Consider the following 576,716-nt stretch of genomic DNA (forward strand, 5'->3'; position numbering starts at 1 on the left):
AGTCGACATACGACAGGAGAAGTAGAATTAAATAAATAAAACCACTTACCTTGCGCTCACCACATCACCCAACTCGGCAATGCGGCAAGCGCAAGGTAAGTGTTTTTTTTAAATTAAATTTTACTGCTCCCGTCGTATGTTGACTTACCCGACCCCCACCCGTCAAGCCCCCACCCGCTCACCGCTCCATTGCTCTTATCTGTGCCCGCCGCCACTGTGTTTAAGTGTGGCTTGACAGAGCAGCTGTTGTTGACCTTATGAGATCAACAAAAAAGAGCTTTCAGAGTACTACTGAGAGAGGGGCTTAGGCTCCACCGACATGTTGGTTTTCCTTAGTATGGGATTTGATTGGGCTGAATTTGTCTGCTTCCATTAAAAAAGTGTTTGTATTTCACCTTTTGACCTGTGGCAAATTTTATACTCAATACAGCAGGGCTGAGTTCATTATGGTCGCAAGCCAGTGATCATGGCGATAGGAATTATCTTTTTATTGTGAAATATTACAATAAGTCAGTAGGCCTGACATATTTATTAGGAAAAGCTTCTGTTAAACTCAATAGGTATTTACGGGAGCATTGTTATTAATCGATATTAAAGCTTCAAAATTGCTTTTTGTTGCATGGAACCTCACAGAATACCCTAGCAGGCTAGGGTTCAGCGTTGGTTATCCCCTGTGACAACCCTTGGAAATATAAGATTTGTTCTGTGAAAATCCTTGTAAGGCCCTCCTAGGAGAGACTGTATTTTCCTTTGCCAACCGTAATATTGTATACCCTTCTAATGTTATTACTGTATGCCTGATGGTTGACTTATGTAAAGTTTACGTGCACAACAGTAGACCTGAATTGGTTACAGTGAGAAGCTGTAGGCCTTATTGGTGCAATGGGAAACACTGTGTTTGATGCCATAGGTCGGATTGGCTTATTATGAAATGTTATGACAAAGGCATTTGTTCTAGCATATTTATTGTGAAAAGTATTTACTAAAGCTGATACACCTTCAACAGTTGGATTATTATCACATTGTGTTGCAGGTTATAGACGGGTGTATTGTTGCATGTAATCTCACAGGTTGTGCCCCCTGGAATTGCACCCTAGTTCCTGCTTGGTTTGGCATGCACGGCATGGTGCATGCCCACCTTGCAGGAATGTGCTGGCACTCTCATGGCGGCCGTATGGTGGTAAGGCTCTCATATGAGCCTACCATAGTCGCCGCCAAAAGACCGCAGACTCACCGCCTGCCCTAGATAAAACTCATAATCCGGAGGGTGGGCGAACCACGGCCTTGGAAGTCTTCCTAGGACCGCCGGGTGGCAGTCCAATTGGAAGAACGCTAAAGTCATAATAGGGTCCTTAGTATTTTGCTTTGTCAGCTTTAACCCCTTCGCTGCGGCGGAATTCCGCCGCAGCGCTGGGGGGGGGGGGGCGAGCGGCGCTCGCATGCTCGTGACGGAGCCGCTCCGTCACGAGCCGCAGTTGCGCTGTGCTCATGACGTAGCGGTTCCGTCATGGCCCCGCTCACTCAATAGAACGCGCCGCGCAGGCACGAAATCAGCGCCGCGCAGGCGCGGCGGCAGGGCCATGACGGAACCGCTCCGTCATGAGCACAGCGCAACCGCGGCTCGTGACGGAGCGGCTCCGTCACGAGCATGCAACGGGTTAATTTTGGATATGTATGCTATTTTATGACTATATGTCTGATGTTTGCCTCATGGAAAAGCTTGAGCCCAGTACAGTAGGCCTGGTTTGGTTATGGTGACAAGCCAATGATAACAGCTGTAGCTTTGATACGTGTGCAAGGAAACGTTTTGTCAGATACATTGGTCTGTTGAAAAGCTATGGCAAAAGGAATCTGCCTGGCCTATTTATTGTGAACAGTATTTGTTAAAGTCAATACGTCTCAACCCGTGGATTTTTATTGCATTAAGTTGCAGGTTGTAGACAAGTGTTTGGTTTAATATAATCACGCAGAGTACCATACTAGGCAAGAGATTTGATGTTGGTCACCCACTCCGCCAACCCTGGGGATATCATTGGGAGGGATTGTATATTGTTTTGCCAACTGCAATTTGGAAATATTTGTAACTTTGTAACTGTAGGCCTGATGGTTGCCATCTAATGCACACTCAGTAGGCCTGTGTTGGACAATAGTGTCAAACCAATAGTAAAGAGATGTGAACTATTTATAATGAAAAGTTATGTCAAAGAAAATAGACTTGACTTTCTTATTGTGGAAAGCCTGCGTTAAATACAGTTGGCTGTTAAGAGTGGATTGCTATTACACTGTGCTAAAGCTTGTAGGCACATATTTGTTCTGAAAGAATCTCGCAAATTACTGTAGTAGGCAAGGGTTGTGGTGTTGGCGGTCCACCCTAACACACCATGGTGATAGAAGAGGTACAGTATGGTAATCCCTATTAGGATCTATTAGTATGGGTTTTATATTGGTTTGGCAACTGTAATTTTATTTATGGAATACCTAATGGTTGCCTTGTGGAATGTTTAGTTGAGGTCTGAGCTGGCACAGCTAATAAAGCAAAGATAAAAGTTATAGCCCTGATTGTTTCTAATTAAAACTTACAATATAGGTGTTGAACATGAGATATTGTTTGTAAAAAGAATATGTTAAAGTCAGTAGGTATGGAAGGGTGTTTTGTTGTTTCTCTGTTTTAAAGCCTACATATGGGTATTGTGTTACATGAACACAGATTACCTTTGTAGAGAAGGATTTTGATGTTGGTAACCACCTCTGACAAACTCTAGGGGTAAAAAGATTTGTACTGTAATAATTCCTGCTACAGTCTCCCCCTTTTTGTATACTCAGTCTCGGCAGGAGGCCTGATGAGCTTAGCAGTCTGCCAGTATCTTGTAATAAAATATAATTAAATAATACATATATCTATATAGGTAGATATATAGGCGGCCTTTCGAACAGCTGTCTTCTGTCACTGATCTGAGTGTCATTTACACACTGCTTCAATCCATGACCGCGAAATGCATGGGGTGAAAGTTAAGTACACATTAGTCATTGGCCTGGAGCCTGTGAATAACTGCATTTTCTGATCACATGTGCTGATCCACCTGAAAATGAGTGCACTTCAGTGTCAGGCTGGTCAGCCAGCCCTTCAGTTTCCTCCTTTGATAGTTCCCTTTTCATTTCTTTGTTTCTCTTTTTAGTTTAATGTTTCCTAAGACGATACTACTACTCCCCAAGTAGTGATAACTGATCACTTGCTTGCACCTCATTTAATCTAAACATTACCTCATCCCATGTGCCACTTCCTTGGAACCAGGAGAATATTATGGAAAGCTGTTGTCCATAATCTATCATTGTTTTACAATTCCGAGACGGCCAAATCGTTGGTGCTAAATATAGCAGCCAGGCTGGAACTTTAAAACACTGACAGACTTTTAAAAATACCTCTTCAAGACGAACACTTGCTGCTTCGTTCAGTTTTCTTATTTCAAGCATATGTCCACCTTGTTTAGATGGCTTTTTTCTGCTTGTATTCTTTTCTCTCGCATATGTTGTTGAATTTGTGTGTGTTTCATTGCGGTTGTGTCAGAGGGTGTATGTAAGAATGAGTCAGTGGATGGATGGATGAGTGCCAAGATAAGTGACAGAGTGTACATATGATGACATATTGAGTGTGTAAACCCATCAATGACACAAAATGCACTTTCTTTCATACGCCAGACCTGTTGGCATCGCCAATGCTTGTTTGTGTATGGGGCATAATTGACTGTCTTGTACAATGTTATTTATATCCTATTTTGCACTCTGATTGTCTACTTCAAAAGTTAGGCTTTTTATAAGTTTCTAACAAAAGTTCATTTTGAAAATAAATTTTGGGAGAGAGATGTGTTCCCTGAAGATCTCTCCTGACCACCGTGTGATCCCTGGTTGAGGTACTTCTCCCAAAGGATGTGTACTGTTTCCCGACAGAGTCCGGTGACTCTGACCCTTCAGATTGTGGGTTCTAACCTTTAGATTCTGGACCTGACACCTCTTTAATTAAAATATACTGTCACCACGCCACGCTGATCTGTTATCTCAAACAGGTGATGGTTTCTGTCAGGCTCTGAGTGATGTGTCCTGGCCTAGGTCTAGTTTCCCCAAGTGATGTGTTGTCCCCAAAGGTGTTGTGTTTTGAACCCTAAGGGGTGTGCTGCGACCTTCCAAGATGTGTTTGACATCTGAGGGAACCAGAGAATCTACCCCCAGTACATTGTGTTCCTAGCCCAGTGATGTGTTTTATCCCCCTGAATTTGTTTTGACCCTTGGTGATGTGTTCTAATTCTTAAAATGTGATAACCAGTAGATGTGGTCTGACCCTAGACCCCATTGTGAAGTATTCTGATCCTAAAGTGATGTGTTGTTCTGCTCAAACTGTGTTTCCTGATTTTTGGCTGATGAATAAAGTCTTCTGTCATTGAGGGATGTGTTCTGATCAGTGAATACTTTGTTCTTACCATTGAGTGACCTGCTTTGACCCCAGCTGTTCCTTTCTTGCAGTTACCTCATCTCGCAGGGGGTCTGCTATCTGATCCTGTGTGATGCAGCTTACTCTAAAAAGTTGTCCTACGCCTACCTAGAGGAGCTGCAGGCAGAGTTCAGTGAGCTGTACGGCAAGCGGGTCGCCCTGGTCTCGCGGCCCTATGCCTTCATCGAGTTCGGTAGGAGTCTGTGTGGGCCCGGGTGGCAGGCTGCCACCCGGCATCCTCTTGTACTGTGTCCCCTCACCTGACCTCAGACTCTCTCATCCTCCTTTCCAAACCCAGTGATAGAAATGATTCGTTTCTCTTTTCGATCTTCTTATTTGTTTTCTTTTTCTCACGTTTCTTTTCCCATTCGTTCTCTTTTTTCTTTACTTTCTTTTCGTTCATTTTCTTTCTTGTTCCTCCTTTAAGTTATTCTTCATCCTTTTTCTTTTTCTATATTTTTTGGTGAATTTACTTCTTGTCTTGTATTCTCTTTCCTGTCTTTTCTCCGCATATTTTTCTCTTTCTTTCAGTCTAGCTTGTAAAAAATGTGATACTTTTATTTTCTTGTATTGTTACTTTCCTTGTGCTTTTCCTTTTATTTCATCTGTGGCTTTACTCTTGCTTGTCTCTTAAGCTGTATCCCTTTATTTTCTTCCCTCTCCATTTTTACTGTAGGTCTACTAATGTTATGATTTTTACAGTTTCATTTTTCTATCCTTATTTGTCCTTCCTCTCCTTGTCTCTCTCTCTCTATATATATCTACCTATCGATGTGTAATATAATGTATACCATTTTGTGTATAAACGCACCTCCATCTTATCTTTCTTCCATTTCCCAGATAACTACATCCAGAAGCTGAAGAAATCCTATGTGGACTCCTGGTCCAAGCGACACCTGAGCTCCATCAACAGTGAACTCCAAGATGTGCAGAAGATCATGGTGACTAACATCGAGGAGGTCCTGCAGCGGGGAGAGGCTCTGTCAGGTAAGGCGTGTGCCACTGGAGAGTTGCAAGGCTATTAGGTACACAAGTGGGTGCTGCACTGAGGAAAGACTCTGTCTGGTATAGCAGAGCTACCATACAGTTGGGAGAGTCTTCAAGGAGCAACTGGAGGCTGTGCACCAAGGAGAAGAACTTTCAGATACATAAGAGAGTGCTGCTGCAAAGAGAGGCGTGATCCGGTACAGCGGGAGTTGCTTTAGTCCGGAGTGGCGCTGCTAGGTTCAGTGACCAGGAGAGGCGCTGTTAGGTACCTTGGGAGACACTGCAGTTAGCAGAGACGCTGGGAAATACAATGGGCGGCACTATAGCCAGAAGATCGCTGTTTGGTGCAGTTGGGGCCGTTGCTGCCAGGAGTTGTGCTGTCGGGTAGAGCGGGAGGTGCTGCTGCCAGGAGAGGCACTGCCAGGTGCAGCGGGGTCGCTGCTGCCAGGAGATGTGCTGTCAGGTAGAGCGGGGAGGTGCTGCAGCCAGGAGAGGCACTGCCAGGTGCAGCGGGGTCGCTGCTGCCAGGAGATGTGCTGTCAGGTAGAGCGGGGAGGTTCCGCTGCCAGGAGATGCACTGCCAGGTGCAGCGGGGTCACGGCTGCCAGGAGATGTGCTGTCAGGTAGAGCGGGAGGTGCTGCAGCCAGGAGAGGCACTGCCAGGTGCAGCGGGGTCACCGCTGCCGGGAGATGTGCTGTCAGGTAGAGCGGGGAGGTGCTGCAGCCTGGAGAGGCACTGCCAGGTGCAGCGGGGTCGCCGATGCCGGGAGATGTGCTGTCAGGTAGAGCGGGGAGGTGCTGCAGCCAGGAGAGGCACTGCCAGGTGCAGCAGGGTCGCCGCTGCCGGGAGATGTGCTGTCAGGTAGAGGGGGGAGCTGCTGCAGCCAGGAGCGGCACTGCCAGGTGCAGCAGGGTCATGGCTGACAGGAGATGTCATGTAGAGGGGGGAGGTGCGGGCGAGGTGTATTCAGGTGTAGAAGGGGGAACTAGAGTGAGGAGAGGTGTTGTCAGTTAGACCAGGGGCAATGTCTGCAAGAGAAGGTGCTGTCAGATACATAGGGGTAGCTGCAGTGAAGACAGGTCTGTCAAGTATAAAAGGGGTTCCTGCTTGTAGTGGTGCTGTTAGGCTCAGCAGAGGGTGCTGCAGCAAGTAGAGGGGCCATCGGGGTACAACAGGAAGTACTCACAATACAGAGAGGGATGCTACAGAGATGAGATGCATCTGTGCTGCTCCTGGAAAGACATGTGCTTTTGGTCCAGCAGCAGTTCTGCATCGAGGACTGGCACTGTCAGAAATACAGTTGGCATTGCTGTGATGAAAGACTGTGTCCTGGTGCAGCAGGGGCTTTGCGGGAAGGAGCCTGCTTGGGTGTTGTTCAGCAGGGTGCATTGTATAGGGGGCCACAGGGGGCGCTGTAGAGATGGGGAACTCTTTGATACTGCAGGGATGCTGAAACTAGGCGAGGTGCAGCATGTGAGACTCATTCAGAGAAGATTAGACATGCCCTAATTGGTTGGATCGTGCACCACTACGATTTTTGTGTTTAAATTTTTTATTGAAATTTATAAATAGAAAAAATACATATATTATGATAACTGTATGTATTATCAAACAATAAATGTATAAAAACATTGTTATATATAAGCATATAGTAAAACATTTTGAATAATTAATCATAATATATAATGTAATAAATACATAAACATATAAGCGCAAGGACAAATATTTGGATTTATATTGAGGCCATAAAAAATGGAATTAATGGAAGGGGGGAAGAGAGAGGTAAGGAAAGGAGGGATCACAAAAGAAATCGGTAAGTGAAAATGCACCACTATGATTTAAAGAGTTTAGTAACTTTATGCCGTGCTCCTAGGAATCACTCCCCGCTCAGGAGTGTAAGAATAATCACTGTAGTCGCAACCCCACCTCCTTGGGGGGTCTCCTCGGGCACAGGTCGAAATTGCCGTATCTACAGCCAGAATAAATCCAAAAGAAAATCTTTTCTTTACACCATTTCTTGTATGGTGGTGGTCTTAGTCTATTTGGTGAAGAACACCTTGAGTAAAGGAACGTTATTATTTTTTACTTTTTCTAGACTTTTCCCTGAAGAAGGCAACTTGCCGAAATGCATAGGGAGGGGAGAAAGGATAAGAAACCGCATTGTATAATGCAGAAGTGATGTATGTTGGGATTTGAAGTTGCAATTGGAAAGCAAATGAAACGAGTGAAATAAATGAAAGAAGTTCATGCAAGAAATGGTGTAAAGAAAAGATTTATTTTGGATTTATTCTGGCTGTAGATACCGCAATTTAGACCTGTGCCCGAGAAGATTAGACATGCGTCAGGTACAGCAGGGATGCAACACGAAGCAGACACTGTACAACTGATGTATGTCGGAAGCACGCAGGCATTTGTTCCCCATGCCTTCACAATTTGGTCTGAACCACGAACACGTCTTTAAAAAGCGTTCCTTTACAATGACTTCCCTTAGGGAATGTTCAGACCACATTGTAATGGCACAGCGTGGTTCGAGCCTGCGGAATAAAGGCTGTATCCTAGGTACAGCCGGGGTCCTAGGGCAGGTAGAAGTTCTTCCAGGTCCAAAAGAAGTTGCTGCATCCACGTGAGGTGCTGCTGGATGCCCCAGGGCATGCTGCAGCAGCAGCGGGGTTGAAGAGCCTGCAACAAACTGCAGGGGGGCTCCAGTGAGAAACTATATCGCTGACTGCCAGGGATTCCGCAGTGACTCGCCTGTTGGGTACAGCAGGAGGACCTGCAGAAATGGGAGACGGTTAGGTACATCAGGTGGCGCTGAACTGAAGGAAAACCCCTTCAGGTAAAGCAGGGCAGTGCTGGTGATAGACCCTCACAGGTACAGTCTTTTCAAGCACTGTATGGGTGCGGTAGACATAGCGTGTTTACTATCGAGTAGACCAGACAGTGGTGCAGCGCGTGCAGCTCCATCATGCAACTCAAGGATAACTGTGTCAAGGTGTGCTCCTCTCTGGTGCCACAGGAAGTGCTCCTCAGAAGCCTGGGATACTGCAGTAGCTGGATGCCCTCTGATGTGCAGCAGTGCAGGGATGCACCTCACTGAGTAGGGTTCTGCTCCTCCTGCTCTGCTTATGCAGCTTCAAGTGTCCCACTCTAGCCCAGCCCTTAAGTGGTCCCCAGCGCATCTTACATCTCCCAGTCTGAGCTTCGCATATTGGGATGTCGTAGGTCAATGCTGGACACTTACAATGCTAAGGGTCCCACTGTGATTTACACTTGCTAACTGTTTCTTCACTGTCTCTTCCCTCTCTCCGCAGTTCTGGACTCAAAGGCAGGTAACCTCTCCATGATCTCTAAGAAGTACCGCAAGGATGCCAAGTACTTGAACACACGCTCCACGTACGCCAAGGTGGCAGCCTCTGGCATCTTCCTCTTCATGCTGATGATGTACCTACGTTTCTGGTGGCTTATATAGTGGACCCTTCTTGGTGGGCTTTCTTACACCTGCAGCATGAGCCCCCTTCTGTAGGGGATACAAGTCTGTTTGCTGCCCTAGTCAAAAAGGGGACGTGGGAGCCAAGAGGACTTTGACCTCAGTGACTGTTGACTCAGCTTGAGATGTTCGACTAGATGCAACGATGGCCAAAGTGAAGTTAAAAAACCAAGCCAAAGTCACAAAGATTTATTTCTATGCCTTTTTGTAGCCTAAAACAGTAATGCTCCTGAAAGTGATTGTCTCCTGCATTGAAACGAAATCTCCAATTAGAGCTTTAGACAGAATCTGAAAGGACTGATATGAGCAGGGAACTTCACAAAGGCTTACTAGGCTGCTGGAAGAATCACCATTCCTTAATCTTCATTCTCTCCACCAGCTCCCTTGACTCCCAGGGGCTATGGTTCTGGAGTTGCTAGTAAACAGTGCTACTGGGCTGTTAAATGTGTCTTTTTGTTTTAGTTTTATGTGAATACTTTCGATTACGCAAAAAAAGGGACGAATTTGCAGAGGTATTGATTTTTCGAAATATCACCTTGCCTTGCTGCTGTTTTATGGAAAGCAATCCAAGTCACACCCACAAGCATTTTAAGATCTCTTGTAACTCTGAGACATCCTAGACGAGGGACAGGTCTTAAACTACATCCCTAGAGAACTTGGGATATGCAGGACTCCATAGTCTACTATCACAACCATCGAGCCAACTTATCCTGGTAGTTCTCGAGTCTTCTAGAATTAATGGCCTCTTGCACTCCAATGATTCTGTGAGTAAGAACCAGGATACTGCCACAACCTGAACAGGAAACAAAATCGCACAAGGATCTTTTGTTCGTAGCTATAGCTCTTCAGGCCATCCTGGTGTCACGTATTAGATTGTATTGTATTGCATTACAGAATTTATATAGCGCTTCATACACCTGATGATGTTACAAAAAACTTCAACTTGCATTTGGGTACTGGGCATCCTTAATGGAGCGCAAGTTTGAAAATGGGTGTTGTTCGTGGAATGACCGATATGGGAGAAGTTAGATGAGGGTATCAGATTTGGAAATGTGCTTTAAAAATGGTGCATTGGTGCCACTTCAAGAAACTAGTCTCTTTCAAGTTCCCCGATCCACACTTCTCTGTTATCCACAGTCCATCTGCCTTCCTTTTCACCTGCTTTATGCCTTGTGAAATCCATTTATTTTCACATCTAACTTATTTTCTAGCCCTGGGACCCTGTGTTGGTGTGAACTAATGGCAGACCTTCCTTTTCTCCCTTGGGAATCACAGGCTTTTGCTGTGAATATTTTGCTCTTGGACCATCTTCATTTAAAGATTATTTTGGTCACTATTGCGATTTTCTATCGAGGCCCTCACCTCCTCCATGACAACAGGGAACATTACTTAAACCCTCACTAAAAGAAGCCTTCAGACTGACCAAAGTGTGAAAATCATAAAATCTTAGGCAAAACTATAAGTGAAGAAACTTCCACCGGTACAATGTAAACATTTCAATAGCAGGATATTTTCTAGGTCTGAAAGTAGATATTTGTTATTGCCAGGGTGAATGTTCTTCCCATTCTGAGACTGCCTTTTTAGGTGGGGTTATCTAGCTGTTGGTGGCTACTAGATATAACTGCATGTCTCTAGTTTAGAGAGATCAATTCTAAGGAAGGCCAAGCCTTGTGTACATGGCGTTTACTTCCTGTATTCATGTGTAAGGAAGCAAAACCCAGCTGGGAACAAGTATTTTTCACATTCTGAACAATTTTGTTATTTTTAGGATGCTTTGCCTATCAAGGGAACTGGGACATGTCTAGTCAGTTGTAGAGAATCCTGCAGCTTCAATAAGACCCTAATGCTGCCCAGGGCCAGAGAATTATTTAATTGTCTGGCAATCCCTATGAATTAAGGCATGTAGTTTTACCCAGTCAAACTTACAATCTAGGATACATGCCATCTCCACAGGTAGATGCGCAGGTTCTGTGAGCAGCCACAAATCTTTCCTTGGAGCCAGTTGTAAATGTTGTGATGTTGTGTAGGCTAGTGTGGAGGTGTCTGGCGTCGGCTTTGTAGGTATGGATCCATGGCAGGTAATCAAGCTATCCGCATTAAATGCATTTACATAAAATTAATCTAAATGCAACTGATTCACAAAAATCTTGCATGGATCCAGCACTCTTGGACTAGTGCACATGTAAATTCTGTGGCGAGAGGTTGTTCGCATCAAAATGGCGCGATGAATCTTGCAACAAGAAGCAGTGAACTTCAGTTTACATCAACATGTTTCGATGGTAACTTCCTAACATTAGACTCCTGTGTTGATGGCTAGTGTATGTCGGAAGGCTGTACTGAGGGCTTGTACTTGTCACAATGCAGCCAGTGTACCCTTGAGCTGTTCATGCGTTGCAGCAAGCTCGCGCCCACTTTACAGTGCATTTTAATAATTCAGCCCGAGATCAGTCTGCTGTACTTGTCACTTTGCCAGTGCACATTCACACAAGGAGGGGAAAGCAAAAGTTAAAGAAGAGAAAACATTATTTTAGGAGACTGAGGAAGAAAATGTCAGGAAAGGAGGGTCGTGAAAGGTGGACACAAAATGTTACAGGTTAAAAGATGAGTCATGTAGGCGATACATTTACATGCCAAGTACGATTGTAATCAGCAAGCCACTGGTTCCAGTATTTGTGAAGTAGCTCAGTGGGTTAAAAGACATTCTTTAGAGACTATTTTTGCCTGTGGTATACAGGTTATAATTCCATCCAAAAATGTAGTGGGTTAATGCACTCACTGCATTAATTTGTGTGTAGGAAATTGGTGTAAGATATTAATCAGTGTTTTGAGATACCCACTGTAGACAATTGTTTTCCACTTTTACATCATATAGGCCTTTTTGGTGCTTGTGTTATAGCTCCTGCCCCGGAGTGAACTCCTAGTGTGAGCGCTAAATCAGCAGAGCCCATTGGTTGAAACCAATAGAACTAAAATAGCACAAATAAACAGAATCATTACTCCTATAGTGCACCCGTATTACGCCCAAGACCACCTGTTTTGTTATGTTATGTTATCCGAATTTATTGAGCGCACAGATGCCCCAGCCTCTGAACACTGTAAGTCTCTAATGCACACCTAGTGCTCACTGTTAATGTTGCCCATGGGGGCTGTTGTTTTGAATCTGTCGCTTGAAGGGTACGGTGAAGGCCTGTTCATATAGACATTTTGATATTATGACTACTGTAAATAAAAGTGGTGCGATAATGGCTAGTGATGTCATACGATTGTAGTAAAATGTAGTTCATATAGTAAAGGCAATTTTACCTCAAAATGAAGCGATGACCAGTTTACTTAATAATATTACTTTACGCCATAAGGGTTAGTTTACGAGAAAATGCGGTACCAAGGGCGAGCTTACAACACATGCCGCGATAAGGGCTGTGATGAATGCTACCTGGATCAAACTGGGGCAAAAGATCTGTTCTACATCAAAGTTCTGCAAACAAGTCTAACTTCTCCCAAAATACTCCACTAAGGCAAAGGTGGATTTTACAGCCAAACTCCACAATGAAACCTACTTTTCATGAAATGTGTGCAGTGATGTGTAATACAGGTCAAAAGGCTGCAGTGATTTACTTCTTTGCAAGTTCTTAGACTAATCAGTGAGCAGGGGCGGCTCTAGGCTCATGGTGGCCCTGTGCAGGGAGCGTAGGTAGGGGGCCCCGGAAGAGGGGGTCCGGGCGGGGTGGAGCGCGGAGGCCAGTGATGAGGGGGTTAGAGTGTTTGGAAGTGGAACAGAGCCGGAGGCCACCAAATCCCTGCCTGGGGCCGCCATGCAAATATGTATCCATCCTCAGAGGATTATTATATTAAGGATATATAATGGCGTGGCGGCCCCTGGGGTTTGGTGGCCCTGTGCAGGTGCACAGCTTGCACATGTCTAAGGCCGCCCCTGCAGTGAGTGATGCACTGTTTAACGTTATGAAACCTCTATTGGTTAATGCGAATACTGCAGACGTCTGTCTGTAACCAGAGAGCCACAGAATTGAATCCTTGTTGGTGCAGTGAGGACTAGTGACTTGTGTATTTTTAGCGCTACGCGGGCTCCCCCTCCCAGCACCGGGTTCCCCCTCCCACCACTTAAGCTCTGTGAGTATGTAAGTCATTATCTTGACCTTGTATTACACACATAATATCTTAGCAGTATGCAGACTGGACTTGGTGCAAACAATTTTAGCCCTGTCCATTAAAAGCAGGCACTCAACAGCTCAGCTAGTTCTACCCTTACAATGCCTCTCAAATAGAATACATGTTTGTTGACACTAAGCTTCAAGTGTACTCCTTCGATTAAAGCCACTTCTGGCTTCCAAGCAGACTGAACATTTGCAGATTTACCAAGTGCACAAATTTGCATTTCTTTCAGGCCACAGGCACCCTAGCAGGAGGGTTTGTTTCTTGTTTAGCTGCCTGCCCCTCCTTCGGGATCACAGCACATGAGATCCCCTCCCTTCCATTTCAGATGAGGTGTCTCAAGTGTCTGAATTAAATGTCCCAGGATGGTCGTCTTTTAACATAAAGTCGGCAAACTGTTTTGGCAAGTTAGAAAAGTTGGGGCATTTTGCGCCTTCCAGACCCCGCCCGCTTAGACCTCTCCACGCATGCAAGTTTAATAATAATTGCAGCACTGCATGGTAGCTTAATTAATGGGTACTAATTTCATTGATAAATTCAGCCATGTATACTAGTATAATAAATGCTTCTATACGTGCTGGTTATTTACTAAACTAGACTAGTCTTTAATACTTTATTGAATGATGTGATGTGTGCTAGTTTACCTAATGCTGGACTGCCTGCCAGTTCATTGCTGTGAGGAAGGCTAGTTTGATTGGAAATTCAGACATCTGTACTAACTAATCTTGTTAATTAAGCGATGTGGGCTAGTTTAATGAGTGAGCACTGGTTTAGCTAATACGGCAATACCAGCTAGTTTAATTAATAAATGCAGACATGTTACATACTGGGATGCCTGGTAAATTCAATTAGCATATGCGATTGAATCTGCTGCTTTAATTAATAACAATTTCACTCCCAAAGACACAAATAAGCAACAGAAAGGAGACCAGTCAACTTTTGCAAAGCATCTTCCACTGCGCTGCAACATGTCACTGCATTTTTAGTAGCTTTTGATCCATTTGAAATATAAATTTTTCATAGATAGAAATTTTTGTTAAAATCTGCAGATTATGCAGCAGATAAGGGACTATGTTGCAAATGCGGCAACTCCATAATTATGCAGAAAACACTTTAGCTGCAAAAACGCTTAATCCAGTGGCCCTGCTTATAGTTTACTAATGCTGTGTTGCATAGTAGTTCAATTTATAAATGCAACTGTGTGCTCTAATTTAGCTAATGCTGTGATTTGTACCACTTCAATTAATGAATGTGGCCATGCCTGCTAACTATATTAACTAATGTTACAATATTTGCTAATTTAATTAATACATGCAACCATGCTCTCTAGTTTAACTAATGCTGCAGTGCATGCCATTTTAATTGATGAATAAGACCATCAATATTATTTAATGCTGCAGTGCGTGCTATTTTAATTGATAAATAAGGCCATCAATATTATTTAATGCTGCTGTACATGCTATTTTAATTAATAAATGTGTCCAAGCATGTTGGTTTAATGCTGTAATGCATTCTAGTTTGATAAATGCAGCCACATTTGGTAAAGTGTGCATGTTTAAATAATACATGCTGTCTTACTGGCTAGTTCAGTTAATAAATACAATTATGTAAGCAGGTAATTATTACATGCGGCCATCAGTGCTGTTTTACCTCATGCTTCAATATTTGTTGTGACGCGATGCTTGTTGTTTTATACAATATATATTTCTATGAGTAGCAATTTAATTCATAAACACACCGGTGCGTACTAGTTTAATAAATTCCAGGATGTGTGTTCGTTTACCTAATGATACAGTACATGCTAGTTTAACCAATGCTGCGGAGCCTGTAATGCATACTAATTTAATTAATAAACGCTGGGTTGTGTGCTAGTTTACCTAATGCTCCAGTATATGATAGTTTAACCAATGCTGCGGAGCCTGTAATGTGCGCTAGTTTATTTAATAAATGCTGGGATGTGTGCTAGTTTACTCAATGCTGCAGTACATGCTAGTTTAACCAATGCTGCGGACCTGTTATACATGCTAGTTTAATTAGTAAATGCTGGGATGTGTGCTAGTTTACTCAATGCTGCAGTACATGCTAGTTTAACCAATGCTGCGGACCTGTTATACATGCTAGTTTAATTAGTAAATGCTGGGATGTGTGCTAGTTTACTCAATGCTGCAGTACATGCTAGTTTAACCAATGCTGCGGACCTGTTATACATGCTAGTTTAATTAGTAAATGCTGGGATGTGTGCTAGTTTACTCAATGCTGCAGTACATGCTAGTTTAACCAATGCTGCGGACCTGTTATACATGCTAGTTTAATTAGTAAATGCTGGGATGTGTGCTAGTTTACTCAATGCTGCAGTACATGCTAGTTTAACCAATGCTGCGGACCTGTACTGTGTGCTAGTTTATTTCATAAGTGCGGCCGAGTGTGATGTTTTAACTAATTTCACACTGCTTATTAATGTATTTAATAAATGCGACCATGCATGCTAGTTTAGCTAATCCTGTGATGCATATTAATTTAAGTAATCAATGCAACCACACATCCTAGAATATTTAATGCTTCAATGCATTCATGCTCATTTATTGCTTCAATGTATGCTAATTGAATTGATAAATGCAGTCATGCATGTTAGATTAATGATGGAGTGCATGCTAGTTTGTTTAATCAATGCAGCCATGTGTGCCATCTTAATTAAAAATGCTGCAATATGTCCTATTTTTGGCAATAAATATGAAAGTGTGTGCTAGTTAAAATATTGCATGTTGTACTCTTACAGGCTAGTTCATGTCATAAATGCAGCTATGCATGCAAGTTTATTTATTACATACTTGGATATGGTCTAGGTAATCAAGTTCATATGGCTGTCAGAGCTAGCTTAACTACTGCTTTGGTTCATTCTAGTTTAACTAGGGCTGTGATAAGTGCGTGTTTATATAATGTATGCTGCTATATGTGTTAATTTAATTCATAAATACAGCGGAGCATGTTAGTTTAAATTAATAAATGATGGGCTGTGCGCTGGTTTACCTAATGCTGCATAAGCGCTGGGATGTGTGCTAGTTTACCTAATGCTGCAGGACATGATAGTTTAACTAGTGCTGCAGACCTGTAATGCATACTAGTTTAATTAGTAAATGCTGGGATGTGTGCTAGTTTACCTAATGCTGCAATACATGCTAGTTTAACCAATGCTGCAGACCTGTAATGCATACTAGTTTAATTAGTAAATGCTGGGATGTGTGCTAGTTTACCTAATGCTGCAGAGTATGTTAGTTGAACCAATGCTGCAGACCTGTAATGCATGCTAGTTTAATTAATCAACACTGGGATGTGTGCTAGTTTACATAATACTGAAGTACATGCTAGTTTAACCAGCTCTGCAGACCTGTAATGCATACTAGTTTAATTAATCAACACTGGGATGTGTGCTAGTTTACATAATACTGAAGTACATGCTAGTTTAAGCAGCTCTGCAGACCTGTAATGCATACTAGTTGAATTAATAAACACTGGGATGTGTGCTAGTGTACCTAATGCTGTAGTACATGTCAGTTTAACCAATGCTGCGGACTTGTAATGTGTGCTAGTTTAATTAAGAATTGCTGGGATGGTTGCTAGTTTATCTAATGCTGCAGTACATGCTAGTTTAATACATTGTGACCTGTAATGCATGCTAGTTTAATTAGTAAATGCTGGGATGTGTGCTAGTTTACCTAATGCTGCTGTACATGCTAGTTTAACCAATGCTGCGGACCTCTAATGTCTCCTAGTTTAATAAACCCTGCGATGTGTGCTAGTTCAACTAATGCTACAGTATATGCTAGTTTGACCAATGCTGTGGTCCTGTAATGTGCCCTAGTTTAATTGATAAATGCTAAGCATGGGCGAATTCGCGATCCCCGAATTAGCGGATTTGTGAATTTGCAATCCGCAAAATTTGCGAATTTGCGGATTTTTTATTTTTGCGTGTTCGCGGGGAACTTTGGGTATTCGTGGGGCGCTTTGCGTGTTCGCGATTTTTTTTTTTGCCTGGTTCATCACTGCCACCCTCTTGTTTTTTATGCCCTTCTGCCCTCTGTACCACTTGTTTTTGTGCCCTTCTGCCCTCTGCCCCACTCTTGTTTGTGCCCTTTTGCCCTCTGCCCCACTGGTTTCTGTGCCCTTCTGACCTCTGCCTAACTCATGCCCTCTATCCCACTTTGTGCCCTTCTGCCCTCAGCCATAAGTCAGCTTCAACAGGAAGCACTAATAGATAAAGTATAGCAGGTGCTTGAGTTGAAGGTCAAATTAAGTTACACAGTCATTAATCACCCCAGATTTGGGGTGATTAATGATTATGTAACTGAATTTGAGATTCAACTCTAGCACCTGCTTTACTTTATCTATTAGTGCTTCCTGTTGAAGCTGACTTTTGTAACTATTTTAGAGGCTCTGGCAGCTTGCCGGCGGCATTTTAAAATAGTTACAAAAACTCAGCTTGAACTTTTGACCCAATCCGTTCTGCTCGCGGATTTTGCAGGAAATTCGTGAATCTCGCGGATTGCGAATTTACCGAAAATCCGCGAGCGGAACGGATTTTCCGCCCATGCTTAATAAATGCTGGGATGTGTGCTAGTTTACCTAATGCTGCAGTACATGCTAGTTTAATAAACTCTGTGACCTGTAAATCTGGGATGTGTACTAGTTTAACTTTTGCTGTGATATATGGTAATTTAACCAATGCCCGGACCCGTAATGTGTGCTAGTTTAATTAATAAACACTGGGATGTATTCTAGTTTACCTAATGCTGTAGTACATGCTAGTTTAACCAATGCTGCCGACCGCTCATGCATGCTAGTTTAATTAATACATGCTGGCTTTTGTGCTAGTTTACCTAATGCTGCAGTATATATTAGTTTAACCAATGCTGCGGCCTGTACTGCATCCTAGTTTAATTAATAAATACTGGGATGTGTGCTAGTTTACCTAATGCTGCAGTACATGCTAGTTTAATAAACTCTGTGACCTGTATTACTAGTTTAATTAGTAAATGCTGGGGTGTGTCTAGTTTACCTATTGCTGTAGCACATGCTAGTTTAACCAATGCTGCGGACCGGTAATGCATGCTCGTTTAATTAATAAATGCTGGGATGTGTGCTAGTTTACCTAATGCAGCTAGTTTAACCGGTACTGCAGACCTATAATGTGTGCTATTTTATATAATAAATGTGGCCAAGTGTGCTATTTCAAATAATTCGACATTGCTTACTAATTTAATTAACAAGTGCGGACCTGTAATGCATCCTAGTTTAATTAATAAATGCTGGGATGGGAGCTAGTTTTCCTAATGCTGCTGTACATGCTAGTTTAACCAATGCTGCGGACTTCTTATGTGTGCTAGTTTAATAAACCCTGCGATGTGTGCTAGTTTAATAAACCCTGCGATGTGTGCTAGTTTAATAAACCCTGCGATGTGTGCTAGTTTAACTAATGCTACAGTATATTAAACAAATGTGACCTTGCATACTAGTTTAACTAATCTTGCAATGCTAATGTATTTCTGCGACTGATGCTGATGCAATGAATGCTTGTGACTACATGCTAATTTAACTAAAACTGTACATGCCTGTGTAATTCTTGCTTCCATGAGACTAGTTTAATACTCACTATGTTGAGGACTTGCGTAAGAGTGATGCAATGACGGCTGATGTGCTTTTAAATGCTTAGAAGGGCGTCTGTTCACCAAAACATGCTAACATTAGGACTCGTTTAAACTCATTGTGCTGGGATTACTGTTTTTCTACATAAACCACTAAAATGTGCGCATATCATTTTTGCGACCAGGATTTTAGTTCAAGGTTATCCTGGTGATCACAATATTTTAAACATGAAACAAACACTCCAGACTCATACATTATGGTAGGGTTTAATAACCAATTGGGCGTTTTTAACATTTCACCTCGGTTGTGATCTGAGCCTGTAGATCTCCCTGAAGACCGGCAGGTGGCGAGCGCGCTCTATAAATCTGTCCTTCCGAGGCGTAGGTGCAGTCTTCCAATTATTTTTATGTGGTTTTTGTGTATCGCTTGTTCACCTCTTCTAGTTTACAGTCGTTTGATGAAAAGTGAATTTGAGACCGACGGATCTAAGAAATCACTGTGTGGTAGGGCAGTTTATATGTAAAAATCATCCTGTAGAAATAATTACAAGTACTGGTTAGTAGCAAGACTGGGTGTGATCTGGGGAGGGGGGTTGGGGTGGGTTGGAGGAGTTGGAGGCGAGGGTGTGGCGTAGTGACCAGAGCTGCCGACCTTGTAACTGGGGAACCAGGTTCGAGTTTCATTCTGTGATTCTGGGCAAATCACGTAATCTCCCCGTGTCTACCAAAAATTAATGTTGTCTAGTGTAATGTAACTAGTGCTCATGTGAAGCGATCCCATGCCTTCGCGTTGAGCTCACGCTATATAAAACTGCAAAAAACAAAATAAAATCCAGAAGACGCTGCATGTGGCAGACGCGCAGTAATTCTGTGAGAGTGTGTGTTTTGTGTGATGAGGGAAGGATCCTGTCCATACTTGGGCGATGCCCCCTAACGCCCCAGAAAAGCCTGAAGGAATACAATTTCAGATTCTCTTCTTGAAAGACTGAAGGCTGGTTGGCTTCTAATGAACCATCTTGAGACTGAGCTGAGCCCCTTTTCTGGAAGCTCTTGGAGTCATCATGCCACTCACAGGATAATGTTTACTTCTGGCAGACAGACAGTGTGTCATGGACACCTTGGTTTACTCCTGCGCCGGCTGCTTCAGACCCTGGGCGAGGAGTGGCGACTGCCTTTTCATATAAAGTGCCATCTGCTTGGAAGTAATAACATGTTGTTGTTCTTTAACGCCCCGCGCTCGTTTCCTGAACAGAAAGTGTGATCCATCCTGTATTTTTATTCTGGGAAGATGAGTCCTTTATTTCAAGTGTTGCCAGTATTGTCTGGTAAATGTTCAAACCTCTGCAATGTCAAATGTTTCAAAACGTTGTTACTACAATAAACGTGCAACAAAAAATAAACTTTTTGTTCCTTTCATTTGGTTACAAATATATTGTTTTTGGGCCGTCCACTCTTCTTTCAGCAGACTTAAAAATCCTCAACCTTGAGGAGTGACAGCCCACGTTTCAACGAATAAAAAGCAAGACAAGCATTGGCAAAGCCAATTGGCCTGCCTTTAGTGTACCAACAAATGTATACACAAGCATTCACAAGGAAAATGCTACTTACCCAGTATGCATCTGTTCTTGGCATGTATAGCTGTAGATTCACATGCTGTGCATAGCCTGCCATCTAGTGTTGGCTCTGGATATTTGCACTTTGTTTTTCTTCGAATAAGTCTTTTCCAGTCACAAAGTAGGTGACTCCTCCTTTCGGTGATAGTGCGCATGGGCATCGACTCCATTGTTAGATTGTTTTCCCGCAGAGGGTGAGAATGGAGGTAGTAAGAGTAGCAGAATAGAGATGTCCATGTGTATGTATCTAAGTAAGATATCACTGCAACAGGTGTAGGTACCCGGGGAGGCGGGTGGGCGCATGTTAATCTACAGCTCTACATGCCAAGAACAGATGCATACTGGGTAAGTAGCATTTTCAGTTCAAGGCATTTGAGCTGTAGATCATATGCTTTGCATAGACTACGTAGCAGTAATCTCCCAGACCTACCTGTAGCTGTTGCAGAGGTTTGAAAGAGTGTACGTAGAACTGCCTGGCTCACACTAGCTTGCTGTCTTGCTAACACATCTACACAATAGTGTTTTGTGAATGTGTGAGGTGTAGACCATGTTGTAACTTTGCAGATGTCATCTATGGGGATGTTTCCTAAGAAAGCCATAGAAGCCCCTAGTTTGCGAGTGTAGTGCGCTCTAGGGGAAATTATTAATGTTTGTTTTGCTTTTGCATAGCATGTCTGAATGCATTTGACTATCCACCATGCAATATCTGATTTTGATATGGGATTGCCTTTATGTGGTGGAGCAAAAGCCACAAAGAGTTGTTTCGTCTTACGGAAAGGTTTTGTCCTTTCCATTTAAAAAGAGTAATGCTCTTTTAACGTCTAAGGTGTGTAGAGCACGTTCTGCCACAGAATCTGGTTGAGGGAAGAACAAAGGCAACTCAACAGATTGGTTGATATGGAAGGCAGAAGTCATATTGGGTAGAAATTTAGGATTAGTCTGAAGAACCACTTTTATTTGTTGTTCTTGTAAAAATGGTTCCTCTATGCTTAGTACCTGAAGCTCACCTACTCTCCTCAGTGATGTAATAGCTATGAGAAAAGCGACTTTCCAAGTGAGAAATTGCAGCTCACATTTGTGCAATGGCTCAAAGGATGGACCCATCAGTCTGGTGAGGACAATATTGAGATTCCACACTGGGGCAGGTGGAAGTCCTGGGGGAATGACTCTTTAGAGTCTTTCCATAAATGCCTTAGTAACAGGCACTTTGAAGAGAAACAGATGTTGTCTATTTTGAAAGTATGCGGCTATTGCAGCAAGATGTAAGCGTATGTATGTGTAAGCTAAATTTGAACGATGTAGAAGAATAAATAGCAGATGATGTTCTGAACTGAAGCATCAAGCAGGTTGATTTGATTGTCATTACAATAAATAACACACCACTTCCACCCTGCTGCATAGCAAGCCCTTGTAATAGGATGTCTAGCCTCTTTGATAATGTTCATGCAGTCTGACGGAAGATTAAGGTAGCCAAACTCTATGACTTCAGGTGCCAGATCGCAAGGTTGAGATGACCGGGATCTGACTGTCTTATCTCTCCATGGCTCTGGGCTTGGAGATTGGGTGTAAGATGTCGTTTTTGGTGAGGGACTACTGAGAGCTCCAAGAGGGTGGTGAACCACGGTTGACAAGCCCATGTGTGAGCAACTAGGATTAGTGTCAGGGATGCCTGCATGAGCTTCTGAACCACTAGTGGAATGAGTGGGAGAGGCGGAAAAGCGTAGGCAAATATCCCTGACCAATTTATCCATAGTGCATTGCCTCTGGACAATGGGTGTGGATACCTGGAGGAGAAACCTGGGCATTTTGTGTTTTGGTGTGTGGCAAATAGATCTGTGACTGGGAAGCCCCAAATCTGAAAGAATGAGAGGAGAACTCGTGGGTAAAGTTCCCACTCGTGGATCTGTTGTCTCTGTCTGCTGTGCAGATCTGCGATTTGATTGTCTACTCCTGGAAGGTGTTCTGCGGGGAGATACATTTTGTGATGTATGGCCCGCCTCCAGTTGGTCTGTGCTAGTTTTGACAGCTGGAGACAGTGTGCCCCCCCTGTTTCTGTATGTAATACATTGCTGTCATGTTGTCTGTTTGTATCAGGACAGCTTTACCTACCAGGTGAATTTGAAAGACTTTGAGCCCTAGAAATATCGCTAGAAGCTTAGATGATTTATGTGAAGCTGCTTTTGCTGCAGGCTCCACATGCCCTGAATTGTGAGTTTGGGGATGAGCTCCCCAACCAGTGTGCGATGCATCTGCTGTTAGCACTGTTTCTGGAATCAGGTAAATGAAGGACCGGCCTTTGGAAAAGGTTTTGTGGATTCCACCACTGCAGAGAGCGATGAGTGCGGTTGTCTACCAACATTAGATCTGATAACTGATGTGAGACTGATTCCACTGACGTGCTAAGCATTCATGAAGGGGACGCATTTGAAGTCTTGCGAAGGGGACAATTAGGAGGCAAAACACCATCATGCTTAGTAACTGCATGAACACTCGAGCCAGCAATGAATGTTCAGGCTGGAACTGGCAAAGTAGAGTTCGAATGTTGTGGATTCTGGCCGGATTGGGATAGACCAAAGCATTTTTGTGTATCTAGAGTGGCTCCCAAATACGCTTGTGTGTTGAAGGGTTAAAGAGATGGGACTTGGACAGATTTACTGTGAATCCAAGATCGTGGAGCAGCTGCACTGTTGTGTGAGTATGTCGTAGATAGTATGCTTGCGAGTTGGCTTTTATGAGCCAGTCTTCTAAGTATGGAAAGACGTGAATGTGTTGTCTTCGTAAATGAGCTGCAACTACTAACAGGAATGTGGTGAAAACCCTGTGAGCAGTAGTGACCCCGAATGGGAGTACTTTGAATTGGTAATGTTGCCCCGCTACCACAAACCTCAGGTATTTGCGATGAGCGGGGTGTATCGGAATGTTGAAGTAGGCGTCCTTTAAATCCAAAGTGGACAGAAAGTCGCCTTGCTGAAGGAGCGGGGGAACTTGTTGGAGTGTCACTGTATGAAAGTGATCCGATTAGATGTATATATTGAGGTCTCTGAGGTCTAGTATAGGCCTGAGAGAGCAGTCTTTATTGGGAATTAAGAAGTACAGGGAGTATACACCGGCCCAATGACATTGTAATGGAATTGGTTCTATAGCTCCTTTTTGTAACATGGAGAGAACTTTCTGTTTGAGAAGGTTGAGATGTTCTTGTGACATTGTGTGTAATCTTGGAGGAATGTTTGGGGGAGTGTCTGTAAGTTCCAGGCAATAACCATATTGGGTAATTTGTAGACCCCATCTGTCTGAGGTGATTGTATTCCAGACCGATAGAAATTGGGAAAGACGTCCCCCCACAGGAGTGGAATGATGTGATCTGGAGGTAGAGGAGGGAAGTCACTGTTTGGTGTTTGCAGGGGAAGTGCGTGTTGAGTTGCCTCTGCATCTGCCTCTTCCCTTGACGTTGTTCCCTTTAAATCCTCCCCTAAAGTAACCTATTGACGAGGGCAATTAATTATTCCCCTTGTAAGAGGAGGAGGGATTCTCTAATGAAGTGGTTTTGGAGCCACCCCTGTAAAAGGAGCGACATAAGGATCCCTGATTGGAAGGGAGTTGCAAAACCCCCATGGATTTTGCGACCTCTGTATCGTTTTTCATCTTGTAGGACCGAAGAAGAGTTCTTTATCAAAGGGTTGGTTCAAAATAGAGGCTTAGACCTCGGGTTTGAATCCAGAAATTCTGAGCCAAGCATGTCTGCGTAGCAATACACTGGTGTTGACTGTGCGGGCTGCTGTGTCTGCTGCGTCTAAGGTGCACCTAATAGAAGTATTGGTTATTAATTTCCCCTCCTGAATTAGGTCATTGGCTTTGGTTTTGTGCTCGTCAGGTAACAATGGCATTTACTTTTCTAGCTCATCATAATAAGCCCTGTCGTAGCAAGCTAAGAGAGCTTGCGCATTTGCAATTCGACGGTGATTGGCTGCATGCAATGCTATTCTTTTGCCCGCTGCATCAATTAATTTCGACTCCTTATCAGGAGGAGGGGCATCTCCCTGTAGTTTGTGAGTTTGCTTTTTTGTGAGCGTTGGAGACTACAAGGGAGTGTAATGGAAATTGACCCTTGATGTAAGTTGGATAATTAGGTGCTGGCTTATACTTTTTCTCAATTTTGGGCGTGATAATTCTTGTCCGCACAGGGTCTTTAAAAATGTTGTCAGTATGTTTAATCATTCCCTTAAGCATAGGTAGTGTCTGTGTTGATCTCTGAGAGGAACTTAAGGTCTCAAATAGAAAATCCTCTTCAAGAGCCTCTTTGTGTAATTCCACCCCATGGTATCAAGCAGCCCTATTAAGTAGCTCTATATACCCTATGTTGTCATCAGATGTTGAGAGTTTGGAAGGGTATAGATCCGGATCATTGTCTGTGATCTGATCTGTTTTATAGCCTTCCCAGGAGTCATTAATCTTTTGTTGCCTATCTTCAGCCCCACCCCTTCATCTTGTGGATTAGGTGATTGTGGTTGTGGGGAATTTGTGGGTGTGATTAACAAATTTGGGTAAATGGATGAAGGAGGTGTAATGGGAGGAGGAGAAGGGTTAGTACCCACATTCTTGCATTTCAAAGGAATGTGGTAGTTCTCTTGTAAGCCCATTTTACTTTTCTCTGGCATTTTCTCATGAATATGTTCAGTATCTGGATGGATAACTAGTTCTTTTTGTTTCGGATCAGTGTTTGCAAGTGGAACGTTGAAACAAGGCTCTTTGGATGGAACAGTTGTTTTCCCTTTGAGCGCCGTACTTTTTGGCATCGAAAGTTTCGGCTCCGAAAATTTACTCTTTGGTAGCGTGGGAATTGCCACAACAATGTGCTACGATTTTGATGCCGAATGTTTTGGTTCGGGAAAGCAAAAGACACACAATTGATGGACGGAATGCAGAACAAATCAAAACATTCACCCCCAGCCAAGTGATCTGGATTAAATCCATCATTCTTTTGCTCACCATGCCACCCCAGTTTAGACCTGGCCATATGCAAATCAGTCTAGACCCTGTGCCTCATGGGAACAGTCCGGCCCGAACTGCCAAGCCAGGTCCTCCCTGGACCGGAAGCAAGCATCCTAGGACCGGTTTCAGGGTTTTACCTCTCTTCAGCAAGGATAGCTTGATTCCAGTGGCACAGTGAGCCCAGGACCCATGTCTGGGCACACCTGGCTCACTTAGGGCGAGAAAGCAAAAGACACAATAATGCAGAACAAATCAAAACACCCCCAGTCAAGAGATCTGGGTTAAATCCATCATTCTTTTGCTCACCAAGCCACCCCAGTTTAGTCTTGACCCGAGCCAGAAGACTTTAATTTGTGTTTCAGTAGAAGGCCATAGGGCTGGGCGTCCGAACCGTTTTCTCGGTGCCGACCTTGGCCCAGGGGCAGAGGAAGGACCGGAGCCTTTTTCTTCGACAAGTTTTGGGGCAGACAAGTTTTGGGGCAGGGGGGTGTCTGTACTCACGGTACGATGACCCTGTGTCACTTGCTCTTGTTCTTCAATGTCGGAGTTGGCTTCGGACACAGAGATGTGTTCCATTACTTCTTCGGCTCCTTGTGTGTGGAATTCTACCTGGTCGGAATCTTCACTGAAAATGTCTGGTGCAATGCCGCTTTGTTGGTGCATTTTGTGACGTTGAGCCCGACGGTCACGAAGGTCATATTGGATCGAAATGATTGGCACGCATCGCAGTCTTTTTCGTTGTGGTGTGCAAGTCAGGCGCGGAAACTTAGCAAGACAGGGAATTTGAATGGAGTTTGTTCCATCGACTGCTAGCGAGTCCGACGCGGGTAGGCCCAACGGCCCTCCACGAATCTTCCGATCGAAGACTTTGACACAAAACGATACACGGAGAATGGGAAACGCAATTGATGGGTTGAGGATGTAGCCTTACAGCTAGAGTGGTCGACCTCGAAGCTGAGGAACCGAGTCCGAGTCTCGGCAACGACGCTCAACATCCTGTGATTCTGGGCATATCACTTAATCTCTCCGTGCCTAACTAAAATAATCTGTAACGAAACTGGTGCTCATGTAAAGCACTCTGATACCCAATGTCTCGGATCTAGTTCACGCTATATAAACCTCTAAAAGAATAAATAAATACTGCCGAGGGTAGTGGATTGCACGTCGAGGGGAACTCGAGAAACGGTGTCGAACCAAAGCGCCACAATTCACATCCGAGTCCGATTGCGGAAAAAAATAATCATTGGTTACCCTAGCATCAGCTTCCGTACTGCTTACAATTTATTGGAGCAAAAGAACAAATGATGGACGGAACGCTGAACAACGCAAACATTCAATCCCAATCCCAAAGTTCTCGGTTCAATTCATTGTTATTTTGCTCATTACGCACCCCCAGTTTCAACCCACCCATATATAAATCAGTCTTAGGTTCTGCTCCCCATGAGAACAGTCCAGCCCAAACTGGCAAGCCAAGTCCTCCCTGCAGCGGAAAGAGCAACCTGGGACTGGTTTCGGGGTATCACCTAGGGGCCACTGGCATGGCTCGCGGGTGGGGGGATGGGTTACGGGGGCTGCGGGGGTCGCGGTGGGAGTTGCACGGGGGTTTAGGATATATATTTTTTTAAACGTACCTTGAGGCCAGGTCCCGCGTCTTCTGTGCTCCTGCTCTCCTGAGTCCGCTTCCAGGAACAGGAAGCAGGCAGGCAGGCTCCCTCCCCTAAGCCAATCACAACTCTGCAATGCAGCGCTGGGATTGGTCTGGGGCACCATGACACAGCACTTAGCCAGGAGCTGTAGGGGTGGGCATGATCTTCATGCAGGCTGCCCAGGATGAGGCTACCCCAGATTTACAAGACAATGTAAACCTGGGTAAAGGCCAAAATCTTACGCCTCCTGAGGTAAGGCGTAACAACGTTTTTTCCTCTGTGTGCTTCCTGCACAAAAACAAACCTGCCAACAAAACAGGCACAAATATATACGGTGCATCCTTGCCCTTTCACTTTGATGTAGGGCATTGCAGCAAGATAATTTGCTGCGCTGCCCTGCGTCAAATCCCCATAAATGAGGCCCTAAACCTCTTTAGTAAGCCTGGGTGGAGTTTGCAGAGTTACGCAGAACTCGTCAAAGTGCAAAAAAACTCTGCCATGCTACCCAGAGCTCCGCAAGCGGGGTAGTGCGTTGGATAAATGTTGTTCGCAGTGATTTTCAGTGCCAGGTGCTTGTCTGCACTGTGCAGTCATCGCGAACAGCACAATGCACAGCGCAAGCGGACGCTGCTTCCTGATTGCCGCTCGAGTAGATTTTTACTCGAGTGGCAGCTTTCTCAACGTGAGCGGACAGTTTCTCAACGCAAGCGGTCGCAAGCATATGCGACCACTCGTAATGAGAAATCTGACCGCCCGCGTTGAGAAATCTCACCGGGTGGTTGATTTTCCACGCTCGCCAACTTGATGTTGACAATTTCAAATGAGGACAAATCTTGCCGGAATGTGGATTTTCCTCGCTCGCCAACTTGAAGTTGACAAACGGGAGCGAGGGAAAAACTCTGCCAGCTCCGCGGAGCAGAGTTTTTTTGAACTCCGTGAGCTCCGCGGAGTGCGGAAATCTGTGCAAACTCCGCGAGCGGAGCAGAGTTTACCGCCCAGACTTAGTCTTTAGCTACAGCTAGTAATATAACTCTCCACCCCAGTGATACCATGAAAAGTATCATTAAAACCTATGTGACCCTCATTGAGTGGCAAGATTTCAGTAGCCTTCCATGCAGTGAGCGCTTCAGAAAGTGCTTTGAAGAAACTTTTGCTTTAATTTCTTGCTGCGGATGCTTTGGTGATTTTTAACGTCACTTCATGTAGGTGAAGTGGTTGCTTCCCCATCTGTTTGTAGCTTGGCCCGGAACCACTGAACTCAGAAGAGAAAAACCTTCTTCCACAGGACCATGAACTTGAACTCTTGGTAGACCTGCTTTAAAGATGTGTCTACTCACTACAAATGATGTGCCTGACCATCCTTTTCCAGATGCCTCGTCTTACTTTCTGACTTATCAAAGACAATAATAGCACAGTGATATAATATGAACTAGCTTTATGTACTGACCCACAGTTCCTCATAACAGAAACCTTTTTTTTTATTTCTCGATTTTACAAAGTTGTGTTGGTAGGCATTAAAAATTCAAAAACCTCAAACATCCTAGAATCTGGTCCTGTCCCGCCCCCCTCCCCCCCCCCCCCCCATGACGCTGTGTAGCGAGGGCTGCTAATGAGGGAGGATCAGTGCTGTTAGCCAGTCTGATTAAGAGAACGCGTGCAAAAGGTGCACCCTGATTGATAGACCTGTTGAAGATTGTGTTACTGGTTTTATAGCCTCTCTTGTTTGGTGCCCAAGCCTTCCAATGGTCAGGATCTGTCATAATCCCTCAACCAGGTAAGATAAAAACACTTCTATGTGGCCAAACAGCCTGTCGCCTATGACCTTCCCAAGATGGTGCCTGGGGCGGCCTGCGTGAAATCTATGCTTGGTCCATTCATTCTGAGGGGTGTGGCTGGGGGTGCTGGTGCAGTCTCGTGTGAGGTGAAAGGTCTGGGAAGAGTGTACTACAACCAAGAGTGCACATGCATTGGGCAGGAAGTTAAGGTTGCCTAGATACTTTAACTTGCTGCACGGTGATGTTTTAAAACCTTAAATTTACCCCTCATGAGTTTTTTTCACTGGGGTTCAGGAGTCTAGTAATGATAATCATAAACACCTCACTCCAAATCTGGCACTTGAACAGGTCGAAGCCAAGGGTACGCTACTACCACACGAAGTCACCCTCCATTATGCGTGGGGTTTGTATGTTTGTATGAATGTATGTATGTATGTATATGGCAGTTCTTTAGCAGGACCCTAGCCAAAAGGTAGTTGAGCGCTGTACAAAGTCAAAGACAAGCATAACGTCAATGAGCAATAGGAGAAGTGGCTGTTTTTTGGACTGCTAATGCACTGTGATGTAGTATTCCGAAAAGAGGTGCATCTTCAACTCTTTCCTAAATTGGACCAGCGCTGGGGCGGCCCTGATGAATACAGGACAGATTTACTGTTCAATATTCAGGGTGCATGGAGAGGGAAGGCTTATTGTCTTGTTGTTAATTCTTTCCTTTTGAAAAACTTTTTTGCACTCTTTTAGATGCGGTTCGATAGTGTCCTGAGGGTGATGTGATCCTAATTTCTCTGGCTATGAATGATGGATGCTGCAGTGTTTAGGATGCCCTAAAGGGGTACCAGTGCAGAGTCTGGGAGGCAATGGAGGCAGATATTTTCACCCCCTCATGCAAGCAAGTATGAGAGCTTGGACAGCAGTTCTGAAGTCACTCTCTGGAAAGAATGGTTTCACTTTCTTTAGCAAGAATGCCTTCTCTGTTTTCCTTGCAGTGTGTGGTGTACTCTACATAAATGGACAACATTATGTTTTGTTGAAGATTTCTGTATGTACACATGTGGTATTTCTATAGCGTGAACCCAGACAAAAGGCAGCAGAGCACTGTACAGGGTCATAGTCGTGCATAAAGTCATTGCGTTATAGGGGTGGGATCTTGTTTGTGTACTGTCAATGCACTGTGATGCAGTGTGCTTTAAAAATGGCAATCTTCTACTTTTTCCTAAAAGCATTGTTGGGGCGGTCCTCATCCAACCAATCAATCAATCAATCAATCAGGTGTTTGTTAAGCGCATACAGAGATGTTGCTCTAGATCCTAGATGGATAGATGGAAAAGGCCACCTGCATTAGTTTTTCCTTTTTAGGTTTTGCCCAGCCAATGCGTACGAAGTACGCATGCGCTAGGAAAAACTTAATGATATCTGTGTGTGTGGACTGGACCGTCCCCACTCTCTCATTGGCTAGCTCCATAAATGGAGGCTAGCCATTGGGAGAAGGCTCTGTCCGTCAATCTCGGACCAGATTCGGGGGCGTTCCCGAGAATTTTTGGCTTTTGGCTACATCACGCTACGTCAGCCGAAAGCCGATTCTCGGGAACGCCCCCGAATCTGGTAAGGCACTAGTGGCACCCCTAGCGCTCTGCCGCCTCCTACTACGGTGCAAACGCTGCCTCCCTGATTGCCGCCGCTGCCCGGGGCTGAGAATAACTTGAGGACCTCGCCGGGGCCGCGGAGAGCAAGAACGAAGGAACTGCCCTCCCATTGGCTGAGGCGGTCGAGCCCCCTCAGTGCCGCCGCGCTAGAAGTGGTTCTCGAGCAGCCGCGTCATCGCTGGAGCCGCGCTGCGATTGGCCGCGCGATCACTCACTGCTTATGTTTTGGGATCTGTGGGGGCTCCAGGGATCTCTCTGCTCCCAAGGGTGTGGACCCGTGGACAAGAGGCAGAGCGGACGCTTTGAAGCGCAGCCTCACTTTAAGATGTTACTGTGTGTTCACGGGTCTGCGGCAATAAACTCTGCCCAATTTGCATGCCACAGGTTTAAATCTATAAATTGGTATGGCCTAACGGCCTCAGCTGCTGACTTTCGCACGGGGGGGACCAGGTTCGAGTCCCGGAGTCAGTTCAAAATCATATGATCCTGGGCAAATCACTCAAACTCCCCGTGCCTAAAAAAGCAACAAAAAACGTCTTTAGTAAGCCTGGGTGGAGTTTGCAGAGTTACGCAGAACTCGTCAAAGTGCAAAAAAACTCTGCCATGCTACCCAGAGCTCCGCAAGCGGGGTAGTGCGTTGGATAAATGTTGTTCGCAGTGATTTTCAGTGCCAGGTGCTTGTCTGCACTGTGCAGTCATCGCGAACAGCACAATGCACAGCGCAAGCGAACGCTGCTTCCTGATTGCCGCTCGAGTAGATTTTTACTCGAGTGGCAGCTTTCTCAACGTGAGCGGACAGTTTCTCAACGCAAGCGGTCGCAAGCATATGCGACCACTCGCAATGAGAAATCTGACCGCCCGCGTTGAGAAATCTCACCGGGTGGTTGATTTTCCACGCTCGCCAACTTGATGTTGACAATTGCAAATGAGGACAAATCTTGCCGGAATGTGGATTTTCCTCGCTCGCCAACTTGAAGTTGACAAACGGGAGCGAGGGAAAAACTCTGCCAGCTCCGCGGAGCAGAGTTTTTTTGAACTCCGTGAGCTCCGCGGAGTGCGGAAATCTGTGCAAACTCCGCGAGCGGAGCAGAGTTTACCGCCCAGACTTAGTCTTTAGCTACAGCTAGTAATATAACTCTCCACCCCAGTGATACCATGAAAAGTATCATTAAAACCTATGTGACCCTCATTGAGTGGCAAGATTTCAGTAGCCTTCCATGCAGTGAGCGCTTCAGAAAGTGCTTTGAAGAAACTTTTGCTTTAATTTCTTGCTGCGGATGCTTTGGTGATTTTTAACGTCACTTCATGTAGGTGAAGTGGTTGCTTCCCCATCTGTTTGTAGCTTGGCCCGGAACCACTGAACGCAGAAGAGAAAAACCTTCTTCCACAGGACCATGAACTTGAACTCTTGGTAGACCTGCTTTAAAGATGTGTCTACTCACTACAAATGATGTGCCTGACCATCCTTTTCCAGATGCCTCGTCTTACTTTCTGACTTATCAAAGACAATAATAGCACAGTGATATAATATGAACTAGCTTTATGTACTGACCCACAGTTCCTCATAACAGAAACCTTTTTTTTTTATTTCTCGATTTTACAAAGTTGTGTTGGTAGGCATTAAAAATTCAAAAACCTCAAACATCCTAGAATCTGGTCCTGTCCCGCCCCCTCCCCCCCCCATGACGCTGTGTAGCGAGGGCTGCTAATGAGGGAGGATCAGTGCTGTTAGCCAGTCTGATTAAGAGAACGCGTGCAAAAGGTGCACCCTGATTGATAGACCTGTTGAAGATTGTGTTACTGGTTTTATAGCCTCTCTTGTTTGGTGCCCAAGCCTTCCAATGGTCAGGATCTGTCATAATCCCTCAACCAGGTAAGATAAAAACACTTCTATGTGGCCAAACAGCCTGTCGCCTATGACCTTCCCAAGATGGTGCCTGGGGCGGCCTGCGTGAAATCTATGCTTGGTCCATTCATTCTGAGGGGTGTGGCTGGGGGTGCTGGTGCAGTCTTGTGTGAGGTGAAAGGTCTGGGAAGAGTGTACTACAACCAAGAGTGCACATGCATTGGGCAGGAAGTTAAGGCTGCCTAGATACTTTAACTTGCTGCACGGTGATGTTTTAAAACCTTAAATTTACCCCTCATGAGTTTTTTTCACTGGGGTTCAGGAGTCTAGTAATGATAATCATAAACACCTCACTCCAAATCTGGCACTTGAACAGGTCGAAGCCAAGGGTACGCTACTACCACACGAAGTCACCCTCCATTATGCGTGGGGTTTGTATGTTTGTATGAATGTATGTATGTATGTATATGGCAGTTCTTTAGCAGGACCCTAGCCAAAAGGTAGTTGAGCGCTGTACAAAGTCAAAGACAAGCATAACGTCAATGAGCAATAGGAGAAGTGGCTGTTTTTTGGACTGCTAATGCACTGTGATGTAGTATTCCGAAAAGAGGTGCATCTTCAACTCTTTCCTAAATTGGACCAGCGCTGGGGCGGCCCTGATGAATACAGGACAGATTTACTGTTCAATATTCAGGGTGCATGGAGAGGGAAGGCTTATTGTCTTGTTGTTAATTCTTTCCTTTTGAAAAACTTTTTTGCACTCTTTTAGATGCGGTTCGATAGTGTCCTGAGGGTGATGTGATCCTAATTTCTCTGGCTATCAATGATGCATGCTTCAGTGTTTAGGATGCCCTAAAGGGGTACCAGTGCAGAGTCTGGGAGGCAATGGAGGCAATGGAGGCAGATATTTTCACCCCCTCATGCAAGCAAGTATGAGAACTTGGACAGCAGTTCTGAAGTCACTCTCTGGAAAGAATGGTTTCACTTTCTTTAGCAAGAATGCCTTCTTTGTTTTCCTTGCAGTGTGTGGTGTACTCTACATAAATGGACAACATTATGTTTTGTTGAAGATTTCTGTATGTACACATGTGGTATTTCTATAGCGTGAACCCAGACAAAAGGCAGCAGAGCACTGTACAGGGTCATAGTCGTGCATAAAGTCATTGCGTTATAGGGGTGGGATCTTGTTTGTGTACTGTCAATGCACTGTGATGCAGTGTGCTTTAAAAATGGCAATCTTCTACTTTTTCCTAAAAGCATTGTTGGGGCGGTCCTCATCCAATCAATCAATCAATCAATCAATCAATCAATCAGATGTTTGTTAAGCGCATACAGAGATGTTGCTCTAGATCCTAGATGGATAGATGGAAAAGGCCACCTGCATTAGTTTTTCCTTTTTAGGTTTTGCCTAGCCAATGCGTACGAAGTACGCATGCGCTAGGAAAAACTTAATGATATCTGTGCGTGGGGACTGGACCGTCCCCACTCTCTCATTGGCTAGCTCCATAAATGGAGGCTAGCCATTGGGAGAAGGCTCTGTCCGTCAATCTCTGACCAGATTCGGGGGCGTTCCCGAGAATTTTTGGCTTTTGGCTACATCACGCTACGTCAGCCGAAAGCCGATTCTCGGGAACGCCCCCGAATCTGGTAAGGCACTAGTGGCACCCCTAGCGCTCTGCCGCCTCCTACTACGGTGCAAACGCTGCCTCCCTGATTGCCGCCGCTGCCCGGGGCTGAGAATAACTTGAGGACCTCGCCGGGGCCGCGGAGAGCAAGAACGAAGGAACTGCCCTCCCATTGGCTGAGGCGGTCGAGCCCCCTCAGTGCCGCCGCGCTAGAAGTGGTTCTCGAGCAGCCGCGTCATCGCTGGAGCCGCGCTGCGATTGGCCGCGCGATCACTCACTGCTTATGTTTTGGGATCTGTGGGGGCTCCAGGGATCTCTCTGCTCCCAAGGGTGGGGACCCGTGGACAAGAGGCAGAGCGGACGGTTTGAAGCGCAGCCTCACTTTAAGATGTTACTGTGTGTTCACGGGTCTGCGGCAATAAACTCTGCCCAATTTGCATGCCACAGGTTTAAATCTATAAATTGGTATGGCCTAACGGCCTCAGCTGCTGACTTTCGCACGGGGGGGGACCAGGTTCGAGTCCCGGAGTCAGTTCAAAATCATATGATCCTGGGCAAATCACTCAAACTCCCCGTGCCTAAAAAAAGCAACAAAAAACCTGACCTTGTGTAATGTAATCTGGTGCTTCGCTCTGATGCCCTTGGACCAAAAACCGTGATAAATAAAACCTCCAAAAAAGGGCCAACTCAACCTTTCCTGCGTTAGTGTTATTCTGCGTAACGGCTGTTACCTACAGATGTACATAGCTGCCAGCCACTGGTACCAAGCACCGCATAAAACGAGATTTAGTTTGTTTTGGCCTTCTTCTGTCTAGAGATGTTGCAGGCTCTGCTGTTTGTGGATCTCTCGCTCCAGTCCCTTCCTGTGATGGCGGGTCAGATTCCTTGCATCTTTCGTGTCACTTTCTTCTCCAGGGTTTTAGTTTTAATGATTAGATTGTGTTGCCGCAGCTTTGCCTGCCCCGTGCCTCTCTGTAATCCGCTCCCTGCTGCCTGCTGCAGTTCCCAGCCAGTGTGTGGCACTGGATATACAGTTTCCCAGTAGATTCTTTATCAGGTGTGCCCGACTGCTTTCAGGACTTCGGGCATTCCAGCCCGATTAAACTTTACTCCCCCCTGAGTCATCGCCTCCGTCTGCAGCCTACGCTGCTTCCAGTGTTTGCAAAACCAGAAGCTGCAGAGCTGGAACTGCGTCCGCAGGCGTGGTGCCCCAACTCCTTTCAGAGTTTCTAGTTGACAGGACCTGTGACCGTAAGACTCTCTTGTGTTTTCATGAAAAAAAAATCCCATTGAAAAATAACTCTGTGTGTTTTCACTGAACGAGACGTGGTGAGTGGAGTGAAACCGCTCCTGATACAGGTGGCTGGACTGTGGACTTTGCAATTGGTTAATCGAGTGGGTTCGAGTGCATAAAGGCAAGGCATATTTAGCTTCATTTTCCAACCACTAAACTACTTTATTTGTTAACTGTATACGGCAGCCACTTTGGAGCCAGCCCTTCAAGCAAGAAGACTGCAGCCTCGGATTGGCCAGTTCTTTTAACTTTCACCATCTACTGCTCACGCCTTTGGAGTTACTTTTTTCTTTGCGAGGAAGCCCTCCATAAGAGTGCATGTGTTTGCATGATCTGTTATGTTATGTTAATGTTATTTGTTGTGCGCACAGCTACTCCAGCCAAGGAGCGTCCTGGCACATAGACAAGGAGAAACACAACACAACAGGAAAAGACAAAAGACTAAAAGGGGCAACTAAAACAGAAAGGTTTTTATTGCTTTCCGAAAGGTCATGAGATCCTCCAGCAAACGAATTTCAACCGGAAGAGAATTCCAGGTTGATGCAGCTTTTACGCTGAAGGAGCGTCCTCCCATACGGCTAAGCCTAAATCTAGGGACTACAGCAAAGGTCTGGCCTTGAGAACGGAGGGTGCGTGTGGGAACATAAAAAGAAAGAAAGCTGGACATGATTTCAGGGCCTATACCTCTCAGAATCTTAAAGGTCAAACAAAGGACCTTAAAGAGAATACGCTTCCTCACTGGAAGCCAGTGTTGCTCTCTCCGTCCCTCCACCGACTGTCAGTTGTATCGCTTACCGCATCTCGCTGCCTGTCGTGTTGCTCGCCCTCGCCTGCATTTTTCTCGCTGTCTGCTGTTGATGAAACCACATCAGAATCATACTTTATAAAATCTGTTCTAAGAATCTGAGATAACCTGTGCAAAGCCTTTTTTTCCCGATCCCACTAACTACTTTTCCCCCTTTTATGTTGCCTGATTCCCTTAGTACACTACCCTCCACTCCTCTGCATTCCACTGAGAACTGTATTTTACATACCTCCTCCGTTGAAGATTCAGTGAAGCTAAACACTGTTGTGTACATCCTTGACGTGTCTGGCTCTTGTGCTTATTTTACTGCTCTCTATGCGTTGCGAACATTGACCATCATTTGGACAAATGATTTGGTGAAAATTGTTGTATCTCATCTAAATGGTGCCATTATCAGTAGTCTTTATTTTTCTTTTTTAATTTATACCACACTCTAAACTAAATCCTAGGTGTGAGTCAGCAAAGAATAGACAAGCCTGTATACATCGTAACAAATAACGGTAGGTTATTTGAAGAGGACGTCCCTTTGAGCTTTTCTGAGAGACCGAATGGTTGTGTGAGCAGTTATTTAGAAGGAAGTTGATTCTTATTTTGGATAACTGGATTGCAAAGCATCTCTGGAACTGACTGATATGTTTTATAGATCAGAGGTTTCTACAAGGTACCTAGGCAGAAACATGTATGCTCAGGTTGTGCAGCTATTTCTGGTTGTAGAGAACCATAAACAATATCACGATGTACCTCTCATTAGAGACACCACATTCAAGTGTTTGTTTTTTTATTCTGCACATGTTTTATCTTAAGTTTACTTTGGGTGAATCATAACTTGAATGGGTCCTGGTGTAACGCAACTGGGGAGCATGTAAAACGCTGATACCTTCGGGTCAAGGTCAGCGCTATACAAAACTTCGGAAACCCCCCCAAAAATTCTAGTCCCTAAATGCATTTTGTTGGACCTGGGGTCTCCAGACCACATAGGGTAGCTTGGCACAGAGTAGATGAGGACTAATCCAAAGGCAAAATTGTTAAGCTTGCGTCACACCTTGCAGCAACTCAGCGTCCATCGAAAACCTAATGACTATAGTATGGGACTTGGAATCCGCCCCCGTCTTCCATTGGCTAGCTCCATAAATGGAGGCTAGCCATTGGAAGACACGTTTGTCCGTCAATGCAGGACCAGTTTCGGGGGCGTTCCCGAGAATTTTTGGCTTTTGGCTATGTCACGCTACGTCATCCGAAAGCCAATTCTCGGGAACGCCCCTGAATCTGGTCCGGCATTGCCGGCACCTCCCTTCCTGCTCGGGACGCGCTGCTATTGGCGGAATTTTGATCCTGCCGTGACTTATTCAGGTAATTTACGAGCACATTTTTCTGTTTTATACGCACATACAAAGCAGTAAGAATCCGTATCACTTAACATTTAAATTGTGTTGCATATACATTTGGCCAATTTAACCATGTTTTTTTTAATGCCTTTGAGTTCTTTTTTGTACATCGTCAATAGGTATATTTACGATATAAATGTTTGCGCATGTCAACTTTATTCCTGGGACCAGATTCGGGGGCGTTCCCGAGAATTTTTGGCTTTTGGCTACGTCACGCTACGTCAGCCGAAAGCCAATTCTCGGGAACGCCCCTGAATCTGGTCTGGCATTGCCGGCACCTCCCTTCCTGCTCGGGACGCGCTGCTATTGGCGGAATTTTGATCCTGCCCTGACTTATTCAGGTAATTTACGAGCACACTTTGCAAATTCTAACAAATGCTTACATTTTAAGGCCTTTCTGTTATTTATTGTAATTCGTCAATATGTACATTTTGGATGCCCTGTTTCTGTGCGATGCCAGATTTTATTTATCGTGCTGAAATCGTGGGGCTGAGAGTCAGCTGAGCACAAGCATGTGTTCGTGTCAACTCTAGATTTAGTGAGAGCATGAAGGACCGTTAGGATAAGGTCAGATCCGACGACTTTCAGTGCAAAGTTATACATCGGCAAACTGTGCATTTAAGATGTAAATGTTTGCGCATGTAAGCTTTGTTAAGGCCTTTCTGTTATTTATTGTAATTCGTCAATATGTACATTTAGGATGCCCTGTTTCTGTGCGATGCCAGATTTTTTTATCGTGCTTTAATCGTGGGGCTGAGAGTCAGCTGAGCACAAGCATGTGTTTGTGTCAACTCTAGATTTAGTGAGAGCATGAAGGTCCGTTACGATAAGGGGGCTCTCAGTGTGTGGGGGGCTCTCAGTGTGTGGGGGGGGCTCTCAGTGTGTGGGGGAGGCTCGCAGTGTGTGGAGAAGGCTCGCAGTGTGTGGAGGGAGCTCGCAGTGTGTGTGGGGGGGCTCGCAGTGTGTGGGGGGGCTCGCAGTGTGTGGGGGGCTCGCAGTGTGTGGGGGGGGCTCGCAGTGTGTGGGGGGGGCTCTGTGTGGGTGTGTGTTGGGGGGCTCTCTGTAGGTGTTTGTGGGTGTCGTTTGCGAAAGATAAAGCTAGTGGCATTGCAAATGACAATGCCATTTATTTATGTAAAAAAAAAACATAAATAAAAATAATGTCAAGAGCATTGCCAATAGCTCAAACTTTAACAAAGGCAAAACCATTGCATTGTAAATGCTTGTTCCACTTAGCTTCCAGACTGATGGTGATGTGGCTCTAGGAGTGCAAGTGCTCACTTCTTTGCAGCCCCCAAGAACAAGTGTGACTATCCTCCCTTGCTAGTTGTGACCCAGGCTGGTGCAGGCACCCAACAGCTCAGTCGAGTTATTTGATGCTTGGAGTTGCATGCAGCATGCACATTTATTAAGCGATGTTCTTTAATCCAGAAGCTTGCAGGATGACATCTTTGAATAAATACGAGTCTGGAATAAAAAGTCTTTCAATCAAAAGCAAGACACACCAATATGTGCAGGAAAGCACACCCAGAACACCAAAAGGGTGTGCTAGAGCCCTCAGGTGTCACTGAGATCCTCAGGGCATGTTCTGTTGCAACACAGCCTGCATGATTGACAGGGAAACTCAAAACAAACCAACTCTACACACAAGTCGTAAATGCAAAGATAATCTAATTTCATATACACACTGGTCTAGGTATCAATATCACCGATGCAAGCTGAGGCGGAAGAGGAATGCACCGGATGTCATCTCATTCACGGTTTGTGCACCAAGATGCTTTCCCAGCATTCACAGTTACTCCTGAGAATATGTTCGGCCGACACATCGACACTCTTTTTCAGCATGCACAGATACTCCTGAGATAACGTCTGGCACACACAACTACTCCAGATATCTTGGTCATCATGCAAAATATTTCGCATATGATACATAGAAACCCCTGCAAAAGTATCCAGCAAGTACATATACTCAGGAGACAGCTTTGCGTGTGGAGATACTCCTGAGATCAGATCCATACGTAGATACTCCTGAGACTACGTCCAGAGTGCACCGATACCCAAGACAACGTTTGCTATGATGTAGATTCCTATTAGTTCAAGTTGCATTTATTCCTGACTCCCTTGCATTTTGGTGTCTCTCGCCCTCATCTACCAGTCTCATTCCTTTTTACATTCCATCTCTCTCAGTCTAGTTCCTGATGTTTGTTCAGCTCTTTTATCTTGATTCCTTCATCTCTCAGCCTGGTTCTTGATGTTCCTCTTAGTTTCTTGACTCTAGTCCTTCATCTCTCAGCCTTGTTCCTGATGTTCCTCTTAGTTTCTTGACTCTAGTCTTTCATCTCTCAGCCTTGCTCCTGATGTTCCTCTTAGTTTCTTGACTCTAGTCCTTCATCTCTCAGCCTTGCTCCTGATGTTCCTCTTAGTTTCTTGACTCTAGTCTTTCATCTCTCAGCCTTGTTCCTGATCTTCCTCTTAGTTTCTTGACTCTAGTCCTTCATCTCTCAGCCTTGTTCCTGATCTTCCTCTTAGTTTCTTGACTCTAGTCCTTCATCTCTCAGCCTTGTTCCTGATGTTCCTCTTAGTTTTATTACTCTAGTTCTTCATCTCTCAGCCTGGTTCCTGATGTTCCTTCCAGGTTCCTGATGTTCCTTCCAGGTTCCTGACTCTATTCTTCCACCTTTCAGTCTTGTTTCTGATGTCATTCCACTTTCTTGGCTCTCTCTCATTCTTCATCTCGGTCTTATTTCTGAAACCTTAGCCAGTTTTTGTTTCGATCACCCAGTTTCTCAATTTAATTCTCAGTTCATCTGGATTATCCTGGTTGCTGTTATTTTTGAGTTTTCAATCGGTTTCTTTATTCCATTAGACACAACCCTCTTTATCTTCCCAGTTTTTCACCGGTGTTCTCAATCCACTCCAATTAAACCCATCCCTCATTGCATGCCTTGGCCAGGTAACTCCCTCTGGTGACCCAACTCCCACAGTCTACATTTTAGAGTCTTTGGGGCAGATTTACAAGCCCCTTGCACCACTTTTGTGTCATTTTTAACGTGGGAAAATGACGCAAAAGTGGCCCCCTTTGTGTTTGCAAACAATGTTTTGTCAGTCTAGGTTTTCACATGGAATCGCGGTGGCTTCTTCCTCAGAGTGCAAACATTCTAGACTGCTGGTTAACAAGTGCTATATGATATGGCTATCGCCTGATGGACACAGAGGCACCGGCACTGGCCTGCATTTTCTAGTTGAGTATCTGTCTGTTGCCCAGTTTTCCACCCTTTTCTATGCCCCATGGTGCCCTTGCTGGCTTTTGTCCTGATTTTCTTCCTCGCTTTTAGAGTCGGGCTATTTCTCTGCTGCCCATATCTATGTTTTTGTTTCTAGGTTTATTTCTCATTTCTCATGGAAAAAATATTGCCCAAATCCTTCCTCTACTGTTTTTAATTCATTGTCCTTTCCAAGCCCCTGCTGATATTACTCCTATAATCTAGGTACCCTTCTTGGCTCTATTTCTCCCTTTGTTTTAATTTTTGGTTCTCTGGCTTATGCTGTTCCAAGCTCCTGCCCTCTCGCGTTGTCACATTTCTTTTTCTACAGATTTTGTTGTGACTCTTGCCAGCTTCTCGGTTTTATTCCTAGTTTTGATAAATTTGTAGTAGGTCGGTCTCTCCTTGTGTTGTTCTCCCACTAGTGTCTTAATTCTGCCCATCATTATTTGTTTTTAAACCTGTTTTCACTGCTCATGTCCAAGCTGTGCCCTCCTTGTTTGTCTTATTCCCGGTTCTGCTTCTTCTCTCCTATTCCTGTCTCTGCTGCTTGAGCCCAGCTCCACTACAGCCACAAGTGTTTCTTACTCTTTCTTCTTCGTTGATTTTAGCTTGTCGACATTGCCCTAGTGTTGGTATGAATCCTGGTTTCCTCTTTGTTCTCTCTTATTCTCTCTCATTTTCCTAGTTCTCTTCATGTTTTTTGGTTGCTTTTTATGCCATATTCATTTTAATCTATCTGTTTTTTATTATTTCCTTTCCTCTTAGACTATTTTTTTGTTCTCTTTATAAACGTGTTATATTTCAACCAAAATATACGGTTTTATTTCCTGCTCTATTTCCCTATTTGTCGACTTTTACACCACCTCTTTGGTTTAATTCCTGGTTCTCACTCTCCATTTGATGACTTTCTCTCCAACTCATCAGACTTAATCTTGGTTCTCCTTCCTATTTGTTGACCTTACAGTGTCAGGTGTTATTCCTGTTTCTCCTTATTCTTTCTTGTCATGCTTCCACCTTCAATAGTTCTCTTCTCTGTGCATCTTTTGTTGGCTTACTCCTAGTTTCCTTCTCCATTTGTTAAATCGTTTCTTTTGAATCTCGTGCCTGAGTCCAGACCTTCCTGTAACTGACTAGCGCCATCTTTGTTTTACTCGCCTTTCAGTGCAAGACATACTGCCATGTTCAATGTCTCTCATAATACACCCCTACACAAACGTTAACTTTATTTGATTTTGCTGGTAAGCATTTAAGGACCAAGAAGATCACAACAAGTACTTCTAAATATCGCCAGGAGAAGGGGTGTCCAGTGAGAGGAGCTTCTGGACTGCACTGTCCCCCCCAAATATATGGTGCTAATAGAACCTTCTCCTCTGAATAAAATGGTCTCCTCCAGCTTACAAGGTCTTTACACTCCAGGTATATTCGCAGGAGGAAGAAGTCTGTGCCTTGACCCTCACTTCACGTCAGTCAGTGATAGGGGACTGGGTACACCTTCTGACCAATCAGATTTGTTTGATTGCGGTGAGGAGCTGGACCACTGGTCACGTGACTCTGGTGAGGGAGTCAGAAAGGGGTGGTGGGAGCGGCAGGGTGGGGTGGGGTCAGCACCTGGTGGGGAGGGGTACCCATGCTGCGATGGGGGAGTCAAATAGAGGCTGCCCTCCTTGAGATGGCTCTGGCTCCCACCGGTTGCTCCTTTCTCTTGCGGCTGATGGCGGCTACATCCCGTGCTGGTATCTCCGGGTATTCTTGAAGTTTCAAAGGTTGGCTTGCGACTGCCCAGATTTAATTTCTGAACTTGCGTGGGATTGGCCTGCGGGAAGGCAGCTTCCGAAACTGGTGGCATGCTTGGAGGCTGCTGTGGGGCTTCATGCAGTGGTTGGCAGGCGAGGTGGTGAATTGGCTGCTGCGCCAGGGCACCCGCATAGGCTACATTGGGCATAGAGCAGTGAGAGCCGCTGCCCTGGGTGGGAGTCACTGCAGCTCCGTAGCAGTGTCCACTCTGGTGGCTACAGCCCTGAGGAACTGTAGCCTCCCTCGTCCTGTGCTGGCCCAGTGCCACCCACTCACATGGCCGGTTGGCCCAGTGGCTGCCAGAAAAGGAGCTGCTTCTGCTGCCCAGGAACTGCTGGCAGGCATCGGACATCATCTGGTCACATGGCATCCCAAAGCTGATGAACCCTTGTGCTGGGTGGCCAGGGTGGCAGTAGTGAGTGTCGAGGGGATGGAGGCCACAGAACGAGGGCGCATGCAGGACCGGGCTCCTCAGTGGAGCTGGGTGCGCGTAGTAGGGGTTGTTGAGGTCGATCTGTGGTGGAGGCACTTTTCGTGGTAGTGGAACAGCTTCGGGGTGCGGAGACTCACTCTCAATGCCAGTGGGACTTTTGGCTGATGGCTTACGATTCTTTCGGAGTTGGTTGCGGGCCTGGTAGCAGCTAGAAGCGGGAGAGGTGGCAGGAGCAGAACCGCTCTGGCTCAGCATGGCAGCGCTGTAGTCATCCAGCAAGCAGATGATGTCTTGATGCATGCGGTCACGAGCCACATCTCGTGGCAGGCGGCCCATGTGATCCGGTATGTCGCGGTTAGCCATGTGCTCCAGAAGGACCTTGGTGGTCTCGTAGCTTCCCTCCCGCGCAGCGAGAAAGAGGGGTGTTTGCTCCTGGAAAGAGAAAAAACTGTTACATGAGGTTTTGTGACTTTGCTGCAAAACTACAATTCAGAAAAAGAGCATCTTGAATTTAAAAAAACAAGTAGACATGGAAATTCTTTATGCGAGAAACAGAGCTTCACGGATGCCAGTCAAAGCTTTACGTGCGAAATGGAGCTTCATAGTTGGATGCAAAGCTTTAAGTGAGATACAGAAATGATTGGCTGCCAAAGCTTTCAGTGAGAAACAGAAATGATGATTGGCTGCCAAAGCTTTAAGTGAGATGCAGAAATGATTGGCTTTTAATGCTTGAAGTGAGAAACAGAAATGATGATTGGCTTTTAATGCTTGAAGTGAGAAACAGAAATAATGATTGGCTTTTAATGCTTGAAGTGAGAAACAGAAATGATGATTGGCTTTTAATGCTTGAAGTGAGAAACCGAAATGATGATTGGCTGTCAAAGCTTTAAGTGAGAAACAGAAATTATGATTAGTTGACAAAGCATGAACTTAGAAATAAAGAAAAACAATTAGCTCCACAAATACTTATTAAGAAATAGATTCTTGATTTGCTTCCAGTGTTTCACATAATAAATCTCTTTGTTTTATTGGCTCGGGAAACTTCAAGTGAGAAATCAAGCTTTTAGATGGGCTGGAAAAAGTTGATGTATGAAACTGAGCTTAGTGCTTGAGAGGAAAAGGTTGGATTGAGAAATAGAGCCCTGTGATTGATTGCCAATGACTGAATTGTAAACTAGAGATTGATCGTTGGTGGCAAAGCTTACATCTCATTCGTGTACATCCTACAAGCATTCTCCAGGACCCTGGCTTGTGCCACCCTCTGACTGCACAAACAATCCTTTTAGGTACCACCCAGATTCAAAAGAAAGATTTAATGACTTCTAAATGACAAGTAGTCTTCCATTTATAACTATGTATGATAGGTTAACATCAAATCTATTGCTCGTGGTCAAGTGCTTTTAACTTGAGTGGTCTTCGTTATCTTTCTCCTGTACCCAACTACTGCCGTTCTTCAGGGGACGAACATCAAATATGTGTATTTGTTCAAGCACAGAGGCCCAGATCTACAAAAATCTTTTGCATCAGGTTTTCACTCATTTTTTTTAACTCAGACGCGACCCGAAGGCTTCTGAAGGGATTTTAAAACCAATGAAAATCATGATTGCGTTGTTTTGCAACCCAAAGTAACGCAGTGCAGTGTGCTGCCTTGTGCTAATTTGCATCAGGGAGGTGTTCTATGGGTCGTGCATTTGCTTCATGTGACACCACCCATGGGTTTTGATGCATAGCCCTAGCAACAACATTTCTGTAGACATGGATTTAAGTCAACACCCTGCGCCTCACGGAGGCTGGCGTAATAAGGGGAAATATTTCCATTTCTCCTCATTTTCTTCCTCTTTGCATAAGTGCTGTATTCTGCAGCACACATACATAGAGGACATAGCCGCTGAGGACAGTTTTTCTGGCAAGAAGGCACCGCGTCCTGCACAACAACTATCCTGAACACAACGCAGACACCCTGGCACTATGGCTCAAGGGTACCTGCATGCATTGGTGCAAGGCTGCACAAAGTGCACCATTGTATAGAGAGAGCAGAAATGTGTGATTCCTTGGTAGACACCGCACAGCTCTGCTCTATCCCTTTCATGCAGAGGAGGGCAGCAATTTTGCTTGCGTCATTGTGTTGCAGGAACTGCAATACAGCTGTCCGATTTTATTTTACCCTATGGTACTTCGTTAAAATGAAGGATAAAATGAAGACTAAAATGTGAGCAGAGAGCCTGTTTGTACGTTTTACACTGAAAATGCAGGTCAAGTGCAACCAGGGCCGGACTGCTGGTTTTGGCTGTCAGTGGCAAATGGCCACAGAGACGCATGCGGCCCTCAAGATGTCGGAGGAGGTCTGTGACTAGCCGCTGAGCAAGACCCATAGGCACGAAGGCCTGCTGATGAGAGAGGACTGGAGCCTGACACTAGCGGAAGGAGTGATGGAGTAGCAATAGTGCCCCCCAGCGGTGCCTTGAGGACAGAACCTGCGGCATGTAGGTCGGAACACCCTGGCTCTGTGGGTGCTGGAGCCCTGCGGGAGGCTTGACTTTGTGGCACAAGGTCAAGAATAGCCCCGGGATCCAGCACGCCACCTTCGCCCACCACCACCTGGCCTTCTACCCCTACGACCATCACCAGCTTGGGGATTCCTCCAGGTCCAAGATCAGCGCCCATGTGTGCAACGAGTACCGCAAAAACCCCAGCAACGGCGAGAAGATCATGCTCTGTAAATATGTAGTATATAATTGTCCGACCTTAATCGCTTCACCTCTTAAAATGTAATCTTGAATGAATTTGCAAGTTGTTTATATGTAACTCCAACCACTAGTATATGTAGTAGACTTGCGTACGTACTACCATTCTTATGTGATTTTAGAGTTTATCTGTTTGTATCTGTTATATTATTCATGTACTATGAAGTCCTTATGTAATGTAACTGGTTCTATTGCAAAGCGTTCTGACACTGGGTAAAGTTTCAAATGCATGAATATATAAGATAAAATAAGAGCAAACTTGTGGGATCCAGGGAATATCATTGTTTGATAATTATTTAATTGCCACGATCAGGGTGCTGATAATCACAGAAAAGAATGGTACCTTGCTTTTACTTACACTTACCTTTGTGCCGCGGAGAGCTGCCTTTGAGACTAAATCACACAATCATTTTTAGGCCTCGCCTAAAGCGAAGCCTGTAAGCGCTTCTCTGGGAGAGGGCTCTTGAAATCACTTCAGACTTCCAAGAGCTTTCTGAGTGGGTGTGCCTCCTCTCACACATCCCATTGGCCTTTGCTGGTGCCTTTCAATAACTGAAAGCACCAAATGGCCAAAGAAGGGTGGTTGTCCCACCTCTCCTCAAAACTTGCACTCCCATGGCCTAGGGGTCTCGGGAGCGCGCAGGGTCACATCTGTTCTGGGTCAGGTTTCGATGGCAGCTGCGTCAGCTGCATTCCTTACACCACTCCCGGGCTTGTTCTTAACATCTTCCTGAAATCAAATGCCACACATCAATCGGCATTAGCATTGTAATCTAGAGATCCTAGGTTTACCAAGTCATGTGTGAGTGTCCATTAAGTTACTCTGGAATTTGTTTATTTTTTTTAAACTATCCCCGGATGATTTTCGCGGGGAAGAGCAGGGACCCGCACAATGTGCGTTCGCTGTTCCAGGGCTTTCATGTGGTCACAACATTAAAGAACCCAGCCCTATCAATCATATTGGCACACGTGAGCCCTCTTCCGTGCAGATGTTATTGGCATGAATAAAGGATCACGTGTGAACACAGCGGTGAGGCTGCCAGTGGAATGTGTTGTTTTTATTCTGACTTTACTTGTACCTACCCACTGATGATTTCTTTATTTTAAAAGTGCCCGCTGTTATAAGGAATGCCATGAATAACCAGTAATTCTTAACAGTAATACGCTTGCATTTTGTTCCGTAAGTATGCTATGTGTAGAATTATAGAACTCGTCAATTCTGGGCAGGGCTCGAGTCGGGGTACCACGTGGGTGGACGGTATCCCCCCACTTATTTTACCGGATGACCACCGTCCCCCCTGCTGGACTTCACTCTTTGGCCTCTCTGGGACGAGATCGGAGCTCCCAGCACGCTGCACACACGCTGGCTTCGCAGATGCAATCGCATCTAAGGGGTGAGCAAGGGGAGGCAATGAGCCTGATGGTGCAAGCCACCTTTCGTGACGTCACTTCCTGTCGTGACGTCACTTCCGGTGACAGCTTCCCCCCACTTCTTTTTTTAGGACTTCTGCCTTGGTTCTGTGATTGTCTACATGAGCAGCTGTTTTAGCATCTTTCCAATAAGGAGCTAATGACGCCAGGCACATATGACCATGGCACCCGCATTTGAATCATACTGCTTTTTTGCCTCTTCTTCAGCGCATTTTATACCACATACTGTAGCAACTCTAACTCCCCTCTTTGCCCTCCCTTCCCCTCCCATGCCAAGAAAGAGACCCAATGCACACGGTGTATTAAGTTACAAGTAACACTGAATTCTAACAACCCTGCCACTTTTGCTTCCTACGGTAAACATAAACCGAGCAGCAGTCTTTTATAACACTCAGGGGCATATTAGCAAGAACCTCGTTAAAATTATCGCTGTTTTAGCGCAGTAAACTGCAGCTAAAACGGAGATAATGGGCTTGCTAATATGTGTTATAGAATTCTAATAGAAGCCCATGTTAGATTTCCTGCACATCTAACCTGGGCTTCTATTGGAATTCTATAACGCATGTTAGCAAGCCCATTATCGCCGTTTTAGCAGCAGTTTCCTGCCGCTAAAACTGCGAAAAGTTTAACAAGGTTCTTGTTAATATGCCACTCTGTTCCCACGCCGCAACAATTCTAATGCAGCATGCCTCCCTTTTATGCAGCCATCCATATAATAAAAAATAAACATTGCCCTTCACAATCTATAATTTCGAGTTTTTGTTGCACTCTTTAATTAATTAGTATTTATAAATCGTGTATTTATCTGTGGCCATTTTTGGGTATATAAAACATGTAATTCTCACAGCAGTACTCATTGTATTAACCTTAGTTGGACAACAGGCTTATTTGACCTTTTGAAATTTAAATTACTAATGTTGTCGACCTCATAAGGATGAAAGGCTAGAGTTAACATAACTGGATTTGAACCTGTGACCCTAAGTTGAAACACAGGCCTATATTGTCGAGGTATTCCTCCACTTAGCCAGTACACTGTACGGTTGAGTGTTGTAACAATATGTTGTCTTTGTTGTCAAAAGTTCCATATTTGAGAATAACTTATATTAATAACACAATGTGAAAGTTTTATATTTTCATTATATAGCACAATAGCAGTTTATATTTGTATTTACTTTCATGTTTTGCCTTTTGCGCTCCTTGTCACGTGAGCCCTCTTCCGTGCAGATGTTATTGGCATGAACAAAGGATCACGTGTGAGCACAGCTGTGAGGCTGCCAGTGGAATCTGTTGCTTTTATTCTGACTTTACTTGTAACTATCCCCAGATGATTATTTTATTTTAAAAGTGCCTGCCGTTATAAGGAACATCATTAATGACCAGTAATTGTTTACGGTAATATGCGCACATTTGTACCGTAGGTATGCCACGTTTAGAGTGACAGAGCTCTTCGGTTCTATGATGGTGTACATTATTAGCTGTTTCCGCATCTTTACAATAATGGCACCCGCATTTAAATCATCCTGCTTTGCTGCCTCTTCTTCTTCAGCGCATCTATGTGTTAATTTAAAACACCCAGGGGCAGATTTACAAGCCCCTTGCGCCACTTTTGCGTCACTTTTCCCATGTTAAAAGTGAGGCAAAAAGGGCGAAAGAGGCTATTAAATCTGTCCCGCAGGGTGCACATGTAAAGTCAATATTGTTTATACCACATACAGTAGCATCTTTAACTCCCCTCCTCGCTCTCCCCTCCCATAGCAAGTACGAGCCCAATATAACCGCTGGATTAAGTTACAAGTAAAACTTCACCCTAACAACCCTGCCACTTTGCTGTCTATGGTAAACATTACGCACCATGTAAATATAATTTTCAATAAAAATCTTACTGAAATAAAAAAATTAAAAAAACGAGCAGCACGCTTTATAACGCATTGTTTCCACGCCGCAACAATACTAATGGAGCATGCCTCACTTTTATACAGCCATCCTTATAATAAAGAGCAAATATTAACCCTCCACCCCATACCATATTAAAAACAAGCCCAATGTACCATGTTGTATTTTTTTAGGCCTTAAAACAAGTTACTGGCAAAACTTCACCATGACAACCATGCCGTTTCCGCTTTTCCTGGTAAACATAACACCAGCAGGAAGCTTTTCCAACACCCCGTTTCCACATGACAATACTATTATTATTGTTATCTGCCTTATAAGGATGAAAGGCTCAGTTAAGATGACGGGTTTGAACCTGTGACCATACAATCCATGCATTAGTCCACTAAGCCACTCCATTTTGTTGTTATGTGTAGTTAAATGATTCTAATAGGTTGTATCTGTTTTCTACAGGTTTATTTCCAAACTTTCCAGCCTGCACATTTAAAGTCCATACTGTTTATACCACATACACTAGCACGTTTAACCCTGCACCCAGCCGGCTACCATATTAAAAACAAACCCAATGTACATGCTGTATTTTTTTAGGCGCTAAAACAAGTTACTAGGAAGACTTCAACATAACAATCATGCTTATATCTACCATTCTTTTAAACGCTTATTTATCTCTACAGCGTGGTAATCGATAAAACACGGTCCAAAGGAACGCAGGAGACCGAAGGATAATATAATGCATACATAAATACATATGAGGTCCCAAAAGCGAGACCGATTGCATTGCAAATGCTTGTTCTAGAAAGTCTTCTGTGCCCCGTTGACTTAACATGAAGCATGTGTATTTTAAAACTCAAATTTATTGAAAAGAGTGCAATGTAAAAATCTAGTCTAGATACCCCTTTCTCTCCATAACTACCAGGGTCCTTAAATCTCTTCTATAGCGCAAAGATGCTCCTTGGAGTGCAACCTGCGCTTTATAAAAACCCCATCACATCACATCACACTAATTCAGCTTCTGAAAGACACTGAACCCAGCAGTGTACCACTGTTTGAATTATACAATGTGAAACGAGGAAACCTCAATGAAATCACAGTTTCCTATTTAAACATTTGTGTGATACAAAGGAAAATAATTTACCTTCGCGAGAATCATTGTGCTTGACTGGCAAATCTGAGACAACTTGAAGTAATTCAGTCTATAATGTGTGCTGGAGATTTTATGGCCGCTGCATTCTTGTGTTACTAAGGATTTTCCACACTATATATATTTCATTGCTGCATAATTTGCTGATTTTAACAAAAATACATGATTTTGTACCTCAACTGATCAAAAGTTACTAAAAGAAATGCAACATTTGTGAAGCATTAGAGTGACAGGCATTTTGCAAAATAGAACTAATCGCCTTTCAGTTGCTGATCGTTGTATTCAGTTGCCCTAGGCGAGTGCTAAAGAGGTGAAAATGTCGCTCAGGCTGTTGATGAGAGTGGGCGAGAGTGGGTATAGTCCTGCTTCTGAAGGTGGTACATGACGGTCTGTTATGATCAGGACTACTGTACTCTGAATCCATCCCTGGCAAGGGTCCCAACCCCCTCCATTGTCAATCGTAACACATTTCCCTCTCAGCCAATCAGAGAAGTGCTCATGGTAATGGTGACTGGTGGAATGGAGTCAGAGAGAGGTCTGCCCTGCACCAGGTTGATGCTGTTCCATCACTGCAGAGAGCAAGGGGCACCAGCGTTTACCAACATTGGACCTTCCCAGTGACCCTCTGCTTGTGACCATTGAGCTGAGAGGCATTCTTGAAATGGGGCATGTGGAGCTGGGCATGGGGTATTATGGCAATGCAGGAACCCATCATGCCTACCTCCTGACGGTGAGTTGGCAACTGGGCTGAGAAAGAGATAAAAGCTGCTGGAACACGAACACCCTCCGCTGGATTTTTTTCGTGACCGGATGAGAACAGACCCAGGAATGTTGAACCTGGAGACATTGTAGGTGGGATTTATGATTCTAGGCCATGAAGTGGGGACATCAAAGCTTGGGTGGGGTCTAGGCGTTGTTAGCCTGCACTTTTGATCAACCAATCCTCGAAGTAGGCGAAACCGTGGATGCCTGCCTCCTTAGATGAGTGCCTATCACTTCTAGGCTATTTGTGAAGGCCCTGGGAGTGATGTTTACCTCAAAGCGAAGCACTTTGAATTGGTAATGGTGTCCAGTTCCCACAAAGTAGAGGTAGTGCCAGTGGGTGGGTTGGATAGGGTTATGAAAGTAGGCACCCTTGAGATCAAGCGCCACCATGGAGTTGCCTTGTCAATGCAGAAGGTTGACATCCTGCAGTTGTTATGTGTGAAATGTTCGGACAGGATGTATCGATTGAGGGGACCGAGGGCCAAGAAGTGGCGTAAGTGAGCTGTCCTTCTTGGGGATGAAAAAGTAAAGAGAGCAGGCACCCTTGCCCTGGTGGTGAGGGGGCACTGTTTCTATGGCTCCTTTGTGGGCGGGATTTTGGAACTCTTCCTCTAGTAGGCTGAGATGATCTCTGCTGGGGTTATGTGTGAAAAGTTCAAGGTATTAGCCATGGTGAACCCCAACAACTATCCATTGATCTGATTTGATTTCCTCCCAGCGATAGAGGAAATCTTGCAGTATCCCCCCCAACAGGTGATATGGGATTGGTGGGAGGTGGGGGCAAGTTGATACTTCCTTTGCTGGAGCTGCCCCTCCCCGTCCGTTTGTAGTTATTGGCCCTGTAGGAACCCCTGGTGCGGCCTATGTCCTATTGTTGGAGGAAAGACTACTGCTGCCAATGGAATGGATGGCTGGGATCAAGGCAAGTGGTCTTGGTGCCTTCCAGAGGCTGCTGCCTCCACAAGGAGGCTTTGGGGCACCCATCGGTTTGTTAATATCGGTGTCCCTCTTTATCGTCTCCAGTATCTCATCAACCTTCTGCTCAAATAGGTGTTATATATCAAATGGCCGGCTGAGGAAAGATGCTGTTGGACCCAAGATGCAGAGCCAGGCTTGGTGTCTAATAAGCTGGCTGGTGTTAACCACCTGGGAGGCTGTGTCTGAGGCATCAAGGGCGCAACGGATGGTGGCGCTGGAGATGGTCCTGCCATCAGACTCTGTCTCCTCCCCTCTTTTTCTGGAATGTTTGGGGAGATGTTTGATCAACTCCTGCATTTCTTCCAACTGGAGCCCACTCTAGCAGGCGTGGAGTGCCATGGAGTTTGATATACGCCAGCGGGTAACTGCTCCTGCAGCCACCCTCTTGCCATCCAACCTTTTGCTCTGCTTATCAGGCGGTGGGGCGTCGGCGGTGGGACTTGAGCATAAACATGCTTGTTGGCAGTATGCACAACTAGGGGTTCCCTGAATGCCTCCAGGGCAGACTTGCACATTCCCTTTAACTTGGGTTGAAATAGTACTGTCTGCTTGGACACCAACTCGATGAGGAAATTGCCTTCTGCGAAGAGGACATGTATGTCCACCTTGTGGAAGGTGCCTGCCTGCCGGATGACGTTGTGGTGGGCCTTGGTACCTTCTGGGGAAGATACTCTCAAATGGTAATGGTCTGGGAGTTCCACATTGTAGTCACCCCAAGGACCGTCTGTAGGCTGTGGCTCAAAAGGGTTGTCGGGCCGAAAAAGCTCCTTGGGTCGTAAGAGGAATGTGGAAATAGATCTGGTGTCTTTTATGGAGGCAGAGGAGGTGGGGAGAAAGTGGAGCACAAGGGGTGGGGATGAAGCCCCTGTCTCTATGCTTCTTGGGCATGGGAGCTTGCATGGCCGCTGATGCCAGTCTTCTATTTTGAGGCAGAGTATATGTGTTTTCGACAGGGTGGCTTTGCCAAAATCTTACTAGTAAGGGAATTGATAAAGAAGCATTTCTGTCTTGCACTGAGCTCCTCCTGCAGTCTTTCGAGGATTGGCTGTTTCTTCCGCGCCGGTCATCAAGCGTAATCTCAGTGTCAATGGTGGCTTCGCAGTCAATGGTGGCATAAGCGCTGGCATTAAAAGGGCCTTCGCCTTCAGGCAGGGTAGAGACTTGTTGGTGGTCTTGATGTTCAATTTCCGAGAGGGGCGTATGTTCAGTGTTGACCGGAGCCCCAAGGTGGAGTTGGCCCTGGAGGCTGTGGTGCTCTATGCACGGGGGCTTGACATCCAAATCCCTCTGGAGTGGTGCTCTGACTTGGTGTGAGGCCTCTTGGGTGGCTTGGAGTAAGTGTTGAAATCGAATGTACTTACAACCTTTGCGGAGGTCTTCATTCGAGGGACACTGGTCTTGGAGGTCCAGGGAGCCTCCTCTTCATCTTTTGGACCAGAGCCACTGGGAAAGACGGCCTTTGACCTAGATGGCAGCAGATGGGGTAGGATACCCAAAGAGCTTCCTGTCCTTGCCTTCCTCGGTGCCGATGGGGTCCTGTTTGCTGAGGAGGTTGGCAGCGAATTGCTGATGCATTTATTGGGGGCACCTAACACCTCTCAATTCTTCGGACAAGAGAAGCAAGCTTCACACGAGGCATCATCATGGTTGGGGAGAAGGAGAGGTTACAAACCTAGTGGTTATCCAAGCATTCATGTAGCACTAGGGACTGCACTGAAAGCACATCTATTCTGGTACCCTGTGGGGATCTGCATTCTCTTGCGTGGAAACTGTTGATGCCACCGGGCACGCAGCGCCAGGGAATGGGCAGGCGTCATGGGGACCTTGGAGTACACGGACTAGATCGACTGTGTTAGTCTCTCAATACCGTCATAGAGCGGAGACAAGCATAAGACAAACGTTTTTTCCGAACGTGTGTGTCCAAGATTCACTGTATGGGCCCAAAAGCTGAGCCCCATCTGTACACATTGGAACCGAATGGCAGAAAAAAAAATATTCTACTCTGGAGTCAGTGTCCATGTGCATGGCCTATCTAGAGTAGGATTGCATCCTGAGACTCCAAAGCGTGTGTTCAAAGATAACAGCCTGCAAACGTCTGAGCCCAATACTAGGTTTGAGAAGTATGCAGAGCATGTGTATCTGCAGCAAAACATGCTACGTACATACACTATCTGAAATAGTGAATGGGAAACAGCCTTTACATTGAATGCTCTACAACGCATTCCATTACAACGCGGTTGTTACAACGATCGCGTTGGTACAACACAAACCTTTACATCGCAAGTCATTTCAATGACTTGCTGTATGAGGTGCACTGGTGTTGGATTTGCATTCCAACACCTTCCCTGCTGTTGCACAACTGGAGTAGGAATAGTAAATAATACTATTCCTAAGTCCAGCGCGCCCCCTACAGCAAGTCGTTGTAACGACTTGCGATGTAATGGTTCGCGTTGAAATAATGCGGTCGTTGTAATGGCTTGCGATGTAATGGTTCACGTTGAAACAACGCGGTCCTTCTAACAACTGCATTGTAATGGAATACGTGAAAAACGCATTTATTGTAATGAGACATATTCGGTTGAGGTCCAGCCTATGTCCTCCCTATGAATGGCTGGCTCGTCCACCTCTAGCTTCCACTCTATCGCAGATTTTTCCAAGAGTGTACATGCACCTCTTGATTTTCTGGGCATTGAGTAATGGACAACCTCTGGACACTGAACCATCTATGTTTAGATTCTATGCCACAAAGTAAGTGGTGAGCCTCCTGTTCAGTGTAGTTATGCCTCCTGTTGGGGCCAGGATGCAGAAGGATCTTCATTTTATACCTCAGTGCCTGTAGCATTGCACAGTCTCTAGATGCTGCCAGGCTGAATACAGATTCCCAAACAGTGGGTCTACTTGGAAATTGAAAAATCTTGTTTCGCAGGCTATCACCAGAGACACTGGGGAGGCACATTACAAATCCTCTGGGGATCCTGACTCAGGCACAAAATTGTGGGGCATATTACCAAGCAATAGCGATAATTATCGCTATTGCTTGGTTAGAGACAAACATTTACCGCTGAGCTGCGGCGATTTTTATCGCAGATAAACCTTGGTATTACCAAGGTTTATCGCAAATGCAATAAAAATCGGCCGCGATGCATGAATATCGCTGAAAAGTCAGCGATATTCATGCATTACCGAGCTAATGCTCTTAGCCATATTATCCACCTCCCATTGGATAACATGGCTAAGAACTGCTCAGGGCAGGTGGTAGCTTTTGGAGATATTCGCGCTTAGCGCGAATATTTCCAAAAGTTGGTAATAGGAGATAGCGATGTTAGCGACTGTTTCCAGTCGCTAACATCTTGGCACGCCCACTTTGCATGTCATTAGTGATAAATATCACTGACATGCAAAGTGGGGCCCAAGATGGTCGCTATCTCCTACTAGCTGTCGCTAACTGGTGTTAGCGACAGCTAGGTAATAAGGAGATCATTTTATCTCCGCTTTCTTGGCTTTTAAAGCAAAAAAAGCGGAGATAAACCTCCTTGATAATATGCCCCCCATGTTTGCTCTCTAATTGGGATTCCAAATACTGCTGTATTTACACTACTGGTAAATTTTGCCATCCACAACTCCCACAGGGTAAACCCTGGAGTAACTCAACCACTTCTCAAAATGGGTGGAAAAGAACCCAGTAGTACTGTGTTATCCTCATATTAAGGTGCAAAAATCGAATGGTGTACTAATGGTACATGCCATCAATACTGCACCTTATGTTATCAGCATTTACACAGAACTTTGTAATGTGGCCCTTACCATTCCCTCTGTATTCGACCAGTGTAATGCCAAATTGTGGTGGGGAACAAGGCTATATTTACGCCCTCCAACAGCCCCTTGAATATAGGATGTTCCCATACCAAACTGAGGGTCCTATTTAGCAAGTAGTTGCGCCACACACGCATCACGCATGCATGCATGATGCAACTACTAAATGCGATGTATCAAGCCACTCAAGGCCACCCTGCATGGCCCTGAGTGGCTTGATACATTCGGAGTAACACACTGCAGCGCAAATTGCTGCGTTGCATTACTCTGCCCCAGGGAGGCGTTGCATGGGTGTTGTGTGGGTGTTTCCATGCAACACCCATGCTTTGTGACACATTCCCAGATTTACCATTAGTGGTAGACCTGGGAAATGCACCAAAACTGCTACGCCTCCCCAGGTGAGGCGTAGAGATGAGAAGGAAAATGCTACTTACCAGTATGCATCTGTTCTTGGCATGTAGAGCTGCAGAGTTACACACTATGCATAGATCGCCACCTAGTGTTGGGCCCGGATGTTTGCAGTTGTTTTTGTCCTGAAAAGTCTTTGGAAGTCACGAGATAGGTGACTTCTCCTTTGGATTACACTGCGGATGGGCATCGGCTCCATCCTTGGATTGTTTTTTTGCCAGCAGGGAAATGATGGAGTTTTGTAAGAAACAGGAAGGATGCTCATGTAAGCTGTATCTAAATAAGATAATACTGGAACAGACAGAGGTAGCCGGGAAGGCGGGTGGGCGTGTGTAACTCTGCAGCTCTACATACCAAGAACAGATGCATACTGGTAAGTAGCATTTTCCGTTTGAGGCATATTAGCTGCAGATTACACACTATGCATAGATTGTATAGCAGTACCCAGCCTTAGCGGCGACCACCCGTATCTGTTCCAGTGGTTTGAAACAGTGGTTTGAGTACAGCCTGGCCCACAGTAGCTTGTTGTTTAGTTTGCACATCTACACACTAGTGTTTTGTGAATGTGTGTGGTGTGTAGACCATGTAGCTGCTTTGCAGATATCATCTAAGGGAATGTTCCCGAAAAATGCCATTGAAGCCCCTATCTTTCTTATAGAATGGGCTCTAGGAGGGACTGATAACGTACGTTTAGCTTTGTGGTAGCAAATCTGTATACATTTGACAATCCACCTAGCTACCCCAGAGATTGATATGGGGTTGCCTTAGTGTGGTGGTGAGAAAGACACAAAAATGTGTTTAGTTTTACGAAAGGGTTGTGTTCTTTCAATGTAGTAAAGCAATGTTCTTTTAAGGTATGAAGGGCTCTTTCTGCAACAGTTTGTGGCTGCGAGAAGAATACGAGCAGCTCTACAGATTGATTGAGATGAAAGGGCGAAATGACTTTTGGAAGGAATTTAGGATTGGTTCGTAGAACAACCTTACTATGATGCATTTGCAGAAAAGGTTCTTGAATGGTCAATGCTTGTAGCTCACTAACTCTTCTTAGAGAAGTAATAGCTACTAGGAAAGCAACTTTCCAAGTTAAGAATTGTAGTTCACATTTATGTAAAGGTTCAAAGGGAGGTCCCATTAACCATGTGAGAACAATGTTTAAATTCCACCCAGATGAAGGTGGTGTTCTGGGAGGATTTATTCTTTTGAGGCCCTCCATAAAAGCCTTTATGGCAGGTACTCTAAAAAGTGATAGATATTGTCTATTTTGTAGGTATGCTGCAATGGCAGCAAGATGCAGTCTAATAGATGTGATCGCTAAGTTACATCTTTGGAGGTGTAGTAAGTATCCTATGAAGTGCTGAATAGACACATCTAGAGGATTGATGTAGTTGTTATGAAAGTATATTACAAAACGTTTCCACTTGGCTGCATAACACGCCCTAGTGGTGGGACATCTAGCTTCTTTAATAACGTTCATACAGTAAGGGGGAAGGTTAAGATAACCGAACTCTAGGACCTCAGGAGCCAGATCGCTAGGTTGAGCTGAGCTGGGTCCGGGTGTCTGATCTCTCCATGGTTCTGAGTTAGGAAGCGTGGAGTCAGGTATAGCTTTTAGGGGGGTTCCACAGCAAGTTGCAGAAGTGTGGTGTACCAAGGTTGTCTAGCCCAAGTTAGAGCAACTAGAATGAGAGTCAGGGAATGTTGCTGTAGTTTGCGCACCACTAGTGGAAGCAGTGGGAGAGGTGGAAAAGCGTACGCAAATTTGCCGGACCAGTTCATCCATATCGCATTGCCTTTAGACAGCAGGTGTGGATATCTGTCCGCGAAGCTTTGGAATTTGGCGTTTTCATGGGTGGCGAAGAGATTTATCTGAGGTTGTCCCCACATCTGAAAGAACGGTTGAAGAACTTGTGGATGAAGTTCCCACTCGTGGATATGTTGTGTCTGACGGCTTAACGGTTCGGCTATGGTGTTTTGTACCCCTGGAACATGTTGGGCTAAGAGGAAAATGTTTAGAGGTATAGCCCATCTCTATATCTCCTGCGCTAACTGAGAGAGTTGCAGAGAGTGTGTCCCTCCTTGTTTGTTTATGTAGTACATTGCTGTCATGTTGTCCATGGGGACTAAGACAGCTTTGCCAGATATCTGCTTTTGGAATGCTTTTAAGGCTAGAAATATGGCTAGTAACATCAGGTGGTTGATGTGGGGTAACTTTTGTTGGGGTGTCCACCTGCCCTGCATGGTGTGCTGCAGTAGGTGAGCTCCCCAGCCGGAGAGCGATGCGTCCGCTGTCATGACTATTTGAGGAAGTGGCTCTAGGAACGGTCGCCCCGTGGAAAGGTTTTTGGTGCTCCACCATTGCAGAGAGCAGTGAGTCTGACCGTCTACCAATGCTAGGTCTGTTAATTGTTCTTGAGCCTGGTTCCATTGGTGTGCTAAGCACTCTTGAAGAAGACGCATCTGTAGTCTTGCATGAGGCACTATGAATATGCAAGAGGTCATCATTCCTATGAGTTGCATGAACACTCGAGCTGCAAGAGAGTTTTGCGTTGGAATTTCGTTAGAAGAGCTTTCATATTTGTTAATCCTGGCAGGAGAGGGATAACCTGGCGCTGTTGAGGTGTTTATTGTGGCACAGAGATATTGTTGTACGTGGGACGTTGCAGATGGGACTTGGTGTGGTTTACTGTGAACCCCAAGTCGTGGAGTAATTGGATGGTGGTGTGAGTGTGTTGTACACACTGACTGTATGAGCTGGCTTTTATGAGCCAGTCGTCGAGATATGGGAAGACGTGAATGTGCTGTCTTCTTAAGTGTGCTGCTACCACCGCCAGGCACTTGGTAAACACTCTTGGTGTTGTTGTGACTCTGAATAGGAGTACTTTGAATTGATAGTGCTGACCGTCCAGTACAAATCGGAGATACCTTCTGTGAGCTGTGTGAATGGAAATGTGGAAATAGGGGTCCTTGAGAATATAGTGGCAAGGAAGTCGTTTTGTAAAAGGAGAGGAAGGACCTGCTGGAGTGTGACCATATGGAAGTGGTCTGATTGTATGTACAGGTTTAGTGGTCTGAGGTCTAGAATAGGCCTTAGAGAGCCGTCCTTTTTTGGGATGAGAAAGTACAGGGAGTAAACGCCCTTGTTTTGTTTACGTGGTGGAGCTAGTTCTATTGTGCTTTTTTGTAGGAGGGATATTACCTCCTGCCTCAGTAGAAGCAAATGTTCTTGTGACATTGGGTGCTGTTTGGGTGGGATGTTTGTGGGGGTAGATGTTAGTTCGAGGCAGTAACCTGATTGAATTATTTGTCGCACCCAACTGTCTGATGTGCTGTTGGTCCAGACAGGAAAGAATTGTTGTAGTCTTCTCCCATCTGGAGTGGAATGTGGTGGGGGAAGTGGAGGGAATTCATTGGGCAGGCGTGAAAGCAGAGCGGGAGTTGTTAGTTTTGCCTCTGCCTTTGCTGTTGTTACCCCTGTAACCTCCTCTTTGGTTGCCCCTACTGAAGGTGGATTGGGTAGGGGCTTTGTAAGAAGTAGAGGGACTATCTGAGGAATAGCCTCTGGTGGTGCTTCTGTATGATGAGCGATGAAAGGAGCGCCTGGGAGCTTGCGACATACAAGGCTCCCATAGATTTAGCTGTGTCCGTATCCTTTTTCATTTTCTCAAGGGATATGTCCACATTAGGCCCAAATGAGTGTTGGTCATCAAAGGGTTGATTGAGGATGGCACTTTGGACTTCAGGTTTGAAACCTGAAATGCGTAGCCAGGCATGCCTACGCAAAAGGACACTGGTATTAATTGCCCTTAAAGCAGTATCTGCTGCATCTAGGGCAAAACGAATAGAGGTATTGGTGACATTTTTACCCTCTTGTATAATTTCATTGGCCCTATTTTTGTACTTGTCTGGAAGGTGCTGCATTATGGATTCTAACTCATCATAATGTGCCCTGTCGTACCATGCTAGTAGTGCCTGTGTACTTGCAATACGCCATCCGTTTGCTGCCTGTGACGCCGTTCGTTTACCCGAGGCGTCCAGGAGTTTAGACTCCTTATCTGCTGGGGAAGCCTTGCCTGATGTTTGGGAATTGGCTCTTTTGCGTGCGTTGGAGACTACAAGGGAGTCTAGTGGTGCAGGCCCTTTAACCCCTTGCCTGCGGGGCTAATTCCCCCGCTGTGCTGGGGGGCGAGGGGGCGCGCACAGCGCCCCAGTGCTCATGACGAGCTCAGCTCGTCATGAGCCACGGTGGCTGTGTGCTCATAACGAGCTGAGCTCGTCACGGCCACACCCGTTTCTTCAGAACGTTCAGCACAGCGGGGGAATTAGCCCCGCGCGTGAGCGTTCTGACCGCTATGACGAGCTCCGCTGGTCATGAGCATACGGCCACCATGGCGCATGACGAGCTGAGCTCGTCATGAGCATGGGAGGGGTTAATGTAGGCTGGGTCTGAGGGGGCAGCCTTATACTTCTTCTCAATTCGGGGGTCGATGATTCCAGCCCTGACTGGATCTTTGAAGACCTCTGGCGCATGCTTAATGACCCCTTTTGGCATGGGTAGAATTGAGGTGGACTTTTGTGTGGTGTCAAAGGTATCCATAAGGGAATCCTCCTCTACTGGGTCAGTGTGTAGGTCAACCCCATGGTACTGGGCAACCCAATGGACAAGTTGGTTAAATCCCATAGTGTCCTCTGGTGGGGAAGGCCTGGAGGGGTATATGTCATCTTGGGGCATGTAAGGGTCGTCTGGGATGCTATAATCATCCCAAGGGTCAGGTGAGCCAGGAGGACTAAGATTATCTAGTGGCTCATCATCTGCATCACCCCCTGTGTCATCAGAGGTGTTAGGGGAGTGATGAGGCAGGGGAGGAGGTGGTGGAGGAGGAGGAGGAGGAGGAGGAGGAGGAAGAGGAGGAGGAGGAGGAGAAGGTGTCCTTAGAGGAGAGGTTGCAATGTCCTTCTTCTTAGGATGAGGAGCCGGTGCAGGCGTGTCTAACGGTCGTTTTTTAGAACTAATAGTCAATCGACCAGTTTTGGGATCCTTTACAAGAGTCTTTGGTGTAGGATCTACATGAAATAGTTCCTCTGTTTGAGGTAGATCCTTCAGTGCCGAGGTCTTTGGTTCCGTAGGCTTTTTCGGCACAGAGCTGGTAGCATCTTTTGGCTTTGAAACATGTTCTTTTAAAGTGTCTTTGGCCAGTGGAACATGTTTTTTTTCCGGTTCCGAGGCCTTTTTTGGCTCCGAGGCATGGAAGTCGGGTCCTTTCGGTGGCAATTCTTTGCTCGTCTCCGAGTGTGTTTTTGGTGCAGAGGAGCCGGTGCCAGTCTTCAGCGCCGAGTGCTTAGATGTGGAAGCAGCTGGCGTGGAGGAGGAAGAAGATGGCTTCTTTTTCGGTGCCGGTAGGTGTGTGCCGGCATCGGGGGTAGGCTGACTCGAGCCCGAGTCGCCTAAAGGCTTATTAGGCTTCTTTGCCGAACTCGAAGGCGGGACAGGGGAAGCATCTCTCGGTGTGCACCCCGGCCCGAAGGCGAGGGTGTGACCGAAGACTTTTTGGAGGGTGTCGAGGAAGGGTCGGGGTCGACATGTGTGCTTACAACCCGCTGTGCCGGAGTGATGTCCTCGACGTCTGAGTTCGTCGGCCTCGGAGTTGCTGTTGATGCCATTTTCTCCGTCCTGTTCTGGCACGTCAATGCGGAACAGTCTCTGACCTCATGCTCCGGTGAGAGGCAAAGGTTGCCCACCTCATGGAGATCGGTGTGGGGAAACTTCGAACCACATTGAGGACACTTCTTGAATGGCGTCCTTTCCATGAGCCAGAAGATAAGGCCCAGGTAGGCCCGAAGGCCTTCGTCGACGACCAGAATCGAAGACTTTGAAGTTGTAAAGAGATGGGTAGATTGGAAACGCGTTAGAGACAATACCGTCGAAAATGGTGAGGATTGCGCGCCGAAGGAGAATCGGTTCCAAACTGTAGGGCAGGAAACACATCCGAGCCCGATGACGGAAAAATACAATCCAAGGATGGAACCGATGCCCATGCGCAGTGTAATCCAAAGGAGAAGTCACCTATCTCATGATTTCCAAAGACTTTTCAGGACAAAAACAACTGCAAACATACAGGCTCAACACTAGGTGGCGATCTATGCATAGTGTGTAATCTACAGCTCATATGCCTCGAACATATGCTTATTTCTTCTTGTTTTTTCCTCTCTCTATGTGTTCTGCATTCTGCAGCACACATAGAAAGAGGAAAATGCCTCAGGGGAATATTTGTGTGCAGGAAGGTGCCCCTTCTTTCACAAAAAACAATCCTGCTTACAACGCAGCACCATGGTGCAAGAGTGCCTGTTTTGGCGCTAGGCAGCACATTGTGCTCCAGAGCTAGGAAATGACAAAATGCACCATATTTACAGTCCTGCCCTTTCCCTGTCATGCACCACAGCAAGGCGACTTGTTGCACTGCGTAACTTTTTGTTAAATATGCCGCTAAGTGTAGCTGTAACCCAGCCACCACGACCTTAGCTGTAACCCAGCCAACGCCACCTTAGCTGTAACCCAGCCACCGCGACAGAGTACAAGACAGTCTCACTCAAGAACCACAATTCAAGGAACATTCAAATGTCAGAGCTTTTACTTGGTGGAGAAGTGTGACTCAGTGGTTAGAGAGGCAGACCCTGATGCAGAGGTCTGGCCCGGGACCAGGGTTCAATTCCCACCTCAGCGGGTCTTGGGCTCAATTTCCCCGGACCTGATAATTCTTGCCTCTGTGCCTACTCTAATCATGGGCCCCACTCTGCAACTCTGGGCAATAGCTTGCTTAATCTCCACAACGGCCCCAACAGCGCTAGGATGCCTGGCTTCACCTTGGGGGTGCCCAGGAGTGGGCACTTCACAGGAAAAGGCCAAGAAGGGTTCCACAGCGCTATGTGTACAGCGCCTTGAGACCCCTTCGGGGGTGATTTGTGCGCTATATAAGCACTACATTTACTTGAGGTGCAAGCCATAGGTCAGAGTTCATTTTAAAATTTGTGTTTTGCATCAATTCACTTATCTGAAACACTTCCAGCTGCTGTGGCCAGCTGTCCACAGGCCCTACTCCCCCCAACCACCATCATTTGTAAAAGTCATTTCTGTGCACATGAATATTTAAAAAAAAACAAAAAAAGCGATTAATACAGGATTAGCAAAGCTTGGAATGAAAAATTGATTTATCATTGCCTTATGACGCCTGAAGTGAAAAGTGTAGTTTTCAGACTCATTGTTAAGGCTCTAAAAAGGATACACAGTTTTATGGTTAGGTGCTAAAGCATGAGCTGAAAACAGAGCTTTATAATTGGCCGTCATTTGGAAGATACATATTTCTGATTGGCTGGCATTTGTGACTGCGACAAATAGAGTTTTTAAAGAAAGGTCGGTCAAGTTAGAACTGGAATACTCCATCCTTTGCAAACCCTTTTAGGTTCCTCTGGGCAATGTTTCCTTTTTGTTTCTTCGCCCAGGGAGTTTGTCTGTCCTTACCCGGCTGTCCTGCGCATCCTTGTTGGCCCCGCTCCGAATGAGGGAAAGGGCGGCCCTTACGTTGTTCACAGCGGCGGCCCAGTGCAGGGCAGATTTACCTGTGGAGAGAGGGCAAAAGAGAAGGGTGAGTCCTACTGTCTATTACCTGTGGGGAGAAGGGTAAGAGAGCAGGAAGACCCTACTGTCATTTACCTGTGGAGACAAGGGGAATAGAGCAGGGTGACCCTACTGCTTTCATCTATGGAAACAAGGGTAAGAGAGCAGGGTGACCCTACTGCTTTCACCTATGGAGGCAAGGGCAAGAGCATAGGGTGAACCCTACTGTCTTTTACAACTACCTGAAACTGAACGCCGAGGCTCAGGGCACTATTTTAAAGGTTTCTCTGAATGCTGCGGCCAGATTGATCACGGGCACCAAGCGAAATGCACACATCTCCCTGGTTTTAAAATCGCTAAACTGGCTACCCTACGCAGCTAGAATTCAACAGAAGGTTGCCTGCCTATCACACAAAGCCCTCCACTTCAAACCCCCCATCTACCTAGCACAAAAACTAGAACTATCTGGGTGGGGGGAGGGGGGTAGACTATCAAGGAGTGCTAATTCCCTCCTCTTAAAACCACCGATCTTCCGCAAAAAGAGAACATGCCAACGAGCTTCTGGCACCGCTCCTAAAATTTGGAACTCTCTTCCACCGGAAATTCAGGGGATCTCTTCCAAGACTGCTTTCAAACTGGAAGCAAAATAATTCCTCATGAACAAGATCTTATGAATGAATTTGGATTTGTAGAGCGCAACTAAACCTGTAGGCATCAAGGCGCTAAAAGATGGTACAACTGTTTGGGAAAGAGGTGGGCAGATCATAGGTAGGCTTCTCGGAAAAGCCAGGTCTTGAGTGCTTTACGGAAAAGGGCGTGAGAGGCAAGCCCCTTGAGGTCATCAGGGAGCGTGTTCCACAGTTTGGGTGCGAGGGAACGGAAGGCCCTTCCACCCCATCTGGCCTTGAAGACTCGGGGAACAGCCAGGAGATTTTTATTGGCAGAACGAAGAGCCCTGCCGGGGAAATAAAGGGACACGAGGGAACGAATGTCTTCTGGCCCAGTCCCATTTAGGGCGTGGTGCATAAGGCAGAAGGCCTTGAAATTAATCCTGGCCTGAATGGGGAGCCAGTGCAGGTTCCTCCTGATGGCGGTGCCGGACGCACGTTTCGGGGCTTCTACAACAAAGTGGGCCGCTGCGTTTTGCACAATCTGAAGACGTTGGACCAAGCCGTTGTTAATGCCTAGATATAGTGCATTGCAGTAGTCCAGCCGGGAGGCTATAAGAGCCACCGCGACCTGTTTGCGTGCTTCTAGGGAGAGATTGTGGGTGATTTTTCTTAAAATTCTTAGGGCCCCACAGCTGGTCGAAACAGTCCTGCTAACCTGTTTGTCAAGGGTATGGGTGGTGTCCAGGATAACACCCAGATTTCGGGCCGAATTAGAGGGCGTTGGACAGACTCCAAGGGCAGAGGGCCGCCAGTCCATTGACCAGGTCTCGTGTTTGCCTCCAAAAATGAGAACCTCTGTTTTCTCCCCATTTAGCTTGAGGAAGTTCTGAACCATCCAGCCTGCGACTGCCTCCATACAGTTTTTGAAATTTAAGGCCGCTATGTTCACAGATTGAGATATGGAGACCACAATCTGGGTGTCGTCGGCGTAGGAAAGAACTTCCAGCCCAAAGGATCTTACAAGCCTGGCGAGTGGGGCCACGTAGATGTTAAAGAGCGTGGGGCTCAAGGAAGAGCCCTGGGGGACCCCACACTTCACAGGTTTGACTGGCGAGAGAAAATCGCCCAGCTTCACCCTTTGCTTCCGCTGGTCAAGGAAGGAAGTTAGGAGGCTGAGTGCTGGACCGGCCACTCCCAACTTACTGAGGCGGCTAGCTAAGATGGAAGGAGACAGGGTGTTGAAGGCCGCAGTAAGGTCTAACAGCACCAGTAAAGCAATCTGGCCACTGTCGACCTTAGTGCGGATACTGTCGACAACCACTGTGAGCGCCGACTCAGTGCTGTGAGCCTTCCGGAAGCCATGCTGAGATGGATCCAAAGAGCTGGAGCTATCTAGAAAGGTACTCAGATGATGGTTAAGGTGTGCCTCTAGTAACTTGGCAGGGACAGGGAGGAGAGAAATGGGGCGGAGGTTTTTCAATGTCCCAGGGTTCAGAGTAGGTTTCTTCAGTAGAGGCTTGACAATGGCCAGTTTCCAAGGAAGGGGATAGACGCCTTTCAAGATTGCTAGATTCATGACCTCAGCAAGGGGGGGTAATATTACCTTCCTGCACTCTTTGAGAATTTTCAGAGGACAGGGGTCAAGCGGGGATCCGGACTTAAGTTTGTCTAGGTGCGAACTAAGAAGCTCGGGAGTGAGGAGGGGAAAGTGAGTGAAGAGGCAACGGGGTTCGGGCATCTGATTTTCCAAAGGAGATACGACAAGCGAGACGGGGCTACCAGGGCTAAGGTTGAGAGCTTCCAAGTCTGTGTAGATGTCCATGATCTTAGCATGGAAGAAGGTGGAAATCTGATCACACAGTTCTTGGGGAGCGACTATAGGGTCAGGTGACTGAAGGAGGGACAGGGTGTCAACTATTTTAAACAGGTCCCTAGGGGAGCTGAGTAAAGCAGTCAGTTTGGCGAAATGCGCCTTCTTTTCTGCCAAAACCGCAGCTTTATAGCCCTTGAGAAGTCTTTTGTGTTTGTCCTTCTCAATGGGGTTCAGGTGTAGCCTCCAAAGTCTTTCTTGTTTCCTACATACCTGTCTAAGGACCCTAAGGGAGTCTGAGAACCAGGGGGCAGAGGGCCGTTTTCTGGCAGAGTAGTGTTGCTTAGCCGGTGCTAGGGATTCAATGGCACCTACCAAAGTGTTTGACAGATCAAGGGCCGCAGCATTGGCATCCCTTCCTAACAGAGGCTTGATATTGGACATGAAGGGGATAAGTGTATCGTTGTTTAATCCCCTGAAGTTCCTCCTCGATTCCCACTTGTTGATATCCAACTGGGGCACAGTAGAGGGGGGAAGAACAAGACCGAGGTGAACGGCCAGATGGTCCGACCAAGACAGGGGAAGGGGAAAGCCATCTGAAGCCGGGGATCGTTGGTGAAAACCCCGTCCAGAGTGTGCCCAGCTAGGTGGGTCGGACTCCCCACTATCTGAGGCAGTACACAGGAGGCGAGGGCGTCCAGCAAGTGGACAGTATCAGAGGAATTGGAGTTCTCCAAATGAAAATTGAAGTCCCCAAGAATAGTGAAGTTGGGTCTGTCCATGTAGGGTTCCAAGGTCTTAAGAAGTCCAAGACTGAAAGCGGACCTGGGGCCCCGGGGCCTATAGATCAGGATCCCAGTAAAGGACACAGAGGGGGAGGGGTTTAAGGCAAAGTACAAGGCCTGGAAGGGGTCAGACGGGGAGGACAGGTGATCGATTCGATATCTTGTCGAGATGTGATACAGAATCCCCAGCCCCCCTCCCATACGACCAACTCTATTCATTCTGTCCAAGGCATAGCCTTCCGGAATCGCATTTATTAGGTCGTGCTCAGAGGAGTCCATAGCCCAAGTTTCAGTAATAAAGACCCAGGTGGGGTTTTTTCCCAAAATGAATTCCCTGAAAGTGACATTGTTTTTAACTAATGAGCGGGTATTGATAAGAAAACCTGAATAATTAGCAGAAGGGGGAGACCTGGCCTCCTAGGGGAGACCCGCTTATGGGTGGTGTCCGGGAAGTTATTCTGATTACCTCTCTTGTTACATCCACAGTCAGGGATATTCAGGAGCAGGTTCGGGGCATAAGTGTAATGGCAAGACCGCCAAGGAGGTTTGAGGGCTTTTAAGGCGGATATGGTATACAATGTTTCACCTGGAGCTTGAATGTGTATAGGGCCAGCCTCCCTGGCCCCTGGCGCTTCCTTGTCGCTGAAAGGCGCAGACGGGCTGGACTCTGGCTCGACTCCGGCGCGATTGCGGCGCGTCCGATTCGCGGAGTCATGCCCGTATCCTTATGTACTGACGACTAGAGTGCCGAGTGAGAGGTGTCCCACCCAAGATGGCCGCTGCCGATTTGCGCAGCCCGGGACCGAGGAACTCAGCAACTGAATCGTCTGAGAACCGTGGGTGCGGGAAATGGAGGATTAAAACTACCTTGATGGTAGCAGAGTGCAAAATAACAATTTGGCCGTGAGTAAAAGAGAATCAGTTAAAATATTGGAAGCGCCACAATAAAATCCGTGAACACAACCAACATGAGGGTACACACACACAATTCAGCAGTTCACTCAGCACACCTCCCGGCTTCCGCCTCAGGAGTAAAACAAACAGCAATCTTACCTCAAAATGAGGGGGAATTTTTAGCTCTAAGCACATTGGACATACTATAGTATAGGTTATTATTCTTGTATATGATCATTATTTTTGTTTTGGTTATTGTTTCTGTACATGATTATTGAATTTACTCCCCTTAAGTCATTATGCTCCATCCTCTAGCACATTCTTCGTTCACCCTGGTGTATAAATGATCTGTTAGATGTTCAAAAATTTGATTCAATGCCCTTTAGACTCCCCATTTGACCCCTGTTTTGATTATTGTTTTGGGTACTGGTTATTATTCCTGTATATGATTATTGTACGTACTCTTCTTTTCTCTCTATGCTCCATCGCATAGCCCATTCCTACACGTGCACTCAGATTATATTGAGCTGTTATGTTTGTACTAGTTGATTCAATGCCTATTAGATTCCCCATGTTAGGCTCATGTTTTGATTTGTTACCTTTGCCACAAATTGTAAAGCGCTCTGATATCCTTCGGGATCAAGTTCGCGCTATATAAAACTTTATAAATAAATAAATAAAATATGTGATGGTACCCTTATTTGGTTATTGTCTGTTTTGGTTTAGAGAGAAATTTTGATTATTTACTAGCAACTCGGCATACTGAGTTACTAGGTGGTCTCTAGGGCCAGTAACACTGAACTTACAGCCTGATTCATTAAGGTGAATAGCGCTCGCAAAGGGCCAGATTCTGAGAATCTGGACCTTTGCGAGTGAGATTTTTGCATTTGGGATTCATCATCCCAAATGCAAAAATCGGTAATAGCGTTTTCGCAAATTTGCGATGGATTACATTTAAGAAATCTCTATTTGAGATTCCTTAAATGCAATTCATCATCCATTTACAAATTGCGAAATCGCAATTTCGGGCCGCTATTTACCGCGAGGTCAAACCTCGTGGTAAATAGCGAAAACTCAGAAAAATGCTTTTAAAAGCATTTTTCTGAGTTGCATGTTGCACACATACATGTCCTCTGGACATGTGTGTGCGCAACCCCTGTTCATATTAGCATTTAAGGGGTGCTACAGGGTGTCCTTTGGACACCCCTGGCACCCTTTCAATCGCTATCTTATTTGCGATTAGCTAATTGCTAATCGCAAATAAGGAATACTCCCCATTCATTCCTATGGGCCTTTTGGCCCATAGGAATGAATGGGGAATTATTCCTTATTTGCGATTAGCAATTTGCTAATCGCAAATAAGGAATTAGTAGGAATCGCATTTTTTTTGCATATTCCTACATGAATCCCGTTTTGCGAGCCTGTAATAGCGATTCCTTATGAATCGCTATTAGAGACTCGCAAAACGGGTCTTTCATGAATCAGGCCGTTAGAGGCACTGATATACTATAAATCAGGTAGAGCAGAGTGAAAGCATACAATGTTGTATCGCTCAAACAGGAGACAACAGTGCACCTTCATATTTAGTATGATCAATAAAACGCCATGTTGCCGCAACGCCAAAGCATCGCTCCACAGTGAAAGGAGACCGAGCAGTGTATTTAAAAAAACACCCCACAGTACACATTTAAAAGTGCAAACAACCACTGAGGGTAAGCCCCATGGAAGTATCAAGAGATATTCAGCTTGCTCACAGTTTGCACCTGGTTTCATTTGGCACTGGATTTGCAGATAAAGCCAGGTTGCACAGCTTTAGTTGATCTGGCTTAACATGAAATCCTGGTGTTTTTTTTTTACTCTCGCTCCCTATTTCTCCCATAATGCAGTTTATTAGCCCTTTTATAATACATAGTATATTGCTCATGTTTACTTTTGATGCAAGCAAAATCAGGGCATGAAGGTATACCAAAGTTGGTAGGTTGTATCTTGTTGACTGGTACCTGTGGTCCCAGACAACACCTTTGCTTTCAAACACCTGAGCTATCCTGTGGACCCCCAAAGATAACTGAGTACTCCCAGACTCCATCCCCAAGGCAATGCAGCACACAAGTCTCCATGTTATATAAAACCTAGCATCTTGGCCATGAACAAAAGAAAGATGGTGGGTTTGTATTGTGATCCCAGACAGTAGTACCCAAGCCCTGTTTTCTATCAAAATACCAATGTTAATGAGTTGCCCTTTTTACTTAACTCTGATTGAGTTCCATTCTTTTTTGAAGTCATAGCACTAGCTGGACATTGAGGGGCAGATTTGCAAGCCCCATGCGCCACATTTATGCCGCCGTTGGCAGCGGCGGCGTAAACCATGCGCCATGTTGCGCCTTATTTACAATGGGATGCATCTAGGAAGATGCTTCACGTGGTAAAGCCCTGCATCACATGAAACCTGCGTTAAGTTTCATGTGGGCGTTTCCGGTGCAGGGTGGGCATTCCGTCGCAGGAACGCCTCGTAAAAGTGATGCAGTAAAATCTACAAGATTTCACGGAGTCACTTTTATGACCATGCTGCGTCAATACCCTGGGCCTGCTTGAAGCAGGCGTAAGGAGTGATGCAGCATGTTAGGCATAGGGCGCCCTTGAGCATTGCTGGAGCAGTGTCGTGCTTGCGACACAACTCTAGCAATGCGCCGCCCTTACGCCACATTGTAAATGCAACGCATTTTTGGTGGCGCAGGGAGGGAATTGCGTGTCGCATCTGTTCTGGCGCATCCCTGCAGATTTGCAGAGATGCGCCAGAACTCGTAAATCTGCCCCTGAGTTTTTTGCGTGCTGTTTTATTGTGTCATGCTGTGTCTGTTTTCGAGACAAAACAGCCTCCTGAAGCAATCCTTGACTGCTCGAGTCTGCTGCTCCCGCGAAGTGCCCAAAGTAAACCACTTGGAACAGGATGCTTTCCAGTAACCACTGGCTGCCCCAGGAATCCCAAGAAAAGGCCTTGGCCGGTTGGTCTTTCTCCAAGACAGTCTCTGCTTTCTCAGCTCTGTGTTTGTATTACAGGAAGTAGTCACCCCTGGAAACATACCGCCTCAGGAAGTGTTGCCATGGAGATTGCCACACTCCGGCTTCCCGCTTCTTTCCTCCCTGAAGCCCACTATGCACAATAACTATTGTCTAAATGTCTATTTCCCCCCCTCACCCAACTACGAGTATTCTGAGAAGCCTGACATCCTGGTTCTACAAAGAACAGGTCACCAGTAAACAACAGTTTGGGCTGGGGCACCATCACTCTCATGTCAGACTCAACGGACCAGTGTCTCTGGCATCTGATATCCTTCTGGATCTGGTTCGGGCTATATAAAACTTTATAAATAAATAAATAATATCTTCCGTTCTGGAGGCCATGTCTGGAGCATTTAGCCAGGGTACGGACCTTACACTGGAAGTACTGTGTTCCATTCGAGCGGCACCTTATAGAGCAGAGGTTCTTACCTTGTGCTACAAGGCCTACTCCGGGGGCTTGTGACTGATTTACAAAATTAAATAATACTAAAATTAATAAATTAAAATGAATAAAGTAAATACTTATAAAGAAGCAACATAGACAATTGTAAAACTTTGTCTATATTTGATTGTGAATCACACAAAATATTTCAATAGCTGGGCATTTGCTGGGTTCATACTTGAATTGTATATTTCTGAGGTTCATATCATACAAATTGCTTAGGCCTGGCTTCCGCTTAGGCCTGGCTTCCAATTGCTTAGGCCTGGGTTCCAATGACTTAGGCTTGGCTTCTAATAATGACTTCGTGGAGTTCCCGTATTCCACTAATGATTCAGTGGGGTTCCAAGAAGCCAAAAGGTGTAGAACCGCTGTTCTAGAGTGTGGAGATTTGGTCGTAAACTCGCACCTAGAGTATTTTCAAGCTCAGAAGGCCACATCTTGAGTCATGTCTCCAGCCCCAGAGGTTATTACAAGAGTACTGCGTTTTTCTCTCAGGGCCCATTTTGTAATGCTGCTCCTGAACAGGAGGGCTTGTGTGGATCTGGGTATGCAGTTCTGGAGGCCACATATGCAAAATGATAAAAGACAATTTGTACAGAGATGGGATTCCAAAACTGTGCAAATGGTGCAAGCCTTGATCACAAACAGGGAGAAAGGGAAGGAGAGAAACAAGTATCTTCATACAGCAAACAAACAGTGCACGAGGCTGCATCTGCCATCAGGAAAACATTTCTATAACAAACGACCAAAGGTCTGCAAAACAAATCCGGAGGTTCCACTTGCTGGGTGGTTGCTTGTGACAGGGCTGAAGACCCAGGTAGCAGAGTTAGTGTCTGGCCGGAGTTGGTGGTTTTATGTGCTTTGGATGAAAAAACTGTTTAAAGAATTTGTATCTGCTGAAAACTAATGTTAATGAATTGCATTGCAAGACTGAGTTTCACCAGGTTGAAGAAACCAACCTGCTGAAAGCCTTTCTTGAAAAAGAAAATCATTTTCTATGGCTGTCATTTATTTTTAGGTCTTTTCTGGTCCGCATGTGTAATTCTATGCCCAATGTTTTCACAGAGAGTGCAGTACGCACCGAGCCTGTCCTCGATGGACATGCGTAAAGGTTAGGACCATATTTCCACATGCGGACGCCTAGAATGGACCACGATACTGATGAATCATTTTTACCTTCTCACTGTATAATTTATGATCTTGATTCAATTGGTGAAGTCTCCGAGTGATGAAATGTGGTGATGACTTATGGGAATGCATGGGTTTCCACTATGTGCTCTAACAGAAAGAAATATCCAATCTTTGACTGGGCTTTTGAAGTCACTGTGAGATCATTTGAATGTGCAACATAACTCCTGGTGGTTCCCACAATGGTTTGTACTTTTTTGTTATCTGCTTAGCCTTGAAGAAGGCGCGGGACAGTGTGTCCAACTGGAGACAAAACACGTGTTGGCTGAGGAATTAGTACAATGAACACAAATAAAAGAAAAAAAGAAAACAATAAAAGAAGATAAATTAAGTGTCAACACTGGCATTTGACTATATGTGGATTGTAATTTTGCGTGTGCTGGGGACTGTTTTTTAGGTGTTTAAGGCCGGCAGTTTAGCAGTCCACTCTGGAGGAAGGATTTCAGTGCTTTTTGAAGGGTAAAGGGAGAATTCAGTGTCAAGTTGGCCATCTGCGAGCCGGTGCCTGAAAGGAGCTAAGCAGATGTGCAAATGATCAATCTTGAGCTAAAGGAGAGTGTTGTCCACATACTCTGTGGAAGTCGATACCTGCGGTGGAGAAGCGCACACACACAGGTGGACTATAGACGGGTGGAAATCGATACCTACGGTGGATAAGCGCTCACACAAAGGTTAGACGATAGACTGATGGAAGTCGATACCTATGGTAGAGAAGCACTCGCACACAGGTTGGACTATAGACTGATGGAAGTCAGTGGAGAAGCGCTCACACAAAGGTTGGACTATAGACTGAGGGAAGTCGATACCTAAGGTGGAGAAGCGCTCACACAAAGGTTGGACTAAAGACTGATAGAAGTCGATACCTTTGGTGGATAAACTCTCACACAAAGGTTGGACTATAGACTGATAGAAGTCGATACCTGTGGTGGAGAAGCGCTTACACATAGGTTTGACTATAAACTGATACAAGTCGATACCTTTGGTGGATAAGCGCTCATACAAAGGTTGGACAATAGACTGATGGAAGTCAATACCTGTGGTGGAGAAGCGCTCACACACAGGTTGGACTTAAGACTGATAGAAGTCGATACCTACGGTGGATAAGCGCTCGCACAAAGGTTGGACTATAGACTGATGGAAGTCGATACCTGTGGTGGAGCAGCACTCACACACAGGTTGGACTAAAGAGTGTTAGAAGTCGATACCTGTGGTGGACTAGAGCTCACACACAGGTTGGACTGAAAGACTGATAAAAGTCGATACCTACGGTGGATAATCGCTCACACAAAGGTTGGACTATAGACTGATGGAAGTTGATACCTGTGGTGGAGAAGCGCTCACACTCAGGTTGGTATAAATAAGGTTTGGTCTGAGTTGAAACAGTATCAAATGATTTCCAACAAACACACACTCACCATAGAGTTTTTTTTAAAAAAGATGAGTCGGAATGAAAATGCAACTTATTCATTTATAAACATTTTGGCATTTTTGATCATGCACGGTCAGATTTGATCCAAAAGCAGCAAAAATTGAAAAAAACATATTATAGTATCTACATGTACTCAAAACAATACATAAGGTATTCATCGGACGTGCTCTCAGAGAAAAGGAGGGAAAGTGAGTGAGTAAGTGAAAGGGACAGGGTAAAGGTGTGGTGACAAAGTGGTTACATCCAAATCGACACTTGAAAAACCTCTACTAGCAGGTTAATGAGCAAAGGTTCCCAAAGTCACATCACACATAGGGAACAAGAGTCCATCGTTTAGTTGGTTCCTATGGTGTGTAAAGTGAAGGCGTAGTTCTACGTTTCGACCCCTGGTTACGCTAAAGGGCTAGTTCAGAGCCTCATGGTGGGGTCTTCATCAGGAAGAGAAATGGAGAGCGTCGTCAAAAACGGCCATCAAATGTTCCGTCTGGGAAATCTGGGCTCCCTCGAGCTCCACAGAGTGTTGGCATGTAGGTTAACACACAGCCGATGGGCACTGGTGAATAGATCCTCGATGTATCGGTATAGCTTTAAGCTGAAAACCGGGAACGCACAGCCGTGCTGTATCACCGTCGGCGTCCTGCATCCGAGTGTGCTCCTTTAGCCCTTTAGCGTAACCAGGGGTCGAAACGTAGAACTACGCCTTCACTTTACACACCATAGGAACCAACTAAACGATGGACTCTTGTTCCCTATGTGTGATGTGACTTTGGGAACCTTTGCTCATTAACCTGCTAGTAGAGGTTTTTCAAGTGTCGATTTGGATGTAACCACTTTGTCACCACACCTTTACCCTGTCCCTTTCACTTACTCACTCACTTTCCCTCCTTTTCTCTGAGAGCACGTCCGATGAATACCTTATGTATTGTTTTGAGTACATGTAGATACTATAATATGTTTTTTTCAATTTTTGCTGCTTTTGGATCAAATCTGACCGTGCATGATCAAAAATGCCAAAATGTTTATAAATGAATAAGTTGCATTTTCATTCCGACTCATCTTTTTTAAAAAAAACTCTATGGTGAGTGTGTGTTTGTTGGAAATCATTTGATACTGTTTCAACTCAGACCAAACCTTATTTATACTGACCCACGGACCCAGGTCCTGAGTGTTTAGGGCCTTCCCCGTTAATACTCATACACACTCAGGTTGGACTATGGACTGGTGGAGGTTGATACCTGCAGTGGAGAAGAGCTCACACAAAGGTTGGACTATAAACTGATGGATGTCGATACCTGCGGTGGAGAAGCGCTCACCCACAGTTTGGACTAAAGAGTGTTAGAAGTCGATACCTATGGTGGATAAGCGCTCACACAAAGATTGGACTGTAGACTGATGGAAGTCGATACCTGTGGTGGAGAAGTGCTCACACAAATGTTGGACTATAGACTGATGGAATTTGATAACTTCCGTCGGAGAAGAGCTCACACAAAGGTTGAACTTTAGAGTGAGCAGCAGGCTCGCTGGTATCGATCTTTAGAATACTTCAAATGGACCACCTGAGGAAGCAGATGACAAGAATGCCTTGAACAAGTTGAGTAGACTATTGCCAATACCCATCTGTGATATCGGTGATGGTGATGTAGAAAGAACAGAGGACACATAGCAGGTGTTTCTGCTCCAGCTTACTATGGATGCCATGTGTAATTCACCTGTTCTTGTACTTCAGATTAAACTTGTCTCCACCCACGCAGCCCTTTCCCCCTCCTACATTGGAAAACTCTGCTTCTTCCTACACTCCCGGTCCAGTCCTTGGTCAGAATGAGGTATCCAGTCTCCTGCGTGCGGATCTGAAAGGATTCCGTACTGCAGGTTCGCAGTGTCCCCCTCATGAACAGACACTATCCTGTTCTGTCATTACCCTGCCACCCTCTCTGCTGTGTGACATTATTACCCACCCACCCCAAACCCAGCCATTGGTTAGTGCCTTACCTCTGTCTCCCTCCCTCTATTCGACTTTAGACATTGACATCACCATGGCACATACTAGACAAAGACCAACACCCAACAGCAAAGGCACCTACCTCGGTTGTCAGTGGCCCCGACCTCGGCACTGCAGTGTATGAGTTCCTCCACCATGTTCTCTACGGCCAGGCGAGTGGCCAGGATGAGTGGAGTAGAGCCGTCGTTCATGCGGGCATCAAGGTCTGTTTGTCGACACCGGATCAAGATCTGCAGTGCAACAATGGGGTGTCAGGCCCATTCTCGTGTCATTACGGCGTGTCTTCAGGCCACTTATGAAGTACTAGTCAGGACACCATCCAACCCTTAGCTATCCACATCCATTCAAATACTTGCTTTATATCAGACCATCCATATATTCACTCATCCATTACTCCTCACATTCAATCACTTTTTCTATTTTAATTTCCTTATGGATTTATAAAGCACAGCGTTCGCCCAAGAGGTGGCTATCTTAGCGCAGTCGACAGACTGAGTATGCAGTAAGTACTGAGTAACATCTAGAACACGCAGGTATTTAATGGACTTTTTTTAAATCTCAACAGTTAGGGCTGGAAGAGCATTCCAGGCCTGTGGCAAGCAGCTGGACCCAAGGGACCCAAGGCAGGTGCTGCTCAAATGTGAGTCAACCCAAGCTGGTTTGCAATGCCTTGGTCGAATGCACTTCAACAAGTCAAAACACTTTTGAAGATTTTAGCTTGACAAGGCGGAGCAAAAAATTTAATCGAACCACACAATATACATAGCTGCTTTAAGCCCTGGTATGTACTGTTGTAAATCAATCTATCTAAGAATTCAAGGAATTCTAGCTGCTGCCAACAGGTCAGTTTGTTCATTGGTTGACTCATTCATCTACCTTTACAACAATCTAATAAACTATGTATCATTCACATCTGTCTGTCCACTGAACCAACAGCCTGTCTTCCCAGCACCTCACTTACCGATCCACACTCTTATTCACCGAACCATCAATTAGTTCAGTTATTCATCGACTCTCTTAAGCATTTATAGAACAACCTCTCTATTCATCCAACTGACCAATCAATTCACTTCTCTCTCATTCAACCATCTCTGTTAAACCCTAATCAAACGTATCCACAAAGTTATCTATCTATTTATCCATCTTAATGCTCATTCACTAGCTAACCTTCAAAATATGTAAGTGACCATCCAGGAAACTGTTCATTAACATGCACTACTATTCACTCACTCTTCGTACACACTACATGTAAATACTTTTACTCACCACCTCTGCATCAGTTTACACAAAAGGCATCCATCCATTAACCCACAGCCCACTTAGCAAGTTACTCAACTACCTAGCAGTTTACTTAAAAAGGCATCAATTAACAAATTCAAGCATCTTAAAATGGCCACCAACCAAAGTACACATAAATGTAAATATTTAATCACCATTTACCCAACTATTCATCCAATCAAGAACTGAACATAAACTACTAGTAATATATTCGCTCACAGTCACTATTTACTAACTGCCTATCTGTTAAATCAATCATTCATAACTTATCTATCCATTTATTCAGTCCTAACTGTATCTGACTACATACTGACCATTACAGGCATTTAACAACATACCCAATGTATTCAACTAATCCACCCAGCCACCCTTGAACAGTCACATGCGAGTATATCTACCTTTCCCAACACGTCATCCAATGAAGGACCGAACAACATGTCCGACTAATAATCTACTCACTCTCAATCACTACCTATCCATTCACTAACCTTCTTACCTGTTCATCCATTAATTCATACCCCATTTAGCTATTCAATGTGTCCCTAGTTGTCAAACCACGTATCTGAGTACACACTCACCTTACAGGTATCTATGAGTGTATCCATACTATTCAATTGCTACTTAACTAAACTAACCACCAGATCTTCCACCTGTTCATCAAATCCCTCTTCCACCCAACCACCCAATGCACAGTCATCTATGCTAGTATCCACCAACCAAGTAGCTCACTGCAGTAGCCATTCAGTGCTTCAACCTGCTTCATCTCTCCAACTCTTCTCCACTGTCTTCTACCTCCCGGTGAACGCTGATCTGATTATGGGATCACAGTATGTTAGGTGCCAGATCTAAGACTCTGAACAGCAGACACAGGCCATCATGTGAGTACCTGGAAGACACCAAGAGCATCTGCCGCAATGGCGGTGTGCAGCGGGGTCCGTCCCAGCTTGTCCTGTAGGTTGGTGTCGGCACCAGCATCCAGCATGCACTTGGCTGCGTCGGCGCGGGAGAATCGCGCTGCCAGGTGAAGGGCTGTCTCGCAGGTTGAGTCTGTCTGGGCATTCAAGCTTGCACCTTGACTAATCAGATCAGCGATGACCATGGCCGATCCTTCCAAAATGGCATCCTCGCTGTCGTCGGCCGCTAGACCTCCCCCTGCGCAAACTGCTGACATCAGAGGAGTGACACCATCTGTGGGTAGAAGAGGCAGAAAGGGCTCAGTAAATACCTGCCAAAGAAGTACGGTAGAGTGAAATCTGAAAGACAGAGATGACATCCATTTTTCTGACCAGCCCCCCGAACAGTATATTATTTATCTCTAACACTCCCTCTCTAGAGTTGGTATCCTTCATGAATCCATTTTAACATTGCCTGACGTTACTGTAAAAATCATTGACTTTAACTTGGCAAGACAATAGACATATCAGGCCTACAAAAGTCCTCAATGCTACAGTTATGTTTCATTCTTGAAAGTATATTAACATGAAATTACTGTATGCATACATACTCAAACAATCCCCTCATGGTGACGCATGGGGCAGACCCAGTAAACTAGTGTTACAGACAATATTCCCCAGGTGACCAACCCTTCAACTAGTGCAACAGGTGCCTAACTTATTCCCCCACATTGATTATATCACAGATCCTCCGGCTTTTGAACGGAATTGAAAGCAGTGGCTACCCGGTGGGAAAACCTTGAAACTTTTAACTTGAGCCTCAGCTCGAGCACTGGAGTCCATGCAGTACATGTACAAGATGTGAATTAATATCTATGTGGCATCTTCATAGATTTTCTCTAGTGGCATACTACTTGGTCAGCATGAAATGGATGCATCACTCTATAACATTCAGGTGCCCCCTTCCATTTCCTGATACAGGCGTGCTGGATTTCTCCAAGCAGAGTTGAATGCATGAACCAATGCACACTAGCGTAACGAAAATTGAGGGGGCCTCCCTGCACGGCACGAAGAGGGGCCCCTCCAGGCTCAATTAGGAGCTCTCTGGCCGGAGTGCAGTGCCGAGGGGGCCCCCCTAGAGCTTGGGGCCCCCGCGCACTGCAGGGGCTGCGGGGGCCTGTGTTAAGCCCCTGCCAATTCATGTGTCTATCTATGCATTGTCTCCCCTGGTTGCTGCCACAAGGGCTACAAACTGCTCATTTGATGACTCCACTAATATTTAACATTATCAGTACTCTCTCGGTGGGTCTAGGAGAATGTACATAGGAAAGAGCAAGGCTGTGGGATTCGTTGTAAGCTTGCATGTGTGCATGCCTGTGTTTGTGTTTTTGTGTGTGGCTGCATGCTGTTCAGGCCCCTGATGCCTCAAGGTTGCACTGCTAGGCATTTGATGGAGGCCCAGCATTCTCGGCTCAATGCCAGAGTTCAACCTACTGCTGGAGTGGGTCTGAACTCTTCTTCCTTGTGACATGCAGTTTATTAGTTTTCTGTTGTGTTCCCAAACCTCCCTTCCATACGTGCATAAAACAGTAGCTTTTGACATTCTGTATCTATACGTACAGCAGCAATGCCACTGGGCACTCATCTCGCTGCCACCACCGCAACCAGAAAAACATGGTGCATTCATCAGACTTCACTGTAACTGCAGCTGAGATGGTGGCTTTCCTTGTGAGAGAGTCTGCCTCTCTCATAATGCGCTCCAGAGTCTGTAGTGTGAGGCTCCATCATGAGGTCATTCAGATAAAAAGCAATCATGCCTTCGCTCAGCAACACACAAGGCATTCCATCACAAAACCCCGAGATGCTCAGCGGAGAAACTGATCCTATCGGGTGGGAATAGAACCACTAGAAGCTCCCACAATCTTCTACTGAAACCACCAAGTTTTACCAAGAAGAAAACATATAACTGTACCTTCTCAGGAATGGCTCCCAGGATCTGGAATGCCCTGCCCCCAGAAACAAGACTGAACCCATCCACGGCATCGTTCAAAAAAGAAGTGAAATTGATTCTCTTGGCTAAATTCACTTGAACTGTTTCATAGATCTCTTTAGCAACCTGAGAATATGTAATAGCTATCACTAATTCATTTACTTAACCTATAGTATTTTTATTTCTATGCATGCGTATTCTACCAATATCGGACCTGAAAAGCGCACTGTATGTTATTTATACCTGCCCTGTAAAGCGCTCTGGTACGCGCAAGGGTCTTGTTCGCGCTATACAAAACCTTAAAAAAAATAAAAAATAAAATAGAGTGCCATGGGTCTTCATCGCTATCTTCACAACTGTCTGGAAATCCTTGGAACCCACATAAACAAGCCATTGGCATTAATGGGAGGTTTCTTGTTAATGTGGGATCAGTGTAGACTCTTCCACCTGTTTCCCATTTGAAGATTTTATCTTTATGGAGCGGTTCGGCCTTCTCTTGTGGACATGAAGCAACTTACGGGAGGAGTTTCTCAAACTGGAGACAGAAAAGCACGTCATGAAAAACTGTCCAAGAACCCTGGATCAGATGTCCACCGTATGGTCGGGAAAGTTGCAATCTGGCCTTTAAGAGGAGCGGAAGTAATGGGTTGGCTCTTAGCAAGAGAATGGCCCTAAAGGTACTTAGGTGGTTAGCCTAAGAAGGAAGGTCTCACCACTTCTAAAACCTTTCTAAGGTTCAAAAAATTGCAGCTGTCAGATAAAGTCGAAAAGTTTCTTTTAGCAGGAAAATAATTTAGAAGCAATCAATCAATTCAATTCAATTCAATTCAATTCAATTCAATCAAACAAGAAGTCTACAAAGGGCTCCCTGACTCAGCGAGCAGCAGATGAATCTTTCATGGCTTGAAGGTGGACTTCGGTTTCCTTCACTCTTTGGCAGAGGTGATTTTAGCCTAAATGAGGTTGATGAGAGACTGTTATGAAGTTGGTTAGACTGCTGTGTTATTGAAGTACTGAGAATTCCAGGCCTGCACTGTAAAATATTGCAAAAGTGTGAGTATTGATAATCACTCACGGTCAAAAATGGGGGGACATCACTACAGAACCACAAACAATCTTACTATGCAGTACTTACATGTCATGGGGTCGGGTAGACACTTAACGCGCTGGTTCGCAGCCTCACTAAGAACTCATGCTGCGATTAGCTTGGAAACACTCCGTCATAAATGGGAGCTGGACTTGGGTCACGAGCTCATGGACACGGATTGAGCCCGAGTGTTAGAGAGTCCGGTCTGTATACCTCGGAATGTACGCTTCTGACAAATACAGCTCTATGTAGTCCACAGGGCATACCTTACACCTGCTAAAATCAACCAGTATTTCCATCGCGTGGAGCAGAGTGTCCGTGGTGCGCTGAATATGGGGCTGACCTAGTGCACATGCCCTGGAGCTCTGCCCAGGTGGGTACTTACTGGTATGCAGTGGCAGAGTATTATACATCTGTACTGGTCACAGGCTATCTTTCGATTGGCCAACCTACCTGCTGCACAAATTCCGCAGGACACCCAGCACGAAGGTCACTTCCAGATATCTGGACCTAGGGCTGATAGTTGCCAAAAGGTTGATCACGAAGAAATGGAAATCACAGGACACTCCCAATACAGCTGCCTGGCGAGGCTCAATGCTTGCGTGGGAGAAGGCGGAAAGCCACGCCATCAGACGTGAAGAAACTTTGGGGCTGTGCAGGACTCCCTTTGCAGCAAACAGGGATGCTCTGTATACTGGTTTACAGCTCGGTGCAGACATGGTAAATGGGGACTCCACTGACACTATGTGAGTAACTAACACGCTTGCTCACAGAATACAAGCTGCTTGTGTAAGTGTATTAGCACACAGCCACGGGCGAAGGGGTGGCTGGTGACCACTGGCATTAAGAACAACACAAGAAGTTATACCTGAAATGATGGGACACTGTGGGCTGAGCATCTGTTGCACATGGTTATTGGTTTATTTTGTTAGTTCATGCAATTCTCTCTTTATTACTTGCCATCACTGACTATTCTATGGACACCAACTGGCCATCTGCAGATACTGATGTTATCACCTTGTCTGTGTACGATCAAATGTAAGGCAAACAGTAATAGACGTGTAATAATGTATTTGATGTACAAGATAACTAGAACTATATGGTCATGATATTTATCCTGATTCTATGTCCCTCGTTTCCTCTCTCGTTTGATTAGGTGTGAGTAATGGTTACACTTAGGAGTCTGTATTTAATCATATTTCTACTGCCTGGATACAGTAATTGGGACACACATACATACAAGTACCATATCTATGATACAAACCAAAGTCTGATACTGCTTGCGCAGAAATTGTATGTATTGAAAATATAAAATCAAAAAAGAGATTGCCAAAAAAAAGTGTGAGTATCGATAATGGTAGAGAACCAGAAGCCATCAAGTTCTCTGTCTTTACTATTCAAACCACTAGTAAAATGGAAATCCTCATCAAAAGATTTCCCCACAAATCAAGTGACTGAAGATTTTTCTCGGGAATAGCTGAGCAGAGTCTGCAGTCCTCAAGGTCAAGTAGCTGTATCTTCCATGATCTTGATAGCCCTAATGACATCACCAAAATATTATTTAGACATCTCTGCTACAAAAGGAAATTCGGTTCTGTCATTGTATAAGTTTGAGATGCTTAAACCTTTATTGGGGTGTACAAAGCATGTTACTCTACCAATGATCCAGTACTGTAGAGGGCACAACTTACATCAACTTTCACTTATAAATTCAGAAGTACTCAAAACTACACCCACATGGGTCTCACACATGCCAAGATGAGCTGTCCTTGGTTCTACGCCCATCAGACATCATGGTCACCCACACTAAGATGAGGTCTTCAGCATCAGTTTCCACTCTCAAACTCTGGGCCCACGAATGACTAAAATGGCAGTCAGCCGAAATTGAGGTAACGCTCTTTTTAAAGAAGCACTTCAAAGAATTTGCATTTATTTATTTATTTTATCAATTTATAGGGCGCAACAGCTACCCAAAAAGGGTTTCCCGGCGCCTAGGCACAGCTAGTTTGATGGCAGAGAGGAAGGTGGTTTTTGAGTGTTTATTGTTCAAACAGCCAGGTCTTAACAAGCTTTCTGAACCTAACATAATTTTCTTCCTTTCGGATACAGGGGGGGAGCGTGTTCCAAAGGGAGGGTCCCAGATAGGCAAAGGATCTGCCACCTGTTCTTGCTCGTTTGAACCTTGGTATGCAGAAACAGGCTGCCGTCGGCGACCGGAGGTTTCTCTTGGGGGTATAGAGGTAGGCAAGAGTTTGGAGATATTTTGGTGCTGTCCCTGTTTTTATTCTGAACATATAGTTCAGGGCCTTAAAGCGGATTCTGCTTTCGATCCTGAGCCAGTGAAGATTCCGACGATGGATCGAGACTCCGGAGTTCTTCAGAATATTGCAGAGTAGCCTGACCGCTGCATTTTGCACTACCTGTAGTCGTCCGATCACAGATTTGTTTGCGCCTAAGTACAGAATGTTGCCGTAGTCAAGCCTTGCATGAGCTGAGCAACAGTCACCCTCTTCTTACCTGCATTATTCATGTAACTTGTAAGAGCTGTTGACATACCTGGGCCTCTAACGTCCACGTCACGGCACTCAGGGTCTTCCTGTGGGGGTGTCAGTGCAATGGATTGTGGGATGTGGACTCCAGCCTTGATGTGCTTCTGTGTCCACTGGCGGTGATCCAGAACAGAGGAATCCTCATCCAACTGTGAAAGAGTTAACAGGCGAGAAAAGCCTTAGCAAGTATGTGGTACAGCCCTTTTCCTTCCTAACTGTGACAGGTGAGGTAACAGGAAAAGGGAGCAGCCTGCTAGAAAACCAGGATGCTTTCCAAAAGGACACTTGCTCTTAAGGTCTGGGAGGCCTAGAGAAGAACTGGTGTTGGTTGGCAATAATAAAGCTGTGTGCTAAACAAGTAGGGTTAAATAACAGAGTGTCATGGCAACTTTTTGCGCTTTGGACAGAAGTCAAAACCCAGAATGCACTGGACAATGGGTTTACACCAAGGATGGAGCAGGGTTAACGCGAAATAAAACCTGCTCAAACTGAACCCTCAGTAACATGTATTATCAGTGTGCGGTGAAAACGAATGCGGAAAAGTGCCTAATGTGAAGGAAAATGCAACTGCGCAAGCGCGTACTAAAAGCACTGAAGTAGGCCACAAATGCTTCTTGACAAATGAAAAATAAAAGGACTAATGCTGCTTTTGTGCACTTTATTAACATTGGCTAGGAAAATACTATTCACTCTGATTGCGCATGGATAAATGCAGCATTTTCAGTGATTAATAATGCCTGTGTTTGTTTTCCGTAGAAGCATGGTTTTAGTGAAATGAAAATAAATTCTGAAAATAACGTTGAACAAGATGGGGAAGGTGGAAGACAAGTGTCCTTCATAAGTCGTGTGTGCCTGCCAAGTGTTAGCAGGAGGAAACAATTTCTTCATCGAGTGGAGGAGCATTTCCTCAGAATGTGGCACAGGTGGATAAATGTGACACAGAATTTGCTACCTGACCGGAATAAAGGAAATGAATATTATGACAGTGGCGTGAAAGTAAATAAATTGAATAAATAAACAATAAGACATTGACTGAGATGGACATGGCGAGAGTGGTGTGACAATACACCCCCTTCCTTAACCAATCATGTGTAGAGAAATCATCTGTTCTGACACAAATGTGGGTTGGACATCTGGGATTTAGGGTATAAATGAGGTTCCTAGTGGGAGGGATTTTGGTTAGTCGGTGGCTTCCTTTCCTAACTGCGTGAGGGGAGGCCTTGTTCTGCTGTCTCCTATTCTTGAGCTGGCTGTTCCTGTCTGCTGATTCCTGACTTAGTCTTTGCCTCTTCAACTCTTCTTGAGGGGCCTTACTGCTCTCATGGCAAGAGGGTAGTTTTCCTATTTCAATTGGGTTAGTATAGACAGAAAACTGAATTTGCATAATCATTTGCAAATGAAATTTGTCTCTGAACCTTTTGTCTCTTCGCCTTTCCACTCCTTAATGCACTGTCAAATGAGTTGTTTTTTATCATTATTTCTCCAATATTGCTACTCTGTGATGATCTATGATTTGTACTGTATGTTAGTATTGATGAGCATTTATTTCATGTTTTTAGATAAACATTATAAGTATACAAATGAGTCTGTCTTTAATAGTGGTCTTTACTAGTTTATGAGTATTTTAGAACCAAGTATTAGTTTGCCAAACCCTGTCAACTATATAAAAATCGCATCGCCATAATTGGCATATTAGAAATTAGGATACAAATTGGATGTTGGTAAGTTTGGTATATAGTTAAGTAATTCAATAACACAGTGTGAAGGGACTAATTGAGTAATGAAATTGGGCCTTGTCTGTAGAAAATTATTAGCCCCAGATAGCTGGATCCCAGAAGGTATTAGATTGAGAGATTGACATTGCTTTAGGAACAAGAGTGTGATGGTGAAATTCAGTATCGCAGGTCTTCAGCTTAAGAGTCAACTAAGGCTCCCAAACCACTCTGGGTCATGAGATGAAATGCAAACTCAGGAGTATAGAGCATCTGGACCATCTCTGAAGCATGACCTTCTTCGAAAATAGCATGTGTCCCTATTAGGAACTCTTACCTTGGCCTTCCTGGCATTGGGCTGGCCTTCATCCTCAGGGCTCGAGTACACATCTGAATCTTCTTCACAGTCAGTCTCTGGTCTTAGTGGTCTGAGAGGGGCAAAATAAGGGAAGACGAGATGGCTATGGAGATTGTGAAAACACAGGAGCTGTGCAGGAACATTCACAGATGGAAGTTTGATAGTTACACCAATGACAGACTCAATAGCTGATTTTGGCATGGCACTAGGCTTAACTTGTGAAAACATCCGGTGGATGGTGAACGAGAGCACAGGGTAGCAGAAGAGGCTGGTTGATGAAAGGACAACATTAATGTGTGGGATGGTGCAAAGATCTTACTTTGCAGATGATGATCTACTTACTTCAACCCAATGGCATCCTCGCCCACTGGCTCCCTCCGGCGACGGACATTGGGATCTCGGTGGCGACTGAACCCAGCAGGTAGCCAGAGAGCACCATGCTTGCGCTTGCGCTGGCGGGCAAGCTGCACCCCAAGGAAGATCCCCAGGACCACAGCCAAGCCTACTGCTGCACCACTGTAGACGAGGTGCCATGGCGGTGGCTTTACCTGTCCTTGTGTATCTATAAAGAGAGCAAGTGGAAGGGTGAAAAAGTATAGCCCTTTAGCCCAATAAAGTCTAAGAAGGATGTGAAACTGAAAGGGTCAAGCCAGACGGGAGGTGAGAAAAATCAGACACACGCGCACAAAGGACTACCAGAGAGGAAATACTCTGCCTTTACCAAACTTTCAACAGAGAAAAGGGCCAGAAGGCTCTACCAATCTGCCCACTTCCTGCTTGATATAAATATGTAGTTGCTACATGGGCCATTATTTGGAAGGCCACATAAATCCAGGCTAGGTAAACTAGGACTTGCAGTAGTTCTCCTTAATTTAGGGTGTACTAAAATCTGCGGCATTTGGTGAAATGCCAGATAACACAATCAAATTTCTCCCGTAACTGCTGGCCTTGGTAAGCTCTTGTTAGAAATGGGATTTTTGGTAGGCTAGGGTATGTGCAAAAGACAGGCAGAAACCACCACTCTAGTCAGGATAGGGGAGTTACACTCCTAAAATAACCCCTGCTCACCCCCTGAGTAGCTTGGCATGAGCAGTCAGGCTTATCTTAGAGGCAGTGTGTAAAGCATTTGCACATAACCAACAGTAATACAGTGTAAGCACTACAAATGGAAACCACACCAGTTTAGAAAAATATCCACTATTTTTATATACTTAAGACAAGACCAAAAACAATAAAAGAATCCACAATACAGTACTTTGAAATCTTCAGTTATCAAAATAACCTTGAAAAACAGTTCCTTGAAGTCAATAGCCCCGTCCAGGGCTATCACGGCGTCGTGAACAAACAAATCCAAACGGTTCTGGTTGACCGTGGCGTCGCGGGCCAGCTACGGTGTTGGGAAGACCCGCAAACTGTACCTTTTAGAAATGCAGGGCGTCAGTGACCTCTTGTTGAGCTTCCTAAAGCATAGCGTCAGCAGGCGTCGGTTCCGAAGGTCGGTTCCGGAGTCGTCGAGGCCCTCGAAGTCACACACATTGCAGAATGAACTCCTCTTGGTTGAAGTCAGGAGCGCTGCTGTCGGGTGCGTGCTACAGGGCAAAGTGCAGCGGTGCGGTGTGCGGTGCCCTCACGTCGCGGTTCAAGCAGCGTCTAGGTGGCGGCGTCACATGACGTTTTTGGTGAGACCAAGGTTGCAGTGCGAAGTGACTGCAATGCTCGTTGCAGTGCTGGCAGGTCACGGTGCAAGCAGCAGCGTCGTTGTTGCTGGAGCGATGTCATCTTGAGTCGATGGTGCCGGCATTGGTAGGCCAAGGGTGCGGTGTGGGATGAGGGCGGTGCGACATGTAACTTTACAAGCGGTGACTTCGAACCAAGGTGCAAGCAGCGGTGTCAATTTCGGTGTGGAGCAGCGTCGTCGGGGAGGCCAAGGGGTTGTCGTGAAGGGAGGCAGTGCGGAGTGCAATGCCCACAGGTCGCAGTGCAAGCAACGGCTCGGTGGCGGCGTCAGCAGCCAGCGTCTGTGAGACCAGGGTTGTGGTGCGGTGTTGCGGCAGTGCCCTCTGCGGTGCCTTCAGGACCCGAAGTCGGCATCAGCGTCGCAGATGGCGTCGGGTTGCTTTTTCCTCTGTTGCAGCACAAAACACACAGTCCCCAGTGCTGAGGGCAGAAGAGCTAGTAGTCTTTGCTGTTCCTGGGACTTCTTGAACAGGGGCAAGCTCTACCTCAAGCCCTTGGAGAAACTCACAAAAGTAAATTGCAGAAGTTCAGTCCAATCCTTTCACTGCACAAGACAGAAGCAGCCACTGCAGGCCAACACAGCAAAGTGGTAGTTCCTCCTCACAGCTTCTCCAGCTCTTCTTTTTGGCAGTCTTCTTGATCCAAAAGAGTTCTAAAGTTCAGGGGTCTGGGCCCCAATATTTATATCCCACGATAATTATATCTCTTAGGCAGAGAGTGTCTGTGCCAAGCAGAACCCGTTCTGCCTTCTCTGGTGTGACTTTCTGGCAGGAGGTGGAGACGGCATGGTCAGAGGCAGACCAGGCCCTTTGAGGTGCAAGGAAGTCTCCTCCCCATTCCCCAATTGTAGCCCAGGCATATTCAGACCTTTCCGGACCCACCTAGACTATCTGGAGCCACTCCTGCTCCCCAGCCTTCTGTCATCCAAAACCCAGACAGGCAATCTACATTCCAGCAGAGGCACACAGGATGACTGAGCAAGAAAATACCTACTTTCTAAAGTGGTATTTTCAAACACAGAATGTAAAAATCACCTTCACTAAAAGATGCATCTTTAGATTCTGAGTTCAGGCATACTAAACTTTATTTTCCTACCTTATTTCCTGGGCCAGTTATGTTTATAAGATGTCATAAACAAACTCCCGGTTCTGTTCTATGGGGACAGGTAGCCTTGCAATAGCGAAAAATGAAATTGGCGGTATTCGCTATCAGGACATGCCACACACACACCAGGGCATGTCCTACCTTTCACATATACTGCACCCGGACCACAGGTGTACCCTTGGCCTACCTTAGGGGTGGCTAATATGTAAGAAAAAGGAAGGTGAGGGACTGGCGAGTGTGTGTACTGGCCAAGTCGACATGGCATTTACAAACTGCGCGCAGACTCCGCAATGGCGGGTCTGAGTTACCTTTACACAGCGTCGGATTGGTAACACGGGCATTCGGGCAATGCCCGAGGGGCCGGTGTCCGAGTTCTGCTGTGGGCTGCTTTTTTGAGCAGTCTGGACGGGCCATTTGGGCGCTGTGTCTATTGTTCGAATACAGGCTCAGCCAGCGGCCCAGTGGGTGTCTGAGTGGCCTTTCTAGAGGCAGATGGGTGATCATTACCTCCGTTTAGCAACAGGCAGAGGTGTCACTTTCTTTCTCTCGCTGGCCGGCCCATTAATTTGTGCACATGCTGAGCGGGGGCAGGGGGCCTGAGTAGAAGTGAACTCACTTGTTTCACCAGTATAAACTAACGCTTGCATTTTTTTACCCCCTCCTAAAGTTTTTTTTATAAGATTACGCCAAAGCAGTGATTTGATGAGTGATTATGCAAATGTGGGCCGATTTTTGTTTTGGCGTGCCCGTGCCGATTTTCAATCCCAATCCAACCCTGCCTTTACATGGCTAATCACATGGGTGGCACAATAAGTGCTGCAGTCCCTGCAGTAGCATTTGATTCACTGGCCATGGCACATTTAGTGCACTTTACTAGGGACTAACAGGTAAATCAAAAATCCAATCATGGAAACACCAATCCATAACACAATTTACCACAGGAGCACTTGCACTTTACCACTGATCAGCAGTGAGGAAAGTGCACAAAAACACTACGCCAGCAAAAGCAGTATCAAAACTGGGAGTTCAGAAAGCAAAAACTCAGGGGAAACATGCCAAAAGATGCCAAGTCTAACACATGTCCCCTCCAGCTGTAAGTAGGGAGAACTACCCACCCTCTTGGAAGTTTTCTTCCCTAAGGCGGAAGAACCTGGACAGACCATCTGCATTGGAGTGTTCTGTGCCAGGACGGTGTTCCACCATTAAGTCCATTCCCTGTAGGGAGATGGACCACCTCGGTAGTTTTGGATTCTCACCCTTCCTTTTCATCAACCATCTGAGGGGCAGACTCCGACATTCCTGGAAAGCTGGAAGCAAGCCAGAATCAACGCCTTACTCAAAAAACCCAAGGCGACCCCAGAGACCTAAAAAACTTCCAGCCCATCTCACTGCTCCCGTTCCCAACGAAGGTCATCAAGAAGACTGTCAACAGACAACTGACCCACTACCTCGAGGAGAACAGCATCCTGGATCCATCCCAGTCGGGGTTCCGCCGCAACCACAGCACCGAAACGACCCTCATCGCTGCCACAGATGACATCAGGATCCTACTAGACAACGGCGAAACCGCAGCCCTCATCCTCCTGGACCTGTCAGCCGCCTTCAACACTGTCTGCCACCGCACCGTACGCACACGCCTCCACAACGCTGGAATCCGAGACAAAGCACAGGACAGGACCACCTCCTTCCTCTCCGGCAGCACCCAGAGCATCCGCCTCCCCCCTTTTCGTTCCGAAGCCAGCAAGATCATCTGCACCATACCCCAAGGCTCTTCCCTCAGCCCGACATTGTTCAACATCTACATTGCACCACTCGCTCACGTTGCCCGACTGCACAACCTCAACATCATCTCCTAAGCCGGCGACACCCAGCTGATCCTGTCCCTCACCAAGGGCCCCCTCACCGCCAAAACCAACCTTCACGAAGGAATGAGAGCCGTCGCAGAGTGGATGAAGATCAGCCCACTAAAGCTGAACTCATACAAGACGGAAGTCTCCATCCCCAGCTCCACCCCCTCGGCGTGGGACGACTCCTGGTGGCCAACCACACTGGAAGCAGCACCAAAACCCACTGACCACACACGCAACCTAGGTTTCATCCTCAACTCAACACTCTCCATGACCAAGCAGGTCAACACCGTTTCCTCCTCCTGCTTCAACACCCTCCACATGCTCCGCAAGGTCTACAGGTGGATCCCCACCAAAACAAGAAGAACGGTCACCCAGGCTCTCATCAGCAGCATGCTAGACTATGGCAACACCCTCTACGCAGGAGCCTCGGCAAAGCTCCTGAAATGACTACAACGCATACAGAACGCCTCTACACGCTTGATCCTCGACATCCCTCGCCGCAGCCACATCACACCCCACCTAAAAGACCTGCACTGGCTTCTCGTCAACGAGAGGATCACCTTCAAGGTCCTCACCCACGCACACAAAGCAATCCACAACACCAGACCGACATACCTCAATAGTCGACTCACCTTCCACACCCAGAACCGCCAGCTCCGCTCTGCCAACCTCGCCCTCACCACCGTACCCCGCATCCAAAGAGCGAACACCAGCGACAGATAACTCTCCAACCTCGCCACCAAAACCTGGAACTCCCTGCTACGGCAGACCCAGGACCTACTCACCTTCAGGAGGCTACTCAAGACCTGGCTTTTCGAGCAGTAGCAGCACCCCTCCCCTCAGCACCTTGAGACCCTTATGGGTGAGTAGCGTGCTTTACAAATGCTATGATTGATTGATTGGTTGAGAAGAAGTGGGTGACAAGCCTGTTTAAGGTCTTGTCCTTCCCCAAATGTTCTGCCAAAGGCACGTCCTGAGCCAAACCCAGTAGGAAGGTCCGAAAAAGCTGGGGCACCACCAGCACACAGGCTGACCCAGGCTCGTGACCTTAGGCTCACTGTACTGGAGATCATTCTCCCAGTAGATCCAATGTGAGCCGGACTGATCACCATCTGCCTGGTCTGCAACCTGCCGCCGCAGACCCTCCAGAGAAGGGCACTCTTTCTGCTCCTTGCAGAATTTCCTCCCCTTCTTGCTGCCAATAGATCAGCTCAGAGATGTCCCCCAGTTCGTCTCCAGTTCGGCTTCCCCTCAAGGTCCGCCTCCTCCCGGTTCGTGGGAACGCCAGGGGCTGGTTTCCTGTGCCCCTTGCCCTTTCTCTTGGCAGGGACTTGGGCCACTGTTTCAGGTTCCAAGTCCTCTTGATCACCCTTTCTGGCCGTCATTGACCGAGTGGACACGCATGCCCACTCTGGCAACCCAAGCATCTCCAAGTGAGACCTGAGCACAACATCCTTCCATAAGGACTGCTCCAGGTCGTTACCTAGCAGACAATCTACAGGCATGGAAGGGCTCACAACCACCCTCAAGGGACCTGAGATCCCACCCCCCCCACTCGAAGGGAACCTGCGCCACCAGACACTGGCGCTCTGAATTGTCCACGGCAATTACTTGGTGGACTGCCCCTGGGACTACCTGCTTCTCAGAGACCAGATGACACCGGACCGAGGTCACACTGGCCCCAGTATCTCTGAGAGCCTCTACCCTTTTCCCATTGATGGTCACCCAGGTGCTGTATTTCTTTGTGTTAGGGGGCACCGGGTTTCTTGGGACCATCTCACTGTACCTTAGTGAGACGAGGGTCATTTCTGCAGGATCCCCACTCTCCTGTGGGTACTCCTCCTCCATAAGTGCTAGACTAGCCATCACCTTGGTTGGCACACCGGTGGGTGGCTGTGCCCCCTTAGGGCACTTGGGGTCCCCCTTCATGTGACCCACCTGGGCACATGCAAAGCACTTGCGGGCCGGTCTCAGCAGGCTTTCCCGACAATACCCCTTGTTTCTTATCTCCTGGGGGATGGGAACCTTTACCCTGGGTGTTAGCTTGGGGCCCTTTAGAGGACTCCTGTGTTTTACTCTTGTCCTCCCCACTTTGCTGCTGGGGACCATGCCCACCTTTGGCTGAGTCTCCACCATACGCTTTCCTGTGGACCCTGGTACTCACCCAGCGGTCCGCCACCATAGCAAGCTTCCTGGGTTCAGTCCGTTTACTATCAACTAGGTGCTGGGCAAGACTTGCCAAACATAGACTAGACAAGTGCTCCCATGCAATCAAATTGTAGAGCCCCTAAAATCTGTCACATTACTGCCCTTCGCCCAGCCATCCAGTGACCTGCAAAATATATCTACACATTCCAACCAAGTGTTGGCATCGGACTTCTTACTGGACCTGAACTGATCCATGTACTTTTCAGGAGTGAGACCATACTTAGTGAGAAGGGCGTCCTTCATGTCTGCATTCTTAGGGATCCTGTCTGCCCGTCATGATGGGTTGCTGCCACCAACTGAGCTGGCTCTACTCCTCTGATCCAGCTCCTTTATACTGAACTCATGCTCTAACAACATCATTTTCTCCTCCATGGCTAACTTAAGCTTCCCCAGTTCTACTGCAACTCTCCTTGCTTCCCGCCTGTCCTCCAGCTCTCCTGGGGACAGGCCACTGCTGCCTGGCCTGGAGGGTTCCCCCTCCTAAAAGCCCATCCACCCTAGGAATAGGCTCCCCCGCCTCTCCCCTGAGATCACCAGACTGCTCACTGGCATGTCTGGCTGCTACCCAGGCCCTTAGCGCCTTTTGTAGCTCCTCTTTCCTCGTGAGGCCTCTGACTTGGACTTTTCGTTTTTTGCAAATTTATTTCAATACCCTAACATTGTAGAATTCCAACCTATCCTCCTCAAAGGCAATTTCCAGGGATGCAACAGATGATGCTCTTGATTCAGGCATGATGAAGTAGTGTGTTCAAACTGGCAAGAACAAAAATAGGCCAAAAAGAAAAAGAACCAGTATGTGGCACATAATGGTCTGCGATATGGTAGCAGTGCACACCAATCACTGTAAGTCAAGTGCAAACGCAAGTCCTATCCTCACCGCTGACAACCAATGTTAAAAATGGAATTTTGGTAAGCTAGGGCATGTGCCAAAGCCAGGCACAAACCACCACTCTAGTCAGGAAAAGGGAGTTACCGCCCTAAAATACCCCCCCGGCTCACCCCCTTGGTAGCTTGGCACTAGCAGTCAGGCTTATCTTAGAGGCAGTGTGTAAAGCATTTGCAAATAACCGACAGTAATACAGTGTAAGCACTACAAAAGGACACCACAACAGTTTAGAAAAATATCCAATATTTTTATATACTTAAGACAAGACCGAAACGATTAAGAAAATCCACAATACAGTACTTCGAAATTTTCAGTTATCAAAATACCCTTGAAAAACAGTTCCATGAAGTGGATAGCTCCGTCCGGGGCTATCACGGAGTCGTGAACAAACAAATCCAAACAGTTCTGGCTGACCGTGTCATCGCGGGCCAGCTAGGGTATCGGGAACACCCGCAAACAGTACCTTTTAGAAATGCAGGGCGTCGGCGAACTCTTGTTGAGCTTCCAAAAGCATGGTATCCGCAGACGTCGGTTCTGGAGGTTGGTGCAGGTGTCATCAGGGCCCTCGAAGTCACTCGCATTGCAGATCTCTGTCGAAGTCAGGAGCGCTGGCGTCAGGAGGTGTCGGGTGCTGCAGGGCAAAGTGCAGTGGTGCGGCGTGTGGTGCCCTTAGGCCGCGGTGTGAGCAGCGGCTCAGTGGTGGTGTTAGGTGGCGTCATAGGTGAGACCAGGGCCGTGGTGCGAAGTGAATGTGGTGGTCGTTGCGGTGCTGGCAGGTCGCGGCACAAGCAGCGTCGTCGTCATTGCTGGAGCGCTGTCATCTGTAGTCGATGGCATCGGCTTCTTTAGGCCATGGGTGCGGTGCAGGATGAGGGCGGTGCATCATGTAACTTTATGAGCAGTGCCCTTGAACCACGGTGCAACCAGCGGCGTCGATTTAGGCATGGAGCGGCGTCATCTGGGAGGCCAAGGCGTCGTCGTGAAGCGAGGCAGTGCGGAGTGCGGTGCCCACAGGTCGTGGTGCGAGCAGCGGCTCGGTGGTGGCCTCAGCAGGTGTCGTAGGTAAGACCAGGGTCGCAGTGCGGCGTTGCGGCGGTGCCCTCTGCAGTACCTTCAAGAAACAGAGTTGCAGCAGCGTTGTAGACGGCATTGGTTTGCTTTTTCCTCTGTTGCAGCACAAAACACACAGTCCCCAGTGCTGAGGACAGAAGATTTTAAAGTCTGTTCCTGAGACTTCTTGAACAGGGGGCAAGCTCTACCTCAAGCCCTTGGAGAAACTTACAAAAGTAGATTGCAGAAAGTTCAGTCCAGTACTTTCACTGCCCAAGACAGAAGCAGCCACTGCAGGCCAACACAGCAAAGCACACAGCAGAGTGGTAGTTCCTCCTCACAGCTTCTCCAGCTTTTCTATCCCAAAATCCTTTAATCCCTTCGGCAGAGATTGTCTGTGCCCAGATAGACCAGTTCTGCCTTCTCTCGTGTAACTTCCTGGCGGGAGGTGGAGACGGCATGGTCAGAGGCAGACCAGACCTATTCAGCCCTTTCCTGACCCACCTAGACTATCTGGAGTCATTCCTGCTCCCCAGCCTTCTGTCATCCAAAACCCAGACAGACAATCCACATTCCAGCAGAGGCACACAGGATAACTGAGCAAGAAAATACCTAGGGCCAGAAGTAGGTGGCCAAATACCGATAACTAACGCTGAAATTCGCAGAATTTCAGCGTTTGCAATCGGTGTTTGGCTGAGAGCAATGTAGGTGAGTTTTAACCTACTAGCAAAATAAGGAATCACAAAATTGAGATTCCTTATTTTGCTCATGCATTTAAGGAATCGGAAAATGCGGTTCCTTAAATGCAATGTAAGTAGCACTAAAGAAAGTGCACTTTAGCCTTAAGGAATCGGTAATTACCACCAACTTCAAGTTGGTGGTAATTAGCGATTTCCTTTAAAAAAACACTTTTTTGCTTTTTGTAAAGTGCCATGTGGCACACATTAATGCCCTTAGGGCATGTATGTGTGCCACATGTGCACACATACACATTTCAGGGGTGCAACAGTGTGTCCTTTTGACACCCTGGCACCCTTGAAATTGCTCCCGCTATTTGCGATTCTTTAATACCGAATTGCAAATAGTGAATATCTTCCCATTCATTCATATGGGCCTCCTAGCCCATAGGAATGAATGGGTAGGTATTCCTTATTAACGAATCTCAATTTGTGATTCGTTATTAAGGATTATTAAGGAATCACTAATATTTTAGCGATTCCTACCCACATTCAATTTTGCCAGTCCTTAATAGCGAAGCGGTAAAATTCGCTATTAAGGACTCGCAGATTTGATTTTACCTACATCTGGCCCCTAGTTTCTAAAAGTGGTATTTTCAAACACAGAATGTAAAATCACCTTCACTAAAAGATGCATCTTTAGATTCTGAGTTCAGGCATACTAAACTTTATTATCCTACCTAATTCCCTGGGCCGGTTATGTTTATAAGATGTTATAAACATCTCCCCATTCCGCCCAATGGGGAACAGGTAGCCTTGCAATAGTGAAAAACAAAATTGGCCATAATGAAAATGTCCTAGTAATCATGACGGAAAGTTTCAATTCTATTAAGTACGCGGAGACGAGGATGATGCTAATCTTTCTTTATTATCCATTCTCAGCAACTTCAACTTTAACAATCAAAAAACTTCCAAGTCCCATGAGCTCTGTAGTTCAGGGGTTATGCACAGTCCACCAATCAGTAGATCCTATGGGTCACAAGGGCGTGCTTTCCAACGCCTTTCTTCTTTCTTGACTGCAACCTTGAAAATATCGAGGCTTATTATTCAGTCTTGGAACCCTCAGAGCCTAGGAAAAAGAAATATGAAAGTAACGAATCAATTCTCCTAAACTGTGTGTAAAACAGAGGGTACTGTAAAGCACTTGTTATCATTGAAACAAGTCAGCTAGTAGAGTCAGACATGGAAGTACTGCACAGCAGAAAATCAATGTAAAACAAATACTTATCCCCTACGAGGAGAAAGCACCTCTTAATGAATCTCAAGTAAATTGTATGATTCGGATGGGTATAGGTCTCCTTGAGGCGGGAATAATCCTCGCCTCCGCGTCCTTATTAGAATTTAAACTTTCTATCATGATTACTAGGACATTTTTCATTCTATCTCAGGACTGGAGGCGAGGATTATGCTTGTTCAAAGCTTATCCACCACAAATAACGCCATATTCACGACTGGTTTAATATAGAATCTTTTAAACATCGAATCCAAAGACCAGTCTGCAGCGTTTAAGGTGGCCCAGTGAAAAAGCCTTATTATTATATTTCTTATATAGCGCCAGAATCGACCCCCGAAGGGGTATCTCCGCGCTTGCCTTGGGAACCCGTCCTGGTTTTTCCCTGTGAGATAGCCCCTACAGGGCATCCCCAAGGTGAAAGCCAGGCATCCCGCCGCAGGGGGGCCGTTGTGGAGATTAAGCAAGCTTAATGCCCAGAGTTGCAGAGTGTGAACCCATGATTAGGTCAGGCACCGAAGCGAGAATTATCGAGTCCGTGGACATTTGAGCTCAACACCCTGCCAATCGGGAATCGAATCCTGGTCCCGGGTCTGACCTCTGCTTCAGGGTCTGCCTGCTCTAACCAGTGAGCCACACTTCTCCACATTATGAGCCATCGCTCCTCTCACTGAATGTGCACCAAATTGGGTTTTACCCGCTTCCTGCATCACCCATCTGATCCAACGGGCTATGGTTCATGGCAAAACCACTTTGAAGGGTCTCCGTAAGAAATGTATAACTTTCATATTTTCATATTCTTTGAGGCATCTAACTACGCACAGCTTCAGGGATTTATCAAAAGCTGTGTTGGACACAATTCTGGAGTCCGACTTAGTCCGGCGCTTTATATGAAAGGTGACCCTTCGGGTGTACAGACTCAACCTGAAAGGTCCAGAGCTCGGACATCGGAGACTCTACGGCAAGACACTAAGCATAAAAGCATAGCCAGTTCGGCTGAAAGCTCATAGCGAGATAGGTGCTTATTGGGTTGTCACGATTGGAACAGATGTAGCACCCTATTAAGATCCCATAAGGAAGAATACCGGGGCTCCGGAGGGAACGAAAGGCGAATCCCTCGCAACAATTTACAAGCCAATGGGTGGTCCCCCAATGGGGCTTCCGCAATCGGGAGGTGTTCGGCTGATATCGCTGATCTATAGGAGTTAATAGTGCGATACGCCAGGCCTTGAACCGCTAAGGAGGCAAGGAAATTCATAATGGCTACCACTTCGCACGCCATGGGATCGTGGTTGTTTCAAACACACTAACCAACCCATCTGGTCCACGCTGACTTATAGCGTTTGTTAGTACTGTCGGCCCAAGCTGCTCTCAGCAGTGTCTGAGCTTCTGTTGATAGGCCTGGGACTCTCCAGCGATGCCCAAAATTAGCCAAGCTACTAAGGGCATCCAGCCTTGTTGGAGAAGGGGGTGTGGACCGCCCTGGGGATCCTTCAGAAGGAAAGGATCTCTGAGTAGAAGGATTGGAGAATCCCAAGAAAGTTCCAGAAGAACTGGAAGCCACACTTGAGGCCGCCAATATGGGGTGATCAGGACTAACCTCGCCTTTTGTCTGCGGACATGCGTTGTGAGCCTCATTATCATGGCGAATGGGGGAAAAGCATACCTTGTTTCCTTGGACCAATCTTGGAGGAAAGCGTCTGTTGCTGTTGCTAAAGGGTCTGGCTTCCAACTAAAAAATCACGGAAGCTGATGGTCCAGTTGGGACAAAAAGTGATCCACCGAGAACGGGCCCCACATGTTGTGGAGTCTCCGAAAGAGTGGCGGGTGCAACTGCCATAGGCTCATGTCCGCCTGGAGCACCATTCTGCTATTACATTGGAAGCTCCTGGAAGATACTCCGCTGTCACCAAAATATTGTGGGATAGGCAGAACATCCAGAAATCCTTGGCTAGGTTCTCTTAGGCCTTTGATTTTGTTCCCCCAAGATGGTTGATATACCGGACCGCCGATACGTTGTACATCTTCAAGAGCACACTGCAAGACGCCTTCTCCTTCGTCCTACATTGGATCGCAAAAGACCCTGCTATTAGTTCCAGCTGATTGATATGGAGTTGTGCTTTGTCTGCCGACCACTTTCCTCCAGTGAAGGAGTCCCTACACCGAGCCCCTCAGCCTGACTTGCTGGCGTCGGACTCTATTAGTAAGTCTGATTCGCAACCGAATATGGCACTGCAGTTCCAGGCGTCCATATGGTCCAGCCACCGCCTCATCTCCATACGCACTTCCTCCGTCAGGGGCACCTGATTGGAGTATTGTGGACCTCTGTGGAGATGCGAGGCTTTCAGGTGCTGCAGCGCTCTGTAGTGGAGTGGGCCCGGGAAAATCGCCTGAATCGAGGAGGCGAGAAGGTGCACCAGACGGGTGATCTGTCTCAGTGAGGTCGTGGAATGAGCCAATACGCGTCTCAATTCCATTCGAATCTTGGTCATATTCTTTGCAGGAAGGCTCAAGGTATGAGAAACTGAGTCTATGATGAACCCCAGGAAAGTTACCTGCCTGAAAGGTGTCAGAAGCGACTTCTTGGAATTGATGATGAACCCCAGGTTTTGGAGGAGGTTTACTGCTCTTGCAACTATTGGGAGAGACGGTGAGGAAATTGCTCCAAGAGGAGGATTTCGTCCAGATAGATAATAAGGTGAAAGCCTTTCGCTAGCACCTTGGTGAAACACCAAGGGGGCGAGGACAGCCTGAAAGGGAGCGAGACAAACTCGAACACCTGGTCTTTCCACAGAAACTGTAGGAAGCGACGGTGCAGTGGAAAAATGAGGAATGGGGACTACCAAATATACGTGCCTTTTAGATCGAGTCTGGCCATCCAGTCGTCCGGTTGAAGGAGATCTCTGAGCAGGTGTATGCCCTCGATTTTGAAATGGCGGTAAATCAGCCATTGATTCAACTCCTTCAGGTTTATGACTGGACATTGACTGCCGTCCGGCTTGTCTACGAGGAAGACATTGCTGAGGAATCCTCTGGGATGAAGATGCGTGGGGACCACCGCTCCTTTTTGCAACAAATCCGCTACCTCCTGATCTATGAGGGTTGCTTGATCTTTTGCAAAAAACAGCAGTTGGGGGCAAATCTCCTGAATGGGGGAATCGTAGAACTCTATATGGAACCCCTGTACAGTCTGTAACACCCATGCCTCTGCGGTAATAGCCTTCCAATTGTGTACATAAACCACGAACATGCCACCCACCGTGAGAAGGGGAAGGGTGGAAAGGCTCACCTGAGTTAGGTTTTGACTGGCCTCTGGGGGCTCCTCTGCCGCAGCGGCCTCTGAATCCCCGCCTGGATTGGAAGAACACTTGACGGTCCGGATCCTGGGCTTTTTTGCCGGTTCCTCGTTCAGGGTCTTGGGTGTAGAAGCAGCCGGTCGAACGCCCTCTACCGTGACCAACAAAAATTCTCGGGTGAAAGACCCACTTTTGGAAGATTGCGCCTTATCTAATGATGTGAATGTGGCGACAAACTTAGTGAGCTCCTTAATGAATGGGTCCCCAAATAGACCTCCTTGCGCCACCGCACCTGCCTCAGACGAGGAGAGGTCTCTCAACTTGGGGTCAACTTTCAGGAGGAAAGAGCGCCGCCTTTCTGTAAAAAGAGCCCCATTAGCGCCACCTAAAAAGACAATCGCACACTGTGCCTAGTTGGAAATCCTTTCTGGGGAAAGTGGAGTACCTGCCTGTTTAGCTTCTTCCGCTAACACTATGACTTTTGCGATAGGGTCCGCTATGTCAAGTAATTTATCCTGACATGATTTCCAGGGTCTGTCGATCCCTTTTTTTGGGTCGCGGATGTATTTTTGCAAGAAGGTTGCCATTCTGGGGTCAACCTCAGGAGTCATTGCCACTTTGCCCGGTAGGGCAGGGCGTGGGCAATCCACCCTGAGGCAATCTCTAACTTCTTTCTCAAGAAGCTTACACAAGCGACCGGCTACAAATGCCGAAACCTTGTGTGACGGGGTCCACTCTGAGGAGCGAGGTGGACTGGGTCTTCAGGGACAACATGTTTAAGTCTTCTTCCTTGGTGTCGGTAGTTGGAGACTCTACAGGGCGCCAAGGCCTGGATGGGCCTGCCTCGTCAGCGGATCCCTCAGTGGATTTCCTCCACTTCTTCTGCAAAAACAGAGGGCTCTGGGGAGTATTCTGGGGTCCCCCATCTGGCCTGACCAGGAACACTTTTTTAAGGCGGTCAAAGGTGCCTAAATCCATGCCTGACGTGCTCTTGCGCTTCGGCGGGCGCTGAGACTGGCATGCATAGGTAAATTGCATATTGCAAAGCTCAAAGGGCCCCATGGCACCCGAGACTGGCTGGTGGATGGATGCATCCACTGCGTCACAAAACTCGTCGTTGAGGAGAATAACCTCAAGGAATTCCCCTTGGGTATATTCCTCTTCCATGACGAATGGGAGGTAAGGTTTCCTGAAGACAAACTGATATTTACCCCAGGCGCTCTAAGCTCTTGCCGTGACGTTACAAGACTAATGGGAGGGAGGGGGTTAAGCTGTGTTTTTGGCGTGACTAACAAGCACAGGTTTTGGGTACCCCAAGTGTAAAACTTTTTCCCTGCTGGGTGAAGTTTGGCATGAGCAAGGGTCACTGTTTTTGGGCACTCCTAGGAGTTCTATATCTTGGACTGATCAGATCCCCAGGGGAGACTCACCATATCTTCAAGCAGGTAGCTAATGCTTTGGGCCTGCCCCCGATCAGCACTACCCCCTCAGCCACAAACAAACATGCAAATTCGCCTCACAACGTTCACTTAAGACCCGCTTGAACACGGGCGTCAGGGGAGAACAGTCTCAATTACGGACCCACGTGTGTGAGCGTCAGGGCTTCCAATAGCTCCGAGGCGATGAAACGGTAGTGAGGGTATTCGTCCTGTTCTCGGTGGTTCCGTCCCGTATTCTCTAGCCCACGACTCGAACCAACGAGACGGACCCGCGCCCCCTACCAGAGACAGTGCTTACCGCACCTCTCGCCTCTAATGGGGCTGAGAGCGGAGTGGGAAACTTCCACGCCCCCAAACGAAAAACCGCAGCGTGGAAATGAAACGCCGAGCGCGCGGGCACACCAGTACAAAGCGCAGCAACGCACGATACAAACAGAGTTAAATTAAGTGGAAAAATAATGAATAATAATGGTATAATTTCCCTCGCCCTGATGAGCGAGAAGGAAACACAACTTATCTTTTGCTGAGAGCAGGAAAGAAAGAGGAAAGATATTGGCAGCAGCACGCCCTTGTGACCCATAGATTGGTGGACTGTGCATAACCCCTGAACTACAGAGCTCATAAGACTTTAATTTTTTTTATTGTTAAAGTTAAAATTGCTGAGGATGGATAGTAAAGAAAGGTGAGCATAATCCTTGCCTCCGGTCCTGACACAGAATTCGTTATCAGGATATGCCACACACACCAGGGCATGTCCTATCTTTCACATACACTGCACCCGGCCCACAGGGGTACCTTTGGCCTACCTTAGGGGTGGCTGACATGTAAGAAAGGGGAAAGTGAGGGAAGGTGTGCACTGGCCAAGACTCCACAACGGCGGGTCTGAGTTACCTTTTCAGGGCTACTCACGTGGGTGTCACAATCAGTGCTGCAGGCCCATTAGTAGCATATAATTCACAGGCCCTGGCACTCTCAGTGCACTTTACTAGGGACTAACTAGTAAATCAAATATCCGATCATGGAAACATCAATCCTTACCACAATTTACCACAGGAGCACTTGCACTTTACCACTGATCAGCAGTGAGAGCAGTGCGCAGAAACACTACGCCAGTAAAAACAGAGTGAAAACCAGGAGGTCAGAAAGCAAAAACTATAGGGAAACACACCAAATTCAAATGCCAATTCTAACAGCTCTCCTGCATAACCCTCGCTTCATCTGCATTATTACTCAGGTGTCTGTCGGATTTATTTCTTCCTGACACTTTTATTGGAAAGCTATTTTAGGAGCCCACTAATTAATCCATTCATCCACTTTATGTAATAAATTGTAACTCTGCACCTGTATGCTTCAAGAAAAAAATCTGTGGACTTCACAAGGATTTTAAGAATAGTCTTGGAATACTGCAACCATCACGGTTTTCCTTATAATGAGAAATTTCCTAGCTTTCGTAACGGAAAGTTTCAATTCTATGAAGGACACAGAGGGGAGGATTAGGCTACTCTTTCTTCTTTAATTTTAACAGCAGGCATTAAAACCAATAACAATACAAAGACTTCATTTCCCATGAAGCATTAGACAAAAAACCGTCAAATCTGTGTTAAAGTCTCTTAACCAATCAGGGGCCTCCTGGCACAATAACTGCCGATGACCCCTGCTGGACTTCCTCTTTCGTCCTGCAACAAAGCCGACTGCAGAAGTTTCTTGATCCTGCTTCGAGGACTCTGCACCAACCCTGGGCAAAGCACTACACTACGCTTGTGTAGTTTATGAAGTTTGCACTACTTTGTACTACACGAACTGCACGTAGCACAGTGCAAACACGCGCAGTGTAGTGCAGCGGTCATTTTTTGCTTGCTCGCGGTCCTCAACATTAAGTTGGGGACCGCGAGCAAACAAAATGACATCCCGGCAAGACTTTTTCCTCGTTCGCGCTCAGCAACATCAAGTTGCCGATCGCAAGCATGGAAAATAAACCTCCCGGCGAGATTCTCAAACCGGGGAGGTCAGGTTTCTCATTGCAAGTGGTCGCGTATGCTTGCGGGATATATGTCGTTACAACGCGCGCGTCACAACGACCTACCATTACAACGCGGTTGTAACAACGCAAGTCGTTACAACGACTTGCGTTGGGGGGGCGCAAATTTAAAACATTTAAATTACTATTCCAACACCAGTCCCCGTGGATAGCAGGGAAGGTGTTGGGATAGTAAATTAAATGATTTACTATCCTCGAGCGCCCCCCAGCGCAATGCGTTGTAACAACTTTCGTTGTTACAACCGCGTGATAATAGTAGGTCGTGGTAACGCGCGCGTTGTAAACGTTGCGCACCATGCTCGCGCCCGCTAGCGATGAGAAACTACCAGTCCGCGTTGAGAAAGCTGCCCCTCAAGTAAAAATATACTCCAGTGGCAGTAAAAGACAGCTAGCACTGTGCAAGAGTCCGTTTTCAATGATAACACAGTGCAGACAAGCATTCGGCACTTAGCTGCTGTTTTCGGCCGCTAAGCAGCGATAATTCTATCGCCCTATTAGCAAGCTGTCGCTAACAGCAGTTAGCGACAGCTTGTAGGCGATAGCGAGCGGTTTGGGGCCCGCTTTGCATGTCAGCGATATTTATCGCTAATGACATGCAAAGTGGGCGTACCCAAATTGGTAGCGACTGAAAGCAGTCGCTAACATCGCTATCGCCTATTACCAACACAGGCGTAGCGATGGAAATATTTGTGCTAAGCGCGAATATCTCCAAAAACTAACGCCTGCTCAGACCAGTTCTTAGACATCATATCCAATGGTAGGTGGATATAATGGCTTAGACCCTGTTAGCGATAATGCGTGAATATCGCTGTATTCTCAGCGATATTCACGGATTCCTCCGCTATCACCGGAATTTTTTTTGCTAATAGCACGTTATCTCAGCGATAAAATCCGGTGATGCGCGGTGATAAAAAAATTGCCGCTAACCCTACTTAGCGATTTGTTGATAATATGCCCCAAGGTTCTTTATTTATTTAATGCAAATTAGTTTAATTTAAATTGATAGAGATAGGGTGGGTTATCAATACTTTAATTTTTAAATATAATAAAAACATTTAATGTATGGTTATAGTTAGTATTAACTTAGTTTTATATAATATAACGTATATAACGTATTGGTTTATATAGTATCAATTTACACTTTAAAGTAATTTCATTTAGGATTAGGGATAGTATTGACTTAATTTAATTAATTTCAAATTAATTTCATTTAGGGTTAGCAGTAGGTTTAGAATGAGAGTACTGCTAAGGTTATGGTCACCCAGAATGTGTCCTTCAGAGCTGGACCAAATGTTTATTAGTGGCCTTCCCGAGTGAGCATAGTACTTCAGGTGCTACCTCAAGAACTTGACATAATTATCCAGACAACAGGGCGTATTTACAAGCCCCTTGCGCCAACAGTTCGTCTCTTTTTATCACATAAAAAGTGATGCACTGGTGGGGCAAAGGCCTTGGAAATAAGCTCCAATGTGTCATTGGAGATGTATACAACAGAACACGAAGGGGCATATTTACAAGGGCTTAATGCCACTAGAACGTAACTTTTGGAGACATTCTGGTGGTGTTAAGTCCTTTGCCTTATTCCCAAGGCGGCGTAAAGCCACTTTATGTTGCTTAACAACGATGCTCCTATTCACGTCGCTTTTATCGTGAAAGAGGCAGACACTAAGGGAAACACAGGGGAGTGCCGTATTATTGTAAATAAGGCGCATCCCTGTGTTTTCAGAATTTTGGAGCGCAGCTTTAGCAATTATGGTGTAACACTGCTCTTCGCCATTCTGTTGTACATATGCCCCAAAGTTCCGTTATCTGCTGTTTATAACTCTGTACCTACATAGACTAGACTATCTCAGCCTTCCATCCATTTGAAATCAGTGAATGAAGGCAAATGAAACAGGGTAACAGTGAGAATTATTTACAGCACTTAGAAACAACAGAAATGCTTCATTAATGCACATTAGTAATGGTATTATTAATTTAATAAGGCAGAGAGAAATGCAGGGGCATATTATCAAGGGTGGCGATAGGGAATTTTCTCTGCTTTAGCAGCTGTTTTCGGCCGCTAAGCGGCGATAATTCTATCGCCCTATTAGCAACCTGTCGCTAACAGCAGTTAGCGACAGCTTTTAGGTGATGGCAAGCGGTTTGGGGCCCGCTTTGCATGTTATCGATAATTATCGCTAATGACCTGCAAAGTGGGCGTACCCAAACTGTTAGCGACTGAAAACAGTCACTAACATCGCTATCGCCTATTAGCAAGGCAGGCGTAGCGATGGGAATATTGACGATAAGCACGAATATCTCCAAATACTAACACCTGCCTAGACCAGTTCTTAGCCATGTTATCCAATGGGAGGTGGATAACATGGCTAAGAGCATTTCGTCGCTAATGCGTGAATATCGCTGTATTCTCAGCGATATTCACGCATTTCGCCGCTATCACTGGAAAATGTATCGCTTTGGAGATAAACGTTGCTAACAGCACGTTATCTCAGCGATAAATTCCGGCGATGCTCAGCGATAAAAAAATCGTCGCTAAGCCTAATTAGCGATAAATATAGCTACTTGTTGGTAATATGCCCCGCAGTGCTCTAATGAAAGGTCCTTATCTGTATTGTATTTTTGTTGATACAATATGCAGGTTTTCCAATCTTAAAGAGTGGACATAGTTCAAATATACAGTTCATAAGAACTCTCAGTTATGGTGGCAACTTTAACTATCATGGTGATGGTGTAAGAAACAGGAGAGGAGAACAAGATGGGACAAGTCCAGACAGGTCCCTGTGATGACCGCAGAATTATAAATGCATATGACACAGAATATGAATGAATGAATGAATGGATCAGCATTTCTTAAGCGTGTAGTTGTAGGTCTTTAAGTAGAATGGGACTCTTTAGAGCTTAATTGAAGTTGTATAGGAATGCACTAGCCCACAATTCAAGAAGAAAAGTGTCCTAGAGAAGGGATTGGCACCTTAAAGGTGAACAGAGAGATTAAGATTTGTGGCCCATACGCTATGGGACCAACTAGGCTTTGACATAAGAGCTCTTCCCACCCCTGGGTGTTTCATGAAGTCCAAAAGATCCCAGCTAGTCATATAATTTACAACATCCAGACCTTGCTGCATTGCTTGTAGTGTGAGCATTATATGCAATAAATGTATACAATAATATATGAGAACACGTTCTATCATTAAGAACCAGTGCAGGCTGTTGTAAGCATAAGTCGACACATCCTACCGATATCCACGCGCTCATGGTGAACTGCCACCACTGGAAAGGGCAGCAGCGGTCCCAGGCTCCCACTGGCTGCCAATGCTGCCAGGAAGAGGGCCATGCCATCAGCGGAAGCCAGGCACAGCTCGCCAGCATCGGAGCAGGACTGGCTGTCCACCTCTAGGAACACAATGTATCTGGGGAGAGAGGTAAGAGTGGTCAGTGCCTTCGTAACTCAGCTCATGAGCAGGAGATGCCCACCATGACCCCACCGTACAAGATAATGCATCAACCAATGGTAAGAACACAACACAAACAAGCAGATTCAAAACATATCATAACAAATGTAGCAGGAACGTTTCATGATGCCTGATGGCTTTAATGTAGGTGGAATAAAATACGCTTCTGTGCTATTGATATAGGCTGTGACTGCTGCTAAACAGTCCAGTGCTATTCCATACAAGAGTCTGCCAGATAGTGTTAAAATGAGTGAACGTCATCAAGCGAGCAAGCGAGTACCCTTGAGAAGATCCCAGTGACAAAAAAACCTCAACAAATGACTCGATCCAGTGACGGCGAGGAGGGGGCAGGAGAGCTGCGATGCCCAGCAGGAGGCAGCCATGGGACAGGTAAGTGCCTTTTACTAACTTTTAATTATTTGGTCAGGGTGGAGGGGCCGGCTAACTACGTTCCACCACGGAGTTGTAGTTTTGCCTGAACACTGCATTCGCAACGGAACGCGGAGTAGGCAAAACTACGTAAACTCCGGTGGCAGAGCACAGTTACCCACATGGGGTTAAACTTTTCCTGAAGAAGGTCTATCTGCTGTGCACGGCACCAGACTACAAATTTATCCCAACGACCGGTGTCCCTGTTTAGCCGAGGGACATCTAGCTGCCAAAATGAAATTAACCACCTCTGCAGATCCTCTTGGGGTCAGGCACCCTGATCAGAGGACAGATGCCAAAGACCAGGATTTCTGGATACCAAACTATTCATGGACATTCCAGAGCCAATAGGATGACTTGGGCCTAGTTGATCCTGATCTCCTTCAGACTTCAGGGCAGGAGTGGTAATGACGGGAAGGCATAAAGGCGTCTCGAGTTTCACTCAAAGGGAAACGCATCTCTGAGCAAAAGACGCCTTTGGAACCAAACGTGCAGAAGTTCTAACATTGCCAGTTCCCAGAGGTGGCAAGTAGATTGAGCCAAGGTTCTCCTGTTTCACAGCAGAGGCCTTACGACACCTTCAAATGTAACTGTCACTCGCGATCTGTTAGACGCCGACAACTGAGTTTGTCTGCCATGGCATTCAACTATCCTGCTACTCCTTGGTGGTCCAGTCATTTCTAGAGGTGCTGGGCCTCCTGGCATAGGGTCATTGACCCCCACCTGCCCTGCTTGTTGCATTACTACATGCAGTGGTGTTGCACCTGCCTCCCCTTGATGGTCAGAAGCAAGGCTTTTAATGGCAAGCTGATGGCCCTCAGCTCCAGAAGGTTGATATGGAGCCAGGACTCTGCAGGAGATTATAGGCCTCTGAACTGCACCTCTCCCAGAAGGCCACCCCAACCCAGAAGTGATGCATCGGTCACCACTGTCAGCTCTGGGAGGAGAAGGGAAAGAGGTCTACAGCTGACCCAAGTGCTAACCCAGTAACTGCCAATGCAGATCTTTTGCATTTTCCTCTGAAATCTGAACGTAGTTGGAGTGGTCCTCTTGATGGTGGGCCCAGTGAAACTTCAGATCTGGCAGGAATAAGCGGATACACGGGGTGACCGTGTTCCACTAAGGGTATGCTGCAGGGGTCTGGCAGGTGGGGCTGCAGGAGGCGTAGTGAAATGGACAGCCCATTGACCTTGACTGCATGGGCAGCGGGCATCATAGCCTCGACCATGAAACTGATGGGCACTTGGTGGAGGATGGATTGGCCAGTGGTAAGTGGCACCTCTACCGAAGCTGCAAAAGAAGTGGTAGGGCTGATGCGGCTGGCGGGGTAGGCAGATAAACCCAGGAAGTGTGCCGTGGCCCTGCTCTCCTTCAATCACTCAAGTACAGAGTCTTCCTTGTCCACAAAAAGGTGACCCACTTCGAATGGCATGCCCATGAGGGACGACTGGACATCACCTGAAAAACAGGTGGACCGCAGCCAAGCAAATCAAACAAGGTAGCAAAAAGGCCCCTTGGTTCAACGATGACCTTAAGAAATCCAAGAAGCTATGTCGCACCCTCGAGAAAACCTGGAGAAAAAACCCAACCACTAACAACCTGACCACCTTCAAGGACGCCACCCGCAAACACCACCAACTGATCCGATCCACCAAGAAATCAGCATTCAAGGATCGACTCGACATTCGACAACAACACCCACAACAGCAAAGAATTATTCAACATCGTCAGAGAATTTACCAACCCCACCGCCGGCACCAATGACATCACTCCCTCCCAAGACCTCTGCGACTCCCTATCCTCCTTCTTCCACAACAAAAACGCCGACATTCATAACAGCTTTGGAAACTTGTCTGAAGAACAACCCACTCCACCCACCGCCGAACCAAAACAACACTCTCACAACCTTTGCGCCTGGAACCCAATCACGACTGAAGACACCATCCGCCTGATGAACTCCATCCACTCAGGATCGCTAACCGACCCATGTCCCCACCACATTTTCAACAAAGCAGACTCCATCATCGCACCCCATCTTTGCGATGTCATCAACTGCTCCTTCAACTCAGCTACCTTCCCAGAAAGCTGGAAACATGCCGAACTCAGCGCCCTTCTGAAGAAACCCACAGCGGACCCCTCCGAACTTAAGAACTACTGCCCCATCTCACTCCTCCCCTTCCCGGCCAAAGTCATCGAGAAAGCCGTCAATAGTCAGCTCGCCGCATTCCTTGAATCCAACAATTCACTTGACCCCTCACAGTCCGGCTTCCGAGCCAAACACAGCACCGAAACCGCCCTCATCACTGCTACAGACGACATCCGAACGCTACTGGACAACGGAGAAACAGTTGCCCTCAACCTACTTGACCTCTCCGCCGCCTTCGATACAGTCTGTCATAACACCCTCATAGAACGCCTCAGCAACATCGGAATACAAGGAAAAGCGTTGGACTGGATCATCTTGTTCCTCGCCGGAAGAACCCAGAGAGTCCACCTCCCCCCATTCAAATCAGAGGCAACTGAAGTCATCTGCGGCGTACCACAAGGATCATCACTCAGTCCCACCCTCTTCAATGTGTACATGAGTCCTCTCGCATCCATCGCGCGTCAACACAACCTCAACATCATCTCCTACGCTGACGACACCCAGCTAATCCTCTCCCTCACCAAAGATCCTAACACCGCCAAAACCAATCTACACGAAGGAATGAAAGAAGTAGCCGAATGGATGAAGAACAGTCGTTTAAAACTAAACTCGGACAAAACGGAAGTCGTCATCTTAGGATCATCCCCCTCTGCATGGGACGATTCATGGTGGCCACCGGCTCTGGGCACAGCACCCACACCTACAGATCACGCACGTAACCTGGGCTTCATCCTAGACTCCTCCCTATCGATGAGCAGACAAGTCAACGCCGTCTCTTCATCATGTTTCAACATCCTACGCATGCTCAAAAAAATCTTCCGCTGGATCCCCACCGAAACAAGAAAGACAGTCACCCACGCACTAGTCACCAGCCGACTAGATTATGGAAACACATTCTATGCCGGAACCACAGCCAAACTACAGAAAAACTCCAGCGCATCCAAAACGCCTCAGCCAGACTCATACTGGACATCCCCCGTCAAGCTCACATTTCCGGTCATCTGAAAGATCTCCACTGGCTTCCCGTCAACAAAAGAATAACGTTCCGTCTCCTCACCCACGCAAACCAAGGCCCACTACGTCCTAGGACCCGAATGCCTCAACAAACGACTATCCTTCTACACACCCACCCGCCAACTACGTTCATCCAATCAAGCCCTCGCCACAATCCTGCGCATCAATAGATCCACCATGGGAGGAAGATCTTTCTCCTATTTAGCGGCCAAACCTGGAATTCCCTCCCCACCCACCTCCACCTCACACAGAACCACCTCTCCTTCAGAAAGCAGCTAAAAACCTGGCTATTCGAGAAATGATGCACTCTGGGTGAGTAGCGCGCTATACAAATTACTGAACTTGAACTTGAATGATGACTCTGATGCCAATGGCCCAACCGATTGAATCTGTGGTGTCCAAGCCACAACAAATTGTGAACTTGACCGCATCACAACAATCCTGTATAGCTGGGCGAGAACAGGTTTGAGATCTTCAGGAACACCTGGAAGTACTTGATCCATCGAATTCCAAAGGGCGTGGGAATAGCACCCCAGCAGGCAGCTGGTAATCACAGATCTTAGTGCTAAGCTAGCAACAAGAAGATCCTTTTTCCTAATGTTTCCACCCATTTTGATTCCTTTTCAAGTAGGAGTAGTTGGGAATGTGTTGGGGTAGTTTTGCTAGTAGACACCTGCAACACCAAGCTTTAGGAGAGGGGTGCTGGGATAAAAATGCCGGGCTGCCCGAGGCATGGTGGTGGCACCATGCATTCTGGTGGTTGACCCGGGGGTTAGAGCAAGGTTTGGCCAAGGCCCAAAAACGTGCCTGTATGGTCCGCATTAAAATGTAAGAGGGTCTCAGAGGAGATTTGCCCTAGCTGGAGGCCCTCCGTAAGTACATTGACCTCCTTTTTGGCATGGTGGACGATCCCAAAAACGAGTTGCAGGATAGCCTCCAAAGTTGAACGACTTCAAGAGCATGATCAAGATGTATGGTGTGTTTTGTTTTTTACTTAACCGACGACTTTGGCCAAGACAAAGACTCACCCTGTAACTACTCCTGCGACTTCTGTATCTGAAACAGAGTTGTAACTTGACCCCAGTCACCACAGGCAAATATGTGACGTTACAACGCGGTCGTTACACAGCGGTACGTTACATCGCAGTTATTACAACACAAGACGTTACAACGAATTGCGCTGGAGGGCGCTGGACTTAGGAATAGTATGATTTACTATTCCAACTCCAGCCTACGTAACAGTAGGGAAGGTGTTGGAATAGTAAATCAAACTATTCCTTTGTGTATAGCGCCATCCAGCGCAAGTCGTTGTAACGACTTGCGTTGTAATGACAGCGATGTGTAAAGACCACGTTGTAAAGGTCGTTCGCCCCACACGCAATCCTGATGAGGGTCTGTCACAGACATTTGTTTGCGACAGTCCCATCCAGGCTTAAGACCTGTCATTTTGGGAGGTGACATTTCCCTGCACACTGTTTTACAATCTGAATAGGTTAAAGGGAGTTTCAATGAGACAAGAGGAGCCCGGGATCCACGTCTGGTGGCGTAAAAAGAAAGGAACTGACGTTAGCCCGCAGGATTGGCACCTCCATAGGCTACAAATGTCATTTCCAAAGTGGAAACCACATCAGTGCAGAGTCGCACGGCGCAACCTATCGGTGTGCAGAGGCACTGCCAAAATGTTTACGGATCTAGTCTGACACTAGGGGAACATTCAAAAGTGAGAAATTTGTGCTTTTCATCTCTCTCCCTGCACTGCTGCCTACAACCAATGCAGGCACACTTGTATATACCCAGTGCCAACGCAGGCACGCATGCACCAAGATGCAAGGGTGCCTGTGTTACTGGCAGGATGTTTTTGTGCAGGAATGGATACCTTCCTGTACAATAATAATCTTGTATGGCAATTCCCTCTTTCTGTCATGATGCAGAATGCATCGCGCATAGAAAGAGGAACTAATGAGGAGAAATAAACATATTTCTTCTCGTTGTTCCTCACTGGGGAAGACGTAGCATTTTGAACTTTTCCCATGTTTCCCAGGTTTATTAAATTTGGGACTGCACCAAAATCAGAGGGTGGATGCATGGAAAGGCTCATGCTCCACCCAATGAATGCCTCTTGGACACAGTGTAATGTAACGCAGCGCAAGCGGGGGCCATGCGTTGCATTTTCTTTATGTAAGGCAATGCAAATACCAACTAACATTTTGCATTGTGGCTGCATAAAAAACAAGCATTTACAATGCAATGGTTTTGCCTTTGTTAAAGTTAGAGCTATTGGCATTGCTCTTGACATTATTTTTATTTATGTTTTTTTTAACATAAATAAATGGCATTGTCATTTACAATGCCAATAGCTTAATCTCTCGCAAATGCCACACACAAACACCCACAGAGAGCCCCCCCACACACACACACAGCGCCCCCCCACACAACCACACAGCGCCCTCCACACATACACCCACACAGAGCCCCCCCCACACAGAGCAGAAGTATGCTACATTTAATGCGAGTCACAGGGCTTTAGATCTCATCCACAGAGGATACCAGACCCTTCTGGTGTGCATTAGTTATCATTCTGCGCAGTCTGTATTCGATCCATCAATCTCGGCGTCACTGGAGAGCGCGAGATACCCGGAAAAATAAACTGCGCGCGCATGACGCAGCCCCCACCTCCCAATCCTGACAGGAGCCGTTCAACACCCCCTTCGTACGCTGCGCTAGCCTTCAATTTTAAAGAGCAGTTTAGCTAAGAAATGGCACTTAAGTGAGGCACACTGATATATCCGCGGTAAACACAAGTACAATAACCGAGAATATGAAAATATTTTTTTTTTAAACCCAGCAATAGAAGCTAAAGAATTGAAGCACTGAACATACAAAGTAAACTGCCGTAGTAGGTGAATGCACAACAATACACAGTGGGCAAAACTGGACTGCAAACCACAGGAAGACTGTCACAGATTGGGACGTCCTCCAGGATGTGAACAGGAGATACCACGCCACCAACAGAGATAAGAACACCACTTCGCCGAGGACACAAAGCAAAACGCACTTTAATAAAAAGCTGCCAACAACAACATTACTGTTTAAGCCGGATTTGTTTATTTTTATCTGTGTGCCTGCCAAAAAAGCTGCATTTCTAGCGCGACTACCACGCCCCGGGTAAAATTATTCCCTATTCTGCTTAAAATAACGTTTCCCATTCAGTGAAGTAATTTTCGGGGGGGGGGGGGCGGTGGCCCCTCCACGCTGAATGTGTCCTTTTATCCATTTCAAAATTCAGATAAATGTACTAATAAACACGGTGACTCAAAGTGGAGCATTTCCAGAATAACAGTGAAAAACGCAGGCAACGCCTGATGACAGATCTCAAGTGGTCACGTCAGGTGTGGATTCGTTTCCAGGGACTGTTTACCTGGGAATTCTGGAACGTGTGGTTGTGTATTTATTGCCATGGCGAAATGCACGTGTACAACAAGACGTTTGGCTTTTCCTGCCTTACTAAAAGAGACAGCACGTGTTTTAAAGTTAATATTTATCATTTTCCATGCTCCCTTCGAAACAAAGAAGAATGTCGGGAACGCCCCCGTGTCTGTAGTCCTTGCTTGCTAGAAAAACATATAAATCCATAACATAGTGAGGGGGTGTCCTTTGTGAGTTAGTAATAAGGACTAAGGTAAATATTTCCACATTCTACGCAACATCGGAGGCTTCCACATGTGCCCGTTTCCTAGTGCTGTTGTTCTACCTTCGGTGCTTAGTCAAGAGATAAGAATGCAGATATTTTGAGCGGACATCTCACCAGCCTGTTGCATTCTCAGTCGTGGGTCTCTCCAGAAGAAGCGGCAGAGGCCTTGGACTATGTCAATGACAGGCTGGCAAAAAAGACGCCAATCTATGCACCCGCCATTAACTTACCTTACTAAAAGAGACAGCACGTGTTTTAAAGTTAATATTTATCATTTTCCATGCTCCCTTCGAAACAAAGAAGACGTGTGCATGAGTATCACAATATGGCTGCCGCCTGTAACGCACCAGATACAGTGACTTTCATCATTTTCTTTTACAGAGAGCATCTTGTGACAGCCTCGTTCACAGTTCCATCATTAACTTTCCAAATAGACACAAGGTGCAGTCAGAGCGTCTCTTCCGTTTCTTTATAAGGTTTAGTCCCGGCAATAGATTAGCATGGTAGCAAAACTGTTCCTCCGTTCATGTGTACTGCTAAGACGGTTAGACAAGAAAACAGTAAGGTGTGCCTCATCTGGAACCAAGAATCCGCTCCAATCACCGGTCAGCCCGTGCAAGCCCAGAAGCAGCGAGGTCCATCCATCTTTTGCAATCTGCAGGAGCCGCTCGTCCGAGGGGATCTTCCAATGCACCACCCAACCCTAACCCGAGAACTAAAGGTGAGAAATCCCCAATGACCTACCGAAGTTTTGAAATTCTAGGCGTGGCAGCAGACAAAGAAGATTGACTATGCTGCCTGCCTCTACCCGAAAAATGACCTCTTAACTAGCGATAAATAAAGGATTTATATGCTGAGGCTGCTCAGCCCATTTTGCAAATATGTGCTTAAAAGCCAAGAGCTTTCCGTATTGGTGGTGCACGCAGCAGGCCCGACTAGTCAACTCCAGATCCCTAGCCAAAAGACTACTGTGTGTAAATCATTTAAGTAAAGGGTCTGGTTTTCCCTCAAACAAACACTGGCCACTAAAAGGATGTTCAGCACCTGGGTGTGGACGTTCCCTGTCAAGCCTTTAGATCTCATCTACGCATATCAGCTTCAAGCCAACACAATGGCCCGGTTGCAGCATCAACCACATCCAGATAAGTCTGCATGGCTCTTTCGCCACTTCAATACCAAGAAATCTCAGATGTGACTTCGCAAATAGTCATGTAAACTGAAGACCACCGTGGAGGGTAACTTCCACAACCCTTTTGCACTCTAGGTCCTCGGATGCAGAGCATTACATGATCTTAACAACAGACTGCCTCATACAAACACCTTGGTCACCAGAATATCCAGTCTCTTAGCCTACTTATCAACGCACTAGAGTGATCCCTATAGATTTATCAACGCACCAGAGTGATCCCTTTATATATATCAGGCCCAAGTTATCCGAATCGGATCGGACCCTGCGAGCTCCCGTTAGACCGAGAGCCCTGCATGTTTTGCGTTAACCCGCCCGCCCTCTTGAATTGCCGAGATGGGGGTCGTTTCCCGTGGAGGTTGCACTGGCAGTAGCCGGTGCATTGATCCACCGAGCATCAACCAGGAGCTGCTGTGCCGGGCAAGGAGTGAAGCCGTTAACGAGGTTCCTGGCAGGGCATCGGTGAAACGGAGAGTGGCCGAGACCGGGTCTGGCAGGAGACAGCGCCGCTCCGAGACAGCCTTCCGCTCAGATGGCCGTGAATGTTTAATGCCCGGCCGTGGAGGGGGCAGGTTTACCGCAAGTTCACCTTTTAACCCTGCGGATTCCGATCCCGGTGCCGCCGGGGTCAGGTCTGCGGGAGGACATGACGAGCGACGAGTGAAGGTAGGAGACAGGGGGAGAGAGGTTGGGGCAGGAAGGCAGGGGAAGAGAGGAGGGAAAAAAAAAAAAAAATCGACTCACCTGCACCTTGCGACGGCGGCACTTCTCCGGTCTCCCTCTTCGGCATGGGAGACCGGCAACGTCGACAATCTCTCTGGCACTTCTCCGGTCTCCCTCTTCGGCATGGGAGACCGGCAACGTCCTCCGCATCTCCCGGGGTTCCCTCCAGGCCACGGGAGCCCCGCGGGCGCCGCCATACTTCTTGCCGTCTTCCTTCTTCCCCCGGGCTGCGGGGGGCGGGCACTTCCGGCCGGCCGCGCTAGGATTGGCCGGCCGGCCAGTCACGGGGCGGGAAACGGGGGAGGAGAGACGCAGAAGTGCCGGCAATGCCGGAACAGACTCGGGGGCGTTACGTGACGCGTGATGTCGGCAAAAGCCAAAGAATGTCGGGAACGCCCCTGTGTCTGGTCCGGCATTGACGGACAGGCCCCTCATCCAATGGCTAGGCTCCATTTACGGAGCCAGCCAATGAATGACGAGGGCCGACCCAAAGCACACTACAGTTCTCATCAGGTTTTCGCCTGCGCGAAAAAGATGCGCAGAGCGCATCTTTTTGGCGAGGCAAAACCTAAAAATGTGTTAGTAAATCTGGGTCCAGGAATCTGAGACCCTGTCAGAAGGGTCGCAAAAATCAAGAATTTCAGACTCCTACAACCCACCAACCAAAATGAAGACACAATCCTGATCCCATGAAACAGGCAAAGATGATGGATCCGGGTATCAATGGACTGTAACTTTGAACAGCAGCCGAGGCTCCTGCGATAAGTGTCTGAGGTGCTGGGAAACCAGTTACTGTCACAGTTTGCGACAGAGGTAACAACAAGGATTTAGGCTAAGCAGAAATGTGGCTGAGTGGATAATCCACTGGCCTTGGATTCCAGGCAGATCATTCCCTAATTGCAACTCTGTGTAATGTAATATTAGTGTGTAATGTGAAAGTACATACAGCAGAGATGTAAAACCCAACTTGATGTACACAATCTGAAATCATCGTCCATTTAGATAAAGCAAAAGATACAGTGGTAGAGTGCGCCGTAACGCACTAGCAAGATTTGTGCCTTAAATGTACAAACAGAAGATACATACATGGGGTCTAACCCCAAATTTAAAGAACAACATCTCTGGGTTCGTACTGTTTACACATAGTTCTAGAAGAGGATCAACAGGGCTAAGCCAACAGAATACCACCCTACAACCTAGTGTGAAAATTAAAACACATATGCTCCCACAGTCTCGGATGGAATGAACGGAGCAAGGACGATGTAGGCTCTTCCCATTTGTAGTCTTGAATAGTTTTCTGCTTATCCTCACTCCTGTATATATTGCAGAGGTCCTCGGGCTGATTATGGCCAGCTAGCTGTATGGTCCTCTTGGCTCAAGGCTTGGCCACTTTGTTAAGAAGACCACCACGCAGACTGGTGGGTTTTGATCTTCGTCTTCCTGATCCACTACTTTCCATACCAAGCTTTCAACTTCCCCTTCATCCATGGTAGGTTACAACCAGCAGGGCTTCTATCAGAGTCCAAGCTTGGTCATCACATGGCTCCCTGTTTCTGGCACATGTCCCTCTCTCCTCCTTCACCATCGTTATCAGCTTGTCCACAAATGCCAGACAAGTTACTGGCCCAAGGAGGGCAGTATTTACCCTGCTTCAGAGCCAACCAGGATTCAAGCTACATTTGACATTTTGAAATTCCAGCCTACAATAGGCAAATTCACCTTTTCAGACTTTCTTCTAAGGATTTTAAAAGGCCAGGAAGGGGGCAGGCATCAAAGGGTCAGTTTTTGGGTTGCAGGAAGAACCCAGCCAGACACACCAAACTAGCATTCTCCACTGGTTGGCAGCATCCATCACAACACAGAAGGGAAGAGAAACTCAGGTACTGATGGTAGACAGAGGTCTTGACCAGGCAGTACATGTATGTACATTCCTCTGGCCACCTAGATGTTTATACCTCTCTAAAACAAGCATCCAGTGACCGCTGCATGTAGGCTGTCATATCTAAACAAATAACAAGGAAAACCTGAGGGTAAACCAACATTATTTGCAACTTGCACATACCATCCGTAGGACACACTCACGTTGCACATCGTTTCTCAGCCACACAACACACCTACAACATGCCACATACACAAAAAGCACGCAGAGCCTGCACTGAGTGAAAGCAAGAACGCAGTTATGGGGTGACTGAAAAAACATCATCCGAAAGGACGAGTGAGCTGTGTCTTTTCAAGAGTACAGATAAAGAGACCCATAGACCTCATTGATAGTTGAGAAGACGGTAGTAATCCACATAAAGTTGGATTATCTTGGGGGCATATTATCAACACATTGCGATAAATATCACAAAGCGCTGTTAGCACTATTATTTTTAACGCCGGCTATCGCTGGATTTTAATGCCGAGATAGCGCATTATTAACAATGATTATCTCTGAGGCGTTATGAAATCCAGCAATAGCGGCGAAAAGCGACATTATCGCTTGAAAACCCGAGATAAGAATTGGAGATAAGGAAATCCTTGCTGATATGCCCCTGTGACCGTAACTCTGCAATCCACCTCCCATTATGTAGCTGCCTAAGTCACTTTTAAAGCAGGTGTTAAAATTCTGCGATAATGTGGCTTATCGCTATAATTATTGTCGCTAAGCGGGTTTTCTGAAGGCTTGTATATAAAGCGAAGCCTTGTTAGCGACTATTTCCATGTTGTCTTGCTCCGTAACGCCTACTTTGCATGTCATTAGAGATGGCATGCAAGGCGATAAAAAACGGGAGCAAAACCATGGAAACTAGCGCTAACAAGACTTAGCGCGAGCTTGTTAATAGGGCGATAAAATTATCACCACATTAGCGGCAAAAAGTGCCGCTAATGCGGCGATAATGCCCTTGATAATATGCCCCTCGGTGTTCCTTGGCCAACAGAGCCAGATGCTTTGCTGTTAATCTGGGAACACCTCCATTGGACTCCAGTGAACGAACTTGACATAGTTTGCAGTGCAGGAAAAGAATCACAGGTCTGCTAAGGAAAAGTCTAACTTTGGCAAGATGGCACAGACTGACTTGTATCACTCTGTTTTACCTCAAAGAAGGACGCACAGGTTATCTCGTTCATCAAATATCTAATGGATGGGTGTGCAGATTGCAAAACGCCTGAACAATCTTTCCAGCCTACGTGCTTCAAAATTCAAGGGGGCATATTATCAAGGGGGTTTATCTCCGCTTTTTTGGCTTTAAAAGCCAAGAAAGCGGAGATAAAATTATCTCCCTATTACCTAGCTGTCGCTAACACCAGTTAGCGACAGCTAGTAGGAGATAGCGACCATCTTGGGCCCCACTTTGGATGTCAGTGATATTTATCACTAATGATATGCAAAGTGGGCGTGCCAAGATGTTAGCGACTGGAAAACGATTCCTTTTCACCCTCTGAGGCGGAAGCCGGAGGTTCTACTCCTCTATTCTTTACCTGCTCTGGCACAGACTTAATTGCAGAGGGTAACGCTAATTTTAAATCGCGTCCCGAGTGACGCTTGCTTTTTATTTGCGCTTGATTTTAGAAGCGGATTTCAACTAGGATCTTTGTTCCCTACCTTCCTCTACCTCCTGGGCCGCTCTCAGCTGAGTGTTGACGCTGAGAGCTGGTCCCGGGGAGGCGAGGGCTGTTTAGCGGCCATCTTGGGTGTGTAGGCGCGCCCTCGCGCTCTAGTCGTTATAAAGGGGGCTCAGGTAGAGACTGCCAAACGATTCCTTTTCACCCTCTGAGGCGGAAGCCGGAGGTTCTACTCCTCTATTCTTTACCTGCCCTGGCACAGACTTAATTGCAGAGGGTAACGCTAATTTTAAATCGCGTCCCGAGTGACGCTTGCTTTTTATTTGCGCTTGATTTTAGAAGCGGATTTCAACTAGGATCTTTGTTCCCTACCTTCCTCTACCTCCTGGGCCGCTCTCAGCTGAGTGTTGACGCTGAGAGCTGGTCCCGGGGAGGCCAGGGCTGTTTAGCGGCCATCTTGGGTGTGTAGGCGCGCCCTCGCGCTCTAGTCGTTATAAAGGGGGCTCAGGTAGAGACTGCCAAACGATTCCTTTTCACCCTCTGAGGCGGAAGCCGGAGGTTCTACTCCTCTATTCTTTACCTGCTCTGGCACAGACTTAATTGCAGAGGGTAACGCTAATTTTAAATCGCGTCCCGAGCGACGCTTGCTTTATATTTGCGCTTGATTTTAGAAGCGGATTTCAACTAGGATCTTTGTTCCCTACCTTCCTCTACCTCCTGGGCCGCTCTCAGCTGAGTGTTGACGCTGAGAGCTGGTCCCGGGGAGGCGAGGGCTGTTTAGCGGCCATCTTGGGTGTGTAGGCGCGCCCTCGCGCTCTAGTCGTTATAAAAGAGACCCCTGTCGCTCCGCGTAGCGGACGCGGTAGCGGATGCGCCGGATGCCCGCCGGAGTCACGCCAGAGTCCAGCCCGTCTGCGCCCGTCCGCGCTGAGGACGCGCTGGACGGCTGGTCCCTGGACTCTGGTAAAATGTCATCTCCCCCCTGCAGCTACTCTCTTCGCGATTTGTTGGCTCTTAAACCTCGTAAAAAACGCTGCTCACATTCTTATGAACCGGATGATCTTCTGCTCCCACTACGATGTGGCTGTTACCTCTCGTCAAGACCTCCTAACTCCGCCCCCATCTACCCTACCCCTGAACACCCCGTCACATCCAGTTCTAATACAGTAGGAGTAGAGGGCATCTTGGTCAATGCCCGCTCCCTTATCAAGAACAAGGTTATGTTTAAGGAGATGGTACTGGACAGAACGCCCACTCTAGTGTTTGTGACCGAAACTTGGGCTAAGGACTCGTCCGACCCTGATCTAATAGAGGCTGTCCCTGAAGGTTACTGCCTGGCCAGACTAGATAGGCAGGGACGAGTGGGAGTGGGAATAGCGATCCTTCACAAAGATCACCTACAATGCCACATAGTACCCATAACTGATTTTCCTGACAGTTTCCAAGCACTTTATTTTACAATAAAGGAAGATCAACGCCCCTTCTTTAACGGTATCTTAATTTATCGACCCCCTGGCTCGAGAACCCACTTCACGCACCACCTACTTCAATCTCTTGAACCCTATTTTGGCCGAGACAACTTTTCCATCTTGGGTGACTTTAACTACCACCTAGAACGGCACGACCTCTCTGATACCTCCTGTCTCATTGAGGCCCTAGAATCTTGCAGGCTTACGCAACGTGTCACGGGAGCCACACATCGTGCAGGACACACTTTGGATGGCATCTTCTCCAATGATCCCCGTTTGACTACCAAGGACCCGATCCATCTTTCCTGGTCTGACCATCTGGCGGTCCCTTTCCTTCTGAAACACCATAGGGTGAACTCCTGTAAACTAGGGAACCATACAATAGAGACTACTAGAAACTTCAGGAATATTAATAGCAATTCCTTCGTGCCCTGGGCTGCAAGCCTTGCTATCACTGGCCTAGATAGAGCACAGACTGCAGTCGCTCACTTTGAACAGGTCACTACCGAGGCCTTGAATAAACTGGCCCCAGTACAATCTCGGCGCCGCACCAGAAAGAGACCTTCTGCCCCCTGGTTCTCCGACTCCCTTATGCTTCTTAGGCAAGAAGTGAGGAGGAAGGAGAGGCTATGGCATGCTAGTTGGGACCTCAAGAACAAGGAAGCTCATAGACTTCTTGTTAAAAAATACAAAGCTGAAATTGTGCAGGCTAAACAAGAATACTTTGTTACCGCGACCTCCTCGCTCTCCTCTCCGAAGGAACTCTTTAAAACTGTTGACTCCCTGGTCAGACTGCAAGCCCCTGACCCTGTCATTCCTTCGCAGGATCTTTGTGATAAGATCGCCTCCTTCTTCCATTCTAAAATTCAGGATATCCACCTGGCCCTCGAGGAACAAAGAGCTGTTCTCAGTGCATCTACACCCAGGGTTGAGATGAGCTCGATCACCACAGAAATCTCCCCACCATGCACTCTGGACGCTTTCCCCCGATGGCCTTGCAAGATCTTGAGCTACTGCTAGCTAAGACTAAGTCTGGTTCCCCTCTGGATACCTGCCCACTGAAAGTCATCAAGCAGTGTAAGGAGTCCCTCTTACCACCGCTGCTAGAGGTAATGAATCTAGCCATCAGAGATGGTATTTTCCCTGTAGAGTGGAAGAAGGCGGTAGTAAAACCCCTGTTGAAAAAGGCCTCTCTGGATCCGGGGGTCTTAAAAAACTTCCGGCCTATCTCCCTGCTCCCTGCTCCTGCGAAGATGCTTGAGACACATCTTAACAAGCATCTCGCCGTCTTTGTGGAAAGCTCGGGATGCTTAGACTCCTCCCAGCATGGATTCAGGAAAGAATTCAGCACCGAGTCAGCCCTCACCATCGTGCTCGACAAGATCCGCACGACAGTAGATGAGGGCCAGACCTCTCTCCTGGTCCTGCTAGATCTAACTGCGGCTTTCGACACCCTCTCCCCCTCAGTACTTACATCGCGGCTGAGGGAGGTGGGGGTGAAGAACGCAGCTCTGGATCTTTTGACCTCCTTCCTCACGGGGAGGGAACAAAGAGTCAAGCTGGGGGAGTTCCTATCTCCATCCCGACCTGTGCTATGTGGGGTTCCTCAAGGGTCAGCACTCAGCCCGACCCTTTTTAATATCTATGTTACCCCACTAGCCAAATTAATAAGATCGTTCGGGATGGAGGTAGTCTCGTACGCAGACGACACTCAAATCCTCGTCTCTCTTCCCCATTCAGATGAACTAATCGCCTCCAAGTTTAGATCTTGTATGGAGGCGGTTGGTCAATGGATGATCCAGAACTCCCTGAAACTGAACAGGGAGAAGACGGAGGTGATGGTGTTTGGGGGGAAAGAAAACATCTGGTCAGCCAATTGGTGGCCCGACTCACTTGGAACATGCCCTTACCCCACATCTTCTGCTAAAAATCTCGGGGTGTTAATAGACCCTGCCCTTGACTTAGGTAGCCAGGTGAGCAGAACCGTTTCCACCTGTTGGGGCCTGATTCACACCCTACGAAGGATCAGGAAATATCTCTCCCTCCAGGCAAGAAAACAAATAGCTGTTGCTCTCATCGGCTCGCGTCTGGACTACTGTAATGCGCTGTATGCTGGACTTAACAAAGGACAGCTGCAGCGCTTACAGGTAGTCCATAGCCAGATTTGTCCTGGATATTCCCAGACGCTCCTCGGCCACTGCAGCCAGGAAAACGCTGCACTGGCTGCCGGTAGAATACCGTATCCGGTTTAAGGTCCTATGTATGACCTACAGAGCCATCGCCAAAAAGAGCGACACTGGAATAGGATCCATCATCTCCCACTATGTCCCCCGAAGGAACTTGCGCTCCTCTGGGAAACTGCTTCTGGCAGCCCCCCGTGTACGAAGAGCCAAATGGGGTGGCAGAGCCTTCTCCACTCTTGCCCCTAAGTGGTGGAACGAACTTCCTCTGGATCTGAGATCTCTCCCGTCCTTACAGAACTTCCGCACTGCCTTAAAAACCCTTCTCTTTCAGCAAGCATATGTGTAGGGTTTCTTGTCTTTTTCCTGATCATTCTCTGATCTTTTTGCTAGGCGCCTTGATACCTGCGGGTTATTGTCTTGCGCATTATAAATCTCCTTCAATTCAATCTCCTATTACCAACTTTTGGAGATATTCGTGCTAAGCGCAAATATCTCCAAAAGCTAACACCTGCCCTGAGCAGTTCTTAGCCATGTTATCCAATGGGAGGTGGATAACATGGCTAAGAGCATTAACTCGGTAATGCATGAATATCGCTGACTTTCCAGCGATATTCATGCATTGCGGCCGATTTTTATCGCATTTGCGATAAACCTTGGTAATACCAAGGTTTATTTGCGATAAAAATCGCCGCAGCTCAGCGGTAAATTTTTGTTTCTAACCAAGCAATAGAGATAATTATCACTTTTGCTTGGTAATATGCCCCAAGGTTGCCAATATTTAGAGAGAACTGGTGGGTCCAATGGAAGACTCAGGTTTTGTGTGAATCCATGCTATCTGAAAACCTTGGCTGTTTTACGAAATAAAATCCTAAACACATAGGGGCAGATTTACAAGCCCCTTACGCTGCATGTACGTCACTTTTTGTGACCCACTGGCAGCACATTTCTCTGCCCCATATTTACAAGGACAGGAAAAGCCACCGTGCGTGGCCCCTATACACACAGCACTTTGAGTGAAAGGGGCGTTCCATGGGTGTTGCTGTGAAACAGACACATTTCCAGATTTACGAGAAATCGTGAACCTGGAAATGCGTCAGTTTGCTATGCTACACTAGGGGTGGCGTAGCCAGGCGCTACGTGGTGAATTGTTTTAATGTCTCCTCGTTTTTTTCCTCTTTCTATGCGTGCTGCATTCTACAGCATACATTGACAGAGGAAAATGCCTGTAGTGATTGTTTTTGTGGAGGAAGGTGCCCCTTTCTGCACAAAAACAATCTCCCCATGGCGCAGGCATCCTTGCACCATAGTGCAAGGGTGCCTGCACCTGCGCATGGCAGCTGTTTGTGCGCCAGCGCAGGGGATAGCACAGGAAAGTGACATCATTGTAAATATGTCGCATTCCTGTGCTCCGAAAGTGCTGCAGCATGGCACAGCCAAAGGGCTTGCGATGCAGCGCTGCGGTACCTTCTTGTAGATCTGCCCCATGGCACGTTGCAGACGTTTGTTCTCTATGTACATCCTCCAGTAGAAATTTCGATATGGGATCCAATGCCACAAGTAAACTGCTTAAAATGTATCCTTTATTGTACATTACATATGTAAGAATAGCACACAACTTGCCCCTTATTTCACTTGGTGCTATGCTTTCACACAAAGCCAGGTAATGCAGTTTTAGAAGATTTGGCCTTGTGTGAAACTTTTATGAGTGTTTGTGCTCTTCTCGTCAAGTTATGCCCCCTTTTCATAGATACTAGGACATTTGCAGCTCTGCAATATACAGAAATGCCTGTGCTTGAGTTTTGTCCCATCACATCAGGCGCCCTCCTTTGGTGTCCTATTCGAAGCGCCACGCTTTGCGTGGCTGTCCAGGTCAAGAAAAAAGCACTCTGGAATTCAGGGTGGATGGTCTTAAGGACTTCGACCAATGGTCCAAAATCTGACAGCTCGCCAGTTGAAGGTTCCTAATGGTCATGTGGGAGGAGGCTCTGCCATCAGAAACCGACACATTCCACAGACTGTAACTAGAACAAGTGAACAGTGAATATCTGGAAAAGACAGCTACTGCGTTTTGGCAGATGTGCCCCATTGGCCAAACTGTAAATAAGCCCTAAGGTCCACATGCATCAAAGCAAAAACCGGTCGCAAACGGGCAGATTCTCAGAATCTGCCCCTTTGCAACCAGTATTTTTGCATTTGGGATGCATCATCCCAAATGCAAAAATCGCAATTTAAGTAATCTGCGAGTCGCAATGAAGGAATGCTTAGAAATCGCTATTTTTTTTTGCGATTTCTACATGCATAGCCTTTTGCTATTCCTATTAGCCAATCCTTATTTTTCGCTAATAAGGAATCGCAAATGGCATTGTTGATGCATGTGCCACTTACAGCCTAATTCATGAAGCTGAATTCGGCTCGCAAAGGGTCAGATTCTGAGAATCTGGCCCTTTCCGAGTGAGATTTTTGCATTTGGGATTCATCATCCCAAATGCAAAAATCGGTAATTGCGTTTTCGCAAATTTGCGATGGATTACATTTAAGGAATCTCTATTTGAGATTCCTTAAATGCAATTCATCATCCATTTAAAAATTGCGAAATCGCAATTTTGGGCCGCTATTTACCGCGAGGTCAAACCTCGTGGTAAATAGCGATAACTCAGAAAAATGCTTTTAAAAGCATTTTTCTGAGTTGCATGTTGCACACACACATGTCCTTTGGACATGTGTGTGCGCAACCCCTGTTCATATTAGCATTTAAGGGGTGCTACAGGGTGTCCTTTGGACACCCCTGGCACCCTTTCAATCGCTATCTTATTTGCGATTAGCTAATTGCTAATCGCAAATAAGGAATACTCCCCATTCATTCCTATGGGCCTTTTGGCCCATAGGAATGAATGGCGAGGTATTCCTTATTTGCGATTAGCAATTTGCTAATCGCAAATAAGGAATATGTAGGAATCGCATTTCTTTATGCAATTTCTACATGAATCCCGTTTTGCGAGTCCTTAATAGCGATTCGCTATGAATCGCTATTAGGGGCTCGCAAAACGGGAGAATGATGAATCAGGCTGTAAGTGCTTCAGAAACGATACATTAAAAAAAAATATGCACATGAGGTATGTTTGTGCACAATGAATTTAATTGTTATTTTGAAACTCAGTTGTTGCCTAAAAACGTGCAATGGATATAGCCTTTGTAGATCAATGTTAGTCACTCTGTTGTTACAGTATAAAAAACAGTTCATCACATATACCATAGAACAGCACGTGATGTACCATCAAGCTCGCTTACATGGGAGAACTTGAAGTGACTCACCCAACTTTCTCTTGGTGGACGTCGCTGGACGTGTGGCTCCAGCTTGTGGGTGCCACAGATCTCTCCTGGCGGGTCACCCCACGTGGCCTCCACCGTTGCAGACTGGTCTTGTTCAAGTTCTCCAGATTTTCGTGTCCCGTGTAGCGGTAAATCATTTCACCCTCCGCGTCGCGCTTGAGCCACACACTGGCACGGACGGTTATGGCTAGGATCCTGGTTAGAACGGCCAGCTCCTGGCTCAGGTTCTCAGCCGTCAGCACCACCACCAGAATGAGGGTGCCACCACCACCGGCTCCCTTATCATTCGATAGGCAGTCCCCACCGTCCCACCCACACTCGATACTATAACAGCCCCTTTCACAGTGGCCATTGTTGAAGTGATCCTTGCAGTACTGGTTATAGAAGGGGCTGTGGAAGAAACACATTAGACTGATGTTACAAGTCAAATCAAGCAATCCTAAGAGAAAGCAGAGTTGAGAACGGATAAGGAGAGACTAGATGGAGAAAAGTCTATAAGAGAAAATTTCAGAAGGGGGAAAGATAAGAGATAGCTGAAGGCAGTGTGAGCATATGGCTAGAAACAAAAGATGATCTATTTGTAAGTTGTAAGAATGAATCTTGAAATGATTGCCCACCTAGCCACACTTAGCCAATGGTAAAGAGACAAAGTATGGGAAAATATGGAATGTCCTGCCCCGTTTGTGATGTGAACAGAACAGACAAACTGTCCCAATGGCCAGTACCTACCACTGCGTCCCAATACCAAAAATTTGATCAAGACCAACCACCAGTGTGCCAATGCTTCCTTGATGGGCCTGCCTGCCTATCCGGTGCAAACCATACAAAAGTATCAAACCACGACCACCTGAGACTCGCTGAAGGGCTGAAGGATACAGGCAAGTCCCCTATTCTCAATAAACTGTGCGAGCCAGCTGTCAAAGCTAGAATTAATTCAGTTAATCCGCCTCACTTTCAGACATTACTTAAGTACTATTTGGAAAATTGCCAGCCATGCCCTGCGGGTATTAGTTGTGTCACAACCTGCAGATTGAGGAGATATGATGCCTTCTTCTACGAGAAGGGACGGCACAAACCATCAGTGGTAAACACCGGGGTCCAGATTCACTAACATTTTGAGTCATGGTGGTGCCACTTTTTTGGAGCTGCCACGATGCAAAACATTCGTTGGTATTTACTAAACCATGCATAGGCCAACTTAGTTACCTTGCATGGATGGTAAAGAAAATGTAACACAATGCAGCCCTTTGTGCTGTGTTGCGTTACACCGCATCTAGGAGGCATTCCATGGATGGAGTATGGGCGTTCCGATGCATCCACCCGTGGAATTTAGTGCGTTCCCATATTGAATAAAGGAGGCAAACTGGGAATGCATCAAAATGCTACGCCTTTCCTAGTGAGGCATAATGAGGAGAAATATGTTTATTTCTCCTTGTTGCTTCCTCTATCTATGCCTGAAGCATTCTGTATCACACATAGAAGGAGGAAGGAATGGAATCTTACCTGCAATCCTAGTTCTCTCTGAGGGTGATCTCCACTGAAATTATAAGCATTGAATAGTCCCGCCCATGTGCAGGGATTCCGGAGCACTTTCTTGAACTACATCTTCTTAAGTGTACAAGTTCACCATTTTGTTAAAAACATTTTGCATCCTATAAAGAAGGCAATTCTGGCCAATTAGTTTAATTTGTATTTAAAAAAGGTCAAAATATTGTTGGTAAAATAAAAAGAATTTCCAGGAGCTGAGTCATTTTTTCTTAGAAATATCCTTCATATACCTTTTTTGAAGGAATTGGAAAAGGATCATTGCCCTCCAGTGCCCCATCATGCCCAGCAGAAGACAGTTACCTCAGTTCTTTTCTCAGAGTTTAGGAGAGTACAACAAATTAAAACAGAATGTGTATTAATAATCGTTGTCTCTTCCACTGGGGAGGTTGGTGGGTCGCTTATTAGTTTAATGGAGATTCAACTGAGAGAGAACTCGGATTACAGGTAAAAACCACCCCTTCTTCTCAGGGGATCTCTATTGATAATCATAAGCACTGAATACAGTACCAAGCCCATCCCTACAAACGGCAGTTGAAAAGAAAAAAATGGACAGTAGAAAAAACTAAGCAAAGAGATTTTTGAAGGAAGCTTGTCCTACTCGAGCAGCTGAGTCCAAACAATAGTATCTCATAAAAGTATGAACAGATTTCCATGTAGCTGCTTTGAAGATATCTGTAGCAGGAATATTCCTCATTAAAGCAGCCGTTCCTGCCTTCTCTCTGGTAGAATGGGCCTTTGGTAGACCAAACAGAGTTGTATTTGCTTTCTGGTAGCATAACAGGATGCAAGACACTATCCACCTGGATATAGACTGTTTAAGTGTGGCCTACCCTATACGTATAGGACTATAATGTACACACAATGAAACAGTCTTAGTATATATTTTGTTTTTACTATTTTGAGACTCTTCTCGCATTCAAAGTGTGGAGAGATATTCCTGCTGTAGTGGATGGATTCTGAAAGAAAGTCAGCAAAGTAATGCTTTAATTAATGTGAAAATCCGAAACAACTTTGGGAAAGAATTTCAGATGAGTTCTCATAACCACCTTATTGCTATGAAACATTGTATATTGTTCATGAGAACATAAAGCTTGAACCTCACTAACTCTATGTGCTTGTTTCTGGTCCAGGGAAGACCTGGCTTGGCAGTTTGGGCTGAACTGTTCCCATGAGGAACTTGGTCAAGACTGATTTGCATATGACTGGGTCTGAACTGGGGTGGCGAAGTGAGCTAGAGAACAATGATGGATTCAACTCAGATCTGTGACTGGGGGTGAGTGTCGGAAAAGATGTGGCGCTCTGTCATCACCTGCTTGTGTTTGCTATGACAACTAGGAAAGCCATTTTCCAAGAAAGGTGTTGTAATGAGGCTTTATGAATAAGTTCAAAAGGGGTGCCATGAGATGTGAAAGTTCTATGTTCAGTTCCTAGGGAGGGGAAGGATGGCGTACTGGAGGAAAAACCTTCTTGATGCTCTATTAGAAGTCTTTACTGGGACTTTGAAGAAAGAGGTTTGTGAAGGACACTTTCGGTAGGCACTAATAGCTGATAAATTGACCTAAATAGAAGAGAATTTTAACCCAGATTTGGCCAAATGAAGTTAGTATGGTAGTAAAGCTTCTTCTTGGTAAGTGGCTGGATTAAGATTCTTGAGAGAACACCAGATATAGAATCTCTTCCATTTAAAAGAGTAAGATGAGTATGTTGGCTTCTTTTAGAATGTTCATGCAATCTTGAGGTAAGTTAAAATGCCCACATTGTACGAGTTCTGCAGCCTTGCTGCTAAACTCCAAGAGGAGACACTGGGACGGAACATCTGGCCTCCGAACTTCATAAGAAGGTCCGGCCTGCACAGCAGCCTCAGGTGTGGATGTTCTGACATGTAGTAGGACTATGAACTACTATTATCAGGGCCACTTCGGAGCTATTAATATCATTCTGGCCTTCGAGTAAGACAGTTTGATGATTACTAATGGAATCAGGGGTATTGGAGGAAAATCGCAGAGAAATTCCCTGCACCAGTTGATCCATAGGGTATTCTAAAAAGTACCTGGTTGATAAAGCCTCAATGCGAACATTGGGCATTTTTTGTTTTCTGCATTTGTGAATAGATCTATGTGAGGATAACCCCAGGTGCAGAATATGTCATGAACGAGGGCGTCGTTTTGCACCCACTTATGATTTTCATAAAGAATCCTACTTATGGAGTCTGCTTGTATATTCTGGACATCCAGTAGATGGGTTGCAGTGATCCTCTGGTTCTTGGCCAGCAACCAATATCATATTGTTTGGGATTCCAGTGCTAAGGGTCTAGAATTTGCTCCTCCTTGCTTATTAAGATTGTACATCGTTGTTTTCTTGTCTGTCTGAAAAAGGAGGCATTCCGTCTTGAAGGATGGTAGGAAAGATTTCAGAGTCAAATGAACATCTCTTAGTTCCAGAAGGTTGATATGATAAGAAATTTCCTTTGTAGACCATGTTCCTTGAATTTGAAGGTGATCCATGTGAGCTAACCAACCAAATAGAGGCAGCAGCCACTACTGTTTGAGAGGGAACATCCTGATGAAAGACATCCTTTATAGGAGGCTTTTTCGGTTGACACCACCATTGAAGAATTGCATCGCTTTGAGGGAAAGTATGATCTTTACTTCCCCATTGCCTGAGTATTGACTCCACTGGACCTCCAGACACTCTTGTAGTTGTCTCATGTGAAGATGGACATTTGGCGGCAGAAATATACATGGTGCCATTGAGCCTAGAAGGGATGACACTTCCCTCAACATTGGACGAAAGACTTTCATGAGAGATTGAAATTTCAGGTGTATGGATAAAAGTCTCTCATGCAAAGAAAACACTTTTGCTTTTATGGTGTCAATAGTTGATCGTAGGTAATGAAGAGACAAGGTCGATTTCTGGTGTTTGACATGAAGACCTAGCAGATTGAGGGTAGAAACAGTGATTTGATGATGATAATGTGTTTATTGTCACATTGATGCCTTGATAAATAAGTCATCTAGATATGGACAGACAAATATGTTGAATTCCAGAGGTGTGCAGCGACCATTGCCATGCATGTGAAAAAGGTTCTGGGGACTGATATACGGCCAAAAGGAAGTACTTTTGTACTGGTAGTGATCGTGTCATACTACAAATCTCAGGAATTTGCAGTGTTTTCTAGCTATCGGGATGTGAAAGTATACATCCTGAATATCTATGGAACAGATGCAGTCTCCTTTATGGATTTGAGGATAATTATGATGTAAAGCTACCAGTCTGAAATTCTTCGTATCCATTTGTTTGCAACTTTCAGATCTAGAATGGGTCTGAATTAATTTTTCGGACCTTTCATTTTCACCAAGAAATAACAGGAATAGATTTCTGCTCCTCGTTGGTTGAGACTGAGGTACAGGCTCCACCGAATGTTTCTGCAGAAGAATGTTCACTTCTGATCTCAGTATCTGTAGATGTTGACTGGATAATTTTGGTGGAATATTTGGTGGAGGACTGGTGAATCTGAGACTCCATTCTGTACAATATGCAGTACCCATGCACCATTTGTGATAGATTTCCACTATTCAGGATTTTTGGAACTACTTCCCCCTTCTTGTGGAGGAGTATGGTTCAATGGTTAGAGCGGCAGACCCTGATGCAGAGGTCTGGCCTGGGACCAGGGTTCAATTCCCGCCTTGGCGGGTCTTGGGCTCAATTTCCTCAGACCTGACAATTCTCGCCTCAGTGCCTATTCTAATCACGGGCCCCAGGCTGCAACTCTGGGCAATAGCTTGCTTAGTCTCCACAACGGCCCCAACAGCGCTAGGATGCCTGGCTTCACCCTGGGGGTGTCCAGGAGTGGACACTTCACAGGGAAAGCCAGGAAGGGTTCCACAGCGGTATGAGTAATAGCGCCAGAAAACCGCTTGGTGGCAGTGGGCTCTACAAATACCTTGACATTTACATTTCTTGAGTGGCTAACAGAAGAAGGAGAAGCAGAGGCTCATTGTTTGGAACCTGCAGGAGGCTTTCTTGCAGCAGCGGCTGGTGCTTCGCCCACCAAGAGTATTCTGCCACAAATAAAGTTAGCCACTTAGGAATAGTAAATTCAGCTCATGTCTGACTGCTTCGCTCAGAGACAAGAGAGCCAGCAGTCAGGCACTTTCAGCAACTGTACTCCCTGCACATCTGAGTGCGTGTCTGTAGCATAAAAAGGGCTACGGCACCTACAGCCCTAGTGTTTCCTCGGATCCTGGGTGACATTGCTTCCTTCTCTTTCTGGCGGTGATATAGAAATTAGCCTCAGCATAACATCAATCACGAACAATTTCCACACCATTCCACATTTTGTCATAGGGGGTGCCTATAGAATCAGGAGGAAGGATCATTACCCACACCCCACCCTGTGACAAAATGAAAAGGCAGGGTTGAGAAGAGTATGAGATACTGTATGCTGCTTGTTCTCTAATGCCAGGCCATATCCGCATTCAGTTTCTTATTTTGTACATGGGACTGGGATGTAATGCTTATCATGATCTCACCGTGTGAGCCCTCATAGCAGTGCAACTAAAGTGTCACAGCTGTGACACAGGCATGAAAGTAACTTCCACACATGACCCACGATAGCAGCGCACTGGGTGACTAAAGAAAAAGGTAAATTCTGATCTGTTCTGAATGCCTGCATATTAAAGGTAAAAACCTCTTAAAGTCTTCCCTTTACTTCACAATCTCTCTGAGCAGTGTATTTACTGGAAGGATCTGTGTTTGACTCCATGGCACATATTCACGTCCTGAAAGCTCATTCAACAGTTCATCCTGCTGAGGCTTTGGATTTACATGATGTAATTCCATGTATTGATTTATGCCCCACCACTTTTGCAACTACAGCAGCACAGCACAGTAAACACCCCTTTTGTGTGAAGCCTCATTCGAGTTCACAATGGCGCTCGCATTAAGCACTACATTTGTTATAACAGACTTCTTTAGGGATAGCTTCCTTAGCTGTCAGTAAGTGCAGCTCTGCAATGACTCTTACTGTTTCATTAACTTTAAGAAATGTGCCAAAGAATCAGCCATTCGTGATTTCCTGTCAGCTATCTGCACACATATGCTAGAAGAGCTATGTGGTGTCTCAGTCTAGTTGTCAGGCACCCATGTGACCTTGCGTGGTGCCTGACGGGATATCGCGCCAAGACGAGCCATTGTGGATTTTGACATAACAGTGATCGGACGTGCCTCCCTCTCCTTGTATGAATAAAGACTTCTCCTAACACAACGCCATCTCTGTGGTTTATATAGCAGGGAGATACATCAAAAACTGGTGACAAGCGGAAACGGATCCCGCTGCAGCTGCCGCCCGATAAGCCAAGTTGCCCCGATCTGCACTCGCAACGGGAAGCGCACTTTCTAGACAGCGCCCAGGAGAAGGAGAGCAGCATCCTAGCACCTACAGTCCCGCGTGCACCCGCCACGCCCCTGGTCTCCACCAGCAGCCTACCTACCAGCACCTGCAAGGTAAGAACCCTGCGCCACAGCCCCAGCCCCAGCATGCTCCTGTGGCCATTTCCCGTAGTCTGCACCACCTTGGTTGTGCTCCAAAAAGCCTTATTTGCGCCCTTCCAGTACCTGTTAAAGAGAGCCTCGCCATAGGTCCCATTCATACAAGGGGGCCCATGCAGCAGCACTGATAACCCTACACAGCAAATTGTTCAGCCGTATGCTAGTCAATCCTAAACTCGCTTATGGAGTGCACATTCTCACAATCACAGGCTCAGGGGCCACTGCATGTGGTCACCCTCTGTGGCTTGCTACATTACAAGTAACCCCGTCCAGTGACCCAACTACACAAATTGGAGCCAGTCTGAGCAGCTCAGCACCAAACTCAGACGCTGCACCACTAGCACTGCCATTCTATCAGTAGCAGACACCTAGCTGGTTTTGGGTGCGGTTGCCTTCCAGCAAGTGAACCCATTGTACCACGATGTGTGCCTAGACCTTCTCTCTCACAAATCCAGTGCCCTTCCTCCCAAAACCAGGTGAGATGGCCATGAAGTGGGCCGATTGAAAGGGGGACTTCCTCAACTACCTGTCTGCCCTGGAAGATGAAGGGGAAGAAGCGTTCTCCAGCAAGTGCAGAAAATACTGTTGCACAACCTAGGGCCTGAAGGGTTGAGGGTCTATGAAAATATGATTAAGAAACCAAGAGCTGCGACGGACGAAGACGTCTTCCAGCACGCATTGAAGGACTTAGACAGCCACTACCAGTTTGTCATATGTACGGCCAGAGATAGATACAATTTTTTCCAGCGAAAACAAAGTGAGACAGAGACTGTTGAGGACTATGTTGCAGCACTCAAGAAATTGGCGGTCCACTGCAAATTTGACCACCTGCATGACGACTTGGTGCAAGAACCAAATAATAATGCACACAGTAAACACCAATGTCCAAGAAAAGTTGTGGGTGAGTGGAGAAGCGCCCCTACATGAGATCATAGCCATTGTCAAAAAAGCTGAACTGTCACTCTAAACAGTGTGCAGTAGCAGCCAAAAAGGACACAGAGACCAAACCCACAATCTGTAAAGTGAGTGACGCTAAAGTTTCAAGTGACAGGCCGGCTGCCTCCACAAGATACAGAAATAGCAGGCAGCCTACAAGGACCCAAACAGAACCCACCAAACCTTCCCTAGACAAGAAGGGTCCATGCTACAGGTGTGGCAGCCACACGCATGTGGCCAATGACAGCCGTTGCCCTGCATACCAGGTCAAATGCTCCTTCTGCGGGGTCGTGGGATATTTCGGCAAAGTCTGCAGATGGAGACCTAGCAACGTTTCAGTGAAGTGCATCATGTATGACTCAGAAACCGAAACGGGGGAGGGGGAAGGGGAGTCGGAGGAAGATTGCAACTTGTGTATCGATGAACAGGTTTGGGGTACAGATTGCAATAATAGAAATAAACCATCATGTTTATTGACCATCGGGGGGTCCACATTTCAATGGTAGCAGACTCAGGATCCCCGTTTACAATTATACAAAGGGAGTTTTGGGACATCCATTTTGCCAACGCCCAGTCACTTACACAGGTGAGAGAAGCCCCATGGTAAGGTTCAGACCCCTCACATTTGAGTTCAAAGGACAAGTAACAACAGGAAACTGTACGTGGCAGAAAAAGGCCCCTCAGTCCTTGGATGGGCTGACCAAGTTCATTAGGCATACAACTCAATCCTAGTGAAGAAATTCCAGTCCTCATGACAGACGATCCCCCCAAGCCGGATCTAGACACCTTGAGGAGAGAATTCCTGAGCGTCTTTAGTGGCACCATCAGCTAACTCTCCAAATTAACGCACAAGCTAGTCCTAAAGGATGGAGCTGTACCAGTCAGCCACAAAATGCGCAATATCCCTTTTAACTGCAGGGAAGCCATACAACTGGAACTGCAACGTCTCGAAGATGGCGACATAATAGAGCCCATCGAAAGCGCCGAGTGGCAGGCGCCCCTAGTCTTAGCACGAAAACTGAACGGGAAAGTGTGGTTGCGCATTGATCTTCGAGAACTGAACAAAAACATTCTAGTGGACAAATTCCCACTACCACGCATTAATGAACTGTTGGCTCAGACCAAGGGAACTAAGTGGTTCTCTACAATAGGCCTCACAGCAGCGTACCACCAAATCCTGCTCCACCACTCATGTAGGAAACTCACCTCTTTCATTTCCCCGTTTGGCTGCTACAGATTCCGATGCCTACCATTTGGCCTGGCATCCGCCTTGTCGGTATTCCAAAAACTCATGCACAAGTTATTCAAGAACAGCAAAAACTTCCTATACTTCCAGGATGACATACTTATCATGGGGACGACCTAGATGGACCACGACGCCACCTTCCGGGAAGTGTTACGGACACTGTCAGACAACGGCCTCACGGTAAGCTTGGACTGCGCACAGTCACGTACTTGAGGCATGAGATTGGGGAAAATGGGATCTTCCCGAAACAAGCTAATGTGGAGGCTATCAAGGCTGCACCCCAACCTCGAACCAAAGAAGAGTTCTGATCCTTCCTAGGCTTAGCGGAATTCTACAGTAAATCTGTCCACAACTTTGTCACAAAACCCCACTCCACGTGCCAACTCTTGAACGACAAGAACAGTTTCTGTTGGATGCCGGAATCAACTCTTGAGTTGAAACCATCAAAAAAGAACATTTGCGGAGCCGTTCCTCTCCAGGGATTTGACTGCTCGGCCCCCAGCATATTGACCACGGATGCCAGCGAAAAGGGGCTGGGAGCAGTTTTGTCGCAATGATACACTGACTGCACAGAAACGACGATTAACTTTGCGTCTCGCTTGCTCGCCCCAACGAGGAAAACTTCAGTGTCATCGAAAAGGAAATTTTGGGCGTCATCTGGGCCATGGACAAGTTTTGACCGTACCTCTGGGGTTCCTGTTTTAGCCTCAGAACGGCCTCCAAACTGCTGGTAAAGGTCCTGACATCCAGCGGCCATGCAACTGCCACACCGCGCATCGCGAAAATGCCCCTCAAGCTCCTGGATTTCGTGTACGACGTGGAATACTTACCGGGTTAGAAGAACAAAGTCGCCGATTTCCTCAGCCGCTCCGCCGCCATGGAAGCAGCACCCAAATCGAGTGACTGGGATGAGTACCAAGTGGCCTTCACCGAGGACCATGAGAACATCATCAGTGCACAAGACTGGACATTCACCTACGACAACGACCCAACACTGGCCCGAGTAAAAACCTTTGTCATGCTTGGATGGCCTAAAAAGAAGCATGTGCCAGACGATACCCAAAAGTATTGGGAAGTGCGGGATAATGCAAATGCTACTTACCAGTATGCATCTGTTCTTGGCATGTAGGGCTGCTGACATTCATATCTGTGCATAGATCGCCGCCTAGTGTTGGGTCCGGATGATTGCACATTGTTGTCCTGGAAGAGTCTTCGAAGTATCACGAGATAGGTGGCTCCTCCCCTGGACTACAGTGCGCATGGGCATCGCCTCCATCCCCAGATTGTTTTTAGCCATTGGCAGAGATGGAGTGAAGTATGTGAGTGATGACCATGCTAAGAGCATATAAATATATGAATACTGCAGCTGCTACAGGCGCCGGGGAGGAGGGCGGGCGATATGAATGTCAGCAGCCCTACATGCCAAGAACAGATGCATACTGGTAAGTAGCATTTGCAGTTCGAGGCATGTGGGCTGCTGAATTCATATCTGTGCATAGAATATATAGCAGTCCCTCCATTAGCGGCGGCCGCCCGTGCCAGCTGCAGCAGTCTGAAAAAGTGTTTTGAGAACAGCCTGACCCACAGCTGCCTGCTGTTTGGAGTGGACGTCTACACAGTAATGTTTAGTGAAAGTATGTGTGGTAGACCATGTGGCTGCCCTACAAATATCTTCTAAGGGAATGTTACCTAGGAAAGCCATAGAGGCCCCCAACTTCCTGGTGGAGTGGGCTCTTGGTGGGATAGTGAGAGTGCGTTTAGCTTTAGCGTAACAGATTTGAATGCATTTCACGATCCACCTAGCGATCCCAGCTTTGGAGATAGCGTTTCCCTTGTGGTGTGTGGCAAAAGCAACGAAAAGCTGCTTGGTTTTGCGAAAATCTTTTGTCCTGTCCACGTAGTACATCAAGGCTCTTTTAACGTCAAGGGTGTGGAGCATCCGCTCCGCCAGCGTCTCTGGGTTTTGGAAAAACACCGGCAACTCAATTGTCTGGTTCATATTGAATTGAGATACAACCTTGGGTAAGAATTTAGGGTTAGTGCGGAGCACAACCCTGTTGGCATGTACTTGGAAGAAAGGTTCCTGGATGGTGAGCGCCTGCAGCTCGCTAACCCTCCGTAGCGATGTAATTGCTACTAAGAAAGCAACCTTCCAAGTCAGAAATTGAAGCTCACAAGAGTGCAGTGGCTCGAAGGGAGGACCCATCAGTCTTGTAAGAACCACATTGAGGTTCCATTCTGGAGCTGGTGGGGTCCTTGGCAGAATGACTCTCTTGAGTCCTTCCAGAAAAGCCTTGATAGCAGGGACCTTAAAAAGTGACAGGTGTTGCCTATTCTGGAGGTATGCTGCCATAGCAGACAGGTGAATGCGGATGGAAGAGTACGCCAAATTGCATTGATACAGGTGGAACAGGTAACAAATGATGTTTTGGATGGAAGCATCTAGCGGGTCAATATCGTGGTTAACACAGTAAATGACAAACCTCTTCCATTTAGCCGCATAACAAGCCCTAGTAGTGGGCTTCCTTGCCTCCCGAATGATGTTCATGCAATCGGGAGGAAGATTGAGGTAGCCAAACTCTAGGACTTCAGGAGCCAGATCGCCAGGTTGAGCTGTTGCGGATCTGGGTGCTGAATGTCGCCATGGCTCTGCGTCAGAAGGCTGGGAGTGAGATGGAGCCTTTGATGCGGTACCACGGAGAGTTCCAGAAACGTGGTGTACCACGGTTGGCGGGCCCACGTTGGAGCAACCAGGATGAGAGTCATCGAGTGCTGCCTGAGCTTGCGTGCCACCAGCGGTATCAGAGGGGCTGGGGGAAAAGCGTACGCAAATCTGCCTGACCAGTTCATCCACATCGCATTGCCCTGTGATTGCGGGTGTGGGAACCTGGCGGCGAAGCTTTGGCATTTTGCGTTCTCCTTTGTGGCGAACAGGTCTATCTCTGGATGACCCCACCTTTGGAAGTACGGTTGGAGTACTGATGGATGTATCTCCCACTCGTGCATTTGATGGCTGTGCCTGCTGAGCAGGTCCGCCATCTGGTTGTCCTTGCCCGGGAGATGCTCTGCCATGAGGAAGATGTTCCTCTGAATGGCCCACTTCCACATGCTCTGAGCCAGATGAGACAGCTGCGGAGAGTGTGTGCCTCCCTGCTTCTGAATGTAGTACATGGCTGTCATGTTGTCCGTCCGGATCAACACAACTTTGTTGCACAGATGTACTTTGAACGCCTTCAAGGCCATGAAGATTGCCATCAGTTCCAACACATTGATGTGCATCTTCCTTTGCTGTAGTGTCCATAGTCCCTGCACCGTGTACTGGAGTACATGCGCTCCCCATCCCTGGAGAGAAGCGTCCGTAGTCAGGATAATCTGTGGCACGGGCTCTTGGAATGGTCGGCCCTTGCAGAGGTTTTGTGGATTCCACCAATGCAGAGAGTTGTATGCCCGACCGCTCACCAACACTAGGTCTGTCAGTTGCCCATGAGCCTGAGTCCACTGACGTGCTAGGCACTCCTGAAGCGGACGCATATGTAGTCTCGCGTGCGGGACGATGGAGATGCAGGAGGCCATTATGCCTATCAACTGCATGAACACCTTCGCTGGAAGCGAGTGCTGAGGTCTGAATCGTTGAATCAGCGTTTGGATACTGGCGATTCTCACCGAATTTGGCTGCGCAGTGGCTGCCAGGGTGTTTATTGTCGCGCCCAGATACTGCCGTACATGGGCGGGCTGGAGATGGGATTTCGGGTAGTTCAGAGAGAATCCCAGATCGTGCAGGAGATGAATGGTGCGGGACACGTGGTCGGCGCACTGCTGCTCTGTTTTTGCCTGAATGAGCCAGTCGTCCAGGTAAGGGTAGACGTGGACGTTCTGGCGTCGTAGATGCGCCGCCACAGTCGCCAGGCACTTCGTAAAGACCCTTGGCGCTGTGGTGACCCCGAACGGCAGAACCCTGAACTGGTAGTGCTGGTCTTGAATCGTGAATCTGAGATACTTCCTGTGGGAAGGATGCAAGGGGATATGGAAGTATGCATCTTTTAGATCCAACGTAGCCAGGAAGTCCCCCTGTTGAAGCAGAGGGAGTACCTGCTGCAACGTGAGCATATGGAAATGCTCCGAGAGAATGTACCAGTTGAGGGGCCTGAGGTCCAGGATGGGCCGTAGGGATCCGTCCTTCTTGGGGATTAGAAAGTACAGAGAGTAAACCCCTGTTCCCCTTTCTTGTAGTGGGACGAGCTCTATTGCTCCTTTTTGCAGCATGACCTGAACTTCCTGCTGCAACAAGTGCAAGTGCTCGCCGGACATAGGACGGCTTCTTGGAGGTATGTTTGGTGGAGTGGAAGTAAGTTCCAGACAGTAACCGTACTGGACAAGAGATTTGACCCACCTGTCCGTGGTGATGGATCTCCACACGGGCAGGAACTGCTGGAGTCTCCCCCCGACCGGTGTTGTGTGGTCGGGGGGCAGTGACAAGACGTCACTGCTTGTTGGCGGCGGTGGACCTGGAGCTGTTGTTTCCACGTCCCCTGCCCTTGACATTGTTGCCTCTGTAGCCAACTCTACCCTTGTTGGTGTATGAGGATTGGGTATTGCTCTTGTAGTACTGGGTGGATTGCGATGCCTGACCCCTTGAGGTGCCTCTGGTATTGGAGCGGCGAAAGGAACCACCCCGAAACTGCTGAGACTGGAGGGCCCCCATAGACTTAGCAGTGTCTGTGTCTTTTTTCATTTTCTCAAGCGTCGCATCAACCTCGGGTCCAAACAAATGGTCAGGATTAACCGTCTGGTTGAGGATGGTCGTCTGTATATCAGGTTTAAACCCTGAGATCCGCAGCCATGCATGCCTTCTGAGCAACACACTGGTGTTGATTGCCCTGGAGGCTGTATCAGCCACATCTAGCGCACACTTGATGGAAGCGTTTGTAATGAGCTTTCCCTCTTGAATTAACATTTCCCCTGCCTCCTTGTATTGGTCAGGCAAGTGCTGGAGCAGTGCTTCCAGGGTGTCGTAATGAGCCCTATCGTAGCGTGCAAGTAGGGCCTGCGTGTTTGAGATGCGCCAAATGTTTGCAGCTTGAGCAGCGATCCGTTTCCCTGAGGCCTCAAATATTTTCGACTCTTTGTCTGGGGGAGGAGCGTCACCAGTTGTCTGTGAGTTCGCCCTCTTGCGAGCGTTGGATACCACCAAAGAGTCCAGTGGCAAGTGTCCCTTGATATATGTTGGATCCGAGGGCGCTGCCTTATATTTCTTATCAATGCGTGGATTGATGACACGTGCCCGAGTGGGCTCCTTGAAGACCTCCTGCGCGTGCTTGAGCACTCCTTTGAGCATTGGCAGAGTCTTGATTGACTTTTCAGCCACTGAGAAAGTGTCAAATAAAAAGTCCACATCCACAGGATCGGAGTGCAGCTCGACATCATGGTTAGCTGCAGCTCTCTCGATCAAAGCGTTGAAGGCTGCAGAGTCCTCCGTCGGCGAAGTTTTCGCCGCAAAGAGCTGAGGTTCTTGACCCGACTGCGGATCCTCGGGGTCGCCTCCGGCAGTCCAAGGCTCATGTTCCTCCTCCGGATCCGAGTACGCTGGATAGTTGTACTCGACCTCCTCCTCGTCACCATCACCCGCGGTAGAAGGAGTTGGTGAACGCGGCAGGTCTCTTGGAGACGCCGGCTCCATAGGTGCTGAAGTACCCGCAGAGTCCTTCTTGTTCTTGAGAGGAATGCGAAAATGTTCCAACACCGGCTCCGTGGTGATTTTCCTTTTGAGGAGGGACAGTTTCCCGGTATTGGCGTCGATGATGACCTCACGACGCTCTTCCTCCGCAAGTGGCTGGAGCCGAGGCTTAGACACCACTGGAGACGCTTTGGGCGTCAACACCTCCTTCGAGGGCACGCCTGCCCCATGCTTCGAAGCGAAAGCCTTCGGCGTCGACTTCGGCGGCAGGGTGAAGCGGATAGGCGTTTGCGCCTTTGACGGCTTCAGTGTGGGCTTCGACACCCCCTCTTCCTGTTCGGGAAGCACGGCGCCCTTCCGAATCCGTTGCAGGGACTCCTCGACCTTCTTCGATAGGGCCGGAGAGGGATTGACCGGCTCGGGTGACTTCCCCGTCTTGGGAGTGGTGTCGGCGAGAGGTCTCGTCTTCGGAGCCGACGCTGCACCGTCCTTGGCTCCGACGGCCGGAGCCGGCGCAGCCAGAGCCTTGGGATCGCCTTGACGCTTCTTGGAAGGCTTCTTCGGGTCATCGACCGCGACCATCTTCGGCGCCGACGCAGCCGCGTCGGTCGACTTCGCCTTCGGCATCGACCCCGAGGCCCTCGGGTCGGCCATCTTGGCGTGACTCTCCATGTCGGCCATTTTGGTTTTCTTAGGCTTTGACGCCTCCAGAGCCTTCAGTACAGCTTTCACTTTCGGTTTTGAAACCGGAGTTGTAGATCCCGAAGGCTTCACTTTCGTTTTTGGAAACGTGAGTGGCACCTCCAAAATGTCCGTGGCCGGGCCCGGAGGCGGGGCTGCTGGACTAAGAACGAGGTCTTGGGTAAGGCCCGAAGGCGATCCCTCGACCTGGGCCGCAGGAAGGGGGTCGACCCCTGAGTCAATTCGGGGATGCTCTTCCTCCGAGCTATCCCCCACGGTGGCAATGGCCCCATCGTCGTCCCCTACCTCGTCGCCGGCTTCGTCAAACTCCTCGTCTCCTGCGTCGTAGGCATCCCCTTCGGACGCAGGGCTAGAGTCCGAAACCTGTTGGACATTGTCGTCTCCAACGCCTTCTTCGAAGATGTCGTCCGGCGGGGGCGCAGACATCTGGGCCTGGAGTCTCGCAGCGCGACGAATCTTGAGGGTCTTTTTACACCGGAACCTGGAGCAGGCCATACACCTGGCCTCGTCATGGTCCGGCGACAGACAAGTGTTGCACACTGGGTGCACGTCGAGGTGCGAGTATTTCGAGTTGCACACCGGGCACCGTTTAAACGGAGTCCGTTCCATGTCTGGAGCGTCGTGTAGGCCCGTCCGCGCCGAGAGCACGCGGAAGGGCAGCAAGAGTTCGGAGCTGAAGAACAGTAAGACCCGAACGAAAACGATACCGGCGCCAAGCCTAAAGACCTTTTGGTCTCGAGTAAAGAGAGTTAACAACTATCGGTTCCGACAGAGGGAACCGACACACATCCGAACCCAATGGTGGAAAAAAACAATCTGGGGATGGAGGCGATGCCCATGCGCACTGTAGTCCAGGGGAGGAGCCACCTATCTCGTGATACTTCGAAGACTCTTCCAGGACAACAATGTGCAATCATCCGGACCCAACACTAGGCGGCGATCTATGCACAGATATGAATTCAGCAGCCCACATTCCTCGAACATTATTTTTATTTATTTTTTATTTTAAATGTTTTATATTGCGCTGGCTAGACCCGGAGGTATCAGAGCGCTGTACATGAGCACCAGATCATAGTTACAGGTTACATCGTAACAAAGGTTACACAGTTATTAGAGCATGGCACCATAGTTACTTGTAAGGTTGAGATAAACAATAAGCATAAATACGTAACGGCAAAAGCAGGCAAGGGGAAAGATTCAGGGTTGGGGGAAGGAGCTAGGGAAGTAGACAGGTAATGAAGGCGGGAAAGAGGAGGGGAGGGTGAAGGACACCGCATGGAAAGGGGAGGGGAATGGCGACGGGGATACAAACCGGTAGCAACGTCCAAAGTCCAGTAAGATTTGAACCCAGGGGAAGTGGTATCACTTCCCTATCTCTGTTGCGGGAGGTTCCCTTTACGCAGTGAACTCTCTCAGAGGGGTCTCTGAGACTCCAAGGCCTACATACTGGATCATTCCCCAAAAAGGGGAGAGGGAGTGCTTTGGCAAGGGGTGCCGTACCATGCTGTGAGTGGCTCCCTTGGCACAGTGGACTCTCTCAGCAGGTTCGCTGAGACTCCAGAGTTTAAATATTGGATCTTTCCCCTACAAGGAGAGAAGGAGTTCTTAGTCAAAGGGCACAAAGGACAGGGGGCTAGGCAGACTAGCAGGCAAGGTGAGAGATTCAGGTGAGAGGAGATAGGAGCTAGGAGCTAGGGAGGTAGACAAAGAGAGAAAGAGTCCTTAATGGGAACAAGCATAATTAATGAGTTATTATATAGCGCTAGCTAGACCCGAAGGAATCAGAACGCTTTACATGAGGAACAATAATGTTGCAATTTACGTCAGTTAAAAGTTACATAAGTATCAAGAAAGGCATTTAAAGAACATAGGGGACAAGATAAATGGAGCAATGAAGGGTAAGGGGATAGGGTAAAGGGGTAGGAGGAAGATAGGACGTATCCCTTGGCGACAACACTGCATTTTTACTCTGGGGTGACAAGGTGGTACCCTCAAAGACGTTACTGAACCGCATCCTCAGCATAGTGCATGAAGGCCACTTAGGAATCGTAAAGTCCAAGAGGAGGCTAAAGCAGTCGGAAAAGTATGTACGGCGTGTTGGCACTGTACCAATGCGGACAAATCACTCACTCTGCTGCAGCCACCTATGGGGGAATTTGCCATGACCACCAACCCCTGGGAAGAACTGTCAGTCGACATATTGATCCCATCCTGGATTCGTGGGTCATGCCCAAATATGTAATTGTTCTTGTCGACAGGTACTCAAAACGGCCGGAATGGAGGTTTGTGAGCGGGCGGACATTGATGCCATCATCACGTTCCTCACTAGCGCGTTCTTGTGGGAAGGCATCCAGAGAGTCATCACCTGCGATAACGGACCCAGTTTACCTCCAAAAAATGGACAGCCTTCATCCGGAGGAACGGGATCAAGACACAGCACACCCGAGTGTATAACCCTACGGCCACGGCCTAGCCGAAAGCTTCAACCGTGTCATCATGGGCTCAGTCCAAGCTGCCATCAACGTGGGCAAGAATTGGGAAACAGAACTCAAAAACACGATATGGGCATACCGCATAACGCACACACTGACAAGTTACAGCCCATTCAAGATTCTACAAGGTATAGAACCATTTACGAGGGACTATCTTGTTTGAATGAACATGAAACTACAAAGCAAGTGGTCCCCGGCAGTGGTTAGAAGCAACATTGAAAAGGCTCAGAAAATCTACAAAGACAACTATAACAGGAGACATGGTGTACGAGCAGTCTCTTTGGCAATAGGAGACTGGGTCAGAGTCAAGCTGGGCCACCTCTGTAAGAAAGGTGACAGCAAGTTCAGCAAGCCACTACAAATCAAAGAACTCTATTCACACTCCGCTCTCTTGAGCGATGGCAAAGTGTGGTCACAAAGCAGCAAGGCGAAGTGCAACAAAGTCCTCTAGTGAGCGACAGACAGCAGCACCAACAAGGTGGAGGAAGCAGAGGCCGACGTTGCCTCTCCACCAGAAAACTCCAGAGGCTCCGGCACCTCGGGGGGGGACAGGTGGTGACACAGGGCCAAGTAACAACAGGAATGTCACACAGTACACACCACCCCAGGAGATCAATAATGCCAGCAACTCAGGCACTGGGCAGAGGGCACCGAGAGCACACAGCGAAAATCAAGCAGAGAGCAACACTCAGACCACGCCCCGGGCAGGGCGGACAAAAGGAGAGCAGGCCTCCCCCACACTTACCCGCACAGGCAGGTTAGTGGTGAGTCCCAGTAGATATAGTGAATTTGAAATGTAACCCCTCCCCAGGGGACCATCTATTCCACTTGTGGGGCAGTCTCAGCATCTCTCTCTCTCTCTCTCTCTCTCTCTCTCTCTCTCTCTCTCTCTATCTCTATCTCACTATCTCTATCTCTATCTCTATCTCTCTCTCTCTCCACATCTCCCACTCTCACCCCTTTCCCTCCTTGCTGAGGCACTACAGCATTGGTCTCCCTCAGACCCTATGCTCAAATGGTTTGGATCTACGTACAGCAATTGCATTGTTATGTTCTTCAATTTGTGTTGTTATAAAGGGGGGAGATATGTTTTGTTGCAGTCTAGTCATCAGGCACCCCGTGACCTTGCTTGGTGCCTGACGGGATAGCGCACCAAGACGCGCAATTGTGGATTTCGGCATAACGGAGATCGGACGTGCCTCCTTCTCCTTGTATGAATAAAGACCTCTAACACAATGCCGCCTCCATGGTTTATATAGAGGGGACATAAATCACAAGCTATGCCATATTTGTAGAAAAGGTGCCTTATTTTTCAGCTGTGCGTGAAAATGGCCATATTATCAAGCCTATTATCGCCGCTTTAGCAGCAGTTTTCTGCCGCTAAAACGGCGATAATTTTTAACGTCCTGCTTGATAATATGCCCCCTACTTTGCTGATGCTTAGGTACCACTAATGCAATACTTTTTACGCACACAAGAATTATTTTTACTGGTGATGAATGTATAAGAGCTTGTGATGCTTTTTAAAGTGTCAGTCTATGAATCGCTTTCGTGTATATGCTACATACGATTTTTTCATCAGCATTGCAATATCGAACAAACACAAGGGCTCATAGACCATGGAACTTGTGAGACACCAGTCAGTGTCGGTTTTTAGCCGGAAAGACTTGCTTTAGATAACATTTGATGTACTTTTGTTAGTTACCTCGTAATTAGCAGATAGATACCCCCGCATGCAAAGTGTGCTTGGTAAAAAATCCAACTTGTTGGTTCAAGGATGGGGACTCAAGATTGCCCAGTGTCAAAGGCACAGCGAGGCATATTAACAAGCGGCAGTGATAATTATCGCTGACCGCTGTTAGCGTGAGAAAATCTATCGCCGGCTATTGCTGGCGATAATCTCCATGTTAGCGTTGTATTAACAACGCTTAACACCATGGAGGTGGGGTCGCCATCATCCACAAGGACAGTTGGAGCATCACTGAAACCTCCTCCTTTGAGTACGATTCATTTGAATGTCTATCCGCCGTCATCAAGACCAAAGACAACGATTCTCTACTGTGTCACCTACTCTATCACCCCCGGGCAGAAACAATGAGTTTGGAGAACAACTATCCGACCTGATAGCAGAAGACGCACTCGGCGATTCCAAAAACGTAATTCTTGGTGATCTGAATCTCCGATGGAACAAGACTCATAATCCTCTAATCAGATCGCTATCCAGTCTCCTTGATGATATCAACCTTACCCAACACTGTACGGAAGAGACCCACTATAAAGGAGCCACACTGGATGCCATCATTGCACAAAATAATTCAATCACGGTCAACCACATACTTCCCGTTGACTGGTCAGATCACCATATGATCTTATTTCATATCAACCACCCCATCATCTCTCTCAAACCCCCGCAAGACCCCCCAAATGGTCGAGAAACCTCTCCCAAGTACTCCTAGATATCCTGGAAGATCAGTTAAGTTCACTTCTTCCGGACAACAATTCACACCTCTCGACCAATGATCTAACCGACCACTATAATTCTGAGCTAGTCTCCATTCTCGACAAACTAGCGCCTCTAAAGCTCAAAAGAAGCCGAGCCACTCCATCCAGAACCTGGTTCAACGCTGACCTCAATGCAGAAAGAAGAAACCTTAGAGCCAAGGAAAGAAAGTGGAGAAATAACCCAACCACCATTCTTCGCCTCCAACTAAAATCAGCCCGCAAGAAGTACAACAATCATATCAAAAACAAGAAATCCAGCTTCTTCCGCGAGGCACTGGTTAAAGCCAAAAACAGACCGAAGGAGCTCTACAACATAATCAGACAACAAACATACAAGCCTTTGTCCACACCTCCACAGGCGTCCAAAGATCTATGCGATAACTTCGCCAACTTCTTCAACGATAAGGTCCTAAAAATCGAACTATCTCTTGACATCAACAACTCACACCTCAAGAAGAGCAGCCCGGCTATCCCACAGGCCCTCCCCTACGGCCCCTCTCTCTCCCCCTGGCTCAGCTTTCGCCCCGTCCTGGAAACAGAGATAATCTCGCTGATCTCGACCTCCAAACCATCAGCCCACATCTCGGACCCCATCCATCCCTTACTAATTAAAAAAATGAAGCTCACGTTAGCACCTATCTGGGGCAAAATCATAAACAGCTCCTTAAAAAGCGGAACGGTCCCTGATTGTCTAAAAATGGGGCAAGTCACCCCTCTGCTGAAAAAACCCGGTCTTGACTCAACTGAATTGAACAATTTCAGACCGATATCTAACCTCCCTTTGCTCTCTAAAACACTTGAACGCTGCGTACTCCTACAATTGACACAACATTTGGACAACACTAATCTCCTGGACCCCCTCCAATCTGGCTTCAGACAAGGCCGCAGCACAGAAACCGCAATGCTGAACATCATTGATGACATTCATGGATCTCTCGACACAGACAAATGCTGCCTCCTCATTCTCCTCGATCTCTCCGCAGCTTTCGACACGGTGGATCATAAGCTCCTCATCAAGGCTCTCCAAGAAAGAGCTGGCCTCGGCGAAGTAGTTCTCAAGTGGTTTTCCTCCTTTTTACACAACCACACGCAAATAATAAAAATCAAGAACTTCACCTCCGAAACCCCGCTAGTCAACAAGGGGGTCCCCCAAGGCTCAGTACTGTCTCCTCAGCTCTTTAACATTTATATTGAACCGCTCGCCAAGCTACTCAGGAAAGCCAACATCCGCTTCCACCTCTACGCGGATGACAAGCAGATTTATATGGAAACCTCCTCTCTTAATGACATCCACAGACTAAATGACGTCCTTAATGATGTCCAAGAATGGCTGACAAATAACCACTTGAAACGCAATCCTGACAAGACCGAGACACTCCTCATCTAGAACAAAGAAGACAACCCTCAAATCACCGAGTGGCTAAAGTCAATCGATGCGCTTAAAGGGAACCTCACGCTAGCTGACTCCGTAAAATCTCTTGGCTTCACCCTAGACCCCAAACTTACCTTGGCAAATCACATAAAGAACTCGGCGAAAAGTGCATTCTTTAACCTAAGACTTTTGAACAAAATCAAACCCTACATTCCCAACAAGGACCTCAAATTAGCCATGCAATCTCTAGTACTATCAAGACTGGATTATGGGAACTAAATCCTAACAGGCATCCCTAAAGCACTCCTGGCACCACTAAAAACAACACTACATGCGGCAGCAAGTATGATCACCGGCTTCAAAAAATCTGACCACATCTCCCCGGCACTCAAAGAACTCAAGTGGCTCCCAGTTGAAATGCGTAGCACCTTCAGAACGGCTTGCCTAACCCACAAAGCCCTCCATACCGGCAAACCGGAATACTTGGCAAACAAGCTCAAAAAAGCAGGTCAAGTCAGAAATCTGGGAAGCTCTAACTCCCTGCTGCTCATCCTACCTAAAACCAGAAAGAAGAAAACAGCGGACTGCTCTTTCACAGGAAACGCCCCCCAAATATGGAACGCCATCCCCCCGCACATCAGACCCATATCGTCTTATGTGGAATTCAAGAGCCAACTCAAATCCTTGTTCCTTATCCGTTCCCTTGGCTGCGATTAATTCGGATGAGCAAGCATCCCCAGAACTATGTGGCGACGCTGAATCCTGTTACCAACTCCTTTCATATTGCCATTCGTTGACTGCTATTACTTTTTATATGTCATGTTGTTCATTTGTCAGTCTCTAACTGTAAAGCGCTCTGTTACCTTCGGGTCTTGCTAGCGCTATAGAAAACTTCTAAATAAATAAATAAACAAATAGATAAAAATTCCAGCGATAGCTGGGATTATTGCAGTTTTCAATGGAATATCGCTCGCTTTCCAGAGATATTCCATTGAAAATGGCCATAACCTTGTTGATAGGACAGGGTAATCTTAGCCATGTAATCCACCTCCCATTGGATTACATGGCTAAGTCAGGTCACAAGCAGGCGTTAGGAAAGTAGCGTTAACTGTGGTTAGCGCTACTTTTCCTAACGCTCTGCTTGTTAGCGTGCAGCTTGATAATAGGAGAAATGTTGCTTAGCAACATTTCTCCTATTATTTTGTTCTGCAACGCCCACTTTGCATCTCATTAGAGATGCAAAGCTGGGCGTTGTTGAAAGGCTTGCTAAATCAGCAAAACACGCGATAGCGTGTCTTTGCTGATAAGGCAATGAAATTATGCCCGCTTTTCGGCCGAAAACGGCCGCAAAAGCGGCGATAATTTCATATCGCCTGCTTGGCAATATACCCCATATTTACCTCATTCTTTTTCTTTGCTTTTTGGTGCATGCAGATATGCATATGAGTGTGGAAAGCAGAACTGTCAATACCATGCTGCCAGGAAAAACAAAACAGATTTTGAGACAAAAGGACGATCACGTAAGCTAAATGTTTATATGCAATAAAAATAAGCATTTGCAATGCAATAGGCCTCGCATTAGTGACAGTTTGAGCTATTGGCATTGAAAATGACAATGCCTTTTATTTATGTTTTGAAAACCTACAAGTGGTGCGTAAACATGCACTTTGTACTTATAGTCCTTGCTTACGAGAAGCAAGGCTGGAAGTAAAAAAGGCACAGTTACTGCCAGCCTTGCTTCTCCTCAGCAACTATAAGTACAAAGTGCATGTTTACGCATCACTTGCAGGTTTTTCAAAACAGATCAATGAGAGGCATTGTCATTTACAATGCCAATAACTCAAACTCTTGCAAATGCGAGACCTATTGCATTGCAAATGCTTGAATGCTTTCTGGCTTTTCCGTTGATTTAAGCTACTTTCCATGTTAAACATTGAAAGTAACCTTGCCAGACATTCCAGAGATGAACGGGGAACCGGGCTGAGCTAGGCCACCTCGATACAGATACGACCTATTGCCATAGCTACAAAAACGAATGGCAGCCCAGTAATGCCACCTGCATTATTATGTACCCCCAACAGCATAAGATGAGGAGTTAAAACCACATCCGTGTGGACTACCCTAAAAAAGCTAGATATTGCTTACTTAAGAGAGCCTAGCACTGAGCAAGTGCTGTACATGGGACTAAAATCTGCCTCCCGACCTTGACAAAACTGACAACAGATGCCTACGTTTCTTCCCCAGGTCACAATCTGTGCCGGAGTATAACACAAATTAAAAATTGTTTTATAATGTTGCGCCTGCAGCCCCACAGAAAAAAGTAAAGTGAGACCAAGACTATTGCCTTTCTATTCACTTCTCAAGCTGCTTCTCAAGATTGTCAGATATGAAGACACTCAAGGAATCCTAAATGTAACTTATCTTACAGCCGGTATTTTTATGAATGAGATCCAACAATGTTTCCTAAGTAAAACCGATTGCTCCCCCGCATTTTTTAACAAGAAATCCTGGACCAGAAGATATTTAACAAAAATCTCACTAGCCTATCCCTTACTCCTGTTGTAACTCCCCAAATGAGAGTACTTTATTTCCATCAAATAAATCACCTAGTTTCTGAAACCTGTTAGCTCCCCACCAGAGGCATCATGAATCTTGAAATATCTTTGGGGGCAATGGAGACCTCCAAATAGGGGTGTAGAAATTATATCTCTTGATGCCACTCTTCTTCCTGATGATTACCCAGATCTTAAAAGGCAGCTTTTAGTTTCTTAAATGTAACTTTTAAGTAACAGCTTGGATCAACCATTTTTTAAAAACAGATCTTGGTTTCATCCCCTATGAACAATTCATAGATAGGAGGGATCGCACCTGCCACCTGACAATTGCTCTGACTTTCCCCACGTATTGTAGGGCAGCCGCCAGCTGATTTGATAGTATCTAAAATTTGGGAACCCCCAGGCACCACTTTCCCTAGGCAACATCAAAAGCCTGAGAGCCCTTCAAGCCTTAGCATAGGATCAAAAAAAGCTGCTAGATATATCCTCCGTTATCTTAAACCATCGATTTTCAAACTTTAATGATATGGTCCTAAAATTAAAAAAATGTAGGCAAGAATACATTTTTTATCACATTTTAGCGGCAAAAAACGTAAGATGGAGACTATCCCTTCTTCTAACGTCCTTTTTTGCTTCATTTATTACTGGGGCTAGAATTAGTTCCATGATCTGATCGATACTAAATGTAATATTTACTCCCATGTAAACCGCCGATCTACTATTTGGTGATCCTCCAATTGTATCCGGTCATTAACCACTGCCTAGGCTTTATTACGATTCAAGGATTAGCCAGAAAACGTCCCAAATCTTAGGGCTTCATTTACTAGCTCCTAAATTGTCCCGTAGGGGTCCAGTGTCACAGCTATAAGCAAGAATGTTTTTGTTTTTGTTAATACCATAAGATGTCTTGGTCTAATACATTAGATTCTAATTTCCTTATCAAAGGATCAATATAAAGAGCAAACAAAACAGGTGAGCAGGGATACCCCTGCCTCGTACCATTTATTATCTGAAAAGGGTCAGACTGTCTCCTATCATTTGAAGCCAGGCTGTTGGGTTGTTACGGACTGCTTGAAAAGCAGCCGAGGTCCGTGTAGGTAACAGCGGTGGGGCAGTGGGGCCAAGTAAAGGGGATTTCGAGGGCCGATGCAGAGGGAAAATTAATATTTTATTTAATTTTCCCTCAGCATCGTCCCTCTAAATCCCCCTTCACTCGTCCCCACCGCTGTTACCTGAACGGAGCGAGGCTGTCCATGTACGTCTGACCTCTACTTCTAAATGCCAATCATAGATGCCTTGGGAACTTGACTTTACTGTCATATCATGCCCTTGTGCCTTCCAATTTGCAAAGCAATATTTCCCATTTGGAAGAGAGGGCCTAGAGAAGTGCACTGTCAGAGACACTGGCTGCTTTAGATAAAAATAGGAAATCCTCTCTGGAAAGAAGAGGATAATATTTAGGATCAACTGCTCTTGATGGGGTTATAAAAGAGGTTGCGTAGCACTCTAGCTGTCCTAGCAGAAGAAATAACTGACAGTCTGTGAAGGTGGAAACCTCAAGGCATGCAAACAAATCTGGCACAAAATTAGGGGCTTATTACGATGTCCGCCCGCCACCGTAACAGTAGTCGGGACCGCTTGCCAGGGGTGCGGGAGTCCCGCCATGCAGATTAGGATGCGACTGCCACACTGTCAGTCACATCCAGCATATTATGCATTTTGGCGGGAAATGCTGTTAGCAGCACCCATCACAATGCACAATATGTATGATGTGCATTTCCATGCACAACGTGGCAGGCACTGCGCGGTGCCTGCCAGCTTGTTCATGCAAATGAAGGGGGGTACCATAGGTACCCCCCATGTGCACCCCTCACCCCCCAACACCATGGGGGCCCGCAACGGTCCCCCAATTGTAAAGACCGCATGCCGCCACGGAAAGGCCTATTTCCGCTGGCATCATAATATGAATGGCGGTGTCTGCAAGACACCGCCACCATATTGTGTCCTTTTTCCACTGGTCGACAAATCGACCGGCGGACGGAATTTCCATCCGCTGCGGTACCCCCTGTCATCATAATATGACGCGGGGTGTTATGGCGGACGGATCGCCATTGTAATGAACCCCTTAGTTCTCAAGAGCAACCCTTAGGGATGAAGAAGGCTCCAAGGAGGAAGTATAATAGTAGAGACAGGCTGACTCTGTTACCCTTCTATGCCTTTATTTATACCTAGAAAAATGATGTAAATGCACCTTATTAGATCCTGTCATCCCTTTCCTCTGGTTACTCTTGTTACACAGATCCTATGTAGTTTCAGCTTTCCCACTGTTTCAGCACACAGCTGCTCTCCTCTTTTCGTGCAAGGTCTTCTGGTATTAATTTAATGTTTTTTATTTGCTGTTTACTTTAGGCTTGCAACGAAGCTGTTCCATGTACTCTGTCCTACAACATGTTTTTTAAATGTATTTTTTAGCCCCACGTTTATCACATCATCAAACAGGATCTCGCAGCAATCTTAAATTGTATTGTTTTGTTCTCTTTAAAAGTTTGAATTCCACACTACTACCCTTCCAGCTCTTTTGCAACTTCAAATAAGTATAAACATTATGGAGCCTCTCTTTAAAGCATGTCAATGGACAAGCTAGCAGGATTTGCAAGATTCCAGAAGGTGGGACCTCAGTGAGTCTAGTCTTCCGTTTCAAGATTCCAGAAGGTGATACCTCAGTTAGTCTTGTCTTCTGTTTCAAGTTTCCAGAAGGTGAGACCTCAGTGAGTCTAGTCTTATGTTTCAAGATTCCATAAGGTGAGACCTCAGTGAGTCTAGCCTTCTGTTTCCTATTGTGCAGCAATTCACACTAGATTACATGAAAAGGCTTGCACACAGAGGCACAACCATATAGATGCTTGAGTCTATGACTGAGAAGACATGTGAGCTTTAAAGTACTATCTCTAGCACGTGGTGCAGGAAGGATGAACATCAAGAACATTCTGTTCCTCTGGAAGCACTTGGTAGATGATGGCCAATACAATGTTAGTATTTTATGAGTCTCTAAGATGACCAAGAAAAAAACAATTACAAAATACAAGTAAATATAAAGAATTCTTACAATTTATTGGAAATACAAATGTTAAAAGAAGAGTGGTCCAAATGGAACCCACTCAACACAGGTAAAACAATAAAAGGTTTTTTGACATTCAATTTTGGCCAGCAAGATTGAATCACAAGGACAGAAAGGGCTGTAAGACATGGAATTTGTGCAATACTGGTTGTATATTCGGACTCTATTGTAAACACCTAAGCTATGTGCACTATAATACAGTATATCAGCAGAGATGTCGAGATCATGAATTATACTGGGTGAAGCGTCGACGCGTTTCGGTGGTTTTCAGAAGTTTTGTCCACCTTTATCAAGACACCATTTAGTTTCTGTCGAGGTATTGGGGTCAATATAATTGCCCTTGAAGTCCGTATACAAGGGTTGAATTGGATTTCTATGTTATTCCTTTTTTGTACGCAAATTATTAAAACTGTATATGTGGATCCTGCTACCGATATGGTGCTCCTGTTGATATATGTACTTGGGCATAGAGTCCGTTCAGAATTATATTGCCCAATGTGTGCTACTGCTCTTCTTTACAATATTAAAATCCAGAGGCGCCTAAGTCTTGTCCTTGCAGTATTAGATTCCGTTTCTCTAATTATCCACAAAGGACTGCTCGCTTCTCTGGTTACGGTTAACTATTAAGTTGCAGACCCAGAGGCATTAACGTCATGTCCTCGTGTTATGGGGTTCTTTTCCTGTTTTATCACGAAGGACTGGCTGCTTCTCTGGTTCCGTGGAACCAGCATTGAAGACACATATGGTGAGTACGAAATGCCATAAGAGAAAACTAGCTAATAATAATGTGAGCATCACAAAATCGAATACATAATACATGCTTATTTTGGGAAGATTTTGAGTAAATAAAAAAGAAGGGTAAGGTTATATAGAAGTGGAAAAGTATCACGGATACCAGAGTATTGAATAACCAAAGGCGGTCAGCAAGAGCTACCATACAACTTATGTATAAATAACGAGATATCAATACGTAAACATAAGTATTATGGCAATGTATAAGTATAGCAGATAATTCAGATATGTCACAGGAGCTGAAAAGTGTCGAATCTTATAGTCCCTCAGTAGTATAGGGTGCATTTTTGGCTTTGGTAGGGTTTTAAGTGGGATGAAAAACCTGGGGGGGGGGGGGAGTCTCTCAAAGGGGCGTGGTCAATGCAATTAAGGGTGTGGCTTAAAACACGTAAGCTAAAAATCCGTGTTCAGCACAGTGTGCCGCCGGACTTGTATTTTGCTGTACCTGTTATTGTGTTCAGGTATATGATACAACAAGTCACTTCATACCTACAAGTCAGAACTAATGGCTTTGTCAATGGTTGTTAGTTGCATAAGATAAATAAGCAGCAATTATGGATGGTATATAATATTGAAAAAGCTTCCACTTAAAGCCCTGGTGACACCACAACAATGTTGCTGCTTCTGAGTTTCAAAAGGAGAAGGGAAATCCAGAGAGAATATGACTCTCTTTAAAGGACTTTCCTTCCTCTACAACGCTCACCACGCGCACATCAATGTGCCTGCAGTCACATGAAGTCTAGAAAAAAAAGCATTGGCATAGCCAATAGGTCTCGCTTTTGCAACCTTATAAGTATTTAGTTATGTAGCACAATATCCTTGTTTATAGTTTATCCTCGACCCTCTGCTTGGATTGGAGGTGTGGGTCTTGATGTCAGTGTGGTTGAAATCTGCATTTCTATGAATGTGTGTGCAGTAATTAATGCTTCCGTGGAACCAGAGAAGCGAGCAGTCCTTTGCGGATAATTAGAGAAACGGAATCTAAAACTGCAAGGACAAGACTTAGGCGCTGCTGGATTTTAATATTGTAAAGAAGAGCAGTAGCACGCATTGGGCAATATAATTCTGAACTGACTCTATGCCCAAGTACCTATATCAACAGGAGCACCATATCGGTAGCATGATCCACATATACAGTTTTAATAATTTGCGTACAAAAAAGGAATAACATAGAAATCCAATTCAACCCTTGTATACGGGCATCAAGGGCAATTATATTGACCCCAATACCTCGACAGAAACTAAATGGTGTCTTGATAAAGGTGGACAAAACTTCTGAAAACCACCGAAACGCGTCGACGCTTCACCCAGTATAATTCATGATCTCGACATCTCTGCTGATATACTGTATTATAGTGCACATAGCTTAGGTGTTTACAATAGAGTCCGAATATACAACCAGTATTGCACACATTCCATGTCTTACAGCCCTTTCTGTCCTTGTGATTCAATCTTGCTGGCCAAAATTGAATGTCAAAAAACCTTTTATTGTTTTACCTGTGTTGAGTGGGTTCCATTTGGACCACTCTTCTTTTAACATTTGTATTTCCAATAAATTGTAAGAATTCTTTATATTTACTTGTATTTTGTAATTGTTTTTTTCTTGACCCTTCGGCTTTTCCTATTCAATTACGCTCAAGGGAACACTTTGTTTTACTGGTTAGTTAACCCTACTGCCCTTGACTCTAGTTAAGAGGTACCTCTCGTATTTACCCTCTCTAAGATGACCAACAAATGCCCAGGAGCCCAGAAAATCTGGAAAGAAGCAAGCAGAATCTGTAGCCATGCTCACTTTAGAGAGAGAGAGAGAAAGAGGGAGAGAGAGAGAGAGAGAGAGAGAGAGAGAGAGAGAGAGAGAGAGAGAGAGAGAGAGAGAGAGAGAGAGAGAGAGAGAAATATAAAAGATATTCATGGGGCTCACTTGCAAGTCTTGGTGTCCGTGCAGTCGAAGCCGTCGTACAGACAATCATTGGTGTTACATTCAGATTGACACTGTCCATCTTTAAAGAACTGCCAGCAGTATTCAGGAACACATGCTTTCCAGGGGTCTGGCACCTGTAGGGAACAGTCGCCCCCATCCCAGTTGCTGCCATGAGTGTTGCACTGTGTATCACATTCACCATTACCTCTCAGCTGCTGGCATGGACTGTGTTCATTCTCTGAATGTCCAGGCAACTCATTGGTGCCACCTCCAGCAGGGCCAGCCTGGCAGAGGCGCCCAGTGAAGCCAGCAGGGCAAGTGCATTGGTAGAATGGCTCAGTCTGGGTCTCAGAGCAGGAGGCATTGTGCTGGCAGGGGTTGGGGGCACAGCCAGATTGCCTTGGTAACCGGCATTCTGGTCCAGCAAAGCGGCCAACGCAGAAGCAATAGGGCCCAGAGGGGCGGGACACACATAGGCCACCATTGTAACAGTGCAGAGGGCCACACTGCTGGACAACCACATTGCATGTGGCACCATCAAAGCCCTGTGAGAAAGAAAACAGAGGAGAATGAACATGATGGTAACAAGTAACACAGAAAACCAACAACACCCCCACCCCCCGCCCAGCCTGAAAATTGACTGTGCCGTGCACTGACCTATCTATGTGGATCTGGACCTGGAAGTCTGAATTCATGCAAAAGAGTGTTTTGTAATATTTTTATAGATTGTGTTTTTAAATCTGTGACAATTGAAGCTAAGGCCTCTGGTAGGATTGATGATTTGTTACATATTGGTGGGTCTACCAATCTCTAGGAACTCTTGGTGGGCTTTTGACTGGGACATCTCCTGGGCCCACACAGGGAATGAGTTGAGGGAGTCGAGCTTGTTATCAATTCCAGGCATAGCCAGAATGTTTAGCAGGTCTACTTGAACCTCTAGTTTCTCAGAATGAAATGGGGGGCAAAAAACTTCAGGGGAGCCAGATTTGGCAGCTAAGATAAGCGTGGATACTTGATTTGGAGATGTTAGAGTGAATTCAGTGAGCGACATGTCATTCATTACACCCTGGTCATTTAGGTCTGGAGTAACTTTAGATTTGTCGAAAAGGTCAACATTTTTGTCAACTTTATTTATTTAAATGTCCGTGAAAACAAGTTGCAAAATTCTTGATTGTAAATAGAAGAATTGTTTTTTGTTACTGAGGTGAGTTTCTTTACAACCAAAACAATTCTCTACTAGAATTACTGAGCGATGGCCACAAGTTCCTCCAGATTACTCTTGCTTCCTGCCCAAGAGCCCGCTGGATGACTTCAGAGGACGGGGGCTCTGTGGGGTCTCAGAAGCTCTGCAGGGCTACCAGAGAAGAAATCTTCCAAGACAAATGTTGCTGTTAAGACTTATGATTGGGTTCACGAGAAGGACCCATCGATTTGATCCTGAAAGGATGGAAAACTTTCCTTTGACCGTTTAGGAAATCTTTACTCACAGATACGGCAAAAAAGAAGCCATGGGTGGATGTCTGTGATAGGCAATAGTAGCAGATATATGTAATTTTATGTAAGAAAATTGTAGTCCTAATTTAGCCACATATACAAGTAAGGATAGTACGCTTTCTTCAGGACACATTTAAGGATCCGCCTGCTTTTCCAAACAGCAAATATAGAACCACTACTGAAAGAACGGAATCAGAGGTTGGACTTAAATGTCTCCTCTGTAAGTACGCAGGAATCAGAGAAATGCCTGTTTTTTCAGTGTGCTTATTAAATTGGTGATATTCGTGTACATTGTACAGTTTATAATCATCCGGTAGCATGACATTACCAATTGACAACAAGCAATGTGTGCTAGAAAGCTGCCTGAAAAAAATTATTAGGAAATACAGCAGATTCAGCTTTAAATGTATAGAATGCATATAAGGCTTCTAAGGCAAACATTCAATACTAGAGAAATGCCTTTAACAAATCTATTAAAAGGGGACTGTTAGACCAAATATCAGAATTGCCATATCTTAATGTGGCAAACACATCAAGATGTGATCTCTCCCAAATAAAGAAGGGTTCCATAAGCACGTCATCATTTAAACCTCAATTGCATTCCACCTGAGACGCACTATTAGTTTACATGGCCTTGTGTTAGAAAGGCCTGGTAGTTCGATCACTGTGACATGGAGTTTCAGAGATAGGCCTTCTGACCATTTCTATGAGCTCTCCCAACGAGAGGGTTTTGGTCACATTCATCCTTGCTTGCTCATGTAATATCATTTTGAAATTACCCGTAATGATCAGAATAGAGCTTGATGTTATAGAAGGTTAGAAAGATGACAGTCCAGAATGCGGCCGCTAGAACGTGACTGGGTATTCCGGGTAGGTCCAGTACTAAGCAACTTCTCCGAGATTTGCACTGGCTTCCGGATGACCAGCGTGTTCTGTTTAAGGCTCTTCCCATTACCCACGGTGCCCTTTACAAATCAGGGCCCATGTATCTCAGGAGACGCCTTGACTTCTATGTACCTCCCAGACCCCTTCGCACTACGGGAGAATGCCTTGCTGTTATTCCTCATCACCGCCTCGTTAGAATGGGAGGCAGCTCCCTCTCTGTCAGGGCGGCGAAGGCCTGGAACAGTCTGCCCTTTGAGCTCAAGAACAACCATTACCTTAGGCTGTTTAAAAAGCAGTTAATAACCTTGCTTTTTGATTAATCATCCAGCCAGGGTCTACGCCATCCTGTCTCCTCCGAATTCGCTTTTGCGCCGGGACACTTCCGAGTATCCATGCGCGCTACAAATTGTGGATAACATAACATAACAGTACTAATGCCTGACCCTTGTATCAAAGAATCTGTCACGATGAGCTCTGGAGAAGGGGAAGTCATGAAGCCCTTCTCTCTCAACATGTGCTTCTACTGACACAAAGAGGAAACAGCTGAAGACAATAGAGTCTGGTGTTCAGGACTGTGACCAAATAGGAATCCATGGGCCCCCGAAAAGAAGATCCTAGTCTGGCCAGTGTTTGAATGGTCATCTACAGCAGCTGTCCTCTTAAGGATACACCTTTGTTAACCTTAGTCCTTATAACTGTTGCTGAATTCTAGAAGAGCTCTTTCAGAATGATGGTGAATTTGGTGAAGTTTATTTGGTGGGACAATTCATGTCAACCATGGATTGTTCTTTGCAAATATTGCATCATGTTTTGATGTGAGTGGGCTTATATTACTTAGGGCCAGATGTAGGTAAATACCATTTACCGATTCAAAATACCGAATTTTACCAATTTGGTATTTTAGAATGGATAAATGGTATGTAGGTATTCATTCGGTAATTTTTACCGAATCGGTAAAATTAGTACATACCGATTCGGTATTTACGGATTCGGTATTCCCCATTCATTCCTATGGGCCTTGGGGCCCATAGGAATGAATGGGAATTACCGAATCGGTAAATACCGAATCGGTAAGAGGGGGAAGACCTACAAGGGTGGCAGGGTGTCACATTGACACCCTGTTGCACCCCTGAATAGTGCATGGGTACACATGTGGCACACATAGATGCCCTGTATGTCTGCACATGGCACTGTTAAAAAAGCACAAAATTGCTTTTTTAACGGTTTTCGTTATTTACCACCAACTTGTAGTGGATGGTAAATAACGAATCCTTACAAGTGACAAGCACTCACTTGAGTGCTTCCTACATTAAGGATTCGGTAATTTACCGAATCGGTATTTAAGAATTCAGTAATTTACCGAATCCTTAAATGAGGCCCCTACATCTCAAATGCCTAATACCGGTTGGTAACGGCCGAAATTCGGTAATTTCGGGCCCGATGTAGGTAGCCCTTTACCGATCCGAAACGGCCGAAAATACCGATTTTCGGCCGTTTCCGATCGGTAAAGGGCTACCGAGATGTAGGGGCACATTTTCGGTAATTTTACCGAATCGGTATCATTACCGAATCGGTAAATTTACCGATTCGGTAATATGTACCGAATCGGTAAAATAATTACCGATTCGGTAATATTTACCGATTCGGTAAAATTACCGAAAATGCTATGTAGGTAGGCAATGTACCTTCTGCACATGGCTTACAGAATCTGTATTTTACCATGGAATACAAATCCATGGTAAAATACCGATTCCGGTGTGCATGCACATGTGTGCATGCACACCTATGTCATGTGACAGGCAGACCTGCCCTTAGGGCAGGTATGCCTGCCACATGGCACCTGTGCCTGTTTTGGGGGTGCCAGAGGGTGTCAAAGTGACACCCCCTGCACCCTTGTGAATTCTTTAATTACCGATTCGGTAAATACCGAATCGGTAATGCCTAAGCATTCCTATGGGCTTCAAAGCCCATAGGAATGAATGGGCATTACCAATTCGGTATTTACCGAATCGGTAATTAAAGAATTGCTAAGGATTCGGTAACGAATCCAGATGTTGGGACCTACATACCATTTACCGATTTTGAAATACCGAATCGGTAGGATTCGGTATTTCAAAATCGGTAAATGGGATTTACCTACATCGGGCACTTCGGCCCTTACCGACCAGTATTAGGCATCCTACATCTGGCCCATAGTGGCTCAAGTTTATTCCTGCCTCTTTCTCAGAAACCCAAGCTTTGCCCTCGTGCACGTTACCCTCTATGCCACAAATCATTAGTGTAAATCTTGAAGGAAACCCAAACAAACTTTGCATTCCTTGCCTATGAAAAAGAGGTGGCACCGTGGGAGAAGCAGCTGACGAGAGATTGCTCTTGGTAGCAAAGAGAAAGAAAAACTCCTACCTCCAGATTTTTTTTTTCAGTTTTCATGGCACATCACTAAAATGTTATGTGAATCCAATAAATGTAAGCAAGGTGATTTTTGCAATGGGAAACAATCCTAGAAAAGGCGGTCGTGTACAGTATCTGTGCTCACAGGGCAGAAAAATGAACTACCTCTACTAAACATGCCATGTATCGTGTTTCAGTGGAGTTTATGGACTCTCTATATTGCAGAGTCTGAAGTCCCACATATGTAAGCTGATATAGGGTACTATTCTCTTCTTTTGGGGATTTTTTGAGAAGTGATTTAAAAAAGCGCGCTTTATGATGTCTGCATTTTATCCAATTGGATTTGTTTTAAAAGACAGAAAACATTTCCGCGTAGCAGCCCGGAGACCTTCCGTTGGAGGGTGGGAAGAGATGCCAAGGAGAGTGTAAAATTCTGATTAAAGAAGCATATTTGGCAATCCTCCATTACTAAGAAAGACTAGACACGAAAGGCTTACATGCTACTATCCTATAGCATGTTTTAATTTTTTTTTAATAAATGAACATTTTATTTATTTATAATATGTTCCAAGACTGCATGCAGAGATAGAGATATTCAATTGTTCATCAAATAAAATTTGATGCCAGAGAACTCTATTCTTGCAGAGTCTCTCGTGTGCATTTACTTCCGTTTGGTTTTAATTTTCTACATAATCTTATTTCTTGAATACAACCAACCAGGGAAGAGGAAAGGCCTGGTTTAGAATGTGGTGGACTGCTTATGGCATCATAAAAAATATGGAGAAAAAAGACAAAAATCGTCCCTACACTCCAATATAAAGAGGGCCGAAGCCTCACTCACCGGTTCGATCATAAAATATATGACAGATATCGCATCCGATTTGTTAGAAGTGCTGTAGGATATAATGTACTTGTAATATGGCGGAGAGGATATCCATCATGCTTGTGACGTAGTAACCTGTACACAAATTTCCAAACCAGGCCCAGAGTGTCTTAGCAGTTACTGGTATGAAAAAACCCCCAGATACGGCCATTTTCTGGCTGTCGAGATTGTATTTAGCTTTGTGCTTTATAAGTGTTATCTAGTCATCCATCCATTCACCAACCCACCCACCCATTCGTCTGACCGTCTGTCGGTCCATCCATCCATAGCCATCCACCCTCACATCCCTCTGCCTATCCTATTATACCCTCATGCTCAAAATAAGGCTGTAATGGCCCCACTCAAACTTCCCAAAAAACGTAAACTGGATTCCCAGTCACTGAACTTCTCAAATCTTCAAGATAGCAATATTTTAGCAGCTAGCAGTGACCCTGTGGTGGCCACACATCTGTGCATTAATGTAGTGCTCTGCTGCAAAGAACTGCAGCTGAATCAGTTCTTGCTCAAGAGCAGTTTTTCCAACGCGAAGCGGTGTAGTATAGTGAAAATACCACAAGAGCTCCTCGTAACTTACAGGTGGGCAGCTGCAGGTGTAGCCAAGCGGGGTGTTCACAGTGACTGCGCATGTCCCACCGTTGCTGCAGGGGTTAGCTTGGCAGGTGTTGATCACAGACTCGCAGCGTAGACCTGAAAAAAGGAGAGAACAACAGAAGAGTCGCTACAGTTAACATAAAAACTCACAAAACGTCTCCTGAAGGATACAAACGTAATGAGATACCTCAAGGAACTTAATAATGCTAGAATTTTAGAAATCAATGGCTTACTAAGAACTGGGCTTTGATTTAACAGCAGCGGAACAATCAAATGCATGTCTTGCTGCTATCCTGCGCAAACCCGGAGGCAAGGAAGTCTCCTCTGACTGTCCTCAGAAACAACATAAGTGATGAAAGGTCTGGCCATCTGGCATGGCTGGGTGGACCAAATGACAGTTCTTTCTTCTGCAGACGCCTCTAAATCTGACAAAGCTGCCTTGACTGGGATGGCACCCTCTCTGCCTCCACCACATCAGCCATGTGGCAGCAGGCCTGCAATAGTCTAAATGCCACCCTTAGTCTGTGTGAAAGAAAACTTGTCATTTTCAGAGGCCCAAACCACAAAATGTTGAGTCTGTCAAACAGGACAAAGCAGCACATCCCAGCCAGAAAAATGCTTGGTCAACTGTGCATGCCCATGGACTCACAGAGTGACAGCAAAATGTGGTTTTCAACAGTTAAAGTCAATGAGCATTGACAGTACACAGAAAGTGGTCAAACTAAATTTCCAGTAAATTGACCAAATTTGCTTTCACATGTGAAACTCTACCCCTGAAGCCTCTGAAAAATATGTAAGTGTGTTCCAGAAGGAGTTTATTCAGTTCTATACAATATACTCACAATATACATTATATTCAAGGTCAATTCAAAGTAAATCATTTCCACAAAAAACATAAATGTTTTGGAAATACCAGTGATCACTAGATGGGAGGCCGCTTGTCAAGCTGCGAAATAAGGGGAAAGTTTTGAAAAGTTACCAAAGACCCAAATGATTACTGTGGTAAAAGACCAAAAATGTAAAACACGCCACAGCAAGCAACAACATCATTGTGGCTCAGCCTTTAACAAAGATGTTCCATGCCTAATTTCCCACCTCTGCCTATCTGCCTGCCAGAAGGAAGGAAAAATATCATTTGACCTCACGGCATTTACTAACCTCTTTACCCCACGCTTAGTTTTGGATAGATCACCCCATTCTGTGTATCACACTTACCTGAAAACCCTGTTTTGCACATGACTCACACTCTACCTACATATTGCACCTTTACCTGACGTTACTGCGGATCCCACTCCCACCTGAAAACCCGGCATTAATACTGTATTTCAGCCTCGCCTGTGTATTCCGTCTCTCCATCTGCCTCTAGCCCTTGTGTGAACATTCAGCTTTACTCATGTGTCCCACTCGTAGTTTATTCAACGCTGGCCTCTGTACTCCACTTTTACAGATGTGGCCACTCTTACTTGTATATTGCACACATTCCTCAAATGGTTACCTGGACACCCTACAGTTGCACATGCACCCTAGCCTTACTTGGGTGTGCAACAATGAGTATCATGATCTTTAGCAGACCCTATTGAGACCAGCCCTCTTCTTTGGTGAGGGCCCCTCCCCTTGCATTACCTCATTATCAAGGCCCCAACATGTATTTTATTTATTTATTTATTTTTGGCATTTGTACAGCGCTCTGTTACCCGTAGGTGTCCTGGCGCTAAGTGTCACTCCTGAGGTAGAGGCGGATCGGGAATCAGTTGGTAAACAGCCATGTCTTTAATGCTCTTCTAAAAGCCATAAGGTCCGTCATTTTTCTGAGGCCATGGGGCAAGGCATTCCAGGCTTTGGTTGCGCCCAGCACAAAGGTTCTGCCTCCCCAGCGCACTCTCCTAATACGAGGCACAGCAATCAACCCCAGGTCTGCTGATCTGAGATTTCTAGTCGGGCAATACCAATGAAAGTACTGCCGAAAGAATAAGGGTCCCTTACCTTGTAAGGTCTTAAATACTAGGCATAATGTTTTGAATAGAATCCTCTTTTGCATTGGGAGCCAATGGAGTTTAGCCAGCTCCTGGGACACATGTATATCTCAAAGTTAAATTCCTATCTATGATGGTATGCCACCCATGGACCTGATGATTTATTATGATCCCCCACACCGTTTCTTTAGTCTCTGTGAAGGGACTGAGTGGCATGTTGGAAAGATATAAATACATTTAAAAAAAATCCTGTCTGCTGGCAGCCTTACCTGTGTACCCCTGCTTGCACTCGCACTGGTAGGCGTTGGCCAGCTGGACGCAGTCGCGAGCCCCCCTAGCATCGCAAGGGTTCGAGAGGCACTCGTTCACATCCCCCTCACACCGCTCCCCCACGTACCCTGGGGGGCAGTGGCAGGAGTAACCACCGATCCTGTCTACGCACGCGCCTCCATGGAAGCATTTGGGCTCAGGGGTGGCAGGATCACTTGGGGGGTCGCAGTCGTTGATGTTAATTTCACAGTGGGTACCTGAGGGGCAGAGATGAGAAGAAAGGATTCAATGTGGTGCTGATGAAAACAATGTCAATAACAATATATAAGATATTATTAATAGTTTGATTACAGTTGGATTAACAGCAACAACACTATAATCAAATAATAAACAATAGTTATTAAATTACACCACACCTTTTCTGTTTTTTTTTTCATGCTTGTTGTCTAAGCGCACTCCCTTTCTAACTACTGTTCACAGTATTAATGACAGACGCGAGTCCTGCAGCCAACACTGTGTTTTGCGGTTTGTCCCATTATTCCTAGCAGGCAGATATTTTTTCAAATAATACTGATGCCTTTCCTAAGGATGTATGACATTACAACGCATGCTTTTACCATGCATGCTGTTACAACACAGTTTTTACAACGCATGCTGTTACAACGCATATCTGTTTGGTGTGCTGGATAGTGAATAGTTTAATTTACTATTCCAACTCCAGTCCCCGTGGATAGTAGGGAAGGTGTTGGATAGTAAATTAAAACTATTCCCTATCCTAAAGCGCCCCCAGTGCAATGCGTTGTAATGGTTTTCGTTGTAAAACCTGCGTTGTAAAAGCACTGCGTTGTAAAAGTTTCGTTGTAAAGGATGTTTCCCCTTTCCTAAGGTTTCATTTGTTTCAGTCTTCTAGCTGGAATTCATCCCTCAATAACTCAAATCAGTACAGTAGATAATGTATTTAATAGTAGACCAAACATTCTATTCATTGGTATTTTACAACGCTGTTATCTTTTATGGTTAATTCTCCATCCTCCATCAATTCTATACATATTACATGTACCCAAAATAACTTCCCCAACGATCTGCAAATCTATTCAGGCATCCTGTTTCATTCACACAGTAATACATGAGGTACATCCTGGTAAGTGAGAGACAATATCATAATTCTATCACTGTCAATTTGATAATGTCAAAGTCATTCCTTACTACCTATTGTTCTGAGACAGATTCTCTTCTCTTATCAATTTCAATCACAAAGTTTCAGCTAATTGTAACTTCTCGCCTTCATCAGGATACACATATGATTCTGGGCCTGATTCAGAAGTCGGCGGAGGGAAAACACAAAAGTGACGGATATCCCATCCACCGTATTACGATCTCCATCAGATAGAATGTGAACATAATATATATATATATATATATATATATATATATATATATATATATCTATCAGTGTTCCGCTCTGCCGACTTCTAAATCAGGGTCTCTGTCTTTACAAATATTAATCTTCCATTCTGTGCATTTTTTATAGAGTCGCTGGGTCGATGAAGCTAAAGGTGACTAGGATGTAATTACCATCTTTGTTAGAGGTAAGAGTGGAGCTCAACCACTAATTCTGATAAAAGGTTGTGAGTAGTTGTACTGTTGTTGCATTTCTATAGCACTTTATACCCTTTAAGATGGTTTTACCTCCTTTCCCATACAAATCATGAGCTTACCTTGCGTACCCCACCGACAGGAGCACTGGTAGCCATCGAGGCGATCGATGCAGATGCCCCCATTCTGGCACGGCCCTGAGAGGCACTCGTCTGCCTCCTCTGAGCAGTTTACACCGTGGAAACCCGGAGTGCACTGCAAGCAACACCAAAGGCATTAAGGCAACAAGATGCCAATGAGTATGAGAAACAGCAATGACTGCAGACAGAAATCTAATAAAAACCAACTTAAGTAGAGTATTTTTAATTAAAATAGTTAATATGTTCTAATATTTTCCATACAAACCCAAAACCCAAAAAATACTTAAGGCCAGGTGTACTAAACCATTTTGCAGTCACAAATCCTGCGATTCACGAAATCACAGAGATTACTAAACCCATTTGTGAATCTGTAAAGCCTTTCCAAATGGCCAAATTCGTTTACTGACTCATTCCGAATCACAATTAAGAAGAGGTGTGAAAGGGGCATCGCCTCCTAACTGTGAATCGCAGTGAGATGCATCAATGGTTTGTGACCACAACTGCTGTCACTGATCATTGGAAAGTTACAGCTTCCTCAAAGGAGGTGGAAACTCATTCACAAAAGGTGAGCAGCCAGTGGCCCATTGACCACGGTCTCGTCGCCAGATGCCATCTCAAGTGCCACTCGCATCCCCGCAGGACAACATGGCTCCTCTGCATCGATCACTTACCTGGCAGGAGTAGGCAGCGACAAGGTCCACGCAGGTGGCACCGTTGTTGCAGGGATTGGGCTCGCAGTCATTCACCTGCTCCTGGCAGTAGCTGCCCTGGTAGCCAGCCAGGCACTGGCAGTAGTGTGAGTTGCCAGCATCAAAGCATTGGCCGCCGTTCCGACACAGGCTGGAGATCTCCACACCTGGCGAGACAGAGAAGGATGAGGAAGCTAAGAACCAGACGTAAGCTCACAATATATGGCAAAAGACCATCTCGCATTATACAATTCTTACTCTATGTTTCTACAGAGGTTTTGTTGTGGGAGCAGGAAAAATGGAGAAAGGATGGTACCAAGAGACTCAACCGGGTAGGAGAACCAAAAAAAGAATGTGGGACAAAATGTCAAACTTCCATCCTATGACCATTACAGGTTAAAGGGATAGGAACCTGGCTTCCACAGTGGCATCCAGCTGAGATATACCCCACCCCAGTTTTCAAAAAGTCTACTTCCAAAGAATTTCCATCTTCTGGAGCGGAGGACACCTCCTTGACAGTAAGAAAGCTCAGGGAACTAATGCCCTGTCGAGATCTCTAAAGGTCACAGGGGCATCGCTTGAATGTTGATAAAATAAGTACCACTGGCTTCAGCAAAATTAACAACTGTTATCAGCGTTCAAGGATGAACCAATTGAAGTTTGTTTTACACCTATATATTTTATTGGTCTTTAACATTTAGAAATAACTTTTGATTGTTTTAAAAGAAAAAATACTATCTAAAAAGTGGGGCTTGTTTGTAAAAATGTCATTCTTTACAATCCAGAACAAGAGTTTAGAAAAATGGGAGAAGGGACTGAAACATTCACAACATTGTTCTGCTGTTGTTTCCTCTGAGGCGGAAGCCGGAGGTTTGCTCTATGCTTACTTGCACATCAAGAATAATACAAGGTGACTGAATTCCGAATCGCTTTTTGTTCTAATCCCCTCTGAGGCGGAAGCCGGAGGATATCTATGATCATCGAGTGTTATGTGATTTTGTGACATATCGCTTTTAAACACTGTATATATTTTAAAACGTGCTTTTTTAATAACATTTGCCCCCACCTCAAGGCGAGATTAATTCGCCGAGGATCTTGTATTCTGCCTCCCATAGCGCCGCTGTTACCAGCGCTGGGAAGCCTTGAGCACCACTTTGGGCGCCATCTTGGAGAGGGAAGGCTGGCCGGAGAGCTCGGCGCCCCTCCCGCCCTCCCATGATATTTAAGGGCGGTACCTTGACTTCCCAGAGGTTCTGCTGTTGTTTCCTCTGAGGCGGAAGCCGGAGGTTTGCTCTATGCTTACTTGCACATCAGGAATAATACAAGGTGACTGAATTCCGAATCGCTTTTTGTTCTAATCCCCTCTGAGGCGGAAGCCGGAGGATATCTATGATCATCGAGTGTTATGTGATTTTGTGACATATCGCTTTTAAACACTGTATATATTGTAAAACGTGCTTTTTTAATAACATTTGCCCCCACCTCAAGGCGAGATTAATTCGCCGAGGATCTTGTATTCTGCCTCCCATAGCGCCGCTGTTACCAGCGCTGGGAAGCCTTGAGCACCACTTTGGGCGCCATCTTGGAGAGGGAAGGCTGGCCGGAGAGCTCGGCGCCCCTCCCACCCTCCTCCCGCCCCCGCCATGATGTATATATACAACGGATCACCCCGACCGCGCAGCGGGCGGGCGCGCCGAAGGCAAGCCCTTCTGCGCCCGTCCGCGCCTGGCCCGGGCCTAGGCCACCCCCCCTGGTTCCCCACCGCCAGCTCAACGCTTCCGTTACTCCACTACCCAACTTCAGCACTTACGTCCCCCGACTCAACAAGCCTGTCTTATATGCAACCCCCACTCCCTGCTTATAAACCCTATCACGCACTGCCCAGGGTGTAATGCCTCGATCCCCCTCACTCATAAACCGCGGCCCGGTACAAAATACCATCAAAACAAAACCTATTCCATCGCTCTTACGAATGTCCGCTCACTGGGCAAGCACAACCAAGATATTTACGAGCTGATTCAGGACCACAAAATAGATTTATTTATTTTATTTATTTATTTTGAAAGTTTTATATAGCGCGAACAAGATCTTCGCAGATATCAGAGCGCTTTACAGAGGAGGGGAGCATGTATACGCAGATACATCAATCATGTTAAAAGTACATTGAAGTGATATCATAAAACAATCAAGTAAGTCAATTTCAAAGTCAAAATAAAAATACAAAGGGTTCGAACAAGTAGTACAGATGAGTATCGAGTCTTTGTAGTTTTTCCCCAGTAGTGGTTCAAGTGTATTTAGCCATGAGGATCGCTTTTACTTCTTTCTTGAAAAGTATAGTAGAGGTGATGAGCCTGGTTTCAGGGGGGAGCGAGTTCCAAATCCTGGGAGCCATTCCTGAGAAAGAGCGTTAATAGGTTTTCTCCTTGCGGAATCTTTTAGGCTTTAGCAAAAGATTGTTTGTACCTCTAGTGTTTCTGGAGCCTCCAGAAATCGCCAGCTTCTGCGCGAGGTATCTAGGTGAGCTCAGGTGGACATCTTTGTGCGTCAAACAAGCGATTTTCAGATGAATTCTGGCTTCAAACGGCAGCCAGTTCAGGGATTTGAAGTCAGGAGAAATGTGAGAGTGTTTTTTTGATCCAGTGATAAGTCTCGCTGCGGCGTTTAAAGAGGCTCTTATGGGTGCCGTAGTAGCTAGGGGGAGACCGCAGAGGGCGGTGCTGCCGTATTCTATTCGAGGTATGACTAGTGATTGTACCGCAGTTTGGAAGTCTTTGGCTGGAAAGAAAGGTTTAAGTTTCCTAAGGGTGTTGATTTGGTAGTTTGCTCCCTTAGTTGCTTTGTTGATGTGTTCCTGCATGCTGAGATTGGTGTCAAGTGTTATGCCCAAAGATTTTGCTGAGTCCACGATGGTGGGTTGAACATTGAGTGCCGTTAGGTCATTAAGCCACATTTGTGCGGTAGTGATCTTCGCGGGTGGTGAGATCAGAAGGAACTCTGTTTTAAGGGCATTGAGTTTGAGATGATTAGCGGCCAACCAAGATTGGGTGCTTCTGATCGTTGAGTTGAAGAGCGTGATGTCTTTGGGTGATTGTAGTTTGAGATAAAGTTGGGTGTCATCAGCCTACATGTGGAAGTGTACATTGGATTCTTGCAGCAAGGTGGTGAGAGGTTCCATGACTAGGTTGAACAAAGTTGGGGATAGGGAGGATCCTTGTGGTACGCCTAGCGATACAGGTCTTGGCGCGGACATCAAGTTGTTGCTCTTTAATTTCTGCGACCTGTTATGCAGAAAGGACGTGAACCATTTGAGCACAGTTCCAGATAGGCCCATTCTTGTGTTTAATAGTTCGAGTAAGTTCTCATGTTTGACGCCCTCAAATGTCACCCTCGTGTGAAAAACAACTGAATGTGAGATGGTACTCCTAGAAGAACCAATTGTTCTTTGTCATGAAAAATAAAGCACCGGATTATAGATAAAACATCGGAATACATTTTTCATACTTTCAAATATAAATTTTATTTTACCAATACCGATGCTTCCTAACTGACAGATGTACTTAAAACAAGCACGGAAACCCTTTTGCATTTAATGCACAATGCAAAAAAATGGGGTATATTGGGTGCAAAGAAAAGGTATTTTCGGCTTTGAATTACTTAAACCTAAAAGTTTAGATACAGAAGGTTGACTTAAAAAAGAAAGTATAAACAGAAAGAAAAATAGCTGTTCCCACTAGTCCTGTTGCTGAAATTCACTTACTTTGAGGAGGCAAAATGCCACTGCCCACAGTCCAAAAGAACAAAAGGCTGACGCATGCTGTATTCTGTGGTGGGGTAAACTATGAACAAGAGGCGTACAGACTATTCGATGAAAAGGGCTGACCCAAAGCCCATCTGTGCCTGATTTTTTTGCTAATTGCCCTTTTTCCATTGTACAAGCTAATTCGGCCAGTAAGGTAACCGAAAGACATCGCATATCCTTCTGATAAAGCCTCCTCTAAAATCAAGCCTAAGTTTTTTAAATACCAGCTATACTTATTTGCCTGATGGCAATCTTGATTCATTGCAGACTACCATATGTCCAGGACCGTTCCAGGTCTGGTCCCCACGGCAGGTATATAGGGGTATCTGGCACGCTCTTTGGTGAGCCTCTCACGTTGTTGTGCGTCTATGCCCCCCCAACCCTTGTCGTCGTCCCTGGTAGAACGAGTGACCTCCCCATGGGCGGACTTTCCGCAGGGCCTGCTGGTGACTGGGGGTGACTGTGTAATGTGTCCCTCGGTCGATAGATGGCGGTCCACAGGGCAGTTGACAGGCATGCAAGAATCCTAACTACATCTGCTAGTACAGGGTCTGGGGTGGGTTGAAACATGGCAGAAGTTACACCCTACTGCAAATAAATACACGTATTTCTCTGCCACCCACAACTCCTTCTCCGCCAATAACCTTACCCCCTCTCATCCTTGGCCCTCCTCTTTATCCCCTCTCGCTCATCCTATACTCCCCTCAGCAGATATGCCCACGTCCAACAACGCCTTACAATTGTTGACCATCCAACTTCACAATTCCACCAATAACCTTCCCCCTCTCATTCTTTGCCCTCCTCTTTAACCCCTCCCTCTCATCCTATCCTCCCCTCAGCAGATATACCCACGTCCAACAATGCCATTCAAGTGCTGACCATGTCCACGTCCAACAATACCATACAATTGTTGACCCTCACCCCCCCTCTCAGCCCTCTGGCCCTTCCCACTCCCACAGTCCCTCCTCTTCCCCAGGACCTCCCTACTTCCCGCAGCTCCCAATCCCACACACACGCGTCCTGCCCTCCCTCACACCTCACTCCCCACGCCATGTGTGCTAACCCCCACCACCTTACGGGCTCTCCGTGCCCTTCCCCTCCTCCTCTGACCCCACCCTTTTCCTCCTCTTCTATACCCATCCTCTCCCCCCCAAAACTCATTGCACCCACCACCCCGAACAGTCTCGTACTCTATTCCAGAATAGCCCATACACCTCCTCCCCTAGACCCATCCTCTCTCCCTTTGAAACTCACAACTCCCACCATCCTGACCCGCCCTTCTCCCTACTTCCGAACAATCCTGCCCCTCCTTCTTCACCTAATTCACCCTCTACGGCCATATACCCACCTTCCCCCTCCATGCCTCTCCTCTTGCCCTACTATGAACACCCCGTGCCGCTCCCTCCACCTTCTCCAATTTCCCACCTTAGTCTTATATCTAACTCTCTTGGCAACATTGAACGCATTCTCGCCACTCTCTCTAGAGATCTCACTCATCTTAGATCTGATTTCTATTCCCGCAAAAACGGAGCCCTCCCACTCCGGACAAACACCACTCACCAGACATATTAATCCCACTACCCCCAAACCATTTTGCACAACTCCTCTACACCGCCGCGCACACAGACCTCTCCGCACCGCCTGCCCCCTCTCACCTATGGAGATCCTAGACCTCTGCAAATCCTACCCTCCCTGCTCACCCACTAATATCCAGCCTCCCCCTGTCTCTAGCATCCCCGTCATATTGGGGACTAGCCGAACCCCCCGCTCCCCTAGCTCACCTAGGCCTCCCCCCCAACTCACCTCCATCCACTCCCTTCCACTCCCCAAAACTCCCCCTAAACCTCTTTCCTGCATGCTTGTCAATTGTCGGTCCGCTGTTCGACATGCCATTGAAATCTCTGAAACTATTCTTAGTGAATCCATCGACATCGCGTTCCTAACGGAAACCTGGCTCAATGACCACTCAACAAGCATCCTTGACCTCCTCGCCCCTACGGGCTACTCTATTCTAAGAAAAGACCGGCCCATCCGAAAAGGCGGTGGTGTTGCCATCATCTTCAAAGAGGAATTACAACTTTCCCTTGTCAATAACACTAATTACTTCGCCCTTGAATACCTCAAAGCTAAACTCAAAATTCACGGCTCCCAACCCATTCGCCTTCACAACATATATAACCCTCCCGGCAATACTCATCCCTTCGTTGATGAGCTATCCGACCTTCTTACACAATCGTCACTTTCTAACTCCCAAAACATTTTTCTGGGAGACCTCAACCTCCATTGGAATGAGACCAATAACCCCTCTATCACCCTCCTATCCAACCTTCTCGAGATCAATAATCTCGAGCAACTCTGTAAATCTTCGACCCATTCCAAAGGAGCAATCCTAGATGCCATCATTACAAGCAAAGACCTAGCCCTCCTATCCAACATCGTTCCCATCGACTGGTCCGACCATTATCTCATTCTGTTCTCTATAGCGATCTCTGCCATTCCTCCTCCCACGAAAATCATTAAACCCATGAAACTGTCCAGAAATCTTAATAATATCCCCCCTGATTTACTGGAATCCAAACTCCATGCCCAACTGCTCGCCATCCCTCCCTCACTAAACGCGAATGAGCTTACAGAACACTACAACAAAGCAGTCGTGGATACCCTGGAACTCCTGACCCCGCTGAAGCTTAAAAACGCAAGAACCATTCCTTCCAAATCAGGGTTCAATTCTGAGCTTAATAATGAAAGACGCTCACTTAGACGGACGGAAAGAACATGGAGACAACACCCTACCCCTTTGCACCTAGCTCGCCTCAGACTTGCAAGGTCATCTTATAAAAAACACATCTTTAAACAAAAAGCATCCTTTTTCCGAGCACAACTGGACCGAGCCAAAAATAGACCCAGAGAACTGTTTAACATTGTTCGCAATCAAACCTCATCCACTCCTCCTATACTTCTGGCCTCGACCACTAGATGCGAAGAAATAGCCCTCTTTTTCTCTGAAAAAATTGCTAGAATAGAACAATCCTTCCTCCAGACTCCGACCCCTACCTCCATTTTGGACATCTCCCCTAACTCACCTGCATCCCTCCCACCACCCCCTGCTCCCTCCATGATCCTACATAACATTGATCTCCCGATCCCCTCCATTCCCTCCTCCCTCCACGATTCCAATCCCCCTAACACTCTCCTTAATAATAACGCCGCCTGGCATAATTTCCAGCCAGTTTCTGAAAGAGATGTCTTTGACATCATTGCGAAACTTAAACCGTCCTCCCACACCAAAGACCCCCTCCCCTCTAAACTTGTCCAAAATCTCAAACACATCATTACCCCTTCCTGGACCTCGATCATTAACACTTCCCTAGCCACCGGCTGTGTCCCTTCCTCCCTACAACTGGGCCAAATCACCCCCATTCTCAAAAACCCTACTGCCGACCCTAATGACCTCAACAACCTCCGTCCTATTTCTAATCTGCCCCTTCTCTCGAAAGCCCTGGAAAAATGTGTCCTTCTTCAGCTTAACAGACACATTGAACTTTTTAAACTTACTTGACCCCCTCCAATCAGGCTTCAGGAAAGGTTGCAGCACTGAAACCGCCACGCTTAACATTGTTGATGACATTCACCACTCCCTCGACAATGGCGAATCTAGCCTATTGATCCTCCTCGATCTCTCTACAGCGTTCGATACCGTTAACCATTCTGTTCTACTCAAAGTCCTTAGAGAGCGATTCGGCCTTAATGGTATGACTCATAATTGGTTTATCTCATACCTGCAACACCGTGCTCAACAAATTAAAATACAAAACTGCTTATCGAACCCCTCCCCCATTTCTCTAGGAGTTCTGCAAGGATCCATACTCTCTCCCTCTCTCTTTAACCTCTTCATGGAACCACTCACCCTCATTCTCAAACAAGCCGGGATCAACTACCATCTTTACGCTGACGATACTCAACTCTACCATAAGATAAAAACCCATGCTGACATCCTCCACCTTAACAACACCCTCATCAAAATTCAAGCCTGGTTCCACTCGAACCACCTCAAACTTAACCCTAAAAAAACTGAAATTATTCTTTTCTCCCCAAAAAACAACCAGCTCCCCATTAAAAATTGGATCACAGACCTTAATGCCCTCAACTGCCCCTTGTCCCTAGCCACCGCAGTCAAATCCTTGGGCATCTCCCTGACAACCGCCTATCTCTCAACGTACACATCAAAAACTCTGCCAAAGGAGCCCTCCTTACCCTCTGTAACCTTAAGAGAATTAAGCCCTTCATCCCAATTGATGATTTTAAACTAGCAGTTCAATCTCTTGTTCTATCGCGCATTGATTACGGCAATGCCATCCTCACCGGAATTCCCAAAACACACCTGGCACCTCTAAAATCAGTGCTCAACCTCGCCGCCAGGCTTATCACAGACTGCAAACGATTTGAACACATCTCTCCCGCCCTCAAAACCCTCAAATGGCTCCCAATTGAAGGCAGATCCACTTATAAAATGGGCTGCCTTACGCACAAAATCCTCCACCAAAACACTCCGACTTACCTTGCTATCAAATTGACCAAAGCAGGCTGCACGCGATCCCTGAGAAGCTCTAACACCCTCCTACTTATCCCCCCCCTTCAGAAAAAGAATTCCACTCAGTCACGCTCCTTTTCAGGAAATGCCCCTCTTATTTGGAATGCCCTCCCACCAGACCTCCGTTGTAACCCGTCCTACCCCAGCTTCAAAAAAGAACTCAAACTTCTTCTCCTTAATAAATACTGGGGCTTCTAACTACCTCCCGAGTGGCCTCGCCTTCCTCAGCATCCCCCCACCCAGCTGCTCCGCCTACGGCTAGTGAACTCCCTCCTGCCCCCCCTCTCCTTCCCTTCACCTTCAATCTTATCACCTTTCCCCAACCTCCATGCCTCTCCTTTACCTCCTGTTTCTTACTACACCTTATGACCTTCAGTTTTTCTTGCACATTTTTTGTCCTTCTTGCTCCTAGGTATATTTTATCGAACCTTCCCACCATACTGCGACCTCTGTATTGTATTATTGTGTTTAGCAATTGTTTTTTACTTCTCATCTAGTGTAACCTTTATCCTATGTGGACTGCTTATTTTTTAATCAACTTTCTGTACTTATACACACTGTACCTGTATTTAAACACCTTTCTGTTACAATTGTAACGCGCTCTGATACCTCTGGGTCCAGCCAGCGCTATATAAAACCTCTAAAATAAAATAAAAAATAAAACATTCATATCTACCTCACATGTTCACAAGATTGAGAATGCTGAGATCTTACCCAGAGGTCTGTCTGATCACTCTCCCATCCCGCTGGCAGTGCGGCTGGGCCAGGCTCGTTCTCCGCCCCCTGGCACCTCTCTTCCTGGTTGCTACAGGGCGACTCATATCACCAAGAAATGTATGCGGCCCTTACTGAACATTTTTCCCTCAATACTGGCACTGTAGATTCCCCGGGGACACTGTGGGAAGCCATGAAACCAACTCTGCGGTGGGTGGACATTACCTTCTGTACTCCGCGGCGTCTGCAACGCAGCGAGAAGCTGGTCCACTCGGAAGCACAAATCTTAGACCTGGAAGGCAGGAGTCAGGAGGCGGATGGTGCGACGGCTCGTCGCCAGCTTCCCATCACCCAACAGATATACACCAGACACCTATTGAATGAGATCAGGCTGTATTGGATGAGGTCAGGCTGTATTGGATGAGGTCAGGCTGTACTGGCTGGCCACGAGTAGTCGTATTTATCAATGGGGGGACAAATCCAGCGCCCGCCTGCACCGTCTGTGTCAGCAGACGATTTGCCCTGTGCCTTCCCGGGGTCGTGGGACCCACGGGTCAGGTCCTTACTGATCCAGCGGGTATCTCTACTAGTTTCACCGACTATTATGCGAACGTATACGGGAGGAGGAGGCCATGGGCGGGTTGCCCTGCGCACATGTCTTAAATCCACCTAAGGCGGGAGCATCGCAACCCCGGATGTCCAGCTTTATCATGCAGCCTCCCACCTCCTTGTCCTAAATGACTGGTGGTACAGCGACCGGAGGGGACCCTGCCTATGTGCTTGAACAATGGCTGATGGACCCTAAATCATTACACACAATGCTCTACTCCAACGCAACGCTCGGCACACTGCTGGCCGCGACCCGGACTGTCTTTGTGATTTGGTGCCAGGCTCAGCGTAAGATAGGTTGGTGGGGCAAACTTACCAAGGAGGCTCCCCTCTGGCATAATGGCCTCCTGCCGCAGTTGCTCGAGCTCCCTGGGTTTGCGGCCTGGCATGCTATCGTAATCTCAATGGTGGGGATGTCCTTCGGGGCAGGACTCTCAAGCCATTCCAACAATTGCAGGCTGACTTCAAAATGCCCCGCTCCCAATACTATAAATATCTTCCAATTCGACACAGCTTTCCCCTTCTCTCTCACGACTATTCCCGATGTTAGCCCTATTGAGGCCAAGGTGTTCATGGGTGAGATGGGCACACACAAAATCACAGTTCTTTACCGCACCCTGGTCATTAACATTCATGATACACTTCACAAGACTAGGGAGGCTTGGCAGGACGTCCTGGGTCCCCTCGACGAAGACGACTAGGTCGAGGCTCCAGAATTCCCTCGCGGCTCAGCCATACCAGCAAGTCTTCGACTCATACAATTCAAATACCTCTACAGAGCATACTTTACCAGATATCTACTCTGGCGCGCTGGGATCATTGCTTCTCCCTCCTGCCTCCGCTGCGGATCGGCCGAGGGCACCTTCCTCCATACGGTTTGAGAATGCACAGCCCTGTCACGCTTTTGGCGTGGGGTGCTGACCTGTCTTTCTGAGGTACTGTGATGGAACATCCCACGATCGCAGCGCAGAAAATCCCACCATGCTCCACATCACCGACGAAATCGGAGGTAACAGGTACAAACGGAACCTGCTATTTTTTTTAGGGCTTACCCTTGCTAAACGCAACATTGCCAGGGCATGGAAGGCAACCTCCACGCTTTCGGTTGGGGCCTTGGAACGGGGCCTTGACTTAGCCATGGGGCTTGAAACTTCAACTTTTAATGCACGCGGCTGCCCCCAGAAATGCATGAAAATATGGAAGGGGTGGGCCGATTATCATGGTCCCTACCTTGAACCAGTCCCCCCGGGGCGAAGTATTGAAGATTTGCCCTGTTGATTTCATATTGGGTGCAGGCTCTGAGTCCGGTTGTAAATTTACTGTTTTATCACTTCTGGAATTATGCATAAATGTAGGATGTGTAGTTCAGTTGACAGCTTTGTTTTTGGTTTTCAATGTGCATTTTCTACAGATTTTGCTTAATATACCCTTATGTTTCAGAGGGACTCATTGTAAAAACGTTGACATCTTCACCACTGTCATCTTATATATGTGATGCCTTGCCCTGGACCCTCCTGGGCATTTTATTGTCTGTCAACAATAAAATCTGTTGTGAAAAAAAAACTATACTACCTGGGATGTACCGCACACAATTTTTCTTGAAATAGGCTGGTGCATTTCCATGGAGAGTTTTATAGGCTAAACCGTGAGTGTTGAAGGTAATGCAATGCTAGACCGAGAGTCAATGCAGTTGTCTGATGGAAGCCCTAACTGACTGGAATTTAGGAATTCTTAGGAGAAAGCATGCACCCCTATTTTAAATGGTCTGCAATATCTTGAGTGAAACTTTAGGAGGTCTGATACACAGACTGTTACAATAATCCAGGCGTGATAGAACTATGGCGATAACCCTGCCTTCAATAGACCAGCTGTAAGAATTTTTTTGATTTTCTTTTTACAATTCTAAGCCAATGAAAGAAGGAGGAAGTAATCGAATTGACTTGTTCTTTGTAATTAAGCTTCCTATCCAGCAGAAACCCCAGATTTTTTAACTTTAGATGTTGGCGTGGGTGCCGTACCAAAGTCTGAAGGCCACCAGCTGGAGGACCAGATGGCTGGATTATTGCCAAACTGAATAACCTCAGTTTTTGATGAGTTAAGCTTCAGGCAATTGTTGGCCATCTATCTACTAACTGCACTTATACAACTGTTAACCACATTCCCGGATATACTTTCACTTTTTGCCAGTGAGACTATTATTTGTGTGTCATCGGCAATGGAAGCCAAGCAGAAGCCAAATGATTTAATCAGGTCGCTGCAGATACAGTAGGTGGCCCCTTTAAAATATATTTATAGCCCTGGGGATGGGGTAACCTGGGCCATAATAGGCTCAGGCAGAGGTGCCACATCGCCCCCTCCCCTTATTTTATTGGTTGCCTGGGGGATGGGATTCCCCATGGTCTAATGAGGCACAGGGGGGGCGGGGCAGGCTGTGCGCGCCCACCCCTACAGTTGTTGTTGTATTTGGGCCCAGGTGATCACTGCAGGTAATGTTGCTTATTGTGGTCACCACTGTAAACTTGTTCAGTGTGGTCACTAATATAGATAGTAATATTAGTTAGTAGCTTGGGATGGTTTTCACAACATAAGTAGCTCTTATTACAGACCCAAGAGAATACAATAGCGACATTCATGTTCCGTTCCACAACTATGGAGATGTGGAAACTAGGGGACAAGTTTGGAACAGTACCTTTTTGATAATCTTTGAAATAAACAAAAATGTGGCTAGCTTGTAGAGTCTGGTCTTCGTTTAATGGTGTGAAGATACACATTTATTTAATATAGCACTTAAAATGTGTTTAGACTTTCATAAAACTAATTATTTACAAATCAGTTCACACACCATATCTAATATTACATCACTGTGAATCATACGATATACCTTTAGAAGCTGGCACCACGCTACAGACTAGCCAGTGTCCAGTACCTGCTCATTGGATCAACTGACGACCATTTGAGATGGTGAAATATGGAGAAGATCAATGAGAGGGCATGGACTGAAGAGCTCTGGAATGCCCTCACCTCAAACTTGAGATTCCAACCCGGCCCGCCCCTATTTAGGAGCAGCTCTCTCATTGGTTGACATTGGAGGCAGGCGACCCCGGTGGCAGAGGGTTCGCGCCTGCAGTGGATCTCGAGACTGTGCTGCGCTGACGCCCTGCCATTTTATTCCTCCTAAACCAACTGGAGACTAACTTTTAAACCTTACCCTTCAGGGCTCGGTGGAGTGTGGGCGCCATCTTCGCTTGGGCAGGTCAGGCGACCTAGCTCGGCGCCACACCCCCCGCGCTCCGCCCCTATTTTAGACGTCCCCCAATGAGGAAGCGCAGCGGACGAGCGCAGCGGGCACGACGAAGGCGCGCCGAAGTCGAGCCTAAGTCAAGCCCGTCTGCGCCCGTCCGCGGCCAGACGGGTCTAGGGGCGCGTCCTTATGTCCCCCCTTACTCATCTAGGGACTTACTCGCCCTTCAGGGCCCTTGGCCCCTAGCGATATCCACTAGCAGACGCATTTCTGCTCTTGGCCTTGATTCTACCCCCCACTACCCCACACCTGTCACCACGATCCCGCCTTTGCCTCACTTCCCTGATCCCGACCCCTCACTTTCTTCTCCTCCCCTGTCTATTATATTACTTAATACCAGGTCGGCAGTAAAGCACTACCAGGAGCTATTTGTGCTGCTTGACACCCACCAGCCCGACATGTTACTGTTAACAGAAACATGGTTCTGCGACTCCTCCCTGCCTTTGTTGTTGGCTGCTCTTCCTCCCTCTTATGTGGCCCTCCGCGCTGATCGACCAGCGGGTAAGGCAGGGGGCGGAGTGGCTCTTATTGCTCGATCTGAGCATAACTTCCAACTTCTCCCCTCCTCCACCATTACTCCCACTGAGCACCTTGTGGCCCGCTCTTTGGCTTTTTCTCCCCCGTTGACCTGTTTATTAATGTATCGTCCCCCTCAACCTTCTCATTTGTTTTTACCAGCATTCCAGGATCTCTTGGCCACTTTAGCGATTAATCACGCTTCTGTCTTAGTTTTAGGGGATTTTAATTATTGGCCCTTAGACTCTCACGAATGCACTGCCTCTAAACAATTTTCCGACTCACTCACATCTCTGAACTTCACTTCCCATCTGCACACTCCTACGCACATCCACGGTCACGTACTAGACCAGGTGTGGTCTCTTAATACCTTGGTCTCTTCCATGACCGTGTCCCCATGCCCCTGGTCAGACCATGCCCTGATCTCCTTTTCCCTCCGCCTTAAGTCAGTAATAAAGACCCCGCCTGCTAAAAACACCTGGGCGCGGAGCTGGAACAGGGTAGACCTTCCGGCTCTGTCTTCCTCTCTTCTAAACTCTGCACCCATCTTAGAGGGCTTGTCTTCCATCGCTCAAGCCACTGCCATCGACACCTGGCTCGTTGGAGGCTGCGATTCGGTAGCCCCACTACGACGGATATCTACCCGAAGATCAAAGGAATCAAATCGGTGGTTTGGCGACGATTTGAAGACAAAAAAGCTTACCCTCCGGCGGGCCGAGAGGCAATGGAGAAAGGATTACTGCCCGTTACTAAGAACTCACTACCTGACCCTGCTGAGTGATTACAAAAGGGCCATATTGAGTGCTAAAACCGCACACTTCTCAGCAAAAATCTTAGCAGCGGAGAATAAATCCAGGGAAATATTCTCCATCGTTCAGGACCTGGCATATTCTGACAGGGCTACCCTTAAGCCCCCCCCCCCTCTCAGTCCCTCTGTGATTCCTTGAATTTTTATTTTGTAGAAAAAATTGTCAACATTAAAGCCAACATTTCACTCCCTTCCCCTACATTCATCGAGCCTTCTCCCCCGACTATTCACAGCCGTCTTTCTTCCATCCCGCCGCTCACCGAAGAAGTATTCTGTGCAATACTCCCCAAAGTTAAGTCTGGTTCCCCGGCAGACATCTGTCCAGCCCACATTTTGCAGGAGATTTACTCTGTTTGCCCTAAACCCCCAATCTCCCTTCTTAACAGCTCGCTGGCTCAGGGGGTAGTAATACCAGCTCTTAAAGCTGCCACCATAGTCCCCATCCTCAAGAAGCCTGGCGCGGACCCTTCTGCTCCAGCCAATTATCGCCCCATCTCTCTCCTGCCCTATTTGGGCAAGGTGCTGGAGCGACATGTAACATCAGTCCTCAGTGCCCATGTAGAAGCTAATGGGGGCCTAGCGTCCCGCCAGGCAGGCTTTCGGCCGAGACACTCCACCGAGTCTGTCGTGGTGTCGGTCCTGAACAACCTCAGGGAGGGCATGGACCAAGACAACTACCAGGCCCTGGTGCTCCTCGATCTCTCCGCCGCCTTCGACACGGTGGACCATTCCATCTTACTTTCCCGTGTCGGAGCGGCTGGGATCGAGGGCTCAGCCCTGGTCTGGCTTTCGTCCTTCCTGAGGGACCGCACCCAGGCGGTCCGGCTGGGGGATTTTTCGGCCACCCAACTCAAAGTCACTTGTGGTGTTCCCCAGGGTTCTTCTCTTTCCCCTCTTTTGTTTAATCTCTATATCTATCCTTTGATCTTTGCACTTCAGCAACTGGAGGTCACTGTTTTCAATTATGCAGACGACCTCCAGCTTATTTTTAATTTGTCTTCTTCCCCACATTCTATCTCCAATTTTCAGTCTATTATGATTTTCATCAGGGACTGGATGAACCACAACCATCTGAAGTTGAACCCTGATAAAACAGAATTGGTCCTTACGGGTGGTTCCTCCAGTCCCTGGAACTCTTTTTTCTGGCCTTCTTCTTTAGGTTCTCCCCCCATACCCTCTTCCTCAGTCAAGACTCTGGGCATCAAACTTAATAATCATCTCAACCTTCACTCACAAATTAATTCTGTTGTTTCTTCCTGTTTTCTTGTTCTTCGAACTATTCGATCTGTCTCTCGTTTCTTTTCTCCCCTTGCACTTAAGTTAATCATGTCCGCACTGGTTGTTTCCCGGCTGGATTACGCCAATGCCCTCTACAACGGCATCCCAGCGTATAGTCTGCGGAAGCTCCAGCTGGTTCAAAACCAGGCGGCCAGATTGGTATATGGTCTCCCCCGCTTCCATCATTCTACCCCCCTACTAAAGGCACTACATTGGCTACCTGTCAGGGAGCGATCCCTGTTCAAAACCGGTTGTATGGTCTTTCAGGCGCGCCAGGGGACTGCCCCTGCTTTCATCTCCTCTCTGATAAAAGAGTACATCCCCTCCCGTGAGCTTCGCTCTTCCACACAATCTCTCCTTCAGGTACCCCGATACAGACGCAAGAAATGGGGCGGAGCTAATTTTTCAGTACTAGCTCCATCCTTTTGGAACTCCCTTCCTGATCACTTGCGTCTGGCTAGACACTATTCTCTGTTTCGTAAGGATCTTAAGACTTTTCTTTTCACTCAGGCTTTTCCCTAATGTGAATTGATCCTAATTTTCTTTCTGCATTTGTTTCTTTGTCCTGCTGCTAAAATTGCCTCCACAGCGCCAAGAAACCGTATGGTGAACGTTGCGCTATACAAATATTTTAAATTCAAATTCAACAAGATATTCATGAAACCTTTAAAAAAAGCAAGTATTCAAACTCGTATTCAACTAAGAACAGGGCTGAGGCACAAAGAATGTCAGACACTGTTAAATCCCACCTATCTGGTCTCTAAACTTCCTAACCATCTCTTTAGGTGCATTTTTAAAAGCTCCGTAAATATTATTGCGTCTTTTGACCTAAATCAAACATCCACAGAATTGGTCCTCACACTTTAAAGACAAAGGACTCCACTTCAAAAACAAAATGTTAATTTAAAAAGTAACCACCGCTTTAGAAACAACGAAAAGATTAAACACATCCCTCGTAGACAAGCTTGGCAATGCATATGCACCTTCATTAGCAGATGGCATAAAAATGCAAGAGAAAGAAGAAGGCCCAAGAATCAACCAGGAAGGAAACAAAATAGCCGTTTCTTAGCCAATCTATCTAAAATTATGTAGTTTACAACGAACTAATCTGGCTTCAATATGGAAACAAACAGATTACAACAGTGGGAAGGAAAGCATTGAAGCGGTTAAAGAGGGAAAGGGGACAAAAGGGACAGACCGTACAAACGGACACGATTATGGTAAAGAATACTCAGCCACAACGCCCAGTGCAGAAACTACTGCACCAGTACAGGATGCACAGCCTGGAATCGGCCCAGAGGCCATTGTATTTCAAACAGTTTCATTTATCTCCATTGCATTCTAAGTAACTGAGAGTCAAAGAATACTCAGCACAATAGAGAGAAAAAGAAGAGCTGTTAGTTAGTGCTGAAGAAAATGAAAAGTGGTAGGGGACAGTGTAAGATCTACTAAGGTGACATGGAGATGCAAGGAGGGTTAAGGCCACAACTCAGCGGCCAGACAGGGGTAGAGAATGGCAGGAGTTACGAAGTTAGAAGTACTGAACAGTAAAGAAGGGTCACAGGGAGGTGCAGAGAAGGACATGGAAGTGTGCCAAGAAGAGCAATGGCACAGGAAAGGACGCAGCAATAAAAAGGCAGAGTCGATGAAGAGATATTGTGACAAAATGGAGACAGTGTGGCAATGCGAATAGGAAATAAGTAGAGAAAAAAGTGATGCGGATAAAGATTAGGCCAAAATGGTGAAAAGAGAAATAGTAAAAGGAGTTGGTAGCTGGCTATACTAAGTATATGTACCAAATCGTACTTTTCTTCCTTACCTACATGAACTTCACACCATCAGGTACACGTCAGCCATGCCACAAGTACTGCAGCTTTGCATGCTGGGCATATTCTTCTATGGGTGTATTCACTCTTTTTCAAGAGTATCAGGGGAGAAGCTAGGCACACCGACCTTCATTACCCATGTTTCATGACAACTAGATTCAAGCCGAGTACCAAATATGGCAAAAATCACCTTTAACTACTGTACATTCTAGAGGTTCGCCTTTGCAAGGAATAAAACCTGTAAGCTTCTCAAAACACACACACAAAAATAAATAAGTAATTAAATAAAATAATCACAGGTGCTAAACTCACCAGTCTTTTCCTTGATTTCGCAGAGCACGCTGAAGAGAGCAGGTTTCATCCGGTGGCAGTTCAGAGCATGCTTCTTGGCTTGATCTTCTGTTTATGACTGAAACGTGGTTGGATCAGGCATCTGATCCAGACCTAGCCATCGCCGTCCCCACTGGGTTTACCATACACAGACTTGATAGGCAAATAAAGAAAAAAGGCGGCGGTATTGGCATTATTGCCCGTGACACCTTTGCGGTTAGAACCAAAACCATCACTCTAACTTCTTGTGAAGCTCTAGAATTCGCGATTAAACTGTCCCCATCCCACACCTTCAAGGGGATTCTTCTTTACCGACCTCCTGGCTCCAGAAATGAATTTATTGTTGATCTTAGATCCACGCTGGAAGCATCTGCTCTTGATAACTCCCTCACCATATTAGGTGATTTTAATTTTCACTTTGATATACCAGACAACCCTGATACCGTTACTCTCCTAGCTGATATGTCCACATTTGGTCTCGTCCCCCTGGTGCACGCTCCTACACACGACGGGGGCCACACACTGGATGGCATCTTCACTAATGCCCCGGGTCTTCAAGTCACCCAAATACTCCCCCTCACTTGGTCCGATCACCACCTTATCCTGGCCACCCTGTCAGCGCAGGATCCACTGGCTAACAAAACTAGCACCATATCTCGCCAACCTTACCTGGCTTGGGACGATATAGACGTAACAAGGTTACAAACCCTGCTGGATGATACCTCTCCTACTTTATCTGCCGACCCCAACACTGCCACCTCTCAATTTCACAATTGGGTCAGCTCGGCAGCTACAGATCTGGTTAAAACTAAACAACAATCCAGCAACAGGCAAACCCCGTCGGCCCCATGGTATTCAGAGGCACTGCGCACTCAAAAGCAACTATGTAGGAATAGAGAGAGACTATGGCGGAAAAATTATATAGATGAAGCCAAACTTAGGTACAAGGAATCAGTGGCCATATACAAAACCATGATCTCCGAGGCAAAGAAAAAATACTATTGTGATAGGATAGAAACAGCAAAAAACTCTAACACAAATCACTATATGAGACCACTAAACAACTAGCTGGTCTATCCGTCGATCTTACTCCCCCCCCCCTCCCAGGCTCTCTGCGACGCACTGTCCAACTTTTTCTTTAGCAAAGTTGATGACATTTATAGGGTCTTCACCAATAATCCCACTACCCCCTTGATGCCTTCATCTCACCACCAGGGTCACATTTTTTTTCAGTTTAACGAGGTCACCTGTCTACAGGTACAGAACACAGTGTCATCCATCAAATCTGGTTCAGCTCTAGACCCATGCCCCTTGAAGATGTTACGACCAATTATGGAAACAGTTATTCCTGCCATGACTGCAATCTGCAACTCTATGTTTAGCACTGGCATCTTCCCAGAGACACTGAAAAAGACCTTTATAAAACCTCTCCTTAAGAAACCCAACCTCGATAAGGAAGAACTGAAAAATTATCGTCCTATTGCTAGTCTCCCATTGATGGCAAAAATAGTGGAGAAAATTATGAACCTCCAACTCTCTTCCTTTATTGAGGAACACAAACTTTTGGACGAATCACAGTTTGGGTTCCGTCAATTTCACGGAACTGAGACTGCCTTGATCAAAGCGGCGGACGATATAAGATCCATCCGGGATGCCGGAGGTACCGCTGTTCTCCTCCTGTTGGACTTATCGGCAGCCTTCGACACGGTCGACCATATCACCCTGGTCGACCGTGTCGAGAGCATAGGAATTCGAGGCAATGCCAAGAGTCTTCTTGCCTCCTTCCTGGCAAATAGATCCCAGGTCGTTACTGTCGGACCTTTTGAATCCTCCCCTCTGTCACTGCCATGTGGAGTTCCTCAAGGCTCATCCCTAAGTCCGACACTATTTAACATTTATGTGTCGGACCTTGCCAAAGTCATCAGGGCATACGGGATGAGCCTTACCTCCTATGCAGACGACACTCAACTGGTCCTTGCCGTCAAGAATGACGGTCCCAAAATAGCCAACAACTTTAACCAAGGCATGCTGGCTATTGGAAGTTGGATGGCTCAGAATTGCCTGAAGCTGAACTCTGATAAGTCGGAGGTTGTAATTTTTGGCAACTTATCCCCGGAGTGGTCCCCCCTCTGGTGGCCATCATCTATGGGCCAACCTCCGGACCCGACCAACAAGGTGAGGAATTTGGGAGTCATTTTTGACAATCACCTAAACTTTCTCCCACACGCCAACCAAATCTCCTCCTCAGCCTTCCATAAACTGCGGCTCATTAAGAAAATCCTGCCTTTCTTACCGGAGAGTGCCGGAAAAACGCTGGTGAGCTCCCTCGTCTTGTCGACCCTGGATTATTGTAATGCTTTGTTTCTAGGTGCCCAGGAGAGAGTGCTATGGAAAATGCAGGCCATTCAGAATGCTGCCGCCAGGCTCTTAGGGCGCATTCCCAAACATCAATCGGCCGCACTCACCATAAGACAGCTTCACTGGCTACCAGTGAGAAAGAGAATTATGTTTAAGTCTCTTTGCCTGGTATACAAGGCTCTACACAATGTTGGACCTGCATTCTTTATCTAAAACCTTATCCCTTACTGTCCTTCAAGACCGCTACGCTCATCCAGTCTGCACGAGTTGGTGGTACCTCGAACCAAATCTGTCACATGGGGGGACAGAAGATTCATGGTAGCCGCACCGAAAGTGTGGAACACATTACCACAATCGATCAGAATCAGCACCTCCCTCTGGATGTTCCGCAAGCAACTTAAAACTTGGCTTTTCAACCAATGAACCTCTGTCCTCATGAGGGTTAAACACTGCAGCAACTTTAGCGCCGAGATGCCCAAGGGCCTTCGTTCGCTCTCTACAAATGCTTTTATAAATATAAATAAATAAAATTGTCAACTTTTTTCTAAAACTTCTGAGCAGCTTTGAAACTCAGGAATAAATGAGCCAACTTATAGAAAAATGTCAAGAGTTAGAAATGTTAAAAACGCTAATTAAGAAAGGCTAAATATATTTAGGTCCCACCAGCCACTTCCTGCTAAGATTAAAAGACTATCAAATTATACATAAAAGTAGTGAAAACATCCTGGACGAGAATGCACATTACATACAGGCCTCTGCCTTTTGTACCGCAAACTGAATAGGACAGAAATTCGCAACTTTTGTTTATAGGCAGTGACGTTTCACACAGCTGTACAGAAATTTGCGAGAAGGGAGATATAAAAAGATCAGTGAGTATAAAAGTACAGTAAAATGGTGAAAAAGCATGGATGCCAGGATGGAATAGTAGAAGGGGTGAGACTGATGGGTGCAGAATGGGGGGTCTCCCATGGCCAAAGTACCTTCTCTCTTGGCGGCGATGTCGCAGGAGACCCTGGGGATGTCGCAGTAGAGTCCGGCCCAGCCACTCTGGCACTGGCAGTGGAATGCGGTGCCAGTCTGGGAGCACTGCGCTTCGTTCCGGCACACGGGCATGGCACACCAATCTATGAGAGTCTACAGGAGGATGGAGGCAACGAAACAACAGTCAATCATCAACCGCAGTATCTAAATAGCTAAGGTAACCGCAAGTGCTTTGGTAAACCTTGTGCAATGACAAGAAACAAGATACAGGCTCTGGGACCAATGCTAATATGGCTATGTGTCCCTCTCCAGCACTAGGAGAGATGCAATCAGGTAGGTGATAACCCCAAAACCAGATATGAGAATTTAAAAAGAAACACTTTTTCGAATAGTTTTCTGCCGAAGTGCCATGTACATAGGCAACATTATTTTTGTAATTAAAGAGTTGTCACTTTTACTTTTGAAACGTGTTTCACACCAAAAAAATCTAACTATCATAATAGGTTCTCTGGCACCGTGGACTTCAGCCAATGGACTTAGGCCTATGCTGAAAAGAAGACTCACACAAAGAATAACGGGGCATATTACCAACAACTAGCGATAATTTTTGTCTCTAACTTGTTTAGAGACAAAAATTATCGCCGCACATCGCCGATTTTTATCGCAGATAAACCTTGCTATTAGCAAGGTTTATCGCAAATGCGATAAAAAACGGCCGCAATGCATGAATATCGCTGAAAAGTCAGCGATATTCATGCATTATCGAGCAAATGCTCTTAGCCATGTTATCCACCTCCCATTGGATAACATGGCTAAGAACTGCTCAGGGCAGGTGTTAGCTTTTGGAGATATTCGCGCTTAGCGCGAATATCTCCAAAAGTTGGTAATAGGAGATAGCGATGTTAGGGACTGTTTTCAGTCTCTAACATCCTGGCACGCCCACTTTGCATCTCATTAGTGATAAATATCACTGACATGCAAAGTGGGGCCCAAGATGGTCGCTATCTCCTACTAGCTGTCGCTAACTGGTGTTAGCGGCAGCTAGGTAATAGGGAGATAATTTTATCTCCGCTTTCTTGGCTTTTAAAGCCAAAAAAGCGGAGATAAACCCCCTTGATAATATGCCCCAACATTTTTTAAAATGATCATACTGCACACGAAAAACACATGCAGGAATTACTTTGCCCCATTATTCCTTGGGAGTCCATCTACTGACAAATGCAGTCATCCATGAAATGCTGTACAACAGCCAATGGCTGAAGAGGAATGCCTCAAAGCCCCTTTCTATGTATTTTATGTTGTGAATTGTGTGTACTAATTGACAATAAATTATTTACTTACCTACCATCCATGAACTTTGGTCGATGGTGGCCCTTATAGTTGGCTGGTGTCAGCCATTTACTAATAAGGTCAACCATAAGGGCCACCTTTGGCTCCCTACTTCAGAGTTCATATATGGTAGGTAGGTAAATAATTTATTGTCAATTAATTAAAGCCATTACAATAAAACAGAAAAAGCTTACATCCTCAAACTACCCAGAGTTCATGCAGGGATCAACTACCCTCTTGTGCAGGGTAGCCTCCCTCATCCTTGTTGCTTTGAAGTGCTACCCTGAGATAGACCTTCAGTCTACCCTACTTATGCGGTCTTCCTCAAATGGACTCTTACCTACTCCAAACTGAGCTGACACCATCGCTGGGCCTCGGTTTCTACGACACAGCACACCCTGAGCCTGGTTCTGAGAAGTCACCTTCATGCAGCAGTCGCCTTCACATGGGTCTACAGTCTTCCTACTTTGCAGTGGTCATCAGCATAGGATCCCGTGGTCTAGTCCACGCTAAGACCATTGGGCGGAGCAGCTTTCAGAAAGGTGAAGTGTTGGCAGTGTTGGTAAAAACATCTACCAGCCTCTGCAGGGACAGCTTGAAGACGGCATACAGCGATAGGAGGCGGACTGCGAACACCCCAGTCGGCGTCTTTTGGAATCATGTCAGCTTGATTTTGGCAAAGACGGCCATTGTTTCACCTATCAGAGTGAAATTCCACTTGGTTGTGCACGGTTGCTTCTGCTTTTATCACATCATTTTCTGCATACGTTATGTGCCTATACTATGGAGGGACGTTGGGATGCTAGCTATCAAGTAGCACAGAGACTGAATTGGGCCAGAGGGATACTGATTGTATTCATATTTCCTTTCCAGCTATAACGTTGCTTAGAAGTTGATGCTTTTTGACTGAATTTATGCAAATACTGTCCTGATGAAGCCCTGATGAAGCCCTATTCCGGGTGAAACGCGTTGGCTGCATGAGTTTGTCTTATACCTCAATATTTTGTAAATAAAAAGAAGCAACAGAGACACCGAAGACTCTTGATCTCTTTCTGTGGAATCACAACTGTATAATATTAATCTTTCCTGTTGGGTTGCCTCTCCGTACTTTGTTTTCTACAGCTTGAAGTGGCCTCTGTTTCCAAGGTCATTGTAGAGGTGGCAATTTGACTTGAAACAGTTTTTTCTTAAATTAGATCTTTATTGCTTTTCATAAGTAAGCTTAAACAGTGTATACAGGTTGCCATCTTTTACAGTATCTTTTGCAGAGGGTGGGTCATAGTGTGCTTCCAGCTTGAAGTGTGTGGGATCCATGATGGGGGGGTGCAGGTTTGGACACCCTAAGGAGGGATGGGGGACTCCTGCCTGATCTGAGGAACTACTAACAATGCTTAGTGCGTTCAGCCTCAGGGCAGCCGCAAGTCAGTCTGGCATGGCAGTGCCTACAACAGGATATCCCATCCCGTCTGCAGATGGTGACGCTGTAAGAGCGGCATCCACAGCTCCTGTGTAGTGCCTGACATCTCTCTTCCATGTCCCCACTGGTGGCGGTACAGGTGTCTTCCATGGCATAGCTAGTGCATGGTGTGTCAGTGCTAGCATAAGGTCTGTATGCCTATTTCCTGTTTGGTCCATCTTTGGGCACGGCATCAGATATAGTAGGCATGTCTTAGGTGTACTGATACGCTGTCTGCCCGTCAGTGTGCGAGGTATATGCATACTTCCGCCCAGAGCACCACACAGCACTCCTGTGTCATGTGATGGAGGCCTGCTTGTTCACTTCTGCATCTAAAGCCACGGTGGGAGGATGCAGAGAGCATCTTGAGAAGGCGCATGGGGTTGAGGTATGTGTGGTGTACATAGTTGAACTGCAGTAGTTTTAGATGTGCATTCCTCAAGACAAGCAGGATTTGCCCCAGGACTTTGTCCCAGTCTGTCAGAGCGATTTGTATATCCTGACTTCACTGGTCCTCCAGATTAAGCAGTTCCAGGGTAATCGCTGTGTACACGTTTGTTATGCAGTGACATTTCTGGCTATTCGTCAGTAGTATCTGTAGTGCAGGGTCGGTCTCAGGCTCTATGCCTGGGTCCTCCCACAGCTTGCCTATAGCTTGCATGAGCCAAGGATTGCCCCATGGGATATCATGTCCGTTATGGAGGTCCTCAAACGAGATAGTGGTCCCATTTGCAAACAGGACAAATTGACTAGACTTAACTGACAAAGACACCCCCATCATTTTCTTTAAAACAGCAACAGAGGGGGCCCGAACAGATGCAGAGGTGACACCTCACTTAACAAATGTGTGACAACAGAGGAGGTGTTCTCCCAAACGGAACCATGAAGTCTGTAGTTTAATAGAACACGGGTTTACACCATTCAGACGTCTAACTGATATGAGAAAATGTTCTCCTTTTTTGCATAGAACAAAGGAACAGTATAGCTAGGGAGATCCATTACCCTGGTGAAGACCTTTGACCAATAATTGCCATAGATATAGGCCGAAACATGTTGGTAGCTATGTATTTTGGAAGGGCAGATGAATCATTGTATTTCATCTACTGGCCACACTTCCTGCTTTTAATCATTATCAGGGGTACTCAATATTAAAGGAAATTCTTTGGATATACCCCAAGGTATATTTAACTTGTACCACTTCAACTGGACCAATGTAATTATCCTGAAATAGATATATAAAAACTCCCAGGTCTATGGACTTTGGTCAAGTCCGCTGGAGTGGCACTGTTCCTACTCCAGTGTGAGAGGTCGCTGATAGTGAAGCATGCACGAAACGTTGTGGGTGAGGGGACTTCTCAAATATCATTTGATGACTCGACACAACGGTTTTTCTAACTGAGATAGAATAAGTGAGATGATAGGTTTCAGGACTAGTTATCTTTTGTGATAAAACCTCCATCATTTTCCCCAGTCCTAGGTGTTCACCTCTGTCTCAACACGCTCTCACACTCATACATAGAGACACACACACACACGCACATAAAACCCACTCATCAGTGTGTACGTAAGCACAAACATATTACACACGTGGACACATTCACCCATGCACTTACATAAGTGCACACACCTCTCTGATTCACATTGTCTCACTGCCTTAGCCAATCCTCCAGTTTCACGGTGTGTGTGTGTGAATGTGCCTGGGGCCTCATAGCTTTGCTATGACTTCTCAGCTACTTTCAGGACTGTATCAAAAAATTAATAGTGCAGATATATTTACTTTGGTCTCATGTGTGTGTGTGGGTGTGTATGTGTATGAATGTGATTCCACACGCACAAAGTGTCCTATGAAGCAATAATGGAAAGTCGCCCACCCTGCCATTTATATCATAGCACCCCTCCCCCTGGCACTTACCTGGCAGTTGCTGCCCAAGTAGCCATGCGGGCAGGTGCAGCGGTAGGCCCCAGAGCCATCCTGGCACACGCCTCCGTTCTGGCAGGGCTCGGACTCACACTCGTTCACGTCCAGCTGGCAGTGGCTGCCGTTGAAGCCAGCTGGGCATACGCATGAGAAGTTGGCGATGCCATCCACACAGGTGCCACCGTTCAAACACGAGCTGCCAGGATCAGGTGGGAGAAGAAGAAGACAAGAAGTCTCTCATTCGGGGCTACAAGATAATACCTGCTCACCCCTCCCCTCCCTTTCAGTCCATCGGCTGTTTCGCCTACACTTCTCTCTCTCATATAGAAGTATTCTCCAAGAGTTGTCACCTGCCAGGGCTGTGTCCTGTGTACGTGATGGGAGTAGGCACAGCAACGCCCACTGATATAAACGAGTTATACTTCTGTCTGCTCTATAAAAACTACAAAGGGTTCTAAACAAGAGGCGTGTGAAGGTATCAGGAGGACAAGGAAAGGCAGCAGCCATTAGCTGCTGCAGTGTATGTTGCATCCTGTCTTCAGCACACATAAGGAAAATGACTCATTCATACAGCACAATGTTGGCGAGTGGAGCCATGTAGACGTTGAACATGGTGGGGCTGAGGGATGATCCTTGGGGCACGCCGCAGCTGATCTTGGTGACTTCCGAGCAGAATGGGGGAGGCGGACCCTCTGGGTTCTGTCGGTGAGAAAGGAGGTGGTCCAGTCCAGGGCTTTGTCACGTCTACCTGGTCGTGAAGGCGTGTGCATAGGGTGTGTTGGCAGACGGTGTCAAATGCGGCTGAGAGGTCCAGGAGGATGAGGGTCATGGTTTTGCCATTGTCCAACATGGTCCTGATGTCATCGGTGGCATCGATGAGGGCAGTTTTGGTGCTATGCTTACTGCGGAATCCTGATTGCGACGGGTCCAGGATGTTGTTCTCCTCAAGGAAGTGGGACAGTTGCTTGCTGATGATCTTTTCGATGACCTTTGCCGGGAACGGGAGCAGGGAGATGGGCGGGAAGTGCTTGAGGTCCTTTGGGTCCGCTGTGGGTTTCTCGAGTAGTGCGTTGACCTCGGCGTCCTTCCAGCTTTCCGGGAATGTGGCGGTCTCCAAAGTGCTGTTGATGATCTTCCGGAGTTGGGGGGCGAAGATGCGGTTGGCTTTGTTGAAGATGTGGTGAGGACAAGGGTCGGATGGTGAGCCGGAGTGGATGGTGTTCATAGTCTTGATGCTATCGTTGTTGTTGACGTGGGTTCAGGAGACCAGGAGGTTGGTGAGGTTGGGAGGTGGTGAATCAGTGGTGTTAGCAGCAGTTGGTAGGGTCTGGGTGTTGAAGCTGTCTTGGATGTCTGCGATCTTGCGGTGAAAGAAGGAGGCTGGTGAGTCACAGAGGTCTTGCTAGAGTGGGATGTCGTTGGTGCCGGATCTGTGGTTGGAGAGTTCTTTCACGACGTTGAAGAGCTCTTTGCTGTTGTGTGCACTGTTGTTGATACGCTGATAGGTCCTTTTTATGGCTCGGATGTGTTGGTGGTGCTTGCGGCTTGCGTCCTTGAGGGCAGAGTGGTTGTCTGGTGTCTGCTCATGGCGCCACTTCTTCTCGAGTTTTCGGCACCTCCGTTTGGACTCCAGGAGGTCGGTGGTGAACCAGCTGGTCTTTCTGTCTATACGTTTTTTGATCGGGCGAGGGTGTTGGCGTAGGCGTCGATCCATTGCCTGAGGTTGCGGGCGGCTGTGTCAGTTTTCAGCGTTGTCGGTAGGTGGGTTGTGGGCGAGGGCGGTGATAAGCTGGCCTTCGGTGATCTTGATCTTGTTTCAGCTGCGGTGGGGGATCCATTGTGGCCAGTGGCGGCTAGTGACATTTGAAAGTGGTGAAGCGTAACATTATTGTCGTACTGCACTGCGGCGAGCGAGCCTGAACAACCTACGGGGGTTTTGGGGGGGTTCTACCCCAAGAAATTTGTGAAAAAAGAGTGCACAAACAGTGCATTTCCAATCAAATTTGAGCAGGAAGGTTAATAAAGCAATTAGTGCTGGGTTAACAAACATAGATCAGTCACTGCACCTCCCCTCACTTCACACAGCTTTGCTTGTATCTGTTTGGGATCAATGGAAAACAAGGTGGAGCACCTTCAGTTGGCTCAAAGATGAGGAGAAAACATTGTCAGCCATAGAAGTCAAAATAGAACAAGCTGAAACAGCTGTCTGAAGAGTGTGTGGAGTTTCATCCTGATACCATAAGAAAATCACAAAAACACTCAATATATCCCAATGCACATGCCACTTGTATTGTATTGTATATTGGATTTATATAGCGCTTATCACCCAGGGGTCTCTAAGCGCTTGCCTTGGGAACCCGTCCTGGCTTTTCCCTGTGAGATAGCCCCTACAGGGCATCCCCAAGGTGAAAGCCAGGCATCCCGCCACGGGGGCCGTTGTGGAGATTAAGCAAGCTTAATGCCCAGAGTTGCAGAGTGTGAACCCATGATTAGGTCAGGCACCGAAGCGAGAATTATCGAGTCTGTGGACATTTGAGCTCAAGTCCCTGCCGCGTCGGGAATTGAACCCTGGTCCCGGGTCTGACCTCTGCTTCAGGGTCTGCCTGCTCTAACCAGTGAGCCACACTTCTCCACTTCACAAATCTGCATATAAGCAGTCTGGGAGCTTGGAAGCTATGAGGACATACAATGACATAAAATAAAAAAAACACACACCACCCACCTACGGCACAGTGAAGGCCTATAACGAAGCGTACTCATGCCATTAATGTATCTGAATTGCTTTGATTTGCAATTGCTTTTGCCATATATAGAGCACCTCCTATTCCTGGCGATTTTGAAAGGTTATCATAGGCTGTGGGTCGTGTTCAGAATGCAACACGATTGAGAGCTCAGCAGCAGAGGCTGAATGCAGGGAGAGCTAGAGGAGCACACAGTGTTCAGATTGCATGCTCATCCAATCTTTGGCCTCTCTCCAGGGTGCACATAATGATCGTCACATATCACCAATCATAATTACCAATTCGAATTCTTTACAACAAAATCATTGTTAATCATTTATATCAAACTGCTAACAAACACCCACAAAGCCAACAGGTCTGGTTTGCTTTAGGCAGATGTTTGTTGTTGTGCGATATGTCTGTATGCAATAACACCAAACTCACAAAGTGGCGCCTACAAGCTGGTCAGGCCGCATACAGTGTAAATCACAGGATAGTAGTTTACATCTTTTAAGCCACACCCATAACTACTTAGGCCACGCCCCTTCTAAAGACCCATTTAAGGCTCTTTTCTCCACAATAGGCTTTTGCCTACAAGCAGCTAAAAGCCTTCTCATAGGCAAGACCTAAAAATTGTGGAGCTCTTCGAGTCAAATCTCAAACTTGTGGAGCAGAAAATGAGCAACTGCTTTGCTCCTCTGCGGTACTCACTCTACAGGGGCTCTGTGACAGCAGCAGCACAACCGGTGTTATGTGTCAGGGGAGGGATTTGTGAACTTTGGTGAAAGAAAGCCGAGGACGTGACCTTCTAAACTGTAACACCCCTGTCCATGCCACCTCACTGCACACCTCAATGAATGGAGCTGCAATATTTGTTTCCTGGTGAGGTGGATACAAAATCCCTGCAGATTGTTTGCTCCCTGGAGAAGCAGATCAAAATATCCTCAACTTCTCTCGGAGTCAAGTGCAAAAGGAGAACAATGGGTGAGAAATATCAATGTTGGGGGGAGGGTCAGAACCAATTTGATGGCAGGGGGGAATCACAGGGAAAGGAGTGGGGGAGAAACAGGAGGGCAAGGGGAAGCAACACAGAAGGCGGGGCAGAAGCAACGTGGAGTCACAGGTGGGAGGGAAGCAGTGTGATGAAGCAGGGGAGGAAAAGTAAATGGGCGAGAGCACCGGGAGAAGCGCACAGGCAAGAGAGAAAGAGAGTGCAACATGTAGTGTGGGGAGTAGAAAAGCATACTACAGAAACCGCTGGAGTGCATACACTCTTGTGGAGGGCCAAAACAACTCAAACAAAAGAAAAAATGAGCAGTGCAAGGACACGAATCATGCTCCATGCGTCCATGGAGGGGCAAACACAAGAGGAAGGTAAACCCACACAAGCTGACAAATAGGAAACAAGCAAATGAGAGTGACAATGAAGCCAACCAATGGTAAGCAATGGGCGGGCTCTAAGCCCACAGTAAGCTAACACTACATCTCATAATAGACAGCTCATGCGTTGTCCTACAAAAGGGTGCTGCAATGGGACCTTTCACTTTCACATGTGTGAGGCCTAAATTACAAATGTTTATTTAAGTAAAGGCGGAAAACCTAACTTCCCCCTCTATCGTATGACTCTGGTCTGTGACTCCATCTTGCTTTCGTGTGCTTGTGTCCCACATGTCTCTCCTTTCCTCTTTTTCCAGTCCTCTTTCTTGCACCATCTCAGGCACGATCCTGCTCCCTGCCTCCATCCTGACAGGCCTCACTCACCTATTTGTGCAGTCTGGGATGTTATGCTCGCAGTGCACCCCGTCAAAGCCTGGAGTGCACTGGCAGGTGTAAGAGTTCACATAGTCGGCGCAGGTGCCTCCGTAAAGGCACGGACGGCTGGCGCACTCGTCTATGTCCAGCTCGCACCGCTTGCCGTGGAATCCAGGGGGGCAGGTACAGGTGAAGGCATCAACCAAGTCCACGCAAGAGCCGCCATTCCAACAAGGATCTGTGGGACCAGAAGCAAAAGTCAGACGTGTACAGCATCCATACTTTTCTAGCTGTAGGCACCCTCTTTTTTCTTTAAAGCACCAGGTATCCCCCAACATCTCATGCCGAGGACACCCACTTATCCATACATACTGCGGCAGAGAGTCGATCCACTGCTTTTCAGAAGTACACAAAAGGAAAAATAAGAGGATAATAACACTAATAACACAATGGCCAGTTTTGGGGCGGGACAGGCTTGGCTGTCATCACAGCCAGCAAGGGAAAAAGTGGTTGGTGCACTTAAGTGTGCATGACGGTTTGGCTGGCTGGCTGTCTTGGGCCGGCCAAAAAGTCGTGCACTTAGCATGTCCTCCACCCAGCTGCATTGCACTGCCTGGGTGGAGAACATGCACAGGTCCCCACTCCCTCTCTGAGTGCCAAACCAGGCAACTCAGACCAATCACGACGCTGCCCTCATGCTAGTGACAGCAGTGTTTTGATTGGCTTAGGAGAGCCTGTGTGCGTCCTGCTTCCGGGAGTCAGGAAGCAAAGTGGAGGAGAGACCCCCCCACCGCATCACCCCCGTTTCTGTACCAGCCGCCACTGCATACACATATTAAATTTCTGTTAAAAATGTCAAGGAAGTCTCTTAAGGTGAACATATTTATAAAAATAATGCGCTATGGAGAAGCTTACAGCTATACTTAGGGACTGGATGGAGAAATTCGATGGTAAACGCAAATATGTAATCAAAACAGAATGGGGGCCTACACCGTACTATGTCGAAAACAGTGAGGGCCTCCGACATCTGGGTACAGTCCCTCTCAGCCAGAGAGCGACCCACTCCATTTGAATGTATTATCTTTATTATGGTGTTTTTATTCGTAAGTGTGGCTTGGGGAGGAGGGGGCAAAGAGACAGCGGTCCTCTCCCGAGTAATGATGATCTTCCCCTGTCTCTTTCCTCTACATAATTTTAGGAAGCAGCATAAGCCAAGTCCTCCCATACTAGTGTCTTCTCCGATACTTGTAATGATGCTGACAAGTGTGTCAGGTTCTTCTACAAAATGCTAAATAAAAGTTAAAAAATAATGCCACCCTGTCCTTGTATGAGAATGTCTCCCATAGAAATCAACAAAGAAGGCTACCATCTCAAGATGGATATTTCAGTAATGGTAGTGAATATAAGAAACTGAGAAGCAACACCAATCTACACACAGGAGGATCAGTGTGCCATGCGCACACCATGAGACACCACAGCAGCCTTAGCTGTTTCCCCCACAAACACCAGGACACAGTTTGACGTGGGTTAAAACATACCAAATGTATTTCATGCCCAGCAACAAATACAGGTAGAGTAATGTCAAAATGCACATCAACAAAGCAGTGCATACACCACAAAAAACATTATAAGTCAAATTGCACACGTGTTTTGTTCAACTTCTCTGGGAGAGATAGAGTCTCTGCCAGATAAAGTGTTACCACAGGTAAGTAACTTGTTCATCTGATACAGACTTCTAGCTGCAGATTCCTTACTTTAGACTAGAAACCAAAGAACTCTCTCCCCGGTGGTGAAACTGTGGACTATTGTAGACTAAGAAGTCCTGGAAGACAGAATAGGCAGAAAGCCCATCTCTCTGGACCTGACTGTTGGGGCAGTAGTGCTTGGCAAATGTGTGCAGTGATGCTCACGTAGCTGTATGAAAGACTCCTCTAGCTAATGCAGAGGTTGCAGCTGCAGCTCTGATGTTGTGTAAACTACGACTCTGGCACAGCTCTACAAGATTTACTTCTCCACCCACAGGTGACACATGTGAACTGGGTTCAATGCAACAGGGCTGAATGTGAAAGACAGGTTATTGTAGCCCTGCAGAATCCCACCTAATACATTGTTGAAATGGAACAAATGCTTTTGAGTTACTAATAACCCTACTATGGGATTTGGGCCACCATGGTACTGGAAACAAACGTATTTCACTCTTTACAATATCACACACACACAAATGGTACTAAGAAGAATAGAAACTTTTAACTAAAAGCACTTATTGCAACAAGGTGAACCTGTTTCTCAGCACTTCTAAAATAACCACACAAGATATCATAAAAACAGCAAGAGTGAATGTTGCGACACAACAAGAATAACACGAAAAGGTCTAACACTTCTGTCATTTAAAAACCTGATGCCCTAAAACCTACCTCTATGCGTTATACTAGGCGAGCATGGAGAGTAGAACTTGCCATCTGGACTTTCTTAGGGAGATGCATTGCATGGCATGCCTTGTTGACAGAAAAAGCTGTGTTTATCAAAGATGTGAAGGCAGTGTTCCCTGTGAAAGGAAAACATGCCACAGAAGCATTCTTTCTTGCGGACTCAGCTCGTTATCTGCATAAAGTGCAATGTAGCATTTTCCCAGAGCATTGACAGCAATAAAGTCCGTCTTCGGCAGTATCTTGTGCGATAATCAGGGTCGAAGAACCTCTCTGGCAAATGGTCAGGTGGCATTCTTTTTATACCATCTTTTATCAAGGATTGGAATTTCTGACATAAGTTCAGGATTTTTTTTACATAGTTTGCATCAAGGTGTATGTCCCAGACATATCCTGATGATCATGTAAGGTAAATAGACATAAATTCAGACTACACTGTTTTGGCTATATGTCTGAGCGTGTTCTTTTGTGACCTTGACATTGTGATAACAGGACACTTTTCCCAGACTGATGTTGCTTCAGGTGTTATATCTAAGCCATTGTCTGAATTACTTGACACTTTCATAGTTCTTGCAGTTATAAGGTCAGACGACATCTGCTTCAATGGCAGATATTACAATGATTCTGCATACATTGGGGAAACATGGTGGCTCCCATTACTTAAGATGGAGTCTGGCCTACTCAAAATGGAGTTACACCTTTGGGGCTTTACGTCATCTCCAGCTTGTATGTCTGAATGTGACGTCATGGGGCGCATTTAACATGTAGGGATTTTGCTTTGAGCAATTCATGGAAAAACGCAGTTTGCCTAAATTGTGTCCTAAAGATAGATGTGTGTAGGTGATTAGCATACCAATGATGATAAAAATAGACCAAATTAAAAATATTTGGCATAAAAAGCAAACACTGAAAAGTAATCCCTTGAAAAAGTCTCCTCATTGCATGGGATTGTCTCTGTGGTATGCCGGTCGCTGGTCATTTCACACATTTGATTTTAATCCTCATCAGAGGACATGCCAACATCATCAGGTGCATATGCATCATACGTGTAGTCTTTAAGGAAACTAGGCAATGCATGCTTTTTGTCGTTAGACCACACATTTTATGGACCAGCAATTGGCTGTTGGTAGTCTCAGGCCCTCTGTAATGTTGATAGTTATACCTTTGGAGACTTGAATATTAACAATGAATCAAGCCACTCATTGAGTGCTGACTCGAAAAGTGTCTCGGTTGAGACTGCTCTGTCATACTCATCATCCTGTAGAAGGGACAGATCCCCAAGTAGTGTGCTATAGTCTTTCTGCATCTTTGTTAATTTCCTCGTTGGAACAGGAAAAAGATGACAATACTACCGCGAATTAGCAGTAAGATGGTTGGAAAATATAGGCACCACCTTGGCGCACTGACATAAGTAAATTTTTGCGACTTTCCCGGGCAAGAGCGCAGAGCCACGATGAAGCACATTCACTGGTGTGAGATTTAAGGGCTCTTTGTACAGGGGAAGCCCTCGTTCTGTAATCAGGTCCCGGAGTGGGGAGAATGGAAGGGTCGGTAAGGAATCTGCAGCTAGAGTCTCTACCATAAATGGCTTTAATGAAGGTAAGTAACTTGTTCATCTGATAAAGCCTTCTAGCCACAGATTCCTTACCCTAGAATAGATATCCAAGCAATGCCTCCCAGGAGGTGGGTGTGCAAACTGAACTTAGACCAGGATACCCTGCAGGGCTGAACAGAAAAAATGCCCATCCCGACGGACCTGACTGTCCAGGCAGTAGTGCTTAGTTAACATGTGCAATAAAGCCTGTGTTACAGGCTGACAGGTATTCATGACTGGAACTCCACGCACCAACACTGTGGTTGAAGCTTTGACTCTGGTAAAATGAGTGCACAAGCCCTGAGAAGGATGCTTTTTGGCCAATGCCAAGGAGATCTTTATGCAGATGGTTTGCTTCTGTACAGTCTTCCCTTTCTTGTCCACGATGTATCCTACGAAGAGTTGGTCATCCACCTGGAATTTTTTTGTTCAGTGAAGGTAGAATGACAATGCTTTTTTTTTTAGTCAGACGGTGGAGTCTCTCCTCTTTTTTGGAATGTAAATGTAAATGTACAGGAATTTATATAGCGCAAATCACCTAGCGGTTTCTAAGCGCTTGCTTAGGGAACCCGTCCTGGTATTCCCCTGTGAGATAACCCCGGCAGGCGAGGGGCTGTTGTGGAGATTAAGCAAGCTATTGCCCAGAGTCGCAGAGTGTGAACCCATGAATCAAGTAGGCACCGGAGCGAGAATTGTCGAGTCCATGGACATTTTTAGGACTCAAGACCCCGCCGAGCCGGGAATTGAACCCTGGTCCCAGGCTGACCTCTGCTTCCAGGTCTGCCTCCTCTAACCAGTGAGCCACACTTCTCCAAGGAAGATGGCCGGGGCAAAAAAGGTAGTGGTCATCTGGGTTATGTGAAAAGGCATGACTAAATTCGGAAGGAATGAGGCACGTGTTCACAGAACCGGTTTGTTAGGTCACAAAGTAGTATATGGCGGGTGCACCGAGAGCGCCTGCATCTTGCTGACCCTCCTGGCCAATGTAATAGCCACCAGAAAGGCAGTCTTTTATGGTTAATAAACGAAGGGGGCAGTTGTGTGACAGCTCAAAAGAAGTGAACATCAGGAAATTGAGGACCAGGTTCAAGTTCCATTGGGGCATGATGAATGGCACGTGGTGGGGGGACGGTGTTATAAACCTTTGAGAAAGTTGCCACAACAGGTGACTTAAATAAGGAAGGTTGGTCTGGCAATTGCAAACATGCAGGAATGATTGAAAGATAGCCGTTAACTGTGTCCAGAACAGAGCCCTGCTGGGCCAAAGAAATAGCAAATAATAGGACTGAGAGAGAGGAGCAGATAGGGATCAGTGCTTTTTGATACATAAAGTGCCACAAATTTGTGTCAGCGGCAGGCGTATACCATTTTGGTGGAGTGTCGCCTGGCTGCCTTGAATAACAGTACAGACTTCGGGAGGATCCACAAGAATAACTTGGGTCCAGTTGTTCCTGATCTTCTTGAGCACTCTGGGCAGGAGCGGTATTGGCTGAAAGACATACAGGAGGCAATACTTGAGCCGTTAAGTGTCTCCGAACAAGAGCTGCATTGGAAACTCCAGCATGCAGAATTGCTGACATTGTGAGTTGCACTAGGCATTGACGGCTGAATTTTGACCGCCTTCTTGTTCAGAGAGCCTGCCATGTGTTGAGCCACTAGGGGAATGCCCTGGTGTTCCAGCCAAGTCAAGAAAAGCAGAGCCTCTTGACAAAAGGTCCATAACCCCATCATGTCCTGCTTGTTGCAATACCACATCAATCAATCAATCACATCATTTGTATAGCGCGCTACTCACCCGGAAGGGTCTCAAGGTGCTTGGGGGAAGGGGTCCGCTACTGCTCGAACAGCCAGGTCTTGAGTTGTCTCCTGAAGGCGAGGTGGTCCTGGGTCAGCCGGAGGTGGATGGGGAGGGAGTTCCATGTCTTGGCCGCCAGGTAGGAGAAGGATCTGCCTCCGGCGGTGGCTCTTCGGATGCGTGGTACGGTTGCGAGGGCGAGGCTGGTAGACCGTAGCTGGCGGGTGGGCGTGTAGAAGGTCAGGCGGTCGTTGAGGTACTTGGGGCCCAGGTCGTGGAGAGACTTGTGTGCGTGGGTGAGGAGCCTGAACGGGATCCTCTTGTCGACGGGGAGCCAGTGCAGGTCCCTCAGGTGGCCGGAGATGTGGCTGCGTCGGGGGATGTCCAGAATGAGTCGGACGGAGGCCTTCTGGATGCATTGGAGTCTTTTCTGTAGCTTGGCTGTGGTTCCGGCGTAGAGGGTGTTTCCGTAGTCCAGTCGGCTGGTGACGAGGGCCTGGGTGACCGTCTTCCTGTTTTCAGGCGGGATCCATCGGAAGATCTTGCGAAGCATGCGAAGGGTGTGAATGCATGATGAGGATACGGCGTTGACTTGTCTGGTCATCGAGAGGGAGGAGTCCAGGATGAAGCCCAGGTTGCGTGCGTGGTCTGTTGGCTTGGGGGCGGTGCCCAGGGCTGGGGGCCACCAGGAGTCGTCCCAGGCGGAGGGTGATGGTCCCAGGATGAGGACTTCCGTCTTGTCTGAGTTCAGTTTCAGGCGGCTGTTCTTCATCCACTTGGCGACGTCTTTCATCCCTTCGTGTAGGCTGGTTCTGGCGGTGTCGGGGTCTCTGGTGAGGGAGATAATCAGCTGGGTGTCGTCGGCATAGGAGATGATGTTGAGGTTGTGTTGGTGTGCGATGGCAGCTAGAGGTCTCATGTAGACGTTGAAGAGGGTGGGCTGAGTGATGATCCTTGCGGGATGCCGCAGATGACTTCGGTGGCCTCGGATCGAAACGGGGGGAGGCGGACTCTCTGTGTTCTTCCGGCGAGGAATGAGATGATCCACTTCAGTGCCTTCTCTTGGATGCCGGTGTTGTCGAGGCGTTGGACTAGGGTGCGGTGGCAGACAGTGTCGAATGCTGCGGAGAGGTCCAGGAGGATGAGTGCCGCTGTTTCCCCGTTGTCGAGCAGGGCTTGGATGTCGTCGGTGGCTGTGATGAGGGCGGTCTCGGTGCTGTGGTTGGCTCTGAAACCGGACTGCGAGGGGTCGAGGGATCCGTTCGTCTGGAGGAAGGTGGCAAGCTGTTTGTTGACGATCTTCTCGATGACTTTGGCAGGAAAAGGGAGGAGCGAGATGGGGCGGAAGTTTTTGAGGTCGGTGGGGTCCGCTGTTGGTTTCTTCAGTAGCTGAGCTCGGCATGCTTCCAGCTCTCCGGGAAGGTGGCGGTGTTGAAGGAGGTGTTGATGACGTCCCGGAGTTGGGGTACGATGGTGGAGTCGGCCTTGTTGAAGACGTGGTGGGGGCAGGGGTCGGTTGGAGAGCCGGAGTGGATGGTGTTCATCGTGCGGGCTGTGTCTTCGGTGGTCACCGTGGTCCAGGTGCGGAGGGTGGCGGTAGGGTTCGTTGGTTTGGTGGTTGGGTGCGTGGATGGTGCGCCAAAGCTGTTGTGGATGTCGGCAATCTTGCGGTGGAAGAACGAGGCGAGGGAGTCGCAGAGATCTTGTGAAGGGGTGATGTTGTTGTTGCCGGTGCTGGGGTTGGAGAACTCCTTGACAATGCTGAAGAGTTCCTTGCTGTCGTGGGCGTTGTTGTCCAGTCACTCCTTCAGTGATTTCTTCTTGGTGGTGCGGATGAGCTGGTGGTGCTTGCGGGTGGCGTGTTTGAGGGCGGTCATGTTGTCAGTGGTCCGGTCGAGGAGCCAGGCTTTCTCGAGGGTGTGGCAGGTCTTCTTGGAGTCCTTGAGTTCGTCGGTGAACCAGGGGGCTTTCTTGCTTCTGGGTCTGCTGGGTGGGTTCTTCAATGGTGCGAGGTCATCTGCGCAGGCGGTCAGCTAGTGCGTGAAGTTGCGGGCTGCTTCGTTGGCGTCTGATGTGCTGGCAGGTGGGTTCTGGCTGAGGGAGGTGGTGAGCCGGTCGGCGGTGATCTTGCTCCAGCTCCTGTGAGGAACCTGTTGCGGGTGGTGGTGGGTTGTGGTTTTTCTGAATCTGAAGTGGACGCAGCTGTGGTCGGTCCAGTGGAGTCCGGTGGAGTGGCTGAAGCTGATGTGCTTGCTGGATGAGAAGACGGGATCAAGCGTGTGGCCGGCGTAGTGGGTGGGGGTGTTGACCAGTTGTTTGAGGCCGAGGTTGGGGAGGTTGTCCAGCAGGGTGGCGGTGTTGCGGTCCTTGTTGTTCTCCAGGTGGAAGTTGAGGTCTCCTAGGAGGATGTAATCGGCAGAGGGGAGGGCGTGTGGGCTGATGAAGTCCGTGATGTCTTCGCTGAATTGCGTGCATGGTCCCGGGGGTCGGTAGATGAGGGTGCCTCTGAGGGTCATCTTTGGGTCGGTGTGAATCTGGAAGTGGAGGTGCTCGGCGGTGGCGAGGGTGTCGTCAGCGTCGGTTGTGATGCGGATGGTGTTCTTGTGGACAATGGCGATGCCTCCTCCAGTCTGGTTGACGCGGTCCCTCCTGATGATCTTGTATCCATCTGGGATGGTGATGGCGATGTCGGGGGCTGAGGAGGCGTTCATCCATGTTTCAGTGAGGAAGGCAATGTCTGGTGATGTTGTGTGGAGGAGGTTCCAGAGTTCCACGGCGTGTCTGTGGACGGAGCGGGTGTTGAGCAGGATGCATTTGAGGTCGCTGCTGGAGTTAGGCTTGGCGGGTGTGGTGCAGGTTCGGAGGCAGGAGAACTTGCAGGTTGTGCAGGTGAAGGGTCCGTGAATGCGTCTTGGGACGGCTCGGCAGCAGGTGGGGTTTCGGCCGGCACTGAGTGCGTTGATGGCCGTGGCGTCGTAGGTCTGGCGGGTCGACTTGCATCGGTGGGGACCAGGGGTTCCGGCACTGGGCGCGGTCCAGGCGCAGACGGGCGCAGACGGGCTTGCCTTTGGCGCGCCTTCGGCGCACAATCGGCGCGCCCGCTGCGCGTGACCGCTGCGCGTACGCGCGGTCGCCATTTATGGCGAAGTGGGAGGGAGGGAGGAGCAGCTGGGAGGCGGGAGCGGGGAGGGTACAAAACGAAAAGGGGGCGTGGCCGCTTGGACGGCGGCGGGAAGCGGGGAGCGGGGTGGGCGGGCACAGGGGGAGTGAACAACTAGAAACAAAGTGAATACAAAAATGTGCAAGGGGACAGCAGTGACAAACAGTCAGAAGGCAAATAATAACAAATAGGAGAAAATACGAATAATTACACACACGCAAATACGGCGGAAGGCAAATGATAACAAATAGGAGAAAATACGATTAATTACACACACAAAAATACGGCGGAGGGCCAGGGGTCAGCGAGGCAGGCACAACGAGACTGCGGGCAGCAGCGAGGCTGGGGGCACACACACAGCTGGTGGCCGTGCGGCGCGGGGTGTCCTGAGAACAGGTCACACTCACCTGCGCCACGCGGTCGCCATTTATGACCAAGTGGGAGGGAGGGAGGAGCAGCTGGGAGGCGGGAGCGGGGAGGGCACAAAACGAAAAGGTGGCGTGGCCGCTTGGACGGCGGCGGGATGTGGGGAGCGGGGCGGGCGGGCACAGGGGGAGTGAATAACTAGAAACAACGTGAATACAAAAACGTACAAGGGGACAGCAGTGACAAACAGTCAGAAGGCAAATGATAACAAATAGGAGAAAATACGATTAATTACACACACGCAAATACGGCGGAAGGCAAATGATAACAAATACGAGAAAATACGATTAATTAGACACACGCAAATACGGCGGAGGGCCAGGGGTCAGCGAGGCAGGCATAACGAGGCTGCGGGCAGCAGCGAGGCGGGGGGCACACACACAGCTGGTGGCCGTGCGGCGCGGGGGTGTCCTGAGAACAGGTCACACTCACCTGCGCCGCGCGGTCGCCATTTATGGCCAAGTGGGAGGGAGGGAGGAGCAGCTGGGAGGCGGGAGCGAGGAGGGCACAAAATGAAAAGGGGGCGTGGCCGCTTGGACGGCGGCGGGAAGCGGGGAGCGGGACGGGCGGGCACAGGGGAGTGAACAACTAGAAACAAAGTGAATACAAAAACGTGCAAGGGGACAGCAGTGACAAACAGTCAGAAGGCAAATGATAACAAATAGGAGAAAATACGATTAATTACACACACGCAAATACGGCGGAAGGCAAATGATAATAGGAGAAAATACGATTAATTACACACACGCAAATACGGCGGAGGGCCAGGGGTCAGCGAGGCAGGCACAACGAGGCTGCGGGCAGCAGCGAGGCGGGGCGCACACACAGCTGGTGGCCGTGCGGCGCGGGGGTGTCCTGAGAACATGGCGATGGCGTTGTATGTGAACACCTGAACTGACCTACCCTTGATAGAAGGAAGAAATGAATTCTATGGCAGTTGGATTGCTCTTAGTTCAAACAGATTAATGTTTAGATGAGCCTCCGCCAGAGACCAGAAGGCTCTGATCTCCACCTCGCCCAGGTGGCCGCCCCAACTCAGAAGTGACATATCTTCCACCACTGTGAGATTTGGGTGGGGAAGAGAAAGAGTTCTGCTGTTGATCCAATGGCGGTCCTTGAACCACCACTGAAGGTCTTTTGCTGTTCCCTCTGATATCGGAGAGATTCCACTGATGTGCCCACTGGGTATTCATGTTTCACTGCAGCTCCAGCATAGGCCAACTGGCATGTTTTGCCAACAGGATGCAAGAGGCAATGAGGCCAAGCAGCCTCAGTGTCAGTCTCACCAAAATCCAGGAGAGAGGCTGAAACATTGGAATCCTAGCCTGAATATATCCTGGACTTGTTGTTTCGGAAGATAAGCCCGAAACTGAACTGCATCCAGAATAGCTCAGAAGAAAGGGGGCATCTAAGAGGGAATCAGGTGTGACTTTGGCACATTGATAGGGAACCCCTGTGAGTGCAAGAGGTCTGCGTATCTTGAGGTGGGAGACAACTGCCTGGGACGAGCCTGCCTTTAACAGCCAATCGTTGAGGTAGGGGACAACTGGAACCTCTCACTTCCACAGATGTGCTGCAACCACGGCTATCAACTTGGTGAACAACAAAGATGTACTGGTAATTCCAAAGGGGAGCAAAGCGAACTAATAACACGTCTGGTGTACCGTGAACTGCTGGTAATGTCTGTCAGCAGGCAGGACAGGGATGTGGAAATAGGTGTCCTGCAAGGCCATCACTACCATCAAGTCTCCAGGGTTTAGGGCAGATAAGACCTGAGCCAGGGTGAGCATCTTGAATTTTTCCAATTCAAGAAATAATTGAGAGGGTGCAGATGTGATATAGGAAGGAGGCCTCCATCTATCTTTGGTATCAGAAAGTAAAGCTTCAATTTCTAGAATTCGTCGTATAGGGTTTAATAATTTACTTCTGAAAGTGGCACCCTCTCAACAGTTGTTTTGGGCAGAAGGGCCATTACTTTCTGTCACAAGAGCGCAAGGTGGTCCTCTATCAGCCGATCTGGGGATGGAGGGGTGTGTTGGCAGGAGATGGTGTAACCCTGCTGGACAATCAGGAGCACCCATTTATCAATCATAATCTCCCACCGTTGGTAGAGACGGCATTGGATTCTGCTGCAACTGGATGCCCATGCTGGATTAAGGGCAAAATAAGGAGGCTTTATCCTTGAGGCTGCCGTGAGGTTTGGATGGGGTAAGCAAATTGAGCAGACCTCTGGCTTTATACCCCACAAGGCTTGTTGGAGTCGCATCCACTGAGAGTCCCTACCATAGTCACGGTAGGGGGAAGGGGTGTTTGGTGGAATGTGGGTGTTGTGGGGCCACAGAGAGCTTCCATGACCTGGTAGTGGCCCTACAGTCCTTTAATCTATCCAAGGCCGAATCTGTCTAGTCTCCGAAGAGGTGGGTTCCATCGAAGGGCATGTCCATGAGCAAGGCTTGGACAACTCCGAAAAGCCTGTATTCCGCAATCAGCTGTGACGTTGTAACGCCACCAAAGACTCTGCTTCTGATCATGAACTTTGCTGCATCTCGGCCATCAGCAATAGCTTAGGAGAGTATGGCCTGGGCCTCATTTGTGACTATAGCCATCACTTGCGTAACCATATCCTACAAAGTATTGGAATCAAGGTCCAATAAGCACATGGTGTTCACAAACCGCAGTGCCAGGCTGACGGAAGAGAAAATCTTCTTATCAAATGAATCTAGCCTCTTGGCTTCCCTAGCCGGTGGTTTGATAGGGATTGCACAGAGATTAATTTCAGAAGTTGAGGCCTTGTCCACCAGACTATCAAGAGTAGGGAGATGGTAGAGGAAAGCTGGAGCCAAGAAAGCCGGGTAATGGCGGTGAGCAATGGCCTTGTGGACAGGAGTGCCTGTGCAGGGCTTAGCCCAGGCTGTGAGCAGGGCATCAGTGAGGGCTTCGTTGAATGGTAGTAAGGGTTCTGATGGGGATACCCCCGTTGAAGCACCTCCTTAAAGACATTTGGTTTAAATTGAACCACAGGCAGCTTCAGGCCCAGGATCTCAGCACCCCCGGACCACAATTACAAAGGAAACCCTTTCCTCTGTAGCCGCTGTGGGAGGAGAGGGGAGGCCAGTGTCCGGTGAGGTGTCTAGACCAGTGATACTCAAAGTACGGCCCAGGGGCCGCTTGCGGCCCTCTAGACCTTTACATGCGGCCCCCCGATGAACAACAGCACGAGCTGCTGTTTAGTTGCTGAGCACTAATATGCAGAAAAATATGTTAAATAAACAGGCAAGCATTTATTAACTTGCAAATATATACTTGCCTGACTATTTAACATTTTTAAGACCTTCTGAACCCACCTGGACCCCCTGCCGCCACCCTGCTGGCATCAGTGCAGCCCTCGGTTACACCACAGACCGCACTTTGTGACCCCTGGGGTTCAACCCCCAAAAATGAGGCTCATCGCTTCAAACAACTCTTGGAGCTGGGTGGGGGCCGAAGGAAATTCGGGGAAGCACACAGCGGACCCAGTTTCTGATGGTGACTGCACAGAAACCACCTGTGAGTGAGGTCGGGATTTGTGATGTCATTACCTCACAACATCCAAAGAATGGGAGAAATGAAGAAAAGTCGACTTCTTGGACTTCTTCTTACGACACTTACCTGAAGAAGTCCTGGAGTGCGACAAGTTCTGACACAAGCGACTCTGGGAGAGGTCCCGAGATCTTCCATGGAGTCTTATGGCAAGCAGCTAACAGCTTTATGGCCCGCGCATGGATGTCCTTGGGGTTTCTAGTTTTGCACATGACGCAGAGTTGTGCTCTTTTTCCAGGCACCATAGACACACCAAGTAGGGGGTCTGTCACTGACATCTGTAGATGACAGGCACTACGAGGCTTGAACCCAGTGAGTTTCTTCAGAGAAATCTAAAAATAAAAAGAGGGAAAAAGGCATACTAGACAAAATGTTGAAAGAAGGCTGTCAAAAAGGGACGGAGGGAAGCTTGATCCGAATCCACACTGATGACGCAGAAAAGAAGAAATTGAGGTCAGCGCGCTGGGAGGAAGCCTATTAGTGGAGGGCGGAATGTTTCATTCAGCCCACGGAATTGGTTGAATTTGGCGGTAAAACACGTTATTCTTGTAAAGCGGAGTTCCGGTCAAATTCAGGCACGCACTGCATAGAGGTAGTTTTTACCCACAAGGCTTCAGAAATGCAAGCAGGAGTGAGTTTGGCATCCCTTTGCACCATTTTCTAATGCAGGTGGTCAGAGTGCTGCTTTAAGTGTACGTTTTCTGCTGCTCAAGTAGATTTTCTAGTCGAGCTGTAGCAAAATCAACTCGAATGGCCGTGTGCTCTTGTGCACCACATGGTGCTGTTCATGCTGATTTTTCAGCGCTGCTGGAGCGAAATTGCAATGTGAGCAGTGCAAAATGCATATTTTCCGCCCACTGGTGGTACTGCGTGGAATCTTGTAGAGGTGACCCAGTGGAATTCCGTGGTGTGAAACCTGTTAGCTACGCCCACCCAAGATGCCAATATAGGCAACATGTACAACACTTCCTGTGCAGACGATGCCACGCACAGCCAAACGACGACACCTACCAGTGTGCAAAAGGATTGCTCAAAAAGTTCCGGATCTAATCTGACGCCTGAAGAATATTCTAAGGTAAGGAATCTGCAGCTAGAAGTCTCTATCAGATATGATTCAAAATGTGCTCCACTTTAAGTGTAGGTGCTAGAACTTGTGAGGGCTCAAAGACCAAGCAGATATTTACCAGCTCAGAGACATTAGTCTCCTTGATGTAATCATATTGCATGTTGATATCACCCAGTATGATAAGAAAGTTTGACTCAAGGTAGGGGGCTGAAAGTGCCTCTTGGAGAGAGTCAAAACCGTTTTTTGACGGTCCAGTTGGTCTGTAAATCACTAAAATTTCACAGAACGGTTATTACTGGCTGAGAGCAACACAGTTAATGTTTTAGCATCTCTCAAAGAGACCGCGTTCCCCTGTTCTGTTACTGCGGTTGACTGGGTGATTAACATATCCATGCGGTATGGCTAAACCTACATTTAGAGTGCTCTTTTATCCAGGTTATGGTTACAAACAAACAATCCAGCTTGTGGTCTTCCAATAGCATATGCACACCTTAACCACATGAGCTATTAGAGAGCATGCATCAATCACAGGGCAATTGGGGGCAGATTTACAAGCCCCTTGCGCCTCATTTACGCCGCCGTTGCGTCACTTTTGTGACACAGCGGCGGCGCAAATCCTGCGCCATGGTGCGGGGTACTTACAACGTGAAGCATCTGGGAGATGCGTCATGTTGAAAAGCCCTGCGCCACATGTAGGCGTTCCTGCGCAGGGGGGGCATCCCGGCGCAGGAACGCCTCCTAAAAGTGGCTGAGTGAAATCTACAAGATTTCACTCAGTCACTTTTAGGCCCATGCTGTGTCAAAACCCTGCGCCTGCATTGACGCAGCATTAACTAGATAGAGCCCCCAGAGCATTGCTGGCTTGCGACGCAACTCCAGCAATGCGTCACTTTTACGGAACAGATGCGCCACGCATCTGTGCCGTTTTTGCCCCATGGTGCGCCGCATCGTAAATGCGGGCATCCATGATGGCGGAGCTTTGGTGCACAATAACTGGCGCATCCCTGCTGATTTGCTGGGATGCGCCAGTTATTGTAAATATGCCCCTAGGTGTATTGTTCTGGATTGACTGGAGCCTGGTTGGTACATTGGCTACAGGAGGCTCTTCACTGTTTGCAGTTCATCTCCTTAGTACTAAGGTGTAGCAACACTTCTCCCAAATCTTAGAAAATGAGCTTTGGGTGGCAGGTATTTGGCAAATGGTTTTATGTTCTGGAACTCAGGAGGACATAATCCTGCTCAACGAAGAACAATTTGCTGATATGAGACACTCCCGACAAAGTATAACGCGAAACAAATCTGAGGTAAAAACAGCCGTATGGACGGGCACAGACGGTGTTACCTTTAGCGTGCCTTTGGGCAGCAGTCCTCAAGTAGCTAAAGGACAGTCTGCACATCGTGTTTCAAAAAAACACTAGAGCGCACACTTTGCAAGATGGCCGCTCTAAGAAGAAACCCTCCGAACTGTAAAAATGGCTGCTCCAATTGAACAAGACCAATATTAAAAAGTCAGAAAATGTGTGGCAACAGTGTTCCAAACATAGTAGATGAATTTAAAAAGGCGTGGAGCAGAAAAGATAGAGCTTTAATACTGAGAAAGCATTGTGTTGGACATGATGTCATCAAAACAGAGGAAACCAACAGTCTTCATGCGCCATGGGAGTGTAGGAATGTGTATCTGAGTGAGCGAATAGGGACATGTGTAATGCACTCCTTATCACCTTGTGTGGATTTGTGGACTGTGAACGCTCCTATGAACACTTTTTCGAGTTAGAAGATGTACATAGGAACTCATGTACCACCCTGGGACACCGGAGAGGCACAAACCTTACATCCTCAGTGATCATGAATGAATGACTTACTTGGCCAGCAGTCGTTGACATCAGACTCGCAGTGTGGCCCCGTGTAGCCCCGGGAGCATGTGCAGCTGTATCCACCATCAGAGTTGTTGCACAGACCGCCGTGCTGGCAGGGGCTGGACAGACATTCGTTCACATCATCACCACATGTGCGACCTGTGAGGCAGGAGACAAGGAGCAGGTAAGAGTATGGCCTAATAACTACCTCCTCAGCTTTGTTTCTTGTCTGCTCCTCTTCTTAGCCTAACTTGCCTTTTATGTCCTACCTCTTCTTTCCTGAGCTGGCTCCAGCCCTTCCTGACTCTCCTGCACTTCACTTCCAATGCTTCTTCTTCCCTCTGGTCTTTCTGGTCAGCCTATCCTCTTCTTTTGCTTCTGCACCTCTTCCTGTTCTACCATTTCCTCTACTGGTGCTTCTCTTGTCATGGCTTCATCCTGTCCTCCCTCCACATCTCCTTCCCGGTGCTCCTCCTCTGTCCACCCTTCGCTACTTCTTGTTGTGCGTCCTCCTCCTGTCCAGCCTCCATCTTTTCCTATCCTTCCTCTTCCTGTTTTTGACTCTACATCTTTGTGTTTTCTGCCTCCGATACATCTTGCTCTCCTCTTCCCCTCCTTCTTCTTCCTGTTCCAGTGTTGCCTCAAGTTCTTCTCATCTTGTCTCAACCTTGTCCTGTTCTCCCTCCATTATATTCAGAACTTCATCCACTTCTTCCAGTCCTGGCTCCCAACTACGTTTTTCCCTGCCTCTCTTTTTTCTTCTATTCTTTTCTTTCTATCTTAGCATATCTTTTCCTGAACTCCCAACTCTTTGAGTCATTGTAACCTCACAGGAAATACTGCATTTTGCTCTGCATTTCTTTTCTATATATATTTCTGTTATATATGTATATATATATATATATATGTGATCAAGGCCGTTGTACCGGCCGAAACGCATCATGGCAGGCAGTAGAGATAAATACAATTTTATTTTTTGCTACTAAGAGGAGTTTGCTCGTTCCTTTTCGCCGCATCAGGAGGTTCAGGAATGATTGTAATCAATATATATATATATATATATATATATATATATATATATATATATATATATATATATATATATATATATATATATATATATATATCTTGCTTGCCATTGTGGAAGGTGGAAGCCTCAAAACACTGCTAAGAATGTGGCCAGGCCCTGCTTGAGGCCCCTGCATTGCATTGTAGTCCTCAATACCTTGCCAGCCACTGCTGCAGCTGCAGGAGAAGTTCCTGAAGTCATGGGAGTGTCCACAGGTGCCTCCGTTTCCGCAGGGCTCTGATTCACAAGGACTCAAAATGGCTTCACAGTTCAAACCTGCAGGGAAAGCGGGTGGAGGAGTCACCGAGAGTTAGATGACTACAACATCCTGATGATCTACTTCCTTCATCATCACAACAAATTTCACGGCATGCATTGATCAGCTGAAACTAGTAAAACCACAAGAAATTGTAGAAGAATGTTTAAATTATTACAATTCAAACAACGGGTGGTGTGCACGACCTGAATCGCAAGCCACCAATAACGTTATATTGTTTGCTCAATACCGGCTAGCAGATCAGTGCATATACCTACCTCAGTTCACAAAGCAATACATTTCGCCCTCTGGACAGGTGAGACACTGGAAACATCCATATAGATTGAACCCTCGGAGAGCCCACCTACAGCAGCACAGTCTTTGTCAAAGTCATACCTATGACTTTGACAAAGATTGTGCTGTCGAAACGCGTCACTCAGTAAATACTTAATTCTCTTCAAAAATCCTGAAGTGCGACTCTTTCTTACAGACGTGGAACGAAAGGATATGTTAATACCACAGTGGGTCCAGCACCCACCTGTCTGCACCAACCCCGCCTCGAGTGTCCAGATACATAATGTACCAACCACTGATCTAATAAGGATTGTGCTCTCCAGTCTCCAGATACAATTGTGCCAACCACTGTTCTAATAAGTAATGTACCTGCCAGTGTCCAGATACATACTGTGCCAAACCCTGCTCTAATAAGTAATGTGCCCTCCAGTGTGCAGGTCATATTGTGCCAGCAAATATTCTAATAAGTAATCTATCCTCCAGTGTCCAGATGCATACAGTGCCAATCACTGCTCTAGTAAGTAATGTACCCTCCAGTGTCCAGATACAACTGTGCCAACCACTGTTCTAATAAGTAATGTACCCTACAGTGTCTAGATACATACTGTCCCAGCACAGCCCAATTTAGTAATGCACTCTCCAGCATCCATATATATATAACATGTCAGATAATGCTACGTTAAGTAATCTATCCTCCAGTGTCCAGTTGCATACAGTGCCAATCACTGCTCTAGTAAGTAATGTACCCTCCAGTGTCCTGATCCATGATGTGCCAACTGTTGCTCTAATAAGGAATGTGCTCTCCACCGTCCTGATACATAATGTGCCAGTCACTGCACTAGTAGGTCATGTACCCTCCAGTGTCTAGATACAGTGTCTAGATACATACTGAGCAAGCCACTTCTCTAATAAGTAATGTGCCCTCCAGTGTCCAGATACAACTGTGCCAACCGCTGCTCTAATAAGGAATGTGCCCTCCAGTGTCCAGATACAACTGTGCCAACCGCTGCTCTAATAAGGAATGTGCCCTCCAGTGTCCAGATACAACTGTGCCAACCGCTGCTCTAATAAGGAATGTGCCCTCCAGTGTCTACATACATACTGTGCCAACCACTGCTCTAATATGGAATGTGCCCTCCAGTGTGCAGGTGTATACTGTGCCAGCCACTGCTCTGAAACGTAATGTGCCCTCTAGCGTCCAGATACAACTGTGCCAACCGCTGCTCTAATAAGGAATGTGCCCTCCAGTGTCTACATACATACTGTGCCAACCACTGCTCTAATAAGGAATGTGCCCTCCAGTGTCTACATACATACTGTGCCAACCGCTGCTCTAATAAGGAATGTGCCCTCCAGTGTCTACATACATACTGTGCCATCCACTGCTCTAATAAGGAATGTGCCCTCCAGTGGCCAGATACAACTGTGCCAACCACTGCTCTGAAACGTAATGTGCCCTCTAGCGTCCAGATACATAATGTGCCAACCACTGCTCTAATATGGAATGTGCCCTCCAGTGTGCAGGTCATATTGTACCAGCCACTATTCTAATAAGTACTGTTCCCTCCAGTGTCCAGATACAACTGTGCCAACCACTGTTCTAATAAGTAATGTACCCGCCAGTGTCCAGATATATACTGTCCCAGCACGGCACTCTCCAGCATCCATATATATATAACATGTCAGATAATGCTACATTAAGTAATCTATCCTCCAGTGTCCAGATGCATACAGTGCCAATCACTGCTCTAGTAAGTAATGTACCCTCCAGTGTCCTGATACATACAGTGCCAATCACTGCTCTAGTAAGTAATGTACCCTCCAGTGTCCTGATACATACAGTGCCAATCACTGCTCTAGTAAGTAATGTACCCTCCAGTGTCCAGACGTTGGAAAACTTATGGGGCGAAGATTAAGGGAAACATTTATGAACAGGTATAAAAATTTGGGGAGGACAATCATCTTAGCTATTGCAATGTGACCTGTTAGAGAAAGCGCAATGCGAGCTGTTAGACCAGTGCTCAGTCCTTCAGCCACTCCTCTGCACGACTGTAATTGCCACGCCATAGTTCTACTGCATCACGCTCAGCCACACACCAAGATAACGAATCGGCTCGGAAACCCACATCAAGGGTACTCCGTAGCGAAGGGCACCATCCAGTCAGTAAGGGGAAATAAAACAGGGGCCTTTTCACAGAACTAACTTAAGACAAAATCCTAAACTTACTACTTTTGTTATTCATAGAAGGCATTTAGTAGTAGTAAAGTTAGTATTTTGTCTTAAGTTTGACTTAAGACAAACTTGAGACAGACTTAAGACAGTATTAAGACAGACTTAAGAGTTAAGTCTGTCTTAAGTTTGCCTTAAGTCTGAAAATCCTAACTACTACTACTAAATGCCTTCTGTGAATACCAAAAGTAGCAAGTTTAGGATTTTGTCTTAAGTTAGTTCTGTGAATCAGGCCCACAGACTTTGCCCTATTGATATGTATTCCAAAATGTACCACTTCCCGTGGGAGGGGAGCCAGGTTCTCTAGCGGGTCCTGCATATAAAACATAATGTCATCAGCATACATCGATACAACTAGCCGCCTGGTGATGAAACCAATTTCCCTATTCGCAAGGTGCTGTCAGGGCCATGCCGACAGTGGCTCCATTGCTGTTGCAAAAAGGAGCGGCGACAGTGGGCAACCTTGCCTGTGCCTTGAGCAACATGAACTGTTTCTGATATTAAGCTGTTTAGCCAAACCCTAGCATGGGGTAAAGAATAGAGAAGCTGTATCTGCTTGGAAAATTGTAGACTTAAGCCGAGGCGGCTCATCAATGGAAAAAGGTAGGTGCATTCTAAGGAATCAAATTCCTTAGTAGCATCTAAAAGGGCTGCAGTGGCCGAGATCTTGGGGTCCAAGTGATAAATTAGTGCGAAAGTGGTGCACAGATTGTGTGCGGTGGAACAGCCAGGGCCGAACCCCGACTGACCAGGCTGAACAATCACAGGCAGGAGTGGCTGTAAGCAGCTAGCCAACAGCTTGGTTTAGATCTTATTATCACTGTTAATTAAAGAGAGTGGCTGCTAGGAGTCATGAAGACTAGCCTGTTTGTCTGTTTTTAAGAGCATAATTATGACTGCCTCTTTTAATGAGGGGGGTAGATATCAAACGTCGAGGGATTCCTGGAACATTGCCAGGTTGATGCGGGGCCAGCGGGGTTGAGTATTCTTTGTAAAACGCTGTGGTCAGGCCATCTAAGTCAGATGCTTTGTCTCCAGGGATGGAACCAATTATTTGCACTATTTCTTCTGCTGTGATGGGCAAATCTAAATACGCCCAATGAGCCCGATCTAGCCAAAGTAGCTGTATAGTATCAAGATGGGCAGTAAGCTCAGCTGGTCCCAGCACCGGTGTGGCCCTGTATAAACCAGTGTAAAAGGAATCATTGTTTGAAGTAAATCTGATTGGGATGTGGCAGGGGTGGACTGCTCGTCAAAACAATTCAGACACAAAGGTGGGGGCGCGTGGTCTATGGAGCATTCCTGTGAGTGTCTTTCGAGGACGGTCACCCTCTCGATACCATCTGGCTTCAGCATTGCAACACAAATAATGGACATCCCTCTCGCCTCCTCCCGATGTTCTATCATGACTCCCTAATATGAACCAAGGTAGTGGGGTCGTTAGTATGGAAATACTCTCACTCCCACCAGAGCAAGTCCGCCTACAGATGGGTTAATAGGCCACATATAGCCCTCAAGTCCCCAGATTGCTTAGAAATACAGACACCCCTGATGAACACTTTAAAAGCCTTCCAAAATAGTAGAGGGCGAATCCATAGAGCCTGCGTCATTAGCAAAAAAATCCACAATAGCTTCTCTGATTTCTTCATGAAACACTGTATCACGTAGTGCCTCAGAAGGCAAGCGCCAAGAAAAGACAAGGGGCGGCTTCTGGGGAAGTCGTATCTGCAACAGAACAGAGGCATGGTCCGACAAGGTGCGGGGTAGGTGAGCCACCTTAGTGGTCCATGTCTAGACCTCTCTAGATGTTAACCAAAAATGTATCCTGGACCAGGCATTAAGGTGCCTAGAGACACCAAGTGCCCTCCAGGCATCCCCATTCACGTGTCTCTAAACCCTACTTAGACAGTAATCTAGAATAATTGTGTTGAGTGTCCGTGCAGCATTGGGTTGCGGGCACCTGGAGGTGCCAGAGCGACCGAGAATGTAATCGAGGGGAGCACTGAGATCCCCATTCCAGATTAAAACCTGTGGGCTGAAGCTAGAGATCAATCTTCAAAGCCCGTAAAAAAACAAGGGTTCATCGGGGTCATAAATGGCGGCAAGAACCACTGGGTGCGTATATAATTGTCCAGCTAAAATTACAGGCCGCCCTTCACTGTCAATGTGGGAATGAGATAGCTGCCATGGAAGCCCCTTTTGAAGCAGAACCGCAACGCCCCTAGGGTAGTTAGAATATATGGAGGTATTTACCTCCCCGCACCAAAGAGAGCAAAGCCCTAAATGTGATGTGCTCGTCAGGTGTGTTTCTTGTAGAAAGCAGATATCTACTTGGGGTCTAGGGAGGTAAGCATGGACTAAACGCACCTTCCGGCAGTCCTTAAGCCCCCGAATATTCCAAGTGACGCATGCTGGCAATGGATTGAGGACTTGAAGCTTAATGGGAGTTGGTGTCCGGCGACGGGGTCCCTAAATAAAGATATAACGTACATCTGAAGTAAATAAAGGGCATAAACTACTTCCAACCACCCTCCACCCACAGCCCCAATCATTAATTGCTTGTCCCTGCCCCAGTCAGTAATGTGCCCTGAATGTCTCAGCCGGTTTTGTGCCGTCTCATCCTCCACTGTTGGAATCACTAATCTTTGCATTCATCTTCATGGGCCCTTTCTCACGCTTAAGAAGACCATGATCCATCTCCTTTCAACCTTCCACCTGTGATTTACCTGTTTATCTAAATCATTGCGAGATGTGAACTGTCCCGTTTACTATTCCCTGTGTGTTATTTCTCTATTTGACCCCTTCGGGGCGGTGTCCCTTCACCAGGCCCCTGGGTGTTATATCTCAATTTCACCCCTTGGGGTCAGTGTCTCATCACCGGGCCTCAGTGTGTTACATCTCTATGTAATCCTCTGGAGTCAGTGCCCCATCACCCCTCCATCAGTCCTAAGTGTGCTATCACTCGATATTATCCCTTCGTGGCAGTGCCATCACCCATTCCACCAGCCTCCAGTGTATATATTTCTATGTGACCCCCTTGGTATCAGGGCCATCACCCGCTCCACTAGTCCGCTGTGTGTTATATCTCTATGTGATCGCTTGTGGCAGTGCCCAATTACCTATACACTAGCCCCCTATGCATATCCAGTGGATCTGATCCTCTGGGTGTAGGAAACCTTTACCATTCTCCAGTCCATGTATCTTACCCATCTGACTACTTCAGGCTGTAGCCCACCCAGTCAGAACTCCCCTTGGGTAACCATCGCCTCTGACCCCTTGAGGGGCCATACCTCCTCACCCCTGTGTAAGTGATCCCTTCATCCTGGATAGAGACCGCTTTGGGGGCGGTACCCCATTCACAAGCCACTGTGTATTTATTTATTTATTTATTTATTTTGAAAGTTTTATAGAGCGCGAACAAGATCCATTCCTTCATCCTGTGTTACTTGTGTATCAAGCTGACAGACAGACCTTTAGGGGGAGGCGGCCTCTCTCCTCTTCGTGTCCCTGTGTATGTGACCCCCTCACCCTGTATTACCTGTGTGTGTGATCCATTGGGCTACTACCCACTTTTCCCCCTCACGAGTCCCTTTGTATGTGAATCCGTCACCTTGTATTACCTGCGCATCTGACCCCTTTGGGAACTGTACCCCCTCCATGAGACCACTTGTTGGAGAGTGGGTGTGGGGGGCTGTACCACCTTCACCAGCTCCTGTCTATGTGATCTCTTCACCCTGTATTACCTGTGTGTGTGACTTTTGACAGAAAACAAGGACCCCCTGTTTTGGATCAATATCCTGGGACAGGGCAAACAATATATGTGAGATAACAATCCCAGGCATACAATTAAGGAGAGAGGCAAAAATGGATTAAGGCAAACACACAACTAATTCAATATGAAAAAATACAATTTTTAATATGATAAACACATATAGTAAAAAATCAATAGATTGATGCCAATTGATAATGGAAACCATCTGTTATTCTTATCATATAGCTTTTTATTGTGACAACATATGTATTAGTACAATGTTATTTTATCAATTGGCATCAATCTATTGATTTTTTACTATATGTGTTTATCATATTAAAAATTGTATTTTTTCATATTGAATTAGTTGTGTGTTTGCCTTAATACATTTTTGCCTCTCTCCTTAATTGTATGCCTGGGATTGTTATCTCACATATATTACCTGTGTGTGTGATACATTGGGCCGGTACTCACTCTGCCTCTTCACGAGTCCCTTTGTATGCGATTCTGTCACCTTGTATTACCTGTGCATCTGACCCCTTAGGAAACTGTACCCCATCCATGAGACCACCTTGGAGGGGGGATGTACCACTTCAGAAGCTCCTGTGTATGTGATCCCTAGTACCTGTGTATCCAGCAGCACAGGAGCAAGTGTAACCATTGATGTGATTGTGACAGATCCCTTGGTTCTGGCAGGGGTTCGAGTCACATTCGTTGACATCCACGTCACATTCAGAGCCGCTCCAACCGGGATCACACTCACACTGGAAGCTGCAGGAGACAGGAGAAGGAGGTGTAATAAGACAGGAGGGGAAGGTAAAATAGGGAAGATCACAGGGCATGAGAAAGGACATATCTTAAAACCCAACACCATCCTCACAACCTCAAGAGCAATGAAAGAACCCCACAGCTTTAACTGGAGTTTGAAGGGAACTGAAAATCCTTCACTCTCTGGACAAAAAACTATACACACACATATATATATATATATATATATATATATATATATATATATATATATATATATATATATATATATATATATATATATATATATATATATATATATATATATATATATTCCTGTGGAAGGCAAGCACCAAAACGCGTCGACTGTCCCTGTAAATTTGCAGTAGTGGTAAAGTAATAAAAAGAGGAGAAATCTAGCCCTGCGGTGCCACTTGATTTATAACTGTGTCAAGAGAAAAGCAGTGATTTCTATAGCACAACCCTAGCCAAAAGGCAGCGGGGCATTGAACATGGTCAAAGAAAAATAAAGTCAACGAGTAATAGGAGAGGAAGCTGGGTTGAGGACTTTTAATGCAGTGTGATGTAGTGTTCTCTAAAGAGGTGAGTCTTCAACCCTTTCCTAAATTGGAGCAGCGTTAGGGTGATCCTCATGGATACATCTTGTTTCAGATTCTGGGTACTTAGATGGAAAAGGTCTGCATATTTCACGTTTCCTCCAGAAAGTGGTGAATTTTCAGTTCTCTGAATGAGGCCATATTATCTACATTATCCTTTGAAAGACGTCCTAACTCCCACAATTTTGCATGACGCTGAAATATCTGCCCCCACCCTCCTTCCACATTTCTTCAGGTTCTCACCCTTGGGCATGGCTCTGGCAGGTGCCATGGGTGCAGGGGCTATGGGTGCAGTGGTCCACCTGGGAGCTGCAGAATGGTGGCGCAAGCCCGGGTGGGCAGTGGCAGCGGAATCCATTCTTGCCGCTCTCGCAGACGCCACCGTTCTGACATGGGCTGGAGGCACACTCGTCCACATATGTCTCACAGCGCCGCCCTGCAGGTAAAAATATTTAATAACAACTGGGTCTCAGTTAATTACCAGCATTAACTGTTTGATGGACGGCGGCGCAGACAAAGAAGAATGAAGAGATTTCTTGCACTCTATTTGTTATGGTGCTAGACACATCACTTCTATTAGAAGGGCGACCTAACCTGAATAAGCACATGCACAATTCAATAAAGATACACATTTAAAGGTAACTCTTCTTCTCAGGCTTTAGGGAAAAAAACTATGATAAATACCTATTCTTTTTATCCACTCTACTAATAAATGTCTCATTCAGAGGATGCAAAAAGAACATTTGATGGACAGAATGCAGAACAATGTCATTCACCCCAGTACAGAGATCTGGGCCTAAATCCATCGTTTTTTTTCTCCCCATGCCATTCCAGTTTGAACCCAGCCATATGCAAACCAGTCTTGACCCTGCGCCCAATGGGAACAGTCCAGTCCGAACTGCCAGACCAGATCCTCCCTGGACTGGAAACAAGCATCCTAGGACCGGTTTCGGGCTTTCAGCCCTCATCAGCCAGGATAGCTTGATTTCATTGGCATGGAGAGCACAGGACTTATGTCTGAGCATACCTGTCCCACTCGGGGTGACAAATGCAAAAAGAACAATTGATGGACAGAATGCAGAACAAGGTCATACATTCACCCCAGTTCAGAGATCGGGGCTTAAATCCATCGTTTTTTGCTCACCATGCCATTCCAGTTTGGACCCAGCCATATGCAAACCAGTCTTGACCCTGCGCCCAATGGGAACAGTCCAGTCCGAACTGCCAGACCAGATCCTCCCTGGACTGGAAACAAGCATCCTAGGACCGGTTTCGGGGTTTCACCCCTCATCAGCCAGGTCTGCATATGGCCAGGTCTAAACTGGGGTGGCATGGTGAGCAAAAGAATGACGTTAACCCAGATCTCTTGACTGGAGGTGAATGTTTTGAATTGTTCTGCATTCCATCCATCAATTGTGTGTCTCTTGCTTCCTCACCCTAAGTGCGCCGGGTATGCCCAGACGTGGGTCCCGGGCTGACTGTGCCACTGGAATCAAGCTATCCTGGCTGATGAAGGGTGAAACCCCAAAACTGGTCCTAGGATGCTCACTTACATACACAAAATGTCTAATTAACACATCTCAAGTACCGCTAATAGGAGAGTTATAGGACCAGGAGGTTCATGTGTCTAGGACTGAGAATAACCCGGGATTATTAAAACAAAACAGGAAATGTAGGTAATAACAGGAAATATTGCAAAATTTGTGGAATCCATGTGCGCTTGAGCACTTGTCCCTGTGCGCAAACTGTATGCCAATTGAGAAAGAAAGCCTCGGCAAGGCAGTGAAAATGCAGGCGTGGGCAGAAAAAACTAGTACCAAAATAATGTGATAACTTCTAAATGGAAAAACATATACGGTAATACTGATATTATCAACGTTTTTATTAAGCATGTTTTTTGGGGAGTAGAAAACATAATTTAAAAAAATATATGTATATATAAACAATTTTATAAAAAACATTACATATGTGGAAAAATATATAGAAAATATTTTGCCCGTTGTCACAAGTTTACAGTGACTACATTGTTCATACATCAATTAAATGTAAATATTATTTGATGGTCTATTTTTATCAATGAAGTCACATCAAGAGATTAGACACCAATGTCCTGTGTACGATGCATATTCAAGACGACATAATATAATAGAACAACTATAACCATATCAGTGTTACCCTATGTGTTTCTCCATTTAGACGTTATCACATTATTTTGCTACTGGTTTTTTATGCCCACACCTGCATTTTCACTGCCTTGCCGAGGCTTTCTTTCTCAATTGTTGTTTTCCTTGCTATTGGCAAGTGTATCTTGTTTACAGGGGCCCTGTTACTTCGAAAAGTCACAGACTGTATGTCTGCTGTTTAATTATGGCGTACAATGATGGAGGAATATTTTTGGGTTGACATCTGTGCCATACAAAAAATAATACATAAAATACTGCCATGTTACTTCACTGTGCTGATCATAGCTCTGGGAACCATTGCCAGAATACGGGAAACATCCTTTACAACGCAACTTTTACAACGCAGTGCCTTTACGACGCAACTTTTACAACGCAAACCATTACAACGCATTGCGCTGGGGGGCGCTCTAGGATAGGGAATACGTTTAGTTTTCTATCCAACACCTTCCCTAGTTTCCACGGGGACTGGAGTTGGAATAGTAAATTAAACTATTCACTATCCAGCACCCCAAATCAAGACTGGTTTTTCCCTTTAAATTGCCCTTTGTGGGCTATGCCCAGCAGAGAGCTGACTAATACACCGAAGGCAACATGAAGACTTTCCTGCTTGCAGCTAGCAGACTTCTTGTATGCTTAGCAAAGGTCTGGGGCGATTGTGGGTCAATGTTGAACCTCTGGAAACTGCTCTGAAGGCAAGGGAAGCTAGCCACTTAATAACTGCCACAGACTTATGGGACCTGGTTGCAATCTGGGGCCCATTGGAACTACTCTCTGGTGTCTGGGGAGTGCAGAGGGTCCTATAGACAAGAGGAGCCGGTTCTGCTGCACAGCAAAGCAAAGGACCACTTTGAACTGTGCATTTTTCCTGTGGGCGAAAATTGGGAATTGTGGGGGATTCACCATCCACCCGGAAAACACAGACTGGAGGCTGAGGAACTAGTCCTGAAGATCTGCACACCTGCCATCAAGGACACACAGTCACATCTATAGCTTTTTACCTTTGCTCACCCCTGAACCAATGCTTAAATTCACATCAGTAGATGTTGATCTGCATTCACCTGAGTATCCAGGCTATCTGAGGTTACACCTGTCGCTTTTGACCTTTACTCACCTGTGTATCCAGACTTGGTTTGGATCACCTGTGCATCCAGCCTCATAGACATAGCTGTACTCACCTGTGTATCTAAGCTCACAGTCATACCTGTACTCACTTGTGTATCCAGGCTATCCGAGGTCACACCTGTTGCATTTTACCTTTACTCATCTGTGTATTCTGACTTGGTTTGGATCACCTGTGCACCCAGGCTCACAGATATAGCTGTACTCACTTGTCTATCTATGCTTATGGCCACACCTGTACTCACATGTGTATCCAGACTGTCCAAGGTTACACCTGCTGCCTTTTACCTTTACTCACCTGTGTATCCAGACTTGGTTTGGATCACCTGTGCATCCAGGCTCACAGACATAGTTGTACTCACCTGTGTATCTATGCTCACGGTCACACCTGTGCATCCAGGCTCACAGACATAGCTCTAATCACCTGTATATATATGCTCACGGTCACACCTGTACTCACCTGTGCATACAGGCTCACTGACATAGCTGTACTCACTTGTGTATCTGTGCTTTTGGCCACACCTGTACTCACCTGTGTATCCAGGCTGTCCAAGGTTACACCTGTTGCCTTTTACCTTTACTCATCTGTGTACCCAGACTTGGTTTGGATCACCTGTGCATCCAGCCTCACAGACATAGCTGTAATTACCTGTGTATCTATGCTCACGGTCACACCTGTACTCACCTGTGTATCCAGGCTCACAGACATATCTGTAATCACCTATTTAGCTGTGCTTATGGTCACACCTGTACTCACCTGTGCATACAGGCTCACAGCCATAGCTGTACTCTCCTGTGAATCTATGCTTATGATCACACCTGCTCTCCCCTGTGTATCCAGGCTGTCCAAAGTTACATCTGTTGCCTTTTACCTTTACTCACCTTTGTAATCAGACTTGGTTTGGATCACCTGTGCATCCAGCCTCACAGACATATCTGGGATCACCTGTACATCTATGCTCATGGTCACACCTGCACTCACCTGTGTATCCAGGCTCACAGACATATCTGTAATCACCTGTTTATCTATGCTTATGGCCACACCTGTACCCAACTGTGCATCCAGGCTCACATATATAGCTTTACTCACCTGTGTATCTATGATTATGGTCACACCTTTACTCCCCTGTGTATCCACGCTGTCCAAGGTTACATCGGTCGGCTTTTATTTTTACTCACCTTGGTATCCAGACTTGGTTTGGATCACCTGTGCATCCAGGCTAACAGACATAGTTGTACTCACCTGTGTATCTATACTCACAGTCGCACCTGTACTCACCTGTGCATCCAGGCTCACAGACATAGCTATAATCACCTGTTTATCTATGTTTATAGTCACACGTGTACTTGCCTGTGCATTCAGGCTCACACACATAGTTGAACTCATCTGTGTATCTATGCTCACAGTCACACCTGTACATCCAGGCTTACAGACATAGCTGTATTCACCTGTGTATCTATGCTTATGGTCACACCTGTACTCCCCTGTGTATCCATGCTGTACAAGGTTACACCTGTTGGCTTTTATTTTTACTCACCGTGGTATCCAGACTTGGTTTGGATCACCTGTGCATCCAGGCTCACAGACATTGTTGTACTCACCTGTGTATCTATACTCACGATCGCACCTGTACTCACCTGTGCATCCAGGCTCACAGACATAGTTGTAGTCACCTGTGTATCTATACTCACAGTCGCACCTGTACTCACCTGTGCATCTAGGCTCACAGACATAGCTGTAATCACCTCTTTATCTATGTTTATAGTCACACCTGTACGTGCCTGTGCATCCAGGCCCACATACATAGTTGTACTCACCTGTGTATCTATACTCCCAGTCGCACCTGTACTCACCTGTGCATCTAGGCTCACAGACATAGTTATACTCACCTGTGTATCTATATTCACAGTCGCACCTGTACTCACCTGTGCATCTAGGCTCACAGACATAGTTATACTCACCTGTGTATCTATACTCACGGTCGCACCTGTACTCTCCTGTGCATCCAGGCTTACAGACATAGCTGTAATATGTTTATAGTCACACCTATACTTGCCTGTGCATTCAGGCTCACCGACATAGTTGAACTCACCTGTGTATCTTTGCTCACGGTCACACCTGTACTCACCTGTGCATCCAGGCTTACAGACATAGCTGTACTCACCTGCGTATCTATGCTTATGGTCATACCTGTACTCAGCTGTGCACCCAGGCTCACAGTCAGACCTGTAGCCATTGAGTTGGTCCACACAATGCCCGCACAGGCAGGGGGCTCTGGCACACTCATCCATGTCTGCCTGGCACGTTACCCCTGTGGACTAGCATCGGGTGTGTCACAGTGACCATGGTGTCCTACAGTGTAGGGCAATGGGCTTGGGGGAGGGGCAATCACTACACCTGTCGCTAATACCACCTGCATGTGTCTTCTTGAGGGATTAGTAATAAATATATGGGGGAAAATGTTCATTGCATTAATATTCTCCATCACTATGTTCATGATCCTAGACGTCTTTACCAGCTTAGACACTGCCCAACACCAAAGGCACCTCAGGGTAAAGGCTTGACTAGTTCTGGTCAGTCTCAAGAGACTTAGAACAGCAGGCACATTTCTACCCACCCTCGCCACCCCATGTGCACCTGTTCTAGTTAACATACAAATGTTACAGCTCATGAACATACTTAGGGGCCGCGGGCTCTCCCTCCGCTCAAAGGAGGGCACTACCCAGATCCCCACAGACCCTGGTGGTCATCCACTATCCACATCTACAGCAGGCTGCACCTCCATTAGGACAGGAAGGAAAGAAAAGGTCAAGCCAGGCAACTAGAAGGGTCCTTCTGCTAGCCCCACAACACATTCGCCATACTGCAGCGCGCTGTCCAGCCTTCTGTCCAGCCTTCTGGTGGTACCAAATCACCTCAGCTACTGAAAAAAATCAGTGGTCTGCCCAGCCATCAACCCACACATGGCCAACGGAGCCTTGGGCTAGCGTGGTCAATGGAGCCTTGGTCTAGCATGGCCAATGGAGCCTTGGGCTAGCATGGCCAACGGAGCCTTGGGCTAGCATGGCCAATGGAGCCTTGGGCTAGCATGGCCAATGGAGCCTTCGGCTAGCAAATGGCCATGCTTGGGCTAGCATGGCTAGCATGGCCAGCGGAGCCTTGGGCTAGCATGGACAACTGAGGAGGACTGTGCTACACCACCCAGAGCGGCAGCCCTGGCTCTGGCCAATGCCACACTAGATATGAAAACCCCTCTTAAGCTCACACCAGTCCACCAAACAGACATCAAGGCGGCCAGTCCGAAGCTTGCAGTGATGACTCTTTAGGGCCAGAGTAAAGGTCAGAGCCCCATCTCTCACATGCAAGAGTACACACTACTCTTTCCTATGTGTAGTGCATTGGCTGTGCCTTGTCCACTACCTCTACTTAAAAATAACCCTCTACAGACCAACACAGCTGCCTACAAACACACAGGGGAAGCAGTTGTCTCATCGATTAAGCCTTCCACCCTCGGACAGCCAGAATGCCTTTCAGATTACTGCCACCCCCGTATCCTACTTAGTCCCAAAGGTCATACATCTACCAGCCAGCCAACCGGATGTAGCACTGACTCTGTCGAAACAACAGCTGATCGACAGAATGCAGAACAATGTCATACATTCACCCCAGTACAGAGATCTGGGGCTAAATACATTGTTTTTTTGCTCATCACACCACCACAGTTCAGACATGGCCATATGCAAATCAGCCTTGACCCCATGCCTCATGGGAAGAGTCCAGCCCGAACTGCCAAGCTATGTCTTTCCTGGACCGGAATCAAGCATCCTAGGACCGGTTCCTGGCTATCAGCCGTCTTCAGCCAGGATAGATTGACTCCAGTGGTGTGGAGAGCACTGACTCACGTCTGAGCATACCCGTCCCACTCGGGGTGACAAATGCAAAAACAACAGTTGATGGACAGAATTCAGAACAATGTCATACATTCACCCCAGTACAGAGATCTGGGGCTAAATACATCGTTTTTTTGCTCACCACACCACCCCAGTTCAGATATGGCCATATGCAAATCAGCCTTGACCCTGTGCCTCATGGGAACAGTCCAGCCCGAACTGCCAAGCCATGTCTTCCCTGGACCGGAATCAAGCATCCTAGGACCAGTTTCTGGCTATCAGCCGTCTTCAGCCAGGATAGCTTGACTCCAGTGGCGTGGAGAGCACGGGATTCACGTTTGAGCATACCCGTACCACTCGGGGTGACAAATGCAAAAACAACAGTTGATGGACAGAATGCAGAACAATGTCATACATTCACCCCAGTACAGAGATCTGGGCCTAAATCCATCTTTTTTTTGCTCATCACACCACCCCAGTTCAGACATGGCCATATGCAAATCAGCCTTGACCCCATGCCACATGGGAACAGTCCAGCCCGAACTGTCAAGCCATGTCTTCCCTGGACCGGAATCACGCATCCTAGGACCGGTTTCTGGCTATCAGCTGTCTTCAGCCAGGATAGCTTGACTCCAGTGGCGTGGAGAGCACGGGACTCACGTCTGAGCATACCCGTCCCACTCGGGGTGACAAATGCAAAAACAACAGTTGATGGACAGAATGCAGAACAATGTCATACAGTCACCCCAGTACAGAGATCTGGGCCTAAATCCATCGTTTTTTTGCTCACCACACCACCCCAGTTCAGACATGGCCACATGCAAATCAGCCTTGACCCTGTGCCTCATGGGAACAGTCCAGCCCGAACTGCCAAGCCATGTCTTCCCTGTACCGGAATCAAGCATCCTAGGACCGGTTTTTGGCTATCAGCCATCTTCAGCCAGGATAGCATGACTCCAGTGGTGTGGAGAGCACGGGACTCACGTCTGAGCATACCCGTCCCACTCGGGGTGACAAATGCAAAAACAACAGTTGATGGACAGAATGCAGAACAATGTCATACATTCACCCCAGTACAGAGATCTGGGGCTAAATACATCGTTTTTTTGCTCACCACACCACCCCAGTTCAGACATGGCCATATGCAAATCAGCCTTGACCCTGTGCCTCATGGGAACAGTCCAGCCCGAACTGCCAAGCCATGTCTTCTCTGGACCAGAATCAGGCATCCAAGGACTGGTTTCTGGCTATCAGCCGTCTTCAGCCAGGATAGCTTGATTCCAGTGGCGTGGAGAGCACGGGACTCACGTCTGAGCATACCCGTCCCACTCGGGGTGACAAATGCAAAAACAACAGTTGATGGACAGAATGCAGAAAATGTCATACATTCACCCCAGTCCAGAGATCTGGGCCTAAATCCATCGTTTTTTTTGCTCATCACACCACCCCAGTTCAGACATGGCCATTTGCAAATCAGCCTTGACCCCATGCCTCATGGGAACAGTCCAGCCCGAACTGCCAATCCATGTCTTCCCTGGACCGGAATCAAGCATCCTAGGACCGGTTTCTGGCTATCAGCTGTCTTCAGCTAGGATAGCTTGACTCCAGTGGCGTGGAGAGCACGGGACTCACGTCTGAGCATACCCGTCCCACTCGGGGTGACAAATGCAAAAACAACAGTTGATGGACAGAATGCAGAACAATGTCATACATTCACCCCAGTACAGAGATCTGGGCCTAAATCCATCTTTTTTTTGCTCATCACACCACCCCAGTTCAGACATGGCCATATGCAAATCAGCCTTGACCCCATGCCACATGGGAACAGTCCAGCCCGAACTGCCAAGCCATGTCTTCCCTGGACCAGAATCAAGCATCCTAGGACCGGTTTCTGGCTATCAGCTGTCTTCAGCCAGGATAGCTTGACTCCAGTGGCGTGGAGAGCACGGGACTCACGTCTGAGCATACCCGTCCCACTCGGGGTGACAAATGCAAAAACAACAGTTGATGGACAGAATGCAGAACAATATCATACAGTCACCCCAGTACAGAGATCTGGGCCTAAATCCATCGTTTTTTTGCTCACCACACCACCCCAGTTCAGACATGGCCACAAGCAAATCAGCCTTGACCCTGTGCCTCATGGGAACAGTCCAGCCCGAACTGCCAAGCCATGTCTTCCCTGGACCGGAATCAAGCATCCTAGGACCGGTTTCTGGCTATCAGCCATCTTCAGCCAGGATAGCATGACTCCAGTGGTGTGGAGAGCACAGGACTCACGTCTGAGCATACCCGTCCCACTCGGGGTGACAAATGCAAAAACAACAGTTGATGGACAGAATGCAGAACAATGTCATACATTCACCCCAGGACAGAGATCTGGGGCTAAATACATCGTTTTTTTGCTCACCACACCACCCCAGTTCAGACATGGTCATATGCAAATCAGCCTTGACCCTGTGCCTCATGGGAACAGTCCAGCCCGAACTGCCAAGCCATGTCTTCCCTGGACCGGAATCAAGCATCCAAGGACTGGTTTCTGGCTATCAGCCGTCTTCAGCCAGGATAGCTTGATTCCAGTGGCGTGGAGAGCACGGGACACACGTCTGAGCATACCCGTCCCACTCGGGGTGACAAATGCAAAAACAACAGTTGATGGACAGAATGCAGAACAATGTCATACATTCACCCCAGTCCAGAGATCTGGGCCTAAATCCATCGTTTTTTTGCTCATCACACCACCTCAGTTCAGAAATGGCCATATGCAAATCAACCTTGACCCCATGCCTCATGGGAACAGTCCAGCCCAAACTGCCAAGCCATGTCTTCCCTGGACCAGAATCAAGCATCCTAGGACCAGTTTCTGGCTATCAGCCGTCTTCAGCCAGGATAGCTTGACTCCAGTGGCGTGGAGAGCACGGGACTCACGTCTGAGCATACCGGTCCCACTCGGGGTGACAAATGCAAAAACAACAGTTGAAGGACAGAATGCAGACCAATGTCATACATTCACCCCAGTACAGAGATGTGGGCCTTAATCCGTTGTTTTTTTGCTCACCACCCCACCCCAGTTCAGACATGGCCATATGCAAATCAGCCTTGACCCTGTGCCTCATGGGAACAGTTCAGCCCGAACTGCCACGCCATGTCTTCCCTGGACCGTAATCAAGCATCCTTAGACCGGTTTCTGGCTATCAACCATCTTCAGCCAGGATAGCTTGACTCCAGTGGCGTGGAGAGCACGGGACTCACGTTTGAGCATACCCGTACCACTCGGGGTGACAAATGCAAAAACAACAGTTGATGGACAGAATGCAGAACATTGTCATACATTCACCCCAGTACAGAGGTCTGGGCCTAAATCCATCGTTTTTTTGCTCATCACACCACCCCAGTTCAGACATGGCCATATGCAAATCAGACTTGACCCCATGCCTCATGGGAACAGTCCAGCCCGAACTGCCAAGCCATGTCTTCCCTGGACCGGAATCAAGCATCCTAGGACCGGTTTCTGGCTATCAGCTGTCTTCAGCCAGGATAGCTTGACTCCAGTGGCGTGGAGAGCACGGGACTCACGTCTGAGCATACCCGTCCCACTCGGGGTGACAAATGCAAAAACAACAGTTGATGGACAGAATGCAGAACAATGTCATACAGTCACCCCAGTACAGAGATCTGGGCCTAAATCCTTCGTTTTTTTGCTCATCATACCACCCCAGTTCAGTCACGGCCATATGCAAATCAGCCTTGACCCCATGCCACATGGGAACAGTCCAGCCCGAACTGCCAAGCCATGTTCTCCCTGGACCGGAATCAAGCATCCTAGGACCGGTTTCTGGCTATCAGCCGTCTTCAGCCAGGATAGCTTGACTCCAGTGGTGTGGAGAGTCTTCAGCCAGGATAGCTTGACTCCAGTGGCGTGGAGAGCACGGGACTCACGTCTGTGCATACCCGTCCCACTCGGGGTGACAAATGCAAAAACAACAGTTGATGGACAGAATGCAGAACAATGTCATACATTCACCCCAGTACAGAGATCTGGGGCTAAATACATAGTTGTTTTGCTCACCACACCACCCCAGTTCAGACATGGCCATATGCAAATCAGCCTTAACCCTGTGCCTCATGGGAACAATCCAGCCCGAACTGCCAAGCCATGTCTTCCCTGGACCGGAATCAAGCATCCAAGGACTGGTTTCTGGCTATCAGCCTTCTTCAGCCAGGATAGCTTGACTCCAGTGGCGTGGAGAGTCTTCAGCCAGAATAGCATGACTCCAGTGGCGTGGAGAGCACGGGACTCACGTCTGAGCATACCCGTCCCACTCGGGGTGACAAATGCAGAAACAGCAGTTGATGGACAGAATGCAGAACAATGTCATACATACACCCCAGTACAGAGATCTGGGCCTAAATCCATCGTTTTTTTGCTCATCACACCACCCCAGTTCAGACATGGCCATTTGCAAATCAGCCTTGACCCTGTGCCTCATGGGAACAGTCCTGCCCGAACTGCCAAGCCATGTCTTCCCTGGACCGGAATCAAGCATCCTAGGACCGGTTTCTGGCTATCAGCCGTCTTCAGCCAGGAAAGCTTGACTCCAGTGGCGTGGAGAGCGCGGGACTCACGTCTGAGCATACCCGTCCCACTCGGGGTCACAAATGCAAAAACAACAGTTGATGGACAGAATGCAGAACAATGTCACCACCTTATTTGCTGCTATTCTGGGCTATGGGTCATGTTAATTATCCATGACTTTCTGAGCTTCTAGTTATTTCTTTTCATCATTTTAGCCCACCATTTCATCCAGCCTTGCATGTGTAAGTCACTTCCATGGATGCTTCATCTCTTCCATCCCACTCTTTTTTTATTGGATGTGGAGATGTTGAAATTTGTTGACTAAGGGCTGTGCATGGCAGGTTTGAATGAAACCCAAATATCTTCATTCCTCCTCTAACCAACAGCCTGAAGAAGGTATTTGAACCTAAACCAAACATGAACGCAAGTGTGGGTTGTCAGCCAGTCGAGGGAGACCTTCCTGCCAGCTATTTCCAAACAAGGAAGACAAAAGAACACGTTCGTAGGTCATAGGACTTCCTGGATGACTGACTGACACGTGAACTTTTAGTGCCAAGCGCTGCAAAATATTTTCTGCATCCCCATTCTGCAGAAGAGTTATCCTGTTTTTTTCCTGATACTTTGTCACCCCCTCGGTCATTTTGACACTCCTGTCAGAGTAGGTCAGGTCTCTCTTTCGATGCAGTCCATTCTCAATTCACCTTTCAGTTTTGTTTCTGATCAAATACTTTAGAATGTAAAACTTGTACTATTATTCAAAAGTCCTTGTGAGCGCACAAAAGAATAATGGTAGATTATGTTCAATCTTGTCCAAAACCCAGTTCTTTATTTTCTTCTTCAACAGAAACTAGCGACCAGTCCAAATATGTATTTTTCAAAAGAACAACCAAGCTTCATCTGTGTGTATATATGTGAAAAATGACTATCATGTGGGCCCACGGTGCTCTAAATCACTTTCAAAAGATCAAATCCACCGATTACCGCATTGCAATGTTGGGTTGCTCAACTTTAACTTGAAACCGTGTTGTTCTGTTGAGAAAGACATATTAGGACTTTGACTGGGGACTAAAGGAAGGACACAGTTACCAGGAACATATATATTTCTGATTTGACCCAAGTGTGTTGATATTCGAAAAAGGCGTGCAGCTTTAGAGATTTGATGTCATAGCCCTGATGAAGTCCAGTTGATGATGTCAGATGAAACATGTTGGTTAGTTTCTGTAGAAGAGGAAAATAAAGAACTGTATACTGTAACATTGTATTTGAGATTTCCCTTGAATTTGATGGGCAATAGTGTAACCACCCTTCCCTTCGTTTGAACGCCTTAAAAATTTTAGTATCTACAATATGTTTACTTGGGATTAGCTGCACCAGCTTTTACTCTGGTCATCAAATAGTAACTTTTCTTTATTTCATTCTAAGGTCTTTCTAGGCTGCAAGGGATACTGTCTGTCCTATCAAGAGATCTCCACCTGCCTGTGGACCTCTGTGATGTCAGTGGGGATGTGGCAGCAGTGACTCCCATTTGAAGCCTTGAACTTTTGTGAAATGGGCAACATGTTTATAAAGTGCCAGCTCTAAACACTTTTTGTTTAGAGAAAGTCCAAAGATGGAGTTTCTTTTCTCTAAACTAAATTCAAAAAGGCTTTGGAGTGCAGGAAGTTTTCTCCCTGTGTTCGGGCCATTCTACACTTTCCTTTCCTCTGCCTAGCAGGTAAAATCAGTCACAGTTGCCTCGCCGTCAATAAGGTGGGGCGATTGCCACTATGCCATGGTGGTCCTGGGGTGGACGGGCCTCCAGGTCAGGAGTTACCACTGGCAGAGCCAGCTGAGTCTCTTCTACCAGATGTAACCCAGTGACTCTCCCACTTCTAGATGGTGTGGGCTAACCGTGGGTTTAGTGGTGCATGGAGACCACTGGTTTGTAGTGATTTGTTCTAACTTTACATTTTAACTTTTACAAATATTATTTACACCTAATCACAAACTTCCTTAAGTAGTTGTTCATACTAGGTAGAAAAACGCCCTTTCCCCCGATGACCAGGTGGTCACAGTGGAGAGGAAACTTTGCTGCCCTGTTTATTTGTTTCTGTGTCTTTTGTAAATGTTCTGGAGTCATGTGACATAGGGTTTCACCGCTCATCACAGCTGTCCAATGACATCCGCGCGATGAGTGTAGAAGCGATATGGTGAGGTGGAATACCTTGCACTCAATACGTTTCTGTGCCATTGAGGAACTTCAAACCTCCCCAGGACTTGTCAGATAGCTTCATATGATCGTTTGCTTGCTGTAGGGGAAGGGTAGGTGTGGCTGTTTAGACAGAGCAGGGCTCTCAAACCCCACACCCTTCTCCCAGTATGATCAAACATTGAAAATTATTCATTCTAAGGTTGGCAGGTCTTGAGTCTAAATGACTGGCTCTGCTTTGGACATCAGTCACTTTTGTTTCTGTGGCACCTAGAGCTCCCAGGGCCAGCTTGTGAGCTGAGAGAAAGCCTATTGGGTGATGGTTTGGACAATGCACTGCGAATCGCCAGAAGGAGTAACTGGCCAGTGGCAAAGCTACTTTTTCAGAAATGCAGACACACAACTGGAAACCAAATTTAGCAGGCCCACCAGAAAGTAAGGTACTGTGCTTGTTGTATGCTACTGTGGATGCCAGCTGGGTGTCGCCAGGTAGAAGCCATAAAGCGCGTCTTGCCATTTCATTCCCATGCCTGCACCCCTGGTCTCAGAGGTCATGAAGGGTATAAAAGGAACAGAAAGTAAACATTGCAATGTTTATATTGTGAAGTGTCCACTCCTTGCTCTTTCTGTAGTTTCTCAGCAACAAACAGGAGGCTCTTTTGATTCTAGTGAAAGTGCAAGGGGTCAACAGCATGATTTCACCAGGGGGAGTCAAAGGGCTTGTGATGTCACTTCTGCAATCCCTGCATTTCAGTGATGTAACAAAAAGTGGTATGGAGGAGAGTGAAATGGTCTGTGCTCTCACCTGTGGTCCCCAGTGGGCATACACATTGGTACCCGCTCACCAGGTCCTGGCAGCTACCTCCATTCTGGCATGGCAGGGACAGGCAGTCGTCGATGTCCACCCCGCACACCTGGCCCGTGTATCCAGGATCACAGACGCAGGAGAAGGCTCCAATCCCATCCACACAATGCCCATGGTGGCAAGATGTGTTCAAGCAGTCGTCAATGTTTTCCTGGCAAAGGGGCCCACTAAAGCCTTGGGGAGATCAAAAAAGGGAGACATTACGTGGGGTGAGCAGGAGGGATGGAATGAAGCCAAGAGATGGTAGGCTACCATCACAGTGAGACCCATGTTTGGTTCAATCTTTATTAAATAATTGATAGAAGCCTTTTCAATTGAAATATTTAGACAAACAAAATAGATTCCAACGTTTCACAATAAAAATCCCTTACTAAAAACTTCTTGGACTGTTTAAAACCACAGCTTTCCATAAAAATAAAGCCAACTACATTCAAGTATTTAAAAACATTTAATGAATTTCACATGTTAATCTTTGCTAACCCTTCATATTTTTGATATTTCGAGGTAACAGCATTCAACAATTCCCATGCGCATTAGGAAGCGAGCAGGCATTGCTTCTCCTCGACACCAGGGCTGTTTTAGCCCAAGGTCCTTCCTCAGCCAAAACATATGATTTGGCATCAGTCAACCCCATTACTTCAGGTAATGGGGTTGTCTTTATCCTAGAAGGATTCTTGGCTCCACACCGACATACATGCTAGGTACACTTGGGTACATCTAGTTAGGGTAGCATCATAGGAGTATGCATTATTACTGTCATGTATTTTTATACTTTCCTCTATTCATTGTTTTTAGTACTATGGTAGGAATCTACCATCCTTTTACTCTGTTGGTGCTAATAATCATTCATATCTGTTTCGGTCTAATGGTTGTTTCAGCACACCTAATTTACACTAGAATGACGCTGGTTCAATAAATGCTTATTGAAAAACGTCCCCATCATTTGTTCAGTGTATCTCTCTCTGAGACAAAGTGAGCACAAGTGACTGAGCGAAAAGTATTGCACTGTTTCCACGATCCCTAATGGGACAGGATTGTCATGTTAGATCGTTGCCAGTAACTATTTTCTCCTTGGTAAGATGTGTTTCTAGTGGCACTTGAGCTAGCTAGTATACAGGCTGACATACTCGGTCGGGGTGTCTGGAATCAGTCTGGACAACAATCCTGCAGTGTATGATGTCTAAACACGCAGATCCTATATAGGTTTATAGGAACTACACAATACAATTGCACATTTATTTCATTACATGTCATGCTTTTGGAGTAAAGAGCAGTGCTTAATAAAAAATAACTAGGTGCCAGGGCCCTCGTCAGGAGGCCATGGCAGTTTGCCCCACCCATTTCCCCTGCCAGCGCTGCAAATGACAGTGTTAGCACTACGACTAACCATCACAAGTGTACTATTTTAGACTTTTCCAGACCCCAAAACTATATGGATTGCTTGGGCGACAGGTGCTAGTCATTTTCAATGTATATTGAATTACTAAACAGCTGTTGATGTGCTGAACTCTAAATTAAATTTACAGTGACACCTTGTGGCAGACTGCCATAAGAGCCGGTGCCGAGCACCAGAAACCTCAGACTCAAATTAAGCACTGGTAAAGAGCAAAGCAGATGTTCATGTATCACATGCTGATATAAGGAAAATGTGTTAGGAAAAGGGGGAAATGATGGAAGAAAGATATAAGGTTCATGAAGAATGGAAGGGGGAGGGATGGTGGAAGAATGGAAGGGAAAGGAAATGTTGGAAAGAGAATGGAAGGATGACAAGGAAAGAGACATATGGGCAGAGAATAGAAGGGTGAAAGGGGGAGGGAAGGAAGGACAGAGAACAGAAGGATTGAAGAGAAAGGGAAGGCTTGGCATGGAATGGGAGGATGAAAGGGGGGCGGATGGGCAGAGCATAGAAGGACTGAAGAGAAAGGGAAGGATGGGCAGAGAATGGAAGTTATACAGTAGCAGAGAATGGAATGGAGAAAAAAACTGGGCAGAGAATGGAAGGATGAAAGGGGAGAGGAGGATGGGCAGAGAACAGTAGGATAAAAGGGGAAGGATGGGCAGAAAATAGAAGGAATGAAGAGAAAGGGAAGGGTGGGCAGAGAATTAAAGGAATAGATGGGTGGAGAATCGAAGGATGGAAAGGAAAGAAAAGCTGGACAGAGAATGGAAGGATGAAAGGGGAGGACAGGATGGGCAGAGAACAGAAGGATTGAACAGAACTTGAAAGGTAGGCAGCAAATGGAAGAATGAAAGGTGGACAGAAAGATGGGCAAATATTAGAAGGGTGGAATGGAAAGTGAAGGGTGGGCAGAGAATGGAAGGGTGGAAGGGAAGGCTGGGCAGAGTATGGAAGGGAAAAGGAAGGGTGGGCAGAGAATGGAAGGATGGAACAGAAAGGGAAGAGTGGGCAGAGAATGAAAGAGGAGGGAAGGATGGGAAGACAATGGAAGGATGGACCGGAAAGCGAGGGTGGGCAGGGAATGGAGGGATGAAAGGGAAGGGAAGGGAGGGATGGAAGGGTGGGTAGGATGGATCCAGAATGAGTGAACAGACAAGAATGGGAAGAATGGACACACACTGGAAGTGTTATGAAGAATAGGCAGATGGACAGGGATGGGCAGAATGGACACACACTTGCAAGAGAATGGAAAAATGATATGATCAGCAGAGAAAGGAATCATGGGCGGATAGTTGAGACTGACGGATACAAGATGGAAAGGGTGGATCATGGAAGGCCACATCTAACCCCTGTTTGTCACCGTGGTCACAGGTTCGAATTACAGCAAGTGCACTCAGAGTTTGCAAAGTTCTGAGGTCAATAAAAGGAGTAGAATTGAGTTAGGAAACAATAAACAAGTTACTAAGCATCAAGACACCTCAGGAGGTGACCAGTGAGTGTTACATATTCACTTGTTATGTCATCTTACGTCAATGGTTGGACAAGGAAAGATTGGATGGATAGGTGGAGAATCAAAGGAGGGATAGAGAGTAGCAGGGCGGAGATTCGAAGGATGAGTATTGACCTAAATGTTGAGTGAGGAATATATACGGGTAAATGGATATTAGAATGCCCCAACACTGGAAGAATGGGTAGAGTGTGGAGGATGGGCGGAAAGTTGAAGGGTGGGTGAAGACTAGAAGGCTGGTAGGAGAATCAAAGGATGGTATTAAATGAAAGGATAGGTGGAGAACTGAAGGATGGGTATTGAGCAGAAGGATGGGTGTTGACTGTAAGGATTGATGGTTAATAAAATGAATATACACAGGAAGGACGGGAGGAGAGTAGAAAGGTGGTTGGAGAGTAGAAAGATAGGTGGAGAATTGAAGGGTGGCAATTAAACAGAAAGATTGATGTTGAACATATGGATGGATGCATACTTGAATGCACTGTCATAGAAAGGATGGGTGGGGGTTAGAACAATGGGTTGAGAGTAAACGGATGGGTGGAGAACCGAAGGACTGGTATTGAACAGAAGGATGGATGCCGAGTATATAAGGATGGATGGATAATAAAATGCGTAGACACTGGATGCATGGGTGGAGTGTAGAAGGATGGGTGGAGAATCGAAGGCTTGTTATTGACTGGAAGGATGGATGTTGAGTATATAAAAATGGGTGGATAATAGAATGTGCAGACCCTGGATGCACGGTTGGAGTGTAGAAGGATGGGTGGAGAATCAAAGGACTGGTATTGAACAGAAGGATGGATGTTGAGTATACAAGGATGGGTGGATAATAGAATACACAGACACTGGATGCACAGGTAGAGTGTAGAAGGATGGGTGGATAATAGAATACACAGACACTGGATGCACAGGTAGAGTGTATAAGGATAGGTGGAGAATCAAAGGAGGGATAGAGAGTAGCAGGGCGGAGATTCGAAGGATGAGTATTGACCTAAATGTTGGGTGAGGAATATATAAGGGTAAATGGATATTAGAATGCCCCATCACTGGAAGAATGGGTAGAGTGTGGAGAATGGGTGGAAAGTTGAAGGGTGGGTGAAGACTAGAAGGCTGGTAGGAGAATCAAAGGATGGTATTAAACGAAAGGATAGGTGGAGAACTGAAGGATGGGTATTGAGCAGAAGGATGGGTGTTGACTCTAAGGATTGATGGTTAATAAAATGAATATACACAGGAAGGATGGGAGGAGAGTAGAAAGGTGGTTGGAGAGTAGAAAGATGGGTGGAGAATTGAAGGGTGGCTATTAAACAGAAAGATTGATGTTGAACATATGGATGGATGCATACTTGAATGCACTGTCATAGAAAGGATGGGTGGGGGTTAGAACAATGGGTTGAGAGTAAACGGATGGGTGGAGAACCGAAGGACTGGTATTGAACAGAAGGATGGATGCCGAGTATATAAGGATGGATGGATAATAAAATGCGTAGACACTGGATGCACGGGTGGAGTGTAGAAGGATGGGTGGAGAATCGAAGGCTTGTTATTGACTGGAAGGATGGATGTTGAGTATATAAAAATGGGTGGATAATAGAATGTGCAGACCCTGGATGCACGGTTGGAGTGTAGAAGGATGGGTGGAGAATCAAAGGACTGGTATTGAACAGAAGGATGGATGTTGAGTATACAAGGATGGGTGGATAATAGAATACACAGACACTGGATGCACAGGTAGAGTGTAGAAGGATGGGTGGAGAATGAAAGGACTGGTATTGAACAGAAGGATGGATGTTGAGTATACCAGGATGGGTGGATAATAGAATACACAGACACTGGATGCACAGGTAGAGTGTAGAAGGATGGGTGGAGAATGAAAGGACTGGTATTGAACAGAAGGATGGATTTTGAGTATACCAGGATGGGTGGATAATAGAATACACAGACACTGGATGCACAGGTAGAGTGTAGAAGGATGATTGGAGAATCAAAGGACTGGTATTGAATGGAAGGATGGATGTTGAGTATACCAGGATGGGTGGATAATAGAATACACAGACACTGGATGCACAGGTAGAGTGTAGAAGGATGATTGGAGAATCAAAGGACTGGTATTGAATGGAAGGATGGATGTTGAGTATGTAAGGATAGATGGACAATAGCAAGCGCAGACACTGGATGCACAGGTGGAGGGTAGGATGGGCGGGGAACTGAAGGGCACGCTGTTTAATAAAACAGTGGTCAGAGTATGGAAGTTCGGTGCATTATCCAATATTGGTGAGTGGAAGGATGGGTAAATCATTGAAGGTTAGGCAGAGAATAAAAGGGTGGAGAGAGAATGGAAGGGTCGAAATGGAACTGTTGTACTATCTGCTGTGGACTGAGCCCTGCTGAAAGGCCCTCAGTCGCCATATACTTACTACAAAATGGTGGAATGGGCAGAGAATAGAAGGATCAAGAATGGAAGGATGATACTGATTAGAAGGCTGGTGGTGAATAGATATGTGAGTGGGGAATGACCGGATAAGTGGATAACAGAAGATGGAATCTAGGCAGTAATGGAAAGGGTGGGCAGAGGATGCAATCTGGGCAGTAACGGAAAGGGTGGGCAGAGGAGGAAATATAGGCAGTAACGGAAAGGGTGGGCAAAGGATGTAATCTGGGCAGTATTTATTGTATTTATTTATTATTAAACTATTTACACATTTAATTAAAACCATTGCAATGGTGGTACCTTCAATACATCCTTGGAAGCAGAGTTCATACTGGCCATCACATTTAAAAATCATTGTTCATAAAAGACATTCTTGCACAGTGACCTTATTACCAATAAAACCGTTAAACTCAGCAATAAAATGAATAAAGTGACTTAGTGTGGTGATAAAACTCTGCGGCATGCTATAAAGTAATCAATTATGAGATTTTGAGGAGCGAAGACCAGTTTGGGAGGGGCTATTTGAGGGGAAAGTACATATTCCAAGATTCTCACATATTTTCTGCAACTTGCAAGCCTTTGAGTGTCTGTTCATGTGAAACAAAGTGCAGATGTCTCCAAGCATGTTTAAATGCCCCTCTTTTGGTATAATGAGTTCGGAAGAAATCTCCTGGGGGCATCAAAAGAAGGACAGCAGCACAAAGGATAGAACCGTGATTTAGACCTATAGTTGCATAATCTGCAGGCCCCCTCCTCTCTACATGGGGCCCTTTGGTTAAAATCAATGGTTCGCAGGCCTAAAAGGCGCATAAACATAATATTCATGCAAGCCAGCAAGATTAACCACTTCAGCGCGGCGCAAATTTTCGCTCTGTGCCGAAGGTTCTAAGAAACGGGTGTGGCCGTGACGGAACGGTTCCTTCATAAGCACAGCCTAACCGGGGCTCATGACGGAACCGCTCCGTCATGAGCACCGAAGAGGTTAAGCAGTCTGAAAGGTATGGTTGCTGTAGGCCTGGGAAATATGAGTTATTCAGAACAGACAGATTTTAATGTCCGGAAGTCCAGCTGGTAGGAGAATTGTCTCGCCAGCTTGTTTATGGACCTTTTCCAAACTGCGTAGGAAATCGAGTCTGATTTTAGCGTGATTCGTCAATTTGTAGGGATCTTATGGCCTTTTCATGTGTCGGTGTCATGGATTCCAAGGACTCGCAAAGATTTCTTGTAGATAAGCTTTGAGGGTGTTGTCCGGGGCTTTTAGTACATTTATGGAGTACTTCAAGGTAACTGCTTCACATGAAAGAGACTGTGTTATGAGGCCCAGTTCGAGTCACAATCTTGCCCTGCGTGTACATTTAGGGAGCCGAAAAATGTGTTTGTAATTCATGTTCTGGGCGTGGTCAAGGCTAGCCGCGCATGCTTCGGGAAGAAGGGTAGCTTTTATCACCTTCAGTTTGGGCTCGGCTGAGGGGTTGCTCAGACTCTGATTGAGGTGGGTCAGGCTGTATGTTATAGCTCCGGATCTTTTTTTCAGGGTGGCTGGGTGGGCTGACGGCCTGGAGGACTCGCTAAACCATACACCCAGGTAGTTATACTTCGGTGTCGATTTGATCTTCGCAGACCCAATGCTCCACATTAAAAATGTCTTTTTTGGCAGTGGCCAAAAATCAGGACCTTGGTTTTGTCCTGATAAAATTTAAGGGCATTAACTTTATTATATATGTCGCGCTTACTCAGGGCGTGTTGAATGCCAGATTTGGCGTGATCCATTATGACGATGTCATCAGTGTATTGTATAATGTGCAGTTTCGGTTTCGATTGGCCCAGTTGCGGCGGAAGCAGGCTGCTGTGCTCCAAGAATCTCCCAAGGTCGGCGGTATAGAGATTAAACAGGAGGGGTGCTAGAACGCATCCTTGCTTCAGGCCATCTGTGGTGGAGATTTTTGCAGAGATAGTCGAAGGACCTGTTCTCACTTGCACCTATGCACTCTTGTGCAAGGAGATGAGGGCTACGAGCAGATCCCCTGGGATCCCCCCAGCGTCTAGTTTCCACCAGAGAGTGTTGCGAGACACTTTATCAAACGCAGCACTATAATCTATGAAGCAGCAGAAAAGAGGAAGAATCTGGGCAGTAATGGAAATGGTGGGAGGAGGATTGAAACTAGGCAGTAATGGAAGGGGTGGGCAGAGGATGGAATCTAGGCAGTAAGGGAAGGGGTGGGCAGAGGATGGAATCTAGGCAGTAATGAAAAAGGGTGGGCAGAGGGTGGAATCTTGGCAGTAAAGGAAAGGGTGGGCAGAGGATGGAATCTAGGCAGTAATGGAAAGGGAGGGCCTGTAAAGGAGGGAAATGTTGTGTAGGGGTGAGCAGATGGAAAAGAATGAACAAAATGCATGGCGAGGAAAACAAAGAAGTTAAAAAAAACACATTTCTATACAAAGACAACCAAAACACGTGATATAAAGAACCACCAGCAGAAAATAAAACAAATCCAGTTAGAACACAACCTTTTTACAAATCTTTTTTAAAAATCTACAAATAGCTGTCATAATGTCAATTTCTTGCAGAGGGAATACAGATGTATAAGCAGTGACATGTACCCTTCCGACGTACTCGAAAAGCAGAGCGGCCACGGGCTGGATTCTAGCAATGCAGAACTTCCGACGACAAACACAGACACAACCTTCTAGGACTTTTGAGAACTCAACACAAGTTTCCTTGTAGTCACAGGCTATTTTGGAGACGAGTGTAAGTGATTAAGACCTAAACCCAATCTGGCCCTTAATAGTAAACAAAGCATGAACTTAGCAGGCACACAGGTTAAATAAAGTGATTGAACCAAAAGCCTCTATTAACTTGGGGGTATATTTCCAACGTTTAGCGATATTTATCGCTAACGATGCTTAGCAACACATTTTTTAACGCTAAGCATCGCTGGAAATTATTGCAGAGATAACTTGCTATAAGCAAGGTTTATCTCAGAAGTGATAAAAATCCTCGCGCTAACTGCCAATTGAGAGATTATCGCTGGAAAACCAACGATAATCTCTCAAAGTTTGGCGTTAGCTTGATGATAGGGGCTCACAAACTTAGCCATGATATCCACCTTCCATAGGATACCATGGCTAAGTCAGGAAAATACCTTGGTGTAAAAAAAGCAGTGCTAACCGCGGTTAGCACTGCTTTTTTATCACTAACAGGGTTACCGAAATCCTTGATAATAGGAGAAATGTCGCTTAACATTTCTCCTATTATTTTTCTCTGGAACTCATTAGAGATGCAAGGGGAAGCGTAGAGAAAAAGGGTGCTAACATGCGAATTTGCGTGTTAGCACCCTGTTGCTGATAGGGAGATAATTTTATCTCCGATTTCTTGGCTTTTAAAGCCAAAAAAGAGGAGATAATCCCTTGATAATATGCCCCTTGATTCCTTTTAAATGGGCATTTTAATGTAGATAACATCATTTGTAGAAGAGATATTGGTCCAGGTCGCTTATCTAGATTGAGGCTTGAAAGGAAATGAAAATGAGGCACCGTTCTTTAACAAATTAAGAAATAGCGCGACTCTCTGACTGCCCAAGTCGAATCACTGAAAGAAACGTCTGAAACATCAAACCAGCAACCGAGGGCGACGCTTCTCTTGTGAAGCGAAAGAGAAATGTCCCTCCTACTTCAAGCTTCGGGTTATTGTATCAGTCCCAGTCCCAGTGTGTCAGGGACATTTAATTTCTGTTTTTTAGTAAAAAGCTTTCGCTTTGAGAGTTTTGTATTTGAAAAACGAAACCCTATACTGTGTTGGCGCATTGAAATGGCACCCGAACAGCAAAGTAAGTGTCTATTTTGGAGCCGGTGTGATGGTGACCGCTCTAAAGGCAGAGAGAACTCTGGGCCTGAATTAGAGTTCAGTGGGTGGGTCACTACATCACAAACATGACAGATATACCGTCCACCGTATTACTGGTGCCGTAGGTCATAATGCATGTGTAAAACGACAGACTTTCACATTTGTAAAGAAATATACCGTCTGCCAAATCTACATCATGCTCTCTGTCTGTCTGGTGGAGAACTCTAAATACGTTGGGTTGTAGATCACCTGGGAATGGAGTGAAGACGGCCAGGCACTAAAAAAGGCGCTATATGGCCTCAAATCACTCACTAATTAAACAGCAGTTTTAGATGTACATTTCCAATCAGTTTTCCAGGTTAAATCACCCATGAATAACACTCTGTGATACGTGTGTTGCTTGACAAATGCATAATGATGAAAAGAGAACAAGATTATATTATTACAAATGGGAGAAACAGGGTGGACGAAAGAAGGACACTTGCAAAAAGAGATCAAGATTATATTATTACATATGGGAGACACAAGGTGGACGCAAGAAGGATGCTGGGTGGACGTAGGAAGGATGCATTGTGGACACAGGGCAGGTGTAGTCAGTTAAGGAAGCAGAAGGACAGTTTCATGACTTACCTTCGGAGCAGTCGCAGGTGAATGTGCCCACCCCGTCCATGCACCGCCCTCCGTTCAGGCAGGGGGTGCTGGCGCACTCATCTATGTTACTCTCACATAGGGAGCCATTGAATCCTGAGAGGAAGGAACAGCAAGTGTCATAAACCAAAGGAGTTCAAGGACTTGGTGTGTGACCATCCAGTTGAGAATGGCGTCATCTGCTTGCCCCCCCACAAGTATTTAATCTAGCCTAAGCCTACTCTCCTGCACATACCCCTGCTTTACTTTCTCATTATACCCCTTACACTGCCTCTAATTTATTGATGGGCCTCAGCAGTTTTACAATTACATTTACACCAAAGCAACTATACATGAAAGCAGGTAAGTCCGATTGTAGCCCATATTATTATTTTACAGAATTAGGACCCACATCAATCCCATCGGAACAAACCAGAAACTTACGATTTATCCTGGACAACAAACTCACCATGGCACCTCGGGAAAATGCTGTCACTTCCTCTTGCTTCCTCACCTTACGAATGCTATGCAAGATCTTCAAGTGGTTACCCCAAATCGACCAGAGGCGCCATCACTCAAGCCCTCATCACAAGCAGGCTAGTCTATGGAAGCACACTCTATGCCGGAATTCCAACCCACCTCAAACAGTGACTGCAGACCATTTAGAACACCGCCGCCCGACTCATCCTCTACCTCCCTCGCCACACCAACATCTTGCCTCACTTCAGAGAGCTCCAGTGGCCCCCCTTTCAGTAACGCTGCCAATTAAAGCTGCTCACCCACGCATTCAAGGCCCTCCACAACACTGGACCTGCCTACCTCAACCACCGTCTACACTTCTACCAACCCACCAAACAACTGCGATCTACGTCTCTCTCTCGCACATATCCCACACATCCACAGAAGTAGCGTTGGAGGTCGCTCTTTTTCCTTTATTGCCACCAAGACCCCTACACATCAGGAGCTCTTCTTCACAACTAGACGTCCGCAAGAAGCTGAAGACCTGGCAAGTCAACTAACCCTATGGATCTCATTCGGTTGACTCACAACCACTCTTGCTTGACCTACAGACCTGCTCAAGAGCCTGGATATCTTCATGGGTGACAAGTCGGTGCAACAAATCGACTTAACAGAACATAACATACCATACAGAAATGTCAACAGAAATTCTCTCACAGGCTACAATGGAAATAAAATGAGAATCCCATTTAGGGTTGGGTACTACATAGGCTTCTGCCAAAAATTGACAGATGCCTTGTTGGCCCAACCACTGTTTCCTCCACCTCATTTGGAGATCAGGTGAACACTGTGTTCAAGCAACGGTGCCTCCACCACCCGAACGGTTTATCGGCTGGCCCCCTCAAGCCTAATAGTGGTACTTATTGTTTCCTTAACACCTGGTGTTACTCTTCTGGGGTGGACTTCCTGAGATGGCAGGTATCACCACAAAGCCTTGACTCTTATAGACAGGCCCGCATCCTATGGCTTTAGAGCATCTACGCAGCTGATATATCAATGTGAACAGACATATATGTGCCTTGTTGACACTCGAGTTTCACTAGATGTGCTGTCCCAACATCCTAACACTCACTTTCTACAGTTTTGTCTCGTTTCGTTAGATTTTCTCATCTCTTCCCTGTTGCCCATTCATCCTCTTTCCACCCAGGTCTCTTTCTGCCTCCGATTGTGCTCTTTGACCTTCTCATCCATCCACCCCGACGACTTACCTGGTTGACACTCACAGTCAACCCCATTTGGCCGATCGGTGCAGACCCCTCCATTTTGGCAGGGGCTGGTGAGGCACTCGTCGGTCTCGATCTCACAAACAACACCTTCAAATCCTGCAGCAGAGAAGAAGAAGTAGAAAGAGCAAAGTCATTATAGAGCAGGTTGGTAGGAAGAACAAAGACAATCAAAACTAAGACAAGTAAAATAAAAGGCTTTCATCCCTGGAGGCCGGTGATCCATTCGGGAGGCGCGCTTACCTGCACTGACCAACCACGTTCACATAGTAAAGTTGTTCTAGGATCTTATGCCAGTGAGTTCTCTGTCTGTTAAGATTAAACATAGCCTTAGGCTAAAAGGTTTTAGCAATGAAGAGGGGAAGGCGGTAATCAGGAGTTATTTGTAGAAGAACTTTCTTTGGGTCCTGAGCAGGTCGCTTCAATAGCCCACAAATGATCCGCATATAGACATGGAGCAAAGCTGAAGAAGCGGACATTGTGGTAGGACAGGCAAACAGAGGGGACATTGTTTATTTTACTAATGATCTGTTAATCAACAAGTAATGGCATTTAGTGCTTTCCAGTGAGAGTTTGGGAATTTGTAGACTTTTAAATTGCACTGTCCATGCTTTTCTTTCATCTCATTAGGTCAATGGTATTTGCAAATTAAGCTTCCATTATAATCTGTACTGGGGTTCAGTCTTTGACTGGTGGTGTTCGATTCAAATCTGTAAATGTTCCCAGAGGGCTGGACTCAATAATGAGCAGGACCTGCATCCAGAGAGGTATAAGGCAGCATCACCGGCTTGCCGAGCCTCTCCCCCCACTGGTGAAGAGCTCGATTCACGGAGACTTGCTCCACACGACTGGATCCACAGCCTGTGGAGCAGGGTAAGTTTGGTCCACCCTTTCTCGTCTTGACAATGCCATATATACGTGCATGCAGTACCATATATTTGTGTGCTTTAATATCAATCAACGTAAAGTGGTGCACTTAACCGATATACTGAAGGTGCATTTGCTGTATAATCCAGATATTTTACACGAGTGTGCATACTAATATGTACCTTATAGTGGTACCAAATTTCAGTTTTCATATATATCTGCATTTGCGTAGTTTGAGAAATGTTGTTAACTCTTATATGCTCATGTATTAATTTGAATAGTACCCTGCATTTATTTTATAACTGTATATGTATCCATAACCATGCATTTGAATGTTTATTGAAGTGCGTTGCTATGTTAGCTTGACCAAAGACCTTAATCATGTGGACCCTACTGTTTAACCTTCAATGTGAAAGTTTGCTCGGCTTGCAATGTTTTCTTCTTCTATGCAGATGCGTTCATCTGAACCCATAGTTAGTCAAAGGCACATTGTGTATGAGAGATAGTGAGGCTCGGATGAGAACACCTGGGAAGGGCGAGAGGCATTAACAAAGAAAGGGGTATATTGAAAAGGGAAGTGGTAGAGTGCGGTGTTAGCCTTTTTGGCTTAACACCGGGCTCCTCCACTTTGGAAACTCAGGACTGCACTGTATTTACAACAATACACGTTTCCACCTGTGTTGGCGCTAATTACAGCTGCATAAGCAGGCACCCTTGCACCATAGTGTATCGGTATTTATATTGTGGGAATGATTGTATATGTGCAGAAAGGTGCCCCTTCCTGCACATAAACAATCCTAAATGGCGATTTGTAACTTCTAAGTGTGCTGCTTTGTGCAGCACACCTAGAAGTAGCAACTCGTCATTTTTAAAATGATTGTTTATGTGCTATGTGCACATTGCAGCACACATAGAAACAGCAACAACGAGGAGAAATAAAGCATTTCTCCTCTTTGCGTCATGTTAAGACCAGGATTTGTTTAATCTTAATTTTGGCATTGCTCAATATTTACGCCACAATTGTAAATATGGGGCAGCATCAAAGTCAATGGGTGTTGCAGTGGAACGCCCACCACAACACCCACTGCCCTCCCCTTTCACGCTTAGTATAGTGTGAAAGAGTGCCTTATTTATAAGGCAGCGTTAAGCCACATCAACTGTTTTAACGCTGCCTTGCAAATAAAGCGAAGCCCGTATCGCAACCGGAACTTCAAAAAAAGTGATGTTCCTGTGGCAATAGGGGCTTGTAAATATGTCCCAAAGTGAAGACACCTATTTGTGTTATATCTTGAGACAGGAGGAATCCAGGAACGTCCTAATGTTCAGACCATGAGATGGGAGTATCAAATAAGGTTACCAAGTTTTACTGTGAGACGGTGGAAAAGTATAGGGGCAAAAGATTTGGGATTCTCGAATGCCTGTGGAAGATTAATTGGTAGTCACACTTTAGCTATAGTCAGATTCCTTTTACACTTCGAGGGGTACAGACCTTTTTGCTACATGTCTGCTGTAGGGCTTTATGCTATGCAATACTCCTGATTTTTGAGACTTCTACAGAAGTCTCTGTAATGCTGGTACCTTCCTGCTTTACTGGATCGAATTAGAATTTCCCCAAATTAATAATACTTAGTTCAGGCTTAGATTAGGACATTTAGATTTACTTATGTATAGGTAAGAGGAAAGAAAATCATATACTGATCACCAGATTCTGTTACTTATTTTCTCCATTGCTATTACTGAATCCTTGAATGCTTTATGCTTTTGAGACCAAACTTTGATAGGCGATTTAGACTGCCAGTAGCGATTCTGTATTTTTACATTATATTCTTGAGACTTGTATGCATCAGTTTGGCTTTCAATTTATACTAAACTTACATTTAATCGAATATATTGAATTTTGGGGCATCCCTGTGTAGCCAAATGAGCTAGACTGTAAATTGAACTCTCGTATAATGCTAACTCTTCTTTATTTATCAGGTATCTAAAAAGGCCTATCACAGAGAAATTTGAATATTCTGCTCAGTGCTTTGGTACCTCAAAATATAACATGATGCAGAAGGATGGGCAGAGGATGGAATGCAGGCAGTGATGGAAAGGGTGGGCAGGGAAAGGATGGGTATGTAGTGAAGGGTTGAGAAGATGGGAGAAAGATTAACAAAATGCATGGCAAGGAAAAAATAGCAGGAACACTAATTTACAGAATAGTTAGAAAAAAGCAAATTTCTATCCAAAGACAACCAAAACACGTGATATAAAGAACCACCAGCAGAAAATAAAACAAATCCAGTTAGAACAAAACATTTTTTAAATCTACAAATAGCTGTCATAATGTCCATCTCTTGCAGAGACAATACAGATGTAAAAGCAGTCACATGTACCCTTCTGCAAAGCAGAGCTGCCATGGGCTGGATTCTAGCAATGTAGAACTTCCGACAACAAACATAGTCACAACCTGCTAGGATTTTTGAGAACTCAACCCAAGTTTCCTTGTAGTCACAGGCTATTTTGGAGACGTATGTGAGTGATTAAGACCTAAACCCAATCTGGCCCTTAATAGTAAACAAAGCATGAACTGAGCAGGCCCACTGGTTAAATAAAGTGATTAAACCAAAAGCCTCTGTTAACTTGATTCCTTTTAAATGGGCATTGTAACGCAGATAACATCAATTGTAAAAGAGACATTGGTCCACGTCGCTCATCAAGATGGAGGCTTGAAAGGGAAGGAAAAAGAAGCACAGTCCTTAAATAAAATAAGAAATAGCGCTACTCTCTGACTGCCCAACTCGAATCACTGAAAGAAACGTCTGAACGAGCAAACCAGCGACCGAGGGCGACGCTTCTCTTGTGAAGCTATAAAGAAAGGTCCCTCCTACTTCAAGCTTCTCAAGACAGTCTGCAACCTTAAGCCATCACCTCTGGCTGACCTGGGCAAATGTAAAGCTTATTTCCAGCATGCCCTTCGGATCACTGTACTGTAAGATCTAAGATAAGAGCTCAAATCTAAGCTAGGAGCTGGACAATCCTGCAAAACAACTGGCAATGTTTTGGATGTCTGCCCTAAGGATAAGTGTGACAGGGGACCATAAACAGAGGAGAGCAAGGGCCTTCCTTAGAGTTCAGTGGACAGGGTGCTCCATCACAAACTTGGCAGGGTGCCTGGCCGGCCAAACTCTTGCTTTGCCAGATTTTTTGAGAGTTGGGCAAACCGTTGTGTTCCTGCTGCCCGAGCCTCCTCTCGCTCCACCAGCGGAAACCTTGGACCAACAGGATCATGGACATTAGGCTATCTGTCAAATCACATCAAACCATCTGTCCTATCAAGGGAAGGCATTCTGGTGTGCCTTTGTCCTGTTCAGGACTGCCAGGGAAAGCCTGGTGGTCCCCCAAAAAAGAAAACACACGAATGACGCCTACTCGTTGGGATACATCTCCCAGTGTGTCAGGGATATTTAATTTCTGGCTTTCAAAAATAAGCTCTTGCTTTGGGAGTTTTTAGTTGAAAAACGAATCACTGTACTACGTAAGAGCATTGAAAATAGCCCCCGTACAGCAAAGCTGGAGTGTCTTCCTTGGAGCCGCTGTGGCAGTGACTGCTCTAAAGGTTGACAGGTGGGTTACTACGTCACAAACGAGACGGATATGCCATTATTGCCGTATTACCAGTGCCATAGGATATAATGCATTTGCAATACGACAAACGGGATATATGTCACGTTTTCAACAAAATATCCCATCGGCCAAAGTCGAAATCAGACCCTAAATACATAGGGCCTGATTCACAGAACTAACTTAAGACAAAATCCTAAACTTACTACATTTGGTATTCACAGAAGTTAGGATTTTGTCTTAAGTTTGTCTTAAGACAAACTTAAGACAGACTCAAGTTAGGATTTTGTCTTAAGTCTGTCTTAAGTCTGTCAAACTTAAGACAAAATCCTAACTTCTGTGAATACCAAAAGTAGTAAGTTTAGGATTTTGTCTTAAGTTAGTTCTGTGAATCAGCCCCGTTGGGTTGTAGATCACCTTGGAATGGAGTGCAGACGGCCAGGGTCTAAATAAGGCCCTAAATGGCTTCAAATCACTGACTAATTAAACCGCAGTTTTAAATCGAAATTTCCAATCAGGTTTCCGGTTTAGGTCACCCATGAATAACACTCTGTGATACATGTGTTGCTTTACACATGCATGATGACGAAAAGAAAACAAGATTATATTATAACAAATGGGAGACACAGGGTGGACGCAAGAAGGACGCTGGGTGGACGTAGGAAGGATGCCGGGTGGACACAGGGCAGGTGTAGTTAGTTAAGGGATCAGAAGGACTGTTTCATCACTTACCTTCCAAACAGTCGCAGGTGAATGTGCCCACCCCGTCCATGCACCGCCCTCCGTTCAGGCAGGGGGTGCTGGAGCACTCATCGATGTTATTCTCACACAGGGAGCCATTGAATCCTGAAAGGAAGAAACAGCAAGTGTCATAAATCAAAGGAGTTCAAAGACTAAGGGGCATATTATCAACAACTAGCGATATTTATCGCTAAATAAGCTTAGCAACATTTTTTTTATCGCCGCGCATCGCCGGAGTTTATCGCGGCGATAACATGCTATTAGCAACGTTTATCTCCAATGCAATAAAATATCCGTCGATATCGGCGAAATGCGTGAATATCGCTGGGAATCCAGCGATATTCAGGCATTAACGCCAATAGGGTCTTAACCTGAATATCCACCTCCCATTGGATCTACAGGTTAAGAAGTGGTCTGAGCAGGCGTTAGTTTTCAGCGATATTCGCACTTAGCGCAAATTTTTTTATCGCTACGCCTGCGTTAATAATAGGCGACAGCGATGTTAGCGACTGCTTTCAGTCGCTGACAGGTTGGGTACGCCCACTTTGCATGTCATTAGCGATAAATATCGCTGACATGCAAAGCGGGCCCCAAACCGCTCGCTATCACCTAAAAGCTGTCGCTAACTGATGTTAGCGACAGCTTGCTAATAGGGCGATGAAATTATCGCCGCTTTGCGGCCGAAAAAACGGCCGCAAAAGCGGCGATAATTTCATTTCGCCTGGCTTGGTAATATACCCCTAGGTGTGTGACCATCCAGGTAAGAATGGAGTCATCCGCTTGTCTCCTACAAGGATTTCATCTAGTCTAAGCCTACTCTCCTCCTGCACATACCCCTGCTTTACTCTCTCATCAGACTCCCTTACGCTGCCTCTTATTCATTGATGGGCCAAAGCAGTTTTACAATTACAAAACAACTTTACATGAAAGCAAGTAAGTCCGATTGTAGCCCATATTATAATTGTACGGAATTAGGACCCACGTCAATCCCATTGGAACAAGCCAGAAACATAGGATTTATCCTGGACAACAAACTCACCATGGCACCTCGGGAAAACGCTGTCACTTCCTCTTGCTTCCTCATCTTATGAATGCTATGCAAGATCTTCAAGTGGTTACTCCAAACAATCAGACGCACCATCACTCAAGCCCTCATCAGGAGCAGGCTGGATTATGGCAAAACACACTCTCTGCTGGAATTCCAACCCACTTCACACGGAGACTCCAGACCATTTTGAACGCTGCCCCCAGGCTCCCTTGCTGCACTCACATCTCGCCTCACCTCAGAGAGCTCCATTGAGTCCCCATTCAGAAATGCTGCTAATTAAAGCCGCTCACCAACGCATTCAAGGCCCTCCACAACATTGGACGTGCCAACCGCAACCACCGCCAACACTTCTACCAACCCACCAGACAACTGCGATCTATGTCTCTCTCTCTCCCTCATATTCAACGCATCCACAGAAGCAGAGCTGGAGGTCGCTGTTGCTCTTTTTCATACATCTCCACCAAGACCTGGAACTATCTCCCCTACACATCAGGAGCTCTTCTTCACTACTAGACTTCAACAAGAAGCTAAAGACCTAGCAAGTCAAGTAAACCTACCTCTCTTTCGGTTGACTCACAACCAATTTCGCTTGACCTACAAACCTGCTCAAGAGCCTAGATACCTTCACAGGTGACAAGTGTGTGCAACAAATCGTCTTAACATAACATGACATAAAGAAATATCAACAGATATTCTCTCACAGGCTACAATGGAAAGAAAAGACAAACCCAGTCAGGGCTGGGTACTGCATATACTTCTGTCAAAAATTTACAGATGCTTTGTTAGCCCAACCACTGCTTCCACCACCTCATTTGGAGGTTAGGGGAACTTTGTTTGAAGCAACTGTGCCTCCACTAGCCCAACAGTTTATCAACAGGCTCCCTCAAGCCTAACAGTGGCACTTAATGTTTCCTGAACACCTTGTCTTACTCTTATGAGGTGGATGTCCTGAGATGGCAGATACCACCAATCCCTCAAACCTTGACTCTTACAGGCCACCATTCCACGCATCTACGAGACCAGAATGGGAGGAAAGTCCTTCTCCTGCCTCACAGACAAGGCCTGTAACAACCTCCACCTCCGGCACGCCCCTACACTGCTCCAGTTCAGGAAGGACCTCAAGACCTGGCTCTTTGGATGACCCACGGACTCAAAGAAGCCACCCCCTACACCCTAGCCCCTTGAGACCCTCGCGGGTGAGTAGCTGCGCTTTACCAACCCTCATTGATTGACTGAGACAGGCTCACGTCTTATGGCTTTAGAGCATCTGTGCAGCTGATATATCAACATTAACGGACTTTTACGTGCCTTATTGGCACTGTAGCCTCACTTGTCCTATCATCTTTTTACTCACTTTCTACAGTTTCTTCTGCTTTCGTTAGATGTTCCCATCTCTCCCCTGTTGCCCATTCTTCCTCTTTCCGCCCAGATATCTTTCTGCCTCTGATTATACTCTTAGCCCTGTTCATCCATACACCCCGACGTCTTACCTGCTTGACACTCACAGTCAACCCCGTTTGGGCGATCGGTGCAGACCCCTCCATTTTGGCAGGGGCTGGTGAGGCACTCGTCCGTCTCGATTTCGCAAAAAACACCTTCATATCCTGCAGCAGGGAAAAAGAGCAAAGTAAATATAGAGCAGGCTGGTAGGAAGAAGAAAGACATTCAAAACTGAGACAAGTAACATAAAGAGCTTTCATCCCTGGAGGTCGGTGATCCAGTCTGGAGGCGCGCTTACCTGGGCAGAGCAACCTCGTTCGCATAGTAAAGTTGTTTCAAGATCTTATGGAATCGAAAATTGCATGCCTCATCAATATTCATGAGGCACTCGCAATTTGCGATCTCATTGAGAAAGGCTGGCCCTTCCAGGCATTGTGGCCTGCTGGGCTCACCAGACCTCCATGTCTAGGACTGCTTCTAAATAAAGCAGTTTTTTTTAAATACAGTCAGTTTTCCTTAAAGGAAAACGGGCTGCATTAAAAAAAAAAAAATGAAACGTTTTTGTTTCTTCTTTTAAGGGCAGGTATTGTTCCCTGGGACCCCTGCCTGCCCCTACAAAATATTTTCCCCTGCATTTGAAAAGGGGAAGTGGTCCCCTGGGGACCCCTTCCCATTTGTGAGTGCATTACCACCCTCTTGAAGAGGGCTGTAAAATGTGAGTGTTTTGCAACCGCAATTGCGTAGCGAGTCGCAATTTGGAAGGGACGCCCTTGGAGCGCCCCTTTGTAGTTGCGAGTCGCAAATAAATTGTGACTCGCTAAATAGGGTTTGTACATGGCCCTGTAGATTTTTGCATGCAGGGCCGCAAACCCGTTTGCGCATGCAAAAACAGGTCATACATCTAGCCCTCATTCTTTTCCTGGTAGTGTTGGATTCAAGCCTGTAAATGTTTCCAGAGGGCTGAACCCAATGAAAAGAGCAGGACCTGCATCCAGAGAGGCAGGCGAAGAGCTTGAATCACGGAGACTCGTTCCACAAGACTGGATCCACAGATTTGATTTCAACAGGAAAACTTAGAGACCTCAAAATATAGCAGACTGGAAAATGGTCAGTCAGGGTGAGAGTCGTGCCTCAAAGGTATGGCTGGGCCACAGAAGGGCCTCCTGGTTTCACTGGCAGCCTTTATTCTCCCTTGATTGCAGCAACATGGTCTGTGAAGGTATTTGAGTCTGCCCACAGCTGCCCACTCATAAGTTGAAAGTCAAGAAATCGCCAACTCTGTCCTACCACGCGTGCTTGCAGCCCTCACCAGTACTATTTGCATATATGTAGCCAACTGATAGCAAACGAGCGGCGTGCCTCACGGATAATCAATAATCCTCTCTGGCTGGATCTGAAGCGTTACAACTGGTTATTACCTAAGGTTACACACTGTGGGCTATTATGACCCCTTCCCCTCCTGCATCAACCAATGTACTGTAGTGAAGGTGAGGGCTCTCTTAGACTCATCCCTTTCTCACATACATTCTATGCTGCGAGACTGCTATATCCCCTTTACCAGGGAAAAATTCTCGAAATGAATTTGCTTAGTCTTAATTCCTACTGTGCGCCCGGCATCTGAAAAAGGTGTCTCATATTCAGTGAATTTACTGATCTTTGAAAGATACTGCTACAATAACTACTTTTTTGGATTCCGAGTGTGTTGAGCTCTAGAAGGATGTGGCTGAGGCATGATGGGGCCACATGATGATCCTTCTTAAAAAAAAATGTTTTTATTGAGAGTTCATAAACACAGGATAAACCATACATGACATATTAGTAGCAGAGTAAATACAGTACAAAATAGAGTGCATATCAAAAACCAAGAATCAGAAACAACTTATACTGGCTTCATTCAAATAAAACATATTCAAATTTAGACAGTTTAAAAAACTACTCATAAAGTGCAATGTGCATAGTGCAAGAGACGTATTGATCGAGCAGACTAATAATCGAGGAAGTGGTTAAAATCGCTATCCACCATATTCAGTCTAGGATTCGAAGACGCTCCAAAATGTATCATATTTCCTAAGAGCTCCTGTCCTCAATGCATATTTTCTTTCCCTTCCCTGAATTCTTAATAATTTTATTTTCCATGCTTGCAGTGTTGGTACTGTCTCTGATTTGCAGCACTGCAAAATAAGCGATTTAGCTATCAGGGAGGCTATAAACAGGGACTCATCATAGGGGTTCTTGACTAGGTTCTAGCGTTGTCTAAACCTCCACTTTCTTGAGCCGGAGACTGGTTCTGGCACCCTATGCACTAGAGGAGCCAGCGACAAGTCTGCATTCCTCTGCAGCTCATCATGGTAGATGTGTTTACAGATATCCCACAGTGAATCACATGAAAGAAAGGCACTTGTGGCGCATTTATATTAGGGTCATAGGACCACAATATCCTTGTTGCCCCTTCTCATAGTTTTCAATCTCCCCGCTCACCCCGCTAATAAAGAGATACCTGGGTTGAGTTAGGGCTTTTTATTTCAATGGAAAAAAACAGACAATTGTCTTCAAAATGCTCCCTGGAATACGATTGTGCCCACCCTGACCTTCAGGAGTCAGGGTGAACCCGATGATGAAGCATGACACTACTGGAGTGGGTGAGGGTCGTATATTAAAAAAAGAGGTTTTCCTCTTCCCAACTCTGAATATGGTTGAAGTACATGTTCTTTCCTCTTTTCCCTTGATCATTTACTTTCGTAGAGAGGATACCTTTTTAGGTTTTGCCTAGCCAATGCGTACGAAGTACGCATGCGCTAGGAAAAAACCTAATGAGTATAGTATATGGGGCTTGGAATCCGCCCCGTCTTCCATTGGCTAGCTCCATAAATGGAGGCTAGCCATTGGAAGACACGTTTGTCCGTCAATGCAGGACCAGATTCGGGGGCGTTCTCGAGAATTTTTGGCTTTTGGCGACGTCAGCCGAAAGCCTGTTCTCGGGAACGCCCCCGAATCTGGTCCGGCATTGGAAACACCGGAAGAAGATGTCCGGCACGCCGCCTGGTTGTGGGCGGGGCCGGGAGGACGTGGTTTCTGCTTCCCCCTTCCTTGGGGAAGCCATTGCCTGCCTTGCCGGTCTCCCGTGTTGTGAGGGAGACCGGAGATGCTGCCCGCAGCGAGAAGCCGGCCCGAAGGAAGCAGCCGTGTGCCTCCAGCCAGGGCCGCGCTGGGATTGGCCCAGCCGGCCGAGCCTCCGCCACGTCATCCGGAGGAGGAGTGGAGAGCCTTGTACTTGCTTTCCACTATTGGCGGGTATGTGCTGACCTCGGTGCTGCTGCTGAAGTGCCCGAGGCTCCTGCACCGGAGAAAGAAGCAGAGCTTCTGCTGCAGACACATCTCACACCGCGGAGGTGAGTGTCAAGGGTCGGAGGAGGGAGGAAACCGGTACCGAGGGAAGGTGAGGGGAGGACCACAGGGGTGGGGGGCTGTCACGCTGGAGGGGAGGCTCCGCTTCTGAAGGCTCATCTCCCGCGGCGGTGGTCCTCATTTTCACGGAAAGATACTAAGGTGTACGGTTGTGATGTCCCGTTAAATACGTTACATTTTTAAGTTTTGTCTAGATCAGCAGTTCCATGTGCAGGAGATGCTCAGTGCAACTGAATGATAGAAGTTATGACTGAGGGCTTAGGCTTTCATGTTAATATTAAAATAGAAGCTAGCTTTTTTGTGGAAGGAGACGGCGATATCATTCATTTTTTACAGACACCCGTATTTATTTCAGCGCTTTAATAAGGCGAGGGGTGAGGGCAGTGGCCAAAGAATTAACTCTTGCGACAGTTTGGTGGCGACCACAGAGCAGAATGATTTAAGTTTCCATTGAGAAAATGTTTAGTGTATTTTAAATGAGTGTATCTGTACCAATACATCAGAGTCAATGTCAAATCATAAAGTGCAATGTCAGCGTAAGCGCTTAATCGAAATCTTCGTACTACGTTTCCAGTGCACACTGTTAGTCAGGACCGAGGAGTATTGTGAGAGTTTCCGTAGTGGTAGAGCTTTATACGGTGCAGATTAGATGTGCGTTGTAGGAGTGCTGGTTAGTGCAAGTACTCGGACTGGTGTGCATTTTGTAAACTCTACCTCTGAACTTCAAGATAAGTTTACTCTGCAAATCGGAATCTAAGTGTATTGAGGGAGGCTGATATGACTCAGTACTGAAATACGCTCATGTAGCAGGTTAGGGTGGAAGTGCTTTGTCATGGCTGAGTGGATGACTCACTGCTGCTCGGATACAAGTGTGTACTGCGTGTAGGTGCATTGTGAGATCTATGCGTGTGTTAGCACAAGGAAACCAAGGCATGATGCAAGTCATAATAAAGGCGCATTGAGAGAGCGCTTGGTGGCTTGAAAGCCCTTCCTTTGCGAGAAAAATCACATTTCAAATGCTAAACACAAGGGTCCTGGTTGGGGACAGAGGCGGGGGATGCCCTCATCACTGAAGTGTCCAGTTCACAGGGATGGTTGTGGGACATAAGATCATCTGCCTGGGTGCAGGTTTCATTACTCCAACCCTTAAAATAAAAAAAGTCGGTACCTCTCACAATTTCCTTAAATTGCATCTCTCCCACCATCTATGTGGGGTCGCTCTGAGTTTCCTCCCATCACGATGGTCTAGGAAGAACGGAGTCCAATATAAACTGATGCCATCACCCTCCCTGCTTAACACCTCTTACTTGTATCTGAGAAGAGCAGGGTTACTCTCTACCACGTGCTCTTCGTGGAATTTTCCCATCACAAGCTATACTTGTCAGTGGGTGACGAAGATAACTGCTGTATCGCCCCACAACGTTGTGTAGCTGTCCAGACTTTCACTTGCGCATTCTTCCCTGGATATACCGCATGACCCTGTCATTCGGTTGTCCCCCCACACTCCCGGGTAAGTAAATTCTAGCGCCAGGTGCTGTCCCCAGATTGTTGGGTATGAGATGGAATTGTGATGTAGATGGCTGACCGGCCCAGAGTTACTTTTGTGGCATGTGCTTGCAATTAAAACAAATACAATGTAAACATGGCACCAGTCTGCGAAAGCCAGCCTACTGGCTTTGTCGTTGCTCGTTGCACGTAGTACCACGTCAACAGAGTTCTGTTTTTTTGGGCAATATCCATAGAGACCATGCTTGCCCAGTTAGTGGTGAATGGTGCTGCTTTTTTCCACCCATTTCCTAATTTACCATCTTTCCACGTGTTGAAGGTATGGGTTGCAGTGCATCATTCATATGTTGCAGGTATAGTAGGCTCTCAGCCTTGCGCCGCCTCCATTCCATTCATGGCAAATGAAGCGCTCAAGTGCCAGCCTAATTGGTCAGCAGCTGCTATGGAACTTAGTTTTGAGGTTTGTAGGCGATTCTTATCAGGCAAGCTGGTAGAGAAGCATGTGAAGTCATTGAATAACTCCGGCTTCAGAAACTTAAATTCACAAATGTCTACCATACATAATTATCTGCTTCCAAAATCAAGCCAGCCTTAAATATGAAGCAATAGGTCAGAAGTGAATTTGGCTGCACATAACCGAGTTACCAGTGAAAGATAGTCCTAGATCAGAGATATTTTTTGCAGCAGATATTGGTGGGTCTGTGTTGTGGGAGTCCATGTTTTTGCAATAGACGCTGCCTCATGATAGGCAGTGTGTATTTTTTTTATATACCACTTCTTATTGTTTAATGTATGATACAATATAAACCTGCGGTCAGAAATTGCAACGTAACAAACAAAATAGAAAGGTAATAAATACGAATAAATAAATAAATATATATGACAGGTGATTAATATATTTGTTTTCTTTCTCAACCCGGTTCTAATTATTTCTTATTCTCTAAATTCGGTGTCCCTGATTGATATTATTTCGGTCTTCTCCAAGACAGATTTGTTCTCATTTTTCTTTCCAGCTTTCACCTCTTGCTAGTATTTCCTTGTTTCATTTTATTCCTTCCCTAGTACTTTCTCTGATTTTTGTGCACCAGATGTTTGTATTATTTCTGTTCTTCTTTTTGTCCTCTTCTTTTCTCTATCTTACCTCTTCCACTTCACTCTGCAACTTTTCTCGAGGTTATACCCTCCACCTTTTTCTATTTTTTTATTACTTTGTCTCCCTTTTCCCCAATACTCCGAGTTTAGTACATTGCCTTGATTTCTTAGCCGTTAACGTTTTACAGTCCCTCATAATCTTCTTATGTGCACTTTTCGCATTCCCTCTAGTTATCCCATAACCTTTGTTCATTTTCCCCAACTTCATGTTCCGACAAGTACCTCTGGTCTTCCCTAAATTTCCTTCATCTTACTCATCACTATCCCTATTCCCACTGTTCTTCAGAATTTAATTTTTACTTCCAACACATTACCATTTCCTTCGGTGTTCTCTCCCTCCATTCTCTTATGGGTTTTCCTGTTCCCGCTTGTCTTCCGTGACCATCAAATATCCGTCATTTTCACACACACATTCTTGTCATTCCCTTCTCATCCACCTCTCGCTTTCTTGTTGCTGTTTTCTCCTCCCCTCATTTTGCAGAGACCATGGCCCTTATTTATGAAGCCTTGCGTCAGTTTTGCGCCGCCGGTGCGTCACTTTTTGTGACGCACCAGCAGCGTGAAATATGCGCCTTGTTGCGCCATATTTAAAAAGTGACGCATCTAGGTAGATGCGTCACTTTTTAAACCCCTGCGCCACATTATACCTGCGTCAGGTATAATGTATGCAGAGGGGGCGTTCCCCCGCAAAAAGCCTCGTAATAGTGACGCAGTGAAATCTATGAGATTGCACTGCGTCACTTTTAGGACGCTGTTGCGTCAAAATCTTGCGCCTGCCTCACAGCAGGCGTAAGACTGACGCAAGCCCTTTCACATGGGGCTTTCCCCATGTGAAAGGACGCATTGCTGGAGTTGCGTCACTTTTGTGACACACTCCAGCAATGCGTCACTTTTGCGCTTACAGATACGTCAGAAATACTGACGTATCTGTAAGTCCTTGCGACATGATGCGTCATACATTAAATATGACGCATCATTAGTGTCGCAAGGAGTGCGCAGTGAAAAGTGACGCATCGCTGTTTTCACGCAGCGATGCGTCACTTTTCATAAATGAGGCCCCATGTCTCTATTTAGCATTTCTTAAGAATGTTTACATTATTTTGGATGAATATGGTTTTAGATCACTTTTGCACTTTTGTATTTGGTAGTTCCTCCCTGTGACCCAATATTCTGTTCCTGCTGCAGGTGGACGAGGATGCTGCCCTGGAGCAGGCCATCAAGTTCTGTCAGGCACAGATGGGAACATCAACCCAAAGATACGTAGGCATAATGACAGATACAGAGGCAAAAGACTGATGCATTTAATCCTAGTGGCATTTAATCTCTCACTGGGAGATCAGTTCCAGCATAGTGCCAAAGGGAGAAAGATGCTGAGGGATGCGTCTAGAAAAGAGACTTGTGAGCAAATTGAGTAAATGGAATGTGATTTGAATGCCTCTTTCAATTTTCACTCATTCCTGTCATGCTCTGACCCTGAATGTAAAACCACTTGCAGAATAATTGCGAAATATATTTCCCCGCTGTTTAGGGACATTATCCATCTTTATTCCAAATGAAGGTAAGTTCTGCTGTGAAGGTTTTGTTCTTGCCAATGCTGCATCCGTGATCCGTGATACACCAGCTTCAGGGTAAGTAGGCTAAGTGAAAGCCTTGAAATTGATATTGTATCATTGCATCGAAAGACTGGTATCCTGTGGAGTAGTGTGTTTGAGCCAGGAGCATAGGATGAAAAATTCTGGGGACAAGGGTCACTAAATAGTGCGGGGCCCCGTTAGTTATGTTCACTGTGGATCTGAGCGAGATTTCCACTGTTGTTTCGGCACTCAGTAAGGTTGGTGGGAATGTACTAACTGCAGAGCTTTAACCTGTCGCTGCAGTAAAATGTTATACATGGCTTTTAGTTGATGGTGCTTTCTTTGGTTTAGTGAGTGAATAATCTGTTGACATACAAGCGAAGATTGTCATCTGAGGGCCACTAGGTGCAAATCCTAGGAGCCAAAGATACAACATACACTTGCCAGCCATCTTCTTTTGTGTAGACCTTATTGTGTGTGCTCTTGGTGTTATGTGAATCAAGTAGAAACTTTGAGCTTTCATCTGCCTCAGTTGTGATCATAAACAGTAGAGGTATCACGTGTGCACTGATTGAGCTCTGCTTAGGATCCCTGTACTAGTTCCCACTTCCAGAGTAGCAATTGTCTTAAAATGTAGACTGATTTGTGTTTATGTGGTTGCGTGCATTGTCTGTGTTTACGGCACTTTTGGAAAATATCATTTCTTTCACTAGGCCAAGTGATTATAATGATGCATTGGCACAAAGCTGTCTTGGATCCTAATTTTGAAATGAGAACTAGGATTCAGATGGGTCAGGCTGACAGAGCTCATAGTAGATCCATTGCTGGAGTCAATGAAGGAGTGTTGTGCTGGCTTGTATTGTAAAGCAGAGTTGGTTGCATTAGTAGAAGCTGTGCTGTGATTTGCTTAGAAATCCTGGTCGGGATGCAGTGCCTGCCTTCTAAGCAGTTTCTTTTTTTTGTAGGTTCATTATTGAATCAGGAATTCAGAGTGGTTGCCCTCAAACTAATGCATAGAACCCTTGTTAATGAAAAGGAATCCTACTCCCCCCAAATACTTGGTTAGGACCTTCCAGTTATGAAAGTTCACAGTTCACTGCAGCTCAAGTTTGCAGCACACCACTGCACCAGCCGCACTACTTCCCTACTGACCGTTCTCCACTTCAGCCCAGTCTAAATTACAATTCCTGCTTGTGACCCTTTTGCCTGCTTGTGCTTGTTTTCGTGACCCTGTTGCCTGCTTGTGCCTCCGTGTGCCCCTGATGCCTGCTTGTGCCTCCGTGTGCCCCTGTTGCCTGCTTGTGCCTCAGTTTTCGTGCCCCTGTTGCCTGCTTGTGCCTCAGTTTTCGTGCCCCTGTTGCCTGCTTGTGCCTCAGTTTTCGTGCCCCTGTTGCCTGCTTGTGCCTCACTTTTCGTGCCCCTGTTGCCTGCTTGTGCCTCCGTGTGCCCCTGTTGCCTGCTTGTGCCTTCGTGTGCCCCTGTTGCCTGCTTGTGCCTCTGTGTGCCCCTGGTGCCTGCTTGTGCCTCCGTGTGCCCCTGTTGCCTGCTTGTGCCTCCGTGTGCCCCTGTTGCCTGCTTGTGCTGTGTGGGTGTGTGTGGAAGGCTCTGTGTGGGTGTGTGGAGGGCTGTGTGTGTGGGAGCTTTGTGTGGCTGTGTGTGTGGGGGGCTTTGTGTGGCTGTGTGTGTGGGGGGCTTTGTGTGGCTGTGTGTGTGGGGGGCTCTGTGTGGGTGTGTGTGTGGGGGGGGCTCTGTGTGTGTTTGTGTGTGTCATTTGCGAGAGATAAAGCTAGTGGCATTGTAAATGACAATGCCATTTATTTATGTTAAAAAAAAACATAAATAAAAATGTCAAGAGCAATGCCAATAGCTCTAACTTTAACAAAGGCAAAACCATTGCATTGTAAATGCTTGTTTGAGTTAGGATTGTTCCAGTGCGAGTACGTATTCCCTCACCTTTCATTTTTCTCTGCACCCTTTCCAGGTCTCTGAGACCCCCCATCGCAGACCCTACTTGTTAGAACCACCTAATTGTGCTCCATGTTTTATTACGCTAATAGTAAGTAATGTAATATTATTCACTATTAGTGTAACACAAAAAAAAGGAAAACAAAGCGAGTTGAGCCCCAACTAATGTCTGAAAGGACGAGCTGTCACTATTCCTGGCACTGATTTTGCCACCTCTGAGGCCAGGGGTCACAAAGGCAGTGCCAAGGGTCACACTGGGCAGCTGCGACCTCGGTCGACCCCTAAATGACGTCCATGATCTGAGCTGGCTTAGGATAAGTCCATTGCCAAGGGACAACATTTTACTTATACACTGGGGAGTGGTAGTACCACTATTCGGAACTCTGCCCTGTAGGCTTCGTTTTCTTGTAAGGTTTACCCGCCGGTGCATCACTTTTTTTGACGCACTGGTAGTGCAGGGTGGTACTCCCTATATATAGAGTTTTACAACAGGCCATCCACTGATTAGCTAGTTATTTCACTTTCCCCTTATGCCTGCCACGAAATACCCTCTTCCACTGTGTCAGAGAAATGCCTGCTAATCAGGCCTCAGAGGCAGTTGTGCATCAGCTAAATGTATACATGTAACAGTCACCCTGGCACCTAGGCCTGGCTTGGCGTTGGGCGGTGATAGAAATAATCACAATATCTAGAGGAATTGCCAAATCTAAAGAATAAACATGTAGGAATTTCATCTTCCAATTCTCAGATTTTTTTAAGGAGCTTCTAAAGTTGAGGACAATTCATCAAGGAAAATTTCCACCTCCATGATGGATTTCCACTAGGGGATTCTCTTCTAGGTTTAGCCCTTCCTACAAAAATCAGAATTTCCCAATGCTACCCATATTGCTCCTTCCCGAGAAGAGGGAGGGAAGACGACATGACAAGGCGTGAAGATCAAAGCATGGAAAATGCCAGGCACCTCCTCGTCATCCAATACCACAGGTGGGTTCAGCGTGTGTTCCCTCCCCTCAGCTCACCTGGCACACACAGGCACTGGAAGTGCCCCAGGAGGTCCAGGCAGGAGGCCCCGTTGGCACAGGGCTGGGACTCGCACTCATTGAAGTCCACCTCACAGCGCGCTCCAGAGAAGCCCTTCTCGCAGCGGCAGAGGAAGGAGCCCTGCGTGTTCTCACAGCTGCCGTTGTGTTCGCAGGGGTCGGCACCTGTGGTGGAAGGGGATGTGAGAAACAGAAAATGAACAAGCGAATGAGTCACGATTGTGGTGGCCCAACCACTGGACAGGTACACAAGTGTTGGTGGTGCCTGGTGCGACAATCTTTGTTGGTGTGAACCCCTCTGCATGCCCCAACAAAGACCCCCTTCTTCTCAGATTCTCTCACTACCACCCTCCAATGGTACCACACATCTCTCCTCAGCCCCTTTTCACATTCATTTATTTTATTGCACTACTCATCCCAACATAGCGTATCCTAGCACTTTAAATCACCGGCATATTATACAGAGACAATGAGTCATACAAGTGTGTAAATCAATGTACAGCAAATGTCATTTAAGACAATAAGGACTACAAGGTGGAAGAGTCACGTCATTCATACAGGTAGGCGTTCTATGTTAAGACTGCTGGGTCTGGAGAAAGAAAGGGGCACAAAAACACTGAGTAAGAGAAAGGGAGGAAAGAAAGTAGGAAGGCCAGAAAAAAGGAAAGAAAGAAGAAGAAAAAAGGAAAGAAAGAAGAAAAAAGAAGGAAAGACTACAGGCAAGTAAGAAAGAAAGCAAAAAAGGATGACAAGAAATAAGGAAAGAAAGAAGGAATGCAAGAAAGAAAGAAGGATGTAAACGCAAACAGAAGGAAAGAAAGAAATAAACAAAGAAAGGCAAGAGAGAAAGAAGAATAAAGTTGAGTAGACTGTCATAGAGTGGAGTAGCATAGAGTGGAGTAGAGTGTCATAGAGTGAAGAGACTTAGAATGGAGTAGAGTGTTGTAGAGTTGAGTAGTGTTGTGGAGTGGAGTAGAGTGGTGTGGAGTCGAGTAGAGTGGCCTAGAATTAATTGGCATAGAGTGGTGTAGAATGGAATAGAGTGTAGTACAGTGGAGAAAAGTGTTATAGAGTGGAGTGACGTAGAGTGGAGAGGCGTAGAGTGGAGTGCCATAGACTGGCATAGCGTAACATGGAGTAAAGTTTTGTAGAGTGGAATAAAGTGTTGTTGAGTGCTGTGGAGTGAAGATAAGTGGAGTGGAGTGGAGTGGAGTGGAGTGGAGTGGAGTGGCGTAGCGTGGAGTGGAGTAAAGTGTCATAGAGTGAAGTTGCGTAGCGTAGAGTGTCTTTGAGTGGAGTAAAGTGGATTGGAGTGTAGTAGAGTGGAGTGGCATATAATGTCATAGTGTGAGGGGTGTCGAAGAGTGGAGTGGAGTGGTGTAGAATGTCGTGGAGTGGCGTAGAGAGGAGTAAAGTGGAATGGCCTAGTGTTATAGAGTGGCATACAGTGTTGCGGAGCTGAGCAACATAGAGTGACATGGTGTAGAGTGGCATGGCATAGAATGAAGTAGAGTGGAATCGAGCTGAGTGTCATAGAATGGAGTATAGTACTGGAGTGTCATAGTGTGGAAGGTTACATAGTGAAATGTTGTAGAATGGAGTGTCATAGATGCGTAGAGTGGAATGGAATAGAGTGTCATCAGTGGAGTGGCGTAGAGTGGAATGGAATAGAGTGTCATAATGTAGAGTGGCGTAGAGTGGAGTGGCGTAGAGTAGAGTAGAGTGGCGTAGAGTGACGTTTAGTAGAGTGGTGTAGAGTGGAGTGGCATAGAGTGGAGTAAAGTGGAGTAGAAGATACCAAGGCTCCTACACCAAGGTACGTCGTATTCCTCCTACAAGCTGTAAATGGTACACCATAGAGAGAAGAGGTGGCAGAGAAACATTTGACTTCACCATGGTTGACAAAAACTCTAGTAGGATATGGGGAGACAGATAGAAATAGGAGATAGGTGAGGGAGGGGTAAAATGAGAGAGTTGATACAAGTAGAGTAGGAGAAAGGAGGGTCACTGAGAGGGAACCTAAAGAAAAAGAAGAGGGTAAAAAGAGAGATTAAGTTCAGAAAGTGGGAGGTAAACATGGCATAAAGTGTGTTTGCAAAATTAGCCATGAAGGGTGTTTTCGTGCTAAAATACCGGAGGGATATTATCAAGGACCGGTGTTAAAATTATCACCGTTTTATCGTCAGAAAACTGCTGATAAAACGTCGATAATAGGTTTGATAATACGCCCTTATTAATTCCCATAGACGCCCATGTTAACATCAGAACATGGGCTTCTATGGGAATTAACAAGGCCGTATTATCAAGCACCCAGATGTTTAAATAACTAAATGGTACTTATTTTATCGACCTCAGCAGCATGAAATGTTGAATGGACCCGCTGGCGTTCAAACCTGTGACGATGAGGAAGAATAAAGATCTCTGAACTGGATAAATTAGTGCACTGACCCATCAGCCCCAGTAGGCGAATAAGGGAGGGCGAGAACGAGGGAGAAGACAATGGGAAAAAGAAAGGAAAAAGGGGGGTAAATGCTTATACAGAGCACAGAGGAGGCTATAAATAAGGGCTAGCATTTTAATTTTATCCTGAAATGGCAGCAGTCTCTCACTCTCTTTGGTCCTTCACCTAGTGATGGGCCTTGCATCGGTATTGTAAGGGCTTCAGTCCTTCAGATGTAAGGTTCCCATGTTCCATTAGCATGTGCTTGCATCCCAGAAACAGATCAGCAGTAACTTCTACATGCCATATCTGAAGCACACTGACTTGTGAGAAGGGTATGTAGGCCCAGTCCTGCTAACTGAGGCATCATCAGAGACAGAGCTGGCTTGCAAATGTAATACTGCCCATGCCTCTCTGCCTCCCCATGGACGCGGCCATACTTCTGTCAATAGACCTCTATTCTTATCTGCACTGTGCACTTATATACACGATGATGTCACGAAGCACAATTAGATGTGCACACACCACGCATCACTGTTCCAATGCTTAGGAAGCCACACTGCTGGCACAGTGCCTTTTCTATTATGGCTATTATCAGGCACTAGGACATCCACAGACCTATACCATACCTCTCTTCTGACCTGCTTTAGGCACTGATTTTCAGTACTCGACCAGTAAATAGCTGTGTCCTGCACTCATATGTATCCCAGCACTCAGACATAAGCAGGACTGTCATGCTGCATCTGTTTGAAACACCTGTAAATGACATGACATTGGTGCCTGTATTCATTCATGCTTCTGCTGTCTTGCATCTGTCCTCCACGGGGACTGGCTGTAGCGGGGACTGGGCGGTTCCCCAGTGGCCCACCAGGGTGGGGTCAAGCTTTGGACCCCTGGGGGGTGTTTTTGTTACTGGGGGCCGGTTTTGCAGCATAGATGCAATATTAGCCCCCTGCAACAAAAGAAACACAAAGCTTTCCACTAGCGCTCCCCCACCCCAGCCCCTGGGTGCCAGCCGAGCTCTTTGCCAGGGCTGGTTTCGGTTCCCAGTCCAGCCCTGATGGGAGGGAACCTTACTCTGGCATACCTGCCAACTCACACTGTGCCACCGTATGACACACTATATCGGCTCAGGCTGCTATCACACGGTCTCCCTGTGAGGAGCCAATATCACAGGGGCAATAGTAAATTGTGTAAACTGTAAATAGTGGTTTCCCAGCTTGTTTTCCAAGGCTTCGAACTGCAGACCTCCATTAAGGGGTGTGAAAACACTCCAGGGCATCAGCACCAGCCTCAGTAAGATTTTTTTTTTTTGGGAGGAAGGGGCTTGAGGGCAGGGTGGGTTTCAAAAGTGCCTCCTAGGTACTTCTTGGCACAAGGCCCTGCCCTCTCAAGCCCCGCCCCCTCCTCACACAGTGAGGTTGTTCTTCAAGTTTGCAGGTATGAGAGAGAGAAGCTTAATGTGTTTCTGCCACACTATACGTGTCCTATGAGGCAGGGAGGCCTACACAGGTGCCCCTAAAGCTTTATACCGGCTCTGTGGAGGAGGAAGGTTTTAACTACTTCAGCCATAGTGTATCTGCTTGGTGTGGGAAGGCAGTTTGTCCTGCAGATCTCTGCTTCATCTCTTTTACCGGATCCATATGAGGCAGAAAGGCTTGCCTCAATGATGCTCTGCCTCATCTGTGTACCTGATCTCTGAGGCAGTGAGGCTTGCCCCCCTGATGCTCACCTTGTACCTGTTTGGTGTGGGAAGGAAGCTTGACCTACAGCTGCTCTGCTTCATCTGTGTACCTGATCCCTAGAGGCAGTGACGCTTGCACCGCTGATGCTCAAATTGTACCTGTTTGGTGTGGGAAGGAAGCTTGACCTGCAGCTCGTCCCACGTGATACTAAGTGGCCAGTACAGATACTCTTTTCTTCCACTCTTCTCAGAAAGACTATACCAGAGCACCTTCACTTCTGGTGGCAAAAACCAGTTTTCACAGTAATCGTCATTCCATATATATTTCCACTTCCAGAGCCTTGAGAAAGTCCAAAGGACGAAACACGTGTTGTAACTGCCCATGATGTAATCTGAAGTGAACTCAACAAATCAGCTTCATCAACTCCACACACGTGTATGAACATTATTGAGGTACATTCTCATGGTATAAATACTGGTGCGCTCCCAGTACGCTATAGAATACAGATACCTTTTCAGGCATGGGCAAAGTGGGCCCTTGCCCAGGGCCTCAGTCCTTTAAGGGGGCCCCTGATTGAGCCAGCTCTGTTCTTTCCCTGATGACCTTGAATACTTCTTAATACTTTTTTAAAATACCGTTTTCATTTTTTTTTAATGTGGGTGATGGATTGAAGACTATTACAGACATTTGGCAGAGAATTGTTTGTGTTTCAACACCATGCAACATTAATAAAAACAGTCTCTTTTAAATCAAAACAGGACCTCACATATGAGGAATGGTAGGGCCCAGAAAGATTATTAGCAATACTATTAGTGAGCTTCTGCTAAATTAAAATATTGAAAACATCCCTTTTACAAAAAAAAATATTGAAAACATCCCTCACTATCCCTGGATGCTAGCTGTAAATACATTTTGAATTTGGACCAGTGTATCTGTGCACAGTCAGTGACCTGGCCAAAGAGGGCATAAAAGAGATGAAATGGCTCATAAATTCAAAACAAGGGCCCACTAAATACGTTTGGCCCAAGCCAACAAAATCCATAAAATGCCCCTGATAGAATACTTTTCACATAAACAGCACGTGCGCTGTTTTCAGCTGGCTTTCACTTGCTTCTAGAGGAGGTATTCCAAGTGTAACTATGAAGCAGTGTGACAACACACCTTGACACAGATACACTTCTGCTTCATCAAACAGCAGCAATGAGAGTGAAACTTTGGCAGGAGCTCACGCCACAATAACTATACACGCATAATGAACATGGTGGAGAAGTGTGGCTCAATGGTTAGAGCGGCAGACCTTGATGCAGAGGTCTGGCCCAGGACCAGGGTTCAATTCCCCGCCTCGGCAGGTCTTGGGCTCAAAATTCCACGGACCTGATAATTCTTGCCTCGGTGCCTATTCCAATCATGGAGTCCCACTCGGCAACTCTGGGCAATAGCTTTCTTAATCTCCACAATGGCCCCCACAACGCTAAGGATGCCTGTCTCCACCTTGGGGGTGCCCAGGAGTGGATGCCTCACAGGGAAAGCCAGGAAGGGTTCCACAGCAGTATTCGTACAAGCGCCTTGAGACCCTTGCGGGTGTGTAGTGCGCTATACAAGTATCAATTCACAACATGTGACTAGAAAGACGCCATGTCCCAGCACGCACTGAGGTCATACGAAGTACAAGCATCTCTGAAACCTTTCAAACTGATACATTAAACCCCTGTCCTGTCTTGTCAGCAGAATCAGAGTCTGTTGGGGAAGTAGATCGGGAGCAAAACATATCTTTTTAAATCTAGATACCCACAAATCAAAGACTTAAGCCTTCTCTGGTCTGGAATTATTTGCTGGCTACCCTAAAAGTGAATTATTCTCTGCTGTAGCAGATCTTTCTGTAAGTTAGGTGTACGCGTTTCATTTTATGTTTTAAAATATTTTTAGAACAAGTAGAACTGTTTCCTCTGCTTCTGTTAACCTTTATCGCTTCTATTTTAAATTATTGTAACAAAAAAAATTTGAAAAACAAAAAAATAAAAAATACATTGAAAAAGAGGGGATTTTACAAGGAGATAAAAAGGCAAGAGAAGGGGGGAGAGATGGGTAAGAGAAACATGACATGAATGGAGTTTCAGAGTGGAACGATTAATTCCGATTGTGACCCCCACCCATGCCCCTCCCCCACGCACCCATCCTGCACTCGTCCAGGTCCTGCCGGCAGGTGGGCCCGGTGTAGCCAGGCTGGCACATGCAGATGGCAGAGCCCGTCAGGGGGTTGGTGTCACAGGTGGCACTCTCGTGGCAGGGGTTGCTTAGGCAGGCGTTGTCGATGTGACACAGGAGCCCTGCAAACAAGAAAGAGGTGTTCAGCTTTGACTCAAGTCGTTGCTCATTAGATTTCATAGCAAAGCCACCGACACATCTGCCTTTTCAACCACTTTCAGCACAAGAGATCTTTAAGAAGTTTGTCTGAACTTACTTTGCCAGCTGCGCACACTCATCAAAATCATGTAATATTTACTATTAATGATACACTTGCTCCTTTGAAAAATATCAAAGACAAGCCTAAATATCTTTGTAAGACAATTTGCAATTGATCAGAGATAAATACCATAACACATATCACAAAGCAACCCACCGTGTTTGCCAACCACAAGAATGTATCATGGTGGCATGCTACTGAGACAGCCGACTCTCGAGTCATCACTATCTCATAATAAATGCAATTTCTTTCTATTTCAGGCACACCTCTATGAAAAACTGTGATCTTTTTTTTTTATTTTTTTTTATTTGGTGATTTACAATTGCAGATACATACAGAAAGAGAGAAAAAAAATATTTAAAAAAATGTTATAACGAGAGTTCAGTAAATATCGTACACATTTCAAAGAAAGAGAGATATTAAGGATAAAACATAAAGAAGAAACAAATGATTAAGGCAGTGTAGTCCTGGTTACATATGTTTAGCCACAATCTCTATTGTCATTGCTCCAGTTTTCAATTGGTTTCCAAATCTCGATACCACGTGCTCTAGACTTTATCCCTTTACAGGCAAAAATCGCCTTTTCTTGATTGTACATACCTAAGAGCCTAGACAGGCAAATCTGAAAGTTAGGGGGATCAGCATCCTTCCATCGGGCTGTTAATATAATTCTATATACAGCTGTGCTCAAGAAGAGTGATACTTCTTCCGCCTTAGTATGATTCAGAGTGTTATCGTAGCCCAAAATATAGAGGGTGGGAGATTCGGCTACTGAATGCCCGAACACCTCCTGCCAGAAACCAGCAATCATTGTTCGCAGTGCTAGTAATTTATCACATTCATAGAGCATATGTAATAGATTTGCCGCTGCTTTGCCGCACCTTGGACACTCTGAAGTAGGCCTTATCCCCCAAGCAAAGAGTTTAGTGGGAGTAAAATACAAATCAGAAATAGTTTTATATAGTTGGGCTTTCAAATTGGAGGACATAAACAGCTGTGACAATAGTATAGGAGACATATCGATGTCTACATTGGGATTATTTAGTTTCCTTGACCAGCCCACTTCGGTAGATTCTAAGTCATCTTGTTGGTTTTCAATTAATGTGTCGTAAATGGTACCTATCCTAGTTGAGGGTTTAGACAGACGATCAATTAGAGGGATATTATCCAGACAAATATTAGCAAGTTTTGAATTTATAATTGTGTTGATTTGTATAAATTTGAATACACTGTTATTTGTGATAGCAAATTTAGATTGAAGTTGTTGAAATCTATTACCATTAGTGGGGAGCATAAAATCTCCTATTGTTAATACTCCTAAAATTTCCCAACGTCTGGAAATAGCGTCATATATTTGAGGTGGTAGTATTAAGGAGTGCCATAATGAGATATATCTATTGTATTTAGGAATTTTCATATATCTCGAAATTTTCTTCCATGCTACCCATGCCTTTGTTATTACCTTAAATTTTATTTTCTTATAATATGAGGGTTCAATCTGTTTCAGTAACAGGCCATTAGCAATATCACCGATGGACAACTCATAGATTGAAGGTATATGATTAGCCCCCACCTCATTTCCCAGTGGTTTAACATGAAATAGTAACATCATCTGTTGCAGAAAAGCAGCCCATGAATAAAGTTCCAGATCAGGTATAGACAAACCTCCTCTAGTGATGGGTAGGGAGAGCTTCCGGATAGATCTCCTAACCTTACCATAACCCCACACAAATGTACTCATTTGGGATTCCAATCCCCTTAGAATGTTGTCTTCCACAAGAAGAGGAATCGCTCGAAACAGATATAAAACCCGGGGTAAAATATTCATTTTGAGAAAATTGCCTCTTCCGATGATTGAGAGATGTAGTCCATCAATCCTTTTGAGTTCTTTCTTTATTTTTTGGAGCAGTGGTTCGTAGTTAATTTTTACAATCTCATCTATTTTGGCAGATATTCGAACTCCCAGATACACAGCGGATTCTACCCTTCTAGGATCAGTAAAGTGGACATTATTTGTGCAAATTACCATCGTTTTATCCCTATTTAAGGAGTATCCTGATAATTGACCAAAGGCTTGAGTAATTTGTTCTATTTCTAATATAGCCTCCTTGGGCTGTGGTGTTATTACAGCCACATCGTCGGCATAAGCTAATATTTTGGTTTGGTAGGGGCCCAGTATAGCTGGTTTAATTGCCTCAGCCTTTAAAAGTTTTAGAATAAGAGGATTTATGTAGAGGGCAAAAAGAATCGGAGAGCAAGGACATCCCTGCCTAGTCCCCCGAGATATGTTGAAAAATCCAGATTCCTGGCCCATTATCAATACCCTAGCCTTCGGTGAAAAATACATTGCTTTAATTGATCTCATAAGGCAAGGTCCAACATTATTCAGTTCTAGTATTGCCCATAGGAATGCCCATGAAACCCTGTCGAAGGACTTCTCGGCATCCAGGAGGACCATCGACATCTGGCCCCCGTAGCATTTGCGGCATCAAATAGTGCAATAGCGCGTCGGGTATGGTCCGTAGTATCCTTGCCTGGAATAAAGCCATGTTGCCAGGGGGAGACCAGACGTTCGATGATCCCCCTGAGCCGATTAGCCAGGATCTTTGAGTACAGTTTTGAGTCAGAATTTATTAGAGAGATAGGTCGATAAGATGAGGGCAGCTGAGGAGGTTTATCTTTCTTTTGAAAGATTACAATATTAGTTTCCTGCCAAGACCTAGGAGGGATGCCACTAGATTGAATTCCAACAAATAAATCGTGAAGTAGAGGCGTTACTATATTACCCAAAATTTTATAAAACTCGAGTGGTATTTTATCAGGCCCTGCGGCTTTTCCCGCGGCTAACTCTGCAAGAGCAGTTTCCACTTCTATTTGAGTTATTTCTCTTTCTAGATCTAGCCTAGTAACATTATCCAATCCTACACCATCTTCGTGCTCGGTTGCCCATTTGGATAGTGTTTCTTCAATTACGTTTGGATTTAAAGAGTCCTCATTTTTGTACAATTTCCCATAATAATTTTGAAACACTTCTAAGATAGTTTCAGGTGTTGTAAATACTTGACCTTCTGATTCAATGCGCGTAATTGAGTTAAGAGATTGACTTTGATGAGTTCGAAGTGCCAATTGCTTAGCCACCCTATCTCCCATTTCGTAGATCTTATTTCGGTGGGATTGGTATAATTCAGCCGTATTTTGGGTAATTTTACTGTTTATCTCTGCTTTTAGTATTGCCATATCTCTTAAAACTGAACCACCATCCATATTTTGTGCTATTAGCCTAGTATGCTTCTCTTCTAGTTCAGCTAGTTTTTGTAGTTGTAATTCATTAAGCCTTGCCACCTCTTTCCTCTGTCTGGCTACGTAACTGATTGTCTCCCCACGGACTGCAGCTTTAAAACTGTGATCAATGTATGTTGAATTTATCTAAGGATATTGACACCATCATGTAATGCTATCAAACATTTCTCCACAAGGTTCTGGCTTTACACCTCCAGATAACCCAGGTTTTAGTTTAGCAAATCCTCTCCACATTCCTCCACAGCGGAAGAAACACACATTGTGGTCCAGGAGATCTCTGTCTGGCCCCAATCAGGCAAGGATGTGGTTCATCTTTTTTCTTTTTGCTTTGCTTATTGACACCGCCTTCCACAAATGTCACTACCAAGAAGTCTAGAATACCTTTTCTGGATCTTTCCTCTTTTAAAGCAGTCTCCATGGCGTTCTTTTTGTCCATTTAACTACCGATTTATATCTAACATCCTGTTTTCAGGAGAAAAAAAGTGAAAAATGTAAAGGGAAGCTGTTAGACCTGGCATCCTTGGCGTGGTTTCCCCCTATCTTTTTGCCTCTACCCCCTGTATTTCTGACACTGTGCTGGAGTTCGTTTTTGCTTTAGTTTAGATTGGTTTAGATGCTTTGGGCACTTTGCCACTGCTGATCAGTGACAAAGTGCAAGTGCTCCCTAGGTAAATTGTTATTGTGATTGGTTGCCATGATTGGCATATTTGTGTTACCAGGAAGTCCCTAGTAAAGTGCACTGGGTGTGCCAGGGCAGGTGACTCGAATGTTACTAGTGGGCCTGCAGCACTGATTGTGCCACCCACATGAGTAACCCTAAAATGGTGTCTCAGGCCTGCCACCGCAGAGCCTGTGAACTGCCATGTCAACCTAGCCAGTGTCCTCACTGACCAGGCCTAACCCTTCCCTTTCTGTACACATTGGACACTCCTATGGAGGGCCCAAGGTACCCCCTGGGCAGAGTGCAGTGTATGTGATATGTAGAACATGTACCAGTGTGGATGACATGCTCTGGTAGTGAATTACGGCCATTTTCGTTTTTCACTATTGAAAGGCTATCTTGCCCATAGGCTATAATGGGGAATTCTGAGTATAATGTAGGAGCAAGATAGGACCTACAAGTCTGGTATCCCTGGACTCAGAATTTAATAATACATCTTTTAGGAATGATGGTTTTTAAATCTTGTGTTTGAGAACAGCACTTTTAGAAAGTGGCTGTTCTCTTGTCTGACCTTTCTGTGTGCCCTGGCCTGTTTGTGAATTGACTGTCTGGTTTGTGAGTGACAGGGGCTGGGGAGCCACCAGGAGGCTGGATGAGTCAGTCCTAGGCTGAATGACTGCATTTGCATCTTGAGTGGTGGGAGGGGATAGCATCTGGGCCTGAATAGGGCTGTGTCTGCCTTCCACAATGCTGGCTCCACCTCCTGCTGGGTGGCTGACAACGCTGCCCCTCTCTCTAAAAGAAGAGGAGAAGACAGAAAAACAAAGTGCTCAGGAACTGACCTGAACTGGTTCTGACCAAGCCAAGGCATCTCTGCCTCTAGAGAACAAAGGAAAGACTGGTATAAAAAGGACTGCCCAGCCTACAGAAAATTTGGTCATCCTGGAATCGAGAAGGAATCTCTACCAAGGAGAAAGCTGGAAGACTGAAGAGGAAGGGAAGTCCTGCTGTGTGTTTGTGGGCTGACCTGCAGGTGCTTTGCTGCCAAGGAGAGGGGAAGAACGTTGCTTTGTGCTGTGTCCCCTTGCTTGAAGAGATCTCCAAGGGCCTGAGGAGAGCTGGCCTCCTGTTAAGAAGTCCCAGAAACAAAAGGACTTCACCCCCAGCTTCCCCCTGAACTCTGCTGAGAGAGTTCTGCCTTCCTAGAGAGCTTGACCCAAGGCTGGGTCCTCTGGGAGTTGTGCCTGCTGTTTGGGAAGCTGGACCAAGAGAAACCAAGACAATCTACAAGTTTTCACGCATCGCTCGCTTGCGGAGTGCATCCCAGACAGTACAAGGAAATTCCCGCCATCGCGAAGATCGAGATCGTCACAGCGCATGTTGCTGCTGCAAGAACCGACACATCGTTTGCTTGCGGAACGCATCGAACATTTATCTGATTCCTCTCATCCGACTTTTTCTTAACCAGGTTCCTCCAATTTCTGGTCTGTTGTATTAAATCTTCTCTTCTAAGTCCACTATTCATTGGGACTGGGTAGTCTCCCAGGTAAATCACTCAAGCTTCTGCCACCAGTGAGAGGTATAGCGTCCTTCCTTATGGCTTCTTCGTTTTCTAGACTAGAAAACGAAGAAGCCAAAAAAAAAGTCTGATGAGAGGAATCAGATAAATGTTTAAGAATCATTGTCCTGAAGAAGGTGCAACTATTTTAGAACACTGAAACGCTGCGTCGACAATTCTTTTCAAACTTGATCATTATTTATGATTGTACTTTTATTAAACATTTTCATGTGAAATTAAATATATATATGTTTTTTTTTAATTTATGTGATTAATGTGTTTTTAACATTATTTATATTTTATTTTATTTTATAGCATTTATAAGGCGCGCAGCTACCCACATAGGGTTTCCCGGCGCCAGAAACGCAGAACACTCAGAAATCACTGGGGAGAGAACAGACAAAGCAATTATTGATTAAAAAGCCACGTTTTTATGTTCTTTCTGAAATTCACATAGCTTTCCTCCTTGCGAATGTAAGAGGGCAGTGTGTTCCACAGCGTTGGACCCAGGTAGGAGAAAGATCTCCCGCCTATTCTGGCTCTTTTAAACCTAGGTACTGCAAAGTTTGCCGCTGTACCTGAACGCAGGTTACGGTTTGGAAGGTAGGGCTTAGCAAGGGCCTGAAGATATTTGGGGGCAGTGCCAGCTTTGATTTTAAATAAGTAGCTCAAGGCTTTGAAACGAATACGGTTCTCAACCTTAAGCCAATGCAGATCCTTGAGATGTTGGGTGATCCTAGCAGATCTGGGGATTTTACAAAGCATTGAAATGGTGATGTTTTTAATGTATTGACAAATAAAGAACAATGAAAATAAAAAGAGATATAACAAATCCCGCTGTTTCAGTATTAAGTAGAACTCTCAATGTTCGAACTAGTAGTTATGTGAATTTGGTAACTTGTGAAAGTCTCTTACTCTTTTGCTGAAATTGAGATAGAAGCCAATCTTCTTCCTTTTAATAGTAAACTGGAAAAGGATCCTTTTGTTGTTATAAAAAATCCTCCCAGGGAAGGACCATGCAACATCAACCCCAGGAGACACAATGCAAGGACCCAGGGGCTTGTTCTACTGAAGAGCTGTGCAATAGGTTACCAAGGGACACAACAGAAGCTCATTCTGGGCTACAAATGTGTAATGTGACCGCCATAGACACATAAGTAGGCAATCCTATTTATGTACTGCGCTGTGGGTGCCTCTGGGAGGCAGAGTGCTGAGGTTCATGTTACGCAGTGACCAGCACTGAAGAACCCAAGAAGGACAGAATGATGGGACTCATTCTGTACCGGGACTGTACTATGAGGACCCACCGAGGGCAGAATTCAGGGCACCGCCTTACGCAATCATTGATAGAAGAGCACCAGAATTACAAATACTACATCACAATTCAGTTTACTTCTTCCACTCCAGCCCTGTATCCCACTGTTCCAGTACCCACCCGTCTTGTCATGCGGGCAGAGGCAATAGAAGGTGCCGACACGGTCAATGCAGGTGGAGCCTTGCAAACACGTGGCGGAGGCGCAGTCGTCAATGTTGATGCCGCAGTCCTCGCCCTCCCAGCCATTCACGCAGATGCAGCCAGAGCCTCCAGGGGTGTTGTGGCACGTGCCCCCGTTCAAGCAGACTCGGATATGGAGGAGGCACTCATCCACGTCCTGGGAGCAGTCCCATCCTGGACCAAAGGAAGAGAAAAAAAGCAAAAGACAATATGAACACTCCATTTTGTGTCAAGCTCAATGCCAAAGATGTTTCACCCAATCAGAATCCTGAGACCAGCATGTTGAACAATTTAGAATCTATTAAGGCTACTCCTAATCAAAACTAAAGAGTGTACCTCAGCAAATCAGAACACTGAATTAGCATGTATAAAGAGTTTACTAGCAAGTGGAAATACTTCAAAGCCAATGTGAAGATATGTCTCAGCCAATCCACAGGCTGGAAGTTGCATGTTGAACACACAAAGGATCCAATGGACCTATTTCATAATCCATACCAAGGGAAGAGTGTCAGCTACTCAGAAGGATGAGAGGAACATGATCAAACAGTAACAGTCCAGAATCACTAAAGATTCAACAACTGCTTTATAGAGGGGTGAACTCACCACAAAGGAGGTCACAGAATAAATGTTGAGTTTGAAAGGAAAGCTCAATGCATGTCAGATCAGCACTAACGTCACACCTTGTGGGTACAGTAAGGGGAGATGTGGTGTAGGGAATAATGTTAGGTGTGATCTGGTATCGGGATTTAAATGCGGATTCGTGGATTAATAAAGATTTGGTCACGAGGTTAAGTGGAGATGTAGGCCAGTGATTCTGATGTATTGCAGTCTAGCAGCTAAGTTGAGCTATGCTCTTGAAGATAAGTTGAAATGTGGTCTAGTAGTTATAATGAGGTGCAGTCTAGTGGTTAAGGAGAGATGTGGTCTATAGGTCACTTGGTATTTGACTTTGTGGTTAAAATGACATGTATTCTATTGGCTAGATTCAAAGAGGTGTCTAGTGGTTATGTTGAGATGTGGTCTAGTGGCATAAAGTGCTATGTTGCAGCAGCAAAGTTGCTATTAAATGTATTAGGTAAAATTGGGAAGAGGTCTGTACTTATGCTGAAATGCAATCCATCTGAGAGGTTAGATGAAATCTAACTTCTAAATTGAGATACGATCGAGTGGCTAGGTTTAAATGTAGTCTAGGGGCTAATATGAGAAGTGGTTTGGTGGCAAAGCTGAAATAAAGTGCATAATTAGAGACGTGGGCTTAGGGTAATTTGACATATGGTCTTGTGGATAAATTAATAGACAAAAGGATGAGTTACTTGTAAAAAATAGCAAACTTCAATCTTTATCCAAGGTTTTTCCATGTTAGCAAACATTATCGATAGATAAATCCCTTTACCTCCCTCTGCTTCACGTATCTTACATGCGTTTTCTTCAAAGACTGGTAGCTCTTACAACCAGGTATTAAAACCATGGAATCGACTGGCATCTCCATTTTATACCGTCACAAGAGGTGAATAAATGTATGCCAGCTTTGGGTGGTGTGTGCTGAGGAATGACACTGTAGGAACAGGAGAGGACCTTGTCTGACCTGTCCACTGTGGCGGGCACCTGCAGGTGTAGGTGCCAATGCCATCCATGCAGGTCCCACCATTCTGACAGGCATGGCTTGCACAGTCATCCACATTCAGCCTGCACCGCGAGCCCCTGAAACCTGGAACGAGAAAGAGAGAGTGTACATGCGTTTACTGCCATAGGGCACCAGCGACCATATGTCCTGTCCCAAAGGGTCTCATTCCAACATTTCTTTGATGCAGCTTTTGATTTCCTTTCCTTGTTTCCAGTATTTATGTCCGAGGGGTATCTCTTCTGACCCAGGATTTTCCTGCTGCTTACCTTACCTGAAGAGGGATAGTATTTTATCTATAATTGTGGTGTTTAATCATGGGAATCCTGAAGACCAGGATATTCCTGTAGGGACCCAGAATACATTAAAACCTTACATTGAGAATTTAAGTGAACCCAAAAAAGTAGAAAAGAAAAACAAATCGCAGAATATTTTGTCTCCCTTTAAAACAAATACAATGCTGTGGAAATAGCATCTGCCAGATCTTGAGCTTCCTTGTCTGCCCAGACTTGGAGCTATTAGAACAAAGGTAATAATACAGGGTATTAACAGTGCTTAAAACAGCAGCAATTGTGGGATTGAAAACTATGTAAAAGAAATTATTGTTATCATTATTATTGACATGAAATAACAAAACAATACTTCTACTCCTACACTACGACAACTAATAATAATAATAACATAAGAATCATAATATAAGAGATAAAGTACCCCCTGACATACATTATAAGGATACTGAAAGGCACAGAGGAGTTTCATCACCATGTACAGGAACGAAGCCAAAGGCCAAGTTCCTTTACAAGGTTATGGAACACTGAGGTGACTTGCAATATACTTATCATTTACGCTAGGGGGGACTTTATATCCCATATAATAGATGGGCACACCATCACCTTTCCCACAAACCACTAGGTTTCATATGAAAGAGAGAGCATGTTTGCAAACATGAAGAATAAAAATAAAACCTCTAGTGCAAAATTACACACTTCAAAAACCTGTTAAATATTTGTTGCAAACAGATATTAGAAACAGTTCACTGCTATTCAGTAAAAAAAAAAGCTGCAGTAGCTCGGAATGTGTAGAAACATGTAGAAAGATTGCAGCTATTCTCTATCTAATGAGTGCAAAAAATAAACATATTCTCTCTGCTGGTCATTATAAGTTCTATAAATAAAGCACAAGAAACAAAAGCAACATTCTGTTTTTCGTTGATTTAAACAGCTGCTTCAATTATGCTCTATGAATCACGATTCGTCGATTATAAAGAAATTGAAGACCAATGTTTATACAGGGATTACAGAACTCCGTGTATTATAATAATAGTTATAATAGTTAATAATAATAATAATAATACAAATTTTGAGACAATGTAACACATGAAAAATATATTTGCCACACTCACCTGGGGCGCATACACATTCCAAGAGCCCTGGTCCGATCTGTCGACAGCTGCCCCCGTTGAGACAGGCCCCGGGGCTGCAGGTGCCGGCCAGGAACTCGCAGCCAGAGCCCGAGAAGCCCTGCATGCAGTGGCACTGGTAGGACCCAACCTCATTGGTGCAGGAGGCACCGTTATGGCACGGTGGGGGCTCGCCGGTGCACTCGTCCACATCTTGCTCGCACAGCTCGCCCTCGAAGCCTGGCGGGCACTGGCACACGAAGTTGGGGTAGGTGTTGATACACTTGCCGCCATTGACACATCGATTGCTGGAGCAGTAGTCCTTTTGCTGGCAGTTCTTACCTGCAGACATGCAGGAGTCACACTGAATGTAGGTATAGTGCTATTACCACCCAAGTCTGGTACCAGGACACCCATCATGAATTACCCAAGGCAAACCATGCTTGCTGTCCCAATATGGTGGACACACCCATGGCCACTGTCTAAAGAGCTCTACTCTAATAGTTTAATAGACGATCACTTACATACCCAACACTTGCCAGTCTTGCTCCTAAGGGTTTCCTGTCTCGAACGTGAAAGTGAAGCTGCATGTGAAAACCCAAGCTATTGAAGTGCCTTTTCAACCCAGGTCCAGAGGGAAGAGTGGTGTGGTAATGCCTCCCAATGGGGTCTCTTACCCGCTGCTGGGTTCAGGAGGTAGGAGTCTGATCCTCCCACCTTTGGTGAGTTAGGTGGCCTGGTAATGTTTCACCCACCCTGCCCTTGGAGCCCACTTAGGCTTGCACTGTTAGAGGCACATTTACAAAGAAATGGTGCAGCACGGCGCAAAAAGCAATTTAGCAGCTCTGTGCAATTTCACAAATGCATGGAAGCGTCGTATTTACAAGAATATGGCACACCCCTGTGTTTTCCCTTGTGCTAGAGCTAAAACAGCTGCCTAGCGCCAACACAGACACCCTTGCACCATGGTGAAAGGGTGCCTGTGTTGCAGGGTTGATTCCCTGCAACTCGGGCACCCTTGCATTGGCTGATTTGCACGGATGATTGTTTATGTGTAGGAAGGGGCACCTGCCTGCCCAACAACAGTATTCTGCCAGCTTGGAGGGGAATAACTCCATGACACCTTACCTCAATGTCTATCTAGCAATCTTTTAGGTATCATGAAGGGAGACGCTCACTTTACCTCACAGTGTGAGTCTGGAAACTTAGTAGTAGACAACGGAGCAGATGATGGACCCACAAGTGACTCAATCCACAAGAAAGGGACCTGCTCTGAGGCGTCTCCTCTGAGATAGAACTCTGGACCTTGTGGCCTATCAGTCCACCCTTTTCAGCGGGTGCTCTGCAACCACCTTTTCTCTCAGCCTCACAGCATTGCCCTCACCTTCCTCTTACACACGGCTCCATCAGCATAAAGCAGGGACAGTGTAATATCACCATTAAACTTTGAGATGTGTCACAACCTGAGCCCTGTAGGGAAGACCTCTATGAGGATGTGGATATAACGAATATGCCTCCTTTTCCCGCTTTCCCTCACCCCGCATGTTGTTACAACACAATAACATTGCCCCGCAAGTCGTTCCAACGACTTGTGGAGGGGGGCGCTGGATGTTGGAATAGTATAATTTACTATTCCAACTCCAGTCTGTGCGGACAGTAGGGAAGGTTTGGGAATTTAAATCCAACACCTTCTCCCCCTCCGCAAGTCGTTGTAACAACTTGCGGGGTAATGGTATTGCATTGTTACAACGTGGTCAATGTAACAACCGCGTTGTGACAACATGCGGGGTGAGTGATGTTTACCGGATATAACGTTTGCTACCAAACTCTTTTGGTCCCAGTGATGGTCTTCCTCCTGTCACATTGAAGCCCTGTCTCCTGCCGGGGCAGAGCAGCTTTTGCCTTGTTGAGCTTCGCTAGCTCCATTGGGTCCTGGGGATAAGAAAGCAACTTCAGAACTGCTGTCCGAGCCCCTATACTCCACATCTGGATGGTGGCCATGCCATGCTCCATAGCCTCCTACACCTCCTGCAGGCCGCCATCAGGATTCAAGCAAGCCGGGCCGAAGATGGCTGAAATGCCAGAAACCGGTCCCCGGTAGCTTGTTTCCTTCCCAGTATAAGAATTGGCTTGGTAGTTTGGTCTACCCTGTTCCCATGATGCACTGGGCCAGGGTCAGACTAATTTGCATATAGCCAAGTTCTGAGCTGGGATGGTGCAGTGAGCTAAAAAACGGTGATGGATAAAGCCCTGATCTTTGGACTGGGTAAGAGTGGTCTGCCTAATTCAGACACTCTGTTCATCACCACCCCCTTTTCTGAATCCTGCAGGCCGCAGCACACCTCATCAAGGAGAAGAAGGAATCGGACAACGTCACCCTACGCTTGTAGAGCCCCACTGGCTCCACATGCGGGTCCACACCATCTTCAACACTACCTCCTCAACAAAGCCGTCACCACTGGCGATCCTACCTGCATGGGTGACAAGCTCACCATCTCCAGCAGGTCTTGGCACAGCCAGTAGACCCTCAGATGGAGAGATAGAAGTGGAAAAGAGAAAAAACACAAGACAAAAGGTCTTCTCCATCGATGCACCCAGGATCTGGGCCGGCATCACTGCTGTCATCAGGACCAGCCCAAACCCCCCTCCAGTTGCTAAAGACACCTCATAACAAAGTAACAGTCTATGGCCACTCTCAGATGCCAACTACCCCTTCAGTCACTTGTTGACTGAATCTTTGCCTTTGGCCCTTTAACGCCCTCTGCTGCCTTTCGGCTAGATTTGCGCTTTACCACAAACATGCATGGTGTTGTGCCACATACCACATAAATGCATGCTGTTGAGCCACATACTTTCAGAAAACTGCACTGGAACGATGGCATCCAGTGCTGGCTGTGGTCCCTGTGATGGGCAGCTGCACCAGAAATTCTACTGTTCCTAAGCATTCTGCCCCGGACGCAGTGCCAGCGGTCACTGCCCATAGCTCAATCTGGCGAGTGGAGATGTAAACACATTATTATCATTTAGTACCAGGTTGTCCGGCTCCTCTGTCACCACTGCACTTGCCCTCGATCCATTGCCCTCACCCTCCCCCCCTCTCCCCCCCTCACTCCGCTCTTCACACTCCAGATCCGGCTCTCACCCGTCCAGCCTGGTAGGCACTCGCAGCGGTACTCGGTGGCTGAAAAGCGGTGGCAGGTGGCTCCATTCTGGCACGGCTGCTGGAAGCAAGGGTCCCCGGCCACTCCCTCACACTCCCTGCCGATGAATCCGGGTAGACAGGCGCACTGGAACGTCACCAGGACCCCGCGCTGGACACCGGGGCGACAGGTACCCCCATTCCGGCAGCGGCCCGCGAGGCAGGGGTTCTGGAACTGACACTTCTCGCCCATGAACCCCACCTCGCACCTGGGAGAGAGACAACGTCAGACATGGAAGAGACTCGGGAAATAAACAACTGTGTGTGAGAGAGAGAGGCAACGTCAGACATGGAAGAAACTCGGGGAAGAAACAACTGTGTGAGAGAGAGGCAACGTCAGACATGGAACAGACTCGGGAAATAAACAAACGTGTGTGAGAGAGAGAGGCAACGGCAGACATGGAAGAGACTCGGGGGAGAAACAACCATGTGAGAGAGAGGCAGCGTCAGACATGGAAGAGACTCAGGAAATAAACAACCGTGTGTGAGAGAGAGAGGCAACGTCAGACATGGAAGAGACTCGGGGAAGAAATAATCATATGAGAGAGGCAACGTCAGACATAGAAGAGACTCAGGGAAGAAACAACCGTGTGAGAGAGAGGCAACGTCAGACATGGAAGAGACACGGGGAAGAAACAACCGTGTGAGAGAGAGGCAACGTCAGACATGGAAGAGACTCAGGGAAGAAACAACCGTGTGAGAGAGAGGCAGTGTCAGACATAGAAGAGACTCTGGGGAGAAACAACCATGTGCGAGAGAGGCAACGTCAGACATGGAAGAGACTCAGGGAAGAAACAACCGTGTGAGAGAGAGGCAGCGTCAGAAATGGAAGAGACTCAGGGAAGAAACAACTGTGTGAGAGAGAGGCAGCGTCAGACATGGAAGAGACTAGGGGGAGAAACAACTGTGTGAGAGAGAGGCAGCGTCAGACATGGAAGAGACTCGGGGGAGAAACAACCATGTGAGAGAGAGGCAAAGTCAGACATGGAAGAGACTCAGGGAAGAAACAACCGTGTGAGAGAGAGGCAGCGTCAGACATGGAAGAGACTCAGGGAAGAAACAACCGTGTGAGAGAGAGGCAACATCAGACATGGAAGAGACTCGGGGGAGAAACAACCATGTGAGAGAGAGGCAACGTCAGACATGGAAGAGACTCAGGGAAGAAACAACCGTGTGAGAGAGAGGCAGTGTCAGACATGGAAGAGACTCAGGGAAGAAACAACCGTGTGAGAGAGAGGCAACGTCAGACATGGAAGAGACTCAGGGAAGAAACAACCGTGTGAGAGAGAGGCAGCGTCAGACATGGAAGAGACTCGGGGGAGAAACAACCATGTGAGAGAGAGGCAACGTCAGACATGGAAGAGACTCAGGGAAGAAACAACCGTGTGAGAGAGAGGCAGCGTCAGACATGGAAGAGACTCAGGGAAGAAACAACCGTGTGAGAGAGTGGCAACATCAGACATGGAAGAGTCTCGGAGGAGAAACAACCATGTGAGAGAGAGGCAACGTCAGACATGGAAGAGACTCAGGGAAGAAACAACCGTGTGAGAGAGAGGCAGTGTCAGACATGGAAGAGACTCAGGGAAGAAACAACCGTGTGAGAGAGAGGCAGCGTCAGACATGGAAGAGACTCAGGGAAGAAACAACCGTGTGAGAGAGAGGCAACATCAGACATGGAAGAGACTCAGGGAAGGAACAACCGTGTGTGCAACTGTGTCAGGGCAGGGAGAAGTTCGAACCCATCTGTAGTATTGTGAAATGTAGTCTAGTGGTTGGGGGGTGGAGTCAGAGGGAGGAGCAGGAACAGGAGGAGCCGGGGTACAGGCACCGGGGGACAGTTAGTGTAGGGACAGGATGGATGTAGGAGGCAGGAATAAAGCTCCTATGAACGAGATATAAGCGTCTGTCATTATTAGTAGCAGGATGCTACAGCTGGCGACGAGGGTGGGATCGGGCACATCGTGCACACCACACCGATCTCGTGACACTGTGTGACCCCGTCCCAGGTGGCGCTGATGAGGAGTTTTGCCATCGCGACCATCGGAAAAAAAAAAGGGAACATTGCGGCGAGGAGTGAGCCGCCGGAAACCTTGCCTGCCTGCCTGAAGCTCCGTGGACGAGAAGGCTGCGTGGAGCATGCTGCTCGGCGAGTGAATCGCTGGAAGAATCAGCGAGCGCAATCGCGCACCAAAACGGACTTCAAAAACTCACCCCTGAAGCGTGAGTCCAAGGGAGGGGAACGTGACGTCGGGAGCCTACCCCGATCTTTCCCCGTGGTGTCCGTCGCTGGAGTGGAGACGATGGATGTCCCATCATGCAGCAGTGAGCCCCTGCACCCGGTGAGTGGGGCCCAAGCTAGAGAACGCTGGATCTGCCCCGGCGGGAAAAGCGCGACCGAGCGCTAGGACCGGGTGCTCACCCCGGATGCGTGAGGAGTAGTGGGACAGCTGAAGAAACGGAGGTCGGGAGCTCACCCCGATCCTACCTGCCACGCTGATGCCCAGATGTGTGTCTGGAAGTACTGATCGGCTGCCGGTAAGTGCCGAGTGAAGAGACGTGAGTCTGGAGGCTTGAATGAGGCTGAGATCTCGTGGGAAACGAGATTCCCATAGCGGCGGCCATCTTTGAGTCAGGCGGATTTCAAGGACATACCCTGTGTGATTCATAGGCGGCCATCTTAGAGTCAGGCAACAGCCAGAAAGTGAACAAGCATTGGAAAAAGTAAACAAACATTGGCAAGAACAAAGAAACAAACATTGGTAAAAGGAAGTCAACAAGCATTGGTGCCTGCAAAGACAAGTATTGACTAAGTAAACAAGCATTGGTACATGCAAATAAACAAGCAGTGATACATGCAATTAGACAAACATTGATACATGCAAATCAACAAGCATTGGTGCATGCAAAGACAAGTATTGGCTAAGAGTAATCAAGCATTGGTACATGCAAATAAACAAGCAGTGATACATGCAGTTCGACAAACATTGATACATGCAAATCAACAAACATTGGTACGTGCAAGGAAACAAGCATTGATCCATGCAAAGAGACACAAGCATTGATGCACGCAGATCAACAAGCATTGGATAAATCGCGGCGAACATTGATACATGCAAATCAACAAGCATTGGTACGTGCAAGGAAACAAGCATTGATCCATGCAAAGAGACACAAGCATTGATGCACGCAGATCAACAAGCATTGCTGAAGGCCAAACCAACGTTGGCGAAAACCAAACAAGCATTGGCGAACATAACAGAATCAAGCATTGCCAACGTCCCAGCACATGACCAGACCGCAGGTTTCGACTAAAGAAGATCAACTACGATGACGAGAAGACGAGTGAACGGCCCGTGCCCTGCGAACATGATCCATCAAAATCCTCCTCTCATGGCGGGGGAAGAAGTAGCACAACGGTTCAATCCCTGCATTAAAGTACCACCCCCAGGGGTGCAGACGGATACCTGGAGTCTGTGTCTCAAACGGAACCAATGGCTGGCCACATTGAGTGATTTCCTGGACGCCACTGGTGAACAAAGAGAGAGGAAATGTCTAATGCTGCTCCTCCATTTGGTGGGTCCAGAGGGCCGATGCCCAATCGAAACATTTTCCGAAGAAGACGCAGACATCTATAAAAGACTCCAAGAGAAGCTATGTGCCCGTCTCTCCGCACAAGCGGAAGTGGACCGAGAGCGCATCGCTTTCAACACAGCTCGACAGGAACCAGGTGAACCACTGCCCACTTTCATCACTCGGTTGAAAAACCTGGTACAAGGCTGCCACTTCAACACCTTTACGAATGAGGACGCAGTTCGACTCCGGATAATTGAAGGCTGCGCAAACCCCGACACAAAGCTCAAGATCTTGCGAGGAAAGTGGTCGCTAGAAGAAATCATCAGGAAGGCTGAAATTGGAATGCACGTCAAGGCAAGAGACAAATCAAAGGACCCGAATCTGAAGGCAAATTATCAAGACGCCTGGACAGACGAAACTCGGAAAACAGACAAAACAAAAAATAGAGAGAGGGAAGGCAGACCAATGAAAACACAACGGGAGAGACACAGTGACAAGGAGTACTCTGAGTCGATCAGTCAAAGGACAACCTCAAGGAGTTCTTCACCCTCAAGGTGTCATCCAAAGTCTGACCAACGGGAGAGACACAGTGACAAGGAAGACTCCGAGTCAATCAGCCAAAGGACAACCTCAAGGAGTTCTTCACCCTCAAGATGTCATTCAAAGTCTGACGAGGAGGGAGCGTCCAGTGGGACAGATCGCACCTCTGGACAAGATGGCAACTTACACAACAAGAGAGTAAGGAAGACGAACTATAGAAGGAGAGCTCCAAATGGTCAAAACTGGAAGTCGGCGCAGGAACACTCTTCGTCAAGTTGTGAAGAGGAGTCTGAAGGAACATCATCCAGCAGGAGAACACATCACACCCATATCATGGGTATCCGAGCACCAAGTAAGTGGGAAGAAGAAATAGGTCGCATAAGACGAACTGACCCTCCCCAACAACGAACAGGAAAAGACCAACACATCAATGATACTGGGGACAACGAAGAAACTGAGAAGACGTCGTTGACACGTGAGAAAGGCAAAGATGGAAAATCTCAAGAGCAAACACAAAGAACAAGCACGTGGTTGTTGAGCAACTTCTCAAATGAAACAATGCCAAAGACAAGTCGACGAAGGCGCCCGGAGAATCGCTTTAAAGACAACCCTGAGTCAACGAACAACGTGTCACGGCCCACTCATTTCAGACATCCATTACCCGATACACTCTCAAAGGAACGCTTCAAAAGGAGTATGGCCAGAAACTCCTCTGATTCAGAGAGCGCGTCTGTTCGATCCTGGAGGTCGACGAAAGACTTCTCTGACCCAGAAAGCACGTCTATGGCCAGGAACTCCTCTGGTTCAGAAAGCACGTCTGTCCGATCCTGGAAGTCGACAAGAGACTTCTCTGACCCAGAGTGCTCATCTGTTCAATCCCGTGAGCGGACCGAGTCATGGTCCCGACAACAGTCATGGCGTCAACCACTCAAACGCACCATGGAACCAAAGGACACCCTTCACGTCAAGAGCAACACGTCACACACTAAGGACTCTGAATACTCAGTCATGCCACAAGACAACCTGTCATGTCAGTCACAAGTATATCTGGACACAGATCAGACACCGTCACCCCTGAAGGGGTCCGCGAGGCTGACTCAAAGGACCTACAAAGGGAAAACAGAAACAGTGGACCGTGGTCACCGGACGGGAAGAGACCAGACAGTCACTCCGCAAGGAAAACCGGACGCGTCAGTAGAAAGAGATCATCAGACAAGAGAGAAACATGCCTATGCACAGACAGCTCATGAGTCCGCCAGACAACCCGATGCGGTGAATCAAACCAAGATAGTCTCGTCAGATAGCACCGCACTGTCTGATATACATGACCCTGAATTGGAGGACAGTATTGCCCTCAACCGGACAAGACAAACAGAAGTAAAAGTAGATGCGGGTGCTCGGAAGAGAACCAGAACATTATCCACTCATGAAAGAGATCGAGCATCTGAACCAACAGTAGTTACACCACTGGAAGGAGACATGCCGACTGCGGAATGTGAGAGCAGACAGTTCCCACGCAACGTGATCAAGAATGCCCCGATTAAGACAACAGAAAGATTGACCAAAGTCAAGCCCACCGCTGATTCGACACTACTGAGGCTTGAAGAACAGGCTGTCCGCCAACCCGTGTGGTGGATTGAAGAACTGCGAACACTGAGGACATTAAGCTCATTTTGTTAAGAAAGGGGGAGATGTAGTATTGTGAAATGTAGTCTAGTGGTTGGGGGGTGGAGTCAGAGGGAGGAGCAGGAACAGGAGGAGCCGGGGTACAGGCACCGGGGGACAGTTAGAGTAGGGACAGGATGGATGTAGGAGGCAGGAATAAAGCTCCTATGAACGAGATATAAGCGTCTGTCATTATTAGTAGCAGGATGCTACACCATCCAGACGCTTCTCCAGCAGCGCCAGGATTGGCCTGAGCAGGGACTGTCTCTGCCAATTGGAGACCGGGGGCTGCGGCCACTGGCCAGTAGCAGCCCTCGCCCTCTCTCACTCTTCTGATGTGCAGGGCACTGCAGGCTAATCTTGCGCATGTTCGGGCTGGTCAGAAAAATGACCAGCTCGAGCTCGAACCTGAACATGCCCACTATTGCTGCTGAGCCTCCTGCGCTACTAGCGCTACTGTCAGTCAATGCTGTCCCACCCCCTTCAGAGTTCTGACTGACTCGGGTGTCCAGCCGGCCCGATTTCGAATCAAGACTTCCTGGTGAAGTGTAACACGCGGGCATGTAGAGGTACGGGGAGGGTCAGGTGCCAGCGAAGAGATGTGTGGCAAGAGAAGGGTATGTGAGCGAAGAGGGGCATGCTGGGACAGGGACAGGCTAAGAGACGTGCGAGTGGAGAAAGGTGCAACCTGGGAGAGGGGCAGACAGGGAGAGGTGCAGAGAGAGAGAGAGGGGTGCAGAGAGAGAGGTGCAGACAGAGAGAGGTGCAGAGAGAGAGAGGTGCGGAGAGAGAGGTGCAGAGAGAGAGAGGTGCAAAGAGACAGAGAGGTGCAGATAGAGAGAGAGAGGTGCAGATAGAGAGAGGTGCAGGGAGACAGAGGTGCAGACAGAGAGAGGTGCAGAGAGAGGGAGAGGTGCAGACAGGGAGAGGTGTGGGATGGGTGCAGACAGAGAGAGGTGCAGAGAGAGAGAGAGGTGCAAAAAGAGTGAGAGGTGCAGATAGAGAGAGGTGCAGGGAGACAGAGGTGCAGACAGAGAGAGGTGCAGAGAGAGGGAGAGGTGCAGACAGGGAGAGGTGTGGGATGGGTGCAGACAGGGAGAGGTGCAGAGAGAGAGAGGGATGCAGAGACAGAGGTGCAGACAGAGAGAGGTGCAGAGAGAGAGAGGTGCAAAGAGAGAGAGAGGTGCAGATAGAGAGAGGTGCAGGGAGACAGAGGTGCAGACAGAGAGAGGTGCAGAGAGAGGGAGAGGTGCAGACAGGGAGAGGTGTGGGATGGGTGCAGACAGGGAGAGGTGCAGAGAGAGAGGGGTGCAGAGAGAGAGGTGCAGACAGAGAGAGGTGCAGAGAGAGAGAGGTGCAAAGAGAGAGAGAGGTGCAGATAGAGAGAGGTGCAGGGAGACAGAGGTGCAGACAGAGAGAGGTGCAGAGAGAGGGAGAGGTGCAGACAGGGAGAGGTGCAGACAGGGAGAGGTGTGGGATGGGTGCAGACAGGGAGAGGTGCAGAGAGAGAGAGGGGTGCAGAGAGAGAGGTGCAGACAGAGAGAGGTGCAGAGAGAGAGAGGTGCAAAGAGAGAGAGGTGCAAAGAGAGAGAGAGGTGCAGATGGAGAGAGGTGCAGGGAGACAGAGGTGCAGACAGAGAGAGGTGCAGAGAGAGGGAGAGGTGCAGACAGGGAGAGGTGTGGGATGGGTGCAGACAGGGAGAGGTGCAGAGAGAGAGAGGGGTGCAGAGAGAGAGGTGCAGACAGAGAGAGGTGCAGAGAGAGGGAGAGGTGCAGACAGGGAGAGGTGTGGGATGGGTGCAGACAGAGAGAGGTGCAGAGAGAGAGAGAGGTGCAAAGAGAGAGAGAGGTGCAGATAGAGAGAGGTGCAGGGAGACAGAGGTGCAGACAGAGAGAGGTGCAGAGAGAGGGAGAGGTGCAGACAGGGAGAGGTGTGGGATGGGTGCAGACAGGGAGAGGTGCGGAGAGAGAGAGGTGCAGATAGAGAGAGGTGCAGAGAGAGAGAGGTGCAAAGAGAGAGAGAGGTGCAGATAGAGAGAGGTGCAGGGAGACAGAGGTGCAGACAGAGAGAGGTGCAGAGAGGGAGAGGTGCAGACAGGGAGAGGTGCAGCGAGAGAGAGAGAGAGGTGCAGACAGGGAGAGGTCTGGGATGGGTGCAGATAGGGAGTGGTACAGAGAGAGAGGTGCAGACAGAGAGAGTTGCAGATAGAGAGAGGTGCAGAGAGAGAGAAGTGCAGATATACAGAGGTGCAGAGAGAGAAAGAGATGCAGACAGAGAGAGGTGGAGGGAGAGAGAGGTGCAGACAGACAGAGGTGCAGGGAGACAGAATTGCAGACAGAGAGAGGCGCAGAGAGAGAGAGAGAAGGAGGTGGAGACAGAGAGAGGTGTAGCCAGGGTGAGGTGTGGTATGGGTGCAGCCAGGGAGAGGTGCAGACCGAAAGAGGTGTGGGATGGGTGCAGACAGAGAGAGGTGTGGAATGGGTGCAGACAGAGAGAGGTTTTGGATGGGTGCAGACAGTGAGAGGTGTGGGATGGGTGCAGACAGAGAGAGGTGTGGGATGGGTGCAGACAGAGAGAGTTGTGGGTTGAGTGCAGACAGAGATGTGTGAGATGGGTGCAGACACAGAGAGGTGTGGGATGGGTGCAGACAGAGAGAGGTGTGGGATGAGTGCAGACACAGAGAGGTGTGGGATGGGTGCAGACAGAGAGAGGTGTGGGATGAGTGCAGACAGAGAGAGGTGTGGGATGGGTGCAGACACAGAGAGGTGTGGGATGGGTGCAGACAGAGAGAGGTGTGGGATGGGTGCAGACAGAGGGAGGTGTGGGATGGGTACAGACACAGAGGTGTGGAATGGGTGCAGACAGATAGAGTTGTGGGATGGGTGCAGATAGAGAGAGGTGTGGGGTGGGTGCAGACAGAGAGAGGTGTTGGATGGGTGCAGACAGAGAGAGGTGTGGGTTGAGTGCAGACAGAGAGATGTGTGAGATGGGTGCAGACACAGAGAGGTGTGGGATGGGTGCAGACAGAGAGAGGTGTGGGATGAGTGCAGACACAGAGGTGTGGGATGGGTGCAGACAGAGAAAGGTGTGGGATGAGTGCAGACAGAGAGAGGTGTGAGATGGGTGAAGACACAGAGATGTGTGGGATGGGTGCAGACAGAGAGAGGTGTGGGATGAGTGCAGACACAGAGAGGTGTGGGATGGGTGCAGACAGAGAGAGGTGTGGGATGAGTGCAGACAGAGAGAGGTGTGGGATGGGTGCAGACACATAGAGGTGTGGGATGAGTGCAGACAGAGAGAGGTGTGGGATGGATGCCGACAGAGAGAGGTGTGGGATGGGTGCAGACAGAGAGAGGTGTGGGATGGGTGCAGACAGAGAGAGGTGTGGGATGGGTGCAGACAGAGAGAGGTGTGGGATGGGTGCAGACACATAGAGGTATGGGATGGGTGCAGACAGAGAGAGGTGTGGGATGGATGCCGACAGAGAGAGGTGTGGGATGGGTGCAGACAGAGAGAGGTGTGGGATGGGTGCAGACAGAGAGAGGTGTGGGATGGGTGCAGACAGAGAGAGGTGTGGGATGGGTGCAGACAGAGAGAGGTGTGGGATGGGTGCAGACACATAGAGGTGTGGGATGGGTGCAGACAGAGAGAGGTGTGGGATGGGTGCAGACAGAGAGAGGTGTGGGATGGGTGCAGACAGAGAGAGGTGCAGAGAGAGAGAGGTGCAGACAGAGAGAGGACAAAGGGAGGTGTAGCCAGGGAGAGGTGTGGGATGGGTGCAGACAGGGAGAGGTGCAGAGAGAGAGGTGCAGACAGAGAGAGGTGCAGGCAGAGAGAGGTGCAGACAGAGAGAGGTGCAGACAGAGATAGGTGCAGACAGTGAGAGGTGCAGACAGTGAGAGGTGCAGGGGGAGAGAGGTGAAGATAGAAAGAGGTGCAGAGAGAGAGAGAGGTGCAGGGAGAGAGAGGTGCAGAGAGAGAGGTGCAGAGAGAGAGGTGCAGGCAGAGAGAGGTGCAGACAGAGAGAGGTGCAGGCAGAGAGAGGTGCATACAGAGAGAGGTGCAGGGAGAGAGAGGTGCAGGGAGAGAGATGTGCAGACAATGAGAGATGGGTACAGTGAAAGGTGTGGGATGGGTGCAGGCTGAGAGAGGACACAGCGAGGTGTGGGATGGCTTCAGACAGCGAGAGGTGTGGGATGGGTGCAGACAGTGAGAGGTGGGGACAGTGAGAGGTGTGGGATGGGTGCAGACAGTGAGAGGTGGGGCCACTGAGCGGTGTGGGATGGGTGCAGGCTGAGAGAGGACACAGAGATGTGTGGAATGGGTTCAAACAGAGAGAGGTGTGGGATGGGTGCAGGCTGAGAGAGGTGTGGGATGGGTGCAGACAGTGAGAGGTGTGGGATGGGTGAAGACAGAGAGAGGTGTGGGATGGGTGCAGACAGTGGGAGGTGGGGACAGTGAGAGGTGTGGGATAGGTGCAGACAGTGAGAGGTGGGGACAGTGAGAGGTGTGGGATGGGTGCAGACAGTGACATGGGGACAGTGAGAGTTGTGGGATGGGTGCAGGCTGTGAGAGGTGTGGGATGAGAGCAGACAGAGGGAGGCGTGGGATGGGTGCAGAGAGTGAGAGGTGTGGAATGGGTGCAGACAGAGAGAGGTGTGGGATGGGTGCAGACACATAGAGGTGTGGGATGGGTGCAGACAGAGAGAGGTGTGGGATGGGTGCAGACAGAGAGAGGTGTGGGATGGGTGCAGACAGAGAGAGGTGTGGAATGGGTTCAGACAGCTCTCGTTCTATTCGCGTGACAGCAAAATACAACAAATCAAAGAGCAAGGCGGATTAGCAATGTGTGCTGTCTCTTAATTAAAGATACAGGCAATCTCCCATCTAACAAAGTCTAACAAAGGGACTGGGATGAGTGCAGACAGATAGAGGCGTGGGATGGGTGCAGACAGTGAGAGGTGTGGAATGGGTGCAGACAGTGAAAGGTGTGGGATCAGTGCAGACCGAGAGAGGTGTGGGATGGGTGCAGACAGAGAGAGGTGTGGAATGGGTGCAGACAGTGAGAGGTGTGGAATGGGTGCAGACAGTGAAAGGTGTGGGATCAGTGCAGACCGAGAGAGGTGTGGGATGGGTGCAGACAGAGAGAGGTGTGGAATGGGTGCAGACAGTGAGAGGTGTGGAATGGGTGCAGACAGAGGTGTTGGGTGGGTGCAGACAGTGAGAGGTGTGGAATGGGTGCAGACCGAGAGAGGTGTGGGATGGGTGCAGACAGAGAGAGGTGTGGAATGGGTGCAGACAGAGAGAGGTTTTGGATGGGTGCAGACAGTGAGAGGTTTGGGATGGGTGCAGACAGAGAGAGGTGTGGGATGGGTGCAGACAGAGAGAGGTGTGGGATGAGTGCAGACACAGAGAGGTAAATGGGTGCAGACAGAGAGAGGTGTGGAATGGGTGCAGACAGAGAGAGGTTTTGGATGGGTGCAGACAGAGAGAGGTGTGGGATGGGTGCAGACAGATAGAGGCGTGGGATGGGTGCAGACAGTGAGAGGTGTGGAATGGGTGCAGACAGAGAGAGGTTTGGGATGGGTGCAGACAGTAAGACGTGTTTGATGGGTGCAGACAGTGAAAGGTGTGGGATCAGTGCAGACCGAGAGAGGTGTGGGATGGGTGCAGACAGAGAGAGGTGTGGAATGGGTGCAGACAGTGAGAGGTGTGGAACGGGTGCAGACAGAGAGAGGTGTTGGGTGGGTGCAGACAGTGAGAGGTGTGGAATGGGTGCAGACCGAAAGAGGTGTTGGATGGGTGCAGACAGAGAGAGGTGTGGAATGGGTGCAGACAGAGAGAGGTTTTGGATGGGTGCAGACAGTGAGAGGTGTGGGATGGGTGCAGACAGAGAGAGGTGTGGGATGGGTGCAGACAGAGAGAGTTGTGGGTTGAGTGCAGACAGAGAGATGTGTGAGATGGGTGCAGACACAGAGAGGTGTGGGATGGGTGCAGACAGAGAGAGGTGTGGGATGAGTGCAGACACAGAGAGGTGTGGGATGGGTGCAGACAGAGAGAGGTGTGGGGTGAGTGCAGACAGAGAGAGGTGTGGGATGGGTGCAGACACAGAGAGGTGTGGGATGGGTGCAGACAGAGAGAGGTGTGGGATGGGTGCAGACAGAGAGAGGTGTGGGATGGGTGCAGACACATAGAGGTGTGGAATGGGCGCAGACAGATAGAGTTGTGGGATGGGTGCAGACAGAGAGAGGTGTGGGGTGGGTGCAGACAGAGAGAGGTGTTGGATGGGTGCAGACAGAGAGAGGTGTGGGTTGAGTGCAGACAGAGAGATGTGTGAGATGGGTGCAGACACAGAGAGGTGTGGGATGGGTGCAGACAGAGAGAGGTGTGGGATGAGTGCAGACACAGAGGTGTGGGATGGGTGCAGACAGAGAAAGGTGTGGGATGAGTGCAGACAGAGAGAGGTGTGAGATGGGTGAAGACACAGAGATGTGTGGGATGGGTGCAGACAGAGAGAGGTGTGGGATGAGTGCAGACACAGAGAGGTGTGGGATGGGTGCAGACAGAGAGAGGTGTGGGATGAGTGCAGACAGAGAGAGGTGTGGGATGGGTGCAGACACATAGAGGTGTGGGATGAGTGCAGACAGAGAGAGGTGTGGGATGGATGCCGACAGAGAGAGGTGTGGGATGGGTGCAGGCAGAGAGAGGTGTGGGATGGGTGCAGACAGAGAGAGGTGTGGGATGGGTGCAGACAGAGAGAGGTGTGGGATGGGTGCAGACAGAGAGAGGTGTGGGATGGGTGCAGACACATAGAGGTATGGGATGGATGCAGACAGAGAGAGGTGTGGGATGGATGCCGACAGAGAGAGGTGTGGGATGGGTGCAGACAGAGAGAGGTGTGCGATGGGTGCAGACAGAGAGAGGTGTGGGATGGGTGCAGACAGAGAGAGGTGTGGGATGGGTGCAGACACATAGAGGTGTGGGATGGGTGCAGACAGAGAGAGGTGTGGGATGGGTGCAGACAGAGAGAGGTGTGGGATGGGTGCAGACACATAGAGGTGTGGGATGGGTGCAGACAGAGAGAGGTGTGGGATGGGTGCAGACAGAGAGAGGTGTGGGATGGGTGCAGACAGAGAGACTTGTGGGATGGGTGCAGACAGAGAGAGGTGTGGAATGGGTTCAGACAGCTCTCGTTCTATAAGCGTGACAGCAAAATACAACAAATCAAAGAGCAAGGCGGATTAGCAATGTGTGCTGTCTCTTAATTAAAGATACAGGCAATCTCCCATCTAACACAGTCTAACAAAGGGACTACGTCAGGGTTGCTTGGAACTGAACTGGGGCAATCTAAACATCCTCAAACTGTCCTGGTCTTGACGAACATCCATCCAAGAATGCAAAACATAAAAACACATATGCAAGCCAAGGAGGGCTGACGCAAAACACGCTCTCTCTCGCCTCTCCCTCCCACTATCTCTCTCTAACTATCTCTCCGTCTCCCCTCTCTCTCTCTCTGTCTCACCCTCTCTCCTCCTTCCTCTCCCCTTCTCTCTCCCTCACTCTCTCTTTCTACTCCCCCCTCTCTCTCTCTCTTTCTCTCTCCCTAACTCTTTCTCCCTTCCTCTCTCTCTCCTCTATCTCTCTGTCGCCCCCCTCTCTCTCACTCTCACTCTCTATTTCTCTTCTTACTGTGTTTTTTTAAGAATTGATTATATGAGAAATTGCTACAGCTAAACCTGTCTTTAGCCAGACACAAATTTGAAATGAGCGCTAAATTAAAGAGACATCCGGACGAATTTTGTCCAGTGAGATGTTTCACAAAGCAGAGGTGTTGAGTTGATTCAAAGTCTTGTCTTTTTTCAAGTAATATTGAAGTGACATAGATGTTTCTCCTGGTAGTAGTTCTCGCCTCCCCATATAATGGTAATTTGTCTTTCTGATGGACACTTAAGAGGGGCTTTAACTGTGATGCAACACAGTTTGAGTTTGAGACAGGGGTCAAGAGGCAGTCAGGGAAGAGAGAGCAGCAGAGGGGGTGATAAGGTCTGGTTTCTTTGCCATGGCAGGTACAGAGTAGGGTTTTTTCCTCTGTAATGTAGGACAGCTCTACAACTTAAATGCTGGCCAGAGGTCGCCAGATGGTACAACTTTGAACCGAAGACAAGAAAGCTTGTAAGTCACAACCCAGCTGCTGCTGAGTTCGAGGCCTTCCTCCACCCGCAGGCTACCACCTGAGCCTCATCCCTGGTGGCCAGTGGTAGGCCCTGAGGTTTGTTTCTTCTGCCTGAATTGTTTTTGTGCCTTTAATTTACTGTTGTGCTTGTTGCCTGCTTGCTGCTTTGCCGCTTCCTTGCCTTTGCCTGTGCTTGTTGCCCTCTCGCCGGTCCCGATTCCCACCGCTGCGTCCCCGGCGGCCCGCCCCCCCCCCCCGCTCCCATTCTCCTTTAATTTTACTGTTGTGCCTGTTGCCTTATTGCCTTGTTTTGCTCTGCCCGCAAACACGCCGTCGAGCTCTGAGACTTCCTCGACTCAACCTCCCCAGACGTCGCCTTCCTGACAGAGACCTGGCTGAACCCTGCCTCCACACCCGACATCACCATTGCCATCCCGGAAGGATAAAAGATCACGCGCAGGGACCGCACCAACGGAACAGGAGGAGGAATCTCCATTTTCCACAGGAACACCCTCAGAATATCGACCTATACCAACGACACCCTCAGCCCCGCCGAACACATGCACTTCCAGATCCACACCGATCTCAACACCACCCTCAGAGGAACCCTCATCTACAGACCCCCCCGGACCCCGACCACAGTTCAGCGACTCCATCGCCGACTTCGTCAGCACGCAGACCCTCGCCTCCACAGACTACATCCTCCTAGGGGACCTGAACTTTCATCTCGAGAACAACAACGACACCAACTACATCACCCTGCTCGACAACCTTGACAACCTCGGACTCAAACTGTAGTGACAACACCCACCCAGACCACCGGCCACGCGCTCGACCCCATCTTCACCGCAAGCCCCCATGTCTCCAACCGCACCACCGAACCCCACTGGACCGACCACCACTGCATCCACTTCACCTTCAGGAAGCCCACCATGCACCACCGCACCCAACTGCTGCCTCGACAATGCTGGAGCAAAGTCACCAATGACCAGCTCACCACCACCCTCGCCCAGAACCCACCCACCGACTCCACCGACCCCGACACCGCCGCCCGCAACCTCAGACAATGGATCGACGACTGCGCCAACACCCTCGCCCCGCTCAAGACACCCTCCAACAGCCACACCCTCCAACAGCCACACCAGTAAGAAAGCCACCTGGTTCACCGAAGACCTCCAGGCCTCCAAAAGAACATGCCGAAAACTGGAGAACTGGCTCCGCAAACGATCACCGGACAGCTACACAGCCCACAAGAATGCCACCCACAAACATCACCACTCATCAGAGCCGCCAAGAGGGTCTCATTCAAGGACCGCCTAGACCACAACGCACACAATAGCAAGGAGCTCTTCAACATCATGAAGGAACTCTCCAACCCCAGCTCCAACGCCAACGTCATCCCGCCTTCGCAAGACCTATGTGACTCCCTGGCTACCTTCTTCCACCGCAAGATCACCGACATCCAAGACAGCTTCAACACCACAACCCCCTCGACGACCACCGCCCCCACCACCACCACACGCACCAACCACCTACTCTCCTGGACAAGCGTCAACGACAAGGACACCAGCGAGATCATGAAGACCATCCACTCCGGCTCACCGCTAGACCCATGCCCCCACCACATCTTTAACAAAGCCAGCGCATCCATCGCACCCCATCTCAGCAACGCCATCAACATCTCCTTTGAGACAGCAACCTTTCTGGAAAGCTGGAAACCCGCTGAGATCAATGCCTTACTCAAGAAACCAAAGGCGGACCCCAAGGACCTCAAGAGCTTCCGGCCCATCTCCCTGCTCACATTTCCAGCTAAGGTCAACGAGAATATCGTCAACAAACAGCTGACCGGCTACCATGAAGACAACAACATCCTGGACCCATCCCAGCCCGGTTTCCGCAGCAACCACAACACCGAAACCGCCCTCGTCGCCGCCACAGATGACATCAGTACCCTGCTAGACAACGGAGAAACAGCAGCCCTCATCTTCCTTGACCTGTCAGCCGCCTTCGACATGGTCTGCCACTGCACTCTACGTACACGACGCCGGAATCCAAGGGAAGGCCCTGGACTGGACCACATCCTTCCTCTACGGTAGAACTCAGAGCGTTCGCCTCCCCCCTTCCACTCCAATGCCATTGAGTTCATCTGCGGCGTACCCCAGGGCTCGTCCCTCAGCCCGACGCTGTTCAATATCTACATGGCACTCCTCGCCCACGTCGCCCGTCGACATGACCTCAACATCATCTCCTATGCCGTCGACACCCAGCTGATCATCTTCCTCACCAAAGACCCTCACACAGCCAAAACCAACCTCCACGAAGGAATGAAGACCATAGCTAACTGGATAAGGAACAGTCGACTGAAGCTGAACTCGGACAAGACAGAGGTCCTCATCCTTGGGTCCACCCCTTCGGCCTGGGACGACTCCTGGTGGCCAACCACACTAGGAACTGCTCCGACACCCACAGACCACACACGCAACCTAGGGGTCATCCTCGACTCCACCCTCTTCATGACTAAGCAGGTCAACGCCGTCTCCTTCTCCTGCTTCAACACCCTCCGAATGCTCCGTAGGATCTTCAAGTGGATCCCCACTGAAACAAGAAGAACAGTCACCCAGGCCCTCATCACCAGCAGGCTGGACTACGGCAACGCCCTCTACGCAGGAGCATCGGCCAAGCTCCTGAGATGGCTGCAACACATCCAGAACGCCTCAGCACGTCTGATCCTCGACATCCCCCGCCGCAGCCACTTCCCTCCCCACCTGAGAGACCTACACTGGCTCCCCGTCAACAAGAGGATAGCCTTCAAGCTCCTCATCCACGCACACAAAGCTCTCCACGACAATGGCCCAGCGTACCTTAACAAACGACTCAGCTTATACACCCCCACCCTCGCTGCTGTCCCTGCATCCGAAGAACGACAGCCAGAGGCAGATCCTTCTCCCACCTCGCTGCCAAGACCTGGAACACCCTCCCTACCCCCATACGGCAGACCCAAGGCCTTCTGACCTTCAGAAGACTACTCTTCGATTAGTAGCAGCACCCCTTCCCTGCCCCCACAGCGCCTTGAAACCCTTACGGGTATGTAGTGCACTCTACAAGAGCCCTGATTGATTGATTGATTGATTGATTGATTGATAAATGGAGGCTTTAGGGAGCTCAGCAGGAGAGAGATGAGGATGAAGGAATATCAGCCCGCTGGACATGCCCGGCAAGCGGCAGCGAAGCGCCTAGAGGTGCGGCTTTCGACAGGCCATTCTGAATGGGCAGCGGGAATTGTTTAACACCTTCAGCGCGGCGCGAATTCTCACGCTGTGCTGATGGTTCTAATGAGCCAATGGGCTCATGACGGAACGGTTCCGTCATGAGCACAGGCCAACCGACACTCATGACGGAACCGTTCCGTCATGAGCATCGAAGGGGTTAAGGCAGTGATCCCCAACCTGTGGTCCGGGGACCCCTGGGGGTCAACAAAGCCTATCAGGGAGCTACGCGATTACTTAGAACACTAAATAATATTAACTGATTCATAAAGTGCAGATAAATAAAGAAGCTAAAGGTACAATTTCAAAGTTTAAATGTTCTGTAAATGTGAAAAAAAAGTGAAAGGAGGCTAAAAATGGAGTTAGTATCCTCAGATTGGTGTATGGGGGCAGTACAAGAGCATCGTACAGACTACTAGAGTATGGACGATGAATGGCCCCAATTGCATTTAGAAAAGCTCCAACCCTCCTATTAAACTTACAATATTGATTTTTGTTATATTTGATTGTGAAGTAAATCAATGATTTCCTCATTTGTGTATTTGTTTGATGAATGCTTCTTTCTGTATTGTTTGTGAATCGTTTAGGCGTGCCAATTATCGAAAATGCTTCGGCCAGGGTCCCTGGCTTCCATTAATAACTCTGTGAGGGTCCCGATTCCAATAATAATTCAGTGGGGGTCCCTGGATTCCAGTAATGATTACGTACGGGTCCTCAGAAGTCACAAAAGTAAGAGTGAGGTATAAAGGAAACAACTTTGTGATCTGTACTGATGCTGTGTGTGGCCGTTCGCATGTCAAACATTGCAAAGACATGGGTAGACTCTGTGTGATATTACTCGACTGAGAAGCAGACAAGAGCATTGTGGTATTCCTACTTATTACTTCACAGTAGTGATATTTATGTAAAGTAGAGGATAGTATCTGGGGCAAAATTTAAATATAGATCCTATTCTGATGTAAGGAAAGATTCTTCTTTAACGTAGCAAGGACTGAATCAAGCTTTTTAATCTCAGTGATCTGCTGACCTCCTTTTTGGAAGAATTTATTTTCTCAATTATTGAGAGGGCAAGTGTTAAGGAGGACACTGAATCAATATTCGAGGTATCCTTTAATGAAATGACGAGCTGGACAACATCAGGTAACATCCAAGCAGCTCAAGTCCACAGCATAACTGTCCTTCTCAAACATATATATTCTAAATGACACAATGGTATTCTACAACCTAGTAAGTATTCTATATGACATAGCATTGTTCCAAACAGAGTAACATAATAAAAGATAAGAACATAACAGCAAGACATAGGTTGTGTAACTCATTTTAGATATTGTTGACCCAACACCTGAGTGGGTACCATTATTTTTGTTTTGCCAGCTAATATATTTTGGACAGTGAGTTATCCTTGTCTAATTCGATCTGAAAGCATCTGGCAAGGTGGACGCACTGATGAGCAAGATCAATGGATGAACAGAGATTCACACATAAGGGTAAATGTGCAACTAATGCTAGAATCTGCTCCAGGAAATCATAGTTTCTGGTGGCAGACTTCAAGTTCCTTACACTCACTTCGCTTACCACATGCGTCTGCCCAAAGGGAGTAGCCAATGAATACATAGAGCATCACAGAGGCAAGTAGGGAAGTGTTGTGCTGAGGAAGCATCTTTGGTTCCTGGGGTTGGCTGGTCATTTCAAGACAGTCCTGGGAGGCCAGCAGGGCACTACAGGAACCAAGAAGAAGTCTTCCCTGCTTTCAAAAGGCATCAAGGCAGGGGCCAAGCAGGTCTTGTGGAGGTTATGGTGAGGTTCAAGCTTCCAATTCTTGACAAGCGAGTGCAGTCCATCGCTCTTCACCTGTATCTCATTTTTTCGGGCTGAAAGTTTAACCATTCATGTAGGATGAGTATTCCTGTTTCTGAGAAGATAAGATATAATCCTTGTCAGAGGTGGATTTACCAAACCCCCAAACTGCACTGCAGGCTGCTAGGGCAGGGATACTCCTGTATCCCTAACGAATGTTCCCTGTGTGAGCTGACCCTGTTTCTGAGGACACCACCCATCCTCCACCTTGGATTCAACATGTAAAAAAGAGATCTCCGCAATCACCAATAGATAACCCTGATCACAGGTGCACCCTAGTTGCACACCATCTTCTGATGAATGCAAACTATGCTTGGACCATACTGGTATTCATAAATATTATCATTAAAAAAAATAGGAGGGGGAGTGGCTTAGCGGCCCAAAATGGTGGCCACTCTCTAGAGAACTTCTAATCGGCCCTGCCTGAAGTAGTGATATCCTGGGTGCTGACAGAGTAATCAAAACCCAGAGAGCCCTCCTCCTCATCTGTGGAGGCATGCTTTGAGCCTGGAGGGAGCACTATATCTGCCAGTCGATGGCCACGGCAAACACAGCAAAGGCCGGCGGGCCAGCTGGTGGAGGCCAAGATGACTGCTCTGAGGAGGACTTAAGAGCTGCATGCCACCAGAACCAAAGGAATCTCAACACGGAAGAACCAGGCAACCTTACCCGCAACCTCGCAGTGAGGCAGGGTTAGGAGCCCCGGGCAGCTGGTGGGGTTTTCTTCTATTTTCCACCCCTCTTCTCCCTTGAAGAAACGCAACACGTGCAAAGGGTGCCGGAGCAGATGATGCCTTTCGCTGCATAAACCTGCTGGGGTCCGAGAACACATGGAGGGAGATAGACCGCTTCCCTCTGCCGACCTTTGCAACGAGGGAAGCCCGGGGCAGGCACCCCCATGCACTGGACTGACAGCTGTTCTTCTCTTCTGGAGGCTTCCTCTTCTCTACCTCTCCATACCCCTCCTCCGTGCCTGGAAATGCCACCTGCTGGCTGATGTAGCCAGGAGGAACCCTGGTATCATGACTCCTCAAACACGAAAGGGGTAGCCACTATCACTGCCAGAGGCCCCCACCAGAGACTCACTACCCACCAACCTGTGAAGAATCAGGGGGGGAGATGTGGGCACTAGATGGAAGAGTTTAGGACTGAAGAGGGGCATAGTCACTGCTGAAGTTGACCGCCAGACCATCTCCCACTGTGCCTCCTCCAGAATACCCCTACACCTGGGGCTGTCTAAAGTATGGCCAGTGCATAGACAATGACTGAGAACAAGTGAAGGGCCCTAGTGGCACGTGCGGCTCACCCCGACTAGGTGGAGCCATCAGGCTGCCGGGCGCCCCCCAACCCTGGTGTTGGTACCTGTGAACAACCCTGCTTACTCCAGCCGAACAACCTCTTGGACCGACTCAGTTCTCTTGTCCAGAAACTGTAGCAGACCATGTTGCTCAGCCATAAGCCACGATAAACCCACCGAAACCCAAGGGCAAACAAGATTAACAAGTACCCAGCCCCCACCTCTGGGGCCTCACAACTCCGTGGCTAATCCACCGGCCTCGTCTTCAGCGGAAGATATTGGGGCCATTCTAAAAGCGATTCAATTCCCCCACAATGTGTTTGAACTCAAGATGGGAGAGGTGGGGGTGGAGGAATCCCTCCTGCACCAAGACCTTTGCGGTGTAGCAGAAAGGGTCACTAAAGCAGAAAGCGGAGCCTCAACACCGGAGGATACCTCGAGTGAGTCTCCAAACTGTCTGCTATGCCGAAACTCCAGTAGGAACGTGCAGAAGACGCCGAAAACAGGGCCTGGTACTAAAATCTTAGTTTTGTGGGCTTCCGGGAAGATACAGAGGGCCTAACTCCGGTGACCTTCCTTGAGCGATGGACTATTTCTTAGGTGGCCACATCCCAAGTATCCACCTGATTTGTGGTGGAGAAAGCACACAGGTCACTGGCACCCAAACGCCCTCCAGGGGCCCCTCCTTGCCCAAATATTGCAAAGAGCCTGAATTACAGAGACTGCAACATGATCCTTTCAATAAGCCCCTTAACATGGAAATCTCGCTTTTCATTCCCAACGTATCATGATCTTCCCAGATTAAAATTTCCACGTCCAACAATTTTAGAAATCCTACGACATAGTCAAGGTGACACTCCGGGCAATGAACCTGAAATATATGCTGATGTTCGCAGCACGGCTCGAGATCATTTACAACTCTAAGACCAGTATGGGAATGAGAAATGGAACAACAGACCCTGAGTTGTAACCTGCCCCATACCTGGGGGTCCCCCTATCTCCCATGGGAGCCCAACTTAGGGAATACACCAGGCTTTCTGTCAGATGCAGGAAATCACGAAGAAGAAGTCATAGAGTACTGGTTGCGGAATCCCACTCCAACTTAGATAACCCCCACTCAAAACCAGGGCACAACACCCACAAAGACAACCACTACATCACACTCGCCAACCCGTCCTGTGGCCATGAAGCCTTCCATGGACAAGACAGACATGGCGTGAAGTCTCCTTAGATTTTCATAATCATAAACCCCGTCAGAACCGATACCTCCTTTACTTATAATGTGCTGGCATGGACCCACGTCAGGAATATTCTATTGGACCTACACCTACGTTTGCATTAATTTGCTTCTGAGGGGGGTAGGCAGATGGGGGATTTTGGGAGGGGGGACACAGATATTTTTTAGATCAGCCAGTTTTGGCTTTCTCAAGTTAAAAGTTTTGTTGATTCTCTGTTCTACATAACTTGACTATGGCCACCACACAAGTGAAGCTTGCACTCTATTCACACAGTACATGACATGATCACTAGCCGCCCCATGCGCAGGCCAGGAAGCTGCCATGATTATGCCACCCTCCTCGTGATAGGCTCCTTCACTCTGAGGATATGGAACATCAATGGTCTTAACGACTGAATTAATGCCTTCATTTGAGCCAGTGGTTTCCAGTGCTCGACACTGGCACTTAATGGTCAACACCAGTGCTTGTGACAGTCTGCCGCAAGGTGGTGCTGTCTGGCTACTTTCGAAAATGACTTAAACAAAAATAATTGTTAATTTAATACACATTAAAATTACTATTACCTGCATTTTTATAGTTTTGGGGGCCTGAAATAGTCCGAATTGTCACACTTGTAGGAGTGTGATGTTTAGTAGTTCTGTTGTTACTATCAATGGTATCATGGCAGGAGCAACCTCTGGTGCAGGCTGCAGTGGCCTCCTAACACGAGCCCTGGCACTTATTTGTTTACAAATCAAGCACTGGGGGCGGCACTTCAAATTGCAAAATCATATGGTACTGCTTCTACAGGAAACGCACCTGCTGGGGATCAACTGTTCCTTTCTGGCCTGCCACGGGTATGACTGAATCTATCATGAAAGATACACACAGGAATTTAGGGTAACACCACTGGCTGTCTATCAAGTGAATTTAGAGTCAATGGGGTGATACGTTGTGGTAAAGAGCACCCTCGAAGTCCATATACATCATTTCATTAACATATATGTCGTAACGGTAACCTGCGTCGTAATGCTACGCGTTGTAAAAGCACGTGTTGTACCTTCATACATCCCTTTAGTGATATTATGGCCCCTGCATTAGATTCATGGGCCCTGGTACTGCCCATGGAAGGGGTTGGTTATGGAGCAGGTTGGACGTCATGGGCTTATGTGATGCATGAAGAGCATGGAACACAATTTTTCAAGCATACAACAACCTTTAAGGAGCACATAAATCGCTGTCCTAAATCGACATAATACTACTCCCGGCCTCAGTCTTTCCATACATTATGGGTTCACAGATACTTCCGCAGTATTTCTGATCATGCCCCTGTGACCCTAACTTTTGGCTGACAAGGAGTGGGTCCCTAGCCAATATGGCGATTTAACTCCTGGGACCTACAGCAACGCAACTTAAGGACTTTTTGCCCAAGAAATAAATCACTAATATGCCTAAATCAGAATATTGTGGGCTCCCCTGGCACGCTGTGGGTAATGGGTAAGGCCACCCTTCGAGGGCTAGCGTGATTCCACTCGAAAGGTAAAGACCAAGACGAATGTCAACAAATGACCGACCTAGAATCCAACATCCTTACACTAGAACGTCAACATGACCGGCAGGGGCGGCTCTAGGCTCATGGTGGCCCTGGGCAGGGAGCGTAGGTAAGGGGCACCCAGAGGAACGCAGGCGCGGAGGCCAGTGAAGAGGGGGGGTCAGTGTGTTTGGAAGTGGAACAGAACCGGAGGCCGCCAAATCCCTGCAAGGGGCCGCCACGCAAATATGTATCCATCCTCATAGGATTATTATATTAAGGATATATTTCCGTGTGGCGGCCCTGTGCAGGTGCACAGCTTGCACATGCCTATGGCCATCCCTGTGACCGACTCCGGTCATGGCACTCCGGGCTGGTGCAGGCGGGAACGTCCCTTCGCAACTAGTTCTAGATGAAACCCATCAATGCTGTCTCGCATCAGCGAGATGAATTCACGAGTGGGGGGGCAAATTTGGCAAGCTTCTTTACTGCCTGGTTATGAGGGAGGTTACCTCTAGGATTGTTCCGTCAATTTAGGTCACGGACGAGAGAGTGGCGTAGACAGCCATGGCTACTGCTTACAGCATTTCGATCATGATCTATAGGCTCCACGTGAACGGGCCCCGAGGGTAGCCGACTCCCTGCTGGCGACCGATATCCCCAGGCCACAACTCAAAGGGAGTGACAGGGTAACCCTGGATCTACTACTCCCATCTGAGGAGATTACCCTGGTACACCAGGTGAAGAATTCTAGAAAGACCCCAGGCAGTTTTCCCATGGAATACTATCAACACTTCCAGACCCAGCCGACTCCTCACCTCCTAAAACTATATCAGGAGGTGATCGATTAAATGCTTTTCCCTCTCGAATTTGACTTGGCAACCATTGAAGCCCGAGCAACCGATGGACTGCTGCACATATTACCGCCTTATATCTCTCATCAACTCCGAAATAAAAATCTATGTCAATATACTAGCCTACCGCCTCCTTACAGTCCTCCCACATGTAATTCATCCAGACAAATGCTGACTCATGCCTAATAGGAGTACTATGCAATTAGAAGACAATGTCATGAAAGGTAAAAGTCAATAGACAATTATTCAAAGCATGCACATAGCATTACTTGGGTGGGCAAGAAGGAGATAACTCATTTTTTTGTCAAAAGGTAATTATTCAGCTTTATGTGGTAACATTCATTTCAAGGTCGGATATACACAGTTAGGAACAGCACTGCATAGAATGTATTGACAACCACATGGAACTTGGTGCAACAAACGTGAATAAATAGTGCAGGTGGCGTCGCAAGTGAGAGAAAACAGCGTAGTCGGCGCACTGTGCATGAAGTGCAGACTATTTACAGTGGGTGGCTAGAACGGCGCATGTGACATTGTGATATCACAGTGGGCACAATTAATTTTGGTTCAGGTCTAAAGCCACTAAGGAGAAGTGCGCCTATTAGTCAGGCGGTTGGGTTTGTGAGTAGGGTGGTTGAAATCAATATGTCGTGTATAGGTTTGACCCAAGACTGGAATGTGTCCTGTGGTGGAGCGGGATCGTGGGTAGGGTGGTTGACATCAATATGTCGTGTATAGGTTTGACCCAAGACTGGAATGTGTCCTGTGGTGGAGCGGGATCGTGGGTAGGGTGGTTGAGATCAATATGTCGTGTATAGGTTTGACCCATGACTGGAAGGTGTCCTGTGGTGGAGCGGAATCGTGGGTAGGGTAGTTGAGATCAATATGTCGTGTATAGGTTTGACCCATGACTGGAAGGTGTCCTGTGGTGGAGCGGGATTGTGGGTAGGGTGGTTGAGGTTAATATGTCGTGTATAGGTTTGATCGAAGACTGGAATGTGTCCTGTGGAGCGGGATCGTGGGTAGGGTGGTTGAGATCAATATGTCGTGTATAGGTTTGACCCAAGACTGGAATGTGTCCTGTGGTGGAGCGGGATCGTGGGTAGGGTGGTTGAGGTTAATATGTTGTGTATAGGTTTGACCCAAGACTGGAATGTGTCCTGTGGTGGAGGGGGATCGTGAGTAGGGTGGTTGAGATCAATATGTCGTGCATAGGTTTGACCCAAGACTGGAATGTGTCCTGTGGTGGAGCAGGATCGTGGGTAGGGTGGTTGAGATCAATATGTCGTGTATAGGTTTGACCCAAAACTGGAATGTGTCCTGTGGTGGAGCGGGATCGTGGGTAGGGTGGTTGAGGTTAATATGTCGTGTATAGGTTTGACCCAAGACTGGAATGTGTCCTGTGGTGGAGCGGGATCGTGGGTAGGGTGGTTGAGATCAATATGTTGTGTATAGGTTTGACCCAAGACTGGAATGTGTCCTGTGGTGGAGCGGGATCGTGGGTAGGGTGGTTGAGATCAATATGTCGTGTATAGGTTTGACCCAAGATTGGAATGTGTCCTGTGGTGGAGGGGGATCGTGAGTAGCGTGGTTGAGATCAATATGTCGTGTATAGGTTTGACCCAAGACTGGAATGTGTCCTGTGGTGGAGCGGGATCGTGGGTAGGGTGGTTGAGATCAATATGTTGTGTATAGGTTTGACCCAAGACTGGAATGTGTCCTGTGGTGGAGCGGGATCGTGGGTAGGGTGGTTGAGATCAATATGTCGTGTATAGGTTTGACCCATGACTGGAAGGTGTCCTGTGGTGGAGCGGGATCGTGGGTAGGGTGGTTGAGGTTAATATGTCGTGTATAGGTTTGACCCATGACTGGAAGGTGTCCTGTGGTGGAGCGGGATCGTGGGTAGGGTGGTTGAGGTTAATATGTCGTGTATAGGTTTGACCCAAGACTGGAATGTGTCCTGTGGTGGAGCGGGATCGTGGGTAGGGTGGTTGAGATCAAGATGTCGTGTATAGGTTTGACCCAAGACTGGAATGTGTCCTGTGGTGGAGCGGGATCGTGGGTAGGGTGGTTGAGGTTAATATGTCGTGTATAAGTTTGACCCAAGATTGGAATGTGTCCTGTGGTGGAGGGGGATCGTGGGTAGGGTGGTTGAGGTTAATATGTCGTGTATAGGTTTGACCCAAGACTGGAATGTGTCCTGTGGTGGAGGGGGATCGTGGGTAGGGTGGTTGAGGTTAATATGTCGTGTATAGGTTTGACCCAAGACTGGAATGTGTCATGTGGTGGAGGGGGATCGTGGGTAGGGTGGTTAAAGTTAATTTGTCGTGTATAGGTTTGACCCAAGACTGGAATGTGTCCTGTGGTGGAGCGGGATCGTGGGTAGGGTGGTTGAGGTTAATATGTCGTGTATAGGTTTGACCCAAGACTGGAATGTGTCATGTGGTGGAGCGGGATCGTGGGTAGGGTGGTTGAGGTTAATATGTCGTGTATAGGTTTGACCCAAGACTGGAATGTGTCCTGTGGTGGAGCGGGATCGTGGGTAGGGTGGTTGAGGTTAATATGTTGTGTATATGTTTGACCCAAGATTGGAATGTGTCCTGTGGTGGAGGGGGATCGTGGGTAGGGTGGTTGAGGTTAATATGTTGTGTATATGTTTGAGCCGAGACTGGAAGGTGTCCTGTGGTGGAGCGGGATCGTGGGTAGGGTGGTTGAGGTTATTATGTTGTGTATATGTTTGACCCAAGACTGGAATGTGTCCTGTGGTGGAGGGGGATCGTGGGTAGGGTGGTTGAGGTTATTATGTTGTGTATATGTTTGACCCAAGACTGGAATGTGTCCTGTGGTGGAGGGGGATCGTGGGTAGGGTGGTTGAGGTTAATATGTCATGTATATGTTTGCTCCAAGACTGGAATGTGTCCTGTGGTGGAGCGGGATTGATCGCCCTGCTCCCAGCAGAAGAGGTTGCTCCACACGCTGCTCCCTGCTGCTCCCTGCATCGCCTGGCATCGCAACGCCCACCGCCAGACTGCTAAGTGCTCAACTCGCCTTGCTCACTTTAACCAGATTAATTAATTATCGCACATAGCTCGTAGCGCTAGACTGCCTCGCCTTGTTTATCATTAATTTATCACTGTTTTTAATATTGATCGTAGCGCTTGACTGCCAAGGTGTGCTTTAACAATAATAAGTATCTGTGCTGCCTGTAGATTCGTGCCTGATTGTGCCGGCGCCATTACCGTCTGCATAGCGCTATTTACGAGTGTGCCCCAATCCTGAATCAATATTGCTTGCGGCCATTTTGGTTGTTGTGGCTGTGCCTCCCTGCCCTGAGCTCCACCCCGCTCCCACCTCCCAGCTGACCCCCCCTCCCACGGACACTGTTTACCTCTCTCTACCGTCTTAGCGCTGTGACCGCCCTGCTCCCAGCAGAAGAGGTTGCTCCACACGCTGCTCCCTGCATCGCCTGGTATCGCAACACCCACCGCCAGACTGCTAAGTGCTCAACTCGCCTTGCTCGCTTTAACCAGATTAATTAATTATCGCACATAGCTCGTAGCGCTAGACTGCCTCGCCTTGTTTATCATTAATTTATCACTGTTTTTAATATTGATCGTAGCGCTTGACTGCCAAGGTGCGCTTTAACAATAATAAGTATCTGTGCTGCCTGTAGATTCGTGCCTGATTGTGCCGGCGCCATTACCGTCTGCATAGCGCTATTTACGAGTGTGCCCCAATCCTGAATCAATATTGCTTGCGGCCATTTTGGTTGTTGTGGTTGTGCCTCCCTGCTCTGAGCTCCACCCCGCTCCCGCCTCCCAGCTGACCCCCCCCTCCCACGGACACTGTTTACCTCTCTCTACCGTCTTAGCGCTGTGACCGCCCTGCTTCCAGCAGAAGAGGTTGCTCCACATGCTGCTCCCTGCATCGCCTGGTATCGCAACGCCCACCGCCAGACTGCTAAGTGCTCAACTCGCCTTGCTCGCTTTAACCAGATTAATTAATTATCGCACATAGCTCGTAGCGCTAGACTGCCTCGCCTTGTTTATCATTAATTTATCACTGTTTTTAATATTGATCGTAGCGCTTGACTGCCAAGGTGCGCTTTAACAATAATAAGTATCTGTGCTGCCTGTAGATTCGTGCATGATTGTGCCGGCGCCATTACCGTCTGCATAGCGCTATTTACGAGTGTGCCCCAATCCTGAATCAATATTGCTTGCGGCCATTTTGGTTGTTGTGGCTGTGCCTCCCTGCCCTGAGCTCCACCCCGCTCCCGCCTCCCCCCCTCGCCCCTCCCCTTCCACTTTCCACATATGACAGATGCTTCTGCGCAGCGTTCACGCGCAGCGGTCGCGCCCCAGGCACGCCAAAGGTGCGCCAAAGGTAAGCCCGTCTACGCCCGTCCGCGCCTGGACCGCGCCCAGCGCCAGACCCCCTGGTCCCCGCAAAATCCCCTCCTCCCTCATAACGTATGATGCCGCCACCCTCTTAGCCCTTAACCCCGGACGCACAGCACAATGCTACGAGGCTGCCCCAGGACGAACCCACGGCCCCTTCGCCTGCCACTCCTGCAAGTTCAACTGCATCAAGACCCACACCAAATCAACTAACTCCAAACACAGTTCCGACTCTAATCACCTGAAGTGCATCCTGCTGAACACCCGCTCGATCCACAGACACGCCACTGAACTCTGGGACCTACTTGACACTGCTTCACCTGACGTCGCCTTCCTTACAGAAACTTGGATGAACACATCATCAACACCCGACATCGTCATTGCCATCCCTGACAACTACAAGATCGTCCGAAAAGACCGCACCGTCCAAACAGGAGGAGGCATCGCCATCGTCCATAAGAACACCATCAAAATCACGACCAGCTCCGACGATATCCTTGCAACTGCCGAACACCTCCACTTCCAGATCCACACCGACCCCAGGACCACACTTAGAGGCTCCCTCATCTACAGACCACCAGGAACCCGTAAACAATTCAGCGAAGACATCACTGACTTCATCAGTCCACATGCCCTCGCATCCGAGAACTACATCCTACTCGGAGACCTCAACTTCCACCTGGAAAAGAAAAATGACAGCAACACCACCACCCTTCTGGACAACCTGGCCAATCTTGGTCTCAAACAACTTGTTGACACCCCCACCCACATAGCCGGACATACACTCGACCCAATCTTCACCTCCAGCAGACACATCTCCTTCGATCACACCACAGCTCTCCATTGGACGGACCACTGCTGTGTTCACTTCAGCTACAAAACCACCTCGACCCATAACCCCCCACAACCTATCCCCCGGAGAAAATGGAACAAAATCACCACCGACCAACTCCTCACATCGCTCAACCAGAACCCAGCCGCCCTCTCCTCGGACCCAAACCAAGCTGCCATCATTTTCAAACAATGGATCACTCACAGCGCTGACGATTTAGCACCCTTGAAAAACCATCACACCAAACAAGACAACAAAAAGGCCCCCTGGTTCAACGATGACCTTAAGAAATCCAAAAAGCTATGCCGTACTCTCTAGAAAACATGGAGAAAAAACCCAACCACCTTCAAATCAGCCACCCGCAAACACCACCAGCTGATTCGATCCACCAAGAAATCGGCATTCAAGAATCGACTCGATAACAACGCCCATAACAGCAAGGAACTATTCAACATCGTCAAAGAATTCACCAACCCCGCCACAGCCTCAAACGACATCACCCCCTCCCAAGAACTCTGCGACTCGTTATCCTCCTTCTTCTACAAAAAAATTGCCGACATACATAACAGCTTCGAAAACAGTTCCAACGAACAATCCCCCCCACACCCCTCAGAACCTAAACCACCCCCCAACTACCTCAAGGCCTGGAACCTAATCACCACTGAAGACACCACCCACCTAATGAATTCCATCCACTCTGGCTCGCCAACCGACCCATGTCCCCACCACATCTACAACAAAGCTGACTCCATCATCGCACCCCATCTCCGTGATGTCATCAACTGCTCCTTCAAGTCTGCCACCTTCCCAGAAAGTTGGAAACACGCTGAAGTCAGCGCCCTCCTGAAGAAACCCACAGCAGACCCCTCTGAACTTAAAAACCACCGCCCCATATCCCTCCTCCCATTCCCGGCCAAAGTCATTGAGAAAGCCGTCAATAGCCAACTCGCCACCTTCCTGGAATCCAACAACTCCCTCGATCAGTCACAATCCGGCTTTCGAGCCAAACACAGCACCGAAACCGCCCTCATCGCAGCAACAGACGACATCCGAACACTACTGGACAACGGAGAAACAGTGGCCCTCATTCTACTCGACCTCTCCGCCGCCTTCGACACTGTCTGTCACAGCACCCTCATACAACGCCGCAGCAACATCGGCATAAAAGGTAAAGCCTTGGACTGGATCATCTCGTTCCTCGCAGGAAGAACCCAGAGAGTCCGCCTCCCCCCATTTAAATCAGAGGCCACCGAAGTCATCTGCGGTGTACCACAAGGATCATCTCTTAGTCCCACCCTATTCAACGTTTACATGAGTCCACTCGCTTCCATCGCGCGCCAACACAACCTCAACATCATCTCCTACGCGGACGACACCCAGATGATTCCTCTCCCTCACGAAGGCATGAAAGATGTAGCCATATGGATGAAAAACAGCCGCCTAAAACTTAACTCAGACAAAACGGAAGTGCTCATCCTCGGATCATCCCCCTCTGCCTGGGACGACTCATGGTGGCCTTCGGATCTGGGCTCTGCACCAATACCCACAGACCACGCACGTAACCTAGGCTTCATCCTAGACTCCTCCCTCTCGATGACCAGACAAGTCAACGCCGTTTCATCCTCATGCTTCAACGTACTTCGTATGCTCAAAAAAATCTTCCATTGGATCCCCACCGAAACAAGAAAGACTGTCACCCACGCACTGGTTACGAGTCGGCTTGACTACGGAAACACCCTCTACGCCGGAATTTCAGCCAAACTACAGAAAAAACTCCAACGCATCCAAAACGCATCGGCGAGACTCATTTTGGACATCCCTCGTCAAGATCACATTACCGGCCACCTGAAAGACCTCCACTGGCTTCCCGTCAACAAGAGAATAACTTTCCGTCTCCTCACCCACGCACACAAGGCCATCTACAAACTAGGACCCGAATGCCTCAACACTCGACTATCCTTCTATACACCCAACCACCAACTAAGATCCTCCAATCAAGGCCTCGCCGCAGTCCCACGTATCCAAAGATCCACCATGGGAGGTAGATCCTTCTCCTACTTGGCGCCCAAGACCTAGAACTCACTCCCCACTCACTTCCGCCTCACACAAAACCACATCTCCTTCAGAAAAGAACTTAAAACCTGGCTATTCGATAAATAATGAACCCCCTCCCCAGGCGCCTTGAGACCCTCTGGGTGAGTGGTGCGCTATACAAATTCTCGAACTTGAACTTGAACTTTTGACGTTAATATGTCGTGTATAGGTTTGACCCGAGACTGGAATGTGTCCTGTGGTGGAGCGGGATTGTGGGTAGAGTGGTTTACGTTAATATGTTGTGTATAGGTTTGACCCGAGACTGGAATGTGTCCTGTGGTGGAGCGGGATTGTGGGTAGGGTGGTTAAAGTTAATATGTCGTGTATAGGTTTGACCCAAGACTGGAATGTGTCCTGTGGTGGAGCGGGATTGTGGGTAGGGTGGTTGAGGTTAATATGTCGTGTATAGGTTTAGCCCAAGACTGGAATGTGTCATGTGGTGGAGCGGGATCGTGGGTAGGGTGGTTGAGGTTATTATCTCGTGTATAGGTTTGACCCAAGACTGGAATGTGTCCTGTGGTGGAGCGAGATCGTGGGTAGGGTGGTTGAGGTTAATATGTCGTGTATAGGTTTGACCCAAGACTGGAATGTGTCCTGTGGTGGAGTGGGATCGTGGGTAGGGTGGTTAAGGTTAATATGTTGTGTATATGTTTAACCCAAGACTGGAATGTGTCCTGTGGTGGAGCGGGATCGTGGGTAGGGTGGTTGAGGTTAATATGTCGTGTATAGGTTTGACCCATGACTGGAAGGTGTCCTGTGGTGGAGCGGGATCGTGGGTAGGGTTGTTGAGGTTAATATGTCGTGTATAGGTTTGACCCAAGACTGGAATGTGTCATGCTTTGTTCTCTTGCGCGCGCCACCCCGCCCTCGCCATCGTCGTTTCTCCTACATCCATTCCCCCCCCCCCCCCCTCCAGCAATCCTTGCCACTATGATACCATGTGTTTGTTTGTTTGTGTTCATTTCGACAAAAACATAAAATTAAACCTTTCTTATCCTATTTGTATGATGTTACGCTCTTGCCGATAATGTTGATGTGAGAGATTGCTCCAGCAACGTACTGCCTCGTATTGCACTTTTCGCTCAGCCTGTTTTTGTCATAGCGGCCGGCCCTGCGGGGTTGTAGGCAGACGCTGTGTATTGTGCATTTGTAAATAAAGGTTTTAAAAAAAAAAAAAAAAAAGACTGGAATGTGTCCTGTGCTGGAGCGGGATCGTGGGTAGGGTGGTTGAGGTTAATATGTCGTGTATAGGTTTGACCCAAGACTGGTATGTGTCCTGTGGTGGAGCGGGATCGTGGGTAGGGTGGTTGAGGTTAATATGTTGTGTATAGGTTTGACCCAAGACTGGAATGTGTCCTGTGGTGGAGTGGGATCGTGGGTAGGGTGGTTGAGGTTAATATGTTGTGTATAGGTTTGACCCAAGACTGAAATGTGTCCTGTGGTGGAGCGGGATCGTGGGTAGGGTGGTTGAAGTTAATATTTCGTATATATGTTCAGCCCGGTACTGCAATCTGTCCTCTGGTGAAGCAGGACCATAGGTATCGTGGTTGAGGTTACTATGTATATGTTTGGCTGTGGTATGGTGCATGTAGCTGGAGATGTTTACATATCGAAGGCCGCTGACAAATCCAGAAGGATAAGTACATCACTGCTCTTATCTCCTCTGTTGCCTTAATCAGTGCTCTCTCCGTAATGTGACCAGGACGGAAGCAGAACTGAGTGGAGAAGTGTGGCTCACCGGTTAGAGGCGGCAGACCCAGAAGCAGAGGTCGGCCCGGGACCAGGGTTTAATTCCCCACGCGGCAGGGTACGGAACCAATGTCAGCGGGCTCGATAAATCTCGCCTCGGTGCCTCTCTAACCATGGGTCCCACGCTGCAACTCTGGGCAATAGCTTGCTTAATCTCCACAACGGCCCCCTCGCTGCTGGGGATGCCTGGCTTCACCTTGGGGTTGCCCAATAGGGACCATCTCACAGGGAAAGCCAGGACGGGTTCCCCAGCGGTACACAGCACCAAGAAACCCCGGGGTGAACGTGTGCTCTACAAATTCATACTAACATAACATAACATAACATTAGGGTACATGTCATGTACATGCCCTCTGAAGGGCTGTGTTGCCAGTGGAGGTAGGTGTATGAGGATGTTGAGAAGATAGTGTCTGGTTAGGACCCACGATATCCCTTCGTTCATCAAGGAGGAGGGCGTTGACAGGTGTCGGGTCAGTTTGATGTGCGTTGTCTTGATGAGACATGTTGTTTGTAAGGTCTGCTTTTCCATGATCTGGGAATGTGTAAGATCCTGCTTGTTAGCACTACCCATGAATATTGCTGCTCTCATGCTTGAAGGATAAACTTTGATGTCTGCGGGTTGATGAAACGTCCTCATCTAAGAGCAGGCTGGGGTTTGACGTGCCACCCCTGGTTAGACCTGGTGACTACAGATGCAACAGAGGAGAGGCGAGAAGGCTACATCACACCAATACTTACTGGCAAAAGGCAGTCCCGTTCTGCTGCGTGACACACCTGCCGCCATTGGCACAGGGCTCCCAGGCGTTAAGGCACCGGAGACCTGGAAGAGAGAGAAGAACTGCTTAGAAACTACAGATTAGGTGCTAAAATGCCTTGAAGTCACCCAGGGCTCGAGTTGAGGGTCGACACAGGTAAACGCGGCCTACCCACTATTTTCAGAAATAGATGCCGTCTACCCTAATGCAAAGCTGGCCACTTTCAGCTAAGAACCATGTCCAGTTCCTACAATTCACAGAAATATGCTTAACTCATCCTCGTGTAATTTTCTGACAACAGGACACTTTCAGCAGCGCCTGCAGGTTGTTTGCTATTGTTCCGAGCAGCAACATGTAAGCCAGGCAGGGAATGGGCGAATCATATTCCAGCTTCACCCATAACTATAGCCAGAGTTTTGGGGCCATTAGGCCTCTTTTTGTTGGGGTATCCCAGCTGGGACCTAAGGGGAGCCTCGCACCTAGATGCACTGGAGGGGAAACAAAGGCGCACGCCTTATCACTTCACAGGTACTCAAAAGAGAAATGCTTTTGATTTTGTTCAGTCCCTGTATGTAAGAGATATGCATACACTGTACAAATGTCAGATGTGTTGACCGCCCCAGTATTTACACAAATAACAATTTAAATACCACTATTTTGTTTTATTTCTTTTATAGCTCTTTTAGCAGTTCTCATCTCAATGCAGGTTGTCGGAACGCTTTACATCACGTGTGTACATCAATATAAAGGATGTGTTACATAAGACAATGAGCGTTACAAGGTATAGGAGCCATATGTCCTTCATACCTCACTGTGCTATATTAGAAGGATTACAATTTATGAACTGCAAGTAACAAAAGGAGGTCTGTCTTAAAAGCAGTAACCCACTTACTCAGTTACATAAAATAAAAACATGTCATCTGTGTGTTGCATAATGTGCTTTTCAGGAGACATATTAACCCTCTATGCTACTTTGATTCAAAACTAGGACTAGGCAAAACACAGATCTCTCCAACATATACTTTATGCTCCAGAGTTAGCTTACCATTAATATAATTCCCTGAGATTTAGCTGGCACACAATGGGACATATTATCAACAACTAGCGATATTTATTGCTAAAGAAGCTTAGCGAAAAATTTTTTTATCGCCAAGCATCGCCGGATTTTATCGCAGAGATAACGTGTTATTAGCAACGTTTATCTCCAATGCGATAAAATAACCGGCGATAGCGGCGAAATGCTTGAATATCGCTTGCAAACCAGCGATATTCGCACATCATTGCCAATAGGGTCTTAGCCAGAATATCCACCTCCCATTGGATATAATGGCTAAGAACTGGTCTGAGCAGGCGTTAGTTTTCAGCGATATTCGCGCTTAGCGCAAATTTTTTTTATCGCTACGCCTGCCTTGCTAATAGGCGATAGCGACGTTAGCGACTGCTTTCAGTCGCTAACTGGTTGGGTACACCCACTTTACATGTCATTAGCGATAAATATCGCTGACATGCAAAGCGGGCCCCAAACCGCTCGCTTCCACCTAAAAGCTGTCGCTAACTGATGTTAGCGACAGCTTGCTAATAGGGCGATGAAATTATCACCGCTTTGCAGACTAAAACGGCCGCAAAAGCGGCAATAATTTTATTTCGCCTGCCTTGATAATTTGCCCCACAGATCTTTGCAGCAGGTGCCTTAACCTTATAAGATATTTTAAAATACAGACATTGCAACCAAGTAAGCAGAACAGATTTACTGCCAATTTTCTCCTCGTTGCCAATTTCTTTGTGGCAGGGTTTAAAAAAACATGAATGTATAAATTGAGGTCCAGATTTTGTGTTGTCGTGGGGGTCAATATTTTGGCACAATCCCAATGCAAAATCTATTTTTGTTAAATATTGGAATGCGCCCAAATGTATTAATGATAGACCTGCTAAACTTATGTGAGGCATGAAGATCTGATGTCACTTCCTGTGAGGTCATGGGTTGTTATACCACTTCCGGTGAGGCCACATGCAATGTCACACGCTGTGATGTCACTTCCTGTGATGTCACTCGTGGTGATGTCACTTCCTGGTATGTCACGAGCGGTGAAGTCACTGCAACCTTTAAGGCCATAGAGAAGCATCTTCTAAGCACTCACCAAAAATGGGAACCCTCCAGGCTACTACAAGAGCCGAAGCAGATGGCTTAAACACTTTACCCCATACTCCTCGAGCAAGGGCAGCCCCAAGAAACTCTAATAGAATGAATTAATTAATTAATTTATAAAGCGCAGCTATCACTTCAGGGAGCATCATGGCGCTACGCCAGATATGAAACAAGAGAGGAAGCAGCGGTATGTTCTTCCAGATCAGATGAGTGAGAACACTAAGTTGTCTGGGGCTCGAAAGATCCAAGTTTGCAGGGATTTCTTGAAACTGGATTCTGTTAGCCAGCTGGAGATGGCTGGGTAGAGAGTTCCAGGCTTTGGTCCCTAGAACTGCCATTGATGTGCCCCCTCTAGAAACCAGATTGAAGCTGGGTGGTGCAAGGAGATTCGCTGATGAGGCTCAGTGAATGGTGGATGATGGCTCCAACACCCTCCCTCCGAGAGGAAGACATTCCTGGGAGAGTCTGGACTGATGGCTTCACACCATGATATATCGCCCCTGCCCCATGCAGGAACGTCTCAGGCTGCGACTCCAACAGCCAAAAGCACAACCCTGCAGCCCTGCCAACTATGACGCATCTTGTGTTAGAATAACGCATTTCTGGTAATTTTCCCTCATTACTGCAATGCCTGAGATTGCCACACAAAAGAAACATGTTCTGAAGTTCGATAAAACCATGTACCAGTTTCTCCCTTTGCTCGGAAGGACAAAGGAGCGCGCGCGCTTAGCATTAGCGCGCTGGAGACGAAGAGAGAAGGGAGCATCGGCCGGCGCTCTTCAGTTATAACTGCACTTGTACAATAAATAAGTTTGAAGCACACCTAAGGGCATCAGAGTGATCATTGCAAGCAGCGACATTACAGTGGCGACGAGGGTGGGATCGGACAGCAGAACCACGCAAGAAAATAAAATAAAGAAAAAAAAGGAAACGGGCCCACCACGTGGACACCTGGAGAGAGCACAGTCCCCCAGTCTACCCTGAGCAAGGCAGAGATCCACCCTGTGCGGCCAACTGAACCCGAACAGCACAAGGGACACGACAGCACACACTAGAGGTACGGCGAACCTGAAGAGCGTGGCAGGGCCACGGCTACCCACACAGGCGACAAAGAGGTCGAGAAAGGGACACAGACACCCTGTATCAGCCAGATTAAACGCGCAAGTCCCGCCGAATGTGTCAGGGAGGAATAGAGCTGGCTACCAAAGAGGAGGAAGTGGGGACTAGCACGGAGAGTCCCCAGGTGAAAACCAGTCCAGTAACAAAGGACAGCACCCCAGGGAGCCCCACCAGTAAGGAAGACAAAGCAATTGTAACCAAGGAAGTTAGAATGAGCACACCAGCAGGATATGCAATTGCACCAGTACAATTCCTACCGAAACCAGGGGACCCACTGATGAAGTGGGAGGACTGGAAGGAATATATTGACAATTTTATAGGGGTCCTGGAGGATGAGAATGAGGAAAAATTTACCCCACAAAGGAAGAAACGCATACTGTTACTCAACTTGGGACCAGAGGGACTCAGGATCTACAAGAGCTTGGTGCCCAAAGAGAGAGATAGTACCGATGATGACGTGTATGCCCACGCCATTGAAGATCTAGATGAACGTTATCGACCCACGGTCTGCGTGTCAGTCGACAGGTTCAATTTCCAGCAGAGGAAACAACGGGCTGGCGAGTCCATAGAAGAATATGTAGCGGCCTTGAGGAAGCTGGCGACCACGTGCAGATATGCACTTTGGGAAGACGAGTTCATCAAGGATCAGATAGTAATGCACACGACCAGCACGAACGTGCAGGACAAGTTATGGGCAAGCGGGGACACCAAACTCAATGACGTAATGGTCATTGTCAAAAGAGCAGAACTCGCAAGGAGATGTGCTGACGCGACCAGGAAGGACGTAGCGGCCCCAACCATGGTGAACAAGATACAGGAGGAGGAACATCACAGAGACCAGAGACACAAGAACCCTGTACCCAAAGGAGCCAACAGGTGGCAGGGAAATCCCGGACCACAAGGGAAGCAAGCAAGTAGTGACAACAAGAAAACGTGCTATAGGTGTGGAAGCTGGGCCCACGAGGCACATGACAGAAGATGTCCGGCGTTCCGGGCCAAATGTCTGCACTGTGGCATCATAGGCCACTATGAGAAAGTGTGTCGGAAGAAGTTGTCTAAGGGCGTAGTGAAATGTGTCGACCAAGGCGAAGTGGATCAGGAAGGGGTCGCAGAGGAAGATGTGGTCACCGTCCTATGCATATATGACCAGATATTATGCGTGGAAGGGGAGAGGACAACCAAACCTGTACTGGAAATGACTATGGGAGGTATTACCATCAGTGTTGTGGCGGACACAGGTTCCCCCTACACTATAGTTCAAAAGGCTGTCTGGGATGAAATGTTCAGACCAAAGTTAGGCCCAGAGCTGGAGAGATTAGACATTCGACCAGTCACGTACAACGGCGATCGCATTCCAATGGTGGGATTCCGACGCCTGAGGTTTGAATTCAGAGGCCGGTCGGCTTTGTGCAAGCTGTACATAGCAGAGAGGGAACCCTCCATTTTAGGTTGGCTAGATCAGGGCGATCTAGGAATCAAATTGGACCCAGGAGGGAAGGAACAAATACTGCTCACGGAACCGGAAGAGTGGCCTGATCTGAATAAATGGAAGGAGAACTACCCAAAAGTGTTTGGGGGCACGGTAGGAAGAATGGAAAAATTCCAACACAAGATTGTGCTCAAAGAAGGTGCCATCCCAGTAGCCCACAAGGTGCGGAATGTACCCATAGCAGTAAGAGAGGCCGTCCAGTCAGAACTCCGAGACTTGGAGAGGAAAGGAATAATTGAACCAATCACCTGCGCTGAATGGCTTGCGCCCCTGGTGGTAGTCATGAAGCCCAACGGGAAGGTCAGGCTCTGCGTGGACTTGAGAGAACTGAACAAGAACATTGTTGTAGAGAAATTTCCCCTCCCAAGGATTGAGGAAATGCTAGCAAAGACCAGGGGAATAAGGTGGTACTCAACAATTGACTTGACCTCCGCATACCACCAAATAGTACTACACCCGGACAGCAAAAGTCTTACATCCTTCATCACCCCGTTCGGGTGCTACCAGTTCTGCTGTATGCCGTTTGGACTAGCCTCGGCTGCCGCGGTGTTTCAGAAAATGATGCACCAGCTGTTCAGAGACATTAAAGGCGTCCAGTATTTCCAGGACGATATTCTGGTGATGGGGCGTGACAGGCTGGACCACGATCAGAAGCTTGGAAGGGTATTACAAACATTGGAAAACAAAGGCCTCACAGCAGAGTGGGCAAAGTGCCGATTGGGCCTAGAGTCGGTGACGTATCTGGGCCACGAGATAGGTGTGCGGGGCATCACACCCAAAGCAGAAAATGTGAAAGCAATCGCAGAAGCGCCGCCCCCCAAGAACAAGGAAGAGGTCAGATCGTTCTTGGGGATGGCGGAGTACTACAGCAAGTTTGTGGTACACTTTGCCTCGAAGACTCATCACATGAGATTGTTGACCAGGGAGAGCACCGCGTTCAAATGGACCCCAGAAGCTCAAGCGGAGTTCGAAACAATTAAGAAGGATGTCACAGGAGCCGTGCCGCTCAAAGGATATGACCCCCAGGGCGCCACAGTACTCACCACTGACGCCAGTGACAAGGGCCTGGGTGCTGTGCTCATGCAGGATCGGGGACGAGGAGAAATGGAGACGATCAGCTTTGCATCCCGGGCATTGACAGATACTGAGAGCAAATACAGCGTGATTGAAAAGGAAATGCTGGCGGTGGTATGGGCCATGACGAGATTCCGGCAATTCCTATGGGGTACCCGATTCCTACTCAAGACAGACCATAAGCCGTTGGTAAAAGTGTTAACGTCAAGTGGACACGCCAGTGCTACTCCCAGGATATCCAAAATGACTCTAAAACTGCTTGAGTTTAGGTACGATGTGGAGTACATTCCCGGAAATAGGAACCGAGTAGCCGACTACCTGAGCAGGGCGGCTGCCATGGAGCCAGGGGAGGAGGATCCTACAGGTAAAGGAGAATTGGTAGCTCTCATAGAAGACCTGGAGAAAGTCATCAGCCACCAGGAGTGGACAGAGGCATATGAGGAGGATAGCGACATGAAGGAAGTGAAGAGACACATCATACAAGGCTGGCCAGACAAAAGACACGTGAAGGAAAGCATGAGACCATACTATGAAGTACGGGAAGAACTGTCAGTAGGAGACAAAGGGGTGTTCACTTACAGAGGAGACAAGGTGATTCCCCCAAGGAACCTCATCACCAAGCTATTGGACATGCTACATGAGGGCCACATAGGCATCGGAAAACTGAAACTAAGGACCAAACAAAACTACTGGTGGCCAGGCATGGACATGAGGGCGGAACGGCACGTCAGGGAGTGTCCGCAGTGCCAAGGCGCAGACAAGACACTTAAACCCCTGCGTCCAGCGTTAGGGAGATTCGACCCCCCGTCGAACCCGTAGGAAGAACTGTCCATTGACATATTAGGACCGGTCCTAGATGACCAAGGTGTGCAGAAGTATGTTTGTGTCCTCATAGATCGTTACTCCAAATGGCCGGAGTTAAGGGTGGATGAAACCATGGACACTGAGAACATCTTAAAGTTTCTGTCAGAGACCTTTACTAGGGAAGGAATTCCCAAGTCCATTCTGAGCGATAACGGCCCCCAGTTCAGGTCAGAGAAATGGACTACATTTATGCAAAGGAACGGCATTACCATCAAACACACGGCGATCTACCATCCAGCCAGAAATGGCTTAGTGGAGCGATTTAATAGGGTAGTGATGGGAGCCATACAAGCTGCGATCTCCAACAACAAAAACTGGGAGAAAGCACTAGAGAACATGGTGTGGGCCTACAGGATCACGCCCACGGGCACAGGGTACAGCCCGTTTCAGATATTGAGAGGACGAGAGCCCTTCACGCATGATAACAGGATTTGGAAGGAGAAAGTCATCACCAGCGAATGGTCCCCTGCAGTAGTGCGGGCCAACCTTGAGAGGGCACAAACCATCTACACCAATCATTACAACAAGCGACGGAATGTTAAAGGAACTGACCTGGAGAGGGGAGAGTGGGTAAGATAAAATTAGCCACCTTACAGAAGAAAGGAGACAGTAAATACAGTAAACCCCTGCAAGTCAAGGAGGTGTACGACCGAGCGGCCCTGTTGAGTGATGGAAACGTGTGGTCCCAGGATCGCATGGCCAGGTGCAATAAGGTATTGCAATGGGTGCACATCGGAACGGAATGGGAGGACACTGAGGGTTCGAATACAGAGAAGGGACAGTGTGTAAGTGAGCAGCAAGGCGGAGCAAGTGAAGAAATGGAACAAGAGGACGAAGAAGGAGCGAGTGGGAGTCAAGGGTCTGACATGAACGGGCCGGAGAGGAAAATGGAGGAGAACGTGATGGCGAAGGAAGGAATGGAAGGCACCGAGATGCAGAGCCAAAGGACCCCGGAGAACCCTATCAGGATAACAAGGAGCGGAAGGCCGGTGGTAAGGCTCTCCAGATTTCGAGATTTCGAATTGGACAATGAACTGTAAGTGACTCCTTAATGTTCGGTAAAAAAGTGGAGATATGTAGTGAGCGTACTAGTTTATGCACGTCACGTAGACGTGACGTGCGGCGGCCATTTTGGAGGCGGCGCGCGCGCTTAGCATTAGCGCGCTGGAGACGAAGAGAGAAGGGAGCATCGGCCGGCGCTCTTCAGTTATAACTGTACTTGTACAATAAATAAGTTTGAAGCACACCTAAGGGCATCAGAGTGATCATTGCAAGCAGCGACATTACAGGAGCGCTGAGTACTGTTTTTCAAAAGGGCACAAGATGGCGCTAGTGTACAACAGGGGGTATAGGATTCTCAATATATTATGAAGTGGAAATATCCTGCTATCAAAGAAACCTATATTCAAGTCAAAAGAAGTACAGCGATTTGAAGACCAAAAAACAAAACCACCCACCGGCCTAATTAACGTAATCCGCACTACCTGCTCAAACCATAGTATCAACAGATGTGGATGCTAAGCAGCAAAACTAAGTTTCGAAATACATGCCAAAAACTGGGTCAGTCTAAACTACAGTAAAAGAGAGGACTAATTGAAGAACTGTACCGGGAGAATGTGGGACGAGATGTGGCCTAGCCACCAGAAATGTCTATTTTACTGACTACAACATCCGAATAATTACATTTACTTTTGTGTCACTACCCCCTTCTACAATAGCCTAAATATTTAATTTACTTTTAAGAGCGAGTGACGCGTCATGATCCTAATGTAACGTTCCCGCTGCTGCTGAGGAGCTGTAAGGCAGCTGAGATCCTGATCCACGCTGGGGCCCCTCTTGCATCCTGTAGTCGGCCTCGGGTCACACGTGGCAGAGACGCTCGACAGACTCCGTCAATTGATCATGATCTGATCATGCCATTCATTTGATTGACTGCCAGCCAGGAAAGAGCCCGGAGGTCCGGTCCGGTTCAGCGCAGGCTGGCTAAGGCGCGGAATCTCTGTTTAATGTATTGTTTCTCCAGGGGCGGCCTTAGGCATGTGCAAGCTGTGCACCTGCACAGGGCCACCAAATCCCAGGGGCCACCACGCCAATATATATCCTTAATATAATAATCCTCTGAGGATGGATACATATTAGTGTGGCCTCCCCTGGCAGGGATTTGGGGCCTCTGGCTCAGTTCCTCTTCCAAACGCCCTGACCCCCCTCTTTACTGGCCTCCGTGCTCCGCCCCGCCCGGACCCCCTCTTCCGGGGCTCCCTACCTACACTCCCTGCCCAGGACCACCATGAGCCTAGAGACGCCCCTGGTTTCTCTGCCGCCCGCCCAGCAACAGGTGTCATGTGCCATGCTACTACTGAATGTGGGTGACATTATACTGTTCACGAGTAAGTGTCACTCTTAGTCGTTGAATGTCACTCATAACTACACTGAAATTATGAAAATGTCACACATATGCAATCTGAAACCTTGGTAGCTATAACCCTGGGAGTGTACACAGTGCTCCCTCTGGTTTGCCCATACCCTGCCCTGGCATGCCGTGACACCATCCAATCTCTGCCTGTCACTAACTGACCCCCACCAGTCCTACCACTGACGTTTTCCTCCTGCTCTGAGCAGAAGGAAATGTCAGTAGATTCCGTGGTCAAATCTCATAAATGCCACATATTTGTGTGGGTATACTGGGGGAAGTTTCGCACCAAAATCTGGGAAACTCCTAGTGAGGGTCTAGGTGGAAAACAACCGCCAAGGGCAGGTGTTGCCCCGTGGAGCCTGCTACATAGCTCCTACAGATACGCCTCCAATCGAAACAGCATCAAGACAACACTGCTACACAGTGCCCTCTCAAAACCTTAGAACTATTTATCTCATGAGATATATAGAACGCACTTTTAAGAATGTAAATATAGCATTCATGCTAACATTTTAGAAAAGGAAAGTGGGATATTAAAAAAATAATAGGGAAGGATGTATTTCCCCCATTGACATATATTGAAGCAGAGACAATTCCGCCTCGATCAGGTCCATTGGCATGTATGTCATTTATTCCAAATCAATGCGGGGGAGGGAAGGAATTTGTGATCCGTTCAATTCCCTGGAATCTAATATCAACTAATCAAAAGAGAAGGATCACTTGTCCTGCATAACATTGGGTATGTGGGAGTGGTTTCGATCAAGTCCCAATAAAAAACCCTCATGCACGTGTTGGCTGATGGTAACGCTGAGCGGTATATCTTTATTCTCCGCTTTCCCTCCCTCCCTAACCACTAAACATTATGATTATGCAGACATAATCATAATGTTTAGTGGTTATGCCACCTCCACCAGGAGGTGATACCCTTTGTTAAAACAGTAGTGACCAGTAATGGTGCTCGTGATACAGTGAGGTGTGTTAAAAGTCTCTAGGTTCCAGACACAATTTTTTATTCATTCCGGGTTTCAAAGAGGCAATAAAATCAATATAGGTGACTTAGAGTTATTATGACTCATTCACACTAGAATAGTGAAGTAGGTCAACATGTTTCAGCCCTCAGTCGCCGGTATGTCAGGTGGGCTTTCTTCAGGACCAGGGGGTGAAGTGTAAAAAGTGAAATGTACTCCTAAGTACTACTTAGAGTAACTATCTAGAGGAACCTCATTTAATTGAGGTTCCTAAAGGTCCTATGGTACCTTTTAACGGTTTCCTTAAAACCTCATTGGGATCCGCGTGGGTCAGCGGTGCCTGCTGCGGTCACTCCGTCATTCGACTAGTTCTGACTCTGCCACTGCAGAACCAGAACCAGAACCAGTCGACCTCACAGGGCAGCATCTACAGCACCATTTGAGGCAGGGTCACAGGCAGGCACTGGGGAAGAGAGGTGCCCGCACACTGTTTTACCTTTCTTAGTATCCCTGCTGCTTGTGCTGTTCTGGCAAACAATGTCCTTTTAGAGTCTCCCATCAGAAGGAGTATTCTTTTTTTTTTTTTTTTTTTTTTTTTTTTTAGTCCTCATCTAGCAAAAAGATTGTAGAGTATGGAGGAGTCAGAGGCCTCTGTTCTTTGATTCCTTTGGCCCTTGGTTCTTCGAGGTGTTCAGTTTACCTTGGCTTTCAGGGGCCTCCTTTTGTCCATCTCTTAGCACATGATTTTCGGAGGGAGGAGAGCTAGTCATTTTGACTACTCAGTTCAAGACTAGCTTGAAATCAGTGGTGCCTTTGCTATTAATCATTGGACTCCCTTTCAGTTCCCCCTATATATTTTTCCCAAATATTCCAGAACCTATTCTTATTCTTGCTCTGCCTTCCCTGTTTATCCATTTTATATACCCTTAAGATGGAGTTTAACCAATCTGAGTGACTTGGTGGTGAACTTTTCACCCATTTAATACATATTTCCCTCCTGGCCAAAAGGATTAGTAAGAATAGGATATTTTCTTGCCCCTTAGACAGTATAAAATTGTGTGTATATTTACAAGTCCCAAAAATAACTAGTTCATCGCTTACCTCAATAGGGTGTTCTATGACCTCGGAAAGCGTCTTACCAATCAGGTCCCAATATTCTGCCAGCAGTGGACATTCTCGGAACATGTGGAGATCATCCGCTCTTTCCATTTCGCATTTAGGACATTTCTTTACTGTGCTGTTTTTAAATTTTGACAGTTTTTTTGGAGTCCAATATGCTCTATGTATTGTGAACAGATGATTCTTCTTGTGTGGAGCAGATTTTATCACTCTAGCTGCTAGAGTATTCGAGTCTTTCCAAACTTCTCCAATTGGACGATTAAGCATGGAGTTACCCCAGATATTTTGCGGGACTTTATATTCTTCTTCTCCAGCTCTTATCAAAGCCCAATACCAAAATGATATTTCCTTTTTAAAGGGTGCTGTATTAAGAGTCTTTTGTTCAATATCTTCAACCTTTTGAACAATTTCTTTCACTCCTTTAAGCCAACTTGTTAATTGATAATACTTAAATCTTGATAGTTTCCCCTGGGTCTCTCTGTCAAGTGTCTCCCACTCTGTGATCTTATTTCCTTTTATCAACTGGCCCCAGTACATTATGTTGGCTTCTTTTAGTGGGTTAATTAAGCTATCTTTTAAGCATTCTGGTGTTCCTGGAGAATCCCAAATTGGGGAGTATTTGCTATAGTACGGAATTCCTAATGTAGTTCTCATTTCGTACCATATTCTTACTGCTGATCTTATCGTCTTCAACTTGATTTTTTTGAAATATTTGGGATGACCAAATTTGTATAAGTAATGATCATTTCCTGGTCCAATTATTGCTTTCCAAAACTCAGGCCATTCATCACTTCTGCCTAGTAAAAATCTTATATTTTTAAATTGGAACGCTTTACAATATTCTAATACATCCGGACTAGCTATTCCTCCTTGTAGCTTGTGTCTTCTCAGTTTTTTCCAACTGATTCTTACTCCTTTTGCCCCCCATATGAAATTGGATATTTCCCCTTGTAGTTTTTTGATCTCTGCTTTTTTAAATTCCAATGGAAGAGAATTAAATAGATATGTGCACTTCGGTACTACTGTCATTTTTACTAGGTTTGATTTTCCTAGGAAAGATAAGCGTAGACCTGACCAGGCCTTTAGAAGTCTGCTGATTTCCTTGTGTACTCTTTTGAAGTTTAGGCTCGCTATTTCTTCAATATTCTTACTATATTCAACTCCAAGATACTTTAATTTGCTCTTCACTAAGGGATTTCCAGACATGATGTTCCATTCCAATATTTCTGATTTAGATTTATTTACTTGGTACCCTGAAACTTCTCCAAAATCATTTATAATCTTCTCTATTTTTGGAAGGGAGTTATTTAAGTCCCCGGTGAATAACATCAGGTCATCCGCGAATAGTGCAACTTTTTTATCCCATCCCTGAAATTTAAAGGGTATAATCTCTTCTTCCCGTCTTAGAAGGCTAGCTAGTGGTTCTATGTAAAAATTAAATAATAATGGGGACAGGGGACATCCTTGCCTAGTTCCTCTCTTAATGTGCACAATGTCAGTAAGTGTCTCATTAACCAATATTTTAGCCGTTGGACTCTTATAGATGTTTTTTACAGCTGTCTCAAAGTTATTTCCCAGGTTAAATTTTGTTAGTGTGGTGCTAAGAAAGGGCCAGCTGACCCGATCAAACGCTTTGGCAGCATCGAATGTTATAACTGCCAAAGGTATGTTATTTTGGGTTGCAATATCTATGGTGGCTATAAACTCGTGAGACAACTCTGTGATCTGTCTGCCCTTAATAAAACCCTTTTGATTCTGGTGTATTAGGGACCCTGCCACTGCCCCCAATCTTTTTGCTAATATTTGTGTGTATATTTTGTAGTCGCTGTTTAACAGCGATATGGGTCTATAGGACTCACATTTAGTGGGGTCCTTTCCTGGTTTTAACAATATACTTACTATTGCTTCATTCCATGATTTTGGAAGTTCACCATTATTCAAGAAAATTTCATTAAGAAGATTTGTAAAAGGGGTCAGAACATTCTCTTGAAGTACCTGATATAGTTCATTTGGTAAAGAGTCTGGACCGGCAGCCTTTCCTCTTTTTAGTGATTTTATTGCATCTGCAACTTCCTTCTCACTTATTTTCAAATTCAATTTCATTCTTTGTTCCGGCGATGCTTCAGGAATCTCTACCATTTTGAGCAAACTTTGTATCTGATCTTCATTGCAAGTATTTTCTTCTTTGTATAGCTCCGAAAAAAAATCTGCAAATTCCTTTCTTATTTCCTTGTTCTCAGAGACACATCCAGTTTGACCCTCTCTATGTATTTTGTTAACGTGATTCCTAGTTCGCTCAGTTCTTGCTTTCCAGGCGAGAATTTTCCCACATCCTTCACCATATTCATAGTTGGAGAGTTTGCTAACTTCCCATCTTTCTTTTACTATTGTTTCCAGATACTCAGACAATTCCAATTTCTTTATTTTGACTCTTTCTCTTAGTTCTTCACTTTCGTGATCTTTTGTGGCCTTTTTTAAGTCTCTATCGAGATCCAATAAGTCCCTTTCGATATTTTGTATAAAGACTCTTTTTTCCCTATTTTTATGAGCCATTATGCTCGTGATATTCCCCCTCATATAGGCTTTAAAAGCATCCCACGTTATTTGTTTGGAGGTTCCTTCTTTATTCAAATCAAAAAATTGCTGTGTTTCCTCTACTAGTTTAGCCACACTTGCTTCGTCTAAGAAAATTCTCTTATCCACAGTCCATCTTTGTTGCGTTTGAACCTCCGGTATCACCAAATTTAATTGCACTGCTGAATGGTCAGACAGATGTTCTGGGATATGTTTCACCTTACTTGTATATTCTGCAAGATTATAACTAAGAAGAAAAAAGTCAATTCTGGATTCGTGTCCTAGCCTCTTATTCTTAAAGGTGAATTTATGTTCTTTGTCCCCCTTCACTTTCCAAATATCTATTATCTCTAGATCTTTCATGCAGATTCCTACCCACTCTCTCATTTTCGGAGTTGATGGTAACTTCCCTACCGGGTATCTGTCTTCTTTTGGATTTAATAAGATATTGAAATCACCTCCCATTATTATAGGAGTATTTACTGTGAGTAGGTGAGCATATAAATCTTGTATTGATTCCGGATCATCTACATTTGGGCCATAATATCCCACTATTGTATATTGATTATTTAGTACTTTAGCCGTCACACTTGCCCATCTCCCTTTCTTATCTACTTCTGTTCTCTCTATTATTACTTTAAGAGATTTCTTGAATATTATCGCCACTCCTTTAACGTTGCAATTTTGATTTGTGCAGATGCAGTGATCTATCCAACTTTGCTTTTTCTTTATTGGATCCCATTCTTCTTTTGTTAAATGCGTTTCTTGGATTATCAGTATCTCACAATCAATGTTTTTTAAATATTCCAAGATTCTTGCTCTTCGATTTCTTAGTCGCAGCCCATTTACATTCCAGGTCAGGATGTTGAGTTTTTTCTCCTTCCCTCTCATATTTGTTCTACTCATTTTTAACCATGATTTTGAAGGCCTCTGAATTCTCTTTTGACTTATTGTAAGGACTTCGATTTTTTTTCATTTTTTTCCCAGTTTGCTCCCCACCCGGTGAAACTTCTGCTTTTTTACATTTTATTTTTTGTGCGTATTTCCCAGGTATTTGCCCCCCCCCTGGAGAAGCCTCCCTCTTCTTTCTTCCTTTGGGCTCAATTGCCCTTGCTTCGAGCTCCCCCTCTCAACTTGTATACTTTGATTTAATGCTCCTTTTACTTCCAACCTTTAGTTTATTATTTATGCAACCATCGAGTGTTTTTTTTTTTTTTTTTTTTTTTTTTTTTAGAGTGGACCAAGACTATTTGTGAGTACTAGCGTAGGCATCCTCTTCCTGCTGGGTCTTTATTTGTTCTATTAGTCTTTCCACCTCCTTCGGGTCCTTAACATTAAACATCTTGTTTCGCCACATAATCCTCAAAGAGGCTGGAAAACGCATTTGAGCATTTGCGCCAAGCGATTTAAGCTGTGGCATAAATTGGCCCAACTCCCACTGTCTATCTTGTGTGGCTTTTGAGATGTCTGATCTAATTCTACAAGTCCAATCGTCTTTGGAGAAAGATGTTGCTTTTAGACCTTCACTCAAGATTTTCTCCTTAAGTGAGTACGTCAGGAAATTGATTAATATTTTCCTTGGATTTTTCCTTTGGTTACTTTTCCTGAAGGGATCTCGATGGATCCTTTGTATGTCGTCAGCAAGGTTTACTGTTTTAGTCCAGGGTATCAGTTCTTCCAGGAGCCTAATAGTGAAACCTTTTATATCATTCCCTTCCAACCCTTCTGGAATGTTTAAAATTTTAAGGTTATTTCTTCGGGCGTGGTTCTCTAAAGACTCCATTCTCTCACTTATCTCTGCTTCTTTGGTTTTCAATCTGGTTATCTCTTTACGATTGTCTTCTGTTTTTTTCTTTAGGCCTTCCACTTCCCCTTCCACATGCGTTACTCTTTCTATCAAAGTGTTTATTTTGTGGTCCAGCGTTTCGCATGTCTCCTGTATCCTGATCTGATTCCGTTCAGAGGTCGCAAATTTATCCCTTAGCTCCCTCATCATCTCTCCCATCTCCCCTAGGATTTTTTCTGTTTGAGACCCTCCTGTGTCTTCTAGATTTTTGCTTTTTTCCTTTGATTTAGTAGATTCCGGTTCTGGGGCGGTGTTGGGGGGGGTTATTTGAGCCTGAATTTGCGTCTTTTTTTGTAACTGGTCTCTCCCTGTAGTCTCCTGATTACCAAGGTTCTCCAAAACCTGGTACTGATTGCTTACTGGGACTCCATAGCTTTCTATACTTGTTTTTTCTGCCATCTTCACCTCCTTTCGTGTGGTAATTTCACTTTGAGAGTCTCCAGGTCCCTTCTCGCACCCCTCACTCAGACCCTTCTTCTCCTGTATTTTAAAATACAGACGTAGGGAGGGGGTGATTTTTTGCAAACTTTTCCCACCTGGCTTTGACAAGCTGAGCCGTGCTGCGTTTGACAATGGTACAGTGTTCTTTTTTCTTCCTTTAGCAGTCTTTGGTGTTTTGCAAGGCTTGTTTTTACCTCTGCCAGCGTCCTTATTGACTTCCTTGGGTATATCTGTTGGTTTCAGATCTTCAGTTTTGGTTATATCTTTAACTTTATCCCCCTGGTGGCCACCCTTCAGACTTCTCAGGCTATAACCTCCTCCTGTAGACCTTCCTTCCGGTAGGGTAATTTTTGCTGGGGGGGGCACCTTCAGTTTATCCAGTTTGCTTTTGGGAGGTGCTCTACGCAGCTTTCCTTCTCTGTTTTCAGGCTCACTATATGCTGCCTCTGCCTTGGCCTTAAGGCCCCCTTCCGTACCTCTAGACCTCAAAATAATATAAGAGAAAGTATTTTCTGGAGTCTTTATTTGGTGCACTGCTTTCCTGGAACCCTCTTTTAGATTATTCAGTGCAATGACTATACTGTAGTCCGAGATTATGCCTCCTTCTCCTCTGATTGAAACATGATGTGGGACACGGTGTGCAGTTTTAATGCTTATTACTCGAGCATGAGCCGCTTTGGCCCACATTAAAGGTGAATTCCTCCAGAAACGGACCCCCTTGTTTGTTTGATCAGGGTGCTTGCCTTCAGTTCCTCTAGTGCTACACCCGTCCGCACCTACTCCTGCCGTGGCGCTGTGGCGAGCCTCTCCCTGGGCTCCAACCACCTGCCTTCCCTGCTCCACAAACCCTCCGTCTCTATCCTCCGGAAATTGCACCAGAGTCTCTGCGCCGACACACCAGCTCGACTCTGCAACCCGCCCGCCCCTGTGTAAGGTGCTCCGCAAATGTCACAGAGAAAAGCCAGACGCCGACACCTGGGTTCGAAGGGGAGAGAGGAAGCGAGCGAGGAGACTGCAGCAGGCTTTCAACAGCGCCCGTAAGTATTTTCACAAGCAGAACAGCCCCCGTACAGAGTTGATTCGAAAGTCCAGCCCCTCTAATGCCACATCACTTCGACCCGCTCATCATGACCGCATACCTGCATTTTTTTCTCTTTAGATGTATGTCCACTTCCCAAACATTATTTCTTGATTCTTGGTTGCTCGGTACATCAAAATCACCGCAAATCACCGCATAGTTAGCACAATCTCCTTCTTTTCACTCGGCGCCGGTTTGTGGGTTTGTGGGTTCTATCGGCTGGAAGCGTTACATTATAAAAGCTCAGAGAGACGGGGAGCTCACGACTAGACTGCTTAGTCAGCCGCCATCTTCTCCCTCTAGCTTGCCTTAGGTTTTCATGTGGGGGAGAGCACAGGAGGCAACACTTAGTGCCAATAACGCCACCACCGAGCCAGGAGTCACTTACCCTGCAGCTCCTTTGCTGGGAGAACGCCGCCACCGGAGCCAAGAGTCACTTGCGGGGAGATTTGCGCCGCCGCTCCGGGACTACAGTTCCCGGCAGGCAACGCGACGGCGCGCAACAGTGACGTCGCGCCAGGAGGCGCTTATCAACAGCGATAGAACCAGCTACGCGGGACGCGAGCGGGACGCCCGGGGCTAAGCCCGGGCAAAGGGCGGGCCCTCTGTGGCCCTCCGGGGACCGAGGAGCCGGGCCGGGGCCATACCCTTTCCACCATCGTCCCTTGCCTGCCACTTACAAAAACACGTGAGTGAGAAATAATCTTTCATAAGTTACTTTTTGCTCCCCACTTGAGCCTGGAACTATCCCCCATTATGTCCTCCAAACTGGTAACTATGGACAATTTTCTAATCAAAAAGGTTGCGCTAATCAATAGCAACAGAAGGGCATCCTTGGGACTGGAGCACTCGCCTACAATTAATATCATATCGGAGCCCCCAGTTACTGTCTCTGATACACCTTTGGCAAAGGAATATCCTGCCCCCGCAGGCAAAGTAACCACTGTAATCGCTATGGTCCATGCGGGTCAGCATGATGAGGACTCCCATGTTCAAGCACCCATAGGGTCAGGTATAGCTTCTTCAGAAATATATGACCCTGTAACAAAAGAATCCCCTAGAAGATTTGAGAAAGCCCGAGTGAGACGAAGGGGGAAGCAAACGAAAACAAGCCATAATATTACACAAGGAGGGGGGAATGAGTTTGGAACTTTACCATTATTTTCAGAAATGAGATCATCTAACTTAGGGGGAATAGGTGATGCCACTTCGCCCAAGCGCCCTAGAGATTCCGTGTTGCTTATCGATTTGTCACATTCAGGGATCACAGATAATGTTGACAGCCTTTCTGCTGACCCCATTGTGATAAGCAAACATCTCTTGTCTAGTACACCAACTAGCTTATCCTTATTGGACTTACCTATAGGGAATGATAGTGTCAGATTATCGGGCTCCCCAAAACTTCCTATTGAGCCGTCTCCTAGGTCCACTATTTCTCCCCTTAATATGAAAAACAGTAAAAAAAAAAAGGGGGGGGTGAGCCACTGGGTAATCGAGCACAGAAAATAAGGAAAGGGGTAGTTCTTTCTCCACAGTTACAAACTGGTCAAACCCTAGTAAGTGAGGAGGCCATGTTGGCCAAGATTGCAGAACTTATTAGGGATGTGACGCAACCACTTCTCGATAAGACCATCATGATGTGTACACATCTAGATAAAATAGAGAAGAAGGTCGAACAGAATTCCCTCCTCTTACTTGACCTGGTAAAGGGGCTAGAAAAAGTTAAGATGAATTCCACAGTAAAAACTAATCCACCTGTAAAATCTAAAGTAACAGCCCCCCCTCCAATACTAGCACTTATAACATCAGCACCTATAACACCAGTACCTATGCAAAAAAAGAAACCCATGCAAGAGGGGGTAAGATCGGGTAGCCCTGCGATTACGTTATTAACTCCCACCACACAATTGGCTACACCCCAACTGGCGGCTCCAGTAACTAAGGAGCAAACATCTAAACCAGGGAGAATCCAAAACCAAGGTGGTAGTAAGGACTTATTAACGACTAAGTCGAGTAATGGGAATGTTTTGGGCATCGTTCCAGAAAAAACGAGTCGTATTATAGACTTAACCCCAGATTCTGCCCCCTATGTTATTGTAATGGCAGGGGTCCCTGAACTGCCGGCAGGTAAATGGGAAGATCATGGAGCATTACGGAACAAGGTTACCTTCTGGCTCCGAGATAACAGACCGTTACCTGCATCAATAAATGGTGAAATTATAAGTGTAAGGCGTGCCAATTGGGTGGGAGCCAGGCCAAAGGATAGAAATGGTGACGTTATAATCATCAATTTTAAGGATCACAGGACCGTGAGGCATATTGGGGACTGGTTCGATGCTAGTAGCAGCGCTTCCATCTCCACACATCTTTTATCCTATTTCTATCCATATGCACCACCAAAAAGCCTTAATAACTGGGGCAGGGACAGGCAGCTATTTAAGAAGCCAGTTCAGCAACATCGGGGGTTTGGAAATGTAAGACCATGGGATAGGGTTGGACCTGGGGGGGTACCACCGATGCTGGGTAGTTCTGCTTATGCAAGTGCCCAAGATCCCTCTATTTACACGCAGAGGCCGGAGGACTTTTATCCCAGAAATCAGCATCAAGTCTATCAATACCCCCCTCTTAGCAATCAATATCCACCATACTTGGAGCCCAATCTCACTCAAGGCAGACCATGGAACAATAGAGGATTGCTTCCACACATGTACAACCTACCAATCCAAAATCGCTTCCAGATTTTCTCTGGTCTGGATGGGGTAGATTGACAGCAAGCTCAGATTCCCCAAGAAAATGTGGCTGGGAAAAACCCCTCTCCCCCAGTTCTTCAAGTTTTTACTAGGGGTGGGGTTCTCCCTAATAGTACTGAGGCCCCCATTGAGTCACCTCAAGAATTGCCCACATTATATAAGACCCTCACTCTCGATAGATTGACACCTTGTGACAGTGATACCCTGGAGCAGATGCAATCTATCGTAAGTGATAATGAGGGGAGTGGGGAAAGGACAGGAAATGACCCGACACAGGTGAAGAGTGACCTTTGTGCACTCCTGTTTTGGAACGTAGCAGGGTTGAGGCAAAAAATTACTAACCCAGCCTGGGAGTCCGTAATAAGTGGCCAGGACATAGTGGCCCTGCAAGAAACATGGACTCAGGACTCAATCCATGTAAATGGTTATAGAACCTTCTTTACCCCAGCTGTTGGAGGCCATTTTGGAAGGGCAAAGGGTGGTTTGACTACGCTTGTCTCAAATCAACTTAAAATTAAACAAGCTCATTGCCATTTACATTCTAATTACTTTCAGCTCATAATTTTAAGAAACTTTAAAGGAGCAAAGGTGATGATCATTGACTTCTACAATAATGTCCCAAGGGAAGAAATTGTGGTTGTGATGAAGCAGCTCAAGGAGGAAGTTCAGTTAGAGGTAGATAAAAATGACAGAGAACTGGTAATTTTATGGGGGGGGGGGATTTTAATTGTTCACTCTGTACCAAAGGGAGTCAGGGCCTATGTGGCCTAATGACAGAGAGAGATACGTATCTGACTCACTTCGATCACACCTTGATGGGGGACTTGCTTAACGAATTATTATTCATGTTTGATTTAGGGTTTGCTAATGAATCAGCCCTAAAACCCACACCCTTTGCACTGACCTTTGTTGGTAGAGGTTTGGTGTCAACCATTGACTTTATTATTTCCTCCAGCAATTTTAATCATAGAGTGGTGGGGGTTACAAATATCCAATTGCCCATAAGTGACCATCTTCCCCAATGCCTTAAGGTAGTAGATTTGTTCCCAGACCCATCGACGGCCACGCCTCTTGTTGAGGCAGCGGTTGATGTTGTTCTTGGGAGACAAAATGGCTATACACTCAACTGGAGCAAAGTAATCCTCGCAGCCTTCTTTAAGGAACTCTGGGAGGCGTGCTCTAATAGCTTTATGATCTGTTTGGGTGATAACTCTAATAACGATCAAATAATTGAGCACTTTGGTATAATAGCTACAAACATAAAAAGTAGCCTAAGGGTGGAGTCAAAACGTAGAGGTAAGGGATCCAAGAGTTGGTTTGATAACGCATGTACCAGGGCGTTGAAAAATCTAAAACAGGCAGTACACAGAAGCCCCAGGGATACAGGTGAAATAAGAGCATGCAGGTCCGCATATATTCAGGCCCTCAAAGTAAGGAAAATTGTGCTAAATAAGGAGGCAATAGATTCACTCTGCGAGGCTTCAAAAACTAAAAACCCCGCCGCATTTTGGAAAGTAATTAACACCCCTTTCCCTTACGAAACCCATACGGCGCGAATTGAGATCACAATAAATGAGGATAATTGGGTAGATCATTTTTCCAATCTTTATAAGGCACAGGATGATACCCACAGCGGAGGTTCTCATATTAGTCTGGATTTACAGCCAAGTCTTAATTTGGTTGTAACACTTGATGAGGTATTGCTTGCCTTGAGATCCACCAAAGGTGGCAAGGCAGCTGGGCCTGATGGGATCCCTGCGGACCTATTTAAAGTAAACACTGAAATCTGGGGTCCAATGCTGGTACAACTTTTTAATGCGGCTCTATCAAGGGGCCTGAAAGAATCCTGGTTTACCTCTGTTATCGTCCCAATTTACAAGAAGGGGGATAGAAATAGTTGTGCCTGTTACAGGCCAATCTCCCTTCTTGATTCATCAATAAAAATTCTGGGACGTATAGTGCTGGCAAGACTCCAAAGCTGGGCGGAGGAAAATGAAATCTTGAGTGACTTGCAATTTGGTTTTCAAAAAGGGATTGGTACAATCGAGCAAGGCCTAAAGTTAATGCTATTGCAACACAAATATATAAGGATAAAGTCGGAACGCTTGTATTTTACTTTTGTAGACCTTTCATCAGCATTCGACTGCGTATCACACACCAAATTGTGGACAATAATGAAAGGTTTGGGAGTGGACAATACCATTATCTGTTTCCTGAGGGAACTTTATAGTGGAGCCACAGCTTCTGTTCGCTACGGTAGGGGGGGCGAATGCTCCAGACAATTCAGCGTGGGCCGTGGGGTGCGGCAAGGTTGCGTATTAGCACCTTTTTTATTCCTCCTTTACATCAATGGGCTTGAGCATCACCTGCTGCAGGAGTGCAGAGATATGCCCAGGGTAGGGAGGAGGGCAATCCCTGCACTCATGTATGCGGATGATGCCGTGCTTATGGCACGTACTCCCCAGGCTCTGCAAAAACTAGTAGTTAGTTTTGAGAATTTTATGCTGAATTTAGACTTACTAGCAAACTGTAGCAAAACTTTCACAATGAACTGTGGTCCAAAATCAGGTAAACCAATGAAACGGATGTTTTTAAACAATGTGCCACTAGATAACACCCCAACCTTTTCTTATTTGGGTATTTTATTCCATGAGTCAGGTTCTTGGACAAGCGCAATTAAGGCTAGAACCCTTTTATTTATGAAAACGATCATGGCCTTAAAGAATTTTGTTAGAAAACTGGGCAGGAAGCCGATAAAAGAAATGCTAACTATATATAAAGCAACATGCTTATCTGTGGCTATGTATGGCTCAGGCTTGTGGGGGTACGCTAATGTTGATCCAATCCAGGTGGTGGAAAATAAATTCTTGAGGGAAGTCCTTGCAGTTCCACAGTGTGCTGCCACATTTAACTGTCACGCTGAACTTGGCCAACCTTACATAACAGACATTATCAAAATTCAACCTATCCTATTGTGGCACAGGGTATGGACCACAAATGAATGCATTATGAATCGGGCCCTGTTACAGGACACCCTCAGTTTGGATCACGTGGACAGAGCAGAATGGCTGGGATATGTAAAGTGTTTCCTGACTGAGATTGGATGCTATTCTTACTATTCGGATCCGCCTTCAATGGATAGCATCTCTAGGAGTACATTAAAAACCCTTTGCCTGGACCATCTTGAGGATAAGAGGAAGAGAGCTGAAACTCTGAAACATTCAGTACATTCCCACCTCCTTACTCTTTGTGAGACTAACTCTGTACAGCCATATTTATCCCTGCCCATGACAAACTATGATCGCTTTCTTTTAACTCGTTTTAGATTTTGTATATTTTTTAGATTGGTGTCTTTTCCTAGCATGAACTCATGGAAGCGTATATTGCCCACTTGCTTCTGTGATGGTATTTCACATCAATCAGATATCCATATCCTTTTTTTCTGCAGATTTTATAGTGCCACTCGTAGAAAAATTATCGTCCCTTTTTTAAAAGAAATGAATTTAACCAGATGCCGCCCAGCTTTTTTAGAAGTTCAGAGAATGGATACCGTTTTAACTGTAACTGTGGTTTTAAATTTTTTTAAAAGTGTTTTTAAATTACGGAAACAAATGGTAGCTGAAATGGTTTAAATTTTTTTCCTACTGGATAACTGTCTATTTATCTCCCTCATGGAACTCATAATTATGAGCTGTAATTACTGTAATTTGTTTTTATGTCTGTTACTTTCATGGTTATTTGTTTTTAACCGAATAAAGTTCTTTAAATTTGAATTTGAATTTGAGTATTCATGTTCGCCCATTAGGAATGAGATGTTACTATTTGCATCTGAAAGGCTATATCTTCCCTCTCACACCCTGGGCTATGTAACTATAAAGAAAAAAGTCAGAAAGCGAGGAACAAACTTTTATTTTGCATTTCACACGTCTGTCAGGTGCACTTTGACATATTGGTAATCCCTCGCTTTCTAGCCAGCAGCATATTACATTGTGGGATATTGCGTCTTGCTATAACACTTTTTTTATGGGTTTAAAGCCCCAGAATATAAAGTGATGGTGGCTAAAATGCCAGAACTGGTATGACATAGAGCCACTTGTTAGGTATGTTTTAAAATGTTACTAAGTCAGCTAGTCCACTTCAAAAACTGCTTGCTTCGTACATAAAGCCAAAACCAAACTCTGCTCACATATTTTTGAGGATTTACTTTTCCAGTCACATCATACATTAAAACAATCCTTGGCACACAACCAAGGTAAAACATTGACAGCAGCAGCACAACTTTCGCTAACCAAAGAATAAGCTAAGGGCTGGTGGCAGTCATAGGAGGAACTTCATACATTTCATTCACATATGGGGGACGGGTATAATACATGTGGCAACCACAGCAAAGAGGGAGTAAGAGGAGTTATAGCACTGTTGTGCACTCTCTGGAAACATACAAGAAGCACCACACACCTGAAAGAGGGAACCAAACCTATAGTGGAATTACCATACATTCATGTTCTCATATAGGATAATAAAACCTACCTAGCTCGTGTACAATCCACTTCTAGCACTCTACTACTACAGTTCACTGGTTGTACAGTCTCCTAGTTATAGGTTCCATAGTCTTGGTCAGGTTATGTCTTTTATGCCAAAGTTTATGTTCTCTCTTTGCTAAACTCTCATAGCTATATTAAAATTGAGTGTAAGTGGGCTACATTATTTTTTGCAGCTGTCTCCCTACCACAACAATAACAAGCATTTGCATTGCAATCGGTCTTGCCTTTGGGACATTATATGTATTTAGCTATGCAGCACATTAGCCTGGGCGCTGAAACATCTACTGTTCTTTCACATGGAGGGAAAGTAGGCACCAAACTGTGTGACACGCCAGGTATGGGAAAACATGGAGAGAAATATTGCCTTTCAGCGGAAAATGGTATTGTCCAAAGCTCTGTTGTTTTTTTTTTTGATCAAATATATTTTATTGAGTTCCACAAAGCGATATCATACATACATTGAACAAAAAACAGGGGGCAAAGCTGCTGCACCCGTCCCCAATGCTGCACAGAACCCAACCGTACATCCATTAAGCGAGGCGTAACCGGGTGTTCATGTATGCTCGCATGGTGGGGAGCATGCCCCACGGTGTCCACCAGAACTCTTTTCCACCAACCACCCTATAGACCCACCCACCCCAACCTACCCCAACTGTGTCCTACCCTCCCCTTCTTCAACCCCCCCCCCTCCCAGCACCCCCCCTCCACCCGGTGTGTTCCTCGTAACGCTTAGAGGTGACTATTCGGGGTTCAGGCTAGACCTTGTGTTCTACTCTGGCTGTCTCGTCTCGAAACCCTTCCGCCAGTTTCAGATCCCTGAGATACTTCGGACATGTAAGCTCTGTAAATTCTTGGGAGAGCAGAGAGATGAATGGCTGCCATACTTCTCTGAACGTTTCGGATGTCTGTGTGAGCGAGGCCTGTATCTTCTCCATCCCCATGACATACCATAATCTGTGTAGCCACCCCGTGTGTGTGGGTTTCCTCGTGGTCCCCCATAGCGACAGGATATGTTGGGATGCTGCCCCCATCGCCAATCCCATCTGTTTTCCCCATATAGACTTGAGTGGGAACGTTAGGTTGTTTGGGAGTCCAAGTATCGCATAAGCCGGGAAGCGTGGAATGTCTGTGTCAAAGTGGGTGTCTATGTCTTTAAGTACAGCCTCCCAATATTCCCGTACCTCGATGCATTCCCACAGAATGTGTAGCATGGTCCCCGTGTGTCCACACCCTCTCCAGCATTTGGGGTCTTTGCTTGGGTTTCCCTGGTGTAGGGGTTCAGGCGTCAAGTGCCAGTAACAGGCGATCTTTACTGCCGCCTCTTTGCTAGCTGTATTTCTGGCCGTGTGGTGAGCACGGTAGTATATGTCTTTCCATTCTTTATCAGAAAGATTGCGCCCTAGTTCCTTCTCCCAGCGCCTCTGCCCGGCTGATTTCTCTGTAGGGGGAGGCGGGGACAGCATTAGATATAATTCAGTGATGGACCTTGTGTCCGATGTTTTGGTCATGATCCATCGCTCATAGGGGGTAAGGGGACGACTGGCCAGCGGCGCCACATCGGCGCGCGTTAGCCAGTGCCTAAGCTGGAAGTACTGGTATCGGAGTGGCTTATCTAGTGTGTAGTCCGCTGTCACTATGTCCCAGGTCAAAAAGCCGTCCGTGTCATACAAGTGGCCTGCGGAGCGGCATTCGGACTGTCGCCACTGAGGGAACGAGCTCGGAGACCTGCCTGGGGGGAACGCCGGGTTGTCTAACAGAGGTGTCATGGGGGAGGGAAAGGTCTTCAGGCCCCTCGGGACCGCGGTTGCATCCCATACTTGTAAAAGAGTCCTGGTGATAGGGGATTTCTTGAGGTATGGCGGTCTGTTGGGACGCGCTAGGAAGGGAACTTTCCAAAGGGGCAGGCCCGCCATGGCCCTGTCCTGGAATAACCAGTGCTTTTCCGAAGTCGGCCTAGACCACTCCAGGAGGAATCTGAGCTGGGATGCCTGGAAGTAGCGCCTCAAGTCCGGGACCCCTAAGCCCCCCTCAACCGTTACCCTCATGACCAAGTCGCGCCGCAGCCTGGACCGTTTATTTGCCCAAACATAGTGGTTCAAGGTGTCCTGCAGCTTCTTCAGCATCCCCAGTGGGGGGGTGACTGGGATAGTCTGGAATACGTAGAGGATCTTGGGCAAAAGGGACATTTTTATGGCTGCCACTCGCCCCAACCACGAGAGCGGCTGTTGCTTCCACCTCGCTATGTCCCCCTGAACGCGTGACAGGAGTTTAGTGTAGTTAAGGTCGACCGTTTGGGTAGTCGCCGGCGTCAGGTCAATCCCCAGATACTGTATGGTGGTGCTGACCTCGAGCCCCCCTATGTGCAGTGATGCCCTGTTAGCTGGCCGGGTGTTGCTACCTAACGGCAGGACGACGGACTTTTGTATATTCATTTTGAAGCCCGACACCTCTCCGAACGCGTTCATTTCCGACAGGAAGGCCGGCAAGGAGACTCTCGGGCTATCCACCGCCACAAGGATATCGTCCGCGTAGAGGCTTATGGTTTGCTCCACGCCCCCGAACCTGATCCCGGTAATGGCATTATTGTCCCGAACACGCTGGGCAAACGGCTCAATATAGAGAGCGAACAGGAGCGGTGAGAGCGGGCAGCCCTGTCGTGTGCCTCTTTGGATGTCGAATGGCTTGGAGCTAACCCCATTGACTTTGATGGTCGCCCTTGGGGATGTATAGCATCCTGCCACCCATGAGCGGAAACTGGGACCCATGCCGAACTTAGTCAGCGTGTGTTCCAGGAATCTCCAGTCAACCCTGTCGAACGCCTTCTCGGCATCTACCGAGAGCAGTGCTGCGTCAGAGGCGTTGAAATTCGCTTTGTCTATGACATGCATTATGCGCTTAGTGTTGTCTGCGCACTGCCGGAAAGGGATGAAGCCCGCCTGGTCCGGTTCGATGATGCCTGGCAGGCACGGGCCCAGACGGGAGGCCAGAATGCCCGTGAAGAGCTTAAGGTCGAGGTTGAGGAGCGAAATCGGCCTGTACGCCGCGCAGCGCGAGGGGTCTTTGCCCGGCTTCGGAAGGACTATGACCTCTGCCTCTAACATCTCCTTCGGGATCGAGCCTGGGCCCCCGAACGAGTTAAACAGTTTCGTGAGGACCGGCGCCAGGATGGAGCAAAAGGTCTTGCAAAAGCCCGCGGAGAAGCCGTCTGGGCCCGGGGCTTTCAAGGGCTTGAGACGGGCAATGGCCGCTATGACTTCTTCCAGGCGGAAGGGGGCGTCCAGCGCTTTAGAGTTCGTTTCATTAAGAGCAGTGACCTCCATAGTCTCCAGGTAGGCCCTCCCCGCCTCCTCCCCGACGGCCCGGTCTGCGGCATATAGCTGCGCATAGAAGGCTCGGAATGCCTCTGCTATGCGGTCATCCTCCCGGACCTCGTCTCCGTCGTCTCCGCGTATCACCGGGATCTGGGAGCGGACAGTTTTGGCCTTAAGATTGCTAGCCAGCAAGCGACCCGTCTTGTCTCCCCCTACGTAGTACGTGTGGCGAAGGCGGAGCGCCGCATATTCTGCCCTGTCCAGGTCCAGACTCGCCAAGTGTGCCCTGGCCGCTTTCAGTTTGCGCCAAATCCGGGGGGCGCCCGTCCGGCAGTGAACCCGCTCCAGCTCCAGCACCTGCGCCTCTAATTCCCGCCTCTGTTCCTTACTCTCCCTATTGTCCGCCGCCGCGATTGCCATAATTTCGCCCCTAATGACTGCCTTAAGCGCCCCCCACAGTGTCGCCTGGGCCACCTCCTCGGTGTCGTTATGATCCAGGTAAGTGGTAATGCTTTGGGACAGTTGTTGTACCACCCCCTTGCGGGAGAGTAGACTTTTCCTGAGTCGCCACCTGCCCCTATGTGGAGGTGTGCGCGGGACTGTCAGTTGAAGGACCACCGCGTCGTGGTCTGAAAGTGCGGCTGGTGTTATGTCAATGTCCTGAACCATGGGGACCACGTCTGTGGAGCCCAGGAAGTGGTCTATTCTGGCGTATGTGTGGTGTACAGGTGAATAAAAGGTATATCCCGGGGCGGTAAGATGCATGTCCCGCCATATGTCAATCAGCCCTCTGTCCCTCAGCCACTGCTTCCCGGTCGCCGACAGTGCCCCTGTGTCCCCAAACCTCTTCCCGGACCTATCCAACTCATTGTCCATGACCAGGTTCATGTCCCCTCCCACCAGCACAAGCCGCATATCGCCCGACAGCGCTTCAGACAGCGCTCCCTTCAAAAAGACCTCCTGTTTAGTGTTGGGTGCGTAAATGGAACCTAACGTGAAGGAAGAAGTGCCTATATGTATTGTGTGCGCTAGGAGTCTGCCCCTGATCTCAGCCACCTTACTCCCCACCCGCCCTCTAAAGTGTCTGGCCACCAGTATAGCTACGCCCGCTTTTTTCTCAGTGGTCGCGGAGTAAAATTGGTGGGGGAAGGCTCTTGCTTTCATGCGATGCCAGTCTTTCGCTAACAGGTGCGTTTCTTGTAACAGACAGATTTCGGCCTCAGAGCGCTCAAGGAATGAGAGAACTGCCCTCCTTTTGATAGGGTTATTGAGTCCCTTTACATTAAGGGAGAGGATACGTATGCTTTCAACAGCCATGGGTATATGAGCATCCCGCCCGCCCTAACTCGAGCCCCAAGCCAACCCTATCCCGAGTTCCTGTCGCTAGTCCAGATTGAACACACCGAGCTCCCCCCCCCTTGCCCTCCCCAGCCCCAACTCCCCCCCCAACCTTCGCCCCTGCCCCCCCCCCCCCCCCCAACTGGTGAACATAGTCCCAGGCCAATCATTAGACAGTCTAGGCCTGTGGTAAATGAGTCAATGAGTGGGTGTGTGGCAGTGGCGGCTCTCGGCCCCCTGACCCCCCCCGTCCAGGAGGCAAAACTTAGCTGATGACGACCTTCACTGGAGTCGACTCAGGAATCGGCGCCGGTATCTTTAGATACTACGTGGATCGCTGCGGCCTGTTCCTGGGCCACCGTGTCCGGGTCGGGCTTGAGATTCTTCTTCCGCTGCCTGTCTCGACGCACTTTCTGCCAGCCGTCCCCCGTCGTCCCAGGGGAGCCAGACGCGGCCCCAGAGGACCGTCGTTCATCTGTGTCATCCTGGAGCGGCTCCTCGTGGGGGATGCCCAATACTGCACAGGTGTCTCGCAGGGAACGCAACTGGTGGAGGGTGCCATTCCACTTAAAGACGAGACGAAAAGGGTGCCCCCAGGAATAGGGGACCCCCTCCTTACGTAGGAAGGCGGTGGCAACCCTAAACGCCCTCCGTTTCTGTAGGGTGGTCGCTGCCAAGTCCTGAAAAAGTTCCACATTGTGGTCTTGGAAACGAAGGGGCTGCTTGTGACGTGCCTCTCTCAATATGCGCTCCTTCAAGGGGTAGTCCGGCAGAAAGGCCAGGATGTCTGGTGGGGGGCCTTGGGACCGGCGGGCCGGGCCCACCCGATGGGCTCTGTCAATGCGAATCACAAAGTCATCTTCCTCCCCCAGCACCATCCGGAAGAGCGCTTGTAGGTACCCCGCAATGTCGTCCCCCTCTGCCTTGAGTGGCACGTTCCGGACTCGAATGTTATTTCGCCTGGAGCGGTTCTCCAGGTCCTCCGTATGGGTCTGGAGGTCCATCTGCTGGTCGTGGAGGCGGACGATCTCCTGCCGGAGGAGTTTTATTTCCTCACTTCTGGCCTGACCTGAGAGCTCGTTGGCAGCCACTCTCTCCCCCAGCTCGTCGACATCTCGCCGGAGCTCCTTGTATTCCCCAGTCATTTCCTGCCGGAAGGTTTGGATGTCTTCTTTCAGGGAGGCGAAGAGGGCTTCCATAAATGCCTTAGTCGCCGGCGTCTCGCCTTCTGGGAGGTCCTTCCCCTTGGGGGGGGCCCGATGTCGACTTGTCTGGGCTTTTGTCGGTTTTGGGGGGACCTTTGGCCAGCATCTCTGAGATGTTGCGGTTCCCTTTGCGGCTGTTGGTCGCCATGGCGGTCCCAGTCCCAGCTGTAGGCCTCAGTCCGGTCGGGGCCCAGGGTGCTGCCGCAGAACTCCTTGGTGTGCTCAAGTCGTATTGCGGGAGGGGTCACCCTTACTCGTTCCGCGCCTCGGTACTGCGCCCTGTCAGGGTCCATGTCCCTGAAGCCTCTGCCAAAGACCCTTATGCTGCTGCCCCCTCTTGTGCGCTTTGCAGGTCTCGGCACACGTGGTCGATCACCAGGCCCCTGTCCGGCAGCCCGGGCCTCCACCTCCCGGGGCCCGCCGCCTCCTCTAACCTATCCTGGTGTCCTGGGCGTCCCTGGTCTGGGCCTCTGCGCTCCCCTCCCGGCTCCGGGTGCTGTTATGGCCTGGGGTGGGTCAAGTGGTCCTCTGCCGGCCGTGGCCCCAATCCCATGCGGACCCACCGGCAGTCTGCGCACCCACTCCTAGGGCCTCCGTCCCCCTTCTGCACCGCGTTGCTGTGAGGTCACTCTGTGTGGAGCCCCGTGGGGACTCCTGTCGTGGGGCGCACCTCTCCTGCCAGGGGAGGCGGGGGGGGGCACCCAATCACACCCCCAGCTACTGCCAGGCCGCCCTCCATTCACCTCTCTCCTCCGCTCCAGAGATGGCAAGGCCCAGCCGCAGCCTGGTGACCCCCGTCCTCTACCTGGGCCTCGTCGGCTGTCGTTGCGTCTCGGGGGGGCGTCCTCTCTCCCGGGCCCCGCCGGTGTGTCCACCCGTTCTCCCGGCCCCCGCCGGTGTGTCCACACGTTGCCGTGGCCGCCCACCGGGCCTCGCTCTGTGCTGCCAACCGGCCGCTCCTGCCGTCAATGTGCCCAGGCCGCGTCTTCCTCCACTAGGCCCACGCCGGGGCCTCGCGTAGCTCCGGAGGCCGACGGACCCGGCACTGCACCGTTCGCCTCCGATCCGCCGGGCACACCGACTGGTGCTGCAGTATGTCGCTCCTCGGCCCCCGCAGACGCCACAGGAGCCCCCGATTCCACCTCTCCCGTATCAGCGACGCTGTGGGGGGCCACGCCGGGCTGCCAAACACCGGGGCTTGGGTCAATGCTTTTCGCGCCTGCTGGCGGCGGCCAGGCGTCCCCGTTCCTCGGCGCCTCTCGCCGTCCCTGAGCTGCGGCACTGGCTCCTTGGCCTCAGAAGCTTGCTAGGACCCTGTCCGCTGACGATGGCCGGCTCGGTCGGGGCGATGGTCCGCAAAAATCCCTGGCGGGGGATCGGGTCTGGGGAGCCACCGCGGAACACATCCTACCGAGCCGCCATCTTAGCCACGCCCTCCAAAGCTCTGTTTTTAATATAAAAAAGGGTCTTTGTTGGTCATATCACTGAAAATACAAGATTTGAAAAAAATATTATTTTCTACGGGTGATCGTGGAGGACCATTTCTATGGACTGGAATCTAGAGAATGCCAAAGTGATTCTGGTATTTTAGCGACCTCTGCTGGTCATTTTCTATCAAGAAAGGTAAATAGAGGCAGTTGCCAGAAAAATTACAAAAAGATAGTCCCTCAGCAGAAATCAATTCTGGTATTTGACTGACCTCTACTGGTCGTTTTCTATCAAGACAGCTAAATAGAGGCAGTTGAACACACAGAAAGTAATCCTTGCATTTTACTGACCTCTACTGGTCGTTTTCTATCAAGACAGTTAAATAGAGGCAGTTGAACAGAATAAATAAGTCCCTAAGCAGAACCAGACAAGTCCTAGGGCTGATCTACAGAGCCCACAAACTACATAAACATATAAGTATATACTAAAGTATATACAAGAGCTCTCGAATGCTCGACCTAAAAAGAGAGGTTAGAGCAACAGACCCTGCTTCTCTGTCAACCTCCTTTAAATCCTAAATATTACCTCCATGGTGACAAGAATTTGCTTAAGACTAAAGGCATCTCACATCAAATATTGTGGCAATGTCCCTGTTCATAAGGCATGCTATGCAAGGGCATCCAATGTACCCTTTTTCCTTCATTAGCAGTGGAAACACCTTCATCCAGTAGTGGAAACACCTCTTCTTCTTAAAACGGGTCCACTTTGAGCAGAAACAGTGTATGTTTTGCTCATTCAGAGGTCAAGTACTGCAGAAGCAGCGCAAGTGTTCCCCATCACATAATACAAAAAATGTAGATAGCAGAAGCGCAAGCTTTGCTTCGTCATAGAACAGGCAATGCATGGCAGTAGCAAAGCAACCTCTCCACTGTCACAGACGGCAGCAAGTGCAATCAGCCATTCACTGCCAAACAGACCCAGCAGGAAGCTTTCATCGCTTACAGAACATGAATAGTTATTGAATGAGTGACATATGGAATATGGACAGGTTTCTGGAGCAGGTGCATAACTCACTAAGGAGAATGTATAGATGGATGAGTGAGTGAATATGTGAGTACTGGCACCATTCTCACCTAGGTGACATTCCATGTCAGCATTGTGAATGTCCTACGTTTTCCAAACATTAAGAAGCAGTAATTATCCTGTAAGCCATTGTTATTTGGAGTAACCGAGGCCCACCTCAGTAACTGTGCTCTAGATAGGCAGCAACCGCTTTAAAAACGCCTAAATGCTTGCACACCAGGTGCCATTCAATACCAACCTTGGCGCTGCACCTGTTTAACCTCATCACTGCGGCGCGAATTCCGCCGCAGTGCTGAATATTCCGATCGTGGGGGTGGTCATGACGGCTCCAGGCCGTCATCAGCACACGCCCAACTTGATTCATGACTGCCGGGAGCCGTCATGAGCATCGAAGAGGTTAAAAAGTTGAGAGCCGCTAGTGATGCATTGGGTCCTTGTGCCACATACCCACCCTTGTCTCAGCTCTCCTTCTCGCCCTCCCCAATAGTAACTAATTTCTCGCTTCTGCCCCTACCTCCTTCTCTGTCCCTTCTTGTTGCAGTATCAATGCATCACTTTTTATTTGTTCTAAGTGATGTGATACTACATTCGGTACAGGTAATGGTAATGCATTATGAAATAATGCATACAAAACAATGCAAAGGAGTATAATTTTCATAAAGCTCTAATTGTCCACAAATGTGAGATATGTAGGTGGGGTTTGGATTAAAATTTGATTTGCTGTTTTAAGAGAAAAGCAATCTGTCCAGGTGTGAGACTCATCGAAGTCTATAAACCTATAGTTCGAAATTTGGTCTCTAGTTGGCAGAGGTGTGTCCCAGTAGGGACTTCAATCCTATTCAGGGTAAATCAGATATACAACCTAAATTAACCTTTGCTCACCCTCTGGCAGCTTGGCACATAAAAGTCAGGCTTAACTTTAAGACGCAATGTATAAAGTATTTGTGCAACATGTAAATTAAAGTAACACATTGAAAACACTACAAAAAGACTGCACACCAGTTTAGAACAACAGAGAATATTTATGTGTAAAACACGACTAAAAACGTCAAAAATCTAATAAGCAGAACTTGAGATATGCATTTTTAAATAATAAATTGCAATTTATTGCCTATTTATTTCCACCACAATTCAGAATTGCAAAAAATTGTGCTTTATTTGTGCTTTCTTAACTCCTGATGTATTCTGAAATATGTATACAGTTCATTAACAAGCATTTACATTTTGTTGTGTGCTAGGAAAAAATGATATTCTACAGCCTTTCCTTTAAAACTCTCAGTAGCCAGCAAGTTTGTCACATAAATCCTCTCACTTTGCAGTCAGAGAAAGAAAAGGCAACACCAAACTCCCTTCAAAAAGAAAAACAGTTATCTGTCACATGACAGGGCCTGACATTGGACCTGATATTGACAGCACAGAAAATGTGACATGATAAAAATAACATTTAAAGGCCTCTTAATTGCTCATTGACTTCTGAACGCCAGCATAGAGAGGATCATGAAAATCATGCAATAGGGTAAAAACACAATGACCAAAATAAACAAGATTTTACACTGAACATTGTTCCTCGCAGGCATCCATGATTGATGAACTGGTAGATCTAGGGATAGGTAGAATCAGTCACGCAGAAAGATAGGAGGCAGTAAACCTTTGTTTTCAAAGAAATACAGCATGTTTACTGGTTCCTGAACTAGCATACAAGGAAGACAGCTGAAAACACATCCACTTTCATGGAGTGCCTCACGAAAAAGAAATGTAAAAAAAAGAGTTCCTGGAAAGTGAGCACTTGTGGAAGAATATAAGGAGCCAGTCGGTGAGGTGGAAAACAGGCTATGGTTCACAGGAGGGACGAAGACATGCTGGGTGGCCTAAAACAATTAAAGTCAGAGAATAGAAAGCAAGCAAATGTGAGATACCAAATACAAACCTAATGGTAAGTAATGGGCTGAATACACTCCTAGGTAAGCTTTTAGCTCGTCCGCAATAAGTCTTTTTAAACAGACAGCTGGGCTGCCTGGTAGGTTCAACCTAAACAAATTGTACCTGATTACACGTGTGTTCGAAAATCACTACTCCTACACAAACACTGGTTTGAGCACTATGGACATTGTGAAGAACATACCTCTGTAACAAAGGTATGCAACAATGGCTGGGCACACAAAGCTGCCAAAATATCAGCTTCTGTCCCTCAAAAATCAGGATAGTGCAATATTTAGGGTAGAATGTACCTTCCTACTGGGCTTTTAGAGGAGCCAGGTTGACGGCATACAGTGGTAATTGATCCAAACCCAACCGAACCAGTCTTTCAGACATATCCCCTGAACCTCCAGTCAGTCCAGGGAGGACCTGGCTTGGCAGTTCGGGTATGGAGGGTCAAAACAGATTTGCATATGACTGGGTCTAAACTGGGGAGTCCTGGTGAGTAAAATAACAATTGATTTAACCCAGATCTCTTGACTGGGGGTTAATATTTGATTTGTTCTACATTCCATTCATCAATTGTGGTTTTTTTGGTTTTTCACCCTAAGTTCACTGGGTAAGTCCAAACATGGTTCCCGGGCTCACTGTGCCACTGGATTCAAGCTAGCCTGGCTGATGAGGGGTGATACCTTGAAACCGGCCACAGGATGCTTTTCTTTGGTCCAGGGAGGACCTGGCTGGGCGGTTCGGGCTGGACTACTCCCACGAGGAACAGGGTCAAAAGCGGCATTAAGCGAATTGTGTATTACTCACCACTGGAGCCGCCAGGGCCACTGCCTTCAGGATCAGTATGTTGTGCTGAGGTGAGGAGCCGGGCGAGACAATGTTCGGTAGGATGGAAGTTCTTGAATAGGTTTAAGTACCGAGTACCCAGGAAACGTGTAAGGCACCAGTGATGTGCAGTTTTAATGTGCGCAGAGTGGGAGTCCGGGAGACCGTAAGGAGCATTCCAAGGGAAAGCTGATTGGGACAGGAATAACAAGTCTAGAGCTGCTGGGACCATGCAGGAGGAATTGCTTAGCACCATGTGCTCCCTCCATGGTGCTGCTGCAAGCACTGGAGAAATCCAAGATCTTCTAAGCACATCTGCAGGGATACAGATGAGAGGTCCAGAACAGGAGACCTCTGAGCCTCTCCCTGAAGAAGGGCCAGTGGCCCAAGCACTAAGACCAGCTCGGACAAGGAAAACCCCTAAAACCAAAGGAATGCCCCCTACAGTTTGAAATTGATACCAGCCTGCACGGTGGCACCGGGGGGTGGGGGAGGGGGAGTATCGGTGTGGTTACAGGGTCAACAGTGAACTGCCCTCTTTTAAGGCCATCACGGCCACTCTCTTGCAAGTACCCGCTCACAGAATTACCCATTGACCAATAAAAAAGATTGTTGTTTCCAACCAGGAAGTGACCGCATCTGACCCGGAAAATGATCATCCCCACCAGCACAGTGCCTCATTAGAACCAGTATATTTCTGGTCCCCTCACGAGCTTGCGCTGAGTTATGGCAAGTGCAGACGACATACAATGCTTGAAATCCATCATCTAGGCTGCAAACTTTATATGTAACATAATATTTTTATTGATATATATAAAAAAAACGAGAAAGCTTGAGTCCTAGAGAAGTAGAAGCCATTCTGACCAAGAGACTATCAGCCTGTATTGTACTGAATCTTTATTGTATTCACCTTTTCAAAGCTTTCACAATTCTAGCGGTGACTTGCATGATGGTGACATCACATCCGCGTCAAGATAACTGTACTCATGGAAGCTCCAGGCATCGAAAATCAGCCATGCGGCTTCCTGACTGAAAAACAGACTGACTGCTGAGCTCTGTCTATTGGCCGCTGGTCGAGCTTGCAACCAAACATCTCTCATCGCTGACCACTCTGGTTCTCTCAACCCTTCATTACACTTCATGTCTATCACATGGACATGGATTAACCCAAGGCACAGACACTACAGCAGCACTCTACTCTGACCATGCCATCTTCAGTTACTGCCGCTACAGCAACCGCAGAGGAGGGGGGTAGGCATCCTCCAGAACAGAACACTCCTCACCACCCCTACTTGTCCTCCATGAGCTCCCATCCTGGTTGGAATATCCCTGCAGATCAGTCTTTGTCCCATTCCAAGAACATATACTGAGCATCTACTGACCACGCCCATTGTCTTTCTTGGGGGTTCAACTACTGCTCTTAAAATATAAGATTCTGGGAGAGTAATGCATTAATAATTTCAGAAGAATACAGTGGGATTATTCGTGGTATTGGATTGATTTCCTATTGATTTTCATGCTGTGCATGCGTAATAACAGACACTGAGCAAGAAGTCCCCAAACTGCAAGTAGTCCTTCCCATTTTTTTGTGCATTAATATTTGTAAAATTCATCAACATCAATACATTTCGAGACTCACTTGTTAAACTATAATCTTTGAAAGCCCTATACTAACTCCTGAACGAGGGAGGACAAATAATAATCAACAAACGTGAATAATAAATAGCAAGTAGGTTATTAAATAAATTATTTATGGAAGATGATATGTGCCAATAGTATTGCATCCTCGTGTTATACGTTTCAGCCTATTGTAAATATTCAGCCTTCATCAGATCAAGATTCGAGCTTCCAATTTCATGGTTACGGATTCTAATATGTCGCTATTCCGTTTTATATTGAAATTCTAGACAGAGACTATCATGTAATTCATGCACTTGAAGATTTCTTTCAGCCTCAATAATCGCTGTATTTGTTGAGACCTTATTGTTTTTTACTGTTTATTGATTGTTCTACTTTGCTATTTTTGTTATCCTAGGTAGACTTACGGAATGAGGGTAGTTTATACTTCAGTTTTAGATTCCATGTGTCCCACTGCCAGTTCATTGGCTTTGTTCCTTATGTACTAACTCACCCTCTTTGCCTTCCCGTTCTGTATTATAGGTGCAATATGTTGTTTCTGCTGTGTGCTTTAGGACTGAGTCACTTCTATATTTACCTGCGGTCGCCTCTGGTTTCTTCAAGAAACATAAGTGATTGTCCTTCTGAGTTTGAAAATAGAGTTTAGCACCTTGATGATAGGTAATTCTTACACTGATACATAAAGAACGTTCAAAGTATTTATAAAGCATACATATCAATGTATTTCTTATGTCTAATTCTATCCCCATTCAGAACTCATATTATTTATTTGAGCTCTCCACTAATTAAGCACATGAGTGTGTAGAGGGAGGCTACAACAGAACTGCAATAGACTTTGTCAGTGAGCCAGTCAAAAGCTTTTATTATCGGTAAAGAATCATAAAAAGACATATGTACATAATTACAGATAAAAATACACAGTTACAGCTAAAAGTAAGAATGTTTTAAGGAGTTGTACATTAAAATTCTAGCAGACAGAAAATTCATGAAGTGGTTAAAAAAGAATCATAAAATTTGATTGAATATGTTAAAAAAAGAGAAACAGCGCACCCGATGAACAATCCCTAACCATAGTACATATAGAGAACTACATTTGTTACAATGTTTATACTGCTACAGGATTGGTAGTTTGTGGACTTTCGTTTTTTAATTTTGCACACCTCGAGTACCACATGGACAAAAGAAATCTAGCAGTTGCAAACACTACCAGAGGGGTGGTATCATATTTAAGGATTCTAAATACCTCCCTGTAGTCCCTAAAACCCCTGGACTTACTTACAAAGTTGAATGATCCATTTCGGTCTTGCCTTGGCGTAAAAGGGGCAGAAGAGCAGAACGTGCAGGTCTGTCTCTCTGCTACTCGCACACCCTGGGCAATAGACTTTGTTAAATTACCAAATTGAATACTTCTGTATGAGAAATCTATTGCTGTACAGACTGGTTCTTCATAGTGTGTCCTGTACCGCTCAGATTCACAACTTTCACAAGCCAATTAGAAGAACTTTTCAATGTAGAAAAAGAAAACTGTTTGTAGGTGGTAAAGCTGACAGTATAGCCCTGGGTAGAAGTGGCTGCCTGACCAATGGGAGTTTCTAGCCTTCTGAAGTAACCAGTCCCACATAAGACATACCCACCACATATGACATCATACCATACAGGAGACTGTAGACTGAAGTCACTCCGTAAAGGGACAGTGTTTCTTTAACTATCCTGCCAATTGGGTCAACGTTCCAGTATGTGAGTTTTTGTTTTTCAAAGTGAATTACCAGCTATTTTAATGTGTGTGTACTTTGGTCGTCTTGAAAACAGGGTTTAAAGGACTCTGACACTGTCCATTTTCCTAGTATTTTCCTTTCCGGTGCAATCCAACTCCACATAATCTGTGGACCGAAGCAAGACGTGAAAGGTGTGAAACATGACATATTTGGTCAGCAGTGATGCATACACATTACTAGGTAGTAGGGGTGTCTTATCCTCAGGACCATATTGTTTTCATGAGCTACTGAATCTGGTAAATTATGGAACTTCACTAAAGGGCAATACAAGCCATAACAAGAACTAAACAAAATAAAAATGAACAAATGGGCGTATTTACTTTTTATTTCTGGTGCTAGCCAAAATCTTTTGATTTTACTGAATTATAAGTATAAGATGCTTACTTATAGGGGCTTGTAGCCAGCAGTCTTCATCCATTGGTCTATTATTGAGTCATTTTTCTACTGCTCACTACAGCATACAAAATGAGGCAATGGGTCAACACACTTGAGTCATTGGCTAACATCATTGCTGGTGAAGGCATTCTGCCCTTTCACAAGGAGCGCAACAGCACATAAAGTAGTTCCCTTTAGTGCAAGGGACCACTATTGCAATGTGTGATTTTAGAGGGGAAAAAAAATATTTTGGCTTTTGCACAAACTATGACAAAATAAAACAATCATTGACAAAGTCAAAAGGCTGGTGGCCAATGCTACGCCTACTGTTCTCTGTGCATTTGTCTACCATCTGTTTTAAGTCAAGGAAGGGGAGGAACCAGCACAGCGTGACAGAGTGACCGGATTATGAAGAAAGAGAGGCGGAGCCGCGCTGCTGCAGCACTGACAGGAAGCTGGCAAGCATTAGAGGACCATTCTGATTGGCTGGCCAGCTCAATTCCATGCCCAGTGTTTATATGTGGTATGCATGCCATAAAGCCAGCAATAAAAACTATGGAGACAAAAGAATATCCAAAACGCACTCAGATAAAAATTCTGTATAGAAGTGAGTCTGACTTCTGACTGAATCTTATGAAAATTCTGTTTCAGTCGCAAATTTCTTATGATACAACAAGTTCTTTATCAGTCTAGCAAAGCCAACCTCTTACAGAGGGAAGGGGTAGGGGAATCTTTTAAACAGCACCCTCAAACCATTGACTTGCCATCGAGGAAATGGCTTGGGACATTTTCAATCAGATCTTGGAATAGAGCACTTTAGTCTCACCGTCATATTATTAACTTTTGTGTTTGTCCTTTCACCTGCACGATGGACTATTTTACATTTGCAAAGTGCGCTCAATCATCATACATTTTGTCATGCATGCATCCTAGTCACACTCAATGATAAAGAAAAACACCCTGCGCTCCCTCCTTGCAGTCAAAAATTCTCTTGATTTTGATATTTCTGAAAAGTGCCACTTCAGACTGAAAACTATTTTGTTCAGCATACCGAAATAAGTATGCCTGGGTGCCAACGGTTTTAAATTCTGAGATCTGAAGCTGGAATGCTTGCCGTAACTTGGTTAGTTTTGTTAGTGATATTGGAACATATTTGAAGATAAATATTAGTACTTACAAGAGATCACATCTTGATGGCTTGTTGAAGAATGTACTCTTAACTCTAAATCAGCAAAGATATCCAGAATTGTATGTAGTGTTTTGAAGTTGCCAGAGGGAACCATTGAAACTTGATGGGTTTCCTGACAGATTTTCCCCCGTAACGTCTGGCAAGGCGTGATCTTTGATTAGGTCCTCACTCAGCCAGATCAATGTCAGAGTTTGATGTGGACAACTTCTCCGGTACACCTACAAAATGTAAACGAGAAGGCCTTGCCTATTCTCAAAATCGTATTGCTTGGCCTACTCTGGTATTTGGCCTTGCAGAATACTATTTAGTAGTTAATTGAGGGAATTGTCTCTGTTGAGACACCACTGAAGAGAGAGGCAATTTGGAAGGGATCAGTTTGAACCTCAAATCTAGGAGACAATAACTGCACCAGTGACATCAACCTTATCAGGAGGATAATGTTTCCTTTGTTTTGAATTCTTTTCAAGCTTATTCAAATAAACTACAGTTATTGCCTTCTCTCTGATAGCCTCGTTGGTCTTATTGTTTCTGAAACAAGGTGTATGAATTTGTGATTAAATCTACCAGTTTTAAATTTAAGATTACTTTGGAAGTCTGAACCCTTACGTTTTCTTCTCTCTTTATTTTTTATGAAATCTCCGATTTACTTCCAAATGTATGTGGAGTCTCTCACTGAGTGAGGAAATCTTCACTCGATAAGCAACGGACTGCGGAAAACTTTTCCTCAAGATGATCCAACACTCACTGTGATGATCAAATCCCCATGACCTTGGAGAAAACAGCATCCCGGACTGCATGTCCAACATTGCTGCACTCTTCTCCACAGCTGGAGCCTCCGCTGCTCTTTAGTGGTGTTTAACTGATTGTGGCACGTGCGCTCTAATTTGACCCCAACAGGTTCGCTCATTGAGGTTCTTTTCTAGTTTAATTGTCTGGCTATGAAAAGTTTGGGTTTTATTACTGTTCTTACTAAATCATCATCACTGGTCCTAGAGAATCCAGCAATTCTCAAAATCGTTTGGACTGTAGTATTTCTCCTTGTACCTGGATTAACTGGGCTCAAGAAATGCTTCTCGTCAGCCTGTTCTTGTAGTAAGAGCCCAGAAGGTCCATCACAGACCTTTCCAGCAGAATAGGTGGCTTTCTCAGTTCTCCTGGTGGTAACACCACTTAAATCATTTATGGTCACACAACTTTAACCCCCTCGAATAAATGCACATGGTGACCCTCAGTCAATAACAAAAAGGAGCACTTACAAGGAGACACAAAACTGAGCAGTCGCACCGAGTACAAACAGCAGATTTCAATCAGCCTTTCCTGGCCCTTCCTAGCACTTCCAGGTGAACTCCAAACCCAGAGGGTGTATAGCAAAACTTGAAAGTCTGAGTTTATTTATTTCAATGTAAATCTAGATATATTACCTTACTTGTACATACACACCTTCCATGTACTTATGTGCCTTTATATTTATTACTTTACTCCTAATTCAGCATCTCCAATGCACCACCCTATATCTCACCCCATCACTCTCTCAGTGTATCCTCTACCTCATCTCAAACCTCATTCCACTACTGTCTTCAATGCACTACCCTATTTCTGACCCTATTCCTCTCTCTATATATACTCTACCTCCACGCTATGACTACTATCCCCAAAATAACCGTTTCCAGACTCATCCCTCATATACCCTCCTTGCATCATCTCAAACCTCTTTTACTATTCAGATCTCCCAAACAAGCCTTTTTAAACCCTTCCCTGTGGCTCTTCCCCTTCTCCTCTACTCATCCCAAATTTCCTCTTACTGATATGGTTTCCAAATAAACACTTTCTAGACCCTTCTCTCTTCTATCCCTCCACTATCCTTTTCACTCCAACTTGCAGACTCATATCCAAAGCTCAAATTAATTTTATATTTCCCTATACTAATTCAGCATTAATCTTTTTTGGGTTCTGGAGTTGCGTGCTACGTGTCCAGAAGACTTGTACAATCACCATGGCACCAGCCACTGTAATAATCAATGCCATCGAAGATGGTCTATTGTCTGTAAAAGAGAAGTCGAAAAAAAGAGAAACTGCAAACTGCTGGAAATAAGCAGTATGCAGCTGGGAGCAATCACCTGAATCCAGCCGGGATGCAACCATCACCAAGTATTTGGGGAGACCGCAGGTATGCTTCGTGCAGTGTGCCATGGCTCCGCTTCCGAGCGAGATCTGTGACCACCAGAACGATCAGCGCCACACACAGCACTATATGATGCATTGTCTGGGTCTGGTGGTACAGTGGGCTAATGTGTCCACTGCAGGGGCTTGTGTTGGACCTCATGGTCACAGGTTCAAATCTTGACGGGTCCACTCAGCCTTTCATCCATCTGAGGTCGATAAAATGAGTACCATTGATTTGGGTCACGATAAACGGCTGTTATTCAGCATCAAGATACCCAGGGGTGAACGTGCGCTTCACAAATACACATGTTATGTCATAGGGGGTGATCACCAACCTGGAGCGTGCAGTGAGGGGGTGGCTGGACTGCATTAATGGATTACACACTTCCCCCCCAAAAACACCCTTATATATGAGAAGAACAGTAAGTAACATCCCTAGAAAATGGTTGAACATTTTCTTGGACAGAGAAGCTCTGTGAGCACAAACTGGGAAGATGACCATCTTGGTAAGGGATGAATATGACACTAACCACACCCGTCACAGGGAAATAGTGCTGTCCTTGTAGGGTGGGTGCACAAAGCGAGATCCAACGCCCAACATCCTGCCCCTGATCCATCTGGAGTCTCTGATCCTCGGGACCACAGTACTCACAGCCTGACATCATACACTGCCCATAGAGCGATCCCCAGCCAATGAAGACCCTTCAGGGCTACCGTAGCTGTGAGCATGCCAAAGCCAGCCCACAGCACTGGGAAAAGGAGAAGGGAAATCCTTCCTGCACACCAGGCCAAGCCACCTTCCCATCTGCTGATGTTATATTGTTATAGCACCTTACTTGGCGCACAAATACCCAAAGATGTCTTGGCGCTAGCCGTCCTGCTATGTGTCCTCAGATGACCACACCACTGCCTCCAAAAAAACAAAATGCAGCTGTCCGGTGAGGTCTGGCTGACACATCCTCCAAGCCTTTCAAAATATAAAAATAACTCATAAAGCGAAGACCGCTGCAATTGCACAGGGTTTATTAAAACATAGATACCACCACGCAAATCACTGAACCCGCTTATGCATCTCTTCAGATGCAAAATGTCTAGATATTGAATCTGACATCGATTTGAAAAGGCACCATTTCATCCTTTTAGTGGGAAGAAATAGCGGGTGACCATGCATTACCAATGCTTCATGCTGGCATCAGTATAGATATTACCCAGAATGCTTGTTTTTCCACCCAGGCTTCACTTTCCAAACGCTTTCCAGGAAGCATTCAGGGCACACCTTCATTTATCTATTTCCACTGGACGCCTCCTTGATACCACCTCAGTAGGGATGGGCACACAGCTGCGGCAGAGACCAGTGCACTCTTAAAGGGAGTGGGTCAGGTTATTTCCTGCTTCGGCTGTGGCTTTTCAAGAGAGAGGCTCGTGCTAGATTCCCGGGGAGGAGACACAACCCTGCATGTCAGGGATTATCAAAGCTGATCTGGCCATTCACCCAGTGGGCTGCTGTCAAAGGCGGGGGGGCTGCCGTATTCTGGCCATGAAAGTCCCCATCTATCACTCTTTCCATGGACAGATGCAGTTTGGGGCTAGTTTGAACATTTTGACAGGGGCATCATGGCCTTTGGCAGGGCTATGGTTTACACTAGTGTTGCACAGGTACATCTGTGGAATTACCAACATCACAGGATTATTTTTACTGCTAGTGTCCTTAAAGTGGGGAACAATTGCAGAAATTGGGTTCAGTGTATCAATATTACTGAATAATTGAATAAGAAACGTGTAAAGCGCACAGCTACTTCCAGTGTGTCCCATTGCTGGAAGAAGGTCAATGTTCCCATCACTGAATACCATAAGGATGAGAATAAGTGGGTTTAAGGGCTTTCCTGAAAGTAAGCTCATTAGTAATGGACCCCATTCGAAGGGGAACAAGGTTCCATGCCTTGCTCGCTCGGACAACGAGAGCCCAACCCCCCTCTCTGACTCAACGGAACCTTGGTGTCTTGACTAATGTTTATGTTTATGTTTGTTTGTTTGTAAAGCGCTCGAATGCCGAAGCGTCTGGGCGCTGGCGTGTGAGAGCAGAATAGGAGTGGTGGCCAAAGCCTATGTGGCAGTGAAAAGCCAGGTTTTCAGATGCTTTCTGAATATCTGGAGATTTGGCTGGCATCTCAAGGACAGAGACAGTTTATTCCACAGCTTCGCCGCACAGTGTGTTATGGCTCGCCCCACCCCCCATCTCGCTCGTCTGAATTTTGCCGTCTTTATGAGGCCTTGAGTGGCCGATCTCAGAGCTCATGAGGGAGCATATGATGTAAAAAGTTTTTGGAGATCAGCTGCACTCCCACCATTTATTGCTTTGGACCTCAGGTTTCCAGCACTACCCTAACTATAAGATATTTGGGTTCATGCTTATTGAAAGCCTGATAGATTGTAATAAGACTAAAACAGAATTATTTTCTTGACTGGGAGCCAGTGCTGGCCTCTCAGATCCCGCAACACTAGGGATGTCTAGAATGAGTTGCGCAGCAGAGCTTTGTACGGTTTGGGGTTTATGGATCAACTTGTCTGGAAGACCCAAATATAAGATGCTGACATAATATAGCTTGAAGGTGATTAATACATGAACTGCCATCTTACGTGTAGACAAAGTGAGAAGATCAAGGAAATTATTCGGGGAGTGTAAAAGAGTGAAGCAAGTTCCAGCTATGGTCATAATTTGGGGTTGAAAGGAGAGCTTATCAAACTTAACACACACTTTTTGGCAATGTTGGTGCTGGAGGGGAGGGCGTTCATTAGGGCAGCAGTTCTAAAATCAATACTCTCTTAGTTGACCAACGAGAAGGTTCTCAGTTTTCTCCCTATTAGATTGAATGTGGATTTCACGCAATCATTTCAATACTTTGATTAAGCATGATTCATATGATGTTAAGGCAGCTACAGAGGCAGAGTGGATGGTGAGTAACAAGTGAGTGTCATCGGTCAGTGAGGCCACAGTGGCTATGCAGATGTTAAACAAGGTACGAATCACGGAGGAGCTCTGTAGCCCATATATATGCTGCCTGTTTACTGGCTGAAAAGGGAGAAAGCCACACCACCTGTTCTCTTCCTTCCAAGAGTGAGTGAGTGAGTGAGTGAGTGAGTGAGTGAGTGAGTGATGGTATTTCTAAAGTGCCCTTATGCCGAGGCGTCTTGGCGCTGTGCAGGGTAACTAAGATTGCGCTGTCCAGTGTCCTATCGTGTAAAAAGCCAAGTCTTGACCTCCTTCCTGAACCTCCTGTATGCAACAATTTGTCTTAGCTGCTGAGGTAATGTATTCCAGAGCCTCAAGGCTAGATGGGAGAAGCCCTTCCCGCCCCATCGTTGTTTTTTGATCTTAGAGACCATAGCCAGCCCTTGCGAGGCAGACCTCAGGGGTCGGGTTGGCAGGTACCTCATGACTAGATGTTGAAGATCTGAGGCCCCTACACTTACTCCAGCTAAAAGCAGTTCTTCAAATGCCCACCCTAGCTAATCGCTGTAGAAGAATAGGATGGGATATTGTATCAAATGCTGCAGATAGATCCGACAGGATCACAGCAGTGTTTGTATGTTATGTTACGTTACATTTATTTATTACCACGCACGATCACCCCGGGAGGGCTATCTTGGTGCTAAGGCAGGCCCCAGGCCCAAGGGAGACTACTGAGCTGGGACAACATTGTTCTGAGTTGTTTTCTAAACTTAAAATGATCTGTGCATATTCGAATGTTCTGAGGCAACTCGTTCCAGTAGAAGGGTGCCAGGTGCGAAAAAGAGCTGCCACCTGCTCGGGACCTTCTGACACGTGGGACAGTGAACAAAGCTTTGTCGTGAATCTCAGACGTCTAAAAGGACGATGGTATTTGAGCTTGCTTTCAGATAGCTGGGGCCTTTCCCCAGAATTATGAGTAAGACTGACAACAGGTTTCAAAAATAATTCTTTTCCGGACCGGCAACCAGTGTAAAGATCTCAACAGGGCTGAGGAGGCTGCCCAGGTGGAAGGTTGCAAATGAGACATGCACCTGTGTTTTGAACCACCTGTACTTTCGATTACAAAATCTCATTAGCAGAGGCGACTAGAGCATTACCATAATCCAATCTGCTAGTGATAAGTGCCTGAACCAAAGTTTTCCTCGAAGAAAGAGGGAGGAATGAAAAGGCTTTCCTCAAAAGGCTCATCAAGTGGAAGCAGGTGCTGCCAGTAGACAGAACCTGCTCCTCCATGATAAGGGATTGGTCCAGTCGGACACTCGGATCCTTGACTAACTGTGTGGGTGTCGAAGCAGCACCTAATTGTGAATGCCACCAGTCAGAGGACCTAAGCTGTTGGGCCTTGCCGAACAGCATGATCTGGGTTCTTTTTGCATTCAGCTGTAGTCAGTTCTCAGTCATCCAGGCTGCAACTGCAACCATCCCTGCTGAAAAACGTTCTTTTACTTTGACCAGGTCTTTGTCAAAGGAGACGACCAAGTGTGTGTCGTCTGCATAGGATAGTACTCCATATCCACGTCCCTCCATCGCCTTACACTACATGACCCTCCCTATTCTGATTCTCAACCCGTCCCTCCATCGCCTTACACTACATGACCCTCCCTATTCTGATTCTCAACCCGCTTCCATCTACTGATATTCCACGCATCTCCGTTTCCTGAAACTCCATAACCCTCCATCTCCTGACACTCCATAACCCTCCATCTCCTGACACTCCATGCCCCTCCATCTCCTGACACTCCATAACCCTCCATCTACTGACACTCCATGCCCCTCCATCTCCTGACACTCCATAACCCTCCATCTACTGACACTCCATAGCCCTCCATCTCCTGACACTCCATAACCCTCCATCTCCTGACACTCCATAACCCTCCATCTCCTGACACTCCATACCCCTCCATCTCCTCACACTCCATAACACTCCATCTACTGACACTCCATAGCCCTCCATCTCCTGGCACTCCATACCCCTCCATCTCCTCACACTCCATACCCCTCCATCTCCTGACACTCCATACCCCTCCATCTCCTGACACTCCATAGCCCTCCATCTCCTGACACTCCATAACCCTCCATCTCCTGACACTCCATAACCCTCCATCTCCTGACACTCCATAACCCTCCATCTACTGACACTCCATACCCCTCCATCTCCTCACACTCCATAACCCTCCATCTACTGACACTCCATAGCCCTCCATCTCCTGGCACTCCATACCCCTCCATCTCCTCACACTCCATACCCCTCCATCTCCTGACACTCCATACCCCTCCATCTCCTGACACTCCATAGCCCTCCATCTCCTGACACTCCATAGCCCTCCATCTCCTGGCACTCCATAACCCTCCATCTCCTGACACTCCATAACCCTCCATCTCCTGACACTCCATACCCCTCCATCTCCTCACACTCCATAACCCTCCATCTACTGACACTCCATAGCCCTCCATCTCCTGACACTCCATAACCCTCCATCTCCTGACACTCCATACCCCTCCATCTCCTCACACTCCATAACCCTCCATCTCCTCACACTCCATACCCCTCCATCTCCTCACACTCCATAACCCTCCATCTACTGACACTCCATACCTCTCCATCTCCTCACACTCCATAACCCTCCATCTCCTGACACTCCATAGCCCTCCATCTCCTGACACTCCATAGCCCTCCATCTCCTGGCACTCCATAACCCTCCATCTCCTGACACTCCATAACCCTCCATCTCCTGACACTCCATACCCCTCCATCTCCTCACACTCCATAACCCTCCATCTACTGACACTCCATAGCCCTCCATCTCCTGACACTCCATAACCCTCCATCTCCTGACACTCCATACCCCTCCATCTCCTCACACTCCATAACCCTCCATCTCCTCACACTCCATACCCCTCCATCTCCTCACACTCCATAGCCCTCCATCTACTGACACTCCATACCTCTCCATCTCCTCACACTCCATAACCCTCCATCTCCTGACACTCCATAGCCCTCCATCTCCTGACACTCCATAGCCCTCCATCTCCTGACACTCCATGCACCTCCATCTCCTGACACTCCATGCCCCTCCATCTCCGGACACTCCATACCCCTCCATCTCCTGACACTCCATAACCCTCCATCTCCTGACACTCCATACCCCTCCATCTCCTGACACTCCATAACCCTCCATCTCCTGACACTCCATAGCCCTCCATCTCCTGATACTCCATACCCCTCCATCTCCTGACACGCCATACCCCTCCATCTCCTGACACGCCATACCCCTCCATCTCCTCACACTCCATGCCCCTCCATCTCCTGACACTCCATACCCCTCCATCTCCTGACACGCCATACCCCTCCATCTCCTGACACTCCATGCCCCTCCATCTCCTGACACTCCATGCCCCTCCATCTCCTGACACTCCATGCCCCTCCATCTCCTGACACTCCATGCCCCTCCATCTCCTAGCACGCCATGCCCCTCCATCCCCTGACACTCCATAGCCCTCCATCTCCTGACACTCCATGTCCCTCCATCTCCTGACACTCCATACCCCTCCATCTCCTGACACTCTATTGCCCTCCATCTCCTGACACTCTATTGCCCTCCATCTCCTGACACTCCATACCCCTCCATCTCCTGACACGCCATACCCCTCCATCTCCTCACACTCCATGCCCCTCCATCTCCTGACACTCCATACCCCTCCATCTCCTGACACGCCATACCCCTCCATCTCCTAACACTCCATGCCCCTCCATCTCCTGACACTCCATGCCCCTCCATCTCCTAGCACGCCATGCCCCTCCATCCCCTGACACTCCATAGCCCTCCATCTCCTGACACTCCATGCCCCTCCATCTCCTGACACTCCATGCCCCTCCATCTCCTGACACTCCATGCCCCTCCATCTCCTAGCACGCCATGCCCCTCCATCCCCTGACACTCCATAGCCCTCCATCTCCTGACACTCCATGTCCCTCCATCTCCTGACACTCCATACCCCTCCATCTCCTGACACTCTATTGCCCTCCATCTCCTGACACTCTATTGCCCTCCATCTCCTGACACTCCATACCCCTCCATCTCCTGACACGCCATACCCCTCCATCTCCTCACACTCCATGCCCCTCCATCTCCTGACACTCCATACCCCTCCATCTCCTGACACGCCATACCCCTCCATCTCCTGACACTCCATGCCCCTCCATCTCCTGACACTCCATGCCCCTCCATCTCCTAGCACGCCATGCCCCTCCATCCCCTGACACTCCATAGCCCTCCATCTCCTGACACTCCATGTCCCTCCATCTCCTGACACTCCATACCCCTCCATCTCCTGACACTCTATTGCCCTCCATCTCCTGACACTCCATGCCCCTCCATCTCCTGACACTCCATAGCTCTCCATCTCCTGACACTCCATGCCCCTCCATCTCCTGACACTCCATAGCCCTCCATCTCCTGACACTCCATAGCCCTCTATCTCCTGATACTCCATACCCCTCCATCTCCTGACACTCCATACCCCTCCATCTCCTGACACTCCATATCCCTAATCTCCTGGCACGCCATACCCCTCCATCTCCTGACACTCCATACCCCTCCATCTCCTGATACACCATGCACCTCCATCTCCTGACACTCCATAGCCCTCCATCTCCTGACACTCCATAACCCTCCATCTCCTGACACTCCATAACCCTCCATCTCCTGACACTCCATACCCCTCCATCTCCTCACACTCCATAACCCTCCATCTACTGACACTCCATAGCCCTCCATCTCCTGACACTCCATAACCCTCCATCTCCTGACACTCCATAACCCTCCATCTCCCGACACTCCATAGCCCTCCATCTCCTGACACGCCATGACCCTCCATCTCCTGACACTCTATTGCCCTCCATCTCCTGACACGCCATACCCCTCCATCTCCTGACACTCTATTGCCCTCCATCCCCTGACACTCCATAGCCCTCCATCTCCTGACACTCCATAACCCTCCATCTCCTGACACTCCATAGCCCTCCATCTCCTGACACTCCATAACCCTCCATCCCCTGACACTCCATAGCCCTCCATCTCCTGACACTCCATAACCCTCCATCTCCTGACACTCCATAACCCTCCATCTCCTGACACTCCATAGCCCTCCATCTCCTGACACTCCATACCCCTCCATCTCCTGACACTCCATAACCCTCCATCTCCTGACACTCCATAGCCCTCCATCTCCTGACACTCCATAACCCTCCATCTCCTGACACTCCATAGCCCTCCATCTCCTGATACTCCATGCACCTCCATCTCCTGACACTCCATACCCCTCCATCTCCTGACACTCTATTGCCCTCCATCTCCTGACACTCCATACCCCTCCATCTCCTGACACTCTATTGCCCTCCATCTCCTGACACTCCATACCCCTCCATCTCCTGACACGCCATACCCCTCCATCTCCTGACACTCCATACCCCTCCATCTCCTGACACTCCATAGCCCTCCATCTCCTGACACTCCATACCCCTCCATCTCCTGACACTCTATTGCCCTCCATCTCCTGACACTCCATACCCCTCCATCTCCTGACACGCCATACCCCTCCATCTCCTCACACTCCATACCCCGCCATCTCCTCACACTCCATGCCCCTCCATCTCCTGACACTCTATTGCCCTCCATCTCCTGACACTCCATACCCCTCCATCTGCTGACACTCTATTGCCCTCCATCTCCTGACACTCCATGCCCCTCCATCTCCTGACACTCCATAGCCCTCCATCTCCTGACACTCTATTGCCCTCCATCTCCTGACACGCCAAACCCTTCCATCTCCTGACAATCTATTGCCCTCCTTCCCCTGACACTCCATAGCCCTCCATCTCCTGACACTCTATTGCCCTCCATCTCCTGACACTCCATACCAGTCCATCTCCTGACACTCCATACCCCTCCATCTGCTGACACTCTATTGCCCTCCATCTCCTGACACTCCATACCCCTCCATCTGCTGACACTCCATGCCCCTCCATCTCCTGACACTCCATGCCCCTCCATCTCCTGACACTCCATAACCCTCCATCTCCTGACACTCTATTGCCCTCCATCTCCTGACACCCCATACCCCTCCATCTCCTGACACTCTATGGCCCTCCATCTCCTGACACCCCATACCCCTCCATCTCCTGACACTCTATTGCCCTCCATCTCCTGACACTCCATACCCCTCCATCTCCTGACTCTGCGTCTTCTGATACTCCATACTCCTCCATCTCCTGACTCTGCATCTTCTGATACTCCATGCTCCTCCATCTCCTGACTCTGCGTCTTCTGATACTCCATACCCCTCCATCGCCTGACTCTGCGTCTTCTGATACTCCATACTCCTCCATCTCCTGACTCTGCGTCTTCTGATACTCCATGCTCCTCCATCTCCTGACTCTGCGTCTTCTGATACTCCATACCCCTCCATCTCCTGACTCTGCGTCTTCTGATACTCCATACCCCTCCATCTCCTGACTCTGCGTCTTCTGATACTCCATACCCCTCCATCTCCTGACTCTGCGTCTTCTGATACTCCATACCCCTCCATCTCCTGACTCTGCGTCTTCTGATACTCCATGCTCCTCCATCTCCTGACTCTGCGTCTTCTGATACTCCATACCCCTCCATCTCCTGACTCTGCGTCTTCTGATACTCCATGCTCCTCCATCTCCTGACTCTGCGTCTTCTGATACTCCATACCCCTCCATCTCCTGACTCTGCGTCTTCTGATACTCCATGCTCCTCCATCTCCTGACTCTGCATCTTCTGATACTCCATACCCCTCCATCTCCTGACTCTGCGTCTTCTGATACTCCATGCTCCTCCATCTCCTGACTCTGCGTCTTCTGATACTCCATACCCCTCCATCTCCTGACTCTGCGTCTTCTGATACTCCATGCTCCTCCATCTCCTGACTCTGCGTCTTCTGATACTCCATACCCCTCCATCTCCTGACTCTGCGTCTTCTGATACTCCATGCTCCTCCATCTCCTGACTCTGCGTCTTCTGATACTCCATACCCCTCCATCTCCTGACTTTGCGTCTTCTGATACTCCATACCCCTCCATCTCCTGACTCTGCGTCTTCTGATACTCCATACCCCTCCATCTCCTGACTCTGCGTCTTCTGATACTCCATACTCCTCCATCTCCTGACACTCCATGCCCCTATCACCACTTTTCAAGCCCTATTCTGACAGTCCAATCCTCTCTCTATCCACTTCATGGCCCGTTATGTCCAGGTACTTAATGCCCGTCTCACTTTAGAGCTTATGCATGTCCCTCTAATCCGTCGTGTCCTGACACTCCACCATGACTCCATAAGTAGACATTCTAAACCCTTCTTCTCTGATACTCCATGCCCCACACTGTCCTTAAACTCCATGCCCTCCCTCTCCAGACAGGCTGTGCCCCTCTTCTCTGATACACCACGCCCCTCACTGTTCTGATACTTTATAGTCCAAATTATCCGAACACACCATGCCCGCCATCTCCTGACATGTTGTGCGCCTCACTATTCTGATACCCAATGCCCTCCATCTCCGGAAATGCTCTGCCCCTGTCCTCTGATACTCCATGCCCTCCATCTTCTGACGGCCCCCATCTTCTCTGGTACTCCATGCTGTGCCCCTCAGTGTCCAGACACTGCATGTCCTCCGTCTCCTGACATGGTGTGCCGCTCTCCTCTGATATTCCATGCCTTCCCTCTCCAGACTTGCTCCGACCCTCTCCTCTGATATGCCTTGCCCCTCACTGTCCTGATACATTATGCCCTCTCTCTCCAGACATGCTGTTCTCCTCCCATCTGATACATTATGCCTCTCACTGTACTGATAGTGCATGCCCTCCCACTCCTGACATGCTGTGCCCCTCTCTCCTCTGATACTCCAAATCCTTCACTATGCAGAGACTCCAGCCCTCCCTCTCCTGCCATGCTTTGCCCCTCTCCTCCGATACTCTAAGTTCTTCATGGTCCTGACACTCCATGTGCCCCTCCTGACATGTTGTGCCCCTCTCCTCCAATACTCCAAGTCCTTCACTTCCCTGACACTCCATGCCCTCCTTCTCCTGACTTGCTTTGCTCCTCTCCTGTGATACCCGGCGCCCTAGCCCTCCATACCTGCTGTGCCCCTCTCATATGATGCTCCGCATCCTTCACTGTCCTGATACTCCATGCCATGCCTCACCTGGAATGCTTTTCACCTCTCCTCCAATACTTCACGCCCCTGACTGTCCTGACACGCCATGATCTCCCTCTGCAGACATGTTGTGCCCCTCTCCTCTGATACACCATGCCCCTCACTGTCCTGATATTCCATGCCCTCCCTCTCCTGGCATGCTGTGCCCCTCTCCTCTGATACTCCATGCCCCTCACTGTCCTGATATTCCATGCCCTCCCTCTCCTGGCATGCTGTGCCCCTCTCCTCTGATACTCCACACCCCTGACTGTCCTGATACTGCATGCCCTCCCTCATCTTGTAGTGTTGAGCCCCTCTCTCTGATACTCCACGCCCCTGACTGTCCTGACACTTCATGAACTCCCTCTTGAGACATGTAGCGCCCCTTTGCTCTGATACTCCATGTCGCTCCTTGTCCTATCATTGTATGCCATTTCCCTGTCCTGACACTACCATCTCAATTTCTTCCTTATCTTCCTCACTCCTACTATCCAGACAATGCAGCCTTGGTAGACAATCTGCTGTGACATTAGTAATGCCTGGAACGTATTCTACCTTTAAATTATACTCTTGCAATCTGGAAGTCTTGCTATGTGTGCAGTGGAACTCCACCCCCCTCCTGGAGACGAGATACTCACTAAAGGCGTGTCATCAGATCTGAGTAGGAATCTGTTGCCCCATACATATTTGTGAAAGTGTTCTATGGCCCAAACGCAAGCAGGGAGCTCTTATTCAATAACTGCATACCTCCTCTCACATTCCAACAGTGACCTAGACACAAAAGCCACACACCACTCATCCTTCACACTCCTTTGACTCAAGACTCCCTCAATGCCATATAAACTATAATCTACAGTTATGACACACATTTTGTTCATGCAAAATAACTTGAATGGGAGCACGCACAATTTCCTCCTTGATTTGCTGGAAAGTCCTTTGTTATTTCTCCATCCATATGAACTCACTTTTGTTCCTCGTTAGCTCTCTGAGAGGCTCCATTTTAGAAGCAAATCCTTGTATAAATTTGCTGCAATACTCACATAACCCAGCAAAAAATAACAACTTTTCTTTATTATCTGGGACAGGAGCGTTCACTATAGCATCCACCGGAGATTTCTTAGAAACAACACCATCACCAGATAAAAGGATGTCCCAGACACTCTACAGTTTCACAAAAGAACTTACATTTTTCAGCTTTCAAAGTCAGCCCATGCATCTCTAACACGTAAACTTTTTTTACATGTTCCATATGTTACCCCGCATTCATCGAGAAAATCAAAATGTCATCCTGAAACCATTCACATAAACATCCATACCCTTGAACATGTGGAACATTATTCTTTGAAATACAGAGGCGGCTGAGGCCAATCCAAAAGGCATCTTTCTGAATTGGAACATTCCTTGAGGTGTTATAGACACAGTAAAAGGCTTAGATTGTTCAGTGAGCTCGGCCTGGTGGTATGCTGAATGGAGATCTAATATAGTAAATAACCTAGCACCCTCAAGCATACACACCACTTTGTTTATAATTGGAAGGGGATGACAATCCATCACAAGATTTGCATTTAAAGCTCTCAAATCTACACACAATCTGAGACTTTTGTCCAGCTTGCAAGCCAAAACAATGGGAGAAACCGATTCCAATGACTACTTCTTCCACGATGCCCTCTTTCACCAACTTATCCAACATATTTTTTAGCTCGTCCCTCACATTTATCGGCACTCCTCTTAATTTCTGCTTCACTGGTGTGGCTCCTCCTTTCACTTTAATTCTGTGACTAAAACCAATTAACTTTCCTAACTTCTCAGTAAAAACACAGGGGAATTGCAGAATCAAATTATTATAGTTTGAGTTATCTGATAGCTCTAATACAGGTTCTTTATTCCTGGGATTAAGGATGATACCTAACGTGGCCTGATCTCTCCAACCTAGTACATGGACTCCTTTGACCACCATATACAATTTGATTTGAGCCTTTATGTCCTTGAACTCAATTTCCACATCCACATACCCTTCAATACAAATATTAGATCCATCAAAGCTCTCAGCAATGATGTCAGATTCTTTAAGAGTACCAAACTGTACTAGGTCTCCAAACTTTTGCATACAATACTCTTTGGTTATGATGGCCCAAGGTGACCCAGAATCAGCTATCAATACAAGCTCGACATTGAAAATCCTTACTGAAAAATTGGGAGGTCCTATTGTGTATTCTTCTTCAACCCTATTTCCCCATCCTGCATTAAAATCCTTAATAGACAGGACAATCCAACACTCTGCATTCTCCTCAGCACCCTGAATGGTATTTTCATCTACATACAAAAACTTACCCCGTGCAGTGTTATTGCTACCACTTCGTTTGAAATCCTTACACACATGTGAAAAATGCCCAAGGCATACATTCCTTTCCAATCACAGGGCATCTGGGAAATGAAGCCACATGATCTAACTTTCCACACCTGAAACAGTGTAGTTGTCTGCTATTGCTTCTTTGGTTTTAGAACCCATGTGAACTAGTGCCTCCTACCCTACAGATTTCACAAGTACTTCCTCTGTCTTTATTAAGTGACTTCATGCATCTCTCGGATTGTTCCATAGCTTTAGCCATTCTTATGACAGCTTGCAAGTTAGGTTCACCCATAATACACAATTGTTGTTGCACCTTCTTGCTTTTAACATGTACAATGATCTGATCCCTGATCATTTCGTCTGTAATAGGCCCAAAATTGCAATTCATAGATAAAGTACGAAAAAGGGGGACCCTCCTGCTCAGGATGGGAGCTCCTAAGGCAGGGACTAAACTATCAATGTGTGGAAACCTCCGGCAACTGAAAATGATAAGTTTAGCACCCTATCTACATTAAAAGGACCTCACACCAATGTACGTCTTGGATATTATCAAAACATATTTAATTATTAATGACCAGCAAAATTTTAAAACATGAGAAAACATCAAATTGCATCCTGAAGCCATCTACATGCGCAAATATTTTGTCTATAAAAAATCTACATCACATCATACACCCCTTTCACCATACATTTTCTTCATACGCACATCTCACCCAGACATAAAGACAATATACATGAATTCTTCCAGGACAACCAATTCTTTAACACAGTTTTCTTGGGCTTATTTTTTATAAATATGAATACATAAATTCTAAAAAACATTCCACTTTTATGTAGATAGGTTGCGAAACTTATAATTTTTAGTTGCCTGAGGTTTCTATACATGGATGGTCCAAGGACCCCATCCAGTCTACCGTATCCAGGGAATACAGAGCCTGGGCCAGCATTCGCATTTTGAATTTTCCTCCAGAGGAAGGAATTCAGAGGGGGGAGATTCAAAAAGGGCAAACACCCTTCACCTTTCTTCAGTACGAGGAAACAGTGAGTATGAACACATCTCTATTTCCAGGTCTATAATCTTCTTGATGGCTCCTTTGAAGGTACCTCCTGCACGAGACTCGGCACGTGCTGCCTCGAGAGCCAGTCATGTGTGGGCGGGAGGTGCAGCGGCACAAATGGAAATGGTAAAGCATATCCACACTGAACGATCTGTAGGAGCCAACTGTTGGATGTGATGGATGTTATGTTGCCTATCCCTATGCAAAAAACAGTAGTCAATGCCTTAATTACATCCCGGCTTGACTACGGGAACATCCTGTATCTTGGGGGCAAACAAGGCAGTCTTAAAAAGATTGCAGCTGGTACAAAATACGGCTGCTCGACTTCTTTGCCATATACCTAAAAACACCAGCGTGTCCCCCTACTTGCGTGAACTGCACTGGTTGAGGGTGGAAAATCGTATCAGATTTAAGGCTTTAAACTACATGTTTAAAATCAAATCAGGCACCGCTCCTAAATACCTTCAGACACAAGCTCGTCCCTATATCCCTACAAGAAACTTACGGTCCCAATCAGCAGAAAAGTTCTGTGTACCTAGATTCAAGCTCTCCAGGATGGGAGGAAGATCCTTTGCCCATCAGGGTCCCACTATCTGGAACTCACTACCACTTCACATACGAAAGGAGGGAAGTCTCTCCAGGTTCTGCAAAGAGATAAAGACCTGGTTGTTCGATCAGTAACCTTGAGCGACCTCTGTTATATTATTCCATCCATGCTGCTGTGCTCTCAGGCGCCGGGAAACCCTTTTTGGGTAGCTGTTTGCGCCATATAAGTTTAAAAAATAAATAAAATAAATTGCTACCCTGGGAGAAAGTAGATTCTGCTTCCCACAGGGTGGTGGTGCACTGCTAAAGGCAAGCTGAAGCAGCTTGAACGCTGTGCTGCCTGCCAGATCCATGTCCTCTGTCATGAAAGGACTGGGGTGACTGACTGCAAAGGGGCTGGGGAGATTGGAGTTGCCTGACTTCCAGCTCCCTGGAGTAGCCTCAGAATTTCCTGAACTGGTGAAGAAACTGTCTGACAGGGGTCGAATTACCCAAAGAGACGGCTGTCACCCTACTCTACTCAAACGGTTCTGGGGCCGAATCAGCATTGTTTCCGAATAGATGGGAGCCATTGAAAAGCACATCCATAAAGAAGGGCTGTATGTTTACTGAGAACACTGTGGATTACATGTTGACTGGGCACCACACTGGTGTCAACTGGCCACCCAGGCCAAAGCTATCATAATGGGGGAGTTAATCATCCTCATCCCCACCCTTGTTATCTCTGAGTGGTCGCAACCAAAAAGACCATGGAGCATCTGAGCGCGCCTGTAGAGACTCACGTGGCCACTGGATTCAAGATAGCCTGGCTGATGAGGATTATGAATCCGAAACCGGTCCCAGGATGCTTGTTTCTGGTCCAGGGAAGACATGGCTTGGCAGTTCGGGCTGGACTGTTCCCATGAGGCACAGGGTCAGACTGATTTGCATATGGCCATGTCTGAACTGGGGTGGCTGAGTGACCTAAGAATGGTGATGGATTAAACCCAGATCAGTTGACTGGAGGTGAGTGTTTGATTTGCTCAAACGCACCGTCCATCATCCCCTTTTGTATCGCTTTGTTCGCCCTAAGTTGGCAGGGTATGCTCAGACGTGAGTCCCTTACTCACTTGGCCACTGGGTTCAAGATAGCCTGGCTGATGAGGATTATAAATCCGAAACCGGTCCCAGGATGCTTGTTTCTGGTCCAGGGAAGACATGGCTTGGCAGTTCGGGCTGGACTGTTCCCATGAGGCACAGGGTCAGACTGATTTGCATATGGCCATGTCTGAACTGGGGTGGCTGAGTGAGCTAAAGAATGGTGATGGATTAAACCCAGATCAGTTGACTGGAGGTGAGTGTTTAATTTGCTCAAACGCTCCGTCCATCATCCCCTTTTGTATCGCTTTGTTCGCTCTAAGTTGGCAGGGTATGCTCAGACGTGAGTACCTTGCTCACTTTTCCACTGGATTCAAGATAGCCTGGCTGATGAGGATTATGAATTTGAAACCAGTCCCAGGATGCTTGTATCTGGTCCAGGGCAGACATGGCTTGGCAGTTCGGGCTGGACTGTTCCCATGAGGCACAGGGTCAGACTGATTTGCATATGGCCATGTCTGAACTGGGGTGGCTGAGTGAGCTAAAGAATGGTGATGGATTAAACCCAGATCAGTTGACTGGAGGTGAGTGTTTGATTTGCTCAAACGCTCCGTCCATCATCCCCTTTTGTATTGCTTTGGAGACTCAGGCAGAATTGCGACTGAGTGCACTTTAGCATATTCAGAGCAGACCCTCCGTCGGGCTCGATTCAGCGCTAGTTCGGGGTCGGACACCGGAGCTTTCTCCAACGTGGTTGACACTGACATTGATGTAGGAGGGAACGACACAGGTCTCAGAGAGAAGGTGGAACTATGATGGGCTTTTGTTTTTGGGGTCATCAAAAGTGGAAGCGAAGCTCCAGATTCAGGTTTGAAGGCGCAGAAAGAAAGTAACTGATGTAGGACTGCATGGGTAGCGCCTAAATGCAGCTTCACTCTGTCGCTTCCAGGGCAGAATGCAGCCTACGTGATGACGGATTGCACCTCTTAGTTTTGTGTGGTAGAACTGCTATTAAAAGTTATCAGATCCAGTCTGGCACCTGGCAATTATTCTAAAATTGAGGAATCTGTGGTTAGAAGTACTCATCAGAATCCAGAATTACGTAAATGTACTCTGCTTGTATTATCGCTAACTTGCAATTTTATTTTATTCTGTGTTACTGCATAAAGTCTCTGCCCAGTGCATCAGGAAAAACAGCCTACAGTTGTGTGTAGATGGTCCAGGGGATGGTCAGCCTGAAAGGCTGACACACGTCCACTTTAAACAGGAACACACGCAGCCCCAGGTGGTGCACCACCGTGGTGCCAGTGCCAGTGGTGGCTGGCATGTACCGAGGCTTTGGGGGTGGGGAGCACACAAAAAATGTACATTACTTTTTTTGCAGCGTGACATCCTCCTCCCTCTGGTGTCTTTCGGGATGCTCCGGATGGCGGAAACTGCACTATATAATCCTCGCTGTGCTCTCACAGCATGAAAGCAATGCCAGGATTGGATATATCAGGCTCTCCCAGTGTTCCTAAGCGCACTGATGGCCTGCGCTTTCTCTAACCCAGCTGTCTAAGACAACTAGGTTAGAAAACTTTAAAATGTGAATGTCTTGCTGGCCATCCCAAGACGGCCGGCCAAAGAGACATGCGCATTTTAAACCGCTCCCTGCTGCTGCCACTCGGCAGCACTGGCCCGCCCTGTTTTGAAACTTAGTTCGGGACGGGTTGCTGAAAATTAAAAAGGTAATATATTAAACTTTATTACTATTTGTTTTTTCAGCTTTGGGGAGAGTGGGGCGATGCGCCTCTGCTCAAATGTAGGAGCCACCCCTGCAAGACCAGGCATTTCAGGTTGGACTTTTCCTACTGGAGCATTTCCAATGCTGATTTGCAGATGGTTGCTCCCTATCTACACTGGCTCAGTGAGCAAAGAACTATAGATCTGAATGGGACCCAGTTCCATTACCAGAGCTACGATTAATTCAAGCTTTCTATTTATCGCTTTTTGTGTTTTCGAAGCGAATCTCCCTAAGGACGAAAGGGTAGACCCAGACACGGGTCCCTGGGTCGATCTGCCATAGGATTCAAGCAGAAGGGATCTGGGGTTGCACGTGCTCCTGTCCGAGGGTACCTAACCAGGCATTTCAAATCCCTGGGTGTTGCGGCCAACACTGATTCGATTCAGGCTGTTCCTTGGCTGTTAAAATACAGATGAGCTACAAAAGGACTGGAATGTAGCCCAGGGTGATTATGAGTAACCAAGATTATTTCTAGCACTCCACCAATCAGCTTTTGTGCTTTCTATTTGAATTTGGTAACTAAATCACACGGAGTGGTTATTTCTGTTCCATGGTCATCCTGAGTGCAGCCACCCACAGGACACACAATTATTCTAGCACACCTGACGCAAACAAAATAAGTCATAGGGTATATGTCCCATAGAAAGCCCAATTAAAGAGACTCTTGTGTAAAGATAACTGTATTCCGTGTGACTTCCAAATAACAGTTCATAGTTTATCTAACATCCAAATAGAAAAAAAACCTGTTCTTCACGCTGATATAATTTCAAAGCCAACAAGTGTTTCCGGGGCAGCCGCTTTCTCAGCGGGTTTATGAATATTTCTCAAACAGTAGTGGTGGCTGGTGTCAGGGCAGGGTAGTGGAGGGGGGCGGGAAATGTACGGAATAGGACGGAAAAAAAGTAAGAAAAAATAAGAACTTGACCTCTCTTCTGCTCCTCTGCATTTAGGCTCCCAGAACCCCTGCGGGCAATTCTGATTCTGCTCTCATAGGATGAGAGCAGTGTCAAGATTGTCCCGAGCTCCCTCGATTTGTACTCTCAGGGGGACTGAGAGCCTGCAGACCCCCAGGATATAGCGGCATGGATTAGCAAATTTAGCGGCACAAATATGGAAATTTAGTGGCACAAATATGGAAATTTAGTGGCACAAATATGGAAATTTAGCGGCATTTTTGCGGCACTTTATTTTACTCATAATCATTCATTTTCAGCTTTAAAACAATGGAAACTGTTTTAGCAGAGTATTACACTTTGAAATAGGCCCTGGTGTGATGTCATTTCCTGTGATGTCCCTTCCACGAACCCCTAGCATTTTTGTGAATTGACGCCCATGCTCTAGTTGCTGCCAAGACCTGGAAAGACCTAAACCCAGCTCTCTACAGTCCCCTCACCTACCAGACTTCAGTAACAGACTCAAGACCTGGCTCTTCAATAGAGACCATGTGCCCAGATACCCCTACGGGTGACAGTGTTGCGGTTTACAAATGCTGTTTGACTGTAACTATCAGACCACATATTTGAATTCAGTCTTCGGTTAACCTAGCCTATATTCACCTACTCTCCTATTGTGAACAGATGCAGGAGTAGTCTGTCTAGAAGAGCAACTAGGAGGGGGCGGCTTTAAGGGGGGATTATTCTACTCTTTTTTTTTAAAGAAATATTTCCATAAAAATGGCTGATGTGACAGGTGTTCCCCTCCTACCTTCCTGAAGCCTGTTTGCTTGACTTTCTTTCTCACTGGAGTAGAATTTAGGGTCTCATGTGCAGGGGTGTAACGCTCACTTCATGCATCCAAATTTAATGGCGCTGGGGTAGTCTTAGAAGCAGCTGGGCGCTTTAAAGAACTGTATCATTAATGTATTCACATTTTCAGCCTCTCCTCTATTTTAAGAGTCTGGCTATAGTGCCGCTTGGGGTGCCCGTGCTGGATTTAGCGTCCCTCCTTTCATGCATCACGTGCCTGGTGCTCCCTCCTCTATGGCTGCGTCCTCAGGTCACAGTCTCTTCCTCGGGAGGGGCTTCCCAGCCCGAAGGCCAGCGTTCCTGGCGCAGATGCAGGCCTGGGCCATAGGCTGTCAGGGGCTGGCTCTGCAATCGAGATGTTAATGCCCTGTGAGCGGATTTTTTCAAAAGTGCCGATTTTTGCGGGCACTTTTGTAAAAATCGCGGCATTTTTTAAAAAGTACCGATTTCGCGGCAAACCGCGAAAACCTGGAGGGTCTGCCTGTGCTTGCTGTCTCCAACCCGGCAATGCAGCTCGGGTTGGAGAGAGCTTCACTGCGCATTTATTTGGCCGTTTTGAGACAGCCGGACAAACCCACATGCGCACTGAAGGCAGTGCACCTACCACTCACCCTCATTAAGATGTGATATAAACCTTATGTACAGCGTATGCAGTAATATTTGTAAGGGTCTAATATCAGGAGTTGGGAAATCTTCATCAAAATAGTTGGGAATCAGATTTATAGATGCCTCGGAAACCTAGTAGTGGAGGATTCGGGTAATTTTCTGTACGTTTTGGGGCGTCAGACAGCGTCTTTCACCTCGGGGCCCAATTGTGAATGAAAAGGTCTTAAACTTTTCATTTACTAACGGGCCCTAGGTCGAAAGTCATACGGAATAAATGTATTATCTTCAAACAGATGTTTATTTGATTGGACTTTCTATTGGAGGAATACGATACAAGAAAACGTGCACGAGGCAGAAAGCGCCACAAACATGGGGGAGCGCCAGGCACTGTACCGGTTTACCCATTAGCTAACCGTTTTCTAACTATGCTAGCACTCCTGTTCACTTGTGTGACTTTAGTGTTCACACAAAGTACACTGCAAGTGCTCACAACACTCAAGCAAGTGACAGCTACTCCAAAATTGTGGTGCAAAGAAGTCACAAGAATTGGGGCGTGGTTGTGGCGGAGTGAGCTGTAGGAGTAGTCTTGAGTGTGACGGCCCGGGAGCTGAGTAGTAGCACGAAGCAAGAGAAGAGAACCCTCGGGGACTCTACACAGCAGCCCTGGTTAAATCTCTTTTAGTGTTGTCAGGAGGCTCTGATGTTATACCTCCTATATGTTCAGGGAGAAGATTCCAAAGTTTTGGGGCTACAAAGGTGAAACAACAGCCTCCTGCTCTTGATTTATTGATTTTCGGGGTGCATAGCATTTTGGTTAGCAGATCGAAGTGCTCTAGGGATCTTTTAACCTTGCCACAGATGTAAGCCGGGCCCAATTGTGAGTAGCCCTGAACGTGATCGTGAGAGATTTCAATGTTATTCTTTGTCTAATCGGTGGCCAGTGGAGGGTTTTCAGGCCCTTCCGTATTGATTGAAGTTTTGAAATGTTGGATTCTGTACCTGCTGCAGTCTGTTAATCAACAATTCTTGAAGGGACCTGAGACGCAGAACATTAGCAGAATCATGTCTTGATGTCATTAAAGCGTGGGTGATAATTTTGTGGGTGTGTTCAGGCAAAAAGGAAAATTCTTAAAGTTTTCAAAAGCGAACAAAACTGACTCCTGCGGTGGCTTAGATGATGCATTATCTAATTTTACCCCAAGATTAGTGGTAGCAGGTGCTAGGGGTTGAGCCGGTTCTGTGGGCCACAGACAGGACAGATCCTTGGACGAAAGTGCTGCAAGAAGCATTGTGTAGTTCCACTCTTTAACAGTACACACAGTCCTACTCCTGATAGAGGAACGGCTCCGTTTAAAATACCCAAAGCAAGAGCAAGGAGCTCCTGTGTGCCTGGCAGAGCACTCAAGTGATCCCAAAATATAAACAAGTACACAGGAAGACAGACCAATATGATACAAGTTATCAATAAAGACTTATTGAGCCAAGGGCTCCCTGAGAACCTGGTCATGAGGGTTCCCATGGTAGACACAGCTACCTCTAAGACACCTCGCTGAGCATCTGAAGCAGATATACATCCCATCCTGCTGCCTCCAGACTCCAGAGGTGAGCACATTCTGGTTGTAGAATCATAAACAAATACAACACAGATATAAAGAGCCATGGTTTTAGAGTTTCAGGGTGGGTTGTGCACTTGGTGGATATCAGCCTTTAGACTGTCTCTTTCCTGGGAGTGGTAGGCGAGGCCTCAGCTTGCTCCACTGTTCATTTACAACACCGATGAGCGCACACGCCTGTGGGGATATGTTTCCAACTCATGGAAACTAAGACAATGATACAGGCACCAGAGATGGCCAGGTGTCTTTAATACGAAAAATGGAAAAGAATTAATACGGAAATAAAAACAATGCAAGGGCGCTCTGTCATTGGAGCGCGTGTGGAGGAATCTAAATGTGAGACCCACCCAGCAAACACCCTATTCCTGATCAAATTAATACTCCGAATTCATGATCTTTTGTGTCGATGCTAGTTGTGTTGAAAAGATGTCTGTGTTACTCTCAAGCCGTCAAGATGAAGACACTATGAAACCTGGGCACCATGACAAGCCACAAACACTGTGGCCCACATCTTCAGATCAGGGCCCCAATGAGCGCGTCTTGCCCACCGTGAACTGTTTCCTCCAAGCAACTGGCAAGAAAACCAGGCATAGGGTCAGTGCTAAGTGACAGGACGCATCTCTGAACAAGAGAGTACTAGCCTTGGCGCGTACCCAGTGCCAGGGAAAGGACCCATTAGTCATTGGCCGAACAGCAAAGGGTGACATCAGGTAGGGAACTTGGAAAATAAGGCTAGTCCAGCAGCAGGGGAGACAAAGAATCTGGAAGAACTAGGGCAGCCATACTGGGGATAGTTATCTGACCTATCTTGGGACTATGGGGACAGTGTCATTCAACAGACGAGAGCTTAAAGCTGGGGGGCCGACCTCTGGCGAGGTGTCAATTGATGGTATGGGGTCACCAGAAGAATGAGGAGAGCAGAGAAACATCATGGTAACAAGCAGTACTGTAATATTGGTGAAAGAAAAGAGTGAAAGGGTGCCACGCGGTAACTTACATTCACTAACTCTAGTCAGTCTCGTCCTGGCTGGGAGTAGGTATCAAAGAGCGGCATCACGCCCTCTTTTCTTATAAAGGTCACTTTTAGGGTGATGGGTCTGCCAACAGCATGCTGGCAATCAAGTACTTGACTGCAACTGAACATGCCTACATTGTCTGAATTATTGAGTATTCTCAGAGCTGGAAACAGGCCCCATTTTTTCTGAAGTATCTTCAGCCAGTGCTGGTATTTAAGCCAACAATGCATTGCACTGTGGGACCTGTAGTTTGGTATTTAATATTACAAAGGTAGGCTCAAAATGCCCAGCATGCAAAGTGCTTTGGATTAAGAAACAATGACAAAGTTGGGTGACAAAATTAATTTGATCAACTTTTGTCAAAGTCTCTCAAACAATTTGGCTCCTTCGCAGACAATATGACAATATTTTTCTGATTTTATGTATCGGATTTTTGTTCGTAAAAAATAAAGCAGAAGACTGCTTCAATAAAAAATATTTGAATATATCCCTCTACGCGGCAGTCTCACTTGAAATGTTTAACTGGCTAGAATTACCCTGCATGTATCTAATGATCCAGGATCCTCAATCCATGAATAATGAGTTCACTTGCATGCAGTATTTAACGTTGTTTAGAATAAATGTGAGAATTTACGCTTGTCATTTTCGGGGCGTGATGAAATTATTTTACACAGGGGGAGGCAGCCATAGCGTTTGAAGCCCATTACAGAGAGAGTGAGACGGCGCTGGTAGCTCTCCAATACCCTGCATTTGGTTAGAGAAGAAACACTCTGCATCCAATCAGATACTACCAGAAAGTGAAGAAATACTCCGAATATCTTAGTAGAAAGTGAAGAAAGACGTTGCACTTTATCAGGTAGTGATAACTTTCTCTTAGGACGGAAAGTCTGGTGGAAACATTATGCCCTAGGGTCCCAGCCTCAAATCCTGAAGGCAGACTCCATTTACACAGCCCTGAGATACGTTTTGAAGGGAGTTAAGTGATATAACTATGCTGACCCAACTTGAAGGTTTGATTCTATTGCATAGGGCGTAAGGAATATCTTGGATCATCATTTAAGTAAAACTGTAACTCTCCATTTTAAAATAGAAGCATAGATATGACCATATCGCAAAGTGACCACGGGATGTAACAAGGCACCAGTGCAAAGTCCCCTAGGATTTAACTGAAGCCAGAATACTAAGCTAGTATGACCTGCCTTTAGGTCAAATCATAGCCCCAAATGAGACCAAGCAGAAGCAAGGGGCAAGAGAGAGACCCACACAAAACATGCATGTCCACAAAATGATACCATTTGCAATCTGAAATATGTATTGAAGGCTGTACCACAAGTGCATATCTCATGCTAGACATCACTTCCTCTCCTGTGCACTGTCAAATAGGATTTTATTTTAGTAGATTTTTTTAACAAACATGGCTGATGATCAAAGCTCAACCCTTAGTAAGTTTGTTGCTGTGCAACTTTTTAACAAACAAATGGACCTGCAGATTTTCATGCATGTTGCATCGCAAAAATGTTAGTAAATCTCTCCCATATGATTTACAATCAGCCTATCTGTGGGTTCTTCTTTAGAAGTGATTTCTGGTCCAAAACGTAGAGTAATGTGGTACCCATTCCCTAAAAGCACTTACATCGCGCCAGGAGTATTAAACACTATAAATTGCAGAACGATGAAAATGTGAACCATCCAACTTCCCCCACCCACTATCAACAAGTCAGGGCGGACTGGCATGATGCAGGTAACAATCTTCAAATACAATATTGTGTCAAAATATTCAGAAAACGCCTTCAGGTCTTGCATTCATTCCCCAGTTCCACTGGACATGTTTTTGTACTCTTGCACGCATCATCAGAGTTGCTTCCTTATTACTTTGTGCCCTGCACTTGCACAGGGAAAGGACAAGACTTTTTCATGCAGACATCTTGGATAGGGCTAAGTGCATGATGAGAGAAACTAATTAACACTCCTGAACCAAAACCAGCCTCGGCCAAAATGTTGAATTCAGCCCCACACTGCTTAAGGCTCTTGTATTAGCCCGACACTTTTTAATATTTATGTCTCTAAGCTTGTCCCCTTGATTGACTCCTTTGGTTTTAACCTAACATCGTATGCGGATGACACCCAGATTGTGGTATCTCTGCTATCAGATAGGGTACACGGACTGGCGTCTCGTTTCCATGATTGCATGACAGCAGTGGGCAGCTGGATGGCCCAAACTGCCTTAAACTAAATTCCAGCAAAACTGAGGTGGTTTTGTTTGGCAATGTCCCAAATTTCAGGACCCCGGCTTGGTGACCAGACACACTGGGTCCTTTGCCAACTCCTATTAGGAAAGTTAAGAATCTTGAATTCTACATAGATAACAAACTTAGGGGCATATTAGCAAAGAGTAGCTACAATTATCGCTAAATGAGCTTAGCGATTTTTTTTTATCGCCGCTCATCGCCGGATTTTATTGCAGAGATAACATGCTATTAGCAAGGTTTATCTCAAATGCAATAAAATATCCGGCGATAGCGGCTCAATGCGTGAATATCACTGGAAATCCAGGGATATTCAGGCATCATCGCCAATAGGGTCTTAACCTGTATATCCGACCTCCCATTGGATATACAGGTCAAGAAGTGGTCTGAGCAGGCGTTAGGTTTTGGCAATATTCGCACTTAGCACAATTTTTTTTATCGCTTCGTCTGTGTTGATATTAGGCGATAGCGATGTTAGCGACTACTTTCAGTCGCTGACAGGTAGGGAACGCCCACTTTGCATGTCATATATATAATAAATATCGCTGACATGCAAAGCGGGCCCCAAACTAATCGCTATCGCCTACAAGCTGTCGCTAACTGTTGTTAGCGACAGCTTGCTAATAGGGCGATAAAATTATCGCCGCAGTAAAAAGTCCAGCTAAAGCGGCAATAATGCCCTTACTAATATGGTCCCAAGTGAATTCGGTGATTTCTGCTACCACTTTTATTCTCAGATCCTTTTAAAAAAATCATACCCCTTCTACCCAAAGACAGCCAACGGACAGTTATTACTGCCTTAGCTATGTCAAGATTGGACTAATGCAATAGTCTAATTCTTAACATCCAGGATGGCTTTATGAAAAAACTTCAGATACTGCAGAATGCAGCTGGATTACGGTAACGCTCTATATGCAAGTATACCTGCATATAGCTTAAGGCGTTTGCAGCTGATCCAGAACCAGGCGGCGCGCCTGGTGTTCAAACTGCCAAAATTCCACCACGTTACTCCCCTCCTCAAGTCTTTACATTGGCTCCCTGTCCGTGAACGTGTCCAGTTTAAGCTTACCTCTATCACCTTTCAAGCACGACTGGGCACGGCCCCGGCTTTCATTTCATCAGAGATCATTCCCTATGTCCCTACTAGGGAACTGCGCTCATCCACTCATTCCTTCTTACAGTCTCTCATTTCCGAAGGAAGAAATGGGGAGGATCGAAATTCGCGACCCTTGCACCACTCCTTTGGAATTCCCTGCCTTTAGAGCTTAGAGCTTTATCTCTCTACCCGCAATTCCGGAAACAGCTTAAAGCTTATTTATTTTCTAAATCCTTTAATTAGTTCACTTGCTGTTTTTGTCTTCCTTTTTGTTTAATCCCCGTCATTCCCACCCAGGTATCTGTCAGTTGCAGCGCCATGAAACCGCTGGTGAAAGTCTATATAAATAATTTTAAACTCAAACTTTAAACTCAACTTCCAGATTACTCGCCGGCATACCCAAGCATGCTTCTATCTCGGCTGAGATTAGAAAGCTCCATTGGCTGCCTGTTAAAAAACGTGTCACATTTAAGGCCCTATGTGTCGTCCATAAACCTCTTCATCTCAAACTACAATTTCAGCCCTATGTTCCAGGCAGACCACTGCGCTCCTCGCCAGCCAAATTGATATCAGTGCCCTTTGTAAAGAGGTCCAACTGGGGAGGCAGAAGTTTTGTGGTGGGAGTGTCCAAGGCCTGGAATGATCTTCCTTTGCAGCTTAGGTGCCTGACAAACCATTTTGACTTCAGGAAATCTCTTAAAACGTGGCATTTTGCTGTCTAATAATGTTCCCCCATGACCCCTGACAGTAACTTCTTGAGGACATCATATGCAGCACCAGGACACCTTCGGGTATTAGTTTGCGCTATAGAAATATCGATAACATAAACATTAACATTAAGGCTGCAGGTAGAATGGGTCCATTGTGGCATGGCCTTCCAGCTCTGAAACAGCCCCTGAGCCTGAAGCTTCCTGGAAAATGTCTAAGCAGCAGAATGGCTAGTCGGAGTCTGCATTTGGGCTGACAGCCCACGTGATTTGTATGCGAAAGGAGGAGTATATTACTTTCAAAGACCCTTTGACTCAAAGGATTTCCAGGTAGTGGAGAAGACTGCACCTGCGAGAAAACTGGTGGCCCACCATGTGTATGTGCATAGCTACAAAGCCGCCATCATCATAGACATCCATTACAGAGGTGGCTAACTCTTCAAAGGAACTGTTATGGTTATAGGAGGAACTTGCTGCATCATCTACAGAACTGTGCAACCTGGTTAAATAGCAGCGTCTATCTGGCTATTGTCTACCTGACAATCGAATGGCCTGTCTCAGTAGTAAAAGGACCCCTCCCCAGGCTACCCTCTCTACAGTCAACGCGTCATGGACCCCAACAGCCAGACAAACCACAGGCCTCCTTTGAACTAGAAAGATTCTAGTAACTTTAAAAATTGTTCATCTGGCACCTAATAATGTTTCTACTGTCCCTGGGTACTGTCACATCATGGATGAAGAATAGGGAAGAGCTGCTCAATTTATGGGAAAAGTTGTTGTCCTCCCTGACTGGTTACAATCTGTAAAACATGGCTAAAAAAAAGTCCCCAAATGTCTTCCTTAAATTGATAACAATATAGACAATTAGGCAAGCTTTCGATTAAACCAATTGTGTGAATGGTGTAACAAACTGACATCTATAAACACAATTGCACAAGTACATGCACAGGCAGACACAGTGCACAGCAACAACAGGTCTGTGCAGTCAGTGTAGTTTTATTTGCAGCCAAGCTCAGCCATCATGTCGCTTCGGGAACATTAAACAATAATAACATTAAGGACTGAAGGGAAGTGACTCGTTATCCGCTCTCATTCACGATATTAAACATCACTTAGAGGAATGTAAAGTGCCCACCCACCCCCCACGCTACCTCGGTCCCTCCTCTCTATTGTACCCACTGCTGCGGCCATTTTGTTCCTTCTTCCCACCCTGGGAACCTTGCTTGCTGTAGGGGCTGCTGGGAGCCCCCATCCTCTCTAAGGGTGTCCTCCTCCCCACCCCCTGCTGAGGTACCCTCTTTCATCCCAAACTCCTTATTCTCGGAAGCTTGAAGGAATGTTTTGGCTGCGGACAAAGCCGGAAGGGCCGAGGTCTCTGCTGGCTTCCTGCTGTTGTTTGCACTTCCTGTTTAAGATGGCGCACAAGGAGGAACATCCACGGCTTGAGCATTTCCTGCGATAGGGGTAATCGGAGCACCATTGTCCACTTAGGGTGCCCTCGCAGGACAGGAAGCGCTGAGAAGCCTGGCTCGATTACCACTGGCTCTATGTGCTGAAAGCAAGTAGCCAGGCCGCGTAAAGTGCATATTGCTTTATGCGGATTAAGGGTTTGGAGTTGCTTCTTGACCATGGGTACTCACAAACATTTTCCAAGGCGCCAAGTTGTTTTGCCTGTAATGTGACTGAGGGCCACACGGATGCCAGCTGGGTGACAGTCACGAGGAGGTCCCAGGGGACAGTGCCAGTAAGGTGGTGTATTGGAAGCAAAGCACATACATCAGCTTAATTGCACAATGTGAAACCAGGAAACCTGGAATTAATCCAGCTTCTCCACAAATTGTGTGACCCTAGGCAATTAATTTATTTCACTTTACCTCCTTTTTCTTCATTATCCATACTAATATAATGAAGAGAGAGCCCAAGCCTTTGAGGCGGGTAATCTCAGGAACCACAGCACCAATCACAACACCCAATACAGTGTTGGAAAGGGCAGTTGCAGTAGAAGGACATAGGCTATGCAGACACCCACCATATACATTTAAAAGGTAAAAAAAACGTGTCAGCAAAGTAGTCCCTTGTGGGCGTGTCTGCGTTGTGCTTTGGACGTGTGCTGGGGGCGTGACAAATGCTGGGGGCGTGTGGTACGTTCCGCCCTTCATGCCATGTCTCATATCGTGTGCTAATCCCACCCTGCTCCCTTTAAATACCCCTGCACCCCATAATCATAACCCACCCTTACTCCTTAAAATACCCCAACACCCTTAAACACTAACCCATCTTAACCCTATAAATATACCCTGTACCCCAAAACCCAAACCTATCTCTAAACCCTAAAAATACCCCTGTACCCCAAAACCCAAACCTAGCCCTGAACCCTATAAATACCCCTGTACCTCAAAACCCAAACCTAACCCATAACCCTAAAAATACCCCAGTACCCCAAAACCCAAACCTAGCCCTGAACCCTAAAAATACCACTGTACCCCAAAACCCAAACCTACCCCTGAACCCTAAAATACCCCTGTACCCCAAAACCCAAACCTAGCCCTGAACCCTATAAATACCCCTGTACCCCAAAACCCAAACCTACCCCTGAACCCCAAAAATACCCCTGTACCCCAAAACCCAAACCTAGCCCTGAACCCTAAAAATACCCCTGTACCCCAAAACCCAAACCTAGCCCTGAACCCTAAAATACCCCTGTACCCCAAAACCCAAACCTACCTCTGAACCCTAAAAATACCCCTATACCCCAAAACCCAAACCTAGCCCTGAACCCTAAAAATACCCCTGTACCCCAAAACCCATACCTATCCCTAAACCCTAAAACGACCCCTGTACCCCATAACCCAAAACTATATCTGAACCCTTAAAATACCCAAACACCCCAAAACATATACCTCAGTACCCCAAAACATATACCCCTATACCCATACTTACCTTTTCCAAACATTAAAAAAAAACATGCTTTTACCATTCCTGCATTTACAACGAATTTCGTTGTAAATGTATGCGTGGTAAAAGCATATAAAATGTAATGCCATGCGTTATAATGGCATTGCGGAGTCATGGTACTTTCGCAATGAAAGTATGCGGAGTGATGGTATGCGGAAAGAAAGTTGCGGAATAATGGGTGTTTACCCTCCCCCGGTAAGTACATTGGTGGCACGGCGGCCCACATCTCCAGCATCATACTCATATTTTTTTACCACCCATTTGAAAAATGCACAGGTCTCTCTCATTGATGGCCAGCACCGACATACACTTTTAGACACACCTCCCGCCACAAGTTCTAGAAATGCGAACTTTAGAGCTGGGGATCTACGTTCGAATCTCGGCATCAGCTCAACATCCTGTGATTCCACGCAAATCGCTTTGTCTCCCCGTGCCTACCACAAATTAATGTGTTCTTCTGTAAAGTAAATTGTGCTCATGCCATGTTGTTGAGTTCGCGCTATATAATATTGCAAGGAAAAATAAAGTAGGGAAACTCGAGTTCACACACTACTGAACGCGCACTCTTAAGCGCATCAGCAGTGCACTGTGAATCGGAGCGTTTCACAGGCCTGTCACAGATAAGAAATGCTATCAAAACGAAATCCTACAAAACAATATACTACTGGCCGGCAGCAATTCATACCCGGACAACATCGGGACGGGCTGCTAGTCACATATAAAAGACTTGAGGGTGTGCAATGTGCAAAACCATCTCCTATGTTTGATTTAATAAACTATAATGCTGTTCGTGTATAATAGGAACCCAGCTCAAAAGGTTCACTTAACAACTGACTTGCATCTTAGTTCACTATTGGCATTGTTGTCAGGGTGGGGGGAAGAATGAATGTAAATTCATGTTTGAAAAGTATCGCTTTAAAAAAAATGCTTTTCAACGCACTGATATAATGTACTAAGGTGAATTGGTTCTTTATGTTAATGAAGCACAGTTTGAATTTTGAAGAGATGCTCTCATATTTTTGCACTTATGCTGCAAGATGTCTTAATTAATAAAGGTGGTTCTAAAGTTAAACTGTGCAGGATAACCTAGTTAGTTCATTTCTTGAACCTCAAAGAACCCTTACATATGGCTTGCCTGTTTATTTAACTTATTTTTCTATGTTAGTGGTGAGTCGAGAAGACAGCAGCCCAGGGCTGCTTTTAAAAAGGGGGCTGGCTCCATGTAAAGGTCAGGAGGGCCAAATGCGGCCAGGGCGTACTTTTCAGTATCGCTGTTCTACACATAGAGACACAACAGAAAGTGCCTAATTTGCAAAAAAAAAAAAAAAAAAAAAAAAGAACCAAAAAGAAAACAAGTGCCAGGTCTCTTGAGAAGACCCCTGCAGCTTGCACCATTCACTGTCCCTGCCAGTGCCGGCAACTGCTAATATCGACTCTACCTGCTACCCATCACACGTGTGACCATTTGGAAAGTTCTGGGCCACTTAAATGACGATTCACTGGATGGTACTACCTTGAGTGTGCACTTCAATGGATGGTACTACCGTGAGGGTGCACAGCAGTGCAAGGTACTACCGTGAGGGTGCAATGCAGTACAAGATACTACCGTGAGTGTGCACTGCAGTGCAAGGTACTACCGTGAGGTAGCACAGCAGTGCATGCTACTACTGTGAGAGGGTGCACGGCAGTGTAAGGTACCAAAGTGAGGATGCACTGCAGTGGATGGTACTAATGTGAGGGTGTGGAGTGGTGTGGCTCACTGGTTAGAGGCGACAGACCCGTAAGCAGAGAACGGCCCGGGACCAGGGTTCAATTCCCGGCGCGGCAGGGTCATGGACCAGGGTCAAAACGGACTCGATAATTCTCGCCTCGGTGCCTACTCCAACCAGGGAACACACTCGGCAACTCTGGGCATTAAGCTTTCCTCATCTCTACAACGGCCCCCCACAGACGCTGGGGATGCCTGGTTTCACCTTGGAGATACCCAGAAAGGGACCATCTTACAGGGAAAACCAGGACGGGTTCCCCAGCGGTCTTCAGCGCCAGGACACTCCATGGAGTCGCAGTGCGCTTTACAAGTACACCCACATTTACATTTACCATGTGGGTGCAAACCAGTGTGTGGTATTACCGTGAGGGAGCTACCGTGAAGGGGCACTGGGTTCAATGCAGAGCCTGGGTCTACCGTGAGGGTGTAATACTGTTGCCGAGCTCTACCGTGAGGGCAGTGCATGGTACTACCATGATGGTGCACTGTAGTGCGTGGTACTACTATGAAGGTGTAATGCAGTGCCTGGGTCTACGGCGAGGGTGCGCTCCAGTGCGCGGCACTACAGTGAGGGTACAATGCAGTGCCTGGGTCTACCTTGAGGATGAACGGCAGTGCCAGGTGCTACCGTGAGGGTATACAGCAGTGCGTGGTACTACCGCGAGGATGCAATGCAGTGCCCAGGTCTACCATGAGGGCACATGACAGTTTGCCGACAGGCACCAGGACACTTCCAGATGGTACTACCTTGATGGTGCTATCATGGGGGTGCACTGCAGTGGTTGTATTACTGTGAGGGTGCATGGCAGTGGAATGATACTGCCATGAGGGTGCACTGCAGTGGATGGTACTACTGCAAGGGTACATTGCAGTCCGTGGTAGTGGCACTAATGTGAGGGTGCCCTGCAGTGGATGGTCCTATCATGAGGGTGCACTGCAGTGCATTGTATTACTGTGAGGGTGCATGGCAGTAGAATGTTACTACCATGAGGGGGCACTGCAGTGTGCACCACTACCATGAGGGTGCAATACAGTGCCTGGTTCTACCGCCGCAAGGATGCAATGCAGTGCCTGGGTCTTCCGTGAGGGTGCAATGCAGTGCCCAGCTCTACAGTGCATGGTACTATTGTGAGGGTGCATTGCCGTGAGAGTGCACTGCAGTGCATGGTACTACAGTGAGGGTGTAATGCAGTGGCTGGGTCTACCGTGAGGGTGCAATGCAGTGCCAGGCACTACTGTGAGGGTACAGGACAGTGCGTGGTACTGTCATAAGGTTGCACTACCGTGAGGATGCATTGCAGTGCCTTGGTCTACAGTGAGGGCGCACAGCTTTGCCAATCACTACTGTGAGGGTACACTGCAGTGCGTGGTACTATTGTGAGGATGCACCACCGCGAGGATATTTGGATATTTGGAAGGGTATTTCTAAAGCGCAGACGGTCGCTCCGGAAGGAGCATCATGGCGCTATAAATCCTGTCACCAGTTCACAGAGGGAAGGGAGGGGGGCTAGATGGCAGCTTTTGACCAGTCGTCGGGAAGATTGAAAATCCACGTTTTGAGGAGCTTCCTAAAAGGCTTCTCGACTGTCTGAAGCCAGAGATGCCTTGGCATGCTGTTCCAGGCTTTAATAGCCAGGGTGCTGAGAGTTTTACCGCCTTTAGATTTCAGATTGAATTTAGTGGGGGTCATGAGGTTATCTTGTGAAGATCTGAGGGAGCGGCACGGAGTATAGTGAGGGAAGCGTCTAGTCAAGTAGGACGGACCGGATTTGTTGAAGGCTCGGAAGGCTACAACGAGAATTTTGAAGAGTATTCTCTTGTGCAAGGGGAGCCAATGTAAGGTTTTAAGGGCTGTGGAGATTGAAGATTTGCGTGGAAGTTTTAAGACAAGACGGGCGGCAGTGTGCAGGACACTTTGCAGTTTCGAGAGAGTGGACTTTTTGGTCCCTGGCAGAAGTCCATTGCAGTAGTCCACTCGAGAGAGTATGAGGGCTACCGCCACAGTTTTTCTGGAGTCAAGCGGGAGGAAATCAAAAAACTTTCTCAGGGACTTTATTATGCCGAAGCATTTTCCAGCTATGGTCGAAACATGGAGATCGAAAGAGAGCTCGGAGTCGAAAAGGACCCCGAGGTTCCTGGCCGATGAAACTGTCTGAGGTGGAGCAGCAGAATTGTCAGGCCACCACAGGGCAGGGCAAAAAGAGGCATTCTTTCCGATGGGAAGGATCTCGGTTTTATTCGAGTTGCAGCGAAGATGGTTAGCGTCCATCCATTGGAAGACTGCTGTGAGGCAGTGTTTCAGATTGAGCTCTGCCGTATTGGAATTGTCGTCTAGGGGGATGATAAGCTGAGTATCGTCGGCATAGGAGGTGACGGTTATGCCGAACGATTCTATAAGGGTGAGAAGAGGGATAAGATAGATATTGAAGAGGAGGGGACTTAAGATGGAACCCTGGGGAACTCCACAGGACACCATTTTCTCATTAGAATGGAAGGGGCCAAGGGTGACAGTTTGGTACCTGTCGCTGAGGAAAGAACTAATCCAAGATAGGGCAGAGTTGGTTACGCCGATGTCCATGAGTCTATTAATCAGAATGGAGTGGGAAATGGTGTCGAAAGCTGCCGTGAGGTCAAGAAGGATCAAAATGGCCTTCTTCCTTTGATCTTGAAGGATTTTGATGGTATCGGTCAGTTCGATCAGGGCCGTTTCGGTAGAATGTTTAGACCGGAATCCGGATTGCTGGGGATGAAGTAGGTTATGAGAATCCAGGAAGGTCTTGAGCTCCTTGTGGACCAACTGTTCAGTTATTTTACCCAGTGCGGGTAGCAGGGTAATAGGGCGGAGGTTGGTCAAGTCTGAAGGGGGTTTGTTCGACTTTTTCATGAGTGGCTTAACCACACCTTTTTTCCAAGAGCGGGGAACAGAACCGGATTTGAGGGATAGGTTGATTATGGTATTGATGGAGGGGTTGACTTCATCAATGATGAGGTGAAGAATCTTTGGTGGACAGGGTCTGAGGGGGAGCCAGATTTGCAGGAGAGGATCGCTTCTCTGGTCTGAGACAAAGTCACCGGAGTAAAGCTTTTAAGACTGTTAGCAGTCGGGCAAGATTGATCCAGATCCGGGATTGAGTGAACAGGGGGGAGGGGGGAAGTTTTTATGGATGGAGGTGATTTTATCATCAAAGTAGTCGGAAATCTTATCACAGAGTTCTTGAGATGGGGGGATTTCCGGTTGAAGAGCTTTAGGTTTGGAAAAGGATTTTACTATTGCAAAGAGGGTTTTTTGCTTTTGGCTGGCATCCTTAATGGCGTTAACATAGTAAGTTTTTTTAGCTGATTTGATAGTTGAAAGATAGATTTTCCTCTGTAGGATGTAATTGCTACGATCGCCATTATCGTAGGTTCTGCGCCATTTCCGTTCCGCTTTCCTGCAGAGGAGGTGTGCGGCTGTTAGATCAGGCGTGTACCAGGGGGCTTTGATTTTAGTTGTCTTCAAAGCACTGTCCTGTTGATTGGGTGGGCATCGTTTTGAAATTTCTTGAGAGAGCCAGTTATTGAGACAAACTGCATCTCTGTCGATGTTACCAGAGGGAGAGGGGGCATTGGTTGGGGAAAAAGGATGAAGAATAAGGTTTTTCTGGACAGTTTTCCAATTAATGGAATGAACGTGATGGAGCGTGCGTTTATTGCAGGTAGGAGGGTGGCAGCTAGAGATATGAAAGGGGATCAGACAATGATCAGTCCAAATTTGGGGAATGGGGGACAGGGTGGAGAGGGACGGGAAATTGGAACAAATACCGTCCAAGGTATGGCCAAGGGAGTGGGTAGGCAGTTTGACGCTTTGTTGAAGATTAAAGATATCCAATGACTGCAGGAAGTTTCTGGTGTGAGAGTCGGCTAAGGTTTCGAGATGTAAGTTGAAATCTCCCAGGAGGGTAAAATGTGGGTAGCGGAGTATGAAGTGTCCAAGAGCGTCGTTTAGGGAGTCAAGGAATTTAGCCGCCTTACCAGGTGGGCGGTAGATCAGGCCACCGGAGAAGGAGAGAGCTTGGCTAAGTTTGATGCAAAAACCTAGTCCTTCTGCGTCAGTGAGAGGGTCAAGGCAGAAGGTGTGGCAGCTAAAGGTGTTCCTTAGGATAAATGCAACACCTCCTCCTCTACCTTTCTGTCTATCCTGTCTGTGGAAGGAGTAACCCGGGGGGAGGGCAATGGCTATGTCTGGGTTGCTGTCTTCAGTGAGCCAGGTCTCAGTAATCATGAGACAATCCAGGTCATGGTCAATGATGAGATCGTGGATATCCTGACTATGTTTACACATCGACCTGGCGTTTATCAGGCCACCTGTAAAGAAAGGTCGCAGGGTTTTGGGGGAGGTTGGCCGTTCGGCATCAAGGTTGAGTGTCCAGCGACATTTGAGGCAGCTGGTAGAGCCAAGTACTTTAGATAGATCAAGTTTACAGGGGCAGCCGAGTTCGCCTCGGAGTTGGTGGAGGTCGTTAGGAGCATACCTGAAGACGGGAGGAATTTGGGCAGGGGTTCCTGCGCCTGGCGCGGTCTTGGCACGGACGGGCGCAGACGGGCTTGCCTTAGGCGCTCCCGCTGCGCTCGTCCGCTGTGCTCGTCCGCTGCGCTTCCTATGCATGCACATTTCTAGGGAGAGTGGGCGTGGCCTCTAGTGGGCGTGGTCGGCGAGCGCGCCTGGTGCAATGGCGGCCGCTTTATCCAAACAATAGCGCGACAGCGTTAGCAGCGCTGTGGGTTACAAGAGGCTTTTACTGTTTGTGGCAGGAACAGTAATGAACATGAAGCAAGTTATACAGTGACACCACACAATTTTAAAACATGATGTAGCAAGGTCTGAATCGTACCTCCAGCTCCCGGCTTCCGCCTCAGGACTGGGTCAGGGATAGGAACGTTGCGCTGTTGATCAGCGTTTAAATATGCTAAAAAGAGGGCGTGGCCTCTAGTGGGCGTGGTCGGCGAGCGCGCCTGGTGCAATGGCGGCCGCTTTATCCAAACAATAGCGCGACAGCGTTAGCAGCGCTGTGGGTTACAAGAGGCTTTTACTGTTTGTGGCAGGAACAGTAATGAACATGAAGCAAGTTATTCAGTGACACCACACAATTTTAAAACACGATGTAGCAAGGTCTGAATCGTACCTCCAGCTCCCGGCTTCCGCCTCAGGACTGGGTCAGGGATAGGAACGTTGCGCTGTTGATCAGCGTTTAAATCTGCTAAAAAGGGGGCATGGCCTCTAATGGGCGTGGTCGGCGAGCGCGCCTGGTGCAATGGCGGCCGCTTTATCCAAACAATAGCGCGACAGCGTTAGCAGCGCTGTGGGTTACAAGAGGCTTTTACTGTTTGTGGCAGGAACAGTAATGAACATGAAGCAAGTTATTCAGTGACACCACACAATTTTAAAACACGATGTAGCAAGGTCTGAATCGTACCTCCAGCTCCCGGCTTCCGCCTCAGGACTGGGTCAGGGATAGGAACGTTGCGCTGTTTGATCAGCGTTTAAATATGCTAAAAAGGGGGCGTGGCCTCTAGTGGGCGTGGTCGGCGAGCGCGCCTGGTGCAATGGCGGCCGCTTTATCCAAACAATAGCGCGACAGCGTTAGCAGCGCTGTGGGTTACAGAAGGCTTTTACTGTTTGTGGCAGGAACAGTAATGAACATGAAGCAAGTTATTCAGTGACACCACACAATTTTAAAACACGATGTAGCAAGGTCTGAATCGTACCTCCAGCTCCCGGCTTCCGCCTCAGGACTGGGTCAGGGATAGGAACGTTGCGCTGTTGATCAGCGTTTAAATCTGCTAAAAAGGGGGCGTGGCCTCTAATGGGCGTGGTCGGCGAGCGCGCCAGGTGCAATGGCGGCCACTTTATCCAAACAATAGCGCGACAGCGTTAGCAGCACTGTGGGTTACAAGAGGCTTTTACTGTTTGTGGCAGGAACAGTAATGAACATGAAGCAAGTTATACAGTGACACCACACAATTTTAAAACACGATGTAGCAAGGTCTGAATCGTACCTCCAGCTCCCGGCTTCCGCCTCAGGACTGGGTCAGGGATAGGAACGTTGCGCTGTTGATCAGCGTTTAAATATGCTAAAAAGGGGGCGTGGCCTCTAGTGGGCGTGGTCGGCGAGCGCGCCTGGTGCAATGGCGGCCGCTTTATCCAAACAATAGCGCGACAGCGTTAGCAGCGCTGTGGGTTACAAGAGGCTTTTACTGTTTGTGGCAGGAACAGTAAGGAACATGAAGCAAGTTATTCAGTGACACCACACAATTTTAAAACACGATGTAGCAAGGTCTGAATCGTACCTCCAGCTCCCGGCTTCCGCCTCAGGACTGGGTCAGGGATAGGAACGTTGCGCTGTTGATCAGCGTTTAAATATGCTAAAAAGGGGGCGTGGCCTCTAGTGGGCGTGGTCGGCGAGCGCGCCTGGTGCAATGGCGGCCGCTTTATCCAAACAATAGCGCGACAGCGTTAGCAGCGCTGTGGGATGCAATGCAGTGCCCAGCTCTACTGTGGGGGTACACAGTAGTGCCAGGTACTAATGTGAGGGTGCACTACCGTGAGGGTGCACTGCAGTGCATGGTAATACCATGAGGGTTCTCGGCACTACCGTGAGGATGCAATGCTGTGCCTGGGTCTACTGTGAGGGCGCACAGCAGTTTGCAGACAGGTGGCAGCACACTTCCAGCAGTGCCAGACGCTACTGTGAGGGTACACGACAGTGCGTGGTACTATTGTGAGGGTGCACTACCGTGAGGGTGCAATGCCGAGCCTTGGTCTACAGTGAGGGTGCAGTGTGTGGTACTAACGTGAGGATGCACTGCAGTGGATGGTACTACCTTGAGGGTGCGCTGCAGTGGATGGTACTACCGTGAGGGTGTAATACAGGACATGAGTCTACCGTGAGGTGAGGATGAACGTGCAGTGCCATGCGCTACTGTGAGGGTACACAGCAGTGTGTGGTACTGTTGTGAGGGTGCACTACCGTAAGGCTGCAATGCAGTGCGTGGGTCTACTGTGAGGATCACAGCAGTACCAGTCATTACCGTGAGGGTGCAATGCAGTGCCTGGGTCTACTGTGAGGGTCACGGCAGTACCAGTCACTACCGTGAGGGTGCAATGCAGTGCCTGGGTCTACAGTGAGGGTGCACTGCAGTGTGTGCTACTCACATGAGGATGCACTGCAGTGGATGGTACTACCATGAGGGTGTAATGCAGGACCTGGGTCTACTGTGAGGTGAGAATGCACAGCAGAGTCAAGCGCTACTGTGAGGGTACACAGCAGTGTTGGTACTATTGTGAGGGTGCACCACCGCGAGGATGCAATGCAGTGCCTGGCTCTACCATGAGGGCGCATGACAGTTTGTAGACAGGCACCATGACACTTCCAGATGGTACTACCTTGATGGTGCACTGCAGTGGATGGTACTATCATGGGGGTGCACTGCAGTGGTTGTATTACTGTGAGGGTGCATGGCAGTGGAATGATACTGCCATGAGGGTGCACTGCAGTGGATGTACTACTGCAAGGGTACATTGCAGTCCGTGGTAGTGGCACTAATGTGAGGGTGCCCTGCAGTGGATGGTCCAATCATGAGGGTGCACTGCAGTGTATTGTATTACTGTGAGGGTGAATGACGGTGGAATGATACTACCAAGAGGGGGCATTGCAGTGTGCACCACTACCATGAGGGTGCAATACAGTGCCTGGGTCTACGGTGAGGATGCAATACAGTGCCTGGGTCTACCGCGAGGGTGCAATGCAGTGTCCAGCTTTACCTTGAGGTTACACAGCAGTGCATGATACTATTGTGAGGGTGCACTACCGTGAGGGTGCACTGCAGTGCATGGTACTACAGTGAGTGTGTAATACAGTGCCAGGGTCTACCATGAGGGTGCAATACAGTGCCAGGTGCTACTGTGAGGGTGTGTGGTACTGTTGTGAGGGTGCACTACCGTGAGGATGCAATGCAGTGCCTGGGTCTACTGTGAGGATGCACAGCATTGCCAAGCACTACTGTGAGAGTACACAGCAGTGCGTGGTACCATCTTGAGGTTGCACCACCGCGAGGATGCAATGTAGTCCCCAGCTCTACTGTGGGGGTACACAGTAGTGCATGGTACTATTGTGAGGGTGCACTACTGTGAGGGGGCACTGCAATGCATGGTACTACCATTATGGTGCACAGCACTACCGTGAGGATGCAATGCAGTGCCTGGGTCTACTGTGAGGGCGCACAGCAGGTTGCAGACAGGCGCCAGCACACTTCCAGCAATGCCAGGCACTACTGTGAGGGTACACGACAGTGTGTGGTACTATTGTGAGGGTGCACTACTGTGAGGGTGCAATGCAGTGCCTGGGTCTACTGTGAGGATCACGGCAGTACCAGTCACTACCGTGAGGGTGCAATGCAGTGCCTGGGTCTACAGTGAGGGTCCAGTGCAGTGTGTGGTACTAATGTGAGGATGCACTACAGTGGAAGGTACTACCTTGAGGGTGCGCTGCAGTGGATGGTACTACTGTGAGGGTGCAATGCAGGGCCTGGGTCTACAGTGAGGGTGCACTGCAGTAGATGGTACTACCATGAGGATGCAATGCAGTGGATGGTACTAACGTGAGAGTGTGCAGCAGATCCAAGCACTACTGTGAGGGTACACGGCAGTGCGTGGTACTATTGTGAGGGTGCACTACTGTGAGGGTGCAAAGCAGTGCCTGGGTCTACCGTGAGGATCACGGCAGTACCAGTCACTACCGTGAGGGTGCAATGCAGTGCCTGGGTCTACAGTGAGGGTGCAGTGCAGTGTGTGGTACTAATGTGAGGATGCACTGCAGTGGATGGTACTACCTTGAGGGTGCGCTGCAGTGGATGGTACTACTGTGAGGGTGCAATGCAGGGCCTGGGTCTACAGTGAGGGTGCACTGCAGTACATGGTACTACCATGAGGATGCAATGCAGTGGATGGTACTACAGTGAGAGTGCGCAGCAGGGCCAAGCACTACTGTGAGGGTACACGGCAGTGCGTGGTACTATCGTGAGGGTGCACTACCGTGAGAGTGCACTGTAGTGCCCAGCTCTACTGTGAGGGTACACAGCAGTGCATGGTACTATTGTGAGGGTGCACTACTGTGAGGGTGCACTGCAGTGGATGGTACTACCTTGAGAGTGCCCTGCAGTGGATGGGATGGTACTAACGTGAGGAAGCAATGCAGTGAATGCTACTACCGTGAGGATGCAATGCAGTGGATGGTGCTACTTTGAGGGCACACAGCAGTGCCAAGCACTACTGTGAGGGTAACGGCAGTGCGTGGTACTATCGTGAGGGTGCACCACCGTGAGGATGCAATGCAGTGCCCCGCTCTACTGTGAGGGAACACAGCAGTGCATGGTACTATCGTGAGGGTGCACTACCATGAGGGTGCACTGCAGTGCGTGGTACTATCATGAGGGTGCACGGCAGCACCTGGGTCTACCGTGAGGGCGCACAGCAGCTTGCAGACAGGCGCCAGCACACTTCCAGCCGAGTGTCAGGTCATCACAAGGTAAATATCTCAAAATACTCCAGCGAGGAGGTCGGGAACGGGGCGGCGCATTTCCTGCCTGACCTTCCTGGAGGTGCTGGACCGGACAGGCCTCGCAGGGCATGACGCCACCAGGGTATGGGAAACACTGGGCCATACGTGACAGTGACCATCTGAAGCTCCAGTCCAGGGAGGAGGCGCCTCAACAGAGCTGCAGGGCTCCCAGAAGCAGAGGAGCTACATGCCGGGACTGAGGTGCGCTGGTGGAGCTCTGCCTGGGTCTCAGTACTGAGCTAGCAGAGGGAGTTCTGGCGTTATTGAAATGCATCATTAAAGCTGAGGCGCTTTGTTCCTAAACTGCTGGATTTTCAGTGGGTGCGCCAGTTCGGGTGCGTCGACAGAGCTCAGTTTTCACTGTTCTGCATCCACGCGTGGCTTTGTGGGTCACCAGTGCTTTAAATGGGTCACTACTCACCAGTACATAGTACCGGCACTCCTAAATTTTCTGCATTTAAGTACTGGAACTTCTCCTTGTCCAAAGAGAATACCGGTACTCAGGGCTTTAAGTGAGAAAAAAAACTGGGGGTGCTCTAAAAGGGGTGTGGCAAATGTCTTAAAGGGGTGTGGCTTATCCGAGTAGGGGCGTGGTCTAAATCAATTTAACTAGCATTGTGTGCTTAAGAAAATCACGAAGTCGCATCCAGCAAAGGATAATAAAATAGGCAAAAAAGTATATTTATTAAGTATAAGCCATAAAATACCAAACACTTTTAAAAAAATGTAAAAATTATTTACATTACTTAGAAATCTATTGCAGGATTTCCCAAACCCCTTGAAGTTATTCACTGTGTCTATTTTGCTGGGGTTTCTCAAAACAATTTTCTTCAGCAGACCTTCTACCTTTTGCCAGCCAATTCTTTACATACAGCTTTGTGTCAAATGTTTCAAATGGAGGACCATTGAGTTATACTCATAAGCATGAAGAAATGGTCTCTACAAGAATAGAGGCCCTTGTTGGACAAGCAATTAAGTTTATTGCGCTGAAACCTCTCTCGCAATACGCATTACTTGCTGGCAGGGTTTCCATGCAAACTACTAACTTTTTTAATGCTTCAGGGGTTTTCTTTCCACCAAAATCTTGGATAGTATCTCTTGCTGGCAGCTGAAACTCTGAACACAGTTACTGGATCTCTGTTTCACCATAAAGAATGCATTCATCACCAGAAGGCAAGTTGCCTGCATCGCGCACACTGACGCTGGCTATAAGTTCTTTCTCAGAATCCGGGGCACATCGTTTATTGATATTTACAGACAGACTTTGGTAAAACTGATTTGGATTAAGTGCAACAGAGTTACTGCTACCATGAAAAAGAGGAACATTCTTGAATTTGCCCTCGTCAACTGCTCTCTGAGCCGTAGAAGCAAACTCCCCTGGTGAGTCCTTCATTGCTCTAAATATACGTACTTCACAAACCAAAAGTTTGTGGGCATTAACATTTGTAATGTCCATGGGCGTCCACAGGGGTAGCAAGGGGGGGCACTTGCCCCCCCCCCCCCTGGATCGCCAGTGCGTCCGGTGTGGGCCCAGTCAGGGCCGGCCCTAGTCCATTATGCTTTTGAAATGGTACCATTGTTCCAGGTGGCAGCCCCCTCCATTGGGTGGGAAGGGTGAAAGGGGGTGGCCGAGAAGGGTGCAAGGCAGAGGGCTTGAAGGGTGCAAGGCAGAGGGTGAGAAGGGTGCAAGGAGAGAGGAGAAGGGTGCAAGGCAGAGGGGATAAGAGTGCAAGGTAGAGAAGGGTGCAAGGCGGAGGTGGAGAAGGGTACAAGGGGTAGGGGGAGAAAGGTGCAAGGCAGAGAGGAGAAGGGTGCAAGGCAGAGGTGAGAAGAGTGCAAGGTAGAAAAGGGTGCAAGGCAGAGGTGGAGAAAGGTACAAGGGGGAGGGGGAGAAGGGTGCAAGAAGGGTGCAAGGCAGAGGGGGAGAAGGGTGCAAGGCGGAAAAGGGTGCAAGGTAGAAGGGGAGTCGGGTGCAAGGCGGACGGGGAGAAGGGTGCAAGGCGGAGGGGGAGAAGGGTGCAAAGCAGAGGGGAGAAGGGTGCAAGGCAGAGAGGAGAAGGGTGCAAGGCAGAGGGGAGAAGGGTGCAAGGCAGAGGGGAGAAGGGTGCAAGGTAGAGAAGGGTGCATGGCGGAGGTGGAGAAGGGTACAAGGTGGAGGGGGAGAAGGGTGCAAGGCAGAGAGAAGGCAGAGAGAAGAAGGGTGCAAGGCAGAAGGGAGAAGGGTGCAAGGCAAAGGGGAGAAGGGTGTAAGGCAGACGGGAGAAGGGTGCAAGGCAGAGGGGAGAAGGGTGCAAGGCAGAGAAGGGTGCAAGGCAGAGAAGGGTGCAAGGTAGAGAAGAGAAGGGTGCAAGGCAAAGAGGAGAAGGGTACAAGGCGGAGGTGGAGAAGGGTGCAAGGCAGAGAAGAAAAGGGTGCAAGGCAGAGGGGAGAAGGGTGCAAGGCAGAGGGGAGAAGGGTGCAAGGCAGAGAGGAGCAGGGTGCAAGGCAGAGAGGCAAAGGGTGCAAGACAGAGAGGAGAAGGGTACAAGGCACAGAGGAGAAGGGTGCAAGGCAGAGGGGAGAAGGGTGCAAGGTAGAGAAGGGTGCAAGGCGGAGGTGGAAAAAGGTACAAGGGGGATGGGAGAAGGGTGCAAGGCAGAGAGGAGAAGGGTGCAAGGCAGAGGGGAGAAGAATGCAAGGCAGAGAAGGGTGCAAGGCGGAGGTGGAGAAGGGTACAAGGGGAGGGCGAGAAGGGTGCAAAGGGGAGGGCGAGAAGGGTGCAAGACAGAGGGGGAGAAGGGTGCAAGGCGGAGAAGGGTGCAAGGTAGAAGGGTGCAAGGCGGATGGGGAGAAGGGTGCAAGGCGGAGAGGAGAAGGGTGCAAGGCAGAGGGGGAGAAGGGTGCAAGGCAGAGAGGAGAAGGGTGCAAGGCAGAGGGGAGAAGGGTACAAGGCAGAGGGGAGAAGTGTGCAAGGTAAAGAAGGGTGCATGGCGGAGGTGGAAAAGGGTACAAGGCGAAGGGAGGAGAAGGGTGCAAGGCAGAGAGCAGAAGGGGACAAGGCAGAGGGGAGAAGGGTGCAAGGCAGAGGGTAGAAGGGTGAAAGGCAGAGGGGAGAAGATTACAGGGCAGAGAGGAGAAGGGTGCAAGGCGGAAGGGGAGAAGGGTGCAAAGCAGAGGGGAGAAGGGTGCAAGGCATAGAAGAGAAGGGTGCAAGGCAGAGGGGAGAAGGGTGCAAGGCAGAGGGGAGAAGGGTGCAAGGTAGAGAAGGGTGCATGGCGGAGGTGGAGAAGGGTACAAGGTGGAGGGGGAGAAGGGTGCAAGGCAGAGAGAAGGCAGAGAGAAGAAGGGTGCAAGGCAGAAGGGAGAAGGGTGCAAGGCAGAGGGGAGAAGGGTGTAAGGCAGACGGGAGAAGGGTGCAAGGCAGAGGGGAGAAGGGTGCAAGGCAGAGAAGGGTGCAAGGCAGAGAAGGGTGCAAGGTAGAGAAGAGAAGGGTGCAAGGCAAAGAGGAGAAGGGTACAAGGCGGAGGTGGAGAAGGGTGCAAGGCAGAGAAGAAAAGGGTGCAAGGCAGAGGGGAGAAGGGTGCAAGGCAGAGGGGAGAATGGTGCAAGGTAGAGAGGAGAAGGGTGCAAGGCAGAGAGGCAAAGGGTGCAAGACAGAGAGGAGAAGGGTACAAGGCACAGAGGAGAAGGGTGCAAGGCAGAGGGGAGAAGGGTGCAAGGTAGAGAAGGGTGCAAGGCGGAGGTGGAAAAAGGTACAAGGGGGATGGGAGAAGGGTGCAAGGCAGAGAGGAGAAGGGTGCAAGGCAGAGGGGAGAAGAATGCAAGGCAGAGAAGGGTGCAAGGCGGAGGTGGAGAAGGGTACAAGGGGAGGGCGAGAAGGGTGCAAAGGGGAGGGCGAGAAGGGTGCAAGGCAGAGGGGGAGAAGGGTGCAAGGCGGAGAAGGGTGCAAGGTAGAAGGGTGCAAGGCGGATGGGGAGAAGGGTGCAAGGCGGAGAGGAGAAGGGTGCAAGGCAGAGGGGGAGAAGGGTGCAAGGCAGAGAGGAGAAGGGTGCAAGGCAGAGGGGAGAAGGGTACAAGGCAGAGGGCAGAAAGGGTGCAAGGAAAAGAAGGGTGCATGGCGGAGGTGGAAAAGGGTACAAGGCGAAGGGAGGAGAAGGGTGCAAGGCAGAGAGCAGAAGGGTGCAAGGCAGAGGGGAGAAGGGTGCAAGGCAGAGGGTAGAAGGGTGAAAGGCAGTGGGGAGAAGATTACAAGGCAGAGAGGAGAAGGGTGCAAGGCGGAGGGGGAGAAGGGTGCAAAGCAGAGGGGAGAAGGGTGCAAGGCATAGAGGAGAAGGGTGCAAGGCAGAGGGGAGAAGGGTGCAAGGCAGAGGGGAGAAGGGTGCAAGGTAGAGAAGGGTGCATGGCGGAGGTGGAGAAGGGTACAAGGTGGAGGGGGAGAAGGGTGCAAGGCAGAGAGAAGGCAGAGAGAAGAAGGGTGCAAGGCAGAAGGGAGAAGGGTGCAAGGCAGAGGGGAGAAGGGTGTAAGGCAGACGGGAGAAGGGTGCACGGCAGAGGGGAGAAGGGTGCAAGGCAGAGAAGGGTGCAAGGCAGAGAAGGGTGCAAGGTAGAGAAGAGAAGGGTGCAAGGCAAAGAGGAGAAGGGTACAAGGCGGAGGTGGAGAAGGGTGCAAGGCAGAGAAGAAAAGGGTGCAAGGCAGAGGGGAGAAGGGTGCAAGGCAGAGGGGAGAAGGGTGCAAGGCATAGAGGAGAAGGGTGCAAGGCAGAGAGGCAAAGGGTGCAAGACAGAGAGGAGAAGGGTACAAGGCACAGAGGAGAAGGGTGCAAGGCAGAGGGGAGAAGGGTGCAAGGTAGAGAAGGGTGCAAGGCGGAGGTGGAAAAAGGTACAAGGGGGATGGGAGAAGGGTGCAAGGCAGAGAGGAGAAGGGTGCAAGGCAGAGGGGAGAAGAATGCAAGGCAGAGAAGGGTGCAAGGCGGAGGTGGAGAAGGGTACAAGGGGAGGGCGAGAAGGGTGCAAAGGGGAGGGCGAGAAGGGTGCAAGGCAGAGGGGGAGAAGGGTGCAAGGCGGAGAAGGGTGCAAGGTAGAAGGGTGCAAGGCGGATGGGGAGAAGGGTGCAAGGCGGAGACTGACGCGCTGATGACACTCGGCTCGGATATCCGCGGCTTATCAGGGTTCATTGGCTGTGACAGTAGTATTTATAATGACTAATATGCGTATGAGCAGGCAAATTCCTATAAATCAATGTACCTTACTCCAGGCGGTGGTTTATATAGTGCTTACAACCCCTGCTGCGGCCTTCAACTGCTTTACTCCGGGCAGTGCGCTGCTGAGGAACACAAGGTTAGAAGTTAGCCCATTGTTATTATGACTAATCTTCTGACTTCCAGCATGAGGAGAGGATGTAGCCTTACGGCTAGAGCGGTCGACCTCGAAGCTGGGGAACCGGATTCGAGTCTCGGCAACAACTCAACATCCTGTGATTCTGGGCAAATCACTTAATTATCTCCCTATGCCTAACAAAAAGAATGTGTTCATCTGGAACGAAACTGGTGCTCATGATGCCCTATGTCTTGGGTCTAGTTTGCGCTTAATAAAGCTCTAAACAAAAACACACCTGATGGATACACTACTGTTTCTTTGTGGTGGATTGAATTAGTAGGAGTTATTAGTGGGTGTGAGGGGGACGTGCATGCAGATGTTTGGTGGCATTCATGGATGCCCTAGAGGGGTTTAGGTCAAGAGTTTTTCATACTGGATTTTAAGAATATAGAGAAAGCTGTTTGAGACAGGATGGAGTTTGAGGACGCAATATTCGAAAGAGAAGCAACACTGTTTGCATATGAAGATACAGCTATATGTGTTACTTTTCACAGGCGGTGGAATCGGTTACAGTCTGTGAGGGGCTGAGTTACTGCTTGACTAACCCTTTAGCAAGGACAGCCTATGGAATTCAAAGCTTAGAACAATGGCTGGGCACCACCCTTGAAAGGAGATTCCGCAGAGGCTGGAGCGGATGCCACTCAAGCAAGGCTCACAGTATTCATTGCAGATCAAAGTTGGATCCAAGTTGGACGCCTTAGGCTTGACATGGACAAGATGGAGGGCGAAGACAGCTTCTCCGGACAGTGGAAGTGTACTGACTGCATTCCCGTGGCCTCAGTGCTGTGCCCTACGGCTGCTCTTGCGACCCCCTAACCTAAAAGGGGGCAAATGCAGCCTTAGGAACAGAGGAACGACAGCATTTATCTGTGCAAAGTGCTCGGAGGCTCTGCGGCAGCGTGCCCCAAGACTCTAACAGTGCAACTTGTAACTGGGACAGTTCTGATGAATTCAGCTGAGGTGAAGCCGAGCAACACACTTATTAGGCCCCAGAGAGCCCCAAGCAGGCCTGGAGGCTTTCTATCCCAGACTGAGCAGCACAGGAGAAGTTGCCTCTACATTCAGCCCACCTTTGCAGTTCTAATATGCAAAGGGTCGAAATGGCACTCATTTTTGAAGATTTATGATCAGTGCTTTTCTTTCACATTTTTTATTCCTATTTTGTATTCATATTTTTTTATTCATACCAGTGCACGTTTAGTTTTACTTCAGTGCTACATTTTAGCAGCATTCTATTTCAGGCATCTTCTTCTACTTTTTCATTAAAGTTTGTGTGAGAGAGAAAGTGGGGTTTCAGAGACCTGCAGGACTTGATAGGGGGCTGTAGATCAAGTTAGATGTGTATGGATTGAGTTGTATGTATGAGATACCACAGCAGCTCTTCCAAGTGTCATACATCGGGGGTTCTAATTGGGTATTTTAGCTACAACCCCTGCATCCCAGCTCAGCTTGGAGATTGTCAAAAAATCAGCTCAGCCAATAAGCTGAGTGGTGTTTTTATTTTCTCTCCTTTATGGGCAACTGGTACGGATTCATTCATCTTCAGCTAAGCTCCAGCCAGTCAGTCACACGGGGGGGCGTGGTTGCTGCAGCCAATCACACACATGGGCTCATCTTTCACCCTCATTGAACTCTTCTGTGATTGGCCAGGTAACTGAGCCGGCCTCCACTGGCTAACTTACTGCCTCACTTGAGGAACATTGCTCAGCACAACCCGCCCAAGTCTGCCATAGGTTTGTCTATCTACTCCCAGGCACATGCATTTTTGAGTCCTGAGTCACTTGGAGCAAAGAAGACTCTCATGGAAATCTGGACTCTTGGCATGCTACAATATGCCAAAATGGCACAGACAGCAGACGTGACATCACGCGCCATTTAACCACTGCTGGCATCACAGGAAGTGGTCAACTTTTGATCCACATGACATAAAAAAGGAATGTTACCAGTACGCCGACCACGGTGACCTCAGATAAATTCATTTCACTGAAGTGAAAAAAGCAGTACATTACAGGTCATGCCAGGGGTGCAGCCAATACATGAGTGGGCAGAGTGTTCAGAGGCCACCTGTCACGGCTGGCACATATATCATACGCCCCATACTGCCAATAGTGGAGAGGTGTGGCGCAGCGAGCAGGGCAGCTGACTTCGGAGCACCGGGTTCACAGTTTGATCCCCAGCTCAGGCGGCAGCTCAGCCCAGCACTATGCAACTCTGGGCAATAGCTCACTTAATTTCCATGATGGCCCCCAGCGCCTTGAGACCCGTAAGGGTGAGTAGTTTGCGCTTTACAAATACGGATTTACAAATATGGATTTACTGCTGACAGATGTTCAAATACATCATTATACACCAATCACAGCCTTAACTATTCGTTCAAATCTTACAGTGCCCTTGCAATGTCTGAAAGTGACTAAGCAGTGGCTCAGTGCACAGTCACAATCATCACTGCAGGCTCTGCGCCCACACAAAACATGTACAACTTGGTCCTTAGCTGCACCAGCTTCATTCACACAAGTAGAACATAAACAGATATGAACAGCAGGGTTAGCACTGATTTAGCTGACCAAGGCACTTACTAGCCTGTTCCGCAGAACCAACCTGGCTTCATGCAATCGGATATAGCCGATAAGTCCAGGGTGTGAGACAAAGAAGCATACAAACTCACACGTGTGATGCAACCAGAGTAGGACCATGCACGACAAACTCCGCTCAAGACCAGTAGCTACTCATGTCAATTCACAACAGCTGGCAATGTGACAGCTTTCTTCCATCATTTTCCTTGCCAGCATCACAGCCTTCGACACAGTCTATCACACAGATTTGATGGACCGGTTGTCGGGGGCGGGGGTACGAGGGGTTGCTTGGAAACTCTTTCACTCATTCTTATAAGAGAACACAAATGGTTGACTTAGATAATAACAAATCTCAGCCTTTCAGCCTTCCATGTGGGGTGCCTCATGGGTCGTCACTGAGCCCTACACTCCTTAATATCTATGTGATATACCTGGCAGCCCTGATTAGATCGTTTGATTTTCAGCTGACTTCTTATGCTGACGACGAACAATTGTTACTTACCTGTAAACAGGTGGTTCTCCAGTATTGGTGCCTTTCATAGATTCACATGCTTGAATATTCCCCGTCGTCGAAGTGGGAGTCCCACGGTAAATAAAATAGCAATAATGCTAATATATATATATATATGTAATATCATAATACATAATAAAACAGATACAATATATACTGAAAAACCTCAACAAAGGTTCCTACATAGGAATGCATTAGAGAGAAAAAACTCATTTGCAACATATCAGTGTCATTATGTTAGTCCAAACTGCAGCCAATCAGGCTCAAGCACACTCTAGAACCTTCTCCTCAGAAGCTCAAGCCCTCAGATTTTCGTAGCACAAGTAATAAGAGCGTATGAGGAGAACAAGAGCCTCTGAGGGGAGGAGGGAGGGTCGCATGTGAATCTATGAAAGACACCAATACTGGAGAACCACCTGTTTACAGGTAAGTAACACTTGTTCTTCTCCAGTATTAGGGGTGTCTTTCATAGATTCACATGCTTGAATAGAATAGATAGCAGTAACCTCCTAGAGCTGAGATTGCAGTACATCTTAACACTTGAAAAGAACAACATATAGCTTAAAGCATAGGCAATCTCAAAGAAATGGAGGAGGGAACAGAGGCTCACCTTATTTGAAAAGATGACGAAGCACTGCTTGCCCAACTGCGGTATCCGCTTCGTTGACAGCTTCCAAACAATAATGTCTGGTAAAGGTGTGCCTGCTGGACCATGTCGCTGCCCGACAAATCTGGTGTAGAGGCACCCCCGCAAACAACGCGGTGGATGATGCCATCGCTCTTGTTGAATGTGCCTTCACTGGACTTGGTAAAGGCCTGCCAGCTTGCTGGTGACAAAAGGATATGGCTGAAGAGAGCCATCTTGCAACTGTTTGTTTAGTCACTGAATGCCCCTTCCGCAGCAGTCCATATGCTATAAATAGCTGAACGGATTTACGGAAAGGGGCTGTTCTTGAAATGTAGAATTTTAGACAACGCTTGATGTCTAAAGAATGTAGTCGTTGTTCTGCTGGAGATTTAGGATCCGGGAAAAAAGTCTTTAAGAAGACAGGTTCGTTCAAATGGAAGTCAGTAGGTACTTTTGGCAGAAACGTAGGATTGGTACGAAGTGACACTCCATCGGGCTTAAACTGTACATATGGAGGCTTGATGGTAAAAGCGTGAAGGTCACTTACACGACGAGACGATGTTAAGGCCAAAAGTAAAGCAACCTTCCAGGTAAGAAACTTGATGTGTGCTCGGTGAATCGGCTCAAATGGAGGGTTCATAAGTTGTGACAGTACTACGTTGAGGTGCCATGCCGGAGGAGGGCGCCTTAACGGAGGAAACTTTCTGAAAAGACCTTTAAAGAACTGTCGGATGATCCTGGATGAACAGAGAGACGTTGAGCCATCATGGCGGTAGCGTGAAATAGCTGCCAGAAAAACTCTCAAGGTGGCATGCGAGAGACCAGACTGAGCGAGGCTCAGAAAGAACGGCAAAAGTTGCTCTGGAGTGGAATCAATTGGATGAATATTGGATGCAGCGCACCAATGACAGAAACGCTTCCACTTTAACTTATATGTTTTGATGGTTGATGGAGCTCTAGCAGACGCTAGAATGTCTCTACATTCTTGGGGCATAGTTAAGGAGGCAAATTCAATGTACTCAGGTTCCATGCCGACAATTGAAGCGTCGACGGGTCTGGATGGCAAATTTGACCGTCGTCCATCGTCAGGAGGTCCGAACGTGGATGCAGATGAATGGGCTTGCATTGTGACATTAGAAGGAGTTCCGAAAACCAAGCCTGCCTGGGCCAACGTGGGGCGATTAGAATCACGCGGCAGGGTTGCCTGCGCATCTTCCACAACGTTCTTGGTACCAATGGGATCGGTGGAAACGCATAAGCAAACAGTCCGCTCCAATCCATGAGTAGGGCATTGCCGCTGGAATCTGGATGAGGATGCCAACTGGCGAAAGTCTGGCACTTCCGATTCACTGGGGTTGCAAAGAGGTCTATGTTGGGATGACCCCATCGGCGGAACACCAGGTCTAGAGTCGGTTGATGCAACTCCCATTCGTGAGTGGATGACGCAGACCTGCTCAGGGAATCTGCCAGTATGTTGGATGCCCCCGGCAGATGAACTGCCGTCAAAGAGATGTTGTGACGAAGTGCCCATTCCCAAATTCTTTGAGCTAGACGAGACAGAGGCTGAGATCTCGTGCCGCCCTGTTTGTTCATGTAGTGCATGCTGGTGGTGTTGTCTGTTTGAACCAGCACCGATTCCCCCTGCACCACGGGCAAGAATGCTTTGAGCGCCAGGAAGATTGCCATCAACTCCAGTCGGTTGATATGCCAGGCTCGCTGAATCGCCGTCCATTTTCCCTTGATGGAAAGGTCCAGGAGATGAGCACCCCATCCTTCCATGGACGCATCCGTGGTCAATGTCAGATCCGGAGGCTGGGCAAGGAAAGAAACCCCTTCGTCCAGATTGGTTTGTTGTTCCCACCAGAGCAGACTGGTCTTCATGCGGGGTGTGACTGTCACCTGGTCGTTGAACGACCTCGACACTTGTCGCCATTGCAGGTCCAATTCCTCCTGTACAGGACGGGTACGTAACCTGCAATTTGGGATCAGTGCGATACAAGATGATGCCATCCCCAGAAACGACTTTAACATCCGCACAGAAACTGACTGCTTTGACCTGATGATTGAGACCAGACGAACTATCTTCTGTCGCCGTTCGATGGAGACGAACGCTTTTGACACGTCTGTGTCTAGGATTGCTCCGAGGAAGTTCCTTTTCCGCAGAGGTGTGAAGTGTGACTTTTCCACATTGATGGTCAACCCTAGAGACTTGAACAGGTTTTGGCACAAACGTGTGTCGTGAGCCAACTGCAGCGAGGATTGGGATTTCAGAAGACAATCGTCCATGTAAGGAAATATCTGAACTCCCTGAAGACGCAGATAAGCCATGACCGGAGCCAGAACCTTCGTGAAAACACGAGGAGCTGATCGGAGGCCAAAAGGTAGGACTTTGAACTGATAGTGAACGTGACCCACCTTGAACCTCAAGAATTGCCGATGTCGATGGATAATTGGCACATGAAAATAGGCGTCTTGCAGGTCTATTGTCGTTAAGAAATCTCCGCTGCAGAGAAGTCGCAAGACTGCCGATAACGTCAACATGCGGAAAGATTGTTGCTTGAGGAATAGATTGAGAGCTCTCAAGTCCATAATGGGACGCCACTCCCCCGTCTTCTTTAAAATGAGGAAAAACCTTGAATAGAAACCTTTCCCTCGCTGAGATACAGGAACCACTTCGACTGCACCCTTTGTTAACAAAAGAAGAACTTGATGTTGCAGTTCCTCTAGATGGGGAGGTGGCGGGCCCGAAGGCGGAGAATGTGGAGGAATCTCTGTGAACTCCAAGGCGTGACCCTTGCGCACAATGTCCAAAACCCATTGGTCTGATGTTATTAGAGACCACTGGGAGTAAAACTGCGAGATTCGCCCTCCAACATTCTGCTGAACTTGAAAGTCATTGACGTTTGTTGTTGTTGTTGGATCCTCTAAAATTAGACTTTCCTCTATAGGATTTGGAGTGTTGCTGACGAGAGGATTGCTGACTTGAGTAACACTGGTTTCCCTGATTGTACTGGCGGTACTGTGATTGTCCTCCTCGTGAAAAATTGGACGATTTGCCCCGTCCACGCGCTCCACGAAAAGGCTGCTTCTTGAACTGTAAGGACCCAAGCGACTTTGCCGTGACGGTATCTTTCTTTATGGTTTCTAATGGTTCATCGATGTGAGAACCAAACAGAGATTCTCCGTCATACGGCATGTCAAGTATTTTTGACTGGACTTCTTGCCGGAACGACGTGGATTTCAGCCAACCCTGGCGTCGGAGCGCCGCAGCACTGGCAAGAATACGGAAGGCAGTACCCGCCACGTCGACAGCATAGTCAATTATTTCTTCCGATGCTCTTTGCCCATCCTGAAGGATCTGGTGCGCTTCCGCTCTGGATGTTTCCGGAAGTTGCGCAATCAGCGCGGAAATGTCTGACCACATTTGACGGTCGAAACGACCTAAAATGGCCAGAGCATTAGCGGCACGGGCTGAAGTAGACGCCATGGACGAAAACTTTTTCCCTATTGCGTCTAAACGTCGACCCTCTCTATCAGGAGGGGAAGTGATAGGAGCTGCCGGGTTGCGCGCACGACGTTGCGCTGCCTGAGTCACTACGGAGTCTGGCTTAGGATGCGAGAGTAAACATGCAGGCGAGCCCGTTGGGGCCTTATATTTCTTTTCCAATCGAGGTATTTGAGCAGGCAAGGAGTTAGGAGCCTGCATGATTTTTAGTCCCTCCTTCCATACAAACTCGATGATTGGTATGGTATGGACTTGCTTATAAGGCTGGTTCTTAAAATCATAAAGGAAACAGTCTTCCTCTCGCTGCACTCTAGGTAATTTGAAGCGGTCTGCCGCTTTATCCATCAATTTATGGAAGCTAGCGATGTCAACCGGAGGTGAATCACTGGAATCGCCCTGTTTTGGCGAGGGTGTCTGTATTCGATAGTCATCGAATTCCGCCAAATATGGATCTTGTTCTTCATCTGTATCCTGATTAACCTCCCCTTCCGCTCTTTCCGGCTCCGGGTCATCATTCACATCTTGTTGTGAATTAGTGGGGATAGCTGTACGCGGATCTTCTGATGGAGCAGCCTGCCTAGGAGGAGTTTGCTGAGGCTGAAAAGATAGTGCGGCGTCAGAGGTAACATGTCCCGGAGTACCCTGGGGGGTAGGCGGAAATCTTCTATTATAATCATCCAACATATGTTGGAGGTTGGAAAATAACGATACTGGAAAAGTCGCCATAGGAACCTGCACATATTGTTCTTCATGCTGGTCTACAGCCTCATCCTCGTCCTCTTCAGAACTAGTGTCCTGACAGTTGATTATCAAATCAGATGGACTCTGAGCATCACCATAAACAGTTTCATCCGGAACGGATTCCGTTTCATGGTCCGATACGAATAATGGAGAAGGTGGCTGTAGAGTAGGAGTTGGCAGTTGGAGAGCAGAATCCTCCACATTGCTGACAGAAGATTCCGTAACGACTGCAGGGACTGAAATGTCCAAGTGCACTAAGGGCATATTGGCGAAGGACAGTGAACTTGAAGTGGAGTTAGCGTCCTGTGGCTGTGTTCCTGACGGTAATGGTAACGCTGTCGTCGACACAGCCATTGATGTAGACATTTGCGTTGACGACGATGATTTTGAAACAGTCGTCGGAGACGGTGATGTCTTGGATGTATTCGTCGACATTGAAGGCTTTGATAGTACCGTCGACGTTGTTTTCGTCGACGGGATCGTCGTCGAATCCTTGGATGAAAACTTCGCCGTCGACGAAGCTGTCGTCGACGAGCTGGTCGACGTGGTCCTCGACGTCGACGGTGTTTTCGACGTTGACGGGGTCGTCGACGGGGTCTTCGACGTCGACGGGGTCTTCGACGTCGACGGTGTCTTCGACGTCGACGGTGTCTACGTCGACGGAGTCTTCGTCGTCGACGGGAGCTTAGCCGTCGACGGGATCTTCGACGTCGACGGAATCGTCGACGATGACTCTTCGTCGACGTTCGCTTCTTCGTCGACGATAGTATAGGGATCGTCGACGAGACTGAAGAGGTAGAGGCTTTCGTAGTTGTGAAAGCCGTCGACGATAACCTCGCCGACGACGACGACGCCGACATCGTTGTGACAGTAGTCGTCGACGAAGCCATAGCAGCCAATCTCGTCGATGGAATGGTCGTCGACAAGCCCGTCGACGACCGCGCTGTCATAAGTGTAACAACACTTATAGAGGCTGGAAAAGACGCCTGAGAGCCAGGTCTCGTGGGCGTAGACACAGCAGTCATAGTAGCAGTAGGTTTTACTGGAGCTACAGTCAAAGCCAGCTTTTTCTTCTTTAGAAAAGGAGATGGTAACTCCTGAACACTGCCACGCTTGGAAGCCACAGAAGAAGGACCTGACTGGAAACTTTCTGCGTCTGATAAAACTGCGTCCTTATCTTGAAGGCGCTTCAGCCATAATAGAAGACGACCGTCCCTGTCTCTGAGGGTTTTAGGAGGGAAAGTTCTACAGAACTTACAGTCAGCCACCTTGTGTTCTGGATATAAGCAGTAAATACACTTTTGGTGGGGGTCCTTCTCAAACAAACGCAGTTTCCCACAGGAAGAGCAAGGTCTAAATAAAGACTTCTTACTTGACATCTTGAGAAAACACTGAGTAGAAGAGTAGATATGAAGAAAAACTGAGCAGAGCTCAGGGAGACTCCCTTCACACGACGTGCGGTAGAAAATCTGAGGGCTTGAGCTTCTGAGGAGAAGGTTCTAGAGGGTGCTTGAGCCTGATTGGCTGCAGTTTGGACTAACATAATGACACTGATATGTTGCAAATGAGTTTTTTCTCTCTAATGCATTCCTATGTAGGAACCTTTGTTGAGGTTTTTCAGTATATATTTTATCTGTTTTATTATGTATTATGATATTACATATATATATATATATATATTAGCATTATTGCTATTTTATTTACCGTGGGACTCCCACTTCGACGACGGGGAATATTCAAGCATGTGAATCTATGAAAGACACCCCTAATACTGGAGAAACTCAAATTGTGCTATCCTTCAATGACGGTCAGGTAAAAGAAACAGGAGTTTGCTTCCATGATTGCATGAAGGCCATTGCAAGTTGGATGTCGGCGAATTGTTTAAAACTGAATTCCAACAAAACCGAGGTGATTGTATTTGGAAACAACCCTTATGTAAGGACCCAGCCTGGTGGCCAACAGATATGGGAAATCATCCTACCCCAATCCTAAAGTGAAAAATGTAGGAGTAATAGTGGGCAATAGACAGACTCTGTGACCACATTAGTTCAGTTGTATCCTCTTGTTTTCTGATTTTGCGAGTTCTAAGGAAAATAAAACCTTATCTCTCGGACGTTAACTTTAGGACGGTAGTCACAGTCCTCATAATGGCATGCCTGGACTACTGCAATAGCATCTATCTGAATGCCCAAAAAAAACTTCTCAATAGGTTTCAGATAGTCCAAAATGCAGCTGCCAGACTATTGTCTGGCATACCTAAATTTGTTTCAGTCCGAAGTGAATTAACTTTACACTGGCTCCCGGTGAAACAAAGGGTTCACTTTAAGGCCCTTTGTATAGCCTTTAAAGCCCTTAATGGTACTGGCCCCGACCATCTGAGGCAAAGATACAAATGGTACACCCCTAGTAGGACCCTACGATCCTTGGGTGCAAAATATGTCCAAATACCCACCTTCAAAAAAAACAGCTGTGGAGGTAGGAATTTTATTACCTGCACTTCCAAGGCATGGAACGAGTTGCAGTTCCACTGGAGGAATGCTGCCAATCTGCTCTCCTTCAGCAGATAGGTAGAGCTCAGCGCCAGGACACCCAAGGGTATTTGTGCGCTTCTTATAAATTCAATTAACATAACATAACATGAGGCATTTTCCATGTCACCCTTTCGTTATGTCTGTAAACAGTTTTCGGATGCAACCAATCTTTTGATTATTTTCCCTAAATCCTGCACACAGCTCACAGCTATATATTTAGTATTTATATAGTGCAAACCTAGATGTAAAGTAAGAGAGCGCGGTACCCATATGGATGCTAATAAGGATGTAAGGAGGCAGGAAAGGGTGGATACCTAGCAGGCGAGGTGATAATGTTCCGCAAAAGGTGTGTTTTCAGTTACCTTCTGATTTTAGGAAAGTCAGAACAGTTATGATGTTGGTAGGGATGTAATTCAATATCCCAGGGATGTGATTCTAGATTCTAGTGAAGTTATTCCAGTTCCTAGTGATGGTGATGTTATTCCATATCCTAGTGATGTTCTTCCAGATCCTGGGGATGTGATTCTACATCCCTGTGAAGCTATTCCAGATTCTAGTAATGGTGATGTTATTCCTGATGCTAGTGATGTTATTCCAGATGCTAGTGAAGTTATTCTAGATCCTGGTGCTGTTATTCCAAATCCTTGTGATGTTATTCCAGATCTTGTGGATTTTATTCAAGATCTTTGTGATGTTATTCCAGATCCTAGTGATTTGATTCCAGGTTCTAGTATTGTTATATAGATCCCAGTGAGGTTACTCCATATCCTAGTGATTGTGATGTTATTCCAGATCCTAGTGATATTATTCCAGATGCTAGAGAAGTTATTCCAGATCCTGGTGATGTTATTCCAGATCCTAGTCAGGTTATTACAGATCATTGGGATGTGATTTTAGATCCTAGTGACGTTATTGTATTTCCTAGTGATGGTGATGTTATTCTAATGCTAGTGAGGTTATTCCAGATGCTAGTGAGGGTATTCCCGATCCTGGTGATGTTATTCCAGATCCTTGTAATGTTATCCCAGATCCTAGTGATGCTATTCCAGATCCTGGTGATGTTATTCCAGATCCTTGTGATGGTATTCCAGATCCTAGTGATTTTATTCCAGATTCTAGTGGTGGTATATAGATCCTAGTGATGTCATTCTAGATCATGGAAATGTTATTCCAGATACCAGTGATGTTATTCCAGATCCTGGGGATGTTTTCCAGATCCTATTGATGTTATTCCAGATCCTAGTGATAGTGATGTTATTCCAGAACCTGGGGATGTTATTCAAGTTCCTAGTGATGTTATTGCAGATCATATTGATAGTGATGTTAATCCAGATTCTGGGGATACTTATTCCAGATCCTAGTGATGTTATTCCATTTCCTAGTGATGGTGATGTTATTCCAATGCTAGTGAGGTTATTCTAGATGCTAGTGAGGGTATTCCCGATCCTGGTGATGTTATTCCAGATCCTTGTAATGTTATCCCAGATCCTAGTGATGCTATTCCAGATCCTGGTGATGTTATTCCAGATCCTTGTGATGTTATTCCAGATCCTAGTGATTTTAGTCCAGATTTTAGTGTTGTTCTACAAATCCAACTGAAGTTATTCCTGATCCTAGTGATTGTGATGTTATTCCAGATCCAAGTGATGTTATTCCAGCGGCTAGTGAAGTTATTCCAGATCATGGTGATGTTATTCCAGATCCTAGTGAGGTTAATACAGATCCCAGGATGTGATTTTAGATCCTAGTGACGTTATTCCATATCCTAGTGATGGTGATGTTATTCCAATACTAGTAACGCTATTTCAGATGCTAGTGAAGGTATTCCAGATCCTGGTGATGTTATTCCAGATCCTTGTGATGATATTCCAGATCCAAGTGATTTTATTCCAGATTCTAGTGGTGGTATATAGATCCTAGTGATGTCATTCTAGATCATGGAAATGTTATTCCAGATACCAGTGATGTTATTCCAGATCCTGGGGATGTTTTCCAGATCCTATTGATGTTATTCCAGATCCTAGTGATAGTGATGTTATTCCAGAACCTGGGGATGTTATTCAAGTTCCTAGTGATGTTATTGCAGATCATATTGATAGTGATGTTAATCCAGATTCTGGGGATACTTATTCCAGGTCCTAGTGATGTTATTCCAGGTCCTAGTGATGGTGATGTTATTCCAGATCCTGGGGATGTTATTCCATATATTAGTGATATTATTCTAGATCCTAGTAATGGTATTCCAGAACCTGGGGATGTTATTCCAGTTCCTAGTGATGTTATTGCAGATCCTATTGAATTGTGATGTTATTCCAGATTCTATTTATGTTGTTCAAGATCCTAGTGATGTTATTCCAGAACCTGGGGATGTTATTCCAGATTCTAGTGATGTTATTGCAAATCCTATTGATGGTGATGTTATTCTAGATATTCTGGGGATGTTATTCCAGATCCAAGTGATGTTATTCCAGATCCTAGTGATGGTGATGTTATTCCAGATCCTGGGGATGTTATTCCATATATTAGTAATATTATTCTATGATTCTAGTAATGTTATTCCAGAACCTGGGGATGTTATTCCAGATCCTAGCGATGTTATTGCAGATCCTATTGATGGTGATGTTATTCCAGATTCTAGGGATGTTATTCCAGATCCTAGTGATGATGATGTGATGTTATTCTAGATCCTGGGGATTTTATTCCATATATTAGTGATATTATTCCAGATTCTAGTGATGGTGATGGATGTATGATGGTACTGCGCAGCATATAACACCGCAGTACCATTACAATGCAGCTTTTACAACGCAAGTCGTTACCACGACTTGCGCTGTAGGGTGCTGGACTTAGGAATAGTATGATTTACTATTCCAATTCCAGCCTACCTACAGTAGGGAAGGTGTTGGAATAGTAAATCACACTATTCCTTAGTCTAGAGCGCCTTCCAGAGCAAGTCGTGGTAACGACTTGCGCGTTGTAATGGTTGTTTCCCGATGGGGATAATATTCCAGACCATGGTGATGTTATTCCAGATCCTTGTGGTGTTATTCCAGATCATAGTGATATTATTCCAGATCCTAGTAGTTATACCAGATCCTAGTGATGCTATTCCATATCATACTAATATTATTCCAGATTCTAGCATTTATTCCAGATCCTAGTGACGTTATTCCGGATCCCAGTTACATACAGATGGTCACTCTGATGCTGATTTGAGATGAAGCAGTGGTCTCGCATCTTGCTGTGCCAGTTAAAGTTCTGGTTATCAACCTAGAAGGCATAAGGAGGCATACCCCATGCATAAGGAGGCATATCCCTGCATAAGGAGGCAAACACAAACTATGACAGTGAATCCTGCTAGGTCCTGCTCTCACAAGTAGAAGGCTGCATTAAACAGGGGGCAGGACACCCTTTGTCATGTTTGTCCATTAAATGTTGTTGGGCAATTCGACAATTTGATGTGACCGTGCTTCTCTGAGGTCAGAAGCAGGTGATCTCTGTACTCATCTTTCCCATCTGCTACAAGAGGGAACAAAGAAGTTGAGGAAAGAAGATCCCAAACCTGAACAAATAGGATGCCCCCTGAATATCCAGAGTGTAGGTACCAAAATCACTAGTGATCACTTGTGCCAAAGGGGTGCAGGTAGTGGGCAACAGTAGCCGCGGCCCATGAAGGAAAGAGCGGTGTGTCGGTAGGGCTAGGTTGGTGGGGGGGGACGGGGATTTCGACAGATGACCACGAGGGAAAATGTAATAAATAATTAATTTTCCCTTGTGGTCATCTGTCGAAATAACCCTCCATACCTGTCCCGCCACCACTTTTACCTGCACAGGCCACGGATGGGCAACAGCGCTCTTTTCATGGGGGACAGACTTATATTTCATCATCAGACTTTGACTCAATGAAAATGAGAGAAAGCCAGTAAAGGGAGAAAGAAGGAGAAAATAGTTAAACAGTTACAAAGGGAGAAAGCAGGGATGAACGAGGACCTGCAAATGGGAGATAAAGAAGGGAATTGTAGAGAGGTGGAAGAAAGAGACATGCGGTGGAATCAAGTCAAGTAACCTTGGTATTTGGCAACTCTAGTAATTGGCAGCACGAGGAGCAGGGTCCTATGCTAAGATGTAAACCTCTGCAGATATTTCTTTATTTACAAATGATGCACTGCTAGTGACCTTCTAAAAATGGAGTCCAAGTTTAGGAACCTTCACTGACTGCCAGTTTGAGCCGGGATCTACATGAGGCCCTGACTCATAAACAAATATCTAGTGGACACAGTCGCACCTTGACCAGGAGATCTCGCTGCGGGTTGCCCGTGACACCACTCACAACAGCTTCAGGTAGAGAGGCTTCCCGCTCCAGAATCCCACATTCTGGGCAGTTCCCCTCATCCAGAGCAGAGCTAACAGCATCCTCACCATCTTCAGAAGGACCCTCACAATTGTCCTGTGCACCCCTACCCCAAGAACCACCACAACCAGGCGGACTGAAAGAGATCTGAGTACTGGCACAGAGACCTGCCAAGGGAGGCTCCTACTGGGAGGGTGCAGGTACAAGCCAATGAACATAAATAAGGAATCAAAACAATTACTACACAAGATCCCAGTTGCCCCCATAGCGAGACGTCAATATAACAAGGATGCATTCCAATGTCACTGAAAATGAACAACAATACAAGAGATAAGTGACATACACACTTAGATAACTCTACTGTAGCTCATGGTCACAGGTGCAAATCCCACAGGGTCCACTCAGCCTTTCATCCATCTGAGGTCAATAAAATGAGCACCAATGAGATGGGTAACAATAAACATCTCTAATTCAGCACCAAGACATCCTTGGGTGAATGTGAGCTTTACAAACACATGTTATGTTTTATTATCAAAGCTGTCTGGAAGGATCCACTCTAGAGAAATTCACTCCTGAGAAATTAGATTCTGTATGGATTCTAGGTTTAATTAGCAAAGCTACGTTTGTAGGGAAGGTGGCATGAGGCAACATTACACAAAAACGCATAAAGGGGCGCCCCCTCACCACTCTGCGGCTCACCAGTGACACAAGTGCCATGAAGCACCCACGTTGTGAGCAGAAAAGGGCACTAATGGGGGAAAAAGCCACAAATCAAGCATATTTACTAAAAGACATTAGTGAAGGAAAAAGAAAACCAACCTGCCACACCATTTAAAGAAAGTGACCTGGTGAAGGAAGAGAGCCACAATATAACCAGATATTTTACTGAAACTCCAACACTGAAATAAAAAGGCGACAAACCAGCCACATCAATTACAGAAAGGCTGTACCAGAACTACAAAAATAGCACCTTATTTACCAACAGAGAGCTACTGGAGGAAAAGCCTGTAAACGAGATACTCTCTCTACTGAGAGGCCTCTGCGGAAGGAAAGACACAAACTATCACAGAGCTCTCCTGGAGGGAAGGAGCCACAGAGCAGACACATCATCTACAGAGAGGGCTTTCCTAGAAGAAACACCACAAAACGTTACTAAACAGATCTACTGTTGTAGAAGAGACAAAGCAGTGGCATCAGTTCCACAGGGCGCTCCCTTCTTGGGGGCATATTATCAAGGGCTGGCGATAACATTATCGGCGCTTTAGCATCCGTTTTCGGGGGGAAAAGCGGCGACAATATTATCACTTTACTAACAAGGACACGCTAGCGCGTGTTTCCTTGTCTTAGCGCCCGTTGTCAGCACGCTTCGCATCGTTAATGAGATGTGAAGGAGGCTTGCCTGACAATACTCCATGGGAAAATATCGCGAAACCAGCTTCGCGATATTATCAACGAGGGGTAGTGATATTTGAAATCGCGTTAACTATGCCTTCACGCAGGAATTTAACGTCTGTTAAATTACTGACTAAGGCATACCTAACATGGGAGGTGGATTGTGGGGCTAATGCCACAGGGCCTTATCATCAAGTTATCGCTATTTTCCATGGAACATCGCTGGAAAACCAGCAATGTTCCATGGAAAACCCCGCTATCACTGGAATATTTATTGCCATAGCGCCATAGCGCTAAGAGTTGATAATACAGCGCTAGCTTGGCGAAATATTCCAGCGATAGCCGGCAATAATTTAGAGCGCGCTAAGCGCGCTCAGGGATAATTATTGCTGGGGCTTGATAATATGCCCCTTGGGCACTTCTTTTTAGTATCTTTTTAGTATCTATCTGCGCTAATCAGCGCCTTTAAGAACACTATGGTAGGGACACATTTCTAAGTGAGGACAGAGAGGCTTAGTTAAAGTTGTATCAAGATCCCAGCAATGGCTGACATATAAAGAGCACTGAGGGATATTAAAACACGGATGGATATCAACTCTCCCCACCTCAACAACTCCAAAACAGGGTCTGGCATAGGGGCAAATCATTTTACTTATCACTCCTAACCTGTGAGAACTTTAATCAGAAGGTTGCAAGATGCATTATTTGTGGCACTGTGGCTTTGACAATGACTCTAAGCACTTCAGAGGGAATAATATCTGATAGCCGCTTTACCGAACTGGCTATCCATTAAGCACAGCAACCCTGTTGGTGTGAGCAGCTACTAACTCATTATTAAAACATTTGAATATTGACAGCTTGTCTTAATACAATGAAGTGGATCAGGGTCATTAATTGTTGGTATATGCCTTCTGCTTCAATGTTTCAATGTTTTTTCTGTTTTTCTGTTCCTCCTTTTTAGGTCTCGCCTGTCAATGCGCATGCACATTGAGCTTGCAAGACTATAGGGGCTTAAACAGACTTTAACCAACTTTCGATTCCATGGCGATTACTTGCAGTGCCCGTGAAATTTAAGCTCAATGCGCAAGCGCATTGACATTAAAAGCCCGTGCACATGAAAGCGACAAGGCTCCCTCCCACAGCTATCCCCAGCGTGCGCTGTGCCTCAGGCATTTCTCCTCCCCTAATTTATTCACTGCCCAAGGCTTTCACTTTCATGGGCGCCAGGCCGTCTCTCCCCTCCTGGCCGCCTCTCCCCTTTCTCTCCAGCACGCTCATACAGCCTAAAAAAAACAAAAAAACACATGCAAACGACTTTAAACACAAATCACCCAGCCTCTCTCCCATTCAGCAGCATACATTTGATACATTCAGACTCTAGGCTCGATGCTTCCATCATAAGGTAACAACTTCGAGTCACAGGAGGGATGGCTATCTTTAATTAAAAAATACTTGTGTACAAATAAAATTAAACACACAGACTCACTCCCATTTATCATGCCTACTCTTTCACCCCCTCCCTCTACAGCGTGCTAGGGATCCACTGTGGCCACAGCCTCACCTTACACTTAAAACACGATTAACACACACAAATCTAACATTCAGCTGCATACTAAACGCAAAAACTCTCCAGCATGCGCGCCTCACTCTCCAATTCATTTCACATAAACACACTCACCACAGGCTTTGGGTAACTTCGGACGCACACTCAGCTCATAACATTTCGCCACACCTCCATCTACATTTCGGTCACAAATTATATTCACAACATGCCTTTCAAACATACAGCCTAAACAAAGAAAATAAGACGTGCAAACGACTTTAAACCCAAATCACCCAGCCTCTCTCCCATTCAGCAGCATACATCAGCTCATACCATTTCGCCACACCTCTATCTACATGTCGGACTTTAAACACAAATCACCCAGCCTCCCTCCCATTCAGCAGCATACATCAGCTCATACCATTTCGCCACACCTCAATCTACATTTCCGACTTTAAACACAATTCACCCAGCCTCTCTCCCATTCAGCAGCATACATCAGCTCATACCATTTCGCCACAGCTCTATCTACATTTCGGACTTTAAACACAAATCACCCAGCCTCTCTCCCATTCAGCAGCATAGATTTGAAACATTCAGACTCTAGGCTCGATGCTTGCATCATAAGGTAACAACTTCGAGTCACAGGAGGAATGGCTATCTTTAATTAAAAAATACTTGTGTACAAATAAAATTGAACACACAGACTCACTCCCATTTATCATGCCTACTCTTTCACTCCCTCCCTCTACAGCGTGCTAGGGACCCCCTCACTCTACAGCGTGCTAGGGATCCACTGTGGCCACAGCCTCCCCTTACACTTAAAACACGATTAACACACACAAATCTAACATTCAGCTGCATACTAAACGCAAAAACTCTCCAGCATGCCCGCCTCACTCTCCAATTCATTTCACATAAACACACTCACCACAGGCTTTGGGTAACTTCGGACGCACACTCAGCTCATAACATTTCGCCACACCTCCATCTACATTTCGGTCACAAATTATATTCACAACATGCCTTTCAAACATACAGCCTAAACAAAGAAAATAAGACGTGCAAACGAATTTAAACCCAAATCACCCAGCCTCTCTCCCATTCAGCAGCATACATCAGCTCATACCATTTCGCCACACCTCTATCTACATGTCGGACTTTAAACACAAGTCACCCAGCCTCTCTCCCATTCACCAGCATACATCAGCTCATACCATTTCGCCACACCTCTATCTACATTTCCGACTTCAAACACAATTCACCCAGCCTCTCTCCCATTCAGCAGCATACATCAGCTCATACCATTTCGCCACACCTCTATCTACATTTCAGACTTTAACCCCTTTACTGCTAAGGCTAGATTTGAAGGCCCCTTTGTTTTCCATTGAAATCAATGGAAAGTCCATGACGAGTTACCCTTGTCATTAGCAGCCAAGAGGTTAAACACAAATCACCCAGCCTCTCTCCCATTCAGCAGCATACATCAGATCATACCATTTCGCCACACCTCTATCTACATTTCGGTCACAAATTAGATTCACTACATGCCTTTTAAACATACAGCATAAACAAAGAAAATAAGACGTGCTAACGAATTTAAACCCAAATCACCCAGCCTTTCTCCCATTCAGCAGCATACATCAGCTCATACCATTTCGCCACACCTCTATCTACATTTCAGACTTTAAACACAAATCACCCAGCCTCTCTCCCATTCAGCAGCATACATCAGATCATACCATTTCGCCACACATCTGTCTACATTTCGGTCAAAAATTAGATTCACTACATGCCTTTTAAACATACAGCCTAAACAAAGAAAATAAGACGTGCTAACGAATTTAAACCCAAATCACCCAGCCTCTCTCCCATTCAGCAGCATACATCAGCTCATACCATTTCGCCACACCTCTATCTACATGTCGGACTTTAAACACAATTCACCCAGCCTCTCTCCCATTCAGCAGCATACATCAGCTCATACCATTTCACCACACCTCTATCTACATTTCGGACTTTAAACACAAATCACCCAGCCTCTCTCCCATTCAGCAGCATACATCAGATCATACCATTTCGCCACACCTCTATCTACATTTCGGTCACAAATTAGATTCACTACATGCCTTTTAAACATACAGCCTAAACAAAGAAAATAAGACGTGCAAACAAATTTAAACACAAATCACCCAGCCTCTCTCCCATTCAGCAGCATACATCAGCTCATACCATTTCGCCACACCTCTATCTACATTTCGGTCAAAAATTAGATTCACTACATGCCTTTTAAACATACAGCCTAAACAAAGAAAATAAGACGTGCTAACGAATTTAAACCCAAATCACCCAGCCTCTCTCCCATTCAGCAGCATACATCAGCTCATACCATTTCGCCACACCTCTATCTACATGTCGGACTTTAAACACAAATCACCCAGCCTCTCTCCCATTCACCAGCATACATCAGCTCATACCATTTCGCCACACCTCTATCTACATTTCTGACTTTAAACACAATTCACCCAGCCTCTCTCCCATTCAGCAGCATACATCAGCTCATACCATTTCACCACACCTCTATCTACATTTCGGTCACAAATTAGATTCACTACATGCCTTTTAAACATACAGCCTAAACAAAGAAAATAAGACGTGCAAACAAATTTAAACACAAATCACCCAGCCTCTCTCCCATTCAGCAGCATACATCAGCTCATACCATTTCGCCACACCTCTATCTACATTTCGGACTTTAAACACAATTCACCCAGCCTCTCTCCTGTTCAGCAGCCCACCCCCCACCAATCCGTCTGTACTGCTCGCCCCACTCTTCAATTCCATTTACATAAACACACAGGCCACAGCCTTTAAGGCTTTAGAAAACGAAACTACAGGATGCTAGAGTGCTTTAAGCACCGTCGACAAGATTCTAATCAGTTGTGAACCTGCATTTGGGATATGCTAATTTGAACAGCAGGATGCGAAGCGGTTGTTAGCCCGAGAAAAAAAAACTAATAAAACTAAAAGGCGGACTACAACACACACCCCCCTGCCACTAAATAACATGCACTGGAAATGTTACGCTTTTTTACAAAGATATACAAAAAATATTGCTTTCAATAGTTCACATTTTGCACACAGAGTTGAACCTTACAAGTTACTACTTACGTTTTGTTAGGGTACATCCAGCCTCTCTCCCATTCAGCAGCATACATTTGATACATTCAGACTCTAGGCTCTATGCTTGCATCATACCTCTTCGCCACACCGCAAGTAAAAAAGAGGTAACAACTTCGAGTCACAGGAGGGATGGCTAGCTTTAATTAAAAACATACTTGTCTACAAATACAATTAAACACACAGACTCACTCCCATTCATCATGCCTACTCTTTCACCCACTCCCTCTACAGCGTGCTAGGGATCCACTGTGGCCACAGCCTCACCGTACACTTAAAACACGATTAACACACACAAATCTAACATTCAGCTGCATACTAAACGCAAAAACTCACCAGCATGCGTGCCTCACTCTCCAATTCATTTCACATAAACACACTCACCATAGGCTTTGGGTAACTTCGGACGCACACTCAACTCATACCATTTCGCCACACCTCCATCTACATTTCGGTCACAAATTATATTCACAACATGCCTTTCAAACATACAGCCTAAACAAAGAAAATAAGACGTGCAAACGACTTTAAACACAAACCACACAGCCTCTCTCCCATTCAGCATGCGCGCATCACTCTCCAATTCATTTCACATAAACACACTCACCACAGGCTTTGGGTAACTCACATCTGCAACAAAAAGGTAACACTCAGCACCACCACATAAAAAACAGCAATAACACAACAACACTCACAACAAACACAGCATTATGTAGCATCAACAGCAACACTAGGCATCACTACAGCACAAATTAACACCACAGCATCACTCTAGACCACAAAAACCACTCAGCACTACATATTACATGGTGGCTTTGGCCGAGCAGTTTGGTCCAGAGACGTCAAGCAGGCCAATAACACTAACATTATAACCCATATGTCGCCTGCATAGAAGTCATGTCAGCAACGCTAATGCCAGATGGCAACATTACACATAGTACTCAGAGTTGAAAACACATAGAGTTTTCAGAAATAAAGCAAGAGAGTCCTGTATATTACTACTCCATCTGTTGTAATTTTCAACACCCCATGCCAATTGGTTCCCTAACAACTGTGCTCTTTCCAAGGTCTAATTGTCCCAAAGACCTGCTGGATACACTTATTATCTACCTCATCTTCGTGTTTTTTGTCACCCGTGTTTCACATTCTCTGTCTTACTTTCCAGTGCCTATCTCTCTCTTTCACTTTCCTTTCCTGTCCTCATGTGCATTTGCTTCCTTGTCCCTGTGCTTTGCTGTCCTAATGCCTTTATGTCTCTGTGACCATGGTTTTCTGTCCCCATCTTCCCTCTTTCTTTCACCTCTACACTTGTCTCCATGTTGCTGTGTCTCCTGTAACCCGTGTCCTTGTATAGGTATAATAACTTCCCTATTTACGTGCCTATGTATCCTTGCAGCTGCCTTCATGCTCCCTTGTCCTGGTATTCCCCTCACTAGGGTGTTGTTTCCTAACTTTTCTGCATGTGCTACCCGTTGCTCTACGTTTCCAGCCTCCATTATCCAGTGTTCCTATGCCCCATGTCTCTGCAGTCTCACCCTCACACTCACACCGTCCAAGTACACACTCAAACTCCACCCTACAACTACAATACCACCCTACAACTCCACCCTCCAACTACAACTCCACCCTCCAACTACTAATCCACTCTCCTACTCCACACTTAAATAGCGTTAGGCAACATTTATTTCAATAACTAAACATCGGATTACACACTTGTAGGTAGTCAAACATAAAAAATGCTTTTTTCCATTCTTTCTTTTTTAATTGTCTTACTATAGCACATACAACAAATAATGTTTTACTAAGGTGAGTTTTTCAACACCAACAAGAGACAGTGGTATAATACAGCATGTTTTCTACTAAAAATAGACAGACAGGGCTACCATGAATTATAAATATGTAAGACACCACATCAATTCAATCCAAAACACACAATTCCATATCATCCCACAAAAATCAACAGCACACCACATAATTAAACTACACTACATACAAATCCACAACACAATCATATCACATAATTACACTTCATGACACAATCCCACTCCAAATAATTCTAGTACACTAACAACCACATAATTACTATCCACAAAATTCCAATGCACACTAAAACAATTCATTTTAATACACCATACAAATACACTGCATACCACACAATTCCCCACCGAATTCAACACACATAATTCCACTCCAAACTACATATATCCAATCCACTCCAAACAAAAACACATAGATAAAAGGCATTGCCATTTACTATGCCAATAGCTCAGGTGGTGGTGCTGTTTTATAATGTTGTTGTGCAAACTGCTGCTGTGGTGCTGTAGAGTGATGCTGTGGAAAAGCAAAGTGGGACTGTAGGGGTGCTGAGTGATACTGTGGTGGTGCTGAGTGGTGCTTTGTTGATGCTCAGTGATGCAGTGGTCGTGATAAATGGTGCTTTTGTGGTGATGCGTAATGCTGGGGTGGTGATCAGTGAACACCAACACAGCAGCACTCATCACCAACACAACACTACTCAACACCACACTAGCATTACTCAGCGACACACTAGCATCACTCAGCAACACGCCAGCATCACTCACCACCACCACAACACCACTCACCATCACAACATCATCACTCAACGCTACTACAGCATCACTCATCACAACAACATTATCATACGGCACCACCACATTATCAGTCAGCACCAACACAGGACCACTCAGCACCACCAAATCACCTTTCACCACAACTACATTGTCACCCATCACCACAACATTATCACTAGACAACAACACAGCACCACTCAGCACAACCACAGCAGTACACAAAAGCACCATAACACTAGTCAGCACCACAACACCATCACAAAATAGCTAACTTATACTAATTAGCAAACATATACAGTTACATTTCATTATAAAATTGCACAACCAAAAAAATTCCAAAAAATAAACAAATTTAAACATATCAAATAATACGCATCTGTGGTAAAAACTTTAAAAGGAGGTCAGCATTATCTCTAATAAGCAAACACAAACAAAATAACTGTGCATCTATGTTTATGCAAGCGAAGCTTTTGGAGTGCAATTTAATATGTACCTTACTAAAAAATTGATCAATTTTAAAATGCATAAGATTCAAAAAATGTATTATGTTTTCTTTATTAATTCAGCGCAAATACCAGCATCAATCAACATTACATAGGTCTCTTTTACCTTCTGAAACAACGTTCACAACATTAATACATTTAAAGTGTACAATATTCACGGAGAAAAAATAATCACTAATAGGCATCATCACAACACCACACACTCACAACCAATCACACCCTCACCCACCCTCACCCTCAGCCTCACACACCCTCACTCACCGTCACCCTCCCTCACACCCTCACACTCCCTCAATCACCCTCACACACCATCAAACACCCTCACACAACCTTCATTCAACAACACACCCTCACAACCTCAAACCCCTCACCCTCACACACCCTCACTCACCCTCACACCCTCACCCAATCACACTCACACACCATCACTCACCATCACCCACTCACCCTCACACCCCCTCACACACCCTCACACATCCTCACCCTCACCCACACACTCAACCTTCAAACTTGCACACCCTCAATAACCTTCACACCCTGACAACACTCACCCTCACTCACCCTCAAACTCTAACCCTCACTCACCCACACCTATCATCACACACTCTCACACCCCCTTACCCTCACCCCCTCGTCCTCACACACCCTCATCCCTTCACCCTCACAACCCTCACACCCTCACTCATACTCACAACGTCACCCTCACTCACACTCACACAACATCACACACCCTCACACCCCCTAACCCTCACATCCACTCACACTGTCCAAGTCCACCCTCCATCTCAACCCTACAACTACAATACCACCCTACAACTCCACCCTCCAACTACAACTCCACCCTCCAACTACTAATCCACCCTCCAACTCCACACATAAATAGCGTTAGGTAACATTTATTTCAGTAACTAAACATCTAATTACACACTTGTAGGTATTCTAAAATAAAAACTTAATGCATCGCGAGGACATTGCAGCAATTATTACATAAAAATGCAGAAAGGATTTTTTTCAAAAAAACAATAACTGCAAACAAAATAGTGAATTATCTGAATACACAGTGAGTAATAGAACAATTTAAAAGGGGACAAAGCCATCGAAAGGACACTAATTCACAACATAAAGCAGTTACTAAAGTAAACAAAAATAAAACCATTAAACAATGGCGGGAATAATCCACAAAGAAAGTGCGTAATCACAAGAGCACAAAACTTCACAGCCTAATTGCAAATCTTCAAGAACTATGTAATATTCTAGGTTTGTTTTGTTTCTTCTTGTACTGCTTATTGATACCTTGTCCCTTTAAATGTGACTTCAATGTATTCTTAGAACCTTGCTATGTTCATGAGGTGCATTCCACTAAGGTTTCACTCTACCTTAGACTCTAACTGAACTGGTTGGCTGTTTCTGTATGCCATTTAATAAATCTATCTCAATCTACTCAACTGCCTCCCTTGGATCATTACATAAATTTATTGGCGACGATGCGTGCTGTGTAATACCCTTGGGTCTGGCCATCAAGAGATAGAGCTTAGTTCCTGCTTATTGTTGACCACCCGTCACTTTAAGGATCGAGTCGGCATTTCCTACTTCAACACGGAATCATCAAACGGGCTCTTTACAATTACGGAGGTATATTTCTACCGTTTCGGAATTATCTACACTTAATTCCTACAAATACGGAGATATCAGGAAGGATTTTCGAGAACCACATCCTTCGTTGGACTAAATCAACCGACTTCAAACAAAGACTACTCGAAAACTGTAAGACTATTTATTCTTATTTATTTGTCTTACTCATCGTTTGTGGTTACTCGGACTTCTACTTTATTTTCCTTTCCCTGATACTTTTGCTCTGCCTTGGCTTTGACCGTTGTCAATTCAAAAAATTACATTTCATACCTCGAGCCATACCTCGAGCCCTTCTGTGACTGGAGTTCTGATCTTCTGCATTCTGTTTCCATGTGCAGTCCTGTGACGTCTATTCAAGCCTCCATGTCAGCACGTTTGTGAAGAGCGTTGTGAAGAGCGTCATACGTCATCACCCTACGTCTTCTATTGTTCCTTTTCATTGGACGAATGCTTTGACTGTCGGGATTGGTCCTACCATTCGTCTTTATGACGTACTGAACATTCTTCGTGCATTCACCGCTGATGCGCACAGCTCTTATCTTCATTTTCGCGCATTCACCGCTGATGCGCACAGCGTTCATTGCTTAGCAACCAATTGTTCGCTGATGCGCACAGCTCCCGCTTTCAAGTTATTTATGCGCACAGCTCTCCCCTTGTATTCACAAACTCTCGTTTTCAACATATTTATGTGCACAGCTTTTCTTGGACACTCGCTGATGTGCACAGCTCCTTTTGTTTAAATTACAAACATAAAGTACTGTTTTACCTTTATTCTATTTATTTGATACTAGTTCCCATATTTAACGCTGGTACACACAGTTTTTATTATATACAACTTTTGGCTCACATTTCTGTTCATACTATTTACATTGCTTTAGTGATTTTATTGGTCAATTTTTTTTTAAGTTATGTCTACTCTACAGTCAGTTAATCCACCTCCAGCTTTTCTGGAAACTCCTGGCGAACCTTCTATAAGGTGGGAAATCTGGCATGATGCTTTTGAGAATTATCTAGGAGCTATTGGAGCATCTAGATTTCGCCCTGAAAGGAAGAAATGTCTTCTTTTACACTCCCTAGGCTTTGAGGGCAGGTCAGTCTACAAACACCTCCCTGACCTACCTGTTACTGAAGGTGTTGTTTCTGATGAATATAGTGACACCATTCAGAAACTTAAAATACGTTTCGATAAACAACCTAATCTTATGGTTCGTAGACACACTTTCTTTAAGAGAAAACAAGCTGATTCTGAAGATATTGATACTTATATCTCTATCTTACGTAGATTGGCATCTGAATGTAAATTTGAGAACTTCAATGAACAACTTATAAGGGATCAGTTTGTGTGTCATTGCAAGGATAAGAACATCAGACAAAAGTTGTTAGCATTGAGCGATCCGTCTCTTGATGACACTATTAAATTAGCTAAAAGTGTAGAAACATCTATGGTTTCTCTCAAAGAACTTGAGGACAAAGTTATTGAACCTATAAATGCCTTAAGTTTAAATTCTTCTTCTAGGTTCAATAAAAAAAATCTGTACCCAATATCACTAAAGGTAAAGTTTGGAATAAAACAATTTCCTCTCAAATGTGCATAAGGTGTGGCAACCCCCAACACCTTAAAGGTTCTTCTTGTCCTGCTTCCAACGTTGTGTGCAACTATTGTAAAAAGTTGGGACATTTTGCTAAGGTCTGCTTAAAATTGAAAAACAAGAAAAGTTTTGATAAACCTGTTGTGGGTGTTGTAGATTCTGATTCTTCTTCAGATTCTGAGATAACTATTGGAGTTGTCTCTGATTTTCCTGATGAATCAATAATCGAAGGTGACCCTGATTCCTGTGTTGACCCCATCATTGATGTGGCTGTTGGTGACAACATTTTGAAACTCCTTGTAGATTCTGGTGCTAAAATCACCATGATTGATAAGGAATTATTTGACATTACATGGAATAACACTCGTCCTCTTCTTCCTCCAGACCGTGCTCCTGTGTCTTACGAAGGGAGGAGGATTAGTCTCCTTGGCTTCTTTGAAGACATCTTATGTTTTCAGGGAAGGAAGATTAGAGGGAAAATTTATGTTGCTATTAAAGGACTCAATATATTGGGTTGGTTCCATCAGGGTCTTTTCGGAATGACTCTTAAACCTGGTGCGAGGGAACAAGTTTTTATTGCTACATGTTCTGATTACTTAGAAATGCTCAAATGCAAGTTTCCCTCTGTTTTTAGTTCAAAATTGGGCAAAATAAAAGGCTTCAAGCACATGATCATTGTAAAAGAAGGATCAACACCTGTTAAACACAAACTTAGGGGTGTACCTTTCAGCGTCAGAGATGATTTGAAGAAAGAACTGGAAATGTTATGTGAGAGTGGTGTGATTGAACCTACTGAATCCTCTCTTTGGCTTTCGCCTTTGGTCGTAGCCCGTAAGAGGGATGGCAAACTTAGGGTCTGTGTTGACCTTCGCTCAGTCAACAAAGAGATTTGGGTAGATTCTCATCCCCTTCCCCGCATTAACGATCTTTTTGCAGCTACCAAAGGAGCAAAGTTCTTCACCAAACTTGATTTAGCCAGTGCCTACCACCAGGTTGAGCTACATCCCGATTCCCGTCACATTACTGCTTTCATTTCCCCTTTGGGTACGTTTCAGTATAAACGCATGCCTTTTGGTCTAGCGTCGGCCGCTTCGGTCTTTCAGAGAGTTATGGGTAATATTTTGCAAGGTGTTAAGGGTGTAACAGTCTTCCAAGATGATGTGTTGATCTTTGGCAAAGATGTAGGTTCTCATGATTGTGTTCTGGATAATGTTCTTAGTTTATTTCAAGATCATGGTGTTGTTTTGAAACTTGAAAAATGCAAATTTATGTGTACGGAAGTTGAGTATCTCGGCCACATTTTGACACAAGACGGAATTAAGCCTAGACCTGGACTTTTGGACGCCATTTCTAAAGCTCCTACTCCGTCTGATAAAACTGGAGTTAAATCTCTTCTGGGTATTTGTGAATACTACTCCAGGTTTATTCCCCATTATGCGACCATTGTACGTCCTATTAGTAATTTGTTGAAAAAAGGGGTCAAATTCGTTTGGTGTGAAGAGTGTGTCAAAGCTTTTGAAGAAGTTAAAACTTCTCTAACGTCTGATTCTGTACTTAAGCCCTTTGACCCTGCCTTACCTTGTTGCCTTACCGTTGATGCAAGTTGTGTCGGTCTTGGTGCCACTTTAACACAAAACGAAGGTGGTGTGGAAAGAACCATCAGTTTTGCTTCAAGAGTGTTGAGATCGGCTGAGATTCAATACTCTGTGATAGAGAAGGAGCTTTTGGCTTGCACCTGGGCCATTGAGAAATTCAGACCGTTCATTTGGGGTAGGCGTTTTTTACTTCAAACCAACCACAAACCTTTGGTCAACATCTTGGGTGGTGGCCTTACCAAGTGTTGTACACCCAGGATTTTAAGAATGGTCACCAGGCTCTTACAATACAATTTTGATGTTGTGCATATTGCCGGGGGAAAAAACGTAAGGGCTGATTTCTTGTCCCGCTTTCCTCCTACTGTGTGTGACGACGATGTCGACATCCCATTTTCAAATCTTATTGATGAAGATTGTGATGATTGCTTAGTTGCTTGTGTGGACATTCCTGAGTTACAAGTTTGTTCTGAAGTTGAGTGGAGGAAGGCTTTTGAAAAGGATAGTATTCTTCAAGATGTTTGCAACTTTGTTAAAATGGGGTGGCCACGTGAAAAAGTGTTGTCTGCTTCTCTTCAACCCTTTTCTAAAGTTGGGCATGAGATTTCCATTGAGGACGGTATTTTATTACGCAATGATAAAATTATCCCTCCTTTTGCTTTTAGAAAAGACATCATTGCCAAAGCTCATGAGGGTCATTTAGGTTGTTCCCTCACTAAACGAAGGATTCGCGAGATGTTCTGGTGGCCTGCCATGGATTCAGACATTGATTGTTTTGTTGCGGAATGTTGTATATGTAAATCTTCTGATAAGAGTCTCAAGACTTGGGTTCCCCCTCTTATGCCAGTTGAATGTCCTGATCGTCCTTGGGCTAAGCTGGGTGTTGATATAATGGGTCCCTACTCCATGCTCAGTGGATGTTTCAGGTTCATTTTGGTTTTAGTTGACTATGCTTCCAAATGGCCTGAGTTTAAACTAACTAAAGACGCTGATACCAAAAGTGTAATTGAATTTCTTTGTGATGTATGGAGCAGGGAAGGTTTCCCTGAAGTATTGGTTTCCGACAATGGGAAGCAATTTGTGAGCCATGAGTTTGTCGAATTTCTCTTCAAGTCTGGGGTCAAGCATGTCAAGAGCTCCCTTTATCATCCTCAAGGGAATGGCCTCGTTGAGAGGATGAACAGAGTGGTTGGCGATTGTGTGAAGTGGGCTAGAAGTAGCAATGTTGAGGTCAGTAAAGCTTTGAAGAGCATGATTTGGTTTTACAGAACCACCCCTCACTCCTCCACTAAGATCTCTCCTTTTGAGTTAATGAGAGGTCGGAAGCCTAACACTTCATTTTGTCCTGGGTGGATGTCCAAATGGATTAAGTCAAGTTCAGATGTTTCAAGTCTCATGTCCATTGTTAAAAGTAATGTCCTACTTGCCCAGTCCAAACAAAAGGAATATTTTGATGTAAGGAAAGGAACGAAAGTGAGTGTTTTGGAAGTTGGCGATTATGTGCGGATCAGGAAGTCTGGGCATGTCAGCAAAGGGGAAAGCAAGTTTGGACCTCCTGTAAAAGTTGTTAAAGTCACAGGTAATGCCTTACAAGTTGAAGGAGGTTTCTGGTGGAATCTTAATAGAGTTGCTAAAATTGTCTGTGACTCTGGGGTTCCCTCTAAAGCTAATTCCTCCTCACATGTTTCTGAAAATCCCTCCAATACTTCTGTACTCAACAATACTTCCTCCGCTGACACTAGTACCAGGAAGAGCTCTCGCATTGTAAATAGACCTTTGAGATTTAGAGAGTAAGTTTACAAATGTATTTTGTAATTATACTGCTATTTATTTCTGCTTTTCTTTTGTTTTCCCTTGTGTTTTTCTTTTTTCATGACGATTCATTCTTTTAAGAAAAGGAGATGATGTAATATTCTAGGTTTGTTTTGTTTCTTCTTGTACTGCTTATTGATACCTTGTCCCTTTAAATGTGACTTCAATGTATTCTTAGAACCTTGCTATGTTCATGAGGTGCATTCCACTAAGGTTTCACTCTACCTTAGACTCTAACTGAACTGGTTGGCTGTTTCTGTATGCCATTTAATAAATCTATCTCAATCTACTCAACTGCCTCCCTTGGATCATTACAAACTACAATAGAGTATTTAGCTCACACTAACAAAAAAATATAAACAGTTAATAAAGGTGGTTTCATACGTATACTTTGCCATTAATCATACGCATCAAAACATGTAGGTTTCAAACTATACAGCAAACATAGCTTCTACGTACCATTACTATCAATACTAATATTTAAAAGTCGTCAACAATCACAAAGTCTACGGATAACAACAAAAATAAAAACATAAATACGATTTAAGCAACACAAAAACACAAGGAAGAATACAAAAAAGTACCGTCTAAATAACACATTGTCAACGGAAATAATATAGAAACATATAGGAAAAGTACATCCTAATACATTTTCTTTATAACATACATTACATAAAAGTAAACAAAAAAACCTTAAATACAGAGAATTTGAAACATTCCATAAAAGTACAATAGGTACATACACAAGCCGAGTACGATCGCAAACAAAAAAAGTTATAAAAACATTAGTAAACATTACAAAGCTTACTAAATATATATATAGTAGAGAAACACTAGTTAAACAAAAATAAAAAATTTACATTCTCAACTTACCTGTCAAATGACGCAGCTACAACGCAGGAAGCACGACACGCCTTCCACAAATGCCAGTCCGTGAAGATCTGGAAGTTCCCCAATTAACGTGACGCAATTGCAACGCTACATAGGACAATGTTGCAATTTGATTGGACGGAATACACGTCAATCAAAATGCAAGGTCAATAAGGGAAAAAAACTAGAACGCTAATCTAAAAATCATAGGTAGCGTTATGGCACAAGGTAGCGTCCGCCATTTTTACGCACTAACACTAAAAAAAAAGGACTAATTCAACAACTAGGACAGGATCCTTACTCAGAACGCACACACATACAAACTCACACAGCCACACACACACAAGCTCACAACAACACAACAACACACACACTTACAACACACTTACAGTCACCCCCACTCAATCACCCTCACACCATCACTCACCCTCAACGCCTCACACACCCTCACTCTCACACACACTCAATTACCCTCACACCCTCAACCAATCACCCTCACACACACTCACTTAGCCTCAACCATTCACCCTCACACAACATCACTCACCATCACCCCATCGCCCTCACACCCCATCACCCTCTCACACCATCACCCTCACACACCACTCAGCCTCACACCCCATCAATCACTCACACACCATCAAACACTCACACACCTCACCCTCACACCCTCACAACACCTCAGCCTTACACGCTCACCCATTCTCACTCACCCTCACCCTCACACATCCTCACTCACCCTCACACACTAAACACCCTCTAGCACACTCACCCTCATATATCCTAAACAACACAAACACTCACTTCCTCAAATCCTCACTCAGACACTCACACTCACCTACCCTCACACCCTCAAACACCCTCACTCACATTCACACCCTCACACCTTCACACCTTCACACCCTCACACCCTTAACACCTCATCCTCGCACACCCTCACTCACCATAGACACTCACCCCCCACACCCTCACAACACTCACACCCTCACTCACCCTAACACCATCACCCTCAATCACCATCACACACCATCACAAAAAATCTCACCCCCTCACACCAAATAACTCTCACACACACTCACTCACCCTCACACACTCTCCCTCCCTAACACTCTCACACACACTGACACACACACACCCTCACTCACACCCACCCACTCACCCTCACACACCATCACTCACCATCAAACCCTCACAGCACACCCTAATCCGCACACAACCTCACTCACACTCACTCCCGCACACCTCAACCTCACAACACTCAAAGCCTCACACACCCTAACACTCTCACCCTCACTCACCCTCACACATCATCACACACCCTCCCCCCCCTTAGCCTCACACCCTAAACCCCAATCACCCACACACACCATAACACCCATCACCCTCACACCCCCTAAAACTTACATCCACTCACCCTCACACCCTCAAACTCTAAAACCACACTGCAACTACACCCCCCAACTCAAACGTCCAAGTCCAAATACTACTCCACCCTACAAAACCACCCGACAACTACAACTACACCATACAAATCCAACTCCACCCTCCAAATACAACTCCACCCTCAAAAAGCATCTCCTACCTTCAACTCAACACTCCAACTCCATCCTCCAAATCCACGATCAAACTACACCCTACAAATACACCCTCAAAATTCACAATCAAAATCCACCCTCAAAATTCAGCCACCAAATACACCCTCCACCATCCAACGCCACCCACCAACTCCACCCCCCAAATACACCCTCCAACTCCACCCTCAAAATCAAAATCCACCCTCCACATCATCCCTCCAAATCCACCCACCAACTCCACCCTCAAACACAACACCCCAACGCCACAGCACCACTCAATGCCACAGCACCTCTAAATGCCACAGCAGCACTAAATGCCACTGCACCACTCAATGCCACAGCATTACTCAATGCTACAACATCACTCAATGCCACAGCATCACTTAATACAACTGCATCACTCAATGCCACAGCAACACTCAATAGCACAGCATCACTCAATGCCACAAAAAAAGTCAATGCCACAACATCACTCAGCCCCACTCAACGCCACAGCAACAGTCAACGCCACAAAACAATTCAATACCACAGCACCACTCAATATCACATCAACACTCAGCGTCACAGCGTCACTCAGCGCCACAGCATCACTCATCGCCACAGCATCACTCAGCGCCACAGCATCACTCAGCGCCACAGCATCACTCAGCGCCACAGCATCACTCAGCGCTACAGCATCACTCAGCACAAAAGCATCAGTCAACGTCACTGATTCAATCAACACCCCTCAACGCCAAAACACCACTCAATGCCACAATAACACTCAAAGACACAACATCCCTCAATAAAACAACATCACTCAACGCCACAGCATCACTCAAACACAAATCAACACACAACGCCACTGCACCACTCAAAGCCACAGCACCACTCGGTGCACAGCATCCCTCAACGCCACAGCATAAAACAATGCCACAGCATCACTCAACGACACAAAAACAATCAAAGCACATCATCCCTCAACGCAATAGCATTACTCCACAACACAGCATCAATCTATGCCACTGCATCACTCAACAGCACAGCATCACTCAGCAGCACCACATCATCACTCAGCATCACCACAGCATCACTCAGCATCACCACAGCATCACTACGCACCACCACAGCATCACTCAGCACCACCACTGTTTAACTCAGCACCAACACTGCATCACTCCGCGCAACCACAGCATCACTCAGCGCAACTACAGCATCACTCAGCGCAACCACTGCATCTCTCAGCACAACCACAGCATCACTCGGCGCCACCACAGCATCACTCAGCGTAACAAAAACATCACTCAGCTCAAACACAGCATCACTCAGCGCAAACCACTGCATCACTCAGCTCAACAACAGCATCACTCAGCGCAACTACAGCATCACTCAGCATCACCACAGTATCACTGGTTCAAATATGTTCTCTCAATGTTTCAAAATTTATTCCAAATGTCAAAAAAAATCTTAAAATTTCACTTCTGTTCTTGGATTTTCGTCACAATAAAATACACAAAACATAATCTTCACTAAAGATATTTACTAAAGTTTAAGCTATTGGCAATATAAAATAAAATCAATTTTATTTACGTATTAATTATTTAAAAAAGTTAAAAGCCATTGTTATTTGTTATATCAATACATCTAAGTCACGTAAATACAAAATATGTTGCATTACAAATGCTAGAGGTGTCACATTTGCAAAAGTTATAACTATTGGCATTGTAACTAAGAAAGCTATTAATTTAGCTACTTTAAAAAACAACACATAAATAAAAAAAATAAAAAAAATTATAACACAAATAGCTCTAACTTTCCTATTGCGAGACCTATTGCATTTCCAATGCTTGTTAAATAAGACGATTCTGCCACCAGTGTGTGGAATATTCTAATAGCTTTATACAGCCCTGCCAAGTACCATACATCAGGTGTTCCACTAACGCATTTTAGTACTGGTGTCCGCATCCCTGCACTAAAATTCTAACATCATGCATTATTACTTCCTACACGTGTGACGAGACGCTGTAGACAGCCACCTGTGGTATGGTAAACAAATAAAGCCAGCATGCTTGATGCAGCCGTTATGAAAATCCCCCCACACCTGGCCCCAAGGTTGAGGAGATTTACCTCTTTGCTATGATGAGCAATGGCCTGGGCCCAGCTAATTGTTTATTTTGTAAACAATTATTTTCTTCACTTTAGCCTGGTCTGGTGGCTTAGTGGACTAGTGCGTACACTGTAGTTGTCTGTGTTTGACCTCATGGTGACTGTTCATATTCTAGTGGGTCCACACAGGACGCTGCACGTTGCTGACGGATGGACATGCCGAAAAAAATAGTGACTTTATAAATATAACGCAGTGTGAATAGGAGATTGATGGATTTGGAGAAATTACAAAATAGAGGATTGGCTAGCAGACACCAGGAAATACAAGGAAACCTTTCCAAGGTTATACCATCTTTCAGTGGAATCTCATAATAACTCATGCTGGCCAAACACAGACATGATTGAAGACGTTCCCCTTCTTGCAAGATACTCAAGGTAACAAAATTCTTGTTTAACGAAAGACTAGAATTTGGAGTGATCTCCTCGAGTCTCTGGATGTCTAATACGTTATACTGAAGATTAAAACACGAGAAATCCCAGCGTGTAGAGAACAAGTGTTAACATATCTGGCGGGTCCTGATGAAGGTGGTTTCTATCGTTGTGGTTTGCCACCGAAACAAGTTGACCAAGTCTTTGTAAAATCCTACTGATTCTAGTAGCTCTGTATTGGGCAATAGACAGTAAACCAACGAAACGTGTTAACTTGCACAGATATATTAAGTTGTGAATGTGTATGAGGTATGAGTGAGTGAGTGGATTGTCTGCATTAGTTCTCTACCTGGTAATAAATGTATTAGAATGTGAATAACGAATGTTGTATTATGAATTACTGATGACAATAATGTAATTTTTTTTTATAACATTTTTAAGCTGAAAATAATGATATAAAAAAATTATTAAATGAAGAAATAATTTAAATAAAAATACATGGAGAAAGTAAAATGATTTTGGTAGTGCCCATGTCTATAATTAGAAGTTAAGTCCTGTAAGAAAAAATAGAGGTCATGAGTGAGTTGTTTCATAGTGTTTGTTGCTTTTTCCCCTCTTCTCCCTGACCTGAAAGTAACCATATTGGAGGGGGTCCCAGAATCTTTACCCAATCCACACAGCCTTTCATCCTTCTGAGGTCAATAAAATGTGTATCATTGAGTTGGGTAACAATAAAAATCAGTTATTAAGCACCAAGAAACCCTTATGGGTAAAAGTGGGCATTACAAGTCCACGTCAATTTAACAGCAACAAATTAAGCTGTGGCCTTTGTCACGGCCCACACACTGCTGGCGGCTTAGAGATCGCTGTTTTTAACCCCGCTGTCCCATCGGAAACATTCTCTTATTACACTGAATCGTCCTTCCCATTGTATGTAGGAGAAAATAGGTTCCCATTGCCCCCTCTGTTGTCCTTATCAATCCGGCATGCACAAACAGCACCACCCTTTAGTTTCCTCAACTGAACACGTGGCTGCACCAACGCCCTATTTCACATCATAGGGGGGGGGTATTTGTCTTTTACACTCACCTTCCTGGCGGCACTGGGTCTTTTCGTGGTGTTTCCTTGAGTCAAAACCAAGGAGAAGAGCAGGGGCTTTTGGGATACTGAATACTAAATGATCGGGACAGTGTCAGTTCGGGTCATTTAGGGCCCCATTTATGGCATTTTGGCATGGGGCAGTGCTGCTGTACACCAAAGTGGACGGGCAGGAATGCACCTGCCTCGTCAGGGGTAGTAAGCGCTATACAAATGCAATTGCAATACAATACAATACAACATATTTAAGCAATACGGTGTATTCCTGTCCTTTCTGTCTGTGCTGGCACTGTTTCGGCAACCTGGCACCAATGTAGGCACCCTTGAACCATGGGGCAAGGGTGCCTGTGTTGTCTGCAGGACTGTTTTTGTGCAGGAAGGGGCACCTTCTTGCATCAAAAACAATCCAAAGAGGCGATTTGCTATTCCTATGTGTGCTGTAGAATGCAGCACACATAGAAAGAGCTACTGCCCTGTGTTCTACTGTTTCTAGTCCTTTTCACATGCGGAAAAAACATGGACTTTAACGGGGATCGCATTAAAAGCTGTCTGGGTGCAGTTTTTGCCTGGTTTCAACTTAACCAGTTGAAATACAACTCGGACAAATCTGAGGTTCTTTTCTTCGGCTGTCCTCCGAATCCCTGTTGGAAGTCCTGGTGGCCGGCAGGTATGTTTCCTCCTTCCGCTGTGGCCTCAGTGGCTAGGAATCTCGGTGTTAGGATAGACAATTGTCTTACTCTTAAACCACAGATTCTGACCCTGGTTGGCCAGTGTTTCGGGATACTGAAAATGCTAAGGAAATTTCTCCCTTTCCTTTCCATTGCCCATAGGAAAACCATGGTGCAAGCTATGATAGGATCAAGGCTGGACTACGCTAACGTCCTCTACCTGGGTCTCCCGAAGTACCTTCTTTCACGCTTGCAGGTAGTGCAGAACTCGGCCGCATGGGCAATCTTTGGCCTCGGCCACCGATCCCATGCTGCGGGACTGCTGGAGTCTCTTCACTGGCTGCCAATTCAGAAACGCATAGAGTTTAAGGCTCTCACCATGGCGTTTAAGGCACTCCATGGCACCGGTGCCCTCTATTTGAGGAAGAGAATTGGTTTTCATCTGCCTTCCAGATCCTTGCGCTCGGCGTCATTGTCTTTGACCACGGTCCCGGCAATTAGGCGTGCTCGGATCGGTGGGCGGTCTTTTAAATACCTTGCCCCAAGGCCTGGAATGCCCTCCCATTGTCCTTAAGAAAGAGTGAGAGCTTACTGTCGTTCAGAAAGGAGCTTAAAACGTGGCTGTTCGGCCAATAAGTCTCCTCCATTTCGCCGGGGATCTGTTGTTATGGGTCTGATAGCGCCGGGACACTCTGTTAGAGTAGCTGAGCGCTAATAAAACACCAGCTAACATAACATAACATAACATGAGTGTGCACACGGCTGAGGCCTGCTTGCTGCTGAGGTACCACCACAGGGCCGGTGGCTCACTTGCTAAGCACATAAGGATCAAGTCCTATCTGTCTATATGAGCAATGACTCCAATAACCATGCGTATTCCATGTAATACGGCTTCAGTACTACCCAATGGAACTCTTAATTAGCAAACCTAGAAAAACGAAAACATCGTAAGGTTCCACACTTATACTTTGTACTTTGCATACGGCTCCCTGCTGCCATTTCTTAAGTCACTGAGCTATATTTCAAGGATTACAACTTGTAACTAGTAGGTAACATGAGGATCTCTGCAGCTAAACCAGTAATCCCTCAAGCTATGTACATAAAATACAAATCCTGGAGCTATGTCACACATTTTTCTTTGCAGCAGGCACTTTCACCCTCTATGTTATTTTATGATAACTCAAAGTTGTGACTAGATTGCACACAAATTTCTCCAGCAAAGGCATTAACTACCACGTAGTTTAATGACTTTCATTTCATGGTTCTACCACAATTTCAGTGACATGAAAGTTTCAGAGCAGAGGCGCCGTGAACCCCTCAGTTTAGCAGCTACAGCGGGGGTGGAGTTTTGATGGGCCTCTTCTGTCTGCAGCTAGCTGGGCAGAAAATACTAACAATTTACGTCAAAGGGTTGATGGGTAAGTGAATGAAAGGATGGATGGGTGGATGAAAGGGTGGATGGAGAGATGGCTGGATGAATGGGTAAAAGGATAGATATGAGAATGGATGAGTGAAAGGATGGATGGCTGACTGAAAGGGTGGATGGATAGCAGAGTAAAAGGATGGCTATATGGCTGACTGGATGGTTGAGTGAAAGGGTGGGTGAATGCATGAGTGGATGGATGGATGAGTGAAAGGATGGATGGCTAAGTGGAAGGGTGGATGAATGGCTGAGTGAAAGGATGGATGAATGGATGGGTGGATGGACAGGTGAATGGATGGATGGATGGCAGGTTGGGTGGAAGGGTGAATGGATGAATGGATATGTGTATGGCTGAGTGAAATGGTGGAGGGATGAGTGAAAGGGAGGATGGATGGAATAGTGAAAGGAAAGTTGAGTGAAAGGATGGATAAGGGGTGGATGAGTGAGAGCATAGATGGATTTGTGAAAGGGTGGATGGATGAGTGGATGGATGGGTGGAAGAGTGGATGACTTAGTGAAAGGATGGAAGGCCTAGTGAAAGGGTGGATGAATGGCTGAGTGACAGGAAGATAGGGGATTGGATGAATGGTGGATGGATGGATGGACGAGTGGATGTATGCCTGGATGGATGGGAGGGTGGGTGGATGGGGGGATGGGTGAATGGATATGTGAATTACTGAGTGAACGGATGGATGGATGAGTGAAAAGGAGGAGGGAGGGGTGGAAGAGTGAAAAGGTAGACAGATAGATGGGTCAGATGATGGATGAGTGGATGAATGGCTGGGTGGAAGAGTGGATGGATTAGTGAAAGGATGGATGGATGAGTGAAAGGGCGGATGGATGTATGAATGGATGGAGCAGCTAGAAAGATGAATGAAAGGGTGGATGGAGGGATGAATGACAAAGGGTGGATGGATGACTGAAAGGATGGATAGGTTTGATGAATAGGTTTGGAGAGGATAGGATAGGTTTGGATATGGATGTGCAGATGTTTTGATGGATGAACAGAATTGCGAAAGACTGAATGATTGATGAAAGAATGAATGGATGACAAAATATAAAGGTGAAATGGTGGTTATCAGTTGGCAGATGGAAGGGTGAAAGGATGAATGGATATATGCTTGAATGGCAGGGAGCTGTTTTGGGGAGGGTCGCAATGACTTCCTTCGTTTGTTTGGGGCCATAGGAGCTTTGGTTCAAAGTGAGGGTTCTTTTAATTTTCTGGCTACCCCCCCTGTTTCAGAGACCCACAGAACAGCCATGATGCTGACAGTTAGTTGCAGAAAGGGTTACACGACAGTCATGTAATGAGCAGAAACTTACATTCCCTGAGAAAGACAGACACAAACAACCATTTAATTTAGTCGAAGACATCCTTGAAGTAAATAGCCATGTCACAATCACGTTATTTACACAGTGTTTTTTCTCAGGCGTAACACGAAGCAACCAGGCTTTTCACACACAGGGCCAGCCCCTGAGAAGCATGAAAGAAGGAATGACGTGTGTTGAGACATAGTGGGAGACATGCTGAAACATGTCACATGCATGTGGCCATGGCGATTAGGCTAAAGAGAAAAAAAAAATGTTTTGTTTTGCAAACAGGCACACAGCGACTTCATTTACTGAATGAGAGAGAGCCACACATAGGTAAGTAGGTAAGGTAGGTAAAAAGGAATAATAGACACTAATCAGTGGAAAGAAAAACGCTCACTACCACACAATTTGGGACTTGATGATTAGAGCCCGCCAGGCCAAAGATATACATACGTTTTGAAAGTTAGTCCAGTGTGGGGGCAGTAAGTGAAAGGAATCCCTAGGGTGTTTGGTGCCGGAGAACGCTTGGGTTTGCATCCCTAAATCATATCTATATCACTAGAGGGGTATCTGAAGGAGGAAGGTGGCCCATTCGGGGAGGATTAATTGGGGTTCTTCTCTGAACTTTCCTTAGTGAAACTGATATCTTCCTTAAAAGTAACTAAGGCAGCAGCATGTCCGGATAACGTAGCCGCCATTGTTATGAAATCCAACCCTGAATGGTGGACTTGTTTTTCTCTAAAATCTTTGTTTTTGTAACAAGGGCAGGTAACTTTCTGCCTAGTTGGAAGGGTGCAATAATTAAGCCTATTCACAAAAAAGGAGTTGCATGACCCAAGACATTATCGTTTGATAAGTTTGCTCGACGTCGCAGCTAAATTGATTTCCAAGGAGATCGATCTTAGAGTCTCGTAAAGATTGGACTGAATCTCTATGGAACAAGGAGGTTTTAAAGAAGGTCACTCTACGGTAGACCATTGTGTTGGTCTGTGTGCTCTTGGACAGAGGCATTGGGAGCTAGAGAATCTTTGGTGTTGTTTTGTTGATTTGAGCTCAGCATTCGACCTTGTGGATCCCACTCTTCTGTGGGATAAGCTCCGCCATCTGGCCATTCGCAGTAGCTTACTCGCAATACTCCAGGACTTGCACCACCAGAACTGGCCTCAGGTAGAACCAGACTTCAAGGGGAGCCTTTCTTCAAGAATCCCGCTGGGTAATGGGCTACGGCAGGGCTGTGTCCTGGCTCCCACGCTGTTCTCATTATTCCTAGCAGATCTGCTCGTGCCCCTAATAATCCAAAATCTTTTATGTAGAAACTAAGTACCAGACATATTTCAAGTCTCCTCTATGCGGATGACTTGGCTATTTTAGACCTGACACAAGTGGGCTTCCAGAGGAAGCTGGAAATGTATCATTCGTACTGTGTGGCTAACAAATTAAAGGTTAATATGAAGAAAACAAAAATAATTTTGGGAAAAAACAAAAGCATATAAGTGGGGGCTAGGTAACGATATGGTGGAAGTGGTAACCTCATATAAATACTTAGGTATGCTGTTTAATAATGAGTTACATTGGACCATACATAAAGAAGCGGTGAAGGCGTGTGCACTCTCCACTATAGGTGGTCTAGTCACATTTAAAACCGCATTGGGATGACCATCTCTGTTCCCGGTACTTTCCGCTAATAATGCTAAGGTTCCACCTCAGTGTTTATATGAGTATAACAGTTGACCCTAAGCACAGAGGCAAGCTGGGAGAAGTGTGAGTGCACAGCCTGAAAAAAAGTGTTAGGTCTACCCCAAAGCACAATGTGCCCGGTGATAGGACAGGAAGGGAACCTGCAGGCGCGGATATTTTTAGCCTATGAAGCATCCATAGCTTTTGGAATAAGCTTAGACCCCTGGGATTCAGAAGGGGTCAAGCCTCAGTGCGATGGAAATATCAAGAAGTGAACTAAAGAGGGGCTGTGCAGGTTAGAAATAGATTAGTACAAATCGAGGTGTCATTGAAGGTTGAAAACATTAGAGCCTTGGAGGCATTCCACCTATGGAAGGGGGGGTTGGGAGAGGCCTGTAAGAGGGAATCTAGGGCAGGGGATTTCTATTGGGTTTCAAGAAAACCCTCATCGTGTTACTTGCTGGAGTCTTGTGAAAATCTAAGGATATATCCTTATATATCCGCATTGCCAAGCCCTCAGTTGCGTTTGCTGCTATTAAAATTTCAGGTGAAGTTGAATTTTCGGGTGCAGATTTACAAGCCCCTTGCACCACTTTTGCGCCATTTTTCCTGTTAAAAATGACGCAAAAGTGACGCAAGAGGCTTGTAAATCTGCCCCTCGATTTTTAAAACCAGGGGAGTTTGACGCGCCTTCTGATTCCGACAACTGCACCTGCGGATTACGGGCCACGCATTTTAATGTCCATCTCTTGTTCGATTGTTTGCATTTTTATAGATTACGATGTCAGATTTTAAAACCACTCTTTTTAAAATATATCTCATCGCAAGGCGGCACTGCGCTTCTCAAGAACATTGATTTTTTCGATGTGGCTCGTGCGTTAGCAAAACTTTTCAAAACTAGCCCCGGCTAGAAGTATTGCAAGAGAGTGATATTGCTTAAAGCTGGCCGGACTCCATGTTGATTCTACAGCGGGAGCGTTGAAGCGGCAAATTGGATATCATGGGACATTATTCAGAATCGTATTTTGTGGTCAGGTGCGGGGGGGGGGGGATGAGAGACATAGAAAAGGAGCAAGAGGAACACAGAGAGAGACACAAAAATATACACCGTGGGGCAGATTTACAAGCCCCTAGCGCCACTTTTGCGTCACTTTTCCCATGTTAAAAGTGGCGCAAAAGTGGCGCAAGGGACTTGTAAATCTGCCCATATATATACATATATATATATATATATATATATATATATATATATATATATATATATATATATATAGAGAGAGAGAGAGAGAGAGAGAGAGAGAGAGAGAGAGAGAGAGAGAGAGAGAGAGAGAGAGAGAGAGAGAGAGAGCAGCCGTTGAAAGAGTCATGCATTAGCAGAAGTAATAAACAGAGAGCGCTAAAAGAGACAGGGAGACAAAGACAGAATGCAATAGGAAGACAGACCTAGAGAGAATAAGACAGAGTGAGTAAGAGACAGACAGAAAGAGGGAGTCTGGTTTAGATAGGCAGACATAGATAGATAGATAGATAGATAGATAGATAGATAGATAGATAGATAGATAGATAGATAGATAGATAGATAGATAGATAGATAGATAGATAGATAGATAGATAGATAGATAGATAGATAGATAGATAGATAAGTAAAGAGAATAAACTTGTGAAACGAGCTAAGCTAGGGACTTTTTTCTATACGCTAATTACAATACACTCTTTTTATTACATTTTATTCACTATAATATTGCTCATGGTGTCGATGTAGCCATGTGCAAGGAGTAGTACAGAACATACAAGCATGATAGAGAGCCATCCGTGAAACAGAAGACGAGACCAGTGGTCAAGTTTAATGAGGGCTAACAGGGTTTCACCTAGTGTTGTGCCATTGCTCGACCTATAAAGCGCCCTGACATTGGCAGTAACATGCTGCGCGCTATAAACAACCACAAGGCTACGAGGTGACCGGTGGGATGAAAGTGAAGGTCACACCAGGTGGTCATCGGGAGCTGTGACAGGTGAGACCATGACCCCTGACCTCCCCCTGCCCTCGGGTCTCTCTTACCTCGACAGTGCGGCAGGAGGGCGCTGCTGAGTAGAATAAGCAGCTGGGCGGAAGTCCTCATTCCACTCGGGCGCTAACGGGCCACCGTCGGTCCGTGGGGTATGTTGGGCCCACCCTGACCCGAGAAGTCCACTCCAGCCACGAGCCCCCCGACCACAGGCACTCCTGACACCGACGCCCCCGGCCACCCGCTGCCCACCCAAGTCTCACGCCTGAGGGAGTGAGTGAGTGAGGTCAGTCCCTGAGTCGGAAACACTCCCTCGCAAGCCACCCTTCCCCTGCCCAGAGGAACACCACCCCCGGCCATGCTGTGGGAACCTCGCTCTAACCCACTCACGCGCCTAGACGCCATTTCCTGAGCACACAATGCAAAGGCCTGGGACTGAGGAAGGAGGGGGGTGCACGGCCAGGAGGGAGAGAGCAGCGTGGGAACAAGCAGGACTGGGAGGGGAGAGCAGTGGAGGGAGGGAGGGCAGAGATAAGGAGGGAAGTGAGGAGAGAAAAGGAAGGGGAACCGATGAGGGAACCATGAGAACTGAGAGACACAGATGGGAGCAGACGGTGGGAGAAAGAGTAAACAGAAAGGGGCGAGATGGAGATAGTGAGTACAAAGAGGGGAGAAAAGGAAACAGATGAACTACGACAGAGAAAGAAAACAGATGAACAAGAATGCGATAAACGAAAACAAAGTCAGAGAGAAACTAGGCAGAAAATAAATGACGAATGAAGTGCGAAAGATGCGAAGCAGCTTAAACAAAAGAGAAAAAGCTAGATAAAGGAGCAGAGGACAAGAGGATAAAACAAGACTGAACTAAGTACATTTGGAAAGCAAGAAATATAAAAAGTGTGAGAGAAGGGGCCATCAATAGAATGCGGCTGTGTCCAATCCGGGTTTGTTGGTCACACCTTGTACCGTGTTCTACAGGGAGAGGATGCCGGTCCTGCTTTCAAGTTGCATAAACACAAGCACTGCCCATCCTGTCACTGGCCTGTTACAGTGCTAGAAAAACACAGGACTCATCCTGCCCCAGCCCAACCAGAATTTCAGAGCAACTGCCCCCGAGTTTGGTGTGTGATATTCTAAGGCACCAACTGATTTCTTCTCAGCATCCCATCAAAAAGGCACGACCACCGGGAAATTGTGTATTTTTCCATTTGGACTAATGAAAATATAGATTTATTTCTCGGTTTAGGAAAGGATTAGAGCAAAAATATTGTATGAACAGTGTAATTTTCTGTTGCATTTTTTAAAGCACAGTGGACACACTTCAAGCGCATTCTTCTCATTTCGGGTATCTTCCAACCCAATATAGTACAACGCTACCACCTAGTGGCTAAACGTAGTTATATCCCACAGAAGTAATTGAAGGGAATGTAAACAATGACAATTTAAATTAAATTGAGCATATATTTAATTCTCACATTTCGATGGGAGCATTTTAGAAGGGTAAACATACAATTTAAGTTTAGAACGTGGATATTTGAGTTTTGATAGAAAGTCTCTTCTCTTTAGGTCAGGCACCTGCAACAGGAGAGCTGCCGAATCAACAATGTGGACAAATCAAGTCTTGGGAGAAGTTTTAATTACGTTGGCGAAAACAGTAAAAAATAAAAATAAATCACACAATTATGCAATGTGCGTTTTTGCACCATTTTTTTCACCCAAGGATATCTCGCGGGGTCTGACAGAAAGTGTCTCACTGAGAGAGATTTTATACTCGAATGGGTCTCCTATTGGTATCTGGTGAGAGCTTTTTTGCGCGAAGTACGCGGTTGGAAAATGTGATGCGAGATACCGAAAATCACATTTTTATTTTAAAAAAAAGCATAATTTTGAGTAAATGTGAAATTTCACTCAATTAAATTTGAAAAAAATTACGATATTCAACCAGTCCGAATATTGACATCAACACGTGCGCAGCTGTTTGTCCTAATTGTTTTGTTGGGATATTGGCATTATCCTAGGTCCATAGCAGGGTTGCAACTAGACCCGACCTTCGGGTGGGGGCTAACACTCCAGCCATGACTGACACTAGCATTGGTCGCACATGGTGCAACGGTCTTTTTTGGCGCCCCCTCCCCCATTTCCTCCTTCTCCATGAATTCCTTCACTACCACTCACCAACAATGCATCTCATCTCGCTATAGCACCTTTCTGACAAACATATAGGGGCAGATTTATGTTGGTAATGCGCCACGTTTGCGTCACGCAACTGCGGCGTAAACGTGGCGCATCCCTACGACCAATTTACAACGTGACGCATCTAGGCAGATGCGTCACGTTGTAAAGCACTGCGCCACATGTGGGCGTTCTGGCGCAGGGTGGGCGTTCCGGGGCAGGTGCGCCTCGCAAAAGTGGCTGAGTGAAATCTGTAAGATTTCACTCAGTCACTTACAGGCCAATGCTGTGTCAAAACCCTGCGCCTGCTTGAAGCAGGCGTAAGGCTTTAGGCAGCATTGGACAGATAGGGCACCCCCGAGCCTTGCTGGAGCTGCGTCGCGCTTGCGACGCAACTCCAGTAATGCGCCACCTTTACGGCACAGATGCGTCACGCATCTGTGCCGTTTTTGCACCATGGGTGGCGGAGCTGCGGCGCAAAATAACTGCCGCATCCCTGGGGATGCGCCAGTTATCATAAATCTGCCCCATAATTTTTTTATAGCGCTACTCATGGTTTATTCACACTCAGGGGGTCATTAGGAAGTCCGCCCGCCACCCAGCGGTAATGGGACTGCCCGCCTGCCATGCGGCGGTCCCGCACCCCTGATAATGAGCGGTGGTCGCATCTGGCAATTTAACATTGCGGCGGGTGCTGCTGGCTGCAAATGGCCATGTTGTGCATTTCCATGCATAACGTGGCAGGCACCGCGCGGTGCCTGCGGCCTTGTGCATGGAAATGGAGGGGTGTACCATGGGTACCCCCCCTCCAGTGCACCCCCTCCCCTCAGAGGGGGCCTGCAACTGGCCCCCAAAGCCAATCCCTGCCAGCCTTATTTTACAGTTGTGTTTTATGTTGTGTCATCGTTGCGCCCCATCTCAGAAGGCTTGCATCCGTACTCACAATTAGTGGATGAGGTGGAGAAAGAGGAAATCTAGAGAGTCCAGCTTCAGCCACCATTGAAGCTGTTGACAAATGAGAGGAGTCAAATGTATTTGGCTTTCAAAAGTCATCGAAGAAGGTTTCCAATACTTCAGTAGGCGGGTTAATAAGGGGTTTAAATGTAGTCTTGTCCATGGCACCAGAAATAAACAAGTAAACCATGTGACCATGAAGTATTAGCCCATCCATGCCAATTCTTTGAGATAGGAAGTATGTCAGAGCTTGCCATAGTCTGATTACTCTCTCCTGAGGAAGGAACACCATAACTGCATCTCTCCTGAAATGTGCCCCAATGAAAACTTGATCTTGACCGGGAATTAGGAACATTGAACAATAGACCATATCTGGATGCACAATCCATCACCACCCTGTATCCTTCCAGATCTGCTTCCATTGATGTAGCCACCAGGAGCTAATCTTCCAGGTATGGGAAAGCAGACAAGCCCTGAAGATGTAAAAAAGAGATTTAGGGAGCCATACTTTTTCTAAAGTTCGGATTCCAAAGGGCAAGACATGGAACTCATAATGTTTCCCAAAATTACACGTCTTAGAAACCTCTGATGAGACACGCCTATAGGTATGTGAAACTGTGTGGACATTTGTCCATTAGATCTGGAGAGATCAAATATGCTCTGGGTTGAATTACAGGAAATATCTTCTTGTGTGTTTTTTCCACCTTGAAATGGATTACTTTGATCCATCTGTTCAAGTTCCTGAGACCTATGATCAATGGGAAACCTCCCGTTGATTTGGGGACTAGAAAGGTCATTGAGTATGTGCCTTTGACCTTCTCATTCTTGGGAATGCAAGAGATGGCTCCTTTGAGAATCAAGGAATGAATGGCTGTTTGCATGGCTTCCAGTTTCACACGGTCTTAAAGTCTTGGGATATGAATGGTCCCAGGTGAGGGAGGGATTGATGCAAACTCTATCAGGCATTCTTGTTTGATTACTGATAGTTCCAAAGAGAATTAAATGGATTTTACCCATTCCTGCAGAAAATGTTTTATCCTTCCCCCAAACTGCCACTCTAGGCCATCTCCGGCATCATCGCGCCTGCTGAGAATTCTTGGGAGAAAAATACTTTTTTTTATTGTTATGATTGACTCTTGAAGTTCTCCCCGGCCATCATCTAAAAACACACAAAATGGCTAATTTTAAGAAGTGAAATGCTTCCCGGGCATAGTGTGTATCCGCATATGACACACTCACATGGTAATGTGGTCCAGGGCTCTGTTTTATTAGCTACAGCTATAGATTTAAACCACACCACCAGGTGCCAATGCTGATCAGTGAGAAGAGTTACAAATGAACAATAACTCTAAAAGTAATTCACATCCTCTCTGGCCCTCGATGGCTGGGTACTGATGCACCGTTCACTGAATTAATATCCGCGTTGGCTTCGACTGTGTGGGGGTAGAGAAGGCGAGCAGTCAAAGTTTCCGTTGGGAGGGTGGCAGCTGTGAGAAGCTCAAATACTGTCTGTAAATGGAACAAGCATTTACAATGCAATGGCCTCGGCATTCTTAAAGTTAGAGCTATTGGCATTGCTCATGACATTATTTTTATTTATGTTTTTTTTAAAAACATAAATAAATGGCATTGTCATTTACAATGCCAATAGCAGGGCAGGAGAGCAAGCACAACGAACGAGGGGGCAGGACAGCAAGCACAAGCAACGAGGGGGGGCAAGAGAGCAAGCACAAGCAACGAGGGGGCAGAACAGCAAGCACAAGCAACAAGGGGGCAAGACAGCAAGCACAAGCAACGAGGGGGCAGGACAGCAAGCACAAGGTGGCAGGACAGCAAGCACAAGCAAGAGGGGGGGCAGAAGAGCAAGGACAACCAGCGAGGGGGGGGGGCAGAGAGCAAGCACAACCAACGAGGGGGTCGGGGAGCAAGCACAAGCAACGAGGGGGCAGGACAGCAAGCACAAGCAACGAGGAGGCAGGAGAGCAAGCACAAACAACGTGGGGGCAGGAGAGCAAGCACAAGCAATAAGGGGGCAGGAGAGCAAGCACAAGCAATGAGGGAGCAGGACAGCAAGCACAAGCAACAAGGGGGCAGGACAGCAAGCACAAGCAACGAGGGGGGGCAGGAGAGCAAGCACAAGCAATGAGGGGGGGCAGGACAGCAAGCATGAGCAGCGAGGGGGGCAGGAGAGCAAGCACAAGCAATGAGGGGGGGCAGGAGAGCAAGCACAAGCAACGAGGGGGGGCAGGAGAGCAAGCACAGGCAACGAGGTGGGCAGAACAGCAAGCACAAGCAACAAGGGGGCAGGACAGCAAGCACGAGCAACAAGGGGGCAGGACAGCAAGCACGAGCAACGAGGGTGGTCAGGACAGCAAGCACAAGCAACGAGGGGGCAAGACAGCAAGCACAAGCAACAAGGTGGCAGGACAGCAAGAACAAGCAACAAGGGGGGGCAGGCGAGCAAGCACAACCAACGAGGGGGCAGGACAGCAAGCACAAGCAACGAGGGGGCAGGACAGCAAGCACAAGCAACGAGGGGGCAGGAGAGCAAGCACAAGTAACGAGGGGGCAGGAGAGCAAGCACAAGCAACGAGGGGGCAGGACAGCAAGCACAAGCAACAAGGGGGGGCAGGACAGCAAGCACAAGCAACGAGGGGGCAGGACAGCAAGCACAAGCAACGAGGGGGCAAACAGCAAGCACAAGAAACGAGGGGGGGGGCAGGACAGCAAGCACAAGCAACGAGGGGGGCAGGAGAGCAAGCACGAGCAACGAGGGGCAGGACAGCAAGCACAAGCAACGAGGGGGGCAGGACAGCAAGCACGAGCAACTAGGGGGGCAGGACAGCAAGCACAAGCAACGAGGGGGGCAGGACAGCAAGCACAAGCAACGAGGGGCAGGACAGCAAGCACAAGCAATGAGGGGGGCAAGAGAGCAAGCACAAGCAACGAGGGGGGCAGGAGAGCAAGCACAAGCAAAGAGGGGAGACAGGAGAGCAAGCACAAGCAACGAGGGGGCAGGACAGCAAGCACAAGCAAGGAGGGGGGCAGGACAGCAAGTACGAGCAATAAGGGGGGGGGCAGGACAGCAAGCACAAGCAACGAGGGGGCAGGACAGCAAGCACAAGCAACAAGTGGGCAAGACAGTAAGCACAAGCAACGAGGGGGCAGGACAGCAAGCACAAGCAACAAGGGGGGGCAGGGGAGCAAGCACAAGCAACAAGGGAGCAGGATAGCAAGCACATGCAACAAGGTGGCAGGACAGCAAGAACAAGCAACGAGGGGGGGCAGGAGAGCAATCACAACCAGCGAGGGGGGGCAGGCGAGCAAGCACAACCAACGAGGGGGTAGGACAGCAAGCACAAGCAACGAGGGGGCAGGACAGCAAGCACAAGCAACGAGGGGGCAGGAGAGCAAGCACAGATAACGAGGGGGCAGGAGAGCAAGCACAAGCAACGAGGGGGCAGGACAGCAAGCACAAGCAACGAGGGGGGCAGGACAGCAAGCACAAGCAATGAGGGGGCAGGACAGCAAGCACAAGCAACGAGGGGGCAAGACAGCAAGCACAAGCAACGTGGGGGGGCAGGACAGCAAGCACAAGCAACGAGGGGGGGCAGTAGAGCAAGCACAAGCAACGAGGGGGGGCAGGAGAGCAAGCACGAACAACGAGGGGCAGGACAGCAAGCACAAGCAACGAGGGGGGCAGGACAGCAAGCACGAGCAACTAGGGGGGCAGGACAGCAAGCACAAGCAACGAGGGGGGGCAGGACAGCAAGCACAAGCAACGAGGGGGGCAGGACAGCAAGCACAAGCAATGAGGGGGCAAGAGAGCAAGCACAAGCAACGAGGGGGGCAGGAGAGCAAGCACAAGCAACAAGGGGGGGCAGGACAGCAAGCACAAGCAAGGAGGGGGGCAGGACAGCAAGTATGAGCAATAAGGGGGGGCAGGACAGCAAGCACAAGCAACGAGGGGGCAGGACAGCAAGCACAAGGAACAAGGGGGCAAGACAGTAAGCACAAGCAATGAGGGGGCAGGACAGCAAGCACAAGCAACGAGGGGGGGCAGGAGAGCAAGCACAAGCAACAAGGGGGCAGGACATCAAGCACATGCAACAAGGGGGCAAGACAGCAAGCACGAGGTGGCAGGACAGCAAGCACAAGCAACGAGGGGGCAGGACAGCAAGCACAAGCAACGGGGGGGGAAGGAGAGCAAGCACAACCAGCGAGGGGAGGGGCAGGAGAGCAAGCACAACCAACGAGGGGGCAGGGGAGCAAGCACAAGCAACGAGGGGGCAGGACAGCAAGCACAACGAACGAGGGGGCAGGAGAGCAAGCACAAGCAAAGAGGAGGCAGGACAGCAAGCACAAGCAACGAGGAGGGGCAGGAGAGCAAGCACAAGCAACGAGGGGGCAGGACAGCAAGCACGAGGTGGCAGGGCTGCAAGCACAAGCAACGAGGGGGGCAGGAGAGCAAGCACAACCAACGAGGGGGCAGGGGAGCAAGCACAAGCAACGAGGGGGCAGGACAGCAAGCACAAGCAACGAGGAGGCAGGACAGCAAGCACAAGCAACGAGAGGGCAGGAGATCAAGCACAAGCAATGAGGGGGCAGGACAGCAAGCACAAGCAACGAGGAGGCAGGGCAGCAAGCACAAACAACGAGGGGGCAGGAGAGCAATCACAAGCAATGAGGGGGGGCAGGAGAGCAGGCACGAGCAACGAGGGGGCAGGACCAGCCATGTTTGCCTGGTGTATCATGGCAGTGATTCACAACCAAGCAGGGTTATGCCGCTCTGCAACGCTATCTATGCTCCAGTGCAGGCCGCTAGTTAATACCTTCTAAACAGCCCGCACCAGGAGCCACCAGATCGAGACGGACCCGCGGTGAAGTACGAGGTGGAGCACTAGAAGAACATATCCAGTTCAAAGAACCTTGTTCAACAACTAAATCTGAAAGTGGATACCCAAGGTGACACCGTGGTGGGGTTAACAGACATAAGAATTACGGAATCTTGTACTAAAATTCGAGTTAACATAATGAAACTTTGAGGGAAGCAGCTAAGCATACGAGAATTGCAAATAAAATGACCAAATTGAATACAAAAGCGCCCGTAAGGATATCATTTCCACTACAACCAATGTGATGAGCGATTGATGAGCTCTCATTTGGATACGATAGGAGATATTTCCCTATTAAGGATCTTGATAATACGCGATCTAATACAAAGAAGGATTCCACCAAACTTGGTATTGATGACCCCAATTATTTTGTCCTGAGGAAGGTGTAACCATATCCAAGGCTATAACACCGAAACGAGTCGACGCACTAAGTCTATAGAATCCAAATAAAGCAGAGTGGTTCCATATATACGCCAATCTTGGACATTGGAATGCTCACACACATGATAATAAGGCTATTGGATCTGATTATCTGGGACCAACATCTGTTGTTCCACTGAAAAGAAGGGTTTTTTTTGTCTGTTTTCCAATTATGTTATATGTACTTATTGTGTGACATTTGTTCTTTATGTATACTGTAATGACTTTTTTGTATTGATGTTTTATAAATTTTTTTATTGTAACTAGGAAAAGTGTATATTAATTTTCTTTCAGAAATAATTGGTCTTTCTGAAATTTTAATTTGTCTGTGGGTTCCTTATGTTAAGGATAATACCCTGTCAAGTGAGGTGAAAGATTTTTTAATAAAGAAAACGTATATACGTTACATTTTAGTTGGTGGCAAAAATTCTTTAAGAATAATGTGTTTGTGTCACAGTTAAGTGTTATTTAGGATGCAAAAGTATTCTTCATAAAGTTAGTCCAGGGAAACTCCCTTTGACTTTGAATGGCAATTCACGTGCATTGAGATGAAAGCACAATCTATCCCTGCTTCACGAGCCACACAGTGCCAGGCACAGCATTAGGCTCTATGGTGAGGGTTAGCCCGGCACACTCAAAGTCGGCGAGATGTTTCCAGTGATCCTCGTTGTGGCCCCAGTGTACCGCCCACTTAGTATCGGATAAGGAGTCCGAGGACGCTGCAGATGTGTATTCTCGTGCCGGCGGTATCTATGGGCCAGAACTGCTGCACTCTGCAGCAAACTATGCAGTCCTTACAGGGCGCCACAGGATAGCATCATTCTGCCCAGTGCTGCTAGAGCTCTCCTCCTGAGCCAGCACACGTTCAGCTGCCCGCCACTCTCCCAACTCACCGTTGCAGTCCGCTCACAGCACCCACTACCAGAGTGTGGTTCTTCTGTCCCCCAGGGGTCGCAGCAGCGCTGACTCGAGTAGGATAGCCACCATGGCCTTGCCTCCGCAGGCGGGCAGATTGTCCGTTAATGTAGATAGCCTAGGCCGCTAGCCCCTCTGGCGCTGCTCATACCTAGACTTCCATACGCGCTCACTAAGCAGTTGTTCTGCTTCGGCGCCATCAGGGAGAGGCAGCACAGTCCGCAGCGGCTCCACCAGGCACACCCGGACAGTCAAAGCGCCAGCCGCACCATACCCACTGCAACGCCAGGTGCCCGCCGGCTTCAGATGTGTCCCCACCGCTGCAGATGATGTCGCCATGGCACACACGAGACTCGGGAGCACGAGAGGGCTTTGTTGGGTGCTGTACAGCAGATTACACTCCGAGCACGCCTGACAGGCACTCGCCAGCTTCCCCTGTCGGACTCCGTCTCGGCCTCAGCATGGATGATCCACCATGCTGCAACCGCCGCGAACATCGTGAAAAACGGTGATAACACGCACTAAAGCCCTCGCTGGTTATATAAATAAAATCCACGTGTGCTGTTGAATCGAATATGTAGCAGTTTTCCGCTGGATGGAGAGCAAGAAAAGACGAGGGCAGCTAGGGAACACGCGACCGGTCAGACAACGCCATGCACACCACCTTGTTTCTCCGAGGCAAATCAAAAACTGTCTCGGAGAAACCAGCATCATTTTCGGATTCGGGGGTGCGGTTTTCTTTCTCTCCTCTTCCTATTGGCTGGAATGTAAAATTCCAGCCAATGGGAAGAGGAGAGAAAGAAAACAAGAAAGAAGCGAAAAAACACGCCCCCAAATCTGAAAAAGACGGGGGTGGAAGGGAGTGATGCCCCTGTCCTCAAATGGCTGGCCTCCGTTTAGGAAGCCAGCCAATGGAGAAGAGGGGCGGGTTCAATCCCCACTCTAGGAGACATTAAATCTCGGAGCGAGACTACGCAAGCGCAGCCTACGGTCCGAGACCTAAAAATAGCCTGAATTAGAATGTCAAATCACTGCTGTACCTTTTGCCATGGGGGTTAGATGTCTCTAAGTAAAGTGTGGAGGCCCCTCAGAAGTCTCTTTCTTCAGAGATAACCACTGGCACACAAGGAGGAACTGCATAGGATCCCAAACAATGCACCTGACCCCAAAACTGCCCCAGCGCAGTAACAATCCAATAACAGATACCCCTCCTATCATTCCTTACCTGGATGTTTGCCTTTGACCTTGTTCAGCGCCGGGGGGCCTTTTTGGTCAGGGTTGAGCTATACTAATACATAATTGCCAAGGCAGCAGGGGGAACATGGCGGCGGGAAGCTGACGGTCGCGGCGGAGCTCCCCAGTGTGTGGCGTTTGAACCGTCACTAGCGGTCAGCGGCTGCCACTTTTGTCTTTTTTTTTTCTCTTCTCCTAATAATTTTTTTGTAAGGAATGTTGTTTTGATGCAAGTCTTTGCTAAAACTCACCAGCGTTAGCACCCGCGTCCCATCTCTGTGCCTTCCCGGAGCGTTGAGCGAGTCTGCGCAGTCTCGATCTGGCACAGACTCGATGGTTTGTGTTGCCGGGGGAGGAGCGGTATTGGAGCCCCCGTGGTTCCGCGAGTTGGTCAAAGAGTGGCAGAGAAACCCCAGGAGACTGCCTCAGCGTTTTGGTCTCGGAGGACCAGTCTTGTTTGTTTCCGGAGGAGCGGTCAGGCCTGGGATTTGCCGAGTAAGTGCCGGGAAAGTTACCTGGCAAGATGGTGAGGACCGGCGCCCCATCAAAAGAAGGCTCATTGCGACTAACCCTGGGCGCAGTGCTTCGCTCCGTCCACGGAGTATACGTAGTGTTGCCTACTTTGCGATTCGCAAAGTAGGCGTAGTAGGCAACACTACGCACACTTCGTGGACTGATCCAAGTCGTCCGCCACCCGCTTCCCTCTCGCCCTCTTCTAAATGCCTATTTTAATCTAAAATAGTGTAAACGTAAATTAAAAGCACTTACCTGATATGCGGCGTCCCGGGGCTCCCTCTTCTGCTTCGCGCCGACTTCTTCCAGCCAAATGCGCATGCGCGGGCGCCCGCGCATGAGCATTTCTCACAAGAAATGCGCATGTCTCCCATATTACCGTCACGAAACAGTGGGAGTTGGGCAAGAGAATGGTAACTCTGAACTCTTTAGGGGCTCGGACTCAGCTAAAACTTCCTGCATCTCTCCGGATCATGTGGAATAATCACATGTACAATTTGCGCCAAACAGAGAAAGTTGATCTTAATTGACAAGATTAGAAAAGGTAGAGGCAGCGGAAGCAACAGCGGGATCTAACTAACAGGGACCCGCCTGGCATTCGGCTATTATGGTGAAAAAAAGAGGGAGAAAAGATATAAAATAAGAACACAGAAATTACCGGGGAAGAGTATAGCTTATTAAAATTACCCCGCTGCTTTGATAGGTTTTATCATCTCTAATTATGTACTTACTACTTAGCCACACATAGGGGAGGGGCTCTTAACCAAAGAACATATGCTCAGAGAAGAAGGGAGGGTTCCCCTGGGTGGTGAGGGATGTCTAGGGTCACGGGGGGTAGTGGGGGGAGGGGGTGCACGGGTGGGGTTGCAGTGGGAGAAAATATAAAAATGATTCCTTATTTCCCTTCTTTTCTTTTTTTGTTGAGTAAGTTGTTTATGGGGTGCCTAGCCAATGGGAGGGAGGCAGATGAACCAATAATCCATGACGACTGCTAGGATAAGGTTTATCTCGTGGAACGTTAACAGGCTTCGTTACCCACGAAGACAAAGGCTGATAATGAAATACCTAGAACAATCCCCAGCCCAAGTGTTCCTCTTACAAGAGACCCACTTAAGCTCCGTTGAGAGTAAGACTGTTTTTGGAAAATACAGATGGGTGGGACTGATCTGCTGCTCCGAACAGACAGTTTTTAATAAGGGAGTTGCAGTCTTAATTAGAACAGGAGCCGGAGGCACCATAAAGTCCATGGCGACAGATCACACGGGCAGGTGGATTACGGTACAAGCCGATTTTGGGGAGTTGAGCTTGCTATAGTATCTTATTATGGTCCTAACATTGACGACCCTGCCTGCTTAATCAGAGTACAGACCAAGTTGGTGGAGGCTACCACTCCGGTGGTAGTTGGGGGTGATTTTAATGTCCTTCTCAATCCCCTTCAAGACCGGTCAAACCATAGCCAGCATGTTGCTGCCCCCCCCCATGCGTCGGGCAATGATTAATATGATTCACAAGCTCAGACTGGTGGACGTTTGGAAGGCTAAGAAGGGGGCAGAGCCAGGTTTCACATACTTCAGTAAAAAGCATGGGCATTCCTCAAGAATTGACTATATTCTTATGGATAGATAGGGCTTAGAGAGTTTAGAGGATATCACTATTCTTCCAAGCATCTTATCTGACCATGCCCCTATTTCATTTTCACTCTCGATGGGTCGGCCTAAGCCTAACCTTACGCCCAGATGGACCTTAAAAAGGGTTATGTTATCCAATCAGGAAATAGTTTCCGCCATTAGAACATCCACTATCAACTTTTTTTCTGATAATATGGGTTCGACGTCATTTGATTATGTCTGGGACGCATTTAAGGCCCATACTCGTGGCTTACTACATAGCCTGATACGCGCCAAGAATAGGGAGGAGGCTCTGGAATTCCAAAAATTGGAAGATAAGATATCTATCCTAGAAAGAGCGAGATTGAGTTGCCAACCAGACAACTTGCCACAAATTGTTAGTGATTTGGAACACCTACGACTGGAGTATAGGGGAAAGTTAGACCAAAAAGTCAAGGCACAATGATCTGTTCATAGTATGGAAAACTATGAATACGGAGGGAAAGCTGGAGCCATCTTAGCACGGAAGATAAAAGCAGATCGCGTAAAAAACAACATTAATAATCTAATTATAGACTAGTCCGGGCTACCTCTTGTAATCAAGAGGATATGCAAAGGTGTCTGCTTACCATGTTTTCTAAACTCTACGAGGAGGAGGCCACTCCAAGTATTAATAGTATTCAGAAATGGCTGCAAAATAAGGCCTTACCAATTCTGACAGGCGAGGGCCGAGACATGCTAGACAGTCCCTTCATGGCGGAGGAAATTAAGCTCCATATAAAGAAAATAAAGAACAATAAAGCTGCAGGGACCGATGCCCTTCCAGGTGAAGCTTACAAGGTCTTCCAGTAGGTTATAGCTCTTAGGTTATGTGAGCTTTTCAATTACATATATAGCTCAGGAGGTAGGGTCCCCCCGTCGTTGAAGGAGCCCACAATAGTGCTTATTTTGAAGCTGCGGAAAGATCCCCTCAAAGCAGACTCCCATAGGCCAATCTCCCTGCTTAACGCGGATTATAAGATCTTTACCAGCATATTGGTAGGGAGATTGGTCAAGATGGCTCCACAACTGATTAATGCTGATCAAAAGGGCGTTATCCTGGGCAGGTACATTCAGGAACAAACTATGCAACTAATAGGCAGTATTAACCTAGCGTTGGCACGGTCGGAGCCCCTGGCAGTGGCTGCGTATGACGCAGCCAAGACTTTTGAGCGTGTCAAGTGGGCCTTTCTTTGGTAAGTTTTAAGAACAATGGGATTTGGTTCAACATTCATACAAACTATCACTAGGTGCTATGAGGGCGCCTCTGCAGTTATCCTCTCAAATGGTCTCTTGACACCGATCTTTAGTATAAAAGGGGAACTCGTCAGGGGTGTCCCATCTCGCACCTTTTGTTAAATATATACATCGAACCCCTCGCGCAAGCATTGAGATTAGACAATCGGATCACCCCCTTTACAGTCTCTGAATATAGCTGCAAATTAGCTCTATATGCTGCTGACTTGCTGGTTTATACTAACAATCCAGCGGAGGTGCTACCTAGGGTGGAGGCTACTCTGAATGAATTTGGTCTGTACTCTGGGTACTCAGTCAACACTACCAAGACTGAGGTAATGTGCTGGGGTGTCAACAACTGGCTAGGTATTTGTAGTAAAGCGCTCAAGTACCTGGGGATAACCATAGTACAGGATCTAAATAATATCACCCAGATAAACTTGAAGAAAGTGGCCAAGGAGATCGACCACCTCTTCTCCAGATGGCAGAATCTTCCTCTTACAATTTATGGCCGTGTAAATCTAGTTAAGATGGTTATCCTTCCCAAATTGACGTATTTATTCAGTACTATCCAGATAAGCTTTTGGGTAAATTCCAGAGCAAAATAGGCAGCTTTATATGGTCTAATACAAACTCCAGGCTGTCTTGGAAAAAGCGAAAACAAAAACTTTTAAAGGGTGGTCTTGCGTTGCCGGATGTGCTCCCGTATTTATTCTCCTTTCAGTTAAAAAATGTTCGTTGTCTTCTCTCTAGTCCTGATGATTCCAACTGGGGTCGGATCTTGACTGTAATGGCTAACCTCGAGGGAGGGGATACTGGATTTTTGTACAAGTTCGGGGCGCCAAAGTTTTTTAAGAAGGTTCGTCTAAAGGTTTTAAAAACAGCACTCCATGTCTGGTATAAAGTCAAGGTGAGATGGGGTATGAGATATTATTCAGACCGTGCCCCAATCTGGGACTGCCCGAATGTCTGAAAGACGGCTTAGCATCCCCCATCAAGAGAGCAGGGATTAAGATCTGGTCTGACCTCGTATCATCTGATGGGGTTCTTCCTTGAGAAGTCTTGAGAGTAAAAATTTGGGGCTCCTTTTCCAGATTTAAATATTTGCGACTGTGTTCCTGGTTTTCTGCAGAAAAGGAGAACATAGGTGGAAACTGGGAGATTGAAAATGCCCTCCAAAGTGCAAACCCAAGAAAAAAGAAGTGGGATTCTGGTATAGGAGCCTTTTAGACGTAGAGGATGCACAGCTCCCCCCCCCTCTTATCTTGTATGGAATTCCATCATTCTGGAAGATGTATCAGTTAGTCTATTAGCTCTATCCCTTCAAACTTTATATAAGTTTGTTAGGTCAGCTGCTCTTAAAAAGTTTCACTTGTACGTTCTTAATAGGCTGTATTATATGCCCAAAAAAATTGCAAAATCTGTTTTCTGTCCCCCTCCAAAGTGCCCTAGATGCTACCTGGTTGAGGTTGATGATATCCATATTTTTTATGATTGTGTTACTTTGAGTGACTTTTAGCTCAACGTGGAGAGTGCCTTGGAAGGTATTTTTAAAGTGAAGCTGTGCCTTAATCTAGCCTGAGTCTTGTTTGGCCTGGATATGGATCTCATAAGCCAGTTATCTGCGGCACAAGTGGGTTTGTTTTTCTGTTTAGTCTTGATCGCCTGCAGAGAGATTTGTAAACTGTGGAAAGATCCTAGACCCCCACTTAAAGAAAATTGGTTGCGTGCTGAATTAGGCATGGCGTGTCAGGATTTGGGCTTGGAAGATAATGGCGATAATAATGTCTGGGCACCATTGATTTTGTGGGGCAAGGAAATGAGGCTGGTCTAAGGCCTCAAAGGTCCAATGATTACACCAAGCCTCGTACAAAGAAGCTGGCCTGGTTGGTTCAAGGCGAACGCATGAACATTGGCCCTGGGCGCCCAGGCCGGAATGGGCCTTTATTGTTTATTTTGCAGATGCCAATGGTGAAATGAGGACCCAAAAAAATTAAAAAATACATAAGTGCAAAACAAAGAACTGCAGACCCTGTAATGGCTTGTGATGGTTTCCTTAGAGGGGTCAGTTTTCTCTTCCAGGTGGTTGTGCAGACAGGTTTAGTCTGCAGGCGTCCTCCGATCAGCTCAGATGGAAGGATACTGAACAGCCGCCATGGGATAGAGTGAAGTCTGATCGATGGCTACATGTTTGGGCTGGTCCTCTGCACTTCTGGTAGTTCTTCTGGTAGTTTATCATCTTTTCCTCAGTTCAATCAATCAATCAATCAAGACATTTGTAAAACGTGCTACTCACCATAAGGGTCTCAAGGCGCGGGGGGGAGGGAGGTGCTGCTACTGCTCGAACAGCCAGGTCTTGAGTAGCCTCCTGAAGGTTAGTAGGTCTTCGGTCTGCCGTAGGAGGATGGGGAAGGTGTTCCAGGACTTGGCGGCAAGGTAGGAGAACGATCTGCCGCCGGTGGTTGCTCTTCGGATGCAGGGGACGGTGGCAAGGTCAGCGGAGCGGAGCTGGCGGTTCAGGGTGTAGAAGGTGAGTCGTTTGTTGAGGTATGCTGGTCCGGTGCCTTGTGTGCGTGGGTGAGGAGCTTGAAGGTGACCCTCTTGTTGACGGGTAGCCAGTGCAGGTCTCTCAGGTGGGGTGTGATGTGGCTGTGGCGAGGGATGTCGAGGATCAGGCGTGCAGAGGCGTTCTGTATGCGTTGCAGTCGTTTCAGTAGTTTGGCCGGGGCTCCCGCATAGAGGCTGTTTCCGTAGTCCAGTCTGCTGCTGACGAGGGCCTGGGTGTCAGTGGGGATCCACCAGTAGGTCTTTCCGAGCATGCAGAGGGTGTTGAAACAGGAGGATGAGATGGCGTTGACTTGCTTGGTCATGGAGAGTGTTGAATTGAGGATGAATACCAGGTTGCGTGCGTGGTCGGTGGGTGTCGGTGCTGCTCCCAGGGCCGTCGGCCACCAGGAGTCGTCCCAGGCAGATGGGGTGAAGCCGAGGATGAGGACTTCCATCTTGTCCGAGTTCAGCTTCAGACGGCTATTCTTCATCCATTCGGCGAAGGCTTTCATTCCTTCGTGGAGTTCACAGCAACAGCAGGTTTCTCCACAACCCCAAAGCCTACCCCTGGCAATGAAGACAGACACTAATATAGGCATGTCTCAATTGCAATCCTCCCTCCCTGCAGGCGCACTGAGCTTTGCAGAAGTTAAAGTGAGCCAAATATTTGGAAGGATTCATGTGAACACATCCTCCTTGTGTTTTCCACAGTGATGAGGCCCTCCACAGTACTTGATGTATGCTGCACATTCACTGGAGACAGTCCCTAGCGCATCACTGTTGCTGGGACTGCATGTAATTCGTCCATCTGCTTGGACGAAGTGAGGGACCTTGTGCCTTGTGCCTTTCTTAAAAAGGATCTTTGATGCCACAGCCTCACCTGTTACAATCCGCTTGCGCAGATTATGGCCAAAAACAAGCATTTCCTATTGGCTGATTGCAGCTACTGAGGATCCATTCTAACACCAAGATCCAGTGGAGTAAACCGGGTAAAGGTGGCTATTGGTCCGTACCTTTTACGTGCATAATGAGAGAACAAGTGCATTTCAGAGTCATTATTATAGAAATGCAGGTGTATCAGCAGTCATGACAGAAAACACAAACTTTAATCACAATCAGCTGCATCAACCACCTGGCTTTATGTAGCCTGGTTGGGGGAACTAGTCTCCCCTCCTATCACAATTGGGGTGTACTTATGACATTAGTGGTGCAGGGCAGTTGCGTCACAGGGAAAGAGCAATACAGCGCATTCCTGTGCTTTTCCCTTGCACTGGCACCGTTTTGGCACCCTAGCGCCAATGCTGGCACCCTTGCACTATGGTGCAAGGGTACTTGTGTTGTAGGCAGGATTGATTTTGTGCAAGAAGAAACATGTTTCTCCTCATCACGCCTCCCCCAGGGATGTGTATCCTTTTGGTGCATTCCCAGGTTTACAAGTTTGGTAAATTTGGGACTGCATCAAAAATCATGGGAGTTGTGTTGGAACGCCCATGGAACACCTCCCCTATGCAGAGTAATGCAACACAGCAATTTGCACTGCGTTGCATTACTCCTTATTTTTGAAGCCATTGAAAGCCACGCATTACGGCTTCGCGTGGCTTAAAAAATATGACTTAGTGGTTTGTGGTACGCATGTGGCAAAGCTTTCATAAATGTGCCCCTTGGTGTGTAGCAAAGCGGACCTAGGGATCAACATAAATCACATAGGGGGACTATCCAGGTGAACCTGTGTTAAAAGGTTCCATGAGAAGAATAAAATCAGGAGCAGGGTGACACAGGAGAATGGAACCAGGAGCTTTTGCTACTTCATGAAAAACTGCGAGCCTGTACTAATGGTGTGAATGATTACCAACTCACCGAAACGCAGCGTTGACTTTTTGTTTTCTGGATATATGATTGTAAATTGTATTTTAATATGAAATGTTTTTAACTTTACTTTATTACGGAATACATTTTATATGTTCCATTTAGTTTGTCAATAGTTTTCCATGTTTTCCATGTGGTACTGACTCTTCTAATTGAAGACTGTATGATTGTATGTATTCCTGACTCTTAATTCATGCCACAGTATTGTGTAATACCCATGATCCAAATTAGTTTGCATATTGATCAGGGACTTCTGCTTTCTCTGGCTCACGAGCGTTACCACTGAGGTTCAAGTGCTGAAGGGCCTAGTTTAAGAAGTCATAGTAGGATGGAAATTGGGATATCCAAGGCAAACCACCCCTGCCCCACTGCTGTGGGCCAGCAGCTCGTGCTTGCCACATACCCCCTAACTGAATCTAACACATGCACTCTGCCAGAAAGGATATGTATTCAGAGTGACCCACTACACTCAGAGTGCCATCTAAGTCTGTATAATCACGGTCATTCACTTAATACTAGGTTTTCAATGGTAGTGTAGGGCACAATGGGTACAGTTAGGAATGGTGATTTTGAATAAAACTAATACGGTTATAAAAATCACTTCACTGCTTTTGGGTAATCTTCAGTACTACACAACACATAACATCCCTCCATGTGTTATTCTTGAAGCGTTAATGCTCCTATGTTAATGTATGTGTTTTTTTAAGCTCCTTATTTGATACGTTTAACTACTTCTGAGTAGTTTTTAGGTCTGGCATGATAACTCAGCTGTCGCCATATCGTGTGTGGTCAACAGAAATAGAGCTTTAAAATCACAAATGTGAGTGGGGCTTTGGCTCTGCCCACATGTTCACCTTGAGTACAGCATTTGATTGGGCAGAACTTATGTGGTGCTGCCAAAAAAGAGTGCTTGTTACACTCCTATTGGTTTGTGAGTGGTCTTTCCTCACCTAACATGGCTGCCTAATTAAGACACAGTGACATGGCAGTGTACGAAAGGAAGATCCCTCCACAATGATGTGATAGTACTGTCTAAGAATGTACCTCTGTGAGCCAGCAGCAGTATTCCCATAGACGTCTTGGTGAATAGAGCTTCCCAATAAGGGTTTTTGCTTCACCCAAAATGGCTGTTATGTCCAGCATGATGAAGCAGTGGTGTATGGTCTGCCCAACCTTCCTTGCACCGGGAAGTGCTGATCACTGCAGCCTTAACCTGTGGTACTGTGTCACAATAACCTCATGCCAATCTCTCTACCCACACCAGCCTACAACCTCAGTTCACTCTCCCCAACTTCATTGGCTCCCCTGCAGCCTCTTTCCATCACCTAGATGAGCTGCAGCCTCAGCACCCTGCAGAGTGGTATAGCTATGCAGGCCAATAAAGCCCAGATGCTGTTCCACATCATTGCTTCAGAAGCAGAACACAGCATGCCTGGCCATAGGTGAACTCCATCTTCCTTGACAATAGTTGTTGTGAAAGCCATGAGGCTCAGTGTAGGTCCAACAAGTACCTCTTGAGCTTTGCTTTCTTTCCCCACCTGCACCACACCCTTAGCCAGCAGTCGCCTCTCAGATCCCAAACCAGCTCACAGCCACAGTTCCAGTGCTTTAACCTTCCCTGTTGTGCTGCTGCTCCTCCTCCTACAGGTTTCACCACTCTCTTTTGGCCGATCCCCATGGCCTAAGACCGATTCCACCTCCCAAACCAGCCACACAGGCTCAGCTAAATCCTCTTTCCAGTACTATCCCACAGCCTCAGTGCATCCTCCCCTCTTGCACTCGACTTTTAGTTACAGATGGAACTGAAAAGGCATGTAGTAATGCAGGAAGAGCAGATATTCTTTGGGTGCATTTGTAGACATATGGGCATGTTTACGAGTGTTAGGTAATTTAATGTATGCTTTGTTAGAAGTTTGCCTGTGCAAATGCTGGGTGGCAGTGAGTGGTGTGAGTGCAGAGTGAGCAGTGTGAGTGCAGGGTGGAAGGTGTGCCTGTGTAAGTGCAGTGTGAGAGGTGTGAATGCAGAGTGAATAGTGTGCCCATGTGAGAACTGAGTGACCAGTGTGCTATGGCAGGTGAGTCATGAACCAGTGCAAGCGTAGGGTAATCAGTGTGAGCTGTGTGAATGCAGGATGATGTATCCCTTGACAGTAAGTACTTCTCCATACCATTGACGGTGCGCAAGTGGAGGTTCAGGTGTCATTTGAACTATGGTTATTGAAGTGGATGCTGTAACAAAAGGTCACCCTTTTGGGCATTTGGAAGTAACTTTTCTAGTAATGGGTGAGCCATTGAAGGCCTGAGCCAGACGTTGAGCTCTGGCTCTGGAAGAAGTGTTAAAGGAACTTTGAGCCAAGTCTTCTTGTGGCTTCTGCCACCCACGCCCTTATGTTAGTCACCAGGCCCCCTTCTCCTTCATCTAGTGTCTAAATGGTGCAACGGCAAACAAGGTTTATCTGCTTGACAAAATGTATGTTACCCTGGGCAATTACCATATTTCACTGTGCCTCCTTTTCTTTTATCGTCAAAACATTTAAAAACTCAATTTAGGATGAGCCCGCTACTAAAATCTCACTTGTATATCTTTTAATAGACTTTAATATACCCCCATGTATGATAAAACTTAAGTGGTATTCACAGGAAAACTAGCTTTCCTTTTGGCTCACTAATAGCATCGTCATCGCAGTTATAAATGGTTCAAATTTTACCACGAACCCATAGGAGTGTCAGGACAAATCTTGGTTATTTATGCTTATTTGCAGAAAAAATTCCAGACTGCAGTTTTCTTTTTTGCAAACGTGTTTTATGCAGTTACAGGGATACTGCAACTTTCTTTTGGGTGAGCGACATCAAATTACAGCCAAATTACAGCCAACACGTGTTTCGCCCCTTAACATGGCCATCCGGCCTGGGGCTTCCTCAGGGCGTATAGGAAAATGAAGGGACACGAAAATGCCCTGTGTTGTCTGGTTGTATTTCCTTTGTATCTGGTGACAAGAAATAAAGGGTGCATTGCCCGCGTGCAATCAGTCCTGCCTGTCGGTCGTGTCCCATGGATTGAAGTCTGGTTGGACTGGGAGGGACGCCCAAAGTGCTACACTCATAGTAGTGAAAGGCTGCAGTCTTTAGGAGGAGTTCAGCAGCATGATGAGTGTAGTCGTGGCAGCATACCGTGTAGTGATCAGTAGGAGTGAACAGGCGCTCTAAGTGCTCCCCAGGCGGCGCCTGATTACCCGGACACCGGGACGAGCAGTGCGGACCAAAACCAAAAGCGCACTACTGAGGCTACCTGGCTGAAATATTTAGCGCTTTGCACCAAAAGTGTCACGAGGCGGTAGCGGGTCGAGACAGTTTGCGCTGAGGGATCATTGTGATTGCCGGGGGCAGGGTCGGATTGGGATCACAATTTGGCCCGGGCACTGATGAAAAAAGTGGCCCACATTCAAGAGGCGTGGCCCAAATTTAAGGGGCGTGGTCCACATTCAAGGGGCGTGCCCTTTCATGAAACACCATTTGCACAGACAAGGAATGAAAGTGGGAGGATACTGTTCTTGCACAGGACACAGGACCAAGGTGACAATGGCCTACATGCTGAGCAACTAAAAAAAATAGCAAGGCCCCTTTCTGTCACAAACTTATTCCAGCCCTCCAGCACAGGAGCACCTGAAAAGCAGCAAAGCCCCTGCTATTACTAACCTACTTAGCCCTCCCCAGACCTTCAGCTCAGGAGCACATGAACAGAGGTAAGGTCCCTGCAATTAGTAAATTAATCAGCCCTCCAGGCCTTGGGAAACTGTCCTGGCAGGGGAGCACAAAACACAGCTTTCTGGGTCATCCAAGGTAGCCAGGGGGGAGGCTGAGGTGAAGCTGGTGCATGGGAAGTGTGTTCTGGCAGTTTGAGTGTTTACCATTTACTGTAGTATTACCCTTGTACCTGTGTATGGTACCCTTTTGTAACTTGTACACGTCACTTTTCTCTGGTATCACACTGTATGCTACCTCTCACTTTTGTTTGCTTTAGATACATACTTGCACAAGTGCCACCACTGCCTACGTAAAGTTTGTTCTTGTGCTGGAGTGTCTGCCATTTATTGCAGTATTATACCTCTACTTGTACTTTGTACGCTTTTGTAACCTGCACACATATCACTTTTTCCTCCTGTAATGTACCGATTGCTACCTCATGTATTTTGGTTGCTCACTATTGTCCCTTTTGATTCATGTAACTTAACGTTTGCTTTTGTAATTTGTCCACTTGTAATTTTTCTCCTCATGTATTATTGCTGTTCCTAGGGGGCGTGGCTAGCAGGCCATCATGGCGGACGGAGTCTGTTAGAGCTCCGGTGCCGCCGGGAGAGTAAAAATCCTGCAGTCCACGCAGAGGGCCGTTTTCGCCCACAGACGGCTGTATCCTGAAGATAAGACCCCCCGCCTGCCCCGCTGATAATCCTGGAGGTCTGGCGGCAGGGGCTCCGGAACTACACTGTGATCGATCCTGAGGCCTAGCCCCACGCCGCAAGCCGGGGTCTCGAGTAGGGATTGTGCCCGGAAAGCTAAGAAAGAAGGACGGCGGTACGGCGGAACCTCCCGGACGGGAGACGGGCCCCTGCGACGGAGATCCCGCCCCTGCAGATGTAGAGAGGTGCGGGCGGTGACCTGCGGAGCCTGGTGCCCGGAAAGAAGAAGGGGCCTGTAGACGGTCCTGAGCTGCGGGCTGGGGCTTCGACACACAGGCACAGGGGGCCGCCTAAACACACTGCCGACAGTGACTGCCGACTGGAGTCCCCCCCGCCTGCCCCACTGAACATCCGATGAGACTGGAGGTGAGGAGCCCGAGGGAGCGATGGGAGGGCCCCAGAGGCCTTGCGCTGCGGAGTGAGCCGGGGCCTCGGATGCAGCTAATGCCCAGAGTGTAGGAGGAGGTGGACTGTAGTGAGCGGGGACCCCTGGGCTCGGGCCGGACCCTGCTGCGGAGTCCCGATCGCACGACTGAAATGCGGAGGAGCTGGGGTGGTACAGGGCCGGGTGCCTGAGGAGGTGGGGGAGCCCGGGGCCTATCTCCACGCGGTGAGCCGGGGCCTCGGGTGCCGGCTGAACCTGAGATGCCACGGATGGCACCCCCAAAGCACCCCGAATAGTGCACCACCGGCCAGCCCTCCTACGTCTGCCCACCATTTATTCACGTCTAGGAGGACACACGAGTCGGTGACCAATCGATCCTGCTGCTGGCCTTTGACCGCCAGAATTAGACTGTTGGGGGGAACGACATATCACCTAGTAGTGGACGATACTGAAGAAGGCTCCGATGCCTCTATAACCTGGAAAAGGTGGGAGACGGCCCCCGTGGAATCACTGTGAACCTGTAAGCGACTGCTCCTGGGTGTATGCCAGCAGAGCGACTACTAGGGAGTAAGGTACATAACGGACGACTGAAACTCGCCATAGGACGCACCCCTGACGCCAAGCGGACATCTGACGTCTGCCATGGTGCAAAAAGGTGTGAAAAATGTGGAGGGCAAGGAGGGAGCACTCACGGGACCCACTCTGGATGCGGACCTGGGGGGCTCTGCACCGCTAACACTGACCTCCACCATCTCAGAGAGCCAGCAAGGCTAAAAACTTGATCTCATACTTAAAGAGATCAGGGACTCCAGGGCTGTGATGGAGACGCAGATGGGCACCCTCACCACCAACCTTTCCTTGCTTAAAGCAGATCATGAGAAACTAGCGGATAAAGTCAAAGATCAGGGTCTGACGATAGCTGATCTTGCCCCGGCGGTGGCGGAACACACGTACTCCATCCAATTGATCCAACATCAGGTAAAATCCCTGATGGAACGCGTGGAGGATGCAGAAGGGCGTAATCGACGCAATAACATCCGCGTTATTGGCCTGCCGGAACGAAGCGATGGGTCCCGTGCGACGGAATTCATGGAACAGTGGTTCCGAGATAACGTTGCCTCTGAGGGTCTGTCACCGTTCTTCTGCGTGGAGAGAGCTCATAGGATCCCAACTGGCCAACCAAAACCGGGACAACTACCACGGCCACTTATTGTCAAGATCCTAAATTACCGGGACAGAGACACGCTACTAAGCCAGGCCAGAATAAAATCGGTAATACAATGGGAGAACAAATGAATATCACTGTATCCGGACTACACCACTCAGGTGCAGAAACAACGGTCCTCCTACTATGAAGTTAAAAAGAGACTCCAGAGGCCAAAACTACGCTACGCCTTATTGTTCCCTGCGCGCCTGAAGGTGATCAACGACAAAAAAACTCACTTTTTTGAAAGCCCCACCGACGTGGAGGAATGGATGGAAGTGATGGAGATTGAGGAGCATCTGGACTCGACGCAAGACTCTCCGGACAATGGGTCTAAAGAAAGATCGACTCAGGAGGAGAACAGGAACGGCGCCCGACGCAATCACCCGAAGCAGCGCAAACCTACTGCCCACCAACAGAAGCAGCGACAAGATGATGCAGTGGCAGCGGTGGGCTCCTTCAGAGAAGACCGAGAGACAATTAACACGGACACTGAGGATAGCACTATACACTCGGACTCGGACAACAGTATGGTGTTGTTCCCGACTGTGACACCCAGAGCGGCGGACGAACTTATAGGCAATGCCCAAGAATAATACCTTCTATGGACAAGACCTGAGGCTTAAGATCTACATGATATCCTTTTCTGTATAAACTAGGGGGGCGGCGGGGATGGGGAAGGGGAGAGATTATGTTTGCATGGTGTATATATGTGGTCCTTATTTTGCTGACGAACACTATGTGGCTTGGACTCGAGAGGGGAAGGGGACTTTTATGTACATGGCTTGTAGGATGAGGTTCATACACCTCCTGTACTCCTAAGATTCATGGCTGCAGCTTGTCGACTGTATTAGGAACTGGCCACCCTTCTTCCCCCCCCTCCTCTATCCCTCTGTTCCCCCCACTCCACAAGATGTGGCTACCTATACTACACAGTTTCAAGAGAACTCTCCTGGCGGCGCTGTTGAGCCGACGGTTTGACCGAGTATGGCTCTTTGAACACGGCACATGCTTGGCCAACCCCACACTAGCGTATGCACCGTAATCTGTTTAATTGCGTTTCAAAGTTTAAGGTTCAGCACAGCAGGGTTTAGAGGCTGCGCCTCCAAAGTTGGGGTTGGGGATAGGGAGGGAACCGTCTCCTGGTTGACACAGAAGAATCACTTGCTAAGACATATGGAAACACTTCTTGCGACACCTACAGAGGGATATGGCTGACGAAAGAGGAAAGTATAGGCTGGTCACCTGGAATGTGCGAGGGCTGGGGGCGGTCCAGAAGAGGCACAGAGTACATGCTTTCTTGCTTAGACAAAAGGCACACATAGTGTTCCTACAGGAGTCACACATAACACACTCCGAGGCACTCCTGCTACGGATGAAATGGAGGGGAACTATATTCTCCACAACATACTCTGCCTTCTCCAGGGGAGCCACGATATGGGTACGCCTTACTTGCTCGGTTAGTCCGAGATACCCCAGAGAGCCCTACAATAACGTGTATCCGGAATGCAGCAGGAGACCAGGTGCACACACAACTGGGAATTAACACTGTATTTAAACCTCACCTGGAGAAACTCTATGCTCCCCCCTCTGTAGATGCCAGGGACGAAATGACGGAATTCCTGGGAGAGCTAACACTCCCAGTTTTGGCCCCGGGAATCCAGGCGGCCCTAGCTGGACCTATAACGCAGCAAGAAATAAAGATAGCAATCCACACACTTAACCGAGGCAAGACCCCGGGTATGGATGGCCTGCCAGGGGAGTTTTATCAAACATATTCTGATATACTGGCACCCGTCCTGGAGAAAATATATAACACCGCTTACGAGGTTGGCCATCTACCTGCTACAACCATGCAGGCTTTGGTGATTTCTATCCCGAAACCCAGTAGGGATACCCTAGACGTAAGTAACTACAGGCCCCTCTCCATGCTCTCCACGGAGTATAAGATCCTCAGTAAGGCTATTGCCATGCGGATCCAACACCACCTCCCTGGCCTGATCCATACTGATCAATGTGGCTTCCTCCCAGAGAGGAGCACCTCCCAAAATTCGAGACGACTCCACGCCCTTATGACAACTACCCCTCATGACTTGACACACGCTGGCTGTATAGCCCTCGACCTCCGTCAGGCGTTTGACTCCCTGACATTGGACTTCATGTTCGAAGTCCTGCATCGCTTTGGTTTCCCGGAGGCCCTCATAAAATGGATTTGCTTATTATATGCAGGTCCGACGGCCAGGGCACGCATGGGAAGACACACATCAGACAGTTATGACGTCCACAGGGGCACCCAACAGGGCTGCCCGCTATCGCCGCTACTGTTCGTACTGACGCTGGAGCCCCTGGCTATTGCGCTCCGAAATAGAGCTGCGGAGGAGGGCATACCAGTGGGAGGCACCAACCACATAGTCTCTATATATGCCGACGATATCTTGGTGTTTCTCCGGAAACTGCGTGGGGACCACTCACTCCTGGCGACTATATTCAGACGCTTTGAGACCATATCTGGCTTTGCTATAAATCCGGGAAAATCTCTAGGTTTCTTCTTCCGGGAAGGACAGCAGCCCCCCCATATACAGTGGTATATGGGGTTCCTGGCATCGACCACGTTTAAATATCTCGGGATAAACGTGTACCGGGACCCGGAGGATCAAATTGACGGTAACATCCGTAAGGCAATTACTGGTCTACGAGGTAGTATAGGCTTTTGGACGTCCCTGCCCCTATCAGTAATGGGAAGAGTAGCGGTCTCGAAGATGGTCCTGCTCCCCCGCATACTGTATTATTTTGTAAATCTGCCGGTGCTACTCCCACGACACCATACTGGATCACGCCTCATTTTTGCAAACCACGGGAGCGCCATTGCGCTTATACCTATTACACGCCTCGGTGACGCACTATGTGCGGCGAGCTTGGGCTCCGCAACGCACAAAACCAGGCCAACATGAATTAGTGCACCTCCTACATTATATGGGTACAGGGGGACACCTGGTGAAATGGCTATATGTCGGTATTAGAGAACATGTGGCGTCGCCAATCACCACACTTAGGGAGGCCTGGACTGCAGACACGGGGGAACCCCTAACAGACAGGGAGTGGAAAATCATTCTTGGGCATCATAGGAGGGTATCTAGGAATGTTAAGTTTCAGTTCATACAGGCCATGATTTTCCATAGAGCATACCTCATGCCCCAGAGACTCCACAGGATGTTCCCTGCCACTACACACTGCTGCCCAAGATGTCAAGAAGATGAGGCACACATCCTTCACATGCTATGGACATGCCCGAAGTTACGCAATTACTGGGGGACGATCAAACACACATTACACTCCATAACAACACTCCGGATCCCTGAAGGGGCATTACCCTGCCTGATAGGGAACAGGAAACGACCCAAAACATGTAAAGCACAACTGAAATTTACGGACCTGGCACTCTTGTTGGCACTCAGGGTACTCACTATAAGATGGAAATCGCCCAGGTCCCCGCAGGTAGAAATGTGGCGAGCTGATCTGCTGAAATGGGGCAAAGCCGAATCCGCAGCGCTGCGGGGGGAGGAGGACAAAGGCCTTCGCAAATACCCTATAGCACAAGAGTGGGACTTAATGATGATCAAAATGGAAGAGATGGACCTGACCAGTCCGAGAGACCCGGTAGGATGAACGCACACATATAGCAGGGGACGGCCAGGGTACACGAGTGCGATTACAACTCATGAGGGATAGACCAGGCCTATGAACTTTAACAATTTCCAGATAGACTGAGGCACATTGACCCGACATGTAGAGTGTATAAGCGAGAACGACCAGGAGACGGGGGGCGGGTGGACGGGGAGGGAGGGACAGTTGGGGTTTAGCAAAATATGTAAGTCATGATTATGATGTTTAAAGACTAAAACTGGGAAACATCCGGAGAATTGTAAGACAAACGACTCATGATTTGGAAGGATATGTTACCAAAAGTTAATGGTAAAGAAAACGGAAAAGACTGATATGTGATATAATGAGAAACTGTAATGTATGCCATCCTATAACAGTCACGAATAAAGAGTTTAAAAAAAAAAAAAATTATTATTGCTGTTCCTAGTGTGAAGCGCTCTGACACCTTCGGGTAAAGTCCGCGCTATATAAAATTGCATAAATAAATAAATAAATAAAATAAAAAAATTCCAAACATCACCTGGCCCCCACAGCAAGACCCATTCTTCCTCGCCCACTATGCCCTGAACGTGAAGGGCTGTGGGCGAGGTGTTAAGACTAACACCGTTTCTGGGCTGCATGTGAAAATGGCTCAAAGGCCTGAGAAACACCTGGCCCCCAGGGAGGCCGATTCTTGCAAACAATCACCCCTCCCCAGCCCAGCCTCAGCTTGATTGCTTGGCAGGGCAGGGGTGAAGGAGAGGCCACAGCTGACAATAGCTGTCCGGCCGCACAGCGAGGCTGCTTTCATTTTCTCTGTCTGTCTCCGTGTACTCTGTGGGCCGTTTTTTTTTCTCCCCTTTCCAAGTCCACTCTCTGTGGACTGGGACAGGGGAGAAAAAAACAGCCCACAGAGGGCACTGAGGCACCGGCCCTTCGGCCCATGCCCGAATGCCCGCCTTGCCAATCCGCCCCTGGCCGGGGGTTCCCCCTAAAAGCCGCATGCACGCGTGAGCCCTCCTCTGTGGGCTACAGGAGGAGGGTTCGCCTGGGCGGTCTGTGCGCTAACCCTGATGCACCCCCGGGAGTGCATTCCACGATAAGGCCTGTGGAAGTGGGGATACATTGTATTGCTGAGGTGCACTAAGTTGAAACTAGTATGGGCCTTTTGGGGCGCGGTGGCCTGCTGCTGCTGCACTTGCGCATGAGGTGGTGCTAAGGGACCCGAACACTGGCTGTGAATTTTCCCCCAAGAAAGGCTAAAAGCGAGACGGAAGTGCTGCCTGAACAGGACTGTGGAAATCTATGGCCTGGTAGGTCGGATTCGGGCATTGGCGGCGACACTGGGAGGTGGAGGCAGCGTCACCTGGAGAGTGTGAGCCACATCCCGATTTCGCGTCGAGGCAGGTGTGCCGCAGCTGGGTGTTCGAGTGGAAGACACTGACAGCCTGTTGCACCATAGTGGCGGTAAGATTGGCGGGCGGTGGCTCTGTCGTGAGGTGCGCAGGTGGAGGGCGACGAGGGGTATATCACTTCACCATTTACCACCCGGCTGGGGGTTGATTGAGGGTGATGTGACGAGAATTGCGATGTTGAGTGCGGCGCGGACAGGCCGGAACTGCGTCTGAAAATTGTAGTGGACACATTGCACAAAGCACCGCCGTTTAAAACATTCACTATAGCGAGCCCTGAATACTAGTAATACCATGGGTAAACCAGACGCCAAGCAGTTGAAGCTCTCGTTTGATGCAAGGCGTTCGACTAGACAGGCAGACACTCAACCTGGAGCACAGGGGGGCTCCGACACGGATGTACAAACTGGAGAAGGTGGAGAAGATCTGCGGTCCCTATTGCTAGAAATGCTCACTAGTCTCCGAAACATAGACACTAACCGTGCGGTTACCGAGCGTAAAACACGACTGTCTGGAAAATTGGCACACAGAGTTTCATGAATTTCAAACTGAGACAAAAGAACAACTTTTACAGATGGACAAACTTTTGGGCGTCATAAGGGCAAAGAATGATGACTTGGAGGCGGGGTCCCGTAGGAATACCCTCTGGGTCACGGGCATTCCGGAGACTACGGCGATCTCGAAGATGGAAGACTTTGTCTCGGAACTCTTACATGAGCTTTTTGACCCACATTTGTCCAAGGTGTTTGTAGTGGAGAGGGCCCATAGAACCTTGGGCCGAGGCCGCCTGTGGGTGGCATGCCCCGCCCTATCCTGGCCAAGATACTAAATTATCAGGTCAGGGATTTGATTTTACGACTGGCGAGAGAGAAGGGACAGACTACGCACAAAGGAAACTCTATATAATTTTATCCAGACTTCACCCCAATTTCTCGCGGAGACTTGGTTCTCCCAGTCCTCCCTCCCATCTTTACTTGCGGCTCTCCCCCCCCTCTTACTGTGCCCTCCGGGCTGACCGGTCGGCAGGTAAACTCGGTGGTGGCGTTACCCTTATTTTTCGCTCTGAACTTCAATTCCAGCTCCTCCCCTCTTCCCCCATTGCGGCCACCGATCATTTACTTATCCGATCTTCCGCCTTTTCTCCTCCTCTCACCTCTCTGTTGGTGTATAGCCCCCCCCAGTCTACTCCCTCCTTTCTTTCTGATTTTCAGGACCTACTATCTACCATCTCGGTCAATAACTCGTCAGTCCTGGTGCTCGGGGACGTCAATTTTTGGCCTTCTGAACCTCGAGAATGTGCGTCTTCCAAAGACTTCACGGAGACACTGCGTGAGCTTAACTTCATCTCCCAGGTCCACGCCCCAACGCACACCCATGGACACATCCTTGACCAGGTCTGGTCCCTCAACTGTCCAGTTCTGTCTTTGTCTATTGCTCCCTGTCCCTGGTCCGACCACTTTTTGATTTCCTTTTTCCTCTGCCTGTGCCCAGTAAAAAAACCCCAGCTGGAGAAGAACTTATGGGCTCGAAATTGGAACCGCGTGAATGTGTCATCCCTATCGTCTACCCTCTTGGCCTCCCCACCCAACTTGCAGGATCTCCCTTCCTCTCTCCAAGCAGAGACTATTAATGCCAGGCTTGCGAGTGGCTGCGACCCGGTGGCTCCACTTCGACGGATCACGATCAGAAGACTCAAGGAGGCCAATTGTTGGTTTACTGAGGAGCTAAAATCACTCAAGCTAGGGGTTCGCTAGGCGGAGCGTTCGTGGAGAAGGGCCTACTGCCCCAAGCTGAAACTTCAATTCCTATCTCGCCTAGGGGAATACAAAAGAGCCATTCTCTCCACTAAAACGTCCTACTTTTCACATAAAATATTGACCGCAGAGAACCAGCCTAAGGAAATTTTTTTCATTGTCCACGATCTGGCGTTCTCTGATAGAACCTCTTTGAAACCTACCCCGACCCAACACTTGTGCGACTCCTTGAACAACTATTTTTTGGAGAAATTTGAGACCATCTGTAATGGCAGAGTTTTTGGCTTTATTTAGCAGTGATATAGATCATTAGTCTTGCTCGCATCTAGTATAGGTATTCTTAGCCTGTGTTGGCCCTTTTAAGCCCTTTTTCCAGATCTAGAAGAGGATAGCTGCTTAATATGCCTTTATTCTTGACTTTAACCTGTCTATTGCCTATTGGCTTTGACATATTAGACACTTTGGTATGGTTTATGTAGGTATTCTGACAGAGCTAAGGAGCATTTCACCCCTTTCAGGCCTACAGGCCTAGAGCTAGAGGGACTCCATCTTGATGAAGCTGAGAGGCTTTTTAGGGTAAAGGCAATGTTTATAGTTAAGGCTGTTGTGCTAGAGGGAAATCCAGTTAGGACTGCTTCTTATCCGAGAAATGTGTTTTTCTCTTGGGCCCAGACGTAACAAGCAGATGGCCACTGCGTTGCGTGGAAGCCTGGGAGCTGGCACAGGAATTCGGTAGGAGACAGCCCTCCGGTGGAAATTTCCATGAGGGGAGAGGAATCCATATTAGTGAGCTACAGGAGAGGAGGAGTGTTCAGTTCAGTTTGGAGGTCAGTCCAGCGTGGTGTGCAGTTCAGCGTGGTGCTCAGAACAGCTTGGAGCTCAGAACAGCTTGGAGCTCAGAACAGCTTGCAGAGAGAGAGAGAGGATGTCTGCTGGAGCTGCAAAATAGAGTGCAGTTCTTGAATGGAGAAAGAAGGCAGACGATTGCTGAAGATGAGGAGAGAGAAAGCAGTGCAGAGAGCATCAAAGAAGGCTGTCAGCTGGAGCAACTGAACCAGAGGCGTGGTGATGTGGTGAAGGAGGGAGAGACAGAGAGAGCCCTAATCCCACCAGAGGCAGAGAGAGAGCCCTAATCCCACCAGAGGCAGAGAGAGAAATCTTCCTTCTAATAGGTGAGGTAGTCTGAATTAGTTACACTTACACTTTATGTCTAATCTTTTCCCTTTCAGCGGAGTGTTCCTGTTATGTTTAATCCTTCTCTTTCAGCGGTGTGTTAAAGTTACTGCTAGTTATAGAGACCCCCCCATAGTTTTGTATATGTATGTTTTATTATTGATTAAATAAATGACCCCATTAATTAGAGAATTAGTGTGCATGAGTTCTTTTATGATAAAGTTATCCTGGCTTCAAGCCAGTTGCTGTTGAGCCACTGATGGATCAAAAAGGGGGGTAGGAGCGCTTAAATCAAGAAATAACTCAGTCACATAGTGTGTATATCTTTATCCCCATACAGTGAGGGTAATCACTCCTGATAGGTATTACTGTTTGAACAGATGCTACCCCTGATCAGGTAAGTAATAGTGAGGGAGAGAGGAGACTTGCAACCAAGGGACTAAGTTAGTACACCATCCCATAATATTATTGTAGTAGCAGACCCTTAGTGAAGAGACTTCCCAATATATATATATATGTATAGGTGTTCATAGGAATGTGGTCGTCGTTGATATGCGGCGTTAATGAGAGCACTGAGTAGAAGATCAGTGTGTATACCCACTGGATTGTGGCTTGAGTAAATGAGAGCACTAGGTAGTCGAACTAGTGTGTAGTTTCGCAGGATTGCGAACAGTTTGGAAAAGGGAGCATTGGGTTCTGCAGGCCCGTGTGTAGACGCACCGGATTGTGTGTCATATCTGCCCTAGGGTAGAACGGTCTGGGTCAGGGTGGCCGCGAGACCAACTGATGTGAATAAGTGTGGTGTAGGGTATGGATATCCCTAGTAATCAGTGAGTATTCTTAGTATCCCTATAGATTTAGTGGTGTTCTTAATAATATGAGCTTGTATATTGCGAGTTCCCCATCCTCAGGTAGGTACCAGGTGCCTGGATAGGTGGTCCTGAGGAGGGAAGGTGAGTACGTTCTGGCTGGGTTGGAGGGGCCCCTGGGGGCTGATCCCACCTACTCAGAAAATCCAGCCATTACATCTGGCGTAGTCGGACAGTTTACGAAGCCTGTGTGCCTGGCCATGTGCTTAGATTGTTTCCCATGTGTTGTGTGGGAGTGCCCTGAGCGCCAGACATTACATCTGGCGTAGTCGGACAGTTTACGAAGCCTGTGTGCCTGGCCATGTGCTTAGATTGTTTCCCATGTGTTGTGTGGGAGTGCCCTGAGCGCCAGACATTACATCTGGCGTAGTCGTCATCTTACGAATCCTGTGTGACCTTGCCATGTGCTTAGAGAGTTTCCCATGTGTTCTGAGGGAGTGCCCTGAACGCTGGTTCCATCTGGCGTAATGTTGCAGTTTATGTAGCCTGTTAGATCTATGGGCTTGAACAGTTGCAGCGTGAGGAGATTGCATTACATCATGGCATTTGGTTTATTCAGGGTGGAAGGAATGGTTTTCATCTTGGTGTTTAAACTGTCAGAGTTGAAGGATGGCATTACATGAGGAAGCCAGTTACATCTATGTGATGGTCCAATTGTATAAATGTGTGTAAAAAATGCTTTTAAATTGCCCATTCAATTGCTTGCTGCATTTGCTTATGCTGTGCAATGTGAAATGTGTTCATTGTAATATGATCTGTGGAGTTCTTTGAATATAGCTCCTTGTAAATATGACTTGTGAATAGCGCCATATTATTGTGGCTTGTGAGGTGCATGTTCTCATGTTGATCTGTTGTGTACCTTGTGCATTGCGCCTTGGAAATGTTGTTTGTGAAAAGTTTGTCTTGTAAATATGGCTTGTGAATAGCGCCATGTGGTCATGGCTTGGACAGGGCATGTTATCATTACGTTAGGCAGGAGAGACCTGGATCTCTCTCGGGTGCTTGGGGATAACGTTTTGAAAATATGTGTACGTGTCATCTGTAAACGTGAAGAAATGTGCTAATGATTTTCCCATGTATCTGCAGTCGTTGGGAAATGATTCTGCTTGAGCTGCCAAAGGGTTAATATCTTGAGTTGAGATGGCAGTCTTTATTTTTTACATGCTGTCAACATGCATGGTTATCTGACCTGACTATAAAAGTCAGTGGATTATTTGATGGTTTGATTTTGACTTTTTTTGATTCCTTGGTCTGCCTATGTGCTTTGTCAGTTTCTTGACGGAAAGGTAACATCTTGTGCTTTGCAAAGGGTTCTGTTCATTTCACATTCTTTTTGAAATGCGTCTACGAATTTGTGTGGGTTTGCCTTGGAACTGATGTGGTTATAAATCAACCAGTCGGATTACGGAGAGAGCTGTGTTCTTTTAAAATGAGTGAAATGTTAAAAAGATGGCCCGTTAGAATGCATGCTACGGGCTGTTTTCATTAATTATTTCTTTGAGGGTTTTCCATCTAGACAGGAATGTGCTGGTTGCAATGATTACAGGTTGAGTATAATCAATCTTGCCCGACAGTGCATGGTAACATGTGCTTTTAATTAGTGGAAGGCAACCATGTGCCTTTGAAAGAAAAAAATGTTAAAATGTAACGTTATTATTTTCCCAAATGTAAATTAAAATGTATGCTTTTATAAATGTGTCAGCAAAACCTTAAATTAAATACAATGTTGAAATGTATCTGCATTTTATGTTGTTTTACAAATTATTTCTCTTTTCAGCAGCTGACAATGGACCATGTTAATTCGTTTTTTTCCCCAAATGCAGAATGTATAATCTTGTGTGCATAAGTTAGTTGCCCCTTTCTAAATAAGTGCCCATATTTTGAATGTCTTGCCTTTAGCTGAATTAGTTGGACAAAAGTCTTTTTAAAAAACTGGAGCTTTTTTAATTGGCAGTACACTGTAACAGAATTGTTTTTTTTTTTAAATGCTAGCTTTCGTTGGTTAGCACAAATCAGGCATGAGAACAGGCAAAGGTATTTGTTTGTCGACCTTGGCAGACCAGCTGGTTTGTGCAGACGAGTTTTTTTCCTTCATTCTGCAAGTTTCGATCACGTCCCTGTTCGTTATGATTGGCTACAATCCAATTTTATTCCGCGGATGGCTTGTTTATTTAAGGGAGGGGCTGGTTTAGAGAGGCTCATCATATGGCAGTGTTTCAAGTAGCTTCATACTGTAGCGTGGCTCCTGCTCTGAAGGGAGGGGCTGGCTTAGTAAGGATTAGGGTATGTTAGGCCCTGCTAATGTTATTAAAAGTTAAATTTTGGATGTTTTTAATTAATTAGGATATTTTCTTTTCAATAATGAAAGGCACCCGGGGTGTTTTTTAAATGGAAAATTTTATTTTACAAGAATAATGATACTTGTTCTCTTGTTCCTAGGATTGCTGAAGTTGTGGTTGTGCGTGGGTCCCTCCCCCTTCCACTTCTTTTTTTTTTGTTTTAGCTTTTTACTTTCATGTTTTTATTTTAGTTTATTATTTTTGGATGATGGAACCAGACCAGACCTGACCAGACCGGGTGATGGATGGCCGCATTGGAGGAAGTGTCCGGATACCGAGGATGCAGGGTGGTGGCCTACACTGAAGAATTTGGACATAATTGCTTGGCCTGCATTTTTTGTTGACATCACTACGAGCAGGCCCCACTTAAAAAAAAAAAAACCCACAAACATGTTTTATTTGTTACAGAATTTTAAAAGGATTTGATGAATAATCCCTTGGACAAGCAGGCCCCACTTTTAAAGCAAAAAACATGTCACCTATTATAGTTTTTCTGTTTTCTTCAAAACAGTTTTTGCCAATGAAGGACTTTTTTTTTGAATGGTGGTGCCCACATGTGTTCCACAGTGTGATTTAAAAGCTTGATGTTACACCAGCTATCTTGTAGAAATGGGTTTTTTTTTTTTACTGTTCTTACATTTTCACCTTGATTGATCAAAGGGTGGTTACCTTAAATTTTGGATTGTTATGATTATGTATTAATGTTTGCCCAGACCTTGAAACGTTACTTCTCAGATTTCACCCACAAACAAGTCCCTACACCAATAGTTTCATGAGTCATCATTAGCTTAAGTTGCCTATAGTAGGTAAGGATCATTTAGGCCCTTTCTTGTTTTCTCATTAGGAGTTGAAACACATTTAGTTCTTAAGTTGACAATAGTAGGTAGGCCTCATTTAGGCTTAAGTTGTCCGAAGTAGGCCCCTTGCTGTTTTCATTCAACACATAAGTCCCTATCACCAGTTATCATTAGAAGTTGAGGCACATTTAGTTTGAGGATGCTTTGGTTAGTTTCTGTTGTTATCAGATCCAATCTCAGATATGTTTCAGCATTCAAGTCAAGGGTGCTTTGATTTGTTTTTAGGTTTCTATTCCCTACAATTGAGTTTCAGGTGGAATTTCCTTGAGTTGTCATTGTTTTTAGGAAGTTTTTTTTTTTTAGGTTTTGATTTGTTGATAGATTGTGTTGATGTTTGTTTATCTAGATGTTATTGTTTATAAGATGTTCGCAAGATAAGGATCTAAGGGTGGATGGCAGAGATATTTAGCAGTGATATAGATCTTAATCTTGCTCACATCTAGGATAGGTATTCTTAGCCTATGTTGGATAGATTATGTTGATGTTTGTTTAGATGGTTGTTGTTGTTTACTGATGCTCGCAAGATAAGGATCTAGGGGTGCAATGTAATGGCAGAGTTTTTGGCTTTATTTAGCAGTGATATAGATCATTAGTCTTGCTCGCATCTAGTATAGGTATTCTTAGCCTGTGTTGGCCCTTTTAAGCCCTTTTTCCAGATCTAGAAGAGGATAGCTGCTTAATATGCCTTTATTCTTGACTTTAACCTGTCTATTGCCTATTGGCTTTGACATATTAGACACTTTGGTATGGTTTATGTAGGTATTCTGACAGAGCTAAGGAGCATTTCACCCCTTTCAGGCCTACAGGCCTAGAGCTAGAGGGACTCCATCTTGATGAAGCTGAGAGGCTTTTTAGGGTAAAGGCAATGTTTATAGTTAAGGCTGTTGTGCTAGAGGGAAATCCAGTTAGGACTGCTTCTTATCCGAGAAATGTGTTTTTCTCTTGGGCCCAGACGTAACAAGCAGATGGCCACTGCGGTTGCGTGGAAGCCTGGGAGCTGGCACAGGAATTCGGTAGGAGACAGCCCTCCGGTGGAAATTTCCATGAGGGGAGAGGAATCCATATTAGTGAGCTACAGGAGAGGAGGAGTGTTCAGTTCAGTTTGGAGGTCAGTCCAGCGTGGTGTGCAGTTCAGCGTGGTGCTCAGAACAGCTTGGAGCACAGAACTGCTGGGAGCTCAGAACAGCTTGGAGCTCAGAACAGCTTGCAGAGAGAGAGAGGATGTCTGCTGGAGCTGCAAAATAGAGTGCAGTTCTTGAATGGAGAAAGAAGGCAGACGATTGCTGAAGATGAGGAGAGAGAAAGCAGTGCAAGAGCATCAAAGAAGGCTGTCAGCTGGAGCAACTGAACCAGAGGCGTGGTGATGTGGTGAAGGAGGGAGAGACAGAGAGAGCCCTAATCCCACCAGAGGCAGAGAGAGAGCCCTAATCCCACCAGAGGCAGAGAGAGAAATCTTCCTTCTAATAGGTGAGGTAGTCTGAATTAGTTACACTTACACTTTATGTCTAATCTTTTCCCTTTCAGCGGAGTGTTCCTGTTATGTTTAATCCTTCTCTTTCAGCGGTGTGTTAAAGTTACTGCTAGTTATAGAGACCCCCTCATAGTTTTGTATATGTATGTTTTATTATTGATTAAATAAATGACCCCATTAATTAGTGAATTAGTGTGCATGAGTTCTTTTATGATAAAGTTATCCTGGCTTCAAGCCAGTTGCTGTTGAGCCACTGATGGATCAAAAAGGGGGGTAGGAGCGCTTAAATCAAGAAATAACTCAGTCACATAGTGTGTATATCTTTATCCCCATACAGTGAGGGTAATCACTCCTGATAGGTATTACTGTTTGAACAGATGCTACCCCTGATCAGGTAAGTAATAGTGAGGGAGAGAGGAGACTTGCAACCAAGGGACTAAGTTAGTACACCATCCCATAATATTATTGTAGTAGCAGAGCCTTAGTGAAGAGACTTCCCAATATATATATATATGTATAGGTGTTCATAGGAATGTGGTCGTCGTTGATATGCGGCGTTAATGAGAGCACTGAGTAGAAGATCAGTGTGTATACCCACTGGATTGTGGCTTGAGTAAATGAGAGCACTAGGTATTCGAACTAGTGTGTAGTTTCGCAGGATTGCGAACAGTTTGGAAAAGGGAGCATTGGGTTCTGCAGGCCCGTGTGTAGACGCACCGGATTGTGTGTCATATCTGCCCTAGGGTAGAACGGTCTGGGTCAGAGTGGCCGCGAGACCAACTGATGTAAATAAGTGTGGTGTAGGGTATGGATATCCCTAGTAATCAGTGAGTATTCTTAGTATCCCTATAGATTTAGTGGTGTTTTTAATAATATGAGCTTGTATATTGCGAGTTCCCCATCCTCAGGTAGGTACCAGGTGCCTGGATAGGTGGTCCTGAGGAGGGAAGGTGAGTACGTTCTGGCTGGGTTGGAGGGGCCCCTGGGGGCTGATCCCACCTACTCAGAAAATCCAGCCATTACACCATCAAAACCAATATCCCCCTCCCGTCCCAGTCCTATGTAGACCCCTGTCCCCCCCCCCCTCCTGAGGCCCACCTGTCTTCTATTCCGCCCCTTACTGAAGATTCTTTTCTTGCCATGCTCCCCAAAGTCAAGTCAGGCTCCCCTGTTGACACCTGCCCTGCCCGCATTCTTCGTCAAATCTACTCTGCATGCACCCTGCCCCCTCTCTCCTTCCTGAACTGCTCCCTTGCGCAGGGAGTTGTCCCCCCTCTTTTGAAAGCAGCTACCATTGTTCCCATCTTGAAGAAGCCAGGGGCTGACCCCTCCTCCCTAACTAATTATCGCCCCATTTCTTTGCTACATTTTCTGGGCAAGGTGCTGGAACGCCACGTCACAGCAGTTTTCAGCACATTTGTGGAGGAGAAGGGGGGGCTAGCCCCCTGCCAAGCCGGCCTTCGGGCTAGACACTCCACTGAGGCTGTTGTGGTGTCGGTCTTGGATAATCTGAGAGAGGGCCTAGACTCTGACCAACCACAGGCGCTGATCCTCCTGGATCTATCCGCCGCCTTTGACACGGTGGATCATTCCGTTCTTCTTTCCCGTGTCAGGGCGGCGGGTATCGGGGGGACTGCCCTTGTCTGGCTCTCCTCTTTTTTGAGAGACCGCACCCAGGCGGTTCAGTTGGGAGATTTCTCCTCTACTCCTCTTCCGATCTCATGTGGGGTTCCCCAGGGTTCTTCTCTTTCCCCTCTTCTGTTTAATTTATATATCGCCCCCTTGATTTTTGCTCTTCAGAAGCTGGAGGTCACCGTCTATAATTATGCCGACGACCTTCAGCTCATCTTTAATCTTTCTTCTTCCTCTCACTCTGTCTCCAACTTTCACTCGCTGATGTCTTTCATCAGGGACTGGATGAATCATAATCATCTTAAACTGAACCCGGACAATACCGAGCTAGTCTTGACGGGGGGTTCATCCAGCCCCTGGAATTCTTTGTTTTGGCCTCCTTCTTTAGGTTCCCCTCCCTCTCCTTCTTCCTCCGTTAAAACTCTGGGCATTAAACTCAATGACCATCTCACTCTCCATTCTCAGATCGGGTCTGTTGTTTCCGCTTGTTTCCTAATTCTTCGCACTATCCGCACTGTTTCCCGTTTCTTTTCCTTTTCTGCACGTAAACTTATCTTGTCCGCTCTGGTCATCTCCCGTTTAGACTACGGGAATGCCCTCTATAACGGCATCCCGGCCTATAGTCTACGGAGATTGCAATTGGTACAAAACCAGGCGGCCCGTCTAGTCTACTCTCTCCCTAGATTTCACTGTGTCACTCCTCTGCTAAAGGAACTCCATTGGCTCCCGGTTCGTGAGCGAGCACTATTCAAACTGGGATGCATGACTTTCATGGCCCGTTTGGGTCTCGCTCCCGCCTTCATCTCCTCGGCGGTACAGCCATACGTGCCCTGCAGAGAATTGCGCTCTTCTTCCCTTTGCTTACTCACGGTGCCACGTTTCAAGCGCAAGAAATGGGGTGGAACAAAATTCTCTTCCTTGGCCCCGGTGTTTTGGAACTCCCTTCCCATTCACCTTAGATCCTCCACCCAGTATCTTCCTTTTCGTAAGCTACTTAAAACCTTCCTCTTTTCTCAAGCCTTTCATTTGTAACCCCTCTCCCATTTCAGCTTAGCGGTCCTTTTATATGTTCCATCTATGCCTGTACTTATAAGCGCCAAGAAACCGCATGGTGTACGCCGCGCTATATAAATACTTAAAAAAAAAAATGGTACAAGCCGCAGAGAGAGAATTTCTCACAGCTAAACGACTTCTGCTACAGGCGCAAATACCGTACTCACTGCTGTACCAGGCAAAGTTATAAGTGTCTCACAATGGCACTGCCCACTACTTCACAGATGCAAAATCTGCACTCAAATTTGCCAAGCACATTGCAGGTAAAGCACCAAAGCGGCAAGGGGAGAAGGAACAGCAAGCTGAGGGCAGGCTGAGTGATAAAGACTGATCTGACATTACGAAACGCAAACGTCTTACTACATTGTTTACTGTTCTGTGATATTCTGTTTTTCTCCGTCCCTGTTGCTCCTAACTGTGTGGCACCAATGTCTCCTGCCCCCCCCTGAAGAGTAAGAGTAAATGTTTTACTTGTTCCTAAATGCCGGGGGGGGGCCCTCTTTGTGCCCGCGCTTCCCAGGCTCGCTCCTCGCCCCACTGTGGGGCTTGTAATTTTTCTCTTTCTTTGTTTTGTAGGTCCGGAGTACCCGTTCAAGCCTTTTTTCCTGGAGAGCATCGCAATTGGTGGGAAGGTGTAGGGGGAGGGAGTTCCAGTGCATTGCGGCGAGGTGGGAGAAGGAGAATCCTCCGGTGCGGAAGCGGTGGATGTGCAGTGTCTGTGACGGAGTGGAGATTTCCGGATGGTTGGTGGAAGTTCAGGCAGTTGTGCATTTATGCCGGTACTTGGTCGTGGAGTGCTTTGTCAGCATAGGTCAGTAGTTTGAACTTGCATCTTTCCTTGCATCTTTCCTGGATGGGGAGCCAGTGGAGGTCTCTCAGGTGCTGGGTGGATCCTTTTGAGCAGGTTGAGGATCCGTCTGTATTTTCTCATTTATAAGGCTCACATTTAGTATGGCTTATGAGATACGGACAAAGTACCCCTGATATTCCTTGCCCCTACGCTCAGACCTGCCTCTCCCGCTCCCGAAGACTTTCCATAAACTTTAGGAGGGGGCCTAAATTCAAAACATTTTGTGTGGGGTGGCTCAGAGTAAAAAAGTTGGAATATCTCTGCTCTACAGTGATTTGTTCACTTCTACAAGGATGTAGTAAAATAACCAGCATTCATTGGTCTATCATGTGTGGTACATCTTGGCCTATGTTTGTTACATGCATCTTACATTGAATGGTTTAGTGACTCTAATTAACATTAACCCAAACATACCTTTTCAAGTGAACACAAGGTGGTATCAATATGTGATTCAGTCATACACTATTAATAATATGGCAGGAAACAACTGATATTTCTGAGTCAATTAGTAAATCAAGAACTATTCCAACTAGTTCTACATTTTCTTCGATGTCTCTCATTGTTTTCAATCCATTCTCCCATCAATTCTGCTTTTTCTATGGATAAAACCAAACTTAATTCTCTCAACTATCACATTTCAATCAATTCCCTGTAGTTTTACATTCTCTTGTGTCATGTGCTAGTTGTTCGAACTTGTTACAAGTCTGATGTAAGACTTGACTAAAGTTTGCCAAATGCAAGGCAGACAATCATCAATAATACTGGTTATTTCCCAATAGTTTCTTAGCTTCAGATATATTTTTCGTACTTTTTGAGAAGGAAATGTCTCTAGCATGTTGATGGGCGTGCACCGTTGTAATGATGTCTGCATCCCAAATGCTGTTTTTTATTCTTACAGGCAAACATGGATCATGTGTGTGAGCCCTGATATAGACCTGTCTCATGGATTGAAGTCTGGTTGTACTGGGAGGGACGTCCAAAGTGCTACACTCATAGTAGTGAAAGGCTGCTGTCTTTAGGAGGAGTTAAGCAGCATGATGAGTGTAGTCGTGGCAGCATACCGTGTAGTGATCAGTAGGAGTGAACAGGTCCTTTTTACCTGTGTCTCTGGAGTGAAGCCAACAGACTCAATCATTAAAAGTTCTACTGCTGTGTCCTTAAATCACCCTTGGCCTACATTGGTTTGGTGTGTAGTGCTGCGCAGTGCATGTGTGGTATCCATGTGCTAGGTGTATGTGTGCCTGTGAATGGTACATACAGGGATAAAAAGCAGCCCATGTATATTGTCTGCATGTGCTAGTGTATGTTTGACTGTTTATGGTACAATACATTAAATATGTGTGCTATGCAGTGCGTGTATATTATATGCATGTGCTGAGTGTATGTGTGACTGTGAATAATGCAGTACATGAAGGGTGTAGTGCTGTGCAGCACGTGTATGACATATGCATGTGCTGGGTGTATGCATTCCTGTCAATGATACAATAAATGGAAGACTCTGGGTTACATTTTGTAGAGACCCAGGGCTGGATGGAGAAACACGAGGAGAGAAGGCAGAGGAAACCCCCCGACAGATTTGTGTATTGCTGCCTTCCTATAAGCTGGCTGGGACACAGTGTAGGAAGGCAAAGCCAGACTCTCCAGTACACACTTCAAAGGGTGCTCTGTGATTCAGAGATGGGTCACAAGGAATGGGCCTGAGCACATCACAGGAAAGAGATGGGGTTGAAAAGAGAATTCTAAAGGGTACATCTGAGGCCATTGGTAACCTTTTGATGCACATATAACTGTGGCTGACTTTCAGGATTGAACCTCTAGTTACTCCCATGGCCGGTGTTATGAGGCTGTCAAGGTTGGAGACACTTCTGCTGTGACAGACTGCTTTCTGGAGGAAGAGAGAATTGAGGAGTGGGCACTTCAGAAGGAAGCTGAACCCCACTCTAAATCACATTTGGTGTCTGGAAGTGGACTATAAGAAAGGCATTTTGAAACCCCCAAAAGAGTCCACTGTCAAGCAGCCAGTCGGGCTGTGTGAGGAGGAGCAGCTCTGCAAGACTTCTGCCTGTGACCGGGAATGGGGGCCAAGGCCTGCTAGTCTCCAAGCTGGGTAAGGGGACATCACCAAGGGATTCCAAGATCACCTACCCTGAAGCACCAGCACCTGCCTGCTTGCCAACACCAATGTGCCCTATGAAAAGGGGGAGTGCATTATTTGTAGCGAAGTTCAGTGGGGAATCCTAGCGAGTGGATTACCATAGTAAGGTGTGAAGATGGCTGCTGCACCGATTGGGTTGTTGTCCGTGTGCAGGGAAAGTTGGCGACCCCTATATGCCAGAGGAGGGCCACTGTGCAGTGAGCGGTGACTTTTGCTGCAACAAGTCATTGCCCTGTGTGGTGTGAAATCGATGACCCCGTATGTCAGGTGTGGCCACTATGAGGCGTGTTGCCATGCCAAGCGTGCCACAGCCCTTGAGCAGAGTTAAGTCTGCAACCTTGTAGGCGGGGGTGGACGCCATGAAGACTGTCGCTGTGCTGATCAGGCCGGAGCCCGTTTACAGTGAAACATTGATGAAACTTTATGCCAGAGGGGGCCACCAGGACCATGCTAGAAGGGTGGGCTCATCGTGATTTTCATCAGAAGAAAAAGGCCTCCATAGTGACCCTAGCGGGCCAGATTCATGACTGAGGACCAGTGCCAGAATAGCCTCATCCTCACCCCCCCACTACTAGTGGGAAAACCAAAGAACTTACCCTGCTTGGACAAGCTGCGAGAACCCCCCCTGCTACTGACGCACCCTATGGGGGAAATCTAGGACAGCCAAGCACAGCCTGCCGTGTTTTAAGAAAAACTTACCAGAGGGGCGTGGCTGGCCGAGCCGCGAAATGGCCGCTTCCTAAGCGAGCTCCGCAGGCCGGGATAATAATTCTACTCTAATCCTAGCTTTGGTGTGGCCGACCCCGCGCTAAACTACCACCTCTGATGGGGTACAGGCTGGGGCACACATCGGTGGCAACTCAAGATGAGTCGCGAGTGCCTGGCGGAAGCTGCAGATGTTAAACTGCAGAGCGACCGCTCTGCGGAAACAGGATTGACTGGGAGCCGGGCTGCGCTTCTACGAGAGCCCGGGGCGGAGCGGGCCTACTGAGCAGCTGCCGATCGGAACCGCGATCTGACAGGCGCGACACCCGTAGGTGAGGTGACTGGGCCTGGAGGGATTGGTGGCACCGACTGAGATAATCCTGCGCTGGCAGAGCAGGACAAGATCTCCTCTTTGGCGATGTGCTGAGATCGGCACCATACGGAAAAGTCGAGGAAGGGAAAATGGCGGCGCCCTAAGTGCTCCCCGGGCGGCGCCTGATTACCCGGGCACCGGGACGAGCAGCGCGGACCAAAACCAAAAGCGCACTGCTGAGGCTACCTGGCTGAAATATTTAGCGCTTTGCACCAAAAGTGTCACGAGGCGGTGGCGGGTCGAGACAGTTTACGCTGAGGGACCATTGTGATTGCCGGGGTTTACCCCTTAAAGCCCTCATGCACGCGTGAGCCCTCCCTTGTGGGCTACCGGAGGAGGGTTCGCCTGGGCGGTCTGTGCGCTAACCCTGCTGCACCCTCGGGAGTGCATTCCACTATAAGGCCTGTGGATGTGGTGATACACCGTGTATTGCTGAGGTGCACTAAGTTGAAACTAGTATGGGCCTTTTGGGACGTGGTGGCCTGCTGGTGCTGCGCTTGCGCATGAGGTGGTGCTAAGGTGTTAAAATCTAGTTTGCAGTATCAACATTATCGGCGCCATCTTGCCCCCTTTTTGAGTCCATTCATGCGCGTAAGCGGCAGCCATTTTAAATACCATGGCCTCTTTGCCCATCGCCGACAGCCAGCGCGTCTCTCTCTCTCTCTCCTGACCTCGCAGGCATCCTCCGTGCGCTGACAGCCCCCGCTCTCACATGCTTGGGCCATAAACCCCTCTTCAGCGCAACCCTGCCTCGGAACCCCATCCTGTTCCCAGCTCGACACCTCCCTCCATTCCTTTCATGATCCCGGGTCCTTTGATAATACCCCCTTTCCACTGTGCCCGATTGTCTTGCTCGTTCCCAGGCTGCCACCTGGCCCTGCGGATGCTGTTTATTGCACCCCATACAGTAGGAAGCTTCTCCCATCAAAGGATCCACAAGTTGATCAAAGCCCCCACCCCATGAGATCCAATCGATCACATACATTCCGTAAATCGGCGGAATGTCCAGCTGCGCGACAATCGTCACCTGTTGTGACCGGGGTGGGGACTCCTACTGTAAATGTTTGTGGGAACCGGCTTGAAGCGGGGATTCCGAGGATGCCTTTCCGTACTTCAAAGTAATTATGACAATGTGCCACATGAAATAAACTGTAATAAAGATCATAAACCTGTGTATAAGAGGCCAGGCCTCAGAGATGCGGTTAGAGCACCTCGTGAAGATACCCTGTTGTCTGAATTGATGTGTTCTGCTCCGTCGGAATAAAACTTCTGTTTCCTGCCTTCCAGTCTCCAGCGCCTGCCTCTTTGTTTGGTAACTTGAGTGGTATTAGAGGCGGTTAGCGCCGGGCAACTTCGAAAAAGGTCATCGGCCCGTACCTTTTTCCACAAAGGGACCCGAACACTGGCTGTGAATTTGCCCCCAAGAAAGGCTAAATGCGAGGCGGAAGTGCTGCCTGAGTGAACTGTGGACATCTACGGACTGGTAGGTCGGATTCGGGCATTGGCGGCGATACTGGGAGGTGGAGGCAGCGGCGCCTGGAGAGTGTGAGCCACATCCCGATTTCGCGTCGAGGCAGGCGTGCCGCAGCTGGGTGTTCGAGTGGAAGACACCAACAGCCTGTTGCCCCATAGTGGCGGTAAGATCGGCGGGGCGGTGGCTCTGTCGTGAGGTGTGCAGGTGGCGGGTGACAAAGGGTATATCACTTCACCATTTACCACCCGACTGTGGAATGATTGAGGGCGATGTGACGAGAAGTGCGATGTTGAGTGTGGCGCGGACAGGCCGGAACCGCGTCTGAAAATTGTAGTGGACACATTGCACAAAAGCACCGCCGTTTAAAACATTCACTACAGCGAGCCCTGAATACTCGTAATACCATGGGTAAACCAGACGCCAAGCAGTCGAAGCTCTCGTTTGATGCAAGGCGTTCGACTAGACAGACAGACACTGAACCTGGAGCACGGGGGGATCCGACACGGATGTACAAACTGGAGAAGGTGGAGAAGATCTGCGGTCCCTATTGCTAGAAATGCTCACTAGTCTCCGAAAAATAGACACTAAGTTGGACACGCTCACCGTGCATTTAGACAGTGTGAGGACACAGGTTACCGAGCATACAACACGGCTAGACTGTCTGGAAAATTGGCACACAGAGTTTCACGAATTTCAAACTGAGACAAAAGAACAACTATTACAGATGGACAAACATTTGGGCGTCATAAGGGCAAAGAATGATGACTAGGAGGCGAGGTCCCATAGGAATAACCTCAGGGTCACGGGCATTCCGGAGACTACGGCGATCTCGAAGATGGAAGACTTTGTCTCGGAACTCTTTCATGAGCTTTTTGACCCACATTTGTCCAAGGTGTTTGTAGTAGAGAGGGCCCATAGAGCCTTGGGCCGAAGCCGCCAGTGGGTGGCACGCCCCGCCCTATCCTGGCCAAGATACTAAATTATCAGGTCAGGGATTTGATTTTACGACTGGCGAGAGAGAAGGGACAGATTACGCATAAAGGAAACTCTATATCATTTTATCCAGACTTCACCCCATTGGTACAAGCCGCAAGGAGAGAATTTCTCCCAGCTAAACGACTTTCTGCTACAGGCACAAAGAACGTACTCACTACTCACGATGGCACTGCCCACTACTTCACAGATGCAAAATCTGCATTCAAATTTGCCAAGGACATTGCAGGTAAAGCACCAAAGCGGCGAGGGGAGAAGGTACAGCAAGCTGAGGGCAGGCTAAGTGATAATGACTGATCTGACATTACGAAACGCAAACGCCTTACTACATTGTTTACTGTTCTATGATATTCTGTTTTTCTCCGTCCCTGTTGCTCCTGTGTGGCACCAATGTCCCCTGCCTACCCCCCCTGAAGAGTAAGAGTAAATGTTTTACTTGTTCCAAAATGCGCGGTGTTTAGCCTAAGCAACACCATCCCGGCCACCCTGCGCAAGTGGGGGTGTGTGCTGGCCTAACCTCGCCCGCCAGGGAAGGTTCCCTCTATTGTAATTAATATTATCATTATTATTAATGGACATTTATTAAGCGCCTGGTTACGCCACTGGCGTGTCCCCGCGCTATGACAAGTGGAGTGGCTGTCCCCCCTCCTCCCACACAAGCTATCTGCTGAAAAGGTGCGTTTTAAGTTTTTTCCTAAACTGGACTTCGGAAGGTTCAAGCCGAAGTTCCAGCGGAAGATTATTCCAGCGCTTGGGAGCAAGGTATCTGAAGGATCTACCTCCCATACGAGCTTTGAATATTCTTGGGACTTTTAACAGCCCGGTCTGCGAGGACCGAAGACTGCGTGCAGGCTCATAATGGGATACTAGGCTCTGGAGCGGAAGAGGTGCTTTGCCGTTCAGGATACGATGACAAGTGGCAAGGGCCTTAAACTCCACTCTCCTCTCAATGGGGAGCCAATGGAGGGCCCGTAAAGCTGGTTTGGCGGATGACCTCTTAGGGAGTCTGAGAACCAGCCGCGCTGCCGCATTTTGAAGAACCTGCAGGCGGCCCATAACCCTGCCTGTGGCCCCCAAATAGAGCAGGTTCCCATAATCAAGTCGGGAGGTGACCAGGGCATGCACCAGCGTCTTACGAGCAGAAATGGGAGATCTAATACTTTCCTAAGGGCTCTCAGAACACTGAAGCATATCCCTGCCACCCGACCGACCTGTGGGCCAAAGGTGAGGTCCTTATCCAGCCACACGCCAAGGTTCCTGGCCTCGCGGCAGGGAGCAGGAACTTCCCCCAGACAGGGTGGCCACCACGCCGACGACCACGCAGACGGTGCACCCCCCACCACGAGCACCTCGGTCTTGCTCCCGTTCAACTTTAAACAGTTTGCGGACATCCAGGCAGCAAGGTCTTTCATGCAATTCCTGAAGATGTCCGCTGCAAGTCCGGGCGCGCACGATAGGGAGATGACCAACTGCGTGTCATCGTAATTGTTAATGCATCTAGTTGTTGATGTTATGTTATGTTATCTTATGTTATGTTACGTATCTCTTATATAGCGCATGGCTACCCCAGCAACGAGGAGTCCCAGCGCTTGCAGACAGGTCCAATCACATAACAGCCGGAGGAATGCGGCAGGATATCGATACACCGCGGAACCCTAAATCGAAGAAAACAGCCAAGTTTTTACTTGTTTTCGAAATTGTAGGTGGTTTGTGATGGAACGTACACCTAGAGGAATAGAGTTCCAGAGTTTTGGGGCCCGAAACCTAAAGGAGCGGCCACCAGCTCTACACCTCCGAATCTTGATGGTACAGGCAAGGAAGAGGTCCGCAGACCGGAGTGCACGCTGTGGAACATAGAAGGAACAGATTCCTTGCAAGATTTTAGGACCTAGACCATGTAACATTCTATGCATAACACACAAGGTCTTAAATTGAATGCGTTGTTTTACGGGCAGCCAATGGAGCCTGCGCAAAACCTGAGAGGTATGGCAGCGTCTTGGTAAGCCGAACAGGGTCCGAGCTGCCGCATTCTGAGCTTTCTGTAGTCTATTGATGACTGTCAGATTGGACCCAAGCATTAATACATTGCAATAGTCCAGATGGGATAGGACCATAGCCTGGACAATTGTCTGACGGGTGGAAGATTCAAAGAAGCCAAGAATAGGTTTCAGAGAGCGCAGGCGGCCATAGCAAGTACCAGCTATCCTCTTCGCATGGGAATCCAGGGTGAGAGCATCATCTAAGATCACACCTAGATTCTTAACTTCCTTCTTGGGCATAGGCGGTGAACCCAATGTAGGGGGCCACCACCGCTCGTCCCACTTTTGAGTGTCCGGGCCAACCAGGAGGACTTCAGTCTTAGATGAATTTAACTGAAGACAGTTCTCCGTAAGCCAGCTGGAAATGGCCACGATATCCTCTTGGAATTTGGCTTGATCACCAACGATGTTATTAGAAAAGGTGAAGATCAGCTGTGTATCGTCCGCATAGGATATTAGTTCGATGTTACGTTCCCTGGCCAATGTGGCCAGGGGGCGGACATACACATTAAACAGCGTGGGGCTGAGGGCAGAGCCCTGAGGAACACCACAGCCCAATGGAAAACTGCCGGATGAGTATGGGGGGGCATGAACCTGGAAGGAACGGTCAGATAGAAATGACACGAACCAGTCCAGAGCATCCTCTCTGACACCTATCTCCCATAGCCTTTTGACTAGGATCCCATGGGAGACGGTGTCGAACGCCGCACTCAAATCTAGCAGCACCACAGCTGAGGTGTCCCCCCTGTCTTGTGCCACCCTTAGATGTTCTGTGACGGCCAGTAAGGCTGACTCCGTGCTATGTTTGGCACGGAATCCGTTCTGAGACTCCTCCAAGATCCCATTAGTCTCCAGAAAATCCGTCAGAGTAGAATTGACGTGTGCCTCCATTACTTTGGCCAAGTAAGGAAGCAGCGAGATAGGCCGGAAACTTTCTGGCTTAGAGGGGTCCAGGGTGGGTTTTTTTAACAAGGGGACCACTTTGGCATGTTTCCACGATTTCGGGATGGTAGCTGATTGCAGAGATTTATGAATCAGTTTTTGTCCTTCTGCCAAGATAGATTCCGGAAACAGTCTAAACATCTCGGGTTTGACAGGATCTTCCGGGGACCCCGACTTGATTCTTGAAGTTAGGGGTTCCATATCTGTCTGAGAGATGAGTGGGAGCGTTAGGAGAGAATAGGGAAGGCTCAATGAGTCCGTAGTAGGTGGTCTGTAGGTCATAGATGGTTCTCCAGAGTTAAATGTATTATAAATCCCTTGTACTTTATTAATAAAGAAGTGAGCCAGCTCTTCGCAATGTGAGTCAGATACTATGGTGCTATTAGTCCCCACGGGGGATGTAGTAAGCTCCTTCACTAACGCAAAGATAGTTTTTGTGCGATTTGTGCTGGCATTGATCAGATCAGTATAATAACTTGATGGGAGGGGTATGCTACAACCTGATTGGGGGGTTGGAGCGGGAGGCGGGTGGTTATTGTGAATTGTATTGTATGTTTATTTTATTGTCAGTAGGAAGCAGTCACAGACAAAATGAAGGTATATTGTCAGAGTCTTGCTATGTTCATGTTAGGTAGGTGGCTGAACTATGTTTCCACCATATCACAGCGCTTATGAACGTATTAAATATTCGAACTTAGAACATAAGGGGATTAAATGATGGACGGAAAGCTAGACTGGTGCATGCCTACTTGATGAGGCACTGTATAGATATCTGTTTCCTACAGGAGACACAAATTAACGTGACACCATCACAGAGGCTGAGACATGGCAGGTGGTGGGAAGTGTATTCAGCCATCTACTCTAATTACGCACGGCCATACTTATAAACAAAGGATTAGATTGGAAATGTGAATTTTCTTATGTGGACCCAGAGGGGCGATTTGTTCTACTGAATGGGAAACTGGGTGGTAATGAGGTGTCGCTAGCAGCGGTATATGGTCCGAACAGTGACTCGCCTGACTTTTTCAGACCGATATGGTCCAGGGTCAGAGCTTTGGGGTGTCACACTGTAATCTGAGGGGGAGACTTCAATGCTGTCTTCAATGATGCCACTGACAGGAATGGCACAGCTAGATCCCTACACCCACAGGTGTGCGCTGTACTACACGAAATAATGTATGATGGAGAACTCTTAGATATTTGGAGGGTGAGGCATCCTGGGCTCAGGGAGGGTACATGCATCACAAGCCAGCACGCGGCCTGGTCCCGCTTGGATTTTTGGCTGGTCACGCGAGATTAAGCTGCTTGGACCGTGGAGATATCGCACTTGGCGCGTTCATTGTCGGATGTCGGATCACGCGCCGTACCTACTTAAATTGTCCTTGCCCAAGGTGCCCCCACGCCTGTTTGCTTGGCGACTACCACCGCATGCACTACTAGATGAGGCTTTTAAAGAAGGCATAAGGTCGGATATTGTAGATTATTTTGCCACAAATTCTGGATCGGTAGACACTGGGGCATGCTATGGGATGCGTTTAAGGTCGTGATTATGGGGCAATGCATAGCGCGACAGGCAGGTGTTCTTTAGAGGTACACTAGCAGAGCGTGAAAAACAGATTAAAGCTCTGGAGGGGCAGTTTTATACACAGTTCAGTCCCGAAACGGCAGGTCTTTTGAAATGAAAGCTACTTGAATTTGAGGAGGAAGCAAACCGTGAGGTGAAGTTCCTTGGTAAGCATGCGGAAGCGAGGAAGTATGGAGAAGGAGAAAGGCCAGGGCGCTCATTGGCAGGCATGATCAGGCAATCCTGAGGTGCTACCTTTGTGCATGAGATAAGAGGTGTCAACAGGGATATTGTCAGGGGACAAAAAGAAGTGCTTAGAGAATTTTATACCTTTTACTCTACCCTTTACCGGGCAGCGGGTGCAACAAGTTCTGAAGATATGCTTGAATTTCTGGAATCTATTGCTCTTGTCTGGTTTAATGACAATATCAGAGCTTACATGGATTTACCCATTACAACGGAAGATGTTGCACAAGTGATAAAAAGTCTCCCTCTAAATAAGGCCCCAGGACCAGATGGCCTAACGACCGCATTTTACAAAGCGTATGCGGAAGAGCTGGCTCCTCGACTACTTGCGGTATACGAGGAGGCATTGGAGTCGGAGATTTTACCACCGCCAATGAGGGAATCAATGATTATAACCCTGTTGAAGCCAGACAAAGCAGAAATAGAGTTAGACTCATATAGGCCGTTATCTTTAATAAATGTTTACGTAAAGATCTATGCTAAGCTGTTGGCAAACCGTCTCCAGCCGATGATCCCATTGATCGCGCTTCCTGATCAGTCGTGATTTATCCCAGGACGATCAACATCGCATAATTTACACACTCTATTCTCAGTGATTCATTAATTGCACCCCAGTGTCCAGGCTGCAGCTGTATTTTTAGATGCGACAAAAGCGTTTGTTTCACTAGAATGGCCCTACCTGTTTTTGGTACTGTAACGCATGGGTTTAAGTCCCTTATTCATTACACGAATTAAGCTTCTCTATGTTAATCCCACTGCCCGCATTAGAGTGAATGGCTTGGTGACGGACTCCTTTCCAATTTCGAGAGGCACCCGGCAGGGATGCCCGCTATCACCACTGCTATTTGCTATAGCAATGGAAGCCCTAGCAGCTAGGATAAGACAGCACCACACTGCTAGTGGCATCGGGTTCAGTACAAGAAGACTCCTGATATCATTATATGCGGATGATGTAACCCTATATATACACAACCCAGAAGACAATCTAAACCCAGTGCTACGTACATTTATCAGATTCGGGGGGCTAACTGGCATATTTATCAACTGGGCAAAATCAGTCATTTTCCCACTCACGGATGGCACAAAAGAGGTAATCTCTGAGTTCGCCCTGAAATGGGAAGCAGGCGAGGGCAAGTATTTGGGTGTGTGGCTGAGTAGGAATCTCCAAGATATTTGGAGTCTGAATTTTGGAAGGGCTTACTCATGGCTGGAGGGGAAGGTTGCACTATGGTCCAGGTTGCCCCTATCTATCGCGGGAAAGATTGTGTTGGCGAAAATGATTGTTTTACCCAAATTCCTTTATTTGTTTGTAAATGTGCCAATTCCGCTCACACAACACTTCTTCAGGACTCTACGCTCACTATTGCTATCCCTGGTGTGGGCAGGTGGGCAGGCTAGAGTGTCCTGGAATCCCCTGACCCTTCCCTTGAGACAGGGTGGGCTGGGCGCCCCGGACATGCAACTATATGCTTTATGCACACAAGCACAGTTTCTCCATTTTTGGATACATAAGACGCCCTTCCAACCACATGTAGCGGTTGAAATTGATGCAGTAGCACCGGTGCCCCTGGCTGTTGCCCTATATCAAAAGGCGCAGCGTCCCAGTGGGGAGGTTAACACCGCAGATACATTGCGCTGGATGTGGCGCGAATTGCGAAAAAGGGCTGGAGCTCCGATATTGTATGCACCATCCATATTGTTAGAAAAGAATCCTATGCTGCCATGCATGACGGAGGGTGTGGGAAGGACCCTAACTGAACACATGAAGTTGAAAACATTTGCGGATCTTTATCCAGACGGTGCATTTAGACCTCCCCCGCTTGACACAGAGGAGTGCGCTGTCCCGTTTGCTGAAAAATTCCTATACCACAAACTGCGCACTGCATGTCGCCAGCTCTGCGCGGGATTCCCTGAGCCCCTCCAACAATGTTAGCGCTGGAGAGTGTTCTTAAAACTCCTTCGGCACGTAAGTTAGTCATGCACCTTTACAAAGCAATGCAGACTGCTCATCCGGTTATACAGCCTAAATCTTTGGCGCTATGGAATAGCGAACTAGATCCGCAGATAACAGAGGACCAGTGGGAGTTTTGCTGCGGGCAGCTGACTGTTCTTTCCCCCAACTATCGCCTTAGACTGATTCATTTCAAATTTCTGCATAGATATTACCGTACTCCGATCAGCCTGTGCCGCATGCGTTTGAAAGAGGATGACAGGTGCTGGAGGTGTGGATATGAGCAGGCTACCTTTCTACATATGGCCTGGGTATGCCCGAGATTGTATGTGTTTTGGCAAGAAGTGATGGATGCAGTGAATCAAATGCTTAGCAGGGCTGATGAGCCAACTCCGGTATTGGGCCTTTTGGGGTATGTACATAACATACTGCCGACTCGGCGCAAATTACACGCACTCCTTTTGCTATATGCACGTGGACAGGTGGCTATTCAATGGGGCAGGAAACAGGTTCCGAGATTCAAAGACTGGCTATCAGATGTAACCTATGGTCACACTCAACTTAGTTTATATTGGGACCAGATGCCCTCAACCTCCCGTCCTAAAGATATATGGGGGCCTTTTCTGGAATGGACACGTACTCGTGTAGACCAGACTGTTCAGGAGGGACCTGCTGGGGACTAGTCGAGGAATATTGGCCTTAATGACATAATGATGTACATAACACTGTATGCCTATGTATGAAAATGTTGCTGTATCTATAGACTGCATACCGTTTTGTGAGCAATGTACACCTCATGAGTCCCTTAGCACTGTACCCCCTTTTTGTCCTAATTTTGTATCTTTTGTGCTACCATGTACACCCTTTCTGTCTGACCCCTCCCTGCAAGCTGTAAATGCGTTGCATGTTTATTCGACACTACCTGGATGGACCTACTACATTATTGTACTTTTGATTGAATGTGACTGCACTGTTCGCTGGCAATTGGTTGGCACCTTGTGCCCGAACTGTACTTCTTTTTGTTTCTTTTGGACAACTAATAAAAACAATTTTTTTTAAAAAAGAGAAAAAAAAAAGAAAAACTTACCAGAGACATCAGCTGCAGGTGCAGCATCTGTGGATGCGGCGTGCTCCGAGACTCCGGTCACTTGGATACTGCTAGTGGGGGTAAGACTGATCTTGGGCCAGACGGCCCCATAGAAACTTGCTGGACAGAAGCCACTGCGGTGCAAGAACACTTTTGACTTTAATATGGAGTGGGGTTCTCGAAATTCCACTAGTGGGACTTATCTTGAAAGAAATGGGAAATATCCATAATAGAAAGCTTGAGGGGAGTGAAAAACTAGACCCCTGAACTCAGGAGACTATGTATATTGTTTGTGAATGAGGTATCTTACTTTGTGGCCATATATACTCTTTTTTTCATATAAGCAGGTCATGTATTGCTGCTGCTGTGCGTATTTGGATTGTGAGCTGGCGTTCAACCCACTGTGTCTACCTCCCTTTGAGAAGCCTTGGACTGCTCAACCCACACTACTACAGAGTGTAAATTGCTGAAGTATGAGCATAGTAGTTTGTGCCCTGAGACATCAAGAGTAAAATCAGAAATACAGCGGCTGATCCCAACAACTTAAACAACTGGCGCCCTATCTCCAACCTTCCCTTTAAATCCAAAGCCCTCGAAAAATGTGTCCTGATACAGTTGGACAAACACATCGACTCATTCAACCTCTTAGACGTTTTCCAATCAGGTTTTAGAAAGGGATGCAGCACGGAAACAGCAATGCTCAACATTACTGATGACATACATCGTTCCCTGGACAAAGGCAAATCCTCCCTCCTCGTACTTGTTAACCTCTCTGCTGCCTTTGATACTGTTAACCTTACTCAATATTCTCAAAGACCGTTTCGGCTTTGACGGTGATGTTCTCAAGTGGTTCACCTCTTATTTCCAAAAAAGAATTCAACAAATTAAAGTCAGGGCTCTATTCTTTCTCCCACTCTATTCAACCTCTTCATGGAACCCCTCGCCCTTATTCTTAAACAAGCGAAAAATCAGTTATCACCTCTATGCCGATGACACACAACTATACTACAAGATCAAATCCCACAACAACATCTTACATCTTAACGATGTCCTGACTAAAATTCAATTGTGGTTCCATCAAAACCACCTCAAAATAAACCCCAAAAAAACAGAAATCATTATATTCTCTCCCAAGAACAACTCGCTCCCTATTCAACACTGATCACGGACATTAAAGCTCTCAACTGCTCTCCAACTCGGTCAAATCCCTCGCCATTAGCGTCGATCAGAACCTCAATCTTACTCCCCATATAAAAAACTTGGCAAAAGGTGTTCTCTTCACACTACATTACCTTAAAAAAATTAAACCCTTCATTCCAGCAGATGACTTTAAATCGGTTGTACAATCACTAGTCCTGTCTAGAACCGACTATGGCAACGCCATTCTTGCTGGTACCCCTAAAGTCCACCTGGCCCCTAACAAATCCATTCTTAACCTCGCTGCCACTCATATTTCTGACTGTAAGCGATACGATCATATCTCCCCTGTTCTCAAAAACCTCAAATGGCTTCCGATCGAAGGCAGATCCACCTACAAGATTGCCTGCATCACACACAAAGCCCGTCCCCAAAATACCCCTTTTTACCTCTCTGACAAACTTAAAAAAGCTGGGTGTACTAGAACATTGAGTAGCAATAAAGCTCTTGTCCTAGTCCCTCCTCTGATAAAAAAGAAATCAACTCAATCTCGCTCATTCTCTGGTAACGCGCCTTCTATCTGGAATACTCATCCCAAAGATCTACGTTGTAACCCATCCTACCCCTGCTTCAAAAAATACCTCAAAATGCTCCTTCTCAACAAATACTGGGGTTCTTAAACATACTTACTGTCTCATAGCCATGAACTCCTTCATTATAATCTGTTTATACTGCCCCCTTTACTTATAATTCACCCCCTCCCTCCCTTCCACAAATGTACCTCAATCTCTCGCCTTTCCGTCTACTGACATACTATGTAATTCTTCTCTGTCTTCCTGATCTACTATCTTCAATTTGCTACATGATTTTGATCTTCCGAACTTAAAACATTCTTAAAGTTCAACTGCCTTACCTTAATTTATCAATGGTACTAAGTTTTGTCTGTTTTTGTGTTTAACCAAATCCTGTAAAGTGCTCTGATACTCTTGGGTTCAGTTAGCGCTATACAAAACATTTTTAAATAAAATAAAAATGCCTCAACTCCCATGGTTGACCCATGCATGACCCTGGCCTTCTGACTGTCCTACGTGTCCTTTCTGGGGGAGACCCAATCAAGGCAAGATTGCAAAAGATATTGCAATTGATATTCTACTCTAACCCCTTAGATGACAGAATACAATTAGCAATGGCTAAAGCCATTTCTAGTGAGGTATCTTTACTAAAACGTTGTCTGGATCTTTTTGTCATTGATGTATCTACCAGTTGGTGTCTGATCAAGCATTCAGTCAGTTATCCATACTTGCATGGTGATGCTAGATTTCTTAAAGTAGCTATGTACGTGTCAATACTTACAACTGCTAAATACCCATACATAAACAATTTAAATCTTCTATAAACCAATCTTTTGGTGAAGAAAGCTGTAAGAAATTGAGTTACTGGTTGAGGGGGTGTGAAGCTCAACTCCAGCAACCACAATTCTCTGTTAGGGTGAAGTAACAAACAACCTCAAATTAACCTGTGCTGACCACTCTGGTAGCTTGGCACATGCAGTCAGGCTTAACTTAGAGGCAATGTGCAAAGTATTAATGCAGCACTTCAAACAGTAATAAGATGAAAACACAACCAAGAGGAAGATGCATCACACAAAGGCAGTTCCCAGGAGCTGTTGTAAGTGATGTGCGAGGAAATGTGTCATGCAGCGGCAGTTCCAATAGGCTGTGATGCGATGTTCTGCATTAGGGATGGGCTGCGCCTTAGTTCCGATGCCGAGCTTGGCAAGGCAATATGTCTTGATGCACCAGTTCTGCTGGGACCACAGATGGGCTAGCACAGCACGTTCATGCCCACTTCTAAGGGTCCAGAACTGGGGTGGCACCACTTGGGGAGGGGGCATGAGTCAGAACTGGCCAGGTGCTGGGTTCAAGGTCATTGGAGCCTGTTCTGTCCCTGAGGCTCTGATCAAGAGGCCAGACAACTAATCCTTGGAATCACTCTGTGTGGTCCTGGGTCCAAGAGGCAGGTACGGTCCTTCTCACTCGGGCAGGAGGGCAGGGCAGCATTGCAGAGTGGCAGTTCTTTTTGCAGCAAAGCAGCACAGCAGTCCTTCTTCTGAGTCTTCACAGGTCCAAAAGTGTTTGGTTTGAGGGTCCATTATTTATACCTGGTGCCCGCTTTGAAGTAGGAGAACGTTCTGGAGGTTTCCACCCTCCTGAGGTGTCAGGCATCTTTTTGTTCCCTGGCACCAGCTTGTCTGGGGACACAAAAGATAAGTGATGAACCCTATGTGACTCTGTTCATTCAGAGCCTTTGTGATGTGCAAGTGTGGTAGTTGACAGCTCCGCCTCCTCATTAAGAGAAAGTCGCTTATCCTGCCAACACCTATCTAACCTTTGTCTGACTGTCTGAGAGCAATACACAATGACCAACTGTCAGATACTACTTGTCATCTGACTCAGCGACAGGCTGCAGGCACCAAATGGTTAGAACTAGAAAATATTAACGTTCTAAAAGTGCAACAACAAGGTGATGGATGGAATACTTAAATTAATCTGAGCCACTGACATTCAGGCAGCATTACAATCCATCATTTTTCACCCACTGTGCCACCTCAGTTTGGACCCAGCCATATGCAAGACAGTTTTGACCTTGCTCCTCATGGGAACAGTTCAGCTCAAACTGCCAAGCCAGGTCCTCCCTCAACCGGACTACAAGCAACCTAGGATCTGTTGCTCCCTGGTAAGAGCTCATCAGCCAGGTATAGCTCGATTCCAGTGGCACAGTGAGCTTAGGATCCACGTTTGTACATATCCGTGCACTCAGGTTACATGGTGTGCAAAACAACAACGAAGTGCGTTGTGGACCAAGTAATTGCCAGTGGCAGAGACTGATTCAAGCATTCCATCCATCACTTTTTGTACACTTTAGTGTGTTGCACTAAGTGGCAAGGCCGTGCCCAGACGTGGGTCCTATGCAAACTATGTCCCTGAAACCAAGCTATACACGGCTGATGAGTCCATAATATGGGCAAAACCGGTCCTGGGTTTAATAGTGTCCCTGTTAGGGATGACCTGGCTTGACACCGCTTTTACTATTCAGATCTTCACAACAAGCCTCTCTAACCCCTTCCCTCTGACTCTTCCCCCCTCACCTCTACTTATCCCAAAGCTCCTCTTCTATCCCTCCACTACTCTTTTCAATCCAACTACCAGGCTCACATGCCATCTTGTTCTCTTTCAATTGGGTAACTAATCTCCTCCATTTTTGCCGACTCTCTGGTCCGTCGTGGGTTTCTGTTTGAGCGGAGAGTCTTTTCCTTTCTCTTACTATTGTTGCTCCTTTGCTGGCCGTCATCTTGTGAGGGTGACGGTCCAGCTCTTTCCCACTTCCGCTTCTGGGGGCTTAAAAAATGGATGCAGGTCTGAGTGCACAGCGGTTGTGCCAAAAGCAAGCCCGTCTGCCCTTGTCCGCCCTCTGACCGTGCTCAGCGCCAACCCCCTGGTAGTCTGGCCTTAGATACCAAGGGCCAAATAACCTATTCCAGGGATACCCTGTTAACCATTAATGCCTCATGGATCTCGGCACACATCCTCAATTAGACCTTCACTGTGGCAACGATGGCATTAAATGCCCAATCTGTAACCTCTCTCCTACTAATTTGCACTGTATGTCTCTCACCGCTACTTATTCAGCAAAGGTACCTTCAAAAACAACAAAAACTAGCTGCAGTTGCATTCTCATAAACACAAGATCACTTGTTAAGCATGCACTAGAGTTCGCAGACTACATGGAAAGCCAAGTTTCAAGTTTCAAGTTTAAAATTTGTATAGCGCACTACTCACCCAGAGGGTCTCAAGGCGCTTGAGGGAGGGGGGGTGGGGTACTTTACTTATCGAATATCCAAGTTTTTAGTTGTTTTCTGAAGGAGAGGTGGTTCTGTGTAAGGCGGAGGTGGGTGGGGAGAGAATTCCAGGTCTTGGCCGCTAAGTAGGAGAATGATCTTCCCCCCATGGTGGATCTTTGGATGCGTGGATTTGCGGCGAGGGCTTAATTGGACGATCGTAGTTGGCAGGTGGGGGTGTAAATGGACAGGCGCGTGTTGAGGAATTCGGGTCCTAGGTCGTAGAGGGCTTTGTGTGCGTGGGTGAGGAGACGGAACGTTATTCTCTTGTTGACGGGGAGCCAGTGGAGGTCTTTCAGGTGACCGGAAATGTGGTCTTGGCGGGGGATGTCTAGGATGAGTCTGGTTGAGGCGTTTTGGATGCGTTGGAGTTTTTTCTGTAGTTTGGTAGTGGTTCCGATGTAAAGGGTTTTTCCATAGTCCAGTCGGCTTGTGACCGGTGCATGAGTGACCGTCTTTCTTGTTTCGGTGGGGATCCAACGGAAGATTTTTTGAGCATATGTAGGATGTTGAAGCATGATGATGAGACGGCATTGACTTGTCTGGTCATCGAGAGGGAGGAGTCCAGGATGAAGCCCAGGTTATGTGCGTGGTCCGTTGGTATGGGTGCGTTTCCCAGGGCCGGTGGCCACCATGAGTCGTCCTAGGCGGAGGGGGATGATCCTAAGATGAGGACTTCCGTTTTGTCCGAGTTCAGCTTTAAACGGCTGTCCTTCATCCACTCGGCTACTTCTTTCATCCCTTCGTGTAGGTTGGCTTTGGCGGTGTTTGGGTCTTTGGTGAGGGAGAGGATCAACTGGGTGTCGTCTGCGTAGGAGATGATGTTGAGGTTGTGTTGGCGCGCGATGGATGCGAGGGGACTCATGTATACGTTGAAGAGGGTGGGACTGAGTGATGATCCTTGTGGTACGCCGCAGATGACTTCGGTGGCCTCTGATCTAAAAGGGGGGAGGCGGACTCTCTTGGTTCTTCCGGCGAGGAATGAGACTATCCAGGTCAATGCTTTTCCTTGTATTCCGACGTTGCTGAGGCGTTGTATAAGGGTGCTATGACAGACTGTGTCGAAGGCTGCAGAGAGGTCAAGTAGGATGAGGGTGACTGTTTCTCCGTTGTCCAGTAGGGTTCGAATGTCGTCTGTTGCTGCGATGAGGGCAGTATTGGTGCTGTGTTTGGCTCGAAAGTCGGACTGTGAAGGGTCGAGGGATTTGTTGGATTCGAGGAAGGCGGCGAGCTGACTTTTGACGGCTTTCTCAATGACTTTGGCAGGGAATGGGAGGAGCGAAATGGGGCGGTAGTTTTTAAGTTCGGTGGGGTCTGCTGTGGGTTTTTTCAGGAGGGCGCTGAGTTCGGCATGTTTCCAGCTTTCCGGGAAGGTAGCGGAGTTGAGGGAGCAGTTGATGACGTCTCGGAGACGGGGTGCGATAATGGAGTCTGCTTTGTTGAAAATGTGGTGGGGACATGGGTCGGTTGGCGATCCTGAGTGGATGGAGTTCATCAGGCGGATGGTGTCTTCACTGGTGATTGGGTTCCAGGCGCAAAGGTTGTTGGAGGGGGGTTTTAGTTCGGAGGTGGGTGGGGTGGACTGGTCGCCAAAGCTGTTATGTATGTCAGCGATTTTGTTGTGGAAGAACGAGGCTAGAGAGTTGCAGAGGTCTTGGGAGGGAGTGATGTCGTTGGTGCCGGCGGTGGGGTTGGTGAATTCTTTGACGATGTTGAATAGTTCTTTGCTGTTGTGGGCGTTGTTGTCGAGTTGATCCTTGAATGCTGATTTTTTGGTGGAACGGATCAGTTGGTGGTGTTTGCGGGTGGCGTTCTTGAAGGTGGCCAGGTTGTCAGTGGTTGGGTTTTTTCACCAGTCTTTCTCGAGGGTGCGACAGATCTTCTTGGATTTCTTGAGGTCATCATTGAACCAGGGGGCTTTTTTGCTACCTTGCTTGATTTGATGGTTTTTCAAGGGTGCTAATTCGTCAGCGCTGTGGGTGATCCATTGTGTGAGGTTGGTGGCTGCTTGGTTTGGGTCCGATGATTTGGCAGGAGGGTTTTGGTGAAGCGATGTGAAGAGCTGGTCGGTGGTAATTTTGTTCCAGTTTCTGCGGGGAATTGGTTGTGGGTGGTTGTGGGTCGTAGTCTTTTTGTAGTTGAAGTGAACGCAGCTGTGGTCCGTCCAATGGAGAGCTGTGGTGTGATTGAAGGAGATGTGCTTGCTGGAGGTGAAGATTGGGTCGAGCGTTTGACCGGCGTAGTGGATAGGGGTGTTTACCAATTGTTTATGTCCTAGATTGGCGAGGTTGTCTAGAAGGGTGGTGGTGTTTCTGTCGTTGTTCTTTTCCAGGTGGAAGTTGAGGTCTCCCAGTAGAATGTAGTCCTCGGAGGGGAGGGCGTGAGGGCTGATGAAGTCAGTGATGTCTTCGCTGAATTGTGTGCGGGGTCCTGGTGGCCTGTAGATGAGGGTGCCTCTGAGTGTGGTCTTGGGATCGGTGTGGATCTGGAAGTGGAGGTGTTCGGCGGCTGCGAGAGTATCGTCGGAGCTGGTCGTGATGAGGATGGTGTTCCTATGGACGATGGCAATGCCTCCTCCTGTTTGGTTGATGCGGTCCTTTCGGATGATCTTGTAGCCGTCAGGGATGGCTATGGCGATGTCGGGCGCTGATGAGGCGTTCATCCAGGTTTCTGTAAGAAATGCGACGTCTGGCGATGTGGTGTCGAGTAGGTTCCAAAGTTCAATGGCGTGTCTGTGGACCGAGCGGGTGTTGAGAAGGATGCACTTCAGGTGGTTAGGGTCGGAGCTCTGTTTGGAGTTGTGGATTTGGTGTGGGTTCTAGTGCAGTCGAGCTTGCAGGAATGGCAGGTGAAGGGTCCATGGGTGTGTCCTGGGGCGGCTTGGTAGCAGTTTGGGAGTCGGCCGGGGTTAAGTGCTAAGAGGGTCGCGGCGTCGTACGATATGCAGGTGGAGTGTATTTTGCGGGGGCCAGGGGGTTTGGCGCTGGGCGCAGTCCAGGCGCGGACGGGCGTAGACGGGCTTACCTTTGACGCACCTTCGGCACGCATGGGGCACGTCCGCTGCGCGTGAACGCTGTGCGCAAGCTGCTCTGACATAAGTGGATAGTGGGGGGGGGGGCGGAGCGAGGGAGGGGCAGCTGGGAGGCGGGAGCGGGGTGGAGAGCCTGGCTGGGAGGCACAACAACAAAATGTCCGCAAAACAAAAGCGAAACAGGATGTGGGCAGAGGCACCGGCACAATCGGGTACAGTCTTCCCAATATAGCGCGATAACAGACTTCCAATAAAGCGCTAATATATCACACAGGCAGCAAAGATATAAGCGCGATGTGGGCTATGTGATCAAAGCGCTACGATAAATATTCAGCGGTACAAAAGGGGGTGGTGATGGACGGAGCATCTGAATCAATCAAACACTCACACCCAGTCAAAAGATCTGGGTATAATCCATCACCGTTCTTTAGCCCACTCTGCCACCCCAGTTCAGACATGGCTATATACAAATCAGTCCGACCTTGTGCCTCATGGGAACAGTCCAGCCCGAACTGCCAAGCCATGTCTTCCCTGGACCGGAAACAAGATTCCTAGGACCGGTTTCTGGCATTCCAGCCGTCTTCAGCCCGGCTTGCTTGAATCCAGTGGCAAAGTGAGCAAGAGACTCACGTCTGAGCATACCCTGCCACACTTATGGCGGGAAAAAGAATCCCAATGTTGTCTTATGCGGAAAAAGAATCCCAATGTTGTCTTATGCAGATGACACTGTTTTAATGGCACTTACCCCCAACAGCATGCAGATTTCTCTGAATGCTTTTGATACATTTATGGGCAAACTAGATCTAGGTGTCAATTTTTCTAAATCTTTTGCCATGACTTGTGGTCAAAAAAATGTTAAAATACGGAAATATGTGGTGAAGAACGCTACTATTGAGAAAGTGGATAACTTCTGTTATCTGGGTAACCTTTTTAACAAAAAAATTGAATTGGGAACCTTTGTTGACAGCCCGGGTTCACAAGGTTGCACAGTTAATTGAAGCCCTCTTTCATTTTGCCAGCAAATTAGGCCAGCGACGTGTAGCTGAAATTACATCGCTATACAAAGCTAAGTGTGTTTCTGCCTTGACCTATGGTGCAGGGGCTTGGGGCTCACAAAACTGTGAAAAAGTACAAATTGTGTAAAATAAGTTTGTAAAACGTTTATTATCTGTTCCACAGGGCACATCGAACATATTTTGCCATGGAGAAGTTGGAATTGAGTTTATAAGTGATATTATTCACGTTGCACCTTTAATATTATGGGCTAAAGTTTGGCGATCTGAAGAATTGAAATTAACAAAAGAGATTATTCAAGATTGCCTTAAACTTGAACACTACACCCAAATCCCGTGGCTACGATATGTTAAAGAGACTTTTAATAAAATAGGTTTAAGTATTATGTTTTCAAATCCTGAAATGCTTGGTAAGGATGCTAAGGAGATTATTAAAAATGCCTATAGTGTTAACCTAGGTTCTTTTAAGACAAATGATCATGTACTAAGTTTACGGGGAAAACTAGTTTGCCAGTTTTATTTGTCATATATTATGAACACGCAATGGCGTTTTTATCTTACAAGATTTCGCCTTGGCACTTTACACTTTCTGTTTGCATTCCCAAAGCAGGGGGGTTGGTGGGAGAAGCTACCCTGCTGCCCCTGTAACAATAGGGTTTCGCAAAATACTCTTCACCTTCTTCTTTTTTGCACTTTGTATAAAGTTCCAAGAAACACTTTCCTCAAACCATTATTAGAATCATTTGGAACGCGTTATTATAAAGAAGCGTATGACCTCTTGTTATCTTTGTCAACTGCACATATTTGTAATGCCGTTTTAAACTTTATTAGATCAGCTTTGGTGATTAGAAATAGATACTGAATCTTGATGGAAATTAGTTTTAAAAATGGTGTAAACATGTACTGTGATTTTATGGTGGATTAATTGCAATGTCTTTTTAAAATTTTCTATGTACACTTTTATGATTTCTATATGGAATCGAAATAAAGTTATTTGACTGACTGACTGACTGAATGTTATGTGATACCGTGTCAAAGGCCGGGCTGAGATCTAATAGGATCAGCGCAGCACTTTGACCGGCATCAAGTATTGTCCGAAGATGTTCTGACGTGGCTAGGAGAGCAGACTCAGTGCTATGGCCCGGTCTAAACCCGTTTTGGGATGGGTCTAAGATGTTGTTTAGATCCATGTGCTTGGACAGGATGATGTTAACGTGAGCCTCTGCAAGTTTGGAAATCCAGGGAAGCAACGAAATGGGTCTATAATTCTCCAGTTTGGAGGGATCGAGGGTCGGTTTTTTGATGATGGGAGAGACCCGTGCTTGTTTCCAAACAGTCGGGACAGTGGCCGAAGAGAAGGACAGATTTAATATAGATGCTAGAGAGGGTAAAAAGAAATCCAGGGATTCTAAGAAGTGGGCCGGTCTCATGGGGTCTGCTGGGGAACCAGATTTGACCTTCCTGCAAAGTACAGCTAAGTCTTCATGAGAATTTTCAGGTATAAGCTCCATCCTGGTGCATTTATTGATGGGAGGAGGGGGGCTGAGAGCTCCAGCAGAGTGGTGAGGAAAGGATTTGTAGATGTTTTGTACTTTGTTCACAAAGAAGAGAGCAAGATCCTCACATTGCTGTGCTGACATAGCATTGGAGGAAGGGGATTTATTTTTCTGCAGCTCATCTACAAGTTTAAACACCACTTTGGAGGGGTTAGTACTAGAATTAATTTCTTCCGCATAAAAAGCGGCCCTAGCGGAACAGATAGCTTTGTGATAAAGCTTTTGTTTGAGTCGATAGGCATATTTGTCTTTGATATTGTATTCTCGTCTCCATGTTCTTTCAGCTGTCTTGCATTCCTTACGCATGGCTTTTAAGGTGTTGTTATACCAAGGGTTAGAGGGAGAGCAGCGTCCTTTAGTCCATTTGAGAGGTATGAGGGATCAAAGCGCTACGATAAATATTCAGGCAGTCAATGCAGTATTTGGCAATGCGAGCAAGCGCTATAACATACAATCAGGCAAAATGCAATTTAGTCAAAATGCAGCAATGAGCAGTCAGGCGCTACGATACCACAAGAGCAGGGAGCGAGGTGAGCGACCGCTTCTGAGCGAGTCAGAACATTGGCCTAGCTTTTATCACTGAGGTCTGGGCAGACTCAACATCTGACCCAGACCTAATAGCAGCACTACCTGCAGGTTTCAGGATATTCAGACACAACTGCCTTTTAAAAAAGGGCGGAGGCCTAGCAATTATATTCAGAGAACATTTTAAAGCCATTTTTAACACTCTTTCTAATGTGCTTCTTTGCAAACCTATGTATTTTAAAACTGAAGTCAACAGCCACTATGCCTTTAACAAACTTCTCATCTATCGGCCACCCGGTTCCAGAACAGCTTTAACCCAATCCATTCCATATGGAAAATTCTCTGGATTCAGATTCCATGAATCTACTGGATCATGTGGCCAGTTCAGGTCTAACACAAACTGTCCAAGATCCCTCACAGATCACCTTCTAGATGGCATTTTCACAGTAAATCCTCAGCTCTATTGGTTATTCTCTCTTCCTCTGACATGGTCTGACCATAAGGCAATCATGTTTGAGTTAAATGGGCTACCTAAGGCAGAATCATTTTGCGCACAAACTGGGAGCACTAGAAGGCACCCATGGAGTATCATTGATGCTGGGCAGCTCAATGCATCCCTTATCCAATCAACCTCATCGTTCTGCCCTGATTTGGACACGGTACAAAAGGGGGTGGTGATGGACGGAGCATCTGAATCAATCAAACACTCAATTTGATTTGGACACAGCTGTTCGCAACTACCATCAATGCCTGGGTGTATGTTTAACCCAGCTAGTTCCAGCAAAATAATCCCAGAGCCTTTAGTCTAATCCCTCTGAACCTTGGTTCAACGACGATCTTAGACCGTTAAAACAGGAATGTAGAAGAGCAGAACGCAAATGAAGACCTGAGTACAAATCAGTTGACAAAGAGTTTTATAAAATCGAGTTGCTGACTTATAAAAAGATGATTCTAACAGCAAAATAGGACTACTTTATAGCTAAAATAGAAGGAGCTATGAATTACTCTAAGGAACTTTTCGCAACAGTCAAAAAATTATCAAAACTCCCAGATTCTAAACAACAATTCTGCAATAAGTTAGCACTTCACTTTCAAGACAAAGTCAAATCTGTCTATGATTTTCTCTTAGACATCAATCAAACTGACTACTTAAATAGCAGATCTTCTAAGTGCGTTCTCAATGTAACCATATTATCCCACTTTGCGCTTTTGACGGTTGAACAGATGTGAATGACACTGACACAGATCAATTCAGGTTCTCTACTAGGTCCTAGTCCTGCCAGAATTATTCATCTGGTCCCTGAGGTGAAAGCCACACACCTCACAGCCATTTTAACAACCTATTGGAAGCAGGCTATTAGACTGGAAGGTAGGCTCTATTCTTCCATTAAAAAAGACCAACCTAGATATGGGTACCCAACAATTATCAACCAATCCCTCCCGCTAAATTAGTCTAAAAATGGTTATTAACAACTTGAGCACCTTCCTAGACAAATCTAAGTGTCTGGACTCTACACAATTCGGTTTTCGTAGTCACCATAGTACCGAGCTGGTGCTGATCAGCACTACGGAAGAAATCAGGCAAACAACAGATAACGGAGGCAATGAGGCTCTGATCCTTTTGGATCTTTCAGCCGCATTTGATATGGAAAATCACGCTCAATTGTTCGCCTTGAAACAATAGGGATCAAAGGGAAGTTACCTACGTTCATTTCTTCTTTTTTGGAAGACCGCATCCAGGCGGTCTTCCAAATCATCCTTAGCCCCACTTTGTTCAACCTTTATGTGACCCCCACTTGCAGCCCTAAGTAGATCAATTGACTTCTCCTTAGTTTCTTACGCAGATTGTTGTATCTATCAGTGACAACCCCGGAGCCACGGCAGCTCAATTTCACGATTGCATGCTCCATATAGGGAAGTGGATACGCAGCAGTTGTTTGAAACCAAACTCTGAGGTTCTGCTGTTTGGCAATAATCTCTCATTCTGGTCCAACAACTGGTGGCCTCAGGAACTAGGGACTCTGCCTACCCCCAGTGACAAAGCAGAAATCCTTCGGATGATTATTGACACCAATTTATCCTTTGAAGGACAGATACATCACATCACCTCCTCATGCTTCTTCAGCTTGAAAACCCTAAGGAAAGTGTTGCCTTATATTCCAGTCAGCCTGCAGAAGAGGGTAGTTACAACTCTTAGTTCCTCCAAAGTAGACCACAGCAACGCCCATTTAATCAATATCCAAAAGCATTTTCTTCAAAAACTACAAACGCTACAAAATGCCTCAGCATGACTGGGCATTCTGAAACATAAATCAGCCTATCAAGCACTGACCCAACTATACTGCCTCCCCATTAATAAACACATTCAGTTTAAGGCACTTTGTATTGCCTTGAGGGCTCAACACACTTTCGGCCCTGACTCTTTGATTCAGCGTTTTCAATGTTACATTCCTTCCCGCCCTCTACGCTCATCCACAAGCGATAATCTTTTAGTCCCAAGATTTTAAAAAAGCCAACTGTGGTGGGAGAGGCTTTATTGTATGTACCTCGAGGCTGTGGAACTCTCTTCCGACAGAAGTTAAACTTAAGACATATCTGTTAGATTTTAGGAAACGCCTAAAAACCAGTCTGTTCCGCAAATAACTCTGTCATCTTATGGATCCTCCTGGTGGTAGTGCCCGCTTAGCGCCAAGATACCACCGGGTAATTGTTGCACTTTATAAATGTTATTTTCATTTTATTGATTTGATTTCATTAGGGATAGCAAGCACTATAAAAAATGCAAACCCTTCCCTCATCTATCCCTCCATTATCCTTTTTCAATCCAAATAACAGACTTACATGTCTATCGCTCAAATTAAATTCATATTTCCCTATACTTATTCACCACTAATCCTTTTTGGGTTCAGGAGTAGCCTGCTCCTTGCAGAAAAGCAGTTAGACGCCTCGTCAGGGGTAGTAAGCGCTATATAAATGCTATTACAATTAAAAAGGAAGGTTTGGGCCTGGCAAAAGATTTATTTTGCTATTGTCGAAATGGCAGTTTAAAACTGCACTCACAGGCTGCCATGGCAGGCCTGGGTCATGGTTTACTAGGCTACTTAAGTGAATGGCACAATCAGTGCTGCAGACCCACGAGCAGCAATTCATTTACAGGCCCTGGGTACATGGAGTAACCCTTTACTGGGGACTTAGTTAACTGTGATAATCAGGTACAAGCCAATGCTACCATGTTTAGGGGTGAGAGCACAAGCATGTTAGCACTGGTTAGCCGTGGTAACGTGTACAGAGTCCTAAGGCCAACAAAAATGAGATCAGCAAAAATAGGAGGGGAGAAGGAAATCGCCTGGGTGAAGCCCACCCTAAGGCTGACAGGTCTTACAAAAACAGTTTCTAAAAGTGACACACAGCTTCCTCAAATTCATCAATCACTTCTCCTTCCACTGGGACAACCTCTGAATGGTATGCGAAAACTCTATGCCCCTCCCGTGTATGCTAGCTGTAAAACGGTGCTCATCCATGAAGCTCAAATATACATTAAAGGTTTTATACCCTGGGGTAGGTGGTTCATTTGGAACATATAAGAAAGGAGGGTGTGGTGACACGTTCTTCATGGTATTTACCAACCAAGGACAGAAATAATATGGAAAAACACACTGGATCACAGAACAATGAGTAACAGAACAGTGACTTTTCAGTACATCCACAACAATTATTCCCATATAGTCTTGTTACAGTGTACTATAGCACAGCTTGGGCTATTGTGAAGCTCCAGTTTAAACAAAAAGAAGGGTCAACAGGGAATATTTATTAACCTAGCATTGCTACAATTCCTGACGTACATTTACAAAGAACAAATAATAGCAACGGGTCAGACAAAGTGTAACTATCTATAGAAACCGTGTAGTCTCAACAGGGTACAATCACGAAATCCAGGTAAAGTAATACGTGGTGAAAAATAGTGTTCCCATCAGATACCCATCCTGTACCGCCCTACATCATTTGGGATCCTTCACCCGAAGGAAGTGGAAAAACATCCACTTTGGAATAGGTAGATTGTAACCTAACCTAAACACAGGGTACACAAATGTGATGAAAAAATGATGGTATCAGGGGGTAATCTGACTAGCAGTGCAAAAAATAAAGTGAATGTGCTATGTGCAAAAACGTGGATCAGTTAAGATTGGGTTGTGAAAATGGAAGAGAAATTTTAATGGGATCCTATCCACACCCAAGAGTAAAAACAGTGCAAAGTAGTATGTAACAAATGACTACTCAGATGATTTGGAGGTCGACATGTTTCTGCAGTTAATATGGGGTCAAAGGATCCCCTCCTGCTTCATCAGGACCTTAACAGAATGCTACTGCTGATATGTGAAGTAATGTGAGAGAAATAAATAAACAAAATTCATATCACCCACTTTATGGGGGAATCTCTCTCCACCTCACCCGGCGTACAGCTCCGGTAAAAATGGAGCACCGCTCTGTCCGTCGGTACCCCGGACATCCGTCTTGGCTGTCTCTGTCACAGAGACAGCCAAGACGGATGTCCGGGGTACCGACGGACAGAGCGGTGCTCCATTTTTCACATACTACAAATCCCAGATGACTTAGCGACAATCAGGAAGATGGGCGGTTCTATATTGGCGTACACTTCCTGTAGCCTGTGTCGGACATTTTTGATTACTGCGACCCTTGCGGAGGAGTTCTGCTCCTGTCTTGTGAAATTCTTGATTCCTGAGTAAGGAAAGCTTCCTGGCCTTTCTCTTAGTGAACTTCGTGATTCAACGAAGTTCGGCAATTGCGGCCTGTTTTCCAGCGTTTGTCCTCCATTGGCGAGTCCTTCCTCGACTCATGTGGAGGACGGTTTGTTAGTCTTCTTTGTGTTGTGGGCCATAGAGTGCGCCTGCTTTGCCCTCCGTTGGACGAGCCTTTTCCCTCACGGCTCATGCGGAGGACGAACTGTGTTTGTTTTTGCGAATAACCCATTCTGATTCATCGTTTTGCCCTCCGTTGGGGAGCCTGATTTGCAAAGGCTCATGCGGAAGACGATATCGCACATACCTGCAGTGGCAACTTACCAGGCTTGGTCATTCGGTCCTCTGTTGGAGAGCCAGCGTTTTGCGTTTCATGCAGAGGACCTTCATAGGATATTACGGCAGCAGTATTTTCAAGTCCACATTAGGACAGCGGAGTACACTCACCTGGTGTTGGAACATATTGGGATATTACCTAATGGGACATCAGTCGTTCTCTGGTGCAGGTACTGTATGTTAATATTTATACAACGGGTGACGTAACCCTTTATGGAGTATTGTTTACTAACAGTCAACTGTTAGGTGTTGTAGGGCTACAAGGAAACTGCCAAGGATAATCCCCATTCCCGCTATAGATAATTCTCTATGGGGTATGTATAAGCTCTACAAGTAATAATCATTTTCAAGAAGCATATAGGACAGTGAGTAACTGATGTTGTTCTTTGTGTGTTGCAGTGGGGAGTAGCGCACTTCACATCCTTAAAGGGCCCATGATGCTTGTGAAGAGTCTTATCTTCTACATTTCAGTTGCATTCTTTTCTTTTACAGGTAGAGTGTATGAGGGTATAGCTTTTTGCATTTTTTGTATTGTTGAGATCAGAATAGAATAGGGTAATTGAAGGAAGAAGTCCAACATTCCTTGTTTGTCTTTTCAGGTCTCCCTCCCTGCTGTTCCCTTCCTTCCCTGCCCTCGCTTGATCCTTTCCTTGCCCACGGCTATTAGAGCATACGGGGTTTGGATAGATCAGGAGGTGGCCCCCATGGAGCATCACGCTGATCCAGAGGACCGTGAGGATAACAACACAGTACTGAGTCCACCCTACTCTACGAGACGGAACATCTAAAACAATATCTGGATGAAGGAGGCACTGCCGCGCTCATTCTCCTGGATTTGAGCTCGGCATTTGACATGGTGTCTCACTCAATCCTGGTTGACAGACTTGAGCCACTTGGTCTTGAAGGTTTTGTCTTGAGGTGGCGTGTTTCCTTGATTGCAGATCTTAAATGGCAGAAAAGAATTTTATGGTTATTCCCTTAACAGTTTAAAGGACTGTAATACAGGCTTTGGGCATATCGAAACTGAATTGTGGTAATGTGCTGTACCTGGGAGTGATAGGATCTCTAGCCATCGTTTACAGATGGTCCAAAATGCCGCTGCTAGCATGCTCTTTCGTTTAACAAAACACGCTTCAGTCTCTCATCTGTTTCAGGAACTGCATTGGTCAAGTTTTCTAAATGCAGCAAGTTCAAAGCACTATGCTGCATGTTCAAAGTCAAACAGGGCTTAGCGCCACGCTACATCCAGAAACTGGTAGTTGCTTATCAACCTACTCGGTCATTGAGATCTTCTAATCAAGTTTTTTTCACTGTATCAAGGTTTTATCTAACCCGTATGAAAGGCCGCTCTTTTGCCTACTTAGGTCCAAAATTGTGGAATTCTTTGCCTCATGCTCTTAGAAATTGTAATTCTCTACTCACTTTTCGCAAACGCCTGAAGACTTGGCTATTCTAAGTCATGGCTCTGGGTCATCATATCTGTGTCTGTCCTGTGTCGGGAAACCCTTCGGGGTAGCTGTGCGCATGATAAATTGCCTAAACAAACGCATAAAAAAACAACGGCTCTGGCAATGCGATGCAAACTCCTCCAGACCAAAGATGTGCTGTAACTATAAACACTGTCACACTAGGCACATGACAATAAATAGAATCCAGGTGTCAAGAGCATAAGATCCAGCTCAATCCACATAGCAATAAGAAGGAATCAGAACCTGGAGGCGAAATCCAAGAGTGAAGAGACCCACAATAACAACTGACAAATATACAATGGTGGGTTCTTAAGTGATGACTTCTTCAGCTCGTCGCCAATTCATGTTATGTTGGCAGAAAGAGGACGCCCCACAAATGAAGTTAAAAGAAGGTTTATTCCTCAAAAGATCAAAATCAGCACTCAGGTCCCTTCAGTGACACATCAGGGAATCAAAACCTGTAATGCCCCCAAGGCCCTTTCATGCAATAACATTCCAAGTAACAATGACATCACATGGTGTAGGAAGGTGGCTACCTGACTATGGTTACCCCAGATTTTTTGCCTTGTGTTTAGCTGGTTTTCGACTTAGTTGGCCTGGTTCCCTGCTAATCAGGGTCCCAGGCTATCTGCTCTCTTTGTAAAATGGATTCCATGTACCCTAGGTGCATAACTAGATTGGCTTGGGTCACCTTATCAGCCCCTGTACAGAGCACTATAGGTGCCCAGGGCATAGGTGCTTCCAAGGCCTACCAGGGGCTGCAGCATATCTTTTGCCACCCCTGGCTGGCTATCTAAAATTGACACAACTGGCTGATCACTCAGCTGGGGCAAGGTGGTGTAATCACCCCTTGCTTAGATATAGTATACCTATATCTAAACCTAACTGGACACATATAAACCTATAAGCCACTCCTATGGCAGGCCGTAACAATCCTGGAGGCAAAGTGCGTGGTTTAATGTGAGATGGGACTCTAGCATGAGCTGAGCCTGTCTGCAGCTGTCGGGACCAATTCCCTTAGCTGTTCCGGGATAATGCCAAACCATATACTATTAAGTGCATTATAATCCTTGCGGTTATATGTTAACTTTGGTTTGGCTTTATCAAAACATGTCGTGTAAGGTGTCATACGAATTGGAATACTACCCCCTCGCCATTCCTGGCGACGGGGGTAGCATTCCACCCCTCTAGAGGGAGACGACATGTTACTTTGCTAAAACGCGGTTGATTTTTAAAAGAGCCTCAGATCCACAAAATGGATGCTTCTGCCACAGACACATGTCTGACCTCCTGCTGCTGACCGAAACTCAGCAGAGGAGGCCTGGACAAAGGGTTTCCTGTCACATGGAGGTATCACACCACCCCAGACAGGAGATAGTGGATTGTAGCAGGAAGGTTTGAAAGAAACCAGACAGTGCCTGGGGAGCACAAGGCTTCCCCTTGCATAATCCGGTCAAACCGGTTCTGGGGCACACCAGCCCCAGCTCCAGTGCGACCTGGACAAAGGAAAGGGGGTGTAACCGCCCCCCTTCCTGGTCCCACCCATAGGGAGGGACCTAGCAGGAGATCCACCCCTCAGATTGGAATAAGAGTGGGAGCAGTGCCCTAGCACAGCAGATCATCCTGAATCAACTTTAAACTAAGAAGACGACTGGACTTCGACATTCTGATGAATAGAAGACTGAAGAGCATCTCCCTTGTGGCCTAGGAGGGGCCACCCTGTGAACACAGGCACCACCCAGCACCTCGACGTCTGCTTTGCCGCCGCCTCCCGCCGGAGCCCAAGTGCAGAGCCCAATCCACAGTCCCTGCAAAGAAGGGACCCGTGGAGGCACCGAGAGACGTGGGACCGGACATCTTGGAAGACCCCCGAGACGCTGACTGCGCAGCACCCGAGGCACCCTCGACTCTGTGCTTTGGGGTTTGAGAAGCCCCACAACCGAGCAGCATTTGCACCAAAGATCAGCCATCCAGCATCTCCACGATCTGCGTGGGGCCCTTTTGCTTTGTGCCACTCGACGCGCCATCCCAGCCAATTACCACGTGGTCAGCGGCCATCTTGGCGACGAAACCTACAATTTACACTGCGGGTCTGGTTGCTCCAGACTTGCCCTAGCTCCTGTAGAAAGGAGCACCCGCTCTGACCTTGCTGGTCCGAGTAATAAGCCTTTTTCACTTTCTGCGTGGCTTGCATTAGCCAAGGCTTGTTTGCTTCAATCAAGTTGCCAACACCGCCATCAGCTAGAGCTTTCGTGGAACAGCTCGTGATCGACTTCTGGACGCCCTTGACCTCTTTGTGTCCACGTGGCTGAAGAAAGAAGCAACACCTCATCACCTGTTTGCACCCGACTTTGCCTGGTTCCAGTCTGGTTCCACGGTGGTCACTGGTCAGTGACTTTGAACATTGTCCCCTCTGCTTTCAGGTACTTTATGACTCTGATCCACCCTTGGATCCACCGGACACTTCTTCTTCACATCGCCTGCAGCATCTTCAGCTTCAAGCACCAAGAGCCTGCGTGTCAAAACCCGACGCCACTTCGACCCTATGCAACCGCTTCCTGTGGGTGAGGTAACATTGCAACGCCGGTGTTCATACATTGGCACACACCTCTAGGGTCTGTGTCTAAAGTTTGGTTCCTCTAGGTTCAGCGGAAGTGTCCTTAAACTCTATTTGTGTAACTTTTACGCACCATTGACATTGCATTGGTGCAAGCCGCACTTTAAGTGCTGCACCCGAATCCCGCGGGCTTTTCCCGACTTCAGCATTGCTTGTCCCGACTGCTCCCAGCGATTCCCTAGGCCCTAGGCCTTACCACTGTTCGATTGGTATCTCTTATACCACTTTTTAGGTCTCGCCTGTCGATGCGCATCGAGCTTGCGAGACTATGGGGGCTTAACCACTCTTTACCTAACTTGCAAGGAATCGTGGCGATTCATTGAGGGGCCGTGACTTTTAAGCTCAATGCGCATGCGCATTGAGCTTAAAAGCGCGTGCACATCAGTTCCCTCAGCCGCACTCCAGGCCCCTGCTGCTTTCACACCCTCTCCCCGCTCCGCCCCCTCCCCTGCCCGCCGTGTCGCATTTCTCCTCCCCCCTCCCCTTATCTGCCTGAACGTCCACTTTAACATGTGCATCTGCTTGGTTTTCGTGACTTATCACCTGAATCTGCCGTGTTTGCCACAGTGAGGATTGTCTCTCCAAAATTATTGAAGGCCGGTAGTTTGGGTGATTTCTGAAAGCCTCGGCTTACATATATGTCCTGCCTGGCAGTCTTCTCTGAGCATATGTAGTTTACAGACATACAGAGTTGGAGGCCATGACCCTGTTTTTCAGTGCAGTTCTCACAAGCCTGGCTTTACTAACATGTTTTTGTTGGCTGCAGAGATAATTCAGAAGGATGATACATCTTTCAGTGGCAGCCATAACTGATAACTGCAAAAGTCTCTTCTAATGTAGGTGAGGCGTGACATCCACTGTGGGTGCTTGACTCGAAATGCGAGTGAACCTGGTTTGGGACTCATTCCCTTAAATCGCGCAATATCTATTGGGGATCTGCGGACTTGCTTCAGTCTGCGTAAGGGATGATGGTACACTTCTATTTTCTGATCCCGCCGTGTCGCATTTCTCCTCCCCCCTCCCCTTATCTGCCTTCCCTCCGTCTTGTTTGTGTCGCATTTCTCCTTCCCCCTCCCCTTATCTGCCTTCCCTCCGTCTTGTTTTTTTTTTTTTACCCGCTCCGCCCCCTCCCCTGCCCGCCGTGTCGCATTTCTTTTCTCCTCTTTGCTCGTCCAGCAGTGAAACTCTGATTTTAGAAATCGTTATTTTTTAACACAGTAATAACGAAGGTTAGGTTTAATAGCTATGTACTAATTTAATGTTTGTTTCTGTAAATATTATTTTAAAAAGTGTGTTCATGAAACGAAAAAATCATCCCGCCCACAACCATCACATAAACAAGAGTAAATCAGCCTTTGTGCATATGTGCAGTGATGCACGTCCACTTTAACATGTGCATCTGCTTGGTTTTCGTGACTTATCACCTGAATCTGCCGTGTTTGCCACAGTGAGGATTGTCTCTCCAAAATTATTGAAGGCCGGTAGTTTGGGTGATTTCTGAAAGCCTCGGCTTACATATATGTCCTGCCTGGCAGTCTTCTCTGAGCATATGTAGTTTACGGACATACAGAGTTGGAGTCCATGACCCTGTTTTTCAGTGCAGTTCTCACAAGCCTGGCTTTACTAACATGTTTTTGTTGGCTGCAGAGATAATTCAGAAGGATGATACATCTTTCTGTGGCAGCCATAACTGATAACTGCAAAAGTCTCTTCTAATGTAGGTGAGGCGTGACATCCACTGTGGGTGCTTGACTCGAAATGCGAGTGAACCTGGTTTGGGACTCATTCCCTTAAATCGTGCAATATCTATTGGGGATCTGCGGAATTGCTTCAGTCTGCGTAAGGGATGATGGTACAGTTCTATTTTCTAATTAAAATACTGACACCTATGAACATGCAATTTATGTCGTGTCGAACTATATAAAATGCATAAAGAAAAGTTGAAAAAAAATGTAGGTGAGTTTGAAAGGTTGCATGGATCTGGTGTCACTCCTGGGTTATTATTTCATGTTGCTTAGCAAGTTAGTTTGCTTCTTGTTGGGAACTTTGATATGTGGTCACTCCTCATCAGTGCATGAAAGTCTGGTAGGGCTATATCTCTGTCACCTTCCAGGGCCTCAGCAAGGATACTAATATCAAGAATATGTACAGGTTTGCCTGCACTGAATGCAGTCCACAGTTACCCACAGCTTAGGCTCTTTGCAAAGTGTAAGGTCAACACAAAATCAGTGTCCACACTATATATGAGAATGCTCTTTCTACCTTTAGCAACACCGTCTGCAGCCTGCAGAAATATTCTTGTTAGCTTCCTCTTAAGTGCAGGGTTCCAGCCTCTCTGCTATCGCTGCAGCACCTGATTATGAGCATCTTACTCCTTTCTCTTGTCTACCTACATCTTTGTAGCTGCTGCTATTTGGGAAGCCAGTTGGTCACAAAGCTATTGGTTGCTTTTATCATCTCGTAGGAATTCAGGCTGTTTTTGCCATCTCAACTCTCCTGTGAGCTACTTTACCTCATCCACCATCACCACTACATCCACCACCACATCCACCACCACATCCACCACCACATCCACCACCACACCCACCACCACCACCACATCCACCACCACATCCAACACATCCACCACCACACACACCACCACTACATCCACCACCCCATCCACCACCACCCCATCCACCACCACCACCGCATCCACCACCACCACCGCATCCACCACCACCACCGCATCCACCATCACCACATCCACCACCACATCCACCACCACCACATCCACCTCCACATGCACCACCATATCCACCACCACATCCACCGCCACATCCACTGCCACATCCACCGCCACATCCACAGCCACACCCACCGCCACCAGATCCACTACATCCACCACCCCATCCACCACCACCACCACCGCATCCACCACCACCACTACATCCACCACCCCATCCACCACCACCACAGTATCCACCACCACCACCGCATCCACCATCACCACATCCACCACCACATCCACCACCACCACATCCACCATCAACTCCACATCCACCACCACATCCACCACCACATCCACCATCACATCCACCGCCACATCCACCGCCACATCCACCGCCACATCCACCGCCACATCCACCGCCACCAGATCCACCACACCCACCACCACTACATCCATTACCACACCCACCACCACTACATCCATCACCCCATCCACCACCACCACCACCGCATCCACCACCACCACATCCACCACCACCACATCCACCATCACCACCACATCCACCGCCACCAGATCCACCACACCCACCACCACTACATCCATCACCACACCCACCACCACTACATCCATCACCCCATCCACCACCACCACCACCGCATCCACCACCACCGCATCCACCACCACCACCACCACATCCACCATCACCACCACATCCACCACCACATCCACCACCACATCCACCACCACATCCACCACCACATCCACCACCACATCCACCGCCACATCCACCACCACATCCACAAAAATAAAAGCCATTGTTATTTGTAATATCAATACATCTAAGTCACGTAAATACAACACACATTGCATTACAAATGCTATAGGTGTCACATTTGCGAAAGTTAAAACTATTGACATTGTAACTGACAAAGCTATTAATTTTGCTATTTTCAAAACCAACACATAAATAAAAAAGTGTCATTTACAATAACAATCGCTCAAACTTTCCTAATGCGAGACCTATTGCATTTCCAATGCTTGTTTAATATATGGTTTTAGTGGCCACCCGCCTCATCCATAATTGTGCAACTTTGTATGTTATACTGTGCTTTTGATTTAACGCTTGTGCCCCTTTGCTCATAAAGAGTACTGGGGATTAATTTAGAAATAAATACATATATTTTTATAATATATACTTGTGTGGTGTCCTTTCATTTGATATTACAGGATTGTATTTGGTAAAACAGCTCGCTTAACACGACCTCTTGAGTTAAGCCTTTAAGGCTGCTTAGTCTATGCTACCCTTAAGATAGCTTGTCTAATAAGGTTGACTTACAACCAGACACCATAAGGGATTGTTTGGACTGATACAAGGTGGTTCCAGAATTGGAAACATCATATATCAGGCCAACTTCTCACACATGGCCTCAATCCTAGAACTAACTATACACAGAAGATACTACCTACATTCATACAAAATAAAGTAATAACATAACATACATACATACATACAAAAGTCCACATTAAAAGTAAAGTGAGCAGGGCAGAAATGGTAAATATATTCCAAGATGCCTATAATGGCTGAAAATGGTTGTCTGGGTGGGCCTAATGATCCCCAGCTATCATTCATCTTCACCGATACTCCTGAAAAGGACTGTCTCCTCACATTACTTGTTTATGCACAAGTGGCAGGACTTAGAGGTTAAGTAAAGCATACAGACCCCAGATGTTTGGCTTTCTTGTTCCCTTACACAGAAACACTCACCCCAGTGACCTGAGGGTATTTGCCCCCCAACAGCCTACAAAAAAGCCATCTACACTACCCCTGCTTATCCAGCAATACTCAGTAAAGTTTTTTTGGGACCCCCTCTGAAACAAACACTTTTAGGCCAGGGAGCAGAGGGGAAAAAGATACAATCACACAAGAGCAACTCCCTCACGACCTTCTACTTATTTGGGATTTTCCTCCAATTAAATGGGCATAACTAGACAACAATAATATATAGATTTCAATTTCTCATTTCTTTTTAATGAAATTATTTTTTTCTTTTTTTAAGACAATTATTTTCATATAATTTTTTTCAATTATTTAAAAAAAATCATTTTATCACAAGATACATTGTTATCATGAATACATCATAGTTCCGAGTTCATTGTTCGTATAATAATGCTCAAAGAGTGCACCTATAACCAGGTAGAGAACTACACTTACACACAGCACTCTCTCTCACTCATACACAGTCACAACCTCATACGTCTGGACACGTTAACATTTGTATTGTTGTTCTATCTGTTGTCCAATATATAACCACTATAGTTAGTGGGATTTTAAAAGAACTTTGGTCAACGCGTTTCGGTGGAAGGTAACAACGATAGAAACCACCTTCATCAGGACCCGCCAGATTTATCAATCTACGTGCTCTCTACCCTGGTTTTATCTGAAAAGAAGCATGTAAAAAAGCCTTATTATTTTTATGCCCATAACACATTTTAAAAAAGACATTGTTTGGACCGAAGAAATATATACATCAATCATACCAACCAAACACCTTTAAGTGCTACCTTATACCCAACAACACAGGTGATTCCTATCTATAGTGCAACATGAATCATACATCTATATAGCTCCAATTTGCCTTCACCTACTCAAGGCAAAGAAGCAGTTTTGTTCTTACCCTTAGATTGCCTATCTGGGTGTTCTTTATATAACAGTCATCACAAGGATCTTCCTCAACAATTTAGTCAAAATTTACAACCTCTTTGGTATCTTGGGACATATCTATCTATCAAGACTTTCTCATAAATAGATTTTCCTTTTGGCGATCTAGTCCCCCTTAAAACCTTTTTTGATGAGCGCCAATTTCTAGTGGTACAAAGACCAAAAGTATGTCGCCTACAAGGTGGATACAAACAAAGAACTCTGAACTATGATGTATTCATGATAACAATGTATCTTGTGATAAAATGATTTTTTTTAACAATTGAAAAAAATGATATGAAAATAATTGCCTTAAAAAAAGAAATAAAGAATGTCAATAAAAATAAATGAGAAAGTGAAATCTATATTTTATTGTTGTGTAGTTATGCCCATTTAATTGGAGGAAAATCCCGAATAAGTAGAAGGTCGTGAGGGAGTTGCTCTTGTGTGATTGCATCCAGCCATACTCTGCAGAACATGGTATGATTTACAAAGTCTAAAATGGATCAAAACGTGTCAACTGTTTGACTTTATGTTGCCAAACTTGCCTTTCCTTTAAAACTAAAAGTAATGGTCTGCATCAGAAAAGGCACATTGACCAACTTCCTCTTCTCAATCTAACTTGTTAGAACAATGCTGACAAGACAAGCGCTTCTTTGCTTTTACACCCATCTTTATAATAAGTGCTCTCCAATATCTTCACACCTTTTTATGTACTCCAATTTCTTTTCCCTCCTTAAGCAGACATATTTAAGAACTATGCTTTTCAGTAAATTGTTCTCTGTTGATTATTTGTAAGCTATTCTATAATAATGGCTTTTCCAATCTCTTGCTAACAGATTCTGTGTAGCATGACGATCTTCACAGAAACTGTGTCAACTGGGGTGCTCTATGCCTATAAACTTCAGTACATGTGGTCACCATCTTCCACATCAGCATCACTTAAGGGGATCCTATTTCTAGTATTACATTGTCATATCTATCTACTCAACTGCATTTGAAGGTGTTAGACCCGGCACCATTGACGTGGGTCTCCCATCCATATTTCGTTTTTGTCTCCTCTGTGCTTGCTGGTGTTCGATATTCTGGGCACTGTGCCCCTGCAATTCAGTGCCACAGCGCGAATGCTCCTTATTGTAAATTGACTGTATTACATTCTATAGTCCTACGTGACCCAAGGGACATGATAGGAAAGCCAAATTTAGTTTGCCTGAGCTCACAAAATTAAAGTGCATCTGGTAGTCAAGCTTATTTTTATATTCTGTGGCTGAAATTACCACTTTTAGAAAGTGGGTATTTATTGCCTAAACCTTCCAGTGCGCTCTGCTGTTATGTGAATTGGCTGTCTGGTTTTGGAGGGACAGGGCAGGCTGAGCCCGACCTGGATTGAATAGAGAGATCTGCAGTTGGAGTATGGGGAGAGGTGACCCTTTGATCTGAGCAGGGCTGTGCCTGGTAAGGTGAATGATGGCTCCACCTGCCACTGTGCGTCTGATGGCAGACCCCTCTTCCTGAAAGGCAGGATGCAGCCTTGTAAACAAACTGGTTCTGGCTGTGTTCAGTGATTTGTGAATTTTTGAGAACAAAACGTTTGGGGTATAAAGATCTGTGCTAAAACCCCTACACTGTGTGCTACTTCTGGATGTCAAGACACCCTCTGTCTGTATAACTAGAGGGAAAGGACTTTGAAACTTTCATCCATCTTGCTAAAGCAACTACCCAAGGGCCTGATTTGAGCTTGCCTCCTGCTGAAATCTCAGGGACATTAGACTTCACCCATCAGCCGCCTGGATTCCTATGTGAGGGGATTCTACTTGCAGGTGAGGCCTCTGTTGAAAATTCCAGAGCCTCTGGTTCTACTGAGGGGAACAGGGCCTGAAAGTCATCGCTATCGCTATTGTGTGCAGTTCAGCTAAAAACACCAGGCGTGTCTCCCTGCGGACTGGTCCAGTAAATAGTGGCTTAAAGAGGCAGAAGGGCAGAGTTTCTTTTGTTCGGATGTTCTGTGACAGCTTGAGAGCCTGAGGCCTACAAAACAAGCAGTCTGCATTTTTCAAGCACTTGTGCATGTGGCGGCATCCACCTTGCAGGAGCGAGCGGCGGCGCACAGGGGCATCTGTTTGTAATTAAAGTGGCCGTGCCGCTGCTCCCTCCCGCAAGGTGGATGCCGCCACAAGCACGAGTGCTTGAAAAGTGAAGACCGATTTCTAAAGGCCCTCTCCTAGAGCAGCGCATGCGCGCTGCCTAGGCGATACCTAAAAGCACTGGCCGCACAATATTGCGGTTTTCCCAAACTTTATATTTTGAGTTTGTATTTTATTTAAGCTACTTCTACTGCTCCCTTCTGTTTTTTTGCAACTGCACCCTGTCCTTCATTGTTGCCTTTCCTAGCCTTCGGACCCACCACAAAAAAACGAGCATTGCCATCATTTGAGGCTGCATTAGTTTAGAAACCATCAAAATTCCTTTTCAAAGGTGTGCCATGCACCGAGAAACATCCTTCAGAACAGATATCAAATGCTCAGCCAGGCCTTGCTTACAACATCCGGTCAAGTTAGATCAAAGGACTTAAAGGTGTTAATTAAATGCATAGCAACATGAAGTATGTGAAAACAAGCAATGACAAGCCCAAAAATGTGCAAAAGGTGGCCAGTGTTAACCATGTCATAGAATTTTTTTTTTACTTTTACCCATGCTAAGCAGCGGCTGTACAACATGGCTAAAAAAGCACAATGACAAAGCTAATAGATTCCACATCCGCAAGGCGTATTGGCTTTGGCAATGTCAGTTATTTCTATTCCCTATTTGACAAAATGTCTTGATAGACTTTATTCGGGTTACCCACTTTTCCAACCTCTATACAGACACCCCAGGATTTCATGGTTTGCAAAAAGAATCCCATAATCTGCACTTTTGTAAAAATGCAGCGATTTTTACAAAAATGCCTGGAAAATATGTTTAAAAAAACCTGATGTTCACCCTCTATTTACTGGTTGAGTGCGTTACCATGTGCGTAAACGCATCCTTGTGACTGGGCACACCATTAGGTTCGTCATAAACACGACAGACTCCTGTGTGGTTTCAAAATTGCCTTGTTTTTATTTTAGATTCAAAAATTTTCATCGATGTTCACATATTTTTGTTTTGTAAACTTGAATGTGGCGATTTTTAAAAGCTAAGTGAAAGTTGGGTCAGGAAGGGTGTATATAAGAACTTACATCAATCTTGCTGGTCCGCATTAGACCCCGGTCACCGCTACGGCTGACTGAGACCAACCGGAAGCGCTACGCAAGCGTCCTACAATCCCACAAGTAAGTCGGGCCCCGACGGGTTTTAAAAGGCTGTTTCACCACTTGGTTTGAAACGCACATTTACAATACCTTACTTGTTTTCTTACCACGCAGGTTTTCACCAAACAGACCAGCAAGATTGATGTAAGTTCTTATATACACCCTTCCTGACCCAACTTTCACTAAGCTTTTAAAAATCGCCACATTCAAATTTAGCCCCAACGGTCTATAAGGTACCCTTTTACACGCCACCAGGTGACCAGGTTAGCATGTTTACCAGTGAATTTACACAAATGGAAAATAATGTTATGTATGTTTATATATGCTTTTGAGTCAGTTCCACATTGTAAAAGCGTTTACTATTATGTTTTCAGAGCTCCTTGAGAAAGGGCTGCCCCAGCCTGAAATGCATTGGAGCATTTGTTTTGTGTGAAACACTGCAGTCTCGACTCAACTGAATCATATGCTTGAATATGGATAAAATGCGTTTACAAAACAAAAATACGTGAACATCGATGAAAAATTTTGAATCTAAAATAAAAATACGTCAATTTTGAAACCACACAGGAGTCTGTCGTGTTTATGACGAACCCAATGGTGTGCCCAGTCACAAGGATGCGTTTACACACATGGTAACGCACTCAACCAGTCACCAGTTCTCGGCGTATTGGGACGGTTACGCCACCTGTTGGAGCACCCTCAAAATCATCGAAATTACAAACAACTATTTATCAACTTTGAATAACCAAGATTTTCACATAACTTGCGCTGTGCGCCTTGCCTTCATTACAGTATCCACCCTCTATTTACTGCCACTGAGCCATTAAAGGGAAGGCGAGCAATAGGCAGCCAGCAGAGGTGATAAATTCCTGTTGCCGGCCTTTGAAATCCACCTCACCCCCTCCTGAGCAATTAGCCTGCAGACGACCTCACACCTTTGTGTGCCCCCTGCAGGCCATTTGAAAGCACAAGTCTGCAGTATTTTTGTGGTGGAACATATACTGCCCACCACAAAAAGACTGTAAATTCTGAGGTTTTAGGCCTCAGATTTTGCTTTTTGGATTGCGAAATTTCCCACCGAGAGACGCAAAATCCTGGGGGGTGGGGGGGTAGAGGTCTGTCTATATCAGCCTCCAAAAAAGTGTACATCCTCTATTCATCTTAATGGAATCACTCTCCTAAACGCTTGACAATTGGCACTTTTAGGAGTTAAGAAGTTGCTAGGTATGAACAGTGAATTAGAGCAGCTGAGCCCTTCCTCCCAGCCAACCACATCAATACATGTGGCCACTCCCAAGCTTGCTCATACTACCCCATTACACTCCTAGCATTCCTTTAAAAACATAGAATCTCAAAAATCACACAATGCAAAGTGGACGTTCATGTTAGGAAAGCGACGCAGGTGAGTGACCTTGTGTAAGTACCTCATGGCCACTGTTGTGTGCATGGCCATTTGTAATCATACCATTGCACATAAAGTAATACATGAAATGCACCTTATCTCATGAATGTGGATTTTTTCCGCACACAAAAAGTTTTACACAACAAAAGCCTTAAAGTGTCACCATAGGATAACTAACTTAAAACATTGAAAAGTAACATACAGCATGGGTTTGTGCTGGGGAGAGACACCACGGCCCACGTAAACATGGCAATTACTGCATTTGATGTAGCCTCAATCACTCTCACCCCACTCGGAATGGTCATGATGGATGCAGAAAAGGCATTTGACCAAGTGGGGTGGAAGTATTTGTGGGAGGTTTTGAAGAAGATCGGTATCCGGGGACAATATCTAGATTGGGTACGCTCGTTGTATGACAACCCAATGGTCAAGATCAGTTATGGGGGAATTGAGTCGGCAAACTTTGTGATAGAGAGGGGCACAAGGCAGGGCTGCCCTCTGTCACCTTTGCTTTTTGCCCTCTCTCTGGAGCCATTCCTAAATGCACTGCTTGCTCAAGATAACATCACCCCAATAGAACATGGTGGGAAGAGCTTAAAAATAACTGCCTTCGCAGATGATATAGCGGTATATACAACTGACTTAGTGAGAGCTATTCTAGTAATAATAAAAGAAGCTGTAAATGTTGGAGATGTGGCAGGATATAAGTTAAATGTAGGCAAGACGCAGATTATTGCTAATTATAAACCTACAGAGCCGATTCCAGGTTTATGTCAAAGTGCGACGTACTTAGGTATCAGGCTAGCAGCCAATATAGATAGAGTAATAATATTGAACTACGATTCATTGCTAAAGGAAATCACTCTAACTTTAAGAAAATGGCACAGGATACCGCTTAGTTTAGTGGGGCGTATGAATTTAATAAAAATGAAGATCCTGCCTAAAATATTATATCTATTTAGAACCATTCCTCTGCAACCAAATAGACTTTTTTTAAAGAAATTAGAAGGTATTTGCAGTAGCTTTGTGTGGGGCTATAAAAAAGCATGTAGATCTATGAAACTTTTGGAGTTATCAATTGAAAAGGGGGGTTTAGTTTAGCGTTCCCTGATTTTAAGTTATATTTTTTTGGGTATAGAGACAAAATATCGACTCCAAAATATCGACTGGACATAATATCGAGTTTAAAATATAGACTGGACAAAATATCGACTGGACATAATATCGACTACAAAAATATCGTTTTTCAGGTAAGTGAAGTAATATCGACTGTATAAAATATAGATAGCAAAAATATCGATTTTTTAATAATATATAATATTTTATAGTGTATTTTTATGTAATAATATGTGTGAATAGTGTGTATTAATGTTATAAACTATTTTATTACATGAATTTTGTTTTGATAATAATTGCGTAATGTAATTCTGTAGCGGGTTGTGGGTTTATAGGGGAATAGGGTGGGAAGTAATTTAATAATAATTAATTAATTAATATATGTTTGTTAATATTTTTAATTAATAATTAATTGATAATTAATTAATATTAATTAGTTAATTAAATAATATAATTTTGAATATATTTTGTATTAGTAAATAATTGTTAATTAATTAATTGTAATTAGTTAATTACATTAATTAGAGTACATTTTTTATATATATAATTTTGTGTTATTTTTAAGTAATTAATTTTGATAAAATAATATTAATTATTAAAATAATTACACCTAATGTTGTAATATATTTACTTTATTGTTATTGTTAATTAATAATTAATTGGTAATTAAATAATATTGATACATTTTGGGTAAAGGAGCATTTTTAGGGTTCAGGGTCAGTTTTCAGTTCATGGGTAAAGGGGTATTTTTAGGGTTCAGGGTCAGTTTTCAGTTCATGGGTAAAGGGGTATTTTTAGGGTTCAGGGTCAGTTTTCAGGTCATGGGTAAAGGGGTATTTTTAGGGTTCAGGGTCAGTTTTCAGGTCATGGGTAAAGGGGTATTTTTAGGGTTCAGGGTCAGTTTTCAGGTCATGGGTAAAGGGGTATTTTTAGGGTTCAGGGTCAGTTTTGGGTTTTTGGGTAAAGGGGTATTTTTAGGGTTCAGGGTCAGTTTTGGGTTTTTGGGTAAAGGGGTATTTTTAGGGTTCAGGGTCAACAAATCAGATTTTAAAAAATTATTTTTATTATTTTCATTTATTATTTTATTATTATAATTTAATTTAAGTCGTTTAAAGTATATTTTAGTAATTAAAATTTAATATTAATTTAATTTAACACTGTTTTTAATAAAGTCGATATTTTTTACATCTATATTTTTGTTAACGATATTTTGTACTCGATATTTTTGTACTTACCTGTTTGTAGATACAAACTCGATATTTTGACTGTCGATATTTTGTCCACGATATTTTGGCAAGTCGATATTTTGTCAGTCGATATTATTTCAGTGATCCATTTTTTTGCCACCTTTTTCTATCGCTTACGTAGTTTGTTGAAAAATGAGAGTTTGTTATTTTATCATCAGTTTATGCTGGGATCTAATTGCAATCAATTTTTATTTCGTGTTCATGATCCTAACTATTTTAAAAGAGTAAAATTTAAGACTGCAAGACATATCAAGAAAATATGGGACCAAATTACGACCATAGATAATATTTCTTTCTTTAATGCTGAACTCAGAATATGGGGCAACCCAGGATTGCCTGGCATTTTTTCAGATGGGATAGGGACTCTCTGGGCCGGACATGGTATTAACTCCTTGGGTGATCTATATGGCCCAAGTGGCTTTCTAGACTTTGATGTTTTAAAACTACTATTTTAATTAAACTATGGTATGTATTTTAAATACATCCAAATACGAGATTTCTTACTTCGCAAAATGAAAATCGAAGAAGTGGCCCACTCAGATACATTAGCATGTCTATACTCGGATAAAACAAAATCTCTTATAAGCATGGGCTATTGATATTTGAGTCTAGGTAAACAATATGATAGTGGGAAAATAACGGCCAAATGGTCGACAAGATTGGGAATAAATATCAATCCCTCACAGATTATATCAATCCCTCACAGATTTCACTTTCATTATGTCAAATAAACCGGGTTGTTCAATCCTCTAATCTGAGGCTGCAGCTATATAAAACCATAACACAGCTATACTACACGCCTCAAAGGATTTCTAGCTGGGCATCAGGAAATCAGTCAACTGACCGTACAAAATGTCCAAAATGCGATATGGAAGCAGCAGGCATTGAGCATATGCTCTTCTCCTGTCCAGAGTTAGACTTATTCTGGAAGGGGATAACTGACGCTTTGATCAGGAAGCAAATAGCTACACCATTGCTTTCGGCGCATTTGATATTACTAGACATACAAGATGTTTGTTGCCAGCACAAAGATTTGCTAACTATATTATATGCTTGCGCTAGGTTAGTTATAGCTGGAAGCTGGATCTCTAAGGATCCTCCGAAAATAACTGAATGGTGGATTTTGATAAGTGAAATAAATGCAATGGAACTTTTATTAGCAAGACTTAGAGGCCCTAAGGCTTTGGTAAGGAAGGAAAACATTTGGGGAACTTTTTTTGAATCCTGAAACGGAGGTTATAAAGGTTTGATGAGACCAGTTTAACTACAGTGTTAACATTTTGTATAAAACATTTCTAAAACTTTATTATGTTTTTCTCTGTCCCATATGTCAATTGTTAGCTTATGTTGTTTCTATGTATTTGATGTACTATGAAAATGTAATGAAAGTGTTCTTCTTGCAATATCAATAAAATAAAAATAGAAAAAAGAAAAGTAACATACAAACATAATAGAATCCAGCCCTGCCAAGGATCACGCATCAGTTGTTAGACTAACGCATTCCAGTGCGGTGATCCACATCACCGCACTGAAATGCAAAGTCACGCATAATAGCGCCAAGCGCCTCCTCAGCTGTGAAGCTAGAGCGCTATTAGCACCACCGGTAGAAAAACCTGTCTGGCTCTGTGCTGCTTGCAAGCAGACGTTGGGGCTGGCTCAGCTTGTGTCTTTTCTTAGGCAGTTTGTTGCAAAAAAATGTAGCGATATTCAATATCGCCTGCCGCAGCATTTACTGACGTCAGGATTTGACTCGGACAAGTTTAACCAATAAGAAGGGTCGCACGGCCTCATGTAGCGTGGGCGGATGGCAGACAGTGACGTTAGCTACCTCACACTCCATGTTGAGGGCTGGTCGCAAGGCCTAATTATGCTGCGGGAACCTGCCGCGACCGGACACACACCATGGCCGGAGGGCTGCTGCACTACAGTCTAGCAGCCATGTGAATGACGGGTCAGAGCGAGTCATGCACCCATCGCGGCCGATGCCAGGAGCTTATGCGGGGCTGCAGAAAGTAGTTGCAGCAGGCCGGCCCTTTCCGCTGATGGCGCTGCCTGCTACAGCGTACTAGTAAGTGTCAGTGTGTCACAAGATCATCTCCAATCCTTCTCCAGTTATTTTTAGCACATCTCATACTGAGCAAGTAAAGTTGCGGCAGCTGAACCTGAGGCCTCAAAGCCTGTAGCTTCACTTTGACCATTATGGGCTGAGTATACTCAAGCTGCTGCTGGTGCCGCACCGGCTGTGGGGCTGGGGGGAGGCACTGCACTGCACCTGCTCGAAAATCGTTTGCGGAAGTGACAAGCCACTTCTCATTTGTAAGACACATTTGATGCCCTATATCCCCGTTTACAGGGGTGGGGTTCCTCATTATCAGGCAGAACTGTAATCCTAGGTAACGTTGGGACATGTTCTGCTGTGACATGCTTGTCAATGCCACACCCAGAGAAGGTGACACAGAGCAACCCTATGCTTTGTAGTCTTTTGGGCCTCGTCTGTAGGTGGTCGTGCTTCTTGCAAAGCCATATTTCTGAACACTGTCCGTCCAAGCCTAAGAGCAGACCTTCCTCAGTCTGCACCCCTGTGATCCCCCAATATGGCACCAGTTTGAAGATTATTATAGCTTTCGCCTGGCTCAACCCGTCCCTGCTGTCATGTCTGGTCAGCATCGGTGTTCACAGTTTCTGAGTGTAAGGTAAAGGCACAGTTCACTTTAAGTTGCATTTAAAATTATACTGCACACACTATAAAAATGAAAGACAAGTGAAACTTAAATAATCAGAAGGAAATTTATTTTTTTACATTACGAACTCCTGACCTTTTCCATTACAAAATGTTTTCATCACATCCACCATACTACATAGAAGAGTTAAAAGAAAATTAGCATTATATTTTGTTTTCTATTTTATTTTACATCTGCAATATTATGTAATTCCGAATATTGTGTATTGTTACAGGAGCTACAGTCAAGTGCCCTGTTTTTATTGGCGTTTCTCTGTACTTTCAGTTGATGTTTTTAATAACACTAATGTGCACTCTGGTATTGTTGCGAGCATGGAAGCTGATATTTCCTACCAGATACAATTGGAATGTATGGGGGAAGGTCTCTCTATGTGTCGTGTTGATTAGTGTCCTTCCATTTCTAGTGTATTGCAGCAGTTCTAAGATCTTTTTAGAGTTCCTTGTTGCTCAGATGGGTTTAACTTCGAATATGTGTATGTTTCAATCGTCTTCATTGCTTGATTTTGCTCGCGAGAAAGTGTCACTCATAGTCATTCAAATATCACTCATAATTACAATGAAATTATAAAAATGTCACACATAGCAATATGAAACCTTGGCAGCTATGAGAATGATCAGGCGCTCCCCTCACCTAGAGGAGGGGCGCCCTTAGTCGCGCCAGGAAACCAAGCTTAGTTGAAGGGCTGGTTGAGACCACCGACCTTTTCCCCCGATGACGTAGAAGCACGTCTGGGAACCGAAATGTAAGATTATCGGTTATATAAGGCGGCTCCCCTGAGGTCTCCTCCTCTTTATCTCCTGGGACCCCGGGGAATCCGCAAGAAGTTTTGAAGCCACGCTCCCACACGACAGAAGGGCTCGGCACCCTTCTTTCACCAAAGAAGGGCGCGTATTAAGACACGCAAAGCGCTGTACCTACGCCCTCCTCCCGCATTTCACCAAGCATCGAGAGGCTCCATTCACCACACAATTCACACACGTGGTGCACAGACAACCCAACCTTTCTTTTGTTATCAACACGCTCAAGACGCCCGGTAGTTACATTGTACGCATGCCCGCCAGAGGACCGCACGCATGCGCGCCAGAAGGTCGAAACGCTGACGCTACGAAGAACGTGAAAACAACATAAGCACGTCACTTGCGTTCTGTTGCCATGGTGAAGTTGATTTTTAAATGACACCGGAAATGATGTCGATACATGAGCGAGTGCTGCCCGGGCTCTTTGAAAACGTATGTGCTGGGAAGCCTGACAGCCACGGAGCGCTGCTTCACTGCACACGGAAGAGCATGGTAGACGATGGGTGAACGAAGGCTATGACGGGTCGCAGGGAGACATCCTTAATTGGCTTGTTTGCAAAAGGTATTTCTAACCTATCATTTTGGTAAACGTTACGTTGACAAGCGGCGAACGGCTTTATGGGTGGCTGGTTTCCCCCTCCTGAAATGGTGGTTATGGCTGGCATTGCTCCGAAATCGGGTGCAAGGGACTGGTGCTTAACGCCCAGCAAGCGTTGTCGCAGGTGCCTGATGTCACCCGCTGGAGCGGTTAAAGGGATGGCAGGACAGAACGCGCCAAGTACGCCTAACCTTCCATCCAGTGGTGTTACTTATTTTTTTTATTTATTATATTTAATTTAAGCGTTTTTGTATAGCGTGGACTTTACCCGAAGGTGTCAGAGCGCTTCACAATATTACCAGTACTGATGCATGAGGAGAAAATTATAAGTGAACAAATTACAAAATCAAACGTTAAGTTACATGAGGCAATAGTGACAATTGTGAGCAAACAAAATACAAGAGGTAGTAAAGGTACATTACAGGAGGAAAATGTAGTATTCAGAAAGAAGAGATGAATCAAGTAGAGTATAGCTTCCGAGTATAGCTTCCAGAATTTATTCTCAAGTATAGAGCACGTCTGGTTAGATCCACAACCAACAGGAAACTAACCAACAGTAAAATGTAGAACATTCATTGACAGCATGACATGACTGGAATGTGGAACATGACCGCATTCAAAGAATACAAAGGTCTTAAAGAGATACTTACTAAAGGTTGTAAACCAACACACTATAAATAAATAATAAACTATAAACTAACATACTACATATCTTCAGGGCACAAGTGCTAAAAAAAGAAGTGGGGGGACTCTCCAAGGTAGGCGTGGTCACAGGAAGTGACATCACGACAGGAAGTGACATCACGACAGGAAGTGACATCACGGCAGGAAAGTGACATCACAACATCTTGAGTGTCCTATAATAGCACGTGTTAAGTCTGGTTATTCCACGTCCCGAAGAAAGGGTGGTACGAGTAACTGGAAGGAAGAGCCTCTGGGTTCTGCAAGTGTGAACATTGTCCACTGGGGTACAGTTATAGGCAGAGGTCATTCCACTGAAATGACGCTCCAGTCAGTACCTCTGAAGGTCTGCCTACTTGGGGCGGATTTGCTGAGGCAGACCACTCTCAGTGTCTGCCATGCCTGGCAGGAAAAATGAACACTGCCCACCACTTGTAGGGGAAAATCTCTCTGTGGGTAGGAGACATTTTTATTTTTCAGAAACAAACCCTTGAATTGTGGGCTTGTTTCTGAAAAACAAAGAAGTTTGCGAAGTGGGCTGTAACAATATGACAGCCTACTCAGCATTCAGTCTTGCCAAAAGCACATCTACTTCACTAATGGATACACTTGTGTTAAAGAGTTCCCCAACCACACAGTAAAGAGTTATACGTTGGGTGGGTTGTCCTCCATAGGGAGCGGTAGTAAAGGTTACAGAATATTGTACGTTCTATTATGACCTGCTTTTTTGGGCAGCATGTTTATCCCTCAGTTAAAGATATTGCCAAGATGCCATTTTTCTAATTATCCAAATACAGCCCACATTGCCATATTATCAGACTGAATAAACTATGTACTTAAAGTAGCTTAAACATAGATGTATTTAGGTGGTAAATGGTACTAATGAGATGAAACATTTGCCCAGTTGCGGTGATTCCCAGGATCAAGAAGGCCAGAAGTGGCTGTAGCCTCTTCTCACTCAATGCCTCCAGACTATGGAATGCCCTCCCACTGCATCTACGGAGCGAAGCAAACCATTTGAACTTCCGAAAACAGTTGAAGACCTGGCTGTTCATATAAAAGCTCAGACCCCCTCCCCTTAGCCCCGCGCAGCGCTGGGATGCCTCCGGGTAGCCATGCGCTATACAAGTAACAATACAATACAATACAGTTAGTGTTAGCATGTGCAAAATTTCAAAATAATAAAGTAACTCTATCATAAAATATGCAGCATTATACTACATAACTTGCCTTTGCTTGCCTCATAATTCCACCCTGCTGCATAATTTGGTCTTCTCCTGACTCATAATTCCAGTGACCCGGACTATGGCAAAAGGCAAAGGTGGGCGAGACACCAAATTACCAGGAACAGCGGAGCCAAGGGTCTGCTCTGGCTCTTAAGAACCCATACACAAGCCAAGCCTTGAAAAAATGTGGTGTGTCAATCATACAGCACAGATTATGTTAGACTATAGTAAACTATCGAAAGCACCTCATGTTAGTACTTCAGATTATGTGCAAAGTATTTATCAAACAAGACCTGAGAATCGTTCCAGCTCCCCCACCACCTCCCCCCAAAAGACAGTGCTATTAGTGAACTAAAAGGCAAGTCAGGGGTTTTGTACAGTGCAAAGCCTGAAGTCATGTATTTGAAGGTGTATTCTTTATGATGATAAATAAAAAGGAGGATTGGTTTAAAACTTTTTGCCTATACTTTAAGATGAATGTTTAATGTGGTTTTTACAGTTTTTTGATCAACATCGACTGGAAAGTATTGGAGCTCTTCATTTGAGTATCAATACTGGAACCTGTTTCCAGGGCCGCCTTTAGCATTGGTGGTGCCCAGTTAGCGCCCCCCAATGACCACTACCGGCACAGATGCCCTTACAACCACCCTTTAACAGGATTCAAAATGTAACACCATACTTGAAAGTTCTCTGTAATAATAACAATTGTTTTCTACCCAAACAAATCTTTTTTGCAACAATAAAAAAATGGAAGACTGGGGAAAAAAGTATAACACTCTAATATATAACTTGCAGTTTGCATGCAGCGCTTTGATTACAGTTGATAGCTCGCTGTTCCATTTTTAGGATTTTAACTTAGAAACTGCAAGTAACTAAAGAATACCTCTAACAAAAGCAGTAACCCACTGAGCTACCTTCATAAATACAGGTCTGTGATGTATGGTACACGTCCTTTGCATCAGGCATATTAACCCATATTACAATCAGTCAAAATTTTCACTAGACAAAACTCCGATCTCACTCCAAGTGGAACATTAATCACCGAAGCTATGTAACATTTTTATTGGGGCTAGGAACGAGGCAGAAGGTGCTTTTTAAACTTTAATATCATAGCTGCCAAGGTTTCAGATTGCTATGTGTGACATTTTCATAATTTCAGTGTAATTATGAGTGACATTCGACGACTATGAGTGACACTCTACTGCCACAAGCAAAATCAAGCAATGAAGACTAGGGAAACATAAATGTCAGAAATTGCACCCATTTGAGAACCAAGAAACCATAAGATCATCTTAAAACACCTGTAAATCGCCAAAAATGGGAGGGCGCTAACCAACTTGAAACCCCAAGAGTTTCTGGGCTCTCTTCTTGGGATCTGACTGTCCCGAGACCGAGTGAAATGATGATAAATTCAAGGATGATTAAGGTAGAAGCTTATTTAATCGAAGAGCACAGTACAATTAATCCAGCATAGATCAGCATCAATGGATAACTGACTCTTACAAAGAATGCACATCAGAATGACATATGCAAGGTTCTACATTCAGCAATGACATAGGAAGGAATGTGTGTGGTTAAAGGAGCAGTACAGAAGTAAGCAACACAACACCGAGTCAGTCATGTTCAGGGCCTCTCTCACGTGATGGAGTCGACCACCAGCCCAAACAACAGAATGTGAGAGAGGCCGGGCTACAGGCTGAGAACCGAAAACGAACCTGGGCTGGTGGTCATCTGACACATCAAGCAAGATGTGTCCGTCTTGTGAGAGTAGAGGCAGGCTGGACCAAAAGCGAACCTGCTTGGTCATCTGTGATGTGCTGGTGGGACCTCCGAGTTCATCCTCCCTTGGCCCGGGCCGGGCAAGTAATTGCTTAATTCTCTCATCTTTTGCCGGCAGACAAACAACTGTGCGAGTCGTTAAACTCCCCCTCCCCCCACCACCACTCCCCACTCCCCACACAGGATGAGAGCAGACAGAGACAAACTGTGCGCCCTGCCTGACAAAACACCCACCACCGTCGTGGTAATGGTTTTGTCTGAAGACGGAAACCCTTTCAGTTTCGTTTGTACTGGTGCCCAATGCCTCTGAAGGATGACTCACAGAGCAGCCCTGCAGATTAAATTGATTAAACACATGCAGATTATATCATCTTGCAGATAAACCACACACTCCGTTAGACAGGATTAAGAGGCAGAGCAGCCCTGCCTGCAGATTTTGTCTGAAACGGAGATTTTGCAGCCTGCGTGACGGTGCACTCGGCTCGTACACAGTAGAGACAAACTACTAGTTACTTACGTGACTTCACTAGCAGGAGCGCCTCTTGCCAATTTCAGCAACAATGGGCGTAATGACACGTCCACACCCTCTCATTGCAGTGTGAAACACATTCACATAGGATTAGTTTCACACTGCCTGCTAAGGGCCTCTTGGAAAACTGTAAGCTGCCCCTTTGTAATGTAATTGCTGTACTGGGCTTCCTGGTGCGCCTCCCGCTTTGTAAAGGGACGTTTTTCTCGAGGGGAGAGCGCACTCCCACAGAGCGTCTGGGCGCTGTAGGAAGCAAGTCTGCAACATGCTCAGCCTAGAGGCAAACATAATTCATCAGTGATGGTGGACGCGGTTTTGATTGAGCAGGGTGGACGGCGTCCACCCTGAAAAACCCTCGAAAATAAGTGGGGGGATGCCGTCCACCCGCGTGGTACCCCGACTCGTGCCCTGCATATCTTCCCCTCTTTGTTTTTTTTTTAAAAACAAAAACAAAAACAAAAAAAACAAAAAATTATTTATACACAAAAAATTCTTTGTACTTCAAAGGTCTTTTGACAGATCTACCAAAAGAAGATTTCTGAACAGAGGAAGATCCTTGATCTTGGTCAACAGGAATACAATTATCACAAACATTTGAAGGAGAAGCTTCATTATCACAAACATTTGAAGGAGAAGCTTCATTATCACAAACATTTGAAGGAGAAGCTTCATCATGACAACAACTGCTATTAACATTGGAGTTAGGATCAATAGGATTCTTAACAGAATCTGAGATATCAGATTGAATACAATCAAAACACCAAAAGTGCCCATGGGATTTCTTTGTATTTTCCAAGGAAACATGTTCATGCTGGTGTTGAGCCAAAGCTAAACGACTTAAATGCCATTTTTCACCATTCTCTAATGTAACAGAATTTTCACAACTTTTTTAGGAGAACTAAACTTGCTTTGACCTTTAGGTACCTTTCTAGCACTTTTAATACAGACAAAATCTCCTATTTGTAATTTGACAGGTTTTGAACCATGTTTACAGTCATGGTATATACTGTTTTTAGCTTGAGAAGAAGACAACTTAGAGTTGATTGCATCAGTATCGTAGAATATCATATCATTCCTTTTCATCCAACCTGGGTTAGTTTTTGAAAAAGGAACTCGACATCGCATCAAAGAAAAAGGACACTTTCCAGAAGAAGGATGTGGAGTAACTCTATATGCCCACAACATCTTCTTACATTCACTCTCCCAAACAAGTTTTGACTTAAAACACAACTGAATAGTATTTTTAATGACCCTGTTAAGTCTTTCTACAACACCATTACAGGAAGGGTGGTATAATGGTGTCAACTTATGATTAATTCCTTTTGAAGTAAAAAACAACTGCATTTCCTTGGATTTAAATTGAGGTCCATTGTCAGTTAGGACAGATGAAGGACAACCTTCTTGGATAAATACACATTCCAAGAATTCAATAATAATAACGGAGTTAGCCTTCTCAACAACTTTCAATTCGAACCATTTAGAAAATAAATCAACAATAACAATGACAAACTTGACATTGTCATCAAACCAATTGACAGGACCCATGATGTCCATGGCCAATTCTTCCCAAGGAAAATTAGGAGCAGTAACATTTCCCAAAGGTGGATTGAAGGTTTTTTTTGACTTGTCTGAAACTTCACAATTTATGCAAGATCTAACAAGTTTTTCAATATCATTATCCATCCCTGGCCACCAATACTGGTCTCTCACCCTGGACTTTGTTCGAGAGATGCCAGGATGGCCTTCATGGGACAACTGCATAATGTGAGATCTAACAGACATGGGTGGAATTATTTTATCACTCCTAAGCAGAAATATATCAGAGATGGAAAGTTCATCACGGACTTCCCAAAAACCTCTCAAACAATCATTAAGATTTTTTTTACAAAAATCTTTCCAACCCATTACAACTCTAGACTTAACTTCAGTCAGAACCTTATCATCGGAATCAGCCTTGAGCCATTGATCTTTAGAAAAACTGTCAAAAATGTTGCAAATAGAAACAACATTTGCCACGGAAAAATCATTCCAGGAATTAGGGTCAGCCACAAAAATTGGTAGAGAAAATCTGCTCAAAAAATCTGCAATAATATTTTTTGCACCAGGAACATAGTTTATAACAAATAAGAAATCTTGCAAGCGCATGGACAGTCTAGAAATTCTAGCAGTGGCTTTATACAAACCTTGTGTGGTCAATAACTTCGTAAGGGGTTTATGATCAGTTCTCACACAAAATGACATTCCCCAAATGAACTTTCTGAAATGTTCTAATCCCCACACAACCGCAAGGGTTTCCCTTTCGATCACCGAGTATTTTTCCTCGGTAGACGTAAAGGATCTTGAGGCAAAAGCAATTACCACTTCCTGATTAGACTCAGACAGTTGAGTTAAAACTGCCCCTAAGCCTTTAGAACTAGCATCAGTAGTAACGAATGTAGTAGCAGTGGGATCAAAACCTTGCAGGTTGGGAGCACAACAAATAGCCTTTTTTATAATTTCAAAGGCTTGTTGACATTCTTGTGACCAAACGAAAGGAACTTTATTCTTCAAAAGACAACGCATAGGAAAAGTTTTCTCACTAAAGTTAGAAACAAATTTAGAGTAAAACTCTGCTAAACCCAGAAATGACCTTAGGTCATCCTTGGATTTAGGAGCAGGAGCATCTAAAATAGCTCTTACAAGTTTAGTCTTAGGTCTTATTCCCTGAGCACTAATCTCATGGCCTAGATACACAACGTTGTCCTCTGAAAAAGTACACTTAGAAATTTCAGCAGTGAGACATCTTTCATCAAGAACTTTCATAACTTTTCTCAGCCTAGAGTCATGTTGTGGTGCATCCTTACCTAGAACGAGGATATCATCTTGGAAGAATATGACTCCTGCCATATCACCAAATAATTGTGACATAAGGCGCTGAAAAACTGCAGCCGCAGAAGCCAAACCAAATGGCATGCGGCGAAAACGGAAACAGCCAAAAGGAGTACAAAAAGCAGTAAGATCACGGCTGGAATGATGTAAGGTGATCTGGTGATACGCTGAAGATAAATCAAGCGTAGAGAAAAATTTAGCACCACGAGTTAAAGACAACATTTCATCAATCCTGGGTAAAGGATACTGATCGACAATTATATTATTATTCAAGTTTCTCAAATCAACACAAATAAGCGGATTTTTCCATTGGCCCGTCTAGCGACCACCAATGGAGAAATCCACTCAGACGATTCGATGGGTTCTATGATACCACTTTCTTGTAATTTTAACAAATCATTTTTTACCTCGTCCCTAACAATAAGCGGTATGTTCCGTACCTTATGAACCATTGGAACTGCATTGCTCTTTAATCTTATGCGGTGAGAAAAACCTTTGAACTTTCCAATCTTACCTGAAAATACATTTGGAAATTCTTTAAGAACCCAATTCTTAGTATCTTCACTCACACCAGTAACCAGAACCTGTTCAACGCTGTTGGGATCAAGAACAATATGTAAGGATCTTTGATCTCTCCAGCCTAAAACAGAAGGACCATCTATGGCGATGTATAATTTACAAAATGCTGTACGATGTTTGAATTAAAAAATCAAAGAACGAAAACCCAACATTTCTATAGTGTTACCAGTAAAGCTTTCAGTAAGGATATCACTGGGCTCTAAATGAGGACCCAACTCACTCACCAACTCTTTCTCCCAAACTTTTTTGTTGACAATAGTGTAGGGAGACCCAGAGTCGGCAGCAACCTGTACAGGAATACCCCCAAATTTCACAATGCATAAGGGTTTGCTTCTCTCATCCTCCCCAACAACTAAAACAATATTACATTGTGCATTCGTAGCATAATTGGGAGATGACAAGCTTATGTCAGAATCATAATCAGAAGAAGTATCAGTGATACAAGCTACTTTGGTATGTTGGTAGGACTTTTTGTTGCATACTTTAGCATAATGACCAACTATACCACAATTGGAGCACTTTGCGGATCTAGCAGGACAATTTTCAGAGCTTGCGTTATGATTTTTATCACCACAACGGTAACATGCAAAAGAAAACGAACTACTCTGATTGGGTTTGTTCTTATTAAAAGTTTTCTTGCTAGATGAAGAAGGATTGTTGTTAGTTTGGAATTTCTTGCTTGAACTTTTTTTTGCGTAAACCTTTTTCTTCTTGTTATCAGAGATATTGTTCACAGTAGGTGTGGAAGAAGATTCCGATTGATTAGATAGTGCTTTAGAACTCCTATCCGATAATTCAGCTTTTTTCAGTAAGGTAATGACATCCTTGAGACTAGATTCCCCTTCAATCCAAAATCTGTCTTGTATACTCTTGTTTTTAGTACAAACCACAACTTGATCTCTGATCAAATCATCGTGTAAAACACCGAACTTGCATTGTGCAGCTAAAATTTTCAGTTGAGAAACATACTCTTCAACAGTTTCGTTCTGGAGTTGTTTGCGTTTGAAAAACGCGCGTCTTGTTACACCAATGCAAACAGTAGGTGAATAATGCTCAGTTAAATCTGACAATGCTGTTTTAAATTTGTCACAATCCCCTGATCTATCGGGTTTTTGCATTTGATCATATACCCTGAGACCTTCAGGACCAAGACTGTGAAGTAGCATTCACATTTTTCTATCAGATGACAAAGCACCAACATTATCCTCCAAAGTGGCGATGTAATTCAAAAAATAATTTTTCCATTCATCCCACTTAATTATAGGATCACCTGGAGAAACTAAAAATTCTTTAGGGGTGCTAATGTTAATGTTAATACATGAGGATGATGCTGAGGCAGGATTGCCAGAAGTAGATTGTTCAACACTCATGTTAAATAAGAAAACGAATTTGATAAAAAAAATAAAGTCTTGAAATGAAGTGATGTCAAAACTGTAAAACGAAGCACACTGGAAATGTCAAAATTGAAGATTAGATAAATAAAATCTTACTTCTGAAGGAGTTCGCTTTGTGAGGAGAAAATTTCCTTTGCGAGGAGACTCCGAAGAAATATCGAAGCCAGACGTGCTCAATCTGGAGTTTCAAGATGGCGGCACGTACGCGTTACGTCGGGTCACGTTGGTTGACCTATGACGTGATAACGCGTATAAACAATACTTGTTGCTGGAGCGTTGCTAAGCGTCAGCGTTGCTAAGCGTAAGGCTCGAGGATGAGGCTCGAGAGCTGAAGCGAACGCTTGTACACGGGAGCAACGGAAGACGCGTTTACAGGTAAACACCTTGTACGCGAATGAACAAATATGCGAAAAATGAAATTTAACAGCAAACTCACAGTTTTAGTTTCAAATGTATTTAGGATGCGCCGCTTTATCCATTCCGGTGGAATTAAAGTTGAAGAAACGTAGGTTCGTTGTTTGAAGAAATCCGGGAGATAAAAAAAAAAATTCTGAAGAAGTGAAGAAACTTCTTAGGATCCCGATCGTCGCCAATAAAATGTAGTATTCAGAAAGAAGAGATGAATCAAGTAGAGTATAGCTTCCAGAATTTATTCTCAAGTAATAGAGCACGTCTGGTTAGATCCACAACCAACAGGAAACTAACCAACAGTAAAATGTAGAACATTCATTGACAGCATGACTGGAATGTGGAACATGACCGCATTCAAAGAATACAAAGGTCTTAAAGAGATACTTACTAAAGGTTGTAAACCAACACACTATAAATAAATAAACTATAAACTAACATGCTACATAAAACGTGACGCAGGTTACGCAAGCGTACAAAGTACAAGTAGAGGTACTGCAATAAATGGCAGACACTCACGTTATTGTATGCGATGGTGGCACTTGTGCAAGTATCTAAAGCAAACACAATGTAAGAGGTAGCAAACAGTGTTACAAGAGAAAAGTGACGTGTGCATGTTACAAAAGAGTACCAAACTCAAGTAGAAGGATAATACTGCAATAAATGGCAGACACTCAAACCACAAGAACACACTGGGAAGGCACTTCCATAGGAAGGCGTATGGGTACGTACTCGAGTCGTACTATATACTAATATCAGGTCCGCACGTTTCAAACCCACCCCACCAGTTTTTTGTTTATCGAGACATTCGCATTCTGGAATATCTGATTCCAAGACACTACTTTTTGCACGTTAAAGGCTGGATTACAGGTACCAGGCTGCAATGATATAGCACTTTTCTAACGCGCGCAAATACTCAAGAGTGTCTTGGCGCGAGTGGATTGGAGCAGATGAAAGGAACGTTAGGTAGACTGGCTAAACAGATGAATGTGTGTAAGGGACAGGTTGAGTGTGATGGCAGTACAACAGCAAATCGCTGCTTTCAGATTATGAATCCTCACAAACCCCATTGCATAATTAGCATTTTTATGACTACTGCAGCTATGCCGTAAAATATTTTTTATATTTCTTTGTTTCCTGATTACATTATACTGTCTATTGACTGAATACTTTAGGCACCATGGCATTCTATTTATGGCCTCAAGGCAGCCAAGGACAGACACAATACTTCACCGTACGTACCCCTGCCACCTGCAGATGGGGAGGTTAGAGTGCATGGACCACTGGCTCAGCTTGTGAGTGTACTACAGGGCCGCTGGCATTATGCAACAAGGGAGGACCAAAATATACAGTAGGGTTGAGCAAATTCGCCAAGAAAAGGCAAGTTATGCAGCACATTTTGTAATAACGTTACTTCGTTATTTTGTCATTTGTATCGATGTTAACATTGGGCAAAGGTTTCACCACATTAGTGCGAGTCTGACACCCAAATACAGCAAAGAGCAACTGATAGGTGACCAGTCAACCTTTGCTAAGGTCTCTCCACTAAGCAGCAACACATTTTTAGTAACGTTTGATGCGTTTGTGGATAAATACTACGTTAAAATCTGCAAATTATGCAGCAAATGATGGATTATGTGGCAAATTCATAATTATGTGGAAAATGCTCCAGCTGCAAAATCACATAATTCTAGTGGTCCTGGTGTACTGCCACTTCATGAGCTTCGAGTGGTGCCATTCTCACGCTGCTTGGAGGCTTGTCTTCCTCGACAGAGGCAAAGCCTTAGATGAAGGCCCAATACACTCTAAGCTTCAATAATGAGGGAATATGTACATACAGGGATTTATGCATTAAAGTTCTGCTTTCTCCCAGCATTTCCAGTGGGAATCGTATTCCATGTCTGGATGGATTGTCTCTTTAGAAAAACCTTTTGGACCTGGGGGAATTGTTTTATTGCGTGGAATTGTGCAACCTCTTATACCAGTATTCATCACATGCTGCTGAGCAAAAAGCGATGGTGAACTAAACAAGCATTTGCAATTGCACAATGCAATTGGTCTTGCCTTTTGAACCTTATATGTATTTAGCTATGCAGCACATTAGCCTGGGTGCCGAAACATGTACTGTGCTTTAACATGGAGGTAAAGTTGGCACCAAACTGCCAGGTATGGGAACACCTAAAGAGAAATACTGTCGATCAGCGGGAAATTGTATTGTCCAAAGCTCCTGTTTTTAATTCAAAATCTACCCCTTCGGTAGTCATATCACTGAAAATACAAGATTTGAAAAAAATATTATTGTCCTTGATTGCTCCTTGAATTCAAGTTTCTATGGCCTCGAATCTAGGGAATGCTAAAGTGATTCTGGTATTTTACTGACTTCTGCTAGTCGCTTTCTGTCAAGAAAGGTAAATAGAGGCAGTTGCCAGAAAAATAAAATGATAAAATCCCTCAGCAGAAAACAATTCTGGTATTTTACTGACCTCTACTGGTCGTTTTCTATCAAGACAGCTAATTACAGGCAGTTGAGCAAGCAAAAAGCAATTCTGGTATTTTACTGACCTCAACATGTCGTTTTCTTTCAAGACGGTTAAACCGAGGCAGTTGAACGGAAAAAACAGTCCCAAAGCTAAGGCAGAAGCAGACAAGTCCTAGGGCTGATCTCCAGATCCCACAATGTACCTGCAACTGATCTTTCAGACAGCGCTGTCTAGGCTCAACCCAAAAATGGGTGGGTTGAGATGGGAATGGAGGAGACTGAGAAATATTTAGAGGAAGGTTTGCCATAGTAAAGAGCGTTGGCCTTTAGTTGCACTTTTGTTCTTTGTGGCTCGAGGGGTGTTGTCAATTGAGACGGTTGTACCATCTGACCGAAAGAACTGCATTCCACCTGCTGGTATGCAAAGTTTTCATGTGATATGGCCTATGGTAGCCATTTGTTTGGGAGAAAAGCTCTGACCAAGCAAAGATTAATAGAGTGATACCGGAAGCCTAGAATGGATGGGGAAGGTGGCAGAGTGGGTGAAGAGCTGCATAGAGTTGGTGAATGCTGAAAGGAAGTTGATGGCAATAAACCCCCTTTGACTGACGTGAGCCTGGTATGTAAAGTGTGGGAATGGGCTTTATCTAGATATTATCAGACTCCTCTTTGATTTGCAATTTGAAAAGCAATGTTTTTTGTAGTGGCTGATGTATCTATTATAACTGTTACAGGTGAAGTTGTGAGAGATCTATCCCGAATGCACGTTTTTTAACTTAACTTCTAATATTTGATGATCAACTACATAATTACATTAAATTATTACACGTCTATATAATTAATGATATGGCATCAAACATTTTGAGCATGTAGCTGTTTAGTGAGATCTATTTTTAAAAAGATACTTTACATTTGCATATCTAGCTCCTAATCTGTAAATTAATCTATACATTTGTTGAGATATTTTTAAGAGAGAGGGACCAAGCAGCTAAAATTCTGATTGATAATGGCTCCATTTTTAGGTCTCGTGTTTGGCAGCGCATGCTCTGTCTCAGCGAGACTAAAGTAATTAGTATGTAGGGTGAAATTTCATGTTATTAGTTTTCCTGCTTGCTATTGGCTTAGTTGTGTTAGTGTTTTTGTAATGTCCTTTTTTCGTTGGCTGTTGGTGTTTTTCTAACTTCGTGTAGTCCCGATACAGCGGCGCCTAACTACAGTGTTCTTTCACTTTGCTTGCACTTCTTTGTTATCTGGTTAGCACTGCGGATACTTTCTGATATAATTCCAGATCTCAAAGCCTGTGTTTAGAAACATGTTGGTGAACAGTGACAGTGATCAAGCGTACAGATAGTCAAATACGTATTTTAGTTGAGTGTATTGTGCTGGAACATTCAAGATTCATCTGGTTGTGACCTCCGGGATTGTTTAGTTGAGTGATCTCTGTGTGCACAATACTTACTTAGACTTTACTGCATAGCTGTAGCAAGTAATGAACTTTGAGGTGCTGGGGTGACCTTTAATGCTGTGTGAAGCTGACGGGCTACGTTTGGCAAACCCAGACACGCAGAATATTAGGCGCCTAAGGACAATGTTTAGATGAAGTGGGTAGAGTGTCCTCTAGGAGAGGAGCTGAATGATCAGTCGCTACTGCCACTGGGCACCCCCGCCTCCCGAGGAGCTACAGGCCCAGACTCTGCTCTCTGTATATGCCACTCCACAGACGTCACATGATGTTTGGCTATTTGACCCCATTCATGAAGTCTACACAACCCACTCGGACTTGAAGAGTAGACACAGTGGGATCGGCCGAAGGAGCCCAGCCACATAGCAATATACCAATAAAGCATGATATTCAGAGAAACTACAGCAAAGTGTAACACCTTTTCACCTGTGATGAGACAAACGCGCTAAGTTCCAAAAAAGTACCTGTAGGAACTTGCAATGGCGGATGTTGGCCAATGGAAGCAGTGCTTGATCCAGACTCCACTGTGCAATGAAGACTTGAAGTCTAAGAGGAACACGGAGTCTAAGAGGAGGTGCTGACATGGGAGTCACGTGGGAGCCAATCAATAGTAAGGAAACATGACCTGGGAACCAGTCAGTGTTACGTGGCCCTTTTACAATTTTCTTTTTTTTAAATGCAAGCGATTTCATGAGCACACGCATAGTGAAGGTGAAACCTAAAAAGCAAGCAAATGAGTGACAATAAAGCCAACCACTAGTGAGCGGTCTTTTCGCCAACATATTTGTGCTGTCTGGTAGGTGAGACCTAATTAAAAAAAAACTTATACTGATCGTCATCCTGCAGTAAGCTGACCCTTCCATGGAACACACTGATAAAAGGTGGTGAATATTGGTACCGAGTGATCTTCTTCTGCCTTACAAAATGTGGTGTTTGATTGTTCTTTCAGGTGAATAGCCTCTGCCACCAGAGATCACTGGTCCACTTGTTTATACAACCCATGATATTCACTATAATAAATACTGTTAGTATAATGCATCTAAGTTTGTGAGGTTCTTACTCTACCATTAAATGAGACCTTTTTCATTTCACTGTTATTTGGTTTTGGCTGAGAGATACAGCTACTATTTTGGGATATAGGATTTTGCATGGCTGAGTATGCTAGAATGTGAATTCTCACTACCTTGTAGGCAATGCAGCATATTTTAAAGGTATTGCTGGCAGAGCGGTACCATGAGAATTTTATTATTTTATTTAAATTTATATATCTGTCTCCTAAAACAAATTGTGGCTCCATCCTACCTGGTACAAATGTTTTGGAAAAAGAATTACCAATGACTCCACTCTTTGAAACTACTGCAACCTATAAATAATCATGTAATGGAATTCCCTGCAAGGCATAAGAGAATTGTGATTCTCCTCATAATATGACAAGAGCATCTGGATTCCATTAAAGACACAGAGGCTAACATTATGCATATTTCTTTTAACCCCTTGGTTGCGTCCATCATAGAAATAGGAGGAAAATTAGTTTTTTTAAATAAGTTTGAGGTTTGCAAGGGATTCTGGGTAACAGAACCTGGCAAAAGGCACACCAGTCACCCCTCCTGTATTCCCTTTGGTGTCTAGTTTTCAAAAATGTACAGGTTTGCTAGGTTTCCCGAGGTGCCGGCTGCGCTAGGTCTCAAAACCTACTGTTAGGCGCATAGCAAACAAAAAAAGTCAGTGCCAAGTGGGCTTTTTGCTACCCTAGGGGGGCATGGGGTTGGGAGTTGCCCTGATATGCCCCCAAGGGGGGCAGAGAGACTGTGGTTATATTTTTTGTGGGGTGGGGACAATGGTATGTCAATTCTAGGCAACCCCTACCCCCACGTATAAAAAAAAACCCAGCATAATCGCTGGCTCCTAGTGAGCTCTCTGCCGGCCTCCGGGGGGGACGCAGATCAGGGGCTACTGTCCCATCTTTCTCCCCCACACCCCCAAACACTGAGGCATTTGTTTGGGGGTGTGGGGGCATTGGCAAGCCCATCTTGGGCAGCCCTCCAACCCCTTAATCAAATGTAAAAACATTCCTTGCTTCTAGTAGGCTTTCTTCCCCCCCCCCGTGCAGATTAGGGGATACTGCCCCCAATGCCGCCAGAGGGGCAGAAAGACTATAATTTTGCTGGGGGGAGGGGGGCATTGTCATGCCCATCTTGGGCATCCCCAACCCCTATTGCGATAGAATTTTTAAAATCCCGGGATCTAGTGGGCTTTCTGTCCACCGGGATGGGGCAGATTGGGGGCTACTGAACGGCTCCCAAAAGTAAATTGGGGAGCAAAGGCCCTTGCCCAAGGGCAGGGTGGATCCCTGCTTGGGGATTGCCCTCCTGGGTACCATTCTCCCCGTTCCAATGATAAATCTCATGACTTTGTACATGCTCTGGGGGGCTGAGATAGCCCTACCGGCTCGTTTTGGTTTCTATGCAATGACATCAGCGCCACGTGCGCGCTGATATCCTTGCACAGAAACAAGAGAGACCTCCTCAGGAGCTGGGGAAGCTCTTCCCCCCAGCCGCCGGGGCCGTTGGCACAGGGAATCACTCTGGTACAGGCACCAGAGGGATTCCCTTTCACCCCCATGTGATCGGATGGCTGGGGGCCCCCGGCCGACCGACGCACCAAAGGTGTTAAAGACTTTAGCATTCACTATTGTTGATGCAGCTAGTGCTGTGTATCTCTAGACACGTGTCTCAGGATTATTGTCCTTCTACAGTAGAGAGTAACAAGTGAAAACTGGGGGTGCCACCATGCTGCTCACAGTATTTTCTAAGTGTCTGTACCACTCCCAGAGTACAGATTCATCCCAGAGCTTGCCAGTCCAACAACTCAACAAGGAGCCAATCACAAAACTAGGAAGGACACTGCTTGGTTGTGCCACCAATGGTAAAAACATACTTTTACTGAAGCAAGTGTTATCATGCACTGAATTTACAATGATGCATCTGAGCGAACGGAGTCCTGGGGTGTGAGGCAGTGTACTCCCTTCTTCCTTTCTTTGATAGGGTTCCCTTGAGCTTATGAGCTGACTAGTTCTTGTTGCCAGTGAGTAGGGCAAAGACTTGAGAAGACGGAGACTAGCATTCCCAGCACCTTTAATATAACTTATTACTCTCTACTAAAGAAGGAAAGCAATCCTAAAATACTTGTCTAGAGATACACAGTACTGCCTGCACCAAAAATGATGAAAACTAAAGACTTTTACTGAAGTAAGCGTTACCATACAGCAAATTTCCATAATGCATCTGAACGAACTGAAAGCTGGGATGTGAAGCAGTGTGCTATATGGCTTCTGCTGTTATGCTATTAACTCTGCATCTTTCCTATCCGCTTTGATTGATTTATCTGTGCAGACCAAATCAGCAGACATTAATCAAAACTATCCCACCAGGATCCACCTAAGGTACAAACTATCGCTGGGCTAAGTGAAGATGTGGACTAGTGACTGCCAGTTGTTTTTCTTCTGAGTATGTCTTACCTTCTTCCTGTTTTTTTCATTTTGGGTAGTTATGAGTTCTCTCTTTGGGCCACAAAGCACTGACCGGTTCCAGTGACCTGCCTAGACTTCTGTCTTCTTTTATTTCCGTTTTCAGTAATTTGGAGGATACACTACACAGGTTTTTATGTACCTAGCGTTAGATCGTCGACAAAAATACAGGCTCTTGAAATCTCTGCAAGATCATATGTTTGCTGACACCTTGTAGGTGATTGAAAAGGAGGTCATGGCTCTGATTCTAATGATAGTCTGTTTTTCCTCCTCAGGTGCACGCTACTCGCTGGGGAGGCCTGCAAACCCTGAAAAGCTATGCGGCATGCACAAACTCCTCCTGGCACATCTGGCTCGAAGCGCAAGGCCAAGACGCCAAAGAAGGTGGTAGACCCCAGACGACCCCCTTCACCACAGCCTGGGCCTTCTACAGATCGCCGGGCTCAGCCTTCCCCACAGCGCCGGGCTCAGCCTTCCCCACAGCGCCGGGCTCAGCCTTCTCCACATCACCGGGCTCAACCTTCTCCACAGCACCGGGGTCAGCCTTCCCCTCAGCGCCGGGCTCAGCCTTCCCCACAGATCCAGGCTCAGTCCCCCCCACGAAGACGTCCATCTCGAGCAGGTAAGAATTCAGGAGGCAATTGATTTCAGTGAGATGGTGGATTAAAGGCTTAGTTTTGATATTCGTATTCATAAGTCAAACAAAGAGGGATGCAGTTTCTAAGGAAGGGAATGGGTGGGTCTATGGGTCGGCAGAAGACCAGATTAGAGAAGGATCAGGAAAGGGGGGGGGAAAGGGGGGAGTGCTCCAATAAGGAGCAAGGGTCCTTGCACACCCCAACAGGTGTCATGCACCTTGGCTGCTAAGGGGTTCCCCCCCCCCCGGTGCTGGATTTTCAGATTTACCATTGTTCATGACAAGGTCAACTCGTCATAAGCACAGCGCAGGTAAAACCAATGACGAGTTGACCTTGTCATTAGCACTGAAGGGGTTTTAATCATAGGGCAGCTCCTCGTTGGGCCGGCGCTGCAATGCCCAATGGCCCCTGCAGGGGGGGCTCTTTGCTGGATGTCTTCTGTGTTGTAAGCCGGGAGGCCCTATGTGATGAGGTGTTGGGGCAGACGAGTAGTGAGTAGAGTGGATGTAGTCAGCGTAAAGGCAACAAGCCTTGGCAATGCCAATCGGTCTCGTCATATTGATGAGTTTAGTGGTGTAAGTATTAATAAAGGAAAGTATTATAATGCAGCGCTAATGTTATGGGAAGTAGAAAGGAACAGACTTTTTTTTAAAGTATAGCTTAATGTGTTCTTTAAAATATTTGTTAACGCTATTTTATTTGTAAAATCGCTTGTTACGAATTCCTCTACCCCTCAGCCTGAGAATCGCAGGACGAGCAAGTGGGCCCTGAGACATTGCACAGCGTAGAAGTTGTTCAAACTGTTGGCACGATTGTGACTGCTTAAGAAGTAATGGGCAACGGAGTGACATAATTTTACCTTTTATACGAGTGTCATCTTTCATGTTGGGAAGGAAGAGCCCTTTATTAGCATCGCAATGAGTATTGGATGGTAAAAGTGGCATTTTTTTCTTCGGTGAAGAGCATTGTGACCTGTAGCAAAGTCTGCCTGCTCTGCTTTTTTTTCTACGAACAGCAAAAGCCAATCTTCTCATTTACACATTGGTACAAAATGGTAAGTACTAGTGAACAATCTCCATGTGAGCTTTGAGGTTTTCATATACGTTACGAAATCAAAGCAGTGTTGTTCACACTTTCCCAGGCAATATAAAGCTACTTTGCAGAATCACTATTTTCCCTTTTTTTAAATGAAAACTGGCTTTGATAAAGATTAGACGAACCAGCGCTTGATACTCTAAAGATGTGGGACTCCTCTGCTGAACCCTGCGTGAAGTCTTGCCAGAAACCTAACGCGTTTTGTCTAATTAACAATATATGTGTTTTTACATAGGGGAGAGGTGGTCCCCACAACGGGTTTTGTGGGACACAAACCGAGCACGTTACCTTTAATTACATCTCCGCATTTAGAGGGAGAAATAGTTGTCAAAGTTGTTTTTGCAGTAAAGACTTTTCCTCTGTCATAATGGGAAAATAAATGATTTTCCAAACATTTCAACGTTGATAACGTGTAAAAATCCTGAACTTGTCTCCATTGAGGGTGGAATAAAAATTCTGTCCCTCCCACGACTGGGCTCACAACAAAGATTAACCGGCGTGCTTGCAAAATTTAGCATTGAAAGCAAATAACTCAAAGGCTAAAAATGAGTAGCGATTTTTATATTTTATACTTGTATATTCATTGTGTAGGGAACCTCGTGTTCTTCACAGAAGACATTTATTCTTCAGACGAGGCACTTTCTTCAATAACCAGTCTCGGCAGGGACGCTCAACATCCTGTGATTCTGGGCAAATCACGTAATCTCCCCGTGCCCAGCCCAACAAAATGAAAGCGTCCATCTGTAATGCAACTGGTGCTCATGTAAAGCGCTCTGATACCTTCAAGTTGAGTTTACGTTATATAAAACTCCCCCCCCCCCCCCCAAAAAAAATAAACAGGTCAGGTGCTGTTCGTGGTTAAGATACCATTTTGTTGGTTTGAGTTGACGACTGGGGATGAGGGGGCCCCCCAGATGTCTTGCAGGGAGGCCCCATCAAGGTTCTTTACACCAGTGGTTGAAGTTGGCTAAAACTGCATAATAATCAAATATCTTGATCCCACTTACACTACCAGACGACTTCCACCGCAAAACTGACAAGCTACTGAACAAGTTCCTCTGGCAAGATAAAAAACCTAGAATAAGCCTTAAAAAAACAGAGATTAAATAAGAACCTAGGAAACCTAAATCTGGCAGATTACAGAACGTTCCAGACCGCAGCTATAGCAAGACCGGTAATATACTGGGTCACAACCAACCCAAATTACACGCCAGTCTGGCTCAAGATAGAGAAAGCCATACTTAACAACTGTGACCCACAATCAATACTTACCACAAACAAACAAGCACAAAACGTGAGCCATATGCTCAAACACCAAACTCGCCCTCCTCAGAGTGGATAGATTACTAAAACACAGTATCAAAAACTTCAAGTGGGAATCGCTGTGGGAAAACTCCAGGATAAAATACAGAGGAAAACCCCTAAAGCTAGACACATGGACAAAATTAGGACTCTCGTTCCCTGCCCAGCTGGAAGAGGGGGGGGGTCACCCCTTACATTCAGCACTCTACAAACCCGACATAATCTACCCCACATAGAACTGTACAATTACCTCAAAAATCAGAACTGCCGTAACCAAATCAAACTTAACCAAACATATTCCATCAATCTTCCAATACTTGGAAAACCTGAACATAGTGGGCCACCAGATCTCCTACATCTACAAGCTTCTCCGGCCCATCACGTCCTCGCTTAACAACAGAACAACCAAATTTCGGGATAAAGACCTAGACTCCGCACTAACTGAACAACAACGTCACGCCCTATGGTCGGCCCCCTCTAAGAATATGGTATCCCCGATCCTTGCCCAGACAAAATTTTGGCTGTTACACAAACTCTATTGGACCCGGCCCGCCTAGCGGCCATGGGCCTAAGAGAACACGATCGTTGCTGGAACTGCGACCTAGAACAAGGAGACCTGGCACACCTCATATTCCACAGCACAAAAGTCAAGAAATACTGGAATAAAGTCTTCTCCTTCATAAACAATACCTTAGGATGGACTCTTAAAGAAGAGTTCTCCTCTCTCACGACCGCATTCATAACAGCTGACCTAGACTCGCAACACAACAGAGACCTGCTAGACCTCTTATTAACAGCAGCAACTAAAATGGTCCTCACCAACTGGAAGGACACCTCCAAGGCCACCTTCAAGGAATGGCTGAACTGGGTGAAGTTTTTATGGGGGGGGGCGGGGCAGACATCACAACCCTTCATAACACACCATGGAGAAACCCTAACAGGGTATTGTGGACCTCCTTAGACAGATTCCTAAACCCATATGACCCACCGTGAAATACATGCCATAACCAATGTCTTTAATAAACACGGCCCCCATAATCCGAGCAGGACACCCCCGCGACCCTTCTCCCCACTTACCCTCTTTCCCTCTCAATCCGCCAATATTCTCCACAGAGTAGTCCAGGGGACAGGTGCCAGCCGTAACCCATGAACCAAGTTGACCAGCCAGACTCAGCAGGCACCCCCTCCAGCGCTTAACGACGCAGGATACTTGTTCTATGTGGTACAATGTCGATAACGGGGAATTCAAGCCAAAGTAACCCAGGCTGCCAATACCATAACCTAAGTTGTCACCTCCCTGTATAGACAACGCAATCTACAAAAGTGTAATGTATTAAATGTTTGTAAAAATCCCAATAAAAATATTGAAAAAATAAATAATCAAATATCTAATGCTATGGCAAAGTTCCTGATAACCCTCTCAGCTTGGGCTTCCTTTTCAACTTCCATGAACAACATTGTAGACCCTCTCTTAGTAAATGACAAGTACATGAAAAACTCTGAAAAAGAATCCCATACTTCATTGTCTGTGGTTAATTAGTTTTGACTGCAGTCCTATTAAGGCAATCCACGAGTAGCTGCAAAAACTGCTCCTGTTACAGACTAACCAGGAGCTTTCAATCAGCCACCTTCACTTGATCTGCCAATAAGCCTTCAGCCAGCACAAACATGGTGCAGATCACAGTGGTCCAGGACCGCCGACTTTGGCATATTCTGAGCCAAATAAACTACCTCTGCTTCAAGTTTTTGTTGGGTGTTCTGGGGTGCTGTGGAATGCGCTGGGAACGAGTAATCTTGGCGTGAGAACCAAAAGAGAGGGTTCTAGTATCTGCAGTTCCTGCCTCCTGGGGGAGGCCAGTGGTTGTGTGAATAAAACCCCCCAAATCTTACCCAGCTCTTTCCATTTAGGTTTCTAAATGTGGAGCTGTTCAGACTGATCTTTACCTGGGAGCTTCTTTGGGCAGTGAGTGAGGAGAACTTAATATGGGGCACTCTTGAGATATTCTCCCTAATAAATAAAAAAAATATCTGGTTCTATGGCAGAGTGCCCCCATCACTCAGCTTTATTTGCCACTGTTGGAATCCGGTCCATTGCCAACACAGCTCATGAACGAGTCACCAGCCAGCCGTCCTCTAAGAACGAGGCACTCACAAACACGTCACAAGGTCAGGAGTCACTGACTACATGCGGATTCCATCCCCTGCACTTTACTGTGGCCCTCAGTGCAGCACGGACTTCAACGCACATGCGCAGTTGCTGCGTTTTTTGTTTAGTGTTTGGCTTCCTTCACAACTATAATGACCAGATCGGCGCATCGCAGAATATACATGACCTACTGGGTCGGAATTATCACCGGTTCCAAGTTCTAAGCATCCACTTGGCTCGCAACAGCCCTGAAAAAGTCTAGGGTTTCAACAACCCGTTAACGAAACACGTGTTGGCAGGCTTGCTCAGAAATACAACATTAAAAGCGAACATTACAAATACGGATACCTTTGTCTTCATTCATGATCAACAGAACCTGTGTTGTACTGTTCTTTTACTCATTTGCGTCTGCATAGGACTTTTTGTATGGATGTTGTGAGTGTATTAAAAGTAGCTATGAGTGTCCTTGGGAACATTTAATTGCTGGACACTGATGCTATGACATGTTTCACGCCTATAGTCTCCTAATTGAGTGGCGTTTCATCAATATCGGGGGAAAAAAAGAAGGAACTTAATCTACTCTGAAAAAGAGGGACAAAACGAAAAGTGGAAAAGAGTTAGTCCTTCTAGCGAACCTCTAAGGGGGATGACGTGGGGCATCAGCCTGGGCGTCCAAGACTGCCGTTACAATGACGGAAGGGAGTTACCACTAAGTCAGTGCTCCAATGTGTGGGACCTTCCCACGTTCGGACGCCAGTCATTGTAATGGCTGCCTTGGACGCCCAGGCTGATGCCCCTCTTCATCCCCCTTACAGGTTCGCTAGAAGGACAAACTCTTTTCTACTTTTTGTTTTGTCTCTCTTCCCGGATTATCCGTGAATAGATGATACAGGGACGGTACACTTTAGAATACCCTTCGGATCGTCTCCTCTATTTCAGAGTAGATGAGGTTTCTTCTTTTTTTTTTCCTCCTGATCCTGGTGAAACTCCACTCATCCATTAGGATACTATAGGCGTGAAACATGTCGACCTTTTAACCACTTTCACCCCTCATCACACACATCGAGCTGCAGCAGGTTTAATTCAACTTGCCAGTCATGACTCTTGTAGTCTGTTTTTAGCCATAGCATCAGTGTCCAGCAATTAAAGGTTCCCAAGGACACTCCTAGCTATTTTTAACACACTCACTACATCCACTCTACTCACCCCTCGTCTGCCTCCCCATCTCATTGCATAGGGCCTCCCGGCTTACAACACAGAAGACCTCCGGCAAAGAGCACCTTCCCCATACCCCCCCCTCCCCCCTGCCCCCCCCCCCCCCCCCCCCCCCGCGGCCATTTGGGCATTGCAGCGCCGTCCCAACAAGGAGCTGCCCTGTGATGAAGCATGAAACAGAAAATGTAACACACTTTAGCGGAGTTTTGCCGAGTATGAGATCATTGACCACAACTGCTAGAAGGGTAACTAGTAACTGGAAGCTAGCTGCATCAATGGTCTTCTAGACTACCTTGTCTGTGTGTAGTGTCTTTCGCTCTGATCTGTTTTACAGTTTAAAAGTTGCAGAGTAATGGTGATGTTACATTTTTATAGCTTGCAGTACATCTTCAGCACATTATTCTCAAATATATATCCTTCAATTCATTTCGGTTATCTGTACTCCTGGAGGCTGTACCAGGGACCTGCACATACTAGTATCGCTTTTGGACATCTGAGGGCTGGACGATATCCCAGGAAAGGGTAGGATTAATAAAAGAAAAGTTGTATCTTTTTCCTAACTAAAACTGATTGCTTGGAGTCAAGCGTAATGTTTCTAACTTGTTGCCATGTACGGCAAATTATCTGTTCACCCAACTGGAGCGCATGTACTCTATACCTTCGAAAGTAGCCTTGGATATAAACTTTGGCCAGATGATTGGTTCAATTGCCTTAGGGGAGAAGGGGGTTAAATGTTCCAACAGATGTAGATTGGTCATTGTTCAGGCTGCAGAGCTTTGCATTCGCTGTAGTTTATGAAAATGTGTTTTGGAATTGTCGATCAAGAGAGCATTTGCATAATCCATTTTAATCTTAAATGGTGTTATTTGGATGCTAGTAACAGCTCAACATCTTATCATTTACCTCCAGTACAGCCATCACCCTTATTGCCTCATTAAATTGAGAGTCTAATGGTAGCCCGTAGAGACTTAAAGAAACATGTTTTTATTTTTTTGTGTGTCAGAAAACAGTGTGTGGAGGGCTATGGTATAATTACCTGGCGAATCTATATATATATACACTTGTCCATATTCGATCTGCTTTTGCAGTAGCTTACACTTTTGGAACCTTTTCACCCATCATCTTCCTGTGTCCTTGTTACTACATAACTGTTACTGTTGTGCCCAAATGTGAGCCTGTGTTTAGTATCTCCCTGGACTCAAGCAGCACCTCACGGATGAGGCCCAGGTTGTATTCCTGTCGAGGTTGCTCCTAGGGCCAGATATACGACCCTCAGTGTTTGCGATTCTCAATTTGCATTTTTTTGCGACTCACAAATTGTGAGTCATTATGCCTCATTAACCCCATAAATTATGCCTCATTAACCCCATAAACTGCTGGGCCTTTCCTCCCCCAGTGCCGAGCCCTTTTTTGGCTATTTGAGGTAGTTTGTGCTTATGGCTCCATAACTTTTCCCCCACATAAGGTATGCAAGCCAAATTAACACCCTTTTTTTTTCCAAAGTACTAGGGATTCTACAGGTAGCCAGGGTTTGTGGATTCCCTTACAGTGGACTGAGAAAATACTCAAACTATAGCAAAAAACAAATTTTTAAACAAAAAACAGGGGAAAAGTGCTCCAGATAAATGTGTCTGATTCTTTTCCTAAAAATGGCATCCACAAACAGTTTAGTGTACAAATGTCGCCATCTGCCCAGCTTTCAGGAACATGCAGAGCTGAATCAGAAAACCTAATTTTGTGCCACAGTTGTGGCATTTTTCTAAGTGGTAGTCCATATTCACTATTTTTGTGCTCTCAACCTACTTCTAGTTTGGGGTGGAAACCAGTGTAAAACCCATGGGTGATACAGAAAAGTAAACATAATTCTGAATTCACCAAGGGGTTATATGTGTAGATCCCTCAAGGTTTTCCCAAGGAAAATGACTGTTGAAAAGAATAAATATTGAAGATGAGTAGGAAAAAACAGGCATTTCTGACCACATTTTTATCTGCCACTTCTAATCACGATGGCCGATTTACTTAAGCAGTATACCATTGCGTCCGCTATACCTTTTTGATTGCTGGAATATATAGGGTTTGCAGGCTGTCCAAGAACCAAAGGCACCCAGAGCCAACAACTGAGCTGCACTCTGCAATGGTTTTGCATAGAGTACAGAGTATAGACCAGTTTTAATATAGCTGAATAGGCAGATGGAAAAAGGAGTATGTGGGAAACCTCTGAAATGGGCACAAGATATGGATTTTATTTGTACATCTCTGAATTTGTGGGTACCCATACTAGCGCAGGATTTACAGGGTATTCTTCTAAATGTCATGTTTTTAAGTCGATTTTAGTAACCCATCTACATCCTTATAGATGAACTTGCAGCCAATCGGAGACCAGTAACCCCATGAGTTCCCTTGCTAGAGGGTTCCAACTGTCAGGTTTTCTAGCAGACGTCGCAGTGTGGAACCCTCTGAAGAAGCCCTCCCTCTTCAAGTATTTTTACAGCAGAAAACATATTTTAATATCATGGCAGAGCAGGGCCACAAGATATTGATCTTCAGAGCATGTATGGCTTGTGGAAAGGAGAACATCTATATGAATGATCGACATACCAAATGCCTTTACTGACTTCCAGCTACAGGCTGAGGTCAAGCCACAGAAGCTCTGACAAGAAGCCTTCAGAGCAGGATATGAGACCCAATGACCCTGTTGCTAAGGGTCAGACACCTGGTCAGCTGCTATCCGTGCCTCCACTGGAGGTCCTGACAACCGACAACCCTCCCAAAAAACACTGATAACATGAAGAGGAAGCTAGTCAAGTTAGAAAAACGTTGTTTTTATATTTTATAAAGTTAGGGGTGAAGATAGAAAATACCGCATCAAAGATGAATATTACTTGAAAAACAGAAGACTAGGACAAGTGATATGCCTCTAAGTACAAACTTCTTTCTCTATTTGTCGACAACTAACATGCCACCAAAATCAACAGTATTACAGAGCCTACAAAAACCTCTTCCACGCAGCCAACTAGAGTAGATTAATAATTGGTGATGCAACCATCGACGGAAACACCAGCAGAACTCTTGCCAATGAACAGAGCAGTGCCAACATCCTCGTTGACAATGCAAATTAAAATCTCGTTGAAAGCATTTTGACTAAAGAATTCACGATTTGCACAGCCGGTGGAGAAAAAACACCCACCAAAAAATCCATTCCAATTTTAGAACACCTCTGGGAGGAAGGCTTTGTGACAATGTAAAATCCAGAGACAGTTAATCTTTACTGTACTGAAAAAAATACAAAGCCACAAATACAGCACCATCTTGTAATTCGAATCAGATTAACAAGTGATTCACCGGTTTCTGCGGCTGCGCAGTGAACATCACGCAACCCCTGCACTCGTCAATAAGGAAGGGCGCACATGGAAAACAATGGGTAAAATAGTAAATGTATTCACTCTGGACGCAGGAAGATTTGTAGGTGCATCTGCAATGGTAGCACGTTTGGACCAGCAATTATCGAGTGATATAACTCCTCTGTTTGAGAAACTTCAGAAGGTAAGGAGAAAGCAATACCCATAATTGACGGGAAACAAGCATCTGCCTCCCTAATCGATGCAGCCATGAATGTGTCCACCTAGGCCATTCAGACAAATACAGTAATGAGCTGATATGGATGGTTGGAAACCACAACATTTAGACCTGAGGTTCAGTCCAGAGTTAGAATTATGCCTTTTGATGATTTTAATCTCTTTGTTTAACAAGCATTTACAATGCAATGGTCTCGGCATTGTTAAAGTTAGAGCCATTGGCATTGTTCATGACATTATTTATGTTTTTGTTTTGAAAACATAAATAAATGACATTGTCATTTACAAATGCGAGACCTATTGCATTTGCACCCACCCACACATACAGAGCCGCCCACACATGCACACAGACAGACAGAGCCACCCACACATGCACACAGACAGAGCCACACACATGCACACAGACAGACAGAGCCACACATGCACACAGACAGACAGAGCCACACATGCACACAGACAGACAGAGCCACACACATGCACACAGACAGACAGAGCCACACACATGCTTGCCTGTGTTTCTTTTGTGATTCTGTGTGACCTGTCCAGGTCTAACGTGTGGCACCTTGAGGGACACTTCATTAAGAACCTCATTATTGACCAGCAGCACAGCATTGCTCTCAAGTGTGAGTAGATTATCCAGTATAGACTTGATTTTATAAAAGGAGAAACAGGACTACAAGTCCTAGAATGCAAAAAATGTGTTGGAGAGATAGGCTGGTGCTTTACGAGGCTGGGTGGGAGAGGCGGCTGCGGGGTTCTGGGCGCGGGCTCCGGGGGCATTACGGGCCGCGACGGGGACTTGGGTGCCGCTGCAGGAGCCTTCGGCGGGGACTGGGAGCGAGCGGCTGCTGGCTTCAGAGGGGACCGGGACCGAGCTGGCACATAATTCCGACTCTTCACCGGGGAGCGGGTCCGAGCCCTCGGCGGACTCCGGTGGCGAGCCGCTCCCGGAGTTGGGTCCCAGCGAATCCACCTAAAAGGGTTATAGCTAACCATGCGACTCACTATCTTGTAGTTTGTCACCATTACGGGTATATGCATCAAGGGTCACAGGTGGATAACCGGGTCCGGACACCTGTAGGTTGGCACTCCATGATTTGGTGCAGTGTCCAATGAGTACCCAACACACTTATCCACTCAAACCTGTGTGACTCCATTGTTATGGACACCAGGGTTAATTTGAAAATAACTGTAGTTGTTTGGTCTATGTGGCAGTATAGGATCTAGGGATAAAGACCACAATGACCACTTGGGGCTAACTAGCAACCAGTGGGGACAGGTAAACGTCAGTGGTCGGAAACCCCCCTGGCTCCTGTAGCAGGGTGCTTGGTAGGGGAGGTGTTGGAGCCTGCGAGCAGGAAATATGCGTGATGCGTAAATTCACTGGGCAGAGGAGTCTTGGCCTATTAGACCTGGGTGCTACAAGCCACATTCACAGGGTGTGTTGTGACGGAGGGGTACATCTGCCCAGTGTAAGCATGGACCGATTCTTACTGGTTAGGGAAGAGGCCCTAGAAATAGCAGGATGTAAGTAGGAATGCCGGCCTTGGTGGGGGGTGTATGTGTTCTGATGCTTGTGCCGATAACCACATTGGCTTTTCTTAATTGAGAACAGCTGCCACACATGCCACTCCCACTAGCCGCTTAATGGCTGACCCAAAAGCTCAGTGGCCCCTGCCATGCGTTGCGCGCAAACAATCCCTGAGATGTGCATCCACACATTCGCCATTTTGGAATCCGCTACGAAAAGCCTTGGCTAGTAGGTAAAGTTATGAAGAAAGAGTAACACTAGTATAAAGACCACAAATGGGCAATTGTGCCACTCCAGCCTGCTGTGTGAAACGGAATGTGGCGCATGCGGTGTGAGGCCGCGAGGGAGGGAACCTATAGCGCTTACTACCCTCCCCCCAGCTAACGGCCCGCTCGGGCCTAGGCCACCATTACCTGCTTATGCTTGTCCGCGCGGGGCCAACAGAAGGGGGGGGGGGGGGATGGGGGGGGGGGGAGCCTTCTGTCCAGGCAAGGCGGTCCCAAGTGTAGGAAAAGCGGCATCGACACGCGCACTAAATTGCGTTAAAATCCAGGTCTTACCTGATTGTTCTGCTCCGGGAGGATAACCGAAATAACATCTCAGACTTCCAAAGCGCAGGGCGCAGGCATTGGTAGTGGGCTGGACCTTACCCGCCAAGCAGCTTAATCTAACATAAGCACTCGCCACTCATCTGCCCACTAATTTTTTCATGTTATCCCCGTGGCTCAAAGAAGAAGTGAGTCCTCTATAATTAAAGTGAAAACCTTCAACCTAGCAGTGCCACTTGTGGAACACAAGGAGGCACGAATAAATGAATAAACCCCTCGGTAGATTACTATCTAGCAGACCCGAGACTAGAACCCTAGTCTACAGGGCTGAAGAGGCTGAGCACTGCCCAGGTGAGCCACAGAGTTCCTCCCACATCACAGTCGAACATTCATTAAGGTCACATTCCCAACAATGCTTATGATGGTATCTTTATTAAAGGCATGCCAGGCCACGCATTCTTGTGCCAATCCGCTTGCCTGCCTGCATCGTCCCGAGCTGCATTTGCTTTCAAAACACTTCACTGCGATGGTTATTGAATCCGACCACTGGCCATTCATAACCCAAAACTATGTATTACTCCAAGCAGTGAGCACCAATATGCAGGAGACGCTCAATGACCGCCGGGAAAGAGCCTGAGCATTTTCCAGGAAAGAGAGTCAGGAAGGCAGCTGAACCAATCATGGCCAAAGCAAACCCTTTCAAGAACAAGTTTAAGCTATTGGCATTGTAAAGGACAATGCCTTTTATTTATGTTTTTAAAACGAAAACAAAAATAAAAGGCATGGTTATTTGCAATGTCATTAGCTCAAACTAGCGTAAATGCGAGACCTATTGCATTGTAAATGCTTGTTTTTTTCTAGGCAAGAAAGTAGAGACAGTCCTTTTCCTTCTCTGCCCACCCCACCCGTCTCCCAACAGCGGAGCCTTATTTATAAGCCTGGACTATCTCCGCCGTCCTGGAGCGCATTTTTAAAAGACAAAAGTAGGGGGAACGGATATGTTATAATTGAAGAAATAGGGGCAAGCCGTGCCCTGTGGATTCCGCCACTTCGACCAATGATCATACCACACTGCACGGTACGAGTCCATGGTACTGCACCCCGTGCACAGCACACTCCTGTGCCTCTTTGTATACTGCACACCACGAGCTGCATTTTGAATCACTGCACATGACACCAGTCTACAGCTCCGCACACTGCCAAGGACACGTTTATCTTGGCAC

At 46.6% G+C, this 576,716-nt stretch overlaps 2 protein-coding genes across 2 annotated transcripts in view; one reads left to right on the top strand and one right to left on the bottom strand.

The window, feature by feature from the left end:
• The window catches only part of LOC147660782 (vesicle-trafficking protein SEC22b-B-like), a 12,331-nt gene extending 67 nt beyond the window's left edge, over positions 1–12,264 (top strand). Inside the window, exons 2-4 of the mRNA XM_086951468.1 lie at positions 4,516–4,676; positions 5,324–5,470; positions 8,783–12,264. Of these exons, the coding sequence (XP_086807594.1) occupies positions 4,516–4,676; positions 5,324–5,470; positions 8,783–8,940 (466 nt within the window). The 3' untranslated portion in view covers positions 8,941–12,264. The remainder of the gene's footprint in view (positions 1–4,515; positions 4,677–5,323; positions 5,471–8,782) is intronic.
• Positions 12,265–39,042: 26,778 nt separating this feature from the next.
• On the bottom strand, positions 39,043–454,787 carry LOC147660783 (neurogenic locus notch homolog protein 1-like). The gene is made up of 34 exons (XM_086951469.1): positions 454,604–454,787; positions 321,291–321,372; positions 287,447–287,712; positions 284,308–284,646; positions 282,870–282,992; positions 281,225–281,458; positions 273,978–274,133; positions 267,661–267,846; positions 257,090–257,203; positions 254,543–254,656; positions 249,323–249,436; positions 247,599–247,712; positions 237,728–237,961; positions 223,209–223,401; positions 222,227–222,372; positions 215,227–215,346; positions 214,008–214,160; positions 198,109–198,337; positions 193,622–193,823; positions 188,924–189,077; positions 167,796–167,980; positions 167,107–167,239; positions 165,388–165,645; positions 163,129–163,241; positions 156,902–157,446; positions 126,476–126,883; positions 106,562–106,734; positions 86,088–86,307; positions 85,725–85,815; positions 83,683–83,824; positions 78,043–78,344; positions 75,961–76,108; positions 63,565–63,662; positions 39,043–43,313 (listed from the first exon to the last, which is right to left on the bottom strand). Exons 1-34 carry the CDS (start codon positions 454,662–454,664, stop codon positions 42,108–42,110), a joined length of 7,356 nt encoding a protein of 2,451 aa, XP_086807595.1. The 5' UTR covers positions 454,665–454,787; the 3' UTR covers positions 39,043–42,107.
• Between the last annotated feature and the right edge of the window lie 121,929 nt (positions 454,788–576,716).

Source organism: Lissotriton vulgaris, unplaced genomic scaffold (genome assembly GCF_964263255.1).
Source record: "Lissotriton vulgaris unplaced genomic scaffold, aLisVul1.2 SCAFFOLD_1465, whole genome shotgun sequence".
NCBI lineage: Eukaryota > Metazoa > Chordata > Amphibia > Caudata > Salamandridae > Lissotriton > Lissotriton vulgaris.

Bases quoted from the DNA above. Each gene is read 5' to 3' on its own strand.
- LOC147660783 (XM_086951469.1), bottom strand. From the start codon at position 454,664: ATGAGGACTTCCGCCCAGCTGCTTATTCTACTCAGCAGCGCCCTCCTG. The intron at 237,962-247,598 runs GTAAGTCATGAA...GATCTCCCCAAG, and splicing joins CACCTGCGACTGCTCCGAAG to GCTTTAGTGGGCCCCTTTGC. The intron at 189,078-193,621 runs GTAAGTGCCAGG...ATCCTCCTGTAG, and splicing joins ACTTGGGCAGCAACTGCCAG to ACTCTCATAGATTGGTGTGC.